This window comes from Misgurnus anguillicaudatus, chromosome 18 (genome assembly GCF_027580225.2).
Source record: "Misgurnus anguillicaudatus chromosome 18, ASM2758022v2, whole genome shotgun sequence".
Taxonomy (NCBI): Eukaryota; Metazoa; Chordata; class Actinopteri; order Cypriniformes; family Cobitidae; genus Misgurnus; species Misgurnus anguillicaudatus.
In genome coordinates this window covers 21,528,304-22,065,495 of record NC_073354.2, presented here as the reverse complement: position 1 = coordinate 22,065,495, position 537,192 = coordinate 21,528,304, and the positions used below count along the sequence as shown (strand labels likewise).

At 38.2% G+C, this 537,192-nt stretch overlaps 22 protein-coding genes and 1 long non-coding RNA gene across 42 annotated transcripts; 12 read left to right on the top strand and 11 right to left on the bottom strand.

Annotated features, from left to right (window-relative positions):
* Positions 1 to 55,246: 55,246 nt before the first annotated feature.
* gpr176 (G protein-coupled receptor 176) lies at positions 55,247 to 67,044 on the bottom strand. The gene is made up of 3 exons (XM_055186581.2): positions 66,013 to 67,044; positions 61,245 to 61,497; positions 55,247 to 57,902 (listed from the first exon to the last, which is right to left on the bottom strand). The coding sequence occupies exons 1-3, from the start codon at positions 66,242 to 66,244 to the stop codon at positions 56,741 to 56,743; spliced, it is 1,647 nt and encodes a 548-aa protein (XP_055042556.2). The 5' UTR covers positions 66,245 to 67,044; the 3' UTR covers positions 55,247 to 56,740.
* A 231-nt stretch (positions 67,045 to 67,275) lies between these two features.
* On the top strand, positions 67,276 to 74,198 carry LOC141350583 (uncharacterized). Its single transcript, XM_073856066.1, has 10 exons — positions 67,276 to 67,970; positions 69,112 to 69,306; positions 69,415 to 69,644; positions 69,752 to 69,852; positions 70,173 to 70,332; positions 70,547 to 70,627; positions 70,813 to 70,860; positions 71,143 to 71,268; positions 71,381 to 71,551; positions 73,778 to 74,198. The coding sequence occupies exons 1-10, from the start codon at positions 67,838 to 67,840 to the stop codon at positions 73,979 to 73,981; spliced, it is 1,449 nt and encodes a 482-aa protein (XP_073712167.1). The 5' UTR covers positions 67,276 to 67,837; the 3' UTR covers positions 73,982 to 74,198.
* Positions 74,199 to 74,811: 613 nt separating this feature from the next.
* On the top strand, positions 74,812 to 78,575 carry LOC141350291 (G2/M phase-specific E3 ubiquitin-protein ligase-like). Its single transcript, XM_073855376.1, has 6 exons — positions 74,812 to 74,825; positions 75,573 to 75,901; positions 77,124 to 77,302; positions 77,377 to 77,549; positions 77,709 to 77,923; positions 78,214 to 78,575. The coding sequence occupies exons 1-6, from the start codon at positions 74,812 to 74,814 to the stop codon at positions 78,459 to 78,461; spliced, it is 1,158 nt and encodes a 385-aa protein (XP_073711477.1). The 3' UTR covers positions 78,462 to 78,575.
* Positions 78,469 to 82,531, bottom strand: LOC129419612 (uncharacterized). Of its 2 annotated transcripts, none has more exons than XM_073856065.1 (6): positions 81,863 to 82,531; positions 81,645 to 81,778; positions 81,252 to 81,399; positions 80,131 to 80,379; positions 79,337 to 79,553; positions 78,469 to 79,259 (listed from the first exon to the last, which is right to left on the bottom strand). In XM_073856065.1, exons 1-6 carry the CDS (start codon positions 82,213 to 82,215, stop codon positions 79,071 to 79,073), a joined length of 1,290 nt encoding a protein of 429 aa, XP_073712166.1. In that variant the 5' UTR covers positions 82,216 to 82,531; the 3' UTR covers positions 78,469 to 79,070. The 2 variants fall into 2 exon arrangements, with proteins under 2 accessions (XP_073712166.1, XP_073712165.1); XM_073856064.1 differs by having other exon boundaries at positions 79,337 to 79,607; positions 81,863 to 82,530.
* Positions 82,532 to 86,222: 3,691 nt separating this feature from the next.
* On the bottom strand, positions 86,223 to 88,262 carry LOC129430009 (acyl-coenzyme A thioesterase 1). Its single transcript, XM_055187016.2, has 3 exons — positions 87,715 to 88,262; positions 87,322 to 87,524; positions 86,223 to 87,167 (listed from the first exon to the last, which is right to left on the bottom strand). Exons 1-3 carry the CDS (start codon positions 88,226 to 88,228, stop codon positions 86,562 to 86,564), a joined length of 1,323 nt encoding a protein of 440 aa, XP_055042991.2. The 5' UTR covers positions 88,229 to 88,262; the 3' UTR covers positions 86,223 to 86,561.
* A 1,626-nt stretch (positions 88,263 to 89,888) lies between these two features.
* On the bottom strand, positions 89,889 to 92,104 carry acot20 (acyl-CoA thioesterase 20). Its single transcript, XM_055185777.2, has 3 exons — positions 91,355 to 92,104; positions 90,963 to 91,165; positions 89,889 to 90,820 (listed from the first exon to the last, which is right to left on the bottom strand). The coding sequence occupies exons 1-3, from the start codon at positions 91,863 to 91,865 to the stop codon at positions 90,215 to 90,217; spliced, it is 1,320 nt and encodes a 439-aa protein (XP_055041752.2). The 5' UTR covers positions 91,866 to 92,104; the 3' UTR covers positions 89,889 to 90,214.
* Positions 92,105 to 92,607: 503 nt separating this feature from the next.
* susd6 (sushi domain containing 6) lies at positions 92,608 to 119,955 on the top strand. Of its 2 annotated transcripts, none has more exons than XM_073856062.1 (6): positions 92,608 to 92,854; positions 98,281 to 98,438; positions 115,655 to 115,846; positions 116,624 to 116,818; positions 116,902 to 117,040; positions 117,300 to 119,955. In XM_073856062.1, exons 2-6 carry the CDS (start codon positions 98,324 to 98,326, stop codon positions 117,766 to 117,768), a joined length of 1,110 nt encoding a protein of 369 aa, XP_073712163.1. In that variant the 5' UTR covers positions 92,608 to 92,854; positions 98,281 to 98,323; the 3' UTR covers positions 117,769 to 119,955. The 2 variants fall into 2 exon arrangements, with proteins under 2 accessions (XP_073712163.1, XP_073712162.1); XM_073856061.1 differs by having other exon boundaries at positions 117,297 to 119,955.
* Positions 119,956 to 122,157: 2,202 nt separating this feature from the next.
* srsf5b (serine and arginine rich splicing factor 5b) lies at positions 122,158 to 128,686 on the top strand. The gene is made up of 8 exons (XM_055186199.2): positions 122,158 to 122,315; positions 122,559 to 122,689; positions 125,291 to 125,361; positions 125,565 to 125,720; positions 126,406 to 126,475; positions 127,873 to 127,946; positions 128,343 to 128,451; positions 128,534 to 128,686. The coding sequence occupies exons 2-8, from the start codon at positions 122,564 to 122,566 to the stop codon at positions 128,606 to 128,608; spliced, it is 681 nt and encodes a 226-aa protein (XP_055042174.2). The 5' UTR covers positions 122,158 to 122,315; positions 122,559 to 122,563; the 3' UTR covers positions 128,609 to 128,686.
* An 8,502-nt stretch (positions 128,687 to 137,188) lies between these two features.
* slc10a1 (solute carrier family 10 member 1) lies at positions 137,189 to 144,725 on the bottom strand. Its single transcript, XM_055187036.2, has 6 exons — positions 144,568 to 144,725; positions 141,545 to 141,938; positions 139,040 to 139,244; positions 138,107 to 138,285; positions 137,818 to 138,017; positions 137,189 to 137,677 (listed from the first exon to the last, which is right to left on the bottom strand). Exons 1-6 carry the CDS (start codon positions 144,665 to 144,667, stop codon positions 137,607 to 137,609), a joined length of 1,149 nt encoding a protein of 382 aa, XP_055043011.2. The 5' UTR covers positions 144,668 to 144,725; the 3' UTR covers positions 137,189 to 137,606.
* A 4,522-nt stretch (positions 144,726 to 149,247) lies between these two features.
* On the top strand, positions 149,248 to 157,222 carry max (myc associated factor X). 4 transcript variants are annotated; one of them, XM_055185679.2, is made up of 5 exons: positions 149,248 to 149,458; positions 149,785 to 149,811; positions 154,945 to 155,052; positions 155,684 to 155,807; positions 155,912 to 157,222. In XM_055185679.2, exons 1-5 carry the CDS (start codon positions 149,423 to 149,425, stop codon positions 156,097 to 156,099), a joined length of 483 nt encoding a protein of 160 aa, XP_055041654.1. In that variant the 5' UTR covers positions 149,248 to 149,422; the 3' UTR covers positions 156,100 to 157,222. The 4 variants fall into 4 exon arrangements, with proteins under 4 accessions (XP_055041654.1, XP_055041653.1, XP_055041656.1 ...); XM_055185678.2 differs by having other exon boundaries at positions 149,252 to 149,458; positions 155,669 to 155,807; XM_055185681.2 differs by lacking the exon at positions 149,785 to 149,811 and having other exon boundaries at positions 149,254 to 149,458.
* Positions 157,223 to 158,243: 1,021 nt separating this feature from the next.
* On the bottom strand, positions 158,244 to 173,075 carry fntb (farnesyltransferase, CAAX box, subunit beta). The gene is made up of 12 exons (XM_073856059.1): positions 172,854 to 173,075; positions 172,146 to 172,210; positions 170,209 to 170,281; positions 165,166 to 165,257; positions 164,751 to 164,897; positions 164,568 to 164,651; positions 164,171 to 164,253; positions 163,809 to 163,942; positions 162,154 to 162,286; positions 161,335 to 161,446; positions 158,833 to 158,947; positions 158,244 to 158,743 (listed from the first exon to the last, which is right to left on the bottom strand). The coding sequence occupies exons 1-12, from the start codon at positions 172,950 to 172,952 to the stop codon at positions 158,621 to 158,623; spliced, it is 1,260 nt and encodes a 419-aa protein (XP_073712160.1). The 5' UTR covers positions 172,953 to 173,075; the 3' UTR covers positions 158,244 to 158,620.
* Positions 173,076 to 173,892: 817 nt separating this feature from the next.
* Positions 173,893 to 183,909, top strand: rab15 (RAB15, member RAS oncogene family). Its single transcript, XM_055185677.2, has 7 exons — positions 173,893 to 174,273; positions 181,385 to 181,445; positions 181,544 to 181,604; positions 181,725 to 181,802; positions 181,986 to 182,075; positions 182,186 to 182,251; positions 182,440 to 183,909. The coding sequence occupies exons 1-7, from the start codon at positions 174,150 to 174,152 to the stop codon at positions 182,596 to 182,598; spliced, it is 639 nt and encodes a 212-aa protein (XP_055041652.1). The 5' UTR covers positions 173,893 to 174,149; the 3' UTR covers positions 182,599 to 183,909.
* Positions 183,910 to 189,570: 5,661 nt separating this feature from the next.
* Positions 189,571 to 295,538, top strand: sipa1l1 (signal-induced proliferation-associated 1 like 1). 7 transcript variants are annotated; one of them, XM_055186362.2, is made up of 22 exons: positions 189,574 to 189,923; positions 235,603 to 235,635; positions 257,076 to 258,780; positions 259,256 to 259,386; positions 260,651 to 260,839; positions 260,983 to 261,157; positions 261,897 to 262,000; positions 262,097 to 262,254; positions 269,201 to 269,780; positions 270,471 to 270,745; positions 273,045 to 273,335; positions 273,465 to 273,617; positions 275,386 to 275,510; positions 283,020 to 283,117; positions 283,456 to 283,892; positions 284,127 to 284,348; positions 284,900 to 285,065; positions 287,466 to 287,691; positions 288,477 to 288,650; positions 289,171 to 289,273; positions 289,395 to 289,473; positions 292,980 to 295,538. In XM_055186362.2, exons 3-22 carry the CDS (start codon positions 257,301 to 257,303, stop codon positions 293,121 to 293,123), a joined length of 5,310 nt encoding a protein of 1,769 aa, XP_055042337.1. In that variant the 5' UTR covers positions 189,574 to 189,923; positions 235,603 to 235,635; positions 257,076 to 257,300; the 3' UTR covers positions 293,124 to 295,538. The 7 variants fall into 7 exon arrangements, with proteins under 7 accessions (XP_055042338.1, XP_055042341.1, XP_055042340.1 ...); XM_055186363.2 differs by lacking the exon at positions 235,603 to 235,635 and having other exon boundaries at positions 189,571 to 189,923; positions 284,903 to 285,065; XM_055186366.2 differs by lacking the exon at positions 235,603 to 235,635 and having other exon boundaries at positions 189,572 to 189,923; positions 288,477 to 288,629.
* On the bottom strand, positions 287,418 to 301,705 carry LOC129429575 (uncharacterized). The gene is made up of 2 exons (XR_008639224.2): positions 301,574 to 301,705; positions 287,418 to 287,665 (listed from the first exon to the last, which is right to left on the bottom strand). It is a non-coding gene; the product is annotated as an uncharacterized lncRNA (long non-coding RNA).
* Positions 301,212 to 384,271, top strand: rgs6 (regulator of G protein signaling 6). 4 transcript variants are annotated; one of them, XM_055186369.2, is made up of 18 exons: positions 301,212 to 301,467; positions 303,966 to 304,076; positions 359,996 to 360,092; positions 363,187 to 363,237; positions 363,347 to 363,453; positions 366,945 to 366,996; positions 368,443 to 368,507; positions 369,395 to 369,471; positions 370,031 to 370,112; positions 372,302 to 372,376; positions 372,526 to 372,624; positions 372,699 to 372,760; positions 374,448 to 374,558; positions 378,206 to 378,331; positions 380,006 to 380,192; positions 380,972 to 381,061; positions 382,727 to 382,780; positions 383,456 to 384,271. In XM_055186369.2, the coding sequence occupies exons 2-18, from the start codon at positions 303,993 to 303,995 to the stop codon at positions 383,504 to 383,506; spliced, it is 1,470 nt and encodes a 489-aa protein (XP_055042344.1). In that variant the 5' UTR covers positions 301,212 to 301,467; positions 303,966 to 303,992; the 3' UTR covers positions 383,507 to 384,271. The 4 variants fall into 4 exon arrangements, with proteins under 4 accessions (XP_055042344.1, XP_055042343.1, XP_055042346.1 ...); XM_055186368.2 differs by lacking the exon at positions 301,212 to 301,467 and adding an exon at positions 301,774 to 302,087; XM_055186370.2 differs by lacking the exon at positions 301,212 to 301,467 and adding an exon at positions 302,097 to 302,380.
* A 3,492-nt stretch (positions 384,272 to 387,763) lies between these two features.
* dpf3 (double PHD fingers 3) lies at positions 387,764 to 435,033 on the bottom strand. 6 transcript variants are annotated; one of them, XM_055186372.2, is made up of 12 exons: positions 434,878 to 435,033; positions 421,473 to 421,633; positions 418,775 to 418,882; positions 414,900 to 415,033; positions 413,922 to 414,017; positions 413,372 to 413,444; positions 412,549 to 412,590; positions 406,232 to 406,372; positions 405,982 to 406,110; positions 390,487 to 390,599; positions 388,961 to 389,042; positions 387,764 to 388,868 (listed from the first exon to the last, which is right to left on the bottom strand). In XM_055186372.2, the coding sequence occupies exons 1-12, from the start codon at positions 434,907 to 434,909 to the stop codon at positions 388,801 to 388,803; spliced, it is 1,179 nt and encodes a 392-aa protein (XP_055042347.2). In that variant the 5' UTR covers positions 434,910 to 435,033; the 3' UTR covers positions 387,764 to 388,800. The 6 variants fall into 6 exon arrangements, 5 of the variants coding, with proteins under 5 accessions (XP_055042347.2, XP_055042348.2, XP_055042349.2 ...); XM_055186373.2 differs by lacking the exon at positions 412,549 to 412,590; XR_008639223.2 differs by lacking the exons at positions 387,764 to 388,868; positions 388,961 to 389,042 and adding an exon at positions 399,873 to 400,628.
* A 483-nt stretch (positions 435,034 to 435,516) lies between these two features.
* On the top strand, positions 435,517 to 441,790 carry wdr21 (WD repeat domain 21). Its single transcript, XM_055186753.2, has 14 exons — positions 435,517 to 435,658; positions 436,017 to 436,125; positions 436,733 to 436,800; positions 436,878 to 437,035; positions 437,207 to 437,289; positions 437,980 to 438,082; positions 438,334 to 438,477; positions 438,572 to 438,621; positions 439,311 to 439,390; positions 439,471 to 439,563; positions 439,646 to 439,743; positions 439,959 to 440,138; positions 440,915 to 441,029; positions 441,121 to 441,790. Exons 2-14 carry the CDS (start codon positions 436,019 to 436,021, stop codon positions 441,348 to 441,350), a joined length of 1,509 nt encoding a protein of 502 aa, XP_055042728.1. The 5' UTR covers positions 435,517 to 435,658; positions 436,017 to 436,018; the 3' UTR covers positions 441,351 to 441,790.
* Positions 441,791 to 442,752: 962 nt separating this feature from the next.
* zfyve1 (zinc finger, FYVE domain containing 1) lies at positions 442,753 to 452,644 on the bottom strand. The gene is made up of 11 exons (XM_055185986.2): positions 451,268 to 452,644; positions 450,681 to 451,185; positions 450,372 to 450,586; positions 450,117 to 450,223; positions 447,794 to 447,902; positions 447,601 to 447,698; positions 447,408 to 447,525; positions 447,140 to 447,310; positions 446,875 to 447,055; positions 444,359 to 444,475; positions 442,753 to 443,984 (listed from the first exon to the last, which is right to left on the bottom strand). Exons 1-11 carry the CDS (start codon positions 451,727 to 451,729, stop codon positions 443,752 to 443,754), a joined length of 2,316 nt encoding a protein of 771 aa, XP_055041961.1. The 5' UTR covers positions 451,730 to 452,644; the 3' UTR covers positions 442,753 to 443,751.
* Positions 452,645 to 452,864: 220 nt separating this feature from the next.
* Positions 452,865 to 455,164, top strand: pigh (phosphatidylinositol glycan anchor biosynthesis, class H). The gene is made up of 5 exons (XM_055185987.2): positions 452,865 to 453,205; positions 454,092 to 454,301; positions 454,672 to 454,755; positions 454,874 to 454,947; positions 455,039 to 455,164. Coding segments are annotated over exons 1-5 (546 nt in total). The 5' UTR covers positions 452,865 to 453,028; the 3' UTR covers positions 455,040 to 455,164.
* A 14,515-nt stretch (positions 455,165 to 469,679) lies between these two features.
* Positions 469,680 to 472,144, bottom strand: rhov (ras homolog family member V). Its single transcript, XM_055186047.2, has 3 exons — positions 471,751 to 472,144; positions 471,579 to 471,637; positions 469,680 to 471,411 (listed from the first exon to the last, which is right to left on the bottom strand). The coding sequence occupies exons 1-3, from the start codon at positions 471,947 to 471,949 to the stop codon at positions 470,965 to 470,967; spliced, it is 705 nt and encodes a 234-aa protein (XP_055042022.1). The 5' UTR covers positions 471,950 to 472,144; the 3' UTR covers positions 469,680 to 470,964.
* A 508-nt stretch (positions 472,145 to 472,652) lies between these two features.
* On the top strand, positions 472,653 to 478,451 carry vps18 (VPS18 core subunit of CORVET and HOPS complexes). Its single transcript, XM_055186046.2, has 5 exons — positions 472,653 to 473,063; positions 473,177 to 473,318; positions 473,985 to 474,076; positions 475,418 to 477,288; positions 477,380 to 478,451. Exons 1-5 carry the CDS (start codon positions 472,973 to 472,975, stop codon positions 478,106 to 478,108), a joined length of 2,925 nt encoding a protein of 974 aa, XP_055042021.1. The 5' UTR covers positions 472,653 to 472,972; the 3' UTR covers positions 478,109 to 478,451.
* A 541-nt stretch (positions 478,452 to 478,992) lies between these two features.
* On the top strand, positions 478,993 to 533,205 carry ino80 (INO80 complex ATPase subunit). The gene is made up of 36 exons (XM_055185542.2): positions 478,993 to 479,165; positions 484,429 to 484,604; positions 485,048 to 485,184; positions 486,692 to 486,759; positions 486,888 to 487,034; positions 487,136 to 487,256; positions 487,335 to 487,537; positions 487,619 to 487,672; positions 487,851 to 488,054; positions 488,136 to 488,328; positions 488,411 to 488,478; positions 488,591 to 488,800; positions 489,370 to 489,450; positions 491,264 to 491,359; positions 493,366 to 493,425; positions 494,134 to 494,276; positions 494,919 to 495,003; positions 499,580 to 499,697; positions 499,816 to 499,901; positions 499,987 to 500,154; positions 500,246 to 500,379; positions 500,450 to 500,517; positions 500,630 to 500,723; positions 501,423 to 501,615; positions 504,871 to 505,011; positions 508,104 to 508,329; positions 519,618 to 519,745; positions 525,168 to 525,262; positions 525,658 to 525,730; positions 527,786 to 527,944; positions 528,393 to 528,495; positions 528,631 to 528,719; positions 528,971 to 529,132; positions 529,365 to 529,524; positions 531,555 to 531,773; positions 531,896 to 533,205. Exons 2-36 carry the CDS (start codon positions 484,462 to 484,464, stop codon positions 532,099 to 532,101), a joined length of 4,635 nt encoding a protein of 1,544 aa, XP_055041517.2. The 5' UTR covers positions 478,993 to 479,165; positions 484,429 to 484,461; the 3' UTR covers positions 532,102 to 533,205.
* A 1,333-nt stretch (positions 533,206 to 534,538) lies between these two features.
* Positions 534,539 to 536,174, bottom strand: chac1 (ChaC, cation transport regulator homolog 1 (E. coli)). Its single transcript, XM_055185543.2, has 3 exons — positions 535,519 to 536,174; positions 535,383 to 535,418; positions 534,539 to 535,276 (listed from the first exon to the last, which is right to left on the bottom strand). The coding sequence occupies exons 1-3, from the start codon at positions 535,687 to 535,689 to the stop codon at positions 534,890 to 534,892; spliced, it is 594 nt and encodes a 197-aa protein (XP_055041518.1). The 5' UTR covers positions 535,690 to 536,174; the 3' UTR covers positions 534,539 to 534,889.
* Positions 536,175 to 537,192: the final 1,018 nt, after the last annotated feature.

Here is a 537,192-nt window from a genome sequence, read left to right as displayed (position 1 = left end):
CTGTCTCGTCCTCGACCCCGAGGACAATGGGACAAACAAACCCAGTTCCGGTAGATGTGAAAGTCAGCACACCTCTGATCTACTGGTCGTCCTTCAACGTGATGCCCAGCTGATGCCTGACCAACGATCACCGGCAGAACCCGCCTAATCTCCGCTTAATCTCCTTATCCGTTTATATGTGTGTATATACACATATATCTCCCAAGGGTTTTTCCCTCCTAGGACTTTTTTTATTTCCTTGGCTAAACAGCCCAGGGTTTTTTTTCTCCTAGGGGGTTTTTTCCCCTGGGGAGGCAGCCTTCTTGGGCTTAACTTAGCTTCCTCTTCTAGACGTTACATTATTAATACGCTTGCTTATAATGTCGAGTCATAACTGCAGCAAATTTGACTGCTTATGCTATCGTGTATTATGTTGTGCTATCTGTCGTTTTTCTGTGCTTTTACTGCTTCTATTAATGTAAAGCTGCTTTGAAACAATTAAGTATTGTGAAAAGCGCTATATAAATAAAATTGAATTGAATTGAATTGAAACAAGATAACTCATCAATGGTGGGAAAAGAGTTAATATATTTCAAACTAATTTTGATGCCTGACAGTATCTGAATCGCCGAATCACTTCAGAAATATATTCTTCACAGTTAACTCACACATAGTTATCTGAGCTCTAAACCCAAGTGTTTGAATAGTGGAGCTGTCTGTATAAGATGGATGAACTGAGGTGCCATGTTGCATAAATTCTGGCCAGTCTACAGTGGGACTCTGTGCTATGATATTTTCCCAGTAAATGTTTCTTTTTCCATATTTGCAAATGATAGTAAATTACATTAAACACACTCTTTAATTCAAGCTAAATTTGTCCTCCGTTCTCAAAGGATTTAGAGAATTAACTTGGTCTCATGCGTTTCTCCTAAACCACAGAAAGCTATACAAAGCTTTACAGTTAATGTGGATAGCAATGATCAAATGTTTTTGGGGAATCTGATAAGAAATCGCAGACTTTGCTATCTTGGCAGATCTACAATTACAGTTACAATGGGTCTTTTCTCAGGAGAAACATCTGAGAAGCAGGAGACTTAAGTCACCACTTGCTCTCCATTTAATCTCATCGCTATCTTGGATCAAAATATTAAGAGGATTTATTTGTGTTTTTGTCTTATGGATTTTCATTGTCCCCATGCACAAATGCAAACGCACTACATGCAAAGACCTGTTCCATTTCCAGAGCAACGTCTCCCTTTTCAGTGTGATATTGAAGAACAGAGGAGCAAGTGAACAAACATTAGGGCTAATATTGGGTTGCGAACATCCCTATTTCACAAGCGCTCTCTGCGGGGCCAGACAAAAGCCCCACAGAAATGTGAGCCTGCGGAGTGCTGGTCTCTTTGCTTCAGACGGATGAATAAGCTTCTTTACGCGGCGAAGCCGGAGCGAACACCTTACAGCGACACATAGCGCTAAGAGAGATGGGTTTGTGCGATTAAGAGTGCACACAGTCACACGCACATAATCCTCTCACATGCACAATGAACATTAGACCTACAACACTGCCAACACTTGCTGCTCAGCAGCTGTGCCCACAGATTCAGTGACTCAATGGAGAAGGTTGCATATCCTAGAAACCAGAGCTTTGTCCGAACAGCTACTTTACGGAGGCTGAAACAAAAACTTGTTGCTGTTGTAGGCGCTGCTCAAATCAACACCATCTATTGATCCAGCTTCTCGTATACACTTAGCAGGGAAAGGCAGTGAAAGAGAATAGCACAGCCTTTGTCCCATTTGTGGGAAATTCCTGCTGATTTCACCAAACCAAAAAACTGCTGAGAGCTCTGCAGAGACTGTCAACAAACTCTTTGTTCGAGAAACACCTGGTTTGTGCTTGCATAATGCGAATCATCAGGATTGCCAAGTATTAGACAAATGTGTAAATTCATATTTGAATAGTTTATTTTTCATAAATTTTGAGTTCATTCAACCTAAAATATTAATTGACTAATATGTTTAAGTTAAATTAACTCAAAATTTTAAAGGAATAGTCTACCCTTTTGCCATATTAAACTATGTTATTACCTCAACCTAGACGAGTTAATACATTCCTATCTTGTTTCAATGCGTGCACTGTATAGTGCGTTGTGAATGTGTTAGCATTTAGCCTAGCCCCATTCATTCCTATGGTACCAAAAAAAACTTTTATTTTGTGGCACCATACTTACTCATGTAACTACTCATGTAACAGTCTTTAAATAGGGAAAACATGAAAGTGTTTGGTGGCTTCCCTGTTTGGTACCATAGGAATGAATGGGGCTAGGCTAAATGCTAACACAGTCACGACGCGCTGTACAGTGAACGCATTGAAAAAAGATAGATATGTATTAATTCATCTAAGTTGAGGTAATAACATAGTTTAATATGGCAAAAGGGTAGACTTTAAGCAAGGCAACAGGTAACTTACTTTAAAGGTGCAGTGTGTAAATTTTAGAAGGATCTCTTGAAAGAAATGCAAAATCATATACAAAACTATATTATCAGGGGTGTATAAAGACCTTTCATAATGAACCGTTATGTGTTTATTACCTTAGAACGAGAACTTTTTATCTACATACGCTGAGGGTCCCCTTACATGGAAGTCACCATTTTGTGCCGCTGTTTTTCCACAGAAGCCCTTCACGGACAAATATTTTTATTAAGTTGTCTCCGACAATGACATGTTTGTCTGGTGGCGGCTACTGTAGCTTCTCTATGTGTTTCAAAAGTGAGGGGTGAGCAGTGGACTAAGCCGTTGGTTAATTCGCAACCTCACCACTAGATGGTGCTAAAATTTACACACTGCACCTTTAAAGAGCACCTATTGTCCGATTCACGTTTTTAATTTTCTTTGGTGTGTAAGTAAGTACATGTTAATGATATTCAAAAGGTACAAACCCCAAAGTAAACAATGATGCGAGTTATTGGGCTCTATCTTACACCCGGCGCAATGCAGCGCAATGCGCGACGCAAGTGTCTTTCGCTAGTTTCCACCCTAATTTTCACGTTTAGCGCTGCGTTGTTTAAATAGCAAATGCATTTGTGCCCCCTTTTGCGCCCATGGGCGTTCTGGTCTAAAAACGAGGCGTGTTCAGGCGCATTGTTAGCGCGTTGCTGATTTGAGGCAACTAAAATCGACTACGCCATTGACCAACAAAAACCTGGTCTAAAGTCTAAAGTCAATGGTGCAATATGTTTTATGTTATTTAAAGAGCGCATTAATATGCGCCTATAAACGGGAGGACAACGCGGGTTTGCTTATGACAAAGTACATGAATGCCCAGCAGCACAAAAATGCTTTTAAATATGAAAGATTAAAGGATTGAATGTAAAAGATTATTATTGAGTCTCTTGGACATAATTGAGGACTTATTATGAGACGTTAGAAGGCGCAAAGAGCAGCTTCACCTGCAGCCTGGTAAGTAAATAAAAGCTTTGCTTTAAACAAATGTGTCTGTTTTTAAATGTTTTTTTTTAATGCTACCTCACGGATTTATTGTATATGATGACTCTGTACCTGTGGATATGGTGAGATGAAAAACATTTTAAGTAATGCTTAAAAAAAACTCTTTGCTAAAAAAAACGCTGTCCAAAGTGCTGAAACGTGCGGAGAGCCGTTTGTAAATTCTTTATCTCCTGTTTGTTACAAATAAAGTATTTTTAGAGTACAAACCTTATCTTAGATACTTGTAAATTATGTTTTGATGATATTGGATAGCCATACATTTAAAGCAATTAAAAGCCTGCTTTTTACTTCCATGACTAAAAGAAAACGGGTTTTAAAGGTTTTAATAAAAAAATAACAATTTCAATACAAGTGGAAAAACAACACAATTATTTAACATTAATCTTCAACTGGGGATCTTCTACCTCCGCTTAGTTTTTCAGTTTACAAAGTCCGTCGTCTAAATAGGGATTAGACATAGCGCCAGCGCAACTTGCTTTTAAAGGGGATGAGAGCTGAGTCTCTCATTGGTTTACTGCACGTTACGCCCAAAATACTCCCATTACAATAGGACCTACCCTTTTCGACCATGCGTTCGGTGCAAAAACCATTTTTCCCATCGTTAAATTAGCAGAAGTGGATTCGGACACGCCCATTTAGACGTTGCGTTGTGCGCTTTAGACAATGCGCTTAGATCGTTAAAATAGGGCCCATCGTCTCCAACGTAAATCTCTTTTTTTGTACTACAACAAACACACCGATTGTAGGTAACAGTTTATTTCCTGGGATTGGTGATGTAGACAAGACCGATATTATCATAATTCCTCCTGCTTCAGACTCACAGCCTGTAAGTTAACTCCTGTTAGCATTGCATTGTGAGTAAATCTTTCAAACATGGTAAGGAGCGTCACATTTCCGGCTGACGTCGGAGGTATTCAGGCCAATGACAGCGTACAGATTAACCGGACAATCAGAAACACAGAGAGTTTCAAATCAGTCCGGTTAAGGAAGAGAGTGAAATCTGGAGTAGGGCTGGGCGATTAATCGAAAAATAACCGAAACCGAAATTCAGAGCCTCTAACCGACATTATTTTATCATGTCGGTTATTTCGGTTTTTAATCCTGTTAATACTTTCCCTTTAAAAACAAACAGCTGCGTGTGATGTTGCGTAACTCCGCCCCGTCCTGTCAGTGGCACAGCGAAACATGGAGGAGAACTCAAACACTGTTTAACTGAGCAGCAGGATCATCTAGTGCCCAAAAGAAGCACAGTACTTTTTTTAAGAAGTATTCGCGAATGTGCAGGCACCTGTGACAAAAATACGGAATGCGCGATCGGGTTTTTACCGCACAAGCGCTCAGTTTAATCTACCGATGGGTCTCTAAGCAGCCCGGGTAATGTTATCACATCTCACTCAAAACCGCAAAAAGACGCGCCCGCGTGAGTTTAATTAGACACTTCAGAGATGAGGGAGAGAGAGAACGGAAGAACTTCTAATCTACATTAACACCAAAAGCATTACAGATGAGAATAAATGGCTTAGACATCAGTGCCCAGTTAAGAAAAAATGGATTGAATACAAGAAACGTGTAAAGGATACAGTCCAAGTATGTATTTTGCCCTACTCATCTCATTACAATATGCTATCTGGATACAACTTATTATGTATCTGATGTCTATAATTAGTCATGGGGGTTGTATGATTCTTTGGTTCATAACTTCCCATTCTGAAAGTTTCATCAATTGTACATAATGACATGCAACATCTGCATAGAGTTAAGTCTATTTAATATTTTTCAGTAATGCAGTTATTTTGGGAAAAATGTGAATAATTGCATTGCAGGCTGATTTAAGGTGTGCCCTAAACTTTCCAACCTTGTCAGTGAACTATGAGGCAAAAAAATAATCGTTTAGTAATCGTAACCGATGTCAAATGTTAGATTAACCGAGGTTTTGATTTTAGGTCAAATCGCCCAGCCCTAATCTGGAGCTACAAAAATGTACGGTATGTGGAAAATAATGTGTTTTTTAACCATAAACCACACAAACACATTGTATTATACCAAATACATAAAAAAAACAATGTTTTTTAGCAATGAAATAGGTGATCTTTAAGTTGAAATAATAAGTTGTTAATTCATGTGCCATGACACTGTGCTGAAGTTGCCGTGTTGTAATGACATGTTTCTTTTAAAGAACTAAGGGTAATCTAGAAAAATAATGACATTTGGCAAAGTTGTTAAACTAGGGTGTTACACAATATTCTCGTAAAACCCTAACGCAAAAGGATAAAAGTTAAGCCACATATCCACTTGTTGGTTGATTTCCATCTGCCGGTCCTCTGGGTATACTCCAACAATTAACCTTTTGAAATCGAATCAAAGTTTTACGTCTGTCTGTGCTCTTATGGTCCCACATGAGCAAAATCGCACCTTGATCTAAGACATCTGCGTGCATTCCTGCCACCCTCTCTCTACCAAATGAAAGTGCTTGAAAGGAGCGAACTGATCAAAACAAGAGGCCCATATGCGCAAAACGCGTGAATGTTTGGAATGTTTTCGCCTGCATTCAATTCCACTGTTGATGTACCTTCACCTGTTTAGGGCGGAAAAGGCCACGCACAAAGCTATGCTTATCGTCACAGATCGGCACCAAGATCATCCATGCATCAATCCAAATACAGCATCTCATCCGCTCAGCGTCATATTTAACACCTGCGGTAGATAAGGCAATATGAGTGATGGTGTATTTTTAAATATGTCAACATTTTCAGGATGCTTCTGTTAAAATTGGATCAACTTTCCAAAATAAATGTATCACCACCTGCAATTTTGGCTTTTAATGCATTGGTACTGTAGCTCACAACAAATAAAGGTATATAGCTTTTCTGTGTGTTCAGATCTTTGTGTTTTGTTAATCTGGTCTTACTTTGTGGTCATGTAGTGGTTGTGACAACAGAAAGAAGACATCTGTTGATCACACTACAATCACACCATAAGCCACAGATAAAACACTTTAACACAGAGATCGGCTGTGGGTTTTGATGATTTTCCAAAGCTTGTGATTACACAGCTAATTGTCAGTTTTCCCTGTGGGGTACTGCAGCTGGAAACACTACTTTCTCTCCATATTCTAAACCTTGAGCTGGTGTTACACAGATATATTTTTAACACTTTAATTGGTGATAGCAGGGGTTTTCAAACTGTGGGTTGGGACTCACATGTGGTATAAGGTCACTTGGCTGTAAATTACACATAACACACAGTTTAGTCCAATCAATGACAAGCATTGACAAAGTATTTGACAAAATTGAATTGAAATAAAATGACAAGGAAAATAAAAAACAATCTCTTCACTGTCAGAAATAAAGGTACAAACGTTTCAAAAAAGGTACACCTTTGTACCCAAAGAGACATATTAGGACCTTTTTTAAAGGGTCTTGCCCCAGTGACAGTGTTGTACCTTTATTTTTGACAGTGTTTAAAAGAGAAGAAATGTGTGTTTACCCCATATATCTAAATATTGTGGTGGGATGTGATATAGATTACACTTGTTTAGAGGGAAACTTCACCCATTTGCATTAATCTTTGTATCGTTAGAACACCAGTCATGTTTTTGAATGGTCGTGCATCATTCCCTCCCCAGACAGCAGACGACTCCGGGCCGGACCCATACCGGATCCGCACCAGAGCTGCTGACTTTGGCACGAATCTGGTATGGGTCCGGCCCGGAGTCGTCTGCTGTCTGGGTCAGTTTCTCCTGAGACGGGAGAAATACTGATTTCAGTGAGGCACTTCCTTCTTTCAATGATGTAAAAATCGTCATTTTGCATCATTGAAAGAAGGAAATGCTGTATCTCCCCTACTGAAAAATACAGCTAAGACCAGCATAAGCTGGTGAGCTGGTTTAAGCTGGTCCCCAGCTTGGTTTTAGCTGGTTTTGCTGGTGTAGGAAGCTGGTTTTGCTGGTGTAGCAAGCTGGTCTAGGTGTGTTTTGGTCACATTTTAAGCTGGTCTAGCTGGACTTAGCTGGTCAGGCTGGAATACCAGCTGGCCCACCAGCATGACCAGCTTTGTCAGGCTGGGAGGACCAGCATAAACCACCTTAAGCTACCATGCTGGTTTTAGCTGGATTTTTCAGTAGGGTCTGTTGAGGGTGAAAGACTACAGACACTCATTCCTCATTTTTCCAAAGTGGGGGCTATGGGTGGCCTATTACAGATGAGTGGGTGGGACTTACGAAAATATACAAACACAGACAAAAACTATCAAATCATCTTTATACTAAGCTAAGCTAAACAGACGTTGTGGAGCGAGCCAGACTTCGTGTGACAATAACAGGGGAAGTTTATCAATATGATATAGAAGAGGGTGATTTTGCAAGCGTGATGCTCTAATCCACTGTTCATTGCACCTTTATGAGTCACAATACAGCAAAGAGCTGAGGCAGATGGAGGAACAGAAGCCCGAGGAGTAGGCCGGAGCCTGGGCTTCGGCTGAGTAGAGGAGCCCGGGGGAAGACGCTGCAACCATCGACCTCTGCTGCGTAGAGAAACCCGGACTGATAGTGCCTCTACTCTCACTGTGTGCCTATTTATAACATTTCTCCATCAGATAAGGATATAAACGTTTGTTTTGTGAAAGTTTCGGGGCACTTTCCGCGTGCTTATTTCAAAGACGTGTTTCGGCTTACGAGCACAGAGCTGAGGCAGTAGGTCTGTGGAGATATTGTGCAGGGGACAGTTTGTGTGCAGGATGCAGAGATAAACGGACGTCTGACTGTAAAGTGAGTGTTTCTATTTTCTTTGTTATACTAAGGTGGCATTTATGTACACAATAGCATATCTGAGCTGTGTTTTATATGTCTATGTGAAAGCAATGAGGCTGATATTACACAGATGTAATTACAGTAAACAAGAGACAAAAAGAAAATTGGTAAAACTAAATAAACATTTAATATGCATACCTTTTTTAAGTACTTGGAAAGACATTTGTACTGCGGATCTGAAACCGCACGTTACTGTTTGAATAAGACTTTGCTACACACCAGGCCAGAGTGTTATTGTGTGTAACATCACGTTTAAAAGTAAGTGATGATTGGTGTCTGTCAGACACAGTGGTGGCTATTTTCTTTGTTTTACTAACGTGGCATTTATGTACACAATAGAATATCTGAGCCGTGTTCCGATTAATGGGAGTGGCTTGCAGAGCTGTGCATTGTGGTGCATAGTGGGAGTTGTAGTTTTTCATACAAATGTGCTCTAAAGTCACATTCTGTCTTTTTTCGTTCAAATAGGCACAAAATTCTAAATTTATGTTACATTTTGACTACAAATATGACCCACTTTCAACAAAGATTAATGTTCCTGTCGATGAAATGGCCCTTTAACTCTTTCACCGGCAGCATTTTTTAAAAAAGTTGCCAGCCAGCGCCAGCGTTTTTCATGATTTTCACCAAAGTTTAATGCTATCCAGAAAATGTTCTTCTTCAAATATATAAACATACAATATACCAAATGAAAGAACAGACCCTCTGCTTTCAAACAAAAAAACCCGTTTCATCCTACCTTCAGTAGTTCTTTTGTAATCAGCTTTTGAATATGGGTAGGTTTCTGCAAAAACACCAAATTTTGAGCAAAAAGCAGAGATAATTCCATTTTTGTGACGGACTTTTCATAGAGATCCCTTTCAGAGCGATCTTTCAAACAGACATGAGCCGTTTCTCAATATGCGTTCTTGTCTGTACTTGCGTTCTTGTGGACTTGTGAAACGTCATCAGTCGCGGCCCAAGTACTGTTCCAATTCAAAGTTCGCATCAAGCCCAAGTTTACATAAAATCCCCGGATGTGGTCTTGATCCGCCCATTTTATCGAGGATGCATCAGAGGAGACTTGTGTGGACTTATGACAGCGAAGTTTCCCAGAATGCATTTCGCGTCAGAAGTTCGTTCTTCCGAGTCTGAACTTGCAAGTCCGAACTAGGAAGGACACAAGTCCGAGCTTGGCGTACTTGGTATTGAGAAACGGCTATGGACATGCAGCAGCTTGCCATAGTTCAAGACTTCCGGGTTTAAAAAGTTGCGGAAGGGCGCCACCTAGTGGATAATTGCGGAAAGACGGAAATACTCGTCATTGGCGGGGAAGCGTTTTCTCTTGATTGACGAGATATCTCGTCAATGGCGGGGAAAGAGTTAAGTGGGCCCCAAATTGAAAGTTTGGGAACCCCTAACTATTAGATGTCATTGCATTCATTTGCTTTGGCAATGTCAATAAGTCAAATGTGTATATCATCTATATCAAAGTCAGAAATTTTCCAGAGCTCTGCAAAATCATGTAGTGGATTATTCTATTTTATAGTATTTAAAAACAACACTTCTTTAATTTAATAAACTTAATTTAATTAAGTTAATTTCATCCTTGTTTTATTTATATATTTTGACTAAGGCTACAGTTGCATGGAAACGATCTGAAGAGAAAACGCAAAAGTGGCGTTGCATTATCACTTTTTATTCCGCGTTTATACGAGCGCTTTGGGGGGATCTGCGTGGATATGATGTCGCAAAAGAGTGTGATATTCAATGTAGTATGCACTCCAGGCGGCTAGGTGGCAATGTAAAGCACTGACACACAACAACACCAAGGCTGAATCCCAAACCACCTACTTCCATACTATGTAGTACGCAAAGTAGCGCTTTTTACATACTATATAGCAGGGTTCCTCAAATCTTACCCTGGAGGTCCAGAGCACTGCGGAGTTTGGCTCCAACCCTAATCACCTGTGATTTTCTAGTGATCATGAAGACCTTGATTAGCTTGTGCAGGTGTGTTTGATCAGGGTTGGAACTAGACTCTGCAGGCTCTGGACCTCCAGGGTAAGATTTGGAGAAGGGGGCTATATAGTATGGAAGTAGGCGGTTTGGGATTCAGCCCAAGTCCACGGACCTGGGTACAACCTTCTTCCTTGTTCTCCCAGGTTTCGTCCGAAGCCGTCTGGTTTGCCTCCAAAAATTTGATAGAGGTAATTAATGCACCTTCTCTGTTCAGTAGCTGTGAATATTTCATACAACTACTGGAAAGACTCTTGTATATTTATCAAATCTGCTATGGCAACTGGAAGGTCCGATGTATGGTAATAATCCAAAATGTTTGTTGTTATTTCCCTGAACTGGCGCATGCCAGTAAACGCGTATGCGACGAGAGCCACCGTGAGCAGTCTTTTGCGTTTTTACCCTTTAGAAGGAAACGCGACAGTAAAGCATTTTTAAGATTTCCACTCTGGATTGTGGTTTCACTATTTTGCATTTTTAAGCCCCAAAAACGCTGTCGCCGTGTAAACGAAAGGCACATCTGATAACATATTTTTACGTTTTCACCCTCGAGCGTTCTCGTGTAAACAGGGCCTTAATGTGAAAGCCTATAAGGAGGGTAATCCTAGAAGCTCTTTGAAATGTGAAAAGTGAGCATTGTTGGAAAAGACTGGAAACAATTGCAACATTATAGGAGCAAGCTGTGAGCAAAAAATAGTGAGTGTGATTTAAAGTGCATGTTGGCATGAGAACCATGCAGGCAGCCAGGACTGATAAAGTCCCGGAATCCAAATATACAGCAAAAAGCTCTGAACCACCATGAAGCCATCAGAAAAAAAAATCTTGAAGACTTTTAGTAAAACACTAATACTGATGAACCACTATTTTTATTTTATAAATGGAGCCTAATCTAACAAACCACATGTAAAAAATATGTCACACCATAAAGTTAAGTAACAGACAAACACTCAGCTCTGCTCCTTTAGGGCCTCATATGATTTGTAGTGACAGGACTGTGATAATTACTGTAATTTGCTGCAAAAGTTAGTGGTGTATCACTAAAAAGTTATATATCACCATACAATCTCAAATCTCTGAATTATTAAGCTCTTTCAAAAACTTTATTACTATAGATGGGCTAGCAGTCCTTTTAGAGTAGTTTATTATAGTAAAATTAATAACAAGTAGATTACCTTAGTTTAAATCATAGCTATAGCGTATCAAAAACTGAGTTTACGTTACTGTGTAAAATTAATGTATACAATGTTAACTACAAATCGGCTGTCAAACCTTCCTTCACATAAAGTTGATCCATGATTGCCGTCTCCCCTCGTCTTTAGAAATTTTTTATTTTTGACGAGGGATTAGTTTCAGAGCTTAGTTTAGCCATTAGTCAGACCATTAAACAAACAAAGACCAGAAGTAAAGTTCTGTCCAGACTAGGGGTGTCACAGTTCTCCAAATCCTCAATTCGATTACATTTTCGATTCTAAGGCCACAACTTGATTCGATTCTCGGTTTTTACTTTTTTTAAAGCACAAAAAAAATCCTATGCCATTTTTAGACTACACTTTTATGAAATATAATAACTGACTTTGAACCCGGTGATGTCCTGCCATGTTAGTTGTGCTGCCAGTGGAAAAATATGGTACACGCACATACCTGATAAAACAAAACTTTCTGTCAGATGAATTCTCCAAAACAGACATGTTACAACATCTTTGTTAATAATGTAACAAACAACATGTATTTGTAACAGATTATATTGAGAACCCCTGATGGTTCGTGAAGGAATTGCAAGGGGTCGTGAGTTGATGAAACACAATTAAATTACAATTAAATCATAAAATCTAAATAAAAATTTAAAATAAAAAGTCTAAATAAAACACTTAGCCTACTAACAAAAATATATATTTGTTTCATCTGCATTTCATGTGACCGCATGTCACGGTGCGAATACACCGAATAAGGAAAAACTAAATAGAACCCAAACGCAGACACGAAATACAAAAATATAATATGATTTATTAAATACAAAACAGAAACACCCACGTGGGGGTAAAACAGATGATGAAACTAAAGACTGTGGAAAAACACAAACCAAAACACATGAACTCAGGTCTATAACAATATCCACAACGCACGCGCACACGACAGAGAACACGAGGGCATTATAAAGACACCACATCAATGGGGAACAGGTGAACATAATTAATCACGTAAGACACGAGGGAGTAGGGTAAAAGTGACAAGACACTGGGAACACGTGTTACACATACATGATGTAAAACACACGTATTCCCACATAGAACACAATGCTGCCATAATCTTGCCCTCTGAAATAAGACCTGAATCTACACCAAGGTCTGGCAAGACCATGACAGCGACAAGACACTGGGAACATGTGGAAGCCACACAAACAATGAGATTCCACATGTCCCCACACAGAACGTCTCGGTTACGGATGTAACCCTCGTTCCCTGAAGGAGGGAACGGAGACGTCACGTCGTGACCGACGAATTGGGAGCTCGCTTAGAGAGACCAATCTGCTTCGAATACTACTAAAACGCCAATGAACTTGGCATTGAGATATTTGCATAATGCTGGCGCCGCCCCGCCAGGTGCGTATATAAGGCGCACGTGCAAATAGGGAAATCAGCTTCTGTTCGCTGAGAAAGCCGGAAGGTGACCGGCCTAAACAGCAGGTGGCAGCACCTGTGGCGACGGGACGTGACGTCTCCGTTCCCTCCTTCAGGGAACGAGGGTTACATCCGTAACCGAGACGTTCCCTTTCAGTCGGTCACTACGACGTCACGTCGTGACCGACGAATTGGGAAACCCTACTAAAACGCCACTAGGGGCTGACCTCTTCCAGTGTCTGCATAAAGCCCTCCGGTTCCACTTAAGGATAGGAGAATTAGGTTTTAAGGCAGAAGGCCGGGCACTAGATGTTCCTTTAACCCCACAGTAGTGCCAGCGACTGGGAAGCGCCCTATCTGAGCGGTATAGGGACGCTGCGGAAGCCACCGCCCCGTTAAGGGCTAATGGTGGGCGAAAGTCAACCGTAGTTGAGGTAAATGACAGCCGTGGCTGTGTAAGCAAAGCAGTGCTCTGCTAAGGGAAACGTGGGCTGGTAGGATTAACCCCACGGAATAATACTCACAAAGGAACCCGTTGGGACACAATGTGGGGCCCTGGCCAAACACGTAGGTTCGTAAGAATACAGCTAGTGAAAGGCTGACAGCCAATGCTCCGCAACAAAGGCTGTCAAGGCAGTGGAGAGAGCAAATCAAACCATTACGCATTTTTGCTCTGTTAGCCTTCCATACTGAAACTCAATTTGGAGCCTCAGTCGGAGGCTGCAAGCCGACTTGCGAGTCTGCTCTCCGTGTCCTCCCTGGTGAGGACAGAACACGAGAGGATACAGGCTCGATACGAACATTGTAGAATCTAATGAACGTATTAGGTGTCGCCCAACCAGCAGCTCTACAGATGTCTGTCAGCGAGGAACCACAAGCTAATGCCCAAGATGAGGCAACACTCCGAGTGGAGTGCGCTCTCAAATTAAAGGGGCAAGGAATGCCCTGCAAATTGTAAGCAAGGGCGATAGTATCAACTATCCAATGAGACATCCTCTGCTTAGTGACAGCTTTCCCTTTCTGCTGGCCACCATAACAAACAAAGAGCTGGTCTGAGGTCCTGAAGCTTTGTGTGCGGTCCACGTAGAATCGCAGTGCGCGTACGGGGCACAACAAAGCCTCGGTTGGGTTTGCCTGCTCCAAAGGCAATGCTTGCAAGCTCACCACTTGATCTCTAAAGGGAGTAGTGGGAACTTTGGGCACGTAGCCTGGTCTGGGTCTCAAGGTCACGCTCGAGACGGAAGGACCAAACTGAAGGCACGAGTCGTCAACAGAGAATGCATGTAAATCCCCTATTCTCTTCACCGAGGCCAATGCTAGTAGGGTCAGAGCCTTCATTGATAGAAGCTTCAGACTCGCAGACTGCAAAGGCTCGAACGGAGGACTCTGTAGCGCTTTCAGCACCATGGACAGGTCCCAGGGAGGAATAGAAGGAGGGCGCGAGGGGTTTAGCCTGCGAGCGCCTCTCAGGAATCTAATAACCAAATCATGCTGGCCCACTGATCTGCCATTAATAAGTGAGTGATGCGCAGATATAGCGGCGATATCAACTTTAATGGTGGACGGTGACAGCCTACCATCTAATCTATGTTGAAGATATAAAAGCACAATGTTAATAGGGCATTCTCTGGGGTCCTCGCGTTGCGAAGAGCACCAGGTGACGAAAAGGTTCCATTTTAACGCGTAAGCCCGTCTCGTAGACGGAGCTCGTGCCGCGTCAATAGTGTTAGATACCGCCTGGGGTAAATCACTTAAACCTTGCGCGCGCTCAACGACCAAACGTGGAGATTCCACAGGTCGGGGCGCGGGTGCCATAATGTGCCCCCTCCTTGAGAAAGAAGGTCCTTCCTCAGGGGAATCCGCCAGGGAGGGGCTGTCGCGAGGAGCATTAATTCCGGAAACCAATTCCTGGTCGTCCAATATGGGGCGATCATTAAAAGGCTCTCCTCGTCCTGCCTGACTTTGCACAGTATCTGTGCTATTAAACTCACTGGGGGGAACGCATATTTGCGCATGCCCCGCGGCCAGCTGTGTGCCAACGCATCCACGCCGAGGCTGCCCTCGGTTAGTGAATAAAACAGGCGACAATGGGTATTGTCCGGTGACGCAAATAGGTCTATCTGCGCTCGACCGAATTTCCTCCAACTCAGCTGGACCGTCTGGGGGTGGAGTCGCCATTCGCCGGGGCGCGCTGCTCGGGAAAGCGCGTCTGCCGCTGTATTGAGCGAGCCCGGTATGTAAATGGCACGAAGGGACCTCAGATGCTTCTGACTCCAAAGGAGGAGATGACGAGCGAGATGCGACAGGTGACGAGAGCGCAAACCGCCTTGACGGTTGATATACGCTACAGTCGCAGTGTTGTCTGAGCGTACTAGTACATCCTTCCCTCGCAGCTCCTGAGCGAAGCGTACGAGTCCCAGATATACTGCCCATAACTCGCGGCAATTGATATGCCAATGCAACTGGGGTGCTGTCCACACCCCCGAAGCCGTGAGCTCGTCGTACGTGGCTCCCCAGCCCGTGTCGGAGGCATCTGTGTGGACAACAGCATGCCGGGAGACCTGTCTCATGGACACGCCGGCCCTGAGAAACGCGGGGTCTGACCACGGGGGGAATGTTAGGCGACACGCAGGTGTAATGGTTACACGATGGATGCCAGCGCGCCACGCTCTCCTCGGGACTCGATCGTGAAGCCAACGCTGAAGCGGTCTCATATGGAGCAGTCCGAGCGGTGTCACGGCCGCTGCTGCTGCCATACGCCCCAGGAGTCTCTGAAATTGTTTCAGAGGGACCGCATTCTTCCCTCGGAATGAACCGAGGCAAGTCAGAATTGATTGGACGCGCTCCTCTGTTAAACGCGCCGATAAATCGATCGAGTCCAGTTCCATACCGAGAAAAGAGATCCTCTGCGTGGGGCAGAGTTTGCTCTTTTCCCAGTTGACCCGAAGACCCAGACGGGCGAGATGTTGAAGTGTTAGATCTCTGTGTTCGCACAGCGTCTGCCGAGAATGCGCTATTATAAGCCAATCGTCGAGGTAAGCCAGAATGCGAACACCGCTCTCTCTGAGGGGCTTTAACGCCGCCTCTACTACTTTCGTGAACACACGGGGAGAGAGAGACAGCCCGAACGGTAAAACTTTGTACTGATATGCCCGTCCCTCGAACGCAAACCGGAGAAACGGTCGGTGACGAGGGAGAATGGACACATGAAAGTACGCGTCTTTCAGGTCTATCGCTGCAAACCAATCTTGGGGGCGTATTGCACTGAAAATTTGTTTCGGTGTAATCATCCTGAAAGACCTCTTCTGAAGAGATTTGTTCAGGACACGCAAATCCAAAATCGGTCGTAACCCGCCGCCTTTCTTGGGTACTATGAAATACGGGCTGTAAAAACCCGATCTCATCTCGGTAAGAGGGATCGGCTCGATCGCGTCCTTCGCCAGCAGGACTTCGACCTCTGCACGCAGTACATGTGCAACGGACGCTTTCACCGTGGTGAAACGTATGCCCGAAAATTTGGGAGTGTGCCGATTGAATTGAATTTCGTAACCGAGGCGGATCGTGCGTAAAACCCAACGAGACGGACTGGGAAGCTGAAGCCAAGCCCCCAGGGACCGTACGAGAGGAATTAACGGCACTACCGGTGTACCCGCGGTGGGGCAGCGAGGCGGGACAGGCGGGACTGCCGGTGCGTCTGCCGTGACAGCATAAGCATCTACAGTATGTGTGTGTGTGACACTGACCTGAGCCCGCTGAGGGAAACGGTCGTCCGGTCTCCTCAGCTGAGGACGCAGACTCCGAAGGGGTTGCTGGTGGTCCGGTCTCCGTAGGGGAGAGCTCGAACTCCTCAGAACACCCACTGGCGACAGAGGAGAGGGAGGAAGAGCATCTGACTGCCCGCTCACATCTCTCTCGATCCTCTGGAGACCTGGAGAAGGAATAGGAATGCACTCTTTTTGTGGTTTTGTGGGTGCCGGCTGAGAAGCCGGCGGAACAGAAACAAAACGAAACAAAAGATTTTCCACCCGGCCCTCTACCGGTGGAAGGAGCGGTGCCATCACCGTCTCCCGTAGAGTGATCCCATCCAACTCCAGGTCGCCCGTCTCAGGGCCGCTTCGATTTCCGTTTGCCCCGGGACGCGGGTGGTGCGGGCGGGGCGGGCTGCCGACGGCTGTTCCCTCTCCGTGGTCTAGAAGACGTTCTAGCGGGGGGGGCGGCGGCAGCCGCCGGAGGGCGCCCTCGGCGAGGAGCAGACGGGGCCGCCGGCGCTGGGGGGCGAGATGCAGGTCGCTTGCGCCGGGGCATGATCTGAGCGATCGCTTCCGTCTGCTTCTGGGCGGCGGAGAACTGCTGGGAACACGACTCCACCGACTCGCCGAACAGGCCTGCCTGGGATACGGGCGCATCCAAGAACTTGTTCTTTTCAGCATCCGACATGTCGGCCAGACAGAGCCACAGATGGCGTTCCTGGACCACCATCGTGGACATCGCACGACCAATCGCCTGTGCCGTGACCTTCGTAGCACGGAGGGCCAGATCCGTAGCGGCCCAGAGCTCCGAAAGCACAGGCGAGTCGTGTCCTCCCTCGTGCAGATCTCTCAAGGCCTTGGCCTGGTGGACCTGCAGCAACGCCATAGCGTGCAGGGCTGAAGCCGCCTCTCCACATGCATGATAGGCAGCCCCCGTTAAACCGGAAGACTGTCTGCAAGCACGGGAGGGGAGGGTTGGGCGATCCTTCCAAGTGGAAGCGGTGGCCGGACACAGTTGCATCACAACCGCACGCTCCACGGGGGGGATCCCCGTATAACCCTTAGCGGCTCCATCGGTGAGGGAGGTGAGGGGGGAGGGCTGAAACGGCCGTAAACGGGTAGAATACGGCGACCTCCAGGTCCTGGTCAGCTCCTCGTGCACATCGGGGAAGAAAGGTACCGGCGGAGAGGGTTGTGAAACCCGGGCAGCTCCAAAGAACCAATCATCCAGGCGGGACGGTTCGGGCTGTGGGGGGTGAACCCACTCCAACCCGACGGTCTCCGCCGCTCGAGAGAGCACGGCCACCATCTCTGGATCGAAATCCGGCGTCACGACCCGTCCGGAAGGGGGGAGGACATCCAGATCCTCAGAGGTAGAGGGCCCACCCTCGGATGCTGCGGTCTCCGTGGACCCGGAGGGAGGCACAACAGATCCAACAGACATCGTAGAACACGACTCTGAAGTTTCCATCGGCGCATCAACCGGCTGTGGATGAGGAGGCTGAGAGGCGGAGGACGAATCCCCCGCCCGGTTCAGCACAGTGATGCGGAGATCATCCTTCGAGAGCTTCACAGCCGCACCGTGGCGGCGATCAGAGCTCGTCGGACGTGGGTTGCGTTTTTCCCGGAGGAAAGACAACCGTCTCCGCAAATCCACAAGGGACATGTTCTCGCAGTGAGAACACTTACCCCCAGCGAACGCTGCCTCAGCGTGCTCGATGCCCAAGCACGAGAGACAACGCTCGTGACCGTCCTTCGGACCCATATACTTCCCGCATCCAAGATCGCACGGACGAAAAGCCATCCTGAAAAGGACGCTAATCTCCGGATATACGAGAGAGTGGCTGCCTTTAACAAGGAACAAAGCTCTCTCGTATCACTCTTTTAGGGAAATTCACTCAGATGCTCAGTTGATGATGCGCACAGGGAAGGCAACGCACACACTAAACTCAAAACAAAAAAGATGCAGAGCCTGTGGAATACTGCAAAGCGTCCGCTGTGGTACTGCCAGTCCAACCAACTTCCGCAATCGATCCCAACAGAGTGAAGTAGCTTCTCAGTAGCAGATACTGCCGGCTTTCGAAGCGATAAAAAGCTGATTTCCCTATTTGCACGTGCGCCTTATATACGCACCTGGCGGGGCGGCGCCAGCATTATGCAAATATCTCAATGCCAAGTTCATTGGCGTTTTAGTAGTATTCGAAGCAGATTGGTCTCTCTAAGCGAGCTCCCAATTCGTCGGTCACGACGTGACGTCGTAGTGACCGACTGAAAGGGAACATAATACTGTCACGGTCCTGTCAGATGCACTCAGACCAACATCTAGCACAGATGTCTGACAAGACCGTGACAGTACCCCCCTCTTTAATGACGGATACTAGACGTCACAAAAACAACACATTAAACACGATGAACGAGAGACTGCACAACAAAAGACAACCATGACAAAATTACAATAACTAACAATGGTAAACACACATAAGTGACAAACGGGTTGGGGTGATTTAACAGAAACAGTACATGATGAAGGGGTGGTGGGGCAAAAACAGGGGGAACAAAAAGTCCAGGGTGTAGAAAATGAGTCCCACCATTCCGCTGAAAAGCAGAGGGTTGACGTGGTCCGGGTTGCGCAGTAGGCTGCGCAGGCGGCTGCGCCGGTGGGTGACGTGTCTCCGGCTGCGCCGGCGGGTGACGTGTCTCCGGCTGCGCCGGCGGGTGACGTGTCTCCGGCTGCGCCGGCGCGTGACGTGTCTCCGGCTGCGCCGGCGGGTGACGAGTCTCCGGCTGCGCCGGCGTGTGACGAGTCTCCGGCTGCGCCGGCGGGTGACGAGTCTCCGGCTGCGCCGGCGCGTGACGTGTCTCCGGCTGCGCCGGCGCGTGACGTGTCTCCGGCTGCACCGGCGCGTGACGTGTCTCCGGCTGCACCGGCGCGTGACGTGTCTCCGGTTGTGCCGGTTCCGAAGCCCTCTTCGTCCTATTCCTCCTCCGTCTGGAGACTGGACGGACCTCTGGTGAAGGCGTGGTCTCGGGTGCCGGAGAGATGGGAGGCGACCTCCCCAGTCTGACAGCCCCGGTCAAGATGGCTCTCGGGTTAGATGCGGGTGCACTGGATACGACCATCTTGGCCGATCTCTGTGGTTGCTGTCGGCGGTCGAGACGGTCAACCAAGTCCCAATACGACAATTGCAGAAGGTCCACTCGCTCCCGAATCGGTGGAGGGTCGTTCATCCCAGCCACCAGGTAAGCGCTGGCGAGAACCTCCGGGTAACACCCCTTATTACTCTCCACCGCCCGGGCATAGTCCCTGAATGGAAGTTTTTTCTGCGGTGGAAAAGGACTACCGCCAGAAAGGGTCTGTCTTGAAATAGACGTCCACCACTCCGGGTCCGACGCACACTGCATAGTGGTAGTCCGCTGGGTTCGATTGGGCGCGTGCGTTCTGTCACCTGTGCGTCCAATGGACGTGGAGGAATCCGCCTTTTCCGGTGGATCGGAACCGCCTGGTCCGTTTCAGTCATCGTTTCCTGTGTCCCCTGTGCTCCCTGTTCCTGAGTCCCCTGTGCTTCCTGTGCCCCCTGTGTTCCCACGTCAGCCCCCTCCCATTGTTGTGAACTCTGGTTCTTCCCCCCGGACTTCTCCATCTGTCACCAATACCACCAAAAAGACTCATAAGACTGTAAGGACACAAACTGAGTTTCATAATACAAACTTTACTGTTACTCCCCCTCCTCTTCCATGTATTTTGTTTCTGTTAACCCATCCCAACCCTGTGATTATGTTGTCATGTCTACCATTGGTTTTGGTTTCCTTGTTTTCCTGGTTTTTGTCTCATTTTAGGTCCTGTGTTTAGTGTCTCCTCCTGAGGGCGTCTAGTATCCGCCCTTATGGGGAGGGTACTGTCATGACCTGATCTCTCTATTTCTTGTCTTATCCGAGTTTGAGAGAGATTAGGTTGTGACAGTACATGTCTGCCCTGAGAGAGTTGTGTGACAGGCCTTTCCGCGGTCCACGTTTCTCTCAGGGTTCGTGAATTGTTTCCCGCTCCCTTATGTTTGATTAAGCTACAGGTGTATGTTGTTAGTACTCCCTATTTAATACCCTTCTGTCCTGTCCTCCGTGCGTTGGTATTCTTCTGTGTTCCCAGATAAGTTTCTAGTGTTATCCTGTTCCTGGTCTTGTGTATGTTTAGGTAGTTTAATGTTTCCAGTGTTTATGTTAGTCAGTTTAGTTCTCATGTTTGTTATGGTATGTTTTACCCCCTCGTGGGGGTTTTTGTTCTGAGTGTCTGTGTTTATTAAAGTATTCTTTATTTTTAAGTCTGCGTTTGGGTTTTCCTGTCCTCCTCGTGTTCCAGTCGTGACACCGCATACACAACACTTCACAATATCAGACAACTTAAAACTCATGCAAAATGGACAGATACGTTTTATGTACCAATAAAATTAAATTACCAGATGAAGGTCTAATAACAGGTAAAAATAAAAAGTAATATTTTATTTATGAAATAATATGAAATATTACTGATAAAACTTTGATGAAAAATAAAATGTGCTATTAAATGATTGAAACATTTACTTAAAATCAAAGTGGGAACTTCAAGTAAATCATTTAGGTCAAAGGGGTTCGGCTGACGAAAAAGGCTTACATTTAGAGACAGGTTTGGACTAATTTTGTTTGATAGGAAAACTGTAAATGATTGGCCCTGCAGCTGCATTTGAATCTGCTTAAATGACCCATGAGCCAGACTACACAAAAATACACTTGCGTGCCTTCTATTTTTAAGTCTAGTGTTATAAATGACATAAACGCCCTCTAATTACACTGTTTAAAAGATTTCAAGTGTTCCACTTTAGTGAGCAGCACAGCTTTTGTAAAATTATCTGCACATGCATCTTTAAGGACTTTTTTTTACCAACCACAACAGTCATCTTTTCTCTTGAGGGTTTGAAGTGGCATAATGAACGTGTATTATAAGAGCACGCAACATAACAGCCTGTAGAGCGGCAGTCAGACAACAAAGAGTTTATTCTATCTTTAGAAGCATATCCAGCATGATCCCACGGGAATTTGTAACTATTTCACGAGGTTGCTAAGTCGCATGAATCTTAAATAAGTGAATTATACAAAAATATAAAATGATTTTTAAAAAGCAATAATAAGGCACCACCCCAACCTAACTGTCATTGGCGCAAAGGCAGATCATACTAAAATGCAAATATTTATCTTGAGATGTTGCAAATTTTTGTATTGTACTGCATAAAGTAGTAAATTTTTTTAAATTAAATTAGCATTTTGTACACAAAATGTTTTTGTATTTTCCCATGGCTCAGGTGGTAGACCATTGCATTAGTATTGCAAAGTTTAACAATGATAAAATGCACAGAATGAAAGTGTCTGCCAAAAAAATTTAATTTCACAGTTTCAGAAAGCTTCAAAATGACAGTATTTTATGAGAGAAATGTGTGCCAGAAGATAAAAAATGTTTATAAGTGTACACAGTCTTTCTCCTGTTCATATCAACACTGGTTGGAAAGTCTGGAAACTTTAATAAACATCTGGGACTAAGCTCCGCCTTCATTTCATGCTGCTGCACTCGAGTTTAACAGTGGTGAAGATCTTTAAGATAGATGTAAACTTAGACACAATGAAAGCAACAAATGTTTACTTCTCATGTACTGTAAATAAATGCCTTGTGATAATAAACTTTTTTTTAGGATCAACAGGATCAAATGCATTTGATAAGAGTTCTGCATTTCATCCAACGCATAATCTCACAGCACAATTACACAGTTGTGTTATTATTTTACCATATTCTTATTTTCATTTGTTTCTAAACTGGAGCAGATGAAATTAGCAACAGACCATCAAGGAGGTTCCCAAATTTAAGGGAAAGGAAATGACAAAAACAGGCAGAACGCTGGAAAGCTCCGGTTGAGCTAAACACAGCCCAGTGTTTTTCCCCTGGCCTTTCACACTTATTTATACTCAAATGCATGTGCGAGTCTTCGAGGGAAGCCCTAAATGCCCTGGACTTTTAGTGAAATGACAGTCTGACCAACACTGCCAAACCAGACTTTAACAATAAAACCAGTGACTCAATGAGCAAGTTAAGCATATGACACATAAAACAGCTGATCTCTAAATGCAACATACAATTCTTGTTAAATGTCAGCCCGCAGCCTACACACAAAAATGAAGTTTGGTAAATTATTCACCAGGACTTGATGCAATAATACATTTGATTTGATAGACTTAAGGTCAACGATAAATGCAATGTGAGCCTGACAAAGTGGCTTATTTATTTCGTCACATGGATAAATGGGGCGATTATGAGGCTCAAGATTTAGTAACACAGGCAGTTGAGAATGCGAGAGGGCAAGTTGTGAAATGTGGTTACATTAAAATCAAATTTGGGCAGAACAGATCATATGAGAAAGGTACATGTGAAAGATAATGGCCATTTATTGTGTCAGTACTGTGCATTATATTGCAATTACCTTCAGAAAAAATTAGACTTTCAATTCAACACCACATTAGTGTTATACGAATGTACCCAGTTACTCCCTTCAAGACACGTTACAGGATATAAAGCATAGACTTGTCGAATAAATAATAGGGGGAAAAGATTTAAAGCATTAAGCAATTTAAGTAAATGAACAATTACATCATACTGAAGAGCCATACTCCATTTTTGCACAATTAGGCTCATAACAATAAGAATAAGAAGTTTTAAATAACCTTCAGACACAGCAAAAGCTGCTTCTTTGTTTTGCTCCTGAGAAAAAAACGGTCACAAAATACTTAAGATTTCCAGACCGTCCACTTGCATTTGCAATGGAAAATCACAGTTGTTATAAGCACCGAAATCAGGCCCTAGATGCTTATTGTTCAAAAACATTCTTCATTCTGAATCTTGGCAACCAGGCTTTTTGGAAGCCACATCAATTGTGCCCAATCTCAATGTCATAGAGTAGCCTGAGCGAGGTGGGGTTCTGCTCCTCCCAGGGGACCTCAGTCGCCTGAATATTGGGTGGAGACGAACATAACTGATTTGACGTCCAATGAATGAGACTAATGAACCTATGCATTATCCAATTAAGAGCTTTTTGGCCATGAAATGTGACAATGGTAAATGTAGAGGAAATGTGAATGCTAGTCGTATAACCTAAAAGAATTTTAAAGCTGACATAACACAAGACGTTTTTGCCAATCTAATGTTAATATTGCTTATGGAGTAGTATTTCATCATTCATATGTCCAAAGAGTCTTTCGTTTAGTCAGATTTATAAAAGAAAAAACTGCCTTTCCGATTTTTGGCGTAAAAAGTCGAACACTTGAAGGCGTGCGGTAGGCGGAGCTGAAGAGATTACTTTTGGATTTACAGCCGACATAGAAATCAAACTTTAAAAAAAACTTTTTTTTAAAATAACCAGCCTTATATTATAAATATGATCCAGAATCGGATACTTAGTCAGTAATGGATGAACAGGAACAATAGCAGCAACGATTACAGCACGATTAATCCTTGTTTGTTTATCCGCTATTTTAATAAAAAAGCAACATAATCCAGTTTTTAACTGCATTTGCCCGTTTTAAAAGGTGTAAATGTTGTAAATGCTGTAGAAAGTGTTGTTGTTGGTGTTGTTTACATTACATGCACGTATGCGCGATTGCAAACAAAACATGTGAGATTTTGAATTACTTACGCCTGTGGTTGTGACTCCTAAACGGGGTCTATTAAAGTTTTGACCGATCCAATAGTTGTAAAAAAGTGGAAAATCCGGCATCAACCTGAGCCTTGTTTGTAAAGCAATCCCCTCCGAAATACAGCCAGGGAACAACCAAACTCATTTGCAATTACGTTGCTGTCCGGGAAAAACGAACTGCATCCACTGTAGTCTTAAGCATGGGAAAGCTAAATAAGGTTTTCTTCTCCTTACATCCAAAAACACACTTCTTTTGTCGAACTATCTTGCTAAAACAAAGTTGTTGCGTGCTGTGCTGTGATACCGGTGACTTCTACTTGATGGAGCAATCCTAATGCGCGTTCGCGCTCTCACTTGACGTCCAGGGCAGGCGTGCTTTTCTGGGGGTAAAGGCCCATAAATGGAATATGGGGTCAATCAGTCGTAACGGATACCCCCATTTGAAAAAAAACTTTCCGAAACTTGTAGGAAAAAGGAGGTGTGAGTTTGGCTCAGAAATACTCTGTTACAAGCTCAACTGCTTTTTTGATTTATTGTATAATCTTAAAATTGAAATGTAAAAAGTAACCTAATCAGAGGAAAACAACTTCTGATAGAGATAGTTTAATTGTGTTGGACTTAGAGGCATTGCTAAGCTCCATCAAGGGTGGAAACCCCTGTGTTTCATCTCAGAGCCACCAAAATCTGTGAAGTGTGATTGCTGAAAAAGCTTTATGATGTCACTGCACTGTGAATCATCCCCTTACTAGTCATTAAAAGGACTTCAATGTTGGTTATTCTTAATTTAACCTTGAGTGCTGTCTGTCACAACCACGTACGCCAACAATAATAATATACTAACAAACAGATGTGATTTTAATTAGCTTATTTTAAAAAGATGACAGCCGAGAGAATTTTAACTTGATTGGCATATGTGAATGCTTGCAGCTCTGTAAGCTCTTTTCTGCTGCCCCCTGGAGCTGTGTCAACTGAGTGGTGCATCTAGTAAATCACATGCATTGATATTCTGAGTTCTTGGGTTCGAATCCCACCTGAGGCATGTATTAGGTTCTTCTATTAAAGTTTTGTTCTCAACCTGTCTGTAGTTCACATATGTTCTATTTTTGCCATGTTTGTTGTTGTTGCTCTGCACTACGGTGGTTCAGCTCTGTGATTGCTGTGCCTTCTGTGCTTAATGCACCTGGGGTGCTCAATGTGCCTTGGGTGATTGTTGCGTTGTATGTTGCTTGCTGTGCTTTGGGTGCTCTTTACGCTGAAGGTGCTTGGCCCCGCAATTGCTGCTTGCAGCTATATTTATACTTGGTTTCGCAATCTTTAATGAACGGCTCAAAAACACAAAGCCATCTGAACAAAGAAGAACGCTTTTATGTTTACCTTGGTGACAATATGAGTCATCAAGTTTGAATAAATGCTGCATGTTTAAAAGTATGTAAGGTAATTTAACGCAAAGCGAAATGTGACTGGTTGCTTAACGTGTCAGTCATATGGCCTCTTGGATGATCCATAGCCATTCAAAGCTGCCATAGTTCCCAAAACTTCAGTAGGAAGCAAGACTATGCAAGACTAATGTTGTTTAAGCCCTGATGGGTTGCTTTATTATTTCATAACCAAAACACAGAATTTTCAAAAATATTATTAATAAGCTTTATGCACATCATTCTGTATATTGAAGTGTTGCGAAGACATGCAAACCAGTTTGGTCTGTGTCTTTTCTCTGCATGATTATTTATTTAGATTTCAAAATGAGCACATTTGTCATTAATACTAAACATGCTGCGGTCTGTCTGCTGATCTGATAGTGTAATGAAAATGAATATATAGTAACTTACTGTTTAAAAAGCAAAATACAACTTTTAGTAAATAACTAAAATTGTACATGCTTCGGACTTTTGGGTAGTGATAATGTACAGGGTAACTTCAGATATAAAAACGAAGACTAGTAAAGTGATGTTTTATCATTAAAATCTGATTACTTCCATTGATTTAATAGAATGTTTGGGCATACCAATATGGCGGCGAAGTGGCTTCACAATTCTGATGTCATGCGCAATCCAGTCATTTATATAGATCAGTGGTAATACTGCAAAGAATGTGCACAGAGGAAAAAGTCAAGACTTTCAAGAAATAATGGATTACGTAAAAGTCCAAAGTAACACGTTTCTAAAAAACAGTACTTTGGCTCCAGAAAAAAAACAATAATAAAAGCCATTTATTTAACTGACATTTTTGATGAACTAACACTTTTAGGCAAGAAAAAATAATTTTATTCCCATTAAACTGCGACCAAGGATGGGGGCTGAGCTTCACTAAGACTGAAAGCCTAGAATGACCCCTTATGTATTTTGCCTTGCAAGTTTAGAAAAGCATGTTCAGACCTTCATCACATGTGTTTTAGGGCAGTTAAATGCATTACCATTTTTTGCTGGTGTATTCTGGAAATAATAGCATATTCTATACTCAAATACCTTGGTTTTTCAACCAGTGATTAGCACCACTGTTGTAACTATAGAAAGGAAATACTTTGACCAAAATATTTAAGTCAAACATGGGTTGGTTACAGCCAAACGTTATTTCATCTTGCTCTTCAGCGTGTTATTTTTACCATTTGCCATGAAAGCACTGCTTAACGGTTCCATTTCTTTAATCTGAGGGTCATATTTAGGTGACCACGATTACAGCCTTTACCATTCTATATAAATACCTGACTCAAGTTGAAGGATCTGGCCACAAATTTCCTCTTTATTTAGTGAAACTTCCGTCATGATTCTCGCTGACCCGTCTGAAGACCTTGCTGAATGGACAGTTTCTGTTGTGTCTCTAGTATTAAACACAATGAAGGGTGTATAGCTTGGCATAAGTTAGTTTAAGTCACACAGGACTTTAAATGTACACATGCTCAGTTAGTTCCTGCCAAAAGCATTTGTCTCAATAGCAGAAAAAGGATTAAGATACAGTATGTGACCCCCCTGTCTGTGAAATCCAGGCTAAAGTCTCATAATCTAAAAATGAGATTGCGAGCATCAAAGTTTTACATTGATTTCAATCTTTGACATGGTCTTAATCATTTATTAATAATAAACATAACAAGGTTATATTTTTCACAGCATCATATAGGATTATTTAATGTAGAAAATAATAAATCACCAAAAATGACTTTAGCTGAGTTTTCAAAGGCAGGGTCACATATGCTACAAACGCTATTGTTGTCTCACTTCAAAGAAGTGAGATTTTGTTAGCATACAGTGGAAAATAAAATAAAATACAAGCACGCTACAGGTGGTAGCGCTGCAGACAGTTTAATGTGGTTTCTTTGGTTTCACCTTCTTGGAGCTAACTGCCTCCCTGCAGATTTACACCGTCCCGGATTCTCACTCCAGCAACCAGTTAATGGTTTCAGGCTTTAAACAACAGTATTTTACAAGGCAGAATGCATATTCTCTCTCTTTCTCTCTAGAGCATTTTTATACAGCTAGAATTTAACGCTACATAAAATGCAAAGCCATTTTACATGTATGTGTAAATAAATAATCAGCACCATTATTCATGCCAGTCTGACCTATCATCATAAATGCAGAATACTGTACAGTGTTTACTCAAACCATTGCATCATTCCTGGCCACTGTCTGCATAAAGTCCTCATGTTTGTTTGGGAATGAGAGGATTTATAGAACGGAGAGAGCTAAGAAAATCCTTTTTAATAATAAACTTTATTTACCAGCAAAGTAATATATTTATGAAAACAAAATTCTGTTTAGTCAACCCTCCTTGAAAAATGGTAAGGCAATTATGAATAACTTCAATGTCAGAAATGTTGAAATAAAGCAAAAAAAATTGTGAAATATGGTATTTACAGTATTACAGTATTGAAAAAATTACTAATTGCTTGAGTTTGGATAAGGGCCACTTAAGCTGCATTCAGACTAACAATGACTGCGTTTACATGTACACCAATAATGCGATTATTTTCAATAATCAGAGGAAGGACTTAATCGCATTAAGATGTTTACTTGACTGGAGCTATAACCTCTTCACTCCTGTTTACATGCGGTTTTTATTTTCAGATTATTTGCTAATGATTGTGCTTATTATTCACACATACAGTAGCTCAATGAAAAGCACAAATGATGAACTCAAATATACTGTCTACCGTTTAAATGTACTTTAAATAAATGACAAACACGTTCTTATGGACGTATTTCTTTGTTCGGTGACGTGAAGACAGAAATTTTCTGAATGGTTTTATATGCTCCTATCGCATTATTTTGGCTGTTTCTGGATAAAGGCAGACTGCTGCGTGCTAAGGACAAGTTTAAAATGAATTTGCGCTTAAAGTGAATGCCAAAAACACACTCGCACTACAGTGTGGTATAAATGCAAATAATGTGTTTTTATCAAAGTATTGTGTCTACGTGAGGTAAAGTATAATCACAATATTCCCAAAATCCCATTATAATCACATTATGAGGGTGCATGTAAACGTGGTCAATGACTTTTAGCAGCAGAGTGATGCGATCTCATTCATTTCAATGGAAGCTTGGCAACTTCCGGCGACATGAGCGACAGTAACCGATAGTGACCGTTGGCAGCCAGACAAAGTTGAGAAAGTTTAACTTTGATGAGCGACTTTCAGTTGCGACTACCAATGAGCAGTGTTGGGGATAATTACTTTTAAAAGTAATGCATTACAATATTAAGTTACTTAGTTACTTCTCATGGAAAGTAATACTTAAGTTACTTTTAAGTTACTTTTAAGTTACATTTAAGTTACATTTAAGTTACTTTTTCTTACTTGGCTGAGGCTTGATCTCTTTCAGGCCTTGCAGGTGTTTTTTATGAAGTTCTGCATTCCGAAATTGCATATTTCCATCACAAAAATGTCAAGCTCTGGCCTGCCATCTCCGTTTCTGACTCAAACTGGCGCGCATAAAGTGTGTAATTCTACATCACTACGTTTAGTTTAATTCAGTATAATATTTTAATTAAACTGAAAAGTAACTTGCATTTCTTTTTTTAAAAACGCTGGCGGGGAAAGAGTTAACGTGTACATTTAAAAAGTAATGGGTTACTTTATTCTTTACTTCAGAAAAGTAATATTATTACGTAATGCACGTTACTTGTAAGGCGTTAGCCCCAACACTGCCAATAAGATTGAAGCAGTGGAGTTCAGGTCATCCATCTCTCGTCAGCTACTGGAGTGGTTGGTACTCATTTGTTTATGACAACCAGATTTAGAAACCCCATCAACCCCCTGAAAGAGACGAGCAACAAACAGGGACAAAAACTTTTATACAGTGTAATGTGAATGTACAGTTAGATTGTTGTGCTGCCTGCTTTAAAGCTCACATAACACACGCTCTTTCTGCATTTCCGATGTTAATCTGGAGTACCTATAGAGTAGTATTACATTCTTTATATCTCCGAAGAGTCTTTAGTTTAATCAGATTTATAAAAGAAAGATTAGCTTTAAAGATTCTTTCCGATAACGTACGAAAAAATGAAGAAGGAGTCACGAGTTGCGGGAGGAGCGAGTACGAGTCATGCAACACTATACAACACTGTTTAACTTATGATTCACTACATGTTCGTGTCATTTATATAATATGCACGCACCTATTTTAAGTCTGTCTTTCTTCTCATTACATCCAAAAACACACTTCTTCTTTCGTGCCATTGTTGAGTTTTGAAATTAAACAAAGCTGTCGCCTGATGTGATGTTTGCAAGTTCTAGCGTCTCCCGCTGATTGACGGCTGTGCGGGGTTTCCCGGGGGAAGTGCCCATATATATAGAAACCCCTGAAACGTCAGCTGGATCTGTAATCGAAAAAAAACCTTTCCGAAACTTGTACGAACCCTGCTGAAGTGCATTCGGCACAGAAATACTCTGTAACACGCCCAACTGCTTTTTTGACACTTTGTCTAGCATGAGGAAAAACTCTATAACTGTGTTAATAAGTCAGTAGCATGAAATACCATTGAACCACTCCTTTAAGTTATAAAGAATCCTTTTATATTTTATAATTTATAATTTATAATTGAATCACTCAATTTATATATAATATAATATAATATATATTTACATGTTAATTTAACAATACTGTATTGCACAAGCATGTATTTTTTTCCACTAATATGCCAACTTTCTAAAGTATACTATTATAAGTGTCTATGCATGACACCCTTGACACACATGATAGCTACTATAGAGTTTTCTTTTTCCAGTACAGAGTGTGATACATGCAGGTAATGCCTCCCATAACTCTGCAAAACCAAATTGTGTAAAATTTCTGAATGGCGGCAGAGCACTTGGTTATTTTATGCTTGGATGAATGTGACAGGCCTGCAATACGTTTTATATAAGAATGGAGGAAAGCTAGCTTATAATAGAATGTATGGCATTTCCTCTGTTCTGGGCTCAGTCAGAAGCATTGCTATACGGCCAGGGATGATTTCTACTAATAGTCTGCACTGGCACACATAAGGAATGGCAAGGAAGCAGTGCGCAGTTATCCTAATAAAGACATTAAGGGAACAACATGTACTGTCTTCTCGGGGAAAAACACAACTTACAAAACAGAGCATGAATCCATCGCGAAGGACATCTAGACTGGTATTATTGAATGCAATGGGAAAGAAAGAAAGCTTTTTTAGGCTCTCTCAATGGAACATGTGACTGTTTTAGACATGCAAGTGTTGCTCTGTTAAACTCTATAGGAATCTGGTCGCTCTCGTAAACATCACTTTCCTAAATCCCGATGCAATTACATTTTACGAAAATAAAAAGGCATGAAGAGGTGACAATTTTCTACAAAGTTTTTATGGAGGGCAGGAAATTTCCCCTCACTTTTAAAAGAAGCAGGAAAATAACAACAACTCACTGTGGAAAAAAATTAATCCAATAAAAGATGTTTAATGTATTGGGTTTATTTACAAGTGTACAAAGAATTTGTTAATCAAAGTTAACAAAAAACCCATTCAATCAAACTTGCACACTTTTTGGGAAAAACAACATAAAAACATGCAGATATGCATCAAGCTGACAGTTTTATTCAAAGCACAAGGTGGTACAAGGTACAATAGTTGTCACTAGGGTGGTACCTTTTCAAAAAGTAAATTTTTGTACCTAAAAGGTGCATACTGTATTGGTACAAAAATTTTACATATTAGCAAGGGATCACCATAAAGTTTAGACTAATATATATTTATGATTTAAACACGCTATAAACTAAATTCTCAATCCCCTTTCCTGACAAGACACCTAAAACTGAAGATAATCTCTGGCAGCATGTTTATGTGCCTGCACAATCTTTAAGAGAGGAATCCCATACTGTGGGGTGCGAATTTCAGTCCCTTAGAGGGAAACAGTAAATCTCATTGGCTATAAAAATGTAAAGAGGAAAGGTAAACCATCTCCTCCATGACCTACAGTTCCACCCACCGAAAGTATTTCTTATTTTGTTTGCACCTGGTCTGTACTCTCTCCTTACAATCTGATGCCGGGGCCCTGGTCAGGAGGGACCGCAGGAGGGTGTGTGAACCCTGCATGGATGACAATGGCATGAATGCATGACAGAAAAATAGGTTTCTATACCACAGGTCACTTGCAAACATGTTCTTGTTTAAGAGCGTATATGTTTAATGGCCAGTCCAAAAAAAGAAAACCCATCAGGCAAATATGATGTACCAAAATATATTTAACCTGAATTAAGACCACAAGCCACTTACAGGCTACTATAAACCCAATAATCGTTGTAAATTATAGACACTGTATGCCTTAAAGCATCTGATATTTAAAGCTCTTTTGAGCAAGCATGTAATTTATCATCTGTGACCATGGGGGTCTAAGGTTGCACTGCCGTAAAAACAGATTCAGTGCTTACCGAACAAATGTACATGCCTAAAATCTGATTCGAATTTATATTCTCATGGGTGGTCTTACCTGGTTTGCTCCATAAAGTGCTTTGCACTGAGGTTCAACTCGGGGAAAACAGACTCCATCTGAGCCGACTCCCAGCTACAGTACACACTTCAGACCAAAAGAAAGCTGTTCTTTATGAGGCTTGCCACGTGGCGGAAGACTGGCTGGCGTGTATTAAAGCAAATGCTGGATCTCAGTGCGAGCCAGACTACAGTGCCCATGCCTGACAGCTTCTTGAGTGTTCGGCCAATCCTGTGGTTTGTGCACCTCTGCATCAGTTCAGAATCCGTTAAAGCACAAAACATGTGGAACAAACACTTTTTGGGATTGTCTAATTAACTTCCTGATTAACTTGATGCATCGGGCTCAGAAAGTCATTTATTATCAGTCACTGTTGATGTTCGGCCAATAAAAATACATTGAATAATCTGCTACCATGTGTGTGTGAAAGTCTGCATATAAAAAAACATTTTCCCAGCTTCATTCCAAAATAAAAGTTTTTCTCAGAAACAATGTTGCTTTAATGACACACGTGCAGCACATGAGCGAATAGCATATGATACCCATAATTCCTTTAGAAAATCATTCTAAGTAAGAGTAATCCCTGGCTTCAGATTAAATATCATTACTATTCAAAAAGACATTAATGTGACATAACAATGATTTACCTCAATGCTTCGGTACAAAACCAAAATTGATTTAGTGTCAGAACAAATACGAATCTCACTTATCCAGCGCAACATAAATAATAAATCAAGTAGCAGACGAAATATCTGCATGGTTTCGTTGATCTTCTACATCACAAACACCGTTGCCAATGTTGATGACAGAGCTGCCAAAAAGGATGTACGCGGTGCCTTTCCGAGAAATAACCAAAACTGACCGGTCGTGTTGGTCGAAATCATCATCTGCATAATTTTCAAGACGAATTACATTCGCAGACACGCATTTTTGCAGTTTTACTGCATCGGTTTATGGACGGGCCGCCATCATAAACAGAGGAAATGAGATCAGAGCAGGACCTTTGCATAACGTTCACTCCGGCCACACATGGGGTCATTCATGGTACTTAGAAGGATATAAGATGACTTCACTCCCACAGAAGCCATTAAACCAACGGTAATAAAGATACGGTAGTTGAACTGCTTGATCTCCCTCATAATGACATTTAAGCATTTGGAAGTGATCTGGAGAATGCTTCAAACTAAATGACTGCATGGTTTTATGACCGAGGGCAAGTGTCCCAATGTAACATAATGCGCCAGGAGAGACAGACTGAGCTCACATACAAGAGAAACAGGTCACGTGGATTCGAGAGAAACAAGCACCAATTTGTGAGTGCGCCTTTGGATCAGGTGAACGAACATTATTGGGGCTTTAAAATGTCGGGGTGGAAATTAAAGGCTTTTGACAGCTTTCCTACTTACATTTGTCACAGTCTGGGCAGCAAATAAAGAACGAAAACATGTCTGACGTGCCATGTGAGGGATGAAGTTTAGATGCAGGAGCTGATCAGACTTTAAAATGACTTTACTGGAATCAGCAGAAAGGTCAGAGCACATTTTAAATGTGAAATTACATTTAAAATCAGTGCTTTAACTCATATGTGACGACAGCAAAATTAGCTTTGGTAATTGCAGTAAAGCTGTGAATTCGATTTATTCAAATATCATTGCGCTGCTTTTGTTTAGTTCAAGTTGACAGGACAGCCATCCTTTCACCATTTACATTTTGCATACGGTGCTATACGACAGCAACACAAACTAAATCAAATAAATTTTACAATCTCGCCAAGACTCAACTAAGAATAAACTATTTAGAAATTACATCCATTTGTAAAACACTTCCACTTTGATTACTTTTGCTTAAAATCACAGGTTTTAATTTAACACAGATGTATGAAGAACGTCACATTGTGATGCATTAAGTCAATTAAAGGTGCTCTAAGCGAATTCACGTGTTTTAAACCATAAATATTTTAATATCTCCTCACTATCTGCTTGCTACCTGACCGCTGATCAAACTGTAAAAAAACACAATCTCTGTAGACAGCCCAGGCTCCACAAACTGCAATAAAAACACAGTGACCAAACCTACCACCATGAAACATAACAAAGTGTTCCAGCCAATAAACGACAAGAAGGATTTGGGGGTGGGGCGCATTCATGAAAGCACGGAAGGGAGGGGGAGGAGTTAGCTACGCTCCGTTTGTTTGAAAACAGTTCAAACATCAACAAAAAGTTACGTCACATAGATACGCTTAGAACGCCTTTAATGTGCACTTGCAATTATTAAGGTGGTGGTTCAATGGTATTTCATGCATTCTGGCTTATTGGCACAGTTATAGAGTTGTTTCCTTATAGGTTGGACAGTGTGGTGTGGTGTTGCGTGGCTTGTGCTCGCTCCTCCCGCTGTATAACTCCTCCTCCTTTATTTTTTGTACGTTATTGGGAAAGATTCGGTAAAGCTAATCTTTCTTTTATAAATCTGATTAAACTAAAGACTCTTTGATATAAATGATGTAATACTACTCTATAGGTACTCCAGATTAACATCAGAAATGCAGAAACAGCGTGTTATGTGAACTTTAAATTATTTTTTTCTAGTGGTTAACATAGTGACAAAATGTCTAAAATGTTTAATTTTACATCTAGGCATGCTACTTTAAGGATACAGAAATCATGTAACAGATGGCTTGGTCTTAATGATTTTTAACTAAGTTGCTTTTTAGACTCCTTACATTATTAGTTCTTCTGTTTTTAATATATACTACTGATAATATATAAAACTGATCAAAGTCACAGAGGCAAACGTTAAGGGGCAGTTTCCCGGACAGGGATTACACAAATCCTAGACTAAAATAAATGTAAGAGCTGTCCAAACTGAAAACAACTTGCACTGACATATCCTAAAATACATCAGTGCCTTTTTGCCTCAAAATCCACACAAGTAATGTTTTTAGTAAAGCATCTTTGTTCAAACTAATTTCCTAATTAAATTAAGGCCTAGTCCTGGCTTAAGCTAATCCTTGTCCAGGAAACCACCCCAATGTTCCCTAAGTCATATTAAACAAACGGTGCTATATAGCACCAAAAGTGGTTCTTTGCTCGTAATCATAGAAGAACCGTTTTTAGTGCCATATAGCACCGGTGAAGCACCGGTGAAGCACCTGTGTAGAACCATATAGCGCTATGTAGAACCAAATGTGGTGCTATAGTGGTGCTATATGGCACCTATATGGTTCTACACAGGTAATATAATTTGTCATTATTTACTAACCATGTCGTTTGGACCCCCAATGTCTTTCTTTGTTCTTCAGACCCCAAGTGGAGTTATACATCTAAACTTTTTTGTCTTTTTGAAGCTTAAAGGTTTACTATATATGGTAGTGGTTAATGACTGAGAACACTTTTTTATCTGCATTTGTGTTCTGAAGGAAAACAAAAGACATGGTTGGGTAAAAATACGTTTTAAGGAGCACCTATGGTCTGATTCACGATTTTACATTTCCTTTGGTGTGTAAGTGTGTATTAGTACATGATACGAAGGCACAAACCTCAAAGTAAATGATGATGCGAGTTATCATCTCCAACGTAAATCTATTTTCTTGGACTACAACAAACACACGGATTGTAGGCAACAGTTTACTTCCTGGGATCATAATTCCTCCTGCTTTGGACTCACAGCCTGTAAGTTAACTCCTGTTAGCATTGCATTGTGAGCAAATCTTTCAAACATTGTAAGGGGCGTCAGATTTCCGGCTGACGTCAGAGGTATTTAGACCAATCACAATGTACAGATTTAGCTGGCCAATCAGGGACACAGTGCTTTTCAAATCAATGCTTCCATCACTTCTGTGCATGCTGCACTCTAAAAAATATTTAACCCAGGGCTGGGTTACTATAGGACAAAACACATTTCTGGGTTAAAATGACCCAAACAATTGGCTGCCTCAACCCAACTGCTGGGCTATTGTTAATCAACCATGTTGAAACAACCCAATAGTTGGGTTAGAACGGCCCAATGGTTGTGTCGTTTTGGCCCGGAGATGTGTTCTGTCCTGTGGTTACCCAACCCTGGGTTAAAAACAACCCAATATTTTTTAGTGTGTGTGATGATGGTGTCTTTGACATTTTAACAGACATGTGAATTTACATTATACTGATGAACTTCAATGGTCAAATCAGCTGATGTTTCTCAGGCTGCCTCCATGTTTTGCCCCAGCAAGTTTGCCAGCTGTGGCAAAGAAGGTTTAACTGGGCAGAGTACACACTTAGGTTTTCCGCATTGGTGGACGAAAACATTTCAACCACAAAATGAAAGAGCAAACCACATTCATAGAGCGAATCACTGCGTTCATAGTAATTACACTAAACAAGGTAAATCTGTTGTGGATATCAAATTGTGTTTACAGTAACTTAATAGTAATTGACTTAAATTAACAAACATCAGTTGACTAAATTGATAAACTATACAATTCAAATGATAAAAATTCAAATGAGCCGGCCCCAAAAATGAAGTCATTTTTAGCAACATTACAGTTGCCATGCATTTGAATGTAATGGTTGGGTCCCCAGCGGGTGCTTTTACGGAGGGCCCCGCAGGAGACAGACGCCACTGTGGCTTCTACCCAAACTCTCCTCTGCCAGACCGGCCTAAGTTACAGCGCCCAATCCAAAATAGTACAACAAACCACCCACAAACAGTGAGGGAGAGAGTGCTTTACCACACGACAGATGTTCCTCAATGCAGCTTCTCAAGGGCTGTTCCCAGTTCAGCTTGTGTGATTAAGATGTCCAGTATAGGCCCTGCCTGTACAGTAAAAACTGTACAGTAATTCAAGATTTTTTTGTTTCTTTGCTTTTTATATACATATCAAGTTATCTTTAATCTTATATCTATGAATGTTTGTGACCCTGTCTGTAAAATCCACACTAAAATCTCGATCTAATTTTGAGATTAGGAGCATCAAAGTTTGATTTCACTTTTTATCTTTGAAATTACTCATTTCAAAGTTTAATAAAGGTCACACTTTAGAGTAGTATTGCATTCTTCATATCTTGGAAAAGTCTTCAGTTTTATTAGATTTATAAAAGACAGATCAGCTGTACTGCTACTTTCCCAGAATAAAACAAGCCCCTGGAGGGTACCGCAGGCGGAGCAAGTTACGAGCAAGCAACACTCACAAAACATTATCCCAGTATCTCTGGATAACTTATGATTTATTACATGTTCGTGTCGTTTACATGATATGCACTTATGCAATGATTGCCAACAAAACACATGACCTGGATGGGACCGCCCCATTTCAACGAAATCCAGCTTTAAAAAAACACACATGCACAACTCTGCTGCTACTAAACAAACTATATGCATTGTTCCTATAATGTTGGGATCAATGGAATGCTGAACAAGCTTAAATTACCCTCACAAACAACACCACACTTATCTAGTGATGTTGATTTTGTGACAGCTCTTGGATGGTGTGTGCATGCGCTAATCTGGATGATATACGGACAAGATTGTTACTTGTGAATCTCTCAAATTTGTAAAAAACTTTCCAAAACTTTGGCACAGAAATACTTTGTCATATGTCCAACAGCTTTGACACTTTGCCTATGTTTAGCATGAGAAACCCAGCTCTTTAACAGTTCAATTCAATATTATTTATGTAGCGCTTTTCACAATTTTTATTGTTTCAAAGCAGCTTTACATTAATAGATGAAGGAAATAACACAGAAAAATCATAAAACATACAGTAAGCAGCAGAATACAACGGTTAAGATGAACCATACTAGTGAGCGTAGTAATAATGTAACTCAGTGGTTCTCAAACTTTTTCAGCATGCGGCCCCCTTTTTGTACGGTGCATTCCATCACGGCCCCCACAAAGAAAATTTATGACAAAAAACAGTTCTAACACTTCACATTTTAATTAAACAAAACATTAAATTATACAAAGTGCCTTATTTTTTTTTTTAATAAATGAATGTATTTTATAAAAATGTCATAAAACTGGGGCCCCCCTGGCACCATCTCGCGGCCCCCCAGTTTGAGAACCACTGATGTAACTTATATAAGAAGGTGCTAAGTTAAGCCAATGTCAGCAGACTCCCCAGGTGTCAAAAAAATCTCCTAGGAGAAAAACCCTGTGGGAAAAGTCCTAGTAGGGGAGAAAAAACCCTTGGGAGAGAGCCAGAAATAGTTGATTCTATAGAGCAGTGCTTCCCAACCAGGGGTACGTGAAGAGTTTCCAGGGGGTATGCGAAAATATTTAGATTTTGCTTTGATCTCGTTTACTTTTAATAAAAATGTCTTTCGTTTGTCCAGTCATTGACCTAAGATTGATTTTTGTGAGGAAAGCATTGTAAAAAGGACTACTTTGTAAAAATGTAGTTTTAATCTAATCATTAATATTATTAGCCATGAGTAAATGCGCTGCATGCTCCAAAACACAATAGCGATGTCCAACTCAAGGACAATCTGACTATTTTAAATAAACCTGAATAACACAAAGTTTATTAACTATAAATAATGTTCAAATAATGATATTCATTCTCGCTGTCATTGCATTTTCAAATGACGCAAAAAAAACATTTGCATTGTTTTTGCCTAACATATTTTGTCCCGTATGATGTCTTTTGTATTTATAGTGAACGTCTTAACACATTTTGTTTCTCTTTATATTTGAACAAAATAATTTAAGTTCTTTGCACACTTTAAAGGTATTGCGGAGGATTTTCTTTTCCGGGTGGATCATCAAGACTATTGGTCCTCCTAGTTGTCAATCAGGAGTGTTGCGCAATTGCATTTTTTTAAAAAGAGGAGATGGCGGTTGTTTTCTAAAATTCGAGAAAATCCTCCGCTACACCTTTAATTATCAGTAACTTAAATTGAGATTTTAGTAAATTTAGGGCCAGATTTACTAAAAAAGGACATGAGAGCTCAATTCCAAACAAGCGCCTGAGTAGAAAATGTACGTGTAATTTACTACAAAAGCGCAAATAAAATACACAGGCACAATAATGACATAAGCACATTTACATAATGACCATTGCAATCTACTAAGAGCAGCACAAATTAGTATGCAAATAAGAGACCATCACAATGAAAATGCGGACTCCAGAGTGTGAAATTCCAACTAAGTAAAACTACACTAAGAAGAACCAGAGGACGAAAGATGAAGTGTAAAAGAAGTTTTGAAACACCTGATTTGACTTCTCCTTGTGACTTCTCCTCCTATTTTCTCCAGCAAATTAAACATATCATGGCTTGGCAAACTATATTTAAAAAGTATGTTCCTCTGGCAAAATGTAATACTCTCCTCCCATTAATGTTGCTTCTAAAAGGAAAACTTCTACAAATGCATATGCAATAAGGTCGCAAAAATAACACCTTTTTAGAGCTAAATATACTGCGTGTCTTTAGTAAGTTCAGTCGTTATTTAACGCCAAAATGATGGTTTGCGCAAGCTGTTAGTAAATCTGGCCCTTAAAGGGGTCATATGATGACATTTTTTAATTTGTAAAATAAGTCTTTGGCGTTCCCAGATTCCGTATGTGAACACCCTACAGATAATTAATTATAGCATGAGCAAAAACGTGCCGTTTTTGGATCACAAAGATGGTGGTTTGTTGAAATAAACATGCTTCATCAGTCAGTGATTTTTACATTAATGTTTACAATTAATTAATTAATTAATTATTACTAATGATTTGTCTTTAAAACACAAATTTGGTTTAGTTTTGATGAATGGGTACTTGAGCCTTACTAATAGGGCTGTGGGGGTACTTAGGGCTAAAAAGGTTGGAAACCACTGCTAGAGGATATATTATATAGCATGTAAGATTTTTTTTACAGTTTTATGGGGATTAAAACATAAAATATATGTACATATACGGATAAGTAGACAATAAGTAGATAGATAAAACAGTGTTAATAAGTCAGAATACATGAAATAGCTTTAGACCACCCCCCACAAATGATATCAAGGTTATATTTTCACAGAATGTTCTTACATAGATTTCATGTAGAAAACAGTGAACACAAAAAAATGACTTTGGATGGGTTTTCACAGATAGGGTCACATTTTTAACCACAATCAAAATTCAGCTTTCACTCATTCGCCAGTCAACAACGAAACAATGTGGTCATGAGCCAATAGGGTTTTTATCAAAACAGCAGATGTTTTGTCGATCGTGAATTGAAATCCTTTCAGGGTCCACACAGTCGGAATACCAGATGACCATGAATCCAGTTTATTACAACACCATCAGAGCCTAACACTTCAAGAAGGTGAGGGTTATTTGCGTAGACATTAAATGAGTTAGTGATGTCAAAGACCTGATCTTGGGGGCGGGGGCGCACTTCAAAGAAGACTGGTATTATTTCTGACCATCTTATGGTGCTGGAATGAAAGTTTAAAAGCGAGGGCTTTTCTTGCTTAAATCAAAGCACAAAATGTCCTTTCACAGGTAAATTTTTTGAAAAGTTCACAGGTGCATGACTGGAAATTCACAAACCTGTTAACAGCAACTCCACAATTAAATCCATAATTTACAAAATGACCCCCCTTTTATCAGTTTTCAATCCCAAAATTATTGGAAACAACCTGTCAACCTAAAATGTACTGCAGGGGCCCCATGTCATACATAGTGTTGCCTTTTATATCTTTTACTACAGGAACTACTGACTCTGTGCCTATACACAAAGTACAACATTAGTCATTTGGTTTAGGCATTTTCGGTTCACCTGCTTAATATATTCCACTGTGATCAGATGCAGCCTATTTAACCTAAAATATTAGGTCAGGAAAAGCATAAAGGAAACCAGGTGCTTGCATCGGTACATCTTGTCCATTTCAACAAGGATAAAATGCCAAAAAGTCTTGGTCAAAATGTATTCTTCCTGCTGTTAAAAGCAGTTTGGAATGTGTCATTACTTCAGCCGAACAGATTTTCCTCTTCAGTTTAATACTTAGGTTATGGTAGCACGTGCATTAGTTAAAAAAACCTGTCAGAGTCAATCTTCCAGGAACCGATGGAAATTGTGAGTTAATCATTTATAAAGAAAAAAAGAAAGGCTGCAGATCATGCAGTCATATCAAAACTAATGTGCAAGAACTGTGTGAACTAAAGAGAACCAATATGCTAATACAATCACATCTGTTTGTCGAGCTCAGACATGCAAAGTTTCAACATTATTCACATAATATATTTCATATTTAAAATAAAATAAATGATCTATTCTGATTATTACTCGACTTCAATCTTTGGTGTTTGGTTGAAAGAACAAGGCGAGATAAAAAAATCTTTTTGCAAGAATCACTGGCCGGCATTCTATCCAATATGGCTCTTGTTAAGCATGAGCTGCTTCCAAGTTAAAAAGGCCTGATGAAAAAACACTTTGCCTTTTACTACAGGTTGTGAATTTGATCAATAGAAATGACACGGAACTGCAGGAGACGAAGCTGATTTATTGACTGCATGGCCTGTCTTCTTCAGTAGTGTGCATGCAATGGAAATGTTTGCACACTAAAAATGAAAGAAAGTAAAATATTGTTCTGCACATATGTGTTGCTTTTTAATCTCAAAATTGGGTCATCTTACTCATTCAGTGTCAGATCTATGCCTGATCATTGCCTTAGTTATACTAGGACATTTAAGTAGTTTTTACAAACAAACCATGGACTAAAACAATGGCACTGATATAGGTGAAATATGTCAGTGCAAGATGTTTTTTAATGAGCTCAAATTAGTTTTAAATTAGATGTTTTTTTATTCAGATCAAACATGCGTTTTAGTCTGGGACTAGGATAAGCCCTATCTGGGAAACCACCCCCTAGTGTCCATTATTTAGTTTGAAGGAGTAGTTCACCCAAATATGGAAAATCTGTTATCATTTACTCAGCCTGTGTAGATCCAAGCCTACATGACTGTCTTTTTTCCATGGAAAAGATGTTTAGGAATGTTGAGGTTGGTCTTTTATTTCTACTGTTAAAGTAAATAGAGACTGATGCTCCTTTTGTGTTTTATTTATATGACTTTAACACATTTGGCTGATGCGTTCTTCTAACGTAATTTAGGGTGCATTCAAGCAATAAACTTTATTTGTGCATTCCCTACTTATGATTTTGGCGTGAACTATTCATTTACCTCCTTCAGTTTAAATTGTACATAGCAATACCGCAAAAGTGATATGCTTTAACTCAGTGGTGCTCAAACTGGGCACCATGTCCCCCTTGGGAGATTGTGCCAAGAGGGCCCCAGTTTTTTGACATTTTATACATTACATTAATTTATCATAAATGATTAAACCTCAGAAAATAAGACTACTAACCAGTAGCACAACATTGGATAATTTAAAGATACAGTATGTAGGATTGTGGCCAAAACCGGTACTGCAATCACAAAACTTGTGGCTAAAACTGGTACTGCAATCAAAACAACTGGTGGCCAATACACAAAATGACAACATAAACATCAGTTGAGGGCTGCAACTCCACTTTTTAAATGACAATATACTGGCCGGACCACTGTTGTCAGTGATATAAGTATTTGAAATGAAAATGATTTCTTAATGTCTAGTGACATATCAGGGCCATTTTATGATTAATTGATACAAATTTCTTACATACGGTTCCTTTAATGTTTTGTTTAATTCAAATGTTAAGTTTTAGAATTTTTTAGGAGGGCACAAAGGGATGCACCGCACACAATGGGGGCCACAGGCTGAAAAAGTGTGAAAACCACTGCTTAACTGATATCTTCTGATGGCTTACAAATGGCGTGGGTTAGTGGAGACAGTCTGTGCCATACACTCTAAAAAATGCTGGGTAAGGTTTAGGATGAGGGGTAATTTAGCCCATGCTGGGTTGTTTCAAGCCAAAATGCTTGGTTATTTTAGCCAATTGTTGGGTCAAATATAAACATTTTCTGGGTTCATTTCAACCCAGCAGCTGGGCTCGACTCTTTTTGACCCAACGCTGGGTTGAAAATAACCCAGTATTTTTTAGAGTGTAATAAGCTTAATCTAAGACATAGGGCTCTATCTTGCACCCAGCGCAATTGACTTTGTCAGTGACGCATGTATCATTCGTATTTTGCACCGGCGCACAGCGGGTTTTTCCCTCCACAGACGCACGTCGGCAAACTAGGGAATGAACTTGCGGTCCCTGGGCGGTTCAGCGCAAAAAAGGAGGTGTGTTCTGGCGCAAATCATCCCTGATGCTATTTTGCAGTTTCAAAAAACAATTGCGCCACTGGCAAAAAAAAACTAGTCAGTGGCGCGTTGCGCGTGGTTCATTATGCTATTTTAAGGGCGCATGCTTGACCATAATGTATACAGTGCACAACGCGCACACACTTTGCTTATCTAATCTACACAGATGCAACAGTTATTTTTGCAAATCATAAATTGTTACAATAAAAAATATTAACACATGAGATAAGGGAAATCATTGTGGTGAGCATTGTGGTGAGAGTTTTTATTTATTGTGTGGCTGCGTTAAAAAATTCTCATGAAAATAACGATTAAAATATTTTTCATAAGTTTGTTGTGTGGCTGTATTACGTTTACTTTATGTAAATAATAATTAAAATGTTTTCATAAGAAACCTTAATGTATATGAACTTGATTTGTAAGTGTACTTTGGGGTTGGACTTTGCTTGCGTTTCTTGTATCCGATTTTCAAAGCCCCCAAACCCTTTCAGCGGTGAGGCTGGACGCAGCGATGTCCTCTGCTGGCGTCAGGTCCTGAGTAGAGGCAGATCCACCTCCCGTTACACAGCGTGCCCGATTTATGCCGGCAAGCTTGGGATTCCCCGTCTCCTGACGTCCTGGGGATGCTAGCTGATGAGACAATTGTGGCTATTTCCTCCCACGCCTGTTTAACCTACACTGATTTGGGCGGGTTTCTCCTAGCCCCATACAAAACAACTTCTCTGTCTTTGACTGCTCTTACAAGAACGTGGGTCTCCTCGGCTGTGAACCGCTCATGGCGTGCGCCTGGTAAATCCGTCATAATAATAGCAACCTGCCATGGAACTTGCGCCCTTGCGTTTAAAGGGAATGTTGGATAGTGTTCTGATTGGTTTACGTTACGCCCAAACCACACCTATGAATAATGAACCTACTTCAGACCAACCCATTATTGATTTGCGCCTGGTGCAAAAGTTATTTCTCCCGCCGGGAAAATAGCAACAGCGCCCAAGATCTGCCCAAAAAGTCACTTGCGCTTTGTGCTTCACAATTGCATTTCAGATTGTTAAAATAGGGCCCATAGACTTAAATAGAGACTAAGGGGCGGTTTTCCGGACAGGGATTAGACTAGTTCTAGACGAAAATAAAATAAATGTAAGAGCTGTACAAACTGAAAACAACTTGCACTGACAAATTCTGAGTAACAAATTCAAAGTAATGTTTTTAGTAGGTCATGTTTGTTAAAACTAGTTATACTTCCAAATTAAACGAACTAGTCCTGGCATAAGCTAGTCCTTGTCCGGGAAACCACCATTAAATCAGTCAAGGCTAAATTAGTCAAGGTAGTTAATTCAAACAATACTAGCAAACATTAATGCTATTAATTAAAGTAAATGCATAACATTTACAAAAAATACACAATATTCACTAAATCAAAAAGGCAATAAAAATTTGCTTTGCCATCAGGTCAATGGCACGAGTGAACAGACATGCCTTCTACCATCCATTTATTGAGCTCACTCTTTCCATTAGTCATGCCGACTAATTAAAACTCCTGCCCATCCATGAAAGAATCATCTGTGCATGGAAAGCCGTTTCATTGTACAATGCTTAAAGTTGTTGAAAACAAAGTGTTGAAAATCAGGGTATGAGCTCTGACTAACAGCTTAAATCTAATTTGTAAACAGTTTCTCTTTGTAGCGCTGTATGAATTTCTTTAAGTAAACTTCCATTTACCATTCCTAAGCCTTTTGCTCATGTCGCTAAACGGCGTAAAATGTTCAACACCTTCGTTCTAAACTAAAGCCAGTGGTACGCAATACAGTTTAAGCATTAGCACCTCTGAACAATAATGTGTGTTTATGGAAATATGGTAGGCTGAACAAAGCTGCAGGAACATTAAGTGTTCCATGGCTGTGGCCCAGTACCTGAGTTTAAACAGGTCTACCAGACATACTGATCTCAGGCCAGACAAAATAGACACTACAGTAGAAACATAAGAGGTGTTGAAGAAAAAGCTTAAAGATTTAAGAATGTTTTGGCTGTATCCTCTAAGTCAAAAACTAAACATCCTATAGTTGCCTGATGTTTCGTTGTTAAATTCAAATCCAGTCTCTGCTCTCAGAGATTGTAGGAAAAATAAAAATTTTTATCATTTAAATAAGAAACAACTCAATATATATATATATATATAAAGTATTAAAACACACACGTTTTTATATTCGAGGAACCCGTAATTTAAGTGAATAAAGACTATGATATGCCTCTTGAATTTCCTGTAGTGGTCAGTGCAAAACCTTAATTCAATTTCAAGCTAAAGAGCATTTGGGCCTTAAAAAACATCAACCGCTTATAAATGACATACACTCCCATAAACTTACTGAAGTGCAAAGTCAGCTCACGAACCTTTGTTCAGTTGTCAGCTTTACAAGGGAAGAAAATAAATGAGACAAAGGATGTTCTGAACTAAATAAAGGTCTGGAGCTAGGTAACAGTTGAGAATAAAATGTGTCTTGGAGTGCAAAAATAAACCATGTTTAAAGGTCTAGGTTGTTTCTTGAGGCCAAAACCTATTTTATTTTGTTAAAACCATGATTAGCAAGTACACTACACAGTAAAACATAATACAATACAATACTTAAACTAACGCTATAACAATTAATGCATCACTGATGGAACCTGAATATAAATATTTAATACAGCTTCACCTTCGTCTGTCTGATTCAGGGTTTAAAGCAACACTATGTAGTTTCCATGTAAAAATGACTTACAGCTCCCCCATGTTGTTGAAAAGCGCAACAGTGCCTGGTATCAGACACGCTTCTGCAGGCAGGGGGAGGGGCGGGGCGGGGCTGTGTGCTCTACCCTCCACCGCCACTTTCAGAGTGTGCTTGTAGCAGCTAGAAGGCTGCTCAGGTTGCAGCAACAGTACAATTTGTCCAGTTAAAAGGTGTTCTATCACTGAAATAATTTTAGAGACATTATTTAAAAGTAAAAAAACGACATAGTGTTGCTTTAACCGTTGTGGGTTGTCACAAGGTCTTTGTGAAGCATTTTATCCCATTAAGCAAAAGCCGTCATTTAACTATACTGCCCTACAAAGGCTAAGTGCAGTAACTACGCAAACACTGAAACCGAGAAAAATGCCCTTAAAGTTTTTTACACCAGCCAGTCAAACATGTTACTGCAATTTTGGCACACAGGTTTTTTCTGAAATGGGACAAAATTAAACCAGGAGACTTTGTCACAAGACACAACAGATCTCACAAAGCCTATTTTAACCCTTAACTCAATTTTGACCAAATGCGTAGTTACTGCGCTTTGGCTTTGTAGGGTAGTATACTGTATAGCAGTCATTTATAGACGATATAGTTTGGCTAACCGACTTCTAGCTAAAACTAACCTTGAATTTGGTTACATGTTGTTTTTGCCAAATTAACTTGCGAGGTGTATGATATTACATCATGTAAGCAAAACAAAAAGTGATTATATGGTGTTTGGTTCAATATTATTTATTTTGGGCTATATATGGTTAGACATCTATTAAATTTTCAGACGTCTGGGCTGTGTTTGAATGGCCATTAGACGTGTTTTAAACGCAAAATTGCTCGCTAGGATGTATCAATCAGTAATATATGGTAAATTAAATGTACTAGTTTTGGTGAGCTGCTTGGTAGCTTTTAATAAAGAGTTCATATGAGTGGCTTTGATTGGAACAGTTGGTTGGTTGGCTGAATAGAAAGTGTGACTCACCTTTGTGGACAAAGTAATAGAGTGGGAATGTTGGAGCTCTTGAAGAAAATGAGCTGGATTTAATGGCAGGTTCAAGTACAGACAGTGAAAGAACTCTCCAGGACGAGTTGGTCTTCAGAGACGACACAGTCTGTGCTACCTGAAATGCAGAGTGATGAGCTTTGAGAGCTGGAGCACACTTCATATTTCATTCAGAAGGTGAGTAACAGACCAGCTATGCAATAACATCTAGAAGAAGACAATGTCCCACTTTTAAGGCTTCATTCTTTTCAATGGACATACTGGAAAATGAATGTCCTCTGCCACAAAAAAATGTTTTTCATTTTTGGTCTGAGATTATTCTTAAAATTCCATAAGCTTTGTCAGATATGTCATCCAAACACATCATTTGGAACCTGATAGTTCACCTTGGAAGAATAAAGAGACACATAAAAAGTGGCAACATTTTACGAGTATAACCAGCTGACACACATTACACGGCAAATAAAGATATAAATAAATGGAGTGGACATTATGTTAAATTCTTACTTCTTTTAGTCTTTAATTGTAGTAATGCAGGACTGTAAATAGATTTATCATGTGAAGATGTATCATATGATACATCTTCACCTGATACATAGCTAAAATGCTGAAAATGTTACTGTTGAAGTCAACTAAAGCATGAAATATATGTATATGAATCTTTAGATTTGAGTGTAATGTGGGTTTATTATCAGTAATGAACTAATCAAGGTAATCATTCATTCACACCATCGCGCACACACACACCAGGTTGCGATAGACTTTTTAAATCTCCATCATTTTTTTGATGAACAGCGTTGTAAAAATCCTGTCTTATTCAATTATTATCCGTCACTTTAAGTTTTTCATACTAATTGTTTTCACTCACATGTTCATTTTTAATCATGAACCTACAAGACTAGCATGCAAATTCAAATGTGTTTATGTGTGAAGAGAACAGAGACCATGCATCACTTTACATGTTTAACATCACATGAAGCAGTTGAATGAATGATTTTTTTCTCCCAGTGAACTCCGTTTACCATAAGAAGTGGTGGAGCACACAGACAGCAATACTTTGACTCCGTTGGTCGATCTGGTCAAAGCCTCTTAAAGGGGTCATATTATGAGATTTTTATTAAGATGTAAAATAAATATTTGGTGTCCCCAGAGTGCGTATGTGAGGTTTTAGCTCAAAAGACTCCATAGATAATTTATTATAGCATGTTAAAATCCTCACTTTGTAGGTGCATGCAAAATGTGTCGTTTTTGGGTGTGCCCTTTAAAATGCAAATGAGCGGATGAAATGCAAACATTGATCACAGTGATGGTGGTTTGTTGCAATTGAAACTCAATTGTGCTGTCAATGTTTTTGTCTCTGTCTCTTTCTCTCTGCACTAAATGGTAGTTACATGACAATTAGTGCAGTTATGAGACTCTGAGAACAATCCAATCACATGATGTCAAGAACATGAAAAACCAATATTGATTCATTTACAACATAAATGGGAGGGTTTGGGGCGCACAGTGCTGCGCCCCAAGGCAGATCTGAAACTGAAATTAGAGCTCAGCCTCAAGTCACATGCTTTAACAAATTTACTAACGTACATACACACTCGTTTGGGTGGTGCCCCAGACACACACACAATGAACTCAGTTTTGATTTTTAAAATTAATTTTGCAAAAACCTTTATTGGGATAACAACACATGACAATTACTTTCGAAAATTGAAAAACCCTTTCTTAACTCCTTGATATTGACCATGGTCTAAAGCTTCTATCCTTTCCTTTGAGTCCTTCTTATTACTGATAAGCAAATGAAATGAACAAAACAGTAATCTACTGTGTTATTTAGATACCTATGAAGAATGTGAGATCTTAATCCCATGAACTGAACAAACGGCACCAGAGCAGTAACATTGTCCTCGGGAGTGACACTTTCTTTTTGAATTAAAAAAGAAACAATAACTTAATCCCTGGAGAACCCATGGGTCAAATTTTGCCAATGTTAATTGATAAAAAAGGGTTCTTAGGTTCTCCAGGATTAAGGTCACATTTTTAAAAATGTTTCTGATTAGTTTATTCCCATCTGTCAGCATCATGGCAACATTATGAGAATTTATAGTGTGTTTTGCTTCTGACTGGAGGACCACAGTGAAGGCCAAAGAATCATTTGGCAGTCTCATACACCAAGACTTTTATGTTTGTCTGTTTTGTTGTTCTCTCATAATCTAGACCTCGTGATATCTTACTGATAACCCTAATTTACGACTTCTGAATTAATTTGTTTTTAACTGTGATGTGGGTGGACAGGAATTTATCTCATATTGCATTTTAACTAAAAAATATAATTATCCTTTGCTTTCTCCTCTCAAAACATGTCAGGTCTTGTGGTGTGGATTGCAACACAACTGTGGTACAGTTTTGCATAACTGTGGTTAATATTTTGTAAATGACCATTGGTATGTTAGGATGAAAGGCTTATATTATCTAAATAGGGCTACTTTTTAAGTCCTTAAGCTTACATTTCATTTCGTACAACCCTTAAAAAAAATATTTTGCAAGACGTTACATAATTTGACACCGTAATATATCATCTTCAGCTCAAGCCAAAACACAGCTCTTGATTTCCAGCTAAATGACAGCCCGAAACTGACTTTAATAAGTTTGATAGACAAAATCTTTGCAATAACTTTTATGATTAACAGTGTTAACATAATGTGGGTTTAAATAGTTTTCCCTTTTCAAGATCAGTTGAAACATGTTTGCCCTAGATATTTACAGTAGTCATCGCTTTCATTTATTATTTATCATATTATTATTTACCAGAAAATAAAAAACTGTAATCTTTGAAATGAATACAGATAAACAGCCTAGTTTGTTTGGATTAGTCATTCATTTATTTACATAAAAATTATATTATAAGTGATATTTACTGTGAACTTGCTTTTTATATTTTTTGGTTAAGCGACCAGCATTTATTGATTATAGGTGTTTGGATTAAAATCTTTATTATTGATTTTGTGGGTTTACATACGGACATGAGTTTCATGCATGTAGCTTACATCCTGTTAACTTGATCCATTTTGCATAATGTCAGTCAAAACAAATTATTTTCATGTCTCCATTTTTAAAGTTATACTGCCCTCTAATGCATGCAAGTAGAAAACTTTATTAAGAACTGACATATAATTAGAGAGTAAATGTAGTTCCTTTACAGTTCACAAATTGTTCATAATTGTTCAGAACTAAAATGCAATTAAATCAAATTAAACTCAATTATCTCAATTTAAAGCACAATTTAAAATGATTAAGCAAAAGCATTGACAACTCAATTAATTTTGCCCAGTAGAAAAGTATTTGTCCTATGGAACAGATCTTAATGTGGTGCATTATATATTGATATATCCATACAAATGTAGAATTGTTATACCTTTTACAGTACATGTACACTGTTAAACGTATTAAACATTAACCAATGAATGCAACCCAGTCATCAAAGCTTTTGTATTATCTGTAAAAGATGATGCGAAGAAAGTTTATGTAAATATTTTGCACTGTAATCCCACATAAAAAAACAGGAACTATGTCATCATTACTTGTGTATTTCATTCAAATCTAACATTCATAGGTCATCCATTCACACTGGTGTTACCTAATATTAAATAGTAAAGGAAGCATTATAAGAGGGCAGACATTTTTAAAACACCATCAAATATACATATGTTGCCTATATTTTTGGAAACTCTATTTTGGTCTTCCATGATATCTCTTTAGACTGATGTGAGTAAAAGATGAGCACCAGTGTGGTTACATTGGTAAAGATGGTGCATATAAACTGAGCTACCAGATGACAGCAAGTCAGAAGTACAGCATACGTTTCTGCTAATACAAGTTTACAGACTTAGTAAATAAAACATTGTTACTTTAGAAATTGAACTAAGAGTATTCACCAATTGCACATATGGATGATTCTCACGAAATCCAGACTTAGAAGGTGTCCAGCTTCAGATTTTTTTCAAAAAGCCCTTCAAGCCAATTTTTTTTGCACATATAAGATTCAAGTCTGAACTTACTATAACCATTATTTTTAGAGGATTTAAAAAATATTTCCTGTAGAATTACTTAAATTTTTTAGATTATCATTAACAAAAAATATCATTACTGCAACATGATATTACATTAAATATATCCATTTACAAACTCATGTTTTGGTAATGAGAACTAAAAAGTTGTCTAGTTACTATGACAAACAAAATTTCAACTTTTATCTGGAGAGAAAAAAATAAGAACTGCTTCCCTGGTAGCCATCTTCAGTGTTACAGTCAATTATGTCCCTTCCAACATTTTTTTTTTTAAAATGTTAGTTCCTTGAGGGCTTAAACAATAATTAATAATTGTTGCGGAGGATGAGAAATTTTTTCTTGGACACATTTATATTCCTTATTATTGTCTCTACATTTACCAATGATCACAAATACAACATGTTTCTTTACTGTAAATGTTTATAGTATAACATGCACCGAAGCTTTTTATTTTTTAGATTTTTTAATTATAAAATTCTCCCCTTAAATGTGGAAAAAACAACAAAATTGGTTTGTATGATGTCATTTGAAATCATGTGCCAAATAGTACATGAAGAGATGTTTGTAACTGCATGCTTCTTATTTTGATACTCTTACTTTGCATTTACTTTTTTAATCAAAATGTTTCATGACACCTCATAAGTCTAATTTCACGAGAATCACCCATATTGGATCTTCATTGCTTTTGAACAGCCCTGCTCACCAGATACCTGAGATGTGGTGAGGATGCCCCTTGATGTAGCCTTTAAGGGAAAGCAGATTTATCATGCATAAGGATGCTGGTAGGCAGAACTCATATGGGTATCATTTACTCAGTTGGATGCATTTGTCCGGGTGTCTATGGCCGTGACTCTATCAGATGTGGCTAATTCTGCTATACTGAATTCTGTTAAAAGGGCTGATATCCCTAAGCCAAAGCCACAGCTGGTCAATGTGCTATTTAAAACATTGCAGACAGCTGCCGAAGCCACTCTAATGCAGAATATTCATAGATATATAGTTTGACTTTGATAAACCAGATTTTTTATACTAATAATATTTTTTGTGCAGATTAGAAATCAGCATTCTAAAAGTGCATGGATCACCACCAACCCTGTTCTAAGAAAAAGATTATCGTAAGACTATAAAGCATGTTTCAATTAACTGGTTTCCTATAATCAGGTATATCAACTAGATCCACACTGTTATTCTAAAATATAAGTAACACGTTTAAATAAGAGCTTGTAGTGTTTGAATTTGTTGCACGCTGAAACACAAGCACAAGATATGCATGAATATTAGGAGGAGACTCTGAGGGGATGCTGGAATGTGATTTAGCATCAAGTAGACATCAGAGACAATGTTACATAAGATGGTAAATGAAAGCCTTTGACCAAATGCAACAAAAAGGCAGCAATGTCTCTTCCAATTAAGTTGGCTATTACGCATGCCAGTGGCTTTAAATTAACTGGGTTATCGGTTGCCAGGCAACAATAAACTTGTGTCTACAGTTCTGAGGTATATATACTATATATATATTACTTAAAGGCGGAGTCCACAATATTTGAAAAACGCTTTGGAAAAGGAGACGGGCCGACTACCAAAACACACTTATAGCCAATCAGCAGTAAGAAGCGTGTCTACTAACCGACATCCTTGCCGGGTTGCGTATGTGTGGGGCGGGTCTATCAACCGAAGGTCCAGATTCTATTGGGGTAGTGGCGTGTTTGTTTAGGTGATTTCAAATATCAACATTGGCTTTCAAACATCATGGACTCCGCCTTTAAGAGCGTACCCCTGCTTTCATCAGATGACTCACTATTTTGTAAATACAAAAAAGTGCATGAAAAATGTTCCTGTATTTTTAAAGTGCCAAGTATCTACAGGACAATCAACTGTGTATTGTCAAACACAGGCAGTTTGCTTGAACGTTTTGGAAATTTAAGCACAAAACACTATATCAAACCTTCATTACACATACTGGCTACATTGTAACTAAATTAATGTTAGTTGTTTCTGTACTAATGAGGAAGTTCACTGCACATATTAAAGCATTAGCATTTATCTCACAAACTATATCAGCATCATCACAAGAGGTTAATACCAGCAAATTTAGGAAAACAATGTAGTAGTTGTATTACTTGACTATGGTAAGGGTATAACTGAAAGCATATTTTATTCTGTTAGAACTGATCATGAGGATGAGAGAGGTTAGAAAAACACAAACAAATTAATCCAGAAGTGGTATGTGAAAAGAGAAAAACACAGCAATTACATGTATGCATTTGGCACATGCTTTAAATGGCATATTATGCCCATTTTTACAAGATGCAATATAAGTCTTGGGGTTGCCTAAAATGTGTCTGTGAAGTTTCAGCTCAAAATACCACATAGATCATTTATTATAGCATGTCCAGAATGCCTCTATTTATGTGTGCACCTTTAAATGTAATTCCTCACTCGCTTACTAACAGACATTGAGCACATTTGGTTAAAAATATATTTGATTTCTATAAAATAAAGTCTGAGACGATAATATATCTAGCCGCATTAGTGCCACAATGTGCTAACAAACACATTCAGAAAAGCTTTTGGGTACCAGTTGGCATGGGCAGGGGTTTGTTTGTGTGACGTCATATTAACAAGAGAATCAAAACAACATGTCTAATGAGAATTAAAAATGAGAGGGTGGATTTTTTCATTGCAAGGTTTGTTGTTCACACACTGCCAACACACATTTATGTCCAAACACCTTGTAAAAGTGGATTTTGCATAATATGTGCCCTTTAAACTGCGCATTCAAGGTACCTTTGTGTTCCCTAGTCAAACCAATGAACTACGCGCTGCTAATAATAAATAACAATGACAAACATTTATCTTCCATTGAAGTCACTTAAAAGCTAATCTTTAGCTTTATTTTTGCCATCAGTGGTATTGTTTTGTGAGTATGTGTGTATTTTAATAAACTAAAGTGCTCTGTAATTAAGTTTTTGTTTATTTTTAGGTAAACTGGATAGCTACAACTAAAAAATTCATGATCCATTCAAAATTATTCCCTTAAAATACAAAGTGCACAAGAAACCAGGACCATTTAGGTTCAAATATTAACTTGAAACTGTAATACAATTTTGGAGCAATCATATGAAAAGTTTTTAGAAGACATATCGAAACTATATAATGTCATGTCAAAATATGTGTTTATTGCATCATGTGAACCATGTGCATCATGCGTCATGTCAAAATACGTGCCTGCTGCACAAGTGTCGAAAGGGTTTATGATAAAAGAGACGCTCATGTTCATGAAATACTCGCAAGACAGTAACTTAACCCTAAACTGTAATTACACATGAGATTAAGCGAATATCTGGCAAATGCAAGATTTTCTTTTATTATAAACCCTTTTAAAGCATCTGCAGCAGGCACGTATTTTGACACCACGTGTGTGATGCACAAAACTTTACATGATGACCAAACACATATTTTGAAGTGACGAGCTTTGCATTGTGCGCCCTCGAAAAACAAGATTATGAGATTTTATCTTGGTTTTCACAGAAATGGTGACATGTGGAAAGTGTCTGTTTAATGTCACTTTAAACGTGCAAAAACAAGTAATCTGGCTTCTTTTATACTCCAGGAAAGATTTTTAGAGAAAGACAACTCATACAAGACTTCCTCCCTAATGACATGCATTGAAATTAAGTCTTATGTTCTTTAATTGTGTTATTAGCACTGTGAAATTAAAGTACCTCCATTATAACACCTTACATTACAGGAAATGAGTATGCTAAATTATCGAACACACATCCACCTGTATATAAAAGCTAATTACTTACCAAAGACATGGTTGAAACACTGCATACTAAGTCTAAATATAAAAGTGGGCAGTAGGGTGCTGTTTCAAAGAGTTTAAGAGTTGATTTCATGACGCATTCTACACAGCATGAACATTGATTAATTTCATGATTAATTTTATTAACCATTGCAACATAATGAATGTTATACAATTCATGCCTTTGTTTCTCCTGTGAAAGATTCCTATTCAGTCAGTTTAATATATGCTAGTCTATTAACTCATTCCCCACCAGCCTTTTTTACAAAAGTTTCACAAAATGCCTTCCAGGAAAATGTTCTTATAAATATACAGTACTGTGCAAGTCTTATGGTGCGTTCACACCAGCCGCGGTAGAGGCGTCAAGCGCGAGTGATTTCAATGTTAAGTCAATGTGAAGACGCGTTGATGCGCGTCTGGAGGTCTCGCGGCGCGAATGAGGCGTTTAGCGCGGCGCGTAGACGCGATTCCGCCTTAGTTAACCAATCAGGAGCTTGCTTTAGTAGTGACGTGATTACAGGAAGCGAGCGGAGTCGCAGAAGCCCCTCCCATTACGCAAATTTCCACGTGAATGTCTCGATGACTAGAATTTAATGCGCGGCTTTCACGCGTGAATAAAGCGAGTAAACTAAAAACTGCTCATGCGGCAAAATAGACGCGGTAGATTTTTGACGCCTCAAACGCGGCTGGTGTGAGCACAGTTAGGCCACCACCACCAGACTTGTTGATTTAGAAGTTTTAATGTCCATCCATATTTATTTTTTATCTATTTTATTAAGATACAAACAGAAAATACAGGAAATATGTACAACAACAAAAAATTTCTTCTTTAGGCATCGTCGGTGTTTAGTGTGACCTCTCTTGGCATTAAACACATCTTAAGCGTTTTTGAGCAGAATAAAGTAAAAAGACTAATTTCTTTAAAATTAGGATTTAATTTTAATTAAATTTAAGAGATCCTTCAGTTTCCTGCTATTGCTCAAGTGGAAGGGGAATTTACCCTAAAAATTTGACATATCAGTTTACATTTTATACAGTTTTTAATACTATATACACATTTCCTGTATTTTCTGGATGTATTATATAAAAGAGACTGAGAAATAATTATATATGATCACTACAACATTGCAAAAACAACAAATCTAATTGTGGCATGGTGGCCTAAGACTTTTGCACGCACAGAACTGTATAAACATACAAAAATATCAAATGAAAGAACAGAACCTCCGCTTTCAAACAAACAAACAAAACGGGGAAAATAACATTTCATCCTATCTTCATTTGTTCTTTTTTTATAACCTCTCAAATAAGGATAGGTTTCTTTAAAAATACCAAATTTTGAGCAAAAAGCTGAAATAATTGCATTTTTGTGAAGTAATTTTGTTTGAGATCAGATTTCAGAATGGTTATCATAATGAGATAACTTGTCAATGGCAGGGAAAGAGTTAATAATCCCCAAGTAATAAAAGCAAGTAAATAAACCCTACTGTTTATCTGTAGCCAAAAATAACAAAAATTATCTCAAAATAACTTGGAGTATAAAACAGAGACAGTGTTTATTCTTGGCTTTCATGATTTGTTCGCATAAAATCCTCATCATGTCCATTGTGTGTGTTTCATGGGTCAACATTAGGGAAGGTACTAACTTTATTGTTTCTGCTGATGCGTCTTTCGGGTTTCACTCTGGGCTGCTTTGTCTGTATCAGCTCCTCTGGCGTGTTACCCAAAGGGGGCAGTAGTCTTTTCTTGCTGTTCCTGGTTTCAGGCAGCCATTGTGGAGGCAGTTCAAACGGCCCAAACCCAAACTGGGTGGTATCGTCCGGATCTGTGGGTGTCGCAGGGGCGACCTGCGAAGAGGAGTAGGCACAAGAATGAATAGGGGAATGTTTTGGTAACGTCAAACCCTCCTCTCGAACTCCATCCATAGACTGCTGTTTACGTAACTCCCCGGCTGGCCCGCCCATCCTGCTGGTTCCGCTCTGTACTTCATCTTTGGGTTGGAAGTTGGCAGAGACCACTGAGGAAATTTCATTTTCATCTTCTTCATCCTCATTTGGTCTAAAAATCTGCTGTTGGCCGATGTTGAACATCTCCAGAAGCTGGCTTCCAGAGCGAGCTACAGTTTCGCCCCCAAGTGCGCCCACCTCAACCAGCCCACCGACACTGACCATGTTCCTTCGACTGTAACGACGGTGCAGACGCGCTAGCATGTCGAGAAGACAGCGGCGCACGGAGCGATTTACTGTTAGGAGAAACAGTGGGTTGGTGAGGAGAGAGACCTTTGGCAGCCACAGTGCAGTCAGCTGTAACCAAGATGAGGCTTTTGCGGCTCCCAGCACAGCACGATATACCACCAGAGCAGCGTAGGGGGCGCTACAGAGTGCAAATACAAGCACGATGGACAACAGAGTGACATGGAGTTCAGCCTCACGCTGAGACACATACGGGATTGAAATGCTGTTTTGAGGAGTTCGCAAAGCAGCTATAATTACTTTCTTCTTCTGGCTGGTGCTCAATGCGCGACGAATTAAGACCATGGCTAGAAACACCACTGCTAGTGGTAAAATAAGTGTGGTGATGTTGTAGGTGACCATGTAAACCAGATGTCCCAGAGTTTGGCTGTCAGAACAAGAGGAGGTGGCGTAGATATCAGTCACACTGCTGACGGCAAATACAGGAACGCTGGCAATGACTGCATGTGCCCATATGTAGATGACCAGATCCCTAGATTTGGCATCTGATATCTTTCTCTCAAGTGGATATAACACACAGTAGTACCTAGAAATAAATGAGAAGAAAATTATCTTAGTTAAAATGTATACTTTGTATTTTAGGTTTAGCTTACATAACCCTGATGCAAATGTTTTATAGCAAAATTTGAATATCTGTGCTATTTGAATATTCGTGTGTTAAAGTTCAATATCTGATATAAAATCCTTTCCGTCAAGGTTCCATTATGTGATATATGAATATTTAAACTTTTTAAAAATCTGGAATCTGAGGGTGAAAAAAATCTAAACACATTTTACTAATGATAAATGCATTTTTTAAATGTATTTACAATAGGAAATTTCTAAAATATCTTCATGGAACGTGACCATTAGGTAACATCCTAATGACCTAAGCGGGTTCGGGTCTAAAAGTTTCAGGTGTGCCTCGGACACGGGTCGGGTTAAATAATAGCAGGTAATTTAAAATGAATGTGTTTTTGCCAAACGGACCCGAGACGACCCAAACTATCTCACATGTGTGCATCGAGTCCTTTTCCAAACCCCCCTTTGCTTGGCAAGAGCGCTTGCGACATTGTGTGGCTGGCGTTAGGTTCATTTTCGTTGAGAGAGACCTGTCAATCAATTTTGAATGCACATTTTATTGGTTACCTCTGTGTCATTGACAGATAACAAAGGAAAATAAAAGAAGCAGCGGGACAAATTGGATGCGAGGCTAATGGGGTTTCTTTTGTGTGTGGTGCATGTAGGGTATGCAGACTACACACATGTCAGTGCCATTTACATTCGGTCCAGTCGTTTAAAAAACATTGCCGCTGGTTTGGGTCAGACTCTGGTCAAATTTTTGGGGGGGTTTCTCGGGTCGGGTCTTTCTTTTAAAAATTATTTTTGCACATCAGGTTTGGGTAAAGGTGATTCGGGTCGGGTACATTCCTTGGGACCCGAGAAGACAGCAAGTTAACTATACATAACGTGATATTTGAATATCTGGGTTAAAATTCATTATGTGATATAAAATATATGTCCATTAAGGTTCCATTATGTCATATATAAATATTGGTATGTTAACAATCTATTAGGTGATATATGAATGACGGTACATTAAAGAGTAACTAAACCCTAAACCAACTTTATTTAGTTAATGATCTGTAAGAATGGGACTTTATTAGTGCTGTTCATTGATTTGAGTAACTTTTTTGACATTAGGTTTTCAATGCTACAATATATAACGTCTGAGTGCTGCCCTCTTCAGGTTGAACGGTGGCTACTGCATCCTATTGGATGTTGCGGTACTATGTGACGTAAGCAGGTTCAAGCTCACCATGCCCTTGTTACAATCTCACCACACTCTTGGTACGAGCTCAGTCCGGTCTAAGTATTTCACAATCTGCTCAGTAACTGGGATTTTCATGCACAACAATTTCTAGGGTTTACAAAGAATGGTGTGAAAAGGGAAAAACATCCAGTATGCAGCAGTGCTGTGGGCAAAAATGCTTTGTTGATGCTAGAGGTCAGAGGAGAATGTGCCGACTGATTCAAGGTGATAGAAGAGCAACTTTGACTGAAATAACCACTCGTTACAACTGAGGTATGCAGCAAAGCATTTGTGAAGCCACAACACGCACAACCTTGAGGCGGATGGGCTACAACAGCAGAAGACCCCACCAGGTACCACTCATCTCCACTACAAATAGGACAAAGAGGCTACAATTTGCATGAGCTCACCAAAATTGGACAGTTGAAACTGGAAAAATGTGGCCTGGTCTAATGGGTCTCGATTTCTGTTGAGACATTCAGATGGTAGAGTCAGAATTTGGTGTAAACAGAATGAGAACATGGATCCATCATGCCTTGTTACCACTGTGCAGGCTGCTGGTGGTGGTGTAATGGTGTGGAGGATATTTTCTTGGCACACTTTAGGCCCCTTAGTGCCAGTAGGGCATTGTTTACATCCCACAGCCTACCTGAGCATTGTTTCTGACCATGTCCATCCCTTTATGATCACCATGTACCCATCCTCTGATGGCTACTTTCAGCAGGATAATGCACCGTGTCAAGAAGCTCGAGTCATTTCAAATTGTTTTCTTGAACATGACAATGAGTTCACTGTACTAAAATGGCCCCCACAGTCACCAGATCTCAACCCAATAGAGCATCTTTGGGATGTGGTGGAACGTGAGCTTCGTGCCTTGGATATTCACAAACCTCCATCAACTGCAAGATGCTATCCTAATAATATGGGCCAACATTTCAAAAGAATGCTTTCAGCACCTTGTTGAATCAATGCCACGTAGAATTAAGGCAATTCTGAAGGCGGAAGAGGGTCAAACACAGTATTAGTATGGTGTTCCTAATAATCCTTTAGGTGAGTGTATGAGTATCAGTATCTTAACGTTTCAATATGTGATTAGGGCTGTGCTGATTAATCGGGCAAATGCGCGTTTTCGCAATGAATGAATTTGAATGAATTTGAATGAATTACGGTGAAATGCTGCCACATCCAAAAGCCAGAGGGCGCTCTCGTGCAGAAACGCCATTTGTGCCAGAGAAGAAGTAGCATACCAAACACTATTCCAGGAAATGTCTAAAGGAATATTTATATCGCTGTTCTTCAGATTGTTTTAGGTATTTTCATTATAATAAAAATATTTTGAATTATTGTGTTTGGCGAGTGTTGCTTTCTTAAATGCACATTATAAACGACTCAAACTCAGTGATTTTAGATTGATAAGGACTTCCTACTGATCACAGAGTACCGTAGTACACGCACAAGCTGTGCATGAAACACAGAATCGGAGCATTGCGATACACTATCGATTTTAACCAGGCCTTATTAATGGGGAACGCGATGTATCGGCACAGCCCTATATGTGATATATTAATATTATCAGTGCATTCACATTTATTGTTATTTATGAATATGTTAATGTTCCATTATTTAATATATTAATGTCAGTATGTTAATGTTTCATTATTTAATATGATTATCTGTAAAGTAATGTTCCATTTTGAGATATAAAAATCACTACATTTAGTAGTGTTCATGTGATGTGTGCTTGCAGTGTGTCTTTGCATTTTTGATTTTTCCCTTCAAGTGAAAAATATTGGTAGAAAAAACAGCTTCAGCGCAAAGCAAAATAAATTATTCATTGAACTGGTAAAGGATTCTGTAAAAATGCGTTGCTATGGAAGCAATAGCTTGTGAAACAGCTGGTGCCCATAACTAGTTTTACCAATCATTAACCAGATTATTCTGTTAACAAATGGTTTTAATGATTGTTTGCTAGCTGCTAATAGTGATTTCCAACAAATAACTTAGTTAAAACAAATAACCATTTTTACAGTATCAAGCAAAATGTAAATAATTAGATATGAGTGTGCATCTACTCACCTGTCCAGAGCGATGACAGCGAAGTTCAGCACAGTGACAGAGCAGAAAAGCCTGTGTAGGAATTTGACGGCCTTGCAGAGAAGCAGGGTGTGAAACCACAGGCAGCACAGGGGGCTGGCACTAAGAGCTATGTCGAAGGGCACGCACACCAACCCGGCACATATGCCGGAACAAGCCAGGTTTTTGATGAAAAGATTTGTGACTGACTTGAAAACATTGGTGTAGCAGGTGCACCACAGCACTGCTGCATTGCCTGGGGGCAAGGAGAGAAAAAGAAGAGAAAAAAGGTTGAAGATCGCAAACACATATGAATGCATTTAAAGGAATATTCCATTTTCTTAAAAGAAAAATCCAGATAATTTACTCACCACCATGTCATCCAAAATGTTGATGTCTTTCTGTTCAGTCGAGAAGAAATTATGTTTTTTGAGGAAAACATTGCAGGATTTTTCTAATTTTAATGGACTTTAATAGACACCAACAATTAACTCTTAACACGTAACAGTTTTTTTCAACGGAGTTTCAAAGGACTATAAACAATCCCAAACGAGGCATAAGGGTCTTATCTAGCAAAAAGATTGTCATTTTTGACAAGAAAAATAACAAATATACACTTTTAAAGCACAACTTCTCGTCGAGATCCGGTCGTGATGCGCCAGGGTGACCCCACGCAATACGTCATGACGCCAAGAGGTCAGAGAAGACGAACGCGAAACTCCGCCCCAGTGTTTACAAGTGTGTTGAAAGAGGACCGTTCCTACGTTGTTGTATATCAACTGATACTAATTAATGTTTTGTGTCAGTTTATTGTTTACAATGGTCCGCAAATGTGCATTTTATATATGTAACACGTGACCTCCCTACGTCACTACGCATTTACGTTAGGTCGCGCTGGACCGAATCTAGATGAGAAGTTGTGCTTTAAAAGTGTATATTTGTTATTTTTCTTGTCAAAAATGACAATCGTTTTGCTAGATAAGACCCTTATGCCTCGTTTGGGATTGTTTATAGTCCTTTGAAACTCCGTTGAAAAAACTGTTACGTGTTGAGTTAAGTGTTAATTGTTGGTGTCTATTAAAGTCCATTAAAATGAGAAAAATCCTGCAATGTTTTCCTCAAAAAACATAATTTCTTCTTGACTGAACAAAGAAAGACATCAACATTTTGGATGACATGGTGGTGAGTAAATTATCTGGATTTTTCTTTTAAGAAAATGGACTATTCCTTTAAGAATGGGACAGCCATAAATAGCCTCCGTCTTATTGTGTATAGTAGTTCCCATGGCAATGGATACCTGGGTTGCAGACTAATATGAGGGGAAACAAGAAAAAGTCACATTTCCTTTTTGACCCTTAGGGCAATCAAGATGGCACATGATATGATTTGAGTTAACAGTGAAACAGTAGATGCAGAACTCATATAATACTATTGTACTGATTATTGTTGGCTCTTGTAAGATGAAAGGGATTTTACTCACTTCAGATAAAAGTGCCAGCAAAATGACTACATCTAAATCTAAGCTGGACAATTATATCAATTTATTCTGAAGGATTTCTAAAATCAATGTGCAGACAAATCCAAGTAGCAGATGTCCAGGCCTGAAACACTTAGCTAATGGTTCATCTCTGATCGGTCTGTTTGTCTGAAAGATCTGTCTCAGTGTGAGTGCACAGTAAGATGCAGTGTCTGACAAATCAATCCATTTTAGTTGCATGCGAGACCCTTCTTGGCTATTTCAAAGTCACATATCATTCCTAAGCAACATGTTCTATACTATAAAGGCTTTATATCAGTTTTCCATCTGGGGCTGTAATTGCTGTCAGTAATAAGCTTTTTAAATCACTGATTACATTATTCATACTCCATTTCAATATGCATGAGAGGTCAAGAAAAAAAACTACTGCAACAGCATTCCAAATGGAAATCTATTGTATGATTTCATGTTGCACGGATGGAATTTGTGGAATTCTCTTGGCCTGAAATGAAACGGAATTTGAGATGTTTCTCTCCTTAGATGTTGATATTAACAGAGCACTTAGGTGACAGGTGCTCTCCAAACAGCCGGTTATTACACCTGACACACTATCAGAAGTTGCGTTTCTCCCGCAAGGGCCGTGGCTTTCATCTTTTCCCATTACCATGCACACATAAGGGCAAGAAAAATCCATCTGTTGCTGCTTCTGTGTTATTACCCTGGTGACATATGAGTGCACACTTACTGTGTTGGACAATTGTCCAGTTGTTCCCAGAGAGCACCTTTGTGGCTAACAGTGGTAGTCAGACTTCAAGGGGGTTTCATTAGAAGTTCTTTAACTCTTTATAATCTATTTGGAACAGCTAATGGAACCCATGTGAAGTTGAAACACCACTGTTAGCTTTGAAAGTATTGAACACATTTGCATTGTATTGCATATGCTGTCTGCCGTCTTCAAACATCTAACTTAGCTGTAATTATTACATAAGATATTTTCAAGCATGTTTGTATGTGATCCTGTCTTTCCAGGATAAATTCTAATAATCTAAATATGAGATGAGGAGCATTAAAGTTTGATAATAAAAATTTACTTTATAATATTTAAAGGATTAGTGCATTTCTTTAAAAAAATCCAGATAATTTAAGTACCACCATGCCATCCGGGGTGTTGGGGTCTTTCTTTGTTCAGTCGAGAAGAGGTTGTGTTTTTTGAGGAAAACATTCCAGGATTTTTCTCATTTTAATGGACTTTAATGGACCCCAACACGTAATAGTATTAATGCAGTTTAAAACTGCAGTTTCAACACAGTTTCAAAGGACTCTAAACGATCCCAAACAAGGCATAAGGGTCTTATCTAGCGTAACGATTGTCATTTTTGACAAGAAAAATAAAAATATGCACTTTTAAACCACAACTTCTCTTCTTCCTCCGGCTGTGTGACGAGCCAGAGCAACCTCACGTAATTGCGTAATGCCGTGGAAAGGTCACGTGTTACATATATGAAATGTACATTTGCGTACCATTTTAAACAATAAACTGACACAAAGACATTAATTAGTATCATTCGACATACAACAACGTCGGAACGGTCCTCTTTCTCCACACTTGCAAACACTGAAGCGTAGTTTCGCATACGTCCTCCGTGATCTCTTGACGTGATGAAGTATTGCGTGAGGTCGCGCTGGTGCATCACAGGACCGCAGATAGACGAGAAGTTGTGTTTTAAAAGTGCATCTTTTTTCTCTTGCCAAAAATGACAATCACTTCGCTAGACAAGACCCTTATGCCTTGTGTGGGATCGTTTAGAGTCCTTTGAAACTGTGTTGAAACTGCAATATTTTAAAGTCCATTAAAATGAGAAAAATTCTGGATTTTTTCTTCAAAAAACATAATTTCTTCTCGACCGAACAAAGAAAGACATCAACATTTTGGATGCCATGGCGGTGAGTAAATTATCTGGATTTTTTTTTACTAATTTACTAATTCTTTAAGATACCAAATTTTATGTAAATCACAAAAAAATGATTTTAGCTGGGTTTTCACAGACAGGGTCATATTGGTAGGTCATTTATAACATGCCCATGAGATTCAGATGAAATACATAATTTCATACCACTATATATGTTCACTTCCTAAAAAGTATTTCACATAAATTACTAACAGTAAAATATGCATTTGATTGTTTTCATTAATCTGACCGAATCCAGAGCAAAAGCTGCTCATCAGATTACTAACATTTATACCAGGCTTTTTGGAGGCTGATCGGTCATGTGGTGGCCCATTTGTTTCCGTCTTAAGAAAATTGCTTCATAATTCTGGCATAGTTTAGAGAAAACAAGTGAAACAAAAGGACTTTGTGCTATAATCAATAGAAATATCTCAAGCTTGTGTATTTCCTGGAAGGGTTCTGAACAATGAATTTATCACTTTGTAAACTAGCCTATCATCCCTTTCTGTAAATTTGGCATTCAATTTATACAGATGCCTTAAACAAAGATTGCTTTTGTTAAAGATTATAATCAGTATTTTACAGCAATTGATACATCACCAACTGTTTTTACCCCATCCATGAGTGATGATGAGCTGACAGGCAGTAAAGAGACTTTTTTAAGGAACCTGTCATGTGACATCTTAACGAATGAGCAGCATCTCATTTTGTGATCAGTAATGTTCTCAGTGATAGCAACATCCCGTTTATGCATTTGGCAAATGCATCTTTCGGTGCAGTCAATCCATACACGTGTTTATCAGCATTTGTGATCCCATTCTGATGGATCTGACTTGACACATAGTGACTTGGTTCTGCATGTGACAATCACGGTGGTGCAACGTGTAAGTGCTGTCATCTTGTCAACATAATTAGACTTTATACTAAACATTTTTGATTTGGGCTGTTCAATTTGAGAAATAGATTTGAAAATACATTTTCAAATGAGTTCCAATAAGAGCAAATCCAAAAACAACAGATTTAAATGTCACGTAGATTGGAAAGGGAAATTATTTGCTGTACCATGACTTATTACAACATCTGTTCATGTAAGTGCATGCACAATAATTAACAGCTTTTGTTTACAATTTATCTGTCACCTGATCTGAGGATAACATCTGTTAAAATCAGATGTATCACAGGAAATACTGTATGTAGCAGCCTATATGATTTTGTGTATCTATCTATCTCACATCCATTGACATCCTTCACCCATTGCCCTTGATAATGCAATATATCATTAATAATACTTAAAAAATTAAGAAAATACAATACAGTAGTTTATTTCTCGTGTTTGTCCACTTACCTAACAGGGAGCCGATCAGAATGAAAGCTTGAATGGTAATGGTGAAATTTTTGTATGCTGTCTCCTGCGCGTGCAGGATCTCCTCCAGTCGTGTCACCTCTTTATCCTGAGCATCACCCCACGGACCCACGGGGGGTGACGCGTTTAGGAAACCCAGGTTCGAGGCATTCAAATGTGCGCTTCCGTTTTCAGAGAGAGAAACCCAGCTCTCGTTGTCTGCCTCCATCATCATTCATTTCTAAGGCACCGCTGGAAATCTCCGGTTTTTGGCGCTATCGCGGCGCGCGCGTTATGGGTAAATAAAGAGCCCGTGCGTTAAGATGGTGCGTCCATCATTATTAACACTCGACTTTCTCGAGTTTCCCCCAGTTGCCCATAATTACTAAATGCGCGAAACGATGAGAGAAAGCGCAAAACGCAGAGCTGCCCGTATGTCCCAAAATGTGATATTGCAGGGGGTTTATATTCCCATCGCGTTGTTTTCTTGAAACCAAACACTTGGCTTTACAAAATCGTGTAAAAATATCATAAAAGAAAAGAATATAGTCGTTTTCAGAGCATGGATCACGTCGCACGAGGCATGTCATTGATGCTGATGGAGCGATATGAAAACGACTGGTGCTTTAACGTTATCGAGCAATACTCACGCGCCAATGTTCAAACTTATCCACAGTGCTGCGAAACGAAATGCGTATATAAACCTATAAACAAACATGATATAAAAATAATACCTCATTAATTCAATAGTACTACAAAAGATATCGGTTACTATAAGATATTCCTGCATGCCAATACTGTGCAAAGCAAGACAGTGCTCGAGAGTATAACAGAGAAATGATCGACATACCCGTATGAAACCATTTTCTGTCGATGATTATCGTCAGAATCGCTTGAATAAAGAATAAATAATTGAATAGACAAGACTATCTGACCGATATTTTGGTAAACGTTGCTCTCTCAACATCGTGTCAATGTGTGGCGACCTCAGGCACCTGACTGGATTTTAGCTACTATGGCTTCATTGTCAGTGGCAATTTCTATAAATGAAAGGTGGGCGCTTAAACTAAGACGTCACTGTGAGATTTTGGAGCATTGATTGATTGATGAGTCTTTATTTGGTTCTGTATGGAGGACCACAAGAGTCATGCAAAATGTAATAAAGAACTTCAATATTTAATAACTACCTGGACAATAAAAATAGCAATTAATACATTTGTTTAAAAATTCATTTACTAATCTATAAATAAATAGACAAAGTTACAAAAAAAATCATTATGTAACATTTTATTAGGCAATAAAAAGTGAGATTATAAAAATAATGTAGAAATGAAATATTAATACATTAATAAATAGTTTAAATTAATATAACAATTTACAAAAACAACATAAAACACTCAATAAGTTCATCATTTTAAATTGCATTTACAAATTCTTAATTAAATAATGGAATTTCAAAATGTATTTCAAAAAGCGATTTAAAAAGAGAAATAAATAACTGGATTTATAAATTGAACTACAAATACAGGTTTAAATTAGGCATTTAAAAGGGCATTTCCGTTTAACATTTCTGTTTTCATTTTCCCGATGGTTCTCCTTATTCTTTTCCCTACTCGATTTGCTTTTCGTTTTAGTCTCTCTATTTAGCTTTTCCGTGACTCTTTGGGTCCTTGCAAATGGTCAAATGAGAAATGCAAATTAGCTATGACCAGGTGGATGTAACAAGCTCGCTGATTGGTTAGAGGAATTGGCTAGCGTAGTCCTTGAATTCTGGCGCCAGAAAGATCGATGTAAGTTAGTCGTGTTACGTTAATCGATCTCTCTCAAAATGTCTAACGTTAACACCGAAATATCAAAAATTTTAAGAGACATTGCTAGTGAAATGGAGCGCCGATCCACAGACGGTGTTGCACAAGGATCATCAACTTCAACACCCACCTTGTCAAGACACCCTGTTGATGGTAAGTTTATGCTAGCCACCATACGATACACAAGCATGGGGTTTTCAAATTGCGGTTTAAGATGAGTTTAAAATGTGCAGTATTGCGGGTCTTGCATGACAGGTTTGAGAATAACTGCTTTACATGTGCCGGACATGTGCACGTTAACTCCCGCATGTGCGACCTGCAAATTCTAACATTAATTGTTATTTCATGTTGAAAGACTCGTTTAGATTGCGAGCCCACACGTGTGCAGCGGCGGATTTAAAGACACCCCTGTCTGTCGGTCCGTCTATCTATCTGTCTGTCGGTCCGTCTATCTATCTGTCTGTCGGTCCGTCTATCTATCTGTCTGTCGGTCCGTCTATCTATCTGTCTGTCGGTCCGTCTATCTATCTGTCTGTCGGTCCGTCTATCTATCTGTCTGTCGGTCCGTCTATCTGTCTGTCGGTCCGTCTATCGATCTGTCCGTCCATCTATCTATCTATCTATCTATCTATCTATCTATCTATCTATCTATCTATCTATCATAATGTGTATATATATTAGTTTGATAAAATATTGTGTGTATATATATATATATATATATATATATATATATATATATATATATATATATATATATATATATTAGTTTAATAAAGTAATGTATTTTACCAGCAACAAATCAATTGCAACCTAACTATAGTGATTGTATTTACAAGTTGCTGAGCGAAGATAATTGATTGCGTTGTTAAGTAGTATTACATTTTGTTGGATTAAGGGGCGGTTTCCCGGACAGGGATTAGACTAGTCCTAGACTTAAACACTTTTAAGAGCTCTCCAAACTGAAAACAACTTGCACTTACATATCTTAAAACACATCAGTGCCCTTTGTTTTACCTCAAAATGCACACAGGTAATGTTTTTAGTAAGGTTTGTTGGTTAAAACTAGTTATATTTCCTAATTAAACTAAGACCTAGTCCTGGATTAAGCTAATCCTGGTCCGGGAAACCATCCCTATATGTCTTTCATGTCTGTAGATATAACTAAATTAATGTTTTGGAGAGATGACTACCATGGTGGAATGCCAAAGTCTATTTTCCATCACAGTTTTTAAAGATCTAAGAACCATGCTATCAATTTAGATGAATATCAGTAAAGAATTATTTTGTTTTTCAGCTGAAGTTTGCAGAATTTTTGCACCATATGCTGGCAGGACTTCAGGTAGCCACTGTACAACTGCAAAACGTCGATCAAGCTACACAAGATCCTACTTTTGTTTGGACAGCATTGATCAAATCATGGTACCAACAAAAGTAGAAAAAGAAAAACTATATGCAGCTGGCCTTGGGGAGAAAAAACTTACTTTTTTCGGTATGTTGTTAAAGGACGTAATGTTGATAGTCTCAGTGATTACTGAATATTCAAATTTTAACAATCAAACAAAATTTAAAAGTGTTTATTTATTCTTTTATTTTACAGGTGATGAAAACAGTGCAGAGGAATTCAAATGTCACATTTTGACAGCTTACCCAAAACTGAATAGCTGTGGTGGCTTTGAGCTTTTAAGATTGTCTGGTATGACCAGGAGCAAAAAACTTTCTGTGATGCCTTGCCCGAACACAGGGTATACCATCAAATCTATCAAGGACCACAACAAGAGTGCCATAATCTATATACGTCCAATGCAAAAGGACATTGATACAACTCCTGTAAGTTCTAATGACACTGCTGATATTTTGTACACCGAAGTAGTACTGGTTATAGTATTGCTATGATTGTTAAAGTGATTAAAGTACTAGTATTATCTGAACAATAGGTGGAACCAGAGTCAGTTGTGTCTGGGCCCAAGGAAAGATGTCTGATTTGTGAAGAAGATATTTTTTTCTGTGAACTCAAAGATCATGTCAAAAGCTGCAGGTATGCACAGGACCCCCACATGTGCAGTTTAAAATCTTGTACTATTATCAGTGTACAGTCATTTCATTTGCGTTATGTTGTCGGCATAAGCAAAGTCTGTCTTGGGAAAATTCAGATATAATTTCTGTTCTTGTATTTTCTTTTAACCCTTTATTTTAAATATATTTATCAGTTGAGATGGTCAGCCGAATGATAATTATATGATTAGTCATAGTTTCTTTCATAATCTTAACATTTAGAAAGAAATGAAGTTATTTTACTATGTGCCTGTTATTAATCTACATGGATTACCTATGTTTGACTCTGGATATTCATTCAAGGTCCGCAAGTGAGATCAGTAAAGCATCAACAAGCAATTATCCTTCAGATGGTCAGGAATTTCCCAACACTACTGATCGAGCTGAAGTGGACATAGATCAATCATCCACAGATTCTGAAATAGTACAGTTTATTGATTTAACAGAAGGCGAGCCAATGCAGGTAAACAGCATTACACTTTACAGATTAGGATTAGCTCATGAAATTTGTCACAAAAACATCATGTGCTTTTTCCTGGGAAACATAATTTTTATTAAGTTATATTTTGAATTCTAAAAGTGATACTACACTTTTGCTTCCACTGACACAAGAGTCACATTACTCAATGTTTCTCAAATTCTGTTTAATAAAATGTCCATCTGTTTATTACTGTCAGGAGTCCTTAGATGAATGGCGATCCTTACGTTGTCAGCAGGATCAAGAGTACCAGGAGTCTTTGCTTGCAGATCAAGAAAAGGTATGTCATACAAATTTTATGTGGGTTTAAGTGAGGACATTATTATGTTTCTTCTTTTTTTTATATGACACCTCTTCAACAAGTTAGTACCAGCACGTTTTTATTTTTGTTTGATTATACACTTCATTGCATAATCTGGATAATGGAAATAATTGTCTTGATTTTGTTTTACATGTTTGTCAAAGCATAATATGCAGAAGCATTCTTTGGAAAATGAAGAAAGACGTAGAAAGGTATGATCTGTTGTAAATTATGTACATGTTCTCAAAATATTTTTAATGCTCAAGTGTATTTCAGACTCTGAAGTGTGGTCTACATTGTCAGTAAACTGAATATGGTTGGAACTTTGGACAAGACAATTGAAGATATCACATTAGTTGCTACAGACATGTTTTACGTTTTTTTTTTTTTACATTTTAGACTTAATCGAGATCATGGTAGCAAGGTCAACATATAATTGCAAATTTAGCAGCTCTCATTTATTTTTATTTTTTATTACAATTCTATTTTTATAGGCTATACATGAGAGACAGTTGAGAATGGCTGATGTTCCTGAGCCAGCTGATGGTGTTCCACTCAGATTTAAGTACCCCAGTGGCATTACAAGAACAAGAAAATTTGTTCTGTCTGAATCCATTCAGGTTTGTCCACTACTTTCTGATTGTGATTACATGGATTGCGGTATTACTGTGCAGTGTTTTGAGGTTTTAAAAATTAGTATTAAATAGATTTCTTTTTACATTTGTTATGTAGATATTATTTGATTTTGTCGGAGAAGAGGATGATGCTACAGAGTATTTTCACATTCAAGATGCTCTGTCAGTAACAACTCTTAAAAGCAACATGACTGGAACACTTTTGGGGAACAATATCAATGGTTCAAGAACACTTTACATCCACTGGATTCAAATTGATGATTTGGAGGTGAGAGCCATGATTTGCAGCCTAGAAAAAAGTCAACAAACTAATGTTAATGGTAATATTGATTAGTATTTCTTTAAGTTAATATCAATACACAAATAAGTAATGGGTGTGATTTGCAATAGTACTTGCTGGTAGTAATTTTATTAGCTGTTCTCACATAATACCTAAACAAGCATCTATTACTGTCATTTTTTCTATCATTTTTAGAGAATAGTTAACTGTACTCTTAGACATTATGCCCGACTCACCTTAATAATTATGTAGTACCGTATTGTCCCAAATATAAGATGACTCCCACCCCCCTTTAAAGTGTACCTTTTGGAAAAAGGCTTTTTTTAATACCAACTCGTCTTTTTCTTATGAAAATGCTTTCATTTGAAATACTTTTTATAAGTCCAAGGGGACCAGTGTGGTTCCCAACATTTATTAAACCCTTTTAATGGAATATAGTTCCATTTATCACATGCAGTTTATCTGGATTTAATAACAATTAGCCTAGGCTGTCGATCTCATTGAGAAAAAAACACATTGCCTAATAATATTTTATTAACAGTAGAAGACTGCCTTATTGTAAACAGAGTTTATCAAGAAGCTTCAGTCCAGGTGAACTTGTTTGTGTATTTGGCACCACTTACTGCATTTTTGCAGGTGTACAGTATGATAGATATTTAATTGTCTATAGCAGGGGTTCCCAACTCAAGTCATTGGGGTCCCCTCTCCCAGAAGTTTTAGATGTTTCTTTATATAAAACTCCTGATTCCACTACTCAGGCTCTTTATAGAATGTTTGAAACGTTTCCTTAATTAATACACTAAGGTCGCAGTCATATCATACCAAACCGAGCCTGATTCTCCCTACTCCCCCAAAAGCACGCACTCACACTGTGACTGTACTTTGACAGATCCGAGCCCAGGCACGCTATCGTCATTAGGATGTGATTGTTTTGAAGAAAAGCGCTCTTAACAACAGAACCCATCGTGATGTAAAGTCTGTCTTTGTTTTTTTATTCTGGGGGGTTTGGTGCGCGATGACACACTGCCATCTCACATGCCATATTGTTTAATTGATCAGTCACGTATGCAGCTTAGACATTCATGTAACCCTGCTGCTTACATCAGAAGGTTTTTACAAAGGCAAATAAAGCTGAGTGGTCGTGCAATTGACATCTCTCCTTTTGAACAACGCTGGCGCGATTTGTGATCACACTGCGCGTTCTGCGCCTGAGCCCAAGTGAACCGTGCTCTAGCCCAGTGTTGCCCAATCCTGGTCATCGAGGGCCCCCTTCCAGAAAGTTTTAGATGCCTTCTTATTTAACACACCTGATTTAACTAATCAGCTTGTTAGGGAGACATGTTTACCATTTTGGAAGGAGGCTGATAAGTTGAATCAGGTGTTTTAAATAAGGAGACATCTAAAACATTCTGGGAGGAGGGCCTCGTGGACCAGGAATGGGAAGCACTGTGCCCACCTCTGCAAGCTGGCCAGGGCGCGATGATCACACTAGTCAAACGAACCAAGATTTGGGGGTCAAACATGCTCCACAGTTTGGTTGGAATAATGTGAGTGCGCCCTAACAAGCTGATGAACTAAATCTGGTGTTTAATATATGGAGATATCTTAAAGGCGCTCTAAGGGAATCTGTGTGAAGTTACTTTTTGTTGATGTTTGAACTGTTTTCAAACAAACGGAGCGTAGCTAACCCCCCCCCTTCCGTGCTTTCATGAACGTGCCCAACCCCCACCCCCAAATCCTTCTTGTCGTTTGTTGGCTGGAACACTTAATAATCGTTTCTGGTGGTAGGTTTGGCCACTTTGTTTTTATTGCAGTTTGTGGAGCCTGGGCTGTCTACAGAGATCGCGTTTTTTTTACAGTTTGATCAGCGGACACCCAGCAAGCAGATAGTGAGGAGATGTTTGCTGTATGTAACAAAAAAATTTTATGGTCTAAAACGCGTGAATTTGCTTAGAGCACCTTTAAATACTCTGGGAAGGGTGCCATGTAGGACTGGATTGGGAAACACTAGTCTAAAGCTAGAATGTAAGATGCCATTGTTTATTGAAAGGCATTTCCAAAATAAAAAGTTGTCTTATATTCGGGACAATATGGTAGTTAATTCTACCAGAGTAAATAACTTTATACCAACATACGCTTACTCGAATAATGTAATGTAACTTTCGGTTTTGGAAAATTAGGTACGCCAATACTCTTGTTTTTAATTTATTGCAGTTTGTCCCAGCACTTGATTCCAACAATCAAGCTGAATCTCCCAGTGTCAGCAACCAGTTCCTTCCAATGCCAGCAACTTCTTTTTCTTTGCCATCATCACCTACTTTTTTACCAGAGACGGACAGCTCATTCTTTCATGAAGGGTATGTTGTTTTGCAAATGTTTTTAGTAACATATCTTTTAAAGATTATTCCTCCGTTATAATATCCCCTGTTTTTTGTCTTGACACACAGTGTAAATAAAACTTATTTAAAGGAACCGTATGTAAGAAATGTATATTAATTAATCATAATATGGCCCTGATATGTCACCAGACATTAAGAAATCATTTTCATTTCAAACAGGGCTTTGAACCAGAATTTTTTCCCAATTGGTTAGTTCCCAACAGAAACAGTATTTTAACGTTTCCGGTTTTCGGTTCACCCCTAAAGTTGACATTCCTGAACCGGTTAGAACAAAAAAATAAAGTTCCTGAACCGGTTAATAACGTTCCATGTCAGCTGTGGGACATACAAATAAGTAGGCTGATCATTAGGACATTAAACTTTAATTATAAGTCTACATAATTTTCCTTAAGTGTCATCAAACATTAAAAAAGGCTACATTATGTAAGCGGCATAACTGTTATTCTGACATGCCTACATTTGTTGAGTGCACTTAAACATGCGCACACACACAGACAGAGGACAAATTCCAAACAGCGCTTCGGGAAGAAGATGCGGCAAAAACAGTTGCTCCACATAAAGTGAAAATTACGGTGTTCTTCAGTGCTTTATTCGCCAAATGTATTTTATACATCAAGAGTTCTGATCTTTGAAGGGCATAGGGATAATTCCATATGATTGGAGTAAGACCAGACACATTCAAACGCATGTGCGTACAGAACATTTTCCACTTTAGCACCTTTTTGCGGTTAAATTGTTTAAAATCACTTAAGTGTTAACATTTGCAAGCCTTTGAAATACATGCAAATAATCAACTTTCAACCTATTTAAATTTGTGTATTAATCCGCGAATCGCAAACAAGCAGAACCATGGGTAGTGATCTGTAAGGATCATGGATCAACTGTTACACCACTAATTAGTATTAAAAAAACAAACATCTTGAGATACTTGGTAGCCTACCTCTTATGATTGAGCATTAAAGACTTGGGCTTTAGTGGGCTACTTGCTGGTGGCAAGCTTCCCATTTCTCTGATGAGTCAACGACGACCGGAAGTGAACTTCACCGAGTCATATTGCACAGAAATCTTATCAAAGAACGGAAAAATAACGGTATTACCATTTACCATTATTTTCAATTAACGGTTCTGTTCCGGAACATATATTTTTGGAAAGTTTCTGGTTTAGTTTCTGTTCCTTGCAAAACATCAAAAGTTTCTGGTTTTCGTTTTCGTTCCATGAACAGGTTCAAAGCCTTGATTTCAAATACTTATATCACTCACAACAGTGGTCTGGCCAGGATATTGTCATTTAAAAAGTGGAGTTGCAGCCCTCAACTGATGTTTATGTTGTCATTTTGTATATTGGCCACCAGTTGTGTGATTGCAGTACCAGTTTTGGCCACAAGTTTTGTGATTGCAATACCAGTTTTGGCCACAATCCTACATACTGTTCCTTTAAAATAAAACTTCTACATGGTGGTATTAACTGATGTTAAATAAACTGGTCCTCATTAAACTCTGTTGAAATATGATTTTCCATTAACTAAAGCTAACCTTGGACTTTTCATGAGATTTGCTGACAGTTGCAAATAGCAGTCATTTTACCTCTTGTTTTTTTCATTACTGTACAGGACTGACCTTAAAACTATCTTGAACAGACTTGGGGAAAAGATTGATCACACTTCGTGCCCGGCCAGCAATCACATAAACATATGCAGGGACTACACTGGCAACGTCCATAACATACTAAAGAGTACAGTTCAGGCCTTTAAGCGGCGAAAGTTTAATCCTGAGGCCAGATTGGATGTCATTTTTGTTGACAGTGAACAAATATCCGAAGGTTCAGTAGATGGTGGTGGACCCACTCGGGAGTATTTAAGATTGCTTATGAAAGCCATTCATCAGTCCAGCATATTTGAAGGACCAGAGACAGATAAGACACTGGCTCTCGATAGTCAAGGTATGTTCTACATCAGTGGTGACCAACCCTGTTCCTGGAGATCTACCCTCCTGCATATTTTAGTTCCAACCCAGCTTCAACACACCTGACTCTAATTTTTAGGGAGCCCTAAATGCCTGATTGCCAGGTTCAGGTGTGTCTGATTGGGGTTGGAGCTGAACTCTGCAGGACAGTAGATCTCCAGGAACGGATTTGACACCACTGATCTACATTGTGTATTATCTTCATGTGATTATATTGTTGTTGAACAGTAAAGTTCTTTTGCAGGTAAGGAAAACCTAATACAAAATTGACATACCACCCTAAAGGTGGTTTAAAGGTCCTGTTTTTCCTGTGTTTTTGAAGCTTTGACTGTGTTTATGGTGCACAATATAACGTGTTCATGTTTCATGTATGTAAAAATGCAGTATTTTTCACACAGTTACTCATCTCTATTAGGTGTGGGTGATAAATCGCCTGCGATTCTCATGTGTATCTCATCAGTAAAGCCGGTTTCATGATTGGTAGTAAATCACCATCACTTGCTTTCAGATGGAGCAGCATTTACTACACTGAGCTGTATTTCACAGAGAAGCTCAGCAAAATCGTGTTCTCTGTGTAGTAAATGCCGCTCCATCTGAAAGCAGGTGATGGTGATTTACTACCAATCATGAAACCGGCTTTACTGATGAGATGCGCATAAGAATCGCAGGCGATTTATAGACCACCCCTAATCTCTACACCCTTGTTTTCACTGTCCTAAAAACGGGCTGATGTCTTCCTTGTTCTATGAATTCCCTCCTTCAGAAATGCGTATTGAGTTCTGATTGTGTAGCTGGTTTAGTGTGTGATTCAGCAGCAGCTTAGTTTAGCTGGTAACTGGCATAGTCCTGTGGGCAGAGGTTAATCAAAAACTCTTATATTGACGTCATTCACTTATATTGGGAAGTAGAGGGCTGAATTCCAAACCAGCCGTTCTCTGTAGTCCTTGAAAAGCGAATTCTGTTAAATAAAATCGCTTGTCATTGAACTTTGAGCTCTATAATTTTGCAGGTATTATTTATGTTTTAAAAATGAGATCACGAAAAACATGATTTTTAAATTGTTTAAAAAAATGTAACAAAATGCCATTAACACAGTCCTATACGTAGGAGTAGATATTTACTGGGAAGATTCCTCGTATTTCTCAGCACATTAAGCATTGCATGTTTTGTCATGAAAATAAAGATTATTTTTTTCACAGCCTTAGAAGGAAAACTATACACACAGATAGCACGGATGATATCTGTGTGTGCAATACATGGAGGTGTGGCACCAAATTTCTTCTCGGAGAGGTTGTTTAATCAGGTGTGTGATAAACCCACTGCCCGTGCAACATTGGATGAAGTGAGTGATGTCACATTCAAAGAAAAACTACTAAAAGTGAGTCTTGCTCTGTCAGTAATAATTTATACGAATTCATGCAACATTTAAAACAGTGATTGTAATGTTTTTAGATTAAAGAAGCAAGAACTGTTGAAGATGCAAAAGCTGCAATAGAGGAGGCAGAGGACAGCCTGGCTATTGTTGGGTCTTGCAGAATCATCACAACACTGAAGCAGAGGGATGCACTTGTGCAATCTGCTGTCAATTTCTTTGTTGAGGGCAGATTAAATGTTGCATTGCAACAGTAAGTATTTGTTTAACACGCACACATTAATTAAATTACTGCTATGTGCTCAAATATATCATTCGGTACATTTTGTGGAAACAAATCATTAAGGCCTTAAAGTCAATTACCTATTTGTAGATGGTAATTTGGGAATTTTTTGAATGCCTTTTTATGCAGGTTTGTGGAGGGCTTCACCACACTTGGACTCCTCAAAGAGATGAGAGCACACCCAGATCTGTTCCATAGCATGTTTGTGAAGGATGTGAGGCCTTTGAAGGCTAGCGACCTCTCAACACTTTTCCAAGTCAGCTTTTCAGAATCAGGGACACACAAAAGAGAGCTAGAAAACCAGACTGTATGCTACTGGCGAGACTGGCTAATTGATGTTGAAGGTACAATAATTTAAGTCTGTTTTGTTACATGCAATATGAATTTTTTTTCTTTGCTTTGTACAGCTGCTGTGAACTTTTGTGCCAAATGTTTAGTCTTATCCCTAAAATACAATACATACCTTTCTACACTTAAAAATGACTTTAAGATGTATTGTGAAAACTTAATGTAGTTCAGACTGTTATTGGAATGTGTAACTATCAAGTGCCCTACATTAAGTATAAAACACCTTGTTCAAGTTACATAAACATTATTGTTGGGTATTTAAAATAAACGAAGACTTTTTTTTTAGAAGGAGAATGTGCGCCACTAACTTTGGAGAATGTGCTCGAGTTCGCATCTGGGGCTTCCACGATACCTCCCTGCGGTTTTTTCCCTCAGCCCACAATTGAAGTCTTTCCAGAAGAACTTGGCAAAATATTTCCTGAAGCAAATACGTGTGTCCTTGTTCTAAAATTACCGGTTCACAAAGACTATGATTCTTTTAAAGCACAAATGTGCAATGCTGTGCTTTGGGCACCAACATTTGGATTAGTTTAAAAATGTACCAGGTTCATTGTGCACTTTATTTATAGCTCATTTTAGAAGTTTTATAGTGCACTATTCAACATGTTAAAATTAAGCTTTTAAATCAGAACTGAGTTTTGTTGAATTTAAGCTTTTAAATAAGTTTTGAAACAAAAACATGTTGTTAGGGTCCTAGCACCTCAGTGCTCAGGCCCTATTGTTTTATTGTTATTACAACAGACCACTCTTATAAACAGTGGTTCTCTGATAGCAAAGATAATCAATTTAATGTTAAAGGGATGGTTCACCCAAAAATGAAAATTGTGTCACTTACTCGCCTTCAAATATGTATACATTTCTTTGTTCTGATGAACAGGAGGGAGGATATTTTGTGAAATGTTTGTAACCAAACCATTTGTGAACCCCATTCACTTCAATAGTAGAAAAAAGGTTCCACAAACATTTCTCAAAATGTCTTCCCTTGTGTCCATCAGAACAAAAATGTGTACAGCTTTGTAACAACATGAGTGTAAGTAAATAACACAATTTTCATTCTTGGGCAAACCATCCCTTCAACATTAAATTGATCGTCTTTGCTATTTGATACATCAGTTATATATACAGTCAATGTTCATCCGTTCTTTAATGATCCAGCATTTCTCGAAGAATCCGTACAGTCTCAATGTACACTGGTAGCATCTCTGCCAATGGTACAGTTGGATTTGGCAGTGTGGAAAGTTCTACCACAGACAGGTCTCTGGGAAGGTGTAGCTCAGGAATTTGAACTGAAGGTCGTTGTGGGCCTCTCCACCATCTGTTGTCATCATCTGTCTGTAATTTAATTTTGTTTATCAGGTGTAACAGTCAGATACATTATATGCAAGACTGGTTCCATATTGATTAAATACCTGAGAAATGTGTAGTGTGTGTCTATCTCTTTCTTTGCTTGACCACAGCTGAAGAGGGGACTGGTTTCTTGCAGATCTTAAGGAATGGTTGTTCCATGCTCTCTGAAATTGTTGCAGATGTGACTGGATGTGTGGCATGTAACATCTATGTAAAGCATAGAGGTCTGTCTCCTTGTCTGGATTAAGCCACCCCTCAGCTTCCAGACGAAGGAAAGTGCTGTAGAATAGATCAAGGACATTTTCAAAAACATCTCTCCACAGTCGCTCGATCCTAAAAAAAAAATAAGATCAAGTGTCAGTTGTTACATATAACAACACTTTAAAAGTTAAAATTAACAGTTAATTTTATTTTATATTTACATGCAATGTAATAGATAAATGCAGTCACTGTGTTAAATTAGAAAATTTAATCAAAACAAATGTTAGAAGCTACAGTATAGGTAGTAGGTTAAATAGTCTTAAGTCTTTGTTTACTTTGGGAAAGGGCATTAGAACAAGTAATAAAATGTCAGTATTTTATTAATAGTTGTTAGTCCAGGAACTATTTACAAGTATCACTATTACAGCCATTTGGTCCATTTACAGTTGTCCAAATAATTTATTAATGTCTAAACTCACACAATTGTTTACATCAAATAAAAGCTATAACTGTGCTAATTCATAATGTAATTTAAAAGCTGAATTTAGTTCAAATTAGGTCGATGCATTGCTTGTAACTAACAAGAAATAGTTAAAAATGAGACGGTAATACAAATTTTAAAACTAAGCAGATACTTAATTGGAGTATCAATCACCTTTGATTGTGTACACTTCTTCCTGCAATGTGACTGTTCCTGTTGATTCCACAATTAGTCACCATGAAGCGTGCCACCAGAACGTTTTCCCCTCCCTTATCTGATCTGACTCTTGAGGGGACGCCATACTGGTCCACTGCTGACAGGAAACTTTCCAGAACAGTTTGGGCTCTGTTGTTTGTTGCTGCAGTCAGGTAAACAATGAGCCGTGAAAACCCATCAACACCACCATGCACAACTATTCTCCATCTGCAAATATTAAGAGATAATGTATATAAGCCACTCTGCACAGCAGCTCTAACAGACACACACTGTCGTGAATTTTTTCAGGAGAATCAGAGACGGTTGAGATGTAAAATTCTCTTCAAAGTATTTTATTAAAGAATTGTGTCCGACAGCTTGAAACAATACTGGTCATAGGGTGTACACCTGGTAAAATGATAATGACCCCGTTCTGAGTTTTTCAGTATATTATATAGTGGTCCAGTAGCCCTGCCTTTCTTTCACTCTGTACTATCCCAATGCTCAGCAGACTCCTGCCTTTAGGCCCCTTAGCTCCTTCTCATAACAACTTGGTGATGCTGTGGCTTTATCTCTGTACCCTTCAAGACATACATAAATCCTCACACTGGTGGTAAAAACAGTGTCTTTGTTCTCTAACACATCATACAACCATTTTGCTATCCTTACCATGGACACCCTCATCTCCTCCAGGCCCAGCTGTGGAACAACACATTCATATGCAAGCAACAGAGAGACAACTTAAAACTTAATTCATGTAGACCTTAACCAAAAAACCCATTAAAAGCATACCATATAAAACATTTATACTAATCTGTAAGATAAAACACTCAAAATTTCTCTACCATAACACACACAAACACAATGAAAACAAGATCATAAACTCACGGTGCATCCACTGCATACAAATTCTACTAGTGTTAAAGTGTAAACTGGATTACTAATCAGCTCTTAACAACAAATACAAAAAGGGGTAAGACAATTTCTCCAAGAAAATATAATGATCTGAGTGAGACCATTATCAACATAATTCCCCCACCAAACAACCCCCATTATCTGACAATTGTGAACAGAAGTTTAGAGCATCGGATTTGGCCTACCTTATAAGCTTATGATTCCCGTCAACATGCCACAGGCTATTTGGAGCTGGTACAGAGTACACTCTTCGTCTAACGGTGCGTAGTGAGAGCCTACGCATCAGAACTCCTTCAGCGTCTACTCGCCTTAACGATGCCAGTACACGGCTCCCTAAAATAGAGTAATTGCATAATTAACACATGATCTTGTAAGACATTAATTGTTACATTTAATAAAAGCAATAAGCTCTTTTACAACAGCCTAAAACAAGACTCAACCAGTATGAGCCCCGGAACTTAACCGTTTGATAATAAACAAATGTCTGCCCACAATTTTCATAAGGCCAGTATTTTGGTTGAAAGTATTATTCTGTTTAAAGTGTTCAATAACAGTGTACAAATAAATCAAGTTCTTACGTTTGACAAAAAGTTGCTTTGACCTCAAGTGACCTAGTATCAGCTTGTAGCCAGCGCTGGGGAAATTGCGATGAATGTCAGACACGATCACGTCTAACTCAGCGTCACTAACACTTTTGTTCAAGTCCACTCGTCTGTGTACACAAAAAGTAAAGCTATTAAAAACAACTTTATATCGTTATGTGTCTGTATGTCATCATCCATAGCAGCTATCTTACCTTAACCCCCATCGTGTAATCCTGCGATTAAGTGTTTTCAAAGACACACCAAAACGTTTTGCCATCTCACTGCGAGGGATGCCAAGTGAGATTTGCATTTGTAGTTGGTCTTGTGGTATGTCAATACTGGGCTGAAACTCTGAGACATTACCAATGCGAATTAAACGCTCCACGTCATTAAACTTAGTCCATACCGTGTCCTCAACATGCCGACTGGATGCTTCCAGGTTTCTTCTAAGATTAAGCAATGTCGTCAACGCATAATCATAGTTCACTAGATCATTAATGTTACTCTCCACATAGTTAGCCAAAGAAATTACAGCATTTATAGTGTTGGTCCACGTTTCCTCCATTTTAAGTTACCGTCTTTCTCAGGTCCTCATCCGAGATCAATCTACGCATGACGTACAATCAGAGCCAATCAGCGAGCTTGTTACATCCACCTGGCCATAGTTAATTTGCATTTCTCATTTGACCATTTGCAAGGACCCAAAGAGTCACGGAAAAGCTAAATAGAGAAGCTAAAACGAAAAGCAAATCGAGTAGCGAAAAGAATAAGGAGAACCATCGGGAAAATGAAAACAGAAATGTTAAACGGAAATGCCCTTTTAAATGCCTAATTTAAACCTGTATTTGTAGTTCAATTTATAAATCCAGTTATTTATTTCTCTTTTTGGATCGCTTTTGAAGTGCATTTTGAGGTTCCATTGTTTAATTGGGAATTTGTAAGTGCAATTTGGAATGATGGACTTGTTGGGTGTTTTGTGTTGTTTTTGTGGATTGTTGTATTGATTTGAACTGTTTATTAATGTATTAATATTTCATTTCTACATTATTTTTATAATCTCACTTTTTATTGCCTAATAAAATGTTACATAATGATTTTTTTTGTAACTTTGTCTATTTATTTATAGATTAATAAATGAATTTTTAAACAAATGTATTAATTGCTATTTTTGATTGTCCAGGTAGTTATTAAATATTGGAGTTCGTTATTGCATTTTGCATGACTCTTGTGGTCCACCATAGTTCTGTGGGAGTTGCAAGATTTTGCATAATGTTTACAGAGTTCTTCAAGTCATACAATTTTGTTGTTTTTAATCTTTTTTGCATGAAATATAAAATAAATCTGGATTAATTTAAACCATCAGCTGGGTTATGTCCCTTTTTGAGCCAAGGCTGTTTTGAAAAGAACCCAGCATTTCTTATTAAGAGTGTAAGGTGCGTCTGTTAAGGTTAAGGGTGCAGTGTGTAATTTTTAGAAGGCTCTCTTGACAGAAATGCAAAATAATATACAAAACTATATTATCAGGGGTGTATAAAGACCTTTCATAATGCACCATCATGTTTTTATTACCTTAGAATGCGACATTTTTATCTACATACACCGAGGGTCCCCTTACATGGAAGCCGCCATTTTGTGCCGCCATGTTTCTACAGAAGCTCTTAACGGACAAACTTTTTTATTAAGTTGTCTCCAATGATGACATGTTTGTTCTGTGTCGGCTACCGTAGCTTCTCTATGCATTTCAAAAGCAAGGGGTGAGCTGTGAACTGAGCTGTTGGTTGCAATTTGCAACCTCACCACTAGATGCCGCAAAAATTTACACACTGCACCTTTAAAGCCCACATGAAATTAAAATTTAACTTTTCTCCTTTTAGTATTTATACGTTAGGCTAAAGAATAAATTTAAACCGGTGTTGTCCAAGACACTGACAAAATTCTTATACAAGAAGATACAAGCATTTAAAATGTGCGCTAAAAAAGTCTAGAATTTTTATGACATCATCCTACACTTCAGCTTCTCATTAAATTTCCTGTCCGATCAAACGCTCTTTAGATGCTGAAGCGTCCCGCCCTTTACGTTTTGTTACACTATGTCTTTGCTGGACTGTGTCATAAATGAAACACTATTGGTTGTTTTAAAAGAGGGGGAGGGGCTTCTCTATAGTTCTGTTCTGAGTTTTCGGCGCGTTCAAAACAGCCTACTTTTATACTATATAGTGTGCGAAAAGCAGCCGGCGAGGCAAATAGTATGTCCGAATTCATATTATTTGAAAAACAGTAGGCAAAAAGCCGATCCGAGCTGTTCATTCGATGGACACTTTGTGTGTTTCATTCAAAATTACATGAAAGCGGTAACGTAAATAAATGTAAATAAATATAAATAAATATATTAAACAGCTGTCCCTTGTGTTTAAATTGCACTTGATTAAAGTCATTCCAGTTAACGACTTGTTTTGATGACGTATGTCACGTGATGTATCAAACGTGGCGGATATAGTACGTCCGAATTCATTCATACTATCCATATTCATACTATGTAGTGCACATTCGAAGGCACTTCAGTGGGACTTTAAAGGAAAACGCCATCGTTTTTCAATATTTTACTATGTTCTTACCTCAACTTAGACAAATTAATACATACCATATATCTTTTTTCAATGCGTGCACTGTTTCAATACAGTGCCTCGTGAATGTGTTAGCATTTAGCCTTGCCCCACTCATTTCTATGGCTTCAAACAGGGATGAATTTAGAAGCCACCAAATACTTCCATGTTTTCCCTATTTAAAGACTGTTACATGAGTAGTTACACGAGTAAGTATGGTGGCACAAAATAAAACTTTTGTTTGGAGCCATAGGAATGAATGGGGCTAGGTTAAATGCTAACACATTCAAGAAGCACTGTAGGCTACAAAGATTAAAAGTGCATGCATTGAAAATAGATAGGTAAGTATTAATTCATCTAAGTTGGGGTAAGAACATAGTAAAATATTGAAAAACGGTGGTGTTTTCCTTTAATAACTCAATCCATGCACTTTAAAACTGCTATTGAAGCCAATTAAATACAGTTTTCATATCTGTGATGTTCTCGTTTAAATAAAACACCTTGTAAGGCCAACTGTTAAGATGGATATAATGTCTGCACTAAATCCACACTTTTAAATATTCTTTACATTCTCTGCTTTACATTATGTCTACTAAGAATGCTTAACACGTGCAGACCTTAAAAACAGCAATGGTAGCTACACCCTGCAGTCTTGCATTCAATAAGCTCTGCTTTTGTTTGCTTGTTTTCTTGTGGAGCGATCGGTAAGAGGGGAATTTTGACAACCCATGAGGAATCTCTACAGTTTATGTGAGTTCAGTGTTAACACACCATATGAAGGCACAATTTTACACTGACATTCATAGCCTAAAAAAGCACAATGTTACAGTACAATAGGGCATCTGCAAAACAGTAGATTGTAGTAAGCATTTTTATTTTTTTAGTAAGCATTTTCGATTGTAGCTTTGGCAGGACTCTAATATTTGTAAAAAATAACTTGGACTACACTTATTGTTGGCTCCTTTAATAAAATGTTAAATGCTCTCTCATTTCTAAGTCTAAATAAATGTAAATGAAGAGCTAATCTGTTTAAGTTATAGGCTTCATTATATGTGACATAATTGTCAAGCTTTTAGGCAAGCTTCTGTTTAATCTTTAGTCTCCTTTAAAATCTGAAGTAATATGCTAACAAATTTTTCATGGCAAACTGCATACTCTCACAGCTATAGCATATTCTTCTGTTTACCAAGAGTCTTTCCTCACAATAATACATTCTGGCAAGTGAACATCATTGGCCAGTGGGAATAGAGTTCATACATTTGAAGACAGACCACTGTAGTTTACATAAAGCTACAGTCTTTGTGAAAATACAACCAACCTTCACATATTTTTACCATTTTAATTCTTTATCTGTGTTGTACAGGACATGAAAATATTTTAATTTAAGCAATGAAAAACACAATGTCCTTAGTCTATTTGAAAGATTGTACGGACTGTAAAAGACGAACCAAGACTTTATAAATCTCCCCACTTCTACTCCATTAAGAACAACCGCCTTCTTTAAAGGGATTTGTATTTGAAAACCTGTTAAGGCCAACCCTTTGAATTCCCGTCCATCAAGAGTAAAAGCCTAGATTTAGGTAGGCAGTTTCTTCATCTACACGAGTGTGCTTGAATGAGTGAATGCAATAATCAATTCTTGGGATTGGCACTGTGGGTTTTTTTTAACAGTCCCTGTATAAATAATAAATCTATTCCTGTTAATCAACAGAAACCTTTAAGATCCTCCTCTAACAGTATAGGTTAACAGCAATGGTTCTTGATATGTGTTGAATGGAGTGCTTTATTAACACTGAGGGTATGCTGAAAGAGGATCTCAGCCTTCGTGTAGAAAAGATGTGCTGATAAAGCAAAAGGACACCAGTAACAACACATTTTTACTCTTAAGATTAAAGAGGTCCTCAAGACTGTGAAAAAACAAACAAGACTGTGCAATAAAAAAAGACATTGAGTGAGAGAATACAAGGACTGGAAGGAAGATTTTTATTTTATTAACAAATGTATAAATGCAAATTTTGTTTAGTATACATAGTAGACATTTATATAGGCTATATATACACAGTATGTTGGCAGTATGTGTGATATCCCTAGGAAACACACATTTTCATTGGTTGCTTGACTATATAAAACATTGCCATACTTTGTATGAAAAACAAACATATCAGTGGGATAAGAAGCAAATCACACTTAATCAAACAGTGGCTTGATCTTAATGACTTGATTAACTAGAAACATACAGGTAATTAGATGTCTATTAATAGAACAAGCATGCAGATCTTGAATCCTTCAGTGTCATGTATATCACATTTTAAAGCATTGATTTGTAGTTGTAATCAGCAGCACCTAAGTGTTTTTTGAAAAAATTCAAAATCTTTGACCATGCATCCAACTGCGCCTCTGAATGGGCCTTGGGCTCCCCACCAAAATAAACCACATGGCCCGCTGCGGCATGATAGTTTGCGAGACAAAATGGCATATAGGGCACCTCAATAAAGTGACCTGCCTTTTCATACGCCACCAGCTCGTAGTTATTTTTCCCATGCGCTTTGAGTCTGTCACATGCTAATCTTGCATAATAGGCACTTTGCCAATTTCTGTCAGCTTCTGACATGATAAACATGAAGCTACCCGTAGCACGCTCAATGGGTATAACACATGGGAGGTATTCTTTAGACATGGGGTCATGCATAACATCCCCAACATCTAAAATGCCTGATGGTGTCATTTTTATTTTACCAGTGTCCCAAAGCAGGGGTGGAAGGCAAATGTCTTTGTAGTGGATAGGCAGCAGTGTATTTGCGTTACATCCGTTGATACAAACCGTTGCCGATATGCCAGACAGGAAAGATGCCATTGACAAAGCGAGATCTCCACTTTTTGAGATAGAAATTAGGCCTATTTTTTGGCCTTTGACCTATGCATAAAGGTAAGAAATGCTGAAAATGACTGATGTAGATTACGGATATTCAAAATTACATTTGTGATACTTATGAAGGAGTTTTTTCTGTGTTTTGTGCAACTGCTTAAGATGCTATAATAACAAAGAAGGGATGTGTGTTTATACTGACCTCAGGCTGCTGTCGCAGAAATGTTATACTCTCTTCAAAAAACTCCAAATCAATTTTTTCTGCTTTTTTGTGGGTATCCTGGTAACCGTGAAAGGCCAAGGCTAACACAGCAAACCCTTGCTTTGCCAGCAGAGCTGCCCTCAACTCAAAAGGACCTCCTCTGAATACATAAGTATCCAAAATCCCAGGAAATGGTCCTGTTCCTGAATAACAAATACACTCAGCATAAAACCTTTATTTGCGCTTTAACAGGTTTCAATCTGAGTCGGACCTAAAATCTATTAAGAGTTTTAGATTGCACCCTTCCCTTTTCACCACAGAGGGGTGCTGTAAGACACAGAATACCCCATGTCAGTTCATAAATATAAAATAAATGTGGTGCATTTAACTGACCAGGTGGCATGAAAAGAACTCCTCTTATTCTGCCTTCGGTTAAAGGAACTCTCCGGACACCTTTAGCCATGCAATGTCTCTCATTTGTCGCTTTAGCAATGACTTTATCGTTGCTTAACACTTCAATGTCAACGAGAGCAGGACGCGTCACATCTGTTTTTGCAAACTTGCGGCTTTGCTCATCAGCTTTCAGTGACCAGAATAAGCCCATTGGTTCAACACCTGTGAAGCTGCCACCAAGCGAGGGATGACGGCTAAGGTCAACCTGACCACTGTCGTCTGCTTTGTATGTGGCCGAAGCCGTGAAGACCAGACCATTATCATCTGTGATCTTTGAACGAAGATCCACGCGTTGTTGCGGATTTAAACCACTTACGGTCACGTGCACTGGGTCTTCAAATGAGCATTTGTAACTGGGCGACAAACCAATGTTGACCCCTGTGGTATACTGCATTTTTGCACAAGGAGTTTTTCTTGCGAATGGTCTAAACACGAACTTGACCACCGACAACATTTCAGCTGTTGGACAATGACCTCCAGGATGACGATGGTGCCCAGTGCCCTCTAGAGTTCGGAGGATAGGGAACTTTGTATAGTTTTTTTAATTCTTTAAAGTTTTTGTTGTTGTTGTCTAAAACAGACAAGTATGATACCTAAACGTATAAGATGAAAAAATATTACACCTAATAAAACATTATGAACGGTTCAAATTAAATAAAAGTATTTAATAAACATTTATAATATAACAATAGTATCAAGTATCATGTGAAGTAAAATGCAGTTATTCAAGTATCCATTGACATAGCTGAAACAGGACCATCTGTGTTGTATTGCCCAGCCTCTTACAAGTTTTTTCTGAATAAAATCTGTTGTAATATGCTAACATATTTTTCATTGGAAACTGCATACTCTCACAGCTATAGCATATTCTTCTGTTTACCATGAGTCTTTCCTCGCAATAATACATTCTGGCAAGTGAACATCAATGGCCAGTGGGAATAGAGTTCATACATTTGAAGACAGACCACTGTAGCTTACATAAAGCTATAGTTTCTGTGAAAATAACCAACCTCCACATACTTATACCATTTTAATACTTTATCTTTGTTGTACAGGACATATTACTTTATTAATTTGTTAGGATAAACAAATACGATGGAATTCATTGGGTACGTCAGCTGTGTGATATATCATTTATCAAAATATCTTCTTTTGTGTTCATCAGAAAAAAGAATGCATACAGGTTACAACATGAGGATGAGAAAATTTTGACAGAATTTTCATGTTTGGGTGAACTATCCCTTTAATAGGCGCGTTTGAATTATGCTTAGTCATTCGAAAGATACATTAGAAATAGGTAAAGATGAATTATAATCCAATGCTCAAGAAATAAAAATAATCATGTTTAAAGACACTAACGATCAAATATTTAAACTTTATTTGGAGTTGCTCATCATGAATATCTCAGGACAGCATTCCTCCATATGCAAACAATAAAGCATTTCAAGTACTGTATTATTTTCAGTAACAAAATTATCTATTTAAAGATGACATTTTTTAACTGTAAGCAGTGAAAAATAATCTATCTTATATAAAAACAAATGTGAAAGACTGTAGGGACTGTAAAAGATGAACCAAGACTATAAATCTCGCCATTTCTACTCCAAACAACCAACAAACACATTACGAACAACCGCCTTCTTTAAAGGGATTTGTATTTGAAAACCTGTTAAGGCCAACCCTTTGAATTCCCTGCCATCAAGAGTAAAACCCTAGATTTAGGTAGGCAGTTTTCTTCATCTACATGAGTGTGCTTGAATGAGTGAATGCAATAATCAATTCTTGGGATTGGCACTGTGGGTTATTTTAACAGTCCCTATATAAATAATACATTTATTCCAGTTAATCAACAGGAACCTTTAAGAGGCTCCTCTAACAGTATGAGTTAACAGCAATGGTTCTTAATATATGTTTTATGGAGTGCTTTAGTAACACTGAGGGTATGCTGAAAAAGGATCTCAGCCTTCGTGTAAAAGAGATGTGCTGATAATTCAAAAAGACACCAGCAACAACACATTTTTACTCTTAAGATTGAAGAAGTCCTTAAGACTGCTGTGAAGAAAAAAAACAAGGCTGTGCAATAAAAAAGACATTGAGTGAGATAATACAAGGACTGGAAGGAAGATTTTTATTTTATTAACAAATGTATAAATGCACATTTTGTTTAGTATACATATAGACATTTAAGCTATATATACACTGTATGTTGGCAGTATGTGTGATATCCCTAGGTAACACACATATTCATTGGTTGCTTGACTATATGAAAAATTGCCATACTTTGTATGAAAAACAAACATATCAGAGGGATTAGAAGCAAATCACACTTAATCAAACAGTGGCTTGATCTTAATGACTTAATTAACTACAAACATACAGGTAACTAGATGTCTATTAATAGAACAAGCATGCAGAATCTTTCCTTTAGTGTCATCACATTTTAAAGCTTTGATTTGTAGTTGTAATCAGCAGCACCTAAGTGTTTTTTAAAAAATGTCAAAATCTTTGCCCATGCATCCAACTGCGCCTCTGAATGGGCCTTGGGCTCCCCACCAAAATAAACCACTTGGCCCGCTGCGGCATGATAGTTTGCGAGACAAAATGGCATATAGGGCACCTCAATAAAGTGACCTGCCTTTTCATACGCCAACAGCTCGTAGTTATTTTTCCCATGCGCTTTGAGTCTATCGCATGCTAACCTTGCATAATAGGCACTTTGCCAATTTCTGTCAGCTTCTGACATGATAAACATGAAGCTACCCGTAGCACGCTCAATGGGTATAACACATGGGAGGTATTCTTTAGACATGGGGTCATGCATAACATCCCCAATATCTAAAAGGCCTGATGGTGTCATTTTTATTTTACCAGTGTCCCAAAGCAGGGGTGGAAGGCAAATGTCTTTGTAGTGGATAGGCACCAGTGTATTTGCGTTACATCCGTTGATCCAAACTGTAGCCGATATGCCAGACAGGAAAGATGCCATTGACAAAGCAAGATCTCCACTTTTTGAGATAGAAATTAGGCCTATTTTTTGGCCTTTGACCTATGAATAAAGGAAAGAAATGCTGGAAATGACTGATGTAGATTACTGACATTCAAAATTACATTTGTGATACTTTTAAGAGATTTTGTGCAAATGCTTAAGATGCTACAATAACAAGGAAGGGATGTGTGTGTATACTGACCTCAGGCTGCTGTCGCAGAAATGTTATACCCTCTTCAAAATACTCCAAATCAAATTTTTCGGCTTTTTTGGGTAAATCTTGGTAACCCTGAAAGGCCAAGGCTAACACAGCAAACCCTTGCTTTGCCAGCAGAGCTGCCCTCAACTCAAAAGGAAATCCTCTGAATACATATGTATCCAAAATCCCAGGAAATGGTCCTGTTCCTGAATAACAAATGCACTCAGCATTAAGACCATTATTTGTGCTTTAACAAATTTCAATCTGAGTCTGACCTAAAATGTAGGAGTATTAGACTGCATCTTTCCATTTTCACCACAGAGAGGTGCTGTAAGACACAGAATATGTAATGTCAGTTCATAAATATAAAAATAAAAGTGGGGCATTTAACTGACCAGGTGGCATGAAAAGAACTCCTCTGATTCTGCCTTCGGTTATAGGAACCCTCCGGACACCTTCAGCCATGCAGTGTCTCTCATTTGTCGCTTTAGCAATTACTTTATCGTTGCTTAACACTTCAATGTCAACGAGAGCAGGAAGCGTCACATCTGTTTTTGCAAACTTGCAGATTTGCTCACCAGCGTTCAGTGACCAGAATAAGCCCATTGGTTCAACACCGGTGAAGCTACCACCAAGCGAGGGGTGGCGGCTAAGGTCAACTTGACCACTGTCGTCTGCTTTGTATGTGGCCGAAGCCTTGAAGACAAAACCATTATCATCTGTGATCTTTGAGCGAAGATCCACGCGTTGTTGCGGATTTAAACCACTTACGGTCACGTGCACTGGGTCTTCAAATGAGCATTTGTAACTGGGCGACAAATCAATGTTGACCCCTGTGGTATACTGCATTTTTGCAAGAGTTTTTCTTGCGAATGGTCTAAACGCGAACTTGACCACCGACAACATTTCAGCTGTTGTACAATGACCAGGATGACGATGGTGCCCTCTAGAGTTCGGAGGATACGGAATTTTGTATAGTTATTTAATTCTTTAAAGTTTGTTTGGTTTTTTGTCTAAAACAGAAAAGTATGATATCTAAACGTATAAAATGAAAACTATTATACCTAATAAAAATATTATGGACGGTTAAAATCAAATTAGTATTTAATAAACATTTATAATATAACAATAGTATCAAGTATCATGTGAAGATTCAAGTACTCAAGTTATTCAAGTATTCGTTGACATAGCTGAAACAGTTGTGTTGTGTTGAATGGACACGCTTTTGTCTTTATTATTGTATAAAAACTTGTAAGACGGAACTTTGTGAGATCATGTTGGTTGTATTGCCCAGCCTCTTACAAGTTTTTATACAATAATAAAGATAAAAGCGTGTCCATTAGAAATGAGTAGAACTTACATAACTCTCAAAACATTTAATAAAATTATATATATTTATACACACATTTCCAAAATGGAAACACAATTTCCAAATATTATTTTTATACCTGCATTTCACTAAATAAACTGCAAGGAGTTTGGGTGTTCATATATTTAGCTTTTTGTATAAATAATTTCACAAGAATTACTATATGATTTACAAAAAATATTAACACCTCTTCCAAGTTACAGCTGATTTCTCATGAACTAGCATATCTCCTAAACTCCGCCCCTTTCTCGTACAGTTCGGCCTGGTTGTCATGGAGACGGTGTGAGAGCGAGGCCACTGGTGGAGCTCTGAGCGCTGTGTGCTGGGGAGGTACTTCGATCTCGCTCCGCTGCTGGCTGCTCTCAAAGCTTCCCCGTAGACGGATGATCAGATCAAGAAGAAGAGCCGTCAAAATCTCCAGCGATATTAATACCGACGACGATTGTTGTAATCCTGGTATTTCCATTCATTTAAAGCAGCTCCATGGTAACCCGATACTGATTGTTGAAGAGGAGGGCATTCACTGGTAAGATCTTTTCTTTGCGCTGTGAAGGTTAACGTTAGTTAGCTGAGCTAACAAGGTTAGCCACGCAGAGTGTTTATGATCAGAACCAGTGGTTAGCGTAAATGCTAACATCTACCGATAGCCAGACGATTAATTCTTTACACTTAAATACAGAAACAAGACTAGTTTGGTGAGTTACGGACTTTATTATTCACGGACACGACTATCCTAGCTCGCTAGTGAATCGTAATCTTATCCAAAGCACTGTATTTCGATCACACTGTATCACAAAGTGTATGTGTCATTAATAATCACGATTATTTAAAAAAAAAAAACATGTACACCCGCACTCCTTAAGATTTAAAATAACGAGTTTAATGTAGAAAACATGGTGTGTAATTAAAGTGTCATAACGCGATTACAAAAGTCGCCGGTCGGGCGATGCGGACAAAGCCTGTTGTTAGCTTGCTATTACCTATAAGCTGCCATTTTACTGAGCTGTTAAATATTTAGTTTTTCATTATTCAACGTATATTTCCGTGTTCGTTAATGTTTTGCCTACACGACGTATTTTTAAAATCTGTTAAGCTATTACCTATGTATGTGGGGCGCCGACAGAGATATCAAATATCTTTGTAGGGTTTTGTTTTTTGCGTCAGCCACTTACTAAGTACTTACTATGACAGTGTTATCGTGTTCATGTCGTGTTTTCTTTTGATAACGTGCATTTATAATATTCGTTATATTTTACTGTGATGCAAATAGGCCGAAGCGCATAAAGTGAAAGCAAACACATACGCACTGTGCCGTAAACAGTGTACACATAACATTGGCTGACTTTAAAAAGTAGTTTTCTTAAAGTTTAAACAAATCTTTCTTTTAAGAAGAAACCTTAACCACCAGCTATAATGGTCCATCTTTTCCTATCCTTTCTTATTTTTGTGTATTTGTATTGTGTTCATACTGTATCCACAGTAGTTTGATGGCAGTACTTACAGTCTGTTCTCTTTGTTGTACTCGAGCTCGGAACAGTTGCACGTGTCGGCGCGTGTGACTTTAAACCCGAGAATACTGGGGCTTATTTCTGATTTATACAAATAACTACAGTATCAACACGCATGCACACTAACGTAATCGGGTTATGTACTGCTCTAAATAGCTGTCAACTTTTGATCTAAACGTGTATAAACGTTTTGTTTATTTCAAAGGGGGTTGAATGCCTAATAGTCGGGGAGGTGATAAAGTCATTGCCATTTCTCGTCGTGAAAACAAGATTAGGGTTGTCATCTGCCTACGACTAAATTGCTTTATAATGTGTTGGTTGTTCTAATTTACAATCAGCATAAAAGTGTTGTGTTTTGTGCTACTTGTACACACAATTTCTACAACTTTATTAACTATTTCAGTCGCAAACTTGGACTATCAGAGCCTTAAACTTTTACATATACATTTGGCAGACGTCACTTACTTCATGCATTTGACAAAGAGACTTGCAGTCCATTCAAGTTATACATTTTCTTAGTTTTTTATCAGTTCCTGGAATCAAACGCACACCCTTTGCGTTGCTAGTGCATTGCTCAACATTCTTTAAAATGTTATTTAAAAGTTTAAATATTCTTACAAAATATAATTTACTTAAGCTGTTTGTATTAAATAATATAGTGCTTACAGAATTAACCTATAAGGGAAGTGCAGCTGTGGCTGAACACTTGACATCTTTAAACCACAAACCCCTGTTGGTTCCCTGTGGACCACCTCTTTTTGTGTATGTAAAGATGTAGATAAAGAAACTGTGTGAGCTTTAACTCAGCATAATACGCTGAACAAGAGACTCTTTCTTAACTGTCCTTGACTCATGCCTGGTTTAGGCTATGCATTTTTTTGTATGTTGTGATGTCACTGTATCAGGTTATGCGATTTTGACTTCTGAGTTCTTGTTGTGTTGTGGGTTAAAAAACTAAACGTTGCATCTCGGCCAATAATCGCTTACTGTCCTTGACAGTGTGAATGATGTCATCAAAGAGGCGGAACTAGCAACCAATAATAATCACGAAAATCAAATCAATAATAAATTATTTGCTATAAAGGTAAGAGTATTGTTGTAGTAGCTCAACATAACAGATATGACAGAAGCTGTTGTTGTCAAAGACCAAATAAATAAAAATTGTCGGGAAATCGTGAATTCGACACTATATGATATAAAACAATCGAGTATTGCATTCTGACTAGGGCTGTCATGATTATGAAATTTGGCTGACGGTTTATTACCTGATAAATTGTGAAGATTATGCCGATTAATTGTCTGTTTTATTGCTTTGACATTTAATTCTCATACATTTTTTTTGTGTAAACAGTCATGCAATAATTTACACACATTGTTGTGATTATTTAAATAAAATCTTTTGCAAGGTTGACCTGGTAGAAAATATTAATACACATAACACATATTTAAAAGCAATTATTTAATGAATATATCTTTCAAAAACTGAAAATTCTTAATTAGAAATAAACACAATAAAGTACTGAAAACTAAGAATAGCATCCTTCACTTCCCTAAATTTGGAATTGCTGTTTTGGAAATGTATGTTTTACCTGGCAGTTCATACTGCTTATCAAAGTTTTGCACTGTATTGAATTGCTTTGCAAGGCATCGTGTTACACTGTCAGTTAAGGAGCGCCATCTGATACTGTCTCATTTATAGGTGCTGCAGCTCCCCCTTGTGTTTTTTAGAGAGATGTGCAATCATTGCGGTGATCTGAAATCATCGTGATGAAGTCAAACAATCGCAATGAGACGATTATTTAATCATTGTTACAACCCTAATTTTTGGCACCCATTGTCGTTTTCCAAATCACACTACAACAAATGGATCGTTCTAAATTTAAGACAAAATTGTATGGTTTAAAGCAGGGGTGGGCATTCCTGGTTCTGGAGGGCCACTGTCCTGCAAAGTTTGGCTCCAACCCTAATCAAACACACCTGAAAAAATCCAATCAAAGGCTGCAGGATGTTTGATTGGGGTTGGAGCTGAACTTTGCGGGGCGGTGGCCCTCCGGGACCAGGAATGTCCACCCCTGGTTTAAAGTGAACCCAGCATAAGCGTCGCCATTCCCAGCAATATTTTTTCTCAAACCGGTTTCTCTCTCTTTCCGTTTAGATATGCTAAGCGGTTTTGCATATGCCTGTTTTTTGCCTTTTCGTTAGAACCCAAAGGCATCTTTGGTATGATAAAATTGAACATGATGGCAGGAACCACGTTGACACGTTTCTTTTGGCGTCTGGCCTGGTTATGGCAGTATTTCCTACTTTAAAAGAATTGACTGGTGTGACCAGATTATTGCTTTATTTGTTACCATGTCTTAAAAGATTCCGTTTAAATCCAAAATAAATCTGGTTAAGCCCTTTGAAGTTGTTTGGTACTCACGGTTTAGCTTCCTCGACAAATCTGTAATTTATTTCAATAAAAAAGAAAAACTTTCCAGCAGCTGTGTTATTGCTGGTAATTTATGTGGCATAACGGCCCTGTATTCTTGCTGTGGTCCTGCCATCTGTACAACACCTAAGTGATCAGTCACTTTACCAAATGCAGCCTTATTTGCTGCTCTCCCATTCTGGGATTCTGTTGGCACTGAGCAGTTTGTTGCAGAATGTTCTTCTGCGGCAGTCTGTTTAGTACATGAGGCAGCAGGAGGGCTCCTCTCTGCCAGTGAGATGTACGTCACACTCCTTGTGCTTTGGTGCCAACCTGGTGCTTCTCTGTTGCGAGAAAAGGTGTGGCGATGGCAGATTGGCATCACGTAGATGTATAAGCAGCATCCTGCTTGTTTTAGTGACCTGAGCGCCCCGTGACTGGGTTTTTTAGAGCTTGTTCTGCTTTCTGCACCTCTTGTCATGTATAACTTAGGCTTGGCCAACACACAACATGTATGTCTTCTGGAGGAATGTTGACAAATGGCTAGTTCTTACTTAGCAGAGCCATATTGCACCTGCTTTTAGTTGTGTAATGATCGTGGCGTCGTTTTTTCTCTTTAAGTGCAAAGTAATCTGATTCTGACTCTCAGTTGTGTCAGTCTGCTGATAGTTTTTATACATAATGTAAACAACAAGCCATATGCCACATAGATACTTTACAGCATCTGTTCTGTACTTTGTTTGTCATTAAAACCAGCGTGTGAAATCTAGCGTGACTGCAGTTTAGTTTTTTTATAGATTCTCTGTTCTCATATCTTCTGTTTGTTTTCGGTAAAAACCCTGTTTTAAAATCAAAGTATTATTTGCATAAAGCATCCATTGTATTGTTGGCTTTTGCTGCACTTAGAAACAGGGTTCTCATGGGTCCTTGAAATCCTTGAAAGTTTGTGAATCTAGGGGAAAAAATTCCCTGGGAAGTTTTTGAAATTATACATACATAGATACAGGTCATTGAAAGTGCTTGAATCTATTTTGTGCAAGAAGTTTTCTGGGAAAAAAATCCATATTATTTCCTGTGTAGTGTAGGACAATATCATAAAAATTCTAGACTTTTTAAGCACACGTGCTAAACTGTTCGCCTGAAATGCTTATATCTTCTGTATGCGAATGTTGATACATACCAAAATCCTTTTTTGAATAGTTGTGTTTGGCACATGAAAACGTCTCGGGTTATGTATGTAACTGTTATTCCCTGAGAAGGGAACCAGGCGCTGCGTCTCACTTCCTGCGTCCCTGTAATGCCGTCTTTGGCAATATTTCAGATAGCGATATACTTCCTGGCTCCCGCGTCACCCTGTCTTTGTCGTTAAGCCTCACTATTGATTGAATTTGATATACACATTCAGACACACTTACCCCTGGAGGCGTCCCCAAAGTGTCAACACAGTGACGCAGCGCGAGTTCCCTCGAAATAGAACTGTAACAATGTATCTTAAAAGGTAACACGATGTAACCTTGCTCTCACTTAAAATGTGTCCCCACATTTAGTCCTTCAATTTGAGGGTATTGGACCTGGAAAGTCCTTGAAAGGTCCTTGAATTTGAAGTAAACTAAGGTGTGGGAACCCTGTAGAAAGGATTGTAAGAATTATGTGGAGTAACAGTACAGTTAAATGTGGTAAGAACACCTACGCTTTTAGCTCAAAGCATTATTAACCAAACTATTTAATAAACATGTACGCACAGGGTTGGTTTTTTAATTCAGATACAGAGCTTTCTATGGAACAACTTATTAACATGCCTTGTTTTAGCTACTGCTCCTGTATTGCATTTAATATACTTCTTAAACGGACAGTTCACTGAAAAATGGTGGTCAATGGTGCCCCAGATCTGCTTGGTTACAAAGGTTCTTCAAGATTTCTTTGTTTTGCTTTTATACATCAAAATGTATAGAAATTTGGAACAACTTAAGGGTAATTAAATGATGACAGATAATATAAATAAATAAATGATACATGTGTGCTTTGTGTCACCAGGTTCAGCCGGCGTAGACTCTTGCTGCACAAGCAAGGCTAAAAGATGTGCAATGGAATGGTAGCGTGTGAGACAAGAGCCTCGCTCGCTCACAGGGTGGCCGGCACATCCCTGCTGCTCCTCCTCCTCCTCAGTATGCTCCCTGCAGGTCAAGCTTCAGGTAAGATTATTCACAGAAACCTCCTCTGTATCTTCAGCCTCCACTCTTACAGTCTTTTAGCACTGATACGCTCTCATATTCGTCACAGTGGTTGGTAAAGTGCTCACAGCTTCATTGATTTTGTTTAATATAATATCCTGAGTGTGAAATCTCTAATGTAGGCTGTCTTTTGTGTTGGGCATTGGTTGGTCAGTGTGTTGTATTGGAGTGTATCTGCACAATATTGAGTCACAGATGGTTTACAGATCAGGGTCAGGGTTATTTAGAAAAAGCCTTGATTTTTAAACCACAAGACAAAAGGTTTGGGTGCAGGAACAATGTCTATTGTTTTCACTATTTTGATGGCTCTGATAGCAGATGCGACTGTTAGACTTAAGCAATCGGATGCATGAAATGAGCATCGTTTCTTTGTTTTCAGTGGAGCATCTGGGAGGTGCTTTAGGTGGGGGATGGTCTCTCTCTCGCTCTCTCTCTTTCTCCACAGGGTTATTTGTAAGGCAGTTGCCCCTGTGTGTGACAGTCTCATCTAACATACCTTTATATCCTACACTACATAATGGATTTGAGATGGACACCCACAAGTTTTCAAAGATAGAACGCATGGCCTTGTAACTTGGAGGCTCGACTAAATTAATTGTCTAACTGCGCATCCCTAAAACCACGCTGCTTTCTCTTAATAACACATGAATGCAGCCCAACCAAGTGTCATTCGTGCTTATGTATTAAGTGAACGACTAAATGCATTGGGTTTGGAGAGTAAATGATCGAGGAATGTTGGGATTCAGTGAAAGTACTGATACCATGTGGCTACATTTCCATATTGATTGGATTGCACCGCAAGGTCAAACCAGGCACTGAAATGTCCCAAGCGATGCCTGTGGTAAAGACGTGATGTGTGCGTATGCATGGGCGTACATCTGCGCATGCACGTGTTTGGCATGAATCGAGTACATCGGCTAAACGCCACACGTTCGTCCTTCTCACAGCCTGAGCAGCAGACAGAAGGGATGATTTTTCAAGGTCGATAGATGAAAGTCTGTGGATGATATTGTGTCATAATGTTGGCTGTATACTCTGTTTATGCCTTTCCCGGTTTTTTTCTGCATCGTGACCCTCAAAGGTGAAGCATGTACTAGGGGAGAGCCGGGCACAACCTAACGCTTTTTAGTTTTGGCTCAATCATTCAAAAAATATTTGAGTTTGATTAATTCGATTTTACACAAGCAACACACACATCTCTGCTACAAATAAACATTTAAAGTTTGTTTCTATTACTAACCATTCTTGGACAATTACACCAAACGTGATAGAAGTGCAAACGTTACAACTTACACCCTGTTAATTGTAACACGCAGGGGGTGGGTTGTAACGCTTGCTAAAAATGCAAGTATTTCAATACTATTTTGTCTATATACTTGATGTGGATATTGTTTATATATCTGTCTATAATAGACAGGTATCCACACTGTATTCATTCATCCAGCCTAACAATAGTTCAATTATAAATGGATACAAATGTCTAAATATGTGAGAAAAAGTAGCACAGTTATGACAAAACATTTTTTTTTATATGTGACCCAGTCTGTATAAACCATACTACAGGCACATTTATTTTGTTGGCAGCCAGCAATCATTCGTGTGTAGGCTATTTAAAACAACGGCAAGAAGTACGCTAACGTTAGCTGTTTTCATATCGTAAGTGCTGAGGGGTTAGTTGTAACACATCGTTACAATTAACCCCGCTGGGTCAAAATATTTTCAAGCCCACCAAAAAAAGTTGCTCAAGAGCTGCAGAGATATATCAAAACTATGCTATGTTTTAGTCAACAAGACACTGATTAAGATGACATAACATTGGTTTTGGTATCTTACACCGAAAAAACATATGATGAAAAATTACTTGCCTGCCACCAAAACACTCGTTCATCAATAACTCTCTGGAAAAACATGATACATTTCCAATAATTTGCGGGAGATCGTCTTTTGGCAGCGTGAAATCAATATGGAAAAAACAAATCGCTCAACCCTGTGCAACAATGTAAACAGTCCATAACAATAGGTATGCACCGATATGGAAATTTTGGCGGATACCAATAACCGATAACTCTTTATATTTGGGGACCGATAACCGATATATATATAGGGCGGTAAATATTCATATTAATTTCACAATGAAAAACTCCCAGACCGCGGACATCTTGTCTTTGCGCTAGACTAGCGTACTCTTCTTAATCCCGCAACACGTGTCATCTTAGTGCTATGTCACCGAAAGCACCATTCAAAACTCCACATGGCCAGCAATGAGCAAGTGAAGTGGTTCAACAAACCGAAATAATCCATCACTTATCGGCTTTCATTTATCGGCCTAATTTTACTATAAGACCGATAACCAATAATATTAAAAATAAGCAGTTATCGGCCGATAACGATATGCCAGCCGATATATCGTGCATCCCTACATAACAACAACAGCTGTTAGTTAAAGTGATGTGGTATGGGTGCTAAATCAAAAGATTTTGGCTGATAGTGGTGCACTTCACTTTCGAACAAATACTGCTCCAGCATCTATTTGAAGAATAGTCTGTGAAAGACCTGGGATTCTTTACCATGGTACCCTGTGTTGGTCAGACAGGTCATCAATCTCCAAGCATGAACTGCCGTACTTTGGCTATTAAGCAAACTCCCTAAAATACTCGCTATAATATTTTTTTTCCAGAGAATGATTTTAGGGGACAAAGCTCCGAGACGTACAAATTCACCAGATATTCTTTCATAAAATGATGTCGTTTAAGATTGTAGTTTAAGTTGCTTTATGCATTGACTATTGCATAAGCTTATCAATGTAATGCAAACAAAAGGAAGTAGCACAGGAAAGCAGCAGAAAGCCTTGCAGTGCTCATGAAAGTGCAGGCTTTTTCAGTCTGTGAGAACGACAGAAAGCTCCCTGAAGGCACACAGCTGAAGTCACGCTGTTTTTAGCACTAACTTTGTGAGCTGGAGGAATTTCCCACATTATTCACATCTTACTCCTAAATACTACTTCCATATGGTTTTATGTTAGCTATAGTGTTACTTCTCACCTAAACACGGCAAGCAGGCAATTGCGAATTGAAAATAATTGGATGGATGAGGTGGTGGCATCTAACAAACAGCTCGTAAAATGCTAATCCGATGATTTCTGCTGTTTTGAATCATGTTTACAGAATTAAGGATGTTTTAAGCTCGAGAAAGCATGGTTTACTGTTAAGCGATTCTTGAATATAGTACATTTGGTTAAACTATTAGCGGTACACATTTAATACAGAAGCAGCATTCTGCTCCAGGATGTGGTTTGTGTGGGATCAAGAATGTTCTGCAAATAAATGCAATAAATTCCCCAATAAGTGTGATGAATACATTGCGGTACGTAAATGTCTGTTCTGTTGTATTGTGATACTTTTTGTTCTCCAAAACGTTAGGTAGGAAATACATGTGTAAATGCCTGCTTCCCCTCTTCAAGTGAGAAGTGAATGTTTTTTTTCCATCAAGGTTTCGAGTTATAGTCATGTAGGCTTTGGTAAAGATGTCTGCTGTAATAAGGTGCCAGTGTCTCTCTGGATTGAAACACAACTGTGGGCCACGTGAACATGGCCAGGTGAAGCACTACAAGTTAGGGCAACAAACTGCCTGACAGCTATCGATTGCCTCAACAGCTGCAACCACATATGTGATGAGAACTTGAGTGGAGGAGGCTGATGCTTGTTCTGTTGTGAGCACTTAGTCTACTGTGGTTTTAATCTGATTTCCTTTCTACCATAAGTATTCAGCAATTAAAAAATTATTATAGATCAGTGGTTCCCAAACTTTTTCAGCGTGCGGCCCCCCTTGTGTACGGTGCATTCCTTCGCGGCCCCCCAAAGAAAATTTGTGGCAAAAAACTGTTCTAAAACTCAACATTTTAATAAAAAAACACATTAAATTATACAAAAAAGTAATGCTTTTGGTTAGTAGCCTTATTTTTTTAAGGTTTAATTACACAGAATTCATGATAAATTAATGTATTTCATAAAATGTCATAAACTGGGGCCCCCCTGGCACCATCTCGCGGCCCCCAGTCTGAAAACCACTGTTATAGATGATTCCTTTACACTGATGTTATCAGATGTGGACTGCATTGCAGATTTTTTGGGTGAAGCTTAACATTGTGCTTAATCTTATAGTTATAAATTTCATACCAAAATATTAATCATACCAAAACATAAATGCACAAAGCAGCAAAGTTTTATCCAAATTAAGGGGAAACAAGTGAGAACAAAACAAGCATGCATAATAGTGTCCAAGATATTATTGCTGACTTCCACGCCTAAAACGAAGTCTCATAAGTTGCAGTGTATAATATAACTTCATAATTAAATTGATCTGCTTTTGAATGGTAATAGTGTGCTTGCAATAAACATACTTGCATAATTACTAACATCATAAGTTTAGCAAACATCTGCAATATGCCAAAACTTTTATGTTTGTGTGGGAGCCGGCCCATGGGATGTCTTCGCTACACTACAGCTAGGAATGACATAAATCATCCTGGTTTATTTGGCCAAGTCAGTGTGGTCAAACATCTTGTTTTCATTGTGATAAAACTGTTTAGAACGTACAGTTATATGTGTTCTTTACTTGATGTGGACTTGCAGTCCTGTGACCTTTATTAAAGGATTAGAGATTATTTTCTTTTTAAAAATCCAGATAATTTACTCACTACCATGTCATCCAAAATGTTGATGTCTTTCTTTGTTCAATCGAGAAGAAATTATGTTTTTTGAGGAAAACATTCCAGGATTTTTCTCATTTTAATGGACTTTAATAGACCCCAATACTTTACAGTTTTAATGCAGTTTAAAATTGCAGTTTCAACAGAGTTTCAAAAGAACTCTAAACGATCCCAGACGAGGCATAAGGGTTTTATCTAGCGAAACGATTGTAATTTTTTACAAGAATAATAAAAATGATGCACTTTTAAACCACAACTTCTCGTATATCTCCGGTCATGTGACGCGCCAGCGTGACCTCACGCAATACGTCATCACGTCAAGAGGTCACAGATGACGTATGCAAAACTATGCCCCAATGTTTACAAGTGTGGAGAAAGAGGACCGTTCCAACGTTGTTGTATGTCGAATGATACTAATTAATGTCTTTGTGTCAGTTAATTGTTTAAAAGGGTCTGAAAATGTGTGTTTCATATATGTAACACGTGACGTTTTGACGTCATTACGCAATTACGTGATGTCGCGCTGGCGCGTCACAGGACCTGAGATAGACAGAGGTTGTGATTTAAAAGTGAGTTTTTTTTCTTGTCAAAGGTGACAATCGTTTCGTTAGATAAGACCCTTGTTCCTCGTTTGGGATTGTTTGGAGTCCTTTGAAACTCCGTTAAAACTGCAATTTTAAACTGCATTAAAACTGTTACGTGTTGGGGTCCATTAAAGTCCATTAAAATGAGAAAAATATTGGAATGTTTTCCTCAAAAAACATAATTTCTTCTCGACTGAACAAAGAAAGACATCAACATTTTAGATGACATGGTGGTGAGTAAATTATCTGATTTTTTTTTAAGAAAATGGACTTATCCTTTAATGCACTTGAAGTGCATATAGCAGTGCTTCCCAATCCTGGTCTTCAAGTTTTAGCTGTTTCCTTATTTAAAACACCTGATTCAACTAATGGGCAACATTCTTTGTATTTTAATGAGACCAAAATACAGCTAGCTTAGCATGTAGCATGTTTGGTTTTTTACATATTTACCCAGGCACACCCCTTTACCCACACCCTTGTATTTTTGCTCAAACACAGATGGCAATCTATTAAGAGTTTAAAGATTCATGTCTAGTCAATCATTACTAGGAAAGGACTGTAATGGGAAATAGGATATTTTCTTGAAATTGTTTTCATAATGAGAATCCAAAATGAACCAATTTCTTTCTATGTCTCCCCTTTTACTTTCTCCAATCTATATTTTGTTGCTCTCATATGTCAGTGTTTGCTAAATTAAAGGGATAGTTAATCATTTACTCGCTCTCATGTTGTCACAAACCTGTATAAATGTCTTTGTTTTGATGAACACAAAGGAAGATATTTTGAGAAATGTTCTAATCAGAAGCCCTATTGACTTGCATATATATATATTTTGCTGCTATGGATGTCATTGTGGCTTTTAATTGGACTTTTTATTTTTGGGTGAACTATCCCTTTAACTATTCTACAGTCTGTATTTCCAATATCCATTACACATGAGGGAAATCACACAATTGCATAATTTAGCACAGTGGGACTTATAAAGCTTTATTAAAATCTATTCTCGTTGCATTTGATGACAATATTCTAGCCTCACTGGTTCTTTTCATGGTGATGCGGTTATAAAATCTACACCTTTCTTTATATAAGCCAGCTTTACATAGACAAACAAAGGAAATGATCAAACAAAATAAGTAAATAATTTACAAAGTCCTTTTAAGGAAGTAAAAATGTAAATGACTAACAGACAGACAGTTCCTCATATTTGACCTTTTATGTCACTCTTTAAATCAATGACAATTTCACACATTTGGAATATCCACGTTGTTCCTTAAAAAAGAATTTTTTATGTCTACTGTTCCTTTAAGAACTGAAGGCTTGTTTCAGTTTAAGGCTAGTGTGAATCAGCTTCTATATTTGTTATTTGATTTGCATGTTGAGAACCAGTCTCATGGTTTCGCATGATGTGACTGTATTCAACCAATAACATAAGAATTTAAAAGCGAAACTATTCACATAAACATTTGAAACGCTGTACTCCACCCTTTCTTTTCTTTTAGGATTGCAGATAATTCCCAAGTTTCTAGAACAAACTGCACCATCTGTCCGTATGGGCCACATTTGGTGGTCATTCACTGTCGACCTTCTAAGTGTCTGATCACACAGAATGCACTGCCTTTATTTGATTGAATTTAGAAAAGAGCAGTGTGTTGCGTTTTTTATGTTGCTAGGCAACCACCAAGTCAGCTGTTCTGTCAGTCAAGTATTAAGCGTTAGCGCTCTTTAAACTTTGGTTTGCTATTTACTGTCATATTAGCAGAAATTTTAAAAGAGGGCACTTGCTCTGACCTCGATCAAAGGTCAGAGGTGCACAAACACGTGAGTTAGCCACTGTAAACTTCTGTCACCACAATGGAAGGCCCGCCTCTCTCCGCTTTTAATTGGACAATGGAAAAAACGCAAACGCTCTTTTCTGCTCAGAGTTGACATTTTTCAACTTTAGGTGCTCAGAGTGCTCCTGCAAAACGCGTGGCGTGGCAGGCGGCAAAAACACGAGGTGTTCGGCGTGCATAAACAGTGCACAAAGCACTCACTGCCCATAGAAAACAATTTAAAAAAGGCGCCTGCCACTGACAGAAAGGCCTTCTGTGTGATCCGCCCCTAAGTCTCCAACTCACGTTTAAACAGATGCCCTTTTCTCGCTCAAGTTGCTAGTAGCCATTAGCCAGCACAATGGATGTCAGCACCTCTAAGCGCAGCTGCTGTGCGGCATCAGAAGGCCAAGGTTTCATGCGGCCCACTGGCAGCAGTTTTTCCTCCGACTGCTGGTGTTCACCACAGACTCCAGTCTGTCATTAGCTGTGGACAGAGCGCATTCCTGGAGTGGGTGAGCCACTAAACCCAAACACAAGAGCACTGTGTCTAAAGCCATCCGTTGATAGCAGGCACAGCAGGGGCACAGGGTCTACATCTCTCTCTCCGTCTCTCTCCCCATCTCTTCTTCCTTTTCTTTCTTTAAACACTTTAAACTAGCTACTCGTGCCTCACAGCTGTCCTAATAGAATCCAAAAGAGGGTGAACGACCCAGACCAGTACAAACATCCATCTGCCTCTGTCCTCTGTGACAAAGGCAAGAGGAACAATAGACGCTTCCCTCTTGTCTTCTGCCAGTTTTCCCTCCCAGTCGATTTTTGTTTGCAGAGGCGAGCTGCTCATCAGTCAGCTGCCGACCTCGGGCTGTTTAATGACATAATAAAGGACACGTGGAGCTTAGTATAATGCTTTTGTTCCGGTCCTCAGAAGACAGGGCACATTTAGGGGCTCTCTGCTGAGCATGTGTGACGGCTCTGAGGGTGTGATGGGTTCATGCCCTCAAACAATGCACATTCTAAAAACGAATACAAAATATATATTAGGGCTGCCAATACTGAGGATATTTTTTATTGGTATGGCTAATAATATATCTCTTTGCTGCACTCTTGAAATTAAAGGTTCCTAAATGTTTTTGTCTGGTTATGGTTCTATAAAACCCTATTTACACAGCAAGTTTATCTCAGAAAAGTCCTATACAATTCCTAGTGTGCCTTCTGTGTGAATTGATTCTGGGATCGCTCCCATAATGGGGACCTAGTAACTGGGGTTGTTGAATATTAGGGCTGTGACAGTTGTCATTACCACCGCACAACCGCAGAGGTGAAGTGCGTCCCGCGGTGGTGAAGTGCGTCCCACGGTGGTGAAGTGCAACCCGCGGTGGTAAAGAAAGGCCAGCTGACTACAGATTTGCAAGGGGAGGCAACTGATATCAGTGATGATGCGCTGGCTTGGAGGCAAGACATTCTCACTTGGTCACTCTCTTTCGTGCTCTCTCGCATTATATATTTTTTAACTTAGCCTGATGTTAAAAGTTTTTTAGGATGTAAAGTGCTCAATTGACACGTTAAAGATGTCACATTATGTCTCAAAGCAATATTCACCATATCAATGAAGCACGCACCTCTGGGGCAGAGTTTTAATGCTTTGACAAGAAAGATGACAAAGAGCCGCAACAGTTAAAGTGTGAGGGAGACGTCACGCGCTAGTTTATGATCTCTCGAGAGAAATCACAGATAACTAGTGCTGGGCGATAATTCGATAACGATAATTTTACCGATATAAACTTTTCCGAGAAAACGATAAGGACGATTCGATAAGTGATCGTAATGTTTACGCACTGTGCGTAATGTTGCGCCAGCACTTCTGGATGCGGCACACGCTCTTGGTTTACAATCACAGTGTCAGTTAGACTTGAAGGAGTGGAAGATGAGGCAAGTTATTAATTTATTAGTAGAGCCCTATGATTTTCACGATTCGGATAATGCGGACGGAATCACAGAATCCAAATGCGTGGAAACATTTTCCTGTTGTGTAATGTTGGACGTGCAAACAAGGTTCGTCAAACACAGCAGACAGAATATGTACAGTATACTGTACTTTCTTTCAGCATCCGCCTTGTGCACGCACACATTCGCACAGCTTTAAAAGTATATTTACAGGACATTCCCAAATTCAGGAAACTGAGGAAACACAGCGGATCCACCACTGCAGTGAATATAGTGTATGAGTGTGCTGCTCTCCCACAGCAACGTGAAGCTCTTGACATCCATTTATCAGCGTGTATAGCTCGTATATGTATAACACACACGTGATCACTCAACTAAGTTTTCTTTCTTGTTTAAGTGAACATTGAAACTTATAGCAGTCTGTCTTGGGTGTTAAAGTGACAGTAGCCTGCTGCTTTCTGTGTCAGAAATGTGTTGATTTCATAACAGATATATTTACATTTAATACAGATGCTTGAACATTAAAGGGGCTCTCCATAAGTTCAGAAATTTCTAACCGTTACTGACACCAGTGGCCGTTATAGAAACTGCAGCCAGTCTCATGCTCGTTCTTGGTGGGCACACTCGTACGAGCACGACCACAACAACCAGAGTTGCCATAGCAACCACAGATAGCTCATTGAGATTCACCAGCATGTTTACAAATGTAAGAAAAGTTACAGTACTGTAAGGTTATTGTTTGACAGACCATATTTTAGTAAAATGTTGCAGTGCTACTTTATTTTATTTTCAACAGAAGTCTACTTCTAAAAGTTTTGTAACACGACACTGTAAAACACACTCCCGACACTCACAATCTTAATGCACTCGTGCTCTGAATAAAGATAATTCATATAGACGGTTTCATCGGATGCACGTGATACACGTCTGGATCCGAACCTTACTTCTGGTTTCGTTTTTTTAATGGTCTGACTAGTTGCTAAACTGATCTCTTGAACAAATGCCTCGTCAAAAATAGCAAATGTTTTGGTTTCCTGGTTGTTGTTTTTTTGCTTGTTACATAAATCAACTACGTTTAAAGAACTTTGTTGTTATTTATTCTTAGCGGAGTTTACCGGAAGTTACGTGCGGAACGCGACAGCCGCTTGTTTATGTTGTTACTGCTGAAACGGTAGGGTGGCCATTCGTGCCAGTTCCGCCGGACACGTCCCGAACATGTTTTCGGGTTTGTTCTCCGGAAGTCGCGTTGGTCGACCGCATACGTCATCAAGGTTTAATATTTCGGGTTTAATTTAAAAAAAAAAAGCAATTGCTACATTTCAAGGTAAGAATGAAGCTACAATGATTGTATGTTTAAAAGAAATTAATCTTAATTTTTATCACCTTGCTTTTTAAAAATATTTTTTTTTACTCAGTAACGGATATGATTTAAAATGTAGCGAAGGACAATACTTTAAATAAAACATACTTAAGTAAAAGTAAAAGTACAGATTTTAAAAACTACTCAAAAAAGTAAAAGTACACAAAAAAAACTACTCAATTACAGTAACGTGAGTAAATGTAATTCGTTACTTTCCACCTCTGCTAATATATAAAACATTGCCCAGACATGTCAGTAAATCAAATAAATGGTGAAGTTGAGTATGAGCCATGGTGACGTTCTAAGTCCTACATGTTGAGTTGCAGTGATCATGTGGGAGATGTGGGTTGAGTTATGCATGTGTCATGTTTTTTATTTGCCTTATTGCAAAATCTGTATGTTTTTGCACTGACACTTCGTGGTAGAATATAAAGTTACATCTTACAGGTATACAATAACATAGGGGAAGGTAAATAATGACAGAATTTTACTTTTGCATGAACTATTCCGTTACCAAATCAGCTTATGGCTTAAAGTACATTAGACATTTGAATAATCATAGGTTAATTCAAGATAGATCAGTCATTTTTTTTCAAGGAAAGTCTTCTAGGTCTCTTGTCAGGGCTCGTTTTTCTGTAGGAGCCAGGTTGGTCTGTTTCTGCCGTTCTGTGTTATTATACGTTTGCGTGTGGAAACCTGCATCCTCCCCTCTCCTGTGTCCCCTGCAGGAACGCCACCCTTTTACCGAACTTCTCTTTCCTAGCATGGCTTCCTGCTCGGCTGTAAAGGGCCACGGGCGCACTTTATCTCTCGCACTCAGCTTTTCCCGTCACAGACATGCAACGCCCCCGCAGAGTTTCTCTTTAACTCTCTGAATCTGCTTCAAAACACATGTGGGAACTGTAAACACACATATACACTTACAAACATCGACATGACCCTCCCTCCTGTCAGGAGCAGGATTCATCTAAACTGTGTTATGTACACAGAAACATGAAACTCAAGTAACATGCGGCCTCCTCCCTCTCATGCAGCGTTGTGTTACAAGTAGGAAACCGCACACTGTTATTAGCCCCTCAAGAGCCATTCAAGACATGTTGTGTCACAGACGGGTTTCATATCTCTGCAGCTGCGTTGTGCTTGTTTCAACGAAGAACTTGCTGCGCTTTAGCTGGCTTTCTCGGACAGTTTGTGAAATAGCCTTTGCTGGTAACTGACTGTTGTAAGTTCAATGAACAAAACATCTATTATGAATGAATCACTGCATGAGGTTAACATCTTGGAGCGATGTTCCCACATGCCCCTTCCTCTAGGGCTGGGCGGTATATAATTATGCCAACATATTAGAGCAGAATGGAAAAGCACTGTTCAACAAGGAAGTAAATGAATTAATGATGATAATCACAATAAAAGACTGACAAGCATGCTATATATATATAGTCCCAAACCAAAGAGGAACTGTGTGGGACTATTTTGTCTTTTAAAAAGATTTCACACAGCACTAGCGCTGCTACCTCACGGGACAAACTCACATACAAAACAAAAATTAACACAGCCTTAATTACTGACTAATAACTTTTTATTGCCATAGAGTGAAATTACTGATTCTAACATAAGAACCGGATAAAAAATGCTCATTTACAAGAAAAAATGTCAGACGCACTTAAGACCGAAGGATTGTCCATACAGTGCGCGTGACCCCATTTTTGTCATCAGAAGATTTTTGAAATTCTGTGTAAAAGCTTTGTGAAAAGCTCTGCATGCACCTACAGGAGAATGTAGTATGTAGCCCAGGAGATGCATTTGGACGCAATGTGCATGCGTCGAAACTGTGTACACGTACGAGCCAAATAAACTATACTTTGCAAGGCTGTGCCTTCGACCGTGCACGTATATTCACGTAATAAAACAGACTATTAGTGTTGTAGTTCTCGAGACCGGTCTCAAGACCACTTTTTAAAGGTCTTGGTCTCATCTTGGAATCGACCGCATTTTTACTCGGTCTTGTCTCGGTCTCAGACAAAGAGGACTCTGAATTTTATTTCAAGACCACTCAAGACCACAACTGATGGCACATCACCAATGTATTTTTTATCATTCATTTTATGCAGTTTATTCAGGTTTGGCATATGATTTTGGCATTGTTTAAGCATTGTTTAAGTTTTCTCGTCTCGGCCTGTCTTGGTCTTGGTCATGACTTGGTCTCGGTTTAGGTGGTCTTGACTACAACAGTACAGACTATACTGTGGGCTTTAGAGAGTTCTGCATATGAGCTCCTCACATATTGTTATACACGTAAGGAATATTTTATGACAGGCCGTTGAATTTTTAGAAAATTGTAATACGGCATGAGTTTTATACCGGTATTTCAAATAATTCAAAGGACCGGCGTCAATTATTTTTGTTATACCACAGTAACACAATTATTGCTCTGGTGGTTATTTTAAGACATTTGACAGGTTAGGTGGTATAATCTGTTATAACATGCTGTATGATGTGTATATACATTATATGTGTTTATACAATGGTCATACCATATATGGTCATATATGTGGTCATCATACCACAGTTCACCCCCACCCTGATTTCTGTAAGTTACATTACTGTACCATTTTCTAACAGCTTGCTTTGGGGATTAGAATTAGGGGCAACTGTGAAAACAATAAAAACATCAGGCCATGTAATAATGTGATCCTAAACAAAAACATATTTGCAAGGGAGTGTCTTAGAGGATTGTTCGAGACTGCACGTTCTAATCCACGCCTGAGCCATTGAGATTCGGTTTTACTGACCAGCTGCTCGCTGCCAGTAATGTGATCCGCTTTAGACCCGAGCCATTTGTAATAATGGATAATTAAAATTTTTGGTGGGCAGATGGAGATTGAAGGCCGTTCAGGACCACAAGTGTTATGTTGGGATCTCACTTTAAATGTTGCGATTGGTCTCATTTATAAAACAGGACTTGTTTTATCCTGACAATTGGTGCTTTTTTTAGTAGGTCAAGGATCCGGTTGGTGTTATGATGAATAGGTTTGCGTAACACGATCTGCTGTTCAAACTAGCCTAACTGATCTAGTTTCTTATGAAACCTCTGCCAGCCAAACAGGTTAACTGGCATTTTAACCTGTGATATGTGCTGCCTAGATACATACCACATTGATAAGGCAAGATTTATTTTTTGTTGTTTTGTTCCTTGATACCCAACCTGTCCCACGTGGCATTCCTATTGCATTACTATTGTTTGCGTACAATCTGTTCTGAAGGTCCTGCCCATATTGTCCTGAATACTTTTGGCAGCCATCGTCAATGTACAATCTTCTGCATTTCTTTTAAAGCTTTTCCTTAATAGATGCTAACTTTAAATGACTCATGAAATGTAAGAATGAGGAAGAAAAATCCAGTTCATTCAAACCTGAGGCACAACAAGGAAGTCGAGTTGATGTATTTTTAATGTGCAGGAGTAGTAACATTGCGCTATTTTGTGATACTGTGTATCAAGGTATACGTCTTTATCAGTAGGCGTGTTTCCCAGGGATCCGGACCTTTGCCCTGCTACCACAATGGTCTACCAATTGAGCTACAGGAACACATGTTTTGAATGGAAGAACATGCAGACAAAGAAAAACAACTACTTACAGATGTTCCCTAATGATGTTCTGCATCTGTGATTCACAGCATCAGTGAGTCACTGGCGTCAGATGGGAAGAGAGGAGAGATATATGCCGAGTCCATAATCTGATGATCTCTGCTTAACAGCACATTAAAAGCTCAGATTAGAAGAGAGCCATAGAGGGGTCTCTCCAGACGGGCCTTGTTTGTTTGTCATTTTTTTCTTTCCGCTGGATAAATGTAATGTGGGGATAGATATGTTTACATGGTTTGAATGATCTATTGTGTGAATGAAGCCTCAGCTCAGGGGGTGTTGGGAAGTGTGTTTTTTTTAATCCCCTTTGAATCGGAGAAGGAAAATGAGAGGGAAATGGAAACCATTGGCTTTATGATTTTAAGCTTGAGGGCAGAAAGTGTCACAGGGCTGGAGATTATATGTGCTGTGTTTTTGTGAAATATAATACCGGACATTCGTACGAAAGGAGGATTAAGGGCCCAGTCACACCAAAAGCGCCTATGGCAGTTGCAGGCGCCTTTTTTGAATGATATTCTATGGGCAGGGCGCGTTTGCGCGCTGTTTATGCGCGCCGAGCGCCTTGCGGTTTTCTGCCGCCTGCCGCGCACGCGTTTTTGAAGGAGCGCTGAGAGCGGAGGAGCGCCTGACGTCATTCGCGTCTTCCATTGTCCAATCGAATGAGGGGAGAGGCGGGCCTTACGTTGTGGCGAGGGAAGTTTACAGTTGCTTTGAAGAACCGGACTCCACTCGCTCACTCTCTCCTGCGTGTTTGTGCTCCTCTTATCCTCAAACAAGGTCAGAGCAAGCGCCCTCTTTTTAAAGTTTCTGCTAATATGACAGTTAACTGCAAAAGAGCGCTCACGCTTCAATAGTTGATTGACACGACAGCTGACTCGGTGGTTGCTGAGCAATATGAAAAGCCGCGCTGCACTGCTCTTTTTTATAAAAGGCAGTGCGTCGCGCCTTGCGTTTGCAAGCGTTTAAAGCGCTTTTGGTGTGACTGAGCCCTTACTTGTAACCTTTCTCTCTATTCCTGACACATAACAAATCTTAGGTCACTGGAGCCCTTGGTGAGACCCGAGTCTGTTTAAGATCAAAATATAGTTCGTTTGGATGAACACATCTTTCTGAACTCTGGTACGAATCAGCGACCCACTAAAAACTGTCTGGTATGTGGTTTGTTGTGTAAACGCTTGGTTTGCCAGCCCAGACTGCAGTCATACGAATAACACGTGGGCATGGACGTGAATTTTATTCTCATCACTTATTATATCATAATATCCCCTTATTGCTGCTTGTGTATGAATATATTGCCTTTGGAGAGAAACTTGCATTTTTTGGAATCGACCCTGGGTTTGGACTAAGCGTATTGAAACCACAGGCTTTGATATCCATATGCCTTTATACTGAGATCCAAGATCGGTATCAAATGACTTGGAGTCACTTCTGAGTTCATAAGGCCTTTGGGTTGGTTTTTTACTTTCTGTCTGTGGTTATTATCGGTATTAAATAACTGTTGGCTAAATGTCAGAGCAGTAACCAGTCACAGGGGCGATTTTAACTGTGGTTAGGTGAATGACGCATCCATATTATGGAGTCTCAATGCATAACCTACAATGCAATACATTAAAGATACATATGAAGCAGTTACGGATGCAATACGATGCAATTCGACTCATTACAATGCAATGAATTAACTAATAAATTAAATTCCGTTCCGCATTTTAGCTACAGCCTTGACTTTCCCACTGCTGCTTCCTCAAATTCATTCCATTTGGCTCATTTAGAGTCCATATTATTTAAACTCTATTTAGTGTTTTCACTACTTTCGCAAACTGTACTCCGCAACACAACAAGGTAATCAAAGCTTTTAGGCTATAAAAGCAATTGTTTAATTAAAACAATGGCATCTACTACCAGTAAATGCTTTGGATCCACCCAATTTTTTTTTTTTTTTTTTTGCTTTCGAAACCCATGAATTTGTAATTACTTGGTGGAGAATAGCTCCATGTTATGCCATGTTATGCTCTATGTGATTTTCATGTCACACGTGCCTCAGTTTCCGTAGTGTTGCGATACGTCAGCAGGCATAGCAACAGTTTAGAGAGGAGAAAGCAATCTTAAAATATTGTTCACTTTCTAAATAATAAAAGTTTAGCGCATCTACTAATACTTATAAATAAATAAATAATTTTTTACCGATGCAAAATATGTTAGAAACGATGAATTGCGATGCAATGCTAATTTGTATCCGATGTAGGGCTGTCACGGTTATGACATTTGGCTGACGGTTAATTGCCTAATAAATTGTGACGATTATGACGATTAATTGCTGTTAACACGTTGTTGTGATTATTTAATTTAAATCTTTTGCAAGGTTTACCTGGCAGTAAATATTAATACACATAACACATATTTAAAAGTAATTATTTAATTAATATATCTTTAAAAAACTGAAAATTCTTTATAAAAAATAAACACAATAAAGTGTCTGAAAAATAACTGAAAATAAAAATGCAATCAAAATAAACTGACTATACCAGAACAGGCCTTATATAGTAGCCAATCCTACTAAGGTCATATTAGTACTGGCCACATATCTGTAGTGGCTGCAAAAAATCTATTCCTTACAGTTCCTTAAGAATAGCATCCTTCACTTCCCTAAATTTGCAATTGCTATGTTTTGGAAATGTATGTTTTACCTGACAGTTTATACTATTTATCACAGCATTTCTTTAAATGCGTTTTTTTCCACTGTATTGAATGGCTTTGCAATGTATCACGTTACACTGTCAGTCAAGGAGCGTCATTAAATACTGTCTCGTTTATACAGGCACTGCAGCTCCCCCTTGTGTTTTTCAAGAGATGTGCAATCATTGCGGTGATCTGAAATCATCGCGATGAGGTCAAACAATCACGATGAAGCGATTATTTAATCTTTGTGACAGCCCTAATCCGATGCAGTTCGCATTGTTAACTTTTTATGCTGATGCACCGAGCAAATCTGGGAATCTTTCCATCTCTAATGCTATATTGTACCAGTTTAATAATTTTAATTATATTATTACTAGTATCACTAATGTATATAATTTATCTTTCCTTTTGATAAGCATTTAATGTTGCTAACCTTTTTGCTCGACAGGCTGTCCCAGACCCCCAGTTGTTTCACATGGCCACGGGAACCTGACAGAAACTAACCGTGGCACCTTCCTTGTCGGCACACTGCTACAGTACAGCTGCGATCCAGGATACACGCTGGATGGCTACAGCATTATCACCTGCACTGTCTCAGGCCAATGGTCCTCCGAGCCGCCTCGCTGTGTCAAAAACGACGGTACGTTTGGTTCTGTTTAATATGAACATTTTTAATTTCTAAATATGCTTGTTAAGTCTGACATCATGCACCGCTTCCTGGTCCAACCGATCTCAAATGCCATAGGGAAATAACAAAAATCACACTTATTGACACTTCTATCATAATGCACAAAACCAAAAAATCCCAATTCTAATTTTTATCTCTATAACAAAATCCGAGATGACCAGACATGGACTCATAGACATGGATTTTTTCTGAATTATTAATATATTGCTGTCTGTGACTCCGTGAGCCTGGAGACTGCTTTGTACACTGTGAGTTTATAAAATTTTTGCTTAAATGTGCGATATGAATAGTGCCCATAAACGGCTGTTTATATAATATCCTCCATTGAAATGAGTGGAGGTTTGGACCCGGAAACAGTATTCCTTCCGTCACGAGTGACTTAGCAAGCGGATAAGCCTCTATCCGAGGAGATTAATGTTGCATGTTATGTCGGAATTACTGTAATTATAAGATTGGGCTCGTAAAACCCATTATGTTCTGTTTGGTTAAATATTTTGCTGTAATCGACTGCACCACATACGGCTCTGTTATGGCTTGATGAGCGTTACCATAGCAACACACTTCAGGACACGGGAAAAGCTCCAAGCAAGATCTTTTCTAAAGCAGGGTCGCCATCCCATAATTAAAGTGATTCCGATTTGACGAAATCCCAGCATCGGTTGCTTTCATCATCGCACTGTTTCTACTTTTTTGTATTTGCATTGCATATAACAACTTATTTCCCAACAGTTTGTCAACCGCCCATTGAACCAGAGAACGGAGGTTACAAATGCCACCCCTCACCCTGCCACAGACTGACCCAGGGCACGGTGATAGAGTACTTCTGCGATGAGGGTTACGTCTTCAAAGGAGGGTACCAGTTCAGAACCTGCGAGAACGGAGAGTGGACGTCATCCACGCAGATTAGCTGTCATCCCGTACAAGGTACGTCACACAGCAACAAGACGTCAATCCACAAACGCTTTCATCGTAAGAGATTAATTTGTAATATTTCACTGAATCTTTAGGGGAGGAACCGCACTCCACTTTGCCCATGCCAGCTCTGTCTATCGTGGCCTCCACCGCCAGCTCTGTGGCCCTCATACTTCTGCTGGTGGTGCTGTTTGTGTTACTGCAACCAAAACTTAAGTCCTTCCATCACAACCGGTGAGAAACTGTCTTAAATGACCAAGATTTGCTGCTTTAGCATCTTATTTTAATTTAAGTGTGCATGTAGCTTTAGTGTTTAAATTTAGTAGCACACAAACTCAATTCTAGTTCCAACTGTTGGACATGAACAGATATGACCTCTCCTACAGCACTGATGTTCCAGTAATTCCCAGTTGCGTAACCAACTCGCTGTGATATAAGTCTCAGGTCAAGATTTGATCTCTCACTCTTTCTCTTTATCTGTCTTCCAAAGCAGCCGCGAGCAGGGTGTGTCAGGACAGCCTACCTCCATCATGGTGGAGGGCGTTCAGGTCGCGCTGCCTTCGTACGAAGAAGCCGTGTACGGCGCAGGTGGCAATTCCGTGCCGCCCACCGAGTCCCGCGTTCAGATCGTACTGTCGGAGGGTCCACAGGCAGACGGTTCGAGCGAACTCCTCGAACAGGCTCAGGCGGGTTATGTTTTCCCCTCCTCTTCGACCGCTGCGTCCTCGTGTCACGCAGAGACGGTATTGGTTCACCAGGTGCCCTCCTCTTCCTCGTCCTCACCTTCCTGGGCTGCTGAGCAGCCCGGTGCAGCTGCATGTCTGAATCGCAGGCAGAGCAGCGATCAGCACAGTTTACTTTCAGTCACTTCTGCTGAAGACTACGGCGATGATAAGTCAACTCCAAATCCGTGTCATTTTTTGTCCATTTTGACTGTTTCATTTTTTTGTGCCTATGCCTAGATTTCATGTCGTTTTGTTTTTTTATCTACAGATATTCCATTGCTAAAGTAGGCCTGAGTCTGCGTGCGAAACCTCCACCCTCCCTCTCTCTATCGATGCTGACCAGGATTTTAACCCCTAAAGCTTCTCGCCAAACACTTACCCCGTAACGATTCTTCAACACAGCAGTACAACAAGATGTCCGTCAGCCAACAAACCTTTGCGTGACCTGGAATCTGGCGGCTCTGTTCACCGGATGAACCCCTAACCAGATGACCCGTTTAAAGGATGCGCTGTGCTCAGTTGTCACACCTTTTCTCGCAGGTGTCCTTATAATCACGTGGACCTCTGCGCCGTCAATGACTGTGATCTCCTGGCAAGAGGAGGGTACAGCTAGGATTTGCTAAGCCACGCCCCTTTCTCTTCGATGCTGCATGTTCTGTGCAATTTCTTAGTTCTGTTTTGTTGTACGCGCGTACACACTGGAGCACGGCACAACCGAAGCATGATGCATAGCACCATCTCCCACGCTTGATCCAAAAGCTTGTCCCTTGTGCGAGACGCAGGGTTGAACTGACTTACATTGTACTGTATTCGAATACATGCTTGCCTTTTTATTTGTCAAGAAGTATCCGTGCCGTGCTGTGCTCTGCGCGCGTATGTGCGTGTATTTCCGATGCCTGTGTGACTGTGGTTGTTGTAATTTAAAGAGGGCTGAAGTGTCATCCGGGCTTCTTTTTTCCAAATAGGAATCATTTTCAATACCTCCATTTTCTAATTGAAGCATTATTTAACTAGAATGGATGTTCTTTGTCTACATCTCTGTTTGTCCAATGCGATATATATATATATACTTTGTGAAGTGGCTGTGAGGTCATGCTCCCAAAATGTCTTTTCAAAAAAGAAATTACATATTTCTTCTTTCTTTTTAAACCATGAGCTCTACCCTTTTACTTCGTCTTTCATATTTATCTGTTGCACGCACAAGAAAACTTTATTTTTTTGTATCACTTGTATGTTCTTTTTCAAGAGAACTTCATGGGTGTGGACTAAGATCATTTACTGGGCTGTACCTTAGTAATAATTTGTTTTATTCACCCCGCCCCATGTAAAAGACGTACTTGCACAACTGCAAATACTACATTTGAATGCTTTGCATATCAGTTACTATGGCTAAGATTAACCAAGGTTAAACCATTGTCTATCAAAGATAGAAGCATTCTTTATTATATTTCCTTATGAAATAATCTTAATCATTTGGTAGAAAGAAACCTAAAAACCTGTCAGATCTGAAAGGTGTTGCATTGATTAAATGCACGGTTATAGTCATTCTGCAAAGATTTGGATCACATTAAACCATTATGCACAAATCTGTGTTAAATGTCCCAGTAAATAAGTCATGCAGCTCCAGAAAATGTCCTCTTCTTCACTCATAGTGTGTTCATGGAAAGAGGACATCTAAAAACCAATGAACCTTTTCTTTGAGTTGCTTTTCTTTGTAATTTACACCTTTGCCCAGTGGACACAGCCACCTCATGTGTATATCCCCTGTTTTTGACGTGACACTTAAATGTTTGTCATCATGTGTTCAAATCCATATATATATATATTTTTATGTGTCTGACTTTGGAGAGAGAGAGAGGGCAGTTTGTCTTTCTGCACATCCTCAGTTTTGTTCTTCTGTAAATTGATCTACATTTGTCATGCAAGCTGAAGGCAAAATATTACTGCTGCCTTAAATACTCGTACATTTCATACATTTCTCACTTTGTAATTGCGTTTCTTCGGTTTCACTGGCGTTATGGTAATTTGTCTTCAGAGTCTTTACGGCCTTACTTTTTGTTTTCTATGCATAAACATTGTCTTTGATTTTCAGAGGTGTTCAGTTGTAGGATGAGCTTTAGGTTGTCCACTCGGTGAACGTGAAATAAGTTTTTATTTCCTTTCTTAAACCAGATTCACTCAAAGGATGTTTTTTTAAGAAAGCAAGTTATGGATATCCAGGATGTGTGTGAAACACTGTTGTACGGTGTTTTTTTGCATTAAAACTATAAAAGTTGACTCATCCACCCTCCCATTACACTTGCTTTTCCTCTGTACATTGCTGTGGGTGTGAAGATAGTATTTTAATATTTGTATAAAGTTTAATTTAATTCTACAGTGTGTATATAACTATTTCTAATTAAAGCTTTCATTTGAAGTGCACAAGTTGTGTTTTTATTTTGGTGATTGCTGTGTTGTGGTTCAGTATGATATTAGGTATATTATGCCAATGCACAATGTTTTAATCATGGATTCCATTCCAGTATTGAGGATATCGGACGCACACAAGTAGTTACAATTATTTACTCTGTCGCCATCTAGCGGTAATCCTGTGTGTGCGTGCGTGTAAATTAGTGTATAATTAAAATGTATATTATATGTGCATATACTAGAAAATTATCTCTAGCTAATCATATAATTTAAAATCTCTCTAAGGTCAAATGAACATTTTCCCACTTGAAGGCTTACCCACATTAAAAGTTGTAAACTACTATATTATAGTAATTAGTACACTTTGTTACTAAATAGTAAATACTACAGTATGCTCTACTGTAGTGTTAACTATAGCAAATTGATAAACTGTAGTAAATACTAATGTATACTTAATATTTACTCTAGTACTCTAGGTTCAAAAACACTAGTATCTAAGAATTTTTTTTTTTTTAGAGAACATACGAACATCATTACAGAAAACAGGCATCAAAAATAGAAACTTCCAAAGTTGAATAACAAAAACAAAAAATAGATATAAAAGTAAAATAGAAGACATTCACAAGACGCCAAATACAGATTCATATACCTTTTACAATTTTTTACAAGTTTGAGAGACTTCATTAAAAGAGTGATTTCTTTTAAGAAAACCAGGTGTAAAGGATGTGATTTTATTTATGAATAAAGAATTTGCCATACAAAATGAAGAAATTTACCAAATTGTAAATGTTTTATCATCATCCTCAAAGTAACAAATAATATCTTTCATAGTAAATGTTATGACTGTGTTAATTTTAGTTGAAAAGACTGTACATGCCTGTACATTTTGGCAATCAAAAAATAAATGACATAAAGACTCCTCGGTATTATTACAAAATGAGCATTCATTCTCAATGTCCATAAATTTAGAAAGCAGTAAATTAGTTGGGTATATTTTGTGTAATATCTTCAAATGAATTTCTCTTACTTTATTTGAAATACAAAATTTATAGGGCAGCAACCATGCTTTAAACCAAATTACATCTCTTAGAATGGAATTCCAATAAAATTTTCCTTTTGGAATAACTCTCTTCCTTTCATGAAAAACTTCTAATATCTTTATTAGTGCATTTTTTTCTCATAAATATTTTTACCATTTATAAGAAAGTTACAATCTTTACTATCAATCTTATAATAAGTCATATGGCTGCTCATTAAATTAATAAGTCCAGAAGGGATAGCTTTGACTACTGCAGAAAATTGTTAAGGTTTTATAGGAAAATTAAATTTCAGCAAAAAGGAATCATAAGAGTATAGTATCTAAGAATATTACTGCAGTTTACGGGTATGCATTGACGTCACTTTTCCACGTGACCATGCACTGTCGAGTGGCAAACGTTCAACAAAATGGCTGGTTTTCATAGCGGCTGCTGTGTGAAAATGCCAGTAAAACTTAGTTGGACTTGATAACAGAGGTGGAATATACTTAGTTACATTAGTTACATTTTCCAAGCATCTGTGCTTTATTAGAGTGTTTGTATTGGGAAAATTTTTACTTCACTACATTCTAAAGCATAGAATCATACTGTGTATTTTTTAATATTGCATATTAAAATGTATTTAATACCTAATTACATTAAAATTGTGTACTTTTACTTGAGTAAATGTACGTTATTGTACTTAAATATTAGATGTAGAACAAAAACGTATTATTTATGAAATGTAATAGAGTAAAAATTATGATAATATGCTTTGGAATGTATGTTTTCCAAAGAAAAACACGGATAAAATACAAATACTTAAAAAAATACGTCTAAGTAGTAAACCCTCTGCTTGATAGTGACCCTTTCTTGTTGAATTCTTCTTAACCTGTTAGTACAGTCTATCGCACAACAGATGTTTTCCATTTAGACGCGTTTTCACTGTGTTTTCGCTGACTTTACACTGTACACAAATTCTGCCGCTCTGTCTTTTGCCACTCAGTGGGCGTAACCCCAGGCACTTTCGCCGAAGTTGACGTCACGTGCATAAATTATCCTACAGTTTTTTCGACGTTGGTGAAAAATGCAGTTAACGTTAATTGTTTCACCATTCTAACAATTATCTGCATTTGTCTGTAAATAAATAGAAACACTATTCTTAAATGTATATTTAAAAAAATAATTAGTGCACTGTATATCCCTATCGGCTGGAGTGTTGTGTTGTTGAGCTGATCTCAGATCAGCCTGAGCATTCTCTTGCGGCTTTATCTATAATCTACTTGCCTGACTCCATTTTGTGCGAGAGAGCTGCTTGCATAGACGTGGTTAAATTCACCGGAGAAACATTATACATTGGTATGTATGTTTGAGAGAATCTGCATTCATAAAGTCAAAATGTATCTTTATAAAAAATTCTAGTGTGTTTCGTCGAGTGATTGTATCTTGAATTTGCGTGTTTTTATGATGGGCCTTTGACGTTGATGCTAAATTTAGCCGACGGTTGTTGCAGATTAACAACAAAAGCCCATATTAATCTAATTTTCATGTTAAAAAATTTATTTTGGTGTTGTATTGAAGAGATTTTAATGTTTATTTTAGAGAGGATGAGCGGTTCACGTATTTTTATCGGTCGGTTAAACCCCTCCGCTCGCGAGAAGGACGTCGAGCGCTTCTTCAAGGGTTACGGAAAAATCAGAGACATTGACCTGAAACGAGGCTTTGGCTTTGTGGTAAGTGTAAAAAATGTTTTTCTGAGTCTATTAGATAAAGAAAATACTGATAATTTGTGATAATAGGCTGTATAGAGTGCCGCAGGGATAACGTATTTTTGTAGGCCAACCCGGAAGTTAGCGTGACACACTTCCCTCGCTGGTTCTCCATTCATTTCACCCATATACTCTTGGATTATGGCAAAAATATAAGCTCTGTGTTTAAGATACTTGGATGTTTTGTCCAACAGGGTCGTCTTCACAGATAAACACCACTTTTATGAATTTTGAAATCTAAGTGGGTTTACTAGAATTTTAAAGCTAACCTTAGCTTAAAAGTGAACTACGTTAAACGTTACATAACCACCAATTTTCCGAAAGCTCATTTAAACTTTATTTAAAAAATTCAAAACGTTTTTCCTGATAAGGAAATACTTATTTGTTGGAAATTGTGGCGTGCTTATGTTGCGTTGTTTTTAAGATCTTTATGCGTGATGATGACGTTGAAAGTCGTACTCCCATGTAGCAACTTGTTAGCAACCGCCGTTTTACAAAGAAACTTAAACTTTTAAAAGTCACGAGCGGAGGTATTACTGATGTTTTATGTCGTAGAATAAGTCGTGAAAATAGTTTGGGCTTATGTTAACCCAAGATTTTATTTAAGAAAAAATATCAAAAATCCATCGACTTCGTTACAATAGGCCTATTTCACAATATGGCGGCCGAGACCGGATGTAGGTAGAACGCTTTTCCGGCGCCGTCAAGGATCTCATTCATTCATTCATTCATAATCTTAATCATAATGGACCGCCAACCGCTCGTTTTTTCTCACACATTACTAAAGTAAGAATAGCAGATGTTGTCCGTTTTGTTGATAGTTTTCAGGGAGAGGTAGGAAGATCAAAATTAGATAAAGGGTACAATTTTTTTGAGCAATTTAGTTTCGATTATCAAGGTAGGTATTATGCTAGGCAGTTATCATGGCAGAATGATCAATGTTGTTTTATGGATGATTTAAGAGTGTTCTTAATAAAAATAAATAAAAAAACTTATTAACTGTGTATGGTTGTGTGTGTGTTCAGTCACAAACATTATTTTAGGGAAAATTGTTATTAGGGCCAGGTGTTATAGGTCGTTACAAAAGCGAGAGGAACCACATCAGCTTGAGGTAAATAATAAGTTACTGGATGTAATGGTATGTTTTCTGATAAACAGATTGTTTCCAATGTATTACTTATATCAATGTATGTATTAAAAGAAGCTAAATAGTTTTGTAATAACAGCACCAACTGCAGTTACCATTAACATAAGCTTTTATATTATTAATGGTCGTTGTAACCCTTGTACATTGTTTAGGGCATTTAACATTTTATTAAAAAGTTGATACTATAAATGTACACACAAAATAAGTAAATAAATAAATTAGAATGATGTCATTGTACGTTAGTATGAAATATGTTATTTTTAGTGTTTTTCCCCAGTAGATGGCAGCAAACTTTGACTAGACTGGGTCAATGCAAAAATGCAAATCTTTACATGGAATTGGACTAGAAATTGTAATATTGTACAAGTAGAATTATAAATATAAAATGTAGCTACAAATACACATTGTACTGTTGGGAGTAAATGGTTCAATGTACTTCTTAAATGAATAGCAAAACAAATAAATACGCAAAATACATGAAGGTCTTTCTTTCATGTTCTTCATATCACACTTGAAACCATCACCCCACCTGAACTGACAGCATATACGTTCATGTGCTGCTGGAAGAAGTTTGTGCAACCATCTGGTTGCATTGCTTTATCCGACAGCACATTTTAGTACGCTAGGCATCAAGACTGTTCCAGCTGCCATTGCGAGCACAAGCAAGGAAAATATAAGGTAAAATATAATAAAATAAGACAACAACTCATCTTTCAAACACATTTAATAAATCATCAGTTAATCATAAAGTTGTACTAAATAGTAAATCAGCAGTAAGACTCGGGGTGGACGCGGACTTCATTCTCCGTGAAGTGCATGGCACACACAAAACTGCTGCCCCTCCTCACTGTAAATGATGCTCACTCATCTCTTCGAATAGCCCAGATCCAACGCTTTTTGCATTTTCATCGCTCAGAAAGCTGTGATATGACAAGTATGTTTTTTTCTTTGAATTTAAAAAAAAAGGCACGCTACAAGACTGACTACTTTTAGTCTCCGCCATCGTTTGAATAGGCTTTCACCGGAATAGCTTTCACCGGAAATGCGTTTTACCTACATCCGGTCTCGGCCGCCATATTGTGAAATAGGCCTATGGAACCGGAAGTGCTAAAATGCTAACTCGTTTTCGTGTTTTCCCTACATAAATACGTCATCCCTACAGCACTCTATTATGCTTTTTGCATGCATTGCCTCAAGTACCATAAGCTTTGCTGAAAACCTAAGGTTTGATATCAGTACAGTGAGAGCAGATCGAAAGATGTGTTTCGAATAGTTTGCTGTACTGTGATGTCATATGCTGATCTGTCTGCGCAGCTCAGCATGAACTAGGACACACCTCTAGCAGTATGTTTGGACATCTTTGAGCCTATGATGCCCAAAATACTTTCTAGATGGAATGCTAATGTGCCTTTTTACAGGAATTTGATGATCCGAGAGACGCAGAAGATGCCGTGTATGACCTTGATGGGAAGGAGCTTTGCAATGAGAGGTATATTTTAAAGCTCTTTTTGCAAAGAGCAAATGTTAAATGCTGCATTGGGATCCAAATGCACATGGTGGCAGGAAACTTAAATGTCCTCACGTTAAAAGTATTACAGTTAAGAATGCTAAAGCAGTCTGGGAAGTGTAAACAGATCTTGTCACATTCATAAAGTGTCAAACACATGTATAATGATTTTGTGTTGTTTGCAGGGTGACCATCGAACACGCCCGTGTCCGCCTACGTGGGGGCAGAGGTCGCGGCGGCAATGGGGGTGGTGGTGGTGGTGGCGGCGGCGGTGGTGGTGGTGGTGGAGGACGTTTCCCCAGTTCTTCCCGGTATGGCCGTGGCTCCCAGGACAGCCGAAGGTAAGACTCGATCTTTGATAAAGGGGACATATCATAAATCTTTTTCCATGTTTAAGTGCTATAATTGGGTCCCCAGTGCTTCTATCGACCTAGAAAATGTGAAACATTTCAACCCAGTAACTTAGATTTGGTAAACCATTCTTTGCAAGCATGTGGAAAAAATAGGTCACTGAAATTTTGCTCCCCCTGTGATGTCAGAAGTGGATAGTGCAGATTAAGGGGCGGGACTATCCAACCACAACACTGCCATTTAGTGCAGAGATCAGCTTATTTGCATGTTAGAGGACACACACAAAATGGCACATTTTTGCTCACACCTACAAAGTGGCAATTTTAACATGCTGTAATAAATTATCTATATGCTATTTTGAGCTAGAACTTCACATGTGTACTCTGGGGACACCAAAGATTTATTTCACATCTTAAAAAAAACCTTGTGAAATGTGCTCTCTAAATAGAGCATGTGTAACTCAATTTTACACGTGGTTCGTAAATATAAATCTCAAACACAATGTTAATTGTGATAAAGGGTTGGATAATTAACTTATAAATAACTTGACTCTACAGCATTACATCAAACATTTAAAAAAAGCTTTATTTTAACCAAATTAATGTGTTTAAAGGGCTAAGTATATATTGAAGAGTCAACAGGACTTCCAAAAATTCCTGCTTTATTGTCCTCTAGGAATCCTCCACCAATGCGCACTGAGAACCGCCTTATTGTGGAGAATTTATCATCTCGAGTCAGCTGGCAGGTGAGTTTGTTTCTGACATGTTTGGTAAGACTGAGGTTTATTCCCAAGTATTGCAAATGAGGCATGAGGAAAAGACATAGGGATTCCTTCATAGATAGCTAAAATATGTATTAAAAAAATAGCTTTACTAACAATTTAAATATAAATCAATAACAAAAGGTCACACCAGGCATCATTCTAAGATTACTTTCAAAATGAAGGTCATAATTGCAAATGAACTAGAGACCAGGAAACATTAAGGTTAAGTCTCTTTGCCTCTGTTTTAACCAATTGTTCACCCCTTTATTTACCAGCCTGACTGTTGTGTCGTATGGAAGAGTTCGCTAATGGTGGAGTTAAATCCTCTCTGGTTAAGCCACTTCCCCTGTGCCCCACGCCTAGTTGACCTCCGCTGATCGCATGAATGCTGTCCTCTCGCTCTAGAAGCGACGGATGCCGCTACAAAGCACGATTTGTGACGGTGCCGAGCCGAAAGAGAGAGAGAGACAGAGAGAGAATGAGAGAAAACGAAACTGATAGAGGGCCAGAGACAGACAGAGAGAGAGAGAAAAAGAGAGCGAATCTCGATCAATCGAGGGGTTCGATAATTTGAGAGGCTTCGATCGGTATACTCGCCCACCCTGCTCTCTGGTGGTTCCACACACGTGGCAGAGGATTAAATCTCCAGGTTTTGGCCTCGATGGGTACGTTCCCAGGTATTAGTCTATTCTCTTCCTCCCTGTTCACTCTCAGTGCCCTTGGGGGGAAGGTAAAAAAAATCATGATCGGTGGAGGGAAGCTCCACCACACACATCCTATATACCCTTGTTGTTACCTTGGTAAGACTGCATCTTTCTAATGTAAAAGCATATACATTTAAAGGTATTCTTTTACTAAATGTGGGCCCATTTTTTACGAGCTTTTCCACAAATTGCTCCTGAAAGATTTGTGAACCGAGGGGGATCCAAGAATGTCACAGCACCGCGAGCCAAATTTATCATGGTCCTGATTGTAATGCGCCGCCACATGAGCACACTTGGCAGATGAGACACAGAAAGTCTTTGTTTTGCATGTTTTTTACATTTCAGAACCCAAAGCTAGCCAGTCTTGCAAAGCACTTTTTTTAGTTTAGAGCTATATTTAAGTGCCCCATGCGTCTCCAAACTTTTGTTTACTAATGCAGCATGCTACCAAACTAAAAAGCTTTAACTGGTTAAAAGTTAATCAGGCTGGCAGAGTCTTTTAGTAAGCCTTTCATTTCTTGTTAATTCATACCGTCTGATTAGCTCTTACACGTGGACCAGGCCCACACGTGAGCTGAGAGGTTCTTGGACCCCAACTTTAAAAGTTAACTTTGTAGCACGTGTAAAAACAATGATGAAAGTTACTTTGTTAACGCAAAGTTTTGCTGTGTGTAGGATTTGAAGGATTTCATGAGACAGGCTGGAGAAGTTACTTTTGCAGATGCCCATCGACCAAAGCTTAATGAGGGGTGAGCCAGTGGTGTATGTCCCAAAACTGGGTTTGGGCATTTTGTTTACTCAATTATGGTGACTTGCATGATCTATAACACTCATGTTTTAATGTTTAAATCAGAGGTACTGTATGTACAGTCATTTTAATTGTATTTTGGTTTTCATATTGCATATTTGAGATCAAATAATTGGTGGGCACCCTACAGTGCCAAATGCTTTCTGTTTTTAGACCTCTGGTTTAAATAGTAATGGGGATTAATGTTAAAAACATAAGTAAGATATTAACATATTCGATTAAGTTAATATTTGATTTGTGTCATACAGAATTACTGAAACAAAAAAAACAAGATATAATATTTCATTTCTGCATGAAGGCTGTGTACTAATTCCAGTAATTTTATCTCACTGTATAGTGTGGTTGAGTTTGCTTCACATAGTGATCTAAAAAATGCACTGGAGAAGTTATCTGGAAAGGAGATCAATGGCAGAAAAATCAAGCTTATTGAAGCATCCAGGACCAAAGTAAGGAAATTGTTTGATTATTGTCACATTATAGATGTAAACAATTTTAGTTCATTTGACTTAAAAGTTCTCTCTTCTGCAGATCCAGGAGTCGCTCCCGTTCAAACAGCTCCTCCCGCTCTCGTTCTCGAGGACGCTCCCCGTCGCGATCCCGTAGTCGCTCCCGTTCACACACTCCCAAATCGCAGAACCGCTCCAGGAGTCGCTCCCGGAGTCGCTCTCGATCCCCCAGCACTTCTCCTGCACGGCCCAAAGAAACCAAGGCCGGGTCGCCCGCCGGATCTGCATCGCCGCCTGCCCTGTCCCAGCGCCCCCCACCGTCTCGTTCCCCATCCACCGACAGTCGCCATTAGGCTGTAATGTTCTTTACGCTCAGAGATGCATCTTTGGTCAAGCACTGAAAAAGGTTGGCCAAGTTTGTCGCAGCAATATTGTTGCATCTTTTGTTCGTTAAAGTCCTAAAAGTGGAGGATCAGTGTTTCTCCATGATAGAAGTGAGGTTCATAGTGAAGGGTCTGCTAGTTATTTGACAGATGGTATTTATCACTTCTGAACTGTACAGCTTTTTGTTTGCGTGTTTTTGTGTATTCCTAAAATTCATGTTTGAATGTCTTTTGATGGGTAATTTGTTATTTTTATCACTATTTGAAGAGTGAGGTTTGAGAAATTCTTTTTATTGTATAAACATATTCATGGATAAGCGAGTAAATGTGATTTTTGGGTTGTTTTCAGTGCGCTTGTGGATAATGTTAATTGGGAATAATTCAATCCATGATAAAAGGCCCGCATTTATGGCTGATGGTAATGGGATGGAATTTCAGATGAGAGTCGATCTACCTTCCTGTGTTTTTCGGGGTTAGATTATTGACAGTGTTTTTTTTTTTACATTTTTGTTCTTGATCACATGTGAGAATTGTTTTGTAACAAATGATTAGAATGTAATCTTTACTCAGTAACTGCTCAGAGTCAACAAATTATCTACTTAAATTTCCTCATCGCTGCACGTGTTCAGGCACACATGCGATAACATGTGAAACCCCTTAAAGCATACATAACGCTTTTCATTTTAATATGCTGGGGTTAAGATGAATCACATGTAACGGTTTGCTTTTATTATTTCATTTTTGTATCATGGTACTGATGTCTACACATTTCGATGCATGTTTTTCATTGGAATACAAGTTCCCTTTCTGTACCGTGATATAAATATTTTTAAAAGTTTTGAATGTTTATGATGTTGGTAAGGCACTGCAAATAAAATTTAAATGATAAAACGCGAATTAGTATTGTGTTACTCAAGGGTTTATACCCTTATACCTGGCAGCCTGTACACTATTGCCACATTTTATTTGCCTTGGCAAACACAATTAAATAGACATAAAAAATATGGGATGGGGATAGTTCACCCAAGAATGAATGTCGGCATTTACACACTTTCAAGTTGTGATAAGAGACTGCTGGGTAACACAAAATAGCACTGGTAAAGCCTGGCGTATAGTCTGTCTGTTTTTTAAGTGTATGCGCACGGTCGAATGTACGCAGACGTTCGACGCATGCGCATTGCATTGCGGCAATATGTAATGCATCACATGGCCGTTTCTCAATCCGAAGGCTGCAGCCTCCAAAGGTCGTATTTGCAGGCTGCATACGTCATCAAGACTGTCTTATTTCAGAATATTAATAATTATAAAGTTGACTATTATTTTAAGTTAATCGTGAATTGTTGTAATATGCTTATGAATTGCGAATGTAATGCTCATTTAACTTAAAAAACCAAGCTTGATGACGTATGCAGCCTGCATATGCGACCTCCGGAGGCTGCAACCTTCAGATTGAGAAACGGCCATAGCCATGTAAAAAATGGTTGCTACATACACATTCTCCTGCAGGCGCATGCGCAACCTGTACGCAGGGTTTAAAAAATCCGGTGTTGTGCGCGTACATACTCCGGGGTTGCGCTGCAGTGTAGACGAACGTAGACGGAGTCTTACCTAAATGAATAGTAACTTGGCTCCCTTGAGTAACCTGACTGTGACTGGTCAAGTCAGCCTTACAAATGTTTTTAAATAACAACCTCTGAACTGTGCTTGACCTGCCAACCACCATGCTAGTTTTTGCATAAGTCTGCTGTGACTATTCCAAAAATCAAATTTGCCTCCTTAAACCTTTGTAAAAACAATGTTTTCACTAGTGAGAACCAGAGTATAGAATATTTAAATATTTGAAGACTTGTTTTGCACATTTTACAAGGTAATGCAGGCTTTGCACAGAAAAAGTCAGTGGCAATGTATTCAACCTGACAGTAAACATGTGGGCAACACATTTCATTATTGTTTTATCTGTTAATGATTTATGGATTGAGAGGCTGAGGGTGTGGTGGAAATTCAGCAATAACCTGATAGACAGAGGTGAGACAGAATGAATGCTTAAAGAAGAAGAATTTAATGTTTTACTTGCAAGGGCTTCCACATACAAAGCAATCAAATCAATGCAGCAGAAGCACCTCTCTCTCTGCCCTTGCTGTGTGTTTTATAAGCCCAGTTAACCCAAACATCCCCCCTGCAGCCTTTATAAGCAGACAGTTCCTGTTATGCAGTCTATTGCCCAAGACTTTTGTTGCATATGTTTTATGTTATCTTACTTACAAGTTTACAAGTACACAACCTACTGATATATACATTAGCAGCATTCTCAGTGAAAAAGCTTATAACTACTTTCTAATACATTATTGTAAGATAGTTTAATAAAATAATATGACTTTCGTTACAAGTTAAGTGTCTACATAAAACAGATGATTGAATCGTTTGCAGTTAACATTAGTCTGAAATATTTTTACTCTTATGTGAATTAATAAACAAAGTCACACCATTGCTTCTAGATGATTATGTTCTTCCAAAATCATATTAGTATTCTGACTTTGTGTTTTCTCATTATTTTAGTTAGGCTATGCAAAATAAGGTAATGTACTTTTGTCTTGACCAAGACTGCTGGAGAAATAAAAAGCATGTGCTATTTGCCCTCGCAGAGACTCCCTAAATATCTTATCATACTTTCTTCATGGGTCCCAGTACCCATAGTACCCATGGCCCCAAATTCCTCAAACCCTAACTATGGGGTGCTCTGTGGAATGGGGTAAGAGGTCCTATTAGTTTCTTCAGCTGCTCTATTCACAGCTGTGTACACTTTTGTTTTGGTGTAAGAATGGAGAACATACATCAGGTACTAGGTTGAAGTTTTGCAATAGACACTAGTTGGTTGATTTCGTGAAATCTCTGAATTTTTCGCATCTCTGGCGATGACATCTAAACAGCACTGTAATGAGCAAATCCTGGAGCAAATCAAAAATTATATGGAAGAAATAAAACGGAGGAATTGACACAGCGGGAAAGAGAAACAAACAAGATCGGCAAACACAGCTGCATATTTTGACAACTTGTTTCTATTGAAAATAACAAATTTTTAGCCGAACAAACATGGTACTAAGGAAAATGATGGACATCAGAGGGGTATTGCACAAAGCAAGATAAGGGATTAAGCTGGGATTTTCCAGTTATCCTGGCAACCGAGCCCTGACTCGGTTGCATGAAGGGAGGCTAACAAGATTAATCCTAGTGATTAGTTCAATTCAAAGAACTTTATTAATCCCATTGCTTTCATGTTACAATTATAGAAATGAAAGAAAAAAGAAATAAAATAAATACATATATGCCCATCAATGATTTAAAAATGAATAGATGGGTGATTCTCACGAAACCATTGAAACACCACGGCACTAATGATTTTAGCTTTAAAATGTGTAATATAGTAACATTAAAAAGCATCAGAATTAACACAATACTGTGTTCTACCTTGCACAATGTGTGATTTCAACATAAAAAATTTAATTGTAAATTTTATCTCATTTTCTGCTGAAATTCTCATTACCGCAATGTGTCCGGCTGTGTTTGAACATGCGTCATGTTGTAATTTAATCAAATTAACACAAAAATATTAAGAAAAAAAATAAATGGATGTTTTGCTAGACTACTTTAGAGACAGAAAAAATATTTACTGAATATTCATGTATAATAATAATGAAGAAAAATTAGGAAAATGATGTGTCCATGCCTGATGTTCTCATCCTCCGCAACACTTTTTGAGAACAGTTTAAGCACACATACAGAATTTTAATAAAGTTTGATTTTGAGTGACCAAGCACATGGACCAGTTACTTCAAGATGGCTACCAGGTAAGATCATTTTTTTACAGTTAATTTGAAATATTGTCTTGTCAGAATGCTTACACGACATTTTGATTATCATTACCGCAACAGATGCTTATTAAATGTTAATTTAATTAATAGAAGCATAATACTTTGATTTTAAATGCATGTGCAGAATCTCCAAATTATGTTCTTTCAGGTTTGTCATGTCATTTTGAAAATATGTCAGTGTTGATGTTTTCTGACTGTTGCGGTAATGAGATTCTTTAGGACTAATTTTTTTAATTATGTTACAAAAAGTGTTAAATGATAAGTAAAAGTTTTTAAATTAATGTTCCCATTTACTTCAGACTTTGTTTTTCATTGTCTGGTGGGGAAAAAAGTAAATTTAAGCTATTTTTACATTTTCATGCTTGACATTTTTAAAACCAAGTTTTCGTGAGAATCACCCAGATAAGACATTAAAAATTAATACACTATACCAATATAAAAAGGGTAATTTACTTCAATAGTGACTTATCCCAGCACTTACAAAGATGAGTTATACAGCCTAATGGCCACAGGTATAAAGGATCTTCTAAAACGCTCAGTAGAACACTTAGCAGTGATCTGGTCGGCCATCAAATGACTGATGAAGTTGAAAGGTGGCTTCAATCGAGTACGTAACAAGGTTAATATACAGACGAGCATTCAGGCATGAGAAATATCTTACTGAGAGGTACAGATTCTCAGGTGGTGTAAGAAATGTCAGTCTAGCACTAAAAATCACTTGTGCACATATTCATCACCTTCATTGGCCACAGAATAATCATCAAGGAGGCATTCTACAAGGTAACATGAACAGATTACTTCATTAAGTATTACATTAGCACAGTCACAGTAGTACAATCATTATTTTTGTGTGATAGCTATCCCTATTGGTGCAGTGGATTGCACCCCTGTGCCAGATATACGATACTTTTTTAAATGCTAAAATCAGTACAGACGATAAAATATGTCAGCAGACACGTCCTAATGTGTAGATGTTTTTATGCAATAGGCTTTATGCCCAGCTGCACTACTTCCTGAACTTCAGCCAGCTCCTTGTTTCCTGTCTTCCATTATTGGACAAACTGATTAATCCAGGTGTGTCTGATTATTGTTGTTGTGCTTACTGAGGTCAGGCACACCTGGATTAATCAGTTTGCTTGTGACTACTGAGGTCAGGCACACCTGGATTAATCAGTTTGTCCAATAATGTCAGACAGGAAACAAGCAGCTGGCTGAAGTTCAGGAAGTACTGCAGCTGGGCATAAAGCCTCATCTTGATTTGCTGAAAGGAATGGATGGTGCAAATTATTATGCACATGCCATTTTTGTTTATTTTTACAAATAAAGTCAGTAAGTTTACAAACAGTATTTTAACCTCAACAGTTATGACAGTGTGCATGTTATTAGATTTAAATACATAATTTGACATATTTACAATGTCAAAAGACACTTTAATACTTTGAAAAGTATGCTTTTCTAAATTATTACGCAAAAAGCACTTTATCAAAATTAAGTGGGTTAAAATGATCCTCAAAACTGATATCTGTCAAATGTGCTGCCTGGACAGATCATTTTTTACAAAAAACAAACAAGCACAAGTTACACAATAGTATATGAGCATAGTTTTGACATGACTTTAACTCTCCCATTCATTAAACTTAGAAGTCTATACATAGTTTCTGTCTTTATTTCACTTGAAGATGCTACTATTGCATCCCAGAGTTGATGTTTGAATATGAATTACAGTGCTGTCCACCTCACAGATCTTTCACATAACGATGCTCCATAGACTCCTAATAGGACTGAGGTCAGAGGATGATGGTGGTCACACCTTAATTTGTTCTTATTTCATGCCCATATGAATTAAAATAGTCAGTGTTGCTTTTTGCAGCATTATCCTGCATGAAAGTAAATTCATTTCAGAAGACATGAATCCTTTCATATCCCATAGTAAAAAACATCTTTTACTAATTCTACATATCTTCAAGATGCCCATTTGACACCCTCAAGGACCATAAAGGAACCTACCTTGTTTGAACATGGTGGCTATTAACCAACAATCCAGAATGACATTTGTCTCTACTATTCAGTGTATTATGGCATGTAAATTAATAAAACTGTGTGAAAACGTTATGTATTCTGAGCTGAGTAAATGTTGTATTTTTGAAAGCTTTAGTTTGGGGGTGGGGTTGAAATCCGGCATTATGCACTGAATGATCCCATATTGAGATCTTCTTGGTATTCCAGAGACACCAGCATGTTTGCTTCTTAGCAGTGGTATTTTAATGGTTGCATTTTCCTAATATTTTACTTAAAGGATTAGTCCATTTTCTTAAAAATAAATCCAGACAATTTACTCACCATGTCATCCAAAATGTTGATGTCTTTGTTCAGTTGAAAAGAAATTATGTTTTTTGAGGAAAACATTCCAGGATTTTTCTCATTTTAATGGACTTTAATGCACACTTTTAATGCAGTTTAAAATTACAGTTTCAAAGGACTCTAAATGATCTCAAACGAGGCATAAGGTCTTATCTAGGGTCTTATCTTGTCTTTTTTTAGTCTTAGTTAGTCTTAGTAAAAGTGTTATCAACTTATTTGATTTTCTTTTATATTACTTACAGTGTTATAAATGGTATTATAACACAAAATCCATGACTGATTGTAAGCCAGTCATTAAATAAACTTGATTCGCATATCTCTCTTGAAACCAATATGGAAGTAAGTTACTTTATTATTTTCTGAAGTAAAGTTAAATATTGTAGCATTTTGTATGTATACAATAACTGACAAATGTTACATAACCTAAAGAAATGAAACAAACTGAATTTACAATAACATCATCCAAGTTAGCGACTCGTAAAAATCTTTCACAATGAAACATTGAAGATTGCAACATAATAAAGATTGTTTTGTATTTACTTAGTAAATCTTTCAACATAAACTGGATTGCCTGTTGTATGTAATGACGTCAATGCTTTCAAAACACTAAGACAAATTGTGTTTGTTAAACCATTTGTGAATTAAGATGCAGACATTTACAATCTTAGTAATGTTTGAAATGTAACATGTGAAATCAGTACCACCCAAATGATAAAAAATGATGTTTTGCATTTACAGTTACGCTTGTAGTAATGTTCGTGTAAAAATGTACTAGTAAAACATTTATTAGGTTTTCTTACTGTTTTCCCAGTTAATTGAAATCAATATAGCAGGAGGTTTTTTAAAATGTCTTTTGTTTTGGTTTATAACCTGGGGGAATGTTGTGTGATTAGACCCGTGTTTCAGGAACAGATACAGTTTATCACCTTTAAAATCTGAACCCTGCTGCACAAAAACATTATATTAAAGAGGGGATCTCTTTTGAATAGATTCACTGCAATATCAGTTTTATACTATTTTAGAACACATGCGCCCTGTCAACACCGACTTTGTTTCTAATTAAACTTATGAGTAATCGTTACTTATTCTTTTATGTTTTGTAAAAACCTGCTATCATTACTAAACAACATTAGTTATTTGCATTATTTAGCTAAAAGTTTCATTGCACTCAGTACAAGCCTCTTGGGGGCCCTAAGCAGAATTTGTTTGGGCCTCCCCACCAATTTTTTTATTAAAAAAGTAAAGAAGTTACAAACATTTATAAAAAGAACAAAGTTGCACATCAAGTAAGGGCTAAAATTAGCATAAGGTACAGAAATCAAATCAAATAAATCATAACACTGTTTTTATTGCGTGGATTAAATATAATTATTATTTTTTTACAGCCACAGATGTGATTTTCTCTTTCTCTTGGATTGTTTGATTAACATTAATGACACAGACTTAAATAGGTTAATTGAGGTTACTGTCTCTTAAAGAGAAGCATGGACCTGGTTTTTGCCTAATCTATACATAAACCTAAGACATAAACAAATGTTTTTATTGGAAAAAGAGTACTGTGGAGATACTGTGTATTGTTTGTATGTGCCCTGTCAAGGACAGAAAGATTTTGTGCCCTATTTTAACGATCTGCACATTGTCTAAAGCGCACAGCGCAACTTCTAAATGGGCGTGTCCGAATCCACTTTTGCTAATTTAACGATGGAAAAAATGGTTTGTGCCCCGAGCGCATGGTCGAAAAGGGTTGGTCCTATTTTTTTAATGAGTAATGGGAGTATTTTGGGCGTAACATGCAATAAACCAATGAGAGTCTCAGCTCTCATCTTCTTTAAAAGCCTGTTGCGCTGGCGCTATGTCTAATCCCTATTTAGATGACAGACTTTGTAAACTGAAAAACTAAGTGGAGGAAGAAGATCGCCAGTTTAAGATTAATGTTAAATAATTGTGTTGTTTTTCACTTGTATTGAAATTGTTATTTTTTTAATGAAACCTTTAAAACCTGTTTTCTTTTAGTCATGGAAGTAAAAAAGCAGGCTTTTAATTGCTTTGTAGTGCAGACCCTAGGGACCCTTAAAAAAATCTCTATACATTTATTTAGTTTATTTAGTCATGAAATATTTTAAATAAAGTAATATTTCCTTTATTAACACTATATTACAAAAATATGTGATGTTCCAGTCAACATACAGTAAACACATCAGTTAAAACAAGAATTACATCATCTGAATAATCATATCACAACTTTTTACAGTAAAAGACATTGCACATACTCTTTATATTACAGTTAATGACTTTGTAAAGCATTTTTAAAAGTTGTGAATGTTCAAGTTAAAGACAGTACATGTTAACACTTAATTTCTTTTCCTTCAAGAATGTAAATAAATCATTATTTTACCTATATTAATCAACTTTATTTAATATGAAACATAATCAAGTCTTTTCAATTTCTACACTCAAATACAAACATATAAGGGAGTAAAACAGATCTTATTTTAATCACATTTGGTCTGAAAGTCTTTCAATTTAATATGGCTCAAATCCCTCATATAACACTGTGAGGGGTCCCATTAGTTTTTTTAGCTGCTTCTTTCAGAACTGTGTTCAGTTTTATTTCTGTGTAGAAAAAGAGAGAAAACATGTGTTTTAAAAAATGACAAATCTTACGTTTACTGGATGCTCTTTTCTGGTATGAAAGTCAAGGATGCTTTAGCATGCTGTTGCAATCTAAAATAAAATACAAAATGATCACATACCTTTATTAGATGGTCTCAGTCTCTTGTAGCACCTGAACAATACTATGAAGAAAAGAGCCTCGACTATCTGGAATAAAATGTAGACGGTAGGATAAAGATACAGCTGACCAATGACCTCAGGAGGGAAGGCCACCTTTAAGATTGTGGTACATAGATGGATGTTCTGACAACCTGTTTCCATAGAAATAGTCCGCCTGCACCTGAGGATAAAATAGACATATTACTGTTAAAATTTGCATTTTTAACAGTAGACTGGCTAATGACATCTCAGAATTTCTGGAATACATACGGTGCATTCATTTTGAACAGAGTTGACAGGATGTATCCACATATGTATCCAATCAGTGGCATCAATGCAGCTGTGGCCAAAAGTGGAGGAGCTGTCACTCGAAAAACTCTGGTTCCATCCATCAAAACAGCCACAACGGCGATGATAACATAAAGGATCATCATGAGAGAAATTCCAACCTAAGATCATAAAACAGGATCTAAGTATACAGTGTAAGTACACTTTAAACCCAAATGTTGGGTCAAAAAGGGACAAGCCCAGTCGTTGGGTTAAATTAACCCAGAAAATTGTTATATTTGACCCAACAATACAGGTTAAACCAACACTGTAAAAAGATTCCGTAGAAATTACAGTATTACTGGCAGCTGGTTGCCAGTAACTTACTGTAGATTTAAAGGTATGTTAATTACCTGCAACAGTTTGTTTAAAGATAAATGAAAATTAAACATTAGCAAGTCTTTATCTTTACAAAATAAAATTAAAATAACAGCCTCAAGCAAAGCATTCTGGGAAACAAAATCTGAAGGAAAAAACAGAAAAAAGTTGATGAGGATTTTTGGTTCCCATAATTCTTTGCTTGAGGCTGTTATTTTATATTTTTATTCTGTAAGACAAAGACTTGTTAATGCTTAGTGTTCATTTAACTTTGAACAAACTGTTGTCAGTAAATAACATAAATAAAAATTTACAGTAAGTTACTGGCATCCAGCCACCAGTAATACTTTTTACAGTGAACCCAGAATTTTGGGTTGAAACAAGTCCCTTTTTGACCCAATGCTGGATTCAAAATAAGCCAGAATGTTTTTTACGATTGTACTAAACTAAACATCTGTTTATAATGATAATGTTAACAGGATTTGCTTTAATTTACAAAGGATTTAACTGTATAAAAAAATGTAACATTATCCATCCTCAAACTCTCGGATTTCCCACCTTGGTAACCGTCTTGGAATACTGTGGCACACGGTAGTTTATCAGAATGCCAATACCACAAGGCACCAGAATCAGAATGAGTGATATAATGATTCCAGTGTAAGGAATGGCACTTTGAAGATTTGAGAAACCTTGACTGTACAGGAAGAGCATCAGAGGCATGAAAAACAACCCCAGTGCCGTGGAACAGGTTGTCATCACAATACTGAAAAAGAGGAAAGATAAAAAACAATGTTGGACATCATGGCAAGACATGACAGCTTGGATCAACAGGAATTATATTTGAGAAATTTTAAGAAAGATCATCTGAATCTGCATTTAGTTTTGTAATGTATTTGCACTGCAGCGTTACACAATCAAACATCTATAAAGATGACCTTATTCTAAAGCCTATGTTATAGTTACTATAGTCAACTACATACATGTTTAAAAATACATGTTTGTGCTTTGTGTATAAAAGATAAAATTAGAAACTGGACAGAAAGGTTTAAGTTTAATAGCTGTAGGTCTAAAAATCATGATGCATTCTTGAAAAATACACTGTAAAAATGTCTGTAGAAAGTACAGTATTAATGGGTATTACTGGCAACTAGCTGCCAGTAACTTACTGTAGATTTTACATTTATGTTATTTACTGGCAACATTTTGTTCAAAGTTAAATGAACATGAAACATTTTCAGACTTTATCTTCTACAGTAAGTTCCTGGCAATCAGCTGCAAAATTACAGAATTTTTTTTACAGTGTAGCTAGCAGGTCTTTAAAATATTTAGCACGTCTTAGCATATATAATATTAGCATGTTTCTTTACTAAGTTAGCATGTTTAAAGACTGCATAATGCTAATAGGATTTAATACGGATGTCGGATAGAAGTCTGATCCCTTAGAATGCAACATTTTTTTGTCATATCAACATATATTTTATGCTACTTTCACTTAAAAAATTCAGCTTCAGCTAGTTTTTATAAGTTGGGAAACACAATTCAAAACTTAAAATAGTAGGTTGAATTGACTTGCAAAACCAAATTGTTTTAATATAGAGTAAAAAGTTAGGGTTAAAAAGTTAGACCAGTCTGAAGGCCTGTGCAAAGTTTGATGGATGTAGCTTGAAAGAGCTTGATTAAAAAGTTTAAATCAATAGTATGTTGGCCCACATACAAATGAGTATGCAAATAACAATAGTGATGCTTTACACAAGTACCACTAATATGTATGTTGGCTTCCTTGAGACAACATAAGAAGTTTATATAGAAATGTTTGTCAAACAACAGTTGGCTTTTTCAAGCCAACACAAGAAGTTTAAACAAAATATCATTATATTGATTTTGTCAAGCCAACATAATACATTTAAGTCAAACAAAAGTATATTGTCTTTATAATTACATGCAAGCATTTTATCCAAAGTTCGCATTTTATCAGTATGTGTGTTCTCCCAAACTTGTGCTTATACAAAGTGCTACCAGTTGGAACACAAATACAAGGGTGATATATGCAAAATAGCATATTTTAGTGCTTCTTAATATTTCGTCATAACTTTAAGACAAAGAAACATTACAGAAAGACCTTGGTAAAGTGGTAAAGAAGGCCAGTTACAATTTCTTATACTGTGTCCCAAATAACAGATTGACAGATTTTTTGCTGCTAAATTGCAAACTCATTTTGCTACCAGTAAATGAAAGAAGCGGAAATAGAAAAACCAAAAATGAGCTGGCAAATGTCTGCTCCTTTTCTTCGAAAAACATTGATGCTTGTTTTGGTCTATGCTGTCTTTTGGTTGGTTTTGTTTGCAGTCTGATTACCTATTGCAGTACTTTGGCACAAACACTGTTTTTCACACTTTCACATTCTTGACGTTTTAGGGGCAGTCATTGAAAAAACAAGCAGCAAGTTTCATTATAATTCACTTGGCTGGATAATGCATTAAACAACTTCTAGAGATTTACACATTTGGATCAAAGAATATCTAGATTGTCGATTTAAAATAATGCAGAAATGCAAGATTAATATGTTAACATTAATTATTATTACACTGTTAGAAAAAAATACATCTTTGCATCTAAAGAGTTCATATTAGTACCTCAGAGGTACATAGTGGTACAAACTGTATACATATCTGTACCTAAATGGTACACTGTAATTATGCAGCTGGTTGCCAGTAACTTACCGTAGAAGAAAAAGACGGAAAAATTTTAATGTTCATTTAACTTTAAACAAACTGTTCACAGTAAATAACATAAATGTAAAATTTACAGTAAATTACTGGCAGCTAGTTGCCAGTAATACCCAGTAATACTGTAATTTCTACAGAATTTTTTTACAGTGTACATATTAGGGCCTTTTTCAGCAGTACTGCAATGGAGCATTATTTAACCATTTTTTTCTGACAGTGTAATAATTCTCAATCTCCAAAAATGTATTAAATGATGAAAATTAATTGCAAAATATGTTTGCAGCAACTCTCTCTCTCTTTCCATGTATCACTTAAGCATTTGTATTTAAAGAATTACCTGAGGTTCATATCTCCCTGGAGCGCCAAAGAAAAGATGTTCGATAGGTTCCCCCCGGGACAGCATCCACAAATTAATATAGTGATGCTTTCTATGGTTCCTAAGCGAAACATTTTGGCCAGACAGAAAGCTGTGAGTGGCATTATTCCATACTGAGCCATGATTGCAATCGCCACCCCTTTGGGTCTGATCAGATGTTCCTTGATCTTTAAGATCTCCATCGTGCAACCAAGAGACAGCATGGTGATGAAAATCATGATAATTAAGCTTAAACGGAGGATCAGGTTCATCTTGTCAATAAATGCTGAGTCGAGTGACATGGTGGTGTTAACATAACTGTCAATACTTGAAAAGTTGAATTCATGGGTTGAATTGATGGTGATCATTCTTACAACTGTGAGACAGAAAAAGAGAAAGAGTATTAAATAGAAATATTTTTAGGCCAATAAACAACAACACAGACACTTTTTACAGTATGTATCCCACTCACATAAAAGAAATACTGCTTTAATATTTACCACAGTAAACTTTAGTAAAATTCTCAGAATCTATATAGTGTTATATGCAGAGATGGGCATAAATCGAAAAATGTATTTAAATACAAATACAAAATACTGTGAGGAAAAATGTATTTAAATACAAATACAGTATTTTGTTTTTTGAAAATACACAAAATACATGTGAAATTGGTGATTAAGTGCAAGTATCCTTATTAGGCTGAAATCTATCTGGGTCTATTTCTGAATGCCAAAAAGCATTTAGATGTGTGCAACTGCTTAGAAACTTTTGTTTTATTTTACATACCTCTTGCTTTCCAACTGCCCTGTAGGAAATAAAAAACTACAAAAAAACTGGTAACACTTTACTTGAAGAGGTGTGCATAAGACTGACATGACACCTTCATAATCATAACATGACATGTGTCATGAACATGAAGAAGATTTTTTGCACATTTATGACAACTGCCATTAAGTGTCATTTACTCAATTATGTAATTTTTAATGCAAAGATGACATTGTTTGAGATATCTTTGTTATGACAACTTGACACATAAACCAATACAACACAACTTGTTATAAATCATAAACAATCTTTATCAAACTTAAGAAACTATAGCTTTGTGGGTTAACATTACATTAAACTGTGATTTAAATGTCATTAAGTGTTGATACTATGTCAAATATTATTAATACTCGGTCAAATAAACATTATGAACTGAAGAATATTCATGATGCTGTTATAATATTTGACAGTATTAACACTTAATGACATTTTAATGACAAATTCAATTTGTATCACTGGTAAAAAGTGGTCAGTTATGTTGTCTTGGTTAATGTCAAGTTGTCATGACACGTTATGATGTCTTGGTTAATGTCAAGTTGTCATAACAAAGACATCTCAAACAATGTCATTTTTGCAATAAAAATGACATAATTGAACAAATGACACTTAATGACAGTTGTCATAAACGTCCATAAAATCTCCTTCATATTCATGACACGTGTCATGTCAGCCTTATGAACACCCATTCAAGAAAAGTGATATTTAATAAAAAAATCTTAAAAACTTTTTCATGTGTCATCGACCCACAACCTAAACAGTTTATATGTGAAGAAATCCACGTATTTACGTTTGACAAATTATTCGGCAAACTACTTTCTCTCATCGCTGCTTTTTGAGTTATACAACGGAGAGCACGTCAAGCATAAAAGTCTTGTAGGTTTACTGAGGAGCCTGCAGGTTCAGCAGGTTCACACCGTAGAGTAGAGCCATGTGAATTGCAAAAGTGTAAACAAGTCTTCAACTGCACAAAGCTAAAGAGAAAGCAGCAACTGTGTGCTGATTCCACCACTTGCGCGTCACGTGTGAAAGGGCCTTTAAAGGAAAACACCACAGTTTTTCAATATTTTACTATGTTCTTACCTCAACTTAGATGAATGAATACATTTTTCCATACGTGCACTTCATCTTTGCACAGCGTGTCATGAATGTGTTAGCATTTAGCCTAGTCCCATTTATTCCTTAGGATCTAAACAGGGAAGAATTTAGAAGCCACCAAACACTTCCATGTTTTCCCCATTCAAAGACATGAGTAGTTACACGAGTAAGTATGGTGGCACAAAGTAAAACGTGATTTTTAAGTGAATAAAAAATGAGAACTATATTGTATGGCGGAAGAGCACTTAGTCTGGCGCAGTAACATCATCACTCCTGTGAAGATGTTACTGCGCGCTGAGGTCGAAATGCTGCAAACTAAGTGCTCTTCCTTCATGCATTGAAAATAGAAAGTTATGTATTGATTTGTCCAAGTTGAGGTAAGAACACAGCAAAACACAAAAAAATGTGGTTTTCCTTGAAGTCAAAAGTGTAGGCCTATTTGTCAGCGTTCCACACTCTGTCCCAGTCGTGCAACGTGCAACTGCAACTTGCAACTGCCTGCCAACGTGCAAGTATGAATTTGAATTTCCTTTCGCTACAGTTATAATAACACAAATCACATCACACCCAATAATTCAATCGCCCTTGCTTTTTTCCCAATCCAACATTTCAATTATTGCCCACTAAAAGCTGCACAGATATATTTGCTTACCTAAACTCTGGTGTCTGGTCTGAACTAGTTGATGCATGAAAACAGCACCCTGACTGGTTGACTGGCTCAAAGTATTTTGAGTATTTTAAAAATACAAAAATACTCATCTTAAATGTATTTAAATACAAATTACATTTCATTTTTTTCAAAGACTTTAAAATACAAAATACTATTTTGTATTTCAAATACGTATTTTAAATACATGTATTTGAAATACTGCCCATCCCTGGTTATATGTAGTAATTACTATCATATACTACAGCAGTTTAATTCATTTTATTACATACTGCTGCTATTAAACAGTATTACAGCGTGCTATAGTAATATACTAAAGTATACTATACTATCTTTTTCACAGTTAAAGTACTCTTGAAACTGCAACAGTATGTAAGCAGTATATTTTTATATTAAATAATGTAAAGATCAAACCTACCTTTAAAGTTTCCTTGCTTTAATGAATGCTGTGGGATGTTCTCAGAAAACAGGACTGTGAGCAAGTGAGAGAAAGCAGCGGTGTGCTGTCTGTTCTGCATTTGTAGTACTTTTTATGTTGTTCTTCTTTAACCCTTTAGGGTGTAAGCCACTGCTAGTTTGTTTGCTGCCTAGTTTGTTTTGTTGCCATCACATTTTAATCATTGTGTAATGATCTCTTAGCCTAAAGATTAACTTGCCTATTTAAGAAAGTGTTTTATTTCAACAGAAACAGTTCGTATACACATATTTTTTATTGTTTCTATGTCTTTCTGTGTTAATAATCAAAAGCAATTGGCAAAGCAATTTTTTGTAAAAGTCTACCAATCATTATTAGCATTTCCTTTCTAAGTGTTCTCCCGTGTTTATCTCTCATTTCTTGTTACAAAGTGTAATATTTCACTACATTCTCAGGAAAAAGGTACATGAAGTTACAAAAGTTGTCACTGGGGTGGTACCTTTTAAAAAAGTACACTTGTGTACCCTTAAGGTACACATTGCTATCTTATTGGTACCTTATAGCTACATACTGGTCTCTATTCTGGTCCCTAGGTACATACTGGTCCCTTAAAGGTACATACTGGTCCCTTAAAGATACATATTGGTCCCTAGGTACATACAGGTCCCTTAAAGGTACATATCTGTACATATATTAGTAAAAGTGCCATCCCAGTGACAACTGAGACTGTACTGTGTGCCATGTTTGTAATTTATATGTTTTTTGTACTTCTTTGGTTAAACCTTGTTTCTTTTTCTAGAGGAAATGTAAACTTTTTATTACAGGGAGCAGACATATGACAGTATGCATTTTTCTATGAAGTTCTTCTCACTATACACTAAAGATACAAAAGCTGCTATGCACTGCACAGTATCCTTTAAAAGGTCCTAATATGTATCATGCACATATGTACGGATATGTACCAGGTACTAATATGCACCTCATAGGTACAAAGGTGTACCTTTTAATAGGTTTAAAGGTTTATAAAGGTACTGTTTGTTAGGTTGAATGAAACAATATTTACTGTAAAAGTTGCTGTAGTATACCGTAAATAAATTTGAATTTAAAATGGTTTTTTTTTTGTTTATACATCAAACACTAAGTCTAACCAATTATTTAAAATTTGAAAATAATATGGTGTCTTTATAATATCACAGTTAGGCTACTGTTTATTTAACACAGTGTAAATCTTTAACATAATCTTTATTCAGTCACATTGTCACAATAAGGTCTTCCTTTGCAGACGTTTTGAAGTTACAGATTCTTGCATTTGTTGTTAAATCTGTGAAAGATTCAGTCTCTTGGCTTAGTTATTTTTAAAAGGTTGTGATTTTGCGCAACCTAGTATCTCTAACCACATCCTTCAAAAGCAGCAGCTCAGAGCACAATACCGCAGGATATGTTATTCCGAAAATCACAAAATAACATGAACATTTTGAGTAGTCATGTTATCCGAAATCTTTAACAAATGGAGAGGTTAAACACTGTATATTTTAGGAAGAAAATTTTTTCATTATTTTAGACCAATTACTAGTCATTTTAAAAAGCATGAGGAGGAAACTGATGCAGCAGATGAAGTGTTAAATTTTGTCATTTTTATTAGAATTTTTAAATTAATTTTTATTATTATTTATTAGGTCTGTCAAAAGATTAATTGCAATTAATCGCATACAAAATAAACAGTTTTTACATAATTAATGTACAAACAGGTTGATGTTTGTATTTAAAGATGCAGTGTGTAGATTTTAGTGGCATCTAGCAGTAAGATATATGATACGCATAGAGAAGCTACAGGGCCTGCCACAGGACAAACAAGTTGTTGATTAAGACAAAATACAGTAGTGACAAAACACGCTCTGTAGAGCAGTTTTTCTGTTATGCTACTGAAGAAACATGGTATCACAAAATGGACACTTCCATGTAAGGAGACCCATGGTGTATGTAGATAAAAAGGGCTCATTCTTAGGTAATAAACACATAACAGTTTATTATGTAAGGTCTTTATACACCACTGATAATATAGACAGGGGGCGTGCATACCAAAGCTTTTACGCCCAATGGAAGCTCAGCGTTTTTCAAATAAGCCTGCAGCTAGCGGTTTTCTTTCGCACTGAAAACCGAAAGTTGAAAAATATTCAACTTTGAGTGAAAAGCTTCGCTCGTCAATGTCAGTTCTCACACGGCCGTCCAATCACAGCGGAGGAGGGGCGGGACATTACCACAGCAACCAACCAGCTCACAGCTGAAGTATCAGAGCTACCAGAGCGCTCAGCTGAAGAAAGCTGGCACCCAGCTGAAAAAAAGCTGGCATTCGGCGTCCTCCAGGCGTTTTCAGCTGCGTTTAAAAGTTTTGGTGTGCACAACCCCTTATATGTATTATATTGCATTTTTGTCAAGAGATCCTTAAAAATGTTACACACTGCATCTTTAAGAAACATTTACATGTATGTATGTATATAAAATATAAATAAAATCTTTCTTAAATTCATACATGTGTGTGTTTGGCTACACATATTATACACACACACTTTTATTAATCTTTTGACAGCCCTATTATTTATTATTATCATTAGTAGTAGTAGTAGTAGTAGTAGTAATATTATTATTACAATAACAATACTATAAATTAATCAACCCATAAGAAAATTAACCATGATTTAACTACTAAATAAAGTTGATTTTGATTACTACAATAAAACAATGGTTAACTTTCCTGAAGGACAAATTTCACAACGATGGCACACTTTTTTTGCATAAAACTCATGACCCCTTTGTGCATTTTAAATTATAAGTGCCATCTAGTGTTGAAATTATGTAGTTACAGAAATTTGTAATACATTTAATTGAAATGTTTGGTTCTAAAGTTTATTATATACATATAAATACATGTTTCTAAACATTTCTCTAATGTAAAGGCATTTATTAAATAACACACATGCGGCTAATCATCTGCAGTGTTTAACAGCCAGGTAAAGACAAATTAATAATTAGTAATGTAATGTAATGACATCATACCTTATTTTTCTGATTGTTCTGATATATTTGTGCAAGATACAGAGAACTATAATAATCCTGTAGTCAATCAGTGCCCACATGAGGAGATATGGGTGAAAAGGGTGCTGATGGGTAATGCACGTACATTCACTGCCACATAGACAAAGCTGATTTTGGGGAGGTCCACTTCCTCACTAGACCCCAAAATCATGTAGTCAAATTCCTTTTTACAGCCAGTACTAGAAGACATTTGTAATTAGTGAAAATTATATATATATATATATACAAAGAATTTACTGAAATATATTTTGAAATATGTTTACAAAAATATATTTTCCCAATTTTTTGGCCATTTTTTGTATATTTTGAAATATTAAAAATATTAAATGTTTAAAAATATATATATTAAAGCATTTATATTCACATTGCATTGGAAGAAAAACTTTGTATGTGACAAACCTGTAAACATAACAGCTTTGTAAAATTAAAATTAGACATATTTTCAACAGCAAAAAATATACATACTTTTATACATACCTATACATTTTATAATTATACTTTATACATATTATACAAAGTTTTATATTTTGGCCAGGAAAAATATATTTTTCCCCGTATATGTGTTGTAAAATTAGAACTATATCCCATATTTAGTATTATTTATTGGTGGGAATCCCCTATTTAGTATTATTTATGCGTGTGAAGAAAAAGTATGTGCTTGTTTTTGTCGTTTTACTGATCCAGCACAGCAGCTCATATAATCCACTGTTTAAGCTCCTTATAGGCAGTAGTATTATTTTGAGGAAAGGGAAAAATACATCATCTGCCTGTTTTTTATGAAGAAAGATGCCTGACCTGTATTGACAGTTGTTTAATAATCTATACAATAATGCATTTGGCAGATACAAAGTGACTTGCCATGCATTAAGGGTAGGCCTATACATTCAGTACATGCAGAAATTTAACACAATGCTCTGCAAATTGACTTATAGTAACACACCAACAGAATGCATTTTTGAAAAATATAGTGTCATCTTATAAATCACCATGCAGTACACCCTATTTAGTACTGTTAGTACTTTGCAGCACCAAGGTCGTTTTTATTCACTTGAGACATATATTGATAAAATGTATAGCTCAAATGCAATCGAGTCTGCCAAATGCATAAATGTAGATGTATAGGATAAGAATGCAATATTTTTCCAATATGAAACAGGGAATAATAGTATATTAACCCATGCCTTTATTTTTTATTTATTTTGTAACATCTGAAATTCATAATATATCTCCTCATAATGTCGATGTGGTAAAGACAGACTTATTTCATATTTGACAATCATAATGTCATAACAGCAGATACGTCATTTACCAGAATTACTTGTACTTTTGTTAGTCACTGCATTATAAAGACATGACACACACACGGCATTAAGCACTTTCCACGTGTCTTAAATGGTAGCGCTTATGAATGCTAACAACAAATAAACTACAATTCCCATGACAAAATCCAACCAAAAAGGCTCTTGCTTAAAGCGAAGTAGAAATGCCAACCACAAATGCTGAATGGGTGTTGTAGTTTCCCCTAAAACATTTTCCGATACAACGACCGCCACAAAAACCCCAAGCCCCATAATGCCTTGCGCCGCATCATATGCGTGACACGCCATGGTAAATGTCCGTGTGTAGGCGAGTCACGTGTGGAGAGTCCGTTGATCTTGTTTCGTTGAAGCAGTGAATCTCTCCTGTTTGTTCATTTGATTTGGGCCCTATTTCATGTTGTTTTCAAAACAACACTTCGTGTAGGTTTATCTATCTTCGCCGAAGAATGAGCGACAACGATGATATCGAGGTCGACAGCGATGTGAGTATGGTATTTTTCTTTCTTAACCTGCATGTTTTCTCGCTTAGCTTTGGAACGAGAGAACGAAACCCTCTTGTATTTTCGATACTTGAGCCTGAAGAGGCTAACCAGTTGGCTAGTTAGCCAACCTAGCGATTGAAATCAATATTTTCCTGCCAGCTACGTAAGAATATCCAAAATGAGCAAATACACACGGGTGTCGACTTCATGCTTGTACTTTATTTACAATTCTATTTACTAAAAATATGAATAGCCAGTTAACGTTAACTATCTCTCTTACAGTAGTAGCTACAATTGTACTTTTCTGTTTTGTTTTGTTTTTACAGGAAGAATCACCGAGATATCACTCTGTGGTGCGTAATAAGCGGAGCAATTAATCCACTTTAGCCTTTAATGCCGAAAATATCTTCTCTTTTTGAGATTAGCCACAATTTATTTCCGGGTAGGTACTGAACGGCCGTATTGAATTTGCATCGTAGGACGACAAAACACGAGAATCAAGAGTAAACGGGGGTAGATGTGGTGGATTCAGTCAACAACATAAGCTTAGAAGCACACACAGTCTTCTTGTTTTGTAGTTGGTCCAGTGGTCAGGTCAGTTGATGCAGAGGGAGGAACGTGAGTGTGGGCGACGCGATGCACTAGAACGCACGCTATGAGCAATTTGTCGCGTCGTTAGCTGTGTACTTGGGTATATGTGAAACGATGGCAGTACGAATGTGCCCTTAACCCAGTTTTTTTATTGTATTAAATAGGCAACGTTAATTGAGCAGCTATGGAAAATAAATATTGCCTGGTATCTGTCCCTCGTATAAATATTTATCTCGTCTCCTGAATATTTATTTATTTTCCCTTTCCGTAAAATCCGCCAAGCCTTATTAACAAGCATGCTTTATGGTAAATAATAAAAAAAGATGCGTGAAACATTGCATATTTTTGTTGTGCACATTTTTGTTTTGATTATCTTTAAGAGTTTAAGGCAGTAGATGTTTAGGGTAAGTGAATACATTTTGTCAAAATCTTAAAATAATACGTTTATATAAACATATATAAATACGTTGCTTTTTGTTTTTGTCATTATGACGTCATTACAAACGAGCGCGAGGCCAGAGCTGCTGCTCAGCATACTTTCTTAAAAACATAGTATTTAACTTTAGACAGTAAAACTTCAGCACGTATGTAGTCTAGCAGTGCAATGGTGGTGATGAATACCAACTACTCTCCAAACCCGGTAAAATTTCTGGTAGCTTAGTTTAAACAGTCTATATGTAAAATGCCCCAGAAAATAAAAGAGACTCTTTGTCTGCTATCACTTAGCCATAATAGCCGCCCCTGCAATGCATGTAGTTTAGCTTTCCATGTTTTTGAAAATCATTTTGGAGTTATGTGGGATGGGACCACAGTCTGCCATTGTTTTATCTTAATTTTGACCTTGTATAGACGGTTTCAGCAGTAAACAAGCTGCTGTCGTGGTCCGCACGTAACTTCCGGTAAACTCCGCTAAGAATAAATAACAACAAAGTTCTTTAAACGTAGTTTATTTATATAACAAGCAAAAAACAACATGTAGATTACCTAGGAAAACAAAACATTTGTTATTTTCGACGAGGTATTTGTTCAAGAGATCAGTTTAGCAACTAGTCAGGCCATTAAAAAAAACAAAACCAGAAGTAAAGTTCGGATCCAGACGTGTATCGCGTCAGCGCACGTGCGTCCGATGAAACTGTCTATATGTTGTCGTTGTTGTACTGGGATTTTAAAAGTCTTGTTGTCTTTACATGTATTGTGCCGTTCACTGTTGCACTACGAAAAGGGGTGTCCCAGATTAAAACAGACTAATTTTGTCCTATATGTTGTTGTTTTCTGCACGTCATAAGCATGTTTTGAATCTCAAGTGTTGATTGGTCAGGAAATTAAGGTGGAGCAGTGAAGTTGATAGCATGCAAAGGCAGTAGGGCTTGATAGTAAGGATTTTATTGGGCAAGTATTTTAGATTTGTGCTTTTCCAATAGAAAAAATTGTGATTTTTATTTTTAAACATATACTTTTAACATATATTTATATTTTAGAAATAAATCACTATTTTCTTTACAGAAAAATTATATAGCAGCTAAAGTGAAAAAAAAATAATATATATATAAATGTCATGGATATACATTTCAAGTGTAACACATTTCTAAAGTGTAACATTTCAAGTGTAACACATTTTTTTAGAAATATGTTACACTTGAAATGTACATCCATGACAGGTTTATAAACAATTGTGTTGGAGATTGACCAATGCAATGCAAATTATTTTGGTTTAATTTTATGGCATTTAAACAGACGAATTCACAACACTTATGGCTGAGGCATTAAAAACAAGATCTTCAAACATAGGACACAGCAACTACCCGTCACTGTCCTTTTGTAAAGCTCTAAAGTAGTTTTTCTTTTCCTCCTTGTTTGTTTTTTTACTGGCTATGAGTTTTCATTGTGTAGACTGGAGACACAAGGTCTGCAATGTCCCCAATGTCCTTTTTATCTCTGTCATCGTTTCGTGCGGGGAGGAAATATTTTTTTTCATAAGGATGTGAGATTGTAAGACAACAGGGGTGCGTTTTGTGGTCTTTGTGTTTTTAGATCCACGTTGCTTTCGTAGATATAATCTGCAGCTTTTCATATTTTATTTTTGCTTGAGACTTGAGCCTGTCACATGCGTGCACGCTCCTTGTGACATATTATTTGCGGTTACATTGTGGACAAGCCACTTGCAGAAATAAAGAATAGCTGTAGGTATGTTGAGCGATTGGTAGTTCTGACACCTCACGTGAGTGTAATACAATCCTGATGCTGGCCGTGTACCGCATAACCTTTTACGCATGAAACATTCAGTCTGAATCTGCCTGTAACGCTGTGGCCACACCTTACTGTTCCAGGTGCCGATGAGACACTGGAATGTTTTTGTGTTGCCCATTGGCGACTCAGTATTTGGATAACTGCTTTCGTTTTGTCTCTTTTTTTCACAGAATGTGAAAGAGGCACTTGCTAATGAGTTACTGGAATTGAAACAGGTTTTACAGCTGTGTCTTTATGTAATAACAGCCTTGGCCAAGCCCTCTGACATTGGACTCCAGTGGCCATGTTGTTTGTTTCAACAAAACAGTCCCAGGATACTTAAACATGGACTGATGTAGATGCTTAGCTGGCTTTTTAAAGGAATACGGTTATGTTCAGTAACAAGCATTTTAATTCGCATCAAGAAATGTCAAAAATAAATCCAGCCATTCATGAGATAAGCTCGAAAGTGTTTTTACACATGAGTGTTGTTCATCCACAAGCAAAACACTACACTACACTACACTACAACTACAATGATCATCTGATTGACTTAGCATGTCTAGCAAATCGTAAAGGACCAAGGGGCAACCTTCCGGTGTCTCTCGTAAAGCCAACACGGAAGTGACTTAAAGGATTAGTCATTTTCTTAAAAGAAAAATCCAGATAATTTGTTCGCCACCATGTCATTCAGGATGTTGATGTCTTTCTTTGTTCAGTCGAGAAGAAGTTATGTTTTTTGAGGAAAACATTACAGGATTTTTCTCATTTTAATGGACTTTAATGGACCCCAACAGTTAACACTAAAATTGCAGTTTCAACGGAGTTTCAAAAAACTCTAAATGATTCCAGACGAGGCATGGGGGTCTTGTCTGGCGAGGCGATTGTCATTTTTGGCGAAAAATGTGTACTTTGGAACCACAACTTCTCTTCTTCCTCAGGCTGTGTGACTAGCCAGCGACGTCGAAAGGTTACATTGTGGACCATTTTAAACAATAAACACAAAGACATTAATTAGTATCATTCGACATACAACAACATTGGAGCGGTCCTCTTTCTCCACACTTGTAAACACTGGGGAGTAGTTTCTATACGTCATCCGTGACCTCTTGATGTGGTGACGTATTACGTGAGGTCGCCTTGGCGCGTCACAGGACCGGAAGAAGACGAGAAGTTGTGGTTTGAAAGTGCATATTTTTTATTTTTCTTGCCAAAAGATGACGGTCGTTTCGCTAGATAAGACCCTTATGCCTCGTCTGAGATCGTTTAGAGTCCTTTGAAACTGCAATTTTAAACTACATTAAAACTGTTAAGTATTGGGGTCCATTAAAGTGTATTAAAATGAAAAAAACAGTCCTAGATGTTTTCCTCAAGAAAACATGATTTCTTCTGGGCTGAACAAAGAAAGACATCACATTTTGGATGACATGGTGGCGAGTAAATTATCTGGACTAATCCTTTAAACTGCAATTCATCGACTGGCTGTTAGATACTTGCTCAAGAAAGGAGTCAATCCCATAGACCCCCTTGTTAAAACCCCCATCTTTAAAGCAAAAAAAATATTTTTACAGCCTGGTACAAAAATGGTTTTGGACTATAATATAGCTAATTTTGCTCTTCATGACAACTGTGAGTGAGGGGAATTTTTTATAAAACCCATTTAAATTATATTAAGCTTCAAAGTTCTGCATAATTAAGGGCGTGGCCACTGGATTGACAGGATAATTCTGACTGCTGTCACTGCTGTCAAGCTAGCTGGGCGTGGTTTCAGCAACCAGGCACTTCAGCTGCCAAGATGGCGACGGCGGGTTCTGCCAACTTTGGGCTTCTAAAAATATTCTTCTGAAACCTATGGGTGACGTCACGGACACTACGTTCATATTTTATACAGTCTATGGTTAAAATGAAAGAATTGATAGTTTCTTCTCATATATTGTTTTAGTGGATGACAACCCATGATACACCGCTGACAGTTTAGTTCGAAAAAGGCACAGTTCGCACGGAAAAACTTGCAATTTGAAAGCTGTCATGCAGATCCGGGAGCGCATTGGAATATCAATCCCGAGACTACCTGAGCTCGGTTGCATGGAACCGTGGCACGGTTCACGTGAATGTTATATTACCTCATACTTGGGTGCCCACTCGTCCAAGAAGCAAAGTAACTTGTGCATATGTTTTAGTTAGTGACGACAATCATCAGTTTTCACAATACATGCATTCCAAAGCAGCACATATGCGCAGCTGTCGATATCTCTGCTGTGCATGAAAACGCTGAAATATTCAAAACAAGACAAAAATATGCTGAGTCGCGTTGTGTTTAACATCCTCATATACGAAAAAACTCAATTATCTCAGCTGTTTGTTTAAAATTTTATATTTTTAAAGTAACCTCCCCCTTATTGAGAGGCGATAAAGAGAACAAATGAATTTAAAAAAATATCGTGTAGTCTTATTGGTTAGTCTGTGGATTAAAATTTAAAATTTTCTTAAATTAGTGTTCGCTTTAGCATGGTATAATCACAAAGATATCTGTTTTTTTTAAGATTAAAATCGTTAAAGGTCTATAACTACATAGTTTGTGTTATTACTAGTTTTACTATTATTATTATTACCCAATGGCACAATCCCGAAAGGAAGAGGCTGAAGCCCCTTTGATTCTCTCATTGCAGGCAGACAAACGGGCACACCACAATGCGCTGGAGCGCAAGCGTAGGGACCACATCAAAGACAGCTTTCACAGCCTTCGGGATTCTGTTCCCGCCTTGCAAGGGGAAAAGGTTGGTGAAACTCACTGGTAAAACCCCAAGGAAGGGGGATAAAGGATGTTTTTGTGTACTTTGTTATTTGAAATGTTTATTATGATTGTTATAGAAGTTGCATTTCAAGTAAAATTATTTGCAAATGTTATCATGTGTTGCCAGAATTTTAGTGATGGTTAGATAGTTTGAGTCAAGATGTGAAGGGAAAGTGGTTTGGAGTAGAGTAGATTTACTACGTGATCCAGACTGATAGATGAGGTTCAAATAAAAAAGAGGCATGGATCCAGAAAGACATTATAAGGAAATTACACAGATGGCTGAAGTGAAGTAAAAAAATTATCCAGTTCCAAAATGCCTTCAGATGTTTGTTGAGGTGCAAGGTTTTTCTGATAGTTTATTTAAATTAGACATTCAAATTACAATTTTAACTTAAACATAGGAAAAATTCCCAAAGTTGTCTTTTATACTTGTTTTAGATGTGTAGCTAATGTTTTTTTTAGCAGTTTTTCCTTTGTTAGTCCTGCTAACAGGGTATGTTAGGGTTTTTGAAAAATCATTTTAGGAATTCATATTGTTGCTATGTAAATGCAGCCTTCCTTGCGTCAAAATCGAGTGTTTCATTTGTTGCTGACAGCAATCTATCAAACAGGCATCCCGAGCTCAGATCCTAGATAAAGCCACAGAGTACATACAGTACATGCGACGGAAAAACCACACGCACCAGCAGGACATCGATGACCTGAAGCGGCAGAACGCTCTGCTGGAGCAACAAGGTGGGTTTTGCTCCAATTAGTTAGTTTTGGTGTTGTAGTTCGCTGTTAAAACGTTAGATATAGTATGCGATGTGTGCTCGAACCTCTCTTTTTTTTTTTTATAGTACGGGCACTGGAGAAAGTCAAGGGGACCACACAGCTTCAGTCCAACTATTCTTCTTCAGACAGCAGCCTGTACACCAACCCCAAAGGCAGCGCTGTATCCGCGTTCGACGGCGGTTCCGACTCGAGCTCAGAGTCCGAGCCGGAAGAACAGCGTTCCCGGAAGAAGCACCGCGGGGACGACAGCTAAAAAGCAGGTCCTAGGCCTGCTCCACAAAGTTCTCCTTGAGGGGGGGAGGGAGAGCCACAGCAACCTGTTTTAGGTTTGTAGTTTTGTTTGTATGTACCTTATTCTCCCCAAATCTTCTCGATCAATCTCCTCGGATCCAAGCGTGATGAAGAAACATCCTTACAGGGTTACAAGAGCGAGGAACACCCATTATGGGACGAAGACTCACAATTGAAATTATGCCTTGTTTTTCTCTCCCTCCCTTTCCCGCTCAGTTCGTCCATCTTGTGTCTCGGCACACGCAACAACGAACAATGATTTTAAACCCAAAATGAGGCAGCTTTGCAATTTAAGGACTTGATGCTTTTTTGTACCCTTGTCTACAATCCCTCCAGGTGGAATCCAAAGGGGTGAACAGAGAGGCGTACAGCTCATAGCACTGCTAAAATATATGTTTTTGTTGAATATCTTAAAGCCTGCTTAGAATTTACCCTTAGCTGAGTTGTCCTGAGTGGTTTGCCTTTCTAAATATGTGCAACTTTTCCATAAAGGAATGTTCGCGTCTTTCGATGTACCCCTAGGTAGACCTATGGGATGAGTGGTACACTTTGACATTAAAAAAATAACATGCTTTATGGGAAGGCTGCTGAGCTTGTGTTGTATTTGTTGTTTAAGCCTGATGCTGATGTAGTAAAAGTTTACAGGTTGAAAAACATATTTTTTTGTTTTAAATGGGGGGTGAAAAGTGATTTATTTTGCATCCATCATCCGAGCCTCCCAGAATGAACTTTGTATTTCACTCCATATTCGGAATATGAACGTTCCAAAACTTGTTTCCCCCACAAAGCTAGTCAATATTGAAAGAGTAGATTCATGTTGTGATAAATGTTTTAAATGTTGATTGGAAATTTGACTGCAGCACACCACAAAAAATTGCATTGAGTGTATAGGAGATGTGAGTGTGCGTGTGTATATCTTTTATCATATTTTCCACTTAGGACATAAGTAAAACTGAGTAGGTCTTTCTTTGTCTAATTCCATTCCATGGAAATTACAGGTATGTTGTACATACTGCCAACAGTCGGCTTGCAAGTTGAGGCCTACCTTTACAATAAGAATATAAATAAAACTATTTTATCCTTTACATATGCTCTGTGTGATACCTTTGCATCTATATTGTTTCAGAAAGTTCTTTTTTTTTGTACACATTTGGGTGATTCTCACAAAATCCAGATTTAGGAGATGTTCAGCATCAGAATTTTTAAAAAGCCCTTGAAGACAATTTTTTTGCACATATAAGATTAAGGTCTGAACTTGCTATAAACATTATTTTTAGAGGATTTAAAAAATATTTCCTATATAATAATTTAAATTTTTTAGATTATCATTATCAAAAATTATCATTAACGCAACATTAAATGAAATTAAATATATGCATTTAAAAACTCATTTTTCGGTAATGATAACTAAAAAGTTGTCTAGGTACTATGACAAACTAAATTTCAACTTTTATCTGGAGAGAAAAAATAAGAACTGCTTACCTGGTAGCCATCTTGAGTGTCACAGTATATTATGTCCCTTCCAACATTTTTTTTTTGTGTGAAAATGTTACGTTTCTTGAGGGCTTAAAGATTGAAAATTGTTGCGGAGGATGAGAAAATTGGTCGCGGTCACATTTATATTCCTTATTATTGTTTCTACATTTACCAATAATCACCAAATACCACATGTTTCTTTATTGTAAATGTTTATAGTATAACATGCACTGAAGCTTTTTATTTTTTAGATTTTTTATTTATTATTATTTCCATGTCAAAGAACCCAAATCCAGTCATGGACACGTTGTGGTAATGAAAGTTTTTCCATGAAATGTGGAAAAACAACCAAATTGGTTTGTATGTTGTCATTTGAAATCATGTGCAAAATAGTACATGAAGAGATTTATAACTATTGTTCTTATTTTGATACTCTTACTTTGCATTTACTTTTATCAAAATGTTTCATGATATCCCGTAAGTCTAATTTCGCGAGAATCACCCATATGTATTTAAGTAATAAAAAGGGGTATTCTGCTATGACTACATGCCAATATATTAATATCATGATGGTTTATTTAACCATGAAAATGTATTACTGCATACAATTTATAGATCCTTTCAATAAGATCTTGTCAGCAAAGGAGCCATTTATTGTAAACAACATAGTACAAATCATGAATACAAATACTTGAGTTCTCTCCAGAACCTATTGCCACATGCACTCCAGCAAACATACACCAAAAGCCAAAAAAACTCTGTACTATATGTGCAAATAAACCTTCTGCATTTAAAACACATTAACATTTCGGTCTCCACGGTTTCTTCAGGACAAAAAATAAATCCCACACTGAAACTTTTGTAGAGGAGACCCTTGGTGTGTACCTGTAGTACATGCAAGTAGAGTACACTTGCCTACAGCATTTCCATATGATTGGTCTGTCTTGGGTCAATCTAGCTCAATACCTAACATATCTTTACCTTTTTTTTATTAAATAAGGAAAAGTCTATGACTGGTCCATAGCATTCTTCTTAGCTCCTTTGTAAACTGGGACTGGTAACCGAAGGAAATGTTCGACCGCTTGGGCAACCTTCTCTGGACCGATGTTGTAAACTGGATGAGTAGGTGCCTTAAATGGAAAAATGTGTGAACGTTGAGTCATAATAATATACTAATATCAATCTGGATACACCAAACAGAATGTCCTGTATGACCTACCAGTCGGTTTTCGTCTCGACCGAGTATCAACTCATTTTGAAGATCCGTGTTTCCAAAATGCTGTGCTATTGAGAGTCCACTGAGACAGTAGCATGTGTGGTAGAAATCTCTAGACCTGAGGGAAACAGTTATGAACAGTCTCTTTGAAGCATAAATCTCCAGTTTACAATTGAGGTGCTCAGATGGAAAAGCCGCAAAGTGCCACCTCCGTTAAAAATTAGATAAATTATGCTCTCGGCATGTATTATAACTTTTTAATTATAAATACTTTTGCTTCAAATCTGCTTAACCCCCTGCCTCAGGTCATTCAGAAATGCCGGTTTGTTGGCAAAATCCATTATGAATCTGATTTTTTTTTTTTAATGCTAATTTTCAAGAAAATGTCAAACACACTTTGATGGTTTTGCATCTGACCTCTTCAATTCATTTTATTTAGATGGAAAAAATTTCTCTTATCATGGTCTACTAAGGAAGAACAGGCACACTGTTAAAAGGACACTAGTTTTTTTTTGAAAATATGGTTATTTCCCAGCTCCCATAGAGTTAAACATTTGATTTTTACCATTTTGGAATCCATTCAGCTGATCTCTGGGTCTGGCGGTACCACTTTTAGCATAGCTTAGCATAATCCATTGAATCTGATTAGACCATTAGCATCGCGCAAAAAAATAACCAAACTTACAACCAGAGTTTTGATATTTTTCCTATTTAAAACTTGACTCTTCTGTAGTTACATCGTGTACTAAGACTGACAGAAAATTAAAAGTTGTGATTTTCTAGGCAGATATGGCTAGGAACTATACTCATTCTGGTGTAATAATCAAGGACTTTGCTGCCGTAACATGGCTACAGGAGGGCGCAATGATATTACGCACTGCCTGAAAATAGTCCCCTGTTTTCAGGTAGACTCTACAGAAGAGTCAAGTTTTAAATAGGACAAATATCGAAACTCTTTGGTTATTTTTTTGCGCTATGCTAATGGTCTAATCAGATTCAATGGATTATGCTAAGCTATGCTAAAAGTGGTACCGCCAGAACCGGAGATCAGCAGAATGGATTCCAAAATGGTAAAAATCAAATGTTTAACTCTAGAGGAGCTTGAAAATAAGCATATTTTCAAAAAAAAGTGGAGTGTCCCTTTAAGAAAGGATGTGTTAATTTTTTACACATTGTGAGTTATTTTTGTTGATTTTGTGTTAAAATAAAACACAAGCTGTGTTAAAAGTAACACAAAATGTGTTCCAATAATAACACAGAGATGCTTGTATTCTGGGACAACGCATTTAGTGTGTTGTCCCCAAACCAGGGGTCTCACACTCAAATTGGCTTGGGCCATTTCTGAGATTGTCATTTCGTCGGAGGGCACTTTTAAACCACAATTTCTTGTTTTCCTCCGGTCCTGTGATGCCCCAGGACGACCTCACGTAATTGTGTAATGACGACGAAAGGTCACGTGTTACATATATGAAACGCACATTTGCGGACCATTTTAAACAATAAACTGACACAAAGCTATTAATTTGTATCATTCGACATACAACAACATAGGAATGGTCCTCTTTATCCACACTTGTAAACACTGGGGCAGAGTTTCGCATACGTCATCACGTCACAGGACCGGAGGAAGATAAAAAGTTGCGTTTAAAAGTGCACATTTTTTATTTTTCTTGCCAAAAATGACAATCATTTCGCTAGATAAGACCCTTGTGCCTCGTTTGGGATCATTTAGAGTCCTTTGAAGCTCCGTTAAAACTGCAATTTTGAACTGCATTGGAGCTGTTAGGTGTTGGGGTCCATTAAAATAAGAAAATTCCTGGAATGTTTTCCTCAGAGAACATAATTTCTTCTCAACTGAACAAAGAAAGACATCAACATTTTGGATGACATGGTGGTGAGTAAATTATCTGGATATTTTTTTAAGAAAATGGACTAATCCTTTAAAATCCGATCACTCATTCCATTATCCTCACCATCACGGAGAGCGCAGCTCACGATTGCGTGACGCCACGGTGGCGCAACCTCCTGAGCGCTTTGGAAAGTATAAGAAACGCCTTGACTATATGTTAACACGCGTTGTTAGACGTGACACGTGAATGGACCCATTTAAATAAAAAACCTAATGAATATAAAAACAAAGTGAATAAAAATCTTTCTGTGGGCCAGATTATGATATATTTTTGACAGCAGATGCAGGCCGCAGAGAGGGGGATGGCCGGACGCAAATGGCCCGCGGGCTGGGAGTTTAAGGCCGCTGCCCTAAACTAACACTGATTGTGTTGTTTTAAACACATCCGTTCTAAGAGTGTATATAGATTTTCTTTAATGAAAAGACATTGCTATTATTTACGAGTAAATATTTATTTACTTCATGTACATTTTCTATACCTAGAAGGCAAAAAAACCATTGGTATATCCTCAGGCATTATTAAACACACTGGTGATGATATGCGACTTGCAATGAATTTTCACTCCATAATGTGTTTGTGTGTGTGCTGTACTCACTTGCCGGGTTTATCCAGAAGGCCTCCACCAGGATTCTGGCAGCAGAGGAGGATGTATTCCTGCAGGGCCTGTCTCTCAAACATCCAGTTACTTGCGCTCAGTGTTGAGTCTCCTTTAACACACAATAATGTTTTACAGGGTAATGCACCATAAATCTGATTTAAATTATTGCTTAATACATACAACATTAAACCAAAATATGAACACTGATAAATGCACTATATACATTTTAAAAGGGATAGTTCACCCAAAAACGAAAGTGCTGGCATCATTTGCTCACCCTCGTGTTGTTCTAAACCTGTATGAGTTTATGTATTTATATGTTCAACACAGAATATATTCGATAAATGATGGTAGGCACACAGTTGACGGTACACATTGACTTCCATGGTTACCAATCATCAACTGTGTGCCTACCATCATATATCAAAATATCTTCTTTTGAGAAAAAATAAACTATCATCAACATAATGATCTCAAGAATTATGACGAATTTTCATTTTTGAGTGAACTATTCCTTTTAGTTATCTAACATTGAGTTGATATAACTAATAGTTTTGATAAAGAATTGATTGTGATTAATGACATATTACCGTAATTGTGTTTGACGAATTTAAAGTACTGAATTAACTAAATCTATACACGTTTTCTTCTCCTGCACCACTATTTGAATTCACTTTTCTTATTTGTTGTATCATATATATCAGAAAACCCAACCTATAAACAGACCTTAAAAAAATAACTGTGATTGGTTGCTGTACATGTCAATCAAAACACTCTCTTCTAATTAGGTGGTCATGCAAATGTACGACTGCTCACCTTCTTTAAAAAGAGCTCTGTGGAGTAATGGTAAAAGCCCTGCTTGCCAAAAAGAATAACATCCATCCACCAGTTTGTTACACCGGCCCTGAAATCCACCTTCAAAACGCATCTGCTTGCTGGTTACCCAGCGCTAATGAAAAAATAAGAGAGAAAACCACAGGCAATATCATTACAGGAAATAATAGCAATTAGTGCTGCATTCTTACAGATGACACAAATTTCCTGAGACTATATGCAATACTGAAATGAAAAGTATATTCAAGCCAAATATCAAAATTACAGCAGTCGGCATTGCAAGTTGAAAAATTATCTTTCAGACGAACACATTTGGAACTACTTTAGCACATGTCCCCGCCCCTCCAAGCCTTATTATGGTAGAAAACAGGGATCAGGGCAAAATTCCTAACACTAAACACCCAAAAGTGAGTTCATCCCTCACAGAGGCAATTCACACGGCTCCAAGTGGTTTATAAAGACCTTCAGTGAATTGATTTTGTAAGAAAAACATCCATACTTTTAAACCATAACTGTATAAACTGTAATAACTAGATTCCAATGCCGATGCCATCTTGGCCTCACGCGGTTCACGAGAGAGTTTTAACTGGGTGTGCCTCATATATCTTGAAAAGTGAAGCCGCTGGCTCTTTGATCGCCCCCTTGTGGCTGGGTGCAGTACAAGTCATAAACCTCGCCCCCCAAAAAATATTTACACTTCCGAATGTTTTTAAAGGGGTTTAAAGGGACTGCAAGTAGGATTTTAAGTGTTTTATTAATCAAAATCAATGTCTTTATTCATAAATATGTTCTCGTTGGTGTCAAATGACCTCTGCCAGTGATCTGACTTTTCTTTGTAAGCTTAGAATTTCTCCTCTTCACTTGCATTGAACGGGTAAGTCCAAGGAGGCATCCATATCGTTCTGCCGTATTGATAAACTATAATAGCAGAGAGGGACAAAAAGCACTAGCCTACAAACGCGTTTACACAACGCGTTTTCATTCAGAACACGTGAACCAGCTGCAACGGACAAGGAGATCAGTGATTATATAACGGCTATCGTAGTTGCAACACGCATTTGGAAGGATGAGGCGCTAGAGAGCACTGTTTGTTTGAATGCAAAATACAATTCCACCACTAGATGGGGTAAATCCTACTTATTGCCCCTTTAACATAGTAAGCTTTGGTTGCCAAGGACAAATCGCAGAGTGAATCGCGTGAGTTACCGGAAGCTAGTTATTACAGTTTAGTTTCAAATATGGATATCTCTCCCACAAAACTGCATCAATAACCCACAAAAACCCCCATTAACCCATTGGAGCCGTGTGGATTACCTCTGTGAAAGATGGATGCACGCACTTTTCTGGGCTTCAAAGTCAGAAGTTGTTCCCTGATCCCTGTTTTCTACCATTATAAGCTTGGAAAAGCAAAGACATTCACCAAAACAACTCCAAATGTGTTCGTCTAAAAGATGGACGGACACACCCATCTCGGATTGCTTGAGGGCGAGTAAATAATTTGGCTGGAGTATTGCTTGACCTGCTAATCTAAGCTTTATTTTGATAATATTTATTTTCCCGGAATGCTTTGTGTCCCTGAGGAGACCCCTTAGCGGATATTTCATCTCCAAAGTTCAGCACATACACAACTGACTTACTAACAAGGCTTTGAGATCCAGCATGTGCTCTTTGCCCAGTATGACCATGGCAGCGGTGCCACAGAAGGTGTAGCCACCATGGGCCTCAAGTCCAGGGACTCCACCCAAACCGCCTTCCCAGTTCTGACAACTGAAGACCAAAAGAAAGTAAAGTGTAAAAGTAAAATAAATTTTGTTGTGCGTCACATTTAATTTAACACAAAATACCGTAAAAGAGCAAATAATGTAATGCAATAATATTTAATACCTAAAACCATTATTAGATCATAATTTATTTTATTGCTGTCACCTTTAACCCCAAAACATTTTAAATGTAATAAATTACATTTTGGTACGAAACAGAATGGACAACTGACAACTGAGAATCCAGTGGTGTGTCCCTTCAAACAGGGTAGGGGTGATAATGTTTGTGAGCGAAGCCACAGAAGCCGCACAGTAGGCACTCCTATTTCATCAGACGCACACATGCAACCAAGAGTTAATGCGTGAAGGATAATTACCATTTAAATTGATATGCAGAATGAGCTTAAAGAAATAAGACTGACTGTCAAATCCAATTGCTTATTAAAGTGACTTTATTTGCTTAAAGCTGACCTAAGGTGAACATGAACCCCTGTCTGTTGGGAACATTAAAAGGTCACCATCGAAAAAATGCCTTGCTGTAGTTACATCAGACCGCAGGGAATAAAGAGATGCATTGCTGCTGTCAGCTATGTTGAAAGCTCTGGGCTATGTTGAAATCACAATGAAAGAGCTCACCTGACGTCCACCTCCCCGCCTACATGCATCACAAAGGAGCCATCTGGCTGTTTCACGGAGTAAAGGAAGTCCAGCAGCTTCTCTCTAATGGGGGAGGAGAAAAACGTTACGTGTTGCCACGGTGATATATAAATGCATGTGATTGTAAATAGATAACAATACGGTACGAGGTAAATGTTAAACCTGTTGATGACGTTGTAGGCCTCCTGTGTGCCTAGGATGCATAGGGCATTAACAGCTGCATAGGTGGGTGCAAGGTGAGCTTGCTGACGCGGACCTCCACCGAAACCACCTGTCGGGCTCTGACATCTCGCTAGGAACTGGCATACGCTAACAGAGAATAGTTAGGTTTATGACAAAAAGCACATACTAAACATTTCTAGTCAAATAGAAATAAAAAGCCACATGATCTTCAGATATCATACATTTATGTTTAGCATATGCTTTAATCCAAAGCAGCTTTGGACCAATTGAACGTGTAATCTTTACATTGCAAAGTAAAATAGTAAAAGTGTACTTTCTAACCATCTGCACCTCATGTATAAAAAGCTTTGATAATGACGTGTGGAGATATACATATATAGTAGCGAGTACTCACTCTGAAGCAACTGCTGCCGGCACGGGTTCCTCTAGCAGCTCCAGGCTGTGCAGGATCCAATAGCAGAGCCAAGGCCGGCTGGCATCCAAACACTAAAGCCAGACAACATGCAGATTTAGCAGCCATTACAACCACCCTCACACACAGAGCTGATTTGTGACCCTGCCTTTTCTACATTAAATCCAATATAACGTAAAGGACATTCTGTGAAAATACATCTTTGATGTATATGCTAATACTGACTGAGGTCATGTAAAAGATTGAAAATAAAGTTAATTTTAGAAGACTAGATTGTGAGACTTTCGCCTGAATTTCACAGTCAGGGTCACGTTTGGACATGGTGTTCTCGTACAAATACACAGTAACACACACAAACCCTATTAGAAGCATGGTGTTCTCTCTCTAACACACACAAACAAAGGCTATGTGCTTAAAAAAGCTACAGGACTTGGTTTTTGTTTTATTTATGAATTTATACATAAATTATATCGCAATTTACATGTACATTTATGTATTTGGCAAATGTTTTCATACAAAGCGGGTTCCAGTTCATTGAAACTACACTTTTTATCAGTATAGATGATTTCAGCAGTGACAACATAAACAAGTGGCTTTCGTGGAACACATGTAACTTCCGGTAAACTCCGCTAAAAGAATAAATAACTACAAAGTCTTTTTAAAGTAGTTTATTTATATAACAAGCTAAATAAACAACATGCAGATTACCTAGGGAACCAAAACATTTGTTATTTTTGACAAGGTATTTGTTCAAGAGTTCAGTAAACAAACAGTTAAATTCCGACCAGACGCGTAATCGCATCACCACACGTGCGTTCAATGAACCGTCTACATAAAGAGCGCTAGCAATGAAAAGTCAGTAGTTGAAATGCCTTATTTTCACGAATGTCACTTTAGTCATTTCATTTGTATTAAACAAATTTCACTGCAAAGTACATGCATAATCGCATTTTGCTGCTAACGGAAGCTAGTTATTATAGGTTATAACGTTTTATACCATGGAGCTGTTGAATGCTTTATTCTGATTGGTTAAAGGCACACCACGGAACTTTTTGGCAACTAGGGGGTGCTAGACATGTATTTTTCAAGTCTAGCACCCCTACAGGCCACAAGCGCCGCAGCACTGTCGCAAAGGAAAAGAAGACAACTTTTTAGGTGTGAATATAATTTCATGGGTTTTATTTTATTTCATACGCCAAAAGATTGTGTAGCTCACGTTTTCAAGCCAGTTGTAACGGTGGTCGCTTGGTTAAAGTTTATATTTAAAAAATATTGCCTTAGAGGGGAATCGAACCCAAATCACCTGTGTCCTAGGTCCATGACGCTACCACGTTAGAGCTGAAGATCTTTGCCCCAACCCGACGGGACCCGTCGGGACCCGACGGGCTCGGGCTTCATTTCTAACATTTTTTTTTAGGGCTCGGGCCGGGCTCGGGCTTGCGCTCCGGCTTTGTGAGGTAAATGAGCGGTCAAGTTCAATGCTGCTGGATGCATCAGTAGCGCAGCAGGACCGTGCTAAATTCATTTACAGTGGATTTAATGATTTTCCTCATCAAAAACATGTAGCCAAATCTTGGTGAGTAGGTTTTTCAATGTATAACTAAATATGAATACAGTCTTAAATACATAATTTAGACAGAGGATATAGACTAATGATGGCAGTAATGGAGAGAAGTGCCGACGAAAATCCCGCGGAGCCTTTCTCTTAATTTCGTTATTGCCAAATTCCCATCTTAATTCAGAATGTATTATCTTAATTTAATTCGTTAAGAAATAATAATTTTATTGGCATATTTATAGTGTATTGCATAAGCCTATTTAGAATGAGATGTTACAATGTTACAGATGACTTATTTTATTTCTTTGTTTCAACTTCCAAGTGGCGTGTAGATTATTAGTCATGAACAGTGTTGGGGGTAACGCATTACAAGTAACTTGAGTTACGTAATAATATTACTTTTCTGAAGTAACGAGTAAAGTAACGCATTACTTTTTAAATGTACAAATTAATATTTGAGTTACTTTTTCAAAAAAGTAACTCAAGTTACTTTTTTAGTTTAATTAATTTGATTAAAAATATGTACTGAATTAAACTTAACGTATGCACTCTCTGTGCCTGTGTGGAAACAGTTTGAGTCAGAAACTGAGATGGCAGGCCAGAGCTAAACATTTTTGTGATGAAATATGCAATTTCTGAATGCAGAACTTTTCAGTCATAAAAACACCTGCAAGGCCTGAAAGAGATCAAGCTTTAGCCAAGAAAAAGTAACGCAAAAGTAACTAAAAGTAACGTAAGCATTACTTTCCATGAAAAGTAACTAAGTAATGCAATTAGTTACTTTTTTTGGGAGTAACTTAATATTGTAATGCATTACTTTTAAAAGTAACTTTCCCCAACACTGGTCATGAATAAATAATGTTAAAACCTGTGTAAATTTCTCATTCTTGACAAAAGCTGTGTGTGTGCGCACATTTAAATAATGTCGGGCTTTAAACGGGTTCGGGCTTTTAAAAAGCTGTCAATCTAAATGTACGTTCAGGTTCGGGCTGCATTCTGTCGGGCTCCGGACATTTCGGGCCTAACTTTTAAGGCCAGATTACAGCTCTATACCACGGCAGTCTCTCTCTAAACTGTCCAAGTAGCCTCCAGTAAAATTCACGTAAAAAATTGTGTTAGGGCGCCAGACAGGACTTATAGAGGCTGTTTACACTTGGTATTAACATGTGTTTTCGTTGATCGGATCACAAGTGGACGACGTTAATGCCAGGTGTAAACGGTGTTCAAAACGTTTTGAGCTCGTCCACTTTCGACCACTTTTAACCAGCGTGTGAAAGTTGCGCGATCCTATTTCATCAATTGCGCTGAAAATTCAAAGAAAGCTCTTACATACTCATGTACAAAACACTGTGCAGCATGTTTACTTGCTAAACAAGCAGTGCACTCCGACATAATATTAGTTTGCGTCCATATAAACTCATAATTACTCCCGCTCGGGTTTGAATGACAGCAGAAAGACTCGCCCACCGTCTCACAGACCACCCACTCATAGTATTCAGCACAGAAGCGGTCGAAAGTGGACAAAAGAGACGGATTTAAATACCAGGTGTAAACGTAATGTGTCTCTCTCGTCCACTTGTGATCCGATCGATGAAAACACATCTTAATACCAAGTGTAAACAGCTCCATATATGCAAGCAATATAACATTACAGATCCCATCAGGCTATGGTAGACATGTCATTTAACCTATTTTAAGTCGATGTACCATCACAAGGGTCTTAAAAATATGTTATGAAGGTTGAAAAACTACAAAGTGTCACTTTAAGAAATGTTCCACGGGTATGCATTATTTATCGATAAACGCACACCTAGCCTGTCAAATGTCTTAAAATGACCACCAGAGCAATGTCTTAGCAATGTCTGTGGTAACTGTGGTCTATGCGGAGTAATTACTACGGCCCTTTGAATTAAAAAAAAAAAATAATGCACACCTGCATAGCCACCTTGGGTATGAATTATTCTCAAATAATTAAATGACCTGTTGTCATCTACTCCTTACTTACCGGTTAATATGGATATTTTCATAAAAAATTGCATCGATTACCCTCAATAGTCCTTTATTAAGCCTCTGGAGCCGTGTGGATTTTGTCTGTGAAGAATTGATGCACTTTCTTGGGCTTTAGTCAGAAGTGATTTACTTGTTATAAAGTTTGGAAGAGCAAGGACAATTTTTTTATAACTTCGATTGTTTTCGTCTGAAAGAAGATGGTCATGTATCTCGAATGGCTTGAGGGTGAGTGAATCATGAGGCAATTTTCATTTTTTCGCTGAAGTATCGCTTTAAGGACGATTTCTCCACTGCAATAGGTGAGAATAGTGACCATGGTTGGCCCTGGTCCCTCTCAACTTTGATTATGATAGAGCTGTTTAGACCAAGCGTGCCGCACAAGCCCTGAAAAGTGAAGCCAAAACATCTCGATCGCCCCCCCAGTGACTGGTCCAAGTATAGGTCATAAACCCCGCCTCCCCTGTTATTCATTGGGACTTGAGACTAAACAAACAATTTAATTACACTTCAAATATCTTTTTTCCAAAGCTGGTTTCTGTCATTTACTGTAGTTTTTAATACGCAGATGTAAATGTGTTTGTTTTTAAAATAAGTTTGTTTTTAGTTAGTTATTTAATGCTATATAACGGTGGTATGACATCATGATTGACAGCTGTGATATGCGCATTCTGCGAGGGCGGGGCTTTGATTTCACGGCTTTACCTCCTGCTCACTACTGTGCCGGACTGATCTCGAAATCGCTACTGCGCAGACTCAAGACTCAAGATGTCAGCGCCATATCAGGACACTAGCGGCTTCACTTTTCACCAATGGAAGAGAGCGAACCGGCGTCGTCCATCTTTTTTTACAGTCTATGGTTTAGACCTGCACATTTTACTACACCAGTGGTTCTCAAACTTTTTTAGCGGGCAGTCCCCCTTGTGTACGGTGGCCCTCCAAAGAAAATTTATGACATAAAACATTCTGGGGCAGTTTCTCGGACAGGGCTTAGGCTAATCCAGGACTAGGTCTTATTTATATTAGATCTTTAAGAAGTTTTTACAAATATACCTTACAAAAAACAATACTGAAGTGCATCTTGAGACAAAACAATGTCACCGATATGTGTTAAAATTAGTCAGGCCAAAGGGTTTTTCAATTAAAGCAGCTCAAACATGCTTTTTATTCTGGGACTGTCATAAGCCCTGTCCGGGGAAACCACCCCTCTAAAACAAAAAAATGTATTAAACAAAACATATTAAAATATACAATGTAGTGCTGTTGTTCTGAGATTTATTTACACAGAATTCATGATAAATGAATGTATTTTATAAAACGGCATAATCTCGAGGGCCCCCAGTTTGAGAACCACTGTACTAGACCCTTGTATAAGACAGGTTTGTGTACTATGTAAATAATTTGTATAGGTTTGGAAGGCCTGTATGCCTTGAAGGGTATTTTTAAAAGGCACTGCTTACCTCATACGCATCAGAGAGATGTCGCAAACCTTTCTTCAGATAATGATAGTGTTGTTCCCTCAGCAAAGCAGGCCTGAAAGAAATAGAGAGGGTGTGTAGTCACGCGTATAATCGTCTAAAATCATCTAGCTATTCTTAACCTATTACGAATTCTGTTTTGTTGACTCAGGCTGCTTTAGTAAAAAGCTCTCTTTTGACACTGTGACAAAAGATCAATGTCACCCTCTCAAGAAGATTAATAACACAATAAAATGCAAGGCTAAATACAGTAAGCATTCTAGAAACTTATTTACAAAGCAGGCTGAACCACTGAGCTGACATCCTTCCAATTATCCACATCAAAGAATTGGTCAAAATATGGACCCCAGCTGTCAATGGGGCTGTACCCTTTCAAAAAGTACAGCTTTGCACCTAAAGACTTCATTATAGTACCTCAGAGGTACATATTGGTACCAAATTTAAACATATCTGTACCTAATGGTACATATTAGGAAAGGGTACTGCCCTAGTAGTGACAGCTGGAGTACAGATTTTGACCATTTTTTCTAACAGTGTAATGAACGCTTGACGTTGTTAGAGACAGATCCTGTTGTTTTTTTTCCTACTCTGCTGCTCTCTACTGGGCCACAGAAAACACAGTCATATGATTTAACACATACTAGCAGTTTATCTCTAGATCAGAGCCATGTTTAGCCTTCAATTAATTGAATTAATGCTGAAAATTGGCTAATTTTGTTGGATTCTTTAATGCAGAAGTAATGTGTCCTCTCAAGCCTGACTTGGCTTTTGCTACTGAAGTAACATGATGTTAAAATATACATTTAACCAAATAAATAGTTATGAATGGCTTTCATTTTAGAGTTTATTGATTTTACTGCAAGACTCTTTTTATTTTTTTACTTTTATTCTTGAAATTGTATGCACTATTGTAGAAATTATTTCGGTAACACTTTACAATGAGGTTGTATTATTAAATGTTAGTAATGCATTAACTAACATGAACAAACAATAAACAATATAGTTTTTCAGCATGTATTAATTCTTGTTTATGTTACTACAGTTATTTCTGTTAGTTCATGGTGCATTAACAAATGTTAACAGTTTGATTTTATAAATGTATGAACTAAGATTAATAAATGCTGTATTGTTCATTGATAGTTCACTTTAGCTAATGCATTAACTAATGGTTAACAAATACAACCTTAAATGTAAAGTGTTACATTATTTCTGTTTTTTAAATAGGATTTTGTACATGCAATTTCCTTGTTGTTGAAAATCTCTCAAACCACCTGCTATAGGTTATAACAACAGCATTAGTGGCTCTGATGCAGCATTTTATTTACACAAAACCTCTAACTTCCTTTAATACTTCTGTTATCATCTTTAGGGTTGATTTAATGACAGGTGCTTTTGAACTACAGCCATGCTTTACCTTTATTATTTATTTGCTGCAATGCATTACATTCATTTAAGTTATAGAAACACTGTAAAATACTTTTGATAGTGTAGTATTTTTGTTTCTTTGACACCATGTTGGGTTTATTAAAATGTCTTTCATTCTTGTCTATCTATATTTTTATGTGATAACATTTTCTGTGATGGGATACAAAGAGCACAAATTTATAATAGACAAATGTTTATTGGTAAACACAGAAGGTAAATCTTTACTAAAAACCTCAAGGTGGTATCCACATTATATTATGATCGTAGAAAAGGAAAGCATGAATATACATGTATTATTCATTTAAACGTGGAATTACTATTTGTGATGCTACCACAACCTTACACAACCTTTGTCTGGCTGTCTGTCTCTTTAAATTTCTTAAAGACACAGATTCAGTCAAATAAGTTTAAAATGCACTTATGTGGGCACATATAGTAATGTGTATTAACTCCTAGTTGGAGTTAATGGCCAGAGAATGCTGAACTTTACTTACTGTGGTGAGGTGTGAATTTGCTGGTAAACACTGTATACCTCTTGAATACTGCGTTCAACATTTTTCTGGATTCAATGATAAAACAGGAAACAAAAAATGTGGATGTGAGATAACCAAAACAGAAAATGTGACAAGTCAAATAACATGCACACAAAGAAATCTACTGTGGCAGAGACTGAGTGCGCATATGGGTGGCTGACATCACATCCTGTCCAGGGTGTCATACAAAGCCAAAAATGATTATTAGAAACTTTGTAATGCATACAAGCTCAAACAATCAAACCAGCTGTAGTATAAACAAAACAGAGAAAATGTTTAATAATATATATATATATATATATATATATATATATATATTCTTATAATTATTTAAGGTTATTAATTATAACATTTTATGCATAATGTCAACCACCCATAATGTGCCACGGACTGTAACATGAACTAGTGATGTATGAGTCGATTATTATAAATCTCCACCTGATTTGTCCTGATTTGTCATTGCACTTTCAATAAATCTAAATGAATAAAGTGCAGTGGGTCAAGCGGAATACTGAGTGAGCTGGATGCAAAGGAATTATTGCACGTGCAGAATATACAGTCTTCTGCGCTGTCACTCAGCAGCACAGTTCATCACAGAAATAGACTACAAGAAACAGTTAGCTCTGCGCTAATGCCAATTAGCTAACTAATACTAAGAGTTAAGCTTACTTGTTCTTTTGAGGTCACCGATTGCACGCCGTCATCGTTGAAGAGCTCAGATGAGTGTGATTCACGAAAGCATCGCAGATGTAGGTACGCCTCTGCCATAATAATATTTGAAAACACATGCGTCGCTAACAGAGAGCAATCAGTTTACCAGCATAGCAAGTGTCAAGGCGGTGTGGGCGTGGCTTCATGAGGAGTCATGTGACTAGAGATAAGTTACGGAAAGTCTGAAGGCGCATTCGAGACAGCAGAAACATTTGGGCGTGTTCGAACTTATGCGGCACAGCGCGGACGGCAGAGACGGATCGAGTTGTGACATCACAGTACCGCGAGAGCGATTCAGAACACTGCTTTCTAATAGCTCTCGCGGTACTGTGATGTCATGATGTCATCTGCCCAGCGAGGCATAGTCGAACTCGCCTGCGACTGCGTCTCAATTTGCCCAATAATAATGTACCCTAAACGTATTAATTGTTTTGGTTATTGAAATAGATATACTTTGCAGTGCGTTAATTGTGCAAGTGACATACTAACGTGTACAGGAAGTGTCATTTGTTGCCTAGACGACAATTCTTAACACACATCACACACTCCTTTATGCATTTCAAGGTTTCTTCATTATTTCTTATGTGATTTTACTATGCAAATTAATGTATTAACACAGAAAAGTGTGAATTATATAATTTATTAATTGAATGTAGCGTCTCTAAACTAGACCATCTGGGAAGCATATAGGATAATTGTGAACGTACTCATTCTAATGGAGTTGTCTAGGATGGAGAGTATGCGAGCTGAGACACAGGTCGATGTTTTATTTAGATTTGGTGACAGGAAACTCATAATAATTGTGATGTTAATCATCACTATAAACTTTTGACGTTCTAAAATTCAAATATTGCACAATTAATTTATTAAAATATTCAATAAATAATTTGTGGTTAATTTTAGAACAATTTACCATGCATTTAATTCACAGAATCTTGGTAGATAAAAACTATTGTCGTCTGGTCAATATCAAAAGCCTGGTGCGGTGTTCTCGTAATCTCCACCCATTTCATGAGGTGTGATGGATGTCAGCGAAACGAATAGGGAGCGCACACGAGCCCACCGCACCCACCAGATCAGCGTTACTGAATCATTTCAACAAACATAACATCCCTCGCTTATCCCAACAGTGATACGGCCAATCGCCAGATAAGCGCGGACCGCTCGATGGGAAAATTCAGAAGATGATACTCTGAAGAGGGGTAAACATGGAAACCCGACGCTGAGTTCTTTTAATTGTGACCATAAGACACCATGGCCAAACAGTACGATGTGCTGTTTAGACTTTTGCTTCTCGGAGACTCCGGTGTCGGGAAAACCTGTTTGTTATGCAGATTCACGGACAATGAATTTCATCCCTCTCACATTTCTACCATCGGTAAGACAGATACTTTCATACATCCGTTCAAAGAGTTGCAGAACAAACAAGCTCGTGCCCATAGCATAGCAGCGCTGGGCTATTATACTTTATGAGCCGTGAAATAATGAATTGAGAATTACACCACATGGGATGCTTTCACAATTTAAAATGCCTTATCTCTGTACTGTCATTTTTGCAATGTTGCCTTTTAACACCACAATCACAAGCCTGTTTATAATAAAGAGCTCATTGCACGCATTGTAATTCGAGCTGATAAATTAAAATTGAACATAGCCATGATACATTAGGCCTTACATTATGCAGTAATCTAGTAATGAATTCTAGTTATAAAATGAATAGGTATGATTTCTGAAAGGCAATTGCATGGTGAATACATTAAAGCAGGTGTATGTTATTGCATGCATTCTTAATAATATATAATGGGCAATAAAGTGTCCTGACAGCAGCCATTGCAACTCATACATGATGTTTTATGCAGGTGCTCTGTGTATTGATATGTCAATTTGGTTTTAGATTTACTGTTTTTATAGTCTCCGCAGTGAGAAATATAGAAAATTGTTTGATTAAGAAGTCAACTACAAATTTTCACGCAAGCATTTGAGAATAAACAGTACAGAGATAAGATCATTATTTTTTATCCTTTCTATTATTGCATAATTCATATAGTGTTATTTGAGAATATACAGTACAGGTATAAAATCATTATTTTTTTTTACCTTTCTATTATTGCATTATTCATATAGTGGTAATTTGTGTGTCCTGGACTGGTGGAACAACAGGCAATTTACTCATTTTAAGAGCATAACCAAAATTTTTATTTTGGACTTATTATTTACAGATTTTTCATACATCAAACTCTGCAAATAAGGACACTTTTATTACTTTGTGTTCACAGAACAGTTTATTCCTTTCGTATTACACCTTACTTTGTGCATAATAATAATAATAATAATAAGTTGGGGTTATGTAAAATGTGAACTATAGTATTGGAATATGATTATCATATTACAGCATAGTTCACCCAAAAATTCACCCATAAATATTGCGATCCTGATAAATATATCCTGTCTTTCACAGAAGGAGTTAAAACAATTCTAATTCTTCCAATTTTTGGATTAGATTTTCTTTTAATGTAGCATGTAGGAGGCTAAACCCATAGCAAAGATGTTGTCTCTTAATTATAATATATGCATCATTAAATGTGGAATAAATGTCAGACTGTTATTTTGCAAAGGTTCAGGGTGATTTTGCTGTAGCTTGCTCAGTGTGTAGCAAATAATATTAGCTGTAAGATTAATCTCCGCCATCTCCTAGCATTCCAGATGCTTTTATCTCCCTAAATCAATAAGGAATCAGAAGAACTGACTCATACTTGCAGCAGTCTGTCTGTCCTGCCAGTATTTAATTAATATGCCGGGATGAACTTTTCTTTTGGATAAGTGCTGATGTGATCTTTAACTGCAAGGGCTTGAAAACCTTAGTCTCTCTGGTCCTGAGTGATGTCTGGTGCCTTGCCCTAAAAATGGTTCAATAAGCTTTAGTCCACAGGACTATGACCCATATATATATTATATTATTATTATTACAGAGGAAGAGTAGTTTGTGTTATTTCTATGCTTACTCTTGTAATAGTACCAGTTATATATTTGCAACATGCTTTTGTGGTAAATTGCTTTTGATATAGAAGCTGATAAGTATGGGTTTTAATTTATTTGCCTCATGTTTGTTTTGATCATTGGTCAACTGTTTGTGATGCTGTCATCCGATTAATCTGACAACTTGTACTTGCCATCCATTCACCGTAGCTTATCTGTCTGTTTTGCTGTTAAATGTATTACCATTTCATATTAGTGCCTGTCTCAGAAGAGAAGTGTCCGAGTGATGATTTAATTGTTACAGCTCTGCTACATTATGGCAAATTTAATACTCATTATACTTGGTTGAATGGCCATTAGATTGATGGTCTGATTTTAATGTCTTGATATATCTGGTGCTCACAAACCTCATGTTATTAATTCAAAGAGGGGTGAAGCTTTGTTATCCTAAGGTTTGTGTTCCACGACTTAAAGAACCGCCCTTGAGACCATAGAGGAAATATGACCTAACTTAGGGTTAAGTTAGAAATGGTTAGGTTAGTTGTACAATGCCCTTTTATGTTGCTAGTATTGCATTGCATTGTTGTTGTCCTTTCAATGTCCACAATTATCTTGGCGAGAGAAAGGAAGATGTGGCCTTTTTGTCCTTTTCTTCTGCCCAACCAGTTCAGTGGCGGCAGTGAAAAGCTTTGTGTGTGTCAGTGTTTAAAGTGCAGGTCACAGGTAGCACCGTTGTTTAATGTATAGCTTGATAAAGAGGAGGCTGTGGCACTCTGTAGATGGTAAAAGTCTTTTTGGTTTGAGGTTTTATACTGACTTCCTTTTTATTAATATGATTTTATTAGGTATTTATTTGTACTCGTGCAATGTAATTTCCAAACATTACATTTAATCGTTAAACTTGTAGTCATAATCGGGTTTAAAGGTCCATGAAGCACTCATGGTGGCCCATTTGTAAGGTTTTATTTACAGTGAAACTGGTCATTACAGTAAAAAAGGGTAATCAGGACCCCGATGTATACCTACAAGATAAAGGGTTAACCACAGAATTATATAAGGGACATTAAACAATCACCGCTGTGATTGAATTTGGTTGCTTGGAACAAGAGTCGACTTACAGCTAAGGAGTCACAAATATTTTACAGCAGAGTGCCACAAATGACCAAGGATATCATATTTAGCTGTTATGACTGAAAAGACTTAAAGGGCCACTAACCTAGGTGTTTTCAGCAATATTAAAATAGTCTCTCGTATCCCCAGAATGTGTCCATAAAGTATCAGCTCAAAATACACCACAGATCTTTTATTATATGATGATGAACATGGCCATTGTGGCTGCAATGAAAACGTGCTGTTTTTGTGTGTGTCTCTTTAAATGCAAAGAAAGCTTCTGTTCCCCTCCCCGAATGCAAGGTAGGGTGTATAGCGCTTACACATGTGCTTTGGACTACATCAAAACATATGTCTATGGCAGAAGGATGAACTACACGCTCATAAGGTGGAGTCTGTGAGTGGTTATGGTTGGGATGTAATTAATGTGACATCACATTGATAGGGGATTTTGTGTGACTGTTGCGGTTTAAAGGAGATTACACAAAGAGGAGTAGGTGATTCTCATGAAATCCAGACTTAGAAGGTGTCCAGCATCAGATTTTCTTCAAAAGCCCTTGAAGCCAATTTTTTGCACATATAAGATTAAAGGTGCAGTGTGTAAATTCTAGTGGTGAGATTGCGAATTGCAACCAACGGCTCAGCCCACTGCTCACCCCTCGCTTTTGAAATGCATAGAGAAGCTACAGTAGCCGCCAGCCGAAAAACATGTCATCGGCGGAGACAAAAATGTTTATCTGTTAAGGCTTCTGTAGAAACGTGGTGGCACAAAATGGTGACTTCCATGTAATTACCGCAACATGGTATTACATTAAATATATGCATTTACAAACTCAAGTTTTGGTAATGAGAACTAAAAAGTTGTCTAGGTACTATGACAAACAAAATTTCAACTTTATCTGCAGAGAAAAAATAAGATCTGCTTACCTGGTAGCCATCTTGAGTGTCACAGTCAATTATGTCCCATCCAACATTTTTTTTTTTTTTTTGAAAATGTTAGTTCCTTGAGGGCTTAAACAATGATTGAAAATTTTTGCGGAGGATGAGAAAATTGGTCTTAGACACATTTACATTCCTTATTATTGTCTCTACATTTACCAATGATCACCAAATACCACATGTTTCTTTACTGTAAATGTTTATAGTACATATAGTAACATGCTCTTAAGCTTTTTATTTTTTAGATTTTTTTTATTATAAATATATTTTCATGTCAAATAACCCAAATCCAGTCATGGACACGTTGCGGTAATGACATTTTTCATCTTAAAGGGATAGTTCGGCCAAAAACGATATTAAACCCATGATTTACTCACCCCCAAGCTGTCCGAGTTGCATATGTCCATCGTTTTTCAGACAAACACATTTTCGGATATTTTAGAAAATATTTTAGATCTTTCTGTTGATTAAATGTAATGTTGCGGGGTCCAGCAATAGTCCACGACCTTCAAGTCCAAAAAAGTGCGTCCATCCTTCACAAATTAAATCCAAACGGCTCCAGGATGATAAACAAAGCTCTTCTGTGGGTAATCCGTGCGGTGTTGTTGTAGAAATATCCATATTTAAAATGTTATTAACTTTATAAACTAGCTTCCGGTAGCGCCGCCATTTTTGGAGTGATGCGCATTCAGGATGAGAGCTTACGCAGCGTACAGAGTTTCTCTGCTGCTGCTCGGTGCCCCCGCCCTCCGAATTTGTCATACGTCACTAAGAAAAGTGCGTACACTACGCTAATCCTCTCTCCTGAGTCTAAGATGGCGGCGCTACCGGAAGCTAGTTTATAAAGTTAATAACATTTTAAATATGGATATTTCTACAACAACACCGCACGGATTACCCACAGAAGAGCTTTGTTTATCATCCTGGAGCCGTTTGGATTTAATTTGTGAAGGATGGACGCACTTTTTTGGACTTGAAGGTCGTGGACTATTGCTGGACCCCGCAACATTACATTTAATGAACAGAAATATCTAAAATATTTTCTAAAATATCCGAAAATGTGTTTGTCTGAAAAACGATGGACATATGCAACTCGGACAGCTTGGGGGTGAGTAAATCATGGGTTTAATATCGTTTTTGGCCGAACTATCCCTTTAAATGTTGAAAAAACAACTAAATTGTTTTGTATGATGTCATTTGAAATCATGTGCAAATAGTACATGAAGAGATGTTTGTAACTGTATGCTTCTTATTTTGATTTACTTTTGTTATCAAAATGTTTCATGACACCTCATAAGTTTAATTTCGCGAGAATCACCCCCATGGATTTGTATAGCAGGATGTTTCTGCAGACACACTGGCGACTCATTTTCTGCTAGAAACACATTTAAAAGTGCATTTTAGGGAGGCTTTTAAGTAAAACATACAAGGAAGTCTTTCCTCAGTTTTGACATGTATAGCAAACGGCTAAGGATATGTTAACACAACAACAATGTAGTGAAAAAAGAAAAAGTTTTTCCTTGCGTTCATTAAACATTTCACGTATACACGACTATGCTGTTAAAAGAATTGTGTAGCCACAAAGATGACTGCATCTCCTACGTTATCTGTGCCATGCCAGTAGATGGCGATGTTACCATGTAAATGAACACTACACACGCTAAACACAAACAATCAAGATGGCGAAAGCATCAAGCAGTTTTGTTTAGACAGACGATGAGGTAGGTTTACTACTACAAGTGACCATAGACTAAAAGCACCAAAACTTTGTTGGGGGACTATTAATAAGCTTAGCATCTTAAGCAGCACGTGCATGATGTCATTGCTATTTCAGATTTCCATTTACTTACTGTAGTTTACACAGAGCTGACAGGGAGTTGTTCAAAACTTTCATTTTGAAACCCATCTTTAAAATTTATGTTTTAAACGGTTATAATTGTTTTTGGAAATGCCATTGAGAATGAGATTTCCTTGCAAAACTGCTGTAAAAGCTAAAACATCTCCCAGTGGTCCTTATTTATTGATGCATAGCCCTATATTATTGCAGTTTTGCTGTGGCTTGCTATTATTTCTTAACATTTTCAGCTTCATAATAGTAGTGTTTTCTTTCTTAGCTGAAATCTCATTAAGAATGCACTAGGTCATACTTCATACTTACAGAGTACATGTTTGTGTGCCCATCATTTATGTCTTGATTGGGTAAAATGGCTAAAATCCAGATGATGCTATTTTGCTGTTGTTTCCAGGTACTATGTACCAAATGACTCATCGATTAAAGCATGAATTTGTGTTTTTCTATATCTTTAGTATCACTTTCTCTCCTGTTATTCTTTTAAAATATCCCTATATCTCAAAAAGGTTGGTTCCTTTGTGAAGTCTTCATCAAATTACACATTTTTTTGTGGCAAACAAGGTGCAATTTGTAAATTCACTTTTATTCATCTTGCATATGCAAGCTATGTGTTCAATTTACTAATTTCTTGTATGCAACTTTTTATTTTTTGTATAAACACTGTGTTTATATATAAGGGTCATTCCACCGAATCTGTGCCATTTCTGTCCCCAGGTCATTATATGTATAAAAATGCAAGAAAACTAACTCTAAAATAGATTTTATTATTAAGCAAAGTTTCCTGCATGTTAATCTAACACCAAAAATAGCATTTTTTATCAGTACCTTTAAATATAAAGCAAACATTTTTTAGATATCTTTGATTTTTTGCATTTTTGTGTGGGTCCACATCCCATCTTTGCTTTAAATAATTTTTACCATTGAAAAGTCATAATATTTTGGATAAAATGCACATTGTAGTCATGTTCCCAGGATTTCACTGAGTCCTGTTACCCAACACGTTCCCCCCTAGGAATATCCTGCAAGTCACATTTTCACGAGGAAGTGACATCATCTGGATCTTCTGAAGGTCATGTGAAGATCAAAAGTCCCTTTTCTCATTTTTCTTTTCTGTATATTTAATGATATTGATGCTATGACTGTGAATTTTAATTTTCAGTCCTGTTACCTATATTATTATTTTTTTGATGATATTATTTAAAAAAAAAAATTGGTAAATCACTAGAATTTGCTAAGTGTCTTCATGTTATTAGCACATATTAACTGCAGCTACATTTTACGTATTTGCTAAATCTATGCTAAAAACTCAGTCCTGTTACTTTCACTCCTGTTATCAAAATGCCTCCATCTTTCATTAAGAAACCATGTTAAAAAATAAACTAGTTACCTGAGATTGACCAATACTCATTTTGAAAAGTAAAACGTGTGTTATTAGATATCAACTTCAATTTTGACGAGTTACAACATGCAAACGGCACCGATTCGGTGGAATGACCCATAAACTGTATTTCTAGCTGTTGTATTCTTTAAAAAGTTTCTAATACCAAGTAAAATTCCTTAGGTGTTAGCCAATACAACGAATTGTGATTCTAACGTTTTTCTTTTCCTCAAGGTGTCGATTTCAAAATGAAGACCTTAGAGATTGATGGCATTAAAGTGCGAATACAGATATGGTAAGTTACAGCTCCGATGGACTTCTATTCTACATTTTTTTTTACATAACAGTGTTGGGTCAGCTGGTTTGGCTAATCAGATGTATTTATGCATGCAGGGACACGGCAGGCCAGGAGAGATATCAGACCATCACGAAACAGTACTACAGAAGAGCACAGGTGGCCTGCATCTCATTTATGAGTCAGATGAGGAATCATTTTAGATGACCATTGTGTGATCATGTACTGATAAAATCTTATTATAATGTACGATTGGACTAAGTGATGTTGTATCGACAGGGCATTTTTCTGGTGTATGACATCACGAGCGAGCGTTCATTTCAGCACATCATGAAGTGGGCCAGTGATGTGGATGAGGTAATGCAGCAGAGATAAAAAAAAGTCTGGGTTTATTACTGTGACTAAATATAGCTTCATATATTTGTATTTTTTTCATCAACATCACTGTATAATGCTGTATATTCTTAGTTTTTTGTAAATCATATTGGCTGTTTTTATTCAACTCCATTGACTTTCTGTTTTGGTTCGGTCCATGATCAGTATGCTCCTGAGAAGGTGCAGAAGATACTTGTTGGGAACAAGTCTGATGAAGAACAGAAGAGACAGGTAGCTACAGAGCAGGGAGATAAGGTAAATGAATCATACTTCCCTTATAGCTCTTCTTGTGAAACTAGTACATTATTTAAATTTTGATTCATAATAAAGTCCTCATGATGATCTAATCTCTTTCGTTCCTCCAGCTTGCAAAGGCTTACGGGATGGACTTTTTTGAGACAAGTGCCTTTACAAACCGTAACATTACAGAGGTACCATTTTGACCGTATTCATAAATTTTTTTGTTTTACTGTTCACACGTTTAAAGAACAAAATGCCCAGCAGGTGTGTATTCATGTGTTCATGCAGCCATGAGATAACTTTGTTTGCACATTTTTGTTCTGTGTTTTCTTGCCTCCAGCTATTAAGTATTGTTTACCTCCACTTCTTTCCATTACAGTCTTTCACCCGATTGGCTGAATTAGTGTTACAAGCCAATAAGAAGGATATTGATATGTTGGGAAGCTCCATTAATGACGAGTTTGATCTCACAGTTTTGGAGGAGCAGGAAGGATTGTGCAATGTTGGCGACAACACTCGTAAGTCGTGCTGGTGCTGAGGACTGGAAGTGGCACAGCCACTCTTTCAGTTGATATTTGTTGCATTTTGAATATTTTTGCATCAGCTTGTGTTTGCGCCTTTGATGACCAATTCATTATTTCATATGGATTATTATTTATTTTATAGTTAAAGAAGCTCAAACAGTCTCATCAATCATTTCAGTCATATCTTTCAGAATCAGTTCGATGTTCATTTAACAGATATATGGGAACAGCTTAAGTATCAGGCAGCATTCAATTTTATGGCTGGAGCACCCATGTTAACGTGTAATGTGTTATGCTGTGGGACTTTAAAGGATAGTTTGCCTATAAATACAAATTGTGTGATGATTTACTCACCCAGTGTTGTTTCAAACCTGTATGTTTTTGTTTCTTTGCTCGACCACACAGAATATTCAAGCTAAATTAATGTATATGGGGACACCTACATTTCTTTGTGTGTGTGTGTCTTACGGTTTTGGAAGAATATGGGGATGAGTAAATGATTACAGAATTTAAATTTTTCAGTAAAGTGTCCTTTAAAGTGATAATAATATCTGAAATAAGTGGAAAGTGTCCCTTGAAATGTTCTTGAATGATGAATTAATGGGGTTTGACCAAACTGTTATAAAATATAAAATGCTTCTTTGGTATAAAGGCATTGTAAAAAAAAAACATGCTGCTTACCAGTTTTAGTCCACTGTGATTGTAAATGAATGCAAGGGGGTTTTATTTAAATCTGTAAATTATTATCATATATACAAAAATGTTATTTCATCTGGTATTTTACACCAATCTCTTTTTCATCATCAATACTCCTTGCGTTCAGATGATGTAGGTTGGAAAATGTCTACATTATACTGTAAATGATTCTGGAAATGTTGCCGTTTGACTTTCATCATGGCAACTGATCATTACCGTAGCAACACCAGAAAAAGGTTTATAGCCTGCTTTGATCGACGTCATTTCCATCCCAACTTAAGCTAAATTTATGCAGAAATGTTTTGATTCCCAGCGTGGAGCAGCTACATAAGGCCTGTGTGCTGTGCTGAATTGACATGGGTTGTATTGTAAACGATTAAATGTATATTATACTATTGCAACATTTATATGTGCAAGTGGTACTGTACTATGTTGATTTAAATTAACTCTTGAATAATGCAAATGTTTGCTTGTGTTATTTTAAAACTTCAATGAAATGTTCATGAACAATTTGATACATTTAAATGAGTATGTGGTTATTTATATATAAATAATATATATAAGGTGTAGTAGTGTGATTCTGTCTAGGGTCCAATAATTAAGAATAAACATTTGAGTTGTTGTTCTTATTATAATTATGGATTAAATGACATGAATGGTTATATAGACTTACATTAAAGGGATGGTTCACCCCAAAATGAAAATTTACTCACATGTTGTTGCGGACCTGTATGGATGTCTTTGTTCTGGTGAACACGAAGGAAGATGTTTTGTGGGATGTTTGTGGCCAAGACATTGGTGGACCCCATTTACTTCCATAGTGTTCTTTTTTCCTACTATGGGGGTGAATGTGGTCCGCGGATGGTTTGGTTGCAAACGTTTCTCAGGGTGTCTTCCTTCGTGTTCGTCGGAACAGGGAAGTGTATGCAGGTTTGTAGCAGCATGAGAGTGAGTAAATGATGGCAGAATTTTCATTTTTGGGTGAACTATCCCTTTAATGCATTGGAAAGGTTGGTAGCCAGTTATGTGCAACACCAAACCTCACCACTGGGAGGCAGTTGTGCAAAGCTAAAAATGAATGATTCACCCAATGAGTTTTGAAATCTGTGTATGTAGTTCTGCATGATAAACTATTTATCAACAACAACAGGAAAAAATAATATCTGTGTTTTTATTTAATGTTTAGAGGACCTTTAGTGTGGAAAGAGTAAAGTATTCAAATGAAGTCAGATCTGACAGATAAAAACTAGCTTGACTTTGCCAAGGTCAAGCATGATGTATGTTTTTTTTTTCAGAAATGTATACCTTGATACCATTTTTTTTTGTGTGTGTGTCCTTCTTAAAAGGTAAATACACACAACCATACCCCGATCAAAAATTCTGCATAAACAACTTCTGAAGGCTATGTGCAGCTGGAGAGATTCTAAAAAGATAAAAAAAAATTGATAAACATATTTATTGCATGTGGTCATGTTGGTACAGTATTTGTAAGAAAGGCATATACAGAGATGAATTCAAAGTTTACACTGCAAATACATTTAAAAAATGCTATATATTCCTGGACACTATCAGAAAAAATGTCACTGGAGTGGTATCTTCAAAGGTTCATTTTTGAACCTTGGGGTATATAGCACATTGAACTGTTGTACATTTTGAGGTACAATATTATACCCTAAGGATCAATTTTGTTCCAGTTAAAGGCGGGGTGCACGATCTCTGAAAGCCAATAGACATTTGAAATCACCAAACAAACACGCCCCTACCCCAATAGAATCTGGACCTTCTTTTGATAGACCCACACCACACATACACAACCCAGGCAATGATGTCGGTTAGTAGACATGCCCCTTATCTCTAATTGGCTACAAGTGTATTTTGGTGCCCGCCCGACTTTCCAAAGCATTGCTTAAAAATGAATCGTGCATACTGCCTATAAATGTTAGGGGTACAAAACATTGAACTGTACCTTTGAAGGTACACAATTGGTCCTTAAGGTACAGTAATGTACCCAAAAAGGTACAACATGGAATTTTGTATACCTGTACAAAACAGAACTTTACACTGAAAAAAATTATTCATTGAATTTAATCAAGTTTTTTAAGGTAAGTGGTTGCAATCAATTTATTTAAGCTACATTTAGACAAAAGTTTTATATTTTATTTTACGTTACTAATCTTTTTTGTTTAAATGTAGTTAAATAAATTGATTGCAACCACTTACCTTAAAAAATTGATTAAATTCAATGAATCATTTTTTTCAGTGATAGGGTCCCACCCCAGTGACAGAAAAGGTACAGTTCTGGACCTTTTTTCTTTGACTGTGTTGCTGAAAAGAGCATTGATTTAGTAGACATGTCACTTGCTTTTGTATTTATAAGTGGCTTTGAATAAAAAGGTCTGAAAAAGAATAAAAGTAATGTAAAGTAGTAGCACACATATCGTGGGTTTGGTTAAAATACACATATACTGTTATCATGTATTCTTCTATGCACTGCAAATTACACTAGTGTTATAGGAAGAATAACTCATTCTATTAAGGACTTACTGTGAGGTAAAGTTATTGTTCAAATTACCTTGTTTTTCAAAATGATGTTAAAAATGAACATGGAAATGATCACCAACCCTCAGGCTGTGCATGCCACTGAAGTGAATTTATGCACTTTCCTAAATGCTGCTTTAATTAGAAATCATCTGCAACAAATATAAGTGTACTCTGGTATCATCTGATTAATATACATTTATTCATAGGTTAAGTGCATGTAAAATCCACCATTTCATGTTCCCCCGCACTTCCTCAAACAGCAAGACATCACTGTCAATCAAAACTGACAGTAATAAAGATGTCACTGGGTGATCTCCAGTGGCCGGTTGCGTAAACACTCTAAAAATGGCTGGGTTATTTTTAACATTATTATTTGGACTGAACACATTCTGGGTTAAAAAATGACCCAATGTTGGGTTGTTGTTATACAACCATGGGTTACAATAACCCAGCAATTGGGTTAAAACAACCCAGCATTGGGGCAAAATTAAACCAGCGGTGTGTTCTGTCCAATATTTACCTAACATGGGTTAAAAATAATTTTTAACTGTGAGTTAACTGTTTAGACTTGTCTAACAACCCCGTCTTCATTGTATTTTTTCAAAACTGATCATAACGTATAAGTCTGTAACATAAAAATGTACACTGATCTAATTTCAATCCAAAACGTAAGACTGGTTAGCCCTAACTAATTGCTAGTTTATTTGACTAATTCTTAAGACAAAGCTATATATATGCAACCAGCCCCAGATCACCACTTCTACATTGTGTGCTATGCTTATTTGATGTCTGAGAGACCTGGAAAGGCCTGTGGATCAATTGAATGAGCTCCATACAGAGTCTCTAATGAAAATTCTTGTACTTCTCCAGTCTGTGACTTCTCATACTGCTCTCCAGTATCAATTTGTGTCATCCTTAGTTGCTACACTGTTGTCACTGGGACAGTACCTTTTAAAATGGTCTCTTTTGTACCTTTTAGGTACCAGTATCTTTGAGGTATATGCACCCTTTAAGTACAAGGGTGTACTTTTCGAAAGGCTACTGCCCCAGTGATAATGTACTAATGATAAAGACATTAAAATAAAGACTTGGCATAATGCCTGATATCATGCAAAAACAGCCAATAGAAAGCGATTACATAAGAGCGAAAAAATGTGACTTGCACAGTCTGAAGCAGAATTGGTCTAAGACTGTGCTTTAATCCTGCTCTTGTCATTACTCTTACTTCTGATGTATACAACATGAAACAATCACATTTATTTTTGTGTCTGTGTCCATTCTTAGCATTCCAAGATTTGGATATGGGCTCAAGCAGATGTTAATGCCTGTGCAGGGCTTTTAAAAAAGAGATAAAACTTAGCTTGAAGCCTCTATCACTTCCCATTTCCTAGATAATCCTGTCAAACCATAGCCAAATACTTCCGTGCGATTGGTCCTCAATTGTGCACTGATTTGCACACAACAAAAACTCGCCAAGCATGACGAGAAATGAATGAACGTTTCCTTTGGATGGACAAGCGAGAGAGAAACAATATTAAGTATTATTTTTGGGGTGCGTGCGCATGCAGCGGGGGCGTTCGGTTGGGGGGGGTCCAGCTTTAGGGCACTACTGCTAAGCACTGTGTTGTCATCCTCCTACCTAACCACACTGCTTTCACACCAAAGTGAGTCATGCTGGCTCTCTGAGTTCTTGAGGTGCCAAATGTGGAATGCTAAGCACCCTGAAAGAACTTCATAGCATTCAGCCTTCTTATCTCTCCTTTATACCTGTTTGAAGATGTTTAGAAAGGTTGAGAGAAGGCTGTTTGATCTTTGTATTCATGAGGAACGATGCATATAAATAGTTTGCTGTTGTTGATGTTGTAATCTACATTCTGAACGTTCTTGGGCTGATTGCACTCTTAAAAAAAGTGGTGCAAAGTGAAGCGATGCCATAAAAGAAGTTAAATCATGTACGATTAAGAATGAATATTATTAATGGCATAACACAGAATTATCATATATACACTGTCAAGAAATGGTCCCAAACTGTCACTCGGGCATTACCCTTTTAAAAGGTCATGTACTATTTAGGTACAGATATGTAAAATATGATTGGGTTTGTTGGGAAGCAATTGGGAAGCAGCCATGGATATGCTTTATGATCTCTTACATCTGGTTGTACACTTTAATATTCATGCCGTGCACCTATTAAAAGGTGCATGATCATTCATTTCTTTATGAGAACATAATTACTGTCTTGTATTTGAATGTATTAATGCTGCTCTAGGGAAACTGATGATAAAGTCTTAAAACAAACACAGGGAATATAGTTCCTAGTCATAGAGCAATTAAGCAAGTCATTGTCACTAATCTCTCTCAGTGGGTAGTTGGTAATTACTTTTCTGATTCTATCAAAGTAACTGAATAATAAACAGACTTATTTCTGTGCTGAATTATGGTAATCCCTTGGACTAACTAGTGCATCAGTCATTTTGGAGGCATCGCACATACTTCTTATTGGGCCGCACAAAGACCCTGTGTCCTGTGATGACTTGTCACCTTTCTTCATGTCATTCTGCATTAGTGTATTTGCATCGCTTGAATAGAGCTAAATGAATGAGACTATTCTTCCCGTTCCTCCAGCATCCCGGACGACACATTCCTGTGTGAGGTTACACATGCATGAGGGTGATCATCATGTAGGGACCGTCAAGTATTGATTGTAGTCTATAGGACAAAGCCATTCCTCAATAATTTATATTGAGAGGTCATAGGGGAGCCTGGAGAAACCGACACAATACAATGAATCTTACAAAGCGTGTCAATAAATGTTTGGGTAATACTTTACCACAAAATCATCAAATAAATAATTAAATACAGGAAATTATACTAGTATATAATAAATTCTATATATATTTTTTACATAATGAAAATATTTGTAATATTTGTAACTTTCATTACAAATTATACAAATGAGCACAAAAAATTAAACTTTTAATTCAAAAACTTTTTTGTAATTTTGTGGATGATGTTCATGAGTTTTCCCTCACAAAACATTCACTAGAAATAGATAGAAATTTGATAGAAATTATATAAACAAACAAATAAATAAATATAAACATCTTTATATTTTGGGGTGGGTAGGACTAAAGATAATTTTGGTTATGTTATATAATGTGGTGATAGTAACTAAAAAGCACAAGGAAATTGTTATTTATCAATTATCACGTTATTTATTTATTTATTTTTGGAGGGGGTATTTATTTGTCTCATTCAGGCAAAAACTGTTGTAGTTAAAGGGATAGTATCTTACAAAATCTGTATGACTTTTTTCTGCAGAACACAAAAGAAGATATTATGAATAACTGGTCCCAATTAACTTACAATCTATAGACACAAACCACTGACTCATTTCTCAAAATATCTGCTTTTGTGCTCCAGTCATATATTACAGATTTTGAATGACATGAGGGTGAATAAATGTTGTCAGATTTTTTATTTTTAGATGAATGATCCCTTTAAGTAATCAAAGTTTATTATTAAAATGTTAATAATTGATCTTGACAGAATCTGACACAACAGATTTAGTGGGAATAATGCACAAATTGAAAACGTCGACCCTATTATTGTCAAAGACAACTGAACACCAGTCGCGTGATAACCGCGCGCGGGGCACATAAATGGTGCTGTTGCTAAGGCAACCCAGTCCATAGGGGTCCCATTCCCACAGATACAAATGAGCTTTCAGCTAGCAAATCACGTTCTCCGCTTATCTCCGCTCTCGCGAGATTGCCCTCTCAGCGAAGCAGCGGCTTGCAGTGACCTCATCAGCAGATTCAGCGCGAGGCGGAGCTGCAACTTTTGTATGAACTTCGAAGTTGAATAATTAGGAAGGAGACGCTGGGGCCAACGGTACCGCTGCTGGAGTAGATAGAGACATAAGCTGTAAAATCAATCACGATACGCGGAAAAACAGCGGGAATGAGGGCCACGCCGAGTCAAACGTAGACAGGCGAGAAATTACCGAGCTCGGAGACGCTCGTGTCGGACTTTTATTGCAAGATTTTGGTGGAGAAGAAGAGACTGCACGAGCACCGAGAGGAGGTGGAAAGGGAAGAAGGTGAGTTCACAACATGTCTTTGATTTAACTGCCCGTGTCCCGATCGTGCTTAACGGTTTGCAGAAGGGTCGACAGATGTGATTTTTAGGGGAAATCGTTTCTTTGTTATCGCTGATCGGCGATCCAATGAAGGATTTGGGACGGTTAACGAACGACCGCGACTCACCTGATGATCAAATATCAGGATTCAAACGGCATTTGACCAGAAAGTTACAGTCAGTGTGACTGTATTTGATAAATAACAGCAAACAACATGTACAATTGAGCACGTTTGCTTCTCTGCTGTGAACTGTTTTAATGTGATGAAGAAAGCGCAAGGTGAATATGGGAAGGTTGTTGTGAGAGTTTTGGTTGTAACTCTTTATGTAAAGGTTGCTTTGCTACATTGTTACATGCACATTTACAACTGATATATGCACAATATATGTGCGATTTTATATTAAAGATCGGATATAATGACGATTATAAGAATCCCTTGTCGTAGTAGTTATTGTATGTTTTAGATTAAGCCATTAGTTGCTCGATAAAGTTTTACTGGTTATCTTTACCCTAGACACTTTGTTACGCTCTAGTTGTTTTAAAAAGAACACGTTTCTTTGCTTACAAAATATTTCTAGAAGAACAAAGGCTGTGTCTCCAAACTAGTTGAGCTGACCACCAAAAACAGCATGTTTTTTTTGGACACCAAAGGCGCTTGTGTGTTTGGAATCTGCTGCGTTAATGGTGAATCTGACCATCTCAAGTAGCTATACGTGGGCTTGGATAACTTTGCATTTTTTAGGCATATCGTTTGGTCACGTCGAAATTGTGAGGTCTGCGTTGTAGGTTGACTGATGGCCCCTCACTCAGCTTTCTCCCTTTAAGGGCTTCACTGATTTGTCATTTGCATGTCTTTTCTTCGTTGTGTGGGTGGTGTGTGTTCACTGTGTATTGGCCAGGCTCTAAATGCAGTTTGTGTGGGGGTGGATTTGAAGAGATTGGTCCTCCTTATTGAAGTACTTTCTGGCTTTCCCTATTTAACTTGAAATGTATGAAAAGATGGATACAAACAGACACAAGGTCATCAAAATAACCATGGTAGAACTTTGCTATGGTATCATCATGTCCTTGAGATGTTCATGTTCCGGTGTCCTTACAGGGGACCGCCGCCTGTTTTGTTTTGTCTTGACTTATACAGTTGACCCCTATTATTGATTAGACTTGTACTATGGTATTGTTCCCATATCCACCACATGTGGAACAAAATGTGTATCTTATATGTTGCATCCCATCTTTTGACTCATAATCAGCATCTGTTTACACAACAATGTCTTAAATGTCTTGACAACAAAGTAGGTGCCGAGATGTAACTTTTATTAAACTTGAGTGTGTGTGTAACTTTTACATTTAGTGTTTACTTCCCTCAGCCACTATCTAAGAATGCCAAGGATGCAGCTATCTATCTACAGGCAGTGTCGCATTTCCAATATTAAGTAGCAGCCTATTGAAAAGGAGTGTGTAGGTGGACTCGCACATGTTGTGAAACATGTAGCAAAGGAAATGTGCGAAGGGGAAAAAAGCCTGGTTGAATGATTGGCAGCAGAGGGATTATCAAGAGCTTTTCACATGCAGAACGACACCAGACTCTATAGATATTGTTAAGTTTTAAGGTTGGGCGAAACGAGTTTTTAATGTCGCCTGAAGCTTAACAAATCATGTGTGAGTTTGTATTTTTCAGTCTCTTGTTTCTCCTCTATATGCTGTTGCTATGGAAGTTTGGTTTGTTTCATAAAATCCTGTCTGTTGTTAAGTTATATAATTAATGCTGTGTCATTTGTAAGTCGATTTGGATAAAAGCATTTTCTAAATTAATAAATGTAAATATATTTCCCAAGCGTTGCCAAGACACAAGCTCTAAATCTAATTCTGTAACAGGTCTGCATCAGATCTTGTGTTTACTTAGCATCTGATTCTTTAACACAGTCTTCTGCCGACTTGGAGTATGTGACTATATTTGTGCTGGACCTTTCTGCAGAGAAGAGTCCCACATATATAATCTGAAGGTATTTGTTATTGCACACCTACTAATTCACAGAGTTCTGGGCTGGACAGTTTTAGTGCAATCAATACAGAGGCCCGAGATGAAATCCAGCAGTAATATAATTTAATAGGCCAGCACAGCACTTCCTCCCATCTTGGAAGATGGATCTAAAGTGAAATTTATAGTCGTGCGTAGGTTCGATGCCATAGCTACGCCGTAGGCTGTGCGTAGCCTGACACGCATCTTGCCAAAGTTTTAACAATGCGTCCATTCTATGCTAGAGTTGGCTTGATACCATAATTCTGACTTCGGTACGGTACCAGACCTTAATATCCCGGTATTGGTAAAATACCGGTGAAATTTGCCATAAGTTACAAATAAACAGCATCAAATAATAAATAAATAAACAAACAGAAAAAATGTATTAAGACAAACTGCATAAAACTGCAGTAACAAATGTGTTGCTTTATACATGAATATGTAAAACAAAGTCTTTTTTGCCTTACTGTGGGTGACAAAGGGAGAAATAATGAAATTCCATGTAAAACATTAGCTGGCATGCATCATTAGTGAATGACCAACTTTTACAGCATTTATTAACCTCAGTTAATATAATATATTTTTATTGATTAATCTTTATTATTGATTTATTTAAAAAGTTATCGATCTTTCATTATATTATTAATGAATGTTTAAATATTGTTTTATTTATAGACCTACATGTAATTCTAACATTCATATTACTATTACTCATATATTAAAGGTCCCGTCCTTTCTGTGGTTTTGAAGCTTTGATTGCGTTTACAGTGCGCAATATATAATATAACATGTGTTCATGTTTCACGTGTAAAAAAAGCGATATTTTTCACACAATTTACTTATCTGTTTAGCGCTGTTTTCACTGTTCTAAAAACGGGCTGATGTCTTCCTTGTTCTATTAAGTCCCTCCTTCAGAAATACGTATCGAGTTCTGATTGTGTAGTTTGTTTAGTGTGTTGTGATTCGATAGCAGCTTAGCTTGCCATTAGCTTAGCTGGCGACTGATGTATTCCTGTGGGCGGAGTTTAGTCAAAAAAAATGCTAGTGACGTCATTAAAGCAGGAAGTAGAAGGCTGTAGTCCAAACTGGCCGTTCGCTGTAGGCTTTGAAAAAGGAATTCTGTTAAAGAATTTTTATTCTGTTACAGGTATTATTTAATGCTATTATAGCAACATTACACATAGGGCTGTGCAATTAATCGTTTTTCGATTTCAATTTCGATTTTTGCACATTTCGATTGCAAAAACAAGATAATCGAGGGAGATCGATTAGTGTGCCGCATTTCTGTTATTTCGTTTTGAGTCATTAATCCGACGCGTCATAAGCAGCTGCGCCTCGCACACAAAGTAGTATTTGTTCAGTTTTATGCTTTTCAAGCGAGCGGAGGCAAACTATCCCTCACGTTTAAAATATCAGCTGGATCGTGGCGCCGCTCTCCGTGCAGAGAGCTGCGCGCTCAGTCATCTGTTTAAAGTCAGGTCACTAGGTAATAATCCTGTTTATGTTTGTAAAGTTATATGGATTTCAAGCGATCGTGTTTAAAATGTGAATCGCGTTCTGCTGGCACTTAAACACTACTGCTTTGACACGTGTAGCCTTCTGCAGCAACACTAAACAATGCATTGAATGTATGCAGGGCTTGACATTAACACCCGCCAAATGCGGGTATATTTCGGCTGCGACCGTTTGTGGAGACGCGCGCGCGTTCAGCGGAGCGTTGCGGACCAAAGCGCCACCTCTCAGAGAGCGCGCGACTCGAGAGGTGATGGATTTGCGAATGCACAAGAGGACGCAGTCTGAGCGCATACACACTTCGGGAAAGATACAACAATTGCATGGAAGTGATGGTAGAGATATATATTGGGTGCACATTCTCAGGGCAAGAGCGGAGAGAAATTCAGCGCATTCCTGAATGCACACGAAATCAAATGAAACCCGCCAGCTGAGAGGTTCGCGCATCATTTTAATGTAAGCTACTTTGGGCAACAATAATGCCCTCTCGACAGTTGTCATTAAAAGTCTTAAATCACTTTTAACAGAAAACATGATCAAGCATATAAAATACAATCTGCATAAACAAGTTGAAAGTAAAATTCATGTACATTTCTTGACTGCTGTTGTTAATAAATATTTAAAGTGGTTGTCGAGGGGTTTTGTGTATATCTTTTCAGTTAATCTTCTACACCCCTGCTCCACTTTTAATATATTCATTCAATGTAAATCTATTTATGCCTTACTAGACTGTTTTTATACACCTAAATATATGATATGATCTATACTGACCTGGTATATACCAGCTAATGTTGTCCTAATTTGGGTGGGTCAGACTGCATTTGAAATTCAATCTGCATCTAATTTAGCTAAACCAAGTAAATTTGCTCAAATTAAAGTCATTTTAGGATGCCAAAGTCAAGTTTAATCATATAAAATTTATTTTACCAGCAACAAAATTGTGGCCTGTGAAAATGCTGAGTGGCTAGTAACTTTGGAAAACAACTAGCCACTTTGGCTGGTGAGCAAAAAAGTAATGTCAAGCCCATGTATAAATGCATGTTTTACAGTCATTTAAGTAATCGTGTTAAATAATCGAGATTAAGATTTTTATCAAAACAATCGGGATTATGATTTTTCCCATAATCGAGCAGCCCTATTATAGCAACATTACACACTAACTAGGGTTTAAAAAATGGGATCAGAAAGAACGTGACCTTTAAAGGTCACATTCTTCCTGATACCATTTTTAAACCCTTCGGTTTGGACTACAGCCCTCTATTTCCTTCTTTAATGACGTCAGTAAAACAGTTCGTTGACTAAACTCCACCCACAGGAATACGTCAGTCACCAGCTTTGGCTCAAACGGCTCTGCTAAGCTGCTATCGAATCACAACACACTAAACAAACTACACAATCAGAACTCGATACATATTTCTGAAGGAGGGACTTCACATAACAAGGAAGACATCAGCCTGTTTTGAGGACAGTGAAAACAGCGCTATACAGATAAGTAAATTGTGTGAAAAATACCACGTTTTTTTTTACACGTGAAACATGAACACATGTTATATTGCGCACTATAAACACAATCAAAGCTTCAAAATCCACAGATAAAATGGAGCTTTAAAATAAATATCACTAATACCTTTTTCATAAGTAAATTCTGTGGTAACGCTTTACAATAAGGTTGTTTTTGTTAACATTAGTTAATGCATTAGCTACATGAACTAACAATGCCTAATACTTCTTACAGCATTTATTAATCTTAGTTCATGTTAGCTAATGCATTCACTAATATTTATAAAATTAAGCGTTGTTAAACTTTTTACTAATACAACCTTATTGTAAAGTGTTACCAATTCTATTAATATTTTATAGCACCTCTACATCATTATTTGTACCATGTGACTTACTCTTGTGCTTTCATTTTACCATATTTGATCTTTTTGTACAAGTCAGGATGAGCAAGTGAAAGATTTTGGCGAGATTTGATGTGTCTCTCTTACAAACTGGTGCATTAGAGTATGTTAGTTCTGCTTTTTCGTCACATTTGTAGGCAAAGTAATGCCCTATTTCACTTCTACAGCACTCTTTGTTTGTTAGTTGTGGCCATGTAGCATGATCCATCTCCTCTTGCATGTGTCTCTACCTCTATGCTGCCAAGCTTGCTGGTTTCGCATCACTTGGTAGCGCACTGCTGTCTAGCGTTAAACTTGGGAACAACAGCATTTTCAGTACTGAAAAGAGCAAAATCACAGTATAGTACATTTTGAGATATACCGGTCATTTTCCTAGAACCGGTTTACCACGCACCCTTATTCTACGTGGACCGCAAGCGCTGTGATTGGTGTCAGGTGAAAAAAATCTGCGTCGCATTCCTTCATAGGCATTTCCATTTGCGACGGTAAGAACAAAGATGGGCCATGTTTAGGAATGATTTAACTCAAACTGCAACAAAAGTCCATGTTTATTTACCTCTATTACTGCTGGTCTTCTCAAATCATACACAACATGCTACTGTGGGTTACACGTGTGGATACTGCCTACTAACGGTCTGCATGTGTGTTTGCACATTGACGCAGATGATGCACAAAAGTATATATGAAAATAGACGGGTAGCCTACGCTGTCACGGTTGCAGGTTAGGACCTACGCACCACTATATTATACATAACTGGATGGTGCCCGAGCACGATTGTCAGCCCCATTTTCACAGATGCATGCACACTGTACATTTATCAATCTGAGCAGGTTTTTGCCATTAGGATGTGATTGTTTTGAAGAAAACAGGAAGTAAGGCATTCTCTTAACAGCCCTCTCACCATGCCTGTCATATTGCTTAGTCAATCTATCCCTTGTGCCGCTCAGACCTTCACATAACTCTGTAGTGAAAGTTTTTACGCAGATAAAGGTGAGTGGTCGCACAATTGACATCTCGCCTTTTAACCACGCTCTGCAGTGATTGGCAATCAAATTGCTCTTTCTGCACCTGAGCCCAAGTAAACTGAGCCCACCTCTGCAAGCGATTAACCAAACCACGCCCGGGCACAGTACAGAGCAATCACACTATTTAAACGAACCAGGCTTTGAGGAGTCAATCACGCTCGGGCGCAGTTTGGTTTGAACAATCTGAGTGCGCCCTAATCCAGGGGTTTTCAGACCTCCCTTTTTACACAATCTACACAATGGTGTCTCCCCCAATATGAAATGCGTAAGTCAACACATTTAATATGCAGTTTAATATGCAAATGATTGTGAATAATGGAACAAAACCATGCTGGCCTCTATTTTAAAAGAGCAGAACATAGCTATTTATGTGCAATAACTCTCCATCAGAGTCAGAATAATCAGAAGATTTGAAAATGGTGAAAGAATGAAATGGCTATTAATAATTATGCAAACATTAAAACAAATCTACTCTTTATTTGTTGAGGGATATGCATTTGTTTACATTGTGAATGTTTCACATTCATTTACAATCTGGAAATGTGTCTCACATAGTGAATGATGCAAATACGTTCGGTCAGATTTTATTCGCAATAGTAAACATTCAGACACTGACAGTGGCTCAAATGTGTCAGACACTTCTCTCTAAAATGCTTGAGCCCCACAAAAACAACATTCAAATGCACACAACACTCTGCACAATGTTATGTAGCAATTGAACTATACCAAACTTATCTGTTATGGTGACGTCAATAACTTTTGTCATCAGATTTGTGCAGTTTTTCAAAGCATGGTCAGGATTGCAAGAGGTAAATCCCTATGTTGTGTTGCACAAAGCAATCAGTGGTCCATGTTAGTCTGTGGCTGTTAATAAAAGACATGAAGACTGGCTGTATGTCTGAATGTTGCATTAGTCAACAGAACTGTAGGGTAGGGCTATTCAAATCAGAATTTGGTTCCAATCCTGCTCTTAAACGTATATTTTAGTAATCCTAAAACCTCGATATAAGTGTGTTTCTTTAAACTCTGCAAGAGGGTGTCTTGCAGCAGAAGCAGATTGAAATAGCCATGCCGGAGGGTGTCCCATTTGTCATTTTTGATTTCCGAGGGGTGCTCATGACCGCCCACTTTGCCTCTGCACATCTTCTCTGTCTTGACGAACACGCACCCAACAGTCTATATGCCAAAGTGTAGACTCTGATGAGGACCACAATGGCTAAGAGTGCTATTTAGGACATTACCACAGAAGTGACCACAGGTGACCCTGACAGAACCATTGTCATAAACAATGGAAGGAAATTACCGCTTTCGCTCAATTCGTCAAGTTGCTTCATTGAAGTTTCTCTGTGCTGTGTCATAAACTCAAATTATATACTCTTAAAAAAGATTGATAAGTAATTTTTGAAATCAGATGCTTGTGGTACAGATTTCCAGCATATTGTTTTGCCACTTCATTTAATCTCCCATCTTCGTGGATAGAGCAGATGTTGGTGCCGATCTGATGAATGGCAAAGAAACAGTTGAAGGTTCTGAATGTATCGGCATTACCGCTAATATTCCCACCAACTGTCTCGCCATCTGCCTAACGGCGTTCGTTGTGTTTGGTGCGGGAGGACAGAAATTTCCAGCCTCTTGTGGGGATGGGTGTTAACATGGCTCCCAAATGCTGAAATTAGTACTGAATGTGCCCATCTTACACTTGGACTCAATAATTACAGTCTTGTCTCCTCAACCACTGTGGGCTCCATCTTAATGCAATCCGCAGCCTCGGATTTATGCAGTCATTAGTCATGAAGACAGTTGGTTGAAAATTGGAGGTGAGAAATGAGGGCTGAGGATTTTTGACACTCGCAGAAGATACTTGGCTTATTTTTGGTTCATACCGTTTATTTGAGACTGGCAGTATTGGGGATTTGAAGTATTTTTGTTGTTCTGTCAAAAGCAAACCCAAAGCTTACTGGTAAATCCCTTTTTGCTGTTTTGTTGTGTTGATGATTAGTCAGAATGGTGTGGATGTGCTGTCATGATATATTTGTTAATACAATAGTGATTCACCTTCCTATACAAGTGTAGGCTTATATGATTTGTCATGTAAGTTGTCATTGTCACATTCCCCCAGCATTTCTTCATTTTTTAAAATCTATTTTAAACCTAATCATATTTTGAAAGCTGTGTCTTTTTTCATTTAGTCCAAATGTGGTTTCCTGTTAGCTCTTTAGTCAATTTCTCTACAGAAATATGTTGTTAGGATGTGGAATGGGCCTGGGCAGGTCTTTCTTTATATTATATTTGTGTCTGTGCAACTCAGATGTTGTCTGTTAGTGGTAGCGACGTGTTTACGAAATATTGAGTCACCATGTTCACCATTGACGTCATTATTGATGACTTCAGACCAACTCCTTTTTAGTTCCTGTCGTTGTCTTTTTCGTAGTATTGAACTACATAATTCCTGTTCAGTGGAACCTAGGGACGCAGCAATACATTTAGACCATTCATTATGTACCTATGTTTTAAAACTATGGTTCAGCTTGATTTGATTCTAGCTCATTAAAGTGCGTAATTATTTTATGCTTTGGCGACAGAGAGATGTTTTTTTTTAAATTCTCTTTATTTGACGTAAATGCGAACATCTACTTTTGATAAGTTGTGTACACCGTAGTGATTAGGGATGCTCCGATCGATCGGCCGATAATGCTTGCTATGTTTCTCAATGAATTACAGTGAAATGCCGCTACATCCAAAAGCCAGGGGGCGCTCTCGTGCAGAAACTCAAAATGCGTTGTAGACGAAGAACAATACACACGCAGCTGTGATGACACGCAGCTCCATGAAATGTCTGAAGGATATATTTATATTCTTCAAACCTTTTCAGGTATTTTCATGATAATAAAGAATATGTTTAATAAGTATGTTTGACGAGTGTTGCTTTTTCAAATGCATGTTATAAACGACTCAAACTAACAGTGATTTTAGATCGATAAGGACTTACTGATCAAAAGCCGTAGTACATGAAATAGCTGTAATAAGATCGGCTGTCCGATTCAGAATAGTGATCGGCCACGTATTATTAGTGGAGATCGGCATTGATCGGAGCATCCCTAGTAGTGATAGACTGGTATATTGCAGATGATATTTGAATTTTCAGGCAATAAATATCAGGGTTTCTAAACGAAAATTTGTTAGATAAGGTGGTAGGGTCGGGCGGATGGGTGGGTGGCCGGGGCATGGCAACCAAAGGGCCGGGGCGTACGCATCATGATGAAAATTAAAATATTTTTATTTAAAACGCTCAACTAGAACTTAATTTTGAAGAAACTATGACAGAAAATAAACACATACTAGATTATTAATAGGGCTGGGTATTGTTAGCAATTTCACAATTCGATTCGATTTCGATTCTTGAGGCTTCGATTCAATTCGATTCGATTCAATTCAATATTGATTTACTTCCTTCGATATCGATTCAATAATAAGTAAATACACAAGCAATTAAGTACCCGAGTATATTTTTAAATAATGTGTGTAGTATTACTAATGTTCAGAGGTGGAAAAAGTACTAAAATATTTTACTTAAGTAAAAGTAAAGTTACTGGTCTAAAAATCGACTCCAGGAAAAGTAAAAAGTAAATCATGAAAAAGTTACTTTTGTTTACAGCGGGGAGAGGTGGAGGATTTTAGTATAGTTCAAAAACGACAAGGGAATATAAATCTCAAACTAGTTATTTTTAATTGTAGGAACATCTTTACAATTAAAGTGCAATAACAAAAAGTTAATAAAATAAAAAGCTTTTTTAAACTAAGAAACATTTATGGAATTATTTAATGATTTTACATGTGAGTTATGCACTTTTGAAGGAGGTCAGCAGCTTGTAAAAACAAAAAATATAGTAATGTTGTAATTGATGTATTGCTGGTAACATACATTATTTTATTAAACTATATATCTAGTTTAAATGAGCATATAATTAGATGAGTGCCATGTCATACTTTTGACACGTTTATTGTCTTCTAGCGTCCCTGACCTGGGTACCTGATGTCAGACCTTTATTCTCTCTCTCTCTCTCTCTCTCTCTCTCTCTCTCTCTGCAATGTCTAATGAGCTGCGCATTTTCGAGGACGTTCTGAAGTTGTGTTTGACTTGACGCGAAGCTGCTAGACTGCGATGGATAATGCGCATTGTATTAAAAACGCGTCGTGCAAATGAGCATTAAACCCCGGTCTGCAATTTCGTACTCGAGAGCATGAATCCTACCTTTCATAGGAATGAAACACTCGCTTCGCGTCAGTGGAAAGTGGTCGCTTAAATATGACCAGGGGTTTCTTTCATAAGATTTGAACTGAGGCGGGTCTGCATTAGCGCGCGCCTGTCTCGTCCGTCTCCATGGTTCTTTTTGCGCGTTCCCCCGCCCATCAATCATCCGTTGCGCGTCTTTATCACCTTGCTTTAAAAAAATATACTCTGTAACGGATATGATTTAAAATGTAGCGAAGTACAATACTTCAAACAAAACATACTTAAGTAAAAGTACAGATTTTAAAAACTACTCAAAAAAGTAAAAGTACACAAAAAACTACTCATTTACAGTAACGTGAGTAAATGTAATTTGTTTCTTTCCACCTCTGCTAATGTTTGATCACGTTGATGGTGCAGGCTTGAAAGAAGTGCTGCTGTTTGACATCTTTGATCTTTCTGTTTTGATATAGCGCGTCTTGTACAAGGCTGAATGCTCTCACTAGAGTGTTGCCCACAGCGCCGCCACTGGCCGGGGGGGGCTGAATCGATTCATAGAATTTGATGAATCGATATTGAATTGAGAAACACATAAGGGCAAGGCATTGATGAATCAATATTTTTACCCAGCCCTAATTATTAATGAATGAAATGTTTTTAACAGATACCTCTAACGAAAATAGCTGATACCTCTAACCAAAATAACTGCGTGATGAAGTGAAACTAAAGGGTTAATAAACACAAACTGAAGCAGATTTGTAGAACGTCTGGCGGACGATGAAAGATAGCACAAAGATTGTAAAAACAAATTATTTCCCACTATTAATGACATTATCTTAAAGGAGTGTAACTACTGTAGCATGTAAATAATGCACATAAATAATGTGAGCAAGAGCACTCAACAATTATATCTAATCAACAGGCACGTGAAACCTAGCTAGGAGGTTGCTCAAACAAAAAAATCACTAGCTAACTTGCTTTAAATTTGAACTATAGACTAATACAATAACAGGCTTAAATAATCCCAAAACATAAGTCCACTTATAGTTCTCACGGACACGCGTTTTATCAACTGGCTATCCTTCAGACAGTTGCCGGACCATTTCGGCCGTGTGGCGCGCGTGCACGCTCACGGTCAAAAGCGCGCCCGCTATTGTCCAAGATGTTTTATTAACTGGCTACTAGTTATTCTCCAGACAGTGACGGACCACGTCTTTCTCTCATTTGGCCGTGTGGCGCTCGTGCTAGGGGTGTGAAGCCCAACCACGCTATTCTCTGAGATGCACTTAACGGCCTTTTGTGCAGCAATTTTTTATTTTTTTTTTGGACGACCTAGTAAAGGCAGTAGAGTTTCCCAGCTTAGGCGGGCCGCTCGAACTGCAAAGTGCTGCGGGGAACCCTGAATTTTTCCAATCGGCCAGTAAATTTCTCTTACTTAAATTTGTTGTTTGTAATAAAAAGACACTCAACAAAATCATTAGCCAGACGTCCCTGGGCTATGGTGCCCTCCAGTTGGGCTACCAAAATGCATCTCCACCCTGCCCATCGCCATCGGGCTATCTTAGGGAGGAAAATATATTTTAATGCATTTGCATTCTCTGACAAAGAGGTTTGGTAAAGGAACCGGCTTTACTAACGAGATGCGTGTGACAATCGCATGCGATTAATCGTGCAGCCCTAGCTCTCACAGCTGAATTTGTGATAAAGGGTTTACCTGTACTAATAGATGAATACACTTTGTACTAGTGCTGTCTGTTTCCAGTGCTGTTTTTTGTGCATTGTGTGTCTGGATGCTGCTCTTTATCTTAATATGCTGACATCGGCACAGCTTTTGGCTGACCTGTCATCCTCATCCTGTCTCTCTTTTAGTAAATGTATTGCCAGGAAAGCGAATATCTCCATGTGAAATCTATTTAATATCATACTCGTATCTAATGCTGCTTTCGTGGCAGTCTGGTAGCAATGTGGTGTTTATTGACAGACGGAGCAATTGTCGCAGGGCTATTGTATAGGACATTAACCGTGTTTTTGTAATCAAAATTTGGAAAACATTTTCTGTTTCTGGTTTTGATTTGAATTTATAACATTTTGGCTAAGTATACCACCTTTGGAAATTAAGGAACTGCGACCAGGGCTCACAACACTTCTGCTTTACAAAAGATGTGAGTAAACGGTTACTTTATGTTTTTAAGCAGGAAATATGGCACACTGTTTTTAAATGTTGTAACTAGCGGGTCACGGGTAAGGCTGATGATCAAGGGCCACAGTGTGAAATAAGCGACAGAGATCTGGACTTGGTGGAAGTGAAGTCATTTGTTTGAGCTGTAGTAGAGGTCAGCAAACATGGTAACAAAAAAATCTGCATGCCCCAGTGCCCTTTGTATACCCCTCCATGCTCTCATGTGTGTGTGAATTTAGGTTCTCTGTGAGTCAGAGCAAACATTGACAGGGAAGGGACGGTTAATAATTATTTGGGCAAAGAGGAATGAAAGTGTGGATCTTGGTTGCCGGACACATGTTAGTTTTGACTGGGGATTGCCATGTACAGATGTTCCTATATTGCTGAGGGTGAAACTTAATTTGGTTTTCTATCAGCACAGTCTAGTTTCATATCATGTTATTTTGCTTTTTCATAAAACTAGGGCCATGTTCTAGTATAAAATATTGCTCTTTCTCCCTGCCTCAGCTGAATGAATTTACCTCATGATTTTGCTCTGGAAGCGACTGTTTTCCCTTTGGCATTGAGAGATGTTTTGAAAAGAGTGATTCACTCATGAGGAGCCGCTTTTGGTACTCTCATTCAAAACAAGTGGGCTGTTTTCGTTGGGGTTCGGTGAATGATTTTAAACTCCTTTGATCATAGCATGTGGAAAGGTGTCTAGAAAGCTGCCATTTTGGAAGAGCACTCGCGTCTTGTGATCAGCCGATGTGCCTGTGATCCCGCTGCTGTCAGTGTTTCATCAGTAATGATGATTCGTCATGCAAACAGTGTTGCCCAGGATCTGAACCGTAAAAAGTGCCGTACAAAAAAACACTTTTGGAGTAATTGCTAGGAACATGGAAGTGGGCAATGTCAAACTTGCTGAACACTTTTAGCTTTTACTCACAGTCGTCATTGCCAAAAGCAACACCAATTTAGATACGTTAATACTGTGCAATTGTAGATAAAAGTTTGATCAATCAGGCATGACAAATTTTGGCAAAAACTGTAAGTTCTTCTGTAGTCGATCATTTTATCACTTAAAACGTATCTTTGAGCATCATAATCGCATGTTAAACTTTTCCTGTGAAAGTAATTTATTAAAACTGCTTAACTTAACACCCTTGCCTAATTTAGTATACACAGATTTTTGAATATGCTAATTAGTCCCCGCCTCTACTTAATCGCACAGCTCGCACCATAGATATGAATATGTGAATTAGTCTTCATCTCCATTATTTTAAACCATCTCGGACCATAGATATATATGTAAATAGATGCTAAATTCAGCAGTTTCAGGGCCTGTTTACACGAGAACGCTCGAGGGTGAAAACGTAAAAATATTTTATCGGATGTGCCTTTCGTTTACACGGCGACGGCATTTTGGGGGCTTAAAAACGCAAAAAAGTGAAACCACCCTTCAGAGTGGAAATCTTAAAAACGATCTACAGTCGCGTTCTCGTCTAAAGAGTAAGAACGCAAAAGTCTGCTCACGGTGGCTCTCGTCGCGTACGCGTTTACGTCACAGGCATGCGCCAGTTGAGGAAAATAACAACAAACATGTCAGATTATTTCCATACGTCGGAGCTTCAAGTTGCCATAGCAGCTCTGATAAATATACAAGTCTTTTCAGCAGTTGTACGAATTTTTCACAGCAAGTATTATTGATCAGAGAAGGCGCATTAATTACCTCAGTGAATTCGTCGGAGGCAAACCACCAGACGGCTTTGGACGAGACCTGGGAGAACCAGGAAGAAGGTTGTACGCAGGCTCACGGACTTGGTTATGTTTTGTGTCAGTGCTTCACATTGCCACCTAGCCGCCTGGAGTGCATACTACTTCGAATATCACACACTTTTGCGTCACCATATGCACGCAGATTTCCCCCTCAAAATGCTCGTATAAACGCGGAATAAAAAGTGATAACGCAACGCCACTTTTGCGGTTTCTTTTCAGATCGTTTCCATGTAAACGTAGCCTCAGACACATAAGTCCTAAGTCTAAGTTTTCACACAATGCATATGTGAACTGCGTGCTTGTAGGGTTAACTTTTTAGTTATAAAAAAATCTATAATATTTTAGTTATATTTAGCATATAAAAACAACAACATACAAAGTCATATATACAACAATAAAAACTTGATTTTCACCACAGGTGGACTTAAAAAAATGTAAAGATTTAGACCACCGTTTGTTTATCTACAGTTCATATTATTATCTTTAAATACCTGTCCTACACTGAAAATTGTCTTATAGACCCAGTTAAACTGTAAATTTCACTTGTCCGTCTACACAATGGCCATTCAATTAAAACACGTAGCCCAAATTTCTTTGGTTTGCCTCTCTTGGGAGATTGTAAGTGTTTGCTCTTTGTGAAATGCATTTAGTCTGTGGCTTTGTTCCTTTTCCTCCTCAGCGTTGTGAGCAGATTGGTTTGTGTGTCTGACTTTGTGGTTACTGTAATTCAAAAACCACAGACAGCAATGAAAGGGATCTCACAGTCAACTCATTGTCTGCTTTAAAGTTAACGCCTTTAAGAGAGTTTAGTTAGTGCTGGAAACCTACGGTGTACTCATATTATACGTAACCGGATCGAACCATAGCCGAGTACATTGTACCCACTCTTTCGCTCGTCTGCACTTACACTACACTTTATGATCCGTACCCGCGTAAGCTTGCGTTTTTAACCTCTTAAACCCTGAGGACCCAGTCCCGGGTACAAAATTTCGTATTTTGACTCAAATAAAATATTCTTTTAATCTTTAATGGTCCATCATGGACCCCAGTAACACATATGAGATACTGTTTGAAAGCTTAGACTCTCTACTTTCTCCAGATATGCATCACTTTGAGAAATCTTTTACTGTAAGAAAGTTATTTACACTTAATTTACACTATCACCCCCCCCATAATTTTTTATATGATTTAATATTCACATATTTCATATTTTTCAAGTATGACAAACATGGGCAAGTCTTATATCAACTGAAAGCTCTCATTCTCAGGAATAAGGCTACAGCGTTATTTTTGTTCTATTATCAACACATATCCAACAATAGTTGAATGAATAATAAGGTAAAAAATCGTCTTTTGTAAACATATGGGAAAATTGAGTGTGGACTGCCTCAGATAGCACATATAGCCACAAATGATACACCATCTTTTCTCTTAGGTCCTACTCTAAAAAATGAGTCCATTCACAGCATTTTCTTAGGTTGTGTGCATGAATAATCCCTTGTTATTTATTATATGTCCAAAACAAAAAATTAATATTTATATGAAAAATGTATTTTCGGACACTTCAGTAAAATGAAAATAACTTTTGAATGCGACATGCTAAAGAGATCATTCTTTTTTTGGGTGTTTACTGTCTGCTGCTGGTAACAACCAGAACTGTCTGCAGTCTGCTAGAGCACACAGAACCAGAGTTATACACTATCAAAGGCAGTATTTACTAGGGATGGGCATAATTAATCGACGATCGATAATTGATTGTTAAGAATTTCGACGATTTCGTAATGTGTTATCAATTAATCAACTGCATTTTGTTATTTTCCTCCTGTTTCACAAATACTCCGTATGCAGTGCGTTTGAGTATGTGTGCGGCGAATTCCTCAAGCACCCGTTGCAGTGCGCTGCTGACCGCTTACTCTGCATATGAAACATTCATGTGATTGACACTTTCTGTGAACACTTTTCCGCATAAACAATAGAACAAAGCATCATTTTTTTTACAAAACAATATATTTTAGATATTATTTGACAGACTAGTAAGTGTGTATTAAGGGTGTTTAAAATCTCTAGCCTGGTGGTCAGGATCTGAATGGATCAAATCAGCAGTTTTGCAATGCTTTATTTATCTCCACATATATCATAAATAAAAATAAGCAGAGTAACTTTGCAAGTCTACCCTTCCACATTATATATTTCCTACTATGTATGTATATGATTTCCAAATAATAAACGAGAGTATTCGAACGACAAAAAGCGTCTCATATGGAAAAAATCCTCACAATATTATTATTTCTCAAAACTTTATGACAAAAATAAGCAACTGTATTCCTACAGTTATTCAAAGATGCACACATTATTCCGCATATATTTGAATATTATACAAAAGTATTCATATAACGGCACGTTTCATATGGCAAATAAATATCATCACATTAACATAACAGCATAATGAAATGAATAAACAGACAATGAAACAGGATTGAATATAAATTGTATTATTATTACCGGAAAAAAGCAATATTGCTAAAATAATCTCTGAGGTAAATGCGTCAAAACCGCCGTTACCCGCACAATAAGTCTAAATGAGCAATAAAAGTAAAAAAAGGCATTATTAGGCCATGTCTCAAAACGTTATATGACAAAAATATATTTAAAATTACAGTTATTCAAAGATGCACACATTATTCCATATTACTCCTGTTTATGAGCACGTTTGTCTCTGGCCTTGCTCTGTTATGTAATAGATTGACAGGTGCGCATCTCCGTCTTTAAAACATATATAATTTTGTAATTACTACCTTAGGAAAATTAGCCATGATTTTATCATTGTGAAAATGTTTTTTTTTTTTGCAGATTAAAAACGATTTGTATTTCCGCAATTTTACTACAAATACCATGGTTATGGTATATTGCGGAGTTGGAGACCATAGTAAATGTCTACTGTTGTTTTACAACAAATAAAAACTAAAAGACTATGTTAGTATAATTATACAATGGTAAATGGGGCTCACAAAACGCACGCTGTTTCACACATACTCTGTATGCAGAATAAGTTAGCGCTGAGGTACCTGTGCATCCCGGTCAGTCTCCTCGGAGCGGCTGTTTTCGGCGGCGGCTGGACTGACGGTCACCATGGGTTGCGGTCGCGTCTGACCCCAAAACATGCTTTTATTTCTTTAAAAAAATCAGTAGACTGGTGCAGAAGTTTTATGCGAGTTACTAAAGTTAGTTATTTTTCACGAGGCTTTAATGCCTAATTTGTTATAGCCTAATGTTAGGAAGGCTAATATCTTGCACTTTCTTCTGGCTTGAATAATTTTGAGTTACATTTTGACAAAACCTTTCAGATCTAAGTATTATGTTTTTTGTTTAATTTAATGTTAAACATGAATCTGTTTTTTATTTTGGAACTAATAATGAGGTCTCTATTTTAGAACGCTGGCTCGCAGCTGCAGGTTCCGCTGCTTTAGAGCACCGCACATATATGTTTGAAACATAGTTTAACTGTCTGCCACAAGTTGATCTTGTAATAAAGGTCTCATCGAGGAAAAACACGCTGTATATTTGTATTCATTGCATTTTTTAAGTATAAAAGTTAAATAACAAATTTTATTATAAAAATATTAATGATTAATCGATAGTCGATCGTTAATTCTCCCGACGATCGACAAAGAAAACTTAATCGAATGCCCATCCCTAGTATTTACAACATATAAAAAGAAAATTTGGTGTTTTATCATATGAAAAACAACATAAATAACACTATTTGTCACAAACAGCAGCTTTTTATGTAACTTCAAAGGGTTTTCTTTAAAATGATATAAAGCAATTGCATTTATTCCACTGTATGTGGTTATGGTAGCACTTCAAATGTTTTTTGGCAGAAATTTAATAGAGCCCGACCGATATGCGTTTTTTCGGGCCGATGCCGATACAGATATTAGGGAGTAAAAAAAGACCGATAACGATATATCGGCCGATATTCTTTATGTGTATATTATAGTTCAGTATATCCTACAGTATATTATACTAAAGAACTGTACATAGAATACACTATATACTTTAACATAATATACTGTATATGAATAAATACAATGCAATGCAATGATCACTCACATATGTGGTGATCACTCACAAATGTGGTGATCCAACACTTATATTGATGTGACAAATTATGTACTATAGGCAAGCAGTTAACAATAAACTTTATTATCCAAAATTAGTTGGATATCAGTGCACTAAACAGTAAACTTGACTTATTATAAATAACTTTAAAACACAAAGAGAACAAAATACATAAAACTTGCATCATTTGCAGTTTTGACGAGAACGTTATAAAGAGAAACTTATGAAGTCATTGATTAATATTAGCTTTACAGTAAGTTGTGTTCTTCACAAATTAGTTAACGTTAGCCACTCAGAGTTACGAAGACAATGCTTGACGGAGCACATACTAATGTACACTATGTTTAATGTTGTGCACAACGTTTTTATAACACAAACCCAGGGTTCCGTGCAAACTTTAGACTTTTATAAAACTAATGCGTCTTCGCTCCGCCTCTTTTATTTAGCAAGGGTGTAGAGTTGCGCGAGCTTATTGAATCAATTGCTCTGAAATGAGCGTGTTAACTAACAACACAAGCAGCAGTAATCTCATATAGTGCTATATAAGTGCACGACTGCGCGTAGTTTAAACGTGTCATTTCTCCGTCTCGCGTCATTTCTCCCGCTTGCGTTTTAACTCGCAAGTCGACAAAGAGACGGATTAAAAACACCAAATGTAAGCGGGATTGCGTCTCTCTTGTCCATTTATAATCCAATCGACCAAAGCGCGTCTTAATACCAGGTGTAAAAATGTTGTGAAGAAGACACTGCGTGACTGCAGCCACCTGAACTGAGAGACTGACTGACTGATGTGAAGGGGTGGGGGATTGGCTGGTGTCACTACAGTGAGTGATCTGGGTCGCCATTAGCAACCGGTATGGCGCACTCTGCTGGACAAACAAGTACTTACATCTTTCAAATGCATTTAATGTGTTCTGTAACAAACGTTTATATCGGCGCATATCTGCGGCTTATACGCCGATACAGATATATCTGCGACATGCTCATATCGGCCGATAAAATCGGCAAAACGATAAATCGGTCGGGCTCTAAAATTTAACTCCATAAGCGTATTATTCCTCCCATCAGTTGGAGTAAAATAACTTTTGCATAGATTATGATAGAGAAAAAAATCTTTTTTCCTCTGTAAGCTGGCAATTGCTGGAATCAAACAAAACTGTCTGCAGGGAGCTGAGGCACTCAGGGCCAGAGTTATACACTTTTAAATAAAAACTTTAGAAAAAAAACATCAAAAAGCGCCTATTTATTTTTGTGTTTATTAGAGGACTGACATCACATACAACCATGTTTAGCACTTTCAACAGTGTTTTATGTAATTTCAAAGGGTTTCCTGTAAAATGATACCAAACATTTGTATGTAAACCTCTGCATGTGGGTATGGGAAGCTTTTGAAATTGGGTAGGCCAAATCCAGGCGAAAATCCCCAAAATAGCTTCAGGGTGGAAGAAGTTAAAAGGTGCAATTGTTTTGAAGAAAGCTGAAAGATATGCACAATGGAGTTCATCGTAATTTTGAGTTCATGGCTGTTTTGTTGTTTGAAATCATGTGAGCTGCGCAGATCAATTGGCGTATGGGCATTTAGGCAACACGAGAGTGATTGGAGACCAGACCTCTTCATATATACTTTGAAATCTCTCGCATGGTTATTTATGTCCTAAACCAATCGGTCCACGCAGCGTGCATGATGTCAACCATGCCACTGTGCGAGGGACCACCTCTGCAAAGCATACCGCCCCTTGGTACAGTACAGAGCGATTACACTAGCCCAACGGACCATACTTTTGGTATCAAACTAGTGATGCACCGATGTATCGGTTGGCGATGTTTATCGGCCGATTTTTTATTAATTTGAAACCATCGGCATATCGGCAATAGCACGAGAAAGGTCGATACCGATTGTTTATCAATTAACTGCATAAAGAAATCCATTATATGTAAAAAAATGAGTTAATGTTGTTAATAAAATAAATGCTGAATAGCAAAAACCACCTTTTGAAGGTTGTCATGCTGTCTTATTATATTTGTTTTATAATAATAATAATATAATAATAAACTTTATTTTCTATAGCGCCTTTAAAGTGCACATCTCAAAGCGCTGTACAAAAACAATTAAAACAACAGAGATACAACACATAATAAAGATTAGAATTAAGAGACATTATACAATATAAAACAAAAATAAAAGCAATCAATCAATTAAAAGCTAACATAAAAAAATGAGTTTTAAGCTGAGATTTAAAAATACCAAAAGAATTTGCTTGCCTAATCTCAAATGGTAGAGAATTCCAGAGTTTCGGAGCTAATGAGGAAAAAGCCCTGTCTCCCATTAGTTTTAAACGAGTTGAGGGAACAGTTAAAAGACCAGTTTCTGAGGAACGAAGATCACGTTTTGGAGTGTATGGAATTAAAAGCTCTGTCAAGTATTGAGGCGCCAAACCATGCAATGCCTTATAAGTAAGCATCAAAATCTTAAAGTCCACCCTAAACCTAATGGGTAACCAGTGCAAAGACTCCAAAACAGGAGTAATATGTTCTCGTATATTAGTTCTAGTCAGGACTCTTGCAGCCGAATTTTGCAAAACCTGCATTCTGTTTAGGGTAGCTTTTGACACTCCAGCTAACAAGGCATTACAGTAATCAATACGAGAAAACACAAAAGTGTTAATCAATTTCTCAGCAGTATTAAAAGACAGCATAGGACGCAACCTGGCAATATTTCTAAGATGAAAGAATGAAATTTTTACAGTATTCAGAACATGAGGTTCAAACGTTAGATTGGCATCAAAAATCACTCCTAGATTCCTCAACCTAGTCCGAAACTCCACATTTGAACCACCAAGAGTTAATGTGCTTGGCTCTACTTTGCGTAGTTGGTGAGGTGAACCAACAAGCATAATCTCAGTCTTTTCACTATTAAGACAAAGAGAGTTTTCAGTCATCCATTCTTTCATCTTAAAAATACACTCAGAAAGAAAATTGACTGGCACAATTTCATTAGGTCTAAAATGAATGTAGATCTGTGTATCATCTGCATAGAAGTGAAATTTTAAACCAAGTGATCTCAAAAGTTGGCCTAAAGGATAGACGTAAATATTAAAAAGAAGAGGACCCAAAATTGACCCCTGAGGGACACCAGACTGCACAACATTAACCTCAGATCTAAAACCACCAATGGCTACAAACTGCTTCCGATCAAAAAGGTAAGACTTAAACCAATTCAGAACGGTGTTAGAAACACCAAAAACTGTTTCAAGACGAGTAATTAAAATTGAGTGATCAACAGTGTCAAAAGCGGCACTGAGATCAAGTAGGATCAAAACTGAAAGACAGCCAGAGTCTGAAGCGATTAACAAGTCATTTGTCACCCTTACCAGAGCTGTTTCTGTACTATGTGATTTTCGAAAACCTGATTGCAAAGGCTCAAAGAGATTGTTCTCAGTTAAATGAGAAATCAACTGAGAAGAAACTACTCGTTCCATAAGTTTAGCAAAAAAAGGGAGATTAGATATGGGACGAAAATTTGTGAAGTTCTCATAGTCAATATTTGAATATTTGTTTTAGCTTAATTTGTTTTAGCTTAATTTGTGCCTCTCTTATTATGTTGGTCAGTTGAATGTTAATTAGATCCAATCCATGTTCAATAAAAATAATTTGATGCAGCAATAAACTAGCTAATAGACCAACAACTGTATAGTATTGTATACAAGTGTTTAATATCGGCATCGGCCAGAAGTTGTCTGTTTAAATCGGTATCGGGCCAAAAAATCCTATTGGTGCATCCCTAGATCAAACATACACGTACAAACATACAAACAAACATACGGTACCTTATGCATAGTGTGAGACCCTAATATCTGCAATCCTAAATGGCACATGTCATTTGATTATTTTTGTCTTTAAAGGTCACTGGTGAAATCAGCAGCGAAATATATGCAGGTGCTGTTGATTTTAGAAATGTTTCTACAGTATCAGCATCTGTCATTGCATTCTATGTTATGGATATTAAACTGTAAAAATACTGTATTATAAATGTATTTTAGCAACATGGAAAGTTCCTGTAGTTAAGTTCTAAATTGACAGAACTTTTAGGGCCCTATAATTTCCGCGATCACGGAATCACGGACGGAATAGCGGAATTGGCAAATTAACACGGAATCTAGTGTTAACCCAAAATTTCGCGGAATTTTACATATTTTTAATAAAATTGTGTTTTTGTGTGGGAGAAGAACGTATGTCTGGAGGAAATGCAGACCAGGGAAAGCAAATCTGGGCGACACACCTTCTCTCGTCATTTCAGACCCTGTCCAGAACACTAAAACCAAGGCGAAGCGGCTCTCCACCACTCTGCTTTCGTTAGCGAAAATGTTAAGAAATTTGATTTAGTTCTAAACAGTTCCCACATGACTTTTAAGTGAACGGAGAACTGTTATTTTGTAAGTTTTGTCAACATTTCATTGACTGCGAGCGCAAAGATACATGCACTCTCTCATCCACGTCTCTCTCACTGCTCCTCTCTCATGTGCACGCGCTCTCGCATCTGTCCGAAGTTCGAACCCAAATCCTCATGTATTTGTTCAGTTTTATGTGTTTCAAGCGAGATGAGGCAAACTATCCCTCGCGTTTAAAATATAATCATCTGCATTGAGGTGCTGCTCTCGGTCTCTCTTTCGCTTGCACGTGCAGAGAGCTGCATGCTAATGCTGTTTGATGTCAATTATAAGTAATAATCCTATAAGTAATATTTAATAAGTAATAATCCTGTGTATTTTTGTAAAGTTATATGCATTTCAAGCGATTGTGTTTAAAATATGGATCGTGTTCCGCTGGACCGATGTGTTTAAGGCACTTCTGAAGGCACCACTGCTTTGACACGTGTAGCCTTCTGCAACAACACTTAACAATGCATTGAATTGAGTAAAGTGTGTGTGTGTGTGTGTGTGTGTGTGTGTGTGTGTGTGTGTGTATATAAATGCATGTGTTTACAGTCATTAAGTAATCGTGTTATCCCGTTTTTCCCATAATCGAGCAGCCCTACTGCAAACAGAATGTGAAAAAATGTTACCTCAAAAAATGTAAGGTATTCCTATTATATTTGTGTACATTTTAATTATAAATAGCGCTGTCACAATTATGAAATTTGGCTGACGGTTAATTGACTAATAAATTGTGACGATTATGACGATTAATTGCATGGCTTACTTGTAGGGCGATTACTTGTCTGTTTTTTGCTTTGACGTTTAATTCTCATACATTTTTTTGTTTGTTCATAAAATAATTTTTCTTAATAATTTCTTTAAATGCTGTTTACAGGCACTGCAGCTCCCCCTTGTGTTTTTAAAGAGATGTGCAATCATTGCGGTGATCTGAAATCATCACGATGAGGTCAAACAATCGCGATGAGAAGATTATTTAACCTTTGTGACAGCCCTAATTATAAACATTAAAGGCACACTCTTTTTATGACAAAAAAAACAGTAAATGGTAAAAAATAATTGCCAAAATTAAAAACGGACAAAACGGAATTTGGAAAAAATAAAACTGAATTTGGGAAAAAAATTAAACGGATTTTATAGGGCCCTAAACTTTGCATTAGCAATGTACAGGTTGTGGGTTTGAATCCCAGGAAACGCACAAACTGATAAAAAATAGAAACTTTTAATGCACTGTAAGTTACTTTAGATAAAAGCATCAATTACTTACATGTAAAGTAGAGGCTCTTGGGTTACAACTACATTTCTTCATTTAGCAGATGCTTGGTGACTTGGGCATTGTTTATGGAAACAATTTGCATAGGCCCCATCAGGTAAAATGCTTAAGATATCAAATTAGAAGTACAGCATTGATTCTGTCACTGCAGTGGATAATTTTTTAGGAAAAACAGATCACCATGGCAACTTGTGCTGCACACCTCAAACGCTCGTAGGCAGGTTAAGTACAGGTTTAGCTCAGCAGAGCGTGAATATTCCTGCATTCACAGTGCTGTTGTACAGGACTCTGTAAAGATAATGAATCTTATATAAGCTCCTGGTAATACTCCCATTGAATACTCCCTGCGCTGACTGTGTTTTTCTTGTTATTTAATATCAGATGTTATATGGAGAAATGAACATGGGACATTCCTATCTGGATTAAAATTCTTAGTCTCTTTGAACTCTGAGTCATTACGATCTCATCATTCCCCCACAATGCCCGTCTGTTCACGCAAGACTGAGATCGCCATGTCAGCTGGCAAGGGTGCAAATATACCACATTTTTTAGAGGTTTGGCAAATGGAGTGTGCTTTTTTTATTAGTAGAGGCTTACGAGGGCAACTCTATTGCTTCTCTGTTGCTCATACTTGGAGTCAGAAACCTGTATTGTATGTGATAACTTGTGAAACCCATTGACCAACATTTTAGGAAAGGCCCGATATGCATCTATTAGCTTGCACCTAGCAACCATCCAAAACTTCTTAGCAACCATATAGCAATTTTAAAAAACCTTTGAAATACCTTTGCAACCGCCATTACAGCCACCCACATGGTGCCATGTTTTGCGCAGGCTAGGATGTTCTTTTTAAAATTGAAGTTGATTTTTAGCAAATAAGTTTTGAAGTCCCTATAGCAACAACATTTAAAGGTCACGTTCTTCCTGATACCATTTTTTAAACCCTAGTTAGTGTGTAATGTTGCTATAATAGCATAAATAATACCTGTAAAATGATAAAGCTCAAAGTTCACTGCCAGGTGATATATTTTCTTCAATAGAATTCCTCTTTAAAAGCCTACAACGAACAGCCGGTTTGGACTACAGCCCTCTACTTCCTGCTTTAATGACGTCAGTAAAACAGTTCGTTGACTAAACTCCGCCCACAGGAATACGTCAGTCACCAGCTTTGGCTCAAACGGCTCTGCTAAGCTGCTATCGAATCACAGCACACTAAACAAACTACACAATCAGAACTCGATACGTATTTCTGAAGGAGGGACTTCACATAACAAGGAAGACATCAGCCTGTTTTGAGGACAGTGAAAACAGCGCTATACAGATAAGTAAATTGTGTGAAAATACTGCATTTTTTTACACGTGAAACATGAACACATGACGCGGATTGGGCGGCGCAATTGCTGCGAAAACGCTTAGGTTACTCGCGTAACCCCGGTTGCCTGAAATAACAGGAACGAAGCATTGCGAGCACGAATGGCTGTGTTATGACAGAAAAACAGGGGTCAGACCCGCCCGTGTTTGCTTGTCCTATGCATCTATCTTAGTTCTAAGGCTCTGCCACTTGTTCATCTTAGCAAGAGAGGAACAGCAGAGGGGGGCATGTAACACAGATAGAACAGCCATGCATCGTATGAGCGGTCTTCACCCGGCGATGCACTCGGGGAATTCATATGAGGGTGCCAGAGATCTCGCGGCTGACTGTGTGAGGAGCGAGGGACTCTGTGAGTGTACAGCACCAATAGGCTTCAATCGCGGAGTAAACAGGAGTTTTCCCCATAGTGTCAGCAACTGACGCAATGCGAAGTGAACCGTATTGAAAGGGAACACACGCTATTTGCCTCATACGTGTCACTCATGTGAAAAATTTCCATGACATGAAGTTAAATCATGCGAGAAAACCAAGAGTAAGGAACGCAATGCCTCGCGTTTGGTGTGTACGTAGCATAAGTCTTAAAGAAAAATCTATAAATCTATATTTCTAAAAAAATAAGCATTTTGAATCGAATCGGGACCCTAATGCTGCGTTCACTCCAGCCGCGGTAGAGGCGTCAAGCGCAAGTGATTTCAATGTTAAGTCAACGAATTGAACGTTGCCGCGGCAAACGCGGAGTTGAAAAATTTGAACTTTGGCGGAAAACGTGCCGCGTTAACCAATCAGGAGCTTGCTCTAGTAGTAACGTGTTTACAAGAAGCAAGCGGAGTCGCAGAAGCCTATGGAAGGCCCTCCCATGACGCGAATGTCCGCGTGAATGTCTCGATGACTAGAATTTCACGTGCGAATAAAGCGAGTAAACTCAAAATGTGCAAGCAGCAAACTAGACGCGGTAGACGCGATTTCGACGCGTCTGGTGTGAACCCACGGTAAGAATCAATTCTGAATCAATTCATGAGGATCCAAATGATTCCCACCCCTAATGTTAACTAAACGTTACTGGCTATTTAAAAAGGGGAGGGGCCATGTATTATGTCTTGTCATGTTCTCGTGAAGCCAGACCTCCAGTACTGAAGGTTTGTTGTTTTTCGCTGCTTTTTTGGCCAATGCCCGTGCACGAGGCGGTTTGACCGACATGTCAAACAACTAATCACAGTTTATTTCATCTAGCGTCACGTTTCGGCGTGTGGAAATGTCCCCACAATAACGAACCAGTTGGCATCAAGTCAGTCATTGAAATAACCAGCAGCAACCAAATAGCATCTAAGTAAACATCATTACTCACTATAGAACATAGAGCTGGGCCAAAAATCGCCTGCGATTCTCATGCGTGTCTCATCAGTAAAGCCGGTTCGGTGATTAGTAGTAAATTGCTATCACCTGCTTTCAGATGGAGCGGCATTTACTACACAGAGCAGTATTTCAACAAGAAGCTAGGCAAAATTGGGTTCATAATCGAAGGCGATCTTCCACGATTATGAACACAATTTTGCCTAGCTTTCTGTAAAATACAACTCTGTATAGTACATGCCGCTCCATCTAAAAGCAGCTGAGTCTATGGATTGTGCTAAGCAATTCTAAAAGGGCTAGCGCCAGACCCAGAGATCAGCTGAATGGATTCCAAAACATAAGAATCAAATGTTTAACTCTAGGGGAGCTGGAAAATGAGCATATTTTCAAAAAAAAGTGTAGTGGCACTTTAAGGCAATTCAGTGGGTCTTTACTATAGTTTTTGTTAGAGCTTCTAATTTAAAGCCCATTTATAAAAATCCAAAGCATGGATGGCAGTAAGCTGGTTTATGGTTGAACATCTGGTGCACCTGCTTGGCTATTGCTCAGGTAGGATAAAAACCGCTAGACAGCATCCTCTGTTTGCCTTGTTGCCATGGAAACGAGGATGCAGCGGCGGCAACGGCCTTGCTGTGTAATGATGGTAATTAGCAGTCATTTTGCTCCTGTGTGCCTGCAACATTCCTCTGATCTCAGCAGACAGCTAGAGGAGAAAATGTCTGTTGTTGAGGCTTCACTAGGATTTAAAACAATCTCTGAACTGGAAGGAACGTGGGCTCTCGCATGAGACATCACTACAAATGCTAATGAAGATTTCTCTAAGCAGAGCTATTACCGAAGGCTTTACATCACTCAACGAAAATGCATCAAATGATTTCAGGTAGAGGAAATGCATGTTTGACCGTGACCTGGTTATTTTTAACTCGGCGTTATGATTCAGATCTCATTTTTGCTCCCTGGCTGGCTGAAAGGGTATAGAAAATGCATTAGCAGCAGGAAATGATGCAGCGCTGTAGACTTCTCACCTAGCCACACGCGAACTTTAAAACATTTAAGTGCAGCTACCCTGCTGCTCTCTGAACTTCACTTGCATCGACCTGGGTTCCTCTGACGAGAAAGCTGAGTATTAAAAGACCTTATGTGCTGCTTTTGGGTTTGATAATAGATTGACATCTGAGAGCTTGAGTGATGTAACAACCTTTATTAAACTTATGGCACCAATCCTGGATGCTGATTGATCAATACTTGTATTTGAGTGTCTTATTGGCATAAGTTGGAATGTGTTGGGGAGGGTCCACCTGTTTGTCTGAATAATGGATTGATGGGTGGAGGGGGCACTTAACCATTAAAAGGAATTCAACGAATCCCTTTGAAATACATGACTTTAGTCGCACAATGTTGTCACGCCATCTGTCCTATCAAACCAGCTTATGGATTTTACCATCTGTTGATCAGATGATCTTGTTTCTTTAAAGGTCCAATTTGGGTTTTTAGTGGCTTCTAGCAGTGAGATTGCAAATAGCAACCAACCTCAATTTCAAAACGCAAAGAAAAGCTATGGTAGCTGCCACAGGACAAAAATGTGTTGTTGTCTGAGACAACGTAAGGACAAAACGCGTTATGTCCATTTAGGGCTACTGTAGAAACATAGCGCCGACTTCCCACGGACCCACGGTGTATGTAGATAAAAGCGGCTTATTCTCAGGTAATAAAACAATACAGTTCATTTTGTAAGGTCTTTATACACCACTTATAATTAGGGATGCACCGAAAGGAAAATTCCCAGCCAACGAACAATCAAACTATTTTTATTATTCATTTTCCTAATTATTTTGTCAATTTTCTCACCATTGCACAAGTTACATTTTCAGAATGTCCTTTTTACTATATTTATTAAAGCAACACCAAAGAGTTTTTTTTTTACCTTAAAATAACGTTTCCAAAAAAGTTTCAGTCGTTCATCCACTCGAAACAGGGTGAACGGCACTTTCACATTCGCTTTGCAGCCCTCGATCGGCCAAAACCGCACTCACGAAGTTTCCAACCGTCGGGTCGCGGTCCTGTAGTTTGAGTAAAACTACAAAAACTTGCTTTTAAGGAAAACCTACAATCCAATCAGAGCCAGCTTTGCTGCAGTAGGCTAAATTATTTACGACGGTGGAATGGACAATTACGCTTCCAACCTGTAGGGGGAGCAAAGAGCAAAAACTCATTAGTGTTGCTTTAACAAATTTTTTTTTGTTAACATTCAACCTGGTCACTTTAATCAGATAGCTATAGATGGACTAGTTTAAACTGTTCCATTTACATTCAACCACATAAATGAGTCTTGGATAAACAGATATTAATCCGCTCTTCTATCCCCGCGCAAAATGCAAATAACCTCAGGGCTCCAGACTAACATTTTACAATAGGAGCAGAGTGGCCCCCAACTGAAAATTATAGGGGCGCAACCAGAAAATTTATGGGCACACACCGTAAATCAACATGTTAACCAAATATTCACATTTCTACAAATTTCCACTTTATTACTAATAAAAACGTTAATGATAGATGTAGTGTTGGGCGATATGCCCTATTTTCAGACCGTCCTATAGTCAGCCTGTGAGATCGGCGATACACGATATTATCGGGGGGCGGGGCAGTAGTTCACTCATTTTTTATTTGTTAATTTTTTACTCATTATAACAAGTCACTTGATGGGTGGACAAAAAAAGAACAAAAGCAACACCGTCATGACCGCAACCTTTTTAAACCTGATGCCATTAATGCGAGCGCGTCATTAAACCCCTATCATGATTACTTAATAACTGTAAAATATGCATCTGCGCACGCACACACACGTGCGCGCACATACAAACAATTCAATGCATTGGTTTAGTGCTGTTGCAGAAGACTACACGTGTCAAGCAGTGGTGCTCTCATGAGGTGCCTTTTTAAACGCATCGGTCCAGCGGAACGCGATCATATTTTAAATACAATCATATATTAAACACGAGGGACGTGTTGCTACAACTCCTTGAAATGCATATCATAAACATGATTAATACCTAGTGATCTAACTTCGGACAGAGCGCAGCTCTCTGCACGTACGCGAGAGTGAGAGAGAGGCGCTAATATGCAGCGGGTCATATTTTAAACAAAAAGTAAAGTTTGCCACAGCTCGCATGAAACGCATTAAACTGAACAAATACATAAGGATTACTACTTTAGTTTATGTTTAGACTTCGGACAGATGCGAGAGCGCGTGCATGTGAGACAGAGAGAAGCGCAGCTGCTCATGACGCGGCGCACTGGATTTAGTGGTAGAAGGAGACCAAGACGCGCGCATTAAGTGCAGGTACGTGCAAGAAGGAATTCTCTCTTTACAAGCTCTCCGCGTAAAGTGAGGCCCACAAACCCTCATGTGAGGAAAAGCATGCATTGTGGGTGTTAATATAAAACTACGATGATAATAATAATAATAATAACCATTCGCCAACTATCGTCATGACCTATCGCCATGAAAGCCTGCCATTGGCGATATGTCTGAAGATCGTCGATACACGATACTATCGTCTATCGGCACAACCCTAGATAGATGCAGAAAGTACAATGTGCTGTTTTCAAATTCAGTGTCACATCACAAAAAAAGGTCAAATTTTCTGGTCGCACATGTGCGACTGGATGTAAAATTCAGTGGCACACTATCAAATTTTGGTGGCAAAATGCCACCATTTGGTGGCAGAGTGGAGCCCTGAACCTATTAGTTACTATGCCTTAAGAAACTTGCAACAATGCTTATATTGCACTGTATGTTGAGCAGCGAACGTGTTTGTCATTGTAGGACTTTACGGGTTTTAGGAAGTTTTTATTACACACTGCTGATGCTCTTTGTCGTTCTATGACATGAGATTAAGAGCTAAAATCTCTCGTTTTCCATGCTTGTGCATTCAGCAGACAAATACCCAGGATCGTTGCCGCCATGTCTTTCTCATACGCTGCATGGTGTTCAGGATGTATTGATTTTGAATAATAAATTAAACTTGTAGTTCGCGAAAGATGTTTTCTTTAAAATGCGTTAACCAACATCTTTGCTGCATTTGCGCCTCTCTCACTTTGCACTGGTTGCAATTTGATTACGTCATCTAAGACCTCATTGTTCGTTAAAATTACTTTTTTGCTATTTTCGTCCGAATAATTTTGGTTGCTGAACATGTGGTGCATCCCTACTGATAATATACTTGAGCATTATATTGCATTTCTGTCAAGATATCCTTCTAAAAGTCCCACATTGCACCTGTAAGCCCAGTTTGCTGTGGCTGCCACATGTGTCTTCACTGTATTGAGAAGTCACTCCCCCCCACTGTTAATTGTTTTGCGTGGTTCTTCCCAGATGTCTCTAGTCAATGGCTTGACCCATTCTTATGCTGTATGGATGAAGGTTTTCTTGTAGTCTTAGCAGAAGGGCTTTTTGGTGGCACAAAGCTGTACATCTGTCAAAAAAATCATGGCTTGTGCCGCATGGATCTCTGGAGGAAAAGCTCTAGGATAACTTTAGTCACAGTTCGTGAACATGGACTTGTCAGGTTCATTTTAATTGCAGTAGAAACAGTTTTTATAAGGATAAGGAATATATCTGAATTCAGTCATTCAGTTGAAGTAATAGACATACATGGACGGTATGTTGTGTTTTAATATTGGAGGGATAAAAATAGCATTCTTAAAATGAAAAATGCCCATGAATATCAATTAATAATATTATTAATTTTTAAATATTAATTTATTTTATTTGTCGTGAGCTAAATAATTGTCATAATAATATATCACGTTATAATATAAATAATAGCTTATAATTGGCATGTGAGTGATGAGAAAAAAATTCAAATGTAATTAGTGATTTTTAGTAATTCCTCCTTCCTCTTTACACAGCCTGATTTATTTAGTCATGAGCTGTTTAGTAGCCAATAGTGCTTCCTCACGATTAGTCGAGACTAATCATTTGCAATATAAAAGTTTTAGTTTATATAATATATGAAGAGTTTGGTTCCAAAACGCAATAAACGCCATTTTTGAAAAAAATGAGTTACTGCCAAAATCAGTATTATATCAGGTCAGTAGTTAAAAGTAAATTCTTAATTTTACGCAAAATCCAATATCCGCCGTGTTATTCTGTCATCTTTTCTCCCTTTTTTCCCAAAATGCGATAAACGCCACTGCTCCTTTTTTACAGAACGCAATAAATCCATTTCTGATATTACAGCCCACCAGTCACGCAATGTAAACAAACAATGGCGGACGCGCTGAGTCCACGGAGTCCTAGTTTTCCTCATCTACTTTGTACTTCGTGATCAACAAACAAAACAAAATAATACTTTAATTGCATCGCTAAACCTGTGATGGTTTTCTGTGATGGGAAAGAAACGTAAGCCATCAGCATCTAATATTTTCCCTGAGAGGCACTCGGGAGACGGGTGCTTGTTCTCCCGACAGCAAGCTTCTCATGCTAACACATTGACCCCAGAGGATCTTATGAAAAACTTTACATAATTTTACTCAAAGTCAACGAAAATCGAGCAGGACCAAAAACATTTTACAGCTGATCTCTGTGAAAGACGTTAAGCGAGGACGTCAAGTAACCGCAATGACAGTGATCTTAATATGACAAAGTAAGTGTTTTGATTAATGACATTAATGTTTATATTTTTAATTAGTGTGTACAACTAGTCAACTAAATGAATATAACATGGCAAAGATGAATGCACATTTATATAGGCGATTGATTCAATAGATTTATAGCATTTTGAATAAAAACTTGTCATGGATTTATTGCATTTTGTGGAAAAAATAATCAGTTTTTATAATAAATCTTTGAAAATCAACTTATGGATTTGAATTTTTTATGTTTTTATAACCTAAAGATGCTGTGTGAAAGTTTGTAACAGAAAATAGTTGTTTTCATCTTGTCACTTTCTTGGTATAGAAAACACGTTTTTACCAAAATTTGTCAAAATGGATTTATTGCGTTTTGGAACCAAACTCTTCATATATGGGTGTACTGTGTATAATAATAAATGTATAAATTATTAAAAACAACTGAACTACACAGCACATGATGCACAACCATTCATGCAAGTGCACAGCCTATCTTGTGGTGTCCAAAAAAGTTTTGTTGATCTTCATGCGACTAGTGGTTTGTTTGTTAGGGCAATTATGCTAATCCAAGAAGGACACTGTGTAGTGGCCCCAGGGCCATGTGGCATCACCCCCGTAGCTTCACTTGTTTATCCCAGAGGCCTGCATTAAAAACAATAGAAGCCAAGTGAAACAGTGGCATCAGCATGACTTTAGGCTTGGATAAATCCTTAGTTTTAATTAGGCCCAGTCTGTTTAAGCGGGAGTGACCCAAAGCTTTCATTAGCATGACTTGCCTTCTCCTCAAAGTTCCTTAGGGGGTCCCTTTCACAACGAAACCGCATCGAACACCACAGCAACCAGCCGGAGATCAAGTCTCACACCTTGGGAAAGCATAGCGTGGCTGTTAGCTTAAACTACGAATGTGTCCAATTAAAGCCCATCTGAAGACTGTATGAAGGGTGAGCACAGGAGTACAGATGGGAAATGAAAGATAGCACCTGTCATCTCTGCTGCTATACACGATAAAACGTTAGAAATTAGGAAGAGTTCAAAGGAATGCTTTCCATAGCTGTTAGCTCTGTGGCTTATCCCGTGACCACACAAAGTCAGCCAACATTATTAAAGCAAATCATCTATTAATACGCTTATCCTGGAAAGAAAAGCCAGCTAAACCTTACATGATCTTTTTTCAAGTAGCTGCTTTGTTAATAACGTACCAACAATAGGATGTTCATCTTTGGTTCGTATTAAAGTCTTTTGTACAGGGAATGAGTCAAACTCCCTGAGGAGTTGGAGGCCGCTGTGGGAGTTGGAGCTACGCTGCTTGTGCATCTGCCGTCCGTGCAGTTTTGTGGCCGTGCTGATTTATTCCATACTGGCTGAGTTTTGCATTTGCTGTTCTTCCAGATATAACAGCTCTTCACACGCACAGTCGGTTCCCAGCCGCACAGCGAATAACAGCTTAAACGCCTGTTCATCTTTTAAACCTCACCTTTAAACGGGCGCTTAGCACCTTCACATCAAAGAATTAGGTAATCTCTCAAGTGGGAACTTTTCTGTTATGAAACCCCAAAGGGATAGTTCACCCAAAAAAAAATTCTGTCATCATTTACTCACCCTTATGTTGGTACAAACCTGTATTAATTTCTTTCTTTTGCTGAACACAAAGATACTTGGAGCAATGTTTGTAATCAAACTGTTTTTGAGCACCACTGACACCAGTTTTTCCTACTATGGAAGTCAATGGTTCTTTTGTTTCTTGCTTGATTACAAATCTTTTGTGTTCAACAGAATAAAGAAACTCATACAGGTTTAGAACAACATAACGGTGAGTAAATGATGACAGAGTTTTCATTTTTGGGTGAACTATGCCTTTAAATGGTTGTGTGTTATGCAAGTTGTTACCATAAGCAGTTTGCGGTTGGTAACCAAATGATACACATTGTGTGGCCGACGGTAGTGCTGCACGATTATTGGGGGGGCATAATTGACTATTATTATTCACCATAATTGACTATTAATTATAGACTTTACATTGAAATGTTTTATAACTTTCTGTGAAGCAGCTGCATGGTAAATTCTAAACTAGGGATGCTCCGATCAATGCCGATCTCCACTAAAAATACGTGGCCGTACACTATTCTGAATCGGACAGCCGATCTTATTCACAGCTACAGTATTTCACGTATTACGGCTCTTGATCAGTAAGTCCTTATCGATCTGAAATCACTATTAGTTTGAGTCGTTTATAACATGCATTTGAAAAATCAACACTCATCAAACATAATTATTAAACATATTCTTTATTATCATGAAAATACCTGAAAAGGTTTGAAGAACAGCAATATAAATATATCCTTAAGACATTTCCTGGAGCTGCGTGTCATCATCATAGCTGCGTGTGTATTGTTCTTCGTCTACAGCGCATTTTGAGTTTCTGCACGAGCGCGCCCCCTGGCTTTTGGATGTAGCGGCATTTCGCCGTAATTCATTGAGAAGCATAGCAAGCATTATCGGCCGATCGATCGGAGCATCCCTATTCTAAACATCCAAAAATAAATAATAGAATGTAAATAACAAATAATTATGGGAGTTATGTTAGCAAAAAAATCCAAAACGGATGCTAGGACATGTCAACTTGTCACTTTTAAAATTTCTGATTCATCATTGCTGCCCAAACATACTGCCGAAACGCACAGAAATGAGCACAAATGATTGTAATTGGGGCTTTATGTAATTTTTTCACCCGTAAATGTGATCCCGATTAGTTTTTCGATTAAAGGGACACTCCACTTTTTATGCAAATATGCAAATTTACATTTGATTTTTACCATTTTGGAATCCCTTCAGCCTGTCTCCGGGTCTGGCGGTACCATTTTTAGCATAGCTTAGCATAATCCATTGAATCTGATTAGACCATTAGCATTGCGCTAAAATTGCGATAAAACTCGACTCTTTCGTAGTCACATCGTGTACTAAGACCGCCGGAAAAATTAAAAGTTGCAATTTTCTCGGCCGATATGGCTAGGAACTATACTCTCATTCTCAAACATATCTGCCTAAAAAAATCGCAACTTTTAATTTTCCATCGGTCTTAGTACATCATGTAACTACAGAAGAGTCAAGTTTTAAATAGGAAAAATATCGAAACTCTTTGGTTATTTTTAGCGCGATGCTACTGGTCTAATCAGATTCAATGGATTTTGTTAAGCTATGCTAAAAATGGTTCCACCAGACTCCGAGATCGGCTGAATGGATTCCAACAGGTTAAAATCACATTTTAACAGGGGAGCTGGAAAATGATCCTATTTTCAAAAAAAGTGGAGTCTCCCTTTAAATGTGCAGTCCTATCTGATGGGGACGGTGGTTCAGGCCACTTGAACAAGGTCTAAAAGAAGCAGATCTCGGTATGGAGGCGAGTTACTCATCATGAGTTGTTCACTAATAAGCTTGGCATTTTCCCACCAGGCAGGCCCACGAGGTGCGTCGTGTACAGAGGTCCCGTGTCTATGCTCTTACCACAGATCCTCAGTTGGATTTTATGTTAAACACACTGTGTTTTTCTTCTTAATAGCTGAGAGAATGTGATGAAGCCTAATGTGGGAATAAGAGTCATTTGTGTTTAAAACACCACATTTTTTGTTCTTAAAAATACAATAAAAGGTGTTGATTTCCTGCTGAGAACTTGATGCCTTTCCATCTTCTGGCATTTTGCAAATTCACATAGTTTTGGGGGCATTTCAGAGGCGTTTATGTAAGAGTTATAAAAAGGTGCTAATTACTTGCAGGGTTTTGGGCTGCTTGTGAGCCCTGCAGAAAAGTGTGACGGCGCAGAAGTATGCCCCGTTCTGCCCGGTATCTCCTGCATCATTACTCGCTCCAGACGTAGTTATCAGTTTACGTCTGACTCATTTTTCGGTAAGCTCAAGTAATTTAAATGCGAAAGACGCTCTGTTTGGTTGTTTTCTAAGTCTTGCCGCTGATTATAGCTTGTATAGGACAATATTATATAAAAGAACGAGACAATGACAGATGAACAGTCTGGGCACTGAATAGATGTCTGGGTTATTGAATGCTGCCAGCTTTATTTGGCAGACAGTTCGACTTTATGTAGAGCATGTAGAGTTCAGCATATCTTTTTATATGACTTGTAACGTGGTCAGGGATTCGAGATTCCAGCCAGCAAAGTTTGGAATTCCTTCCACAGAAGGAAATGGCTCCATCCCATTTTCTTTATTGTGGTAAAGGCTTTTTCAGATGTCTTTTTTCAGATCTGGATTTTACTGAAATGAATACAAAAGGAACATCAGGTCGAGTTTTGGAATGTTTAAATGGTGTAAACCCCATGCTGTGTTTCAAGCTCAACGTGGCATTACTTTGTTTATCTTAAATCAGGATGATTCAACTTATCACTGGTTACTTCAGCACAGTTACTTTGGTGGTGCACATTGTAACGGGGCACCTGCTTGTTTCAGAGTAATCGTAGGGATTCTCTACAACATCCAATATGTTCACTTGGTGATGCATGTAGGCTATAGGTTACAGCGAGCGCTTGACTGACTTCATGTGTTTAGTGGGGTGCACATGTTAGTCTTTAGTGGACTTGTTTAATGGATGTTTGCTGTTATTGTACACCACATTCTTTGTTGGTTGCACACAGTTCATAGTCTTTGATTTTCCAGCATTGTAACACACAGTGATTTTCATGGGTTCTTCCCTCAGGATCCAAATTGGAACATTTTAGGATTCATTGCCTCTTAAGTCTTGTCTAAACGTTGAAATGTATTTGTATTACTATGAGATTACATATGAAGAGTTTGGTTCCAAAACGCAATAAATCCATTTAGACTAATTTCAGTAGAAATGTGTTTTCTATACCAAGTAAGTGACAAGATGAAAATCACTATTTTCTGTTACAAACTTTCAGATAGCATTTTTAGGTTATAAAACATAAAAAATTCAAATCCAAGATTTATTATAAAAACAAATAATTTTTTCCACAAAATGCAATAATAAAAGTTTATTTTCAAAATGCTATAAATCTATTGAATCAATATATTAATGTGCATTCATCTTTGCCATGTTATATTCATTTAGTTGACTAGTGGTATCCACTGACTTAAAAAATAAACATTAATGGCAATAACCATTAACATTAGCTTATTGCATTCTGCAGAAAAGGAAGGGTGGCGTTTATTGCGTTTTGGGAAAAAAGCGAGAAAAGATGACAGAAAACACGGTGGATATTGTATTTGGCGTGAAATTTAAAATTTACTTTAAATACTGACCTGATATAATACTGATTTTGGCAGTAACAATTTTTTTTTAAATGCCGTTTATCGGATTTTGGAACCAAACTCTTTAAATTGTACAGGCTAAATTTAAGCTACCTTTACCAAGTGAAAGATGATTTTGATGTAACATCATATAGGAAGATATGGGAAGGTACATTTTCTTACGTTAGCATGCATGATTATGTGGTTTGTTGTATTTTATTGTAAGCATTAAGCACTACCTTTCCTTTTGCTGTAGCTTTTCTTCAACAAAACACTTAACCCACCAGTTCAGAACCACTGTAAAATATGTATAGGTAATATTAGGGATTGCTCGAGTACTCGAACGTGGCATCGGTGATCGATCACGAAAACTATGATCATGTGTGTTTATTTATTTTTTGTGGTTATGGCAGCATTTTGATGTCCGGTTAGCATTACAAGCGCCTATGGTAGAAAAGACTGAGTGCGTTTTTGACGTTGTGTTGAGCTACGCAGACCCGGCGTATGTATGACATCAGTAACGTTACCTTGCCTGATTCAAAAACAAACAGATAAAGTCCGCGCACACCCCACGATCTCGACGTTCCATGTGATCCATGATCCGCGCAATGCTGTGAAGCCGAACACACCTCACATCACTGAGGCACTTTGGTTTAAGGATGCCGTGATTTTAGGATTCACTTCGGTAGGACGAAAATACGGTCATTCAGATGCAAAATGTACAGCGCCGTCACAAGTTCCCTCATATCATCTCATGTTTAAATATCAAATGTCAAGAGATAGCAGAGAGCCATACAAGCATAACATCTTGATTGAGAACAGGTGAGAGGACGACACGACACAGCTAATCACTAAAATTATAGCAAAAGCTGCTTAATGTTATGAAGCATGTGCTTTGGCTGGATGTGTTTCAAAGCGCGCTGTTATGGTGCACATACACAATGGTAGTTAAACTTTACTAGTACATAACTCGGTTTAAGTCTTGCATTTTGTGCAGATAGATGCATGTTGTATAATAAATTTATGTTGTATATAAGGCTTAATATTTTGTCGAGTGCGTCATATAGAAAGTGCATCAGTTTGTGTTTATTAACCATTTATTTTCACTTTTCATTACGCTGCTTTTCCTGTTAGAGGTTTCTGTTAAAAACATGTAATTCATTTATAATCTAGTATGTGTTCATTGTCCTGTCATAGTTTCTTCAAAATTAAGTTTTATTTGAGTGTTTTTAATAAAAAAAATTCACCCTGACGTATACGCCCCGCTTCTTTGATTGCCCGGCCCCCAGTTAATCGAGTACTCGTTTTTCAGACCTATGGATTAATAGAAATGAAAAAATGACATAAATGCACATCCCTAGGTGATATATTTGTATATTTGTTACAGCGTCTGTATAATTCGGAGATAAATCATGACGTTTGGAATTTTGGAGTGGAAACTGGAAACCTCCTGGTGGTCTGCCAAACTTATTGAATCCTCATGCACACTTCTCAAGCCTCCCTCCGTGTAATGGTTTTTAGATTTAATGTGACATGTGTTCATGCTCAAAAGACAGGTTTGTTTGGTCTCCACCAAAATCTTGATGAAAATTCTCAGAAAAACAAATACGACATCAGGTGCCAAAGAACACAAAGCCCCTTGGTGTACGCGAAGACCATCCAAAGTCTGAAATGAATAAATCCCAGACTGAAGGAATTTCACTTTCTTCATTGTGAAGAGGCTGGATGAGGTGCTGTGAGAGCAGCTGTGGGATAGCGTGGTTTTGGCCAGACCACTTTTTATGGTTTTAACAGGGTTCTTCCTCTCCTGGCCCGTCGCTGCCCGTCCTGCTCCGAAGGAATGCAGACAACTTTCTCATGTTAGTATGTCTCTGCAGCTCTGCTTGGGTCCCAAATTGGGGTCTTTTTGGGGAGTGGACTTGTCTACTCATTGTTTAGTTAAGTGCTCACTTTTGCATGATTTTTTTTATTAAAAACTTCTTCCTGTGTTTGAAACCGCTGAACACAAAAGCAGATCATGTAATGAATATCCAGTCGGGGGAATGTAATCGAATGGCAGTACATTATGTATGACTCACTTTAGCACTTAATAAAGCATTCAAAAGCATTAGCAAAAAGTATTTATATGCTAATCATTTACCATGTACTCCAGTTGGTTTGGGTTTGGAAAGAAAAATACTAATATTTTACAGTAAACTTGTGATGGGTTGATCTTAATAAGATTATCTAATGTTATTGTTCAACAGACAAGAGTAGAAAGTCACATGGGTTTCAAAGCACATGAGCATGAGCGATGATGACACAGTTTTTATTTTTTGGCTCATTTGTAGGAATACTTTTCGACACATTCATTTCATCACGTATCTCCTGACACCTTTTAGATGAGTTTTCTGTCTGAGGTTTCGCTTTACAACACGTGCAACTCCCAGACGCTACAAAACATTTTAAAATGTTTTCACATTAAAGCAACACTATGTAGTTTCCATGTAAAAATGACTTACAGCTCCCCCATGTGGTTAAAAAGCGCAACAGTGCCTGGTATCAGACACTCTTCTGCAGGCAGGGGGAGGGGCGGGGCTGTGTGCTCTACCCTCCACCGGCAGTTTCAGAGTGTGCTTGTAGCAGCTAGGAGGCTGCTCAGGTTGCAGCAACAGTACAATTTGTCCAGTTAAAAGTTGTTCTTTCACTGAAATAATTGTAGAGACATTATTTAAAGGTAAAAAAAACTACATAGTGTTGCTTTAACAATTTGAACGTCCAATGCAGATTCTATATCTCAGCAAATGGACCAAAACTTGGATTGTCGAGCTGTACCTCCTAACCTGAAGGAATTTCTTTCTGTCAATGTTTATGTAACTGATCCCCAGCCTCGTCTGTCCCTGCCTGAGGCTTGTTATAGGTAATAAGCTCTCTGACAAACAAAGCCCTCCCTGCTGGTTAAAAATTCTCCAGTGTGGATTTGACATATACGCGAATTCAGAGCCGGTCAGCCGCAGAGAGCTGCATGGCCAGATGATTGGCACGTAGTGGGCGGGAGGGTGGCAAAGCCTCGGATGCGAAGTGAGGGATTTGATGGGGCTTCCTGTGGATTCACAGTCAGGAAATATGAGGGAGATTGAAGCAGCTACACTCAAGGAAAAATCTTTCACTTGCGTTTGTTTATGGTGGGAAGCGTTTCAACAGCCCAAACAGGCATTTCTGGTTAGTGCCGCAGTATCCATGGATACACAGTGAAGCAGAATTTTATGGCCTTTTTGATTTCTATATTGATGGGGATGGTGAGATGGCAAACAGGAAGGAATGAATGAGATCAGGGATTATTTGCTCCATTCCAGAAGATAGTGAGTTGCATTGCTGCTTAGTGCCTACTGCCTACATAGACAGCATAATGGATGGGAACCCTGAGCAGGTGACTTAACTCTCAAAATAGTTTTACTGAAGCTTCAGTCAATTTGTGTGTGAATTATTGTGTATTTTATAGTGGTGGGCAGCGATTAATCGCATACAAAATCTGTTACTTTTCACATAATATATATATATGTGTGTTTTGTGTGTAATTATTATGTACATTTAAACACATTTCACAAATATTTAATATATAAATAAATTATTTATATATCTTTTTATTTATTTATATTTAATTTAGAATATATAAAAATATAAATAAATATATATATAAACATATAAATGTTTCTTAAATACATACATAAATGTGTGTGTTTTTATTTAAACATAATAAATGCACACACTCCCGTATTATGCAAAAACTCACTTTTATTTTGTAAGCGATTAATCGCAATTAATCGTTGCTCACCACTAAGTATAGATACTATTTTAACATTTATATGTATATGTGAGCCTACCTTAAGGGTGTTTTCTCACCTAGTTCGTTTGAGCCCTCCAAACGCTCTCAGAGCAGTTCAGGGTGTATATGTGAACAAACCAAGTGGTCTCAGACCCCCCTAAAAGGACCCAAAAGCAAACCGAACTCAGACCACTTATGGAGGTGGTCTGAGTACGGTTCGCTTTTGGGTTCTTTTGTGGTTCGATTTCTTTTTGATATGTGAAATCAATGAGGTCCCGGTCCTTTTCGCGTGTGGTTTTGACATTCAATCAAAATAAACTGCTGCACAGAAAGCTGGGGTCTGAGTTCTTATGAAGTTGTGATGTGAACAAGAAAGGGTCTGAGATCACTTCAGTTCTGAAGAGGACCAAAAAAAGAACTGGGTCCTCTTTTGAGTCCACTATATTGTGAACACCAAAAGGACTGAGGTCACATTCGGCTTGTCCCTTTTCTGGATCACTTTAAGTGAACTGGGTTTGGTTCTTTTAAAATGAACTATATGTGAAAATGTTCACAAATGTTCTGTACATTATGTAAGATGATTTATGTAAAAAACATAAAAAAACTGGCGAGATTTCACAGGCACGGTCACATATAATGAAATGCATAATTATTCCTCTGTCATTTTGAATGTAGTTTTACCAGGCTCGTCACAGTGCGTTGTGGGATTGGCTTCACATACCTGCAATACTGACCAAGCTTCATTTGGCCAAATGAAAGCTTGGTCTGTGATGCCTTAAAAGGCTGCCTATGGTAAGCCAGGCTCAAACTTGCATCACTTGTATGAGCGCCGCTGCACAATGTGCCAGTATGTGTGCGCCAACCACTAGGCTTCAGCTCTGGCGTAACAGCCGATTTAATGATGCACCAAAACATTAATTACACGCTCTCTCTTAGCAACTGTTCACGAACATAAGCACATTATTTTTTTACTAAGATTAAAACAGCAGTATGTCGTACTGTGGCTCTCTGGTGTGTTTGCGTCACAGGGGTGGTCCAGGCTGCTGAAAGTGTCCACAGGAAAGAAAAGCACACAATAGAGAGGAAATGAACGGGTGTGTGATAATGGCTGCAAGCGCACCAGTCTTCTCACTTTCTGTGAGATCTCAGCGTGGAAGATCTGCTTCAGGTCTCAGCAGATTGAGCGTTCTGACTAAAAATCAGGCTAATGAGTTTTTGAAACATCTGGATTTCATTTGATAGTTTAAAACGTACATATACTGCGTGTGTGTGTGTGGCTGTGTGTGTATGTAATACAGTTTCAGCTTTTCTGTTTTGATCACCATGGTTACCTGCAAGTTATCATTGCTTTTGATGTACTGCCTATTTATAGCACCTATTATAGAGAGCTTTGTAGTAAGTACAAAAGTTAGGACCGGGTATTGCGATCATTTTGGTGTTTGATTTGTTTTATATATAAACATTTTATATTTGATTAATTAATTAATCAATATTTAATTTAAATATTTTAGTTTTGCAGACATAAAAAATTTACTTGGTGTGCTGTCACTTTCAGACCTACATGTAATGCACAGATCCAATACACTGTCACACATAGGTTTTACTTCTAAATTGTTCACATTAACACCATAGACTATGTTTACGAGGATAAATGTGGTATTTTTAACTAATTTTCTGTAAATATGTCTGTTCAAGCCCCTTGTGCTCTGTCTGTAAGCATGAGATGCGGATTGCCGGGCACGCTTTAGGCCCTTTTTACACCTGCTCACTTCATGTGTTTTCTCTGGTCAGATAGCTATCTGATTTGTTAAAACTGTCCCATTTACATTCGGACACATAAATGCATCTTGGCAAACGGATATTAATGCGATCTTCTGTTACCTCAAAAAATGCAAATACACTTCCTTACTCCACCTTAAAAAACTTAAGACGCTTATGCAACAAAAGGCAGCACTTAGGGGGTGTGCACACCAAGGCGTTTAAACGCTACCGAAAACGCCAGGCGGACACCAACTGTAGGCTCTTGCCAGCTTTTTTCAGCTGAGCGCTTTGTTTTGCTATGATACTTATGCTTTGAATGATTGAATGATTGTTGAATGATGCGCTGGTTGGTTGTTGTGATATTTGTCCCACCCCTCCTCCACTGTCATTGGAAGGCTAAGTAACATTGATGATCTGAGCGTTTCACCCAAAGTTGAACATTTTTCGACCCACCAGCTGCTGGCATTTTTAAAAAGCGCTGCGCTTCCATTAGAAACAATTTGAAACATCTGCCGCTGTAAATGCCTTTGTGTGTGCACGCCCCCTTACTGTATGTTGGGCAGGGGACGTGCTTCTCTGTGCTCGGCATGAGCTGGAGCGCGCAATACACACTCTAACCCCCCAGTCACATTAGCTACAAGCGACAGAGACAGAGCGACAGGCTACCATTCATTTTCAATGGAAGTGGCCGTTTGCCTGCGACAAGCAACAAGCTCGGCGCTGCGTGAGCAAGGCGGGGCCAAAATAGACAAGCAGGCTATTTTATGCAAATGCTGAGCGATGCGACAAAGCGACTGCCAATCGGAGTGAAGGAGCAGCGTGACGTAGGTCTGTGGTCGAGTCTGAGAAAATAATTCAAGATGGCGGAAAAAGCGTATTTATGTATATATCTGATAAGTTTGGCATTTTATCTCATATATTTTGTTACTTTTATCGAGAAATAAATACTTTTAAATCCAAAAACACCGTTATTGAAACTTAACAATACCTCTAAAGTGAATTTTGATACCGCTTTTGGAAACTAGCCAAGGAACGCCCATCAAGCGAGTGCGTGTCGCTCGGTGTCGTTCACTTTTGTAGCTAATGTGACTGTAGGGTAATGCTGCGTTCACATCAGCCGCAGTAGAGGCATCAACCACGAGTGATTTCAATGTTAAGTCAATGTGAAGACGCGTTGACGTGCGTCTGGAGGTCTCGCGGCGCGAATTGGGCGTTTAGCGCAGTAGACGTGATTCTGCCTCATTCGCGCTTCTAGTTTGCGCAAATGGTGCAAATTGAGCGTTGCTGCGACAAACGCGCTAGTTGAAAAATGTGAACTTTGGCAGAAAAATGCACCGCGTTAACCAATCAGGAGCCCCTCTCATGAAGCAAATTTCCACATGAAAGTCTTGATGACTAGAATTTCATGAGCGAATGAAGCGAGTAAACTCGATGTTCAAGCGGCAAACTAGATGCGGTAGATGAGAATTTGACGTCTTAAACGCGGCTGGTGTGAACCCATGGTAAGAAAGGATGTGTTAATTTAATTTTTGTTCAACTATTTAACACATTGTGTTATTTTAACACATTAAGTGTCATTTTGTGTTGATTTTGTGTTCAAATAAAGAAAAGGGACAACACAAGATGTGTTGTTTTAACACTTTCGTTTTAAGAGTGCAGAGCCACTTTGGACTCACACGATTCACACGATTCACAAGATTCACGAGTCACTGTGCCACGTATATGGCAGCCAACACTCACTACGCTAAAACTCCAAGATGCCGTTGTTCTCAGAAGCTAGTTATTAAAGATTGTAAAATTTAAAAATATGGATATTTTTCTTACAAAACAGGATCGATTACATGCCTTTATGAACCCATTGGAGTCATGTTGATTGCTTTTGTGATGCCCTTTTTTTGGAGTTGTTTAAGCAGAAATTGTGCCCTGATCCCTGTTTTCTATTGTTATAAAGCTTGAAAGAGCAAGGACATTTACTAAAATAACTCCAAGTGTATTTTTCTGAAAGATGATGGACACGCGTATCTTGGATTGCTTGAATGTGAGTAAATCATGGGGTAATTTGGATATTTGTTTGGAGTATCCCTTAATTGTCTTTAGTATATGGCCAATAGGCTTAAGTTATGTAACAGAGATGGTTTTCTGCTCTATTAATGTGGGCTAGAATCTCAAAGGTCCTAGGGTCAAATGTCAGAATGATTCATAGGGTAAATCCTGAGATCTCCATTCTGACCCTGAGCAAGACAGCTGGATCGTGTCTCTGTAGCAAGTTGTATCTTCTAGATGACAAATAGCTATTATCTTACTGTGCACCCTAGTTTTATGCACCATCTGATGAGACAAAACTGTAATCTTACAAAGCCACAGAGCAAGCATGAACTTGCCTCTCGAATCCCATTCGTCTGGTTCTACTCCTGCAGCAGCTCATACTGTTTGGACATCTTGCAGATACCTCTCGTAATCTAAGGACATACACAGATCTATACATCATGCCGTTTCTTCTGTCTCGGTTTAAGAAGCTTTCTGTTTCAGGCATTACGACCTCCTCACCTTGGAGTATTAAATATCTAAACACTGTAGACAATCTTTGAAATTGAAAACATTTCACTCCTGCTGGAAAATTAAGGAACTGGTTTAAGAAATGTATTTTTGAGCCAGGAAATGTTTTTGAATGTAATCACGTCTTTAGAATGTAATGACAGTAAATGGATTGTTTAAAGTTAACATTTATTTTTAGTGGGCTGTTGCTTTGAAAGCCGATAAGACGTAGCTCTTCTTCACATATCAAGTCCCAAATCTTCAGACGTTTCCTTGCAATTCAAGTAAATGTGGTTGCGTTTCCTTTATGGCTTTTTGTCCATGTCTGTTAGCTTTGAGACCATTGTTATGCTTGTGTGCACCTAAATGTTGACACGTTTAATGTTTTAGCAGATATGCATATTTAAAATGTATACCATCTCTTGTGTTCTGTCTAAAGGTCTGGTTATAATAGGATTGCATCAGCGTAGGAATTAAAAGTGCTATTGTCAATCAATTTCATGTTTTTTTTAAACTTGTGGTGTCTTCAGAGTCCACCACATAGAGTCACTAAACTGGTTCTGCTGTTTTGTTTAACTGGAGCATCATACTTGTCTAGAAATACACAACAACACCTCTGAACCTGTTTTAAGGATTTCTGTATGGTTATGGTGTCTGATTTCGCTTGCATTATAGACAAAACCATTCTTGGGTTTGTTGTATTATGCTGTAGGAGGGGATAGGAGGAAGTATTTTGAGCGGTCAAATTAAGTGTATACCTTCAATGCACCTTAAAGGAATATTCCATTTTCTTAAAAGAAAAATCCAGATAATTTACTCACCACCATGTCATCCAAAATGTTGATGTCTTTCTTTGTTCAGTCGAGAAGAAATGTATGTTTTTTGAGGAAAACATTGCAGGATTTTTCTTATTTAGGGCATAAGGGTCTTATCTAGCGAAACGATTGTCATTTTTGACAATAAAAATAACAAATATACACTTTTAAAACACAACTTCTCGTCTAGATCCGGTCGTGATGCGCCAGCGTGACCCCACGCAATACGTCATGACGTCAAGAGGTCACAGAAGACGAACGCGAAACTCCGCCCCAGTGTTTACAAGTGTGTTGAGAAAGAGGACCGTTCCTACGTTGTTGTATGTCAACTGATACTAATTAATGTCTTTGTGTCAGTTTATTGTTTACAATGGTCCGCAAATGTGCGTTTTATATATGTATATATGTAACACGTGACCTCCCTACGTCACTACGCATTTACGTTAGGTCGCGCTGGATCCAATCTAGACGAGAAGTTGTGCTTTAAAAGTGTATATTTGTTATTTTTATTGTCAAAAATGACAATCGTTTTGCTAGATAAGACCCTTATGCCTCGTTTGGGATTGTTTATAGTCCTTTGAAACTCCGTTGAAAAAAACTGTTATGTGTTGAGTTAAGTGTTGGTGTCCATTAAAGTCCATTAAAATGAGAAAAATCCTGTAATGTTTTCCTCAAAAAACATAATTTCTTTTTGACTGAACAAAAAAAGACATCAACATTTTGGATGACATGGTGGTGAATAAATTATCTGGATTTTTCTTTTAAGAAAATGGAATATTCCTTTAAAGGGAACATTTCACAAGACTTGGAAGATGTAAAATAAATATTTGGTGTCCCCAGAGTACATATGTTAGCTTAAAATACCATATAGATAATTTGCCACTTTGTAAGTGTGAGCAAAAATTTGCCATTTTGGGTGTCTCCTTTAAAATGCAAATGAGCGGATCTCTGCACTAAATGGCAGTGCCGTGGTTGGATTGTGCAGATTAAGGGGTGCTATTATCCCCTTCTGACATCACAAAGGGAGCCAGATTTCAATGAGCTATTTTTCACATGCTTGCAGAGAATGGTTGACCAAAACTAAGTTACTGGGTGATAGAAGCACTGGGGACCCAATTAAAAACATGAAACATGAAAAACGCCAGATGCCTGATATGTCCCCTTTAAGTCGCTTCGGATAAAAGCATATGCCAAATGCATAAATGTAAATTTACAGTAGATCTCCAGACAAGTTAATACATTGCAGGGCAAGGTTTACAATTATGCAAATACAGTATTTTTATACTCTCATGCTCATAACTTATGTTTTTGCTTATTTGGTCATTTTTGGTCCTTCAAGGACTTCTTTTTAAGAAGTTATTCTGCTAGAAGTTGCAACAGCAAGCATAATCGCTTTTCTCAGTTGAATTGAAAAATCTCTTATTTTGCTAAACGCTGATGAACATAAAAGCATTTGTGCCGTCTTCCCTCAGTTTAGCCTGATTAATTAACAGAGGACCTGTACCTTTGTTGAATCAGATATCTGTTTCTTTAGCATCATTTATGGTAAATGGAGAAAAATGAGTGGGCGACCCCTCGTTCATCAAAATAAATGCAATCGGTTTTGAAATCTTTGCATTTACCTTCCCCACGACACCTCTCCGTCTCACAACCTCCTCAGCGTCCGCCCACTCGCCCTCCGTCTTTCACACGAGCCCTGTGGAGGGAAATTACAGGAGGGCACCCGGTGAAAGCAGGTGCCTGCCGGAAGGTGTCATTATGAGCGTGTGGAGGTTTAAATCATTTGGGAGGTGTGGAGGGCGGGCGCAGGATGTCCAAAGCCATTATTGTAGTTTTGTGGCTTTTGGTCTGGGTTTCTTAGCTTTGCCTTTGAGGTCATCTGTATGCTGTATTTGTATTGTTTCTTTGCAGATATACATAATTAATATGTTCAGTCCTTCTCTCTAGAACATGAATCTCTCCTTTTAATAATAAATCAAAAGTAAGTATGCTATGTCAAGCTGCATTATACTCTTTTTATGTAACAATTCTACAAACTAGCATGTTTCCACTAAACTCCCAATATTATTTATGGGATGGTTGTACAGATAAGCTTGTCTCTTTATACTGTCATTCCCTTATAAAACTGTGTGATTATTTTGTGAATAATTGTAGATCATTCTAAACAGAATGTCTGCAGAGGGACAAAAGATGGTTTACTTTTAATAGACTACAGAGACATAGTTATGATTTAAGTACAGTAATCGTGTAGTAATGGATCTGCATGCATTGCAGCTTGTTGTTGGATGTCCCTTGAGTTTTACATAAGACTTTGTATATTTAGTTTTCCGAATAGAGGGCATTTGACTATTGTTGATTAATTGATTATTTAAAGGTGAGGTTTATTGACCATGCAGTCCTTAGGTTTGGGATTTTGTCACCCCGCTCTCCATTAAGCATCTTGTTTTGACATGCATTCATTCTGCATCGCGCTAATCATGTATTAATGACCAGAATCAATGTTTGCAAAATGAACAAGCTATTAACCGAGGAGCACTAAGCTTGAGATTTTTGTTCTTGCGCTTAGTCAATACAGAAAGCTAATTAGCACTTGTACAGCACTTTTCAGCAAATGCAATAACATTGCATTGAAAGGAAATTCAACCTTGTTCCATAAAACGTTTGTTCTCTCTGAACTCGGTACGTGTTTACTTTCAGACCTCCAGGTTGATCCTGTGTTACCCTCAGAAACTTCCTCCATTTCCCCGCAAGGGAGTACAAAGTCTGACAGCGCCTGTCAAAAGCCTTCGGGCAAGAAGTCGTCATTTGCTGTGTGACCTGAGCACAAAAAGCCTTTTGTTTTCTGAACATCCAAACCTGCATATTCACACAAGCGGCATTATAGGCTATTCACACAGGACGTGTGTGTTCTTGTGTTTAAAAATGCTGAGATGGTACAGAGCAGAATCCATCCGTCTCAGGATGGTTTTTCAAAGTTGAACTGGTTCAAACGCTTCAAAAATGGTTGCATTAGATGCAGGACAAGAATGTGTATTACAGGAGTCAAAATGTCATTTGTCGGACATAGATTTGCTTTTCCTGTAGGAAATACCAGTGCTTGCAAAGCCGCAAACAGGTAGACTGAAGTTTTAGAAGTTAGTTTTAAGGTTGGGTACTGTGTAAATGATAGAACAACTTTTGCATTGTTTTCTGTAAGCTCTGTATATAAAACTGGGGTCCCGTGTGTCAACTTTCATACATACTCCCACACTACCGGTCAAAGGCTTAGGATCATTTATTAATTTTCTCTTTTTAAACAAAATGTTACTTTTGTAATGAATACATTTTTTATGTTGTCAATAAAATTAATAGCAATAAAATTAATTTCATTCATTTAGCTTAAATGTTTTTTTAATAATAAGGAACATCTTAGTCAAGTGATCCTAAACTTAAACATGTAAGCCCAGTTTAAGCAAGACTTAAAGAAAATAATTTTCGAGCTCCCCTAGAGTTAAACATTTGATTTTTACCATTTTGGAATCCATTCAGCTGATCTCCGCGTCTGACGCTACCACTTTTAGCATAGCTTAGCATAATCCATTGAATCTGATTAGACCATTAGCATTGTGATCAAAAATGACCAAAGAGTTTTGATATTTTACCTATTTAAAACTTGACTCTTTTGTAGTTATATCGCAATGATATTATGCAGTGCCCAAAAATAGGCCCCTGTTATTGAAAGTAACCCAGGGGACTATTTTCAGGTGCTGCGTAATATCATTGCGCCTCCTGCAGCCATGTTACGGCAGCAAAGTGCTTGATTATTATGCCAGAATGAGAGTATAGTTCATAGCCATTTCGACCTAGAAAATCGCAACTTTTAATTTTCCGTCTGTCTTACTACACAATGTAACTACAGAAGAGTCAAGTTTTGGATGGAAAAAATATCAAAACTCTTTGGTCATTTTTAGCGCGATGCTAATCAGATTAAATGGATTATGCTAAGCTATGCTGAAAGGTGTACCGCCAGACCCGGAGATCGGCTAAATGGACTCCAAAACGGTAAAATAACTAATGTTTAACTCTAGGGGAGCTGGAAAATGAGCATATTTTCAAAAAAAAAAAGTGGTGTGTCCCTTTAAGCCTAACCCTAGACTTAATCGCATGTTTGAGCAGCGAGACCTAACTGATCTTAAAATCTATCTGTACCATTGTTTTGTCTCAAGATGCACACCAGTAATGTTTTTTTCTAAGTCACATTTATAAAATCCACCTAAATGTCATAATTAAAAAAGGCCTAATCCTGGCTAAATCTAAGGCTTGTCTGTAAAACCTGGCCCTAACAATTTTCTCCCACATTTTTCCCTGACATTCCTGACCGTGTCATTTCTTCCTATTCTGGAATGGGGAAAGCATCATTTCCTGGGCTGTGTAAATGATATGAGCCATTCTGGCCACCGTACACTCTCGGTGGAGGAAAATTATGCTATTGGCTACAACCCAGGAAATGTAATGACCTGCCTAGACCTCAGTTTGGAGCATCTGGCTGTCATCACATTCATTCATTCATAAAGATAGAATAGGGACAAAAGCTATGTTATAAAATTGGGCAGGTCTTCCTGTCTGCTCCACAGTCTCTATCTATGAACACCATTACAATACATTACATTTATGCATTTCGCAGACGCTTTTATCTAAAGTGATTTACAATGCCTTAAAGGTGCATTTAATACCATGTGTCCTCTAAAAATAAACATTAGTGTGTTGCCAGAATTCTTTATACACTTTAAGATTGCATTTCTGTGATCTTTTCCAATCTCTAATAAATCTATTTTTTTAGTCAAAACGAACAGATTGAGTTCTTTATAATGCTACACAACTGAGCATAGTTATAACAACCTTGCAACTTGGCTGGTTGGCACACAGTTATAAAATAATATAACATTTGACAGCTTAAAAATCAACGCTTTTTTATTGCCAATGTCTAAGCAGCAGAACATTTGTCATTTTTTCACTTTCATTCCAGATTTCAACAGTATTTCTGCCAAACTGCTTCAGGACAGCACCATCTGATAGAAACAAACACAATACATAGTTATTATATTAATGGCACATACATTGGTTGCAAAAGTTCATTTTAAAAATCAGGGATTTAAAATGGAAAAATTAGTTCTTTACCTATTCGGGGCTTGACTCCTAAAAAACCTTCTTTCTAGATCACTAAACAAATTTAAGCAAATTTATGTTATTGACCATGTAAACTTTGTATAAATGGTGCTCTTTGGAACATTCTCAAATCATCCGAGGCAGATTATTTGAAAATAGCCAAATATCGTATTAATCGGCCTGAGCTATATTTAAATCGCTTTTTATCCAGTCATTAAGTAGTTAGCAGGTGTTTCTGTATCCATAACAGACTTCCCAATCAGTTGTTTTTTGAAGCAACGGGTGAGTATCTCGCTCTAGGGCACAGGATTGAACAGCTGGATTGAGATCACATTAACTTTTCTGAGTCACAGCTAAACTTGTGCATCAGCAGTGCAGAATCTTCACCATTAGGACTCGTGAATCACGTCCCCCGACACGCTCTGCTCTTCTCTCTGGCAAAATAGGCGGAGAGAAAGGAAATCTGGTGCAGTGAGGATCTGCGCAGCGTGAGCGCTACTCTTGTTTTTCTCTGCAGAGCTTAAATACGCAGCAGCCAGAAGCTTTGCGTCGGGTGATTGTCACTCAGCACTTGAGATAAGGAGATTTGCCTCCCAGAAATGGAAGCAGGACATTGTTGGGTTTGTGTGTGTGTGGTGGCAGTGACGCGCAGGGTCGTATCTATACGAGAAGCCTGTCGCTCATCTCAAAGCCATTTTTGGATGTAATGACTCACTGATAGGCTTCCTCCTACATCAATCTATGGTAGCACAAGGAGCGTCCCGATTTATGAATCATGAGTTTGAAACCATTGGATCAAAGTCCAAATTTGTGACCGTGCCTGTGAAAATTCAGCTCTAAAGACATTTCTGATCTACTGTTCAAAATAGAATCATCCTACACGATGTAAAGAACATTCTGTGAAAATATAACCTTGATATCTTGAATATAGACCTTTTGCGAGTCGACGTCACAGTTACGTCACGCGCACATGTGGTGGCAGAAAAACAGTGGAAATGAATGAGACACGAGTGAAACGAACAGTATAACTCACTAAATGTCTTGTTGTGCTGTTGAGTGTCAGAATAGGAATGCACAATAGATGACCTTCATTTTTATAGTATACCATCGTCGAAGACACCATTTGAAGATAAACGTAGGTGTTTATGGTTGCAATAACCCTCAACCGGACAGACTGGAGTGATGAAATAATTTGGAAATCTTTTAATAATTTGAATAGAAAATAATTAGAGAAGATATCCGGTGTTTTGTTGAAGTCTGTTCCCTCTATGTGTCTCTTATAGCGTTTTCATCACGTACGTTTATAATTTATTTAGAAAGATTAAAGATTTGAATGAGTTCATAATATCAATAATATTACCATTTATTAAAGTTTTCTCATTTTTTTCGTTTTCTATTACTTCTTTTTACCTTCTATCTTAGCCTATGTCTTCTTCCTGTTTGTTCTAAATTATGATGTTTACTAATAAATATATAAACATAGCACACACACACACGATGTAAAGTGTTAATAATATATAAACAGGCCTATACAAATTAATTTGTATGTAAACATAATAGTTTTAGAACAAATACGTAGGCTATAAATATAAGGAAGAAATTGACAACAGGAAAATGATTAAATATTTAATAAATGATATTATACAGAATACATGATAGTATTGCTCTTATAAGTATGTCAGCGATTCATAATGTAAAAATAATTGATTTACTTATAAATAACAATACATATACATTACATACATGCACACATATCAGTAGCCAAGCCATTTAAACTTTTAATTTATTAAAAAAATAAACTTAACTTGGTGAAAACGTTATAAGAAACATTACACTTAAGAGAAATATAGATGAAACAGACTTCTACAGAACACCGGATCCATAAAATTCACAGTTTAACGCTAAAACGTTTCACACCCCTATTGCGGAGCTGTCACTTTCTGCCACCAGTTGGGCTCCGCCCACAAAAAAAGTCATCTCTGTTTGCAAACACGCAAAAGGTCTACTGACGGTCAAAGATTTGAAATGTAAGTGTAAACAAACTTCGATGCTCCTTATCTCAGAATTAGTTTTCACAGAAAAGGTCACATTTCATAGTGCAAAAGTTTGTGCGGTTGTTTAGAAACGGTTTATTTCAGGTTGTTGGAGCATTTCACTCCCACACATCTTACATAAGCATCACCATCATCTTTACAACCCAACTAAACACACTAGAAAACTCTGTCTTGTTTATAGTTTATAGTCTTGGAGTCAGCACAAGCCCCGCCCCCTGTTCATTAGTCGTTAGTATTTTCAAGTGATTTGATAGCTGCACAGTAAAACGTCAAATCTCAGGCCTTCTATTTTTCATTCCCATTTCCGTATTTTTTTATGTGATTCTCCGAAGGTTGGAATTATATGGTGTGTGGTTGTTTGACAGCCTTTCCTGTTAATTACACCATGGAGTTCTCTCTTGTTTCGCCTGCTGTTCTCTCTCTCTTAGCTATTTTCGTCTGTTCCTCCTACCATCCCTGTGACTGTGTTGCTAGGGACTGTTGGTGAAAATGTGGATGTTTCTCTCACAGAGGGAGTCAGGGTTTGTCTGGTTGACATACTTGCATTTGACTGCATCAATGAGGCCTGTGGGGCTGGTTGTGATGAAAGCAGTGTAATGCTGCTTTTGGGTCATTATCATCTTTTAGTAAAGGCTTGTTTTTCTTTTATAAGAAAGTGTGGATTGTACTTTTGATTGTACGCCTAACAGAGAAGGTTTTTTTTTGTAATGACCAAATCAATTTAATAGTCTTGCTAATATTCTGGTTCTTGCTTTATAAGATATGTTTACATTGAAAGAGATTTGCAGAAACAAAATGATTAAGTTTAGTGTTATGTAATGCATCTGTTTTTTAATCTTATCAATGCAGCCTGTTGTTGCTGTTGAGTCTTTGCAGTTTCAATGCAATTCAATTTCACTAAAGTTGTCAGGTCTGCTTGCATAACTTTATTTTCAGACAGAGGTTGTGTCCTTGTTTTGTTGGATGAAATCCTTTCATTTCAAGGGCCTTGTGATATTTTTATAGATGATGGACTGGTATACTGGGAAGTTAGTGTTAGAAAATCCCAATTTTATGAGGATAAAAAACTTTATACTGTTTAATATGTTGGTTGCTTTTCTGCATACTGTGCGATTGAACACTTGTCAGTTATGCATTTGAAAATATTTTTTATTCGATTTTTTCTGGCTGGCATTAGTGCCCATCATGTCTCCTGATGCAGGCTCTGTCAGCTTTCATTGGTCTCTTTTTATGTAAAGATCTCATTATATGGGCCACTTCAACAGCACATCACTCCTAATGAGCCAAAAATACTTGATTGGACCAAAGAGCAAACCGACATAATGGTTGTCACAGTGACAAAATGTAAGCAGTTCATAAATAAGTACTGTAAATTATACCAATTTTAATGTCATAGCATTATTTATTAGCAAAAAAATGCTATTGTACGCACACTCCTTTAAATATTATAATATTAAAATAATTCTAAGCATTGTTTTTATGTTTTTCCAAGAAATTATGAATTATTATAATAATAATTATTATTATTTAATCAAGTGAGTAATAAAGAACAAAAGAAATATAATAAGCAGTAAGTGTTTTCCTCTGTCTTATCAATATTGTTGTTTTATTAATATACTGCGGTATATTAGGCTAATGTAATAATAATATCAGTGCTGAGTGTAACTAGTTACTAAATAATTAGTTCCAGTAATTTTTCACTGTTAACTGGTTGGTGGTTAACTGGTTGGTTATTAGCATTAATATTACCAAGATATTGGCTGTTTATTAGTACTTAGCAGTAGGGATGCTCCGATCGATCGGCCGATAATGCTTTCTATGTTTCTCAATAAATTACGGTGAAATGCCGCTACATCCAAAAGCCAGGGGGCGCTCTCGTGCAGAAACTCAAAATGCGCTGTAGACGAAGAACAATACACACGCAGCTGTGATGACACGCAGCTCCATGAAATGGCTGAAGGATATATTTATAATGCTGTTCTTCAAACCTTTTCATGTATTTTCATGATAATAAAGAATATGTTTAATAATTATGTTTGACGAGTGTTGCTTTTTCAAATGCATGTTATAAACGACTCAAACTAACAGTGATTTTAGATCGATAAGGACTTAATGATCAAAAGCCGTAATACATGAAATAGCTGTAATAAGATCGGCTGTCCGATTCAGAATAGTGGAGATCGGCATTGATCGGAGTATCCCTACTTAGCACATATTAGTGCCTTATTCTGCAAAATCTTATTCTACATCCTAAATCCAACCCAATTCCTACCAATATTTAAACTTAACCACTACTTTACTAAGTATTAATAAGCAGTAATTAAGAATAGGGCAAGTTAGTTAAAGGCTGGGGTGCACGATCTTTGAGAAATGCTTTGGAAAACGAAGTCGGGCCGGGTACCAAAACACACTTGTAGCCAATCAGCATTAAGGGTCATGTCTACTAACTACCATCGCTGCCTGGTTTGCGTATGTGTGGGGCGGGTCTATCAAAAGAAGCTCCAGATTCTATTGGGGTAGGGGCGTGTTTGTTTGGGTTATTGCAAATGTCAACATTGGCTTTCAAAGATCGTGGAACCCGCCTTAAATATTTAAAGGATAATTCCGGTATTTAACACCCTGAGTCTCATTTCTGGTCCGTCCTGGATGAACCACAGTGATGGACACAGACATCCCGACAATGGGTCGTGTCCTGAGTTTTTGACTCGTTTAGAAGCGTCTCTTGTCTGCTTCAGAATGGAAGTCAATGGCCATGCACAAACACGCCATCAAAACAACACCCAACGTTCACCTCCAAAACTGTGCTACTCACCGAGTGGCCCGTGGCGTTCGTTGATGACCAAAAACAAGTTGTGTAGCGAAATACAGTTTCTGTCGTGTTTTATTTGGCATTTTGTAAAATTCCATTGACTTCTCTGGAAGACTGTTTGCTCGCTGATATATCACTCCGCCGCCGCCGGAAAAGGAAAAGGGACTGTTTACATGTGGTTGATGTTTTTTCGCTCGGTTTCTCTCAGAATAAATTTTTCCCATATTTGTAGGGCTGGACCAGAATATTCGAATATTCGTTCCGTATTTCAGTTTTAGGATTCGAATATATATATAAATATTTTACAGCGTTAATGCAGAGCTTTTGCCAAGCAGGAAGTGCGCTTCACGCTCCCGCTCTATAGGTGGCGCAGAGAGACCAACATCCATAGCCAACAGCCACCAAATGCACACCAGTGGAAGAGATCGCCTCAAACGGAAAACGCGCTTCCTGCTTTGACATTCACGCTAATCATGTTGTAAATAACATTCAGTTTCTTGCAAAAACTAATTGATTTGCTTCACAAGACGTCAATATGTCACACGGAGTTATGGAGGATTACTGTTGTATTGGATATATATGCTTTAGCTCTTAAAGTGTGCGGATCGGTTGACTTGCATGACGGAGCACTGGGGTTTCTGCAAAATATCTTCTTTATTGTTCTGCCGATGAAAAAAACATATAGGATGGTGTAAGTGTTATAAATAAACTTGATTTTGAAAGTATGCTACCGTTTTATTACAGTTTGTTGGACTACGTTCATTCATGCTTCAGACTCAAATATAGAGCGGAAGTATATACGCGGTTGTGAGGTATCTGAAAAAATAGTTCCACTATAGCAAATAACACGGATTGAAATCATACATTGCGCCAATATATTTGTTTTTAATCATCAACGAACACCATGAACCACTCGGTGAGTAGTACAGTTTTGAAAATGAACGTTAAGTGTTGTTTTAATTACATTTTGTGCATGGCCATTGACTTCCATTCTGAAGCAGTCAAGAGACGCTTCTAAATGAGTCGAAAAGTCAAGACACGACCTATTGTCAACATTTCTGTGTCCATCACTGTAGTTCATCCAAAACAAACCAGAAATGAGACTCAAAGTGTTAAATACCGGAATTATCCTTTAAGTTAATAGTGAGTAAACGTAACCTTAAAAGTGTGACCAGAATAATTGATGTTCTTTTATATGATTTATTTGAGCCGTTTAAGGCCTATCTTTGTACCATTTACTAAATAGTATTTAGAACAGTTGTTTTCAATTTTGTCCCTGGGGACCCACTGCTCTGAATATTTTATGTCTCCCTTAACTGACACACCCAGTTCTGTTCATGGATCGCTCACTTAATGAGCTGATGATCTGAATATGGTGCAAAATGTGCAGAGTAGTGGGTCCCCTGGGAACAGTTTGAGCGGTAATTAAATACTTTTTGGAGGGAGTAATTTGTACAGTAATCTAATTACATGATTGAAAATGTAATTAGTGAATAGTAGTAATTCATTACTTTTTTGAGTAACTTACCCAACACCAAATATATAATAAAGATGTAAAATTCTAAACAAATGTATTAGTATGTAAATTTCACACTTGTCTGTTAATATTCCCTTAGTGCTGAGTGCTGAGTGCCTGTATTTTTATTAACCCTTTATTTTTTCCCAAACCGTTACTTTGACACCCCTACTAAAGTTTGATAGCAAATCGAAAGCAATGCATGAGAAATTTTCCAGTATTGACTTTTACCAAGTTGAGTATAAGCTTGTGTACTGCAGAATTACCAATAATGTACCTTGCCTCTGTACAATCACAGCTGTTAGAAAAGAGCAAGCTCCGTTTTTCATCCTGTCTGTCTGTCTTGATTCATACCCTGATGGCTCAATCACATTTCCAAAGAAAAAAATGTTTTTTTTTGTAGATGCGTGCATCACAGATAAAATGACACAGCTATGCCTCAACAAAGACTCTTGTCTATCCTCTCTATAGTACATATTTAACTTTAACTGATCTGAGAAAAATTATTTTAAATTGATTATGATTTTGATGTTTCTAAACAATGTGTGTTGGTTAGCAAATTGCAATACACTGGGCCAGATAACCAATCTAAACATATTGCGCATTTCTGAGCAAGGGGCTTCATAGAACCAGGAACTTAACTTCCCGTTTTTAGGAGAATGGAAACAGCTGTGTAAAATATGTGACAAACAATGAGCTTTTTTAAAAACAAAACATGAACACATGATACAGTGCACCCCATAAACACAATCAAATCTTCATAAAAAGCCAGTTTACACCCCTTTTAAGAAACAATATTTAGTCTTGTTTGTTATATTACGTGTAACATCATCAAGATTGGACATGATGATGTGCTTAGCAAACCCTTGCTTGTGGTATGTTTTGTGCCACTGAGAAAAAGTTAAGCTTACAGAAACACAGATCAGAGTACTTAAAAGCGGCAAATATTACCATTGTAACTAGGGCTGTGACGATTAAAGGCCGGGGTATTCCTTTTTTCCACGTCCGGCTCGCGCACGTGTCCGCGCAGCTTTCCAAGTATACTCCCTGCGGCTACACGTGGATGCATGCATACTAATACATATATTTTCGGCTTAATTGTGCAAATGCGTCGAAACTCCATTTGTACCACAGAAGTAGTACCATTACAAATGCTATTCCAGGAAATGTCTATAAGAATAATATCACTGTTTTTCAAATTGTTTCAGGTATTTTCATGATAATAAAGAATATTTCGAATGATTTCGTTTAACGGGTGTTGCTTTTGTAAATGCACGTTATAAACGACTCCGAATCATAATGATTTTAGATTGATAAGGACTTCCTACTGACCAAAACGCCGTAGTACACGCACAAGCTGTGCATGAAACACAGAATCTCAGCCTTGTGATTCAGAATCGATTTCAGACAGGTCTTTTTAATTGGAAACGCGGTTATTCGCCACAGCCCTAATTGTAACTAGGCATGCATGTTTGTTAGACATGTACTTGGTTGCGCATGTTTGTGTTTAAATAATGTAAATAAATAGTTTGACTGACTTTTACATTTAATTTATGGCTTTTATCCAGAGCGACTTACAGTGCATTCCAGGTAGATTTTTATCAGCAGTTGTATAGGAATTCATACTATGATCTTTGCACTGCAAATGCAATGCTCTACCTACAGTATTTTCACTACTATCTAATCTAAACCGCAAATTTGTTTGCATCCAGCTTTGTAAGCAACTTTAAGTGATGCACACAGTTTATGATTGACAGATTTCAGCCATATAATGCATCACTCTCAGTCATAGCTCCCCTTTTATACATTACAAATAATGAAGATAGGCCAACTAACAGACAAAGATGGGGTAGCATGAGAAAAAGAGTAATGAGAAGCCACAAAATAACACATTAAGCGCTTGGGAGACTGCATCAGCCTTACACTGCTGGCTATGTGGTTTCTCTTTAGTGGATAAACACTGTCTTCTGCAGTTGATGGGCGAAAATGAAGGGGTTTATCATCATGCACCAGGCAGACCAAACCTGTGTCTTAGAGCTGATATTTCTCCTGTTAAATGTTGTGTAAATGCAGGATTATGCTGGTGCTCATGACTTTCTTGCCCACGCATAGATGAGGCCTTTAAATGTTGTCACTCAGAGAGGCAAGAAATCGAGGAGTAACGTCTTCTGACTTGCCACGGAGCTGAGCATTAAAAATCAGCATTTTTACTGCACACGGCATGACAGAAATATAAAGTCTTATACTTTTCATTTTCAATTCATATTTTAAAGTGCACTGCAGGTTGTCATTGAGAGATTGGAAAGATTTTGATAATTGGCTGTAGTGGAAAGACTTCTTTCATGGCATGTCAGAAATGCTCTTATGTATTAATTATGGCTCTGTTCTTGGGAAATGTTAATGAGGAAAGTGGTAGTAGTGATTTGTTTGTGTTGACTGGCATTGCACTAATTGCCAAAGCAGTCTAACTACTCGTTGTTAAACATTTGTAAATAGGGTAGGGTAAAAAATATTGATCTTCAGTTTTGTGTGTGCACACCCAAATCCACATCTCAAGATTTCACGCTAGGTTCACAGTGCACCTTTTTACATCAAGTCCACATACCGGCAAATAAATGAGACTGGTACTTTTTTGTCCACTGCCGCAACGACAACATCACAGAGGAAAATTAGGTCGCTATTGACACAGGAAGTTATTTATGACAGAAGAGATGAAAACATACTGCTTGCCTACCCGCAGTCTCTTATCTGTAGCAAGGTGAGTCACATAAGCTTTAATCATTCTCCTTTAAGGCCGCAGCTGTCTGAGCCAGGTGGTCGCATGTCTCTGATACTGTGATGCGTGCTGACCTCGCACCTCCCACCACAGGTGACACCAGTGTCACTGGTGTCTCGTCCCGAAGGTGGGACTCTAAAACTGGCCTTGTGATCAGCCAGCCGAGCAGACACGTGTGTGACAGGCAGAGAAATTAGATTTTTTTGAGTTGGAAAGTCCTTATGGCTGTGCAACAGAGTGGATGACTAAGTCAATTGTGCTGGTTTTGCAGTAACAAGGAATGTGCCCTTTTAAAAGGTCCAAAAAATTCTGCACAGAATTACCCACTTCTCTGCTGTTTTGTTAAGCATGTGGGGAGGACATTGTTCACATAAAAGCGGTTGTCCTTTTTATTTGAAAGGCTACAATTATGTGTATTGTTCTTGGGTGCTCTGCACTATTGTTTTTCCTTCCTTGGTTTTGCAAAGAGATGTCGAGAGTTCAGCCCAGTACCACATTTTCTGTAAACCTCCAGGCATTTTTCATGCCTGGAGGCCTGATATTTTTTGGCACTTATTTTAACAATGAATGTATGTTATAAATAAATGTTTTACTGTAAATGTTTTACTGTTCACATTATTTCTAGATGAATTGGCCCTGGCCAATCTTGATGAAGTAATGAGGAAGTAGGAGGTTCTCCTATACTCGTATAAGAACTAATGATATACAGTTCTATTCACAATTATTTGTATAAACAGTTTTATCAGACCCAGTCCCACGCACGTTGCCATGGTTAGCCATACAGAAATCTCAACTCTACAATTATATACAAGTAAATAATGATATAGTATGTAAGGATATATATATATATATATATATATATATATATATATATATATATATATATATATATATATACGAAACATAACTCTGGTGTTTTTGTGTGGTTCTGATGGATCACAGGCAGCGTTTAAAACAAGCGGCCAATGTTTATTCTTAAGAGCCTGTCTTTAGCATATATTGTTATATATAAATCTGTCCCAATGTAATGCATGCTTTACAAAGAGGCTGTTATTGCTGGATGTAGAGTTAAAACAATATTGAACTAGATGGCACACTTGCAAATAAATTATTTGCTCATTTCACATTTGGGCTGCAACTAACAATTATTTTCACAATCGATTAATCGGTCGATTAGTTTTCAATTAATTGACTAATCAGATAATTACTTGATGTTTTCACGTATTTAGTGCTGCCGACTAATCGTTTGCAGAATAAAAGTTTTTATTTACATAATATATGTGTGTGTACTTTGTATAATAATTATGTATAAATACACACACACACACACACACACACACAATTGTTGTACACAGTACACACACATATATTATGTAAACAAAAACCTTTATTCTGTGAACGATTAGTCACGACTAATCGTGAGGCACCACTACACGTATTATAGCTAAATAAGGAACTAAATTAGGGTATTCAGGTGTAGAAGTGTACTTTTAAAAGTGCAAAAGCCACACACTACTATAGAGTTTAACTAATATAATATTTTTGATTTAGATATGTTAAGCCTTAAATAAAAAATGTGGTGCAGATTTTAAATAGTAAAAAATCTTTAAATGTCAAAATATCAATTAGCAAAATGAATTGAGTCTTCAGGGATGTGCTGAGAATTTTGCCACAGATTAATAAACTAATTTTAATCTTCAGCTTTAGACCTTGATGAATATTAACAAAATAAATAAGTAATTATGATATGAAAGTGGTGATATACATGCGTTGTTACAGTAATAAAAACCTGGATTTCCCCCTTACTTTAAAACAGATGCTTGTGGTTCAATGCTATTTTTATGAAAACCCAACAACAATTAAAAAATACAACATTGTTTATATTAAATAAAATTAATCCTTTATTAACCAGCGTTTGTTTGCATTTATGTTTTAATGGTTTTTTATGATTTTAACCAAGCTAGTTGGCTGGTCAAAAGCTCACGCTATATTAAGAAATAGTTTAAGACAGTAGTTCTCAAAGTTTTTCAGTGTGCAGCCCCTTTTGTGTACGGTGCATTCTTTTGCGGCCCCCCAAAGAAAATTTATGACAAAAAACAGTTCTAAAACTTCACATTTGAATTAAACAAAACATTAAACTATACAAAGTAGTGCTGCCTTATTTTTTTTAGGTTTTATTTCACATAATTCATGATAAATTAATATATTTTATAAAAATGTCATAAAACTGGGGCCCCCCTGTCACCATCTCGCGGCCCCCCTGGGGGCCCCGGACCCCAGTTTGAGAACCACTGGTTTAAGAAATGCGTTGTATGCACAAACTTTATTAATGAGTTGTTGCAGCTCTATTTCCCATGCAAAGTGGGCGTTTATATAAAAATAAGACTTTTTAGGAAATCAAACAACAATATTTTATCATTGTTTTTCACTTTAGCCCTGCTGTGAGTTTAAAAAAATGTTTTAAACATGTTTTCATTCATACAGTAGCTTTCAGCCATTGAGTGGATCTTGATGCTAATAAATCTAATTAGATCATAAGCAAACCAATTAGTGGTAGTTACAGCTTTAAGTGTGAGTGTTAGTTTAGGCTTCGATTGAGAGGTTTCTCTTAAGAGTCCTTCATTACGAGAGAGAATTCCTGAATCGCAATGACAAATTGCGAGCAAGGAAGTGATCACATTTGGTCGATAGAAGGACCCTGTGCTTGGCTGGATTTTTTCAGACATTTGTTAGCAAAAGTGCTCAATGATGTGTTACTCATATTTGTCTCCCTCACAGGTATGTCTCTCATTAGCCTACATAAGATCTGTCAGCCCGAGTTACTCCCATCTGTCAGGTTGTGGGCTATAATTTGGCAGCTGCGGATGACTAAGCCTCTGAATTGCTCCTGGCTTTGTAGAAGCACCTGCACTATAACCTCTAAAAATTATTACATCACCATTCATGTGAGAGCGGAAGGTAGAGGAAAACTCTCTTAAAGAGAAAATTCACCCATTACATCATCAACACTGAGCCAGGGAAGATGAGTGTATGTGTATGTTAGGATTAGTGTGCCGGCACGCCCATTTTTTCACACACCCCTTCCAGCCATCGGAAGGTCAGGGAGTCACCGGCAGGAAGATTATCTCATATTTTCATCAGTGCATACGCTATGTCTATCTCTACCAATATGATTCATAAACTGAAATGTCAAGTGATTCAATAGGATTTTGTCTTTTGTTCCTTACTGCCACCACATTTGGGATTTCATTAGCGTTGGTAAACACAAAAGGTTAGATTATGTTTGGCTTTAATTTGAATAAATGTATGCTTTATCTTTATATATCTTATATTTCAGTGCGGCTTTATTTTGAATTTGCATCATGAATCTTTCGAAATCTAGAAACCATGTTATGATGAAGCACTTGGGTTCTCCTGCAGTGTGTGTATGACAGATTATGTAGGTGTGTATGTATGTATAGTCATTGGACTTCAGCTTTCTCATTAAGAATAAACCAGCAGCACAACCGCTCTGCAATGCAACACTCGGCAGACGGTTGCCTGGAGACCAAGGAAACTGACATTTCAGAGCATCTTCTGTCATGTGGGAACAATGCGAATCTGTAGCGCATTATAATGTGAGCAGTGAGACCTTGCACACAAGGGCTACCCGCAGTGTCTGTATTTTCACTGTCATTTGATATGTGTTTGTTTACTGGTGGTATTTTCTATGACTTGTAGTAACCATGTTACAGGAAGTGGGCTGTGATTTAGAGCGATCAAAGAGTTGGAAACATAAAACGACAAAGTTAAGGAGAGTTTAATTTATGCAAATATGCTGTTGGAAAACTGGCAGAAAAATGTCTTGTTGGTGAATGGTTTCTGATCATCTTTACTGACTTGAACACATCCCGCTGGCTGATGTCTAATCAGTTAGTCGGTTTGTCTCAGTAGTAGTAGTACCGTGTTTTAGCTCCTCTTTATCCCATTGGTGGCATTGATTTATTCATGCGGTGAAATGTGTCCTTTTGCACTGCTGCGTGTTTAAACTATGTTGCAGTTACAGGCATGCCAGACTGTGGCTGAACCTGGTAAAATATTTGGTCCGTAATTCAATCTTTTATTAAAATGAGAGAGAAAATAAAGTACTTTAAAAAAAACACAGCTTGAAATAACATTGGACATGTGAAAAACACACAGATAATCACTTAAGTAATTTTTGCATAACAGGCAATGGAAAAATAAGTATCTGTGTCTCTTAGTTACATAGTTTATTTGTAACTTTTCTTCTTCAGGTTAAATGACTGGAAAATTCCCACGGAAGATTTTCAAAAGAAACACTTAAGCCCGGGATACACTGCAGAATTTTTGCCATCCTATTAGGATCTTATCACACTGTACAACATGGAGTGTTCAAACTTGGGTACGAAAAGCATGTAGACTGACACCTATTGATTAGATGCTGTGATACACGTTAGCGCAAAACGTCATCAGCATGCGCTACCGGTAAACAAACACCGGTATGCAGGTCGTGCCAGCAAACACACTGTGCCTTTATCATGCTGAATTTCTAATACTGTCAGTTAGTAAACTATTGTAAGCTATCCTTAGTCGCAACACCGGTTGCGGTGTAAAGGTACATTTACATTATAAGCGACTTTGTCGCTGTGTGTCGCTCGTCTTTTTCTAAATCTGGTTGTCATAAACAAATGAGTAACGTCCACTCTAGTAACTGACAAAGGCGGATGATGCGCCTTCACTGCTTCGTTCTCATTGGTAGTCGCTCCCGAAAGTTGCTCACAATTTGCATAAAATTAATAATTTCTCACCTTTGATGCGCGACCGGACACGCACCATCTAGTCGCCAACGTTCACTGTTGCTCGTGTTGCCGGAAGTGGCCAAGCTTTCATTGAAATCAATAAGATCGCATCACTCTGCTACTGCTAGTCGCTAGGGGTGTGCATTGGCACTGCCCTCACAATTCGATTCAATTACGATTCACAAGGTAACGATTCAATTCTACGATGCATTGTGATGCATCAGAATTTTACTGTACACAACCAGGCAAATTTTTAATCAGTCAAGTGCAACTATTCTCAACAAAAACGGAAGCTTAGCAGCTTTAAGACAATGACAATTATATACCCGAGATGAGAATTTACACACAGCGTAAGTCGAGCCCAGAAGATAAACAGTGACATAATCGATTATGGCACTTTGCTGCATCGATGCTGAATCGATGCATTGCCGAATCGATTATTGTTGACACCCCTACTAGTCGCTGTTAGTCTTAATGCAGCTTAAGAGCAACAATCGCAAAAATCACGACAATTGTTTCACGATCATGGCTATCTTTCGTCTGGGACAGCCAAAAATCGTGCAGTGTATCCCAGGTTATAGGGTTTTTCTAGGTAGTTGTTGGTTGGAAAACAAGTAAAACATGTCACTTGTAGCTCTTATGAGTCTCAAATTTGTGTGTAGTTGAAAAGGCAGTTTTTAATTTGTTATTTGTGACCCAAGCTGTGAAAACCCTGCCCTTCATTTTTCCTATTGTTTTCTACATAGTCATCATACATAATGTAAAGATCATTCTGTGAAAATATAACCTTGATATTTGACTGACTAAGGCCATGTCAAAGATTGAAATTATAGTGAAATCATTCATTGAAATCATTGATCAAACTTTGATCTCATCATTAGATTATTAGACTATAGCCTGGATTGCCCAGGCTTATAAATACATACTTACAGTTTTCTTCATCATTCCCATATTCTTTTCTTTTTTTAAGCATCAAGTAATTGGTTATTATTGAATGCTTATACCATCCCTCAATTTTTTCTGTTTCAGATAAAGTGAAAAGGAGAAGTGAAAGGTCTCATCCCATGGTCACCACACATGCCTGATTCAGCCGATAAGACGGAACATCTTAAATTTCATTTTCATATCCCACCATTGGTTGCGCTCCATTCTCTGGCCTCTCCAGCTGAGCGACTGCCCATGTTCCCCAAGCTTTGTTATTTCAGCTACACTGCGGGCATGCTCCAGTGCTGAGCTCCGCTGCTTAGCCGTACCATGACCAGTCTCAAGCGTTCCCAGACCGAGCGCTCTGTGGGCGGCTCTGTTCCCGCCACAGATGAGTTCTACACTCGCCGTCTGCGCTTGCCCAACGGAGGTGCACCGCCCCCTCGCAGCGAGAGCACACACTCGACTGGCACACCCGGAGTTCCAAAAATGGGCGTCCGTGCACGGGTCGCCGACTGGCCCCCTAGAAAAGATGGCGGCAGTGGAGGTGGTGATAAAGGAGGGGGGGTGTGGCACATCACGGTGGAGACGGACACCCCTTCCACCACGACTGGAAGTGCACAAAGCAACTTGTCAACAAAGCTTGGTCACCTGATCAGCCCTCAGGATTCATCCATGCTGCGTAACATTCACAACACGCTCAAGAACAAGATGCAGAGCAAAGGTAAAGACAATCGCTTCCTGTCCCCGGACGGTTATCTCGGTTCGCCCCGCAAGGGCATGCGTCGCATTCGACAGCGCAGCAACAGCGATATTACCATTAGTGAACTGGACGGCGATGGCAGCGAAGGTTGGTCTTTCTCAGGTTGGACGCCCATGCATAGAGAGTACGGGAGTACCTCTTCTATTGACAAACACGGCGTGTCTGGCGAAAGCTTCTTCGACATGCTTAAAGGTTACCAGACGGATGCTCCAGACCAGCGTAGCCCAGCCCCTGAAAAGTTGAGCGAGTTGCTGACCGTAGCACACAAGCAAACTGCCCTCGACCTGCCTGATGGACCTCTGGCCCCTCCACGTGGCAGTCCCGCCAGTCGCCTGAAAGAAAGGGAAAAGCACATGAAGCGGCGCTCAAAATCAGAGACGGGAGGAGAGTCCATCTTTCGAAAGCTGCGTAGCGTCAAAGCCGAAGGAGATTCGTCACGGGCAGGTTCCGACGCGGAGGACGGGAAGTCCGACGATGCTGTTCCTCCGCCCAAACCGTGGGTCTGCCAGAAGGGTTTCGCGCACTTTGACGTCCAGAGCATTCTGTTTGACCTGAACGAGGCCGTACAGAGTCGACAAAGTGCTGTTAAGAGGAAGAACACCACCACGGGTGCCTCTGCTGCAGCCGCAGCCTCAGCTTCAAACACCTCATCTCTCTCCTCAAACCAGAGCGGGGCTTACGGATCCCCTTGTGGAAGCCAAGAAGAGCTTAACATCAAAGACGGGCCATCTCTTGACTCCGGTGACGACAAGACTAATGACCTGGTACTCAGCTGCCCGTGTTTCCGTAACGAAATCGGGGGTGAGGGTGAGAGAAACATCAGCCCTTCCAAACAGGGCAGTATCGGAAGTGGTGCCTCCAGCTCTTCAAGAGATGAAGACGGATCTCCCGAAAGAGCTCCCAACACACATTTTAGCAACGCAGGGGTGGCTGTTCTTGAAGCGCCCAAGGATGGAAAGAGTCTCCATCATGATCGGGGAAAGAGCAACATAGTTGAACACGTGGACTTGGGTGCCTATTATTACCGAAAAAACTTTTACTTGAGAGGTGAGTGTTGGGCTTTCTGCAGTAATTCTACCCTTGATGTTTCGGGAAGATTTTCTCAGTGGAGATGTTATTGTAAATGTATGCAAGCATCAATAACTCTTCAGACAGTTGGGTCGATAAATGGCTTGTTTTATTGCACTTTTCTTGATTTGGTTACTTGTTTTGTTTGTGTACATTTGTACATTTTACTCAATTATGTTTTTCCAAAGCAATATTACTTTTTGTTGAATTACAAATATGAAAGGGGAATTTATGTTCCCTTTTTTCATGCAGTAATTTACTTGTATTGTATATCTGTGTCCTTTTTAAAGCTTTCAATGTTCAGTACCCAAAATTCCTAGTAGCACAGTCTTCACATTTCTCATTATGTGTTCTCGGAAGAATGATTTTGGTCTAAATTGGAAACGGCGTCAACCATTAGTAAATCATTTTCATTTTTGTTCCAACCCTTTGGAAAAAACACATAAATCCCCAGAGCACTGGAACTACTTGGGTGTGGATGAGACACTGGGGCCAGTTGCCGTGAGCATCCGTCGAGAGAAACTAGAGGACCACAAAGAACACGGCCCGCAGTTTAATTACAGGATCATCTTCAGAACGAGTGAGGTGAGCTCATCCACACAGCCAAATATAATTTTCATATTGTTGTTGCCAGCCTCTCAATGCATCCTCGTGCCTGCACATAGACGGTTCGTTCGAAGTAGTCGATGACGAGTGAGATCCAGGTCTGACGCCCACCGCTATCTTATATAACATGTTCTCTGTGTGTTAGAGCTTTACATCACACTGGGCCCAGGCTGGCTCGTCATCACCACCATATTTTTAACAGCAGCTTTAATTGGATGGTTGATGACTAGATCTCTCTAATTAAAGCAAAAAATGAAAGAAAATGCTCTTGGATGTGACCCCGGCCTTTGGACTGATTTATAGAAGCTACTTGTGATTCACATAATATATTCCGATGGGTTTTAATAGCTTCGCGACTAAGGTGACGCACAGCCTAACGCTGCAGTCTTTCCACTGCTATTTCTAGGACAGGTGGGCAGACATGGATTGGAAATAAGTGGCGTTATAACAGGGATGAAAAAATGTATACAAAGGTTTTGCTTTTCTGAATCATACTGAGCAGCTACAAAAAGATAACAGAAGGTTGTATAAAGGTTTGATTAAAGGAATATTCCATTTTCTTAAAAGAAAAATCCAGATAATTTACTCACCACCATGTCATCCAAAATGTTGATGTCTTTCTTTGTTCAGTCGAGATGACAATCGTTTTGCTAGATAAGACCCTTATGCCTCGTTTGGGATTGTTTATAGTCATTTGAAACTCCGTTGAAAAAAACTGTTAAGTGTTGAGTTAAGTGTTAATTGTTGGTGTCTATTAAAGTCCATTAAAATGAGAAAAAACCTGCAATGTTTTCCTCAAAAAACATAATTTCTTCTCGACTGAACAAAGAAAGACATCAACATTTTGGATGACATGGTGGTGAGTAAATTATCTGGATTTTTCTTTTAAGAAAATGGAATATTCCTTTAATGCATGGCTCTCTGTAATACCGAATTCTGATTGGTCAGTCATGCCATACAGCAGTCTGACATTTCTCAGTAACACTGGGCATTGAAGGCTTTCCCACCAGTGATACTTGTTTCTAAATATATTTAATCTCAGTCAATATTTTATGTCTGTGGCAAATAGCCATGCAATATAAGCATCTACAGTTATCTGATCATTATCTCAACATAACCTTTTATGTTACGATAACTCTCTTAAGTGACATACCCACCTATTGAGTAACAACTGTGATTTGTAGCGGTATATATATAATCTGAATCTGTATTTCAAGTGCGTATCTTTTATATTTCTTCTCAGTTAACAACCTTGCGGGGATCTATTTTGGAAGACGCTGTGCCGTCCACCTCTAAGCATGGCTTAGCTCGAGGATTGCCACTAAAAGAGGTGCTGGAATATCTGGTACCCGAGCTTAATGCCCACTGCCTCCGACTTGCCCTCAATACACCCAAGGTCACAGAGCAGCTCATGAAACTGGATGAACAGGGGGTATTACGATCTTACATTTTGTACCGTTGACCACTAATAGATAGTGCTTTAAATCAACTACAGTGCATTTAATTACATTTTTAAATGATATATTTATTCATATTATTCACGATTGGTCTATTTTTCGTGGGTTTGTTTTGCAGCTCAGTTTCCAGCTGAAGGTTGGAGTGATGTACTGCCAGGCCGGACAGAGCAGCGAGGAGGAGATGTACAATAATGAGGCAGCAGGTCCCGCCCTAGAGGAGTTCCTGCAGTTGCTGGGGGAACGTGTGCGCCTCAAGGGCTTCTCCAAGTACCGTGCCCAGCTGGACACTAAAAGTGAGTCCTGACACCATAATGAAGGTTTATTTAATTACCGGCCAGGCTTAAGAGGGGCATGGTGGGATTACAACCACACACTGTTAGAGGCAAAACGCATAATCAATCAATCTGAGCTCATGTCAGTCCGGTACTTCATAGGGCTAGTTAATTAATTCCAACAGTATTGCTTTCCAAAAAGCCTGTGGCTTGATCTGAATGTGTCTATCCACTGTCAGTAGTTTCTTCACTGTCATAGGTTGTGAAATAAATAGGAGGGGATCTAAACACTAGGAATCGTGTGTTGCATGATTCAGTTGTGACCTCGAGATATAGTCATTCATATAATGCTATATACCTCTTCTATGTGACCCTGAGGAATGTTATCTGTGAGCTTAAGCATGTCTCTAAATCCATTTATCAGTCTTGACATCTTTGCCTTGGAGTTTCCCTAAATTGCTGTGTGGCCAAGTAGGGGCGAATGAAGTGTCAAAAAGTTTTGATTTTAGCTTAATGGATTAAGATATGGTTTTGGAGTCAGGTGGAGGAAAGAGATCAGGAAAGATGAGTTCATACAACAGTGCGTGTGGTCATAGATCAAAGTGACAATTGCAGTATTTCGCTGTTAAATCGTAATTGTCATTTATGACACAAAAAAACTAGTCTCTTATTTAAAAGGGTGTTTGTATGATCAATCAAGGTTTCAATAAAAGAAAATCAGTTCTTTTTTAATATTACGTATTCAAACTTTTTCTTGCAGCGGACTCTACTGGAACACACTCTTTATACACAACTTTTAAAGACTATGAGGTCATGTTCCACGTGTCGACAATGCTGCCCTACACGCCTAATAACAAACAGCAGGTAAACCATCCAACATTGTTACACTGTCACAATTATTTCTCGTCATTAATATCCTTTGGCATATACAAACCAACCTGTGATTTTTGTGCCCTAAAGCTCCTTAGAAAAAGGCATATTGGAAATGACATCGTCACCATTGTGTTTCAAGAGCCGGGAGCAAAACCCTTCAGCCCCAAGAACATCCGCTCACACTTTCAGCACGTCTTTGTGATTGTGCGGGTACACAACGCATGCTCTGAAAATACCTGCTACAGGTGAGTGGTTCGGACCCGCATCTAAAAGATGTGCTACTAAGTAGTTATGGGTATCGGCGTGTGACGAGCCAAATATGCGGGAGCAAAAACTTATTTTTTTTTTCAAAATGGGGCCTAGTTTGTAGATGTTTTATTGGAGATAACTCATTAAGGACTAAACCTGTCTGAATGATTGGAGGACTTAAAGGGGACATTTCACAAGACTTTTTTAAGATGTCAAATAAGTCTTTGGTGTCCCTTAGGGTACGTATGTGAAGTTCTAGCTCAAAATACTATATAGATAATTTATTATAGCATGTTATTTAAATTGCCACCTTGTAGATGTGAGCAAAAATGTGCCATTTTGGGTGTGTTGTTTAACATGCAAATGAGCTGATCTCTGCTCTAAATGGCAGTGCTGTGGTTGGATAGTGCAGATTTAGGGGCAGTGTTATCCCCTTCTGACATCACAAGGGGAGCCAAGCCAAATCTCAATTACATATCTTTCACATGCTTGCAGTGAATGGTTTACCAAAACTAAGTTACTGGGTTGCTCTTATTTACATTTTCTATGTTGATAAAAGCACTGGGAACCCAATTATAGCACTTAAACATGGAAAAAGTCAGATTTTTATGATATGTCCCCTTTAAGTGTACACAAACTACATTTTTAAAAAGTGGGTGGAGCTCCAGTAAATTGAAGAGGGCATTAATATACATCAAAAAATGATCTACACATTAAATACCTTGTATGTGATGCACAGTGTTTCTAACTATCCTCATTCCTAACTTTCCTAACTAACAAAGTGATTTCTTCAATGTGGAAGTGGGATGAAAAAAAAACCTTTGTTCCGAAAGAACCCTTGCTGCTTTTCTCTCAATGTGAATGCTGTGTGAAGAAATGCCTTTAATTTTGGTATTATTAGAGTCTTGTTTCTTAGAACTTGCAAAGGTGTGATGCATTGTGGATAGCTCACATTATTTCAGAGAGTTTGTATAAAACTTGAAGCAGTCACATTACCTAGTGTTTTTAGCTACTGATAAAATGTCTTTTCTTGGAACTTTAAATTATATTTTGCGAAAGTTATATAAACACTGACAAAGAATTACAACCAAAAAAGTAGAATAGACAGAATATTCTCCATCTTCACCCCCCTCAATTTATTTTTCGAGTACTCAGAATGATCAAAATGCATGTTCCTTCTAGGGTTTTATTTGTCACATGCACTGTTGTATAGAGACTATATAACCAGTTAAGGATGCAACTAATGATTATTTTCATAATCAATTAAACTGCGATTATTTTTCCAATTAATCGACTAATCGAATAAAAACCTAAATATTTTCTCAATTAGAATTTTCATTTATAGCTAAATAAGGCACTAAATTAGGGTATTCATGTGTAGTAGTGTACTTTTAAAATGGCAAAACCCTCCTAAGGGTAATCTGTGCGGTTTTGTAATAGAAAAATCCATATTTAAAACTTTATAAATGAAAATAACTAGCTTCCGGTAATCTTGGATGCCTTTGCATTTAGATAAGTGTGTACACACTTTGCAGAGGTTTCTTGCTGCTGCTCTGTGCCTCCGCCCTCTGCATTTGTCATACGTCACGAAGAAGAGTGCATACTATGCTGATACTCTATCCTGAAAGCAGGGGCATTTAAGATACCAGAAGCTAGTTATATTCGTAAAAAAATGTAAATATGACAGTGCAAGGGGTGGTGACTGAAGGCGATGACTGAGTATTCATGAAATCATGAAAAATCATTCGTAAAAAATCGCAGCTTCTTCAAGCTAGTTTTGAAACTTATATGGTACTTACATAGCCCCTAGACCTTAGTTATCATGAAAAAACATATGAAATTTAAGATTTAACTAGGGATGCATAACGATTAATTGCGATTAATCTCTAGCAGAATAAAAGTTTTTGTTTACATCATATATGTGTGTGTGAACTGTGTATACTAACTTTGTATAGATAAATTCACACACATGCGTGTGTGAATTTATCTATTCTTAAAATTATACATGCATGTGTGCATATTTATATATACATAATTATTAAACACTGTTCACATGCATATATGATGTAAACGAAAACTTTTATTCTGCTATAGATGAATCGTGATTAATCATTATGCATTCCTAGATTTGACAATATGGGACCATTAAATGTCAAAATATGAATAAACTAAACTTATTGAGTTTACAGGGATGTGCTGGTGAATAAATTTAGCCACAGGTTAATAAACCAATTTTAATTAAAACATTATTCGTTATTAACAAAATAAATAAGCCATATGATATAAAAGTGACATAGCCTACATTGTTGCGTTGTTACAGTAATAAAAACCTGGATTTCCCCCTTATATTAAAACTGATGATTAGTTTGTGGTTCAATACTATCTTTATGAAAACCCAACAACTATTAAACAAATACAAACTCACTTATATTAAAGGACGAAATTAAACCTTTATTAACCCGCATTTTTTTGTGCATTTGCTTCTGTCATTGTCCTTCAGGGTTGCCAGATATGCGTAGCAAAACCAGCCCAATGGCCATTCAAAATGAGTCCAAAGGCATCCCGGTGATTATTCACCGCCCAAATACCAACAACTAATAAACCAAAAACATCCATCTCTAGCCATCTTTAAAGAAGCCCAATTTAAAACTCTGCTTCATACAGCACCAGCTTCCACTTTGTGGTAGATTGCACGCTTTGCTTGATCTTCTCTGGACAGTTTATCGCTATGGTTGTGGAGCGTATTACCCAAGAGAGCACTGCTCTTTACCACTTCAAATGAGCGGGACGCACTTCATTTCCCATACACCCGCTGTGGGTTGTTTATCAGCAGGATTTGTTGATCGCTGAATTGCGTAAAGTCGGATAGCTGTCGTGAGTCATACAAAAGAAAAAGACCCCTGTTTGTTGCCTTTTTGTTGAGATATGAAATTGATCATTGATATCACGTTGTGACTTACTATCCCTCCTTACTCATTTACTTGCCATACTCCCTCACTCACTCTTTCGTCCATTTTCCCTCCGTGAAACTAATAAGAGATTTAATTGCTCATAGTATGTCGTCTTAATTATACCCAGTAGGAGCTTCATCACTGTTCAGAAAGTACAGAAGTTACAAATGCCAAGTACAACAATAAGCTCAAAAGAACTCCCAACAAACGGGGAGGGGGGCATGCAACCCCTTACCAACTGCTCTCCTGAGAGGGGCGCGAGGGGGCCGCTTGCACTCGGCAACCCTGCAACTTCTTCCCTGATAAACTTCCTCTCATATGCCCCTTTTACCACAAGACTGAATCTTTCTCAGACAGTGTTTTAATCTTTCTACACCAAATCCATTTGGACGGTTTACACAAGAAATTGAAATGGAAGTCAGAAAGTGGATCAGGTGGGTCAGATGGGTTTTCTTTTGCGGCTGTGTCGTGTTTGTTTATATAAAAGTGAATTGCAGGGTGATTTAAAGGTGTTTATGTAGAGAGTAATCATTTACTTGACCTCCTGTTGTTTTATTGGCTGCAGGAAGGTGTGTATACTATCGTGCCTTACAATGTTCAAAGGTACCGTTTATTTTTGGCTAAAAGCTCAGAGCCACCAGCAAAATATGTTAAATGTTGGTGGTAGAAGTTTATATTGTATTATAATAATTTGTATTGAATGTGATGTTTAGGCCCAGAAGCAAGAGATATGTGGGCTTTTGCCCTTTTAAACTAATTTTAAGAAAGAATCAGCAGAATTTTACTGTAGATTGAATGATTGTAAAATATCTCCAATGGAGCTGAGAGTCTTACACTGTTATTGGTAGCTGACAGCATTATCAAATTAGTTGACATATTGAAGGAATCAGCACGCAAGGAGAAAAGGATTTGAAGCATTTAATGAATGACAGGCTGGCCGATTTGGAAAGCCACAAAGTTTTGAAGGCACAGATTCTGTGTGGGCCTGGAGATGAGATTAAAAATACCCCCAGAAATAAATACAACACATACTGGAGGCAATAATACAAAGTGTGTATTGCGTATTCGGTACCTGCATGCATAATCATACAGTTCGACTTGTGAGATTCACAAATGAAACCTTTAAACATTTTAAACAGGTTAAAACATTTAAATCTCTTAGAGAAATCATTATACGCACCTACTGACTGATGTCAGTATGACAATGTTTAGTTAAATACAGTCACAGTTTTTGTTGTAATGAATCATATTTTATTATACATAGACATATTAACAGTTCGTGAGAACTCGGATGTGCACATGTTGTACTTGTACACCTGTGTATTTCTGAGTGGGTCAGGGTGTTATTTGCTTGTGTGATGGTTCTTATGGTTGCTTACTGTGGGCAGCGGAAGCTGCTTCACCAACCCACACGCTAGATATTTATACTTCAAATATAATCCAGTTTGCCTCTCCACCTAAGCCGAGGGGGTCGGGCCATGACAATAAAATCAACCCGCTCTCTGTTAGTCACTGAATCACTCGTTGCCCAGAAGTGGATTATGTTTGGATGGAATGTGCACTGTGTTACTCTGGCCTTTGATGAAGGTTGATGATGGTTATTCTCCACTCTCAGTCTCAGTATACGTTGGTTGGTATGATTTTGTGCTTGCACGAACAGAGAACATAATATAATAAAAAAAAAAAATAGAGTACTGTGGTATTACTCATTTTTTGGAACATTATAAAAAATCGTAAGTGTGGTGTAGTTTTTGGTAATACCAAACTATTCTTTGAAGAACCATCTAAAATCATTAATGCTTTAATTCATTACAATATTATAAGGTAAACTAGCATCGTTTTTATATACCATCATTTTACCCCATTGAACTTAAAAGAATTCTATGTAAATTTCATATGTATATGATCGACTGTCTAAGGAAAACGCGTGAAAAACGCTAGGTGCGTAGGTTCTTGTCACATGTCCTACGGTGCACTGTCTGAAAAGTTGAGATGTTTTTAACTCGATGCCGTGTCGGCGCGCCTTTAAAAAACGAGCGCGTCACACCGCGTGCGCATCGCCACTGCATTACTTCTATTATGAGCAGCGCGCATACCGCACGCCTACATTTAAAAATACCGAACTTGAGCGCACAACAAACGCCATATGTGAACATCCTCAGAAGGTAGCACAGGTATGTTTGTGGCAAAAGTTACAAATTTATTGATTTTTCTTTTATGCCAAAAGTCATTAGGATATTAACTCTTTCCCCGCCAACGTTTTTTAAAAAAAGTTACCAGCCAGCGTTGGCATTTTTTATGATTTTAATAAAAGTTTAATGCCTTCCAGAAAATGTTCAAATATAAAAAATATCAAAATATTGAGCAAAAAGCTGCGATAATAAAATTTTTGTGAAGGACTTTGGAGCGATGATCAAACATACATGGAGTTTTTACTTTTTGCCCTAAGGGGTTGTTTCTCAGTTTGGTAAGAGTGCCACCTTGTGGATAATAGCCGAAATATGGATTGCTGGAAAAACTTGTCATTGGCAGGAAATGTTTTCTCTTCATTGACAATTTAACTCGTCAATGGCGGGGAAAGAGTTAAGCAATGATCACATTCCATGAATATATTTTGTACTATATAAGTTCCTATTGTAAATTTCAAAACATTAGTGAATGCAGTTGCTAAGGATTTCATTTGAACAACTTTTTTAAGGCGATTTTCAATATTTTTTTTTTTTTTTTTTGCACCCCCAGATTCCAGATTTTCAAATAGTTGTATCTCGGTTAAATATTCTCCTGTCCCTAATGGAAAACTTATTAATTCAACTTCCATATAATGTATAAATTTTTCTTTTAAACTGAATTGAATAGGATGAGAATACTGTGCTTGGATGAAATGACATGGAGGTACTTTAAAGGAATACTTCACGCAAAATTAAACATCTGTCATCATTTACTGATCCTCATATTCTGAGGTTCATTATTCTGTTAAATACAAAAAAAAATATTTTTATAAATGATGGTCATTTTTATTTGTGTTCAACAGAATAAAAAACTTATTATTAAATGATGATGTAATTCATTTTTGTGTGAACTCTCCCCTTAACAACATACTGTGTGCATACTTGACTTGTAATGTATAATATTACTGTTTTGTAAAGTAGAAAAAGTTGAAGTCATCAGTAATGCATGTTGTTTTGTCTTATTGAATAGAAAATTGTCAAGTTATTAATCTCAGTACATAGTTGTGCAAGCTCTTTGTACAGTGAAGTTTATGTTGTGATGAATTTGCAGGGGCATTTGTCTTAATTTAAACCAGAGAAACATGTTTTTCCCTCGCGTTTTCCCATGCGTTTTTAGAGATCAGTCCCATTTTTCTTTTGCTAACTTTGTTAAATGGAGAGCATTATGGACAGATTTCTGTTGCCTCTCTCTTTCTGTCTGTGGTTCTGTGACTTCTGGCCTTCACTTTTCTTTCTCTTTGTCCTTCTCTATCATTGTAAGCTGTTGTGCCTGGCTAGATTCTTAAGAGTTCAAGCATACTAGACAGAACAGGAAGCTTCAAATGTCCATTACAGAGGCCTAATGAAAGAAAATAAACCAGGGGGAAATACTTCATAGTACAAAAATCCCACAAATTTACAGGAAAGAAAAATTCAAATCTGTGATTGCCATAAATTAACAGTAAAAATGTGGTGACATTATTCATAATAATAATAATATTAGTGGTGTAAAGCATTACTGTACCACAGTGTAAATTTGAGTCTTTACTGCCACACTTGGTTTTGTTTGCAGTATCTGAAATCCAACATCAGAACAGAAAGACTTATTTTGCCAGTGTCAAAGCAGCCACGTTGTCTGTGGTATCTATTTTTTTCATGCATAAACATGATGGACTTAAGGGAAGTTTGAAGATTCTTTAGAAGTTTGTGTATGTGACAAGCATTTCATGGTTAAGATGTGTCATCATCTTCAAACTGTTCTATCTTCTCTCCATCCTTCACAGCGTTGCTGTAGCTCGCTCACGAGACGTGCCTGCTTTTGGACCACCCATTCCTGAGGACGCCACATTCCCGAAGTCCACCGTCTTTCGAGATTTCCTACTGGCGAAGGTGATCAACGCTGAAAATGCCGCTCACAAGTCCGACAAGTTCCGCGCCATGGCCACTCGGACGCGACAGGAGTACTTGCGGGATCTGGCCGAGCGTCATGTCACGAGCACACCTATCGATCCCTCGGGTAAATTCCCTTTTATTTCACTGGCCCACAAACGTAAGGAAAAGACTCGGCCGTACCTCGGCGCAGAGCTACGCAGCCCTGGGGCCATCACCTGGCCCGTTTACGCCGAAGACCACGGGGCCGGAGGAGAACTGGAGGCCCTGCTGGCCATTTCGAATGACTTTTTGGTGCTGGTGGACGCAGAGGCCAAGGCTGTGGTCTTTAACTGCGCTGTCAAGGATGTAATTGGTTGGACGCTGGGAAGCCCCGCTTCCATGAAGATCTATTACGAACGTGGTGAGAGCATCTCACTGCGCTCCATGAATAACAACACAGAGGACTTCCGTGAGGTTGTTAAACGATTGGAGGTAAGAAGTGGTGACAGATAATAATTTGTTTATGAGTTTACTCCGTCGTTTTTTGTTTATTGCACTAAACGAATTTGGCGAATTAATAGAAATTTTATAAGTATAATTTTAAAGATATTTTTGAGGGATAAAACTATAAATAAGGAAAACATTACTAAGTGCTCCTTTACGAATAAATTAAATGCTATTTTTAAAAGTAACTTAATCAAACACAAAACACAGATGTTAAAGCTTGACTTGGCACTTTTGCCCAAGCAGGATTACAACCAGAAAGCTTTCAGACGAGCTTCAAATAGTTTTAATGGCTTTGTTCGACATGTTTTAACATGTGAATTAATAGGATGTATAAGAGAGCCATTGCATAACTGTACAGTGGCTTGAATGTACTTCTGATTTGGCCCTCTTCCCATTATGTCACTCTCCAAGTGCAAGAGCTGTTGCCATGGTAACTAGTACTCGGTGAACTAAATTTATATGATCTGTATCGTAGCCACGAAACATGTTAGCATTCACTATATTTTCTATGAGAAAGGCCTTAATCTTGATGTATTTAGTGGTGTACGGTAGCCTTTGAGATCCAGTTCAAATCCGCTCTGTTAGTTTTCAAGTCTTCCATCCTTACATTAAGAAATCTGATCGTGTGTTATGCAAGTTATATCGCTCTGTATGTTTTTCCCCTCTCTTTGTCAGCATCTCACTAAAGGCTGTGAAACTAGTGAGATGACCCTGCGAAGGAACGGCCTGGGCCAGCTCGGCTTTCACGTTAACTACGAGGGCATCGTGGCAGAGGTGGAGCCGTATGGTTACGCCTGGCAGGCTGGGTTGCGGCAAGGCAGCCGATTGGTCGAGATTTGCAAGGTGGCCGTAGCGACGCTTTCACATGAACAGATGATAGACCTTCTCCGCACCTCAGTAACCGTTAAAGTTGTGATCATACCACCCCATGAGGATGCTACACCTCGCAGGTATACTGCATACTCCTGTGGTCTTTTGTAGCCATTTTGCTTCTTATTATCTTATGTGTGAAAACCCAGCTTAAGTCATTTATTGTTTTTCTACATAAAATCAGTGATTAAAAACAAATTTTGATGGTCATAATGAGACTTCACAGACAGGGTCACATTTATGGCCCATTGGGTTCATTATAATAAGCTCATCATTGATTTAGAGAAGCAGTTTTTTGTTGTACATTTTTAAGTATCAATTATTGGTTTAATTTGTGTTCTTGCTGAAATCCAGGAAATAACCTGGGCAGCATTTAGATGGAAACTAAACAAAACTATTGCAAAACGACAATGCAATACAAAACAATGCACCTTTGTGCCCACACATGCAAACCAAAATAGATGGGATCCTCCCAGTTTAGGCTTGCCCACAGGCACAGTGCCAACTGAAAGGTTATAATAATCAGGGCTTAGACTACAATCATCAGTCCCAGCTTTCGTGGTAGGATGGTGTATCATTCTTACCCCCATTTCCTTTCCAAAAACTGTCATTTTGTATTTTTATGTCTTATGTTGATGTTCCACCTGGGTATTGAACAAATGTGTGGAAAGTTACGCTATTGAAGATGTATCAGTTTGCACAGGTGGTGCTTGACCCATGTCTTAATTTATCATTGCTTTACCTGAAGCCTTGACAAGCACATATGTTTGGCTTAAACGCATTTCGACTTCAAACACAGGATTTAATACAGCAGTTAGGGCAGTCTTTATACTTCACAAATCCACAAATCATGTTTCTGTGACAGTCTGGGTAGCATTAGCTAAAATGGGTTGACGATAAACAAATCAGAAATATTTTATGCCATATGCCATCAGTTTTCTGCAGAAGTGGCTTTATGGGATACAGCTGTGATGGAGTTACATTAAATCTAATGAAACATTAGGTTTCTTTACGTTAAATTCGTAAAGGTATAATAAACCAAAATCAGTGAGCTAGTAGGGGAGAGCGGGGCACAACCTAACACTTTTTGGTTTTTGCTCAATCATTCCAAAAGTATTTGAGTTTTATTAATTATATTTTTACACAAGCAACACGCACATCTCTGCTACAAATGTACATTTGAAGTTTGTTTCTAGTACTTACAATTCTTGGACCATTACACCAAACGTGACAGAAGTGCAAACATTACAACTTACCCCATAGGTGGGTTAATTGTAACAGGCAGGGGGTTAGTTGTAACACTTGCTAAAAATTAAGTTTGCAAATATTTTAAAACTTTTTAGTATATATACTTGAGGTGGATATTGTTTATATATCTGTCTATAATAGACAGGTATCCACACTGTATTCATTCATCCAGCCCTTTTCTAACAATAGTTTAATTATAAAGGGATTCAAATGTCTAAATATGTGAGAAAAAGCAGCACAATTATGACAGAACATGTGACCCAGTCTGTAATAACCATACTACAGTTTCAAAAAATCAAATTCTGAGATGATGAGCTTCAAAGTCTGATTTTAGCCATTCATTTCATGATGATTTAAATCTTTGACGTGACCTTATTCAATCAATATTAAAGATATGAACAAAAATACATTTGACACACGATTTTTAATAAGACAGGCACATTTATTTTGTTGGCAGCCAGCAATCATTAGTGCGTAGCCAATTTAAAACAACCACAAGAATTCAGCTAACGTTAGCGAGTTTCATATCGTAAGTGCTGAGGGGTTAGTTGTAACCCCGCTGGGTCAAAATATATTCAAGCCCACCAAAAAAGTTGCTAAGAGCTGCAGACATATTTCAAAACGATGCTATGTTTTAGTAAACAAGACACTGATTAATATGACATAGCGTTGGATTTGGTATCTTATACACCCAACTTAGAAACCGAAAAAAACATATGATGAAAAAATTTACTTGCATGCCACCAAAACACATTCATCAATAACTCTATGGAAAAACATTATACATTTCCAATAATTTGCAGGAGATCGTCTTTTGGCAGCGTGAAAAACATACCGGAAAATCAAAACGCTCAACCTTGTGCAACAATGTAAACAGTCCGTGTTACAACTAACCCTGTGTTTTTGGCCCATGCACCCCTATTGGCTGTCAGGTGCTATTTCACTGGAAATGTCAGTTTGACATGAAAATGTGTATGTAAAGTAACCTGCAATTTTATGGTTCAAACATAGATGGCGATATATTAATGAAAATCTAAATTCTCTTATATTCTTATCTTTATATGCAGTATTTTGACCAGCACAAAAAATATATGTTGAGTCCTGCTAACCAGCCAATTTTTCTCCTCGCAGGGGATGTTCAGAATTGCATCGCATGCCGGTTGTAGAGTACAAGGGCACGAATGAGAGCGGTTCATTTGAGTACAAGTTTCCTTTCCGGAGCAATAACAACAAATGGCAACGGACATCATCCAGCCCACAGCAGTCTCTCACCGCCTCGCCCCAGAGTCACAGCGGAACCCCAAACCGCGCTGTCAGCCTGGGTGCCAGCATGGGCAAGACCCTCTCTGCCGAGCGTCCTGAAAGAGCCGCTGCCATTCCTCGCAGCGTGTCCAGCGACGGCCGTCCTCTGGACTCCAAAAGGTATTTGGAACAGCTGCCTTTGTGTAGTGGAATTTGTGTTGCTCTTCCCCTTCATTTTTTGCTTCGTCTATGTTTACACGCCCCTCTGTTTATCCGAACCTGTGTGCGTTGTCTTTCTACCTCTCTCAGGGTGTCTCCGGGTTCTGAGAACTATTCCCTGACCTCCTCTCTAATGCTGGGCCGCTCGCCGCACAACCGCAGTTCCCCCAGTAATCTCTCCTGCTCCAGTGACACTGGCTCGGGCAGCTCAGCTCACTGGAGGCAGAAGTCCATGCCTGAGGGGTGAGGCTTAACAAAACCCTTCTCTCTCTCTTTACCTTCTTTCTGTTCCCTAGTTTTTCACAGTGTGTCCTAACTAGGTGCGTAACGACATGACGGCAGCAATAAGCAATTCGTCTCCATGCACTTAGTGTGAAAATTGTGTTTAGCACAATGGTAGCCAATTGGGGCAGTGCATGGACGAGTTTTTCTAAATTGACACGTTTTGTTGATGGTTTAAAGGAGAACAGCACAGTTTCTCAATATTTTACTACGTTCTTGCCTAAACTTGGACAAATTACATAGCTATCTTTTTTTAAGTGTGCACTTGGACTTTGTGCAGTGTGTCGTGAATGTGTTGGCATTTGGCCTGGCCTCATTCATTCCTTGGGATCCAGACAGGGATGAGTTTGGAAGCCACCAGGCGCTTCCATGTTTTCCCTATTTGAAGACTGTTACGAGTAAGTATGGTGGCACAAAAAAAACGTGGCGATTTTTTAAGTTTGCAGCACTTCGACTCCGAGGTTGAAGTGCTGCAAACTAAAGCCCAATTTATAGTCGTGCGTAAGTTCGGTGTAGGCTATCCGTAGCCTGTGCGTAGCTCTGTGTAGCCTGACGTGCCCCTCGCAAAAATTTTAACAGCGCGTCAGATCTATGCGCACCGCAAGCTCTGTGATTGGTCCAACAGAACCCCTCCCGTCAGGTAAAAAAACTTTGGTATCTCCATTTGTGACGGTGAAAACAAAGATGAGCCAAGTTAAGGAGTGATTTAACTCAAACTGCATCAAAAGTCGTTGTTTATTTACTTCCATCATTGCTGGTCTTCTCAAATTAAACACAACAAGTTGCTGTTTCTTCTTCGTTTTTGGGTTAACTTGCTAAGCTTCTTCTTCTTTGATGTTTGCGCTGCTACACGCGTGGTTACTGCCTACCAGTGGTCTGCGCGTGTTTGCATGTCGACGCAGACGACGACGCAAAAGTATAAATGAAAACCGACGCGGATCCTACGCCGTCGCGGCTACGTCTACGCACAACTATAACGAGCCCTTAAGTGCTCTTCCGCCATATAATATAGTTCTCATTTTTTATCCGTTTAAAAAAATCGTCACGTTTTATTTTGCGCCATGATACTTACTCGTGTAACTACTCATGTAGCAGTCTTTAAATAGGGAAAACATGGAAGTGTTTGGTGGCTTCTAAATTCATCCCTGTTTGGATCCTAAGGAATGAATGGGGCTAGGCTAAATGCTAACACATTCACGAGGCGCTGTACAAAGATTAAGTGCACGCATTGAAAAAAGATTGCTATGTATTAATTAGTCTAAGGTGAGATAAGAAACATTGTAAAATATTGAAAAATTGTGGTGTTTTCCTTTAAAAATTTTGGTGCATTCAATTTGCATTCTCTGGGAATCAAACCAGTGACTTTGGTGTTGCTAATTTCTTGTACTACCAATTGAGCTAATCCAATGCAAACTAAGAATACATGCCTTCGTATAATAAAGACTTAAATAATGCTTTATCGAATTCTATTACAATTTGTTTTCGAAATTGAGAAAATTGTTCGATATAGGAGGGGCTGCATGACGCCATGCCTCAAAAATTAAACCAAGCTACCGACAAAGTGCATTGATTGTTGCGGTCGCAGCTGGTTGGGACATTCCTAAATCAACCATTCATCTCATTGCTTTATTTGTTCAAGTTCCCTCAGCTTTAAATGACAAAATGGCTGTGCAATCGACCGCATATTAATGTGTGATTCTCAGCATGCGTGTTTATGTTCACTTTATAGATTTGCGCTCAACAGGCACTCTCCTCTCCCAGTGGAGCGGCAAATGGTGGCAGAAGGAGGCAGCAGCGGCAAGTCGACCCCCAGCTGGCCCAGAGTGGAGGACGGTTCTGATAGACCACCATCAGGTCAGTTCACACTCCATCGGTCATCAATTATTTAAGGAAAGGAGGATAGATAGAAGATGTGTGGAAGTGAGGAGAGACACGGATCAATGAGGAAAGCACTTCATGAATGAACTGAACAAGACTGTTAACCGAATGAACAGGCGAATGAATAAAGCCAGAAGAAACTGACAATTTACACTAGCATAGGTTTTTGCTGTGCATTATGTCACTATTACATCTCAAATACAGCTTGTGGAGAAGTGCGGTGGTCCTTGGAAACAACCACGTTGAAAAAACAGCTACTTGGGTTGCTAGCTTATGCCGTGTCTTTATTCTATATTTCCACCTGGTCATGACAGTTTCCTTTTTTCTTGGTCCACACTTGCTTGTGACAGCAGCTCGGTTCAGTCTTCTCAATCTGACGCTCACAGCAAGCAGATCATCTGACACTTCCCTCCCCCTGAATGCTTCTCTCTTGTATAACTGTGGCCAACCTCGAAGCGTTCGATAGATCAAGGATAGCCTTTGAAAGCTAAGCCGTGTCCAGTGAAAGGCAGAAAACGTAGACGGTGCCTCTGAACAGCAGGCCGTATGGGTTCAAGCGAAGATAGAAATACCTCCTCTTTCCTGCTGGTACGGTTGTGTAAGCAGGGCTTTGTGCCTCCAGCACCCTCCCCTCCTCTCCTCTCACTTTTCAAGGTCCAAATCTGCTGTGAGTCACACAGCCACCCCCTTTCTGTGTATTTTTCTTGTTTCTCTTCCTCTCTCCATTGCTGTGCTTCTCCACACGTCTCCTGTTTTTGACAGGAATATTCCCATGCTGGATCGGAAAGCTGCTGGGCTGGACCTGTAGGCAACGTTATGCTGCCTCCGCTTTGATCTCGGTTACAAAACTTAGCTAGATGCCTCGCTGTGTACTTTTAATGCAACCTAGCTAGTAAGGCAACATTATAACTATCATGGAATTTTATAAGTGACCGATTTGAATCATCCAAAAACTCGCGGTTGATTTTCAGTAGAGTTTGGTGAAAGCATTGGTGCGATACATCGGGGAGAGAAATCTTTTAATATTTTGCATATTTGATTATTGTTAGCAATGTATCCATGGCAACATACAGATCAGCACACTAACTACGTTCACACCGCCACCGATGAGAGTGTAAAAAAAAATTCACATTCAGAAATCAATTATTTATGTCTGGAAAAGATGGCGAGTGGACTCAAAACAACCAAAGCATAGTTCAAAACCTTTCTTTTTAATAAACTCTGTGTACACAAACAATGTTCTCAATGCTCGCGTTCATGTGTAGAGATCCAGGTGATACTTCAAACAAAGTTTCATGTTTCGTCACGCCTTCTTAGTGTTAAAATAGTGGTAGTTCGGTAGCAGCGGACAGCGGCTGGAAGAACGCATCAGGGATCGAGTAGGGATCACACCCTACCGATGATATTTTTTGACAGTCAAGGTGCGATATGTTGTCTATCGTAGCCATTTACTGTATCTGTACAAATCATAGACAGTAAAATATAAGAAATCTGTTAATCGCAGCAAGCTAGCTAATGCTTGTCAGTAGCCTACTGGTACTCGGTCGGTACTCAAAATGGCGGAAAAAGAGCAGATGATGTAAAAGGTCACATGACTGATATTCATAAATAGACTGTTTCAGCATAACAACATAAACAAGCGGTTTTCGGGGTCAACACGTAACTTCCGTGAAAACTCTGCTAAGAATAAATAACAACAAAGTGCTTTAAACGTAGTTTATTTATATAACAAGCAAAATAAACAACACGTAGATTACCTAGGAAACCAAAACTTTTCTTATTTTCGACGAGGTATTTGTTTAAGAGTTCAAATTAGCAACGAGTCAGACCATTAACAAAAATGAAACCGGAAGTAAAGTTCGGACCAGACGCGTATCGGATCACCGCACGTGCGTCCGATAGAAAAAGATTAGTGGACGCTCAAATTGAATCCTTTCAAGCAGAGCACTTCTATTGGTTCCCCCCTTCTGATTGGTTGCCGCCGAACCACGTCATAACTCATTACCATAAAGTTCACCTGATTTCGACTCTACGTTCACACCGTCCAAGACATTTCGCGCTGCTGCTTGACGGAGCTTGGCGCCAACTCGCATTGAAAATTAATGACATCCGGACGGTTTTTGCTCTCCCAGATGTAAACACACGGTAGCTCATATGGCTACAGATATGGAAACAAATATTTTGCCATGTTGATAGCATCGAATCTTGTTGTTCTTGCGTGTCTTAAGATGAAACGTGGGTATCTCCGCAATGGGTACATAGTTAAAAGTTGTCCTGACGAAGTTTTGATTCTTGCTCCGAACAATGAAGAAATATAATCACAAAATAAACGGTTAACTCTGACTAATTTAAGGAGAGTTTACTTGCACGTGACTTGTATTAATAAAGTTTGGCCCATTTGGGAATATTGCCTTGTAAAAGTAACTGATGAAGGCCATTTCGAAACAAAGCAATCAATCTACAAGTGTGAAAATGCTCTAAAGCCCGGAGTCTGTTTTTTACATGTATGCAAACGTATGCGCACAGTCGAACACACAGCCTTGCAAAGCTAGTTTATTTGACTCGTGGTGTACAAAGATGTTCAATGCATGCACTTTGTGACTAAATGCAATGCATCTCCTGGGTAAATAACACGTAAATAGTACACACGGTAACAAAAATCTGTCATTTGCGTCATGCGCACTGTACGCGGACCCTCACGTTTGCGTAAAAACTAAACCATACTTCTATCTTAGGCCTGGTCCACACGGACACGGGTATTTTTATAACCGTGAGTTTTTTCACGCGGTTCGGCCGTTCGTCCACACGAAACCGCAGTATCAGGGCACTGAAACTGAGCATATTTGAAAACCCCGGCCAGGGTGAGCTTTTTAAGAAACCCCGGTTACAGTGGTGTCGTGTAGAGAGTAAAACCGAGGGTTTTGCCTTGCGACGTCAGAATGTGCGCCGTTATCCACTGTGTTTGACGTCAAGATTGTGCGCCGCTGACTGCTTTGTTGATGATTCTGTGCAATGGTGGACGTATTTTGCTAATAACTGTGCTAACAGGGCTTCTAACATGTATACAGATAGATGCTCAGTTATCTCACTATATTGTGGAACACGATTTGGGTTATATCCCCGCCTGCTGGTGTGGCATGCTCTTGACAGCGCTTGATAGCGTGCTTTTGCTTGATCGTGTGGATGGATATTTAATTTAAACCGAGCAGGTGTGGACAGGATTTTTTTTAGGGAAAACTCTGATTATAAATATACCCGTGTCCGTGTGGACTAGGCCTTAAGAATAAGCCTACCTTCTGGGGTCATGAGCACACGTACAATATAAAGCCTTGCATGCTGCCTACATAGGCTACTCACCATGTTTTTGAACAGAGCTTGTGTATCTGTTTCACTTTTTCCCACCTTTTATGTTCCTCACTTTTGAATATTTCTCTGTAATCATCACACCATTTTCCGCCTCTGGCTCTTATGGTTCAGCGGCCCACCTCCGCACTCTTTTTGACCCCTCTTAGCATAACCACGTGACCTGGTCTCTCTTTCAGAATCTCGGACAGTAATAGCAGGTTTCAGCCCACACAAAACACACATCTAAGCAGTTCGGCACAGTAAACCTTATGACCTATCCTGTAAACGTTGCCACAGCCTAGAATTATCCTCCTCTCACATGGTTCAGTAGTTTGTTAGGAGCATGAGGGGTCAGTATTGTTGGATTTGTGTTTGGTGTGGCTTTAAGGACAATTGCCTCACCCGGGTATATTTGGAAAAAGTGACTAGCAAATCTAGGAAATGTAAACACAAAATCCAGTTTTGACATTCTTTCACAAATGTGTATTAGGCTAAAAAGAATTACAGGCAGGAAATGAGGTGGCAAGAGAGGAAGGGAAGTCTTTTCACAAAACTTCAAAGAATTCGCCTCCCCTCTGACAAAGCACTGGCTCACATACAGTATGTACATACAAGGACTTTGTGGTTAAAAACGCCTCCCTAGTAGTTCCTCACTGATAAAGTAAAGGCTGTTTGGTGTCTTTGGCCCAAATTGTAGGTTTGTGTGAACTGTGACACTGGACTGTCAAAAGTAACTAAGGTTTTAAGACCAGTTTGTTCCTGTTGCTCAGCTGATACTGGGCTTGGCATCCAGGGTTTTAGGTTTGCATTGTAGGAAACATGTAATCTGATCAGGCCATCATATTCACAAAATATATTAAGCTAATACAAGCTCCTACAGCAGGTTGCTGATTAAGGACTCTTAAAAATAATGGGCTCCTACCTATATTTTTGCCTTAAGAGGTTAAGTTTTTACACATACTTGAGGGTCTGCGTACAGTGTGTGTGACACAAATTTCGTCATCTGAATAGTACATGCACTTTTTGTAACCACGTGTATCTTGTTTGCACATGATCATACAAAAGAATGTAGTATGTAGCCCAGGAGATGCATCAAAGTCTGTGTACACATACTAGTCAAACTAACTATGCTTTGCAAGGCTCTGCGTTCGATGGTGCCCGTACGTTTGTGTACATGTAAAAAAATACTTTGGGCTTATGTCACTAAGACCAAACCACCCCATGTGAAAAAAAGAGTACACTTCCATAATGTATTTAAAGTGCTTTATTTTCACGCACTGATTTTATATTTAAAGAGCACCTATTGTCCGTTTCACGTTTTTAAATTTTCTTTGGTGTGTAAGTGTGTATTAGTACATGTTAACGATACGCAAAAGGTACAAACCCCAAAGTAAATGATGATGCGAGTTATCGTCTCCAACGTAAATCTTATTAGCAAATTCTTGGACTACAACACACCCACGAACTGTAGGCAACAGTTTACTTCCTAGGATTGGTGATGTAGACAAGACCAACATTATCATAATTCTTCCTGCTTCGGACTCACAGCCTGTAAGTTAACTCCTGTTAGCTTTGCATTGTGACTGAATCTTTTAAACATGGTAAGGAGCGTCACATTTCCAGCTGTCGTCAAGTATTCTGGACGATCACAAAGTACAGATTAGCTGGCCAATCAGGGACACAGAGCTTTTCAAATCCGTGCGTTTCAGGAAGAGAGTGAAATCTTAAGCTACAAAAATGTACGGTATGTGGAAAATAATGTGTTTTTAACCATAAACCACACAAACACAAATACAGAAAATAAAGTTGTTTTAGCAATGAAATAGGTACTCTTTAATATACACAAATTTCTTTAAGATTATCTAAGTGTATTTATTTGTGATATTTTGAGACACCTTGAATATAAACTAAAATGCACTTTTAGCATACTATTTCTGTATTCTGTATTTAGTTAACACTTGTATTAAACTTGAACCCAACATTGATCCGAAGATGGGTTCAAATTTACAATAAGTGGTACCTAAATACATTTTTTAAATACACTTTTAGCATATCTACGTTCATATTCATGGTATCTCAAAATAGCACAGAGAAGTACACTTAGCTGTTCCTAAGAATTTCTAAAGAAGTACTAACGAAGCTTTGTTCGACAGACAATACTAAAATGGCTAAAATGCCGCCTTTTTATATACAAGTTGGGCAAAAAGGAAGCAAATAGTTATTTCATGGAATCCCTGCAAGCGTCTTATTTGACAGTTGTTTATGAAATGCAGACATATAAAAGGCTGTAATTAAGATAAACATTCACTTGTTTAAGTATTATTACCTACATTTACAGTCATTAACCTACATTTTACAGTCCTCATTTAAAAAAATTTTTTTAATCTTTATTTGAATATGGCATCATGATACTTTTTTCTACAATATATGAATGAATAAATTACTCTTAGTTTAAGATTTCTACTCATTCCTTAGTAAAAGTTGTTCTCAGGAGCTTGTGAATAGGTTTTAGGAGGAAAAGTTTAGCTAGGAACTTTTACTGCTATTTAGCGGACCTTCTCTAGTGGTAAGGTAACATTTTTTGTGAATATGGGGCCAGATGTATAGTGTTTGACCTTGTGCAGCATCCACTTGGATGATGTGACGGCAGCCATATTGCGCCAGAACGCCCACCACACACCAGCTTATTAGTGGAGAGAAGACTGAGTAATATCACCATTTAGTATATGAAGGGATGATTAGTAGGCCAATGGGCAAGCTTGGCCAGGATGCCGGGGCACATCCCTACTCTTTTTCGAAAGACATCCTGGGATTTTTAATGACCACAGAGAGTCAGGACCTCGGTTTAACATCTCATCCGAAGGACGGTGCTTTTTAACAGTATAGTTTCCCCATCACTATACTGGCGTGTTTAGACCCACACAGACCACAGGGTGAGCACCCCCTGCTGGTCTCAACAACACCTCTACCAGCAGCAACCTGGTTTTCCCAGGAGGTCACCCATCCAAATACTGACCAGGCTCAACCCTAACTCAGTCAGTCCTTCCAGAAGTTTTTTTGTGATCGTTGCGGGCAAAAATCCTCGATTTTGCAGCACGTTTTCTTTAAAAATGTGATGGAATATGCGGGATATTTATGCAATTCATTCGATGGAATTTGCAGAAATTGCGGAACTTGCAAAAGCTGCAATGATGTTCACGTCACATAATCACATCACTTCAAAACGTTCCCATGGCAACAGAGGACACGGCTGCGCTTGTGTGAAGTAAATGCAACATTTTTCAACTTTCTGCTAATATATATGTGACTTTTTGCTACGAAAATGGCGGGATTATGAAATCATGCAAGCCCCGCATATTTTGTGCGCTGAAATCTGTAATTAATGCGGCGAAAGTGCGTCGTATTTGGAAAAAATGCAGCCCCGCATAAATATGCGGACTTTGGCTGATTATTTAATAAATTGTGCGATCGCACAATTGCGTTTTTCTGGAGGGACTGTATAGTGGACAACCAGTCTTGGGCTACAGGGTGATATGTCTGCTGGCCATCTCTCTCTCTCTCTCCGCTTCTCTACTGCAGTGCTCTTTAATTGCTTGTGGTATCTATTTTTTATGCTTGCTGTTATATAACAGGCAACAATTACACAATAGTTTATTTTACACTCAATGTCCTGTAATAAAAATGTGTCGTGACTGCACTAGGCTTGTGATTTTAAACCAGTCAGATGTCTTGCAATTACATTGTCAAATTTTCTGAAAGACAGAAAAGCTTACAATAAGAAGGTGTATATATACAATATCTGCTTATAAGTTGGAGTGTGTGCATGTGCGAGAGAGAGAGAGAGAGAGAGAGAGAGAATAACATTGCTTGTATAAATGAGTCTAAACGTGTCTCTTTTTTTCTTTGCTGTAATTCCCTCAGTTTTAGTACTTACAAGAACTAGTAAAGTTTTATCCATTAAGTGTTTCTGTAGCATTGTGTTAGCAATGCAAATGTCATGGTTTCGAATCCCCAGGGAACACATACTGACAAAATGCGTACCTTAAACGCACTTCAAGTGTACATGTTCATAAATATTGTCTACACGTCTCGTTCTTTAATACTCATTCTTTAACACATGTCCTCTTCTACCTGCTATAGATGCCCCAGTCACTAAATCTGGCTCCTCCTATTCGGGCGGTCCACGTATCCAGAGGCAGGAGCAGGTCATTCATCTTTCACCCAAGAAAGGCAGCCAGGTGAGGTTTTAAACAACTTCTTATTAACACCTTAGCAACCAAATAGCCCTAGCAACCACTTAACGGCACTCTTACAGCAAACCGTCCACAAGTACAACCACATTTTCTGCAGGGAATGTACAAATTTAGTTGGAATAATTTATTCTGAATATGACCTGAATACTGAAGCCTAATTGGTAGAGCATTGCGTTAGTAGTTCAAAAGGCCATAAGTTCGATTCCAGGGAATACACATGATAAAATGTATACCTACTGTAAGTCGCCCTGGATAAAAGTGTCTGCCAAATGCATAACTGTACCGACCTCCTCAATGTCTATTTTCTATCTCTTTCCCATTAGGAAGGTCCATATTCCCACTCCAGCAGCAATACCCTCTCCAGCACCGCCTCAAGTGGGGCTCACAGTGATGATAAATGGTATGATCTGAGTGGCGGAGCACTTGGAGACCAGCCAGACTCCGAGCCCAACGGCCTGGGTGGCGGTTACCTGCAGGGCGCTTCAGCAGACAGCGGAATTGACGCCACGTCCTATGCCCCCCCTCACGGGAGTTCAAGTTCTCTGTTGGCTGTGGGAGCTTCTGGGGCCAGAGAGAGGACTGCTTCACCCTGGCACAGCCCTACAGAGGGTGGCCGAAGGGTACTTGAGAGGTCTCCTCCCGCTGCGGAGTCCCCGGTGTCCCCTGCGGACGTGCCACCTACTACCCGAAGCCCACCAACTCACCTGCTGGTCCGGGATGGCAGTTCATATAGTCTGAGCGACATGGCCTCCTTTTCCAGGTAATACTGGGTGTCATTACTAACTAGTTTGGGTTATTTGCTACCTTTTCTGTATCAAATGTCTAAAATCAAACATGGTGTGCTCTTTGTATAAGGCATTGTATCATAAAACACACCAGATGTGTTTCTGTAGCTCAACTGGGAGCACACATACTTATAAAAATGTACTGATTAAATGCACTGTTTGGATTAAAGCTGCCAAAATGCATAAATGTAAATCTGGCCTTCCCTCAGCACACGTCATTCCGTCAGCCCCGCGGTCATGAGCTCCACTCACAGCTCTCCACGTGAAGAGTCTTCCTCTGCCACCTCCCCCTCCTCATCTTCCTCCCAGAGCTCGGTGTCACCCGGCCCCAAGAGCTTCTATCCTCGTCAGGGAGCCACTAGCAAGTACTTGATTGGCTGGAGGAAACCGGGCAGCACCATTAACTCGGTGGACTTCGGAGATACACGCAAGTAAGTGCGGGAGCTTGGCTGTAGGGGTGACGGATGGCTGCGAGATATTTAGGATTTTAGAGACGATAAAAACATGTGAAGGAGTTGTAATACTGCAGGAAGAGTACAATATGTATGTACTTTGTTTTTTAATTTCTTATTGTTGTACAGGCTCCGTAAAGGCGTTCTTATACTTCTGATTCAATAATGTGTAAGCTGTTAGGGAAAAGAAGGTTGTAGCTGTTTTTCTCTGTTGCTATTTAATTTTTTACTGATACATGTACGCCACCCTCTGGTGAGACAGAGTACAACAGTGCAGATTATTGCTTTTTGGAATAATGGATTCTGATTGGTCAGTTGTGGCATTGCAGTATTTTTCCTGTAATGTCACTTAACTGTATATAATAATAATTATTGTGAATAACTTTGTTTGATTTTGTCTAGTCTCCAGCTTGTTTAGTTTTGTGTATCTTTCCGCTATCCTCAATTAAATAATTTGAGCTAAAATTAATATTTCAGATCTATTTATTTATTTATTGGGTAACTAGCAGTGTTTTTGGTCATTTTTCCAGAAGAACTCTGGGTGAAGGGCCAGATGGTGGATTATCTCAGACTAGACCTTCTCTTAGAGATCTGCACTCTCCTCAAGCTATGTGCAAATCCACAATGGAAGAGGACCTCAAGAAAATCATCACAATAGACAGTCCATCCAAACAACACAAACAACACAAGGAGAAGGTACACGATTTATCATTAAAACCAATATGGTACCTTGAAGTGATGTATTCCCTTTTTGGAGTTTTTGGGAAGGTCATCTTACTGCATGCTTACATATTCAGATCTTCATTTAGCATATACTTTTATCCATAGTGAATTATCACGTCGATTTCAGGCATGTCCTGAATGTTCAGTGAGATCCTTAGCTCATGTTAGAGGAATAGTCTACTCATTTTCAATTTTGAAATATGTTGTTGCCTTGACTGGGAGTTGTTGATGCGTCCCTCTGTCGTCTGTGTGCGTGCACGTGGGCGCTGGAGCGCGCTGCGACACTTCGATAGCATTTAGCTTAGCTTAGCCCCATTCATTCAATGGTACCATTTAGAGATAAAGTTAGAAGTGACCAAACACATCAACGTTTTTCCTATTTAAGACGAGTACTTATACGAGCAAGTTTGGTGGTACAGAATGGGACGTGGCGCTTTTCTGGGCGGATTTGGGGGAGGAACTGTGTTTTGTGGCGTGGTGGCACTTTTGGGAGTACTTCGACTCGGCGCAGTAACACCCTCCCTCTCCCATTATGAGAGTGAGAAGGGGAGCGGACTTTTCAGGCGAGTCGAAGTGCTCCCAAAAGTGCTATTACGCCATAAAGTGTGGTTCCTCTTTTGAATCCGCTTAGAGAAGCGCTGCGTTTTGTTTTGTGCCACCAAGCTTGCTCGTGTGGCTACTCGTCTTGGGTGGGAGGAGCGTTGATGTGTTTGGTCACTTCTGACTTTGTCTCTGGATGGTGCCGTTGAGTGAATGGGGCTAAGCTAAATGCTATCGAAGCGTCGCGGCGCGCTCCGGCGCTTGCGTGCGCGCACACAGATGGTGGAGGGATGTATCAACAATTCTTAGTTAAGGTAATAACATATTTTAATATTGAAAATGAGTAGACTATTCTTTTAATCTTGACTACCTATAGAGTAGTATTACATGCTTGATTTATCCAAAGAGTTTTTAGTTTTATCAGATTTATAAAAGACTGATTCTTTCCGAATAAACCTGAGCTCCTGGAGGCGTACTGCGGGCGGAGCGAGTCACGAGCAAGCAACACACTCACAAAACATGATCCCACTATCTCTGGATAACTTGGGATTCACTACATGTTCGTGTTGTTTACATTATATGTACTTACACACCGATTTCCAACAAAACACAGACATTTGATGCAGTTTTATTTTCCACCTGCGACTAATGACCCGGTTGGGACTGCCCCATTTCAACAAAATCCAGCGTTAAACAAATACACACGCACAACTCTGCTGCTACTCCGAATAAACAAACTATATCCATTGTTTTCATAATGCTGGGTTCATTGGGAAGCTGAAAAAGCTTAAATTTGCCTCACAAACAACAACACACTTCTTTGGTGATGTTGATTTTGTGTCAGCTCTTGGTTGGTGTATGAATGCGCTATTCCGGTTAAAGTGCCCATATAAGGACTTCCACTGTACTTCCAGCACTGAAATTGCCCATAAAAGAAATAAAACAAGATTGTTACGTATGAATGTTCATGTTCAAAAACTTTCCAAAACTTGTATGAACCTTGGCAAAGTGCACAGAAATACTCTGTCATACGTCCAACTGTGCTTTTGACACTTTGCCTATGTTTAGCATGTGGAATTCAACTCTTACAGGAAAACACCACCGTTTTTCAATATTTTACTATGTTCTTACCTCAACTTAGATTAATTAATACATCCTTATCTTTTTCAATGCGTGCACTTTTAATCTTTGTACAGCGCTTCTTGAGTGTGTTGGCATTTAGCCTAGCTCCATTCATTCCTATGGCTCCAAACAAAAGTTTTATTTTGTGCCACCATACCACCATACTTATTCGTGTAACTACTCATGCAACAGTCTTTAAATAGGGAAAACATGCAAGTGTTTGGTGGCTTCTAAATTCATTCCTGTTTGGATCCTAAGGATTGAATGGGACTGGGCTAAATGCTAACACATTCACGAGGCGCTGTACAAAGATTAAAAGTACACGCATTGAAAAAAGATATGTATGTATTAGTTTGTCTGGGTTGAGGTGGGAACATGGTAAAATGTTGAAAAACGGTGGTGTTTTCCTTTAAACTGTGTTAATATGTCAGAATGCATGAAATAGCTTTACCCCCATACCCCCCCCCCCAATCATATGGAAGTTATCTTATAAATGACATCTAAAATGTAGTGATTGGCTTTTGCCTTGTTGTAAATAGCAGAATACAGCATTGCTTATACTACAGTGTGGTCACACGTTTTTAACTACTTCTAAATTTGTTTTGAAAGATCAGATCCGATTTCGGAGCCCATTTATACCTGTATGAAGTGCAGACAAATTCATTTTGGTCACTCATTGGTCACCCTCTTTATTCTCGTTTGTATCTGCAGTCCTCCTCCTCAAGTCCAGCAACCTCAGGGCGACGTTCTCTACACCGCACCCTGTCCGATGAGAGTATATACCGGGGTCAAAGGCTGCCATCCCTGGGAGACTCAGTTTTGGAGCAGGCTCTGGCCAGTGACGTGCTCTTCAGCTGTTCCACCCTTCCACGATCTCCAACCACCCGTGGGGCACCACTGCGCAGACCCTCCTACAAAATGGGCATCAAAATGCATGGTGAGTAAAATCAGTGGGTTCCAGTTCTATTAAAGGGTGGCACTGTGTTTACGGATACTTACAAAGATTGTGTTAGTGACACTTTTCCATAAAATAAGATTAAATAAAGACCAGAAACATGATTTAGGATTCCCAATTTGACAAAAATGTGCTGTCAAATATCAAAATACCGACTATAAGTTGCTCTGGAGTATAAGTTGCATCAATCAAAAAATGCGTCATGAAGAGGAAAAAAAAACATAAAAGTCACACTGGACTAAGTCATTTTTATTTTATTTAGAAAATTATTTTATGCCCAAGAATAGACATTTAGTCTGGAAAGGCAAGTTATTCAATTTAACAATAGCACACAGAACATACAGGCTGAATAGGTATCGGCAGCATATAGCGACTTTTCGCGGCTGTAGACAGTAATGTTTTCTCTTGGTTCATGTTAGTCGGTATTCATTTTGACACAAGACGCACCTGACTAAGTCGCAGGACCAGCCAAAGTGTGACTTAGTCGTAAAAAATACGATAGTCAATATGACTTTAGTATGACAGTAATATTTTCTCCTATTGCATTGCACATAAGAAATACAAGTCATACCTGTTGATTTAAAAATAATAACAATAAAAAAACAATACATTTAGATTTTCAGTCTGTCTTTTTTAAAGCTAACATTGTTTCCCTACACCTGTCTGCTATGTTGTGTAAGATCCTCACTTCACAAGCTCTGGGTAACTAGGCAAAACACACACGCACACACACACGCCACCTCATGTTTTCTCATTGGCTGTGTTAGGTGACCTCTCAGCGTCTGACACCTCTCTAGCAGACCTGCACGAGCGACATAGGCTGCCTCCTCCTGAACTGGGTCTCCTGCCCCTCCCAGACACGGACACAGACAGCGGCCTGGACTGGACCCACCTCGTGGACGCTGCTAATGCTTTCGAGGGTGAGAGAAGACCACAGCGCAGTGAGCCCATTTCTCTTCTCCTTATCTTCCCCAAGTTCTGTCACAGCCTCACGCTTTAATCCACACATCCATCATCTGTATTTCTGTTAAAACCATAGTGGGATCTCAATATTCAAGATCTTATTGGAAAATATTAGTTTTCCTATTTTAACTTTGAAAAGCAACAAAACTTGGATTTAAGATTCAAACTTTTATCTGAATATAAGCTGATATCTGACGGTGTTAACTACGTACACACGCTCAGATTTCCATTCTTCCATTAAAGGACGTAAGATGGTTTTGGGACGTTCTCAGAGGTTTGGTTGAGTCCATGCCAACTCAACTAATCATTGTAATATGCTGAACATTAATGGACCGATGTGAAATTGTGGTTTGGAGCGTGTGGTTGTGTTAATCTTAGGGCTTTGCTTATCGTACTGCTTATACCACCTGTAGTACTGATAAATTACCCATGGTTGTCACTATCTCTCTCTCGCTCTGTCTATCTTTCTCTCTCACAATCACTATCTTCTCCTCTCAGTCCAGAGAGGGTTTATGTTTAGTTCTCAGGATGTCAGTCAGAGAGGAGAAAGTTCTCAACATCTTGAAATTCAATCAGTGTCCCATTCCAGACTGTCTCCAAGGTACATTCTGCACCTTCTTACTGACACGCTAGCAAATTAATCTGTTATTTATTATATACAGTAGCAATGCTATTTGTCATAATGTACCATTATGTCCCTCATCATGGTTCTTCTCTACTAGTGAGGGACCTACAAGCTACAGTGGGAAGGTTTCTCAGCTGGAGGCTTTGGTGAAATTGTTGCAAGATGACTTGAAGAAGGTGAGGAAAACTTAAAGGTATAGTTCACCCAAAAATGAAAATTCTGTCATCATATACTCACTCTCATGTTACAAACCTGTATACATTTCTTTTTTATGAACATTAAGGAAGATATTTTGAGAAATGTTTATAACCAAACCGATCAGAGGCCCCATTGACTTCCAAGTAGGAAAAAAGTACTTTGAGAGTCAAATGGGGTTCTGATCAGAACAAAAAAAATGTAAGCAGGTTTGTAACAACATGACAGTGAGTGAATGATGACAGAATTTTCATTTTTAATACAGTATTCTGAAAGCTGGAAAAAACCTAACAGGAATTAAAGGACATTCATTGAAAATTTGGGGTAACTTATACAAACTGTATCAATATATAAACTTATTTTATGTTTCCCCAACATCTTAAGCCTGGAATAAACTGCACAATTTTTGGCTGTACCAGACGAAAGATTGCCATCGTGACACAGTCGTCGCGATTTCTGTGATCGTGGCTCTTTATCGGTGGTCCTATGTCGTACAGTGAGAGAGGTTCAAGGACGGCCGTTTTCCCAGTCTTGTGTTCAAAGATAGCCTACGATAGTTTTTTGACAGTGTCAGAAATTCAGCATGATTAACGCACGGTGTGTTTGCTGCTACGACCTGCGTTCTGGTATTCGTTTACCGCTAGCGCATGCTGGTAGGGGTGTAACGATACACTAAGCTCACAGTTCGATCTGTATCTTGATGCTTGGTTCGCAATACGATACACATCACGTTTTTTGACGGTTTCAGTAACTTTTTTCTTGTACATAAAACTTAATAAAGAATTTTAAAATTTTAAGGCTTAACTGAACCTTCTGTACTGCAGGTCTGTCACTGACAAAAGGGAAATTTTACATGCCCCCTATTTTTTCTGACTATTTTGAAAGCCTAACACTTCTATACAATGTCCTTTTGCTTAACCCACTATTCCTACATGTATTTAAAAATATTTAAGTATAATGTTCATTATACTTAACATGAACATTGTCAACATGTAAGGAGGCATAAATGGCATAAAAGGTTTGGAAATGAACATGTTTTCTTGCACAGTTGCATTTTTCATTATACAATTATAACCAATGATTAAGAACTTATTTTTTACAAGAATATTTTTACAATAACACTATTTTAAGAAACCAGTCATTTTATGACTGCTATACTTAAATAATTTCAGATATAGTTACTGCCAACTGTGTCCTACAGCTAGTAAACTAAATATTAATTTCATATCTAAAAATACAGAACAGTATAACACATACATCTGTTGATTTTTTTCAGCAACAATGCAATTCTATAGACTTGATAGAGGTTTACTTGATATGAAAACAAAATTCTGCCAGACGTTGGACTTAAAAGATGACGTGGCATTATCTATATCAATTTCTGTTTCTACCGAAGTCGTGTTGCTGACCTTCAGTTCAAGCTGCAGGTGATTCAAGCGATGTCTGTGTGACTGCGGTGAAGCACAGGTGACGCTGGCGCAAAGCAGACCGTCACGTGTTGCCCGGTCAATGAATAAAATTAAAAGAACGTCATCGTATAAATATCCCCATCATGCACGATGCAACATCGTGGCATTTTTTGTATCGTGAAGTATCGTATCATTGTACTGTCTACATGCTTGTCGTACCCAAGTTTAAATGATCCATGTGGCATAGTGTGATAAGGTAATGATCTTATAGGAGTGTAAAAATCGTGCAGTGTATTTCAGGCTTTACACATCTTCATCTGTGTGCCACAATTCCCATTTATTTTCCGTAAATTCCATGGAAAGTTTCCAAAATTGTGCAACCTTAATTCTGAATAACCTCGTCATGGTTCTGGTCCAAGTCTCATATCCATTTGATGTCAGAGGTATTCAGGCCAATCACAACGTACAGATTAACTGGCCATTTAGGGACACAACGCTTTTCAGATCGATGAGTTTTGTACAAAATCAATGCGTTAATAATGTGTTTTTAACCATAACCTATGCAAACACATTGTATACAAATATACCAAATACACACAAGTTGTTTTTAGCAAAGAAATGGGTGCACTTTAAATAAGAAAAGGAATAATTTAGAAGCTGAGATGCAAAAGCCTCTAAATGCCACCTTTGTCAAAGATTAGATAATGATATTAACCGAATGCTCTAGGCACATATACGTTCATGAAGTACTTACATCTGCTTAATCGCAGCCTAAAGTCATAAAGAAATACCAGATTATGCGTCTGATAAAAAAATGCTAATTTACAAGAAAACATGTCAGACACACGTAGAGAGTTTTGCATTTTTGCAATAACGACGGGGCTTTGAAATATTAAAAACTAAGCCTCAGTTGCCAATGCTTTCGATAAAAGCATTTGCTAAAATGCCTAAATGTAACAGTCCATAGTCAATTACTTAACTTTTACCATAGTTATCATATACACATGTGCATATGATCCAATATGTTTATCTCAAAGAATATTCATGTTTTCAATCTTTAAACATGCTTGTGTGTAGTATTATTTCCGTGCGGCACCAATTGAAATGTAAAAAGGTATGAAACTGTAATGCAGTAATGGTCAGCAGTTTGAGTAGTTCATAAGTATGCTGTTATAGAAAATACATTTTTACCATGGACCATCTGTCAACCAATCAGAAGCCAAAATACAACAATGCCACGGTGTAAAATACAATCCATCATTAAAGAGCAACTATGGTTCGATTCACGTTTTTTCATTTCCTTTGGTGTGTAAGTGTGTTTTAGTACATGTTAATGATATGCAAAAGGTACAAACCCCAAAGTAAACGATGACGCGAGTTATCGTCTCCAACGTAAATCTCTTTTCTTGGACTACAACAAACACACGGATTGTAGGCAACAGTTTACTTCCTGGGCCTGTTGACATGGACAAGACCGACATTATCATAATTCCTCCCGCTTGGGCTCACAGCCTGTAAGTTAACTCCTGTTAGCATTGCATTGTGAATCTTTCAGACATGGTAAGGAGCGTCACATTTCCGGCTGACGTCAGAGGTATTCAGCCCAATCATAATGTACAGATTAGATGGCCAATCAGGGACACAGTGCTTTTCAAGTCGATGAGTTTTGTATAAAATCAATGCCACAAAAATGTACAGTATGTGGAAAATAATGTGTTTTTTAACCATAAACCACGCAAACGCATTGTATTATACCAAATACACAAAAAAATTTTTTAGCAAGGACATAAGTGCCTTTTAAATATTTCTAAACCGCTTGAACAGTGCTCTGACTTATGGTGCACACATTTTCGGCATTTCCGGCGAGTTTAAATCCTGCCGATCCCGTACTGCTCTCTCCACCCTGTACCCTCCTTACATCCTGGCCCAAAAATGTGTCTGTAATTGTTCTTGTTTATTTTGTACAGTATATTTATGCTTTTGTGTTGTATTTAACATCACGCTGTAAACAGGAGCTCTGTTTTTGTTTAATGATATTCTGTTGGTGCTCATTTTTCTTGTATTTTTCTTTCCCTCAGGAAAGGGAAGAGAAATTGAAACTGCAGGCGCAAATTAAAAGGCTTTGGGAAGACAATCAAAGGCTGCAGGAAGAGTCGCAGAGCTCCGCTGCCAAGCTCAAGAAGTTCACAGAGTGGGTCTTCAACACCATCGATCTGAACTGACGCTTCTACAGAAGACAGGCAAGATCAATGGACTTCGAGGACCGGATAAACTCTTTCCTTGTACAGTACGCTCCCGGATTGAGAATTCACAAGAACATCAAACTGTCAAACATCGCAAACTCTCTTGATAATAACCGACACTGACATGACTCTCAAAGTCAGAGGAGGGATCATTTTTCCTCTAGATCCCTCGGGATGTTATTAAAAAAAGCCGCAGGAGTAACTCGCAACTATGGCTGCTTCGGCCCATTTGGTCCATTTTGATTTCTCCTGCGCCCTGCTTACGACCGACAACCTGACGTCCTGTTTAAGTCGTTTGGACAGTGCTGCAGACCCGATTCATTAAATCAGAAAGCTAGAAGACAATAAAAACAAACCTTGATGAATCTGTGAAATTTTGAGCCGAAATTTGTCCCCCCGACCGTTCAAATTTGTGCATGCTGTGACGAATCGATCAACAGTACGAACTCCACGTCCTGCCCTGCTCTTCGAATAACCTTTGCATTTCAAACGAAGGATTTTGACAGGTTTCCAAGGTGGCATGAAGTGATTTGCTCATAATGAAGTCAATATTTCTGATGTTACGTCTCAACATCAATCAAAGCAATAGCAGGGAGTCGATATCTTTGTCTTAAAGACTGCAGGACTTGAAGCAAAACGTAACGTCTGACAATATCCTGCCTTGATTTCTCTCAAGTAAAGCGGTACGAACGCTGAAGACTCTGCGGTCTCCGAAACGCCGATGTGGATTTAAAGGACAAGTCTTATTTTTGGGAACAGTTCAGTTATTTATTTCATTATTTCGTGTTATGAGTAAATAATTAAGATGCTCTATGCGTGCAGTACAACGGACATCTGTGAATAGCATTTATTTAGCGAGGGGATGTCATTTGTTTTTATTCTTCATTTTAGTCGAGTTCTGCCTGAGCTGCAGTATCTTTAGTTGTGCGAGTTGTGGTGCCCTAGTCTGCTATTGTATCGCTTTAGTGCCATCTAGTGGTGATAAGTGACTATTCCAGTTCGTTTCCATGTTGCCTATACAGACACTCATACAAACAGCAGTGTTGGAAACTTTTAGACAAGAGAAACATGATTAGATGTAGACACACGGGTTTAATATCAGGGATAAGAGGAGGTGCCTTTCTGAGAAAACGGATGAAACGTATTAATAAAAGCATGAGAGGCCTTTCGGAGGTGCGCCTCCCGTGAAAAATACGACAGCCTGCTTGCAGAACATGCATACACAGTGTTCAGGTGCCCCGTGAGTATTTTTCCCCCTGCATAATAATAATAAGCGATGAAACCAGGAGAAATGAACCGGGTTTACTGCCTGAGATCAATAACATTGAACAGCCGCCCTGTAATCTCACACCCTGTAATAGCACTTTGCTCTTGTTGCCAGTTCCTCACATGAACGTAGTGGCATTAGGTCAGCCATTAAAGACCAAACCTCCTGCCCTGCTTCTATCATTGACCCAGTAACATACAGTAGTATAGATCTCCATTTTCTAGTTAGCGGGGCTTGTTTATACTGTTCAGCCAATTTCTCAGTACAAGTCGGAGTCGATTTCTGGATACTTTACGTATTATGAAGAAGATTTGCACAGTGACTTCGATCCGAGTCGGTGAGCCAGTGAGTCGTAATCGATTCTGTTCTAGGAATCATTAGAAGAGTCTCAGAAATCGCCTCGTGATGCCAGCAGAGAGCGACAGAGGAAGAATGCTAAACATTTTGCCACAAAGCTCCCTGCACAAAACAGAATAATGTGCCCTAAAAATGAGATTGTTCGTTTTATTCCCGCACGGCTTTGGATTTTGTTTCCAATTTTGCTCCCTCAGTCAAGTGCGTGTACTCCCTGACTGAAGTAAATACGCTTTTCTTATCTCATATTCCGTATTCATTTCTCTATGATCATTTTTAAAAGCATAGATGGTTTTGTTCAAGGTAAATATTAATGACTGTGGGAATGTAAATGTTTTTTATTATCCATTCTCTCTCTTACGTCTTGTAATTTTGTTTTTAGTTGCTCGATTTAAATTTCTTTGCACTGTTTTTTATTTTGTATAAATCTATTGCTGTTGGTTTATGGACATGCATAAACGTATGGCTCTTGATGTTGTTTCTTGTTCTTACGTATGCAGTCTCTTTTGAGAGAGATGAGTCGTTTTCCCGCCTCGTATCTCTTTATATCGTGTCATTAGACGTTATTCCATATTATTCTCCCATTTAAACTTTAAAGATGATGTGCACATTTTTAAAAAAAGGAGCATTGTGACTACAAACAAAAAAAGTACTGTTTACATATGCTGTTCATCTTTGTAAAGTGTAGAGGTTTAAAAAGAGAGATGATTTCCAGTGATTACAGTATTAAGGTTTCATAAATAAATAAATAAATAATAATAATAAAAACTTGATTTGAGGTGCTGTAATTATTCATGAACTGATCGCTCGTGCTCGCCGCCCACTCTATGAGGTGTAATCCGCCATTGCTTTCTGAGCCAATAAATTAATTTTACGCCATAGTTGAATGTCATCCCATGTCTCTTTGTGTTTATTTATGCTGGATTTGTTTTTTGCTTCTCCATCAATGTTGTGCTTTTTTTTGGGGAGGGGCTGCTGATTTTTGCCACGGTAACGGCGAGGATAATTGCACCTTGCAGTAAGTAATCAGTTGAAGAGCACAGGGTTGGATTGCCAAGGGCTCCTAACGTCCTCCTGCTGATCTGCCTCGGATTGACGTTAACCCTATCGTGGCCAAGGCCAGTGTGGTCACATCATCTGTGAAAATGTGACCCAGTCTGATAACAACATTCTGTGATTAATATAACCTTGATATCATTAATATATTGAGTAAATCAGTGAAATCAAAACTTGGATGCTCCAAATCACAATTATCTTGAATTGGGGTCACATACTTATCCCAACATGGAAAAGCACGTTAAGGGCATCTCCTTGCAGTCGATTACGGCCCAGGCTTGTGAAGTCACATAACCTTGCTGCATTTTTCACACGTGATAGAAGACATTGCTGACTTTTTAGTGATCTTTCGAGTGAGCAAATGTCAGTGCTGTTATTATCTGCGCCAGACTGTTGAAAAAGGCCACGTTGAAGACTTGAGTGCATAGACCCGGACTGAAGTGGAATGTCCTCTGAAACTTGGGTTAAACAATGCAATAGCGGATATTTTTTATGCACTTGAAATAAATCCACTGAAGCAAAGGGTTTAAGGCTCTTCCAAAGAGTGCCGGCTGTTAAAAACGCTCTCAAAAGCCTGTGCGAATGTCAGCAGAGTCCTTTTTTATTTGTGAGAAATGAGCTTATGAACTTTTAAAGTGGTGGTATAAAAATACTCTTTTTGCCTAATCTGCAGGTTCTGTTGCATCTGTACAACACCGGTATCGTCTTATTATTTGACATTGGCTTAAATGTTAAAACCTTTGCTAAACATTAGGGTTGGGCAAAAAAATCGATTTTTCGATTAATCTGGGATTTTTTACATGGTCGCTTCCGAATCGATTCTCAAAGAGCAGAAACGATTTTTTTTCTGCAAATTTGAACGTAAGATTAACGTTAATCGAATTACTAGTCTTCTTCACTAGATGTCACCCTCTTTTTTGCCTTGCGCAATGTTACCAAGGAGCCTGTAATTCTTATTCAGTGCTTAAAATGGCGGTTTTAGGTGCTTCATCGACATTAATGCTACCTTCACATAAAAAGTAAGAGGTATGGAAGCATTTTAGATTTCGCAAGCAAGACGACAACGAAAGTGTTGTGGCTTTTAATTTCTTTTTATTAATTACCCACTTGTAAACTTATGTTCACTGTTATTTTTTATTAATATAATATTTGTATTAAATCTATATTCTTTGAGTTGAATCGAGAATCGAGTATAAAAACCGACCCGAGAACCAGAATCAAAAATTCAATCGAAAGCTTGTGAATCGAAATTGAATCGATCTGGAACATCTGAATCGACACCCAGCCCTTCTAAACATATGCCTCTTTGGAAAGGAAAAAAGAGATATGTGCTATAAATGTAATGGCCCTTTTGCAACTTGCACTATTTGGTTTCATCATTTCAATGCAAGCTATGGGAATATATGCATATTCGCCAGCTAGTTCAACAGAAAATCATTTCTTGTGAAACGGATTTTGTGAAATGAACTTCAATGCAAAGCAATTAGGCTACAGGAGATAGAAAAACACCTCTGTGCATTTCTTGCATCTCTCACTAGTCTGAATAATTCATCTGGCCTGGAGTGGGTGGGTTTCAAATACTGTCAATTTGTGCTGATGTCTGCTACGCGCCAATGTCCATTATGGCCGTGTATGTGTATACATGGCTCTTTGAGTGAGTGAGTGCTTGACCGAATACATTTGTGATTCAGACGTGATGAGCAATTACTCCTCCCTAATGCCCTCTGATGGTATTGATTTCAGGGAAGCAACCATCCGAATTCATGTGCTAATGCTGTTTGGAATAACCGTGTTTTATATCACGGCATAAATCAAGATTATTGCGTTATAGCTTGAAAACGACCAAACTTTAACCTCGGCATGACCACAGAGTTTACTTCTGTGTAAATACAGTTGCGATGCCACTTTACGTACTGACTGGAACAATGCGGGTTAGAGAGCCCCAAAAATAGGGTAAGAGCTGTGTTGACACATGGGGCAGGGTAGAGTATGTGATAAAGGACACTTTCTGCTACTGATAAACAGCACTTTTCCTGGATGCTCTCTCTACACGGTCGAGTAGGCCTACTTGCTATTTGGTCAGGGGTTGATAACGAGTGTTCTCCACAAACATTACGACTGGAAATAGACCGTTCTTGAGCAACAGCATCTTACAGTATCGATATTCGCAGTTGTGCTAGTTATAATATACATGCAAATTATTCTAAAGGTATAAGGTACACTGTGTTAAATCATCCTTTTTTGCATAATTTACAGCAGAATTTGAGTAAATCTTTCATCGGGAATCCCTATGGGTGTCCACTCCCCTGTGGGTAGTGCCAGAAGGCCAATTACAGTAAGAGCCACTTATAAAAAAGTAAAGTGTTTGTCCATATCCTATTCGTACATATGACTGCTACAAACAAATGAAAAAGCAAATTGCATTAAAGGACATCCAGGCATTCTTGAGAACGGACCACCGAGTGAGAGATGCCATGCTGTGTTGTCTACAAAGTCTCTGCTGTTGTGGATGAATAAACTGTATACTACTTGCAGCGGAGAGAACAAATCTTTTTACCAATGCTAATATTGACGGCCAAATATAATAAACACAAAATATAGGCTTGTTCACGCTCAGTTTCCCAATTATATGTGGAGAAAAAAGGCTCTGGTGGACAATACATCTTATGCTTTTGGAGAACGACAATCTGCAGAAACAGATTGTTGTGTGTATGGCTCCTGACACTCTTCACATATTTCTATATAATACGATTCGGGTTGCACATAAATGGGGTGTTGTTCGTGAATAATCAACTTTTATTGGCCACGATGACAGCAAGCTGTCGGCACAGCTTTCAGGCTTATTGCTCATTTAAAGGCGCACTGATGTGCCTTGAAATGGGCAGGCTTGTTTGAGTTAATTTCGGCTAAATTAGGTTAACTGGCTAGTAGAAGGTGGAAGTTAGAATGGGACATATCGAGTTGCTCATCCTCCTATAGCATTTAGTTTACCTCATATCCTGAAATCTAATGAGAAGCTGCAGAAGTGCAGAATGATGTCATAAAAATTATTGATCCGTATTGGCAAAGTAAGAGAATGTATGTTTTGAGTGCTTATATCTTCTAAATGAGAATTTGGTCAATATTTATAGATATCGTTAGAGATAACATATACATAGGCTACTTGAAACCAAAAATGTCAATTTTGATTTAATGGGGACTTTAAAGGAATAGTTCAGCCAAAAGGGAAAAAGCTTTCATCATTTGAAGAGTTTGGTTCTAAAACGCGATAAATGCCATTTAAAAAAAAAGTTACTGCCAAAATCAGTTTTATTTCAGGTCAGTATTTAAAAGTAAATTCTTAATTTTATGCAAAATACAATATTTGCTGTGTTATTCTGTCATCTTTTCTCCATTTTTTCCCCAAAACGCAATAAACGCCACTCCTCCTTTTCTGCAGAATGCAATAAATCCGCTCCACAAATTAAAGCGCACCATTCCACGCATTGTAAACAAACAATGGTGGCGCATTGAATACATGGAATCCTAGTTTTCCTCATTTACTTTGTACTTTGTGATCAACAAACAAACAAAAACAAAATAATACTTTAATGGAATTGATAAACCTGTGGTGGTTTTCTGTGACGGGAAAGTAATGCAAGCCATCAACATCTAATAATTTACGTAAGAATTTTTGGTCGAGCAGGACCAAAACATTTTACAGCTGATCTCTGTGAAAAATGTTAAGGGACGACAACCGCAGCAATGACTATGACAAAGTAAGTGTTTTGATTAATGCCATTAATGTTTATTTATAAATGAGTGTATACCACTAGTCAACTAAATGAATATAACATGGCAAAGATGAATGCACATTTATATATTGATTCAATAGATTTATAGCATTTTGAAAAAAAGTTTTTATAATAAATCTCTGAAAATCAAGTTATGGATTAGATTTTTGTTTTGTTTTTATAACCTAAAGATGCTATGTGAAAGTTTGTAACAGATTTTCATCTTGTCGCTTTCTTTGTATAGAAAACACGTTTTTACCAAAATTTGTCAAAGTGGATTTATTGCGTTTTGGAACCAAACTCTTCATTTACTCTCTCTCTCATGTTGTTACAAACTTGTATACATTTTGTTGTTTTGATGAACACAAAGGAAGATATTTTGAGAGATGTTTATAACCAAACTGTTCGTGGACCCCATTTACTTCCATAGTATTCTTTTTTCCTACTATGGAAGGGAATGGGGTCAACATCCCTTGAAGGAGTAGTCCAATTTATAGATGGGGCCCATTGACTTACCATAGTATTTTTTTCCTACTATGAAAAGTCAATGGATCCCATCGTTAAAGTGGACTACTCCTTTAATGTGCAACACCAAAATTGGTCTTGGTTAAAAAAAATGAAAATATGATTTTTCCTCATTTTAAACTGTCCAATCTGACTGGATTTGGTATTTTAATTGACTTAAATTATCACTTAGCCTGGCATTTTTTATCAAGGGTCTGGGGCCAAACTTTTAAGGGGGATTAAAGTAATTTAAAATTATTTTAAATATGACGAAACAAGAATGAAACTAACCTTAAACATCAAAATAATCTGTGTTTAGTGTTTGTTGTCCCCTGCTCTAGAACAGTGGTTCTCAAACTGGGCGCCTGAGTTGGTGCCAGGGGGCCCCAGGTTAATGACATTATATTAAAAAAAACAACATTAATTTATCATAAATTATGTGTAATTAAACCTCAGAAAAATAAGGCTACTAACCAACAGCACTACACTGTATGATTTAACCCGAATTCAGACCTTATTTTTCAGGTGTTTAATCAGTGTGCCTTATTTTGATTGGTTGATCAGGATTTTTATTGGTTTGAATCACAAAACATGTGATGTTCATTCCAGTGGACGCAGAGTCTGAAGGGGTTAATATTTTAATCATTATAATTTTGTTTCATTCAAATTGTAAGTTTTGGAATGTTTTATGTCATAAATTTTCTTTAGGAGGCCATGAAGGGATGCACCGTACAAAAGGGGCCTGCACACTGAAAAAGTTTGAGAACAACAGCTCTAGAATATTTTATTGGGTAGAAACTATGATTTAAGAGATGCCTTCAAATGTTGTTGTGGACAATTGGGGGCTTAAGTAAAAAAGTTACCCTAATTCCCCCTGTCCTTCTGAGGGAAACGTTGGTAATCTCGTTCCATCAGCATCGTCTTCGCCAATGCATACTTGGAAATACACCCTCTCTATTTCGTCTCTTTCTACATCCAGTTCAAGCTCCCTAAACACGTTTCAAAATTGCTTGTCAGAAACAACATTGAGGCAGACACTCCACCCCCAAACCCCCACCCTCTGTTCCCTCTCTTCATCTGATACTCTCCCTCACACTCATCCGCACGCATGCCAGGATCCTCACACTGTACCTGAACACTTCACTCCACGCAGCGACCACCCACGCTGGGATCCAGTTAGCGCGCGCGAGCGAAAGAGAGAGGCAGGACACAGCTTCTTATCTCTTAATAGACTTCTCATTTTGCTCACACCAGCATTATTATTACATACTCATTCAATCCCAATAAGACCATGAACCTGCTCGTTTCTGGTTGCTAAGGAGGTGAAATCGAGCGCGAGGAGTGGACGCGGCGGCACTTTGTTACTAAGGTAATGCTCTCTCTCTCTCTCGGACTCATCACTTGTGTGGAGTGTAAGGAAAAATTTAGAAGTGATTTTGTGTTGCCGTTTGTCACTATAAACTTGTACCACTGACTTGCAAAGATTTTTGGGGAGTTTGAAGTAAATCATCATCCTGTCATTCCCTGGGATGTATTCTCGGTTTTCTATCGCTCCCTGCTGTGCGCTCGCTCGCTTGCGCGTGCGTGCATTCATGCTGGCGTGTGTCTTTCTCGTGACGGGGTATTTCTGACGCTATATTCAGCATCGCTGTGTGTGAAGTGCTGTGTGAATTGAGACCGGTGTTCCTGTGGGGATTGCGCGCTAAAACAGCTGTCTTTTTCTAGATTTTTTTTATTAATTATTGCACATCTTTGTAGTGCAATGCGGCGAAGTCGTGCCCACGCGCGAATTGATAGCTTCACCTTTAGATTCGCTATTAAATGGGTGTTGATCTCTAACAGCTGTTAGGTGCGCTCCTCGTGTGGACATTTAGGAAGATCTCAACAAATTCACGGTTATAGTGAGATAAGTACACATATTTGTTGTTATAGAGCACCAGCTGATATAATTTACGGTTTATGTCTTACGGGCGTACAGCAATCATTCAGGTGACACGCACGCACGCACACAAACACACGCCGGTTCTTGCAATTAAAATCTTAATGAGTCTTTTGCCATCACTTTAATTGTAACGTACATAAATATGTGTGTACTGTATGGCAACATCCCTTTTCCATTAGCCCTATCTGAAACTGAAAACAGATCTGTTGTCCTCTCTCCTAACATCTGTTATGAGTGCTCGATAAATCTCCTCCTAAACGACTCAACCGATTAGCCGAGTGGAAAGCTAAGTCCTATTGTGTTTCCGACCTGTGACACCCAGTGAACTGACCGATTTAAGGTGATTGGAGGTGTCTGAATCCAACAGAATTTATTGACCACAACTCTGTCATTCCAAGATCAGTTTATCAAGTTAACGGGAGAGGTCTCTGACACCCACTGTCCGCTAGAAAGGGTGTGAATACCGTGACCTAGTGTGTTCATTTTCAGTCAATCTGATTATGGTGATTACTCACCCATGTGTCATTCCAAACCTTATGGCGCTATGGGTTTCCTTGTCAACAGGATTACCATTTCATGGATAGAGACCATATTATGCAATTTCGTAGCAGTAACAGCAATAACAATTTGCAGAGTTTAAAGAGGACATATCAGGAAAATCTGACTTTTTTCATGTTTAAGTGCTATAATTGGTTCCCTAGTGCTTCTATCAACCTAGAAAATGTAAAAAACATCAACCCAGCCACTTGGTAGACCATTCTCTGCAAACATGTGAAAAATAGGTCATTGAAATTTGGCTCCCCTTGTGATGTCATAAGGGGATAATACCACCCCTTAATCTGCACTATACAACCATGGCAGAGATCAACTTGTTTGAATTTAAAAGGACACACCCCAAAACGGCACATTTTTGCGCACACCTACAAAGTGGCAATTTTAACATGCTATACTAAATGATCTATATGGTATCTTGAGCTACAACTTTACATATGTGCTCTGGGGACACCAAAGATTTATTTGACATCTTAAAAAAGTCTAGTTCACAACCTCTGTAATAGTCATAACTGACATATTATATACAGGAGTAGATTATATAAATGCATGATGTACTGTGCCAGATTTATGTGTCACCTTTACCTATTATGGGCCTCATAAATTCAAGGCACAGCAGGACATACAGAATAGTAAATCAATTCTCAATTAGTGATAAAGTAATAAACTTCAGATTTCTAAACTATACATAAACTATAAACTATACATACACTATACAAGAATACATATCTTAAAATCTTTGCAAATTTCAAACCTTAAGCATTTTGTAGGAACTCGGAGACAAACATTATTCTGTATATGTTGAAAATTTTCTGTTGAACAGGTTTTTGGTCTGTAAAGGTCGGTCCCTTGTAAAGACATACATTTTTTTACATAAAATGTTTTGCGTTTACTTTACATGTATGGGTTAAGTACTTACTATACAGTAAAGTGCAACACCATAAAAAATGCAGACTTGGCAACACTGTTTGACTATCTATAAAAACACTTTTGTACCACATTTCACCTTACTAGAATCTGATCAGCAGTCAGTGTTATTGCCAGATGCTGGCACTAATGTGAATTAATGTGAACAATTAAATGTTTAATTTATCATATTGATTTGTGATCTTTAGTTTTAAGGAAATTGTCACATTCTGGGTTGCAACATTTAGAAAAAAAACATGTTTCCCCCTAAAAAATAAATAAGAAATAAATAAAAAGCCCAGCTGCTTTATTAAAGGTATATTTCATCGAAAGTTGAACATTGAAAATTCGGTTATTACCTTCACATCATTAAATAACTGTAGATTTATAACTCACTGTGTATGTGGCACACTTGGATATATTTCATATGACTGATCTTTTCTGTTACTCTGTTCTTTTCTCCACAGATACAGAAAGAGACCGAGAGACCTAACATGGCTCAGACCTCACAGGATCAGGGAGCAATAGGAATAATTGACCCAGATGAGGATTCTCCAAACATGATTGTCTACAGAAAGGTACTGCATTGCCTTTAAAGATTTACTTGCTATATTGTATGTGTGCGTGCGTTTAAGCATGGGAGACTATTTAGATTGAGGGGGAACCCTTGAACACTACATTCATTCTGACTGAATTGCAATTTGATTTGGTTGCAAATGCAAATTCTTCTCAGCAAGTTAATGCTTTAATGAAATAGGAATTTGGTCAGCAAATACATATACAATGAGGGCAGGACAGACAAATGAAAATGCATGAATATTGATCAGTACTGGATTTGAATGTGAAAGAGTGAGTTTGTTGGTCGTTGGGTGTTATCTCTGTTATTTGGCTGGTTTGTACGGTATATAGAGATTTTTCTTCTTTCCTCTCACAGTTGCTGTGAGTAGAAAGATTGACTTAATATTCTGGAATGAAACATTTTTGCTTGGTTGTAGAAAGTTGTCTAATCTGCATAAGTGCCTGCGCATAGAAAACTAAAGTATAGCCTTTACGAAGTATAGCTTTTAGAGTATAGCTTTTGTATGTTTATTAGCCAAGCCGTGGCTTCAAATGGAAACCTTTGCTCATGCATTTAAAGCCATAAATTGTTTACGAGACCAAGAAAGACATTTGCCCGTTTGGTGTGTTCGGTTGTGTGGACTATTCAAGATGAATTCTCATCTCCAGGGAGAAGGAAACTGTCAGAGAGTGATGAATTTCTTAGAAATTTCAGTAAGTGCATGGACGAACTAGCAATCCATGACATCTCTATCTCTATCAAGTCATATTTTCTCATTTAGCTTTTACTGCAACTCTGCTCGCTGTATTTTGCCATTTGCTATCTTTCTGTGGGCCAATTAGCCTGCGACCCACCACAACGGAGTCTTTATGGAAAATTAAGTGGAGCATTTTTGATTTGATCATTTATAGCACTTAGATTTTAAAAAGTGTATCTTAAAAATTTAAATGGTGAACCATTCATTGTAAATTCACACAATGGAGGTTTTGACTACAGTTTAACAACATTTTCAGGCTGTACTTACTTCCTGTACTTACTGTAATCACCCATGGGGCGATTAAGCATTGGGCGTGACTTGACATGCAGTATCTAAAATTTATAGAGGTGGTTTCTTGGACAGGGATTAGCTTAAGCCAGGACTAGACCTGATTTTAATAAGGAAACATAACTAGTTTTAACAAACATGTCTTACTAAAAACATTACTTGTGTGCATTTTGAGGTAAAACAAAGGGCACTGATGTATTTTAAGATATGTCAGTGCAAGTTGTTTTAATTTTGGACAGCTCTTACATTTATTTTAATCTACGACTAGTCTTATCCTTGTCTGGGAAACCGCCCCATAGAGTTTTGAACTGTGTCAGCTTGGGGTGAGATCATGGTACACTGTAAAAAAATTCAGTAGAAATTACAGTGTTATTGCAGCTCGGTTGCCGGTTCCCAGAATGCTTTGCATGAGGCTGTTATTGTATAGTTTTATTCTGTAAAGATAAAGACTTGTTAATATTTAAAATGTATTTAACTTTGAACAAACTCTTGCCAGTAAATAACATAAATATCTACGGTAAGTTACCGGCAACCCAGCGCCAATAACATTGTAATTTCTACGGAATTATTTTACACTGTATGTTTTTGGCTAGCAAGAGTCAAGACAATTTACAGAGAAGGATACAGAAATAAAAATAATATGAAGAAAATTAAGGCTTTGAGAAAAAAGTCAATAGAAAACCCTGATAGCCAGGTAGTAGGGGTGTAACGATTAACCGTGCAAATGCACGTTTTCTCAATGAATGAATTTTAATGAATTACGGTGAAATCCCGGCACATCCCAAAGCCAGGGGGCACTCTTGTGCAGAAAATTCCTTTGTGCCACAGAAGTATTACAAACGCTATTCCAGGAAATGTCTAGGAATATTTATATCGCTGTTCTTCAAATTGTTTCAGGTATTTTCATGATAATAAAGAATATTTTGAATGATTTTGTACACCGAGGGTTGATTTTTTAAAGGCACTTTATAAACGACTCTGACTCATAATGATTTTAGATTTATAAGGACTTTCTGCTGACCAAATGCCGTAGTGCATGAAACAAAGAATCGCAGCCTTGCGATTCAGAATCGATTTCAGACAGGCATTTTTAATGGGAAACACGATTAATCGTTACATCCCTACCAGGTAGTAATGAAATCTGTTATAAAGAATTCAAAAAAATCTCCTCCAAAGAAGATATAAGGCAGCGGTCATCAATGACAGCTGTCTGGGCATAATTTTGGGTAGGTAAGGTATGAGACATATGTGATGGACTCTGTTGACCTGTAATGAGATGATTTTATTGGTTCTGTGATTGAAAACTTGCGTAGGGACGGACAACGATTAATCACGATTTTCGCATAATATATGAGTGTGTGCTGCGTGGAATTATTATGTATATATAAATACACACACATTCATGTATGTATTTAAGAAACAATTACATATGCGAATATATTTATTTATATTTTTGTATATTCTATATTACAGTGGCGGCTGGTGACTTCTTTTTTTGAAGCGCACGATGCGAAGTTCGTCACAACATGTATGTAGCTTGTCATGTGTGTGGTTCCTTCTTTCAAAATATGTGTTCTGCGCTTTGAGAGATCGTGTGTGCATCACGTGTCATGCCAAAATAAGTGCCTGCTGCAGACGCATCTAAAAGGTTTATGATAAAAGAGACGCTCACGTTTGCCAGATACTCGCATAATCTCATGCGTAATCAGAGTTTACTGGTAAGGAAGTGTCTAGCGTGTATTTTGGGAACGTTAGCGTCTCTTTTATCATAAACGGTTTTGACGCGTGTGCAGCAGGCACTTATTTTGACAAAACACGTGACTCTCGACACGCAGGACAAATGTTTTGGAAAAGGGAACCACACACGTGACAATCCGAACACTTATTTTGAATTAGCCCATCCTCGGATGAGCAGTTACGAGCCGCCACTGCTATATAAATAAAAAAATGGATCTATAAATAAAACATTTCTGAAATGTAGACATGTGTTGGTTTACATAATAAATATACAAAATAATTACACACAAAACACTCTCAAATATTATGCAAAAGTCACTTTTATTTTGTATGCGATTAATCGTTGCCCATCATACCCATAAGGGACATACGATGGGCACCACATGGCTCACAATGTGCTTTAAGCATATGGGAGAAATACCCAGTGTCCCCTGGGCTTGAGCAAAAGTTCACATAAGTGCAATTCTTATGTGTTGCTGAAAACAGCCAGTCAAGAGTATAGGCATGAAAGTATTTCCTGAAAAAATTATTCTAGATTCCTTCTTTTTCTCTCCCTCTTTCTCTCTTTGTCTGTCATTTTGGCCAACTTTGATGGCTGGCTGTGCTCTGTTGCACACTGTTGCAGTGGACGTACAATTTTCTATAGTCATGGCACGTGCCTCTTCGGCTTTGCTGTGCTTTAAAAGAATACAATAAGAGAGAAAGTGGATGGCATGTGCATTTGTAAACAGACACAATTAACCTGGATGCGCAAGGAGACGGGACCGACTTTGAAGAATTTACCCATTAAGGATAGCATGCAGAGCCCTGAGGGGTGAACATCATTATCGTGTTTGAGAGAGGCAGTAGAAAACACTAGAGAAGTTCATTGGGCTGTAGAGACCCTGTTCTTTACGATATGCGACTCAGTCAGCCTTTAAGGTGTTGACAACAATCTCAGCGTGTGTTCTGTTATGGTACATCCTGTTTTTTTGGTTGAAAAAGACGTTCTTCCCTGCATAGGAATAATAGATGCTTTGGAACAGGAAATGCTTCAACCTTAAGTGTATTGACTGGATGAAGGATGTTATTGCTTTTTGATGTAATAAAATGAGACAAAATGCCTCAGGGTTAGTCCGTTTCACTGAGATTCACTGACCATTTCAGAAATATACAGATTTATTAGAGAACCTGACATGCTTATTAACAGTTATGTTGGGGTAGTGGAATATTTTTGGAGATATGTGGTTTCGCCTGCTCTGCAACCTTTAAAATTGTAATATAACCTTTGGATGTTGTTTCTTGTTATAGTTTCCAGCGCAGCTTTATCTAGCAAGATATGTGGATTTATTTGTCCGTCTCAGCAAAAAAATTCCTTTGCCGTTTCTCCAATTAGACTAAGAATCTTAAGAGTCTTTTAGTCTAAAGGTGAAAGTCATCGATAAGCCAGTATATTATCTTTATCCTTCTATTACTGCCATCTCCCTGTCTCTGGCATGTGCATGCTTTTCAATTGGTTATAATAATAGAATAATTAGTTTTCGAGTCATCACTGTTCACATTGTATGTTGTAAACGAATTGCGAGGTTGAACCACTGAACATGCAGGAAACATTACTGTATAATCATCTAGTGTCTACATATAGCTCCTAATATAGAGGGTATGCACATGACATCACCGTCGGCGAGAGGGACTGCGATTACACCCACTTAGTGGCAAAAGACAGAGCGGCAGCATTTGAGTACAGTGTGACATTGGTGAAAACGCGTCTAAATGGGAAAAAGCTGTTGTGCGATAGACTGTACTAACAGATTAACAAGCATTCGGAGACATCGTTTTACAGACTGACAAAAAACACTGAAAGGAGAAGTAAATTGATCGTTCATTCCAACGTCCACAGACCACAGGTGGGTTGATAAGTTGCTAGGGTCACTATCAAGCAGAGGTTTTACTTTCTACTTAAATGTATTTGTATTTTATGTATGTTTTTCTTTGTAAAACATACATTCCAATATTTAAGTACATTAACGTACATTTACTCAAGTAAAAGTACACAATTTAAATGTAATTAGGTATTAAATAAATGTTAATATGCAATATTAAAGAATACACAGTATGATTCTATGCTTTAGAATGTAGTGAAGTAAAAAAATTCCCAATAAAACAACCTAAAGCACAGATGCTTGGAAAATGTAACTAAGTATTGTCCACCTCTGCTATCAAGTCCAACTAAATTCAATTTAAGCTGCTAATAGTCAGTTTTACTGGCATTTTCGCTGCACCTGCTATTAAAACCAGCCATTTTGTTGAACATTTGCCACTCAAGAGGGCGAGTTCTCGCGTGGTCATGTGGAAAAGTGACGTCAATGCATACCTTCTATAGCTCGTAAGCTCATATTGCAGATCTTTCTGTAAAGTTTAGTCAGCATCTCCTTGTGCTGATTACACAACAGCGCCACCGCAGTGGCGTAATAACGCAATTACAGTTCCAAAAGACAAACGGATTAATAAAGGAGTGGGTGTTTTTTATTGTAGGGTGGTTGTGTTCACACACTGGCAGTGTTAATTCACATTCATGTCCAAATATCTTGTAAAAGTAGATTTTGCATAATATATGCCCTTTAAATTTTGAAAAGATGTATATGAGCTCAGGACAAAAGGCATGGAATAACTTTCAAATGTGACTTATTAGTGATAATGATTTGACAGAACTGAGATTTATTTCTCCTCCTGTCACATCTCAGTGTGACCTTAGATGCCCTTTATCACTGTCAGTCTCACCGTTTATGTGTTTAATCTGTCTGTCATGCTATGATTGAACAGTTTATGCATGCACTTTTAACCTTCCTTTTTATACTCTTTTTGTTCAATCCATCTGGCTTATCACATTAAATGGAAAGATTCCAGGTAGCAGCCCACAGTAGAGATTCCTTAATGAAGCCCACTGCAGGTGGATAGTAACAGAACATGAATACATTACTGACCGTGAAAATATAAATAAGGCAGCCAGTATTGTAGTCTGGCATGCTTGTGTTTGTATCTAGTGGAGTTTCCCAGTCGAAGAATATTTTAAATAAGGTTTATGTCTCACTTTTGTGATTATAGCTGCTGTGCATGCGACTCATGTCCCAGTTGGGACCGTCCCATTTCAACAAAATCCAGCGTTAAACAAGCACAATTTCACTGATAAACAAACTATATTCATTGTTCCCAAAAAGCTGGGTTTATTGGAAAGCTGAACAAGCTTCATTTTCCTTACAAACAACAAAACACTTCCTTGGTGACGTTGATTTCGTGTCAGCTCTTGGTTGGTTGGTGTGTGCGTGCGCTATTCCGGTGCCCATATAAGGACTTCCACTGTACTTCCAGCACTGAAATTGTCCAGAAAGATTGTTAAAGGTCCCGTTCTTTCTATGTTTTTGAAGCTTTGATTGTGTTTACAGTGCGCAATATAATGTTCATGTTTCACATGTAAAGAACACAGTATTTTTCACACTATTTATGTATCTGTATAGCGCTGTTTTCACTGTCCTCAAAATGGGCTGATGTCTTCCTTGTTCTATGAAGTCTCTCCTTCAGAAAAACGTATCTAGTTCTGATTTAGTGTGTTGTGATTCGATAGCAGCTTAGCTTGCCATTAGCTTAGCTGCCGACTGATGTATTCCTGTGAGCGGAGGTTAGTCAACAAACTGTTTTACTGAAGTCATTAAAGCAGGAAGTAGAGGGCTGTAGTCCAAACTGGCCGTTCGTTGTAGGCTTTAAAAGGCGAATTCTGTTAAAGAAAATATATTGCCTGGCAGTGAACTTTGAGCTTTATCATTTTACAGGTATTAATTATGCTATTATAGCAACATTACACACTAACTAGGGTTTAAAAAATGGGATCAGAAAGAACGTGACCTTTAAGCATGAATCTCTCATCTGGCGAAGTGCATCCAGCACAGAAATACTCCGTCATTTGTCCAAGTGCTTAGCATGATGAATCCAACTCTTTAACAGTGTTAATAAGTCAGAATGCATGAAATAGCTTTAGATCCCCCTTTAAGCACCTTTAGCATAGCTCCTAATAATAAAAGAGGTCATTGAAATACAATGCCAGTAGCTGTCTTTAACCCTGTAAAGCTTTCTAATTTTATTGTGAACACTTTGATGTTTATGGCCATTGCACGCTATAAGGACTTAAAGCTAGAATGCATCTAATGGTTTCTAATGGTTGTGGCAGATAAGCCTGTTTCCTTTCCAAAAGATAATAGCCTCTTCAACGTTATATGCACTAAGTGAATGTGTTTTCTATCCCTGACCAAAGACCTGAAGTTATTACAGCTACACTAGTCAAATATAGCATCTCTCTTGCTCTCCCAATTCCCTCCTTTTAAATTTTTTATAAAACTCATTTCCTGACAACAGACATGTTCTATGAATACGATACTTGTGAGCGACTATATATACTGTATGCGTAATGGTCACAGGCAATTTTCAGTAAGTGTCAGTTTTCTGGGTCAGCGTTTCCATGTATTAACCTGAAACCGTTATTATAGCGAATCCATTAGACAACCACAATTTAAAATTTGCATTAAGGCCAATTCTACCGTATCTTGATATGAGATCATAACAAGGAACACGATGAACTTTGCAGATTTATTCAAAAGGCAACAAACCACATCTTACCCAAACTGTGTTTTTTAATTACAGGTGCGAAAGATGAACCAGGTGGGCCGAAGTGTTCTTTGGAGGCTGTTGAACCTAATTATATCCGCCAAGCCTATTATCATACCATATTCAGCTTTAATTAATTACTGTCATCTACCGTCTGCACTACAGTCTCCATTTTTGGCTCACAGCCCCTCAAAGGCCATATGAAAAATGGTTTTCTCTATATTTTATTCGACTTGAAAATGAAGCGAGGGAGATGATAAACGAGTGGTGTGGAAATCTAGCAATGTGACAGTGAGACGGATGCAAATAGGGAAGACTTAGACGACTTAGACGACAGCAGTACAGTAGGTTTATACTGTACACTCATTATCGCTTCACACAAACAGACAGGAAAGATCTGGTGCATCATTATAGCTGTGGTCTTGTGTCTTTGCAATAGCTGAGCTTTCTCCTTACATGTTTGTGTGAATTTTGCTGCTGAAAGCTTGGTTAATTATTTCTGTCAGGCTCTTTTTTGGAAAAAATTATTTGGTTTTATTGGGGAAATTTGTTTTGCTAGTGCAAGTAATTGCTTTATGACAGGTAACATAGTTTGAATGCTTTAAATAAGCATTGATTCAGGGAATATTGCCTCTGGCTTTTTTGGGATCTGCAATTGAAGAGCTCAGATGCAAAGGCGCTAACGTCAAAAAATTAGATAATGATATTTAATGCTCTCGGCACGTATTGAACATATGTTTATCAAATACTTTTAAAATTCACTAAATCACAACCTCAGCCTATTTAGAAATAACAAAGTCCTCTAAGTGCATGGAAGATGAATGTAAAACAACCGTGAATCACATTTAATCTTGGGTCCCTTGTGAGTACCTTAATACAACACAAATGTGGAAGCCACGTGCATCACAGCGCCCCCTAATTTGTGGTTCAGTTTCTTAGTTTTTACATTGACTTTTATTATTTGCAATGGTTCTTGTTGCATCTTTTACAACTGTTTACTGGCTTTTCCAAAGAAGTCGATTTTTTTTGTGTGGAGGTATTTGCCAACAAAGCTTGTATGCACTTGGAGGGTTTTGCAGTGAAAGAAAGTCACATTTTTTAAGACATTTGAGTAACATTTGTGAATAATTTTAGTTATTGACAAATAACCGTTTCATTGCCATTAAAGTAAAATTTCTGAACCTAAACAAAATAATACAAATTTCTTTCACAAGAAAACATGTCAGACGCACTTAGGCCGCATTATTTTACACTGCCTGTTTGAAGTGTCTGAATTCCGTTTATTCCCCTTAAGTGGCACAGATCGGATATGACCCATGGACATGTAAGCAGGAAAAAAGCGCATAGATTCCGATATTCTCAGATCGGTTTCAGGTAAGCGGACAGATTGGATATTCCAATGTCAAGACGTGTCGTGCTTCATTGAAACTACGGTGCTGGCAAATGATGTCAACTCAGATGGACACCACCCGTGATGATCACATGACTCTTTTTAGGAGAGCAATGGAGGACGAAGGGTCACTTAGTGGAGTTATGTTAAAGTTTAATCTCTTGTTACAGAAATAAAGCACTATAATCTTGTATATTTTGTCTGTGTCCATTGCGTATTGTAACATTTTACGTTCTCTGTGGTTTAAGCTGTTCTGGGTCACTATGTCTACCTTGAATTGTTTTGCCAAGTTTAGTGTAAATGCTGATATACAAATTGAGCATTAAGATTTGCAGTGTAAATCAAGCTTAAGGGAAACGTAGGAGTTGCCTGCCGCCGCCATCTTGGAGGCGCGTCATCGCGCATCACTCGCAAATATCCTAAAATGGGTAAAGAGGCGGGACGTGGGTGAAGCTGAGGTGTCTGGTTGCTGAAACCACGCCCGCCTAGCTCGATTACCGTAGTGGCTGTTCACCCCTCACTAAAGTGGCCACGCCCTTAATTATGCAGAACTTTAAAGCTTAATATAATTTAAACGGAGGAGTTACAAAAGAAGTCACCCACCTTACAGTTGTCATGAAGGGCAAACTTAGCTTTACAGACCAAAAACTATTTTGTACCAGGCTGTAAACATATTTTCTACTGTAAAGTTGGCCATTTTAACATGGGGGTCTATGGGAATTGACTCCCTTTTGGAGCCAGCCTCTAGCGGCCAGTTGATAAATTGCAGTTTAAGTCACTTCCGTATTGGCTTTATCAGAGAGATCGGAAGGTGGCCCCTCGCCAACCGCTTTTAGAGGGTTTTGCATCTAAACTCTTCCAATATTGTTTGGTGTCCTAAACAACCAATTATTTTTCCCTAGAAACTAAATCTAGCTAAAGGCTCATAACTGGTTGTTAGGACTACTAAGTTATAGATGTGAGGAATAATAGCTCAAGCTCAACTCAGTAAAGCTTTATATATGTGCATTGTCGACTCAAAGTTTACGGTTGAATGAAGTGGCAGATGTTTCTCAGCCCTGATTGGAATTGTTTAGGGTCACTGAACTGAACTAAACATTTATACAGTTTCATTTAAAATCAGAAGAAGGTCTCATGTTTCATCTTTCAATACTCTTTTAAGGGCTGTTAGCTCCTGTCTAGGGCCACAGCGGCTCTGACACATTCTCACCCTTTGATTGTTTGTGTGCACACAACCAGCGTCATTTACTTATCGATCTGTTGGGGCCTTGAAGTGTTGTCACAACATGATGATGTATCCCCGTGGAACCCACTTGTATGAAGGATGCTTGGAAGAGGGACAAGCATGCGTCCTAATTTCTGATTATAAACTAAACAGAACACCTTGTACTAACAGCATTACTTTTAATTTATTAATAAATTAATATTTATAGTAAATCTGATCTGTTATTAAACCATTTCATAGCTACCAGTTTGACTTAGCTATTAAAACAAGAATCGAGTAGATGAGATTCGTACACAGCACAATTGCTAATATTGTTGCGGTACACAGTTTTCTCTGAACAATGCATTAGCATTTGGCTGTATAGAGGTTATTGTATGCTGAAACAATCACATCATTTGCAGTTAAAAAGAGACAGATCTCCGATTTCCAATGTGTTATTTCACAAGCATAATAAGGGCGGCCATTTCAAAGGCAACCATTCCATGTAAATGACATGAAGACCTATTCTTTCTATTGGGGTACGCAGTCCTCTCCTTCTGAATCAGTTATGAGCCAAACCTCACGCATTAGGTGTAAAGATTTGGCCAAAGGCTCTTCGGAAACAATAGAAAGATAAACCTGTACTTACAATGCACCTTCCCAAGAGAGCACCTGTTTCCTTTTAAATGTAATTGTTTATTGTCTACAATGATGGCCGCACACGTTTTCTTAAGTTACGCATATGATGAATCTCACACAACAGCTTATCTCAGTATTAACTGCATAAAGTAGCATTTATTAAATAAAGGTGCATTGTTTAACTTTTATGGTGCATTCCCACCAGCCACGGTAGAGGCGGCAAAAATGCGCTATTCGCGCATAGAATTTGAGTTCATTCGTTTCATTCACGTGTGAAAGCCGCGTGTGAAATTCTAGTCATTCGAGACATTCACGCGGAAATGGGTGGGTCTTCTGCGACTCCGCCACTCCGCTCGCTTCCTGTAATCACGGCACTACTACAGCAAGGTCCTGATTGGTTAATGCAGCGCAGAAATCCGCCGAAGTTTAGATTTTTCAACTAGTGTGTTTCCTGCGGCAACGCTCAATTCTCCCGGAACGCATTGACGTCTTTGCATTGACTTAACATGTAAATCACTCGCGCTTGCCGCGTCTGGTGTAAACCCTGATCTCTTGACAGAAATACAATATACTATGGATCAGGGCCATAGACGGGATTGGGCAGTAGGGGGGCACCAAGGGCTCCAGACTGTGACCAAAATGTTTTTTTACAAGTACTCGCACATGTGTGGGCACTCGTGATAAAAATACGGAATGCACGATCGATCAGGTTTTAACCGCTCAATTGCATGACGCGTCAATCGTTTAATGTCACCATGTGCTCAGTTGAATCTACCTATGGGTCTACGCAGCCCGGGTAAAGTCAACACATCTCACTCAGAACCATGAGAAGACGTGAACACGCGAGTTTAAAATTAGACATTACAGAGATGAGAGACAAAGAGAGTGGGAAAACTTTTAGCCTACATTCCTCAGCTTGGTACATACACCGCGGTTCCTCTTACATGGAAGTTGCCGCCATGTTTCTATAGTAGCCCTAAACGGACAAACCGTTCTATCGAGTGGGTTTTGTCATTACGTTGTCTCAGATGATGACATGTTTGTCCTTTGGCGTCTAATGTAGCTTCTCTATGCGTTTCGAAAGTGAGGTGTGAGCTGTGCACTGAGCCGTTGGTTGTAATTCATAGTCTCACCGCTAAACGCCTCTAAAAATCTACACAGTGGACCTTTAAATTAAAATTTGTAGCTTTTGTCGTGTTTGCCCAAGCAAACTTTACATTTTCCCAGATTTTGTTCAGTCGTTTGTAAGATTAATTTCTAGGAGGTGGCTAGTGAGGTTGCTATGGGGTTGTTAAGGCTGAAGAGGTTAGGTCAGAATATTGTGATGGAGAGAAGGTGCCTTTAGTGAAGGCATGATTAATAAATGTGAACTTTACCCAGTCTCAGACAAACACACACACATACACAGAGAAGCTGTGAAGCTGCTGCGACTCAGACGCTGCTATCCTGAGGGATTGAGCCCTAGTAATAGACATCACAAAGTATGCTGGTCATACCTGGATGCATGAGAGCATAAAAAAAATCCCAGATAAGATCTGAAATGTCAGAGATTGTAAGAACGCTGAGTTCAGGATCACATGCATATAAATTTTAAAATGACTTTCTTTAAATGACTATACTGTATGTACACTTTATTTTAGAAATAGTAATTCCACAGGGATGCCATTTGGAATTTCCAAAATCTGAAACAGCAACTTTGATGGTGTGATTGACACGGGGATCATTGTCCGCTCCCATAAGACATGAAGATGGATTGATGATGTGGTGCAGTCAATGTTCTGTCTGTTAGCAAAAAAAAACGCCTTATCAAAGGAAGACTCAAAGCCTCAGGCATCCAAAAAGCAATAACCTTGATTATTAATCTCTTTCTTGTCATCACACTCCATTTTAAGTGTTTCGGCTGGTAGTCACAGATAAGACCAGTTGCTATTTGAACAGCAATCGAGCTCCGGTGGGTTCCTCTTTCTTTTAAATACAGACACAAAGGTGAGATAGAGCACAGAAAGGGATTTAGGTGAAGAGCATTGATTGTGACATTTGATGTGTGTTTACTAAAGGTTAGGTTATCTTAACAGCATTTAGCTCAATATAGCATTGAAGAATTAGCATAGCGAGATTGAAACCCCTGCCTTTGGCATTTTATCCGTGCACGCTCAGCCGCAACCTGCAGCTTGTTGGCATTCAGCACACCAGCTGCCCACCTTCACCTGCAACCTCTGCATTCAAGAGACCTTCTGCTCAAAATGTACATTTATTTGGTGTTATTCTCATGCATGCTTCAGAGAAGCATCTACGATCGTAGTTAGGAATCCCTATCCGGTCTCCCTGTGTAATGGCGCGTTTAATCCAGTTTGGTTCAACACGGGCAGAGCCCCATTGTGCCGCACTGTCTCACGCTATTACGCCACGGAGACAAGTGGCGTAATCACAGAGAAAGTGGCAGAAAGCCTGGCTGGGTGATGGATGAATAATTGAAGTGTGCTATGGCTGGATTAGAGGCTGGCTTTGAAGGGTGCTGCGCTGTAAGTGTGTATGCGTCAATGCCTGATGAATACAGCTTTAGGAAAGTTTAAGAGCTCATTAAGATTCTTTTGCGGAGTTTGTTGTCCATTATAACAAAGACTTGAAGACGCAGGCAAAATGTTGGTGAGATCCGCCCTCAGATTTCTGTTTATTTTATTGTTTTCTTATAGGAAAGTGCCAGATGTACAGATTGGACCAATGGGGCAGCGGTGCCTTTGGGCCTTTGATTGTCAGTGGGTTGACAACTACATAGAAATAAGCAAACGCAGATGTAAAATTGAGATAAGTAAATGATCAGCACTTGCAAATGTGCTAGTGACTATTGCCTGATCACAGTTTTTATATAGAATAAACCCACAGATACTCATGGAAAAATAATTTTGCAAAGTGGCTAATTTGTACAATGTAATTTTGTCATACAAATTCATACGAATTAGTCACCTCAGGACATAGTTAATAACTTCTGTGAGATCAGGCTGTGTGTGGTTTCGTCGATGCACTGTGTGTTGTTTTCAGTAGTGACTTGTTTTGTGTGTCTGTTTCAGCATTTTATATTACCAATCTGTACATATATTAAATAAAAACTAGTTGTGTTGTTCACATCTCTTTATTGCTTTGGCTACATGTCAACAAAATTTCATGAAATCGATTCATATTTTCAAAAAATAGATTTTTTTAGATTTTTCCCCCCCTCTGTATAGACGGTTTCAGCAGTAACAACATAAACACGCGAGTGCGGTCCGCACGTAACTTCCGGTAAACTCCGCTAAGAATAAATAACAACAAAGTTCTTTAACCGTAGTTTATTTAAATAACAAGCAAAAAAACAACACATAGATTACCTAGAAAACCAAAACATTTGTTATTTTCGACGAGGCATTTGTTCAAAAGATCAGTTTAGCAACTAGTCAGACCATTAAAAAACAAAACCGGAAGTAAAGTTTGGATCCAGACGTGTATCACGTGCATCCGATGAAACCGTCTATAGCGCAGTACATACATTTTGCATTCGCCAAATCTTCCTTCAGGGTTTCCGTAGCACGCTCCCTGCAGCGCAGCCCTCTGCCCCTCCCCTCTCCCGAGGGCAGCGCATGCATACACAAACAACATGGCAAAAACAGCCGGCGAAAGAGAGCAGCTCCTTCCAAAAAAATGCTCTTCGACTTAAGTGTCGAGTAGGTTTGGATTTACGGAATTTTATGTTGATGCATTTTAATTAAATATAATAAATATATATATTTAAAATATATGTACAGTTTGCAATTATTTTCTTTTAAATGGGGGCGGGGGAAAAATTTAATCGAATCGTAAATCGAGTTTTTTATAAAAAAAATCACAGATCACAGATTTTTTTAGGGGGACAAATTGCCCAGCCCTAGAGGTGGCTAATATGTGTCATTTCGTACATTGTCATTCATACATTTTTGTACAATTTGCTTTCACCTCAGTGACCCTGAATAGGGGAGTGGCTTCATTAGGGCCGGTTCACATTTCGCGTCTAAAACCGTGTTTAAAACTAAAACAAATTTATAACTGTATAGTTACGAATTTCCATGAGATTGTGTTGGTTAATACTGTATAAAAGCTGCGATCAGGCAGTGGTAACTAGCACATATACAAGTGCTGATCATTTACGTCGTATGGTGTCGCTCTCTATATGAGCGTGCTTGCTGCGCGTCTACATAAAATATAACGTATTTGCGTGCGCAAAAAACGGGATGTGTGAACCGCTCATTGCATTTTTTTAAATAATCATGTGTTTTTTGCATGATTTACACCATACAAATTCATACGAATTGGTCACCTCACAAAATAGTTGCTAACTATAGTGAGATCAAGCCGTAATATCAGCTGTGTGTGTTTTGTTGACACATTGTGTGTGTGTCGTTTTTAGTGGTGGCTTATTTTGTGTTTGTTTTAACGGGACACTCTACTTTTTTCTGAAAATATGCTAATTTTCCATCTCCCCTGAAGTTAAACATTTAATTTTTACTGCTTTGGAATCCATTCAGCTGATCTCTGGGTCTGTCGGTACCACTTTTAGCATAGCTTAGCATAATCCATTGAATATGATTAGACCATTAGCATTGCGGTAAAAAATAACCAAAGAGTTTCGATATTTTTCCTTCTGTAGTTACATCGTGTACTAAGGCTGACAGAAAAATAAAAGTTGCGATTTTCTAGGCAGATAGGCTATGAACTATACTCTCATTCTGGCGTAATAATCAAGGACTTTGCTGCCGTAACATGGCTGCAGGAGGCGCAATGATATTACGCAGTGCCCGAAAATAGTCCCCTGCTATTGAAAGTAACCATGGGGACTATTTTCGGGCAGTGTGTAATATCACTACACCTGCTGCAGCCATGTTACAACAGCAAAGTCTTTGATTTTTACACCAGAATGAGAGTATAGTTCATAGCCATATTGGCTTAGAAATTGCAACTTTAAATTTTCCGCCGGTCTTAGTACATGATGTAACTAGAAGAGTCAAGTTTTAAATAGGAAAAAATCTTTAGCGCGATGCTAATGGTCTAATCAGATTCAATGGATTATGCTAAGCTATGCTAAAAGTGCTAGCGCCAGACCCGGAGATCAGATGAATGAATGATGAACAGATTCCAAAATGGTAAAAATCATATGTTTAACTCTAGGGGAGCTGGAAAATTTGCATATTTTCAAAAAAGTGGTGTGTCCCTTTAAGCATTTTACTTTTACTGATCTGTAAATGTATTTTTATTAATTATTATTATTAAATGAAAGCACATTTGTGTTCACACCTCTTCATTGCTTTGGGTACATGTCAACAAAATTTTACAACGTGGCTAATATATATGAATTCATATGTCATTCTAATGTTGTTGTACATATCTGCTTTCACACCAGTGAAAATGTAAAGGTGGGGCTTCATTATTGTGTTTTTTTTTGCATTCACATGAATTGGTAACCTCATAAAATAGTTACTAACTTCCTTGACATCAGGCTGAAAAGCAATTGTGTGTGGGTTGGTGGACGCACTTTGCATCATTTTCTGCTGTTTGCTTGTTTTCTCCTTTAGCATTTTATGTAAACTGATATGTAAATGTATTCAATTAAAGCATATCTGTGTATTTCGCACCTTTTCGTTGCTTTGGCTACATGTCAACAAAATAGGACAAGCCCAGGCTTAGCTTCTGTTCTGGACTAAGGACATCAAACCACACGAGAGATCTCTTTCCATCACCTCCATATGCTTCATCAGTTTAGGTGCGAATGCAAGGCATATGCCGATGTACCTTTTAAAATAATCCCGAGCAAGATTGAGCAGATGCTCAGCCCCCAGAGATAAGTATAGATTTTATAGATCTCACCCTTTCTTCTGTCTGTGGGCTCTATTAAGACCTGGACACAGTACAATCCGTCTCAGATGACAGGCACTGTTCATTAGCCCGTCATACTGAAATAAATGACAACCGCGCTCACGTCTCTCTGCAAAATTTCAGCTGTCCTCTCCATCTTCCTGTATTCCTTTATACGCTCTCTTTTTTTATTTTCTCCCACGCGTAGGCGTTTACCTATTTTTCTCCATCCATTGCTCTCCATTTTTGTCAGAGTGATGCATAAACCTTCTTCTTTTCTGTCTTTTTCTTTCACTTGTCTTGCTGCCGCTCTCCTACACTGCCTTTCTCTCTCTTACATACAGATGCACGCAGCTTTAGGCTTTTTTACAGCTGCTTCTGTTGTGGTGCTTTTCTCTTTTGGGATTTAATCTTTTTTTCTGTAGTGAAATAATTCTTAAATCTGAACTGCAGTAAGACAATGATTGTGGCACTGTTGGGGAAACAACTTTACATTTTGAATAGCCTTGTAAAGCCAAGGTTTGAGCTGCAATATAAGCTGGCAATAAAAAAGCTTATTACATTATATTGAGGGCGTTTGTAGATTGTATGCTCATATGCAGTATGTGCATTTGAACAGTTCTAACCAAATGAGGGTTTTGATTGAATGATCAAATATATGGTGGGATCTAGATGATGAATGTAACTCAAAAACATATAGTGCTGTTGTATTGTACGTTGCTCAGCAGTATAGCTGTGTACTTGATAATTAAATGATAAAATGTGTATTCAGGTGTGCAATACCACTGCTCATTGTAAAAAATAACCCTGTACTATTTTATAGTGTAGCCTACTGGTAAAAATGACCATTGTTACATTAGTACGTTCACAACCTAGACATCTCCCGCTATTCTTCCTTTCTGCACTGGTGTCCTCCATAAACCTCATTGCTTTAGTTGTGTTTTGCTCATACATACATAACCATTTTGTAATCTAATACTTCAATTTTCTGAAGTTTGCTTGTTATTTCTAAAATAATGTTACTTTAGAATGGGCTGTTTTACTTATAATGAAGTGATTCATTGCATGACTCACCGGCTGTTTGATTCTTCTCGCACCCCACAAAACACACTTTAAGCTAAAATAAATACAAAAAGCAAACAAACCAGCCTTACTTGTCAGTGATGGTGTAATTAATACAAACACATACAATGAAGGAAAAAACCATTCATCATGTTCATCACATTATTTCTTAGTTCCATGTAAATTTATAAATTATACAGGATCTAACCTATTGTTTAATAAAATGAAATTAAATTGCTGTACACAGTCGAATGGCAGTAAATCAAAAGTATAAGCGTGTTTTCACACATGTTGGTGCGCAGCGTGGTGCGGCCTCGGAGTGCACCAAATTACATTGTATAATTTTTCACTTAGTGCGGTTTGTGTTCACATATGTTGTTTTTACTTTACTCAAAACGCCCAACGTACCACAACATGTGGAGATCTTCCTGTATTTGGTTCAGCCAGAGGTCGAGCAGCGTTCCCACCACAGATGGGTCGCACCAGAGTTCGGTGACAGCCGCTCCAAGATCACCTGTTTAGAGCGGTCTCGGAGCGGCCGTTTAGTGCGCACTAGAGTATAAACACTGAAAAATAACGTAATTTTCACTTTATGTGGAGCGACTGTTTATGCTGCATTTTCTTCCCGAAGCGCCGTTTGGAATTCATCCTCCGTCTGTGTGTGTGTGCACGTGTTTAAGTGCACTCAACAAATGTAGGCATGCCAGAATGACAGTTATGCCGCTTAAATAATGTAGCCTTTTTTAATGTTCGATGACAAGATAGAGACTAGAGGTCTTCACGGGTCCACTTAGATCCGAAAACCCGAGGTCCGACCCGAGACCTGATCGGGTTCGGGTCTAAAAGTTTCACATGTGCCTCGGACACGGGTCGGGTACAATAATAGCGGCATCGGGTCTCGGGTAATTTAAAAATGAATGTGTTTTTTCTGAACGGACCCGAGAAGATCTGAACTCTCTCGCCTGTGCGCGTCAATGTCCTTTTCAAACCTCTCATCTGTTTGCCAAGAGCGCTTGCGACATTGTGTGGTTGTCGGAAGGTTCATTTTTGTTGAGACAAACATGTCAGTCAATTATAAATGTACATTTTAGCGGTTACGTTGGTGTCAGATAACAAAGTAAAACGAATGGAGCAGCTCTCCAAATTGGTGCAAGGCCACCGGAGTTTCTTTCGGTCTGACTGCTGCGCGTGGGTCTGCAGAATGCACACACGTCAGTGCCGTTTAAATTTGGTTCCAGTCGTGTTAAAAAAAAATTCACTACTTCGGGTCGGACTCGGGTCTAATTTTCTCGGGTTTGTCTCGGGTCGGTCTTTCTTTAAAATTTTTTTATTTATGCACGTCGGGTTCGGGTATGAAGTGATTCGGGTCATTTCGGGTCGGGTACATTTCTTTGGACCCGAGAAGACCTCTAATAGAGACTTAAGGAAAATTATGTAGACTAATAATTTAAGTTTTATGTTCTAATGATCAGCCTACTTATTTGTATGGCCCACAGCTGACATGGAACGTTATTAACCGGTTCGGGAACTTTTTATTTTTTGTTCAGGAACGTCAATTGTAGGGCTTAACCGAAAACATAAAAAAACTGTTTCTGTTCGGAACAAACCAATTGGGAAAAAATCTGGTTCAAAGCCCTGGTTCACATTGACCCAAACGAACCATACTCGGACCGAAAGCTCATTTGGGCTGACCTAAACAGTGCCTTTGTGAAAGCACCCTAAGACACCCTCTCTCACTCATTGTCTCATATTGAACCACTTGTTACCTCTAAATGTCATCTGCCCCTGAGACAAAATTAAGCATTAGACTGTAAATTGCATATTCTCTGATCATTGTAATAAGTAAACATGTAATAAATCACACATATTCAGTGCTGTGAGGACACTAGTTTGTTGTCTGCTTGTGTACAGTGGGCTGTCTGATTTTAAAATGTGTTTCTTCTCTTGGTTACAGAAGAATAATCCTTATATTCTCAGCAGGAAAATGCTAATCCCTTGTGGATCCAACTCGGCTCTCCTTTCCTTGTGGTCTGATGTAAAGTCAGCCTCTGCTTGTTAGTTTGTATGCGGTGATGATGGTCAGTAAAGTAATTACAAAGCAACAACTTCCACCTGCTTTTTTTCGTTTTTTATTTTATGTTTTTTTTTCCTTTTTTATTTTGTGTATTCACCTTGCAAACACTTTCATCCAAAGCATTCCAGGGTGATATTTCATTGGTTTGTGCGTTACCTTGGACATTAACCAATCATGGCCTCGGTGTTGCTAGCTGCCTTGTACCATGCTCTATTGGTTTATTTACAGAAACTTGTTGGTTTTTATTAACCTAGAGATGATTGCTTTCAGGGTGCGGTCTCTGTTTATGAAGAAAAAATCAGTGATAGTTAAACCAAAAAGAATTATTTTTAAGGGAATAATTCCCCTGTAAACTAAGAAATTTAATTGACATGCTGCCATATTCAATTTTACACCACTGACTTGTATGTTTACAATAATATGCAATATAGGGTTATTATTGACCCAACGTTGGGTGGAAAATATCACAACATTTTGTGGGAGTGTATTGATTGCTAAATAAGTTATAAATACTTTCTCTTACAAATGTATTTAGCTTCTGAAAACATATATTAACCCACTGGAGTCATTTGAATTACTTTATTGATGTGCTTTTTGGACCTTTAAAATTTTTCACCAGCATGTAAATTTATTTATATAGCACAACTACACACAACAACAGTTGACCAGTGTGCTTTACATCAATACAGAAGACTATAAAATATCAGTAATATATAAAAATCATAAAAACACAAAACACACAAGATATATACACTCACCTAAAGGATTATTAGGAACACCATACTAATATTGTGTTTGACCCCCTTTCGCCTTCAGAATTGACTTAATTCTACGTGGCATTGATTCATAAAGGTGCTGAAAGCATTCTTTAGAAGTGTTGGCCCATATTGATATGATAGCATCTTGCAGTTGATGGAGATTTGTGGGATGCACATCCAGGGCTTGAGATCTGGTGACTGTGGGGGCCATTTTAGTACAGTGAACTCATTGTCATGTTCAAGAAACCAATTTGAAATGATTCGAGCTTTGTGACATGGTGCATTATCCTGCTCGAAGTAGCCATCAGAGGATGGGTACATGGTGGTCATAAAGGGATGGACATGGTCAGAAACAATGCTCAGGTAGGCTTTGGCATTTAAGCGATGCCCAATTGACACTAAGAGGCCTAAAGTGTGCCAAGAAAACATCCCCAACACCATTACACCACCACCACCAGCCTGCACAGTGTTAACAAGGCGTGATGGATTCTGTTTACGACAAATTCTGACTTTACCATCTGAATGTCTCAACAGAAATGGAGACTCATCAGACCAGGCAATATTTTTCCAGTCTTCAACTGTACAATTTTGGTGAGCTCGTGCAAATTGTAGCCTCTTTTTCCTATTTGTAGTGGGGATTAGGCTTGTTGCGATAGTCGGTGAAACTGTGATTACCGGTGCTTCAGCCTCTCACGGTTAGATCACTTGCCCACCGCGACACCGTCTTTCACCGTCGTTTTGATGTTTTCTTGTAATTAAATCATTTAGTTTTGTTAGAGAGAGCAAACACTAACAACTGAATGTGTCTGCTGCCTGAATTCAGCGGAGCCGAATGCGCGTCATCACAGAGCAGCGGCTGCGGGTGTCAGATTTCATTTATTCCTGTCAGACTGCGGCGAGCTGACTGACCAGAAGATGGCAGAAGCCGCGTGCTTGCTCGTTTTTGTTATAATATACATATATGATGTTTAATATAAGCAAGATCGTTTTGTTGTTGTGTTTTTTTATTAAGAATAATAATAAACCCATCATTCAAGCAGCGCTTTATGGAGGAATAGCTGGTTGCTCTGCTTGGGACTGGCGGGTTTCTCTCAGAAGTACCTGCGCACATTGACTCAAGCACTTAAACCAGCTGTTGCACTCGCATTTGCACGCAAATTCATACTTGATTTAACGCAGCGTACGCAAGCGCTGGATTTAAACAACAGTTGCATCTAATTCTAAAAGTGAAAGTAAAATGCGCACGTCTTTATGTGCATTTATAAGCCTCTCCCACCCGGTGAAACCGGTATCACCGGGTTTGTCACGCGCTGATTAACCGGTGGGAATTTTATGTCACCGCAACAACCCTAGTGGGGATTTGTGGTACCCGATGGGGGTCTTCTGCTGTTGTAGCCCATCCATCTCAAGGTTGTGCGTGTTGTAGCTTCACAAATGCTTTGCTGCATACCTCGGTTGTAACAAGTGGTTATTTCAGTCAAAACTGCTCTTCTATCAGCTTGATATTCTAGCATTAACAATGCATTTTCACCCACCGGACTGCCACATACTGGATGTTTTTCCCTTTTCACACCATTCTTTGTAAACCCTACAAATGGTTGTGCATTAAAAATCCCAGTAATTGAGCAGATTATGAAATTCTCTATTCAGCCTGTCTGGCACCAACAACTATGCCACACTCAAAATTGCTTAAATCACCTTTCTTTCCCATTCTGACATTCAGTTTGGAGTTCAGGAGATTGTCTTGACCAGGACCACACCCCTAAATGCATTGAAGCAACTGGCATGTGATTGGTTGATTAGATAATTGCTTTAATGAGAAATTGAACAGGTGTTCCTAATAATCCTTTGAGTAAGTGTACATTATAGGCTATTTCATCCTGAACCATACGCTAATTCAAAAAGGTAAGTTTTTAATCTAACTTTATTCAATGGCATTTCAAAGCTAGAAAGAGCCAGGATATTATTTTATAACTCTTTGTTCAACTGAAGTAAGAAAGTCATACACCTGAAATTGTATGTGGTTGAGTAAATTCCGGGCTAATTTTTAATTTTCCATCCAAGGTGAACTAATCCTAAAATGATCATTCAAAAATATCCACATTGATTTCCGAATATAAAATAACAGTATGACAAAAATTCTGTTCATTTAATTATTACACTACTAGTTTGTTTTATATATGTCAGTGGGGGCAGATGTCTTTAAAGCTTTGACGTGAGTCACACTTAACTGGTATTTTGTTCACTTTTCATGCATTGTGATTCTTCAGCATTCGGATGAGTTCTTTAAAGAGATGAATGTCAGATTCATGAGGGTTGAATACAATGGATAAAAGAGAGTCCATTTGGTCCCTTCATGTGAGTCGATTAGCGCTCTTGAAAACTGTTTTGACTGACAGCAAAGCCTGAAACCGAAAGGCTTATAATGCCTCTACTGTATATACTTACAATAACTTCAAACATGAAACCTCCATATCAGCTGTGTTTTCCTCGGAGCTCAAGAGCGGAGGTAAAGCCGAGGTGCTCGGATCTGTCATCTTTCCTTAAATGAAATGCCGACATTGAAGGAGACTTCTAGTAATGAGCCTGTCAATTTAACCTGCCGGCCCTTACAGGGTGCTGGTGCGTGAGCCCTAATGAGAGTGCTTGTACTATTTCACCAGCTGAAACACGCAATTCCACCTCACCTTGTTTAAAAGTGCATATACAGGAGCTGGGCTTACAGGGCCTGAATTTACAGGAAGAGGAGTCAGACTGCGATTTTTGGACTCCCTCGCTGTCTTATCAGGCAATGACTTTGCAGGCAGCGTTTGCGCACAAGGGCACCTCTGGAAGGCACCTTTCAGACAGGGGATAATAGGAAGCATAAAGAGAAAAATTTGACAATAACCTTTAACATTTTTAAAAATGACCTTGCAAATAAAACTTACATTTATACTGAAACTGGAGCTATTTACATATTTTGAGTACCCTTCTCAACCAATCACATTCCCCATGGATGCACAGACACAGGATTTTGGGATATCAAAGGCAGTGCAGGATACATCTATGCTGTCTTAAAAAATCTGTCAGATGAAGTTATCTCAGGAGACAGAAAGTGCAACAAACATTGGATTTGGATGTGCCTTCCAACTTAATACGGAGCCTCCAAAGGCAGCATTTTTCAGCTTTCGGATGTAGCCAGATAAGAGCAGAAGTCACTTATAATGATAACATTGACTGCAAGATTATTGTCAGCTGGTCGTTATTAGAAGTGAAGAGAGTTTCCGCCATCACATTACAGTGGTTTCCGAGTCAGATGTGATAAGTGAAGAATGCATTTTCTAACTCACTCAAGCTGTGATTAATTGCTTTGATAAGGCTTGCTGACATTGTGATATTCACAATACGGAATTGCTAATGGTAATATTGCACTTGTCATCTCAAAGTTTTTTGTTTCATGCTCGTTTTCCTTTCAGTCTGAGAGCTCATCAGAGGCATGCTAAACAAAAACAATAATAAAACACAATGAAACTCTAAAATATTTTCTGCATATGGCTAAACTTATTTACATTGTCAGCATTTAGTGCCCTGTATTTTTTTGTTTTGTGTTAAATCAGTGTCATAAAGAAGCACTTTCCATTATACTGATCTTTTTCTTTGAATATATTTAAAATATCTCATTATGAATTGTGTCAGTCTGTCACATGTTAATGCCCCAAATGCATTAACATGTTGACCCAGGAAAGTAATTCAAACATCACAATTGTTGACAGATAGCATGAATTAATATTACATGTAAATTTCACTTAAAGGGATAGTTCTACCAAAAATGAAAATAATGTCACTCTCCTCGTTCCAAACTCATAAGACCTCCGTTCATCTTTGGAAACACAGTTTAAGATGTTTTAGATTTAGTCAGAGAGCTTGTTGACCCTTCCTTGAAAATCTTGAATCTTGAAAAGTACAGTATAATGTCTATGTCCAGAAAGATAATGGAAACATCATTAAAGTAGTCAATTTGACATCAGTGGGTCAGTTAGAATGTGTTGAAGCTTAGAAAATACATTTTGGTCCAAAAATTAAAAAAAATTACGACTTTATTCCGCATCTATTGTGAAGCGCATGCGCGAGACTTAAGTCACATGACTCCAGTGACACGGCTGACGTGTTATCTGGTGCGCCCCAGCTGTTTTTTTTTTGTTTGTTTTTTGTGCGCCTGGGCTTCGTTTACAGTCTGAGGTAGACGCACGCTGTAAGTTTGAAAAAAAACTTTGCAAACAAGTCTGAGGATAACATGTCAGCCACGTCACTGCAGTCACGTGACTTGAGTTCATATTGTGGCTTTAACTCATTTTTCGCCAGCCATTTTTTGAAAAGTTGTCTGCCAGCATTTTTTTGTGATTTAACTCATTTTCCACCAGCATTTTTTGTGATTTAACTCATTCTCTGCCAGCCATTTTTTGTGATTTTCACAAAAGTTTCACAAAATGCCTTCCAGGAAAATTTTCTTCTAAAAATATATAAACATACAAATAAAGAGTTTCGTTGCAAAACGAGTTAAATCCATTTTTTAACATTTTTGTCAAAACATGTTTATTAATATGTTATCATGTTATTATTTTGTTTTATGGTGCTACTTAGCTGTATTTTTTAAGTTATGAAGGTTTAAATCAAAACAAACCAACTGCAGTTGAATTGATATTAATTGGAATGCACAACCAAAAAATGAGATTTCTGAACAATTAAAAAAACAAATTTATCTCGTTTTGCAACGAAACTCTTCAAATATATCAAATGAAAGAAAAGACCATATGCTTTCAAACAATCAATAAACAAACAAACAAAACAGGAAAAAAACGTTTCATCCTATCTATTTTTTTTCTCTGCTTATAAACTCTTAAATATGGGTATTTGTCTTTAAAGATAAAACTTTTAAGCAAAAAGCTAAAATAATTTTAAAATTTTATAATTTATAATTTTAAAAGTTTTTATAAATTGGGTAAGTGGGTAATTTTTTTGCAAATTTGTTCTCTTAATTGACGAATTAACTTGTCAAAGGCAGGGAAAGAGTTCATTTAAATTTTTTGTCTCTACTCTCTGCCCTGTTCAGACCACCAGAGACTTTCTCGCTGTGGTTGACCATCTCTTTTAATGAGGTCGTTTCGAGGCATTCTTAATTCCTAAAAAAATAAGTACCGTCCACTGCAGTAACTGACAAGGAATGGATGACCGGATCTCCACTGCTTCACTAACATTGGTGTTTGTTCCCGAAAGTTATTCTGATTTGCATAAAGTTATAATTTTCTCAACTTCCCTGGACACGCCCACTTCCTCTCTCCGACGGTCACTTTTACTCATGTCACCAAGCATCCATTGTATGATATCATGTCGCTCTGCCACTGCTACTCGCTGGTGGTCTGAATGGGGCTTAAGAGAGCTGTTATATCGGGTATAGCTAAAGTAGTGAATTTTAATTTTTGTGCTTTGACCAAGCTGGGCGTGACCATCATACAACACATTCTGCAGGGTATACATTGCTAAAAGCTTCACTGTATATGATTCACTGTCATTTCCTGTAGTATTGATCGGAAGGTGAAAGCGAGAAAAACGGGTGTAAAGATGCTTGTAACTGACACTACCTATATTTATTACAGGTTTTTATCAGCAGTACTCCATTACATGTATTGGACTATCTTTCACCAGTGCCACATTGAAACACTCGCTGTAATACCTACAGCCTCAGGGAAACGGGGTGTGAAGATGACAAGCACAGCTTGAAAACTTTTACGACTGTTTGTATCAATTCCCTGCTGCTTTTTTGCACCTCATGGTGTCATTATTTTCTAATAGACTTTTAATTACTCTATATTACACTTCGCACGATTAGGCGTGGATACAGATCACTGGAGTTTTCTGTGAGGTAAAAAGAGAGTTTCTACAAAAATGAAAATAAACAAATAAAGACTAAAGACTTTCAAGCAACAACATCCATTAGTGACATCAGTGGTAGGCGTAACATCATGCGTAAGAGGCTTCCACATTTATCTGAATGGCTAAATAAACATCATGTTTGTCTGATTGGCTAATCAAATATGTTTATGAGCAGTTTGCAAATGGCCCTGAATGAATCAAATGACGAAATGAATGAACTTATTACAAACAGTTTACATATCACTGCTGTTTACGACTGAATCTGAATGATGACATAAAAATGTTTAATGAACAGGAATGCGTGACTGAGTCTGCTTCAGTTAAAGCTACACTACTGAGCCTCTGACCTTCATGAAACTTGCAGTGTTTACAGAGCATTTGATGACTAATTATCTGAAAAAAGGTGACTATTAATAGTTGAAGCCAAACAACTGTTAGGTCTAGAGTATTTTTTGTTAATTTACGCGAACGTACATGCACAGTCGAACGCACAGCCTTGCAAAGCAGTTTTTTGACTCGTACGTGTACACAGACATTCGACGTATGCACAATTGTCTAAGGTGTAATGTGTTTTAGTGTCATCTAGCGCAGTGGTTCCCAAACTTTTTCGCCGTGCGGCCCCCCTTGTGTACGGTGCATTCCTTCATGGCCCCCAAAGAAAATTTGTGACAATACTGTTCTAAAACTCAACATTTTAATAAAAAAACATTAAATTATACAAAAGTAGTGCTTTTGGTTAGTAGCCTTATTTTTTTAGGTTTAATTACAAATAATTAATGATAAATTAATGTATTTCATAAAATGTCATAAAACTGGGCCCCCCCTGGCACCATCTCGCGGCCCCCAGTTTGAAAACCACTGATCTAGCGGTTAGGTTCCGAACTTCAATTTCGAAACGCAATGAGAAGCTACAGTAGCTACCACAGGACAAACATCCAGGATGTGATAGTTTTAACACATTGTTTTATGTTTAGCTTTTCCTTTTTCTTGTACTAAAGGGGTTGTTAGTGCGCAGAGGGTTAAAACCAGCAAGTGTGTTGTTCCCGCTTCCTGGCACACAGGAAATTTTAGAGCGTCTGGGCTTTTCCGCGCTTGGATTAATGGGATCATTTTTAAGAAGGTTGCAGTCATGACAGTGTTGCCCTTGCTGCTTTTTTGTCCATCAATCAAGTGACTTGTCATAAATGAGTAAAAAAGACCAAATAAATAAATAAATGAGTAAACTACTGCCCCGCCCCGCGATACTATCGTGTATTGGCGATCTCATAGGCTGACATTAGGACCATCTCAAAATGGGGCATATCGTCCAACACTGGTTTGTATCCTTCCCGAAGTCCCCTTAAAAGTGTGGAACACTGCAGTTTGGAACTTCAGGTAAGGACACTGGCTCACTATACCCTTCCCGAAGTGCCCTTAAAAGTGTGCAAAAATGCAGTTTAGAACTTCAGGTAAGGACACTGGCTCACTATACATTGGGACACTTGATGACTTATTTTCGCGTAATGTGACTATTAAAACACGTTGTGAGATATCACCACTGATTTTATAAGCAGCATGCTGAAACATCTCTCTGACTTATAAAAAATGGTAACAATACCAAAACAATAACAACACAAAAGATGCTAAATATGAATAAAAGAAACAAGTAATAGATTCATGAGACCAAATACTGCTGGTTTGATCAACCCAAAACAAATAAAATCTAATTTTTGACCATCAAACAAACACGGTTACATCGCATCTTACATCCGAAGCTAATGATCAAATAGGCGCCAAGAAACGGTTATATTGAGCAACGGCTTTCCTGTCTATTAAGTTATTATGACATTCAAAACAAACAGCCGAATGGTGGTTACCTGTCATCCTGGCTTTCAAATCCGTAGCAGAAGAAAGTAGTTCCCCAACAACGAGGCTTTTAAAATCACTCTGTTGTTGTTTTCTATTTTTCTAGATATATCACACTCCTACTCAAGTGATATTGCTTAATTGCAATTCTGTCAAAAGATCCTTCTTAAAGTTACACATTGCACCTTTAAACCAACGGTTCAACACAGTTGCCTCACAAGAAGGTTCCCAGTTTGAGTCTTGGGTGGGTCAGGATGTCTGGAGGTTAGGTGAATTCAAGATGCTAAATTGCCCTAAATTAACCTGTTCTGGCCATATAGCCATAGATGCAGGATGGTTTTAATAAATAAACAAACATACATACAGTATTTTATCCAGCCATTGGGTGTAAACAACCCAGCATTTTTTGGAGTTTGTGTAAACTTCAAATGGAAATGGAGGCGAGGTGGATTTAGACAGATTTCGGTAGCCCACATCATAGATATAGGGAATGGGAACCAATGGACTATTCAGGCTGTTTCCTTCATGCACTGAACCTGAATTGTAATTCACGTGTTAGAGGCTGCGTGAAGTCTGTTCCCATCTGAGCAAAGGTGGACAACAGTGGATGAAAACCAGAGGCTGTGTGTGTCGGAAGTGTGAGAGGTGCAAAAAGATTGTGTGTCATAGCAGGCTATCTTTAAAAAAGCCTGACCTCGGCCCAGCCTCCGGCTGTTCTGTTCTCTTTACCTGCTGTGCTGTCAGAGTGCTTTGAGATGGGGGACTCAACGCCCAGTTGGCTTTGGGTCAGAATTTAGATCTTAACTGTTTTATACCAGGCCCTCAACTCCAAGTACCACCCCCACACAATGCATTTCTGTTTCTCTGTGTGTATCGCTAAGAGTATATCGGTTTCTGGCCATAACTATTATTAAGAGCAGGCAAGGAGTATTGTTTCAGCAAAGCGCTGTGCCAATAAATAACATTAGTGTCTGTATTGTTATTAAGCTGATTCTCTATCCAGTTACTGCTTCACCACAGAAAGGCTTTGGTTTCGCGTCTCATGAGAGGAAGTCTTGAATTATTAAGCAGATTTTTTGTTCCTTATGATCCAATATTCTGCAACTGCAAGTGGTCCTACTGTAGTAACTTAAAAATAAATCAATTTATTTTTTAAAGTGACCTAGATCTGTTGGTTGTCCATGTAAAGGTTTGTTTGAGTTAGCATGTCCTTTTGGGTTCCCACGGGTCCTTGAAATCCTTGAAAGTTTGTGAATATGGGGGGAAATTTCAAGGCCCTGGGAAGTTTTTGAAAATATACATACATAGATACAGGTCATTGAAAGTGCTTGAATCTATTTTATGCAAGTTTTTTGGAAAAAAATCCATATTATTCCCTGTGTAGTGTAGGATAATATCATAAAAATTCTAGACTTTTTAAGCACACGTGCTAAACTGTTCGCTTTAAATGCTTATATCTTCTGTATGCGAATGTTGATTCATACCAATATGCTTTTTTGCATAGTTGTGTTTGACACATGAAAACGTCTGGGGCTACGTATGTGACTGTTGTTCCCTGAGAAGGGAACAATATGCTGCGTCTCTCTTGCCATACTTCATGCGTCCCTGTAATGCCGTCTTTGGCAATATTTCAGGTATTGATATACTTACTGGCTCCCGTCACCCTGTCTTTGTCTTAAGCCTCACCATTGGTTGAATTTGATATACACATTCAGACGCACTTACCCCTGGAGGCGTCCCCAAAGTGTCACCGAAGTGATGTATCTTAAAAGGTAACATGATGTAACCTTGCTCTCACTTGAAATGTGCCCCCCCCCCCTTTAATCCTTGAATTTGAGGGTATTGGACCTGGAAAGTCCTTGAAAGGTCCTTGAATTTGAAGTTGTATATGGCTGCTTATTACTGTGTGTTTGAAACGTATATAGAACAACATGAGGGTCACTAAATTGACAATATTTTCATATTTGGAGCACTGCATTAAATATAACTGTTGTTGAAGGAGGCTAAATGTGGTTTGTTTTGAGAATGCAACATTTGGAGAGCGGTTTTCTCAGATGCCGGAGGGTTACTGTCTCAATCTGCACGGGGTACCCTGGAGTAAAATAACATAATAAATGCTAAACAGCTCCAATTTGGTAGTTGTTTATGCAGGAAAAACACAATCAATCTGTCTGTGAATGAGCGGTATCACATCAGACAATGTCAAGATTTGTATGTGTTATTTGGAAGCAGTCTGGGAAAATAATACGGTCGCAGTACCTCTGGAGTAAATATCTTATTGCTGTGTGTGTGTGCGTGTTAAATGCTCATTTTTGTCAGAATGAATTACGGGACTGAGCCTGCCAAACAGCTCTGCAGAGAGCTTGTGAATTTGCAATTTGTAAAATTAAGTTATAATATAATATTTGGGGCACCAAAAGATGTGGGTTTTTTTTGGTTGGAGTCATCATCTCCTCTAATTATGTTTGTCTCTTCTTATCTTGCATATCTGTTCATACATGCAAACTCATCACTTTTCCAAAAAAAAAACTAATTTGCATGCCTCCAAAAAAAATTTCATTTCTTTTTTGTAGTATAGCAAAATGGTTATATATTACCCAATGACTTGATTTGTTTCATTATTCTGTATGAAAATGTTTTTTTAAGACAAAAATAACTTCCAGACATTTCCAGACTATTTCTTGCATATTAGCTCATGAGTCAGAATTTAATCTCAGAAACGCTGCGCCTTGTGGATTGTTCACGTGCCACTGTAGTAAGTGCTTAACAAAAGTGGTGCACGGATGGCCAAATGACGAACTGGCATCCAGCTGCGTGTCATCTCACGCTCATTGATGCCAGAGGGGAGTAGAGACTGTCACCCATTATTTACAGTGACCGCAGGGCCACAGTGTGACAAAAAAACAGCAGCTACAACAGTGGTGACCAGGGCACATGTTTATTACAACCTCCTGCATATGGGCCCAGCCAGGGACCCATGCTAACTGCACGCCATCGCTAACAATGCATAAAATGGGCAAATGCCCAATATCATGTGATTAGGCCGTGGGTGGTTAGATGAAATGGGCGATGTTTTCTTGGGACGCTTAAGTCCCGGTTATAACACTTGCACCATCCCTGACAGCTGTCATGTATCTGCACATCGTTGTGGACCAAGTGCACCCACTCATGGCAATTGTGTTTCTGCCAGTGATAGCAATTACTAACAGGCCACTTTGTCAAAATCAATGCTTGGCCTCATACAGTAGCTGCTGTTTTTCAGTCTAAATAATGTAATCGGTCATCTGTGTATATTATATATATATCAAATAAATGTTTCAATATAATATATTGCCCTGAGGACATCTCTCACTTGGCAAAATCAGGTTGAGCAAATGTAAGTGCAAAAGTATTAAATCTCAGGGTGCACTCTTGTAAAACTATGTAAACAACACACCACACATATTTCCTCTATTTGTCAATGATCTACACCAGTACATCTATAACTGGCTCAAGTATTAGATTATGACCTTTCATAGCTGGCTAAACAGCATCATTTCTGTCACGCTTGAGTGATATTAATTGTTTTGGAATAATTATAGTTCAGTATGCATATTACGCTGTGGACAGTTTTAACTTTTCTGTTAATCACCATGTTTGGAGTAAGTTTATGGGGGCTTAAATCAGATCTATGTAAAACACGTACATTCAATTAGCCTTGAACACCACTCAAAGCTTCAGTAATGTTCTTAAGGGCTAATGAACTGTAAAATACACAGATTTGGAGATTAAAGGGATATGTTACTCTGAAGGATAAGGAATCTCACAGCATAAACTAAAATCTATTTGGATTATGGCTTGCTTATTTGGTTTGCATTTGTGCTGTTGGCACAGCGGGCACTGCAATGAAAGTCCTTTACTTCTCCACACATTTCTTAAGGTACAAATGCTGTAATTTTAGCCTTAAGTGTGCGATTTTCTAATTTGACTTGCATTAATGTTGAACATTTAAATTGCAACAGTAAATGTTTGTGCTATTGAATTTCATATGAATTCTGAAGTCTAGTTACATTTGTTTGCATCCTGAATTTTGGTCTTTATTTCCTGCATGTATTTAGTCATACATATAGCTGCCATGAATAAAAAGACCAAGCTGCATTATTAAATAATGCATACAATATTTCCATTTATACCACAGGTCTGTTGAATGCTGTATTCTGACTTTAAAGGGATAGTTCGGCCAAAAACGATATTAAACCCATGATTTACTCACCCCCAAGCTGTCCGAGTTGCATATGTCCATCGTTTTTCAGACAAACACATTTTTGGATGTTTTAGAAAATATTTTAGATCTTTCTGTTGATTAAATGTAATGTTACGGGGTCCAGCTAGGCTTGCCGCGATGGTCGGTGAAACGGTGATAACCGGTGCTTCAGCCTCTCACCGGTTAGATCACTTGCCCACCGCGACACCGTCTTTCACCGTCGTTTTGATATTTTCGTGTAATTAAATCATTTAGTTTCGTTAGAGAGAGCAAACGCTTACAACTGAGTGTGTATGCTGACAGCGGAGCTGAACGCGCGTCACGTCACAGAGCAGCCACAGGTGTCAGATTTCATTTATTCCTGTCAGAGTGTGCGAGGCAAGCTGATTGACTAGATGATGACAGAAGCCGCGTGCTTACTCGTTGTTGTTATAATATACATATATGATGTTTAATATAACCGAGATCGTTTTGTTCTTGTGTTTTTCATCAAGAAAAATAATAAACCCATCATTCAAGCAGCGCTATATGGCGAAGTAGCCGGTTGCTCTGCTTGGGACTGGCGGGTTCTGTGAGAATTACCTGCACACATTGACTCAAGCACTTAATTAAACCAGCTGTTGCGCTCGCATTGCACGCAAATTCATACGCGATTTAACGCAGCGTACGCAAGCACTGCATTTAAACAGTTGCGTAATTCAAAAGTGAAAGTAAAATGTGCACGTCTGCATGCGCATTTATAAGCCCCTCCCACACGGTGAAACCGGGATTACCGGGTTTGTGACGCGCCGATTAACCGGTGGGAAAATTCTGTCACCGCGGCAACCCTAGGTCCAGCAATAGTCCACGACCTTCAAGTCCAAAAAAAGTGCGTCCATCCTTCACAAATTAAATCCAAACGGCTCCAGGATGATAAACAAAGGTCTTCTGAGGGTAATCCGTGCGGTGTTGTTGTAGAAATATCCATATTTAAAATGTTATTAACGTAATTAACTACCTTCCGGTAGTGCCGCCATCTTAGAGTAATCCGCATTCAGGATGCGCGCTTACGCAGCATACAGCGGTTTCTCTGCTGCTGCTCTGTCCCCCGCCCTCCGAATTTGTCATACGTCACTAAGAAAAGTGCGTACACTACGCTAATACTCTCTCCTGAGTCTAAGATGGCGGCGCTACCGGAAGGTAGTTAATTACGTTAATAACATTTTAAATATGGATATTTCTACAACAACACCGCACGGATTACCCTCAGAAGACCTTTGTTTATCATTCTGGAGCCGTTTGGATTTAATTTGTGAAGGATGGACGCACTTTTTTGGACTTGAAGGTCGTGGATTATTGCTGGACCCCGTAACATTACATTTAATCAACAGAAAGATCTAAAATATTTTCTAAAATATCCGAAAATGTGTTTGTCTAAAAAACGATGGACATATGCAACTTGGACAGCTTGGGGGTGAGTAAATAATGGGTTTAATATCGTTTTTGGCCGAACTATCCCTTTAAGAGTCAAGAAGCAAGGACTCATAATAAATGGACTGTTTAGTGCTCATTAGCTAATGCCATTTTTAAAATGAAATTACTAATTTATGTGCACCCCACAATATTAATAGACTTAAGGGCCGTTCACATTATAATGGTAACTATAACGTTAACTATAAAGATAGCGTCCACATCACCGACCAGACGATAAAAATAAATTCATGCTAATTGGCTCATGCGAATCATAGGGCTGGGTATTGATTCAGATGTTCCAGATCGATTCAATTTTGATTCACAAGCTATCAAAACGGTTCGATTTCGATTCTCGATTCAATTTTCGATTCCGGTTCTCGGGTCCGTTTTTATACTTGATTCTCCTCGATGAATATAGATTTAATACAAATACTAATAAAAAATAACAGTGAACATAAGTTTACAAGTGGGTAATTAATAAAAAGAAATTAAACGCCACAAGACTATGGTTGTCGTCATGCTTGCGAAATCTAAAATGCTTCCATATCTCTTACTTTTTATGTGAAGGTGGCATTAACGTCAATGAAGCATCTAAAACCGCCATTTTAAGCACTGAATGATAGAATGACAGGCTCCTTGGTAACATCGCGGAAGGCAAAAAAGAGGGTGACATCTAGTGAAAAAGACTAGTAATTTGATCAACGTTAATCTTACGTTCAATGTTTGCAGAAAAAAAAGAAAAAAAAATATTCTGCTCTTCGGGAATCGATTCTGAATCGACCACGTAAAAAAAAACGATTAATTGAAAATCGATTTTTTTTGCCCAGCCCTAGCGAATCACTTGCCTTTTAATTGCATTAAGTAATATTGGATATTTCTTGTAATAAAAACTTTTGCAATTGTTTACATATAACTGAGTATGTAAATATGCTTGTTGCATTTACACTGCGAGTTATCAGCAGATGTCTTCAACATGTTGCTTGTGTAACTCTAAACAGTGAATCAGTTTACCAATGCTGACATCGCAGGTGCGCGTCGAATTTCTGGGTTGAATAATCTGTTTTCAGCCCATGCAGTACTTTTAAATGTGTGTCATGCAATATCCACTTCTCGCTGCAAGGTTGTAGTATGTTTTTACTAAATAAAATACGACAATAAATAGGTCAAGTCTGACCACCGGAAGCGTTTGTTATCTGTTAATAGAGTTCAGTGAACATTCTGTCAGAACATCAGAACTGCAGGCATGTTCTAAAAACCATGGTTACCATGGGTCTGATGCCTATTCCAACTAAAATTTGATGCCCATTCCAACTAAAGCAGTACATGTTTATAATTTATTTTGAAAGTACTAACAAAATTCTACCTTCTGTTAAAATTTCATGCAAATATCTGATAAAATGAGAAAGTTACAAGCAAAAACATGTGAATAAGCAGCATTTCGGTCACTCACATTCCATAGACATCCATATATAACTTTTTCCTCTGATTTCTAATATTAAAAATATCTCAACTTTCTCAATACTCAACAGATCCTGGTATCTTTGTAAATGTGAATGTCGGCTCTGTCTAGTCATGTGATAAATTTTGAGTTTTGGGGTTTTCGAAAATTTTGTCATCATCATACCTAAATAGTTTGTGTAATCTAACATCTTACTTTTTGGCATAGTCAATGTAGTAGGGAAAAAGCATAGTGACATAGTGAATTTCACAGCAACCGCATCAGCGCTGGATACCTGAGGTAATATTATATTATGTTATGGACCTCAGAGCAATCAGCTTCTCCACTGTCATTTCAAGTGTGCGTGCACTTGAAGTTCAATAGATTTTTTTTAACAATAATTGTAGCCATTTCAAGTGCAAAGTAATTTAAGACATGCTTTTTAAATAATGGCTTGTTAAAGTGTTAAATAATGGCGCAAATTTTGCATCTGAAAGGGAAACTTTCATTATTTAACAACAAAGTATGGTTTGTGCTGGCATAGGCTAGTAGTAAATCTGGCCCTAATTCTTGTCCATCATTTGTGTATTCTTTAGTTCTTTAAAAAAACTGATTTATAAAACGGCCAGTTCTGGTTCTTCATTCTGATTGGTTGAAACGCGTTCTCAGCTGTGATAAAACTCACCGGTAAACCCACGGCTCAAACCGTATTACATAGCTTGTATCACTGCGCCACTGTTGTTGTGTACTGTAGAAAATAACTGTCAAAATGTCGGATTTTGTTGTCAATTTTGATTTATTGGGTGGGCTAATTATATTATATTGTATTAATTATAATCCTCAACAATTGAACAATTAATGGCGATATCCAGATAAGTGTCAATAAATATTGTTGAGTTTTCTTGTTGATTAATAATGCTTCCGTGAGGAGTAGTTGTACCGTATATTATCCACTGGGTGGCGATCTTACACAAACACTGATGCTTTCACTCAACACTTTAAAACTCAAGTGTATTTTTTGATCAGCGATCTGAATCGGATCTCTAACAAAAGTCATTCACAGAAATGGAATTATCCCAACATTTTGCTCAAAATTTGAGAGGATAAAAGAACAATTGAAGGTAGGGTGAAACGTTTTTATTTTGTTGTTTGAAAGCAGAGGGTCTGTTCTTTCATTTGATATATTGTATGTTTATATATCTAAAGAAGAACATTTTTCTGGAAGGCATTAATGTTTAACTAAAGCTGGGTGGCAACTCTTTTAAAAAACGCTGGCAGGGAAAGTGTTAAGCATGCTTCCAAGCATATTTGATCCACACGTCAACAGTTGCACGGTATAAATGTTAATGTATAAATTAGATGAATGTTAATTTATGAAAATAAACACCACAGTCTTAATGAATCATATTTTCATTGTGTCTTTGCTCCGTCTGTTTTGCTTGGGAACCGCTCTGTTGCAGACACACTTGAGTCTGAGGAACTACTTTGTTTGGCGGAAGACTAATATCTGTACTAATATAATTACAACTTATTTGCTGTGTTTTATTATATGAAATCCTGCTATACATAATTTGAAGCAACCGTTTTGTAAACGCAATAAGCCCCGCGAAGCAGTGGGTTACCAGTGCATTTTATAACGGCTAAGGGGGTTTTAGGCACTCCGCTTCGCGTCGTGCCTAACAACGCCCCTTAGCCGTTATAAAATGCACTGGTAACCCACTGCTTCTTGGGGCTTATTGCTTTATTAAACACTTTGACACTTTGATGACTTTCGAAATATCCGTAGGCCTTTCTTTCTTTTTTGCAAGGTCAGTAATCCTTAGATTACACAAAAGTGGTCAGAGTTAATGTTCCTTTAAAGGAGGCTAATGGGCCGAGAATGTAGCTTCATGCTTGTGAATCCAAACTTTAATGATAAAGCTATCAGCAGAAGCCAGAAAATAACCGTGTCAGACAAACTCATCCATCACACCATCATAAGACACCAGTTGTTAAGCACTTCCTGTCACTTTGTTAAGAACTGCTTCCACCTTCTTTCTGCTTTCATGTTACTGTATTCTCCCCTCGTCCTCCTGTAGGACATCAGTAACGGACACAACTTGTAATGGCCTGTCACTATCTCTAGTCGTGCTGTACTGAAAATAAATTACTTTTCTGATGGCAGCTCCTTACAATGGCTGTTCATCTTAATTTCATTGTAATAAATATAGTCACATTTTCCCTCTCAGACTCTTTTCAGGACTGAGGAAGTTTTTTTCTTGTCTATCTGCCCTTCAGGTGGTACCTTTACTGGGAGATCAAAGCTTTGGATGTTGTGCATTTTAGTCACGTCATCTCTTTGTTGGAGTAAATATATGGATGGCGGTGGGGATATGGAGATACTGCAATAAAGTGTTTAGCAAAAACAGATTTTGTCAGCATTATAAAACATTTCAAGTCCATTTATTCGCGGTGGCTCCCTTGCAGTATTGCTTTATTTATTTAGCCTGCCCAAACCAGCAGAGATGTTTCATAAACATGAGCAGAACTGCTGTCAGGCAAAATCCATGTGCCCGCTTCTGGCAAATGTGGGGAATAACTCGAGGTCTGGGAGTAAATTATTAGTTGACTCATGGGGGACTTCACAGATGAGAAGATGCTCTCTGAACACCAATTTATCTGAACAGATGGGTCGATGGAGATCGTGGGGATGAGCCGTCACGGCTCAGCTCCTCTAAATACTATTGGATGTCAAACAGGAAAAATTGTAGCGTTCTTCCCTGCAGGACAGTGATTGAACAGCCTGATCTTAGGGGGAGACCACAGTGTGTGTTTGTTCCTCATATATCATATGATTTGTAAACCATATGCTAGCATATGAGTTTAATATCTTGGATCAATCAATTTCTTTTTTTTTGTTTGTTTTCAAATAATAGCATTTAGCACTGGTGACAGGTCATAAATGATTCAAAATTATGGCTAACCATGAAGAAAGCTATCTCATCTATATCATAAATCAAGCTGAAATATTAGTATGTTCAAATCTGTATGTTAGATGCAATAACACTTAACAGAATTTTTTGCTGTGCTACGATTCCAATTCACCTAAATTAATAAAAGGAGATAGATATCCGAATTATGTGTATGGTCCACAAAGATATTCACATTAAATCATAAATTCAGCATCTACTGTATATATACTGTAAGAAGATCCATACAGTTTCCCATAATGGTTTTCTTTTTCCCATCATAAACAATCCCTACCCGTTTACTTCCAGGATAATGCTAAAAAATGAGCCAGATGCTTTTGATTGGACTGGAGGGATGGTATTTTGTTCCTGAGGAAATACTTCGGTAAGGCTTTGCTCGTACATTCAGACTGATGCATTTGTCAAACACATCAGTTGTGATCTACGCATTCCCCTGCCACCGGAATGAATGAGAACTCTGGACTTTGCTGAGCCAGCAGCATTTCAGTAGCACATCAATAATTCCCCTCTCTAATTCATCTGCTACCGAACAATGTTGCCTTTGGCTTTCGTTGTTTTCTGTCTGACCCGCTTCCCTAATTCAAAATGCATCTGACGCTGGACTTTATAGCGCATGGAGAACCTGTGGAGGGACTTTATTAGTCGAGGTCTCTGGAGACAGACAAACTGCTTGCTCTAGTGTCTACAACAGGGGCGCCACTAGCAATTTTGGGCCCTGTGAAATATTATAAGGTTGGGCCTCCTACCATACCCATTTCACACCAAACAACCCAAGCTATCCAAAATCTTTGTATGCAATTTAATAATACAGACATTTCTTTAGCTATTGCTTTTGACCATTATTTTGATCAGTATTTAGTTAGAGACCTACAATATCTGTATCTGTAGGATGATTTAATGTGCAAATGTGAATTTTATTTTAAAATATAGTCCAGTAATCAAATATTCAGAGAAAATGCAACATAGATTAAACATACATTATATGGTGTGTATGAACCTAAACCCAAAAACCTTCATCCACTAAATCAGGGGTTTTCAAACTGGGGGGCTGCGAGATGGTGCCAGGGGGGCCCCAGTTTTATGACATTTTATAAAATACATTAATTTATCATGAATTCTGTGTAATTAAACATAAAAAAATAAGGCTACTAACCAAAACCACTACTTTTTTGTATAATTTAATATGTGTTTTAGTAAAATGTTGAGTTTAGAACAGTTTTTTGTCACAAATTTTCTTTGGGGGCCGCGAAGGAATGCACCATACACAAGGGGGGCCGCACGCTGAAAAAGTTTGGGAACCACTGCACTAAATAACTGACCCTGCCTGTAAAAACCCAGCTTAGGTATTTATTTTGATTTATTGTTCTCTGTATAAAATCATTCTACATACTGTAAAGATCATTCTGTGAAAATATAAACTTGATATGTTTAATATTGACTGAGTAATGTCAAAGTACTGATAGATGTTCATCTGACAGGAAGTTTCGTTTTATCAGGTAGGTGCGTGTACCATATTTTCCCACTGGCAGGACGACTTACATGGCAGGGCATCTCTGGGTTCAAGGTCAGATATTATATTTCATAAAAGTCTAGTCTATAAATGGCATAGCAACCCGTTCTTAAAAAAAATAGAGAATCGAATCGAGAATCGTGAATTTAGAATAGAAAATGTAACAGAATTGAGGATTTGGAGAATCGTGATACCCCTAGTCCTTTTAAATGCAAATGAGTTGATATCTGCACTAAATAGCAGTGCCATGGTTGGATAGTGCAGATTAAGGGGCGGTATTATCCCCTTCTGACATCACAGGACGGGGCAGAGTGAGGGAGAGGGGGCCCAGCTAAGGGGGTTGCGCATGCGCCACAGTCCTCGGCTGGGACCCTCAAATGTTCATGGGCCCTTAGAATCGTTCTAAACCTCCTTCCCTTACAGCGCCTCTGGTCTCTAATGATGTATTGGGGGCCAGCAAAACCAACCACTCGGAAAGGAGGAGCCTTTTGGTTTGCATGCTGCATTCAACAGGCAGATAGGCAAGGAGAGCGAGAGCTGTAATTGGGCCACTGAGACATAATGTTTACATTAGGGAGTTACTGTAGTGATAAGATTCAAAATAGAGTCAAAATCAGCCTAGTCTTACTGTGGGTTTACACCAGACACGAGTTCAAAGATTTGCGCGAGTAGATTTCATAAAAAGTCAATGCAGATCAATGCAGATGCGTCCTCGCGTGGGGCGATGTGGATGATCCGATAGGGGCGGCGCGTTTACCCCGAAAACATGCGCTATTCGCCTCAAACGCGTCTTCGCCCATGTTGAAAACATTCAACTCGAGCGAAAAATTTGCATGACATAAAGTTAAATCCTGCGAATAATCTAGAGCGAGTAACGCAATGTCCCGCATTTGGTGTGTACGTAGCATTAGAGTACGTTTACACAGCAACAATTGTACTAAAAATGGAAACGTTTTCATTTGCGTTTTTAAAAAAGTCACGTATAACACAACGTGCAATGACTAAAAATTATGCATACTATTATCTAGTATCCAACTATTATCCAGTAGTTACCAATGTTACTTTGTAAAGAAACACTTCATGCCTCTTCACATACAAATTCTTCTACAGAGTGATAAATACAAAAAATCAAGATGGCGAAAGCATTGCAATTTTATTTGGTTGGACGTTGAAATTGGTTTATTACCACTACAAGTGACCCTGGACTGTAAAGTAACAAGTTTTTGTAAACTTTGTTGGAGAAGCATTAATAAGCACAAACACAAGCCGTTTCTCAATGTCAAGAATTTCGAGGATGCTACATCATCGACGTCCGTCGAAGGACTGTTCCAATGTCGAGGATCCTCGGAATTTCAACCAAGGACTGAATCCTTCGTTTGAGAAATGTACCATATACAGAAAAGGATGCATATGTGTATCCTTCGAGCTCTTTGTGCGCTGAAATCACCCACAATCCTATGCACACATCGCCGAAAGCACACCTTTCATTGATGCAATGACGCAATGACGTGCACTTGCTAGCCTGTTCCATTTACGTGTTCTCAGAATGCTTAAGGGGAGCCTCGCCTAGCCTCTGAAGGAAGTGACTTGTAAGGACTAGACCTGCCAAGGAAGTATCCTTGACATTGAGAAACGGCCACGGTTTTGTAGGCCACCATTGTTGTTAAACGTTGCTGTTGTTAAGTTCTCGCACATGCCTGTAGACTGAATATTTAATATGCATGTGCATGACGTAACCGTTTTCACAGATTCCTGTTTTTGTAGTTTACACAGAAACAGTAACAATTTTGTTTGAGTTTTCAGGACCCCAAGACGATGTTGTTGTGTAATCAACCCATAAAAGCTTTCAGTTTTTGGTTGGAAACGCTGTCGTGTAAATGCAGCATTAAGCTAGAAGTATAGTCCCATTTTTACGTATACGCAAGGGTTTGTGTATGCGCACCTCTGGATTTTTGTAACCGCACATACCTTGTATGCGTATGTCGCATATAAGAGAATGCAGTATGTAGCCCAGGAGATGCATTGCATTTTGTCGCAATGCGCATGCGCCGAATGTCTGGGTAATCGTACGATTCAAATAAACTATACTTTGCAAGGCACGTACACGTAAAAACCATACTATACTCCAGGGTTTAGGCGATTCTGAGCGAGTTTTTACTAGAAAACATTCTAGATAGATCCTCATGCCTCATACAAATCGCACACTTAGTTGTGGATTCAGTCTGGAGCTGGTGAAATCATCAGTGCTTACATTTCCAGGCTCAGTGTTTGTTTGCCATGCTGGTTCTTTATCGTTTTGTTGCTGGCTTTGCTGTTATTTATAATGAAGATTCGAGACAAAATGCTGACCGTGTTGCTTAACAATGGCTGCAGATGTATAACAAGCTCGGAAACGAGGAATGTGGATATAGCTCACCGTGATCTTTATGTTGATTATCAGCTGTGCCTCTTTTTCAAATAATAGATGAAAGGCTTCGTATTGTCTGCCAGTGCAGTCTTTTTATGTTCATGCCAAAGCATTGCGTTTTGTTTAGCAGACCACTGCCATTATAACGTGCTGTTAGAATGTAGCACTGATGTATGCTTGTATAAATGTTTAACAATTACATCAAATATTCAGTAGCTGTCTCTGGCTGTTTCATGCCTTTTTAAGTACTTGCTGTGGGTAAATTCAGCAGATGTTTTATTTTAAGTTATATTTAGAGTAGTTTTAGCCAGTTCTTTCAAGTGATTAGGGGCCAGATCTCAGGGGCCACCATCCAACTTCACCTTGTCTGATTTGCAATTCACTGAATGGCCCCGGGCCCCGACCGAGTGGGCCGCTGCCAAGCATCCTATCCTTTGTATTCCTCCTTCATGTCTGCCAGTGACTGATCAATGACACAGTGGAATCAGATGCTACTGATTTGAACACTGTCCAAAGCGAACGGGGCGGAGAAAAAACTGCCAGAAAGTGCACCGTACACCAGCTGTCTCATTTCATCTCGCAGAAAAACACGAAGAGGTCAATATCAAACATTTTGCTCGGCTTTTCCCAGTGCCTCCCTCTCTCCGTCTTTTTTTATTCTGCCTTAAATCTGATCTGATAAAGGGCACACATCCTACGTTCTCTCATGAAATGAGAGTTGCACGGAATCAAAAACGTACACAGAGACGGATTCAATTCCGACCCATGCCGAGGCTGCTTCAACCCACTCACAACTCCTACGTCGTCTGTTTTATTTCAGTCTGCTCTATTCATTTTACTCAGTCACCCGGAGCTCTCATATGGGATTCTCAAGGTGTCACACACTGAGTTTTAATGCGAGCGGAGTAATTAGGCTAAATGAAGAAACAGTGATTCGATTTTGAAAATATAAAATATAATTATTCATAACAGGAAAATGAAATGCAAAACTTGATATCTGTAAAAGAAAATACAGTGCTTGACAAAATCAAATACTGTGATTAATGTGTTCATGTTAATTGTGGTATAAAATATATTTTCTACACTGCTTTTGATCATTAAATGATAAAAATGTTTGTTTGAATGTTTGTAAAAGAAGGAAAATTGGGTTAATATCGTTAATTTCAGAAATCGATTTAGATTCCCACTGACAGTAATGAAATCATTGCAGGTTGTCGTGTTTTTCATCACTGCTATGGGTTTTGACTCAATTACAGTGTTAAATGACATCAAGAGGCAGATTGCATGAGCAGTTTTTTCCCATTGCTGCTCATTTGCATATATTTAATGTCAGTTCAGCTGTTCAAGTTTCTCATGTTGCTTTAAGCTACACTGTAGGTACACACCAAGCCGATGGTCAACAGTCGGGCAGGTTTTGAGTGTCGTCTAACTTATTTTTTTTCGGTGTGTTTCGTCAGCTAAAGTGAGTCGAATTTACGGTTGCACTTGTTTGGAAGTTGGATCATTCTGATTAGCTGTTCGGCATAGCCAACCAGTGCACAAGGAGAAATATGAAAGTGACGAACCAAGTCGAGATAGAAAAATCTCATGTTGAGCAGTGAACAGTGGCGGCCGGTGACTTCTTTTTTAGAGGGCGCTCGATGCGAAGTTCGTCACAGCATGTACAGTATGTAGCCCATCATGTGTGTGGTTTGTAATTTCAAAATATGTGTTCTGCGCATCGAGTAATCATGTGTGCATCACGTGTCTAGTCAAAATAAGTGCCTGCTGCAGACGCATCTAAAGGGTTTATGATAAAAGAGACGCTCGCGTTTGCCAGATACTCGCATAATCTCATGCATTATCAGAGTTTACTGTTTATTCTTTTATCATAAACAGTTTTTAAGCGTGTGCAGCAGGCACTTGTTTGACAAAACACATGATGCACATGATTCACATGACACTCCGAACACATATTTTGAATTTGCACCCCTTGAATGAGGAGTCACGAGCCGCCACTGGTAATGAATGCCAATTACTGCCACCTGTTGGTACAGACAGTTATCTCATGTTACGAAGGCACCGAATGAAGTTGCTACAGGGCCACCATCCGTTTGGTATGTAAGGGCAACTTTGGACCCATATGCTGCCAGCATGGGGGCAATGTGAGCCAACTTCAGTAGTCTGTACTACTTTGTTGGCATCAGTTTGTCTCTAACTCATATAATTCCCCTCTATACTTAAAAAAAGTGGCAAAAAGCCCAAAAGTAATATGTGACCCTTTCTGTGAAATCCAGTCTCAAAATCTAATTATGAGATTACGTACATCAGTTTGATTTTAATCATTGATTTCACTTTAATTTCAGTCTTTGACATGAACTTTCTCAGTCAATATTAAAGATGTCAACAAGTTTATATTCTCACAGAATGACCTTTACATTATGTAGGATGGTTTTTGGAAAACTGTAAATCACAAAATAATAACTTACTGTAAGCTGGGTTATCACAGGCAGTCACATATCACAAAAACATCTGGTAGAGAAATGTCAAATTAAAAGGTGTCAGGATAAGTTTAAATGTATTAACTTTCTGCCCGTCTGTCATTAGTCATGTAATTATAGAAAAGAATGTAATGAACTCAGCCATCTGCAAGATTTTTTAAAGTCTGACATTTGGCCGTACCGCACTGTAGATATTAATGTTGTGTGAAATATCTGGTCCACTGGGGGAAGTAATGGTCGGTCTTGTATGGCGTAGGCATAGCAATTTAATTCCCAGAGACTTGCTTGATATAGAGACTCCTACAAGTTTTTAAAAAGATCAAACCAATGGCATGTCTTCAGCCTTATTTGTGTGGTTTGGAGTCTGGTTTGCTTTTATACTGATAATATCTGAATGTTCTGGTTAATTGAACACATATTACAAATATGAATTTATTTTTGCTTTGCCTTCATCTGTTTCTGCTGCTGTAATAAGTGATGACATCTAATGGACTGATTATTGAACTGCCTGTTTTTGTCCCTTATGTTGCAATGGATACAGCAGTAACTGGTTTGTAGCTTGTGAAAGGCTGTTGGCTAAAGCGTAACCTCTGATTTTACGGTCTGGGCAGAACACGTTAAAAAACGTCAATGTGGTGTATGTTCATGTAATGATAAACAATGTGTTTTTATCAGTTTCTTTTTTTTTGCTAAAACAGACATAGCTGTACAGTTATTTTGTTGAGAACACTTGGCAAGGAGCGGAGCAACACTTTAATCAATGCGGTTTTAGTCTTTCTGGATTGGTTTCAGATATCTTTGAACACGCTTCACTCTCACCATGAGATCAGTGTTAATCTTTCCAATGTTTCGTTTTCAAAGCAATTTTTAATGGTGTTTGTCTAGTACACTATTCATTTGGGTCTGAAAGTGCAATTGGGAGCAAATGCAATGTAAATGTGCTAATGACTTTCAGTCTGGGTAATTTGTGATTTGGTGACTTTCAGCGCATTGCTGTTATTTAAGTATTTTGAAGTGTGCGCAGTGGGGTTTCAGAAAACTGCTGGCTGTAAGCTTATTCATGGCAAACCCAATGGAGATCAGAGGTCTCATTTATAAAACTGTGCGTAGGATCCTTACTAAAAGTCTACGCACAAAGCCAAAAATAGCATATGCCAAAAAATATTAAGACTTATAAAACAAAGCAATGCAAAGCTTTATAAATCCAGATCAACTGCAAGTGTGCGTACATGAATCATCCTCAGATCCCACCCTGCAAACCCATTCTCACATTAAAGGTGCAGTGTGTAATTTTAAGAAGGATCTCTTGACAAAAATGCAAAATAATATACAAAACTATATTATTAGGGGTGTATAAAGACCTTTCATAATTAACCATTATGTGTTTATTACATTATAATGAGATGTTTTTATCTACATACACAGAGGATCCCCTTACATGGAAATCGCCATTTTGGGCCGCCATGTTTCTACAGAAGCCCTTAACGGATAAACTTTTTTTTCTAAGTTGTCTCCGATGATGACCTGTTTGTCCGGTGGGGGCTACAGTAGCTTCTCTATGTGTTTCAATAGCGAGGGGTGAGCACTGGACTGAGCCGTTGGTTGCAATTCACAACCTCACCACTAGATGTCGCTAAAATTTACACACTGCACCTTTAAGTTCGTTTTTAATAGATCATAACCTTTGCTTGGGAACTGATGTATGCACGTTTCAAGCCCTGTTTTGTGTGTACTACGCAAGCTTTATTAAATGAGACCCCAGATGAGCAAAAACGCACCACTTTACTGGTAATTTACTGCAGTTAACAGGTCATGTGTGAACAGAACCTTTTCGGAAAATCAGTGCTGCCAATTTACCAGAAAGCGAGGTTGTAAGATTACCAGTAATTTACTGGTAAGCGCTATGTGTGAACACAAAATATAGATTACCAGCATTTAGAATGTACGACATCAGACCGCGCTGACAGCTTCGGGCCAATCCTAATGTTTAAATACAGATGACGCGTTTATCCCCGCACTGTTTACGGACGTTTTCACACACACGCTGCTTGAAAGTCGAGCACACCTGAAGTTTACGTCCACATTTCTTCACCAAAGTTGTTTAAAACCACTTACGATATATTTGCCGAACTGCCGACGTCCTTAGCGCGCCCTCTGTGAAGCCCAATGTGCAAACAGTACTGTTGTTTAAGATGCATTTTCGGTTTGACGTCACCTAATGCAATGTTGTTTGGTCACGAGCAACTTCACGACCGTCAGCGTTGACCACAGACGTGAAAACAACAAAATACGGATCGTGGATATGAACGTCGTGGATTGTTTACAAATACAACACTGCGCTTGCCGCGTGCCACAAGTAATTTCCGCTTTCTCACCGAATTTACCAGTATTTTGATAATGATGTGTGAATGATGTCTTACTGGTAAAAAGACGGAATGTAACTGTGTGTGTGAACAGCACATTTTTTATTTACTGGTAAATTAATTCTGGTAAATTCATGGTAACTTAACAGAATTACTGTGTGAAAGAGGGTATAGCCGGAGCCAGAGAAAGTTTTACATGTTGACTGTTTTATTAAAGAAACAAAACATACTGCAGGTCATAATGTAAGACTTGTTTTTATCTATCATTTATATGGGTGATTTTCACAAAAGATGTCAAAGATTTTTTTTAATCAACAAATTTCCTTTTTGTTTTCAAAAACTAAGTATGATATGCCTAGGTATGAAAGGCATTAATTTCTAACCTTTCACTGACAATTTAATACATTTCTTTAAAAAAAGGCCTTAAAAAAATCTCATTACAGTAACCATTTTAAACTGTCAATACTATAGCATGTTTATAAAGAGAAGCCATGATGATGCCTGAGCACTTTTTATTAATCATACATAAGACATTAATGAAGTATATTTTTACAAAAAATTAAAATATATTTTTTAAATGTGGTAAACAAATGAGAATAAAAAAAGCTGTGTACACAGTGTGATAGCAGGATATAATTGTTTAACTAGAAAAATATAAAGTAATCTGTTAACATGGTAGTTATTTAAAAAGTAATTGCTGATATTTTTCTTCAAACAAAATCAAAGTTAATGTAAATATCTGTGTATGTGTAAACAGGTTTTTTTAAATGTAACAGAGGATGAGAACAAACGTCATGGACACTTTTTTCACCTCTATTTCTTCATTTTTATAATTATGCTACTTTTATTCTTTTAATTTTTTATTTGAGAATATCTAAAACATCAAATTCATTTTTTCAATTTTACTGTTTAAATTACAACAGCACTCAAACACAGCTGGACATGTTACGGTAATGAGATTTTCAGCAGAAAAAGCAATTAAATACAAAAGTAATTTGTTAAATTTTTTTTTCCAAGATAGAGACAAAGTGTTTCAGAATTAAATGTTAAAGTATAATTTAATGTTTGTGAGAATAACCCATATAAAAGCAACATCTATTCTAATGTTATTGTTTTTTTTATCTTTCCGACAAGACCAGGGCCATTTATTAATAAGTTTAATTAATACGTTTTTAGTGTTATGTTCTGTGCTTTTCTAGTCCTGCTTTCGTGTCTAATTCATCTGTGTTGTGTGACAGTGCTGCTGACTGCAATTCTGTATAAGCGTTGTGTAGATGCCACTGCTGTTCAGCTTCATTAGACCATGTCATGAAAATCACTGAGATTAGAGAGCAGTAAATTGTTTTAAGGAAATGCTCATGTCTCTGAAAACAGTGAGATGTATTAAGACCTAAAAAAAACTCTTCACGTCAACTTTGATGATGCAAACATTTAAAAAAAAGACAAGAGGCGAAATGACCACCACAGTATGAATGAAAGATTGAATGTTGAATTAAATTAGTCATTCATTGAGAACAAGACTGCTAGCATAGAGAACGAATGACAAATCAATGAACAAGCAAGCAAACAAATGAGTGGATGAATGAACAGACAAACAACTAAATTAATGAATGCGTCAAATATATCAATCAAGGCCATGATGAATGAAATTATGGTGCTATAAATGGTCTAAAGGTTTGCAACTCCTACTTGTCTGTATTTCTAGAAGAGAGGATCATTAAACAGTCTATGGCTTCTTTTCAAAGCCTGACGACCTGTCATCATATTTCCTTCAAGAAACCCATCTCACAGCTGCTGTCAAGAAGCACCAGGCAGCCTCATACACATGGACTCTCTGTATAGCAGAAAGCAGCTCCTGACCTTCAGGTGTCCAAGAGCAGTTGTCTACTGAAGCGCTTTTAATTGTAATTATGAATCACTAGAAAACCCTCCAGCGAAAGACAATCCATTCATCTGACGATAAGCACACAGGCTTTGTTGTGATTATAATGATTTTTAAGAGGTGAGTTCAGGGTTATGGATTATCCTGTAGCGTGCCAGGGCCTTGTGTGTAAATCTTTTCAGCTTAACCAAGACCCATTTCAAATCACATCAGTTGCACTTCACATGTTATACAGTACTACATTATTACATCACTGACTTGCTGAGCATGGGTGCATTTTGATCCTCAGGTTATTATACAGTATGTGACTTCAAATAACTCCAGTGGGTCTTATAAAGTGATAAAGTACATTTGTGAGAGGAAACTAAGCTTATTTAGTAAATAAATTATGTTCACTAAATCAAAATGTTCACTAACTAACCCTAAATTATTATTTAAAATCTACATACTGCTGTTCTTCAGACAAATTGAAAGTTAACAACATGATCTTCTCAGAGGTTTAACATGAATACAGCTGTAAAATACATATGCAGTTCAATATATGACTGCGAGTTGATTTAAACCATCCATCATTGTTCATGCAGTCGCAACGGCATGCTCATTTTGGTATGTATTTTGCACATTTATGAGAATGTAAAATGTGAATGTGAGTTCTGGTGCCATAAGTACCAGCTACGTAGAAGGCTTAATGAACATAATCTCATTGCTGTGTGAAAGAGCGTGTCATTTTAGCTCAAATAAATTGAAACAGTTATGCACAGTAGCAAGAACCTGTGACTACATGTCGTATTTCAAAATGTGAGGTGGAAATTGCAAGCTCTCCATCTTTGGTGGTATATTTACTGTACTGTAAGTAAGGCTCTATAGCTTTAGGAAAAACATATATGTTTTAAAATGAAAGATAAATCACTGCATGTCATTACACAAACGGCAGCCAGCATTAGACAAGCATGTGAAACAGCTTATAGCACAGGTATTGAGTAAACTAATATTGTTTTTTGTATCTTAATGTCTCTGTAGTCATTTCAGTTTTTTCAATATACATTATAAATGTTAGAAATGTATTGCTGAAACATGTTACAAAGACTGTAAACTATGTAGTACTGAATAGTGGAATTAAACCAAACAGTGAGTGGGTGTGGTTTCAGAACTGACAGCGGAGAATCCTGCCTATTTTTGCAAGATTTTAATAACTTATTTTATACACTTGCCGTTTTTTATCATTCAAAAACTGGGTGGTTAATGACACATTTTTCCGTTGTGGCAATTGTTTACCTGAATTGACCTTAAAACCCTTTTTACCTAGTTTATGAAAGTGAGAGAGAAAGAAAGCAGTGGCGGCCGGTGACTTTGTCACCTATTTTGACAAAACACGTGATGCACATGGTTCACATGATGCAACAAACACATATTTTGAAAACAGGAGCAACACACATGACACTCCGAACACATATTTTGAATTTGCACCCCTTGGATGAGCAGTCACGACGAGCCACCACTGTGAGAAAGAAACAGAGCACTATTGAGTCATCTCTAGGTGTGCAGGATGTTGAATCCATCAAACTTTGAAGATCCAGGTGGAGAGTTTGCATTTAGACATCAGCTTGTGACATACAGAGGGCAAAAGTCCTTTTTGATGAGAGATAAGATCAGTAGAGATCAGCATTCATCTGACTGTCTGCCGTTTCATGTCCCAGCTGCAAGGCCAGGTGTTTCTAACAGAGACTCTTAGCGTCAGCAGCGTGTGCAGGTGGGACTTCTTTTAAACACAATTGTGGATGTGCAGGTGTAGGTGATGAGTCTCTACTTAAAGGGATAGTTCCGCCATAAATGATATTAAACCCATGATGTACTCACCCTCAAGCCATCCGAGATGCACATGTCCATCATTTTTCGGACAAACACATTTATAGTTATTTTCGAAAATGTCCTAGATAAATGCAAGGATATGGGGTCCACCTCCCTCAAATCCAAAAATGTATTTTTGTTTATAAAATTTTAAACATGGATATTATTACGACAAAACCCCAAGAATTACACTCAGGAGGCCTTTGTTTTCCCCCCTGGAGCCGGTTGGATTACTTTTGTGAAGAATGGATGCACATTTTTTTGGACATCATGAATATCTATATTCAGGGTTCCCACGGGTCCTTGAAATCTTTGAAAGTTTGAAAGTTTGTGAATTTGGGGAAAAAATTCAAGGCCCTGGAAAGTTATTAAAAATATACATACATAGATACAGGTCATTGAAAGTGCTTGAATCTATTTTATGCAAGAAGTTACTGCAGAAGTTACTAAAAATCCATATAATTCCATGTTTAGTGTAGGATAATATCATAAAAATTCTAGACTTTTTAAGCACACGTGCTAAACTGTTCACTTTAAATGCTTATATCTTCTGTATGCGAATGTTGATTCGTACCAAAATGCTTTTTTGCATAGTTGTGTTTGACACATAAAATGTCTCGGGTTACGTTTGTAACACTTGTTCCATGAGAAGGGAACGAGACGCTGCGTCTCCCTTGCCATACTTCCTGCGTCCCTGTAACGCCGTCTTTGGCAATATTTCAGATAGCGATATACTTCCTGGCTCCCGCGTCACCCTGTCTTTGTTGTTAAGCCTCACTATTAGTTGAATTTGATATACACATTCTCAAAGTGACACTGTAGTGACGCAGTGCGAGTTCCCTCGAAAGGGAACTGTAACAATCTATCTTAAAAGGTAACATGATGTAACCTTGATCTCACTTGAAAAGTGTCCCCACATTTAGTCCTTGAATTTGAGGGATTGCACATTGAAAGTCCTTGAAAGGTCCTTGAATTTGAAGTTAACTAAGGTGTGGGAACCCTGAATATTCTTGCATTTTATAAACTGAAAGATCTAGGACATTAAATGTGTTTGTCTGAAAAATGATGGACATATGCATCTCGGACAGCTTGAGGGTGAGTAAATCATGGGTTTAATATCATTTTTGGCCAAACTATCCCTTTAAGTCCAGATAAAAATGCAGCATTTAAAGTTTTATCCATCTTGTCTAATTATGTTATTTTGGTGTGGTTAAACAAGTATGGGCATCTCAGGGACATAATGCACCCTTTTCTTGTATTTTGAGGTCCTTAATGTAGATTGCAAGTTACATTGCATTTAAGGTTAAGGGTACAAATGCATTGTGTTTTTATGTTTATGTGTGTTCCAACAGAATTAAACCCACGACCTTTGCACTGCTAGTGTAATGCTCTCACAGTCAGTACCAAGCTTGGATCACTTGGTGCTATGGTAATATAACTAAAGAAAAAAAGCACTATATAATATAATTGTTGATATTAAAGTTATAATAAATTTGAATCTACGATATCCCTTTTCCTTCATTTCTACAACTTAATTCTCAAAGATATATTTCTTCTATTTCTTTCGTATTGAATGAGCAGAATGCTTCTGGGATACCTTTAACCATATTTCATAACACATTATTATCCCGCTGTGAGTTTTAAGCTGTCATAACTCTGCAGTCTCCAAGTATAAGACATGCTTGTCACGTCAGTATGCGCCTCAGGGGGACATGCTTGAGTGTCATTCATCAGGACCTGGCTGCTGAAAATCAACAGCATCGATTGTGCACACATCTCCAGCAGGGACTGAGCAGATAAGTTACAGGATACTGCAAAGGTATTATAATCAGCTCCCCATGCCGTTATCTATTGCAGCACTAACCTGCCTTGGCAAACTAGCTCATGCTGCGTTAGCTTTGTATTTCTACGCAACCACGGTTTTTATACGTCTCCAAAGTGTTGTGTTTTAATATTGTGGATTTACCCTGCGGAGGCGATCAAGTGCGATAGAAGTTGCTTGATTCTCCATCCACCTTCCCAATGACCTTGCCTCTCGACCGGCTTAAACAGATCTGTAAATTTGTCCTTGTTTTCTCTCTTCTTCTGTGCAAGAGTGCCATTTGCGGGCTGTTGTGACGTGCTGTAATCAAGTTTGAAAGATGGGCTTGATTGAGAAGGGGCACTTAAGAGCGAATCTAATATCTAACCACCCACATCTGTGGCTCGCTCTCATTCACAGAAGCCTACAGAGACTACAAGTCATTGTCTTCTCATCATCACCATGTTTGCATAAATACGGAAAAACACGTCTTACTACCTTGTTGAAATATGAATATTACATAAATATTTATTTCATCCGTCTAATCTAATATTCATGTTACATTATAGCAATTTTTTTCAATGCACTTTTTATGGTTAACTAAATAAATACATTTCCATTACAGCAAACCTAATAAAAATTGTCTAAATAACAGACATTTGCTTAAAGCAACACAGAGGGCGAGTGTTGATTGATCGTAGAAATGAACCCTTTTGGTGTCAATTTTGCTATTGGAAACATAAATATTATTAGAAAACACCATACTAATACTGTGTTTGAGGATGGGTACATGGTGGTCATGAAGGGATGGACATGGTCAGAAACAATGCTCAGGTAGGCCGTGGCATTTAAACGATGCCCAATTGGCACTAAGGGGCTTAAAGTGTGCCAAGAAAACATCCCCCACACCGTTACACCACCAGCCTGCACAGTGGTAACAAGGCGTGATGGATCCATGTTCTCATTCTGTTTACGGCAAATTCTGACTCTACCATCTGAATGTCTCAAAATAAATCGAGACTCATCAGACAAGGCAACATTTTTCCAGTCTTCAACTGTCCAATTTTGGTGAGCTGGTACAAATTGTAGCCTCTTTTTCCTATTTGTAGGGGAGATGAGTGGTATCCGGTGGGGTCTTCTGCTGTTGTAGCCCATTCGCCTCAAGGTTGTGCGTGTTGTGGCTTCACAAATGCTTTGCTGCATACCTCGGTTGTAGTGAGTGGTTATTTCAGTCAAAGTTGCTCTTCTATCAGCTTGAATCAGTCGTCCCATTTTCCTCTGACCTCTAGCATCAACATGGCATTTTCACCCACAGGACTGCCGTGTACTGGATGTTTTTCCCTTTTTGCACCATTCCTTGTAAACCCTAGAAATGGTTGTGCGTGGAAATCCCAGTAACTGAGCAGATCTAATACTCAGACTGGCCCGTCTGGCAAAAACAACCATGCCACGCTCAAAATTGCTTAAATCACCTTTCTTCCCCATTCTGACATTTAGTTTGGAGTTCAGGAGATTGTCTTGGCCAGGACCACACCCCTAAATGCATTGAAGCAACTGCCATGTGATTGGTTTATTAGATAATGGGATTAATAACCCTAATAATCCTTTAGGTGGATTACTGTATATTAATAACAATCTTTAATTAATAATCTTGTGTTTATTCACTTGGCAGACTTGACAGGACATTTAATGTCTACTGCTGTTATGTTCTACACAGAACTTTAAAAGTCTTTAAAGTCTGAAACATTGCATTTTGAACTTAACACTTATGGGTTGTTGGGGACGTCTTCAGCCACTGTGGGATTTTTGATGAGAAATCTTATTTTGGTGTCAATCTTATATTGGCACAACACATATTTTGTGAAAATGCTTTGAAAATTTTCAGAAACTCAACAATATACCGTGAGCAAATTTACTTCCCTTTCAGGTTGCTGTATTTATAGTGGCTTTTTTACTAGCTTTTCCTGTAGAAACAGTTGTGCTAATTGTAACATTTAGCGCCCCCTGCAGTGGCTCCTGAGGGGGACGGTGCTGTGATAATCTAATAAGAACTCAACACAGTGTTTTGGCAGATTATGACGCGTGTAAGTGCTTTATGGGATGGTTCCAACACAAGAGCACATCCTAAAAAGAGCTCTCTAGAGAGTGCTGCTGAAATACCGTGACATCCCATCGTGAGCCGACAGAAGAGCATCTCTTTGAGAGATAAGAAGTGGCATGCATTAGGTTTGCTTAATGGCATTTCCTTTCATTTAACAATACTTGGCCATCACATGAAGTTTTGTTTTTGGGGTCTACTAGAATACGGTTTCATGCAAACTATCCAGACACCCTTTGTAACCGAAAGCATAGCGTTTAATCAGTATTCATTTGAATGTTAAGCTGTCATCAACTGCTCTGTTTCACCTTCCTTAATTGCCGTTGGCCTTAAAGGTAGACTTCCTGTTTGCTGGTGATGTCTCTTTACAGCCAGGAACTCTCCTGGGAACACGCCAACATTCATCGACCCATTTAAAGTATTTGAGTTTGCGTCGTAGATGTGTGTTTTAGCCAATGGATAGAGGAAGTATTAACAGAACTGAAGTGCTTTTATGGGTCGAGAGGTGAAATGAGACAAATAAGTCATCTAATAAATAAGTGGATGTTTTAGATGAGGGTGTGTCCTCATGCCAAAATTCTGTGTTTGGCTGGACGTAGCTGATGATGATGATGTTGATGATGTTGTTGTCCTCTTTCCATACTTGAAGTGAAGTGGGCCTTGTTTTTTTTAGCAACAGCACTTCTCGTGTGCTCACGGGGGTTGGCTTTGACTGTTTATATATATAGCTGTGCATTAAAAAGCAACTGAGATCGCACCTCCTACACGACACGCGCGGTAAGCGCGTCAAGCACCGCAGAACGGCGATGACAACATACAATCTCCAAAGCACAAAACGCTACCTAATCTCATTACTCTCCCTCTCCCCTGTGAACCATGAGCGGTTTTCATCTGAGCTGGGATTATTTATAGACCGTAGGTGCGAGCTTGCGTATCCAAAGACCTCCTTCATTGCTTAGACGCATGTGTATCCAGAAAGCAATGGGAACAGATGTTCCATCAAAAGTGAAAGGACAATTTCGTAGCTGTACGAGATCTCGTGAATATAAATAGACTTGGCCAGGGCTTTTCTGTGGGTGTGTGAGCCTTTTTTGTCTTTACCGCTGCTAATGCAATTTAACTAAAGTGTAATGTATAGTATGTAAATTTACACCTGTTTCTGTAAGTGATTAACACATGTGGTCTTGTCATTGTCAGTCTGTAAATCTGTAATAATTGTTATGAGTTCAGAATAAGACTAAAGGTGCTTTAAATCCTGAGACTGAATCTTTTTCTTCTGTCTTTAGATTGAGGACATCGTCACACACCTCCAAGATGAAACAGAAGGTGTACCTGTCAGAACGGTGAAGAGCTTCCTGTCAAAGATTCCCAGTGTAGTCACAGGTACATAATTGATAACTGTTGGATAGGGGACTGATTTCTGTGAAAATATAACCTTGATAAATCCGTGTTATAGTCACAGAAAATTTGATCACTTTATCCATGATCATGTCACGGAATTCAGCTTTTTTCCGTGTCAGTCCCACAAATTTCTCGTGTTTTTTCCTATTTGCTTACCATTGTCGCTTGGGGTTAGGGTTAGAATCACTTTCTGTTACATTTTTAGACATCCTAACCCAAACCCCAACTCTAATCCCAGCTCCAGGCGAGAATAGTTTTAAAAGCGGAAGAAAGACATGTAGAAACCAAGGCTTTGAACCGGTTCACGGAACGAAAACGAAACCCAGAAACTTTTGATGTTTTGCAAGGAACAGAAACGAAACCAGAAACTTTCAAAAAATATATGTTCTGGAACACAAACGTTTATTTAAAATAATGGTTACCGGGTTAATATCGTTATTTTTTTCGTTCTTCGAAAAGATTTCTGTGCAGTACTCGGTGAAGTTCACTTCCGGTCGGCGTTGAATCATCAGAGAAATGAGAAGCTTGCCACCAGCAAGTAGCCTACTCAAGTCCAAGTCTCTAATGTTCAATCATAAGAGGTTAATATTGTATGCTACCAAGTATCTCAAGGTGTTTTTTTAATACTAATTAGTGGTGTAACGGATCGCAGTTGATCGGTGATCTGTACAGATCACGACCCACGGTTCGGCTCACTTGCGATTCGCGGATTAATATGCAAATTTAAATAGGGTGAAAGTTGATCATTTGCAAGGTTTTAAAAGCTTGCAAATGTTAACATTCAAGTGATTTTAAACAATTTAACAGCAAAAAGGCGCTAAAGTGAGCAGTTTTCTGTACGCACAGACGCACATGCGATTGAATGTGTCCGGTCCAACTCCAATCAGACGTGATTATCACTATGCCCTTCAAAGATCAGAACTCTTGATGTATAAACTTGAGAGAGAGTTGCGCTACTGTGTCTCATACTGTAATCCATTAAATACATTTGGTGAATAAACCACTGAAAAACAACGTAATTTTCAGTTTATGTGGAGCGACTGTTTATGCCGAATCTTCTTCCTGATGCGTCGTTTGGAATTCGTCCTTTGACTAAGTGTGTTTAAGTGCACTCAACAAATGTAGGACAACAAAAGTGTCAGAGTTACAGTTATGCCTCTTACATAATGTAGCCTTTTTTAATGTTTGATGACAAGATAGAGACTTAAAGAAAATTATGTAGACTAATAAATTAAGTTTAATGTCCTAATGATCAGCCTACTTATTTGTATGTCCCACAGCTGACATGGAACGTTATTAACCGGTTCGGGAACTTAATTTTTTTTGTTCTAACCGGTTCAGGAACATAAATTTCAGGGTTAAACTGAAAACTTTAAAATAGGAACGAACCAATTGGGAAAAAAATTTGGTTCAAAGCCCTGGTATACATAAAAGCCAATACATAAAAGTACATCCTAACATAAAAGCGAAACCCCAAACCTAACCCAACCCCAAACGACAATGATTTGAAAATAGGAAAAAAACAACGAGAAAACAATACATAAAATGACACTAGAAATCCGTGGGACTGACACCGAAAAGACATCCGTGGTCCCGTAATGGATAAAGTGATCAAATTTTCTGTGACTATAACACGGATTTCCATGGGATCATGTTGGCGAAAAGATCATGCCAAAGATTCTTTGATGCTCATAATCTCAGATGAGACTATAGGCTGGATTTCACAGACAGGGTCATATATATATATGTATGTATGTACAATAATCATAGCAATATTTTTCAGTAACATTTTATTTTATATACATTTACTAAACAATGTTTAATGTGCAGTAAGTACAGCAAAATAAGTACTGAAAAATAATGCTTAACGGGGTGATGAGGACTGGTGACAGAAGGCTCTTGTTTACCCCTAAAAGGGTTAATTTAATGATAATGATCATCTTATTACCTATAGAGACAGAGCGCAGCGCGTCACAACCTGAAAACCACGCCCACCGGGGGGGAAAGCGATCCAACAGTCTCCATTGACTTTGTATTGCAAAAGGCCGCCTCCTTGTCATTTCTGGCTTATAACAAAAAACTGAATAATGCCTAAAAGCTGCTTTGGGACAATATGTACAGCTAACAAGCCAAAGAACACAGAAATAAGTTTTTATAAGCTGTCGAGCCGTAAAACCCAGTCTTTAAGGAGAATAAAGTGGATCACCGATTACGTTTCCCCCTATTGGACGCAGTTTTACTAATAGGAGTACTATGAAAAGTTGCCTGTTTCCATTTCTGTGTCTAAACGCTCGTTTTTTGAAGTCGACAGCTTATAAAAAATTATTTATTTATTTTTTTGGCGTGTTAGATGTACACCTTGTCACACAGCAGCTTTTAGGTATTATTCTGTTTTTAAGTTTAATCTGTAAATAAGTTTTTATAGGTTGTCGACCCCAAAAGACGAGCGTTTAAAGACGCGGAGATGGATGCAGGCAACTTTTCATAGTGCTTCTATTGGTGGAGCTGCGTCCACTGGGGGGAAACGTGGTCGGCGATCCACTTTGTTCTCCTTAAAGGCTGGGTTTTACGGCTCAACAGCTTATAAAAACTTATTTCTGGGTTCTTTGGCTTGTTAGCTGTACATATTGTCACACAGCAGCTTTTAGGCATTATTCAGTTTTTTGTTATAAGCCAGAAATGACAAGGAGGCGGCTTCTCGCAATACAAAGTCAATGGAGACGGTTGGATTGATTTCCCCCCCGGTGGGCGTGGTTTTCAAATTTGCATAACGGCGCTCTGTCTCTATTACAGTTCATATCACTTAACACATTTATTACATTGAACAACTCTAAATGGCGGCACACATCTGGATAACTAATAATAGCTGATTTGGATGGAAAGCATTGGTGTTGTAGGTGGTGTTTGTGTAATGTAAATCCTTAAAGATTTAGCCTGACTCATTTCACAGATGTATTGAAAGCAAATCGTGCCTTAGCATACCATTTAGGTTACTTTATTACAAAAGTGAATGAATCATATGCACATATTTGCATGCAAAAATGAGGTGATATCTTTTCCTATTTCCAATCTTTAGGTTCAGATATTGTTCAGTGGATGATGAAAAACCTCAACATAGATGACCCGGGTAGGTGCTCTTATGGAGAAAAACACATCTTAGACATGCAAATGTCTCTCTGCATGCTTTGTTATGATGAAAGCAAAGACGTTATAACAAAAGATGGCTGTTCTTACAGCGGAGGCTATTCATATTGGCAGCCTGATCGCTGCCCAAGGCTACATATTTCCAATCTCTGACCATGTTCTCACCCTCAAGGATGATGGGACATTTTACCGCTTTCAGGTGAGCTTAAATATCTTCCATTACCAGCCACGATATGAGTCATGTGGTAGTCCACGGTCACATCCTGACAGCCCTGATGTGGTTGCTAAGATGCTTTCCTGTTTGAAATCTCCTACTACACTTTAACAGTGCTGGGATACTGCGACACTGAATCTGCCTTGCATGAAATCACATTTCTGTTGGACTTTGAACAAGCTGTATGTTCGATGACGCCACCATCGCTGACCTTTACACTTCCTAAACAATCAGGGTTGTGTTTGATCAGCTCTGCCTCCAGATGTCCTTTTATGCACCAGCTTCGCAGTTCTTCACTACAGTACCGTTTCTATACTGTAGGTAGTATATCATAAAAAATGAATTCAGCATCTTGTATTTTAAGCATGTTTTTGTCTTCTGTTGCTGTGCTTTAAAGATGTAAGGTTAAATGTTAAAAATTTCATCCAATTGGATCTTCATGTTTACAGAATCCCATAAAGGGCAATTCTTCAGTTTTTACTGATTTATTTGTTAAAAGAAGAGTTGTCCAAGGACTCGTTTTCTTTTGTAGTCTTAGAGTAGAGTAAAATTGTGAAAAGATCTATCATCTCATTCAGTAATTATTTAAATATTTTATTTATATGTTGCATATATGATTCCTTTCCTCTATTTTAAATACAATGATACAGTCTTAATTTAAATATATGTGACCCTGGCTGTGAAATCCAGGCCATTATGAGATTAGGAGATTATATCACAAAAATATAATTTTAGCTGGGTTTTCACAGGCAGGGTCACATACAGTACTGTGCAAAAGTCTTAGGCCACCATGCTACCATTAGATGTGTTGTATAGTGATCATATATAATTATTTCTCAGTCTCTTTATTAGAATACAACCAGAAATTAAAACAGTATAAGAGTATAAGCTGAAGTGTCTAGTATTTAGGGTAAACTCCCCTTTTAATCGAGCAATAGCAGGCAGCTGCAGGATCTCTTAAACCTAAATAAATTAATCCTAATTTCTAATTCTAATTGAATGACTTCAAGACTTCAAACTCCTCAAAAAAGCTCAAGATGTGTTTCGTGCCAAGAGAGCTCACACTAAATACTGACTGATGCCTGAAGATTTTTAGTTTAGAAAATGTTTTGCTTTTAATTTTGTGTACATATTTCCTGCATTTTCTGTTTGTATCTTAAAAATAGTTAATAAAATAAACATGGATGGACATTAAAATTGTGCTAAAACAACAAAGCTGCGGATGGTGGCCTAAGACTTTTGCACAGTACTGTATATGAATCCAAGTTTTTGTGATACGTTCATTAACATTTGTGTGTTTCTCTGGAGCTCTGTACGCCTCATCAGATCATTGATGATAACAATCTTAATACACCATCATTTGCTTCATGCCGCCCGTAGCCATTCAAACAGGCTCTATATGAAGAGTTTATTCAGTAGTTAGAAATATTGTTAATGGCTTATATAACATAACACATTTCTTGACTTGATAATATCTGCTCTAAATTTAACCATTATTTCGGCTTCAACTTTGCCTAGTAATAAGCCAGCAGGTGGCAAGAATACTATTCATTCAAACAAGAAAGTAGTCGCTGAAAGTTTGGATGTGATTTGTATAGTTACTGAACTAATCACTAGATTTAACTAGTTTTTTTTCTTTTGCTAGTGGCATCAAATCAAAAGCAAGTCATCTAAATGCCTATAAATTAAATAAGTACCGGTGTGTTATATAATGGGGAGTTTCACAATTACTGGGCATTTCCAACCCAGGATAGTTTTTACAGGTCATACATTATTGCTTTTCCCATTTTCTCCCATTTGTCTTTAGCATAAACAATAAAGAAGAAAGTAATGCTGCATGGCTTTTAGGACTTAAAACAGGGGGACCTTTTTTTAGAGGTATCAAGAAACGCACACTCGATCTTAGCAAATCATGTAAGAGTCGCAATGAAATTGAAATGAAAAACTATATATATATATTTTTTATATTGTGGTATTATTAACAAATGACTTATCTGTGAGCTTCATTATTTTTAAAAAATTTGTGTGTGCTTATAATCTTTAATCAAAAATGCAAATCTCCTCCCCTCCTAAAAACGATCTTTCTTCACTTCCGGTCATATGATATGGCAGGTGGGCGGGGTCCGGGAGAAGATCGGAGTGATTAGCAATTAGCAACACGACCCATAATAAAACGATCCAATCAGATCTCGATGGACAAATTCAAATCCAGCCCTGCCTTATTTCATTTCAGAAGCCATTTCATTCGTCACCACGGGGAAAACAAGGCAATCGCTACTTCCGTTTCATGGCGACTTTAAAGGCACACACCGACATTTTGGGATTTTGGCTTATTCATCGTATTCCCCAGAGTTGGATGGGTCCATTCATGCCTTTTTCATCTACGTGCATCCTGTAACTCTATCTGACGCACCCACCGCTAGCTTAGCTTAGCTTAGCACAAAGGCTGGAAGTAAATGGCTCCAGCTAGCATACTGCTCCCAATAAGTGACAAAATAATGCGAAAATTTTCCTATTTATATGTTGTGATTTGTATAATCACACCGTGTACAAATAACAAGGTCATATGAGACACAGACATCTTTTAACAGTTTACATACTGGGAACTATATTCTCAGAAGTCGAAGCACTGCTACTTGGGCGGTGTGATTTGCTCGCAGCACCCGAAAATACCCCTGGTGAGGAGCAGAGAGTTCGGTCAGAGTTGTGCAAATCACTTCACCCAAGTAGCAATGGTATTCTTCTGAGAATATAGTTCTCAGTCTGTATATAAGATGGATGTGTCTCATATGACCTTGTTATTTGTACACAGTTTGACTATACAAATCACAGCACATAAATAGGAAAATGTTGCGCTATTTTGTCACTTATTGGGAGCAGTATGCTAGCTGGAGCCATTCACTTCCAGTCTTTGTGCTAAGCTAAGCTAGCAGTGGGTGCATCAGACACAGTTACATGATGCACACAGATTAAAAAGGTATGTATGGACTTATCCAACTCTAGGGGAATACAGTGAATAAGCTAAAATCTCAAAATATGGGCGTGTTCCTTTAAGATAAAAAAAAAATGCCTGTCCCGGTTCGAAAGTGGCCAATAATTGGGGAATACAACTGACCTCAGTTTTAAAAAATTGGTACAGTATATTGTACTTATTATCTGTGTAATTTACTGCATTTCGTTGCCTTGTCTACATCTAATCTAATAAAAAACACTGTAGTTAGTCCTTATTCTGAAGGAACAGAAATTCATATTGCAAACTCTCTACATATATCTTTTCAATGCTGTCACCTGAAGGATGACAATGCTGTACATTACATTTTTATTGTGACATTAAATATGGCCCCTAAACATCACATAAAATCAAAGTGTAGTTGGTCGGTGGTTATTGGCCTGTATACATCAAGGCTAAGGTTTATGTTTGACACACCATGATTTATTTAGTCATCTCTCTATCTGTCTCTCTCTCTCTCTCCCAGGCTCCATATTTTTGGCCCTCTAATTGCTGGGAGCCTGAGAACACAGACTATGGTAAGAGCAGACGGCTGGTCAGACTTCCGGTGACTTATTGCTGTCTGATGAAGAATGCACTGGGCTTTAGTGTAGCAATGTTTTGGCATGCTAATCTATCTCATACAGTCACAGTCATTGGATGGGCGGTTCTTTCTAAGGATTATTACAGTAGTTACTCAGTTGGACAGAGTGTCTGTCTGTGCTGATGGTGGGCAGATGTTCACTGATGGTCAATGGTGACTCATTCACAGTCTCTGCTGTCTATAAACTTGGCCAAGGAGAGATTATACACACTGTACACAGGAGGAGACAAAATCCAATCACTGATACCGGACGTGTGCGTTTATGTTTCTCTCTCTCTCTCTCTCAATTTTAATCTAAGTGTGCTTTAATGAAAAACAATACATTTGTATTTGTCAAAGCATTTGCAGCTGGACTGCGTACAAATAGTGCAAATAAAGGTAAACAAAGTATATAGTGCAACATTAAAAGTGAAATAGTAAGTATTAAGACACACACACACACACACACACCCTTTGTCTCTCTCCAGGGTTCCCACGGGTCCTTCAAATCCTTAAAAGTTTCAAGGCCCTGGGAAGTTTTTGAAAATATACATACATAGATACAGGTCATTGAAAGTGCTTGAATCTATTTTATGCAAGAAGTTTTCTGGAAAAAAATCCATATTATTCCCTGTGTAGTGTAGGATAATATCATAAAAATTCTAGACTTTTTAAGCACACATGCTAAACTGTTCACTTTAAATGTTTATATCTTCTGTATGCGAATGTTGATTCATACCAAAATGCTTTTTTGCATAGTTGTGTTTGAAAACGTCTCGGGTTACGTATGTAACTGTTGTTCCCTGAGAAGGGAACGAGCCGCTGCGTCTCCGTTGCTATACTTCCTGCGTCTCTGTAACGCCATCTTTGGCAATATTTCAGATAGCGATATACTTCCTGGCTCCCACGTCACCTTGTCTTTGTTGTTAAGCCTCACCATTGGTTGAATTTGATATACACATTCAGACGCACTTACCCTTGGAGGCGTCCCCAAAGTGTCAACGCAGTGACGCAGCGCGAGTTCCCTCAAAAGGGAACTGTAACAATGTATCTTAAAAGGTAACACATTGTAACCTTGCTCTCACTTGAAATGTGTCCCCACATTTAGTCCTTGAATTTGATGGGTTTAGACCTGGAAAGTCCTTGAAAGGTCCTTGAATTTGAAGTTAACTAAGGTGTGGGAACCCTGTCTCTCTCTCTATTATAAGGGGGAAAGCGTTATTGAAAAGACTAAATAAAAAGAAAAGCAATAAAAGAAAAGCAATAAAATAATAAAGAGCAAGCAAAAGCAGGTTATGGTCTCTTGCTAAATTCAGTCTCAATTTAAGTGTGCTTTATTGGCGTGACAGATAATTTACATTCGTATATAAAATGTTTTCTCTTTCTCTCTGTTACCTGTCAGCCATCTATCTGTGCAAGCGGACCATGCAGAACAAAACCCGTTTGGAGCTGGCAGACTATGAAGCTGTAAGTGACTTAATGTAATGACTGCACAGAGAGAGAAAATGAAATTCGTTTTTCCAGCAGAGAAAGATTTTAGCTATTGACAGATACAAAGAGAAAATGTTTGACTTTGTCATTGAGCATTAAAGCTGAATGGTGTCATTTTTCTGAGTAAACGCGTAGAGACAGCTACTGTATAAGTAAGCCATTGCTGCACTGATTTTCCAAAAGTGTGTAAACATTGTGGTTATGTTGCACTACTATATATATATTTATAGCCCAATTTATGATGTCTGAAATACAGATACAGCTGTTTGGTAATGATGAAGAAGTGATTCTGTAGATCAGTGGTTTTCAAACAGGGGGGCACGAGATGGTGCCAGGGGGTCCCAGTTTTATGACATTTCATGAAATACATTTATTTATCATAAATTCTGTGTAGTTAAACCTAAAAAAAAAACAAGGCTGCTAACCAAAAGCACTACTTTTTTGTATAATTTAATGTTTTTTTTTTTTTATTAAATTGTTGAGTTTTAGAACAGTTTTTTGTCACAAATTTTCTTTGGGGGGGCCGCGAAGGAATGCACTGTACAGAAGGGGGGCCGCACGCTGAAAAAGTTTGGGAACCACTGCTGTAGATCAATTGGTTGAGCATTGCATTAGCACCGTAAAGGTCTTGGGTTCAATCTCAGGGAACACACATACTGATAAAAATGTATACCTGGCTTGAATGCACTCTAAGTCACGTTGGATAAATGTGTTTTGATTCAATCAGTAGCAATGAATAATGACATTATTTTTTCTAATTTAGCCTACGCATTTTGTATTTAGTGATGCAGGTATAGCCTAGTTTGTTTCTTGCATTCTTTATTTGTGCATCTCCCTCATTTGTCTCCATCTCTGTCATTCAGGAGAATCTAGCGCGGCTTCAGAGGGCTTTTGCCAGAAAGTGGGAGTTTATCTTCATGCAGGCTGAAGCACAGGTCAAGTAAGTGCTGTTGTCAGGACGACTCATACCTGCCCTGCTCTCCAATGCATTCAACCCACACACATTCGCATAAAGACATACATGTGCAAGCTCTGATTATGACGTAACTTCGCATTAGTCAACCCATATTGTTACAGACACAACATATTAACATGTCCAATTGATTTTGAGTGGCTGTCACTGAAGCAATCTCTCGCTCTCCAAACACCAGCTGAAGAGCCACATCTTATGGCCGGAGGCAGTCAACACAAGTCATCAGTCTGCGTCCATCCACAAACGCTATTTTGGGGAATACAAGAAATGGAGATACAGATGAACAAAAGGGTCTCAGGGCTCAGCGAGACATAAAAAACATGCTGTAAATGTCAGTTATGTAAGAGTGAAGTGGCAGAAATGGAAATGAATTTAGCTTTGCTAGTAGACAGGTTGCAACTTTGATGAGCGCAGGGGCTGTGCTCTTTATCTCTTTGAATGTGCGATGCGGGGCGCGTGTGCGGACTGCTTCAGTTTATTTAATATTAATGTTTTGCAGCTTTGTGTTTCTGCTTTGATTTTGTAGGATCGACAGGAAAAAGGACAAGACGGAGAGAAAGATTCTGGATAGTCAAGAAAGAGCCTTCTGGGATGTTCACCGCCCTGTGGTGTGTGTGTGAGGAAAGGGTTGCTGTATTTTTGTTAGGTTAGATATGTAAGGAATGGAGGTATTTTGGTTTAATGCACAATTTTTTTTATGGAATCGAATCAAACTAGTTCACAAAATGGTCTGCATGATTTATTAGTAGGTTGGTTCAGATATGAATCACCTTTTAAATTTCTCATAAAATACTGAAATGTTTATGGAAATGTTTTGGAAATTCATTAGTCATAAAACATGAGAAGCTTTTCACTATTCCTTTGAATTTCTGACAGTTAATACAGATGATATAGCAATAAAAAGCTTTAATGTTTGAATAACACACATTTCTTTCAACTTGTTTATGAATTTGAATGCATAGATAATTTAAAACATATATCATCATAGATTGGTGAGGAGTTTACATTGAAGTTTATGTTAAAGCTCAAGTAACACACACTGTTTCTCACCTTGAGAACCTACACTACAAAAAAAATTTATTTTCAAGAAAAAAATTATTTGTATTTTCGTCTTGTTTTCATTAAAAATATCTAAAAATTCTTACATTAAGATGCTTTTTCTTGGTGATCAAAACAACCCAAGAAAATAAGTCTAGTTTTTAGACCAAAATTATCAAGTTTAAGTGATTTTGTGCATAAAACAAGCAAAAAAATCTGCCGTTGGGGTAAGCAATAAATCTTGAATTTTTTTTTAAAACACTAAATTCAAGAAAAATTTGCTTACCCCATTGGCAGATTTTAAGCATCTTAATTTAGGAATTTTTAGTTGTTTGCTGAAAACAAGACAAAAATTCTAAGAATTTTTTTCTTGAAAATAATTTTTTGCAGTGTATTACCTACTGGAAAAAAATGACTTTCTTACTTAGTATTTTTGTCTTGTTTTCAGTAGAAATATTTAAAATTCTTTGATCAAGATGTATTTCTTGATGAGCAAAATTACCTCTAAAAATAAGTCTAGTTTTTAGACAAAAAATATAAAATCTGTACTTAAAACAAGCAAAATTATCTGCCAATGGGGTGAGAAAATGTAGCTTTATGGGTGGGTTGCACCAACAAGGATTAGGCCTAAATCAGGCTTTAAACCTGTTTAAATATAATCAGGTTTTTATTTAAACTGCCATTTTGATCCAAGTTTCAATTTAACAGTAAACCGAGATTATCTTTAATCCTGTTGCTCCATTACTTTAAACTCAGTTTTAAATCTCAGTGAGGGATTAACTTTAAACTTGCATATGAGGAGGTATAAATATGTTTTTTTTACAATTAAATGTCTGGCTAAATTATTAGAAACACATACCGCGAGCGTGGTGGTGCTATTCAAAGATGTGTTTATTATAACGTAAAAAATTATAAATTTTTCTTGAATTTAGTGTTTAAGAAAAATGTTCAAGATTTTTTTGCTTACCCCATTGGCAGATTATGTTTGGTTTTTTTTTTGCTTGTTTTATGCACAAAATCACTTAAATTTTATATTTTTGGTCTAAAAACTAGACTTATTTTCTTGGGTCGTTTTGCTCATCAAGAAAAAGCATCTTAATTTAAGAATTTTTAGATATTTTTACTGAAAACAAGTCAAAAATACCAAGATTTTTTTTTCTTGAAAATCATTTTTTGCAGTGTGCACTTATGCAACAATTTTTTATGCAAACAAAACAAAGACATTTGAGGCAGTTTTACTTACCGCCTTTGACTCTTGACCCGGTTGGGACCGCCCCATTTCAACAAAATTAGTGTTGAACAAACACACATACACAAACAACTCGGCTGCTATCGCTTAAAAACAAACTATATACATTGTTTCTATAATGCTGGGTTCATTGGGAATCTCAACAAGCTTAAATTTGTTTCACAAACAACAACACACTTCTTTGGTGACGTTGATTTCGTGTCAGCTCTTGGTTGGTGTGTGCGTTCGCTATTCTGGTTAAAGTGCCCATATAAGGACTTCCACTGTACTTCCTGCTCTAAAATTGAAAGATTGTTATGTATGAATCGCTTATGCTCAGAAAAAAACTTTCCAAAACTTGTACAAACCCTGGCAGTTTGCATTCTGGCAAGTTGCAAAAATACTCTGACACTTCGCTTATGTTTAGCATGAGGAATCCAATTTTTTTTACAGTGTTAATAAGTCAGAATGCATTAAATAGCTTTACACCCCCCCCCCCAAACTCATTAACACTTATTATGTGATTCACAGCCAGGATGTGTCAACACCACAGAGATGGACATCAGAAAGTGTCGCCGCCTAAAGAATCCCCAAAGAGTTAAAAAGGTACCTGTACTGATTCTGCATTAGCGTATGCTGTACTGTATATGTATGAAACAGAGAGTTATATCAGTAATAATGAAACCTCTCTCATGTCATGTGATCTCTCTCTTTCTTTCTCCCTTTCACGCGCTCACTCGCTCTCTGGCCTGAAGTCAGTGTATGGTGTAGTGGATGATACACAGACGCAGAGTCCTGTACACACACCCTTACAACAGTGCAACAAAGACACCAGAGAAGATGTAGAGAAAGAGGTGTGTACTGCTTTCAATTAGAACTCATGTAAAAATGTGAAAATAAACGAATAACGGCGATATCTGTCTTACAGATCCTGTTCTTGAACACTCAGTTGGATCGACACTGTATGAAAATGTCCAAAGTAGCTGAGACGTAAGTCCTCGTCTTTAATCTGTGCATATAAAAAATTCAAAGAGCCACAGCGTATTTCCTCCAGCAAAGCTTTTACTTTTTTGCATTTTGAAGGTCAAAATAACCATCTTGGTAACTTTTTCACGTATTTATTATTTATTTATGCTACTCTTCAAATGTCTTTTACATTGTGAGTAGGTTTTTTGTCCTGGGACTTACAACTAAATGCACAAATGATCTTGAAAATACAATCACATTGTTGCCCTTGTTAGAAGACAGTTGATTTATTATTATGTTATTGTAGTGAGTGCATTGAAATTGACTACTTTAAGAAAGACCATAGGCTCAAAAGTAACCACAGTTGAAAGCTTGTGCTGTATATATTACATGAAGCTCTGTAGATAGTGAGGTCTACTGTTTTCTGTATACTGTGTTTTTGAAAGTACAGAGCTCATAATAATTCCCACACAGTTATCGCTTCACAGCACACCAGTCTGAAAAGATCTGATATGTTTGGCAGCCATTATTCCCCATTCTGCCTTAAAGGAAAACACCACTGTTTTTCAATATTTTCCTATGTTCTTACCTCAGCTTAGACGAATGAATACATACCTATCTTTTTTCAATGCGTGCACTTAATCTTTGTACAGCACGTTGTGAATGTGTTAGCATTTAGCCTAGCCCCATTCATTCCTTAGGATCCAAAGAGGGATGAATTTAGAAGCCACCAAACACTTCCATATTTTCCATATTTAAAGACTGTTACATGAGTAGTTACACGAGTAAGTATGGTGGCACAAAATAAAACGTGGTGATTTTTTAAGCGGATAAAAAATGTGAACTATATTGTATGGGACTTTGTGAGCACTTTGACCTCGGCGCGCAGTAACATCATCACTTCTGACTACTCCCCCTCTCGTGCAAACTTCTGTCAATATTACTGCGCCCGAGGTCGAAGTGCTGCAAACTGAGTGCTCTTCCACCATACAATATAGTTCTCATTTTTTATCCGCTTAAAAAATCGCCACGTTTTATTTTGTGCCACCATACTTACTCGTGTAACTACTCATGTAATAGGGAAAACATGGAAGTGTTTGGTGGCTTCTAATTTCATCCCTGTTTGGATCCTAAGGAATGAATGGGGCTAGGCTAAATGCTAACACATTCACAACGTGCTGTACAAAGTTTAGTGCACACATTGAAAAAAGATAGGGATGTATTAATTCGTTTAAGTTGAGTTTTAAACATAGTAAAATATTGAAAAACGGTGGTGTTTTCCTTTAAATCCAGAGGGAACTTCTGGAAGTGACCTCATAACACTCAACACAAAATATCTTGACTACTTTATGTTCTTATAGACATCTTATAACTCTTCAAATACTGAAGATTTCAGTATTAATAAGTTTAATGATTGTCGCCATCGTGGTTTTGAGCTTTAGCTCATATAGTTTTATGATTGTACAGGAATTTACATTTTTTACAAGTCAATTAGAAACATTTCCTGTTTAACACATCAGTAGTGTACACTCAAATAAAAATGTAAATGGGAATATATATAACATATAAATTGTATCTAGTCTAAAGTATCAAACATTAACAAACGATTAATGTTGTGCACTAAACCCCTTGCCTAATTTAAAAGCACTGTAATGCGCTGCCTCCTGTTATAAAGGAAACCTAAACCTCATTGCAAATCTCTGTGTTGCAGATTGATGAGCTACACAGAGCAGTATCTTGACTACGACCCTTTTGTAACAACACCAGACCCATCTAACCCCTGGGTCGGCGATGACGTCACGTTTTGGGAGACAGAGGCCAGGTATGAAACCCAAAGCTTGTCTTTCTTTTTAGATGACACTTGTGATCGTCTTAGGTTTCATTAGATGAAAGGGAGCGAGCGAGTTTTAATTTCTGCCAAGCTTAAGTGAGAGTCTGCCACTCAGGTCTCCATATTAAATTGATTATGAGTCACATATTTCAAGATGTTATAAATTGTGGGTGCTGAGGGCAGCACACTTGCCCATGACATATAAGAACTGTAATCTCATGGGGATGTGGGTGGACGTATCTTTTATGTTTATGTAGACTTTGAAGTTGTTATGTCAGGTCCTTTTGATTAATTTGTCCTCTACCTCATGCCACCGTGGTTGTGTGCAGGTGTGTTCTTTGCATTAAATCCTTATTGTTTGCCTCTTGGACTTGTTAAGGGTTGTTTATTACATGGCTCGTTGAAATGCTTGTTGAAATGATTCTGATTGGCCAGTCGCAAGATTTGCAGGTTTGTTATATTTCCAAATAACAACCACTCAAAAGTAATAACACACGGTAACCTGGATGCTGCAAATCATTTTGATAGGTAAAGTTTATTATTACACAAAAATTTTATATAAATATGTATTTGAATAACATATATGACATTATATTTACAAATGATTAAACCAAATAGAGTGTTCGTGACATTTGAACGTCCTGTCTTATCTTAAAGGAGACACAAGACTTTTTTAAGATGTCAAATAAATCTTTGGTGTCCCCAGAGTACTTATGTTAAGTTTTAGCTCAAAATAACCTATGGATAATTTATTATAGCATGTTAAAATTGCCACTTTGTAGGTGTGAGCAAACTTTTTAAAATGCAAATGAGCTGATCTGTGCACTAAATGACAGTGCCGTGGTTGAATAGTGCAGATTAAAGGATTAGTCCATTTTCTTTAAAAAAAATCCAAATAATTTACTCACCACCATGTCATCCAAAATGTTGATGTCTTTCTTTGTTCAGTCGAGAAAAAATTATGTTTTTTGAGGAAATCATTTCAGGATTTTTCTCATTTTAATGGACTTAAATGGACCCCAAAACGTAACAGATTTAATGCAATTTAAACTGGCAGTTTCAAAGGACTCTAAATGATCCCAAACAAGGAATAAGGGTCTTATCTAGCGAAACGATTGTCATTTTTGACAAGAAAAATAAAAAATATGCACTTTTAAACCACAACTTCTCTTCTATCTCCGGTCCTGTGACACGCCAGCGTGACCTCACGTAATTGCGTAAAACTGTGGAAAGGTCACGTGTTACATATACGAAGTGCACATTTGCCGACCATTTAAAAAAATAAACTTACACAAAGACATTAATTAATATCATTCGACATACAACAACGTCGGAATGGTCCTCTTTTTCCACACTTGTAAACACTGGGGCATAGTTTTGCATATGTCATCCGTGACCTCTTGATGTGATGACGTATGGACCAGAGATAGACGAGCAGTTGTGATTTAAAAGTGCATATTTTTTATTTTTCTTGTCAAAATGACAATCGTTTCGCTAGATAAGACCCTTATGCCTCGTTTGGGCTCGTTTAGAGTCCTTTGAAACTCTGTTGAAACTGCAATAAAACTGTTACGTGTTGGGGTCCATTAAAGTCCATTAAAAAGAGAAAAATCGAACGAAGTTACTGGTTGATCTTTTTCACATTTTCTAGGTTGATAGAAGCACTGGGGACCCAATTATAGCACTTAAACATGAAACATTTTGATGATATGTCCACTTTGAAACTGAAACTAAATGGGTTTTCCTTAGGGAAGGTCTGCATTTGTTAATAATTAGCTAATAAACTATTTCAAATTAATATTTAATGTTCCTTACTTTAGTTATGAGGTAAATAGCCATGTAATAAGCAGGATAATGTTCAGGCAGCCAATTTTTTATATTTATCGTGAAATAAGCCCCTTTAGTGTGATACAAGTGTGTTTTTTTGCGATAACAACCAGCTGCCTATACATCCTTTACTTGTTGTGGTCTATTTGGCCACTGCAATTGGGTCTATTAACTCAACTCACCTGAACTGTTTGTTACCTCTCCTAACAGATAAATAATAAGTAATATGCCTACTGTTAAAAATGTAAAAAAATTAAGTAGTCCTAGTCCTACACCAGGGGTTCCCAAACTCAGTGGTGGCCGGTGACTTCTTTTTCGAGGACAAGCGATGCGAAGTTCGTCACAACATGTATGTAGCTTGTCATTTGTGGTTCATCAGTTCAAAATATGTGTTCGGCACGTCACGTGAGCTTTATTGCGTCATGCGGGATGTCAAAATACGAGCTTGCTGCAGATGCTTCTAAAGGATTTATTATAAAAGAGACGCTCACGTTTGCCAAATACTCGCTTAATCTCATGTGTAATCAGAGTTTACTGTTAATGGAGTGTCTTGCGTGTATTTTGTGAACGTGAGCGTCTCTGTTGTCATGAACGGTTTTGACGCGTGTGCGGCGGGCACTTGTTTTGACAAAACACGTGATGCACATGGTTCACATGACGCAACAAATAGATATATTGAAAACACCAGTAACACACATGACACTCCGAACACATATTTTGAATTTGCGCCCCTCGAAAGAGCAGTCAAGAGCCACCACTGGTGGCTAGTAACTTTGGAAAACAACTAGCCACTTTGGCGGATGAGCAAAAACGTTATTGTCAAGGCCTGCTCCGAACACATATTTTGAATTTGTTGGAAGAGAAGTCACTGGCCGCCACTGCCCAAACGTTTCTTTCAATTACCCACTGACAAGGATATAATCTATCTCAGGACCCACAAAACATATTTTCAGCTGGAAATACTTCTTGTAGAAGAGATTCGTTTTTATTCCTTTTATTTGCAATACTAAGTTTTAAAACTATTTTCATTGCTTGTCATTTATTGGACTGACTGTTTCATGTGCAATACCGCAACGGTCAGGTGACTTTGCATGACCCACATATATACCCACCCATGGTTTGAAATTCCCTGTACACTTCCCCACTGACATTTAAATTTTTATCTGATAAATCATCTGATGTTTTTAGGCACTATTGGTCAAACATTATGTTCATTATACAAATCCACACAGTTCTTTGAAAAAAGCCTGTGCTTTCTCTCTCTCTCTCTCTCTCTCTCTCTCTCTCTCTCACTCACATGTTTTTGAATATAATTTAATGGAAAACAAAGTCAAGTTACATTAGGAATAATTGCAACCTCACCATGCGCACTCATGTAAATGTTCAGTTCTTGGTTTCTTTGAATAAATCAGTTCACTATGACCTACAATGCAATTATGTGACTAAATTCTGCAAGAAACTAGGTTCTCCTGATGTTTGAGCTCGGTTATTAATGAATTTTTCATATTATTTAATAGTATAAAGTAAGCTTTTTACAGTGATTAGCAGCGTTCATTTGGTGTTTTAAATGTTGTTTTGAAGCCACACTGCGGTACACGTTATTATTATACATGATGAAGTGTTCTTGTGTACACACGCTCCCTGTCTCGCTCTGTTTTCAACTTCATCTTGTTTTATTAATTTAAAAAATAATGGCACATCTGTGCTGTCAAAGCAAAAGCTGCTGTCAACAGAACAATGCAAGTTAAATTAAAATCTCTCTCTCTCTCTCTCTCTCTCTCTCTCTCTCTCTCTCTCTCTCTCTCTCTCAGTAAGGAACCGAGTCAACAGCGAGTAAAGAAGTGGGGCTTCTCACTGGATGAGGTTTTAAAGGACCCAGTGGGCCGTGAGCAGTTCCTTAAATTCTTGGAGTCTGAATTCAGCTCTGAAAACCTCCTGTGAGACCAAGAGCCTTCATCCTCTTCCTCCCACTCTCCACTTTCTCATTACCGCTTTCCCCTTCTTACTTATTCCTCTCTCACTCGTTCTCTCACTTTTAATGACCAACACAAAATGTAGCAGAACAGGACAAGCGAAAGGTCAGACCTAAGCTCAGAGCTCAGCTTTAATACCACTGATGAGAAAGAGGACGTGACGTGGAGATGCACCGATGTTACATGATCATCGCTACGTCCAAAGCCTGTTCGCTGGTGCATTAAGATAAATTACCGCAAACGACAGGCGTTACGGGGCAAATGAGGGTCTCACCAGACGCCCGGGCAAGAGAGTGAAGCCCCAAAGGGAAGTGCGGAGATAACGCAGGTCACTGGAACTGTGAAGTGACTTGGCAGGGGATAAAGTATAGCGCTTGTCTCCACTGCATCTCTCGTGCTTTTTTCCTCGTATCCCCCAGCAAGAAGTCTAATAGCCTCTATGGGGGCTGTCTTATATTTGCCAGTCTGCGAGGAGAGTGAAAGTGATGTGTCCTGGCTCTCCCTTGGGCCCATTAGGGCCTAAACCACTTTTGCGCTGCAGGCTGGGAAGAGATCTATAGAGCTACAGAGTAAATGTGATTTGAGAGTAGAGAGAGAGGTACAAGGCAATTTGCTCTAACTCTTTGTATCTGTCATCGGTGTTAGTGTTGTATATGTAGTTTAACTTAAATGTGTATAGTGTAACTTTTTGAAGGATCTCTTGACAGAAATGCAATATAATATACATGACTATAGCATCAGTGGTGTATAAAGACCTTACATAATGAACTGTAATGTTTTTATTATCTTAGAATAAGACGTTTTTATCTACATACACCATGGGTCCCCTTACATGGGAGTTGCCTTTATGTTTCTACAGTAGCCCTAAATGGACAAACTGTCCTATAGAGCATGATTTGTCACTACGTTGTCTCAGATGATGACATGTTTGTCCTGTGGTGGCTACTGTAGCTTCACTATGCGTTTCGAAAAGGAGTGGTGAGCTATGGACAATTCACAGTCTTACCACTAGATGACGCTAAATATCTACACAGTGGACCTTTAAATTGACAAAATAAAGGGACACTCCACTTTTTGAAAATATGGTCATTTTCCAACTCCCCTAGAGTTGAACATTTGATTCTTACCGTTTTGGAATCCATTCAGCCGATCTCCGGGTCTGGCGCTAGCACTTTTAGCATAGCTTAGCATAATTCATTGAATCTGATTAGAACATTTAGCATCGCGCTAAAAAATAACCAAAGAGTTTCTATATTTTTTCTATTTAAACTTGACTCTTTTGTAGTCGTGTACTAAGACAGACGGAAAATTAAAAATTGCAATTTTCTAGGCAGATATGGCTAGGAACTATATTATGGCGTAATATTAAGGACTTTTATGCCGTAACATGGCTGCAGGTGGCGCAATGATATTACACAGTATCCAATAAAAATAGGCCCCTTAGTATCTTTCAATAGCAGGGGACTATTTTTGGGCAGTGTGTAATATCATTGCGCCAATATAAAGTTTTCTCGGTTCTTCACCAAAATAAGCTGCACTGACCAGGCCGCACGCCGTTTACTCAAAGGGTTGGCTAAATACTGTAATACATTCTCCCATGAGCAATTGTGAACAGCTGTCTTTGTTATGTTTTTGCAGGTTCTGGTTGGCCGTGCAGGATCTGAAGTGCCGCCCCCTGCAGGAAGTGCCAGTTCGTGCCCAGGAGATCTGGCAGGAGTTTCTTGCAGAAGGAGCTCCCAACGCCATCAATCTGGACTCGCACAGCTACGAACGCACCAGTCAGAATTTAAAAGACGCAGGACGTTATAGTTTTGAAGATGCCCAGGTGAATAAGCTGTCACAGACCCTTAAGAAATGTTTATATCTCTTACAACAGTTTCTGAGAAAAATGATCCCACCACATGAACTTAAAAGAGAGGACACGAGATCTAAAAGACAGATGGTTGCCATTTTAACGTTTGTTTGGGGGTTTTTGATGGACAAAGTCAACCAGCACTTTGTACGAGTGACCAAGGCAAAATATCTTTTATTGTTTAAAATGATGAAAGAGGAACTTAAAGGCTTTGTCTAAAAGAGTACAATATCTGATAGATTACTTGTTTTCATTATATATGTCTGCGCTATTCATCTGTATTTACATGGTTAATAAAAGACGTGATGTGTAATGACGGTAGTGTAATGTAATGTAATGAAGTAAAATGTAATACAATAATGCTTTTTACGATATAAGTCAAATAGTTGTAAAATCCATTACAGACTGTTTGAAATTATTATCAGGAGTCTGTTAAACACTTTTTTCCTAATTTAAAAAGAAACCTTTATGGCCTCAGGAAAAACATGACTTCACAGCACGAAACAATGTAAAACCTTCCTACTGCCGGTTACTCTTTATATATGCATTTTAAGTCACAGATTGTGTTTTCTCTTGAGAAACGCTAACCTACATTTTAGTCGAGTCTGCACTTGTGATGGCATGATTGAGAAAAGAATAGAAAGGCGGTTTTCAGAAGGCTGTTGACTCTTTCTCATTACTTTGCAATGAGATCCTTTCCTTTTCCCCAAGCTTCAGGCTCACTGTCAGCCTCCAATGTTTCTCGTTTTCAGGACCACATTTACAAGCTGATGAAGAGTGACAGCTACCCTCGATTCCTGCGCTCCAATGCTTACCAGGATCTTCTATTGGCTAGAAAGAAGGTTAGTCTTTATATCAGTTTAGTCAACGCAACCTCCATATAGACTTTGACTGATATGTATATTTTCTTCTGTACATTGTAAACAATTCTTTTTACAACTCAAGTCATTTTAACTTACTATTATCTATCTTGACTAGAGATGAGATGTTATAGCTTATAAAATATAGTTAAAATACGAAGAAACTCATCTCTTGTCAAGATAAATAATAAATAATAGTAAGTTAAAATGACTTGTAAATCTGAGTTGATTAAACAAAAATAAGGAACCAAAGATTTGTTTACAGTTTATGTAAAAATCATTTGATTTTAGTTTGCCACTGTAAAACAAGATTTGTTGGTTTAACTTTTTTTTTAACCTTATAAAAATAATAGTTGACTCAGAAAGGTTGTGCAAAAATTGTTGTGTCAACTAATAGTTTTGAGTTGAATTAACTCCTAACACTTAATTAACTGAATTAACCTTTTTTTCAGTCTAGTAGCTGAACTTGACACTACACACTGTTAGCCATAATGTATAGTGTTGTTCTTCCAGGGAACCACGACAAAGCAAAACAAATACTTAGAGAAACATTGAAAAAAAGCAGAAACCTCAAGAAACTGTGCAGATCTTTAGTGGTTTTGTATTGTTACAATACAACAATATTTTGATTTAGCTTTTTATACCATATTTTCTTTTTGACTGTAAAAAACAGGACTACTGCATTGACCGATTTCTTCTGAATTAGGAAAATTGACTTTTAAAGGAATGTTGAATTTGAACTGATACAACTTAATTTTACATTAGGGCTTTCAAAATTACATACATGTAAATGTAAATGTTGCTTAAATGCATGCATGCATGTGTGTGTATTTATATATACAAAAGAATTACAAACAGTGCACACACATATATTATGCAAAAACAAACTTTTATTTTGTATGCGATTAATCGCGATTAATCTTTTGACAGCCCTATTTACACCAGTGGCGGCTCGTGACTGCTCTTCCGAGGGGCGCAAATTCAAAAGAATTGTTGGAGTGTCATGTGTGTTGCTCGTGTTTTTAAAATATGTGTTTGTTGCGTCATGTAAACCATGTGCATCACGTGTTTTGTCAAAATAAGTGTCAGCTGCACACGCGTCAAAACCGTTTATGATAAAATAAACACACACGTTCACAAAATACACGCAAGACACTCCCTTAACAGTAAACTCTGATTACGCATGAGATTATACGAATATCTGGCAAACGCGAGCGTCTCTTTTATCATCAACCCTTTAGACACATCTGCAGCAGGCACTTATTTTGACAACACACGTAATGCACACAGGATCCCTCGACACACAGAACACATATTTTGAAATTACAAACCACACACATGATGGGCTACATACATGTTGTGACGAACTTCGCATCGTGCGCCCTCGAAAAAAGAAGTCACCGGCCGCCACTGTTTTACATCTACCTGAAATACAGCTCTGTGACTCAGTTAATAGTTAAATGTGGGCATCTTCATAGTCTCTACAGTGTGAATGTCTCTCATCTCTATTGCTATTATTCTAAATTAACATGAATTGTCCTGTAAATGTTTTGATGTGATTCCTTTACTTAACCTCCTCACATGTGTTAACCTGATGTTGTGCACTGTATCTTTCCCTCTTCTCATCCATTAACCCTCGGTCCACAGCTTGAGACTGAACAAGGCCGCCGTACATCATTGGAGAAATTCACTCGCAGTGTGGTGAGTGGCCCCTATCGTCTTGTAAACACGTTGGTTGAACTTAAAAAAATAAGTTATCTGGTTGCCTTAAATTTTGAGTTAATTCAACTTACAACAATTGTTTTGAAAGGCAACCAGGTAACTTACTTTTTTAAGCTGAACCAACAAATCTTTTTTACAGTGTACCATGAAAATCTTTCTCTAAACATTCTCGATATAAGAGTAAAAGCATGGAATGGGTTATGTTATGGACAAACCTAACTGTTGGGTTAAATAAACCTAGAAAATGTCCATATTTGACCTAACCATGTCCATGGCTCAAAACAACCTAGGCTTTTTGAGAGTATATCTCTAATTTTGTAATAAAGCTGGATCCAGTGGAATGTATAAAGGTTATGAATATATATGTATATATATATATGTGTGTGTGTGTGTGTGTGTGTGTGTGTGTGTGTGTGTATATATATGTATATATGTGTGTGTGTATATATATATATATATATATATATATATATATATATATATATATATATGTATATGTATATGTATATATTTTTATATATATATATATATATATATATATATATATATATATATATATATATATATATATATATATATATATATATATATATATATATATATATATATATATGTATGTAATAGTAATGTAATAGTATTGTAATTATGTTTCAGGGCAAATCTCTGACAGGTAAACGACTGACTGGCCTCATGCAGTCATCCTGACAAGTCTTTATCTTCGAGATGTCCAGCCCCATCCTGAGAAACTGGAATATGTTGGGGTTGAAGCATTGTGCCCATGATGGGCCACATGTATGGACCAGCCTCTCTCTAAAACCCACCCAAACATCGCACAGCTACGGACTCTAGATGGCAGCATGCAATAAAAATCTCCAAACCGCGACCGTGTTGACTGAGTGACTGCAAAGAGAAATGTCAGACTTTCCAGTACCATCTACAGCACCATTATAAGTTTATTTGATACTTATAGCCACAGAGAAGCAAGGACGGGACTGATCGCTCACCGCTGGATGTCCAGCACCAATTCAACCTCTTCATTTTCATTGTACCCATGGGAATCGATAAGGTATGCAGTAATTGATGTAAAGTACATCATACGCATTTGGATGAAGAGAGGATGTGTCTCAAATCTTCAGAGCATTCCAAAGGAGTGGAGAAAGTGAAAAGGGCTTTCAACGTCTGTGTTTCCTCGGTTAATGTCTTTTCATACTGTCTCTCTCTCTCATCATGTACTTGCTGAATATGGAGTATGGACGTGGAGGTGATGATGAGGTTCAACACAGCGCAGTGTTATTTTAATGCTCCTGCCATTTTGGAGAAAGTACTCTGTTGATGGAGAAGAATTTATATTATAGTCTTTGTTTTACTCACCTATATAGCACATGATGTAGTAATATGTCTACCAGGAGATGTACCTTTTAGACTCAGTTTTATTGAGGAATAAAGAATTAGCTATGAGATAACCAGGAAGGTAGGAAATTATATTTCAAAATGATTTATTTAGAGCACATAAATCGTATTATATATAAAAAGTATTACTTTTGCACAAAGACCGCACCAGTGAGATATACTGGATACCAGAGTCGGACAGCTTTACAGCACAATCTTGACCAAACAAACAACAACCTAAAATAATTTACAGGGTTTCATATATTTTGTTTCAGGACTTTTACAGTTATTCATGATGTTTTAAAATAATTTTATAGCAATTGCACAACTTCAAATCAGCTTATATTTTTAAGCTGAGCTTAATCGGAAACCAAATTCTCAAATAGTTTTATATAGAAACTCTTAAGCTTTCGTTACATTTTTTTTTTAAGATTTTTCCATGATTTTTCGCCCTGGAAATCAAATTTTTAAAATGCCCTGATATTTTCAGGTTTCCATGACCTTGGGAACCTGACATCTGTGTACATCTTAGTCCAACAGTTACTTGTTAACTACAGTGTGTTTGTCTTGTTTGCCTGTTTAATGAATGGTTATGTAAATTCAACTTAGAATGTAAGCTCTTAATGTTGCTTGATGTCAGTGTAGTGATGTTCTAAGCACATATATATGATTATCATACCATAACAACATACGCCAAAAACAAACCCAGGGGGCTCATTTATAAATTGCTGCGTAGAAACCGATTCATAGAATGAACGTACCACTTTACGTACAGAAATCGCACGTGTGCCTCACTTTCAGATGTGAATCTTCAAATAAAGTTTCTAATTTCCGCCTTTAACAATGACCAAATAATGTCATTGACATATAAAACAGCACCTAACGATGTTACAATCCTTTTCGAGCAGCAAGAATGGCTTATATTTCCCAAATTGCTTGCGCTTGCTCAGACCCTGACACTAAGCACGTTTCCACGTAAAAGACCGCCAGTGTTGCCAGATTGGAAATCGTATCAGAAACTACAAATTATGGTATTTGGAAGGACATTTTCGTACACATGTCATATATGCAGAATACAGCTATTTATCTAAACCCAAAACTTTTGACAGTCTGCAAATTATCCCAGTAAATAACTAAGTGTACCTAAAGGTACATTCACATGAGGCAAAAGCGTTAACGCTTGACGGAAGGCTTGTCTGAAGCGTGGCCAACGGCCAATCACAGTGGCTGTTTCTCAATATGCGTTCTTCAGCGATCTTGCGTCCTCGCTCTACGTCGTCATTAACAGTCGAAGTTCAATTCCAATTCTCAAGAACGCAAGTACAGAGGACACATGAAAATACCCGGATGTGTTCTTGATATCGAGGATGCATCGAGTGCAGACTTGCGCGCTGAAATCGCTGAAGGTCAGGTGACCAACAGGAAGATCGCACACATCTCAATTCTTACAAGTGCGTTCTGTGTTCTCGCGAACTTCTGAGTTCGTTCTTCCAACGTCGCCTGGCAAGACCACTCTTCACGAGAACGCAAGTCCATTCTCTTTGTTCTTGGAATTGAAAAACAGCCATTGGCCGCAATACATACTCCGGTCTTCCATAAACGTAATTGGCTGGCTCTGCCTAGGTTATTTGCATAACGCGATCTGATTGGCTGACGCACGCGTTGCCACTTGAAAAGTTGAGAAATGTTCAACTTCTGCCGTGACTCGCGAGCAACGCCACTGACGCGGCACCGACGGATCCTCAATTCAGTTCGGCAACGCATGACGTGACCCATTTAAATTGAATTGGAAGCGTCAACGCTTACGCCTCATGTGAATGTACCATTACGGTACACTCACACGGGGCGAAAGCGGTAACGCTTGACGTCACCCATTAAAAGTGAATGGGAAGGATCCCAACAACTAATGGGAAACTGACCTACATTAAAGTTGAAATAAAATCAAAATGAAAAACTGTAATTTGTTTTGGGATATTGCCGGGTTTTTTTTACAAATGACTTATCTGTGAGCTTCATTGATTTATATTATAAATCTTTAATCAAAACGCAAATCTCCCCTCCTCCAAACGATCTCTCGTTACTTCCGGTCATTGGGTCATATGGTGGCTATGGCAGATGGGCGGGGTCCGGGAAAAGAGCAACATGACCCAACTTTAAACGATCCAATAAATTCTCAATAGACGAATTTCAAACTAAGTTTCAAAATAAGACAATCGCTACTTCCGTTACATGGCGACTTTAACTTGTGCTCGTGAGAGAGTCATTCTCGATCCTGATTGGCGTAACGTGAGTTGAGATGGAAGATGCTCATTCACATGTTTTTTATTTATTTATTTATTTTATTATAAAAGAACATAATTAAATACAAAAATGTTGTAGTCACAATTTAGGGATTGTATACATTACATTAAATGAAACAACTGTACATAACACTGTGATTTACAATTATGTACGGCAGACGTAGGATCTACAGCTAGATCAATGAGTATAAAGCCCCGCAACGACCATCATTTGAAGTGGTAATATTCGGAAATTATAGGATTTTTTCATTATTGATCATACAGAGGTCAAAATTATGGAACGAATATGATGATTATCGTATGTCTGGCAACACTGAGTTTTAATTTCGTGAATCTTTGCGTAATTTTACGCACACTCTATGTTGAAATCTGTGCATAGTACGCACACTTTATAAATGAGGCCCCTAATCAGTTTCAGCTCCTCTGGACTTCATCCATTTCTGCTCTAGTGGGAGTTTTTTACTTGTTTTTTTTAAGCACCATCACTGCCAGGGATACATTGACTTTCCTGTGACATAAATACCCTCTGTCGTCTTTTGACCACATACGCAACGGAGAGGAAAATCTAAGAAATATGTGTTCCCCCTGCACATTTTCAGGTAGAAACGGTTTGTTGATTCATAACTACATGTTAGGTTGGAATGTATAAACCTCGCAGCAGGTCTCGACGTGGAAGATGCTGTGTAGAATATTAAACGTTGAATAAAACGTAGAGGCACAAAGGCCACATACAGCACAAAACTATGCATGGAATATTTCTAAACTTTTACTGCTTTTAGTTTTTCCAATGACAAAGATGGCAGTCAGTAGGTCAAAAAAACTTAAAGGACCACCTGAAGTCCTGAGTCGTTCAATAAACATTGAGTTTGGAGAACTCTGGAAATGATTTTTCTGCATGGATGGTCTTTAGTCTTTCTTGTGTGTCTTTGTAGCTCAAACTGGGCGTAATGCTAAATTAAATGTTTGCTAAAATAATACTTAAACTGAAACATGCAGTGTAGACATATGCGTAACAGAAGAAGGCGTGTCTCTATTTGATTCAGTTTCTGTGTATCTACTGCCCTCTAATGTCAACATTTAGTACTGTAAATTCAGCACAGACTTGATTTAGCATTTTATTACATTATTTTAGATTACACAAGGGTATAAAAGGAAGAAAGACATGGCTGCAAAAGCTTTCATTACTAATAATTATTTAACAATAAATCATGCTTGACTGCATTTGTACCTTTTAACCAGAGGAAGTCAATCACAGAATCACTGCCAGAGACAATTTTCATTTTTTCATTTTATAAACAAAAAAATCATAAACACATCTGAACACATTTCTTCATATTTGATTATATGTTACACATACTGTATGACTTCTTTATTTGATCAATTCTCACTTGTCTCTGTTGTAAATGGCAATTTAATGTAGATGGTCCTTGAATTAGATCAAATGCATAGATAAAATATTAAACGGATGAAAGATCTGGAGAGTTTTGATACATTGACCGTCTGTAATGTGTAATACAGATGAAGGAGGTGGGAATGTCACAAGAGACTGTCCAGATGGAAATACAAATGCTAATATATCAAAAGCAATGAAATACAAAATGGAGTAAACAGATGTTTTACTCTGAGAGGTATGAAGTGCTTTTCTTTCTCCAAACAGAGGAGGCAACAACAGAACTTTTAAAGACAAACACAATGGAAATATTTCAAAGGAATAAAACACAAACTAACATATAGATTGAGCAGTCTAGCGTTCACATTAATCCGTAAAAAACATAACCTAAAGGGAAACAAGCATGCCAGCTTAGCTGAATTTAAATATACTTTTGAGCAACAATTGTCTGCTAAATCAAATGCTAAATAGAGTAAAAGTACAAACGAACAACAATTAAAAAGCACAGGATTGAAACTTAAAGCTCTGTGCTTTCAAACTAATTTAAAGACTCTAAATGTCTGGATTTGTTACCCTATAGTGAGATATAAAAGTTATAAAAAGTAATGAACAGCTTTGTCAATAAATGCAAATAAGTCATAGCTTAGATCATAGGAGCTTTACAGTATTGACTAACTATAATAATGTTGATGGCCTGGTGTTCCTATTTAACTATGGTGACATACTTGAAGAATCTGGATCCTGCCTAGCGAACAGGATATTTGCGAGGCTGACTACATCACCTACACTTGGTTGAAAAGAAAATGTTTGTGTCACAGAGGTAGAGGAAGGTTACTCAACTACGACATGAAACAAAAACTACAGAGCAACTTCCATCCTGAGCGTGCTTTGTGTGTATCTTTGTATCTCCTCCTCCATGTTTATGGCTCTCCAGAACTAGATGCCTTATTCTTCAGCAGATCCAGACACAGATGACAACTCCAACTTCCTGCAGATAAACCAGAGACGCAAAAGTGTCTTTACTGGAGCATGTGAAAGAATGAATTTGTTTTAAGATGGTGCTATGAATTAGTTTGTTACCCTCGGGTGGCTGCGTCATGGGAGGTTTAAGGCAATACATGTGATATCCTCGATCACAGTCATCACAGAACAGAAGCTGATCCTTTGAAGAAACACATTATTGAGTTGTTACGTGAAACAAAATCTGACATGTGCATATAAGCAACACGGTGTGTCAATGATGCCATATTTAGGAAACGCTGTGTGTTTTAAGAGATGGATGTTGCTGATGATATGGGTCAAATGGCTGCATTTTCTATTTTGAAAAGTAAAACTAATAAATACATGACCTTGTGAAATCCAAGCTAAAGTCTCAATCTAATAATTTAGAGATTAGATGCATTAAAGTTTGATTGCGTATTGATTTAAATCTTTGACATGACCTTACTCGGTCAATATTGAACATATACACTCACCTAAAGGATTATTAGGAACACCATACTAATACTGTGTTTGACCCCCTTTCGCCTTCAGAACTGCCTTAATTCTATGTGGCATTGATTCAACAAGGTGCTGAAAGCATTTTTTAGAAATGTTGGCCCATATTGATAGGATAGCATCTTGCAGTTGATGGAGATTTGTGGGATGCACATCCAGGGCACGTAGATCACGTTCCACCACATCCCAAAGATGCTCTATTGGGTTGAGATCTGATGACTGTGGGGACCATTTTAGTACAGTGAAGTCATTGTCATGGTCAAGAAACCAGTTTGTAATGATTCGAGCTTTGTGACATAGTGCATTATCCTGCTGGAAGTAGCCATCAGAGGATGAGTACATGGTGGTCATAAAGGGATGGACATAGTCAGAAACAATGCTCAGGCTGTGGCATTTAAATGATGCCCAATTGGCACTAAGGGGCCTAAAGTGTGCCAAGAAAACATCCCCCACACCATTACACCATTGTATTAATGAGAAATTGACCATGTGTTCCTAATAATCCTTTAGGTAAGTGTAGTTATATTTTCATAAAATGTTAAAGCTAATTTTCTTTCTGATCCCATTTTTTAAACCCTAGTTAGTGTGTAATGTTGCTATAATAGCATAAATAATACCTGTTAAATGATGAAGCTCAAAGTTCACTGCCAGGAGATATATATTTTCTTTAACAGAATTGACCTTTCAAAGCCTACAGCGAACGGACGGTTTGGACTACAGCCCTCTACTTCCTGCTTTAATGACGTCAGTAAAACAGTTTTTTGACTAAACCCCACCCACAGGAATACATCAGTCGCCAGCTAAGCTAACGGCAAGCTAAGCTGCTATCGAATCACAGCACACTAAACAAACTACACAATCAGAACTCGATACGTATTTCTGAAGGACGAACTTCATAGAACAAGGAAGACATCAGACCGTTTTTAGGACAGTGAAAACAGCGCTATACAGATAAGTAACATGAACACATGTTATATTGTGCACTGTAAACACAATCAAAGCTTCAAAAACACAGAAAGAACGGGACCTTTAAATACACTATGATTTTATGTAGAAATGACTTTAGATGGGGTCTCACAGATTGGGTCTCAAATTTAAAAAATACTCACATCGTTCTCTGAAGTACCACACAGAGTGCAGGATTTACACTCGATACACTGCCACTTGTATGTGCGAACAGCCCGCATCATGTTGTCTGTGAACTGCAGGCATGAAGGGTGGCCTGGTGAGAGAGAATGAGAGTACAGCAGTCTGACGTAAAGAGCTAAACACAGTGATTAGGAACTATTTCGAGGTTCATTTAACCCCACTATTGGGTTTGTCCATGTTGACGCAACCCAGCATTTTTGAGGGGTTTAGAAAATGATGTACAGTATAGAAAGACTAAATATTGAATTATATTCAATATATGTTTAGATAGAGGGATCCAATTAGCTAAGCTGTACTAACAAAAGTTTCTAACAAAAGCAGCAACTACATTAATCATTTAAAAAGGGACATAATGAAAATTGGATTTTTTCCATGTTTAAGTGCTATTATTGGGTCCCCAGTGCTTTTATCAAACGAGAAAATGTGAAAAAGATCAACCCAGTAACTTAGTTTTGGTAAACCATTCTCTGCAAGCATGTGATGAAATAGATCATTGAAATTTGGCTCCCCTTGTGATGTCAGAAGGGGATAATACCGCCTCTTACACTGCCATAGAGCTGAAGATCTTTGCCCGAACCCGACGGGCTCGGGCTTCATTTCTAACATTTTACACGGGCCGGACTCGGGCTTGCGCTCCGGCTTTGTGAGGTAAATGAGCAGTCAAGTTCAATGCTGCTGGATGCACTATCAGTAGCGCAGGACCGCGCTGAATTCATTTACAGTGGATTTAATGATTTTCCTCATCAAAAACATGTAGCCTAATCTTGGTGAGTAGGTTTTTCAGTGTATAACTAAATATGAATCGAGTCTTAAATACATAATTTAGACAGAGGATATAGATTAATGTTGGCAGTAATGGAGAGAAGTGCCGACGCAAATCCCGCGGAGCCTTTCTCTTAATTTCGTTATTGCCAAATTCCCATCTTAATTCAGAATGTATTATCTTAATTTAATTAGTTAAGAAATAATAATTTTATTGGCATATTTATAGTGTATTGCATAAGCCTATTTAGAATGAGATGTTACAATGTTACAGATTACTTATTTTATTTCTTTGTTTTTTAACTTCCAAGTGGCGTGTAGATTATTAGTGTTAAAACCTGTGTAAATTTCTCATTTTTGACAAAAGCTGTGTGTGTGCGCACATTTAAATAATGTCGGGCTGTAAACGGGTTCGGGCTTTTAAAAAGCTGTCAATCTAAATGTACGTTCGGGTTCGTGCTGCATTATGTCGAGCTCCGGACATTTCGGGCCTAACTTTTAAGGCCCGATTACAGCTCTACACTGCCATTTAGTGCAGAGATCAGCTCATTTGCAAGTTAAAGGACACCAAAAAACTGCAATTTTTTTGCTCACACCTACAAAGTGGCAATTTTAACATGCTATAATAAATTATCTGTATGATATTTTGAGCTAGAACTTCACATACGTACTCTAGTATGGCAAGCCGTTTTGACTTTTATTCGTTGAGTTCTTGATATCAACAATTTAATTTTCACTAGTTACATTTTTAATTCTTGATATCAGAAATTACATTTCCACTAGTAACAATGTAAATTCTTGATATCAACAATTTAATTCTTGATTTCAACAATTAAGTTCTTAACATTGTTACTAGTAGAAATGTAATTCTTGATATCAAGAACTGAATTGTTGATATCAAAAATGAACATTGTTACTAATAAAAATGTCATTTCTGATTTCGAGAATTAAAATTTTAACTAGTGAAAATTGAATTGTTGATAACAAGAACTCAACTAATAAACGTCAAAACGGCTTGCCATACTCTGGGGACACTAAAGATTTTTTGACATCTTAAAAAAAGTATTGTGAAATGTCCCCTTTAAGATAAACGGCAAACAAAAATCAACTCTGTGAATAGTTATTTGACTAATAAATCTATGTACATGACCCATCCCAATGAAACGGATTAGAAGTGTGTGATCATTGCTTTAGCTCACACTGTTTAATGCGTATATAGTACAATATGACAAAATACTGTGATGTAGAAAAGACATTGCTTGATGCTATATATAGTAACTTTGTGGTGTGGCTACTTCTTATCAGTTACTTCCCAAGACTGGGTAAATGATGGATAAAGACAAGAACAAAAATGGATGATTATACACATCACATACAGTATTAAACACATATATGTTTGGGATGAATAAAGCACACGTTCATCTAAACACCTCCACTTGCTTTCATCTCCACACACAGAGAGGATATCAGGGTGCAGGTTTGGAAAATGGCAGATGGTTGTGTAACCTCTCCTCTCTCTTTTTCTGGCTCGCTTTGCCCTTGTTTCTTTGGGAGGTGTCAGTTCCTCTGCCGGCTTATATCCTCATTGAGCCTGTGAGAACAGCGGGCTCCCACTTGGATGCCCAGTAAAACATGTGCAGTCCTCCCAGTTTGGAAAGCAAGAGGGGGTTTGGCTTGAAGTCAGACTGTATGTGGATCTCTTTTACTTCAGGGAGTTTCATATGCATGGCTGTATTTTTCTTTTTTGGCGATATGTCCCCGTTATCTACAGGCAGGCAGAACATGCTGTGTACATTATGCTCAAATTCAGATATGCATCTTTTGTCTTGATACACATTCCAGCTGGGTTTTCATTTCCTGCAAGCACTTGGAAATCTAAGTGATTTGGGACGTTGAGCCTAATGCAACATTCTGTTTTGAATTCAGATGATGTGAAAGTATCCTTTACATATTTCTGCATATGTTTGTGTGTTATTTATTTGTCTGTCATAAAGTTATTGCTGAAACACGTTACAAAGACTGTGAACTGTGGAGTAACAGTTTTCCCACATTTCTGAGTTTAGGATTATTTAAGCAGGCTAAAATGTGGCTTGATGATGCACTGGAGACACGGAGCACGGACCCGCCCCTAACACAAAGTCAGCATCCATTCAGTGGGCGTGGTTTCAGCACAGACAGCGGACACGCCCCCAGTGTTTGAGAGCAGACAATCCTGCCTGTTTTTTCAAGATTTTAATAACTTAGTTTATTTATTTGCCCTTTTTAATCATTTAAATTTGGCTGTGTGGTTTATATCACATTTTTCTGTGGTGACACAAACTGAGAACACATTTAATATCTGAATTTACAGTACACAGACTTTAACATGCTAAATGCATTAGCTAAAATAAACTAACAATGAAAAATATTTTTATAGCATTTATTAATCTTGTTCATGTTTTTAGTATTTACAAATACAGTTTTAAAATCTAGTTGTAGCAGTGAGTTAATACACAATAAACTAATATTAACAATAGTATTGGCATTAACTAATATAAACAAAAGATAATAAATATAACTATATTGTTAGCTAATGCATTTACATTTAGGGGCGGTTTCCCGGACCAGGATTAGCTTAATCCAGGACTAGGCCTTAGTTTAGTTAGGAAATATAACTAGTTTTAACAAACATGCCTTACTAAAAACATTACCTGTGTGCATTTTGAGGTAAAACAAAGGGCCCTGATGTATTTTAAGATATGTAAGTGCAAGTTGTTTTCGGTTTGGAGAGCTCTTAAAAGTGTTTAAGTCTAGGACTAGTCCAATACCTGTCCGGGAAACCGCCTTAAGTCATTTAGCAGACGCTTCTGTCCAATGCGACTTACAAACGTGTTAAACAATAGAAGCAATTAGTGCAACACAAGAACAGCAATACATGCACAAGAAATATCAAGTTTCTTATTAAGTGTAAGGGGCCAATTACACCAAACGCGTTTTGAATACTGGAAACGCAAGGCGCCCCACACTGCCTTGGTCACTTTAAAAAAACTTTTTATATTGCTAGGCAATCACAGAGGCAGCTGTCCTGTCAATCAAATATTGAAGCGTGATTGCTCTTTTGCTGTTAACTGTCATATTTTTATGCATGTTTGTGATTTGACCGTTATGTGTGTGTGTATATGCATGTGTACATATCACGTATTTTACCTCTGTTTTAGTATGTTTAGTATTTAGTATATTGTACAGCACAGTGGTCAACTATTGTGGTTTTTACTGTGCTTTATAAATAAACTTGATTTGATATTAGCAGAAACTAAGAGGGTAAGAGGTGCACAAACACACAGTAGTTTGTTCTCGAGGGGAATGGCATCTCTCTGATGAAGCTAATATGGAAGTGACTTAAACTGCAATTCATGGACTGGCCGCTAGAGGCTAGTCCCAAATGCTTCAAAAAAGCTCTACACAAACCTATGAGTGACGTCACAGACACTACGTCCATTTTGTTACAGTATGTGGTTGTTCGAAGCAACTGTAAACTTCCGTCACCACAACAGAAGACCCACCTCTCCTGTCATTCGATTGGACAATGAAAAAACGCGAATGACGTTTGGTGCGGCAGGCGGCAAAAAATACAAGGCATTCGGTGTGCATAAACAGCGTGCATACCACTCATTGCCCATAGAAAATCCTTCAAAAAAGGCACCAGCAACTGCCATAAACGCATTTGGTATCATTAGACCATAACACAGTATCCATAGCCAAGGGTTAGGTTTTTTTGGACAGTCAGGAGAGAGAATGTAAATATAAGGATAGGATAAAGATATTAGCGGAGGTGAGGTATTGGCGGAAGAGGTGGGTTTTTAGCCAATTATTAAAGACTGTAACTGTACGTTTACACCGGCGAGAGTGTCAAAGTGGCTGGAAGTCATTCATTTTCAATGAGAAGACTGTAACTGTACGTTTACACCGGCGAGAGAGTCAAAGTGGCTGGAAGTCATTCATTTTCAATGAGAGCTGGCGGCGAGCTCTGGCTATGTATGGTGTGAGCGTCAAGGAGAGTTAAAAATCAGGGGCGAGCTTAACATTTTGCTACGGTTTCCTGTTTAACGACAAGTTTCCTGGAAACGGTGTGGACTGGTGTGCAACAGGGTTTGAGCAACATGTAAATATACCACGCGGTACTAAAGAAACATCTCGTACAATGGGTTCAAGGTGAAATTTTTATTTTACAGTATTAAACACGTATTTATAACAATTTCATCCTGAAACATTTAAAAAACGAATACAAACAATGGCCTTCACCGCTTGCCGTAGTTGCAACTTTTGCGTCATTAGAACAAGGTGTTCGACACATGTTTCTGCAACGTTTTGTCAGGGCTGAACGCAACCCAGCTCAACTTTATGGTAATGAGCTATGACGCAGTTCGGCAACAAACAATCAGAGGGCGGAAATGTTCGGCGGCAACCAATCGGAAGGTGTAAACCTCCGCATGAGAGGATTCCAGAGAATGCATTCGAATGTCCACTACTCTTTTTCTATAGTGTCGTTGGCAGGGCAGCCAGAGCTGTTTTGATGCTCTCACTGGTGGCGGTGTGAACAGTTGGAGTAAGCGGTGGCAGTTGGAGTCAGCAGATCTTGTCGCAACCCGCATATCATTCCACAGTAACAAAACCAGAGATGGTACGCGAAAGTGATTTTTTTCCCTTTTGGGGATGGTTCATCCCACAAGCCATCGCTTTGTGGCAGAGCGCAGGGATCTAAGGTACATAAGTCTGTGTAAGCAATTGAAGGTAAGGGGGTGCTGACCCAGTGCTGGTTTAGGAACTATACTCTCATTCTGGTGCAACAACCAAGGACTTTGCTGATGCAACAAGGCCGCAGCAGGCGTAGTGATGTTGCGCAGCAGCCGAAAATAGTCCCCTTGGTTACTTTCAATGGCAGGGGACTATTTTCGGGCGCTGCGTGGTGTCACTGCGCCTGCTGCGGCCATGTTGCATTAGCGGAGTCCTTGGTTATTGCGCCAGAATGAGAGTGTAGTTCCTAGCCATATCTGCCTAGAAAATCACAACTTTTAATTTTCTGTCGGTCTTAGTACACGATGTAACTACAGAAGAGTCCAGTTTTAAATAGGAAAAATACTGAAACTCTTTGGTTGTTTTTTGGCGCGATGCTAATGGTCTAATCAGATTCAATGGATTGTGCTAAACCAGGGGTCTCAAACTCAAACTGGCTTGGGGCCATTTCTGAGACTGACATTTCATCAGAGGGCCGCAGAGCTATTTTAACGTTCAAAAAAGTACAATATTTCTTTAAAATATTTTTTAATGTATAATAATACTTGAAAATATATAAACAGTGTTTTTTATTTTTTAATATACATTATTTTATAAAAGTAAGTAAATATTTTTTTAACCTTATTAGGCTTTGAATTATTAACTAAGGCCTATTAAAACTAACAAATTTAATTCCTATACATTTATAAACTATTATAAAAAATGTACCAACAGTAAGTGTTCTGTTTTTATTTATTTTTGACTGTTTTCAGTCATAGTATTGACTTTATTATGTTCCTTTTTGTTATTCCACCGTTTTAATGAATTTGCTATTATATTTAGAAAAATATTAATAAGTGAAAGTGATCCTAAAACATTTGGATGGGTAGTCAATCTTACATAAGCTAGTTGGACAGTAAAAATAAATAATACTGCTCTATGTATAAGCAAGCAAGATAATAATGTATTATACTTCATATATATTTCATATAGAAGTGTACATACTTGTATCCTCTGTAATTTCTCCTCATCTTTCCTCTTTTCCTAACCTGGGCACTTTGATGGGTCATTTTCATTTTCTCATCCGTAGTTTAATATTAAACTGTTGCACTACATCTCCCACTGCGGTGTCTCCTTTAGAAGCTGTGACTTGATGTGAACTACGGTAATAACCCCACAGCAGCTCTTCTCTGAGTAACAGAGTATCCACCCGGAAGTAACAAATCTTCTCTGGACAAACACTACAAAGTCGCGATCAGATGAACTGATCGCATTGTGACAAAGATATGATTGACGCGAGAGGAATTAAAATCCGATCACGCATTCCGTTACCCTCGCCATCACGGAGCGCGCGCTCGTGGCTGCGTAGCAACGGGTGACGCGACCCCACGCTGCGCAACCTCAGCTCCCAAGCAAGCACTTTGAAAAGTAAACATACTTTAAGAAACGCCTCGACTCGTTTTAACTTGAGTTGTTACACGCGACATGTGACCGGACCCTTAAACGTTTAAATAAAAAAACGAATTTAAATAAAAAAATCTTTCTGCGGGCCAGATTACGTTATATTGTTGAAGGGTGACGCGGGCCGCAGAGAGGGGGAGGGCGGGCCGCAAATGGCCCGCGGGCCGGGAGTTTGAGACCACTGTGCTAAACTATGCTAAAAGTGGTAGCACCAGACCCGGAGATCAGCTGAATGAATTCCAAAATAGTAAGAATCAAATGTTTAACTCTAGGGGAGCTAAAAAATGAGCATATTTTCAAAAAAGTGGAGTGTCCCTTTAAAGGCCAGGAGCAGAGCTTTGAATTTGATGCGAGCTGCTATAGGAAACCAGTGTAACCTGACAAAAAAAAGGAGTGATGTGTGCCCTCTTTGGCTAGTAATGCATTTACTATTACTACTTAAGTTTTACCAAGTTGTATTTATGACATAATGTATGTTGTTATATAAATGCTTAAACAAGAGTGACCCTCAAAATTATGTTTGGCACATATCAATATATAAATCTCATTCCATTATATAACAAATGTCAGATCTGATTTATTTCAAATAAATAGGCATATTTCCTTTTTTAAGGCAAATGTAAAACAAAATGAGGCTTTAAAGGTTTTCAAATCGACAAAAAAACAATATTACTTTATAATTGCATAAATATTTACTGTAAAAAAGAACCCTCTTAAGGGGATCGCACATGGGACACGCAGCTCAGCGCCGCGCCGTTCTAAAAAAAAATCGAACACATTGTTTTCTATGAGTATACGCACACCGGCGCCACCAGGTGGCGCCTGTCTGCGCCGCCCAGCTTTGACTCAGGAAGTTGCTCAAATCCCTGTCGCGCCACACAGCGCCACTCACATAGTTTAACATTAAATAACATCTTAAATGTGTCCCAAATCATTAACGATTAACATTTGCTGCTAACGTATATTTTGCATTTTGAAGTAGACGCTATCTGACGAAGCTCGCGCTATTTAATGTGCACTTCCAGTTTGCGATACCTACGAGTTGTCCCAAGTATATATCGCTGCAGCCCGGAGACTGCAGGTGGGAGGAGCTTATGCCGCAAGTGGGAGGGGCTTATGCCGCAAGTAGGAGGGATTTCAGAAATGTGCAAGTAAGAGGAGTTTACACTTCAAATGGGACAGTGGTGAATCCTCTGGAAGTTTGTACAGCCCACTTGCGGCTAAAGCTCCACCCACTTGCTGCTAACCCACCCATTTGCAGCTGGCTCCGACCTCCGTTTATACCCCTTTCAGTTGTCCTAGACGCGACTCGACGCGGCGCTAAGCTGCGCGGCCGGTGTGCGACCCCCTTTAGTGTCCCATGTTTTTTTTACCTTGTAACAAAATGAACTGGAGAGTAGTTCATAAAATGTAAAATGTTTAATGTTTTTCTGTAACAAAATCCAGTGAAAGACTTGCAGGGTGACATTTGGAGTATAGCAGCACTCAGCAGCTATCACAGCATGGATGACAGGTTGCATGAAGCAATTTCTGTGTTTGTGCCAGTTTATGTCTGCATGACACAGAAGCAATTACAAGCATCATCTCTAGCCATGTTGCACTTTGGCTTCTTAAACTAACTTCAAATGTTAAACATTGAAACATTTCTTAAAGTTTAGACATCGAAACACTGGGAGAAACAGCATTAGGAGCCAACAGCTTTTTAACCTGCAACCATTTGTGGGCTTATATACACTATACAATATCTTAATAAATTATATTATTGTTTCAAATATGAACACCCTGAAATAGAGACAAGATCTGAAGCATTAAAATGAAAATTTTTCAACTGCGATTCTGCAAAGAGACAGATGATTTCACCATGACAATAAATAGAAGAGCTTCGAAAGAGCAAATATACCCAATTGTGATCACACAAGATGAATTATCCCCATATTAACTGGGTGATGTCACTGTGACTAATGCGTTTTGTGCCTTTATTGCATGTATGTTCTTTTTCTAAATCACATATACTGCATTTTTCAAGCGTATGTGCTTGCAGTCCAGTGTAATATTTGCATTGTTAAACAGTTGTCAATCCTCAAAGCTATTGTCATCACAAATGGCCTAGATGTATCTTCATAACCTTTAAATCATTGCACATATGCTACAGAGGTACCTCTCATTGTACCTGAGGTGACCTTTCCTGATCAGGGCAAGTTACTAAAAAAACATAGACCACGTCCATCTTGATTCTTTTGTTTAGCCAACAAAATTAGGGAAAAGCCAAAAATCATGTATCCTCCAGGAAAATTTCAATTTCGTTTTTATTTTTTGCAGCTGTCCTGAGAAAGGAGGATAGACGGACATTTAAACGCCAACTGGCTCTTACCTCTCTGAAACAAAGTCCACCCTTTCCTCTGGATCCAATCAGGGCCTGGCCTCAGCCCATTCTCTTTGCATTCTCATGTGCCAAACTCATGATCCCATTCGTTGCAAAATTGTATTTATCCAGAGGTAGGAAAAACCCTCGGTACTAGCCAACCTACAGACACATGTTGAGTATTTTCTCCTTAAAGATCTTGAGGTGAAACTTGAAATGGTTTGATTCCTATTTCTAAAGTTAACATCCACACGTTTCTATTTTACATGGCGATGTGATGTCCACACATTGGTACTGTAATGTCCCTGCAAATTTTCCATAACGGAAAACGGCCCAAAATAAATGGCTCCTCTGTCCGGTATCTAGCACCTCTCGGTATACAGAAGAGTTGGGCAATAAAAACAACATTCCTTCATTTATAAAAGGCTGAAAGTCGTCCTTTCGAAAGCAATTCCTGACGTTAACATAGTGTCTGAAGTTGTAAATCCATTTTGCATGCTGCTGCAAAACAACAGAAAAAAGAAAAATCAAAAAACAGGCAGCAGACACATGCCAAAAGTGTTTTCTTTTTCAAGTTCGCTGCTCGAGGTTTCTCATTTGTCTATCTGTACTGAGGTGAGCCTGTGCTATCGTCAGACAGAAGCCCGTCCAGGTCGTCCTCCTCGAAGCCGTGAAAGGTGGACGCCTCGCTTTCGGACGTGTCGCCGAACATATCCAGGACTCCGGCCGTCCTCCTCTTCGGTCTCGCCCCAGCGACGCGTTCAGCTGACATGCATGACGGACATATCAGCATCACAGTGGAAATACACACAAGTAACACTGCAATCAACTAGGACTCATAGTCCTCTGAGATTGGACAACTTGCAGTATATGTGCAGATACTTTAGTCTATGCATCATGTGCTGCCTTAAAGCAGCGTTCATTAAGAGATTATTCATTTGCAACAATTAAAATACTGACCAATTTCATTATGATGTCATGTTATGGAAAAGAAAATGCCAATGTTAAACAACATATATTATTATTATAATTATATTACCATATATTATTTTAACTATGAATTTAGTCTTTATGAATGATAATATACAGTTTGAAAAATCTATTCAATGTGATATCTTTGTGTAACTTTGAGTGAGTGGCACAAGTAATATCTAATTGTCAGAAATGAACATCTATAATTAAATGTTGCATTCCAAAATGGTCAGAAGTTGTCTCTGGGGCAAAAGGTCCTACTGTATATGTACTTGGGTACAGGTATGCATGCATTTGGCACCAATATGTATCTTTGAGGTACAAATATGCAGTCTTTGGTCCCAGTATGTACCTATATGGTACTAATGGCACTTTTCCATTGCACAGTACTCCACGGTTTGGCTTGGGTCAGGTCAACTTACTTTCGGGGGCTTTTCCACTGGGTGCAGTACGTAGTACCACCTCGATTGGGGTTCCAAGCAACCCAAGCTGATACCAAAACGTGACTCGAAAACACTGCAGATCACTGATTGGTCTGAGAGAATCGTCACTACCAGCGTCATCGCTATAATGTAAAAGATTAGCTTTACCTTCATGCTAGCTTGCGCTGTCTCGAGTAAACCTGTTGTCATCTGTCCGTTGCTGTAAGTTCTCAAACTCCGTTTTAGCGATGAAAAACATCCACATGTTGAGAATCAGGAACACAATAACAGATTTTCCCCAGACTTGCAGTTTGTGGCGGCAGATTCTCGACGCACAGTCCGCATATATGCTTAAATGCAATGAGGCTCAGCGGAGAGCATCGACTGATACCACGGGTGTTTGTACAGAAACTGTCATGTGAGACAGAGGTAGTGATAAACGCAATGTGCAAACATCTATTTGAGGTGATAAATTTTAATTTTGTGAAATAAATAAATGTATAGGGATGTACAACGACGCTCTCACATGTATGATGTCACAGCAGTAGGCAGCGCAAATATAACGACACGCCTATACTGCCCTACAAAGCGAAAGCGCAGTAACTACGCATTTGGTCAAAATTGAGTTAAGGGTTAAAATGGGCTTTGTGAGATCTGTTGTGTCTTGTGACAAAGTCTCCTGGTTAAATTTTGTCCCATTTCAGAGAAATGTTTGTGCCAAAATTGCAGTAACATGTTTGACTGGCTGGTGTAAAAAACTTTAAAGCCATTTTTCTCAGTTTCAGTGTTTGCGTAGATACTGCACTTAGCCTTTGGAGGGCAGTATAATCCCTCCAACTCCGAAGTGTTACTTAACTCAATGGAAAAGCTAACCAGTGAGGCGAGCCGACCCGACCTGACCCAAACCAAACCGTGGGGGACCATGCAATGAAAAAGCGCCATTATGAACTCTTTAGGTACAAACAGGAGTACTTATAGAGTTCCACCCTGGTGACAGCTAGGAACCATTTTATCAGTACTAATAATATATAAATATTTTACTAAAGCATACATCACTTGGTCTCTCCCTCTGTCTGCTATTTGCAAGCTTTAATGAATCACAGCCAAAAAAGAAATGAAAACAAAAAATGGAAGCATATGAGCAAATAAATGTGCATGTGAACTAAGATAATTGACTCGAAGAGTTAAAAAATAATAATTGAAGGAAATAAATGTGGGAAAGCTGACCCCATTTACCAGCAAGAGCACTAAAATGTAAACCACAAGCACTTAAAGAAATGAAGAGAGGCAGCGGAGGCACATGTCAAATATAACTGTACGTTTTCACTGCAGGGTTTGACTGTCACAATACACATTAATATACAAACGTCAGACTTATTTTCAAGTATCAAGTGATCAGGATTGCAGAGAACCAATTTAGAGATTATTTATTATGGGTTTTAAACTTCGATTTATACTCATTCGACTGCATTAGGACTCATTAGTAGTTATTTAATCAACCCTGCAAAATCCCATAATGTTTGCCTGCTCTGAAAATATGACTTGTGGCTGTTTATTTGTGTATCAATGTGACAGATTAGAGTAGAAACACACCTCACATGGAGGCTTGGGATAATTTGAACATGACGAGGATATAAAAATCATTGTTTTGTAGTTTTGACTGTGAAAAGGACAGAAGTTGTTTACTATTTTGTATAAATGGGCATTAGCCAGATTTATAACATATGCTTTGGCACACAACACATAAACATGCCACACTTTTCTGGAGAAACGGGTGCAAAACTCTCAAGGCAAATTCATGGTACTGCACTCTGTTCCACCTGACACTATCACTGACAATCAACTACGGTAGATAGCAATGGCACTGTAAAAAGGCATTGCTAAATAAGTTATTGATCATTTAAATCTTTTTAAAAAATGGTAATGTTTGATTTAGGCTACTGTGTTTACATTTTTACTAAAGCCCTTTTCACACAGACATTCAGGAAAATACACGGAAAATGCATCCTGGATTTTTCCAGGATCGTTAGATTTTTTGTTCATTCACACTGCTATGATTTGCCGGCATCTGCAAGGTCCCAGAAAGACACGTGACCTGTTTAAAGTCCTGCCCTCTCTTCTACACAGCGTCTGAAGTTTGCATATTATTTATTATTTTTCTCTCCAGAAACCACTCGCGTGCATTTTTGTTTATGATATGACTATAAAGGAGCGCATGACGAAAGATCGAGTGGATATTTGAGGAGCTCCCTGATCTTTGATTTAATCCAGTTTTCAGACATTTCTCATTGTGACTGTTAATATGCATTTAAACCCCCTGTTTTGAGGAGCTGAACGATATATCTTGTTGGGATGACGCGCGGGTATTTTCATTTATTATAGCTCAAATAAGCATGTGACGCGATATTCTTTTATGCTGCTGAATGATCTCCACCTCAGCTCGGTAAGTGATGAGCTAACTTACCTGATATCTAAGTCAGTCCAGTTTGCTGACATTTCTCGTTGTGAACATTGTATTGCATGTAAATCCCTCATTCTAAAGAGTTGAACTAACTTCATGTTCCATGACACGCGCGTCCTCACTACGGCACACGCGTCATTGTTTATGTGTCTCATTTATCTTTTCCTGATAACTGCTTCAATCTAGTTTGCAACATTTCTCGTTGTGAATGTTGATATGTAAATCTCTTGTTTTAAAGAGCTGAACCATAACATAACTTTCGTTATGATGACGCGTGCGTCCTCACTAGAACACGCCCATTACAGCATTGTTTCAGCTTCTTGTTCACACAGAGGGTTTTCTGTGTATCTTACTAGGTCCCCTTTCCGGCAACGATCCCAGAAGATTTATGGAACGTGTTTGTGTTCACACAGAAGCTTGTCTGGCAATTTTACGGGTATTTTCTGGGACCAAAGGTCTGTGTGAATGGGGTTTAAGTAGCATATTTGTACTGGAATTTATTTCTGCTCAAATGTTGTGAAGTCACCTTTAAAACAGATGGTGCTTTGAAAAACTGCATTAAGCAGTTATAACTCTAACCCGCTGTGCTAGTTTCCAGGACACAGATTAAGCCTGGTAACACCTCTATTAAAGGTGTAGCGGAGGATTTTCTTGAATTTTACAAAAGAACCGCCTTCTCCACTTTTAAAAAAAATGCAATTGCGCAACACTCCTGATTGACAACTAGGAGGACCAATAGTCTTGATGCTCCACCCGGAAAAAGAAAATCCTCCGCAATACCTTTAAAATATTTGAAAATTTTGGGAAATGAATTCAGGATAATATGGTAAGGCAAAGCGGACCCAAATCACAAACAATTAGACAGAAAAAAAACAGGAAAACATGCTCTCGTGAAAAGATGGGATATGCACAAAGAAGCTGGGGAAATGTACTATTGATGCAAAACATGGTAATGCATTAAATGATGTTTCTTTAAATATTTTTTTCTTTTAGTAGATACATATATAAAGTTTATGGACTTTAATTAAATATATTATATTTAAATGAACTTTCTAATCAACATGAAAAATGTCAAGCAAATCATAATTTCTAAGAAATTGAATATTATACATTTTTTGGTGCTGCTCTGTTTTCTATTATGTATATGTATGGATGACCACCCGCCTAACATTTAGCCACTTAAAAATGTTTACCCCTTTTCATACAAGACTAGCATGTTTGGTCATTACTTCAGTAAAAACATTTAAAGAAAATAGTTAAAGTCGCCATGAACATAAAATGAAAAACTGTAATTTGTTTTGGAATATTGTGGTATTTTCTACAAATGACTTATCTGTGAGCTTTATTATTTTTATACATTCATGTGCCCTCATAACGTTGAATCAAAAACGCTAATTTCCTCCTCTACTCAAAACGATCTCTCTTTACTTCCGGTCATCGGGTATGGCAGGTGAGGGGGTCCGGGAGAAGATTGCTGCAATTCGCACTTAAACACGACCCAACTTCAAATGATCCATTCAGATCTCGATAGACAAATTAAAATCCAGCCCTGCCTTATTTCATTTCAGAAGGCGGTTTTAAGGGACGCAAATTCAAAATGTGTGTTCGAAGTGTCATGTGTGTTGTTCCTTTTTTCAAAATATGTATTCTGCGCGTCTGTGTGCACCACGTCAAAATAAGTGCCCGCTGCACACGCGTCAAAACCATTTATGATAAACGTTCACAAAGTATCTGGCAAACACGGGCGTCTCTTTTATCATAAACCCTTTGGGCACGTCTGCAGCAGGCACTTGTTTTGACAGGACACGTGATGCACATAGGATCACTCGATGTGCAGAACACATATTTTGAAATTACGAACCACACACATGATGGGCTACATACACGTTGTGACAAACTTCACATCGTGTGCCCTCGAAAAAAGAAGAAGTCACTGGCCGCCACTGGTCACTACATGTAAAATAAGGCAATCGCTACTTCCGTTTCATGGCGACTTTAAAGACAACGTCTTAAGTGACCTTAAATACAGCTACTGTAATCTGCCCCATTTTAGAATGTGAGATGTCTCTGAATGACATCTTGGTCAACCTGTGCCATTTATTTTTTGTTTTATTTACTCTTTAAATGATTATGAGGCTGTAATATATAAAAGACAGGTCTCTCTCAGTGTGAGATGAAGACCAGATGGAGGTGAATGCGCACTTTTTGATCTAACATGGGCAGATACTGTAACCGTGAGTTATAAAGAAGTGAAGGGACTCACCAGAGCGGCCACAGTCTGAGCATGACACCAGACCTTCAGCCTGGCCTGTCTTCCTGTTAGAGCCCGAGTCTCCGAGACAGAAATCACAGTAGTCATTGGGGATGATCGCACCATCAGGCCCTTTCTGTGCTGTAAAATTAGCAATTATTCCATTAAAAACCATTCTACTTATAAGTATTGACAAGACAATCCCACAATGCACTGCACAATTTGACAATATGATTGTGAAAATGTGCACGTATTAGCTTACGTTTGTGGTTCTCAGGGTGGTGGATAGGAGGAGATTGGGGTATTTCAGGTTCTCGTTCTTCTCCTCCCTCCTCTTCAGCAAGGTGAGTGTGGGCATAATGGTAGCTCAGTCCAGGACGGTTTTTGTAACGTTTTCCACAAACTTAAAAAAAGAGATCAGTTTCAATTAGATTTATTTAAATGGCAAACTCAAACAAATCGTATGTAGTCCAGTGTTAAACTACTCTAATAAGCAAGCTGGTGCACTAACACACATCTAAATTCTCAAAGCAGCTGCTAGATTGAACACCATCACAAAATCTACACAGCATGACTTCAGCCAGAGAGAGAGAGAGCGGGGACATGCTTTAAAAACTGTGTTCAACATACGTTTATTAGCACATCAACTCCACAGTGAGTCTTAAACACCCCATAGCTATAAAGTGCACTAAAAACTATTAGAATACTCATATGGGATTTATCAAACATAGTGTTGATGTGTTAATATTGGCTACAGAATAAAAATGTCCTGCTTTAAATTATCATAAATCTCAAAACATATATAGTCTTTCACGAAACTCATGTAGTAAATATGTCAATCATCAGTATCAATTGCAGCATTTACTAACAAAGTGAGTACAATATTTTGACTTTTTAATTTGGAATTCTGCATCTATAGACCAGTTCAAATGATGTAAACAACGCTGGTCCAAAAACACTTCCTGTTACAGTTTGTGACAGTTATTTTTTTATTTTACATATATTATTATCTTTAAGATGTTTGTTTAACTTCAGTTAATTCAGGTTTATATGTTCTGTTGAGGGCTGTTTCATAAAACTAGATTACAGAATAAGCCAGGCTTATTTTGTTAAGTCTGGCTTATTACCGGTGGATTTCGTTTCATAAAACAAACTTGAACTAGTTCAACCCCGGTTACTATGGAAACTTATGCTTGGAAACTAGCCTGGTCCGGAGCAGGCTAACTGTCAGGCTAAGCCTCATTTGTTGCTTAACTAGACTTCCACTAACACTGAAATGTAAATGCAATTATATTACAGCTGACTTTTTGACATTTTATTTGACTTTATTAACCACTATTAATCTAACAATTAAAGAAAATCAACTTATATATTAAATTTGATAAATTTTGTTACAATAATAATTAATAAAATATAGACATGTGTTTCATAGTATATTATAGGCCTATCAAATGTTGAATATAAATGATAATCTTAACTACCCCAATATAAGGATAATAGTTTATTAACAAATTTAATTTTTTTTTATTCAGATTGTCACACAAAGAGGAAATTTTATTTAAATATACAACACACAAAAGTCAAGTACAGTCATTTAATTTTTTTATGCTTGGTGTGCATAAAAATGCACATTATTTTAAAGATCTACAGTATTTGTATCTTTCTCTAGTTGTTACATTTTTCTTGAAATTTAAAAAAATTATGGTGTCTGCATGGCTGAAGGAATACAATATAATTATGTGATGGTATGCTCTTGGCATTTTGTTGTAATGAGTTAAAATTATTTTTTATCACAGAGAAGATTGTTAGTGTCCTGCAGACAATAATTTTTCAGCTCACAAGGCTTGTACACTTACAGTATAATGTGCTTATACCGGCTTTTCTTCAACTGATCCTCACCCTGTAACCATTCATAAAACTCTATTTATCTATCAACACCTAACACTATCACTGTTAAAAAATTATGTAGAACTTACAGTATTACTGTCAGCTGTTTGCCAGTAACTTAGATTTATATGTATGTTATTTACTGGCAACAGTTTGTTCAAAGTTAAATGAACATTAAACATTAACAAGTCTTTTTATTTACAGAATAAAACCATCAAATAACAGCCTCATGCAAAGCATTCTGGGAACCAAAATATGAAGGAAACAACAGAAAAAGGTTCATAGACTTGTTAATGTTTAATGTTGATTTGGCTTTGAGCAAACTGTTGCCAGTGAATACCATACATTTAGGTCTACATGGGTTACTGGTAAACAGCTGCATACAACTAATTTTTTAACAGTGTGATAATAAACCAGTGGTTTAAAATCTCTCATACTCCCAGGGTTTAACATGATGACTTGTGGCTGTATAACGCACACATAATTTGCCATCAAAAATGTTTTGAGTAACATGTCAAGTAATAATGACTGGTGAAGAATATGTGTAACATATATGATTTTACACAATCATTTCTTGTACTACTGTAAATTCAGAAATGCATATGCTGTTCACCCACCATGCTCTCAGTGACCCCATTTTTTTCTTTCAAGAACAGTTCATCTGCAGGAGTAAAGCTGTGCTGCTGATAGATGCCAGTGCTCTTCTCATTGCCAGTTAACATCTTTGGCAGCTGACATAACGAGATTAGACACCTCTAGCATATAATTATGCTTAAATCAACTACAGTTCTTATGACAATATATTTATGTTTTATTTTCACCTGTTACTTTTTTGTCCACTCAAGTTGCTGCTTTTAAAATGTAACCCCAAATTAAAAATAAATAAATTTAAGTTACATTTAAAGTTAAATGTGTTAAAATCATTCATCTGCTAAATATGTATTCTATAGATTACTTAGTAAACTACAAATTGTCTTTGAAAAGTTAAGATTTGTGTTATTTTTTAAAAAGTACAGTATATAAACATTAGCAAAGCAAAGCGACATGAGCAGTGACGGGGATCGAACCCGGATCGCCGCATGCGTTGCTGACAGCACTAACCACTAGCCCATCATTTCTAACAGTGTTCCATACTTTCATGTGATCGCTTTAGAATAAGACAATATATTTAAATTTAGTTTCTGCATGCAAGGATTTGATCCATAAGGCCTTTCCAAATATTTTATGGGTTTGTGTATTGAAGCAGTATTATAATTTTCGGTCAGTAGTACATTTTTCATACATTTTTATCAAAAATCACCGCTTTCACTTTAACTTGGATCGATTTTATCCACGCTCGACCTCTAGGGCTGCTCAAGAATAGCGTGCACGCGCAATTATCTTGACTAGGGAAATCTGGATCACATTAGTTGGATTGCGTAAGCTTCACTTGCCTTTTTTGAAACCGCTTTAGCCTCCCCTCATTTGTTAGGTTAATTCAAGTCGAGTTTGTAACTTTAATCCTCGCTTTTCCAAGCGAGTTTTATGAAATAGCCCTTTGGTTTATTTTATCCCAACGTTTATCTAGTGTTAAAAAACGGAAACAGGAAGTGCTTCTGGACCAGTGTTGTTTACATCTCTTGAACTGGTCTATATCCTGAAGAAATGTATAAATAATAATTAAAACAGATAAGCAATTACCAATTTCTCTGAATTAGATTTATTTCAGATTTTATTACATTTACAATACGTTTTTTACATTACCTCAAAGAAAACATAAAAATAACAGTTTCCTATATTTTTAACCTAAATAGACTGTATGTCCCCACTGTTATTGTGCATGATTTACCACTGTGCCTTTTTAATGTTTTCACCAAAATGTAATGATTCTCCACCTCTGAACTGACTTTTGCTTTTTTGATGTAACCAATGGTGTCTAGACATGGAAAATGTTAAAGTCTGGAATTCCTAGTTTGAAACCTCAAAGGAGGAAAACAATTCTTTAATTTTCAAGATTCCAAAGAGGATCTGAGTTATATGACATTTTCATATCAGCTAAACAAAACCCAGGAGACAAAGTGATGTCTCACCTTATAGTTTTCCTGATGAATGTTTTGTTTAGCTCAGAAATAAGTCATATTACAGAAGCCAAATGGCCTGTGAATGCCGTTACATTCCAGCTCAACTAACCGAGTCATGTTTTTCTAAACAACCAATGTGATGTGTATGAAGAACAACAATATCAGGCCACTGATATTAAAGTCTCCAGCATACATTTTCTTTCCATACATTTGTCAACTATTACTTCCGTCTTTAAAGGGCCCATATTATGCAAAATTATGTTTGGACATAAATGGGTATTGGCAGTGTGTAAACACACACTTCTCATTAAACTTGCTGTTTTGATTCTCTTGTTAATGTGATGTCACACTAACAAAGCCCTGCCCACAGCCACTTACTGACTGGTTAACTTCACACAAAAGCTTTTCTAAATGTGTTTGTTAGCACGTTGTAACACTAATGCAGCTGAAGATATTTTTGTCTCAAACTGTATTTACAGGAATCAGATCTATTTTTAACCGAAACACATAAAAACTGGACTTTTTTTGTTCTCGCCGCTTTGGACATGCTATAACAAATGAACTGTGGGGTATTTTGAGCTAAAACTTAACAGACATATTCTAGGCACACCTGAGACATATATAACAGCTTGAAAAAAATGGGCATAGTATTGGACCTTTAAAGTAGACTTTTGACACCTTCAGATCACACTAGGGATGGGCGATTTTCATGATTTTTCGATTAATTCGAATTTACGTTTTGACGTAATTTTATTTCAATCCGGGAATCGAGATTTTGAATTGAAGTTCATTACAGTCAAAGTGAATCAACTGATTACACAACAGGGTTTTACTGCATTGATAATGAAACGGCAGCCGTCTAGGCAAAATGTCTGAACTCGGAAATCAATTAGGCTATATTTTTTTTATCCGTTTTTGTTCTGTGTACGCTGTAGAAGAAGTATAGTGCCTTATCCATCTTCGTGCGCATTCCCACTCTTCCTCCCGCATTCGCACTCTGTCCATCACCTCTATTCTTCAAAAGCAACAATGCATTAAAATACATGCTGAATTATAACTGCATATGAAACATGTCTGCGCAGATTGCATCTATTTCAGTGCAGATGATGCGCTGTGTCTGCACAGTGAGTGCTCGTCTGAATGAAATCCAACGGCCCGAGCAAACAATACAGTAAATAGCCTATGCAAATGTCCTCGTTGGCAAGGTGAACAGCGTGACTTGAAATGTATGATTCGCAAACTAGTAATGACTTATGTAAACAGATTCATTTTAAAGAATGGTAAAACGATGTCAACCATGGCATAAATTATCCAAATTATTGACAAAATTATTCATAAAAAATCGAATAAAACTTTAAACAAATCATAGGAGAATGTTATGAATAGTTAAAAGAGAAGTAATAGTTGAATTATTTTGTTTGAGATTATGTAGGGATGGGACGATTACCGGTTTCACGACTAACCACGGTAAAATGTCCTGACGGTTAGTATTATCGTTTAAAATGTAATAATCATTACAATCGTGTTTGATTACCATGATTTTGATGCAGGTGCGCACATGCAACATGTTTTTTTGCACAAGGCGGCATTTAAGGGATAATGTATTGTATTCATTCACTGTAAACTTATCAGACAGATTTATTTATTTTTTTACCACAGAAATAATTTCAGGGACATGAAATATTAAATTGTGATTTTCAAAAATAAAACTTGTTCAAATGTTTTCAGTGTGTGTATCAGTTCTTTTTGAACATTTCCATCTCATTTTAACAAAACCATGATAATATTGATAACCGTGATAACTTTGGTCACTGTAAACACGATATGAAATTTTCATACCGTCCCATCCCTATGTGAGATTATGACTGTGTAATTAAACTACAATCAAATCTAACTAAACATCATAAAAATGCCTGAAAATTAGTCTTAGGTCTAGTTTTCACATTTAGGCTACCTTTATATTTCTAAACAATACCTAATTTCTGCACAGATATTTAAAAAAAAAGTGAATTCATTTTATATTTATACCATGTTAATAACTCTCCTTTAGTGCACTTAGATTAAAACTTTAGTTTCTTTAACCAGATGTTCTTGCATCTTATAAAAAGAATGTTATTGGAAAAAGAATGTTACTGTATTGTTGTAGTTATGAAAAAAAAACGAACATCGAATCGGTCAAATGTTCTAAAAAAAAAAAAAAATCTAGATTTAATTTTTTGCCAAATCGCCCAGCCCTAGATCACACACATACTAAAAGCTTATTTTGTAAAGACTAAATCATACAGATGTAAGGCAGAACATACAGTAGTACAGAAATGCAAAGCAGCAGCATGCATTTTATTTCAGCCCATCAAGAATCAATCTTTTTAGCAATGCGGTGGTTGGGAAACCTATAACATTGTCTGTAGTCTAAAAAGCAGCAAAGAGAAGGCTACGTTAACTATTTAGATGAAAATAAGCAGTTTCACAAGCCATGCATGATAGCTTCGGTCACACAGCAGCTCAAGAGAAAAGGCATAACCAGCTGGTTAAAGTTAGTATTTTCTCCAAACAACCATTGACTGGTTAGCCTTGTCATTAGCATAGCCCACATATCTGAGCCAGAGAGAGAAATGGCAACATGGCTGAATACCTGAGTCAGTAGTTTTTGAATTATGCTTTTGTTTGTATCTGTCTGAAACAGAAAAGACACATAGCAAAAGAAGAGACAGAAAACAAAAACAGGAAGTTACATACAAAGAGGTATCTGGAAACCCAAGTAGATGCTATCTCCTCCAGAAAAGTTTTTTTTCAGGTAACACATGCGCATGTATTAACAGATCACCATGCCAAGATCGGAAAAACAGACATGTACCATGTGACACAAACATAATGAAAGATATTTTTGTTTGTCTGTTTGTTTCATAAAATCACAGAATAGAACAGACAAACAGCATTTCAGTCAAAATAAAATCTCATCATAAAATGCAGACAATAAACTTTACCTATCATGACTTTTATATATTGTATTCTAATAATAGAACATTAATTAATACCGTTATAATACAACAAATGTTTTGTTTATACAGTACTGTATGTAAATAATGTACAGTCACCTGGTAACAGTAAAAACCCTGACAGGATGATTTTTATCATTTTAAAGAGATTTCTTTTGCAATAATGATCTCCTGACTGCACATTATTGATTAAATAAATAGTTGTCTAAAAGCAGGATGAGTGAATTACTACAGTAGACATGAAATGTTGATTTAATTTGTTTAAATTAATTTAAGTAAGACGAAAGAGAGCTGAGTGATACAAAACACATGAAACTACCGCAAGATGTTACCATACAATGTTGCACTGACCAATCACAAGCACTCTTTCCAGATAAAAACATCTTGAGCTACAAAAAAGATCTGCTACAGGCTTAAAGCTTTAGACTCAGATTAGAGAGTGTTAAAATGGACACTTACTGTCACACACGTAGGGTTTATCCTGATCATCATTAACCACTGCTTCTGTTCGCCTGCGTCCAGAGCCTCGACCCTAACCAACATAAATATATTACAAAACCACATAGCAATCACTTCATTTCTTAATTACTTTGTCTGTACAAAAAGTCCTGTACGACATTCATAGGCCACCATGTCACCGTTAGATACCAGATATAACCATACATAAATGACCATATATAATTAATTATTTGTCAGCCTCATTATTAGAATCAGAAAATAGAGGAAATTTACATGCAGTATGTAAAAACAGAATAAAATTATAAGCTAAAGTGTGAAATATTTAGTGTGATTTCCCCTACACTTGAGCAATAGCAGGAACCTGCAGGCAAATTAAATTAAAACCTAATTCTAATCTAATGACCTAATTTATTTATTTATATTTTTCATATATTTTTTCCTCAAATCTCTCAGACATTGCATCTTATATACTTCTCTGTATGAATCTCGCATGCCTTTTCTTCCTCACACCCGCTGCATGCTTTGAGGAGTCGTGCTCATCATCACTCACCCTGCCTTTGTTTCGATGCTTCCTCTTTGGTGTGTCCACTTCAAAATCTTCATCGTCATGGAAACCATCCCCATTTTCGTCCGCCTCAAGCACCCTCTTCACAGAATGAAAAACAGTTGGGGTAAGTGATTAGATAACATAAAGATCAATGTTCTGCACAAAAGAAGATAGCAGTCCATATATCTGCAGTGAGAGTGGAGAACTTGATTTCCGTACGGATGATGGAATGCTCAAACATTCCGGTCTTTTTCCACAAATAGAGAATGTAAGATGCATGAGAGACAATGCATCAGTTCAGTAGACAATATAGATGTACACGAGAACTTTAAAAATGAAAAACTCTTTTTATTATCATTTTAACATGTCAGCATTAAATAATCTCCAGATGAATATTAGTTTACATGGGACACATTCTTCTTTTAAAAAAATATTATATATAATACATTGACTTTGCTATTTGAATGCTGCAGTGAGGTGGAATCTGGAGTCTAGTGGTCATTGCCCTATTAGTGCAATATTGTTTGCCAGAAGGTAGGAAGCAAAACAGCTTGCGGCGTAGGTCTTGGATGATGGACTGGGCTTTACAGTGACAGTGAATGGTGTGTGTATCACTGATTGCTGATATAATGCTTTGTGCCATCGCCACAACCCTTTCCAGGACAAGTCTGCAAGGTTTGGAAGTACATTTATGCATTTGGCAGACACTTATTCAAAGCAGCTTATAGTGCATTTAAGCTGTACCAGTGCCATGTTTTCCAACTGAGCTATAGATAGCTGTATAGAATAAAGATGATTTTTTTATAGTGATAAATGCAGCACAAGCTCACTGTTACCTCTTTTTATATCCACCAGAAATCTGACAGTTTAGAAGCCCTCCACTCTTTGCATCATGCAAATGAATTTTGTGCACCATGTGTGCTGCTGCTCCGAGACTGATCTTATCTTGCATGCAAAACCAGGGAAAGCCTTCGGTGTTACCTGGATTTCCAGCAATGTCTCTTCCTCTTTAGCGTTGTTGTTTCTCTTGTCCAGGAGTCCATCACCCCGTAGCAGTGCCTCGAGGGCTGTGGCCTCTGTGGGCGGGGCTTCCCTCTTGGCCATCAACTCCGCCTCTAGTAGTGAAACAAAGAGAAAGATGACAACAAGATCAGGTAGTCAGCCAATTGAACAAGCTGGGAGACCATTCAATTTTTTTTCTGATTTCCATTTGTTTTGAATACAATACATTTTAAAATGACAAACAATCCTATAATCATAACATTAAATTAACTAGTTAAATGTTAAAACATTTTATTGTAATTAACTATTTAGCTTCTTTTATTTCTAAAACTAAATTAAGCAAGATATGACCTAACCCAACTGTTGGTTTAAATTAACCTTGAAATTGAAACAAGCCAGCATAGGTTACAGTAATTAAACCCAACAGTTGAGTTAGTCTATAACTTACCCAACCATGGAACAACCCAGCATTTTAATAAATGTCAATTACTCTTATTTTGATTTTTCATATGTGTAGCCTTATCTCATGCTGTTTTACTGTTTGTACACAATGATGACGCATTTTGGCAACGGAAGTATGGCAAGAATCAGCAGTGAAGCAACACAGACATTTGAAAGTTATTTTAAAAAGTTGACTTATCAACTTTTCCAACACAGCTACCAGATCTGTGTACTATAGTGGAGTGGATAGAAGACGTTAGCAGATGGCCAAATATAAAGTGGCTAGATACATATATTAGTATATTATATTAGTGCTACCAAACGCAACAACCAGACATTTCGGCTATGCAGAAAATTGCGTTTACATGGGATTTGAAGATTTTTTCAGTTTATAGTTAGCCTGTGTTTCCCCATGCTGCCTTGCGTGCAAATATATTCATGCTGCAAGTCTAGCATGGAAACTATGGACCTTTTTTGTCCCTGAAATAGGGAACCAATCACAGAATGGGGAGGGGGCAGCAAGACAATGACGACGTCTATGCGACACACCAAAGCAGTTTTGTTTATCCAACGCGGGAGCAGATGCGAAGGTACTTTTCAATGCATGTATTTTATTTGTGTTTTTCTTTGGAAAACATACAGTCCAAAGCATATTATCATAATTTTTACTTTATTGCATTTCATAAATACAAGTTTTTGGTTTTACATTTAATAACGTACTTTTAGTCAAGTAAAAGTACACAACTTTAATGTAATTAGGTATTAAATACATTTTAATATGCAATATAAACGAATACACTGTATGATTCTATGCTTTAGAATGTAGTGAAGTACAATTTTTCCCAGGACAAACATCCTAATAAAGCACAGATGCTTGGAAAATGTAACGAAGTATTGTCCACCTCTGCTATCAAGTCCAACTAAATTCAATTTAACCGGATAACAGTAAGTTTTACTGGCATTTTCGCAGCAGCCGCTTTGAAAACCACCCATTTTTTTGAACGTTTGCCACTCAACAGGGCGTGCTCCGGCGTGGTCACGTGGAAAAGTGACGTCAATGCATACCCTCTATTTACGCGGGGAGACATGCGAAGATGATCAAAACTGTGAGTAAGGTGTTTACATGGAAACCGAAATCAGGGTAAAGTGTAAAAAACTACCTGTGCCCATCAGTTTTTGCTTACACCATTTATGGGCTTTCCTCCATAAAAGAAACCATTTTACGCGTTTACATGACCTCACACATTAGTTTATTAAGCATAATCGGCGTAAGACTGTGCACATGTAAACGCACTCATAGTTAAATACGGACGCTGGAATCCTACATCTGTGTATGATAAAATATTATTATAAGTGATAATGATTTTATATAATCATTTTATAATGCTTGATTTTAAATATCACTAAATGTTACATTACTTTGTTAAATCTCAATGTACAAATCAAAATGTTAATGTAACAGCAGCTGTTCTGACTTAAAGGTGCAAATTTGTCCCTTGCGCCAAAGAGTTTTTACATGCAAATGGTTTACATTGGTTGTATGCAGGCATTCTGGTTGACTACCTACTGTAGTTTCGAAGACTGCTGAATTACTTGTCACGAACCCATCTCATACTGGCATCGGTTTCACACAAGCAAACAGATTGTGAGTGTGTGCGTGTGTGAGTCAGCCCAGATCAGTCTGAGTAGTTTCTTGGGCATACCATCAAGTATTTTTATGAGATGTACAGCTTTTAAAGCCTTATTAAAGGTGAAGCTCTGGGTGCTGTAGATAAAACGAAAGATGTGTAGATATGTGAGAGAAAAGTGTCTCCAGCTGTGCCGTTAAAGTGCTTTCGGCTTCCGACGGCAGTATCACGTGTGTGCCGAGAGATCCCCACCCATTCATGCTCCTTAATCTACAAAATGCAGTTTTAAACTGCCGTGTACATATGACATATGTCAATGTTTGCATGAGTTTCTCTCCTTGTCTTCATTCTCTTTGTGTCTGATTGAGCCGAGACACGTACGTCCCCTGGGAACGAGACGAAAATAGCACAGACTGCCAGTCAGGGGCTGATTGCAACCAACCATCCCCCACATTCATCCTCCAACCACGTACAACCAAGAGGCTAAGAGAGGTTGATATATACAGACACATATCATAAGGTCTAAATAAGTACTCCATAATAGAGCAATGCGATAATCTTTAAATCATGCCAATGGGTACTTATGCTGGTAAAAAGCCATGACTGGAAAAATATTTACTGCTGCACCACCATTAATACTGACTTTTTTTTACAAAATAATGATGTTTGGTGTTGTCACCAAATAGTGTTTTGTACGTAAAGTGGACAAAACATCCCGACTGAATTGGATTATTGAATTACAGACCATTCTACACGCCATCTGTTGTGGAAAAAAGCAGGACCGCCTGACCGCATGTGAAGATTTACATTCGAATCGCGCATGCCTGCTTGTCGTTATAAAGCAGGCGTGGATTGGATATCGGACACAATCCTGTTTACAGTGTGTGCTTCACAGAAATGCACAAGACAAACACAGTGAGAGATGGGAAGCACAGGAACTTCGTCCAGGCCAGAATTATGCCTCGCTATTGTGTAAACACTACAATTCCAGGACTTGAGAAATGACATACCTTTAATGTGTCATTATGTGCAATGCTGAAATACTTTCCCCTACCACAACTATAAGCCATCTGGAGATTTGTATTACCACAAACAGTGTAAACACTGGAGCATTGCTGTTTGTTTGAGCATCCTGACCAACCAAACACAGCAACACTGCCTCAACCAGATTATCAAGGTTTGTCTGACCAATGGCACAACGGGAGGAGTGTTTTCGTTTGGTGACGCAAATGGTGCAGGAATTGCAAGCTGCAATGAATCTGGTAGGGTGGTTTTAACATTAACACAGGAGTTATCTCTCTTTTGATATTCAGCATCATTGGTTACACTCGATTCAAGTCCTAAATCAGAAGTTTATTCATTGCTTTTTGCTGGACTCATGTTGGCTGAGCTCCGAGAGAAGGTCAGAAGCTCTGATAATGCTTTCACTGCTATTGGCAGCTAAGAAAATAATAAAGTGGCTTTTTTGTTGACACAGACTTGCATTCATTTTACTTTTATTGAGTTCCTAAAATCCTTTACTTCCACATCAGCCCTTAAACTTACATTCTAATGCCGCATGGCCAAATGATTAAAGGGGCCCGGTCAGGGCACAAAGAGCGAGAGACAGAGAGAGCAAAGAAAGAAAGAAAGAAAGAAAGAGAGAGAGAAGGTAATTAGACCCACATGGACCAATTCTAGTGTTTCTGCGTGACCTAAAAGCAAAGCAGCATGGACACAAAGAGTAGATCTCAAATGCAATGTGTACAGGGATATAAGAGTGTCGAGCTCCTGTTACGATCTCACCGAGTCTGAGTTCACAGAGGCGAAGCTGAGGGTCGAGTGGCTGGTGCAGTCGCCGCTTCTTTCTCCAGCAACGTGCTGGGTACGTGTACATCTGACCTGCTGCCAAACCTGGAAATGCACACACAGTAAAGGGCTTAAATAGTTCTTATTCATACTCATTCAAAAACATGCTAAAAAGAGTTTGAGTTACAATTATAAAAGGGACACTTCACTTTTTTTGAAAATATGCTCATTTTCCAGCTCCCCTAGAGTTAAACATTTGATTTTTACCATTTTGGAATCCATTCAGCTGATCAACGGGTCTGGTGGGACCACTTTTAGCATAGCTTAGCATAATCCATTGAATTTGATTAGGCCATTAGCATCGCACAAAACATAACCAAAGCGTTTCAATATTTTCCCTGTTTAAAACTTGACTCTACTGTAGTTACATCGTGTACTAAGACCAACGAAACATTTAAAATCCCCTTGGTTACTTTCATTTCAATAGCAGGGGACTATTTTTGGGCATTGCGTGATATCACTACACCTGCTGCAGCCATGGTACGGCAGCAAAGTTCTTGATTATTACGCCAGAATAAGAGTATAGTTCCTAGCCATTTCTGCCTAAAAAAATCGCAACTTTTAATTTTCTGTCGGTCTTAGTACACGATGTAACTACAGAAGAGTCAAGTTTTAAATAGGAAAAATATTGAAATTCTTTGGCAATTTTTTTGTGCGATGCTAATGGTCTAATCAGATTCAATGGATTGTGCTAAGCTATGCTAAAAGTGCTAGCGCCATCTTCACCCGAAGATCGGCTGAATGGATTCCAAAACAGTAAAAATCTAATGTTAACTCTAAAGGGGATCGCACACCGGCCGCGCAGCTCAGCGCGCGCAGCGCCGCGTCGAGTCGGGTCTAGGACATCTGGGAGGTATTGTAAACCGGTAGTGCACATTTAATAGCGCGAGCTTCGTCAGATGGTGTCTACTTCAAAATGCAAAATATACGTTAGCAGCCAATGGTAATCGTTAATGATTTGGGACAAATATGATGTTATTTAATGTTAAACTATGTGAGTGGCGCTGTGTGGCGCGACAGGGATTTGAACAACTTCCTGAGTCACAGCTGGGCGGCGCGGACAGGCGCCACCTGGCGGCGCCGGTGTGTGTATACTCATAGGAAGCAATGTGTTCGATTTTTTTAGAACGGCGCGGCGCCGAGCTGCGTGGCCGGTGTGCAATCCCCTTAACTCTTTCGCCGCCATTGACGAGATATCTCGTCAATTAAGAGAAGACGCTTCCCTGCCAATGATGAGATTTTCCGTCTTTCGCAATACCGCTATTATCTTCTGCAACTTATACAACCCGGAAGTAGCGCCTCACGTGAAAGAGAAAGAACTCCGTGTATGTTTTAAAGATCGCTCTGCATCTGATCTCTATCAAAAGTCCTTCACAAAAATGGAATTATCTCAGCTTTTTGCTCAAAATTGGGGGTTTTTGAAGAAACCTACCCATGTTTGAGAGGTGATTACAAGAGAAATAATGAAGGTAGGATAAAACGTTTTTTGAAAGCAGAGGGTCTGTTCTTTCATCTGATATATTGTTTGTTTATATATTTAAAGAAGAACATTTTCTGGAAGGCATTAAACTTTTGTGAAAATCATGAAAAATGCTGGCGCTGGCTGGCAACTTTTTTTAAAAACGCTGGCGGGGAAAGAGTTAAGGGAACTGAAAAATGAGCATACATAAGGGTACAAATACAAGTGCATACTTACAGACATAAGGGTACAAATACAAGTGCGTATAATTTAAATAAAAACATGGCTATCTGGGGTGCTCATAGGACCGAGCTCTCTGATTGCCCAACAAACAATCTGCTTCTAGTTGCTTTAGTTCCAGCATGGTCCTGTTGAGATTGCATAGACCTATGAGCCACATGGTCTCAGTTATGTATCTATACCGTCTCTTAAAAGGAAGAAATCGAAAGCACTAGAAGGAGAACAGATAAACCCAGCAAAAACATTCAATAAACACTGGTCAACCACAAAGTGTAGGGTGTGGCTATGGAGCTTTTACTTGCGAGACGTCTACTCTATTTGTATCCATTTCTCGACAGGCATATTGTTCCCTTTGGCAACTATGTTTAGATATCGGCAGTGTTTTGGTCAGATAATAAGGAAAGGAATGTTGTGGAAAGACTAGCGCTTTTACTGCAGACCAAATCCCAATGCAGTTGTCTTCCGTCTCATTCCATAGTGCATTGCATTGTTTAAAATATCTATTCGGTGGTTACATTACATGTTCTAAGCAGAAATCATTGTACTACTGTACATGTATTGTCTAGGGAGTAGAAACACAATGCATAAATGCTCAAATAGTATTGTTAAGCCACATTATGAAGTGAGATTTAAAATTGAGCCTTAGATGGATATGTAGAATGCCAAAGTCCAACTTATCCAAATTCCGGTGGTGAAATCAAAAAACTTTGGAATGACCGGACATGATTCATTTGGCCAGTTTTAAACTTTTGGTTAGATTTAGCTATTTGGCTACAACAACTTTGTAGTTTGTAGAACCATCCAAAGGATAGTTTAATGGATGCATTATAGCTTGTATAAGTTATGCAATATATGTATATAATATGATTCATTTAGGCTATTGCACCTAATTTTTTCATTAAGGTGAATGTTATGTTGAAGTGCAAAATGTGCTACCTGGCCCTCTGTGTCGTTTCTCCATCCAGATGTAACAGTTGTTCTGAGCTACACCCGTCTGAGAATCCAGGAAGGGCATGCGGACGCTGCGCTCGGCACATAAGCGGGCGTTGTAGCTGCGACAGTGTTCAATGGCATCCCTATAAAACTGGTCACCAAGCCTGTAGAAGACACATTTGGTTAGGAATGCTGGCTTTATGATAAATGATTGTTACATTAAGAATGATAACTATACAGATTAGGGCTGGGTATTGGCAAGGGCCTCCCGATACAATACGTATCACGATACATGGATTATGATACGATGCGTCTCACGATACAATACAATGCGTTGCATGTTGCGATAAATTGCAATACTTATTCTTTTTTTAATCAAAAATGTAAAAAAGTAGAGCTGAACACCTGCAGCTCTTTGAAAGCTGCAGGTGTTTTTACATTTTCTGCCATTTTCTCACCCCCTCTAACTTCTGAGACATTGGCCGAATGTCTCAGAACAACTGGACAGTGACAACTACAGCAGCGGTAGAGGAGATCGTTTGACGCACAAAGAGGGATTTGATGGGTTTTAAAATATCGATAGTAGAGATCGAAATATCGATATAATCAAGATGTATTTTCTTAATGAGCAAAATTACCTAAGAAAATAAGTCTTGTTTTAGACCAAAAATATACAATTTAAGTGAATTTGTGCTTAAAACAAGCAAAACAACTGCCAACGGGCTAAGAAATAAGGAATACTTTTTGAAATAAGTTATATTTTTTTCTTAAACACTTAATTCAAGAAAAAAGTACAATTTTCATAACCCTTGTAATTTTTTTAGAGAGATGTGCAATCATTGCGGTGATATGAAATCATCGCAATGAGCTCAAACAATCGCGATGAGACGATTATTTAATCATTGTGACAGCCTTACCCAAAATTTATTACAAAAGTAATAAAACAACACTACTGAACCATGAACATGTGCTAAATTAAATAAATGTATAAATAAAAATATATTAATTGAAGTACTGATGTAAATACTTCTGAAAAATACTCCTACTGGTAACACCGAAATTCCATACATGTATATTATATGTGCAGTCTTGTACTTATTTGCTTCTGGGAAAGGAATAGTCTACTCATTTTCAATATTAAAATATGTTATTACCTTAACTAAGATTAAGAATTGTTGATACATCCCTCTATCATCTGTGTGCGTGCACGCAAGCGCTGGAGCGCGCTGCAACGCTTCCATAGCATTTAGCTTAGCCCCATTCATTCAATGGTACCAATCAGAGATAAAGTTAGAAGTGACCAAACACATCAACGTTTTTCCTATTTAAGACGAGTAGTTATACGAGCAAGTTTGGTGGTACAAAATAAAACGTAGTGCTTTTCTAAGCGTATTTAAAAGAGGAACTATATTTTATGGCGTAATAGCACTTTTGGGAGTACTTCGACTCGGCGCAGTAACACCCTCCCTCTCCCATTATGAGAGTGAGAAGGGGAGCGGACTTTTCAGGCGAGTCGAAGTACTCCCAAAAGTGCAATTACGCCATAAAATATAGTTCCTCTTTTAAATCCGCTTAGAAAAGGGCCAAGTTTTATTTTGTACCACCAAACTTGCTAATCGCTAATAGTTCTCTTAATTTGTGTTTTTTTTTTTATTTTTTGTTATTGTTTATATACTTTTTATTATTGTTCATAGTGTAAATGGCTCTTAATTCATAAACAACATATTGGTGTATCTAGAAGACTATACACAGATTCTGTCACCTCAAAATAGCCAAATCAACTAAAAACTGCTTTATGCGTGCTCTATGGAGGCGATAAGTTTTCAAAGAGCCTTTAGAAATGATTGGGATTATTGTTGGCAAATATCACAGGGTAGCGTAGGTTTCATTTAAACATTGGGGGCACACACCTTTCAACAACCCCTCCTCCACATCTATGACTCAGAGAGACTCGTTTTAAAAAAGAAAAGAAACACTACATGTTCAGGTATTGATATGTTGCAGGCTGTAGCCAACTTTGTACTCCAAAAAATAAGTCAGAACATGCAGTGATATATTAAATGTTAATAATATATGTATTTAAGGTGGCTAGCTATACTGTGCAATTCAGTCTGATGTTTGTTTACATGCAGTGATACAGTGCAGATGTTTATTTGAGACTCAGAAGCACATATACTATTAACCCTTTAAGTATACATCATTAAAAGTGCATGGCTCGTGAGATCTCTAAGACAAACCAGCAGGCAGTCAAAGTCAAATTTACCAGCATCTCATACTACAGTCTTTATGTCATGAAAAAATAGCATACAGTGTCATTCAAGTCATTCCTATCCAATCAAGACGCATCTGGACACAACTATAAACTTCCATAGAAAGACAGAGGAAATACTGAGGATAAACTGGATTTGGGCATAAACTGGAATGGACATAAATGCCTCTTGTGTCGATTAGATCACCCCTCTGGACCAGAGGATACACAGATATGTGAGGAATGCTGGACTGGACAAAGAGGAGTTCTCCAACCCAATTCAGTTACACAAAGAGCTTCAGTGTTAAGAGGAAAAGAACAGGAACAGGAGAGAAAAAGGGCATGCAGGTACGAAAAGCAAAGCTTGGAGACAAATGAGAGCACTAAAACTTGATAGCCGCTGACCTGAGAACACTTTGAGAACAGTGATATATCTTACATAACATAAAACCTTAAATTATGAATAATCTACCTGATAGTCATGCCAAACGTACCTTTAGCATTAAGCCACGGTAATAATAGACTTTCAACTAAGTTAGGGCTGTCACAATGATTAAATAATCGTCTCATCGGAATTGTTTGACCTCATCGCGATTATTTCAGATCACCGCAATGATTGCATATCTCTCTAAAAAACACAAGGGGGAGCTGCAGCTCCAGTATAAATGAGACCATATCTAATGGTGCTCCTTGACTGACAGTGTAACAAGATACATTGCAAAGCCATTTAATACAATGGTAAAACAGCATTTAAAGAAATGCTGCAAAACTTTAATAAGCAGTATGAATTGTCAAGTAAAACATACATTTCCAAAACAGCAATTTCAAATTTAGGGAATTTTTTTTTTCAGTTTTTGATCATTAAATAATTACTTTTAAATATGTGTTATGTGTATTAATATTTACTGCCAGGTAAACCTTGCAAAAGATTTAATTTAAATAATTACAACAATGTGTGAAAATTATTTCATGAACATAAAATCTATGACAATTAAACGTCAAGGTCCTAAAACAGGCAATTAATCGTCACAATTTATTGGACAATTAACCATCAGCCAAATTTCATAACCGTGACAGCCCTACTTTCAACATGCAAAATTTGTACACAGACCTTTACAACAACCGGATAAGATATCACATGCTTAAATGTTGTTTATTCATTAAGGATTCTGCATCCTTGCACCGTTATGGTTCCTTTTATTATTGTACATTAAATAGGATTGTGCAACAGTTATTTTCAGTTTTTCCTCTACCTGAAAGTCACGCTTTCATGGTCACATGCATTCACGTGATAAGAATTCACAGGTCAGAGTTCACAAAACTTGAACTCTGAATGTAGCAAAATGTGAAACTTGCATTTCCGGTCTGACTCACATGCGTATGAGTAGAAGTCAATAAAAAAAAATGCAGTGTGGCCGCACCCTTACACTAAATGAATCAGCCTTATTCCTATTATATCTAGTGCCCAGTTACATGCCTTCCAGCAAATCGCTAATAGTCATATGATATGTCACCTAATTAATATTCATTAGCCAAGCTGATAATGTTTAGAAAGTGCTTCTATTCCTACGCCCCATGTGAGCATTATTCCTATGCTATCAGACTACAGAAGTCATTATGTAAGTTACTGTGACAGAGGCCTGAATTAAAGCGCCCACGACCTGTTAGATAGACACCATCACCATAATCATTAACATGCTTCACTGAACTAAACACTTCTCAACTCGATCCTTTCAGCAACTGTTACAGTTTCATTTATAGGAACAGTTAACCTTAAATTAAAAACCTGTCCTCATGTCATTTCAACACTTTTCCATATAACAATTTTTCTTCCAAGCATAAAAGGAGATAATTTAATGAATTCATTATTAGTATGGATTTACAGTAGTACAATGACAGTACATCCTGACTCACGTTAACATGCAAAGCATCCAAAAGTGCAAGCATGTATTGCTTACCAATAATGTTACTGGGATATGTAAGCACATTAGTATATATATTAGTAAAATAACTGTAAAAAAATATTTTTAAAAAAAACATAGCGTGAGGGTGAGTAAATTATGACAGGATTTTCATATTTAGGTTAACTATTCCTTTAAAGAGCACCTATGGTCTGATTCACGATTTTACATTTCCGTGTAGTGTGTATTACATGTTAACAATATGCAAAAGGTACAAACCTCAATGTAAACAATGACGCAAGTTATCATCTCCAATGTAAATCTATTTTCTTGGACTACAACAAACACATGGATTGTAGGCAACAGTTTACTTCCTGGGTCGGTTGACTTGGACCGACATTATCTGTTAGTTAACTCCTAAATATAATCTTTCAAATGGTAAGGAGCATCATATTTCCAGCTGATGTCAGAGGTATTCAGGCCAATCACAACGTCCAAATTAGCTGGCCAATCAGGGACACAGAGCTTTTCAGAAAGACTCGGATATCTGAAGCTACAAAAATGTACGGTATGTGGAAAATAATGTGTTTTTAAACCATAATTCATGTAAACACAATTACTAAATACACAAAATAATGTTTTTTAGCAATGAAATAGGTGCACTTTAAGATAAAAGCACACCATGCTTTAGGAACCCCCAATTTGGAACCCCCAATTCGAACCTCTTCTATAAACATACTGTGTCTTCATGCACTCTCTTATTACACTCGAGGAAAGGACCCTGGTCAACAGAGTTAAGTAATTATGTAAACTTGCGTGTTGGAAGACACGTATTTTCTCTGCCACTTCCCTGGAGACACGGATAAAGAGTCTCTCAAAGGTCATTCAGATCTTCGCCTATTTAATGGTGATTTGTTATGGACTAGGAGAATAGAAAGGATGCTCATTAAACTTCGCACAGTAACACGCATATCATAAATGTACACATACATTGCCTTCTAACTAAAGATTTGCAAAATAATACAAGAAACTGAACTGTGACAAATATTTATCTCCATAAATATAACATGAACTAGGTAAAATCTGATTAAATTCTTTCAATTTATGTCTCAGCCGACCAATATATTGGGATGGTGCTGCACAAACATGCCACTGAAAAACCGTGTGGAATGTTTCAGAATAAACATGGAGAATAAGTGTCATACCAGGGCATTGTGGACATCAATTCTCCTGTAAGATGAGGACAGATACAGATGAAGAGTTTGGTTCTAAAACGCAATAAATCCATTTAGACTAATTTTCGTAAAAACGTGTTTTCTATACCAAGAAAGTGACAAGATGAAAACCACTATTTTCTGTTACAAACTTTCACATGGCATCTTTAGGTTATAATAACATAAAAAATTCAAATCCATAATTAGATTTTCAAAGATTTATTTGAAAATGGCGGCGACCGTGGTCGGACATTTTTGGCTTCAATTTATTACAATGGTGGGAGGTGACGTCGCGTCATCCATCTTTTTTACAGTCTATGGTTGTGTGCCTAGTGTGATGAAGGTGCTACTGGCGAATGTAACGCAAGTAACTAGCTCGGGAAAACTGTAATAATATTACCATTTTCAGATGGGTAATGCCTTACTGAAAAAAGTAATATTATTACAGTAAGGCGTTACTTTGTAACGCGTTACACCCAACACTGTTTATCACAAAGTACAAAGTAGATGAGGAAAACTAGGATCATGCGTGTATTCAACGCGTCACCATTTTTGTTTACAATGCGTGGAATGGTGCGCTGTGATTTGTTGAGCGGATTTATTGCATTCTGCAAAGAAGGAGGACTGACGTTTATCGCATTTTCAGGAAAAAGGGAGAAAAGATGACAGAATAACACAGCGGATATTGGATTTTGCCTGGCATAATACAAACAGAGATCATTTTTACAACGTTAATATCTATCTAAAAAACGCAAACGAAGGGAAGTTTTTAGTATCGCTGTCGTTTAAGCATGCCTTAAGTTATGTTTCCTTTTATGGTCAATATTAATTGTTTTTATCTTCAAACTGCTCAATAAATTATATTTGACTGTTTAGTGTGTTGAAACACATACAAAATCAACAATTATAACAATATTTGTTGATATAATAAATATACATCAGTATTGGTTTTGTTATTTGTGCTATTACATTTAACTTTAAATGGTCACAAATGTTAATTTTTGGTTGAGGCGGTGTTTATCTCTTCAAATAACTTTTCTTTACTCGCTTAAGAATTAATAGAGGAGTTTATCAAAAGACCCAGTACTGAAAACCAGAAATATATGTGAATATAGGTATAAAATATCAATCATATCTTTTCTAAGCCTGTATTTAATGACATAAAAGGCAGAAAAAGGTCTTCTCAAGCATAGGCAATTACATGCAGACTAAACATTTATTCTGTTTTTCACCCATCCAATTGAAATACATTTGTAAACATCCATTTTATCAATCAGCCTGTTTTATCCGCTATGAAAGCTGTAAATGAACCTTCTGTATTCAGCCATGTGGTTTGTGCCTTGGCTGCTCTTAGGAAATTAAAACCTATTCTTTATTCAACAGAGCAGAGCTGTGGCTCATTCACAGTTTTGTCTGTAACTTAGAAGCTGGAGGCACTTGCGCGCAGCCAAGGCAGAGTCTATATTCATATTACTCGGACAACAGGGGTGTCTTCTTTGTCTCAAAAGAACATAGCCACGCTTCTTAAGGATGTAGAAGTCGTCTTTCATATTCAAATGACCCCTTTAGTTTGATTTAATCCAAACGGTCCCTCTAAGGACAGGTGTCCATAAATAATCATTGGCTTAGGTAGGCGTTTCTCAGAGAATTAATGTTCGCTTTCAAATACATATGCATAATGTTGTGATAATCTGCACTGCATTTAAATTAGACATGTGCTTTTTAAGCAGCCTTCCAAATGTGATTAAGGCTTCATTAGTTAACAAGCTAGTCAAAAAGATTGTGGAAGCCCTTCTTAAAGAAGCTCTTCGTCAACGCAAGATTTTTCATCTGCTTTAAAGTGTAAAGTCATTTTAGAAAAGTGTTTCTAAACACATTATAATGTCAGAAATGTATTGCTGAAACATGTTACAAAAACTGAATTATGCAGTTGTAAATTGTGGAGCTACACTGTTAAAGTTTTTCTACATTTCTGGGACTTTCAACCCAGCACAATTATCATTTTCACGTTTAGTGCCATGTTGTTTAAATAGCAAATGCATTTGCGCCCAATTTTGCGCCCATGGGCGTACTGGGCTGATAACAAGGTGTTTTCAGGCGCATTGTTGGCGCGTTGTAGGCAACTAAAATAGACTACACCATTGACCATATAAAACCTGGCCTGAAGTCAATGGCGCAATACTGTTTCTGTTATTTAATGAGCCCAATATGCGCCTAAAAACAGGACGACAACGCGCGTTTGCTTATCACACACATGGATGCGCAGCAGGACACAAATGTTTAAAATATGAAAATTGAAAGGATTAAAATTTAAAAGATTATTATTGAGTCTCTTGGACATAAATGAGGACCGATAGACATTAGATGGTGTAAAGAGCTGCTTCACCTGCTGTAGCCTGTGGATATCAGTGTTTCCTGCAACGGGCAAGGCAATAAAAGGGGTGGGGCGTACACGTCATGATGAAAATTAAAATATTTTTATTACAAACACTAAATTAAAACTTAATTTTAAAGAAACTATGACAGAAAATGAGCACATACTAGATTATTAATAAATTAATTGTTTTTAACAGATACCTCTAACGGGAATAGCTGCGTGAAGAAGTGAAACTAAAGCGTTAATAAACACAAACTGAAGCAGATGTTGTAGAACGGCTGGCGAACGATGATAGATAGCGCGAAGATTGTAAAAACTGATCATTTCCCACTATTAATTACATTATCTTAAAGGAGTGTAACTACTGTAGCATGTAAATAATGCACATAAATAACGTGAGCAAGGGCGCGAATCAATTATATCGAATCAACAGGCACATGCAACCTAGCTAGCAGGTTGCTCAAACAACAAAATCACCAGCTAACTTACTTTAAATTTGCAAGAACTATAATACAATAACAGGCTAAAATAAACCCAAAACATAAGTCCACTTACAGTTCTCACAGACACGTGTTTTATCAACTGGCTAGCTATCCTCCAGACATGACGGACCACGTCTTTATCTCGTTTCGGCTGTGTGGCGCACGTGCACGCTCGCGGTGTGAAGCGCATCCACGCTATTCTCCGAGATGTTTTATCACCTGGCTAGTTATCCTCGTACCATGTATTTTTTCTCTTTTCGGCCGTGTGGCGCGCGTGCCCGCTCGCGGTGTGAAGCGCGCCTGCGCTATTCTCCAAGATGCACTTAACAGCCTTTTGTACAGCGACATTTTTTTTTTTTGAACGACCTAGTTAAGGCGGTAGGGTTTCCCAGCTTAGGCGGGCCGCCCGAACTGCAAAGTGCTGCGGGAAACCCTAGATATTGTGAGATGAAAACCTTTTTCCTTTTTTAAAACCCTCACAGCACTGTCCGAAAGCTGAAATGTTTCGGAATCGGCTCTCGGCACGTCGTTTGTAAATTCTTCATCTCCTGTTTGTTACAAATATATTATTTTTAGAGTACAAACCTTTTCTTCCATATCTGTCAATTATTTTTTGAGATTACACTGATCATCTAAGCCACCAGGTTTTTGCATAAGGCGATCTGATTGGCTGACACCTGTGTTGGGTCTTGAAAAGTTGAGAAATTAGGCTTGTTCGACTTCATGCGGCGCCACAAGAATTGACCGGCAGATGATGTCAAAGTAAATCACACGTAGAAGTCTAATTTCGAATCGCTCTCGCGGTACCCTGACGTCATAAGCCTGTCAGTTCCTGCACCGCCGCACGAAGTCGAACACACCCAATGTCAACTTCTGCCATGAGCATCGGCAGTAAAGCTGACGGATCCACAATTCATTTTGGCAATGCATGACATCAGTCACCCATTAAAAGTAAATAAGAAGCATTAACACTGACGCCCCGTGTAAATAGGGTGTGAACCTGTAACTCGTCACTTTAACATCTAAAAACTTCCACTCCAGGTGAGAAATTACCATCATTCCTTTTTTCTTGGTAAGACATGTAAATGTAAGACAGGCAAATGTTCTCTGTTCACCTACAATTGTGGTAAAAAGTCAGTTTTGGGCCCTGGTAACACTGCATCATATATCATCGAACCATTACAGTTCTCATTAAAGCAGGTATCAGACTTCCATCAGACAAGTCTCACAAAAGCTTTTAAAAAGTATACTAAAAACTGTCAGTCATCTAATGCATTTCAACCTTATCTGTGCATATCAGTTTAACCTCTTAGCTTAGAAGTAAATCCCTTTCACCAAAGCAAAAACAAATAATTTTGTATGATAGTATGAGCATTTTAAGTATGTGAAGCACCAGAGGTGTTGATATAAATGGGGGTCTGAAAAGGTTGCCCTCAACACTGGGTATTGAGAGGAGAGCGAGTGATCCATCACAGTCAAGCTCTTCTGTAAATCTATGGGGAGATGAGGAGACTGCAAACAGACGCTGCAGTCCTTCTCTAAACACCCAGGCCACTGAGTGCACCACATTCACTCATTACATGCTTGTTAATCCAATTGACCATTAATTACGGAAGGCTGCAATAGCAAAAAGCATTGATTAATAACTACAGTTTATGTAACCAAGCTGTTATTTAAAAGCAGATTTGCCTTTTTAATATAAAGTCACTGTAATGTAAATGTCTATATTCATGCTGGGCATCCTGTCAGACCAAATCAAGTCCTGTCATGCTACCATGACCAAATCACATTACCCCAATCTATCTTAACCAAATTAATACATTAGTACTTATAGACCTTAGTCAGTGTAGACGACATATTCAAATTATGGAGAACGTTTTGAGGGATAAAATGTCCAACAAATGTTGCCAAAGCTCTTTTCCCACTGCAATTGTTTTATGAATACATTTTGTGGTGTTTTTGTCATGCCATACCACACCACAAGATTTAAACCAAGGTATACAACAGTACAACCCATTGACCAGTTCCTCGCACAATTGACCCTTAGCATCAAATTAAATATCATGCTCAACTTGCCTCATGTCTAACCCTATTATATGTTACACACACATAGTGCAAGTGTTTACACTTTGCCCTGTGCTATGTTCCAGTTTTCAACCATCAGAAATATAATTTTATGATTATGCATCTGTGAAACAATAACTATTGAGTGACTATAATTTAAGAGCAACATCTCTAGGCTAATTTAGCTCTACACTTTTACTTTTTAGACAGTCTTAAAGGTGACATAGAATGATTGAACGGAGTATTTATCCTTGTTCTGTGATGTGACATGTAGACAAATTTTTTTTTTGTTTGGGTCTGTAATGCCTTAGAAGCTTCCTAAAAACCTCTCTCAGATAGCTCTATTAGGGTGGGGGATTTTAAACAAGTGGTTTTGCACCTATTTGGCTCCCCCTACTGGCTTAACTTTCAATCTCATTACTGATTGGCTGACTTTACTGCCACTCAAAAAATATAGCCAATTATTTTAAAGTGGAGGGGCAGTTAGATGCCTGTGATGTCATAAGCATCAGTTTTTCCAGATTGGGCTGTTTTCTGGCTGACATTTCTAAAAGAGGAATTTCTATGAGACTGAGATGTTTAGCATGTTTAGCACTTTTTGTATGTTTGTGAATGCGGGTAAACTACCATTATTCAACAAAGACAAGGTAAAAAAAAAATTCATTCTCTGTCCCCTTTAAGGAATCTGAACCAAATCTAGGCTGTAAGAAAGCTTAACATACAGTAGGTGCCCCATCAGACTATTGTGCTTTCATGATATCACTCACACTTACAAGAAAAATCCCTCAGTGGTGAATGAAGAAAAAGCCCTGAGCCATGATAAAAAGCCAGTGTAGTCTGAAAAACTCCTGGAGTGTGGAGTTGTTGGGCTTGGTACCAAACATTTGAGAAGTCTTTATTTAAAAAGAAAGAAATGGGAAGAAAAGAGAAGAGAAGAGGGGGTGCAGAGGTCTTGACTGTTTCCAAATGGTTAAAGGAATGAATAGGAAAGTGGCATGCAAAATATGCTTTTCCTTTCAGTTGGTTTAGTTGAGAACTGATAGATACTTGAGACCAAGATCATTGTCTGTACTGAACTGGAATGGTGTGACTGTGAGTGGAGTCTATCCCAACACAAACCCCTGTTATTTGTGATGCCTGGACACACACAAAGACCTGGGCTGTGGGCCCCGTTGTGTTCGTAGTGCAGTTGCAATGTGAAAACGAAATGCATCTAGACAGACGAAACATGGGGGGAAGGGAGCAGGCGGCTGCAACTGCTCACACAACCCCCTTAACCTAAACCCTATATACCCGACCCTCCTAATTTATGCGAAACTAAATAAACACAAACCACCTGACCCGTCTTAGTACACTGTGTATATGTATACATATAGATGTGCATATGTATATACAGTACAGTATATATACTATATATATGTATAAACACACATTGTATGTATGCATGTATGTATGTACATGTACACCGTCACACACATTATATAAATATACGTAATAAACCATATACACTCAGACAGGTGTATACAGATCCATTTTTGTTCCCTGTGACCCCCTGATGTCTTTGGTGGGATGGGAGAGGAGATTTAGTCCCCTGATCTGGAGCAGATGGGACTCCTCTCTTGCTCACTGACACATCAGCGGCCAATCATCAGAACAGATGGGTAGTGAGGGATCCGGGGACATTGCTAATCTGCTCCACCATAGCATTTAGAGATGGTGCATTCCCCTCTGTGTACACACTTACATCAACACATCAGCTCGAGTCTGAATGGAAATGAATCACAAGAAACTACGGTTTTGATTTGCGCAAGTCATTCGATTTGATCTAGCTGAATTCGCACTATGTTTTGCCGGGTCTGTTTTACAGACCACAGAACTTTTTCCGAATCCGTCTGAGACTAATCATGAGTATGTCAGGAAGCATATGAGAAATTAATAGGTGGAGTTTGAAGTTGGAGACACATTTTTTACAAACATAATTGAATTTAGTCTAAGACCAGTGCAATCCACACACAAAGATATCATTATGCTTTATTTATGGCGAGATTAATGTTTATACCGCACATTAGGCTGAAAGTAAATCCTCTGTTTCCCTATCAAATATTTAAGACTCATTCCAATGAGGTAGTTTCACCTGGACTTAAACCCATCTGACTTCTCCTTAAAGCTGTAATAAATTAAATCTAATAAAACCTGGAATTCTGTCACATGGGGAAAAGCATCTCTATGCTTCAAAACAAGAAAAAACATAACAGTGAATCCCATTGTTATCCCTCACTTTTCTCTTACTGTTTTTTACCCTGTTTCATACCCTTCGACACAAATAAAACAATGCACCAAGTAGGACACGAATGTATTTCTCTCATAACATATAATTTGTCCATGTAATGTCTATTACAAGGGTGTACTAAACCTCAAAGTGGGAATGAAATAACTAAAATATATTGGGAAAAGTTATATTTGAATATTTACACATTAAAACTCGACTCAACTTGACGCTTTGAAATTCTCTTTATGCTTTATATATGCTTTAAATATTATCCATAGGCCACAGTGGAAAAATATACCATCCCTTCCTACAGGAATTCGGAACAAAATACCACAGCCTTTGCTATAACCGTCATACTTTATCCAAGTAGCGTTATAACGCTTAAACGTTTTAAATTAAGTTGCATGACGACAACATGCAGCGTGCAAGTAGTGTAGCGGGAAATATGACAGCTCATCCCGAATGGATTTCATGCACGGTCAAGGCATTATGTAGGTGTCCTGCAAACAAGTCTGTAACGTTTCACTCTAAAAGCATTGCATGCGAAATAATGCTGCACTAACACTGACCATCTGAATGCTGAGATACGCACTGAACATTCACAGACTAAATGTCTTAACGCTTAAAACGTATGTACTTATGTATGTATATGTATAGGTACATTTACACGCCAACACAAAGAGAAAACTAACACGGATTAAACAGTTATTCGTGCGGGACAGAATTCTTTGAAATAAAAAATGCACGGTGCATTCGCTTCTATGTCGAGACTCGAATTGCACCCACACTGTAAATCATGCAGAACGCGGCACATTTTCGAAAAGGACTGCAAATAATTGTTGTAATTACTTACGCTTTCAGCGGATTCTGAATGACAGTCGCCATTTTGCCACACTGTAACCCAATATTCCAAATCTCTGAGTTCTTTGGGAACCATATGAAAGAAAAACAGCCAATACGGACCTCAGTGTCCGGCAGTCTGGCCAATACAATACCGGGATACGGAATCTGGGCGTGGTTTCTGAGAGCTGTCAAAATTAAAAGAATCACTTTAACATCTTTACTTAAACTATTTGGTTGGCAAATATAAAGTCACAGCATTTAGGCAAATTGAATATGTTTTACATTTGTAGACAGAATAAAAGCCTACTATAGCCTGTAAAATAAAATATCTCTAAAACATATATAATAATAATGCATTGTGGAAAGAGATATATGATTTAATATATCATTGATTTTTTTGTAAATTTTAGCTTTAATTTTATTTAGGGGGAAAATATATGATTATTAAAAATAAACATGGAAAACTTAAACACTTTAAACAAATATATATTAATTTCTTTGTCCATAGATTTGTTCCTGCAGGAAATTTCTCCAAGACCATTAATGAATCTATCTGTTTTTATTTTTATTTTTAACACACATGCATTGTATTTTAAAGCTCTTATGAGTGTCAAGTTAACGAGTTCGTGCTGTGACGTGATTGACAGTATATTATCCAATCACATTATTGCAATACTGCAAAGTGCATGGCGTCTACCAATAAACAACAAGGAGGAGGGAATTATCGGTGTCATTTGCGGAAATCATATTCCCAAACAGGAAAAGGGCATTTGAGACGGTTTATTTTTAAGGTGAGTTTTATGATTTCTTTTTTTTATAGTTTGTAAGTTGTTATGTTGTTTAGTACGTGTGTTTATGTGACTTTTTTAAAGTTAAACATTCACATAAATTAATAAACCACGTGAATGTTTTTATGATACTCGTGCTAGCATGTTAGTTAGTTAGCTCCCTGAGCTTTTAAAGCTTTATGAGAAATAAGATCATTGCCATTGATTCATACACTTAATAATGATAATAAAACCTTAAGTAAAGGGATAAGTTGAATGTTTTCTTCCCATAGATTAGGGCAGTCTCTATAGTTTTTCTACTGGATCATAAAGGAATTGATTTATTATGATTAACCTTATGGTTTGCGTGACTCCTGTGTAGGAATGAAGCGGGGAAATTGGCGTTTTAAGGGCAGGGAACGACACCGACAATACTTTCAGACAGATTGGCGGCGGAGACCTAGTGCAACCCACGATGGGCTGGAAAATGGGTAACCCACATAATTCATGTCAAAAGTTTGGCTCTCACTTTTCATACACATCCTGTTTTACTAACACATGTTAGTGTTAGTGTGTTAAAGGGGACATATCATAAAATCTGACTTCCATGTTTAAGTGCTATAATTGGGTCCCCAGTGCTTTTATCAACCTAGAAAATGTGAAAAAGATCAACCCAATAATTTAGTTTTGGTAAACCATTCTCTGCAAAATTGTGAAAAATAGGTCATTGAAATTTGGTTCCCCTTGTGATGTCAGAAGGGAATAATGCCGCCCCTAACCTGCACTATTCAACCACAGCACTGCCATTTAGTGCAGAGATCAGCATCATTTGCATTTAAAGGGGGGCACACAAAAACTGCACATTTTGCTTACACCTACAAAGTGGCAATTTTAACATGTTATAATAAATCATCTATATGATTTTTCGAGCTAAAACTTCACATAAGTAAACAATTTATTTTACATGTTTTAAAAAAGTTTTGTGAAATGTTGCCTCTAGTGTTGTTTCTACCAACTAGTAGGACCCAATGACAATTTTTTGCCAATTTTGCAAGTCTAATTCTATAAAGATTCATGACATTAGTACTTTTTCTCTAGTTCTAGCAGTACAACAGACACACCAGAAGATTCAGGTTCATCCTCTGTGCCCAATACACCTGCACCAGGTGAATTGATTATTTTGTGAAAGTCTTTGTTATAGCAATCCAAGCGGACTCATTTAACCCAGTTGCATCTTTTGTAGAGTTGCCTGGCTTCTACTTCGACCCAGAGAAAAACCGCTACTTTCGCTTGTTGCCTGGACACAACAACTGTAACCCCCTGACAAAAGAGGGACTGCGAAAAAAGGAAGAGGAGAAGAAAAGATCAGCACGACTTGAAGAAGATGATGGTCCTAAAAAGGTTTGGGTTAAAATCCATTGAGGTTTAATGAAAATGCATGCATGTACTAGTCCGATGGGCTTCTTTAATAATTGCATGGGTTTGTTGTGTAGCCTTTTATATGCAGCCAGTGGGGAATACCCTTTAGATGTGCTGACTTTGTCCTCTTTGTTTCTCACTGTTATGTTCAAGAAAGCTCCCAGGACTGGATTGAATTCTGCTTTGCTGTTACAGAAGAGACATCTGGGTCTGCTGCCCCCAAGCTCCTATTCTAGGTATGGCAAAATAACCTTTCTTATGGATGCAACTGTCATTTACTTAGTATATGACAATGGTTGGGTTTCACAGACAATGCTTTTCTAAAGCCAATGCGAGGATTAAGTTAAATTAAGATGTTTAAGAATCTTTAATAAACATGCCTTATGTATATAAAGACAAATTAATGACACTGTCCTGTTTTAAGATCTGTTAACAGCTTAAACATGTGACAAGTTTATGACTATGGCTTGTCTGTGAAACCAGGGGAATATGTATCACCACTGATTTCTCCAGATACAAAAAAAGATTTATACAATGTTTTGTCTTTGTCTCTGAAATTTTTATACAATGTTTTGTCTTTGTCTCTGAAATTTGGGGACCCTAGAACCACCTATAGGCCCCCTGGGTGGTCCCCAGACCCCAGTTTTTAAAATCCCTGCATTATAGTATTTAACTGAAGTATTTAAAAAATATTTTTACATTCAAATTAAAGGAATAGTTCATCCAAATATGAAAATTCACCCATAAAATCATTTACTAGAAACACTGATAAGCTTTTGTGTGCGTGTTTTGTCAAGAAATATGCAAGAATCAATGAAATTCAAAGTTATTGACACATATCAATGATATATAGTTTACTAATTAAGCTAAAAATATAAATGATTTTCCATGTCATTCAACATTCATTTAATCTCGCTGTTTTGCAGACTGATCCATGAAGTGAAAGTCAGTGGGATGCAGCGTCACAAGCTGGAGGTGCAGAGCTCCAACTCCACAAGCCCAAACACGGACAACTTCCATCTCATAGTTGTAAGCCTTTCATTAAACTGGAAAGGTTGACGTTTTAGAAACAAATCAGTGTTTCTGAAGTAACTTCATGCTATTAAATGTGTACTTTTGAGGACGTTTTGCTGAAGAAGTAGAAAATAAGCTTTGCTCAAGTGTCTCAAGAACAGTTACAAGAACAAGCTAGCCCTGCCTTTTTCTTGCTTTTTGAACGTGTTTGTTGTTGTTTTTTAGTCTCATTGTGTTTCCTTCTGGATCTGTAACCATTTTATTAGGCGGATTCAGCTTGCGAGCGAGTGTTCACTGTAAACGATGTGTCACATGGAGGTTGCAAGTACGGCATTATGAACTTCCATGGCTGCAGGAAAGGCTCTCTGTCAGTGGAGATGTGCGATAACCTTTATTTTACCAACCGCAAGGTAAGATGGAGAAAATTGTATTTGATTTTAAAAATTACTTTAATAAAAAACAACAAAAGGGTAGTAACAAATTGCTTGGTGTTTTTTTTTTTAGGTGAACTCCGTATGTTGGGCTTCTGTGACACATACAGATTCTCATGTTCTGTATCCTTCATACATCCAAAATTAATAAATGTAATTTGATTGTATTATGTTTGACTTTGGGATTTAGACTTTTTATGTTTGACTTAGAAATTGTGGAATTATTGTTGTTTTAGTAGAGCAGAGGTCCAAAAACAATCTGCAATGCAAAAAAATATTTTTTATTTTGTCTTATTTTTAGTACAAATATCAAAAAGTTCTTATATCAAGATACATTTTCTTTGATGAGAAAAATGACCTAAGCAAATAAATCTAGTTTTTAGGCAAAAAATATCACATTTAAGTGAATTTGTGCATAAAACAAGCAAAAAAAAAAAAAAATGCCAATGGGTAAGCACATTTTTCTAGATGGCTTTTCTTGATTCTTCAACTGTTTTAGAAAAATATGCAAAAAAAATTACTTACCTCATTGGAATTTTTTATTTTTTGCTTGTTTTATGCACAACTTCACTTTATTATGCACCTTCATTCACATTGTGCAACACTTCATGACATTATATGCTTTTCAGTAAAAGTACATGTCCTCATTATTTGAAAAAGTTTTGAATCCATGTCTTTCAGCCACAGTAAAGGTGTAGTGTTTCCATTTTGCAGACTTCCGTTCAATCAACACAGGAAGTTTTGAAAAAGTGTGCAGGTTCCATGTGGAAGTAATTATAAGTAAAGTGTTTTTTCCTGACAAGTCTGTTCAGGTTGTGTTTGGTGGGCATTTCTCAGACCCCAGGCTGTGTAAGCTTGTTACCTGCCTCTCTTTTTAGCAACTTCAATCCAGGTAAACATTTTTGTCCTTATATGAAACACTTTTTTTTGATTGTTTATCCTGTATTTAGCGGAAAGGATTTTTTTCTGTAGATCAACCAGGGATGCTATGCAGTTTTAAGATCTCCACAGCATGGTCATGTGCATGGTGCCTAAACCCACAAGCTGATAAAACGTTCAGCACCGGTGAGTTATTGAGTCATTGTGTATGTACAGTATTTTTTCATGTGCAATTATATAATTTAAATTTATTTTTCTGTACACCTAGGTCTTTCTCGACGTGTGATTGTGACAGATGCTGTGACTGGACGCAGGGCGACATACCCCGCTGGCAGTGATGTTTTAGCTCAACAGTTTACCTTAAGGGTGAGCTAAGAATATAAGCTATGATAAATAAATGATTTGTTGTAGAGCACATGCCCATAAACATACAAATTTTATTTGTGAGGAGTGCAAAGATTTTTGCATTTGACATTATTTGCAGCAACAATACTTATCAGTTTTAAGATGATATTGCATATATTACAAAATGTCCACAATAATACTCAAACATAAGTATGGCTGTGCGCCATGTGTTTTAGGCTCCTGTGCTGTTCAACGGCTGTCGATCAGGCGAGATCTTTAGCATAGACCTACGGCAGCGAGACAGGGGACGTCATCACGGTTGGAAGACCAGTCGCTTCTTTCAGGAGTCAGCCATCACCTCTGTCCGACTGTTACAGGATGAAAACTACCTCATTGCTGCCGACATGCTGGGCAAGGTGTGTCTGCATTTTCCCAATTATCAGCACATTAAAGGGACACTCCACTTTTTTTTGTTGAAAATATGCTAATTTTCCAGCTCCCCTAGAGTTAAACATTTGATTTTTACAGTTTTGGAATCCATCAGCTGATCTCCAGGTCTGGCGCTACAACTTTTAGCATAGCTTAGCATAATCCATTGAGTCTGATTGGACCATTGGCATCGCGCTGAAGAATAGCCAAAGAGTTTAGGAAAAATATTCATTCAAAACTTAGACTCTTCTGTGGTTACATTGTGTGCTGAGACTGACAGAAAATTAAAAGTTGCCTGTACCCTGCCATTGAAAGTTACTAAAGGGACTGCGCAATATCATTGCGCCTCCTGCAGCCATGTTACATCAGCAAAGTCATTGATTATTACACCAGAATGAGAGTATAGTTCCTAGACATATCTGCATAGAAAACTTTTAATTTTCTGTCGGTCTTAGTACACGATGTAACTATAGAAGAGTCAAGTTTAAATAGGAAAAATATCGAAACTCTTTGGTTATTTTTTAGCGCAATGCTAATGGTCAAATCAGATTCAGTGGATTATGCTAAGCTATGTTAAAAGTGCTAGCGCCAGACCCAGAGTAAAAATCAAATGTTAAACTCTAGGGGAGCTGGAAAATGAGCATATTTTCAAAAAAAGTGGAGTGTCCCTTTAAAAACTTAAAATATCTTATTAGTGTCTTGTCATACAATGCCTTTAGATATAAATTAATAATAAAAATGATAAAAAAAATTCACTGAATAGATAAAACTGTGGGACATTCGTATGAAGCGGTCTGTCAAACAGTATGAAGGACACTACAATGAACACGCCTACCTCCCTATTCACGTCAACGAACCAGAAGAGCTGCTGCTTGCTGGTACATCATTATCACAAACTTTGCATGATTATTAAGCCTGTATATTTCTAAAGCAATGCTTTTACCAGAACTCCTTGTATTTGGTTTGCTGTGGGCCAAGACTGCTACACTCGTCTCTGGAGTCTCCGGGATGGTCATCTTCTCAGGACGATTCCTTCACCCCACCCTGCAGGAAAGGACTCCATTCCAAATGTGGTATTTTCCTCCCAACTGGGTGGTTGCAGGGGTTTACCTGGACTCCTCATGGCTGTGCGTCATGATTTGTATTACTACTCTTACAACAAAGACTATCAGGATGGGCTGCCCGTGGAGGGTCAATAGTAGTTGGAAGTTTCTTCCATGGATGCCTTCAACAGCATTGATGGCCATGACTACCATGTGCGATGTTGTCCATTGTGTTGCCAATTGTACCGTCTGCCTTTAGTCTGTGTTTTTATGTATTAGATTGTGAGGGACTTATAAATTTGCTTGTCCCTTAAATTATCCAGAGTCATTTTTTTAAAAAGATAAACCTTGTTGGATTTCAAGGTCAATTTAAATTTAAGGTCGAACTGTGTATAAAATGTATCCATTTGCATTTTAAGCCCTAAAGTGAAGAATCACACGATAAAAAGGTTTTACTTAAAAATATGCTTAGATCCTGTGGAACTTGAAAATATGAAAAGAAACTTGTTATTCTTCAAAGTTAAGACAAAATACCAACTTTATCTGTACCTTCGATCCCAAAATAAATAAAAGTCCCCCTGTAGTTGATAATTTTATCAGTTAAAATTCATCTTTGAGCATCATAGCACGTGTAAGTTTTTGCCTGTGATCATTTCTTAATTCTTTAAAATAGTGTGTATGGAACAGTTAACCCTTTCTACATTTAGCATATGTGGATCTATTAATATGCAAATTAGTCCCTGCCACCACTTAATCTCAGCAGCTCTGACCACAGATATGAATATGCGTATTAATCCATAGATATATTAGACCATAGCAGGGCTGCATAACAACTAATCGTTTGCAGAATCATATATGTGTTTGTGTGTGTGTGTGTGTGTGTGTATTGTGTATAATAATTATGTATATATATTTAAGAAATATTTACATGTGTATATACATTTTTATATTTATATATAATTTATATTATACATAAATATGAATACTTATTTTAAACTAAAAAAATTCTTAAAATTGTACATGCATGTGTGTGTATATATATATGTGCATAATTATGCACAGTACATATACAAATATGATGTAAGCGAGACTTTATTCTGCAAACGATTAGTTGCGATTAATTGTTATGCAGCCCTAGACATAGATATGTACATAGATGCTACATTTGGCAATCTCAAACAGAGCTGCAAAGTCTGGTTTCACAATGCATACATAAGGAGCACTTTTTTATGTTGATGTTAACAGGTGTGCTTGCACCACAGAGGTATGCTGCAATCGCTTCAGCGCCAAGTCTATGCTTTTATATCTATGGCTCCAACAACTGATCCACTCGTTTAACTCTGTTGATGTGATTGGTTACATGTAGGAAACCAAGGCGATTACAAACCGAAGTTGTGTGTCTTCGGAAAACTCCAGTTTTATACAGAAAATACTCAATAATGGTGTTGAATGATGAATTTAAACATGGTTTGCATATTAAAAACTCTATAAGGACAAACAAAGCTTGTTTTTTTTTACCACAGGGATATCCATTCACTTCAATATGCAAGTCACACAATTAGAGATACTCAAGTTTAATTTAATTAGCATACAAGGTGCAGATAACAATGTTTCTTATGTCTGTCTCAGTCAAGTTCAGTCATCCACACATAATGCCTCACCAAATCTACGTTTAACCGATTTTACAGTGTTCTTTTGGCCAAGAAAATAAATTAATAATTTAACTGAGCAGCTACTGTATGATAACATGAGAATAGATCAATGTGGATTGGCATCTGTGTTAACTTAAAACGTAAGATCCATCTTTTTGAATCACAAAATCTGTGGTTTCAATGTGGCTTTGTGTTAGTCAGTATGCTGTATAGACTTGCCATTAAAAAGGTCAATTTTTAAAAACCTCAACCAAAAAAATAATAATTCCTGATTGTGTACACACTTGTTTTAAAATAAATGATAAACACTTTAAATGATGCTTAACATCTGATAACTTAATAATAGGCAGCAAATTATAGTGATAAAGAGGAATAAATCTATAATCTACTTTATACTAGGGGTTCGGGGGTACAAGGGTAAAGGAATGCAAAACAAACTTGCGTTTAAAAAAAAAATGAATAGCAGGGTATATGATCTGTCCTAGGACTGAAAATTGAGCAACACAATGGTAATGGTAAACAAAGATGCTTATATGCTAAAACTAATATTTGTGCACCTGTCTCATGCATCCTGTAGCGGCCATATATTAGCTGCCTTTACCCACAGGTAACATATTGCATGACAAACCAAGGATTGTCTGACTTTTTTTTTTCATTTAATGGACCTATACCTTAAAAAAAAAGACTCGGGCCATATTTTATCTCTTAAATTGTGAACCGCTTACGTAGAGTTGAAGAGCATGTTCGTGAAATGACAGTGTTGAGACAAAAGCAAAGTAGATCCTCTTGCTTTACTCAACCAATAGGATTTATTGGTTCAAGGGCAATGCTTTCTTCTCAGCCTGGACTGAAGCGCTATGGCCACATATGGGGTGTCTTTTAACGTTAAGTGACGTTCAGTTCTGCTAGAGATCTCCGGGTTTCTGGTTACAGGTGATGCACACCCGTACGGGATGGTCCCAACCCCTGGAGGGCACGGCTCGGCGATCAGAGGAGCAGTCGTTACATACTCCTTGTCCACATGCACGGCAGTGATGGATAGAAAGACGTGCGTTAAACTCACGTTGGCACTGGTGGCAGCAGCGGATGTCTTGATCAGGTACCCAATATGCTGGACGGGCTGCGTCTTTTACCAGGCCTAGTAAATAAACACAGAGTTGTTTTTGCATTTGATAATTTGGGGACTATAAGATGGTATGGCAGGTTAGGAGGGTTTTTGGGACCGACTGTTCACAATGTTATCAGATTTGTTTGTTTAGATGGTGTAGATGCTTAGAAAAGCACAGCTGTCACTGTGGAAAGAGGATGGAAAACAGGAAATGTTTCCTCTGCCTTTGTCTAACAAAAATCTAGAAATAGTGTCATGGATTTTTGCGGGTTTAAGAGTCAAATAAAAGAAAATAAGTCCTGAACGATATGTAATACACAAAATAAAATATTGATTTATATAGAAGTTACATTTTCATAGACCTGTAAAAGTGATATGCAGTACAGTGAATCCAAATATCTCACCAAGAGGGATGTCTATGGCTGTCACTACTGCTCCTAAGGTGTTTTGAACAGCTTCTCCAACTTTTCTGGCTATCAGAGTCCCACCTTCCTCCTCTTCCAGTGCTGCATCAAGTAGTTCTGTGTAAGAGCATAGTATTAACATGGATATATTAAAAGTGCAAAGAATGCATTGATACAATATGTTACACTGTTCTCTGATATCTACATAGAAGGTATGTAACTTTATTAAGTGCACAATTGAGGATTTGTCCTCAAAATGAAATGGTCTATTATTTCCTAATTTGAAAGGGTTATGATCAAGGTAATCATCAGCTCTGCTCTGATTGGCTGTTTCTCAGAGTGGCTCATTACAGTAGCTCTGTGTGTGTGCAAACAGACCTTATGTTTGAGCATGTATCAGATGAAGATACAGATTTTGAGGTATAATTAAAGGTCACGTTCTTTCTGAACCCATTTTTAAACCCTAGTTAGTGTGTAATGTTGCTATAATGGCATAAATAATACCTGTAAAATGATAAAGCTCAAAGTTCAATGCCAGGAGATTTATTTTCTTTAACAAAATTCCCCTTTCAAAGCCTACACTACAGCGAATGGCTGGTTTAGACTACAGCCCTCTTCTTCCTGCTTTAATGATGTCAGTAGAACAGTTTTTTGACTTAACTCCGCCCACAGGAATAAGTCAGTCACCAGCTAAGCTAACGGCAAGCTAGGAGGAACTTCATAGAACAATGAAGACATCAGCCCGTTTTGAGGACAGTGAAAACAGCGGCATACAGATAAGTAAATTGTGTAAAAAATACTGCATTTTTTACACGTGAAACATGAACACATGTTATATTGTGCACTGTAAACACAATCAAAGTTTCAAAAACACAAAAAAAACGGGACCTTTAATTATTCAGAGATTGGAAATGGGTGGTAAGTTTGTGTATATAGACGGGTTGCCGGTTTACAAACATTACAGGGTGCGCGCGCATCCATGAGGCAGAAAGCTCGATTGGTGAGCTGGTCCGCTACTGCAACAACCTTAAATATCGAAGCGTTCTTTATATGTTTCTTTAAACTTGATTTTAGTTGGATCTGTTTTTCTGTCTTTATTTTTGCAGAGTTACTGTGGTACTGTGGAATTATAATGTTAGGCTAGTAACGTAATAATCGCATCTACTGGTATGTTAACATCAGGCACCCAGCACTGGCTATGTTGGTACTATTATCCATGCAACAACTCCTTGGCATTTTGACTAACAGACACAGCTACTAGCCTACAACACAAGTCACGTCTTTTTTTTCTGCCTCTCGGTTGCGCGCGCAACCAGTTAATGACGTCGCCGAGCAACCCATCTATAGCATTAACTAGCATATAGCGCTAACGTAGCAGTCACAACTTTGTTTATAGCATCAAAGCAACATTGTACTTAATTTAATGTGTAATTTAATGTTGGGGTGTACATCTCAACTGTGACGTCACAGTCGGTGTTATGTTGAGATTGGCCTGTTTTCCAGCGCTCCTTTGCATGCATGAGGTTTACATAAGAAATTTAAAACCATAGTGTTTGAGGCTCACGATGTGTGCGCATTTAAAAACACTATTTTCTGCCATTCATGTTATTTGTGTAGACATTGTATTAGTGATAGATAAATACATTCATACATACATACTAGAGATGCATCAATATTTTTTCCCCCTGTCGATACCGATAGACGATTATTCTGACTGTTATTTGACGATACTGATAGTTTGGAGGTTTGCATTAATCAAATTCTTTAAGTTTAAATTCTTTTAAGAATACATTTTCTGAATGTTATTAAATTATATAATGACAATTAGTTTTGAACATAAACTAGTGATTTTTTTTTTTTACAAATTCTATACTCAGAGCTCAAATTCATAGCATTTTCCTGTTATCTTTTGATTGTTTTTAAACTAACAATCAGCCGATAGCGTGAAAAACTGCTTTTATCGACCATAACAGATTATTGGCTGATATATCGGTGCATCTCTAAATACATACAACAAAATTTCACTTGAAATCTTTATAGGTTTTATAATGCATTATATTTATATTTAAGCATTTAGCAGATGCTTTTGTCCAAAGCAACTTACGGTGAATTAAAGTACACTTTTTATTATTACTTTTTACTTTCAGTCATTACGTGTGTTTCTCTGATCAAACCCACAATATTTTGCCCTGCTAATACAATTCTCTATTACTGAGCTATAGGAACACTACATTTTGAACTCTATTATCCCCTTTAAATGCACTGATCTGCACCAGAACTATAAATGCATATAGAGTATTATACACAAGTTGTAAACTGCATTCAGACTAGCAGCTACTAGCAGTAGCAGAGCAACGCAATGGCATTAATAGCAAAAGTGACCGCGGTCGACTGGATGGGGCGTGTTCAGTAGCACAATGAAGTTGAGAAATGTTTAACTTTATGCAAATTATAAGCGACTTTCGGGAGCGACTGTACCTTAAGACCACCACCAGCCTGGCCTAAGACTTGCTTACCTTCAGGAATCCCTCTGTTTTGAAAGCAGGCATCACAGACGCGCACAGGTGCCAGACCCCAACCTCTTTCAGGGACCGGCCGTGTCTTAGAAGAGCAACCATCACAGAAACCTTCTCCACAGGCCCGGCAATGGTGCTTCGTGTCATTATCTTGGAAAACCTCTCCACATTTGTGACACCTCTGAAAAACAACACTCTTGCTAAAACTTTGAACACTGCGTGAAGTATGCTTCTCTCTACAGGCACGTTTAGCATTAAAACTCACATGGATGAGAGAATTGGGCTTCCAGTAAGCAGGGGCAATCTGGTCTGTCAACCAGGCAGTGACAGCTTTGGCAGGCTTGACACTTAGTTCAGAAACGGACTGAGCCATATAGTTCACACCATCCAGCAGTCTCTGTGCAGCGTTGTTGTTGTCCTTCAGGAATCCGTCGGACTGCGACGAAAGGATGACAGTGAACAAAGCTTGTTCTTTTTCTATTTAAATATAAGGAAGGAACATGGGACAAAATACAGCAGAGGACATCTCTCACCCCAGGCCAGACGTGCTGGATCTCAGTCCGGACCACCGTATCAACAGGGTCCTGGTTTCCATACCAATATTGTCTACTTCTATAGATCACCGAACAGTTTGGACACTCAATTACATATCTAAAAAATAAAAACAATTCAGTGTCTTACAGGTAATAGAAATAAACTCACATTTGCTTGACAATAAGGACTTACCCAGACCAGGCATAAATTGCCAGGCCAAACCAAGGCGAATCAGAGGACGCTGTTGTCTTTGGTACTACAATCACCTCCTTGCCGCTTTCGTAACAAGCCTAAAGTAGCAAGTTAACACATAGTTAACCTGGACAATCTGAGAGCATTTGTAATTGGTAGGTTCAGATCATGTGTTGCTTTGTTTATGACCAACCTTGCACGTGTATATGCGATTATCGTAATGGGCGGAGTAGCGGCACCGATGTTTAGCTTCGTGCACAATACCCTCCCGCAGATGATTCATGCTGTTTTTACAGCCTGAGCTGCAAACAAAAAAAAAACAAAGAAAGAAAGAATCACATTTACTTCTGTTTGTATAAGTGATTCATTAAGATGACAAAGCATTTAATCATTTAACAAACGTATGCAGAGCATGAGAAAGTTTGGCCACATGACTTTTATTTGCTATGACTTATATTAGTATGTGCAATACATAAACAAATATTTGAAACCAGTTCTATTTAACAATTTTCAATCGCAAAATGTATGTAAATCACTTAACTATAAGGGACAACTTTTAACAACAACATTTAACAACAACATTTAACACAGTCAATATAATATAATCATAAATAGTAAATAAGCAATCCCAGCATTGTGGAAGTGACATTTTTTATCAAAAAATGTAACATAATATACCAGAGAATGTTTTTATTACCAATATATTGAACCATCTGTTTATGTTTTCATAAACCTCCAGACATCAGAAAATTATCAGTATATGCATGTGTTTTCTGTTTTAGATGAGGAAAATATACATGCGTTATTGGATGTGACAAAAAAATAATACTTTGTAGGAAATCTGTGCACAAAGCAGAAGCAACAATACTCAACAAATGCAGAAATAACATCTCTTGAAAGAACAAAAATATTTGTTATAAAACAGTGTTATGGATGTGACAATTCTAAAATCTGTGCTAGCTGAAATTTTTTTTAAGAAACCCCTTAAAAATGCCTATAAAGGACACTAATTGTACCTGCTGTGTTAATTGTATCTTAAAGGGTTTGCATCATTCGAATCAAGAATCTCAGCTTTTCAAAGATATGTGAAATTGAATGTAGGGCTGCATAATGATAAATCGCGATTAATCTATTGCAAAATAAAAGTTTATATCATATGTGTGTGCATATTTATCTATACATAATTATTATTCACAGTTCGCACACATATATGATGTAAACAAAAACTTTTATTCTACGATAAATTAATCGTGATTAATTGTTATGCAACCCTAGTTGTATGTCATCAAGTTTTCTGTCAAATAATGCAGTGTTCCTCCCACAGTATACTCAGGGTTCCCACACCTTAGTTAACTTCAAATTTAAGGACCTTTCAAGGACTTTCCAGGTCCAATACATTGATACAGTTCCCTTTCGAGGCCGAGGGAACTTGCGCTGCGTCACTGCAGTGACACTTTGGGGACGCCTCTAGGGGTAAGTGTGTCTGAATGTGTATATCAAATTCAACCAATGGTGAGGCTTAACAACAAAGACAGGGTGACGCGGGAGCCAGGAAGTATATCACTATCTAAAATATTGCCAAAGAAGGCATTACAGAGACGCAGGAAGAATGGCAAGGGAGACACAGCGTCTCGTTCCCTTCTCAGGGAACAACCGTTACATACGTAACCCCAGACGTTTTCATGTGTCAAACACAACTATGCAAAAAGCATTTTGGTATGAATCAACATTCGCATACAGAAGATAAACGTTTAGCACGTGTGCTTAAAAAGTCTAGAATTTTTATGATATTATCCTACACTACACAGGGAATAATATGGATTTTTTTCCAAAGAACTTCTTGCATAAAATAGATTCAACCACTTTCAATGACCTGTATTTATGTATGTATATTTTCAAAATCTTCCCAGGGCCTTGAATTTTTTGCCCCCAGATTCACAAACTTTCAAGGATTTCAAGGACCCATGGGAACCCTGTATACTGGAACTTTAAAGGGTTAAAAACTTAAACAGAGACCTTGCATTGGGTATTTAAGCCACCACATATTGACAATTGAGATATCGGTATATTTGAAAACATTGGTTAAAAGCCAATTTTTATGGAATTGCTCATACATTTGAACAGTACAAATTCCAATTTTGCATGCATATGATACGCCAGTCCTTCCCTTTCACTTAACTCTTTCCCTGCCAATACATAAAACGACGCGAAAAGATGCGCCGTATTAAGTGAACAGGAAGGACTGGCGTATCATATGCACGCAAAATTGGAATTTGGCGTATGTATTGCACAACTTTTCTCTTTCATGAGAATGGGTTGTGTAATGCAATGCTCTACCAATTGAGCTGGTCCACACAGGTCCACATCACATGAAAGCAGAAAGCTCCTGAGAGTTTCTGAACACTCATCATTCACAAACTTGCACAACAATCTCCCATTACATATACCAATAAGTGTGAAAAATTCGGCAGATTCCATCTGAGCCTATGTCTGATCAAATAAAATGTAGGACTTACCCACAGCTGAGGCAGATACTGGAACAGGTAAAGTACTCATCTGGGAAAAACGAGTTGCTTGCCAGATGTTCATCAGGAATCTCTCCACTGAAGCACTCACTCAGAGCCTAAAGAATAAGAAAGTTGACCAACCATACAAACTACAATAACATAACCACTTATTATACAATTTATGTTCTTTTGGGATATTTTGAACCAACACTTCCTTTCCAATCAAAGCAAAGACACAGTGTGTAATAAGACGAAAACATTTACCTGCAGGGCCTTGAAGATGACGCCAGCAGATCGTGGAGATCTTGTAGTGTTGTTGTCTAACTGCATCTCCACGCTTCGCAGCAGACCACTAAAGTCAGTGGGGGGATTGTGGGTACGAGTACCCCGGTACTGAATAGAGCTGAATGCTTCAGGAAGGAGGCCAAGTTTTCGGAATCGTTCCTGAAGAAGCCGATCAGCTGATTCCGATGGCTTGTCTATAGTGAGTAAAAAAGAAGACACCTTCAGGTTTAAACCATGCAGCATAAAGAAAACCCTCAAACTCACTTTTAAGGTGAGATTTAAACTGACCTGCTCCTAATAATTTGGTGTGGACCGTCTCGTGAAAGATGATCACAGCAGGACCCAGAGTCGAAAGTGGCACGTCCAAACCACAGCGGGCAGTGGTGGCTTTTAGCTCCTTGGTAAAATGCTTTAGATACGCATCTGAAGCATCCCCAAGGAACTTAAAAAGATCATCATGTAACCTGTCAGCATGCGTCCGATAGATGACCAGATCGGACACGGCGAGCACTTTCAACAGAAGGCGGGTTCGCTGCCCCTGATGGGTTCCTGCCCCAAGGAGCCCCTCTGTGTCAATGACCACCACCTTATGAACCGGGTCAAGTGCTGCCCATACCCCAACAGTACAGGATTCCTGAGTTGGGGATGTCTTGAACACTTCACGACCCAAAAAGAAAGTGTGATTGAGAGTGTGGGATTTGCCTTCTCCTGTGTTCCCAAAAATGGACACCACCTTGAGGAGCTCGTCGGGATTGCAGCCCAGTTTCCTCACAAATTCCCCCTCATCTGTCACCTGTTCAGGGTTAACAACAAATAACAGTGAAGTTATATCTCATTCAAAACACTGCAAATGCATGCAAAAGTCGTTCACAAACCTGCATTTCTTCTTTTTCATCCACTAAAAGGAAGCTGCTGACTTGCTCCAAAGCTGCTTTCAAAGCATCCAGCAGCTCATCTCCAGTGGAGTTCTTCTCGGCGGGTTTAGGTGGAGGATAGGCAGCGAGAGGATGCTTTTTTTTACTAACCCCGCTATGCGTTCGCTTTTGACAGTCCAAGCATAGGTTGATCTTACATCCATGACACCGGACAACCGCTCTCGGTCGACCCCCATCCCCTTTGCACGAATCGCAGTAGGGTACGTGGCCGGGGGCGATGCGGATTCGGTCGTGGTTCCTCATGCGATCCTGACGGTGGAGCTCCAGCTCGCAGCGGGCGCACTGCAGGCTACCGCATTCGTCGCACTCGAAAGCGGCCTCTTCGACACCACCACAGGCGTAACTCTCCTGGCAGACCAGGGCGCCGTTCAAGCCCTTTTCCGACGAGCCTTGACCGCTCATTGTAGGTCTAAATATATAACCGCGAGGTAGCGAAACGGACGGAAGCAACGGAATTTCAAGTACTGATCGTTAATATTTTGACTCTACTGTAATGTAACTCTACTGGAAGTTGAAGCCAACCCAAATATACAAATTATACAATTAACAAGAGGTGATATATAATACCGGTTTAGTGTCTAGTACATGTAATCATATCTGATTATTGCATTTGCGATCGTGAATTTCATTGGAATTCAAACTTGTGATGTGTCAAATCAAGACACTGGCTTAAAATCAAATATTCAATATGAACTATAAATAGATCGGTTGACATCCGTATTGAACTGGCACTAGTCAGACTTTTCTAGCTAGTTTGGCTATTTTGGAAAGTGATCAACTGAAAACAACTAAACCAACTGTCGAAATGTCAAAATTGGCAGATATAATCATTAACAACAACTGCACACGAATGCTGATATCGCCCTGGGCTTTTGTTACTCAAGCTAGCTAAGACTAGCATACGTGTCTAAAAATCTCCTCAAAATACTACAAACACTGGGGGTAAGAAATTGTACTCATTTCGTTAAACTGTTAGTTGACTAGTAACGTTATCATACAGACTGTCCTTAAATAATGTTCACCCAAAAACACAACAACAACATTGATCATCACAGCTTTGACCGAACAAAACAGCAAAACAAGGTGATTTCGACCAAGAATCACATCGCAAACAAACTGCTAAATTCCCTGAAACATCACACACGACTGTTACTCTTTAATTAACACGGATTTAAAAGCCGGTTGATGTTAAGATTAGCGTTTTTCCCCACCAGCTTGTAAAATGATTCCCCTCCCCGGTAGATGTTGGTCAATGTTGTTGCCAGGTCGGATCAGCTGATCGGCTTGTTTTCACTGTGGCGGCGGACAAAGTTCACCAAACGCCACGAAGATGGGAAATGTAGTCCATCGTTCTGAATCGAAGCCTGTTGGGACATGTAGTCCTTTGATAACAGACCTTAAACACAATAATCTTCCTTTTTAAGTGACACGAATATTTAAGTCTTATCATATAAAAGAACCAAATTTTCGAAAAGTGGCGTCAAACTTGTCTATCACTTACCTTTTCAATTATGCACTCAAATTCCCACAATGCAATGCGGTGTTGTTGTTTTTTACATCCGAGGTCACGACCATGAATGTCACTGGATAATCGTGCAGCAGTGTTTGAATAGTTTATAACATTTCTAAAGGCAATATAGATTTTTTTTAAACGTATAAGACTACTTTATGTTTTGACCGCGAGGTCTGCCACAGATCAACATGGCGGAAGAAGAGTTCACAGATATAAATGGGAACTCGATTTCTTTACATTGTCAAACTCACTCCGCTTTCTGCAGAGAATTTGCTGTTAACTCACCCAAAATGTCGTTGCGCAAAGTGATGGTGTACACCTGCTTCATTTGGCTATTTGCTTATGCTGTATTTTTCTTCACTGAGGTAAGGAGATTTTCAATGCACCGACATTTAACCAGGGGTTTATCGCCATACAAGTGAGCGTAGTAGTAACCATTGTATAATGGCAGATTTATTATTATTTTGGTACGTTGGTATTACGATCTCACATAAAAATACTGTAGAACACTTCACTATTTACTATAGTAAAATGTAGTACAATTTCTAGATACTATAGTGTTTTGAAACTCACCATAGTAAATGTTAAAGTTTAATATATATTAAATAATTGATTCTATACAATACTGCAGCATAGATTAACTAATTCGTATAATATAGGTTACTATACTGTATAGTAAAATTTACTACAGTATACCAACAAAACTATGGTTACTATAGTTGAATTGGTTTATTTTCATACATGAGATTATGGATCTTGCAGACAATTGAGTTATAATACTGTTAAAGGGGACATATCATGAAAATCTGACTTTTTCCATGTTTAAGTGCTATAATTGGGCCCCCAGTGCTTCTATCAACCTAGAAAATGTGAAAATGATCAACCAAGTAACTTAGTTTTGGTAAACCATTCTCTGCAAGCATGTGAAAGCATTGAAATCTGGCTCCCCTTGTGATGTCAGAAGGGGATAATACCACCTCTTAATCTGCACTTTCCAACCACGCCACTGCCATTTAGAGCAGAGATCAACTCGTTTGCATTTAAAATGACACAGACACACCCAAAACCGGCACGTTTTTGCTCACACCTACAAAGTGGCAATTTTAACATGCGATAATAAATGATCTATATGGTATTTTGAGCCAAAACTTCACATACATACTCTGGGGACACCAAAGATTTATTTACCATCTTAAAAAAAGTCTTCTAAAACGTCTCCTTTAATAACCGATTTCATGTATTCATATCTAGAACACGGCTGTCCTCTCGAGCGCCATCATCATCACGCTGTTGGGCATGATCATTCATATTCATTTCGTGAAGGTGGACCAAGAGACGCTGCTTATCATTGGCTCACTTGGTGTCCAGCTGACTTCATCTTATGCATCTGGCCGAGAAAGCACAACCTTCATTGAGATGAGCAAACTTAAAGACATTGTCATCAATGAGGCCGTGTATATGGTAAACATCTACGCGGGTTTCTGTATATGCTCCCCTACTAAAAAGCAATACAGGTTTCCATTACAAACACTTATGTACTGTTGTTTACCATTTAAACCATGACAAAATTCCCTTAAGTAGTGTGTTTTAGGCTTATTCCAATAGGATTGAATTATTCCCATTTCCTAGATAACATCCCACTAATTTAACCAAAAAAATTACCAGTAAAAAACTATAAGAGTTTCCATAAATAACATCACGTTTTTCATTATAATGTTAAATCCATTAAAAGTACTTTCTTTTAGTTGTTTTAGTTGTCTTAATGCATGCAAGAGATTGTATTTCAGGAATAGTCATATGTTAACTCTGTTAATGTATGTTTCAATTTCAGCACAGTATCATTTACTACCTGTGCATTCTGATCAAGGATCCAGCAGATCCTGAGAAGGTGACTAGTGTTGTTCCACTTTTCCAGGTAGGTGTCTGTCGCCAGGTGAAATGTGTAAAAGTTGTCGTTCAACTGTGAAAGAAGGATCATTGTAATCTTTGACATGTCCGACACACATCTCTGACACGTTGCATTCTTCCGCCAGAGTTCAAAGCCTCGGCTGAATTGTTTAGTTCACGTGTACAGAAGCTGTCAGGAGATTATTGCACAATCCCGATGGTAATGCTATATGTTATGGTACATGCTATACATTTTCTACATAATTTACATGGTTATGTGTGTGTTTTATCGCTGTGTTTTTGCCTTACAGAGTGTTTTTTTAAAACAGGAAGATGAGAACACCTGTGAATACCTACACCTACACTGCAATCCTTTTTGTTAGATACATTGGTAACACTTTATAAATAAGGTTGTATTTGTTAACATTAGTAAATGCTAAAGTTAACCTGAAATAAGATTTTGTATTATTCACTGTTACCACTTTGTTATACACTGCAAAAAGTCACTTTCTCACTAAGTATTTTTGTCTTGTTTTTAGTATAAATATCTAAAAAAAAAATCTTAAATCAATATATATTATCTTGATGAACAAAATGACCTGGGAAAGTGGGTCTGGTTTTTGGACGGAAACTATACAATTTAAGTGAATTTGTGCTTAAAACAAGCAAAAATGTCTGCCAATGTGGTGAGAAAGTTTTGCTTGAATTAAGTGTTTAAGAAAAAAAAACTTGTTTCAAGATTCTTTTTCTCACCCCATTGGCAGATATTTTTGCTTGCAAAATTCACTTGAACTGTATAGTTTTTGTCTGGAGGCTGGACTTAATTTCTTGGGTCATTTGGCTTATCAAGAGAAACATCTTGGTTTGGGAATTTTTGGATGTTTATACTGAAAACAGGACAAAAAATTCTAAGTGAGAAAGTCATTTTTTTGCAGTGTAAAAGTTAATAGTCAGGGTTTATTTAAGAACATTATTATTTACTAATATAGGTGCAGTTTCCCGTATAGGCTTTAGATTAATCCAGATTAAAATTAGATTAAAATTAATGTATGTTAGATATGTCAGGGCAAGATGTTTTTAAATTAAGGCAGCTCAAACATACATTTTAGTCTAGGACTAGGATAAGCCATTTCTGGGAAACCACCCCTTAGTATTCCTTTGTGTGTTTTTTACTGTATTCTTGTCTTCATACATAAACTACACTCCTGCTGATTTTTACACTTTTCTACATGTTGTTAATGTTTTTTTGTATATATTAAAAACTGTAAAATAGATTCATTTACAAAGCTGACGGTTTCCTTCTGAAAACAACCACTAGGGGGACATGTGTGCCAATTTTTGGATCTGGAATAAAATTCAGAACAAAATTAGTTAATTAGATGTTAATGATAAAATAAATATATTTCCTGTTTGGTGCTGATTTCAACAATTGAATGTTTTAATGATTGGTTTAGTATTTCAAATACACATTTTATTTTTCATATTTATAGATAAATGAAAATAAAACCACTGTAATTTAAATGACACTTGCAAATAAATGTTATGTTTACTGTAAAATAAAGTTAAAAAGAAAAAGTCTAAAAAGTTGAGTTTTAATTTATTTTTCAGCTTTGTCGCAGATCTTATTTGGTCACAGTTGTTGGGGGTCACTTGAGGGATTATGCTAATCCATCTCATTTACCCTTTGGTGGGTCAGCATTCAATTGTGTTACTGCTTTTGTCAGGAATTGTTTTCGTCCCGAGCAGTTCATGTCTGAGAAACGGCATACAGGTTAATCCGACTGTAACCGTGTGTCAACAATTGTATTCAAAGCAACAATTGTGTTCAATCTCTATTGAAAGCATCAAAGTTACCTACGTGATGAAACGTTAAACATGGTTGAATTAATTGCTATCCAGAATCGTGCTTAAATGTCATGACATGGAAATGTATACTGTACGCCGTCTGTCCAGACTAGAGGTCAGACAACAGAAGGCCAGTGAAGCTTTCTCGCTATATCAGTTTCATATTATTTCTGGGGAGCAGCTGTTGCAAACATCCATCATTCCAACTCAAACTGCCTTCTGCAGTCGCACGAAACACAAAACTGGTCTTTGTTTCTGTGTTTACCGTTATGTATTTCACCAACACTTGTTTTCCATATCGCCTCCGTGCTGTTTTTATAAACCGCAAGTTCCTTATAAGAACTCGCTGCCTGTTGCATGCTCCAGGGTGAGAGCCGTCATTCAGGTTTACCTGTTTGGAAAAGAGAAACCACCCTTGTTTATTTGTGAGCTTGCTGCTTTGTGTTTACACACAGTGAAACTTTTGCCTTCGCTTTTGAAAGCAATTCTCAGCGCCCACACGGATGCTCCTCTGACTTAAATCGAGGATTGGGCACGAGAGGAACCTAGAGGTCAGAGTTCAAAGACCTTGTTGTTATTCAAATACTGGTTCCCAAGATGCACTGCTTCTTTCCCCCTGACCATTTGGAGTGACCATACCCATAGTGTCTGTGAAAACAACTCAGGGGTTTGAAATGATCCTGTTAGGTTGCTGTGAAGATGCTCCTGATGGGATAATCATCCCTCCTGGAGGTGTGAACCTCCCAGGAACTGAGCTCAGGGGGTGTCGGTGACCCTCCTACACCCTCCAGCCAGCCAACAGTCATAAACTTTCCATCATCAGCACTTTTTTTCCAAATGAATTACACTCATTACTTTGCTAGTTGATGTATTAATGCATTTATAGTGTGTCCTTTTAACTCTTTCCGATGACTTAAACACTACATCTTTGCAAATTCATAAGCACTTTTTTTTCAGATTTTATGATGCGTGTGTTTCTCATTCTATTTACAACTATAATTATGATGACTCCTGAGTGCTTCCAGTTTTATTTTGCAAAAGTTAAAGAATGTAAATAAAAGTGCCATTCACTCGCATCCAGAATTGAATGGCTATCTCTGATGGCCTGAAGGATGGGCTGTTTTTGGAGGGAATCACGGTTGTGTGGGAAGGGTGCTGGAACCCCGCTGTGTTTGGGAGTTCCCCGTGCTTTTGCTCACAGGCTCCCCGTGGGCTTTTACTGTGTGCAAGGTGTAACATTCACAGACTATAAGCAACAGAAAAACACCCTGGTGATAGAATACGGACCGCCGGAGCAACTCCCTTCTCCAGCTGCAATCATCTTGTCAGGGGCCGGCATTTTTTGTAGGCATTTGTTAACTTGCAAGATGGACGAACTAAGTTGCTTTTTTCCGGAAATATATGTGTTTGTTTCATGGTGTAAATGCTGGGTTGTTTAACCTGTGTCTTTAGTGTCTTTAGTTTAGACTTAAATTGATTCGACTGTGTCTGATTCTCAAACATTGTTTGGTAAATCATTCCAGAGCTTAGGGGCTAAGTAGGAAAATGATCTCCCACCTTTAGACACCTTTGATATTTTAGGGATAATTAAGTAACCAGAATTTTGTGACAACAGTGTACGCAATGGATTGTATTCTGATAGTAATTCTTGAAGATACGAAGATGTTAGGCCATTTAAAGGAGCATTTCACTCGTAGAAACATTAATCTTTATTAAAAGTGTGTTATATTTGTAGGTGAAATTTAACATACATTTCGAATTTGGTGCCTATTTGACCGAGAAAAGAGGTGTTTGTAGTCTCACTCCCTCAACAAAGATATTGGACTTTCTTCTTTCAATAATGCAAAATGATGATTTTTACATCATTGAAAGAAGGAAGTGCAACACTGAAATCTGTGCGGCAACTGAGGAAATGATGCATGACCTTTCAAAAACATGTCTGGGGTTCTACAAAGCTTAATGCAAATGGGTGAAGTGTCCCTTTAAGGCTTTATAGGTTATCATAGATATGTACTATAGATATGTATAAAGGCTAGACGTCTTCCCCGCGCTGCTGGCCAATTGAGTGGGACGTCCGCATTTGACGGCCATCTTACCACAGGGCGCTCGCTCACTCGTAGCATTGATTTTTAATGGTGCAGGTACTTTTAAATGACCGTAACTTGCTTAATTTTCTAGCGATTTTCAAACAGTTTGGTTTGTTCTAAAAGTCGAAGATGTACCTATGACACTGCATACTTATACAAAAACAAAAAAATTCATGAAACATGTTAAAGCATCCAGAATTATAGCCACTTTAATAACATTTGAAGAAACCAAACCGTTTGAAAATTGGTAGAAAATTGAGCAAGTTATGGTCATTTTAAAGTACCTGCACCATTAAACTCAATGCTACGACTGAGCAAGCTCCCCGTGGTAAGATTCCCGCCAGGTGATGACGTTAGAGATTCCGCCGTAACACATAGCCTTTATACATATCTATGGATATGTACACTAGATGTCGCCTTGGCTACGGCAGTTCATTGGAAACGAATGCGTCAAATAGAGCCGCCATCTTGAAACAGGGGAGCCCTGCATCAGCGTAATTGTAGGCAATGGTGTAACGGAAATAAAAAAGACCATAAATCGTCATGAGTGCGATTTTCTAGGTTTTCTTTTGGTTGGTTCCAACAATCAGACACTTTTCTAACTATAATGCATAGTGCTAGGCCTAACATATGCAGCACTAAAGTCCGGCATTGTCCATAAATTCGAAGTACAGGTGGAGATAGCAGCGTTAACTAGCTACTTCCTATGACAAGACCCCTGTTCTAAGATGGCGGTGGTTTTGACGCATGCTTAGAATGTATAACGCATGCTCTAATGTATATATCTATGACAGGTGATTAGCTGTATTTTGCTAAGCATCACAGTAGGCCTATATCTGCTGTTTTTATTCTGTCCAACGAGTATTTACACAGATACCCAAAATAACAAATGGCGGATATTTCAATCCTCATTCAGAAGAAAATTATCATGCCAATTAAATCCAGGAGAGAGACGGTGTATTATAAAGCCCTCTCAAAAGCTTAGCAGTTGAATCTCAACTGTCCTTCCTATATTTTGACCGAGCTGCAAGTCTACAGGACGCTGTACTTTAAAGACTCACTGCTGTGCTTTCTGAATGCTCTCCATCCCCCATACCTCTCTGAATAACAAAACTGTTACTGGAACTTAAACCAGAAAGCCTTTAGACCCCACCCCTACAGCTTCAAGTTTTCATTCGAATTTTGCCTCAAAACTCACCAGCAAACCAATCTCTCAGCCCGTCTTCATAAGTCTACCCCGAAGCGTAGAACAGGTGTCGTGGCTGTGTATTATTTGTCACCTGAACCGACCCAAGGGGACGTAGAAGCTCTTCCTTAACCAGTTTATCAACTGGTTTGTTTTAAACACGTTGACTGTAGCCCATCATAAAACAATTTCTTTCTGAGCTCAGCACATGCAAGCTCTTCCTCCCCGAGGTTGGTACTTGGTGTAGTTTCCATCTGCCTCCCCTTGAACTTTCACCTAGAAATAAATATCTACCGGATCGCCGGCAGATCCACCAGACAAATCATTTCCCAAGCTGCTACTTCCAAGCCCCCGACTTCAAGGGAATGGAAATAAGCAGCTGTTTTCGTGACATTAGGTCAGTCGCGACCAAGTGCGATCACTCAGTTTAATACAATAGAAAAACAGGTTGCATTGACATAATTATAAGTGTATTCTTTAAGATACACACCCAGCTTGAATATTTCCTGTAAATAAACTACTGAAAATGATTTTTTGTGCTAGATTTAATAGGGAAACACGATCAGGCACATTTAAATCTGTTTATAAGAGTAATTAATTGGGACATCATAGGACATGACATCATCAATAGTGATGATGGATATGATGAAGACGAATGAGTAAATGTATTGATCTATAAGGGGAAATTTAGGTAGTCTTTTGTTATACGAATCTACATTCTGATATTTGCAATATGATAGGTTAGGCTTGCTACATTGTAAAAAGTGAAAAGTTGGATTAACTTAAAAAATGATGTTTTTCAAAGTGAATGTTGAAAATTCGTAATCTTTTAAGTGAAGTAATTTTCTATTTCAATTTCAATAAGTTGATACATTTTTTTAAGCAACATCCTTGGTTAAATTTTGAAATTTTGTGTTTCCTTATGGATTAAATGCTGGTTATCTGTTTAATATGACTGATGTGACAGCTGTTAATCATCAATAGATATCATTGTCTTAGTCTATGCAAGCGGATGTTGATGTGTTAACCCAGCTCTCCGCTCACATTACCTCACCATAAGTGAGCTGATCCAAAGGCAGGGCAGATAGAGTAGACGTTCTTCCAGTCGGACCGGCTTTTTTGACTCGGTGGCTTTTAAGATGATCTGTGTGAGACAAAGCTTGTAAAGCCGGTCAGGTGAGCACTGCTTTGTAAGTCGTAAGCCTCGTGCAAACTTCCTTTTGAAAAATCTTCAGTCTACATCTATCGGTGACATTTGGTCTGAATGCACTTTATTGATTGTGTCTTCATGAACTGGCAACACTTATACTCATCACATTTAGGGTCGGAAAATGGCAGAGCTCACAAACTTATTAAACAGTTAACTCGAAGAATTACCGCTGAAAAGAAGATGAAAGGTGCTGTCAAAAATTATTTCCTTATTAGTAAAGGTAAAAAAATGTATAGTAATTTAAAAAATAATAATTTAATGATATACACCCACATAAAATAAGAAATCGGTCATATCAGTAGCCTAATACGTACAGGCAGTTTTATATTTTAATGGAGCTGGCCTACATAATGCACTCTTAGAAAAAAGAAGGTACACAAGTTGTCACTGGGGCGGTAGGTTTTCAAAAAGCACACTTTTGAACCTAAAAGGTGCATATTGGTAGCTCAAAGGTACACGTGGGTACCCTAGAGATACATATTGGTACCTCAAAGGTACATATTAGTACCTTTTAAGCGACCCAGTGACGATTTTTATACATTTATTTCTGAGAATGTGGATTAGTCATGAACTAGCCATGCATTTTAGTGAAGCCTTACATATTGTTTGCTTTCTGAACACTAAATAGATACCATTACAATTACACAACTCATTTTGGGTTTACCCCTACTTTCCAATAATACACGTGAGCGTGTTTTTCATCATTTTAACAATGAAAAGTATGTTAGGCTCTTAAAAACTGGCTCACATGTCCCATTCCTTCTTAATGAATAAGCGAGTCGCAATTAAACTTTTGGTAGATGTCATTGGAACTAAAAATATACAGCTGACCGACATGCCAATTCTGCATACATGGCATTCGTATAGTAACACTGTGATTGGAGCTATCAGGCTAATGAGAATACAGAGGTTAGGAATCTCTCAGATCATTTTGACAAAGGATTATGAGGATCATGTTGGAGTTGCTCTCTATTTTTAGCTTAGTGTCAAGAATCATTGACCTCTGACTATCAAACTTAATGTTTGTATTTTACAGTTTTAAAGGTCATCTAATATGGGAAATTCACTTGTATATGTTATTTGAACGTATTGTGTGTCACCTCTGTGTGTACACAAACACCCTATAATGATAAAAATCTGCACATTCTCTTTATTTTAATCCCTGGAAAACCTCAAGAGTCTCATGGGACTTTTCTGAGCAAACTGATGTCACTTTGCGCATACCCATTTGTTTAATCAACTCATTTTTTACTTCATTTTATACGTTGAAACAACTCATCTCTTGAAAATAAATAAGTAAATCTGAGTTGATTAAACAACAACAACAAAAAAATGTAAGGCAGCAACATTTTTTTTATAATGTGTCATTTAGTCACCCTCATTCCAGATCTTTCTTTCTTACGTGAAACACAAGGAAGAACATTTTAGGGAATATACTGCTGTTTTTTAACAAATGATGTGAATTAAAAGAAATGATGATTTTAGAGGCATCATGCCCATTCAAACTGAGGGGGCACGTGCCCCCTTGTTTTTTTTTGAGCCAAATGGATTTTGCATGCAACCTCAAAATCAAGGAAGCGTCCATTAATCTGTTATTTGTCTTTTAATATGTTTAATATGCACAATATTATCAATGATGTGCTGCATCCTTGTCACTTTTTGGAGATTTTTCGCTGTTTTGATCGTGTTACATTACTTTATTCTGGCGGCAGCCCCTGCAGATAGCGCAGTCGCAGACGTCATTAGCGCGGTCACGGGCTGCTGCATTTTGCTGGGGAATTAAAACATGTAAGAAACGCTCACAATACTTCCAAACACCAGTACGTGCAGTTAACCTCCTTTGTATAGAAAATGTATGGTCTAAAATGTGACCGTCTCGACATTGTATTAGATTTCTAGATTCATCTTAGTACAACGTCAAAGTTCGCCATATAGTTCACGGGGGCACAGAATCACACAAAATTTGAGGCAATAATGCGTTTTTGTAATAATTTTTGCTATACATTTTCAAAATCATTATTGAACATTAAAATAAATCACGTGCCTATAGCTTATGTCATTTTAGTTGTTTATATACTTAATGGATTTAAAATTACATTAATTTTATAGGATAATGCAGTTGTTGTGCAAAATGCATTAATGACACAATTAAACAAGTCATTTATTAAAACTTAAATAAATAAAACATTCAGTTTCAGATGTAAATATGATACCAATATGTCATTATTCCGATTAAATAGTATTTAATATGAAAGTTAGTCAACACTTTTATTTTGGAGGTTTTTGCATGAAAGCAGGGGTGTTCAGATTGTTAGAAAAGTAAGTGCCATGGAAAAAACTGAAAGCTTTATAATATTTCGTTTGATGTCTGTGTATGCACACTGTGCCCCCTTAAAAAAATGGTGCATGACGCCCCTGGATGATTTGTATGTGATTTTGGGCTGAACTATCTATTTAACCATGTCTTTCCCAAATCAACACCAAGCTGATTGCATTGCACAAATAGATTTTGTTAGGTGTGTTATGTTAAAATTCAGTGCATCAGTGAATGCATTCTGCTTTGCAGTTATAGTGTTCGCTTATGTGGAAATATGCTGGATGAATGGTGATGACATTTCAGCAAGGTCGTGAGAAATCATGCATATGTGTTTTGATGACTACATCTTTCTCTGGCTCAGATAAGTGGGAAGTGTGGGATTCTGTTAGTTGCTGTTTTTATCTTGTTCTTACAAGAATCAAAATCCACCCCTCCAAGTGTGAGAAAGGCACCGTCTCCTGATTCTCAGACACCTTGATGGACCTATCAGAATTAATTAGCGCCATCTCAACATTATAAGAAATGGCAGTGTTTTTACTTTATGCAGTGGTTCGCAAACTTTTTGGCATGCCCCCCTCCTTGTGTAGGATGCATCCATTTACGCCCCCCCCAAAGAAAATGTATGACATAAAACAATCTCAAAGTTGTATTAAATTAAAATGTATTAAATGATACAATGTAGTGCTCTTGTTCATATTTTCCTGAGGTTTGATTACACCGAATTTAATGTATTTTACAAAATATCATAAAACTGGGGGCGCCATCTTGCGCACCACAAGTTTGCGAACCACCGCTTTAATGGCACCTCTGTGAATGGTTAGCAATGCATTATGGAATTTCCATTTTAATAAATGATACATGCATGAATTTGGCAAAAACGAACTCTTTTGAAACTTTTCAGAACGGCTTTTGTATCAGGAGTGTGGCCATAATAATGCTTTAAAATGCTTCTAGGTTTTGTAACAGATCAGGTTCCATGTTGCAAGATTGCATCTTTGTTGTTATATTGACCAAGTCTGACAAAGTCTTTTGTCAGTCAGCACACTTTTCAAAGAGTTTCAAAAGGTCAAACTATAACGTGGACAAGAACAATATATCAATGCCATATGACAAACGTCATTGATTTAGTACAATGGTCCATATGATACCATCACACCAAACAGTCCAATCATGTCAAAGAAACAACATTCGAATAAAGGCTTATATCAAATCTTTGAAGTCATTATCAGCTCATCAGAAGATCAAGAATCGGGGTATAGCGTGATTTCTTTGAAGGGAACATTCATGATTCGCAACGAATCAAGCGCACTTCACTGACAGTCTCCTCTATGAGGTAATCCATCATGCACGTTATCATGCAATCAGTGTTTGCAGGATCACATGACTGTTTACCAATTATCTGTGTCCTTACACAAGTAACAGATTTTGCACTGTCCTACAGTACATGTGTGAGAACTGAAACCATAACAGATTATAAGCCACACACCCGAAACTGGGGATGAATCAAATAAACATGACAGGGAGTGTGGGAGTGTGCAACGATATTGCCAACAGGCGAATCTACAGACAGCATCCCAAGGTTCAAGAAAAGCCCTCGAGCAGTTGCTTATTGCTGCTTTTATTTTCCTGATTAAAACTTTTCCCTTTCTCCAGGGATCAGATCCACAACAATATTGGCGCCGTAATATTTGCATAGTAAATTTGCCTTCTGCTTTATTCGTATTTATAAATTTATGACCCATGTTGGGTAAATATTGGACGTTGCTGGGTTGAAATTGACCCAATGCTAACCCAACTGCTGAGTAATTATAACCTGGCATGCACAACAACAACCCAACATTGTGTAATTTTTAAACCAGCATGTGTTCTGTCCAAAATTTCTCGACATGGGTCAAAAATAACCCAGTGTGCAAATAAAGCACCAGTTAAAAAACCTATATCCTGATCCTATATAATGTAAAGAACATACTGTGAAAATTTAACCTTGATATCTTTAATATTGGCTGCGTAAGACCATGTCAAAGATTGAAATCAATGTAAAATCAATGACTATTCAACTTTGATGCTTCTTAATATCTCATAAAATAGATTATAAGAATTAAGCCTGAATTTCACAGAATTTGTCATTGTGTTGATATAAAAAATATCACTTGTCACGAAGAGGTCACACATGGCTGTGTAACATTCTGTTTGCCAAGCAGCCTTTGGCATAACTGTAAGCAGTGACTGGATGACCAGGAATAGGCCGGGTCTGTGAGTGTATGTACCTGTCTGCTGTCAGGTGGCCTGTAGATAAATATGACATGAGTGAAACTCACAGTCTGAAACTGGCGCTGTGCCAGAGGAGGCACTAGTCAGTTTAGTCTGAGTCCTGGGAAAGGGGGCGGGCAAGAAACCTAACAAAGAGTGAGTAACCGTTCCTTAACCACAAAGTCAGATGAACACCTCAGCACTCATGGGAACCTAAACCTGTCAGTCCTGGCCTCTGTTGCTCAACATGTGGAAAGTGGTGTCATTCTAGTCTTGGAAATACAAATACATCCTCTTAAAAAAAAAACAAGAGTTTTACTTTTACGTTTATGAATATTCAAGGTTAACAGCAACCACATTTAATACATTTAAAGTAATTTCTTTTTCATTTTTTTATTAACTCTCTTAGGAATTATTTTTTTCCAAAATCCCCAAAAGTCCCCAAAAAAGTGCTATGTGTGAAAGTACTGAACTGTTTGATGTCCTTCTTTCTGACTCGGATCAAAGCATTGGGTCGTGCGTCATTTAATCTTTCACATTGTTAGGAGCGGTGCCACCTGCCCTCATAATCCATCTCAGATCACTTATAGTACAACATTTGAACTGAGTCAAGTTGTGCAACAGGATATACTGTGCTCTACAGAAGAATGAAAGTGGCTGTGTGCAGAAGTGATTCAACTTTGTCTCATATGTGAGCAATACCATCACAAGAGTCTGTCAAATGTGTAAATAGACTGACAGATGTTCAAATTCTGATTCAGTTTGTTACAGGAAAATGTTGTACGTGATTGATTGGATATTATAGCAGTCATAGATAGTACAGGGACTGTGCCATCACTGTACATTTTTTATTGTTTTTATGGTAAACAACCGGTACACTCTAAAAACAAACGGTGCTAAATACTAAAAGTGGTTTACTGGCTTGTAATCATAGGGGAACCATTTTAAGTGCTATATAGCACCTATGTAGTACCTGTGTAGCACCTGTGTAGAACCATATTGTGCTATATAGAACCATATCTTGTGCTATATGGTGTTATACAACAGTTCTTTCTGGTTCTCGAATCTGATTGGCTAAGACCTATGCGATATTGTGCTAATATCGTCACTGTAACCGCTTCACCTTTCGTATCATTCCGCCACCTAGTGAATGGAGGTCCTAAGCAGGCTCATCTCTGAATGGAAAAACACAGACGCGCTGTTTGAATCACTCTCCGTGTGTGTGTCTCATTAGTTTACTAGCTCATAAATCAGTCTGTGAATCCCCAATCAGAAGTATTATTCTGTCAAAGATCAGTGCTCTTGGATGTTACGTTAAACTTAATGGGAGAAATGTCTTGTCACATCGTGTGGACACTTGGAAAGAGGAATATAAACACTCGTTTTTTTTCTGGAGCTATATTTCTTATCAGAACGCGAAAACACCGTGGAACTGCAGGTAAGCCCCGCAGCTTTTAAATGTGGACATTGATCATTTACTTTATCGTGACGTGACTATTAAAACATGTTATGAGATATCGCCACTGATATATTTATAAGCAGCATGCAAAAACATCTCTCTGACACTTATAAAAAACCGTTTTGTATAGTACTGACAAGAACAAAGTTTAATAATAATAATCGAGTGCTCGTATCACGTTAAGAATAAATGAGAAAGCAATAGTAACGTTATACAAGTAGTTTTATTAACTTTAACTCGCGCCAAAACAATAACAACACAAAAGACACTAAATATGAATTAAAAAACAAGTAATAGTTTGATCATGACACCAAATACTGCTGATTTGATCTCATTTTGACGATCATAAACAAACAAGGCCAACATGAGAGCCGGGGTATCTCTGTCAGAAATGTAGCCCAGAGAGGGCGGTGGTCAGCGGGGCGAGTGAACACTGATGTCCGCTCATGCTTTGGTTCTCATTCGTACCGAATCTCACTAAGCAAACGTTCAAACAGGCGCTATCTTTACTAATCGACTGTAGATTTAAATATAATACATATACATTCTCGACTGAACTAATCTTAAAACTACACTTTGTGACCAAGAAACGGTAATATAAAGTAACGGCTTTTCCGTCTATTGAGTTGTTATGAGCTTCAAAGCAGCCGAAAGTTTTACCTGTCATTCTGGCCGCCCTCAAATCCGTGGCGGAAGAAGTAGTTCTCAAACAAAGAGGCTTTTAAAATAACTCCGTTGTTGTTTTCTAGTTTTCGTTTTTCAAACGTGTGCCGTCGAACTGTTGTATAAAAGCAATATCGCTCTCGGAGTCGTGTGATATAGCTCTATATCATCACGGCTGTGATTGCCTCCGGCACTCGGCCTGCGGCCTCGTGCCTCTGGCCTAATCACAGCCGTGATGATATAGAGCTATATCACACTCCTACTCGAGCGATATTGCTTAACTATATCATATATCATAGGTGCTTTACATGTGCTATATAGACGGTTTCAGCAGTAACAACATAAACAAGCTGCTGTCGTGGTTCGCACGTAACTTCCGGTAAACTCCGCTAGGAATAAATAACAACAAAGTTCTTTAAACGTAGTTTAAAACAACAGATAGATTACCTAGGAAACCAAAACATTTGTTATTTTCGACGAGGCATTTGTTCAAGAGATCAGTTTAGCAACTAGTCAGATCATTAAAAAAAAACGAAACCGGAAGTAAAGTTCGGATCCATACGTGTATCGCGTCAACGAACGTGCGTCCGATGAAACCGTCTATATCACTAAAATGGTTCCCCTATGATTTTATTTTGCTATTTAGTGTAGCTGTGGTTGCACGAAAACTTCTGTAAAAAAAACAGGAAAAATGTAAACAACTTTGCAGTTATAAACTGTGAAAAGTATGGTGGCATTGTTTTTCATTACAGCAAAGTTTTGTATATTTTACATTTCTTAATTATATTTTTATAGCAAAGCTATTTATACTTTACTGATCTAATTTGTGTATTTTCCTCAACTATATGTTAATGTAAATCTAATATACAGTTTAATACCATAACACAGGTCGTAAAACGGGCGGCCGCATGCTTAATCAAAGTTCATCACAAGTGGCCATAGATCTTTGCAAATACATGTAGAGATGGTTCACAGTGTCATTCACACAAATAGAAAACACCATGATGGTAACATATGTGGCATGAAAATAATGCTATAAACATTAGTTAATCAACACAAAACAAAGAAAAGAAATCATAGTTAATGTGAGGCAGACAGGGAATGTCCTTTTACTGTTTTCACCATACATTTTATGGTGACTTGTATTTTTGACTTAGGAAAGCCATAATTTTAATGATAATTTACGGTAAAATACATGTATAATCCCATTAAATATTTAAGAGATTTTTTACTATAAAATATATGGTAATTCATGCCATTTACTTGAAAGTTAATTTGACTTTATTTTACCGTAAAAATTAAATGTAATGTTTTGTTAAATATATTACAGTTTTTAACAACCAATTAATGTTTTTTTTACAGTAGCATTTTGACATTTCAGTTTCCCATGTTAAATTAGGAACACTTTTTGCCATTTTTAAAGTTTCATATATCTTTATAAGATACAATCAGAAATGTTGATCTTGGCTTTGAAACTTTGAAAAGACAATGACGCCATCCACTTCTCTTTACACTTCAAGGTGAATGACTTTCCCACATAAAGCAAAGCTATATCATCACCATGAGATCTCAGAGCACAGAAGTGTGAATTCATGTATTAATATACCTTCTGTACCCACCATGTCTCTGTTTGTTTCATTTACACCCTTTTAACATATTTGTAAGACCATTTACATGAAGTTCTCAGGCTCTTTAGAAGTGTATTCTGATCTCTAATATCGCTGTGTAAATAATTTTGTAGCTCATAGCATGTGCAAATAAAGTAATATTTGTTCTCATAACTACACAAGATCCAGCTAAGACATTTAATTACTAATTCAAAAGAAAATGTATGTCATCCCAAACAATTATCATTCAGTGTAATTAATTCCTTTCATATTGTAACATCAGCTTATTACATCATCACTTGTATTGAGAGTTCAGACAAAAGTGATATCTCTTTTTAAATCTTGTTCATTTATTTCATATATAAAAGGAACATTAGAAGATTATGTAAATGAACAAGTTTTATACATAACACTTAGCAGTGGGTTAAAATGATAAATCCAATGAATGTGAATCGTTACATTATAAAACAGCGCTGAAAGTGTATTACAAATATCTTGCCATTTAAAATGTATTTTAAGAAAATGCATAGAAACACTGTAGGGGATGCTGCATAAAAGTGCTGCTTGAATTTGATCGAAAGGCGAAACAAAAACAGTGAAGACGAACAGATAAAATGATTGAGCGTTACATCCTTCTTGCCTGGGGCATCAAAACAGAACAGTTAAAACTGTTAAAGCAAAACTGTTAAAAACAAACAGTATTAAAAAAAAAGATATCTTCCACAAGAAGCACATTTATAACAAAGACAGTGTTGTTTACTCTGTGATAAGTACACACTGTCTGTAATAGATCAATGAATTCTCCATTTAAGATAGATAAAAAAACGCATAACCTAACTCAACGAAATGGGCGGGTGTCTGTACTTTTTATCTCCCTGCTTTACAAATATGTTTGACTTTGCACACGATGCTTAAACCAACTTTGGAAGTCAGGAACAGGCCTAGCAAATTTCCCCCTGATGCAGGAAACCATTTTCACACAAACGTAATAATCCTATTTTACCATGTCAATTTGCAAGACAATCCTCAGCTGAGATTTATCAGATAAACAAGCTGCGACGCCACAAGCGTGATGTTGCATTTATGTGGTCACAATCACTTAAGATGGAGACAACTCGCACATCAGCTTTTAGTGTTGACCGTTGCATATAAAAGAGTTTGTCTGACTAAGTAGCACCCAAGACAAAGGAGATAAGACCGATACTCTGTCTTGTCTCCACTAACATCAGAGACATCTCCACATGAGCTCCTATAGAGCTTTGAATAGGCAGCTATCCAGCTCATGCAAATTCATCTCATTTACATATGGTGGGTACTTTTGGTGAACAATAAATGACTAAGGGAGTAGCTTTCTTAAACAATTCCCCAACATTGCCTTTGGTCTGTCAATCATCAAGTTGTTTTTCATATACAGCATATGAATTACACTAAATCATCCTTAATCCAAAGTGTTTGAGGCAAGACACAAATGTCACTCTGTTCCTCGGAAGTTCCCTACAGAGCAAACAACTCCACCCATAAACTAAATCAACCATCAAGCACTTCAATAAGAAAACGTCGGTCCAAAATAAATTAAGACATTACGTAAACAGTTCATATTTTGACCCACGGGGTCAGATGAAGCAGAAGAACTTCTTCCAGCTACATTTGGAAAAAGCTTTGGCGCGTCTGTCCGACAATCTCATTTTTTTGGTTTTCCTGGCCTTGTGTTTAATAGCTGCAAATATTGCTGCATCAAAGGCCTCCTTTAGGTTCTTTTGGGTCAGGGCCGAGCACTCCACGTACTCGGCGGCCCTGATCTTCTCAGCAAGGCTCCGTGCCCGTGAGCCTATCACAGGCTTGACCTTGTACCTGTCCAGGTCTATCAGAACGTTAACGTCCAACAGAAGGTCCGATTGTGTTCCGACCAAAATGATGGGAGAGGACGGGTTACACGCACGAATCTCTGGAATCCATTTTTTGGTGATGTTCTGGAATGACGTGGGATTAACCACGCTGAAGCAGAGCAGGAAGACATCCGTGTTTGCGTAAGACAATGATCTGAATTCATCAAATTCTTCCTGTAATTCAGACAAAGACTGATAAGAACTTCGAAAGTACAATGCTTTACTTCATTTTTTTCTCAAAATGTCACATTTCAAAAGTGTAACTTCTACATTTAATTAAATTAAGATCACTTTTATCATTTTACATGGACAACACAAATTAACAAAAGTTTTTACACTACCTGTCCAGCAGTATCCATCAGCTGAATCCGCACAGGTGTCCCATCCACCTGAACTTGTCCTAAATAAAAAAAGAAAGAAGTTAATTGTTGAGTAGCCTACTATCATAATCCACTTAATTTCCCTACTAAACTATAATCATCCAGAATGGGTTAAATTAAATCAGATGCTTACCTGAGAATACATCAAAAGCTGTCTGTTTGTAATCTGTTGGATATCCATTAGTGGTGTAGCTGACAATCATACTAGTTTTCCCAACAGCACCATCTCCAACCAGCATACAGCTGATGGTATGCTCCAGTACGTCCTCTTGCTCTAGGCACACAGACGGGACTCTTGACTCTTGGTAAAAGTAATCCATTTGAGGTGGCATGTCCAACAATTAAAGCCAAGAAGAAACTTCCTGAGGAAAACTTTTTAAACTCCACCGTATTTGCGTCTTTGTTAAGATTTTGAAGAGTCCGTCTTTGATGAGTGACTCATTACTTTTCCTAACTCACGAGCTGAATCTACTTTCTTTCTGAGCTTTGACGGGACCTGTGGCTTTTGAATCAGCTGGCGATAGATAGAGAGGCTCGATTTTGCATAGACACTCCCACAGGAGAGTTGTGGGGGGCGTGGCGAAATCATGTAACGCTGCGGCGAGATTCGAGTCCATCTTTTGATCGCGATACTCTGATGTAATAAATCGATCGGTCTGCGCAGAGCCGCATGACGTCGAACCTATAATCATTGGTTTGAACACAGTTGGGCCATTTTATTAGTTAATCCTTTTGTGTTTTATGTATTCAATGGAAAAGTTTATTCGTTTGGGTTGATTTAAAAATAAAAAATAAACTATTTAAAATAAAATACAATAAAACCCAACAGAAACAAAGTTTAAAAATTACTTTAAAGCAGGAAATAAAGCAGGATTCAAATGTATTTTATTAATATAAATATAATTTTATAATATATTTTTTATATATAAATGTATATGTAGGCTATAGTAAAAAAAAATCACTAGGGCTTATACTTAATCCTTACTTTACAGTGCCACTTGGTGGACATAAAAATAACTGTATTTGTAGTGTCTATTCATGATAGTCACATGATATTCATCAGCTGACCAAGTCCTGCATGCAACATTCTCGGATTCTTATTTTTCTGTCATTTTAGTTTATATAGTATCATTTAAGGCTGTTTATGAATTTGTTTTTGTTTTATATGCATTAGAGCTACGTTATAACGTACTAAAATAGCTTATGAGCAGGATACTTTGTTAGCTCTCATGCTAGCGTGTTTTATAGGTGGGAGTAGCCGGTAGAAATCTCAATACATCGTTACATGCAATGCAACCGAATCGATATTTGCTATTTATACCGTACGTATTGTAAATACTCTGGGATCATTTGCAATGGCGTCTATTCTTGATCAATATGAAGATTCACAGAACATACGTCAACACAGTCGCGTGTCAGCGGCTAACATCGGGATTACTCATTCAGGTACAAAAACATCGTGGCATTTCCTGATAACGTAGTGTTTTAGATACATTACAGCACTATATCGCTTAGCTTGGACGTAATTGTGGTTTTGACGTAAAGTTTGTCATTCATAGGGTTTGTGAATGTTAGGTTGGAGGAAGAGAAACCTATATTCAACAAACAGCGCATCGATTTCACACCTCCTGAAAGGATCAGCCACTTTTCAGTGTGCAACAACCAGTTATGCATGAGCCTCGGGAAAGACACCCTGCTGAGGTGAAGCTCTTATTTCATCCTTCTGTACTTAATCGACGCGTCTTCCTACTTAATAGGTTGATTGATAAGTTTTGCATTGATTAGGTTATGTGTCACGAGTGATTATTTGTATTTTAAATATGTTTGAATGCTGGTGAAATGACTAAGGAGCAAGGATGTGGACAGTTAAAGCCAATTTTCTTTCAAATGCATATTAATCTGCTGATCACACATAGTGTGATAACTTAATCTGATTTATTACACTTGGAAAAAAAAGACAATTACTAAATGAATGAAATGAAAAAAAGTGTAATAAAAAAATAGTTAAGCATTTATTACTATAGAAAACAGTACTATGATATTCCTATATTATAGGGGCAGTTTCCCGGACAGGGTTCAGATTAATTCAGGTTTTTTTAACCATATTAAATATTAAAGAATGCTACAGTATTTAATATAGCTTATTAATTCACTATAGTTAATACTGCAGAATACTATAGTATACATTAACTAATAAGTGTAGTAATTACTTTAATATACTACGCTACATTTTTACTAAAGTATAGTATTTTTTCCTATGGGTTAGGTGGTCCTCTTTTTGCCAGTTATTCCAATGACAATGTTGTGAATGATCCCATATGTTTATAGGAAAGTTACAGAATGTATAATACTTTTTTCTGTTTTCAGAATTGATCTGGGAAAACCTGATCAGCCAAATCAGATTGAACTGGGAAGAAAGGACGACAGCAGAGTGCACAAGCTTTTCCTGGATCCCACTGGTAATTACGTGCTGATGTTCACACCTTATTGTGTAAATGCATCCTGACCAAATTAGATGGCATTAGATACAATCAAGGGTCTGATTAGATTTCCCTCATAGCAGTTAAAGCAATACTCTAGCTATAATTGTAGAAAACGGCGATCAGGGAACAACTTCTGACATTAAACTCCAAGGGGTGCGTTCATCCTTCACAGAGGTGGTCCGCAGGCTTCAGGGGGTTGATGGAGGTCTTTTGTGGGCAATCGATGCGATTTTGTAAGAAAAATATCCATATTTTGAAATTAATAAACCATAATAACCATAGAAATGTATAAAGACTCACCCGCGCTGCTGGCCAATTTGGGTCATCTTACCACAGGGTGCTCGCTCACTCGTAGCATTGAGTTTTAATGGTGCAGGTACTTTTAAATGACCATAACTTGCTTAATTTTCTGCCAATTTTAAAACGGTTTGCTTTGTTCTTAACATAAAAAATGTACCTATGACACTGCATACTTATTCTATTTTTTTTCATGAAACATGTTAAAGCATCCAGTTTTTGTAAGAAACCAAACCGTTTGAAAATTGGTGGAAAATTGAGCAAGTTGTGGTCATTTGGAAGTGCCTTTACCCTTGGAGCTCAATGCTACGGGTGGGCGAGCTGCCTGTGGTAAGGTGACCACCAGGTGATGATGTTAGAGACTCCGCCGTAACACATCTAGCCTTTATACATATCTATGATAATAACTAGCATCCGGTAACAATGCCACCTTGTACTCAAACGACTGACGAGTCACTGCACAATGTACCCGTGGCAACCAGTGCTCACTAAAACTCTCATGAAGTCCAAGGTGGTATCGTTACCGGAAGCTAGTTATTATGGTTTATCAGCATACTTAAAATATGGATATTTTTCTTATAAATCTGTATCTGTTACCCATTGGAGCCATGTGGATTACCTCTGTGAAGGATGAACACACTTTTTTGAATCAAATGTCAGAAGTTATTTCCTGTTTTCTACCATAATAAAGCTTGCAGGAGCAAGGGCATTTACTAAAATAGCTCCAAATGTGTTTGTCTGAAAGATGATGGACATGTGTATCTCGGATTGCTTGAGGTTGAGTAAATCTTGGGGTAATTTTTAAACTTGGCTGGTGTATCCCTTTAACCAGCAATGGCAAATTCAAGAAGGCTATTCAGCCTTATTCAGATATGTTAAAATAAATGCACAGGCACAAGATTAAACGTACAAATGCAGTGCTTATTCATGTCGTGTTGTTGAAATGACATGCTCTTTAGCAACTTGTCTTTTTTAAATGTATGTTCACCCCTACTTTTTGCAATTCTTCAATTGTTGCAGGTTCACATCTAGTCATCAGTCTTACTACAAGTGAATGCGTATACCTAAACAGAAACACTCAGAAGGTTCGAAGTCTTGCTCGATGGAGAGGTCACCTGATAGAAAGTATAGGTTGGAACAAATTAATAGGTTCCGAGATCAACACGGGCCCGATTCTGGTTGGTACCAGCCAGGGCATTATCTTCGAAGCTGAGATCTCTGCCTCAGAGGGCAGTCTCTTCAATACCAACCCAGACCAGTACTTCAAACAGGTTCACTCTTTAGAGGAGGATGGTAAGCCTGCGCCAGTTTGTTGCCTTGAGGTGGAACGTGGCATGGAATCAAAGTACTTCATCGTTGCGACCACGCGGAAACGGCTGTTTCAATTCGTAGGAAAGTTGGCAGAGGGCTCTGAGCCGCAGGGGTTTAGCTCCATATTTGCTCAGAACCAGGATCTCTTACCCAGCTTCCAGGAGTTTCCTGTCAATATGGGCTACAGTGAGATCACTTTCTACACGTCGAAGCTTCGCAGTTGCCCCAAGACCTTCGCCTGGATGATGGGAAATGGGGTTTTGTACGGACAGCTAGACTTCGTACGGCCTGACTCGCTACTCAGTGACGTGCAGGTGTGGGAATACACGTCGGATATAGATTTAAACTTCATCAAGCCCATATCTATAGTACTCACCCAGTTTCATTTCCTGCTTTTGCTTCCTGACCGTGTGAGGGGTATCTGCACTTTAAATGGGCAGGTGGTGCACGAAGATGTGTTTCCAGAGAAATTTGGCTCACTGAAAAAGATGATCAAAGATCCCGTCACAGGGCTCGTGTGGATTTACACGGAAAAAGCCGTCTTTCGATACCACATTCAAAAAGAGGCACGAGATGTTTGGCAAATGTACATGAACATGAGTAAGTTTGATCTGGCTAAAGAGTACTGCAAGGACAGACCAGAATGTCTAGATATGGTACTGGCTAAGGAGGCGGAGCACTGCTTCCAAAATAAACGCTACCTGGAAAGCGCTAAGTGTTATGCACTCACTCAAAATTATTTTGAAGAGATTGCATTGAAGTTCATTGAGGCCAAGCAGGACGAGGCTTTAAAAGAGTTTCTGATTAAGAAGCTAACCAACCTGAAACCCAGTGAGAAGACTCAGATCACACTACTGGTGACCTGGCTGACCGAATTATATCTCAACCGACTCGGTCAGCTGGAGGCAGATGAGAGCAAACAACACATGTTTCAGGAAACCCGCGAAGAGTTTCGCTCTTTTCTTAAAAGCGGCAAACATAAAGAGTGCTTCTACAATAATCGCAATACTATATATGACCTGCTCGCTAGTCACGGTGACGTGGACAACATGGTCTATTTTTCTGTTATCATGCAGGACTATGAACGAGTTATATCTCATTACTGTCAGCATGATGACTATAGTGCAGCATTAGAAGTCCTTTCCAAGCACTGTGATGAACGGCTCTTCTACAAGTTCTCTCCGGTCCTTATGCAGCACATTCCCAAAAAGGTAGTAGATGCTTGGATTCAAATGGGACGGCGGTTGGATCCAAAGAATCTGATCCCAGCATTAGTAAACTACAGCCAGATGGGGAGTATGCAGCAGATCAACGAAACCATCCGTTACATGGAGTTCTGCGTGTATCAGATGGATGTCGAAGACGAGGCAATTCACAATTACTTACTCTCGCTTTACGCTAAACACAAGCCGGACTCTCTGTTATGGTACCTTGAACAAGCAGGAACGTGTGTCTCAGACATTCACTATGATTTGAAATATGCCTTGCGTCTTTGTTCTGAACATGGCTATCTTCAGGCCTGCGTGTTAGTTTACAAGATCATGGAGCTTTATGAAGAAGCGGTGGACCTTGCCCTACAGGTATTTAAGCTTAAAATTCCTATGAATTATACATTTTTTTATTTTATTTGGTTCTTGCATCTGAAAATGTTATGTTTGTTTAACCATTCAGGTGGATGTTGATTTGGCCAAGTCATGTGCTGACCTTCCAGAAGACGACGAGGAACTGAGGAAAAAGCTTTGGCTGAAGATTGCTCGCCATGTGGTCCAGGAAGAGAAGGATGTAAAGAAGGCCATGAATTGTCTGTCAAGTTGCAACCTGCTTAAGATCGAAGACATCTTGCCTTTCTTTCCAGACTTTGTTACAATAGACCACTTTAAGGAGGCAATTTGCAACTCTTTGGAGGAGTACAACCAGCACATCGAGGAGCTGAAACAACAAATGGAGGAGGCCACAGAAAGCGCCAAACGTATCCGTGAAGACATCCAGGAGATGAGGAACAAATACGCGGTGGTGGATTCGCAGGATAAATGTTCCACTTGTGATTTCCCCTTGCTCAATCGACCTTTCTATCTCTTCCTGTGCGGACACATGTTCCATTATGATTGTCTCCTTCAGGAAGTCATCCCTAACCTCGCTGCCGACAAGCAGAATAAACTGGAGGAGCTTCAGAAGAAGCTGGCGGCAACCACACAAACCACCAAATCAAGGCATAGGCCTAAAGAAGATGATACGGTCAGCCTAGGAAAGGGTCAGGGAAGCAGAGAGCAGCTCAAGTCAGATATCGATGACATCATAGCTAGTCAGTGTGTTTATTGTGGTGAGCTGATGATCAAATCCATTGATAAGCCTTTCATAGATCGAGCAAAGTTTGAACAAGAGATGTCTAGTTGGCTGTGAAAAAATTCATATGAAGGCTGTGAATGAACGCTTCTGCTTGTCTTTATGGAATACGTTGTACATATGCTGCAAATTTAACCAATTGTGCATTGTGAATCAATTGTAATATTTGCTGAGGTTTTACATGCTATATGCTAAATTAATGAGTATTAACATGATTCTTTAAAATGTATGCACAGATGACCTCGTATGGTTTTATTTATGTTTAACTTCCTTAGACCAGAGCCCGCCACAAAGTTTTGAAATGCACTTAACCGCATTTTTGTTGCATTGTAAAAGTTAAAGTGTGATATCTTTTTATTGTATGCTGAAGAAAAGAATAAATCATTGCTTGATAATATGACCTGACTTGGGTGTTGTGATATGTTTGAATGTTGTCCTAAAATGTACACTGATGTGGATTCATATAATGTCACTTCCTTGAGTAAAATAAATCTGATAAAATTGGTAAGAACATTTTTTTTTGTTATTCTGTCGATTTTAATGTTATTACTTAGTAATTGTAAATTATTTTTTATAAAAGCGAAACTAAACGAGTTCCGTGTATGTATGATCGTGCTGTTTATAAATATAACAAGACTTGCACGGAGATTCGCAATCACGCGATATTTCGAAATTACGTTCGGTAAGATTGACGTCATGTGAACTTCGGCAATCTTCGTTTTTTCCAGACGCGATCAATAGAATTCGGATAGCAATTATACAGTCATCCGACATCCTGCTTAATGTGTAATGACTCAAATGCACACTTTTAGTTTTCAAAAAATGAGACGGCACTTTTAATCTTGCTACAATTACCTTATAAAAACACGTCACCTTAATGCCTATATGATTAAATATTTCGTTCTATAATTGATTAGTACGCCTGTTCCCCACTCTGTCCTCGCCATGGCGCCGTGTCCCTGCTCTCTCAGTTACTGAAAGTGGCCGCCTCTCTGCTGCTGCCGACTCTATGCTCACGGTCTCTCTCCTTACTCACAACCGCCATTTTGGAGACAGAGAGCTGAGAGTCGGCTGCAGCAGAGGCAAAGCAAAAACGGCGGACACGGGGGATAAGGTGAGCTAGCGTTTATGAGGAACATGGTGGGGGAGCGATGGGGGAAGATGGCCGGGAGGGAGAAAGAATTAGAATATGGGAATCGGAGATATGGCCTGCTCGACTCCCTCAGTGCATAGACACGAGCGGAGATATGAGACGGGACGGTTGGTGCGTGACCTCACGTGGAAGAAGGCCACAAAATATAAATTTCGACAATTAACCTACGTTTCATTTGAGAAAGAGGTGGTGGCCTTAAAGAGACAGAGCCCATTTGAATTTTTTCAAAATTATCAAGTGGCGCTGTGTAAAGTTGAAATGATACTAATTCTATGCTAAAATCACCTATGCGTGTGTATCAGTTCAATAGCGGCTAGCTAAACTGCATAGCATTCAGTTTAAACTAATAAAACACAACAGATACAGTTATTGTTTAGTGGCCGTAGCTGAAGTTTACCTTATTATGATGACTACCCATTCTAATGAGATCTGTGTTGCTCAATAGCAACATACAGTAACCTTGGATTTAGATAAACAATCGGCACAGGCGCTTAGCCACAGCTAAACCTAGCTAGCTGCGCTAGCTATGCCAGATATGAAGCAGTCTGTCGCTAATATTTTGTTACAACAACCGTTGTGATGAATGCAATTTTACACATATTGTAGCTCCTCTTAAATGCTAAACATTACTTTAACTCTTGTTATAAAATTATATGCTGGTGTCACTGTTTCATCACAGTTCTTTGGGTTTATAAAGCATAGTTTGTGTCAGGTGAATGTGACAGAAGAGTTATCGGTGATTTACAGTTTTACACATGCGTGTATTTTTCGAGTACTAATAGCATTAAAGACAACGGAATAGACAGATTATTCAAATGAAAAGAGTTTTATCAGAAGTAACTCATCATGACTATTGATATTATGTTGCATTCAGGAAATAGTTAGTATATGGTTAAATATGGACTGTACAAACACCAGCAGTGTTAGTGCTTCAGTACACTAATATCTGTTTAGAAGCTCTGTGCAAATACTACAGGATTCAATATGCTAAAATGTCATGGATTGATTTAAAATTTAGTGTGCGTGTTATTCTGATACTAGCAATAAATTAAGCTGTATGAATCCACATGCATATGTGCGCAATTGTGCATTTATATTTTTGTTTAAAAGTTCAAATGTAATAGCATTTGAAAGGCACAGAGCAAGCAATGCAGATCACCCCTGTTGCCCTATAGAGGGCACATCTTGATGTAAAAAGATTATTAATAGATATCAAATTATGATTATTACATTAATTACGCTGTCACATTCGGTGTCAATAAATCATTTTTTTTTTGGTCAAAATAAAAAAAAGTCACACAAATTTATTCATAACTTTATTTATTTAATTAAATAAAACCTTTTCCAACTAATATTAATTAGGGCTTAAAGATACAATTTGTAAGATATTTGCAGTAAAATATCCAAAAACCACTAGTCCGGTGTTATATATTTTGTCCAGCTGATTACTAACAATATCTATGATGTTTTCAACTACTTGTAAATTATGAGAAAATTGCTGCCCTAAACAGTGACACGGGGCAGTGCAGTCGCCTGTAAATGACGTGGATATCTACGTTACCCTTTACTGACGTAAAAACCACATGACAACAATGTCGTGGACAAATGCGGAAGTAATAGCGTCTGTCGGGCCACTCGCTTTTTTATGGTAAGTTTGTTCATCTGAACACTTAATTCTGTGCTGTGTTAACAAACCATCGTATTGGACTAATACTGTAACATCTATGACTAACAATTGTGTTTTGAACATTTCATGAAACATTACATAATGAAAAAAAAATTGTCATCAAACACAACATTTATAAAACTGGATTACTTCTTGTGTAACATGATTTCTCTTTCCCGTCTGATTGATGGCCATCAGCGTTTGAGTTAAAGACAACATATATGATGTAAACAAAAACTTTTGTTCTGCAAACAATCGCGATTAATATTTATGCAGCCCTAATATTATTTACAGTTAGTTGGCACAATGCTTCAAACCCAGTTCCAAATATTCAAACTAGTGATTTACATTTATTCACATAGCAGATTTTATACAAAGCAACTTTACAAATGAGGGAGAATTAAACATTTTTCCTTAAGAGCCAGCAATAATGACAGTATGCAACGCTATGTCCATCAACATGTAGATTTTTTATTTGATAAGAGATTTTTTTGGAAACATTGGTAAGAAATACACAATGTATGGGTGAACGGGGCACAAACTAACGCAGGGTTAATTGTAACACGGCTACTTTACATATATTTATAGAGGAATAGCCGAGCAATCCGTGCTTTTGGTCTTTTTCTCTTTCTGTCAGAAGGTGATCTTAAGATAATGAACAAACAGTTTCGGAAAGTTTTGGAGGCATGAAGGTTAATTTCTTCATCTTGTAGTTTTTTTTACGATCTGAGTTGGGTGTTTAAGTCACTAAATCCAACCTTATATTGTCTTATAACTAAAATATCAAGATTTTGAAACATGCACAGCAGGGTTAGTTTTACACAGTGTTACAATTACGCCTCAGGTATACAATGCTAATAAAATGAAAACAATGCCAATACTATTTATCAAAATGATAACTCTTAATACAATATCAGCGGAAATCACTGACAATTATTATTTTTTGTCTTAATTGTTTAGAAAAAAATGCATTTATGCCTAATAGAAGGATGGTTAGACAAAGGATTATGAATTAATGAATGTGTGGATATCTATCTATTATAACCAGATATATAAACAAAATCCACCTTCCTTCAGTATATAGACAGAATTTTATTTAATTATTTGTGTTTAAACAAAAATTTCTAACAGGTGTTACAACAAAGCCTCTGTTTGTTACAAATAACCCACCTATTGGGTAACTTCAGTGTTTCCTCTAGGATTTTTTTCAGCTGTGGCGGCAGGGGGCGCCCATGATGATTATAAATGTACATCATTTTTTTTAAAGTTGAAAAAGGCTACAGTAAACTAACATGTATTTTTTATCATTTTCATGCTGTCATTTACTTTTCCTCATATTTATAGCATATTGCTTTTCTATGTTTGATCTAAAATGTATTTTCTTAAAAAACGTTACATAGCTACGTACGTAGTTCGGATATTTTATTGTAGTTTTAATGTAGTGTGCATTGCAAGTTGTGCTCGTGTTTAGCGTAACAGAGCTGTTGCAAACTCACGCACAGTCCTGTTTGATAAACCGCACCACTGTGATTGACCGAACATCCATCAGCAGCAATTTTATTTCACACCCGGTCCGGACCATTTGACATAAAGACCCCGAGCCGGTCACACCGCAAATCGCGCAGTTGAATAGAAACCTTTAACGGTCTTCAGACAGATCTTAAACACAAAGCACGGGGCCATTTAAAAACGAGTCGAATTTTGGTCTGGGATGTTAGACCCGCATTTTACTCTTGTCTATTGAGTCCCGACCTGCATCTACAACACAAATGACACGCGAATAGTCTATTATTACACCCGTTAGATCAAATCCCGCGGGAACCCCGACCCTGCTGTGCTGTTTCGTCTGAAAACAGATAAAACAGTCTCATCGTCTGCCTCAAGTTTCTATTACCAACGTTCTTCTCTTCCACGGGAATAATGTAAGTTTCCTTACAAACAGATTCGACTATTAATGTCTTGCAGTCGCATATAAGTAGTATTCAGTATTTAGCCTTTTGTTTTTGGACAAATATCATATCATTTAATGTGAAACTTTGTGAGTGTTGATCTAAAGCACAGAAGATTGATTGACAGCTCAGCGGTCAGCAGCGCGCTGCGCTTATAGCCTATATTCTGAATAACTAATGACCAGATAAGTTGATAATATGACTGAGTACAGTGATTCCAAATGAATGTCCAAAAAACTCGTAATATGTTAAATCGAAAGTTGAATAATGTCTTTTCTCGCAGCCCTGCGCTGCGTCCGCGTTGAACATCAAATGCGTGATGACCTTGCACCTTAAATTACCCTAAATTTATAGTCATAAAGATAAAAGTAAAACAATATTCGAAACTTCAAATTATGTATTTTTATTTGTGTAAACTCACAATAAGGAGAAAACTTTGTGCTTACTTAAAATCATTAAAAACATGACGTGCTTTCTGCTGCTTTGGTCAGCGCGTCACAAAAAAAAAACAGAAACTCAAATACTTTTTTATTCGTTTTGTCAATTTAATTATTATTTAAGTGTAACATATTTCGTATAGGCTTATTTATTTTATTATTATTTCTCAAAACAGAGACGTAGCCTAATCATCCTCTGTTGATTTAAATCTATTTGTTCATTAAACTAAACCCATGGAAGAAATTATGATACTTTAGGAGATTTATTTATAAATGAGTTAACAACGCGAATCCAGAAAGGAATTTATTTCTAAGACAGCCAGTCTGGCAGAGCGGACATTTATGTAGCTTTTTTGCGAGCTGCCGCCGTGGGTTTTGTCTAGAAGGGATACAGCAAATGCCGAAAAGTTAAGGATTAGATTTGGAGGTAGGATTATTAGGATGAAAACAGCGGCTCTGGCTAAATGAGATACAAATACATCCTACAATCGTGTGAAATGTTGTGTTTAGAGTTGGGTTTGGTTGAAGGATTAGATTAAAACAGTGGTCATCCAGCGAGAATTCGTTTGCTGTATCCCTTCTATCCACAACCGCAGGCGTGGCGGGGATGTTTTAGGCATGGCGGGCCGCCACGGTTGAATGTATATAGCGGAAACACTGAACTTGTAACATTTGCACTCCTGTCACTTTCGGTGTATTTGTACGATAACGGTAGGTCCCATGAACAAACTTTAAGTGTTTATTTGTAGCAGGGATGTGTGTGTTGATTGTGTAAAAAAATTATTAATCTAACTTAAATATTTTTTGAATGATAGAGCCAAAGCCAAAAGCGTTACTTTGTGTCCTGCTCTCCCCTACAGTATTGAAACACGTGTACAGCTGTCTATAGCTGGAATGCATTCCTATTAAATGTTAAAGCGATAATCACATTTCCTTTTATGTCTGATGATAAACTGTATCATTTGTTGGACACTGAATCATACATAATAAAGGCCTACTCATCAAAGGTAATGTTGCTGAGTGATGTTTTTACCCATGTACTTACATTATGGTCTATTCTTTCCACTATTCTTTGAAAGACTGATTTAAAGCATTTTGATGATCATCATAATAACCACTTTAAATATAACCCACCACAATAACAACATCAATTTTTTTCCTCATCTTTACAGTGATTGCCCCTCTCGGGCCCTGTACCTCTACCTATGGCCTCTGAGCAGGATGTCGTGGGAGATGCTACATGCTCAAAATTGGCCAAACCGCTTCACCTGCAGTACCTTGAGCGCTCCCTCCGTCTGGACACCTTTTTAAAACAGACCGCTGCTATTTTTAATCAGAACATTTCCAGGTAATTTGTCTATGTATGAACTATTTTAATAACCAAGCTTTTTGTATGTTTCATTACTGATGTGACCCTGTTTTTTTACAGAATGTTATTTACATCATGTAGGTTGATTTTATGTAAAACATTTCAAACTTTAGCTGGGTTTCAATGGAAAAAATGATCTAGAGTCAAAATGTTTTTCCAAGGGAATCATTCAAAGAAACCCTCTGAGGTACCCCATTTGTCTGGTACAAACACTGTGGTTATGTAATTGCAGTGTATTTTTGGCGAAATTGTGTACTTCTCATGAACATCCAGGTCCTACGACCTCTTGCGATTTAAATTGTTTTTGTTTATTTTGTAGTACAAAGTAGTTAAGCAGATGTCCCAACCCTGTTTGTGATTCTTGCCAAATGCCAAAACTACACAGCACGGCACTTTATCTTATTTGTACTGCTCTTTTCCAGTGATGACAGTGATGATGGTTTGGACGAGGAGTCTTCTCTGACTCAGACAACCCCACTGCTGGCAGTGAAAGAAGATCCTGAGGATGAGACCAAGGATTCCTGCAGAGATGGAACCCTTAATGGAGCTCTGTTGCAAGGTACAGTTACAGTACATAAAGCAGTGTTTATCTAACCCAGTGGTTCTCAAAATTTTTCAGTGTGCGGCCCCCCTCGTGTATGGTGCATTCCTTCACGGCCCCCCAAAGAAAATTTATAAAAAATTTGTTTTAAAACCTAACATTTTAATTAGACAAAACATATTAAAGTATACAAATCAGTGCTGTTGGTTAGTAGCCTTATTTTTTTTTAGGTTTAATTACACAAAATTAAGGATAAATTTATGTATTTTATAAAATATAATAACACTGGGGCCCCCCTGGCACCATCTCGCGGCCCCCAGTTTGAGAACCACTGATCTAACCATTTCACACCGTGTCTGCTCTGGTAGTGACAGATGATGTATCTACACTAAAAGTGTTAAAGCTGCATGCAGTGTAAACTTGATGTTAAATGCTAGATTTGGACAACTGTGAAATGAAAACATAATCTGTAGAAACTGCTATATTTTACAAAGCTGTATATTTACATTTATGCATTTTGCCAGATGCTTTTATACAAGGCTTAGTGCATTCAAGCTATACATTTAATCAGTATATGTTCTCTTTGAGAATTGAACCCCTGACTTTATTCATTTGATAAAGCAATGCTCTGCCAATTGAACTACAGATAAAAAAAGACAATTTGAATGATGTCAGAGACTAGATAGTCATAAATGGTTGTTCCTTTTGAACTCCGTGGTAGAGCATTGCATTAGCACCCAAAAATAAAAATGATGTCATTAATGACTCACCCTCATGTTGTTCCAAATCTTCGGCACACAGTTTAAGATGTTTTATATTTAGTATGAGAGCTTGTTGACCCTTCATTGAAAATCTACGTATGGTATACTGTCCATGTCCAGAAAGGTAATAAAAACATCAAAGTAGCCATGTGACATCAGTGGGTCAGTTAGAATGTGTTAAAGCATCAAAAATACACTTTGGTCCAAAAAAAACCAAAAATTATGACTTTTTCAGCATTGTCTCCTCTTCCACGCATGACGCAGCTGACGTGTTATCTGGTGCGCCCCAGCTGTTTTTTTTTGTGCGCCCGGGCTTCGTTTACAGTTTAAGGGAGACGCACACTGTAAGTTTGAAAAAAATACTTTGCAAACATGTCTGAGGATAACACGTCATTCGTATCACTGCAGTCACGTGACTTCAGTCTCGCGCATGCACCTCACGAAACTGACGCGGAAGAGAAGACAATGCTGAACAAAGTCACAACTTTTGTTATTTTTGGACCAAAATGCACCTTCGATGCCTCAACACACTCCAACTGACCCACTGATGTCACATGGACTACTTTTGATGTTTTTATTACCTTTCTGGACATGGACAGTATACTGTACGTTGATTTTCAATGAAGGGTCAACAAGCTTTCGGACTAAATCTAAAACATCCTAAACTGTGTACCTGACATTATTTTGGGCGAACTATCCCTTTAAAGCTTCATGATCCCTTATTCTGTAACATAATGAATTAACTCTGTAAACCTCACCCACAGAGCACAAAGTCGACAAGGCCAGTCTATATAACTTCTCCAAGCTGAAGAAAAGCAGAAAATGGCTGAAGGTATGTGTATATAAAGTACTGCAGTGATTCTGGGAGAACTGAATGTGTTCACATAGCAACAACTAAGAATTAATCTGGTATTTAATGTCCATTGACAAGGAGTGTGATGTAATCTTTATGAATTACAGGGCATCTTGGTGAGCGATGACACCACAGATTCGGATACGGACTCGGACGATTCTGACTTCACAATGACGCGGGAGGAACTGCAGGACATGCTGCGCCTACACAAGTTCACCAAACTCCACCAGAGCAAGTTTCACTCGGACCGAGAGGTTAGGAAACGCTAGCTGGGCTCAGCATAGCTGCTTTTACACATTCTGTCGCTTCCTGGAAACAGCTGGTGATGCGTGTGTGTGTGTGCCTGTGTTGACAGCTGCAGCATTATCAACACTACAGCACAGGCCTACTGTCCACCCATGATCCATTCTACGAGCAGCAGCGCCACCTACTGGGCCTCAAGAAAAAGAAAATTAAGGAAGAGAAGAAATGTAAAGGTAAGCAGACAGGAGAAAAAAAATATTTTAACTGATTTTCTGATCATGTGAACATTCAACCTGTCACTGCTTTTGCAGCCAAGTTAAAAAAGATGAAGAAGAAGAAGAAACGAGGAGAGGAGTTCTCCATGGATGGTCGGGCGCATGTCGCTAAAATCTTCGCCAAGTTTTCCCACGATGCACCTCTTCCCATGATTAAAAAAAAGCACTTAACCATTGAGCAGCTAAACGCTCGTAGACGAAAAGTCTGGCTCACAATTGCCAAAAAAGAAATCCCAAAGGTATAGTCATTTTTGTTGGTCGTCATTTAGCTTTGTTTCTTCTGTTACTGCTTTAATGTATATTTCATTGTCTCCTTTCAGGCGTTTAAGCAGAAAGTCTCTGCAAGGAACTTTGTTTTAACCAATGTCAAAAAGGTAAGAGATGTGTATACAAGTTACATATTTTACATACATTGTGTGTGATGTAAGAGTTCATTCAAGTCACTAGGTGCAAACAAGATATTTAAAATGCATTATCGGGTTTAGCCAGAAAGTCACACATGTACATCCAGAGTATGTTTGTTGAGTCTTTGCTTTGTGCACACACATCTAGCTGGCCCACCAGTGTATGCGTGAGGTCCGTAGGGCTGCGATCCAAGCACAGAAGAATTGTAAAGAGACATTACCGCGAGCACGCCGCCTGACTAAAGAGATGCTGTTGTACTGGAAGAAGTACGAGAAGGTGGAGAAGGAGCACCGGAAGCGTGCTGAGAAAGAAGCTCTCGAGCAACGCAAGCTGGATGAGGAGATGCGGGAGGTATGAATGCACATACTGCCAGCAACCCACAATTCACAAAGAACCACTGGCTGAAAGATTTCATCTCATGTATCCCATCAGGCTAAGCGGCAGCAGAGGAAGCTGAACTTCCTGATTACTCAGACGGAGCTGTACGCTCACTTCATGGGGGGCAAGCAGAATGCGGCAGACAGCACCCAAGACGAAATCCTACGCAAGCTTGAAGACAACAGTGGCCAGCGGCAGATCGACATTGGTGGAGGGGTTATGGTCAACGTTGGTCCGGAGGACTACGGTAAGCCCATATCCTGCCTTGGTTGGATGGATGAATGAACAGGTTTCTTGTGTAGGGCAGCTTTTAAACTTTTGCCTTGCAGACAGTGAATACTACAAATCGCAGGCTCTAAAGAACGCAGAAGAGGCGTACCAGATCCACCAGGCCAGAGTAAGTCATATTTACATCTTTCATACTTCGCTGGAGAAATATGCTTGCATTTCATTGTGCATTTTTAAAATTTTTAAACCATAAATACAACACACCTCAATCTGTTTTCCAGACTAGACTGTTTGATGAGGAAGCAAAAGATAGTCGTCATGCCTCCCAGCATGCGGCCAGCGTGTCCAGCTCAGGGTTTGGCGAGAGCTACAGCCTGTCAAACCCGTCTATTCAAGCTGGTGAAGACATTCCCCAGCCCACCATCTTTAATGGAAAACTTAAGGGTTATCAGCTCAAAGGCATGAATTGGCTGGCCAATCTTTATGAACAGGTAAGTGCTAATGGCTGGTGTCAGTACCACCGTATATACTAAATGTATACGTATTGCAGTGGCGGCTGGTGCCTCCTTTTTTTCTGAGGGCGCACACATGTATGTATCCCTGTCATGTGTGTTTTTCCTTTTTTCAAAATATGTGTTCTGCGTGTCGAGAGATCCTGTGTGCATCACGTGTCTTGTCAAAATAAGTGCCTGCTGCCTGCTAAAGTGTTTATGATAAAAGAGACGCTCGCGTTTGCCAGATACTCGCATGCGTTTTCTGTTAAGGGAGTGTCTTGCATGTATTTTGTGAACGTGAGCGTCTCTTATCTTAAACGGTTTTGACACGTGTGCAGCAGGCACTTATTTTGACAAAACACGTGATGCACATGGTTCACGACGCAACAAAAACATATTTTAAAAACACAAACAACACACATGACAGTTATTTTGAATTAGCGCCCCTCGGATGAGCAGTCACGAGCCGCCACTGACTCTTTCTCCTCAACCTTTTCACATCTGCACACTATACTTTTGACATCCATTAATTGGTGTGATTTTGTCCTTTTGATTGTTTCCCACAGGGAATTAATGGTATTTTGGCAGATGAGATGGGGCTGGGCAAGACGGTCCAGAGCATTGCCCTGTTAGCTCACCTGGCAGAGGTACAAACTTTGATCAGAGCTTTTTCACAAATATCATATTGATAAATGTTATTAAAAATTAAATTGTTAATGACACTTTTAATAGAGACAGAGCGCAGTTATGCTAATTTGAAAACCACGCCCACAGGGGGAAAACAATCCAACCGTCTCCATTGACTTTGTATTGCGAGAGGCTGCCTCCTCGTCATTTCTGGCTTATAACAAAAAACTGAATAATGCCTAAAAGCTGCTGTGTGACACGATGTACAGCTAACAAGCCAAAAAACCCAGAAATACGTTTTTATAAGCTGTCGAGCCGTAAAACCCAGCCTTTAAGGAGGAAAAGTGGATCGCCAACTACGTTTCCCTCTGGTGGGCGCAGTTCTACTAATAGTAGTACTATGAAAAGTTGACTGTTTTCCACTTTTGTGTCTTTAAACACTCATTTTTTGGGGTCGACAGCTTATAAAAACTTATTTCTAGGTTTTTTGGCTTGTTAGCTGTTGTACACCATGTCACACAGGAGCTTTTAGGCATTATTCTGTTTTTGTTATAAGCCAGAAATGACAAGGAGGCAGCCTCTTGCAATGCAAAGTCAATGGAGACGGATGGACCCTGTGGGCGTGGTTTTCATGTTATGACGCGTTGCGCTCTGTCTCTATGGACAGGACATTGCTGATTTGGTTTAGCATTTTCAACCTAATCTAACTGAGTCTGTTGCAAGTCTTCTTTCAATTTCAGCAATGTAAGATTTGTGTAACAGGGTTTACATTGACATTTTTTCTAAGCGGCATACAAATGAGACTGCATTTAACATTTTAAAAAATGATACTTGCTGCATGATCCATGCTGAATTGTCCACCAGGTTATACCTAAAAAATACATACTGTATTTCCCCATCCGCAGACCACCAGTAAAATCTGGAAGAGATTTATTTATATCAGCATTAAAGCTCCCATTCTTTCTGTGTTTTTGAAGCTTTGATTGTGTTTACAGTGCCCAATATGACATGCGTAATGTTTCACGTGTAAAAAAACGTGGTATTTTTCACATAATTGACTCATAGCGCTGTTTTCACTGTCCTCAAAACATACTGATGTCTTCCTTGTTTTATGAAGTCCCTCCTTCAGAAATACGTATCGAGTTCTGATTGTGTAGCTTGTTTTTAGTGTGTTGTGATTCGATAGCAGCTTAGCTTAGCAGAGCCGTTTGAGCCAAAGCTGGTGACTGACGTATTCCTGTGGGCAGAGTTTAGTCAACGAACTGTTTTACTGATGTCATTAAAGTAGGAAGTAGAGGGCTGTAGTCCAAACCGGCCGTTCGTTGTAGGCTTTTGAAGAGGAATTCTATTGAAGAAAATATATCGCCTGGCAGTGAACTTTGAGCTTTATCATTTTACAGGTATTATTTATGCTATTATAGCAACATTACACAATAACTAAGGTTAAAAAAATGGTATCAGGAAGAATGTGACCTTTAAAAGCAATGCTTGCACATTTCCAGCTTCCTGTGCAATCGCATTCATTACGTCAAAACAAGCCCCCAATTACACAAATCATTGTTGTTTGGGATCATGGTGAACTCTCCAGCTGTCCGCACTGCCCTGCTCGACCCCCAGACCCACAAAAAGAAGCGTAACACGGAATTGTGGCATTTTTGCTGTTTGATATAACAGCGTTGAGTTGAGTTGCGGGCCCATAGGAAGCCACGTTAGCATGTTGCCCGTTTTTCAGTTGTTTCCTGTTTTGACCCCTCTCTCTTTTCTCTCTTTCCCACCATCTCATTCCATCTTATGCACCTGCATGTTTGGTTTATTTTGTGCTCTGTTGGGCAGAGGGAAAACATCTGGGGACCATTCTTGATCATCTCCCCGGCCTCAACACTCAACAACTGGCATCAGGAGTTCTCCCGCTTTGTACCAAAATTCAAGGTGAGTGATGCAGCTGTATAGGGAAACACCTGTGGCCGTGGAATCCTTTTCACTGCTGTTTCGATGTCTCTCTCTCTTTCTTTCTCTCTCTCTCTCTCTCTCTCTCTCTCTCTCCAACTTTCATAAACCCAATGAACTGACTCTATTTTCAGAACAATGGAAACTGTCCTTTTTCTTGCCCTTTGCTGCAAGGGAACGCATGACAGATTGTTGTCCTTCTGGCCTGGTTTGAGTTATGATTCTTGAATCTTTAGGGGGCAGTGTTGTATCACTTGTCGTGCTCTCCTCAAGCAATATCAGCAGTCTTAAATATTCATTTCCTTTCAGTCAGACCTCCTCTGAGTTTTATGAAACACATGTTTTCCTGCCAGAATAATAGGATTTGAGCAATATAATTTGCGCAAAACAGCTTACATTGAGCTTAGGAGCATGAAATGTAATTGACTATTTAGAAATTGGATTTTTTGCTAACACTTGACAGTAAGGTTTAACTGATTTTAGCTAACAGAAATAGCAATATGCAGTGTAATTACAGCATTTGTTAATCTTTGACTGCTATTAAATAACAATGCGATTACATTGTTCACGTAATTTTGCTGTGCATTTAACAAATGTTAACCAACTTTAAATTCTGAAATTGCCTAATAAATGTTAAAGTTCACATTTACAGCTTTTATTCATTTTATAGATGCACCGATATTAAGATGCGATAGCTGATTATTAAGACTGATATCTGCCGATAACAATAGTTTTTTTGTTATATTAACTTGCATTAACTAAATTCTGAAGATTAAATTATTTGAATGTTATTCATTTATATAATTACCATTAATATTGAACATTTAACTAGTGATGTTTCTTAACATTTTCTATAGACAGTTTTTTGCAGTTACAATATAAACAAATGGCTTTCTTGCACCAAATGTAACTTTCGCTCTCGTCCAGAAACTCAATTTGCGCTGTAGACAAAGAACTATACACACGCAGCTATGACTAGTCATGGGCCGGTATAAGATTCTGGCGGTAATGATAACCTTTACCAAAACTACAACGGTGTTGTGGTATTGCCATTGCAACACTAAAATGTGTTTTTTCAAATGCCAGGTAAAACAAAGCCTTTAAATTATAATAATTTGAATATGCTTTAAAATATATATATAATATTTTCGTAATGTATATTAAATGTAAACATCAAATCAATCACATGATTTAATGAATTTTGTTTAAACACAGCTCATACCTTGGAGACGGTATCACAGAACATTTTAGTGGTTTTGAAACCTTGACTGTTTAAAACCTCGCAATACCTTGAAACCGGTAATCAGCCCATGCCTAGCTATGACACGCAGCTATTTATATCGCTGTTCTTCAAACCTTTTCAGGTATTTTCATGATTATAAAGAATATGTATAATAATTATGTTTGACAAGTGTTGCTTTTTCAAATGCATGTTTTAAACGACCCAAACTAACAGTGATTTCAGATCGAGAACGACTTACCGATCAAAAGCCGTAGTACATAAAATAGCTGTGAAAAATATCGGCTGTGCGATTCAGAATAGTTATCGGCCACGTATTATTAGTGTATATTGCCATTTATCGTTGCACCCCTATCAAAAACTACACTGAGCTTACTGTGTTACTGTGTAAAATGTGTACTATATAATGTATAAAATGTTAACTACAGACTGGAAGTTAAGTTTCGTCTAGACGCGTAACCGTTAACGCGTGGCGTCCAATGAAACATCTATTCACATATCGGCTTTGACTATCGGCTGTTTTTAAACTATCGCCCAATGGTGCGAAAAATCGCCTTTATCGACCAATACCGCATCTCTAATTAATTTTAGTAAAGTACTTTCCATTGTTAGTTTATTTTAACAAATGAAAGTGAAATGATACCATATTTTTTAAGTTTAACTATTATAATATATGTGAATCAACTAAAGATGAATGTTTAATTCAGTTTACATATGTTACATTTTTTTGTTTAATTTTTCTTTACAGGTGCTACCTTACTGGGGGAACCCTCATGATCGTAAAGTTATTCGAAAATTTTGGAGCCAGGTAAACATTTTGTTGGCATATTACTCTAAGAAATGTGCACTGTGTAGATTTTAGCAGAATCTAGTAGTGAGTTCAGTCCACCGCTCACCCCTTCCTTTCGAAGCACATAGAGAAGCTAAGATAGCCGCCACAGGAAAAACATGTTTGCCGTCTGAGACAACATAGTGGGGGTGTGAACCAAAAGGGCGTAAGTGACATTTTGGCTGAAGAGGAGATGTTTATATATCAAATGAAAGCTATTGATGAGCTCTTTCTGCTGCCAAAAGTACAATAATGACTTCTTAATCAATTTGGTGTTTTAAAGATTGAAATTAGTACACAAAGTCAAATCAAACCAAATATGTTTTTGTTTTCACTCTCCTGTTAAGTTGGTGAAATGTCACTTACGCGGCTATCTGGTTGTCACCCCTCAATAGTGACAAACGCGCTTTCTAGAGCAGTTTGTCCATTTAGGGCTACTGTAGAAACATGGCGATGCAAAATGGCAGCTTCCATGTAAGGGGACCCGCAGTGGTTGTAGATAAAATCGTCTCATTCTTAAGTAATAAAAACAATACAGTTCATTATGTAAGGTCTTTATACACCACTGATAATATAGTCAAGTATATATTATTGCATTTTTGTCAATAGATCCTCCTAAATTCACACATTGCACCTTTAAGTTGAAATCTTATTATTTGACTCAACGTATTGTGTTCCTTTCCATAGAAAACCCTGTATACACAGAACGCACCCTTTCATGTAGTGATCACCAGTTATCAGCTGGTAGTGCAGGATGTGAAGTATTTCCAGAGAGTGAAATGGCAGTATATGGTTCTGGACGAGGCCCAGGCATTGAAAAGTAGCACCAGGTAATTCGATTAGATTCACTTCTTTAGATGTTTCAATATTGTGGAAAAAAGGAGATGTATAAACAAAACTGTCTAGTTTCCTACATGTATCTATATGCTGAGAAATATTTGTATTACCATTTTTATGATCTGATTAAATGGCCAAAGATGAAGACAAGAGTACCGAATGTCCTATACAGTATATTCCTGACTAATCACCCCATAATCTTTAAAAGGCCACTTATATTAGCTTCAGATTCAGAGTTTCCATTTTCCCATATTTGCTAAAACCCAATGAACCCATAGTGTAGTGACAGTCAGTCTGGACCGAAGAATAATAAGGACCTCTCGAGCTGTTAGTGCAAGTTTGTGCCTCTCAAGAGATGACAGCACATGTGCCAACAGCTTCTGTTGTGGTGAAACATGATTTATTGCCCGATCTGAGTCTTGACTGGGTGTCAGAGCAGCTTTCATGAGCTTTCAAATCCCTAAAGTCTCCATAATCAATGAAAGATTTAACCGAGTGTGAGAAGAGAAGCTCCGGAGAGTATTCATGTGGGATAAAGGGTAGTATGAAGTGTCTGTGTCGTAATATCTTCCATTAAGCTCCGCGCACCGCTTACTTGGGAGGTCTTAACAGCTGTGTCTGGTTCTTCTTGGCAGTGTCCGATGGAAGATTCTTCTTCAGTTCCAGTGTAGAAACCGCCTGCTGCTGACAGGGACGCCCATCCAGAACACGATGGCTGAGGTGAGCGTGTTCATGTGGGAAGCACAAAGTTCATTGTTTGTACAGAGGCTCACATGTGAATTTGCAGAAATTTACATTCAGAGACTTGCACCTGTGAACCACAAACCTCTGCATGCTCTCGAGTTACTGTTTTTTTGTGTTGTGTGTATATCTGATCAACGTTCATAATCGCTGACTAATCACCTGCGTTAAGGAAAACGATATTGCCTAGCTTGTCAGTGAACTATGGCTCTTTGTAATAGATGCCGCTTAAAAGCAGGTGATGGCGATTTACTACTAATCACGGAACCGGCTTTACTGACGAGATGCGCATGATAATTGCATGCAGGGTTCCCACGGGTCCTTGAAATCCTTGAAAGTTTGTGAATCTGGGGGAAATAATTCAAGATCCTTTTTTTTTTTTTTAAATATACATACATAGATGCAGGTCATTGAAAGTGCTTGAATCTATTTTATGCAAGAAGTTTTTATGGGAAAAAATCCATATTATTCCATGTGTAGTGTAGGATAATATCGTAAAAAGTCTAGACTGTTCGCTTTAAATGCTTATATCTTCTGTATGCGAATGTTGATTCATACCAAAATGCTTTTTTGCATAGTTTGACACATGAAAACCTCTCAGGTTACGTATGTAACGGTTGTTCCCTGAGAAGGGAACGAGACACTGCATCTCCCTTGCCATACTTCCTGTGTCCCTGTAACGCCGTCTTTGGCAATATTTGAGATAGCGATATACTTCCTGGCTCCCGCGTCACCCTGTCTTTGTCGTTAAGCCTCACAATTGGTTGAATTTGAGCATTCAGACACACTTACCCCTGGAGGCGTACCTAAAGTGTCACCGCAGTGACGCAGCGCGAGTTCCCTCGAAAGGGAACTGTAACAATGTGTCTTAAAAGGTAACACGATGTAACCTTCCTCTCACTTGAAATGTGTCCCCACATTTAGTCCTTGTATTTGAGGGTATTGGACCTGGAAAGTCTTTGAAAGGTCCTTGAATTTGAAGTTAACTAAGGTGTGGGAACCCTGTGCATGCGATTAATCGTGCAGCCCTAGTTTGTTGTGTTTTATCTCTTGTGGCAACATGTAGCAAAAGTTTACTTTTTTAAGTTACAAGATCACAAATTTATCAGTATTTAAAAATGGAATTCCAGAAGATAAATCATATTTTTGTATTGAATGCTCAGTTTAACTCATTCCCCGACAGCCTTTTTTTTTAAGTTGCCCACCAGCATTTTTTGTGATTTTCACAAAAGTTTTACAAAATGCCTTCCAGGAAAGTTTTCTTCTAAAAATATATAAACATACAAATATATCAAATGAAAGAACAGACCCTCTGCTTTCAAACAAACAAGAAACAAACAAAATGGGAAAAAAACGTTTAATCCTATCTGTGTTTTTTCTCTGCCTATAGACCGTTTCATCGGACGCACGTGCGGTGACGCAATAAGTGTCTGGTCCGAACTGTACTACGGTTTCTGTTTGTTTAATGACTCTGACTAGTTGCTGAAACTGAACTACTAAACAAACCTCGTCGAAAATAACAAATGTTTTGGGTTCCTATATAATCTACGTGTTGTTTATTTTGCTTGTTATATAAATAAACTACTTTAAAAGGACTTTGTTGTTATTTATTCTTCGCAGAGTTTACCGGAAGTTACGTGATGACCACGAAAGCTGCTTGTATATATAAGAATAAATAACAACAAAGTTCTTTAAACGTAGTTTATTTATATAACAAGCAAAAAAACAACATGTAGATTACACAGGAACCCAAAACATTTGTTATTTTCGACGAGCCATTTGTTCAAGAGATCAGTTTAGAAACTAGTCAGACCATTAAACAAACGAAACCGGAAGTAAAGTTCGGATCCAGACCTGTATCGTGTCAGCGCACGTGCGTCCGATGAAACCATCAATAAACTCTTAAAGGACAAGTTCGGTATTTTACACTTAAAGTCTTGTTTTCAGATTGTTTATGATGAAATAGAACGGTTTTGACTGAAGTTTCGACGTGTGCGGCTGCCCGGAGAGTTTTTGGGTGTTTGTGTTTCAGCTCCTACCTTTACAATGGGTTTAATGGTGCTAGAGCTGCAAATTTCGACTATTTTTTCAACCGATTAGTCTATCGATTATTTTTTCGATTAATCGAATAGTCTAAATAAAGATTTTTTTTACAAATAATAAATGTAACATCTGCTATTAATGCCAACATTTTATTGAAGCATTTTCTCAATTAAACAAATACACAAACAGTGCCAGTGCCAAGGAAAATATAACAAATCACATAAAAACAAGTCCAACATTAATTCAGCCTAACATAAACAGTGCAAAAGGGGCATTATTCACCTTAAACAAATAAAATATATTAATATTAAAGAAGTAAAATAAAAATAAATCAAACTGAATAATAACTCCTTATTAATATAAAAACATGTCCCGCTCTTTATTGTTCCAGCCCTAGAGCTAATCATAAACTAATGAAGAGTCATCTACAAAATGAAATCATTGTTTATTAATACATTAACTAAAAAACATGTCATGTTGTACTTAATGATGACTCTTCATTAGTTTATGATTAGTACATGCATTTACTCAGCATTAGTTCAGACTGAAGTAAAAATAAGTTCATTGTGATTCATGAACCCTTATTATAAAATGTAACCATTATATTATTACTGTTAATATTATTACTATCAGTAGTAACGTTACTGCATTCTCATTTAGCATCAACTTTAACATTTAACTTTTCTTAAGTCTCGGGTAAATACAAATTTAGTTAGTATGATCTTCTAATATTTTATAAATGGCGTTTACGCTGCTGTTACTTTAAATAAACGCATGTCAGGAATACCAAACGAGACGAGCTTTTATAATATCTGGCACATAGCAAAAAAATAAGCTATGGGAACTCCGCGCTGCCAGCTGGCTTTCAGTGCACGCGGGCACATGCCTATCTCAGTGTAACACAGTAACTTATTATTTCATAACTTCTTAATATAAAAAGTTAAACATGTCCCGCTCTTTATTTACTGTTTCAACATACTGCCCAGACGCGATGCAATGTCGTGTCTGTCAGGCGTCTCGCAGCTCGTATTAAACTAAGATGTAAACACAGCTGTATTAAGCACCATATATGCCTGCATTGATTCTATTGTTGTATAACAACTTACTGTAAAAATTCAAATACTTACGCTGCCGTCGCGTCATTCTGAGGTCGGAGAGCTCCAGGTTGTTTTCTTTTAAGATGATCATGCACAGATGTTGCGCTGCTGTGGTATGCCATTTCAGTTTTACACAGTATGTGTTTTATTTGGTCTCTGCTTAAAGTATTCCCACACTTTTGATCACGTTCTGGCTGTTTGGTATAACACTTGTATTATCCGGTCGGAGCTGAAGCCGCCTTCATTTGAAAACGTAAACAATGCGACGCATCGACGCATTTCCGGCAAATCGACGTAATTACGTAATCGACGTAATCGACTACGTCGACGCGTCGTTCCAGCCCTAAATGGTGCACTGGAGCAATCCTTCCTAGAATGCATTAGACTTTCTAACAGGGACGTGGGGCTCACGGAGTGGTCGGGAGTGTTCACTGATATGCTCACACAAAAATCGCAGCAAAATACGCATTCCAACAGGTTTTATTGTAGTTTTTGCCAACTCCATTGACTTGTATTAGATGTGCTGTGAGGTACGGTATTACTCCGCGCCGGGGACTTTGTTTCTATTCTTGCAATTGGCATTGGCCGATTAGCGCCACCACCTGGGCTGGAGTGTCTATTATTCAAGCTCTCGGTGGAAGAATATACGGGTGTGAGGCGTTTGGAAAAATAGCTCCACAAGTTAACAACAAATGCTAAAACAGCTGTTGGAAAGCGTCTTTTGCAGCGATTTTTGTGTGAGCATGTCGGTGGACACCCCTGGCCACTCGGTGAGTTTCATGTCTTTGTAAACGAGAGTTTGGTGCATTTTGGGAGGGATTGTTCCAGTGCACCATTGGACCCATTGTAGAGGTGTGAGGTGAAACACAAACACCCTAAAATTCTCGGGGCAGCCGCATATGTCGAAATTTCAGTCAAAACCATTCTATTTCATCATAAACAATCTGAAAACAGGACTTGAAGTGTAAAATACCGAACTTGTCCTTTAAATATGGGTATTTTTCTTCAAAAAAAAAATTTTTTTAGCAAAAAGCTGAAATAATTGCATTTTTGTGAAGGAATTTGTTAGAGATCAGATTCAGAACGATTATCAAAAACATACATGGAGTGTAAAATTAATAAATAATTTTTTGCTTCATTTTTTTCTTAAATTGGGTAAGCGGTATTACACATTACCATAAAAACTAATCAGGAACACGTTTTTTCATGCAAATGTTTCATTTTAATTGACAAGATAACTCGTCAAGGGCGGGGAAAGAGTTAATATCTCAGTATCTTTGCCGCTTGCTCCTTGTGTAAGATGGTAGCAATTATGTTAAACGAATTCCGATATAAACATATTTTCTGTGCACACCCGAAACTTTGGCGTGAATGTGGGCACCATTGCATTCTGACGCCTTTGTTGTTCTTTTCAGTTGTGGGCCCTACTTCACTTCATCATGCCGACTCTGTTTGACTCCCACGAGGAGTTCAATGAGTGGTTTTCCAAGGACATCGAGAGCCACGCAGAGAACAAATCAGCTATTGATGAAAGTCAGTCAACACTATTTAAACTGTCCTTCAATATCCGTTTAGTCTCTAATAATCCTGGAGGCTCCAGCGTACCAAACTGGTGCTAAATCCCAGCATGTATTGTGGTTTGTCCTTTCAGACCAGCTTTCCAGATTGCACATGATCCTGAAGCCTTTCATGCTGCGACGAATCAAAAAGGACGTGGAGAACGAGCTCTCTGACAAGGTGCCGTCCTGCAGTCGCATGTCACACCTTACGTAAAGCATGTTTATGTGTATCCATACGATGCTGACATGTACTTGCTTCTCAGATTGAAATCCTGACCTACTGCCAGCTGACCAGCAGGCAAAGGCTGCTCTACCAAGCTCTCAAAAACAAGATCTCTATCGAGGACCTGCTGCAGTCATCCATGGGTTCGGCCCAGCAGGCTCACACCACCACCAGCAGTCTCATGAACCTCGTCATGCAGTTCAGGAAGGTAGATGGACCCACTGCGAGCACACCTAAGTGTTAGCCATTGAAATTGTGCATTGTTTTTCAACTGAACTGTTCTTGATTTACACTTGAAGGTTTGTAACCATCCAGACTTGTTTGAGCGACAGGAGATACGCTCTCCATTTCACATGTCCTTAAAGCCCTTCGTCATGTCCAAGTTCATGTTTCGACACGGCCTTCTCCGCACATCTGACCACAGCAAGACCAAGTGAGTTGATCTTCGTCATTTTCATCTTTTCAGATGTGACATGTGGTTAATGTGTCTATGTCCTCCTCAGGCTGAAGCAGACTGTGCTTTCTCCGTTCTCTGCTCAGCACATTCAACAATCCTTGTTTGATAGAAAAAGTCAGTCTTTATTATTATTATTATTATTCCTTATTAATGTTGAATTTCTTGTTATATATTAAGTATATTTTTTCTTCTGTTTTCATCTGTGTCACATTTTTGATTGGTGCAGCCGACAAAGAAGCCAGCAGCTTTTCTTTCTTGCGTTTCATTGACGTTTCTCCTGCCGAGATGTCCAACATCATGCTTCAGGGGACCGTAGTGAGGTCAGTTTCTCACATCAGACACTGTGTTCTTACAGATTGTGCAGTCACACATGATTAACGTTTAAATATTTTAGTGCCAATAACAAATTTATTAATTCTGTTTTATTTGATTTGTAAAATGATCTGAACCTGCTGATTGGATGTTATCAAATTTGCAAGCTCAAGTCCCTAGCGGTGCATCCATTGATCAGCAAATGATGGAGAAAAAATATTTTTATGGGTAATTTTATTTGTAAATCAAACACAGATGGAACATTTACCCAAAGTTCAAGTTATTAACATTTTTATTTGCACAAAGTTCAAATAGTAAAATAAAAAACCATTAACTGAAATGTGAATGGCAGCGGGAAGGAATATATGGTCATAATATATGGGGAATAGTTTATTATCGAATTATTGCATTGAGTTCAGTATTTAATGTTCTTGTAAGAGCACTGATGCAGAAATGTGTCATCCAAATCTTATAATTAAACAAAACCCTATGTAGTTTTCATTCTTTAACGACGAAAATTATGAAATAAATCAAAATGATAGGTTTTAGTTGATTGACAGCCTTAGATATTGGGATACCCTTTGGCACAGCATTTATTCATGTCAGCCAAAATATTTAAGCAGCTTAAGTTGATTGCATTAAAAGTATTTGTGTTTACAAATTGTGCTGTTCTGGTGCTAAAATGACTTATTTTTCTCTTTGCTCAGGTGGTTAGCCCTATATCTGTCCTTTAAGTCAGCCTACAGGATTCACCACAGTCGCTTGTGGGATCAAGAGGAGGAGAATGAGGCCAAAGAGAGAGCTGGATTATACAAACCATGTCTTTCACGCAGAGATCTTATCCTATGGATAAACCGGCCAACATCGTTCCCAAATCTCCAGAGCAGTGTTGTTGTACAGGTGAACTTGCATTATCTATGCACATGACTCCCAAGTATACTAATTGCTTTTATAGCTGAAACAAGAGTATAATTAGTAATATTACTAGGCCTTTTGTATTCTGTATAAGCATCCAAGATTTATATCTCTAATGTATAGCACATACCAAAAACTGCAATTTATTTGAATTTATTTGACTGTGGACATTGTACCGAACGGTTCAATATTATATTGATAATTGTGGCCTCCCTAATAGCATCTGTAAATTTTTAACTATTGGTTAACAGTCCAGTCCACTCCACCAGCTTATTCTTGACAAGATCCGCCTCTTTAGACATTTATTGGTGTTTATATTTACATTTATGGCAGAATTTTTTTATTCAAAGCAATTTAGAGTGCATTACAAGGTATACATTCCCTGGGAATCGAATCCACAACGTTGCTAGTGCTAGTGGGGAAATTTAATTTATGTTCTGCTTAGTGGTGCTTAAATATTAGAGCTGCACGATTCTGTATAAAATGAGAATCATGATTCTTTTGCTTAAAATAAAGATCATGATTCTTGCACGATTCTCAAGAACTTTGTTATGTACAATCCCTGAACATTAGTTTAACTTTAGTTTTTACAGGTCCAAAGAATTATGCTTCTGAACGTTTCAGATAAGTGTACATAATCTTTAAATTCAGTTAATGTTAATTGTAGAGTGATTATGTATTCATTTTATTTAAAGAAAATAATTAAAATATAAATTTTTAGTATACATGGATTAACATTACTTTATGGTTATGAGCTATGACGCGGTTCGCGGCAACCAATCGCAAGGCGGAAACCTACGCTTCAGAGGATTCCAGGGAATGCATTCGAGCGTTTTCTGACACACTCGCTAGCGGCGTGAACGTCCATCGGGTGAATAAATCTACATGCACGCCTAATCTTTATACCCACCACTACAATTGGGCCAAATACAGGAAAACGTAATGTAAGCAGTCAAGTGCAAAGAGAGCAAGTGTGGTTATTTGGACGCAGTGCTTTTCCCCCTGTGCTAAAAACCCTTTCGGAAGGGATAAGATCCGGAATAGGATCCTCTTTTTGGTACTAAAACAACGTCAAGGTTCTTGTCGGACTTACCTGCGCATTGCTCTGCCTCACTCATTCTCTTTAGTTTCTGTTTCTTTGTGTCTAACTTCTCGAACACAAGCATAAATGTGACTTCAAGAGTCAAGACGTCATCGTGGCCGCTGTGATTGCATGTTGTCGAGAGAACTGACGAAACTGCGTGTTTCCTCCTTAAAAATATCATTACCTGAATCGTCAAATGCTGGATTAAGATCGTTTAGAGGGTCGAATCGAGATCACGATCTTTTAACGATTAATCTTGCAGCTCTATTAAATATATAATGTCACAATAATGCATGAGTCATTGAGATGGTTTGCAGGACATTTTATGATTTGAGGATAACTATTCTAAGTGTTTTCATAAAAAAACTAACCAAAAAGGCTATAAGTGGTGCTGTTTGTGTTGTGGTGGTTGCTGTTTTGTAAGCGTTACGGAGAAGTGATGAACTTAATGTATGAGGGAACAGGTCTACTCCTGCCTTGGGTTACCCCACAGTACCAGATTAAATGACCCTCATCTTTCATTAGCTAGAAGGGCTCGTGTTTCGGTGTATACGCTCTCAGTACCTTTTTCTTTGGAAGCCTATTTCCACTCACCCACAGAACGCTCGAATGTTGCCCTATATCGGCCGCTGATGGGAATATCGATGCTTATAATTGGGGAGAAGAAATAGGATAAAGAAAGTGAAGCCGAATGTCCCAATGTCGTCACCTGGGGGATTTGAGTCTTTCTGTAGCACACGAGGCCAAACGACGGCAGGGGTTAATCTGTTGTGAAGTGGTTTGGTGTGTTGGCGTGCGTCGGAGCTACAGGCAGGGGAAACTGTTATCCGAAGGTGCTGACTGAGGTGTAATATTATCCACTTCCCACTCTGGCTTTTGTACCACACAGCGTCTCCTAGCTTCACTGGGGCATGGATGGGGAACACGACACCACAACAACCATCTCCCCGTGTGGAAATGCGGATCGGCTAGTATCGAGTGCTCAGAGAGCCTCAGGTGGCCCGTATTCAGCCAACAGTGTCATGATGCTAAGAACCCGAAAACCTTTACGCATAGTTGCCGACTGTGCTTCTGGCCAAAGTGAAAGCACCTGCCCCCTTTCTTATATTTCATGTGTTTGGAAATTTAGCAGGTTAAAGTAGTTCAGTTTTCTCCAAATATTGAGAGCATGCAACATGCCGTGATTTGTCAACTTTATGTTGACAGAATACAGATGATATATTCAGAGGTTTAACGCTTTCGCGTTGTAAATCAAAGATTCGTGTTTGTATTGGGAAGGGTTTTGCTACCAAGGAATGTCTGGTTTCCAGTCTTTAAATTTAAACTTGCGCTTTGTTATCAGGGTCTAAAGAGGGGTGTGAACTGAAGTATCCGCACCACAGAATTGTCCTTTGAATATTTTTAGTTGGAAATGAACCTTTCATTTATTTGTGTCAGTCCCTTTGTAGCTTCAGGCACCCAATGCTGTGAGAATCATAATGGTCTTGATGCTTTCTTGTGTTTGCACTGTCATTGCCATTTTGGTGAGAGTTTCCAGTCGTGTTGCCCCAAGCGTGTGGTTTATGAAACGATTGGGAGGGGAGTCGAGACAGTGGGTCTCCAGACACAACCAGTCCTGCTGAGTTTCTTTCTTTCTCTCTATATGTCTTTCACACCTCATTCATCATTAGCCCAGTCTTCTCTAAATGAAGTCGACAGGTCTGTTTATGCTTGTCCGTTTGTGTCGATGCAGGCAGGAAACAGGCAGATATATAGTCTGGTCTTTATGATTCATGTGGGTCATTAGAGGTGTAGCTCTAACTGTGACTCCATCTGGAGGTCTGGAACCACTGTGGTCTCCTTTAGTGGTATCACTTGTGCTAAATATGAGGCTTGTGACAAATAGAGTTGTTGAGATGGGAATTGGGTACATGGTAGATTAGCAGTAAGTTGTAATGAGAAAGATGATCTTTAGGAGGCGCTGCTGCTCCATGTTCTCTTATTTGACTTGTTCGAAAACAGCCACACATGCATTTGGTCATACCTGTTTAAACACTAGTCAACATTTGAAATGGATCAAAATTTTTCATAAAAGTTGCTTAAAACCAATAACCGTTCTTGTCTTATGGCAACTTTGATTGTATTAAAATGTTTTTATTCTGCTTTCTGTCGTACAGGATTTGTTGTTCACCTCCACACGGCCGTTGCTGCTCTGTCACACCGACGTGAAGATCTACAGCAGACGCTCATCCGCTCACACGTTCAGGCCCTGCCAACCCACTCAGCCACCCAAGTTTTTATTCACCGTCACACCCAGGGTAACACCCACACATGCACACCCAAACCCAAAAAAGCATCCCAGTGAGAGATATTAACTGGCAGAAACTTCAGTCGGTTTAGCGGTTTGAAGCGATTCCATTGCAACGCTCATTTCTATATCCAGTAATTGTGTTTCTCAAATCCAGTAAATGCGTTTAGTTGGCAAGAGACGGACATCCATCAGTGTGGATTTTTACTGAGGGTGGTCAGCTGCTGACACGGGTCTCCTGCTGGATTAAAAACAAACTTATCAGAAATAAAAGCCCTCTTCTCTGTGTGGGCCCTCACTATAAGGCCTAGTTTATTTTTCCTTGTTGACCCCTGACAGATCTTCTGCTCAGCTGATCATGACCTCGGTGGAGAGTAACCAAACAACACAAGGCCACCAGTGAGAAATCAGAGGTCTTGGTTAAGGCCTGCTTCTCTGGCTGTGAATGTGTAACCCAGCAAAACCACACCAGTTTTGAGATATTCTCAAGACATTTAGAATTTGTACATCGTAGTCAAAACTTATGATGTCCTTTGCTGGTCCCAGTACATTTTTTATCAAACAATCTCTCGCTAACTTTAGCCAGAAATTACCACTTAAATCAGAGGGAAATGATAGGTTGATATGAATGCTTTTATAATCATAATACTAGCCATAATATCTGATTAGTTAGTAGGAATGTTTGTTCTGTCCCAGTAAAGGATTGTAATCTAGGAACAAGTTTCATTTGGGAAAATCACTGCTTTTAAACTATGGGATTTTCCAAAAACATTGTGTATTTGGTGTTGGAGGGAAATGGTAGACTTACAATATCGTATGCTATTACAAGGTCCTTGAACAACATTCTTCTTATGCAATCCAAGTCAGTACAAATTCTTGTTCTTATCTTTAACCATAGCCTAACCTACCGCTAACCTTAAAGAATAAGTCAATTTTCTTAAAAAAATTCAGATAATTTACTCACCACCATGTCATCCAAAATGTTGATGTCTTTGTTTGTTCAGTCGACAAGAAATTATGTTTTTTGAGCAAAACATTCCACAATTTTTCTAACTTTAATGGACCCCAACACGTAACAGTTTTAATGCAGTTAAAAATTGCAGTTTCAAAGGACTCTAAACGCTCTCAAACGACGCATAAGGGCTTATCTAGCGAGACAATTGTAATTTTTGACAAGAAAAATAAAAAATATGCACTTTTGGATCACAACTTCTCGTCTGTCTCCGGTCCTGTGACGCGCCAGCGCGACCTCACGCAATACGTCATAATGTCAAGAGGTCATGGATGACGTATTGAAACTGTGCCCCAGTGTTTAAAAGTGTGGAGAAAGAGGTTGTTGTATGTTGAATGATACTAATTAATGGCTTTGTGTCAGTTTATTGTTTAAAATGGTCCGCAAATGTGTGTTTCATTATGTAACACGTGACCTTTCGACGTCATTACGCAAATACGTTAGTATGCCTCGTTTGGGATCATTTAGAGTCCTTTGAAACTCCGTTGAAACTGCTATTTTAAACTGCATTAAAACTATTAAGTGTTGGGGTCCATTAAAGTCCATTAAAATGAGAAAAATCCTGGAATGTTTTTTCAAAAAAGATAATTTCCTCTCGACTGAACAAAGAAAGACATCAACATTTTTGATAACATGGTGGTCAGTAAATTATCTGGATTTTTTTTTAAAGAAAATGGACTAATCCTTTAACCATAACCCCATATCTTTCATTTTACATTTATGCTAAAAAGTGACACTTTTATCCAAAGTGACTTACATTTGCTTTTAAGCTATTCATTATTTGTCCATGTGTGTTTTCGGGGATCGAACCCACAACCTTTGCACCGCTAATGCAATGCTCTACCTACCTAGCTACACAAACTATGATCTAACAGATTTAGCAAAGGACATTGATCCAGGAACATGTCTTACTTGGATAAATAACACTAAGCTTGCTGAGACATTTATCAGTTTTACGCGGTCATATCAAAACATATCCACAACGTTAATGGTTTAGTCATGTGTGATAAACTGTTTTCTTTTTCCCCTCAAACATCTGCGGTTAACTTGGCTAATGGTAGTATGGGACCTGGGCTATCTCAGTGTTATTCCAGCCCTGAGATTCGGGATTGTGTCTGGCCTCATGGCTTTGCTGTGAGAATTGGCACCGCGTTGGCACTATCCCCTAGGCACCGGGGCATATGGGCACTGTGGGAAAGTGATAAGATAGATTAGTAGCCTTTTTTCTTTTTATTCATGAGGGACTCTTGACCTTGTTGGCTTTTTAAGGCCACATCTGCGTGTCCGTGCTCCCATTGGTCAGCTGTTCGCTACAAAACTGGAAGCACGGCCAAGCCGAGCTGTTTTTCATCAGAGATAAGAATGAAAGGAAGATAATATCATCCGCTTGTCAGCACGCCATAAAATTCTCCATAAAGCTGAAAGAGGGATAAAGTTAGCGAGAGAGGGAGAGATCTTGAGAGGAAAGAAATGGAGAATGGAAGGGATTGTGTGCGGTGTGAATCACTACAGGAAACGGTCATCTGTTACTCAAAGGCCTGTTAGCGCTGCTAGCACCAGTGACCTCTGCCACGTTTTCCTGCCGAAGCGACGGGGTTCGGACAAAATGTCAGAAATACGGGGTTGTGCGTGTGTGTGTGTGTGCGCAGCAACTGGAAATGATTTTTCGCTTCACCTCGAGGTCTGATTTGTTTAGTGTTTCAAATTGGGATGTCAAAAGTGCCATTTGCGGCCATACTGAAAAAAGAAGGCAGATTGTTTAAGTATTGGATCTGTGTATTATACTTTTAATTTTAATGCAGATTAATGCGTTTATATACAACAATATTGATAAGAAAACACTTACTGGGAAATTATCATTCAATAATTTTAAGTTTTGTTGTGGTATCAAAATTGGTAACGAATCAATAGATGTCACTGATATTGGTATCAACTATTGAAGTTTCGAAGCGATTTTGTATCCCACCATCCAAAAAGGCAAACAACCTAACTAAAATAATAAAAAATAGAGAAAAGGACAATTTGGTTATACAAAGTTTTGGTGATGTAAACAGACTTGGGGTATTGACTGTTTTTTGTTTATTCCCTAGGTAACTTCAGTTCCCATGGAACGATACTGTGTGGACCGGAGTGCTGAGTATGAATGGAGATTAATACGTGACGGTGGAAATCTCATTGCCAAGCAGTGTTTCCTGTACGGCTCTCCCGAGCTTGCTTGTGCTTGGGCGCAACGCTCTCAGACCTTCCACCCACAGAGCCCAGGGGGCGTCGTGGCACTACAACAGAGACACGGCTGGTCCTTTATAAGGATTCCAGGTAGGTGAAATCCATGGGCGTGAGTTTGTTATGTTTGCTCGTTTGTAAAATGTAATCGCGTTAGTGGTACTTCATTTCTCCAAGAAATGTGCGTCCGGCTATTGTCCCGGCAAAGACGTTTTTATTTAAGTCAAAGGACTTTCTCACCGTTCATTGGTTTGTTCGTAATGCTTTCGAGTGTCTCGAAAGGAAGTCTTAAGTCTTTTTGAAATTTATAATGCCTCCACAGAGACAACTCCCTCTTTTAAATCCAATACAAACCAGCCTGCAGACATTGCACACTGCTCCTTACAGTAAGACTTTGGGGCCCTGTGAAGGCCAGAAAATGTACAGAAACTGCTTCAGATACAGTCACATTTACTCCCAAGTCAGGTAGGGTAGATTCCCTGTAGTCATTTCTTGGGGCTGGTGCACCTGTTGGCCAGCGTCATCATAGTGCATTGGTGTGGTGCGGAAAACACACAGTTAGTAAACAGCGGAAACACAAATAGAGTCAGGGGATACTTCAGGCAACTGTGCAGATAAGAAGAACAGTATGAGCCTTGCGTCTGTGTTTGCGTCTTTATGGGCATGTTTGTGTTCCTGACTGTATATTTGCTGGGAGCAGACTGGTAGGAGTTCGAGTCTGGGAGTTCTTGTGAAGTTGGGAGGGGGGACAAAGAAAGGAAGTTGGACTATTGGACATTGTTTGTGCGCTGCGTTAGGTAAGCTTATTGAATGCGTGTGTATGCCGGTGTGTTTGTGTGTGTGTGTATCGCTCTGAATGTTCATTCACAGGCTTAAGGTGTTTCACAGCGCACTTTTCCCATTTTCTCAGAGTCATATTGTACTCAGGGAAGGAAGTGACATAGGACCGGGTAAGAGTCATTGAAGTACGCTGGCGGTCTCACCACAGGCTAAGGGAATTATAGTCACACACCTTCATATAGAGGTCGGTGGAGTGTTGTACAGCTATAGCAATAACTGAATACTGGTGAATTGTAGGGATGTAACGGATCGCAGTTGATCCGTGATCAGTACGGATCACGACCCACGTTTCGGATCGCATGCGATTTTATAATTTGCACGTGTTTTAAAGGCTTGACTCAAGTAATTTTTGAACTATTTTATCACGAAAGGCGCTAAAGTGAGCAGTTTTTTGTACGCACAGGTGCATATGTGGTTAAATGTGTCTGGTCCAATTCCAATCAGACGTGATCGTCCCTATGCTGTTCAACAATCAGAACTCTTGATTTGTAAACTTTAAAGAGAGTTACGCTACTGTAGTACATTAAAATACATGTGGCAAATAGAGCACTGAAAAGCAACAATATTTGCCCTTTATGTGGAGCGACTGTTTATGTCACATCCCCTTCCCAAAGCGCCATTTGGAATTCACTCTTCGTCCTGGTGTGCGCACGTTTAAGTGCACTCAAAAGTGTACACACGGAGAGACGCGTTTTAAAAAGCAAGCGAACATAGAATCTTTATGTTCTTGATAGGACACAAAAGAAATACCACATTATTCTTTTTCTAATAAAAACATTTGTTTATGTCTTAAGTGTATGTATAGATTAGAGGCGGAAACCAGGTCCGTGCTTATCTTAAAGAGACCGTAACCTCAATTAACCTACTTATGTGTGTGTCATTAATGTTAATCAAACAACCCAAGACAAAGAGGAAATCACTTCCTTATTGTATAAATTAAATATAATTGTGAATTAAGACAGTGCTATTATTCATTTAATTCCATTTCTGTACCTAATGCCAATTTTAGACCTTACTAAATGTGCAATTTTTTTTTATAAATGTTTGTAATTTCTTTATTTTTTCTTATTACATTTTTTTTGCTCATGAGAAAAATGATTTGATCCGTGCCTCAAAAAGCTTAATGTGATACGAACCATGAGTTTTGTGATTTGTTACACCCCTAGTGAATTGAGTGTACAACAATTTCCAGTGACTTTTTTGCTTTTTAAGTTGTAGTTACAAACTTTTTACCACCACTTTTTGTTTTTTTCCGTACCACACCACCAACTTTTCTGTATACACTAGCTATGTTTCCTTTTTTAATGCACCTAAATGCACAAAACGCTGGATGGAAACATCAAGATGCTGTGCATAGATTCTGAAAATCTGCATTAAAAACATGTAAACCTAGTTTAGTCGTTTACATTTTTTATATGATAATAACAATAAATGTGCATAAATTGTGATGATAACACTTTTTTTGGAGGGGTACAATTAAAATGAAATAAAATTTACAACTATAAGTTCAATAAATGAGTTAGAAAAGTGCATAATTTAAGTCACATCTTTAAACAAATCATCATAGTATTGCAAAAATAGTGTACATTTTTTCTTCTTCATAAGTCTTAAAGATGAAACAGTTAATCTAATTTCAGATAGAAAATAACGTAGAAAATACAGTGGGGATTTAAGCCATTTTTGTTTGTAGATAAAGACTTTGGCATTTAAAAAAAAGTTATAAGTAGGGCTGGGCAAAAAAAATAGATTTTTTGATTAGTCGTTTTTTTTTACGTGGTTGATTCAAAATCGATTCTCAAAGGCCACAAATTGATTTTTTTCCCCACATTTATGTCTGCAAACAATGAACGTAACATTAACGTTAATCTATTTACTAGTCTTCTCCACTAGATGTTACCCTCTTTTTTGCCTTGTGCGATGTTACCATGGAGCGAGGGGCGAGCCTGTCATTCATTCATTCATTCAGTCTATATTTTAACATAATATAATATAATATTCTATCTATATAATCTATATTCATTGAGTTGAATAGAGTATAAAAATCGGCCAGAGAATTGGAATTGAAACGAGAAACGATTCGATTTGATAGCTTGTGAACTGGAATCAAATCGATCTGGAACATCTGAATCGATACCCAGCCCTAGTTAATAGTATTTTTAAGGAAAAACATTTTAGGACATTCATAATAGAAAATAACATCTTTGGTGAAGCTATTTATAGAGCTAAAAAAGCACTTAAGTAAACCTAAAATTGACTGGATAAATTACAGTCATAAAATAAATGGCGAACAGTTTTGTTCATAAAACCACAAAAGGAGCAAACCTCATCAATATCAGTTGACAGGGTAGATTTTGATAAGAATTAGTTAATTTTACTAAATATGCAAAATTTACTTGACAAAAGCCAGGCTTTTCTCCAATTTACATTTGAGACCCGATGGAAACACATTTACAGAATAAAATCCTTGATGCAAATCAAAAAAGTCATGTGCTTTTTCTGTCGTAACTGTGGTTAACTGGGATTCAACGGCATAACTGGACTAACCACCGGATAGATTTCAGTACACAGCATCTGAATGTTGTTTTTGTCATTCTAAAACTTTGTAGCAAAAGCCTGTCACCAACGTGGTTAGGTATAAGGATCTTCCAGAACCATCTGTCTTACAAGACTGCGTCGATAGAGCAGTCATCCGCCTCTAAAAGCAAGATGACAGGATACGTTTACTGAGTTTTGTGTGTGCGATCTGATGCGCAAGTACTTTATTATACACTTAAAACTAAGGCTTCTAACATCACAAGAAATTAGGTTTTCGTTCTCTTTGGCCTCGTACACACTGCAAACTTTCGGGAGTGACAACCGCGTTTAAATGCGGGAGTGAATCCCTTAAATGTTGGTTTCATGTAGGTACGGAACAAGACTCACTCAATATGATTGATGATTGACACAGAGATAACCATAGCAATGTTCTGCCGTCTCGCATGCTTATGACTCACAGCTTTGACCAAAATAATTTAACAGCGTTATGTTTTGCAATAAACCTCCGTCGTCTTGGTGTTGTGCATTGTAAGCATTTTTGAGTCTGCTCCACAGCGGGCTGTCTTGCAGTGTTTTGTTAGGTCTTCGTCTGTTTTGTACTTGCATACCGTTTTGGCGCTTACCGTTTATGGGATTTGGCTCATGAAGCAATCAAGTTTTTGGTGTTATTAAGGTCTAAAGATGCTGGTCCCAATATTTTGATCTTTGAAGTAAAGCATTTGGGTTTATTTTGGTTTATTATTGGATTTTTCTTGTTCGCTGTTTTTTTTCTGTGCAAAATCTGGCAACACTATAAGCAAACGCTCGTGCCTCTGTCATTTTCTGCACCGCCCATACAGAAGCCTTTTTCCCTTTCTAGGCATTTATTTTAGAAGAGAGACCTGTCATGTCCATGATGCACGTTTAAACAATTTATTAACTACTAGTTGTTCAGTTCAGTTATGTACACACTATGCAGAGTTTCTGTAAATGCGGTTGTCACTACCTGCATTTTGTGGGAGTTAATGCGGTTGTAGAATGCAGTTGTCAGTCCCGTAAATCAGTGGTTCCCAAACTTTTTCAGCGTGCGGCCCCCCTTGTGTACGGTGCATTCCTTCGCTGCCCCCCGAAGAAAAAACTGTTCTAAAACTCAACATTTTAATTAAAAAAAACATTAAATTATACAAAAAAGTAGTGCTTTTGGTTAGTAGCCTTATTTTTTTAGGTTTAATTACACAGAATTCATGATAAATTAATGTATTTCATATGTCATAAAACTGGGGCCCCCCGGCACCATCTCGCGGCCCCCAGTTTGAAAACCACTGCCGTAAATGACTGAACTTTGTGTGTACAAAACAGGATTAACCAATAAACGGTGAAGTGACAACCAAATTAAAGGGATAGTTCGGCCAAGGGCGATATTGAACCCATGATTTGCTCGCCCCCGGGCTGTCCGAGTTGCATGTGTCCATCGTTTTTCAGACGGGCACATTTTCGGATATTTTAGAAAATATTTTAGATCTTTCTGTTGATTAAATGTAATGTTACGGGGTCCAGCAATAGTCCACGACCTTCAAGTCCAAAAAAGTGCGTCCATCCTTCACAAATTAAATCCAAACGGCTCCAGGATGATAAACAAAGGTCTTCTGTGGGTAATCCGTGCGGTGTTGTTGTAGAAATATCCATATTTAAAATGTTATTAACGTTATAAACTACCTTCCGGGGAGCCATCTTAGAGTGATGCGCATTCAGGATGAGAGCTTACGCAGCGTACAGAGTTTCTCTGCTGCTGCTCTGTGCCCCCGCCCTCCGAATTTGTCATACGTCACTAAGAAAAGTGCGTACACTACGCTAATACTCTCTCCTGAGTCTAAAATGGTGGTGCTACCGGAAGGTAGTTAATTACGTTAATAACATTTTAAATATGGATATTTCTACAACAACACCGCACGGATTACCCACAGAAGACCTTCGTTTATCATCCTGGAGCCGTTTGGATTTAATTTGTGAAGAATGGACGCACTTTTTTTGGACTTAAAGGTCGTGGACTATTGCTGGACCCCGTAACATTACATTTAATCAACAGAAAGATCAAAAATATTTTCTAAAATATCCGAAAATGTGTTTGTCTGAAAAACGATGGACATATGCAACTCGGACAGCTTGGGGGTGAGTAAATCATGGGTTTAATATCGTTTTTGGCCGAACTATCCCTTTAATATTAATATCCAAATTAATATTCCGTGGAAATGGTGCTTTATTCTCAGATGTTTTATGCGATGTTCCAATTTTGCGCACTCTGAATGGAAACAATAGCTATTGTCATACAACAAATAAATATCAAGTATTTATAAAAACAAAGAAACAAGAAATAAGATCACGAAAAAATAAGTTAACCAGTTATGCTGATTTAAGATGCTTAGGTTGTTTTGGACTATGTAGTAGCATTGTTTACAGTTTTCCATCATCCCTTAATCACATGCACTTTGGCAAAACTCATCTTCCAGCATTTTTTCCCTTTGCTGTCAACGTTGGTGAGTCCACCCAACAGGTTTGTATACATACATGTTGCTGGTGTAGCTTTCGTGACTAATTAAGCTTTCACAGAATACTTCTGCACATTGTTGTAATGGCACTGCTGCATTGAGCTGTTGTTTTGAGAGTGAGAAGGCTACAGAGCTCAGCTCACAGACAGCCTGTGGGAAACTCTGTTTTCCCTTCCTGTTCTTTCAAAGAATCTCTGCACTCCAGCAAAATGGCCGGAAGTATTCCTGGCCTTTTTGATTTTGGGCCCAAACAACAGTGACTGCATAATTGTTTGTAATCTGCTCTATTGTGAAAAACACCCAGACTTTACCAAGGTGTTCGAGAGATCGTCCTTCAACCAGACACCAATTCAGATCTTCTTTATATGACTTTCTTCACACGACCATCTCTAGTATGGAGATGAAAGTTTGCCATGATAAATTTAGACGAGACTGACGCGTTGTCACCTTTCAACACAGTGTCGACCTTGACATGGGTTGCTTCCCTCATGCAGGTCTCCTTTTGGCCTACAGAGGGAGCATTTTGCTAGGTTTTAGCTTCCATAGCCTCTACCTTTTGTATGAGGGAAACATGTGGTCACATATTTCACTCTTTATGCTCATATGGGTTTGTGCTTAGAGCCCAGGCAGGGGTCTGCTACATGTAATCTATAAATGACAGTTTAATGAAAGCCTCCGTCATTTTCTGGCTTCCCCTCCCAGCCCGCAAAGACATGTGGTTGCTTGACTGCTGTCAGGCACGGTAAACATACAGTTGGTAGTTGGTAATTTCTTCTTACCTGTAAGTGGAATATTTAAATCGTCTCATCACATATTGGTCAGTGAGGTGTATATATTCTTACACCTAATTCATTAGTACGTAACAGTGCTTGTCCTTAAGTATGTCATGATAACATAATTTCCAGTTTTAAGGTGTAGTACGTGCAGAATTCTCACACTTTTACTTCAGCGAAGTCTTACGAAGTCAACGAAGCGTAAAGCTTTGTTTATACTCGCACTTTGTTTATACTCGCGATTGCCTGCGCATCTCAACAAATGGCGAGCCGTTTATTGTTAATGGGCTCGCTGTTGCACTATTCTTTGAAACAACAGGGGGCGACTTGGAGCAATCCAGTCCAAAACTAACACAAAGGAGAGGACAGAAGTTGTTCGCTGGAAAAACATTGGTACTTGTAACATTAGAGCTTGATATTTAAATATGAGAACATGAATAAAAAAACATCTCTCAAAGGGTTAGTCAATTTTCTTTAAAAAAAATCCAGCTAATTTACTCACCACCATGTTTTCCAAAATGTTGATATCTTTCTTTGTTCACTCGAGAAAAATTTTTTTTTTTAGGAAAACATTCCAGGATTTTTCTAATTTTTCTCATTTCAATTGACTTATTTGTTTTAATGCAGTTTAAAATTGCAGTTTCAAATGACTATAAATGATCCCAAACGAGGCATAAGGGTCTTATTTAGCGAAACGATTGTCATTTTTGGCAAGAAAAATAAAAAATATGCACTTTTAAACCACAACTTCTCGTTTTCCTCCGGCTGTGTGACGCGCCAGCGCGACCTCACGTTATTGTGTAATGAAGTCAAAAGGTCATGTGTTACATATATGAAACACACACAAAGGCATTAATTATTATCATTCGACATACAACAATGTCGGAACGGTCCTCTTTCTCCACACTTGTAAACACTGGGGCATAGTTTCGCATACGTCATCCGTGACCTCTTGACGTGATGACGTATTGCGTGAGGTCACGCTGGCGCGTCGCACGACCGGAGGAGGACGAGAGGTTGTGGTTTGGAAGTGCATATTTTTAGTTTTTCTTGCCAAAAATGACAATCGTTTCGCTGGATGCCTCTTTTGGATTGTTTAGAGTCCTTTAAAACTGCAATTTTAAACTCCATTAAACCTAATAAGTGTTGTGGTCCATTAAAGTCCATTAAAATGAGAAAAATCCTGGAATGTTTTCCTCAAAAAACATAATTTCTTCTTGACTGAACAAAGAAAGACATCAACATTTTGCATAACATGGTGGTGAGTAAATTATCTGGATTTTTTTAAGAAAATGGACTAATCCTTTAAATATGTCTTTATTAAACGTTATCATTTGATTAACGTTTTTACTAAACAAACAATACAGAAATCTCAAGGTTTGTATTTTAATACTCATCCAGTGCTACATTTAATACACATACAGGCCAATAATTCTGAATCATATGTGTGAGTTTGTGATTTCATACTTTAAGAGTGTCAGATAAATGTTTTGCATGGATTGATCAAAGAGACACGCCACATTCTTGCCTGCTCGGACAGAATCGCCTTGATGACGGTCATTTTCAGATGCGGATCTGTGCGTACGGTTTCAAAAATTGCAGTGCACACCTCTACACGAAATGCACACGACCACCCAGTCCACATTGACGTCATATTTGCCGCATGCATCAACGCGCTCATGCGGACGCGTCGAGTATAAACAAGGTTCAACAGTGGCAAAACAACCATTGTTTGTGTTGAGCACAGAACTCACCCCTTGGCCCTACGCCTATGTTTAGGTGTTGGCTAGTGATTATGCCAGGTGTCTATAAACAAATTACATGGCATTGACGACATGGAAGCATTGGCCAGTGCTGTCCACTGTCCCTTTGCCAGAAGAACCTTCCCTAAAGCTGAGATCACTTTAATGAAATCAGTAACCAGCAGAAGAGCAATTATGAGGCAGGCATTGGGTTAATAAGCTCGACCGGGCAGATTTTTTTAAAATTGGGATTGGGTCACCCTAGGGTCAAACTTGAGTTTTGGACAGTAGTGATTGGATTTAGGAGCTTGAAGTAGCCCACTTGAGGGGTCACAGCAAGCAGGTGTATTAAATGATAGCTGTAACCATTGTAACATCTGATGTCCCGGCACCTTAAGGTCCCTTCTGTTTTGTGAGAAAGTAAAAAATATATTTTGATTCATACATTGTTGCAAAATCGTTCTGTTTGGAAAGTTGAAATAAAGGTGCCTTCATTAATTTTCGTATTTGATAAGCATGTCTAAGACCAGGCTGAGGGTCTTAGATTAAGTAGCATGCTAAATGTGAGAGTAATCGCAGAGCTCCTTGTGAAATAGGACATGGGGGGTGATAAGACTGGAATGGAAACACCAGAGAGACTCCATGGTGCCGGTGCCCTTGAGTTGTGGGTACGTCTCAGAGCTCAGACCCGATGGGCCCGCACCATCCCCCTCGACCACATCTCCATCCCCCCAATCTTTCAGGGGCTTTAAAAAGGAGAATCTGGCAGCTCTGTGCATTGCTTTCCTCCCTCTGACGCCAAGGCCATTAGATTAGAGCTCTACGGGGAACAGCGGATGAGATGCTCACAAAATCACTTAGACTAGAACCAAAAACCTCAGCATTTGGCAAAAGAAACCATTGCAATTAGCACAGTTGGATATAGTTGTTTAGCATGTACATGCTAAAGTTGGGCAGGGAATGTCTTTGGAGCCTTCAAAGTAATCATTAGCGGTCTGAAAGTATTATACAGTAGTCTATGTAGTTTATAGTCACTATTTAGGATAAGTATGGGACTATAACCAGTTCAAGTTAGTAGTTAATTTGATTGTCCTAGCTCAGTTGCAAGGTACGATAAATAGCTTAAAATGTAGATGCATTATGTGAAAATCTGAAGTATTTAGGAGCTTCACTTGATTGTTATCACAGTATTTGGGTGATTCACACGAAATCCAGACTTAGAAGGTGTCCAGCATCAGATTTTTTTTAAAAGCCCTTGAAGCCATTTTTTGCACATATAAGATTAAGGTCTGAACTTACTATAACCATTATTTTTAGAGAAATTAAAAAATATTTCCTATATAATTATTTAATTTTTTTAGATTATCATTATCAAAAATGATCATTACCACAACATGATATCACATTAAATATATGCATTTACAAACCCATTTTACGGTAATGAGAACTAAAAAGTTGTCTAGGTACTATGACATACAAAATTTCAACTTTTATCTGGAGAGAAAAAATAAGAACTGCTTACCTAGTAACCATCTTGAGGGTCACAGTCAATTATGTCCCTTCCAACAATTTCTTTTTTAAATGTTAGTTTATTGAGGGCTTAAACAATTATTGAAAGTTGTTGCGGAGGATGAGAAAATTTTTCTTGGGACACATTTATATTTCTTATTATTGTCTCTACATTTGCCAATGATAGCCAAATACCACATGTATCTTTACTGTAAATGTTTGTAGCATAACATGCACTGAAGCTTTTTATTTTTTAGATATTTTAATTATAAATATTTCCATGTCAAAAGAACCCAAATCCAGTCATGGACATGTTGCGGTAATGAAAATTTTCCCCTTAAATGTGGAAAAAAACAACAAAATTGGTTTGAAAATTGAAAATTGGTCAATTGAAATCATGTGCAAAGTAGTACATGAAGAGATGTTTGTAACTGTATCCTTCTTATTTTGATACTCTTACTTTGCATTTCCTTTTTTTGTCAAAATGTTTCATGACACCTCATAAGTCTAATTTCGCGAGAATCACCCATTTAACTTAAGCCTGAAATATAGTCTGTTTTTTATTACATGTACGTGAACGTATTAAAGGTGACAATGTTATAAAGCATGTGTATGAACCATTCAAGGGAATTTTCTCATGTCTGCTCTGTTTCAAAATAACGTTTGCTCTAAGTTAAACTAAGGGATGTGGAATTTCTTTATGATTCGTTCAAAAACACCAAATCTTGCGATTCACATGATTATATGGGATGGTACTTTACAACAAAACCTCATTGAAGGATATTTAATCCATGTGGTCATTATTTTGTCAATCATCAACACGGTGAGTATGGGATTCTTGGCTGTACGGTCTAATTTGAGATATTCTCCTTTCACACATTGAAAAGGTTATCCATGTGGCCTTTTCAGGGCCATAGTGTGTTGAGTCAGGGTTCAGCTATGGTTCGCATTAGCATTGACATGATGTGGTCACAACATCACGATCATGCAACCCATAGATTTGACACACTTTTTGTGTGGGGTATGACTCGGCCAGCAGGCCTCAAACTCTCTCGGGGGATTTCTAGATTGCTCTGGCAGCGGGCTCACTTTGTGTGTATAATCGCTTTCTGAGTGCCCGTGACGTGCCGGGTCATTTAACCTCCCCCACGAGATGACCTTGAGGTCAGAGGTCGCACCAGTCAACAGTGGTAAGCTCGTGCTTCCTCTTTTGTATCATTGCTTGGCTAAGCATTGACACCCTATTGCCTTTAGATTCTCATGTCTGTGCGCGTCAATCAAATGTTTTGAGGTCTTACATAACGGAAGGTGTAGATTTAATGATTAAATGATAATGAGAGCGCTTAAATGTTTTAGTAAGCTGTACTAATCCTACCATGTGGGAATACAGCATGATCTAGTGATTCTTTATGATTTCTCAGTTTTTTAAAAAGTTTCTTCTCTTCTTTCTTCTTCAGATAAAGAGTCTCTCATAACAGACAGCGGGAAGCTTCATACTCTGGACCTGCTCTTGACTCGACTAAAGTCTCATGGCCATCGAGTTCTCATCTACTCTCAAATGACCCGCATGATAGACCTTTTAGAGGTGAGTGCTTCCCACGGTTAAAACAAAGAATGACCAAGTTAAGAAGTAATTTAAACTGCAACAAAAGTCGCTGTTTATTTACTTCCATCATTGCTGGTCTTCTCAAATTATACACAAGAAGTTGCTGTTTCTTCTTCGTTTGTGGGTTAACTTGCCAAGTTTCTTCTTCTTTGGCGGTCGTGTGCTACTGTGGTTACACGCGTGGATACTGCCTACCAGCGGTCTGCGCGCGTGTTTGCACGTCGACGTGGACGATGACGCAAAAGTATAAATGAAAACGGATGCGGAACGAGCCCTTTAAAACTTGACTCTTCTGTAGTTACATCGTGTACTAAGACCAACAGGAAATTAAAAGTTGCGATTTTCTAGGCCGATATGGTTAGGAACTATACTCTCATTCTGGCGTAATAATCAAGGACTTTGCTGCCATAATGGCTGCAAGAGGTGCAATGATATTACCTAGTGCCTGAAATAATCCCCTACTAATGAAAGTTACTAAGGGGACTGCTTTCGGCTGCTGCATAATATCATTGCGCCTCCTGCAGCATTTAGTATTTAACTCTAGGGGAGCTGGAAAATGAATATATTTCTAAAAAAGTGGAGTGTCCCTTTAATACATTTCACACTCTGTTTACACTTGTATTTAGCATTGTCCACTTGTGACTGGATCGACCAAAACACATCTTAATACCAAGTGTAAACAAACAGTCTCTAAAAGTTAGGGCGCACTCACACTATCCAAACCAAACCACGCTCGGGCGCGTTTGACCCCCAAAGCCTGGTTCGTTTGACTAGTGTGAGTGCTCTGTTCCGCGCCCGGGCGCGGATTGGTTAATCGCGCCGCGGCCGGGTTGCAGAGGTGGGCCGGAGCGCGGTTCACTTGGGCTCAGGCGCGGAAGGCTGTGGTGTGAGCGCAATCGCGCCTGAGCGCGATTCAAAAGGTGAAGACGTCAGTTGTGCGACCACTCATCTGCCTCCGTAAAAACCTTTTGATGCGCGCAGCGGGGTTACGTGAATGTCCGCGCTGCGCACGTGACAGATCAACTAAGCAATATGATGACATGTGAGAGGGCTGTATGTAATCGCGCACCAAACGACTCCGAATAAAAAAACACAGACCTATCATTACGGCGGGTTCCAGTGTTCAGTGAGAGCTTTACTTCCTGTTTTTTTCAAAACAATCGCATCTTAATGACGAAAGCGCGCCCGGACTCGGATCGATAAAAGTACAGTGTGAGTGCGTGCACATGGGGGAGTAGGGAGGGGTGACATTCGCGCTGGGGCATGGTTTGGTTTGGTTTGGTTTGGATAATGTGAGTGCGCCCTTAGTAGCTGATGGCCCTGCTGCCTATGAACGTGACACGGATATACCTGGATTGTCACCTTGACGTCACATGTTATTCTGTCAATGTTTAACTTTTCCAACATAACCGCATAAATCCATCTGTACTGATTCAATTTCAGTTATGTGAGCTCATGCTAATGTTTTTGTTTCCATCTACATTGTATTTTGAGTGTTAAATCCCACTAAAAGATAGATGGAGAATTTGATCATCCATTGTGGAGTTGGAATGTTTGCCATTAAATAGCTCCATATTGTTATAGCTGGACAAATACAGAGAGAACATAACTGGGAGAAACAATCACTTTTTCCAGAGACTCACAGTTGTTTGCCACATGTTTAGCAGCATGCCAAACATGAAAAAAAAACGTAGAAGCCTCCAACAACATTGTCAACACATGCAGCACAAAGTCCAACACAGCACAATTGTTATTGCGTGCCACACTGTACATCACTCATGGTCTAGAAACACCTTCTTAACGTCAATGGAAATCAATCCAATTCATACCAACTAAAGCTTTTTGGCAGTCTCTCAAAAAGCTGAGTGTCTCCGTTCAGCTGATTAGCAGACTTGACTTCCTCCTCTATTTGTGGAATAGCTGGTCTATAGAAAAAGTTTACCATAGCAGCATCCTTTGGCTTTGATTGGTCATTAGTTTTGGCGTGTACAATATACAAAATATCTCCTCATTTAATTTGTATCCCCATATGAAGTGCATCTGGCATGTTCTTTTAAATGAGCATTTTTATCAGGCTTCGGTTCAGTAATTTCACTTTAATGGCAATGAAAAGGTTATAAGTCAGTAATTGAAATGCCTTATTTCACAAATGTCACTTAAGTTATTTTATTGGTATGTAACTGTTTGTGTATTTCACTGCAAAACACTTTAAGTGCATGCAAGCTGTGATGCATGAGGCTTCCACATTTGAGTTGTATTCAGGTTTAAAGGAAAACCACCATTTTTCAATATTTTACTATGTTCTTAACCTCAACTTGTATGAATTAATACATACCTAATGCGTGCACTTTTAATCTTTTTACTGCGCTTCATGAATGTGTTAGCATTTAACCTAGCCCCATTCATTCCTATGGCTCTAAACAAAAGTTTTTTTTGCCACCATACTTACTCGTGTAACTACTCATGTTACAGTCTTTAAATAGGGAAAACATGGAAGTGTTTGGTGGCTTCTAAATTCATCCCTGTTTGGAGCTATAGGAATGAATGGGACTAGGCTAAATGCTAACACATTCATAAGGCGCTGTACAAAGATTAAAAGTGCACGCATTGAGAAAAGATAGGTATGTATTAATTCGTCTAACCATTAGGGGTGTAACGATTAATCGTGCAAATGCGCGTTTTCTCAATGAATGAATTTGAATGAATCACGGTGAAATCCCGGCACATCAAAAAGCCAGGGGGCGCTCTCGTGCAAAAACACCCTTATGCCACAGAAGAAGTAGCATTGCAAACGCTATTCCAGGAAATATCTTCAGGAATATTTATATCGCTGTTTTTCAGATTGTTTCAGGTATTTTCATGATAATAAAGAATATTTTGAATGATTTTGTTTAATGAGTGTTGCTTTTTTAAATGCACGTTATAAACGACTCCGACTCATAATACTTTTAGATTGATAAGGACTTCCTACTGACCAAATGCCGTAGTACACCCACAAACTGTGCATGAAACACATAATCGCAGCCTTGCGATTCAGAATCGATTTCCGACAGGCATTTTTAAAGGGACAAACAATTAATCGTTACATCCCTACTAACCATGGGTTCACACCAGCCGCGTTTGAGGCGTCAAATTTGCTTCTACCGCCTCTAGTTTACCGCTTGAACATTTTAAGTTTACTCGCTTCATTCACGCGTAAAAGATGCGCATGAAATTACAGTTATTGAGACATTCACACGGAAATTCGTGCATGGGAGGGGCTTCTGCGACTCCGCTCGATTTCTGTAATCAAGTCACTACTAAAGCAAGCTCCTGATTGGTTAACACGGGCCGTTTTTCCAAAGTTCAAAATTTTCAACTGGCGCGTCTCATGTGGCAACGCTCAATTCACGTCATTCATGCGAACTGAATGCGCGAATAAGGCGGAATCGTGTCTACCGTGTCGCGCAACATGCCTCATTCGCGCCACGAGACCTCTAGACGCGTATCAACGCGTCTTTACATTGACTCCAGATAATTTACTCACCACCATGTCATCCAAAATGTTGATGTCTTTCTTTGTTCAGTCGAGAAGAAATTGTTTTTTTGAGGAAAACATTGCAGGATTTTTCTCATTTTAATGGAGTTTAATGGGCACCAACACTTAACTCAACACGTAACAGTTTTTTTCAACGGAGTTTCAAAGGACTATAAACGATCCCAAACGAGGCATAAGGGTCTTATCTAGCGTAACGATGGTCATTTTTGACAAGAAAAATAAAAAATTTGCACTTTTAAACCACAGAGGTCACGTGTTACATATATGAAACGCACATTTGTGGACCATTGTAAACAATAAACTGACACAAAGACATTAATTAGTATCAGTTGACATACAACAACGTCGGAACGGTCCTCTTTCAACACACTTGTAAACACTGGGGCGGAGTTTCGCGTTCGTCCTCTGTGACCTCTTTTTACCATTTAAAGTATTCTGCAAACAAATCAGTGTTTCTGAATCGCCTGAGGTAGAGATTAAGCAAATTTGAAGCAAAAGTTTTTGAAGAACATATAATACGTGCCAAGAGGTTTTGGTTAATATCATTAGCTCATTTTTGAGTGAGGTGGCTTTTAGCGGTTTTGCATCGGAGCTCTACATATTAAAGTCAACGTATTTTCTTCCGAATACAAATTCCTGGAAATCGTGAGGAATTCATCATTAGACGTTATTACTATTACTATTGAAAAAGTGCTTATTTTGTAATTATTCATCAAAATAATTGATGCTTTTCCTTTTCGACTGACGTAACTAAGCACTGCTATTATCTATCAAATTTTGATAAAAGCTAACCTGTGAAATCCCACCCCTGCATTTATTCCTTATCTAAATGTATTTCACTCAGAAATGAATTACATTACATAATTAAAATAGATGTTTTATTTTGTTATATTCACAAATTACATAATGCTACTGCACAGTCATCATACCAGGAGGATTTTACGACGTTGAATGTCGTTTAAAGGGCCAGAAATCAGTTTCAGATCTTTTCGTTAGTTTTGGTGGGGAAGAAAATAGACTCCGATTGTAATCTAATATCAACGTGTAACCTCAACGTCATAGTTGTTTCTTTTTTCTCCACCGTGTTTGACGTCGTTCATCCTGGCATGTCATCAGAGCATTGCATTTTGGGAGTGGGCATGATGTCATCATTATTCTCGTGTATAATGCCAAACATCATTTGTTATACTAGCTTTTCAGATGTAGATCCTGTCTCGGTGCAGAAGCTGAAAGCACTCAAAACCTGTCTCTCCTAATATCGTCTCACTTAAAAGACTCCAAGTGTTTTTGTTCAGATTTATTGTGTTTTTAATAACTGTACTCCCACTTAAAATATATCCTGGAATACATATTCAGTTGATTATATTCTGGGCACGCTCCCATGGAAATCTCTAGGCCTAAATAAAATAATGCTCGACACAACTCCACCGGCCACAAGTTAAATTCTCAGTAGTGCAATACAGTTTAAGATGGTCTCATTTGTTACTTATAGCTAGAAAGTAAGTTTGGATTTGTGATCTAATGTTGGAACAGCGTTGTAATCAAAGGAGTTTAATGTCAAGTAGAGTGCTAATGCTCATTTCATACAGTCCAGATGTGCTTTTGGGAGGTGTTCCAGTAAAGTCTGATGGAGTTGATTCTTCATTCTGGGTGGCGTCGTAGAGCGAGAGGTCAGATGAGAAAAGGGGTTAGGGAATATTCTCTCTCTCTCTGCCATGAAAAAATCTGTGATTGATTGTTAATGAGAGTTTATGATATTAAAAAATAAAGGGAGATGTTAGGTCAAATCTACTCTGACTAAATTCATACCATAGACTTGTTTACTTGTTTTTTCATGTTCTTGTTTGATATGTTTCCCAACAGGAGTACATGGTGTACCGCAAACATACCTACATGCGACTGGACGGGTCATCCAAAATTTCGGAACGCCGGGACATGGTGGCCGACTTCCAGAGCCGGTGAGTGTTTGGCTAGCTGGTTCAAAGAGGGCGGCAGCTGTCTGACAGCAAGGATTGGAAAAGAGTCTGTTCTTAAGCCTAATTGGGGCTTGTTTTTCCGAAATGTCACCAAGCGTAAATTCCTCTCCGGTGGTGGTGTAAGGCGAGGAGGTTTCTCATGTGCCTCTCTGTCTGTGTTCTCTCTCCCCACCCTCACTCAAGGTTTCTGGTTTGCATTAGCGCAGCTCTCAGTGGATCCAGTGGGTTCTGGTTTTTATTTTGCAGAGGAGCGTGTTGTATATTGAAACGTCTGTCTGTGTAAATCCTGGGTGGTTGGGCAGGGCCCTCGTAGAGCGTGATCTGCCTGCGCTTTATTTGCTTTCTCTCACTATTCCGGTCTCCCTCCCCTTTTGCAGGACGGATATTTTTGTCTTCCTTTTGAGTACCAGAGCCGGAGGTCTGGGGATAAACCTGACAGCTGCAGACACGGTGAGACCATCAGCACATCATGATTACCAGATTGGCTTCCCCCACGTTCATAGGCCATGACAGCCTCTGATTTTGTATCAATTCTGAGACATTTAGCCCTGATGCAATATTAGCATATGAACCATTTGACTTTAATATGAACTTTAAATAAAGAGAGAAGATTGACTATGTTCTAATTTTTTTGTTTCAGATCTTTATTTTAAACACTTTAATCAGAGTTTTGACTTTTGATTGTAGCCAATAATGTAAAGCTACCAACAACATTAGTTCTTTTTACGGATTAAATTTAAATTTAGGGTGGGTTAATATTAAGTAGTTGTTACAATTGTAGGCTTTAAAAAATTATGCCACATACTTAATGTCTCAGTTTTGGTAGACATTAAAGGGATTGTTTACCTTAAAATGAAAATTCTGTCATCATTTACTCATTCTCATGTTGTTCTAAACCTGTATGAATTTCTTTTTTCTGATGAAATGATAGTGACCATTGACTTCCATAGTAGGAATAAAAAAATATGATGGAATTTAATGGGTACCGTCAACTGTGTACTTACCATTATTTATCAAAATATTTTCTTCATCATCTATCACAATACTTCCAAAATATTTTTTTCCTACTATGGAAGTCAATGGTCACTATCTGTGTGTTTACCATAATTTCTCAGAATATCTTATTTTGTGTTTATCAGAAGAGGGGAGATTCATACAGAGTAGGAACAACATGAGGACAGAATTTTCATTTTAAGGTGAACTATCCCTTTAAGAATGATAAATATTGATAATTTCAATACATTTCTATTTAGTTACATACTACATTTATTTTCTTATATCCAAAGTGACTTACAGTGCATAACAAGGTATGCATTTTATCTGTATGTGTGTTCTCTGGGAATCAAACCAGTGAGCTTTTGTGGTATTAACGTAATGCTTAACTAATGGTGCTTTCCCATTGCATAGTACCCCACGTCGAGTCAGCTCACCTAACTTTGGCTTGGTTAGCTTTTCCATTGAGTTTAGTAACACTTCGGAGTGGGAGGGATAACAGGCGTGTCATTGTGTCGTTAATTTGCACTGCCTACTGCTGTGACATCATATAAGTGAGAGCGTCATTGTACATTCCCATACATTCATTTATTTCTCAGTCTGCCACAAAATTAAAATTGGCCACCAAAAATAGATGTTTACACATTGCGTTTATAACTACCTCTGTCTCACATGACAGTTTCTGTAAAAACACCGGTGGCGTCAGTCAACGCGTTCCGCTGAGCCTCGTTGAAGTTGCATTTAAGCATATATGCGGACGTGCGCGTTGCGAATGTGCCGCCACAAAATGCAAGTCTGGAAAAAACTGTTAAGATGTTCCTGATTCTCAACCTTTGGGTGTTTTTCATCGCTTTCAACTTATAGCAAAGCACATATGACAACAGGTTTGCTCAAGACAGCGCAAGCTAGCATAAAGGTAAAGCTAATTTTTTACATTATGCTATGACGCTGGCAGTGACAGACCAATCAGTAATCTACAGTGTTTTCGCGTCACGTTTTGGTATCAGCTCCGGTTGCTTGGAACCCCAACCGAGGTGGTACTTAAAAAAGTATTGGGTACTAAGTGGAAAAGCTCACAAAAGTAAGCTGACCCAAAACAAACCATGGGGTTTTATGCAATGGAAAAGCGCCATAACTGAGCTACAGGAACTTGCTACTAAGAGTCTTAAGCTAAATATTTTTCAACTTTGATAAATCCAGTAATTGTTTAATCCCCATTCAAGTGCTTATTGTATGAACCTATTACCCACTATAAACACAACTTTTCCATGCTGAATTAAAAAAGCAGTTGTATAAAGACAGCCAAAAGGTTTAGATGTTGCCAGATTGTGAAAGCGCTCACCGGTGATGTGAAAAACACTTAAACGGACTGTGGGCAGTCTGTGTGTGCGCCTTAAGGCTGAGACTAAACATTTTCAATATGTGTGCAGAAACTTACCTACCATCTGTGAAATATCAATAAATTATAGGACAGAGTTTATATGGCTGATGATATCGTGTGTCTCTGCTCAGGTGATCTTCTATGACAGTGACTGGAACCCCACAGTTGACCAGCAGGCAATGGATAGAGCCCACAGGTTAGGACAAACCAAACAGGTCACAGTTTATCGGCTCATCTGCAAGGGCACTATTGAGGAACGCATCCTACAGAGGGCCAAAGAAAAGAGTGAGGTGAGTACATTGTAACCAGAATACATGTAGTTGTGGCTTCCTTAGGCAAGATAGTTAAACATTTTTGCAATTCAGGTAATGAGTTTTTATTATTATTCAAAATTACCTTTTCCTTGGTAAAGTACTCCTAATTTTAAAGTTCAACAACTACATTTATCTAGATTTCAGACTTCACACAAGATTTAAGGTTAAATGAATATTTAATATTTATGGTTATAACTATCAAGTTACAGTTACACATAATTATTCTGTAATTACATAGTAATTACGCAATAATAGATTCTCTAAACTCTCAGATGTAGTTTAGGACACTGAATGATTATAGTCAGATTATGTTTCTGTGACCTCAAGAGTTTTCTTCTCTTTTAACTCTTTATTCATTACATTTATTTAATCACTGGCTGTCACAGTAATCACTGTCTCGATGTCTGTGGTTTCTCGACTGTAGATTCAGAGGATGGTGATATCTGGAGGAAACTTTAAACCTGATACTCTGAAGCCGAAAGAGGTCGTCAGCCTGCTGCTGGATGATGAGGAGCTGGAGAAAAAATGTGAGTTGCCGCTCTGTTTGCAATCTTAAACGAATGAAGAGCACGAGTTTGTATAATTTGAATTAGGGAATAAAAGAGCGAGTTGGCAAGGTTTTCTGTGCTCTGATTGGCCGGTTTGAATGTGTTTGTGAGCAGTGCGATTACGGCAGGAGGAGAAACGTCAGCAGGAGGAGAGCAGTAAGGTGAAAGAGAGGAAGAGGAAGAGGGAGAAGTATGCAGAAAGGGTGAGTGCCCATATATGGCCAACTGTGAAGATGTGATGAAGAATCTGTTATTTGAAATGTATTTCTTATTCATGCAATCTATTTTACAATTAATGTGTAATGATATACAATTATGCGGCGCTGTTACACTGTTATACAATTTGTTATTATATTAAAAGTGTGTCTATAACACAGAAAGGTCCTCTTTGTATTGAAATGACTCTCTTCAGCATTCCTGTCTCTCCTGTATTGTTTGTATTCCTGTTATTTAGAGGAAAAAGGAGGATGATCCCGACATTAAGAAGAAGAAGGAGGGTATGAATGTGGTTATTCCTTATGTCCCATCCGCAGACAACTCAAACCTGTCAGCAGATGGAGAAGACTCATTCATCAGTGTAGACATGGACTCAGCCATGCCCAGCCCCTTCAGTGAGGTGAGATCACGGGAACTTTAATCTGACTTAAGACTGTGATAATCATGCATTTTTTGGAGGGGTTTAGACTGAATAGAAATAAGTGTGTGTTGTTAACACCATTTTACAGTATACCTTCTACAAATATACCAAGAGCAAGTATTCAACTTACTCTCATTTACCTGCTACCTTTCTCATCCATTTTCTATTCCTGCTGTCCCTGTCTCACCCCTAGAACTTTGTGTCTCTGCAGATCTCCTTGAGCAGCGAGCTCCAGCCCAGCTCTATTCCTGCAGATGAGAGTAGCAGTGATATGCTGGTTATAGTGGATGAGCCCACATCTTCTGCTCCACAGTCCCGTGCTACCAACTCCCCCGCCTCCATTACTGGTTCTGTGTCCGATACCATGAATGGTGAGCATCGGAATTATTTTTGGTTTGGCATTAAAATAAAAACATTATAGACAGCTTAGGTGTGTTACGTATAAACTACACATTTTACTAGTTGACAAATCAGTAAGTCAAACCTTATGTAATTGACTCGACATACAGCATTGCTCTGAGTCAGTGGTTCTCAAATTTTTTTGTGTGCGCCCTCCTTGTGTAGGGTGTTTCCTATCGTCCCCCAAAAGAAAATTCATGACATAAAATAATCTCAAACTTAACATTTGAATTAAACAAAACATATTAAAGGGGCCATGGCACAAGACTTTTTTAAGATGTCAAATAAATCTTTGGTGTCCCCAGAGCACATATTTGAAGTTTTAGCTCAAAATATATATACATATAAACATATAAATATATACATATAAATAATTTATTATAGCATGTTAAAATTGGCACTTTGTTGGTTTGTGCAAAAATGTGTCGTTTTTGGTGTGTCCTTTAAAATGCAAATGAGCTGATGAAATTCAAACACTGATCACAATGATGGTGGTTTGTTGCAATTAAAACTCAATTGTGCTTTTTTCTGCACTAAATTGCAGTGCTGTGGTTGGATAGTGCAGATTAAGGGGTGGTATTATTATAATAAGAGCTCCTTATGACATCATAAGGAGAACCAAATTTCAACAACCTATTTTTTCATGTGCTTGTAAATAATGGTTTACCAAAACTAAGTTACTGGGTTGATCTTTTTCACATTTTCTAGGTTGATAACACTTGGGACCCAATCATAGCACTTAAACATGGAAAAAGTCAATTTTTCACGCCACGGCCCCTTTAAATGATACAATGTCAGTTAGTAGCCTTATTTTTCTGATTTAAATGGGACATTTCACAAGACTTCTTAAAGATGTCAAATAAATCTTAGGTGTCCCCAGAGTACATTTTTTAAGTTCCAGCTCAAACTACCATATAGATAATTTATTATAGCATGTTAAAATTGCCACTTGGTAGATGTGAGCAAAAATGTGCTGTTTCTGAGTGTGTCTTTTTAAATGCAAATAAGCTGATCTCTGTAACACTGGGCCCCCCCTGGCACCATCTCGCGCCCCCGAAGGGGGGCCCCCACAGTTTAAGAACCACTGCTCTAAGGGGCTATGTACACCAAAACATTTACGCCCGTGGCCGGCGTATGTTTTCAATAGTTTCCAATGGAAGTGCTGGCCCTCACTGTTTTTCCGCACTAAGTGCCCAAATGTTCAACTTCGGGTGAAACGCTTAGCCTATTCAGTGTCACTTTTCACTTAGCCGTCCAGTCACAGTGGAGGAGGGGTGGGACAAATGTTACAACAACCAACCAGTGCATTGTTCAACGACTGATAACCAAAGCATAGCAACTAAATGCTTAGCTAAAAAAATGCTGGCAAGCGTCCACAGCGTCTGCCTAGCATTTTTTAGCCGTGTTTAAACGCTTTGGAGTACATTCCCCCTAGATAAGTAAACTCTGACCATACAGTAGTTTTCTGCATTGCATGCAACCCAATTCATTTATGACAAGTTTATATTTGTGTTATTACAAATCATCTGACTATTACAGGTTAGTGCAAAGACTGTTGTTAACCTGTCATGTTTTAAATTGCTTCACTGCAGTCAATGCTACAAATAATGGGAAACAAGGTTACATTTAAAACAGATTTGGCTGATTACCGCAGGATGAGCAATATAAATAAGCAGTGTTGCTAAGTTATAAAGCTGAGATTGCAGAGGTTTTTGGGATATAAGCTTGCCGATGAAAGGTGCAAAGTACTGCGGCTGCGAAGGAGACAGGGTTTGTGTGAGTCTGGCCTGCCTAAGCCGCAGTGACTAAGACATCCTTGGCACGCAACCTCACACCGAAGTAAAGATTAGTGGAAGATGACGAAATCTGACAGTTCATAACCGTCAGCAGAAACACACTGATGTTGTTTGGCTGACACACAATCCCTGAAATTGATGGTTGATCTTATTTTCAGTTTGCTCGGTAGACTTTCCAAACCAGTTACATACACGTTTCCCCTCAGGTGTCTCCTCGCAAGAAGTGTCCAGTCCAGGCAAGGGAAGGTCTGGTCGGAGTCGGGGACGACCGAAAGGCTCTGGAGGAACCGGAAAGTCTTCAGTAAGGAAGGGCAGGGGACGGAAGTCAACAGCGGGTAGCGCTGCAGCCATGGCAGGGGCGATGGCAGGGGCAGCGGCCGCCTCTGCAGCCGCATATGCGGCGTATGGCTTCAGTGTTTCTAAAGGTAACAAACTTCAAATGTGCTTCAAAAAAGCTTTGATTACAAGGTCTGCAACTGTACAGTTCTTCCAAACAGCTTTGAAACGATTCATCCATTGTTTTTTTGTGTAACCAATCCTCTTCCAGGTATTCCAGCGAGTGGCTCCATACAACCTGCTGCTCTCGTTCGTTCTTCAGCCACACCTGCCTTTGTTTCAGCTGGCACTTCTTCCCCGCAGGCTAAGGGAAGCGCTATGACCACCAGCTCACAGACATTAGCACACGGCAGTTCACAAAGCCCTCACAACCCTATTAAGAAAGGTAAAGGACCCAGCAACCACAGTGGGCGGTAGCAGTCTGCATAAAGCTCGTAGCGTGGCCAGTACATTTTTAGTCCCAGGGTAACAATTCTCATGCTTATGATTACACCACAAGCCCTGTCATCACAGTGAAACCCAACCTGATGCCCATCCTGGTTTAGTAGCGTACCCTGATTTGTATCCATACAAGAGATGGCGAGGAATTTGAAAGGTTACACACTTTTCCTAGAAGAAAAGCCTTTGGGATCTATAACAAGAATTTAAAAAGGCGATTATTCCTTCATGCATATAAAACAGAAAATAACCACTATAAGGGTGACAGAAGTGTGTTATATACTATTAACACCTGTTCATTTTTTGCTGATGACCAGGGTTGAATTAGAGATATTAAAAAATTATTTCTGGAATTTGTCATAAAAACAGATTTAAAAGCAGAAATTCGAAAATGAGTATGAATGGGATAAGGTTTCGAGGGTATTGATTGAGGACCCTCTTGAACAAATTCTTTACCATATGACCATATATGAACAGATAAGACTGCTTTTGTAAGATTGCTCTTATTTTTGTAGAACAAATTTGATGTGTTAAGTGTGAAGAATACCGAATGGCCTTCTCTTTCTGTTTATTTGCTGCATATTCAAAGATTTTGGCGTAAATGCTAATATATATTTTCTCTTGGAAAGAGTAAAATAAATCAATGTGTTTTGTAGTAAATACAATGAATATTTCCTGAAGTGGTGAATGCTGCTGAAAATTGTCACTACGCAGAGTCCAACGTGACACAAAATATTTGGATGTGAAATGTATCATAGCTTAAGTTAAAACTTAGTAATTTATGATGATTTGTGCTATATTTGTGTGTATATTGTAATGAAACCGTTTTATTTTTAAATAACACAATGAACCATTCGTAATTATTTTGCATTCGTGATATACAGTATGGCTGTGGTTTTCGAGAGCGGCTTAATTTGTCTTGAAATGTGATGATAGAGTTATCTGTATATAAAAACTTATAGGGTATCTTCCCTCAGAGTTGTCCATTTCATCCGCTTGTCTATTTTTATAAGTTTGTGTAAATACGTAATGACAAAACCCAACTGGCCCTTTTAAATACTAATAAAAACTGACTCGATTTCACATTTTTCATGTGGGAAATTATTTGTGCCGAAGATGTATACAAATGTTGCATTCCTACGTTTTTTACAGTATAATAACTAGTATCATTCAGTCAATGGCAGACTAGATGCTAGCTGCGTATAAAAAAATTATTATCTGAACTTCTGAAGACAAGGGACAATGAATCACACAGGGGTGATTCTCACGAAATCCAGACTTAGGTGGTGTCCAGCATCAGATTTTTTTAAAAAGCCCTTGATGCCAATTTTTTTTGCACACACAAGATTAAGGTCTTGAACTTACTATAACCATTATTTTTAGAGGATTTAAAAAATATTTCCTATAGAATTATTTACATTTTTTTAGATGATGATTATCAAAAATTATCATTACCGCAACATGATATTACATTAAATATATGCATTTACAAACTCATGTTTCGGTAATGAGAACTTAAAAATTGTCTAGGTACTATAACAAACAAAATTCAACTTTTATCTGGAGAAAAAAATAAGAACTGCTTACCTGGTAGCCATCTTGAGTGTCACAGTCAACTATGTCCCTTCCAGCTATTTTTTTTTAAATGTTAGTTCCTTGAGTGCTTGAACAATGATTGAAAATTGTTGCGGAGGATGAGAATTTTTTTTTTGGGACACATTTATATTCCTTATTATTGTCTCTACATTTACCAATGATCACCAAATACCACATGCTTCTTTACTGTAAATGTAAATTTTAATTATACATTTTCCATGTCAAAGAACCCAAATCCAATCGTGGGCACGTTGCGGTAATGAAAACGTTCCCCTGAAATGTGGAAAAAAACAAAATTGGTTTGTATGATGTTATTTGAAATCATGTGTAATAGACATGAAGAGATGTTTGTAACTGTATGCTTCTTATTTTGATACTCCTCTTACTTTGCATTTACTTTATCAAAATGTTTAATGACACCTCATAAGTCTCATTTCGCGAGAATCACCCACATAACAGACTAGCAAGACACCAAAGACACTTGACAATGAGGATATAGATTCTCAGATTTTAATGGTTTAATGATTTTGTTATAAATTTTCCATGTCAAATAACCCAAATCCAATCATGGGCACGTTGCGGTAATGAAAACGTTCCCCTGAAATGTGGAAAAAACAAAATTGGTTTGTATGATGTTATTTAAAATCATGTGTAATAGTACATGAAGAGATGTTTGTAACTGTATGCTTCTTATTTTGATACTCCTCTTACTTTGCATTTACTTTATCAAAATGTTTCATGACACCTCAAGTCTTAATTTCGAGAGAATCACCCACATACCAGACTAGCAAGACACCAAAGACGCTTGACAATGAGGACATAAATTCTCAGATTTTAATGGTTCAACAGTATGTGCAAAGGAAATGGATGTGTATTGTACAAACTTTGGCAATACATTGTCAAACAAGCATGCATTTACACTACAGTATCACACGCTTGGATCAAAACCCATAAAAGAACATGACATTATGTATGTATAATGTCACCATACATAACAGACAACTTAGACCACATTCCCTTATAGTAGTGTTCCCTTAATACAGTACAATTGAATTTAATAGCTTTATTTACTGGGAGTGCATTCACAAACAGCTACCACATCACAAACAGCATGTACTTTTGTTAGGACCTTTATGGTAAGTGATAGTTAAAGCATTACAGAAAATAAAGATTAATGGCCTTTAAACAACATGGGTCGAATGATGGCAAGAGCAGCCTCCTCGATGGAGAACAGATGAGGGTCATCCACATCCGGGCAGCTCACTCTCATGAACTCGGCCAGGCGAAGCAGGTATTCGATGTTGTAGCCAGTCTTCCCCTTGCACACGGCGATCTGTGCTGCGATTTCTTCTATGCTGGCCGGCCCCAGGTACATGGGGTTGTCGACCGTGGCGATGTAAACCAGAGCCTGGACAGGCAACTGGTTCTTTCCTTCTGGGAAGAAATCTACAGCCTCGGTGAGGTAGCCACCCCTCACCGCCTCCCTTACATTCAGGTACTTGAGAGACTCCTCGACCTGAGAGCCAGTCACCTCAAAGGCAACACCCCAGGTGCACGCCTGTACACAAGAGAGTACATTTATTATATATTGATGATAAATATGTTGGTGCTGAAGAACAAAAATAGCTCGTATGAATATTAAAAAAATAGGACGTTGCACTTACGTCATCCTCCTCGATGAGCGTCACCACTCTTCCGGGCTGCCATGGAAATACGGAAAGGTTAGTGCGTGGCAATGCGGAAACTTGTGAGGTAATTATTACAAACAATAAAATACAGTTGTATTTACAAGAAACTCACCATTTCATCATCTCCACGATGGAAATTATCCCCGTGCCAGAAGCGTCTCTTGTATCCCTTAATATAACCGACCTTGCTCCTCTTGTACTTGAAGTCAGGTTTCCAAACCAGCGAGCCGTACCCGAAGATCCACAGGCTGGATTTTCCAGCAATGATGTCTTGAGGTTTCATCTTTACAGGATAGTATGAGGACGGGAAGGGTAACAAAATACGAGATGGTTTTAATGTTACAACCGCTTTGACGGGCTAACTAAGTTAAGTTAGGTAGCTAGCGTTAGCTTCCTCCGGTCAAGGAGTAGAGGTATCGGTTGGCTCAAAGCTATACCGCGGACGGTATCAGAGCCCAACTGCTTGGCAGTTGTGATGGTAGAGTCCCGCAAATCGTTTTTCTTTGCCTGGTGCATGCCGATGCCGTGCAGTTACCGCATTATTGCATTAAAACTCCATCTTGGCCTCTTCGGCTCTTTCAATCGGAATAAAACACGCGCGCAGTTGCTAGCTCACCAGCTAGTCTTGTGTTTACAAACAAATCGCTATCGCCAATCACAAGACACTTTAAATTAATCACTTTTAATCAGGAAACGCGATTGTTTCGAGGACGCTTCGAGGTCGCGCTGTTTCGTCTCCGGCGAATGATGAAATGACGGCTGGTTTGAGGCGGACTATAAGCGAAGGTATCAATGGGCGTATCGGCAACCGCTCACAATACTGACCAATGATAACGTGGGCAGGGCGGGCATATTGTCTTCCAGCCAATCAAAGCAGGATAAACCTAAATTCTTCTTTCATATTATTGGCGGGCCAGTTGTCAGTCACGAAATGCTCTCAAGCTCATTCGTCGACAGATCATGCTGTTAAAAATCTTTGCTGGCTGATGCAATCTGTGACAAGCGTTTCAAGCACAGTACGTTCTGAAACTATTGCATCAGGCTTCTAAGAATGATACTTGATTCCCAAATCCGGCAAAATACAGAGATATGGTAGATTATAGTATAGTATATTATAGTATAGTTTAGTATAGTATAGTATAGTATAGTATAGTATAGTATAGTATAGTATAGTAAAACATCTACTTATGGTTGTGATCCCCCCAGTATTACAATATAAGAACACATCAAATATACAAATACAACAAAACAATAATATAACAAAACAGCACACAACACATGTTGTGTATATGTCTACAATACAAACTTTCAATAAGATCAAATAAGACCCTACTGAAAAATCCAGCTACGACCAGCATGAGCTGGTTTTACCTGGTCTCCCTGCTTGGTTTTAGTTGGTATTGCTGGTGTAGCAAGCTGGTCTAGCTGTGTTTTGGTCACTTTTTAAGCTGGTCTAGCTGTGTTTTGGTCACTTTTTAAGCTGGTCTAGCTGTGTTTTTGTCACTTTTTAAGCTGGTCTGGCTGTGTTTTTGTCACGTTTTAAGCTGGTCTAGCTGTGTTTTGGTCACTTTTTAAGCTGGTCTAGCTGTGTTTTTGTCACTTTTTAAGCTGGTCTGGCTGTGTTTTTGTCACGTTTTAAGCTGGTCTAGCTGTGTTTTGGTCACTTTTTAAGCTGGTCTGGCTGTGTTTTTGTCACTTTTTAAGCTGATCTAGCTGTGTTTTGGTCACTTTTTAAGCTGGTCTGGCTGTTTTGGTCACGTTTTAAGCTGGTCTAGCTGTGTTTTGG

Coding starts and splice junctions, on each gene's coding strand:
- rhov (XM_055186047.2), bottom strand. CDS start 471,949: ATGCCACCTCAAATGGATTACTTTTACCAAGAGTCAAGAGTCCCGTCT. Junction 471,638..471,750: donor AGCTTTTGATGTATTCTCAG/GTAAGCATCTGA, acceptor TTTTTTATTTAG/GACAAGTTCAGGTGGATGGG. Junction 471,412..471,578: donor TGATGGATACTGCTGGACAG/GTAGTGTAAAAA, acceptor TCTGAATTACAG/GAAGAATTTGATGAATTCAG.
- LOC141350583 (XM_073856066.1), top strand. CDS start 67,838: ATGTCTAACGTTAACACCGAAATATCAAAAATTTTAAGAGACATTGCT. Junction 69,853..70,172: donor GATCATGTCAAAAGCTGCAG/GTATGCACAGGA, acceptor TATTCATTCAAG/GTCCGCAAGTGAGATCAGTA. Junction 70,333..70,546: donor CAGAAGGCGAGCCAATGCAG/GTAAACAGCATT, acceptor TATTACTGTCAG/GAGTCCTTAGATGAATGGCG.
- wdr21 (XM_055186753.2), top strand. CDS start 436,019: ATGAAGCGGGGAAATTGGCGTTTTAAGGGCAGGGAACGACACCGACAA. Junction 436,126..436,732: donor CACGATGGGCTGGAAAATGG/GTAACCCACATA, acceptor CTTTTTCTCTAG/TTCTAGCAGTACAACAGACA. Junction 437,290..437,979: donor CCCCCAAGCTCCTATTCTAG/GTATGGCAAAAT, acceptor GCTGTTTTGCAG/ACTGATCCATGAAGTGAAAG.
- susd6 (XM_073856061.1), top strand. CDS start 98,324: ATGTGCAATGGAATGGTAGCGTGTGAGACAAGAGCCTCGCTCGCTCAC. Junction 98,439..115,654: donor CCCTGCAGGTCAAGCTTCAG/GTAAGATTATTC, acceptor TTTGCTCGACAG/GCTGTCCCAGACCCCCAGTT. Junction 117,041..117,296: donor AAGTCCTTCCATCACAACCG/GTGAGAAACTGT, acceptor TGTCTTCCAAAG/CAGCCGCGAGCAGGGTGTGT.
- acot20 (XM_055185777.2), bottom strand. CDS start 91,865: ATGTTGTCGGTGGTCAAGTTCGCGTTTAGACCATTCGCAAGAAAAACT. Junction 91,166..91,354: donor AGTTCTTTTCATGCCACCTG/GTCAGTTAAATG, acceptor TTTGTTATTCAG/GAACAGGACCATTTCCTGGG. Junction 90,821..90,962: donor TTCTGCGACAGCAGCCTGAG/GTCAGTATACAC, acceptor CTTTATTCATAG/GTCAAAGGCCAAAAAATAGG.
- rab15 (XM_055185677.2), top strand. CDS start 174,150: ATGGCCAAACAGTACGATGTGCTGTTTAGACTTTTGCTTCTCGGAGAC. Junction 181,803..181,985: donor GGGCCAGTGATGTGGATGAG/GTAATGCAGCAG, acceptor GTCCATGATCAG/TATGCTCCTGAGAAGGTGCA. Junction 182,252..182,439: donor CAAACCGTAACATTACAGAG/GTACCATTTTGA, acceptor TTTCCATTACAG/TCTTTCACCCGATTGGCTGA.
- LOC129419612 (XM_073856064.1), bottom strand. CDS start 82,215: ATGGAGGAAACGTGGACCAACACTATAAATGCTGTAATTTCTTTGGCT. Junction 81,779..81,862: donor ATTACACGATGGGGGTTAAG/GTAAGATAGCTG, acceptor TTGTGTACACAG/ACGAGTGGACTTGAACAAAA. Junction 79,608..80,130: donor AGAAGTGTACACAATCAAAG/GTGATTGATACT, acceptor TTTTTTTTTTAG/GATCGAGCGACTGTGGAGAG.
- fntb (XM_073856059.1), bottom strand. CDS start 172,952: ATGGCAGAGGCGTACCTACATCTGCGATGCTTTCGTGAATCACACTCA. Junction 164,652..164,750: donor GCCTACAACGTCATCAACAG/GTTTAACATTTA, acceptor CTCCCCCATTAG/AGAGAAGCTGCTGGACTTCC. Junction 164,254..164,567: donor GGCGGGGAGGTGGACGTCAG/GTGAGCTCTTTC, acceptor CTGATGAAATAG/GAGTGCCTACTGTGCGGCTT.
- chac1 (XM_055185543.2), bottom strand. CDS start 535,689: ATGAAACCTCAAGACATCATTGCTGGAAAATCCAGCCTGTGGATCTTC. Junction 535,419..535,518: donor ATCGTGGAGATGATGAAATG/GTGAGTTTCTTG, acceptor TTTCCATGGCAG/CCCGGAAGAGTGGTGACGCT. Junction 535,277..535,382: donor CGCTCATCGAGGAGGATGAC/GTAAGTGCAACG, acceptor TCTTGTGTACAG/GCGTGCACCTGGGGTGTTGC.
- slc10a1 (XM_055187036.2), bottom strand. CDS start 144,667: ATGCAGAACAGACAGCACACCGCTGCTTTCTCTCACTTGCTCACAGTC. Junction 141,939..144,567: donor AAAGCAAGGAAACTTTAAAG/GTAGGTTTGATC, acceptor TCTGTCTCACAG/TTGTAAGAATGATCACCATC. Junction 137,678..137,817: donor ACTGAGACCATCTAATAAAG/GTATGTGATCAT, acceptor TTTTCTACACAG/AAATAAAACTGAACACAGTT.
- sipa1l1 (XM_055186361.2), top strand. CDS start 257,301: ATGACCAGTCTCAAGCGTTCCCAGACCGAGCGCTCTGTGGGCGGCTCT. Junction 258,781..259,255: donor AAAAAACTTTTACTTGAGAG/GTGAGTGTTGGG, acceptor ATAAATCCCCAG/AGCACTGGAACTACTTGGGT. Junction 283,118..283,455: donor CACCCAAGAAAGGCAGCCAG/GTGAGGTTTTAA, acceptor CTTTCCCATTAG/GAAGGTCCATATTCCCACTC.
- max (XM_055185678.2), top strand. CDS start 149,423: ATGAGCGACAACGATGATATCGAGGTCGACAGCGAT. Junction 149,812..154,944: donor CACCGAGATATCACTCTGTG/GTGCGTAATAAG, acceptor CTCTCATTGCAG/GCAGACAAACGGGCACACCA. Junction 155,053..155,668: donor CCGCCTTGCAAGGGGAAAAG/GTTGGTGAAACT, acceptor TGTTGCTGACAG/CAATCTATCAAACAGGCATC.
- dpf3 (XM_055186372.2), bottom strand. CDS start 434,909: ATGGCGACTGTCATTCAGAATCCGCTGAAAGC. Junction 415,034..418,774: donor CCTCTGTGAACTCAGACTCG/GTGAGATCGTAA, acceptor TTTCACTACTAG/AGGCGGAGTTGATGGCCAAG. Junction 388,869..388,960: donor CATGACGCAGCCACCCGAGG/GTAACAAACTAA, acceptor GTTTATCTGCAG/GAAGTTGGAGTTGTCATCTG.
- zfyve1 (XM_055185986.2), bottom strand. CDS start 451,729: ATGAGCGGTCAAGGCTCGTCGGAAAAGGGCTTGAACGGCGCCCTGGTC. Junction 451,186..451,267: donor ATGAAAAAGAAGAAATGCAG/GTTTGTGAACGA, acceptor AACCCTGAACAG/GTGACAGATGAGGGGGAATT. Junction 447,056..447,139: donor AGCCCAATTCTCTCATCCAT/GTGAGTTTTAAT, acceptor GTTGTTTTTCAG/AGGTGTCACAAATGTGGAGA.
- vps18 (XM_055186046.2), top strand. CDS start 472,973: ATGGCGTCTATTCTTGATCAATATGAAGATTCACAGAACATACGTCAA. Junction 474,077..475,417: donor GCTTTTCCTGGATCCCACTG/GTAATTACGTGC, acceptor CAATTGTTGCAG/GTTCACATCTAGTCATCAGT. Junction 477,289..477,379: donor CGGTGGACCTTGCCCTACAG/GTATTTAAGCTT, acceptor TTAACCATTCAG/GTGGATGTTGATTTGGCCAA.
- gpr176 (XM_055186581.2), bottom strand. CDS start 66,244: ATGATGATGGAGGCAGACAACGAGAGCTGGGTTTCTCTCTCTGAAAAC. Junction 61,498..66,012: donor TCTGATCGGCTCCCTGTTAG/GTAAGTGGACAA, acceptor CCTTGCCCCCAG/GCAATGCAGCAGTGCTGTGG. Junction 57,903..61,244: donor GCTGTCATCGCTCTGGACAG/GTGAGTAGATGC, acceptor ATTTATTTCTAG/GTACTACTGTGTGTTATATC.
- rgs6 (XM_055186368.2), top strand. CDS start 302,058: ATGTCTTACGGGCGTACAGCAATCATTCAG. Junction 380,193..380,971: donor ATAGTTTTGAAGATGCCCAG/GTGAATAAGCTG, acceptor TCTCGTTTTCAG/GACCACATTTACAAGCTGAT. Junction 382,781..383,455: donor AGAAATTCACTCGCAGTGTG/GTGAGTGGCCCC, acceptor ATTATGTTTCAG/GGCAAATCTCTGACAGGTAA.
- srsf5b (XM_055186199.2), top strand. CDS start 122,564: ATGAGCGGTTCACGTATTTTTATCGGTCGGTTAAACCCCTCCGCTCGC. Junction 127,947..128,342: donor CGACCAAAGCTTAATGAGGG/GTGAGCCAGTGG, acceptor CTCACTGTATAG/TGTGGTTGAGTTTGCTTCAC. Junction 128,452..128,533: donor TTGAAGCATCCAGGACCAAA/GTAAGGAAATTG, acceptor TCTCTTCTGCAG/ATCCAGGAGTCGCTCCCGTT.
- ino80 (XM_055185542.2), top strand. CDS start 484,462: ATGGCCTCTGAGCAGGATGTCGTGGGAGATGCTACATGCTCAAAATTG. Junction 488,329..488,410: donor CGTTGGTCCGGAGGACTACG/GTAAGCCCATAT, acceptor TTTGCCTTGCAG/ACAGTGAATACTACAAATCG. Junction 499,698..499,815: donor CAAATCAGCTATTGATGAAA/GTCAGTCAACAC, acceptor TTGTCCTTTCAG/ACCAGCTTTCCAGATTGCAC.
- pigh (XM_055185987.2), top strand. CDS start 453,029: ATGGCGGAAGAAGAGTTCACAGATATAAATGGGAACTCGATTTCTTTA. Junction 453,206..454,091: donor CTGTATTTTTCTTCACTGAG/GTAAGGAGATTT, acceptor ATTCATATCTAG/AACACGGCTGTCCTCTCGAG. Junction 454,756..454,873: donor GTGTTGTTCCACTTTTCCAG/GTAGGTGTCTGT, acceptor TTCTTCCGCCAG/AGTTCAAAGCCTCGGCTGAA.
- LOC141350291 (XM_073855376.1), top strand. Junction 75,902..77,123: donor ACTGGCTCTCGATAGTCAAG/GTATGTTCTACA, acceptor TTTTTTTCACAG/CCTTAGAAGGAAAACTATAC. Junction 77,303..77,376: donor TCAAAGAAAAACTACTAAAA/GTGAGTCTTGCT, acceptor TAATGTTTTTAG/ATTAAAGAAGCAAGAACTGT.
- LOC129430009 (XM_055187016.2), bottom strand. CDS start 88,228: ATGTTGTCGGTGGTCAAGTTCGTGTTTAGACCATTCGCAAGAAAAACT. Junction 87,525..87,714: donor AGTTCTTTTCATGCCACCTG/GTCAGTTAAATG, acceptor TTTGTTATTCAG/GAACAGGACCATTTCCTGGG. Junction 87,168..87,321: donor TTCTGCGACAGCAGCCTGAG/GTCAGTATAAAC, acceptor CTTTATGCATAG/GTCAAAGGCCAAAAAATAGG.